Source organism: Mastigoproctus giganteus, chromosome 4 (assembly GCF_048544385.1).
Source record: "Mastigoproctus giganteus isolate SK-2022 chromosome 4, ASM4854438v1, whole genome shotgun sequence".
NCBI lineage: Eukaryota > Metazoa > Arthropoda > Arachnida > Uropygi > Thelyphonidae > Mastigoproctus > Mastigoproctus giganteus.
This window is the reverse complement of record NC_143578.1, coordinates 3,358,256-3,911,284: the sequence shown is the minus strand read 5'-3', so window position 1 is coordinate 3,911,284 and position 553,029 is coordinate 3,358,256. Positions and strand designations below refer to the sequence as shown.

The 553,029-nt window shown below is 38.6% G+C and overlaps 3 protein-coding genes across 4 annotated transcripts in view; 2 read left to right on the top strand and 1 right to left on the bottom strand.

Moving 5' to 3' along the window:
• Window positions 1–60,290: 60,290 nt before the first annotated feature.
• LOC150086343 (actin 403-like) lies at window positions 60,291–74,448 on the top strand. The gene is made up of 4 exons (XM_090372547.1): window positions 60,291–60,435; window positions 71,317–71,459; window positions 71,590–72,076; window positions 73,601–74,448. The coding sequence occupies exons 2-4, from the start codon at window positions 71,334–71,336 to the stop codon at window positions 74,116–74,118; spliced, it is 1,131 nt and encodes a 376-aa protein (XP_090228673.1). The 5' UTR covers window positions 60,291–60,435; window positions 71,317–71,333; the 3' UTR covers window positions 74,119–74,448.
• Window positions 74,449–115,725: 41,277 nt separating this feature from the next.
• On the bottom strand, window positions 115,726–528,429 carry LOC150086342 (rho GTPase-activating protein 44-like). 2 transcript variants are annotated; one of them, XM_090371315.1, is made up of 17 exons: window positions 528,023–528,429; window positions 326,389–326,536; window positions 309,749–309,825; window positions 307,267–307,378; window positions 286,306–286,382; window positions 270,373–270,496; window positions 257,002–257,152; window positions 252,434–252,561; window positions 244,468–244,515; window positions 238,515–238,596; window positions 208,546–208,627; window positions 191,610–191,690; window positions 176,982–177,113; window positions 152,822–152,901; window positions 146,495–146,630; window positions 135,313–136,469; window positions 115,726–116,046 (listed from the first exon to the last, which is right to left on the bottom strand). In XM_090371315.1, exons 1-16 carry the CDS (start codon window positions 528,109–528,111, stop codon window positions 135,314–135,316), a joined length of 2,703 nt encoding a protein of 900 aa, XP_090227441.1. In that variant the 5' UTR covers window positions 528,112–528,429; the 3' UTR covers window positions 115,726–116,046; window position 135,313. The 2 variants fall into 2 exon arrangements, with proteins under 2 accessions (XP_090227441.1, XP_090227442.1); XM_090371316.1 differs by lacking the exon at window positions 528,023–528,429 and adding an exon at window positions 507,240–507,289.
• A 23,758-nt stretch (window positions 528,430–552,187) lies between these two features.
• LOC150086341 (irregular chiasm C-roughest protein-like) overlaps window positions 552,188–553,029 on the top strand; it is a 1,434-nt gene continuing 592 nt past the window's right edge. The window contains exon 1 of the mRNA XM_090371280.1: window positions 552,188–553,029. This exon is cut by the window's right edge and continues 592 nt beyond it. Coding sequence (XP_090227406.1) covers window positions 552,188–553,029 — 842 coding nt within the window.

Sequence of the window (553,029 nt, the reverse complement as noted above, 5' to 3'; positions counted from 1 at the left end):
AGTCACAGCAGGTTTTGTTTGAACTTAATAACTGGTGTAGGTTACATAAACTGACTGTATCAGGAACCAAAACAAGGAGAATGGTCTTTAAGGATCAATTTTCGAGTAGAAGACCCTCTGTTGTTAGAATGAATGGGTCGAGCCTAAAATCCGCAAGGCAATTAAAATATCTAGGCATTATGTTTGATGGATCTTTGACTTTCAACTCAAATGTTACTTATCTATTAGAAAAGATGAGCAAATTTATTGGGATGATTACTCGAATCACTAGAGTTGGCTGGGGAATAAAAGGTAAGGCGCTGAACTTGCTATATGAATGTGTATTTATCCCCCTGGTAACGCATGGTGCACCAATTTGGTTTGAACGTGTAAGTGGAAAAGTATTTACTAGAAACCTCAGTTCCATTTAAAGAGTAATGCTCCTTAGGATGCGCATGACATACAGAACTAATTATTATTATTATTATTTTAGGGTTACCCGTAATTAAATACATTAACCCGTATTTGCGTCTGTAAATTGCGTATGTTCTATGGTTGATTTGCCTGTTTTGCTGGACGAAAAAACCCCAGTTACTGGGGAGAAAAACCTTGCTATCTACGCCTGAGACCAACTAACTCAGCCACGGAGTGAAAAAAGCCCATTAAAGTTCCTCGCGTCATCGACGGCATTCGAACCTAGGCCTTTTCCACACGGTGTGGGGAGGACGGTGACGATACCACTGTGCTACCGCGCAGACTGACATACAGAACTGTGTCGGCCCCAACTTTGCAGATTGTGACTGGAAAATTGCCTATTGATCTGCATTTATTGTATCGTGCATTGGCTTACTTCATCCGCCGTGGCATTCCTTGTTCTTTTCTGAATATACAGGTGGACATTTTGGATGCTTTGGTAAAAGTCTGGCAAGAGTGTTGGAGTGTTTGTGATAAAGGGCAGATTACACAAAAATTTTTTCCCAGATTTAAGAAATGCAGCCTCGATAAAATTCAAATGGTTTGCCCCAAACTTACAAGCTATGTTCTTATTGACTGATCATAGTTCGATTAATGCAAAGTGCATGATTTAGGAATTAATAAAAGATCTAGTTGCCATTGTGGCGAAAGAGAATCGTGGGTACATATTTACAACGGTGAGGAGTACTGCGATCTACGAATTGAATTGGTATCTCGGGTTAGTAATCTCAATCTTATGGCAGAAGGCTGCGAGACAATTCTAGTTGATAAACAGGAGAACTTCTTGGCTTACCAAGCCTTTGCAACTGCAATATTTCTTAGGCGGAAGACTTTTCTTCATCTGAAAGCCTTGGATTTGTAATGTGGTATGGTGTATGCCGAATTACCTAGAATTCTGTGAAATCGTGGAGGCTTGAGTCTGCTATATCCACTGCAACTGTAGCTCCTTGTGCTGGCATTTCTGTTCTCGGCAGCTCCTTGTGCTGGAATTTGTGCTCTCGGAAGCTCCTGGCGCTGGTATTTCTCTTCTCGGCAGCTCTTAGCGCTGCTGGCTTTCCAGCAGACTGTGAACAGATGCAGATCTTTCCAATGAAGTTTGGACTTTGTCTGAAATTTAATAATATGTATATTTTATTTTTTATGTAATTTGATTATTTTTCAATTTGTTCATATCAATCTTTTTTGATCATGGCAGGTGTTTTCCCTCCCTGTACTTGTGCAAACAGGAGAGGGAGTATATAAGAGTACTGCTAAATTATGTGTAACTGACAGCGGGGTTGCCATTGGTTGGCTGAGACCGCTTTAGGTAATAAATATCAATCAAATATCCACTACTTGAGCTCAGTGACGTTGTCCTGCATGAAAATAAATTCTGAACCAATCACGCCCCTGAAATGTCGCAGATAGGGTACGAAGAATGTTCTCAGTACCTCTGAGCAGTTACGGTGCTCTATAAAAAACATCAAGACCGGTGCAGCCGTTGATCATTATTCCACCCCACACACGAGAATACCGCCTCCGATATAAGTGTTCCTTTTCCCGATGTTGAATGGAAGGTACCGCCTTCCTCGTTGTCTCCAGATGAAATGACGTCTAGAATCTCTTTCTAGGCTAAAAACTGTCTCATCAGAGAACAGAACTGTACCCCGTTTCTCGGGGCTCGAAGTGACATAATCATATTAACAAAAAACAAGTCACAACGGAGATCCAGAATATATGGTCTGCCATGGAACAGATTCCTAGCAACGTAATAATAGAAAATGAACGTTTAAAGGCCAAACTTCTAGAAAAGAAGTTCCAGTTGAATAAACTGCCGAAGACTTACAACAGACTTTCGGATTCTCATGCTTCCTCTGCCTTCCTTCTATGTCTTATGCTCACTCAGAGAGCACAGCCATACACTCCAGCTTATAGTGTTAAACAAGCAGTGGCTAATAAGCAGAGGCTCGTAAGTCATTACAGCAGCAGCATGTAATCTTCATAAAGGCTCAGGACGGTAGTACCTTTTCCAGGTGTTACACAGATATAAGGAATGCAGAACTGGAATTTGTGGAGTACAATGTGTAGAGGAATGACAGACAGGATAGGAAAGGAGGAAGGGTTATGCTATTAGCTAACAAATACATAAAATTCAAGGAAGTGCAGCCAGTCGACATCGCTGGATAGTGCAGTGTCGAGTCAGTTGGGTGTGACATAAGCACTGGGAGATCAAAATTGAGAGTAGGAGTGTGTTATAAGCCTATTTGAACAATATATGTGAATATTGTTCAATTACGCCTAATGACTCTGATGAGCAGGCGCACGAGGCGCGCGCCTTGGGGCCTCTTAAATCGAAGGGGCCTGAAATCTCAGTTCTCAAAAAAAATTAAATTGTTTCATTTAAAATTTTTACACTCATCTTTATTACCGTTACTGAATAAAACTATAATTTAGTATGAGAAGTTTGTAAACTCTTATGCGAATATCCCCATATATTATATGAAATATCTATGCAAACGAAGTGAATCTGAAGTAGAATACATATTATCATGAATGCTAGATTTTATGTATTAATGTTAGCTCTGGGAGGGATGGTAGTTGTGTCATTTTTTCATTTAAACTTTTTTCATTTTCATTTAGTTAAAATATGTATGAAAGAATTGCACAACCAAAATGATTAAAATCGCAACACCAAATCTAGAGCGAGTGCTATAGTAAAAAGATGCGCGTAGAATGCACACTGTAGTGGTACCGAAAATATTTAGAGCGGGTGGCCACAAAACTGAATTGCGCCTGGGGCCTCTCAAGTGCTAATTCCGTCACTGCTGATGACTACAATAAAAACTGTACAGGGAAATAGAGTGGGCCAGTAAATCAGAGAGTCTTATAATGGGAATTTTAATTTCCCAGATTTTGACTGGAATTTGTGGATGGGTCACTCACACACTAGCAAGGCTTTTGTGGTTTTATTGGAATCAGCATGTTCTGGAGGCAACTAAAGGGAGTAATACTCTTGATCTGATTACCAGTAGTGATTCTTCATGCATTCAGAATCTGCAGATAAAGGAACCACTGTGTGGCAGTGATCACAATATGCCGAATTGGGATTTACTCAAAGAGGTAACTACCATCAGAGGTAAAGGGAATGGATTTTGCTTTCGTAAAGGTGACTGCGGTGGTCTGAGACAGTATTTAAATTCTATACGGTGGGACCAACTGATGATGTTACCAACAGCAAATTCAAAATGAGGAAGCATTCAAAGAAATTATCTTGGAAGCTACTAGGCTTTACATATCAACTAAGAAATATTGTTCAAGGTCTAGGCCTAAATGGATGTCAGATGAACTATTAAGGCAGAGAAGAAAAATGTATGGGATACATATAAATTAATGGGGTGACAAGGAAGCCTATGATAGATATAAGCTGGTCTGTAACCATTTCACAAAGGAGAGTAGGCAGGCAAAGGGAGATTATGAGAAATCTTTGGAAAAGGATGCAACGAAAAACAGCAAAGAGTTCTATTCTTATATAAACTCTTGAAGTAAGGGGATGAATCAGATTGGTCCACATGATATTGATGGTACAACTGTTGATGATCCTGCTCAGGTAGCTAACAAATTAATCAGTATTTTGCATCTACATTCAACATGAGGAGTCATTCAGGGAGGGGAATGCCAGAGGTGAATTAAACTCTGGCAGTGAGCTGGACGATTTTGAAATAACTGAGAGGAAAGTGGAAGAGAAATTGTTGAAGATAAACATAAAAAATGCACCTGGGGTGAATGAGATCTATACAGTCATATTAAAGGAGGCAGCAAAGGAAGTAAGCAAACCCTAGCCATAATTATGAGAGCTTCCTTGGACTCGGAGGAGGTACGCATGGACTGTAAACGTGTAAATTTGACCTCAATTCACAAAGGAGGATCAAAGGACGACACAAGAAATTATACACCTATTAGTTTAACTTCTGTTCCAGGAATAATGGAGGCACTGGTTAAAGAAGTACTGCAGGATCATCTAGACAAGACTTCAGTTATAGCTCGAACACAGCGTGGTTTTGTTAAGGGGAAGTCTTGTCTGACCAATTTATTGCACTCTATGATGTGGTCACAAAGGAACTGGATGCAGGGAATAACTTTGATATTATATACTTGGATCTTAGAAAGGCTTTTGACACTGTTGCACATGGAAGATTGCTGCACAAATTGGATCAATGTGGCAATGGAGGCAAATTGCTGCTATGGATAAAGGGGTGGTTGAGGGGCAGAAGACAGAGAGTGGTAATAAACGGACACTGCTCATTGTGGACTAATGTTATTAGTGGAGTCCCTCATGGTTCAGTGTTGGGTCCATTGTTGTTTTCTGTATTTATCAATGATATTAATAATGGTATATCAGCCTTAATGACCAAGTTTGCAGACGATACGTAGGTTGGTAGGATTGTTAAAGACGCTAATGACAGTACGCTGCTGCAAAAGGATCTAGAAAAGTTGAGCAGATGGGCTGAGAGGTGCAAAAGGAGTTTAACATTGACAAATGTAAAGTACTACATATGGGAAGCAGTAACCACAGAGTAACGTGTCAACTATGTGGTACTACACTGACAGTATTAAAGAATGAAAAGGACATGGGAGAAATTGTGCAGGCAGATATGAAATTTTCTTCATATTGTCTGCCAGAGTGCACATGGTCTGCAAGAGTAGCTCATGGTGTCTTGTCAATGATATACAGAAATTTTTCTAGCATGGATAAGGAGGTGATTATCCCCTTGTACCGTATAAGGCAAAGGTCAGGCAATACCTTGAGTATTGTATACAGGTCTGGAGGCCTCATTTTAAGAAAAAATGTAGAGCTGTTAGAACGAGTACAGAGAAGAGGGAACAATGTTATTGAATGGAACGAAGGGTTGCTCTTACGAAGAGAGGTTTCTTTTGCAGATTATAGTGTTTGGCACTATGCACCTGCGAGGTGATCTATTGAGGTTTATAAATCCTTTAGAGGAACTTAGAGGGGAACAGGTATTCTGTGTGTTATCAGATACTCAGTCTAAAACATTGATGGATCAAATATTTCTCTATTACAGAGGATTTAGTAGAAGTCCCGTTGGCCTGCCTCCCTAAAATCCACTCATGCACACTTTTTCGATGGTAAGCCCTGTTACGTCACTTACGTTACATCGAACGTGTAGAGTGGTTCTCTTCAAGGCGCCTGTTCTGCGTGAAGAGGAATAGAACAAACCATCCAGCACATGACAGCACGACAAAACAAATGACCCTCAGTCCCCAGTGGGTGGCTCTCACTCCCACTCTTACAACAGCGAGAGGATCGGAGTGGAAGCAGAAGGTTCTAAGAATGAGAAAAATGAGAGTCTATAATGGGGGATTTTAATTTCCCAGATATTGATTGAAATTTTTGAGTTGGTCAATCACACACTAGCAAAGCTTTTGTGGATTTATTAGCATTAGCATTAGTAGAGGCATTTCATGCAAGAAAGCAAGCTTATGCAGCATCAGCCAAAAAAAAAATAAAGTAAAATAAATAAATAAAAAATAACCACTTCCACTTCACCTCTCTGTTCGTTCGAAATACCTGTCCAGCTGAGCCTTAAACGTATTTAGGCTATCAACCTCCACGACAAGGGATGGAAATCTGTTCCACCTACCAACCACCCGCTGGCTAAAGGCAAATTTCCCCACATCTATCCTACATCTGTCTTTCCTCAATTTGAATGCCCTCTCATGTGATTATTCTGAGCAAGAGGAAAAATCCCATTAGCATTGAGCATGCTCATACCATTCAAGGCTTTGTACACCTCTATCAGATCATCTCGCTGGTGCCTAGTCTCCAGACACTGTAATTCGCAAAATTTAAGCCTTTCTTCGTAAGAGCACCCCTTGGTTCCATTCACTAATCTTGTTGCCCTTCTCTGTACTCGTTCCAGCAGCTCTACATCCTTCTTGAAATGAGGCCTCCAGGCCTGTATACAGTACTCTAGGTGTGGCCTGACCATTGCCTTATACAAGGGAATAATCACCTCCTTATTCCTGCTAGAAAAATTCCTATATATCATTGACAATACACCATGAGCTACTCTTGCAGCCCGTCTGCACTGCTCAGAGAACTTCATATCTGCCTGCACAAACACCCCCAGGTCCTTTTCATTCTATACCACTGTCAGTGTAGTACCACAGAGTTGATACATTGCTCTGGGGTTACTGTTTCCCATATGTAGTACTTTACATTTGTCAATCTTAAACTTCATTTGCCACCTCTCAGCCCATCTGCTCAACCTTTCCAGATCCTGTTGCAGCAGCATAGTGTCAGTACTGTCCTTGACAACCTTGCCAACCTTCGTATCATCTGCAAACTTGGACATTAAGCTTGATATACCATCATCAATATCATTCATAAATTCAGAAAACAATAAAGGACCCAATACTGAATCCTGAGGGACTCCACTAATAACATTAGTGCACGATGAGCAGTGTCCATTGATTACCACTCTCTGTCTTCTCCCACTCAACCACCCCTTTATCGATAGCAGCAATTTGCCTCCAATGCCACACTGCTCCAATTTGTGCAGCTGTCTTCCATGTGCAACAGTATCACAAGCCTATCTAAGATCCAAGTATATAATATCAAAGTTATTCCCTGCATCCAGTTCTTTTGTGGCTGCATCACAGTATCCAATCAAATTGGTCAGGCAAGACTTCCCCTTAACAAAATCATGCTGTGTCCGAGATATAACTGAAGTCTTGTCTAGATGATCCTGCAGTGCCTCCATTAACTTTCCGGGAACAAAAGTTAAACTCACAGGTCTATAATTACTTGTGTCAGCCTTTGATCCTCTTTTGTGAATTGGGGTCACATTTGTACATCTCCAGTCCATGGGTACTTCTCCAAGGAAACTCTCATAATTATAGCTAAGGGTTTGCTTACTTCCTTTGCTGCCTCCTTTAATATAAGTGGATAGATCCCATCCATCCCAGGTGCCTTTCTTGTTTTTATCTTCAACAATTTCTCCTCCACTTTACACTCAGTTATTACAAGATTCTCTAGCTTACTGCCACAGTTGAATACACCTCTGGCATTCCCCTCGCTGAATAACTCTTAATGTGTGAATGTCGATGCAAAATATTCATTTAGTTTGTTAGCTACCTGAGCAGGATCATCAAAAGTTGACCCATCGATATCAAGTGGACCAATGTGATTCATCCCCTTCCTTCTAGAGTTTACATAAGTAAAGAACACTTTGCTGTTTTTCTTCGCATCCCTTGCCAAGGATTTCTCGTAATCTGCCTTCGCCTGCCTAACCTCCTTTGTAACTTGGTTACAGATCAACTTGTATCTATCATAGGCTTCTGTGTCACGTGTTAATTTGTATGAATCCCATGCATTTTTCTTCTCTACTATATGCCTCATTAGTTCATCTGACATCCATTTAATCCTAATCCTTGAACAATATTTCTTAGTTGGTATGCAAAGCTTAGTAGCTTCCAAGGTAAGTTCTTTGAATGCATCCCATTTTGAATTTGCTGTTGGTAACATCATCAGTTGATCCCACTGTATAGAATTTAAGTACTGTCTCATTCCATTGTAGTCGCCTTTACGAAAGTAATACCCTTTTCCTTTACCCCTAATGGTAGTTACCTCTTTGAGTAAATCCCACTTCAGAACACTGTGATCACTGCCACCTAGTGGTTTATTTATCTGCAGATTCTTAATGCATTAAGAATCACTACTGATAATCAAATCAAGAGTATTACTCCCTCTAGTTGTCTCCTGAACATGCTGATGTAGAAAACAATCATCCAATAAATCCACAAAAGCCTTGCTAATGTGTGAGTGACCAGTCCCCAAATTCCAGTCAATATCTGGGAAATTAAAATCCCCCATTATAAGACTCTCTGATTTACTGGCCCACTCTATTTCTCTGTACAGTTTCTTATTATACTCATCAGAGTCATTAGGCCTATAGCACACTCCTACTCTCAATTTTGATCTCCCAATGCTTTTGTCACACCAAACTGACTCGACACTGCACTGTCCAGCGATGTCGACTGGCTTCACTTCCTTGGATTTTATTTGCTTGTTAACTAATAGCATAACCGCTCCTCCCTTCCTATCCTGTCTATCCTTTCTGTAGACATTGTACTCCCCAAATTCCAGTTCTGCATTCCTTATATCTGTGTGACACCACGTCTCTGAAATCCCAACAATATCTGCCTTTGATGTTTTGAGCAATACCTCAAATTCATCAAATTTATTTAGTAAGCTCCTAGCATTGGTGTACACGCAAATATACATGCACCTGCTCTTCCTCTTAGCCACCCTAACACAACCCATGTGTTTACGTGTACCCCCATGATTCCCAGCATTCTCTGAAATATACTGCATCATATTTTCCAGGCTGCTGCTCATTCCAATAGAAGCAGTGCAAGAATCACTTTCTCCTCTGCCAGTGGCTACTGTTAATCTATTAGTCCTTGTAACCCCCCAATCTAGCAGTTTTCCGACCCACCTAACACTGCCTCGATAGCATCAGCAAACATTCTTGCACCCTTTCTATTTACGTGTATCCCATCCTTGTAGAAGCAGTCTCTCCTGTTAACCAGTACAGACCAGGCTGAAAAAAATTCTACCCCTTGAGCCCTGCCCAATCTTTCCAGGTCCGAATTGATCGACAGGGCTCTCATCATATACTTCCTCCTATGGTGTCTGGGCAGAATTTGCAGACACTTTCAAATTCAACCCTAATTCACGGCTTTTTTTCATCAGTGACCTGTACTTGTAAAGGAATTCCGCCGGTCTCCTACTCTTAATATCATTAGTGCCAACGTGTACAACTATATCACCTTTTGTGCCCTTAAAAGATGATATCTGCTCTACAACGTCATCAACCTTTGCCCCTGGCAGACATACACTGGTCCTGTTCCACCTATCCTTTTTACAAAGCATGTTTCCCGTTTCTCTGACAATAGAGTCACCAACAACAACTACTAGTTCCTTTGGGACCAGAGCATTCTGCCTTGGAGGTTGCCGCTGTGTTGCGCGATGACCAAGTGCAAGCTCTGGCATTGGTGTGGGCAGCTGAGAGCCAGATGGGCCCTCGTAATCCTTCGTGGGCATCCACCCTATCCTTCAAGCTCTCATATAGGCCCATAACAACGCTGAGTTGTCGCCTGATTTCCTTACATCGCGCACATACAAAGACAACCCCCATGGCAGTATCATGTCCCATACCTGTGTGCTCCGCAAACATCAAGCAAATAGTGCATCTTAAAAGGCTGTGATTCAGAGGGCAACTTCCCCCCCCTCAGTTCTCCCCTGAGCCCCAGCATTCCCATTGGCCTTTTGCTTTGCAGCTCTGGTTTGAGTCATGATTTCGATTTACTTTCAATAAAATTTCAATTTCAGTACAAAATTAAATCCTAAACTTGTATCCCAACACAGTTATAACGCTATATTTATGTTTCAGTAACGAGCGTTATCTACGAAATCCCTTTACATAACTTCCGTATCAAGTTATGTATTAATTATTTATTTTTACTAATTATTTATGTTATGTAACCTAAGTGGATGATTCACTTAGATTCTTTCCCACATGAGCATGTTCGGGAGGCAACTACAGGGAGTAATACTCTTGATCTGATTATCAGTAGTGATTCTTCATGCATTAAGAATCTGCAGGTAAATGAACCACTAGGTGGCAGTGATCACAGTGTGCTGAAGCGGGATTTACTCAAAGAGGTAACTACCATCAGGGGTAAAGAGAAGGGTTATTGCTTTCGTAAAGGCGACTACGATGGCCTGAGACAGTATTTAAATTCTATACAGTGGGACCAACTGATGATGTTACCAACAGTAAATTCAAAATGGGGAGCATTTAAAGAATTTATTTGGAAGCTACTAGGCTTTACATATTGTTCCAGGTTTAGGTCTAAATGGATGGCAGTTGAACTAATTAGAAATATGGCAGAGAAGAAAAATGCATGGGATATATATAAATTAATTAGTGACAAGGAAGCCTATGATAGATATAAGCTGGTCTGTAACCAAGTTACAAAGGAGTTTAGGCAGGCAGAGGCAGATTATGAGAAATCCTTGGCAAAGGATGCAAAGAAAAACAGAAACGAGTTCTTTATCTATGCAAACTCTAGAAGGAAAGTGATGAATCAAATTTGTCCAGCGGAATTGATGGTTCAACAGTTGAAGATCCTGCTCAGGTGGCTAACAAACTAAAGGAGTATTTTGCGTCTATATTCACACATGAGCAGTTATTCTGAAGGGGAATGCCAGAGGTGAAGTAAACTCTGGCAATGAGCTTGATGATTTTGTAATAACTGAGAGGAAACTGGAGGAGAGATTGTTGAGGATAAACATAAAAAAGGCAGCTGGGTTGGGTGGGATCTATCCAGTTATATTAATGGAGGCAGCAAAGGTAGCAAGCAAACCCTTGGGCATAATTATGAGAGCTTCTTTGGACTCAGGGGAGGTATCCATAGACTAGAGATCTGCAAATGTGACCCCAAATCACAAGGTAGGATGAAAGGCTGATATAAGTAATTATAGACCTGTGAGTTTAACTTCTGTTCCCGGAAAATTAATGGAGGCACTGGTTGAAGAAGCACTGCAGGATCATCTAGACGAGACTTCAGTTAAACCTCGGACACAGTAGGGTTTTGCTAAGGCAAAGTCTTGCTTGACCAATTTGATGGGATACTATGATGCAGTCATAAAGAACTGGATGCAGGGAATAACTTTAATATTATATATTTGGATCTTAGAAATGCTTTTGATACCCTTTGTGCCCCTTTTAAGGGCACAAAAGGTGATATAGTTGTACACGTTGGCACTAATGACATTAAGAGTAGGAGACCGGCGGAATTACTTAGCAAGTAATGCAAAGGAGGTAACCAAAGGAGCTAAGCAAAGGAGGTAAGCAAACCCTTAGCCATAATTATGAGAGCTTCCTTGGACTCAGTGGAGGTACCCATTGACTGGAGATGTGCAAATGTGACCCCAATTCACAAAGGGGGATCAAAGGCTGACACAAGTAATTATAGACCTGTGAGTTTAACTTCTGATCCCGGAAAATTAATGGAGGCACTGGTGAAAGAAGCACTGCAGGATCATCTAGACAAGACTTCAGTTATAGCTAGGACACAGCATGGTTTTGTTAAGGGGAAGTCTTGCCTGACCAATTTGATTGGATACTATGATGCAGTCACAAAAGAACTGGATGCAGGGAATAACTTTGATATTATATACTTGGATCTTAGAAAGGCTTTTGATACTGTTGCACATGGAAGACTGCTGCACAAATTGGAGCAGTGTGGCATTGGAGGCAAGTCGCTGCTATGGATAAAGGGGTGGTTGAGGGGGAGAAGACAGAGAGTGGTAATCAATGGACACTGCTCATCGTGGACTAATGTTATTAGTGGAGTCCCTCAGGGTTCAGTATTGGGGCCTTTATTGTTTTCTGTATTTATAAATGATATTGATGATGGTATATCAGGCTTAATGTCCAAGTTTGCAGACGATACGAAGGTTGGCAGGGTTGTCAAGGACACTACTGACACTATGCTGCTGCAACAGGATTTGGAAAGGTTGAGCAGATGGGCTTCGAGGTGGCAAATGAAGTTTAACATTGACAAATGTAAAGTACTACATATGGGAAACAGCAACCCCAGAGCAACGTATCAACTCTGTGGTACTACACTGACAGTGGTAGAGAATGAAAGGGACCTGGGAGTGGTGGTGCAGGCAGATATGAAGTTCTCTGAGCAGTGCAGACGAGCTGCAAGAGTAGCTCATGGTGTATTGTCAATGATATATAGGAATTTTTCTAGCAGGGATAAGGAGGTGATTATTCCCTTGTATAAGGCAATGGTCAGGCCACACCTAGAGTACTGTATACAGGCCTGGAGGCCTCATTTCAGGAAGGATGTAGAGCTGCTGGAACGAGTACAGAGAAGGGCAACTAGATTGGTGAATGGGACAAAGGGGTTCTCTTACGAAGAAAGGCTTAAGTTTTGCAAATTACAGTGTCTGGAAACTAGGCACCAGCGGGGTGATCTGATAGAGGTGTACAAAGCCTTGAATGGTTTGAGCATGCTCAATGCTGATGGGATTCTTCCTCTAGCTCAGAAAAATCACCTGAGAGGGCATAAATTCAAATTGAGGAAAGACAGATGTAGGACAGATGTGCGGAAATTTGCCTTTAGCCAGCGGGTGGTTGGTGGGTGGAACAGACTTCCATCCCTTGTCGTGGAAGTTGATAGCCTAAATAAGTTTAAGGCTCAGCTGGACAGGTATTTCGAACGAACAGAGGGGTGAAGTGGAAGTGGTTATTTTTATTTATTTATGTTACTTTTTTTTTTTTTTTTTTGGCTGATGCTGCATAAGCTTGCTTTCTTGCATCAAATGCCTCTACTAATGCTAATGCTAATGCTAAAAAGTACAGGTCACTGTTGAAAAAAAGCCGTGAATTAGGGTTGAATTTGAAAGTGTCTGCAATTCTGCCCAGACACGATAGGAAGGAGTATATGATGAGAGCCTTGTCGATCAATTCGGCCCTGGAGGGATTGTGCAAGGCTCAAGGGGTAGAATTTTTTTCAGCCTGGACTGTACTTGTTAACAGGAGAGATTGCTTCTACAGGGATGGGATACACTTAAATAGAAAGGGTGCAAGAATTTTTGCTGATGCTGTCGAGGCAGTGTTAGGTGGGTCGGAAAACTGCTGGTTGGGGGGGGGGATACAAGGACTAATAGATTAACAGTAGCCACTGGCAGAGGTGGAAGTGATTCTTGCACTGCTTCTATTGAAATGAGCAGAAGCCTGAAAAACAAGATTCAGGATATTTCAGAGACTGCTGGGAGTCATTGCGGTACAAGTAAACACATGGGTTGTGTTAGGGTAGCTAAGAATAGAAACAGGTGCATGTATACCTGCGTGTACACCAATGCTAGGAGTTTGGTAAATAAATTTGATGAATTTGAGGTATTGCTCAAAACATCAAAGGCAGATATTGTTGGGATATCAGAGACGTGGTGTCACACAGATATAAGTAATGCGGAACTGGAATTTGGGGAATACAATGTGTATAGAAAGGATAGACAGGACAGGAGGGGAGGAGGGGTTATGCTATTAGTTAAGAAACACATAAAGTCCAAGGAAGGAAGTGAAGCCAGTCGACATCGATGGACAGGGCAGTGTCGAGTCAGTTTGGTGTGACATAAGCATAGGGTTATCAAAATTGCGAGTAGGAGTGTGCTATAGGCCTAATGACTCTGATGAGTATAATAAGATATTGTACAGGGAAATAGAGTGGGCTAGTAAATCAGAGAGTCTTATAATGGGGTATTTTAATTTCCCAGATATTGACTGGAATTTGTGGGTTGGTCACTCGCACACTAGCAAGGCTTTTGTGGATTTATTGGATGATTGTTTTCTACATCAGCATGTTCGTGAGGCAACAAGAGGGAGCAATACTCTTGATCTGATTATCAGTAGTGATTCTTCATGCATTAAGAATCTGCAGATAAATGAACCACTAGGTGGCAGTGATCACAGTGTGTTGAAGTGGGATTTACTCAAGGAGGTAACTACCATCAGAGGTAAAGGGAAAGGTTTTTGTTTTCGTAAAGGCGACTATGATGGTCTGAGACAGTATTTAAATTCTATACAGTGGGACCAACTGATGATGTTACCAACAGCAAACTCAAAATGGGAAGCATTCAAGGAACTAATCTTGGAGGCTACCAGGCTTTACATACCAACTAAGAAATATTGTTCAAGGTTTAGGCCTAAATGGTTGTCAGATGAACTAATGAGACAGGTGGCAGAGAAGAAAAATGCATGGGATACATACAAATTAATGGGTGACATGGAAGCCTATGATAGATATAAGTTGGTATGTAACCAAGTCACAAAGGAGATTAGGCAGGCAAAGGCAGACTACGAAAAATCCTTGGCAAAGGATGCAAAGAAAAACAGAAAAGAGTTCTTTACATATTTAAACTCAAGAAGGAAAGGGATGAATCAGATTGGTCCACTGGATATTGATGGTTCAACAGTTGAGGATCCTGCTCAAGTGGCTAACAATCTAAACGAGTATTTTGCATCTACATTCACGCATGAGGAGTTATTCAGGAAGGAGAATGATGTAGGTAAAGTAAACATAGGCAGTGAGCTGGATGATTTTGTAATAACTGAGAAGAAAGTGGAGGAGAGATTGTTGAGGATAAACATAAAAAAGGCACCTGGGGTGGATGGGATCTATCCAGTTATATTAAAGGAGGCTGCAAAGGAAGTAAGCAAACCCCTAGCCATAATTATGAGAGCTTCATTGGACTCAGGGGAGGTACCCATACACTGGAGATGTGCAAATGTAACCCAAATTCACAAAGGAGGATCAAAGGCTGACACAAGTAATTATAGACCTGTTAGTTTAACTTCTGTTCCAGGTAAATTAATGGAGGCACTGGTTAAAGAAGCACTGCAGAATCATCTAGACAAGAATTCAGTTATAGCTCAGACGCAGCATGGTTTTGTTAAGGGCAGGTCTTGCCTGACCAATTTGATTGGATACTATGATGTAGTCACAAAAGAACTGGATGCAGGGAATAACTTTGATATTATATATTTGGATCTAAGAAAGGCTTTTGATACTGTTGCACATGGAAGACTGCTGCACAAATTGGAGCAGTGTGGCATTGGAGGCAAATTGCTGCTATGGATAAGGGGATGGTTGAGTGGCAGAAGACAGAGAGTGGTAATCAATGGACACTGCTCAACGTGGACTAATGTTATTAGTGGAGTTCCTCAGGGTTCAGTGTTGGGTCCGTTGTTGTTTTCGGTGTTTATGAATGATATTGATGATGGGATATCAAGTTTAATGTCCAAGTTTGCAGATGATACAAAGGTTGGCAGGGTTGTTAAGGACACTACTGACACTATGCTGCTGCAACAGGATCTGGAAAGGTTGAACAGATGGGCTGAGAGGTGGCAAATGAAGTTTAACATTGACAAATGTAAAGTACTACATATGGGAAACAGTAACCCCAGAGCAACGTATCAACTCTGCGGTACTACACTGACAGTGGTGGAGAATGAAAAGGACCTGGGGGTAATTGTGCAGGCAGATATGAAGTTCTCTGAGCAGTGCAGACGAGCTGCAAGAGTAGCTCATGGTGTCTTGTCAATGATATACAGGAATTTTTCTAGCAGGGATAAGGAGGTGATTATTCCCTTGTATAAGGCAATGGTTAGGCCACATCTTGAGTACTGTATACAGGTCTGGAGGCCTCATTTCAAGAAGGATGTAGAGCTGCTGGAACGGGTACAGAGAAGGGCAACAAGATTAGTGAATGGAACAAAGGGTTGCTCTTACGAAGAAAGGCTTAAGTTTTGCAAATTACAGAGTCTGGAGACTAGGCACCGGCGAGGTGATCTGATAGAGGTGTATAAGGCTTTGAATGGTTTGAGCATGCTCAATGCCAATGGGATTCTTCATCTTGCTCAGAATAATCACCTCAGAGGGCATAAATTCAAATTGAGGAAGGACGGATGTCGGATAGATGTGCGGAAATTTGCCTTTGGCCAGCGGGTGGTTGGTTGGTGGAACCGACTTCCATCACTTGTTGTTGAAGTTGATAGCCTAAACAAATTTAAAGCTCAACTGGACAGGTATTTCGAACGAACGGAGGGGTGAAGTGGGAGTGGTGTGTGTGTTTTTTTTTTTTTTTTTTTTGTTGGCTGATGCTGAATAAGCTTGCTTTCTTGCATCATATGCCTCTACTAATGATACTGTTGCACATGGAAGATTGCTGCACAAATTGGAGCAATGTGGCATTGGAAGCAAATTGCTGCTATGAAAAAAGGGGTAGTTGAGGGGAAGAAGACAGAGATGGTAATCAATGGACACTCCTCATCATGGATTAATGTTATTAGTGGCGTCCTTCATTGTTCAGTGTTGGGTCCATTATTGTTTTCTGTATTTATAAATAATATTGATGATGGTATATCAAGTTTAATGTCCAAGTTTGCAGATCATACAACGGTTAGCAGGGTTGTTTAGGACACTACTGACGCTATGCTGCTGCAACAGGATCTGGAAAGATTGAGCAGATGTGCTGAGAGGTGGCAAATGAAGTTTAACATTGACAAATGTAAAGTATTACATACAACTCCAGAGCAACGTATCCACTCGGTAGTACAACACTGAGATTGGTAGAGAATGAAAAGGACCTAGGGGTAATTGTGCAGGCAGATATGAAGTTCTCTGAGCAGTGCAGATATGAAGTTCTCTGAGCAGTGCAGATATGAAGTTCTCTGAGCAGTGCAGACGGGCTGCAAGAGCAACTCATGTTGTCTTGTCAATGATATACAGGAATTTTTCTAGCAAGGATAAGGAGGTGATTATTCTCTTGTATAAGGCAATGGTCAGGCCACACCTTGAGTACTGTATACAGGTCTGGAGGCCTCATTTCAGGAAGGATGTAGAGCTGCTGGGACGAGTACTGTACAGAGAAGGGCAACAAGATTAGTGAATGGAACAAAGGGTTGCTCTTACGAAGAAAGGCTCAAATTTTGCAAACTACAGTGTCTGGAGACTAGGCACAGGCGAGTTGATCTGATAGGGGTGTATAAAACCTTGAATGGTTTGAGCATGCTCAATGCTGATGGGATTCTTCCTCTTGCTCAGAATAATCACCTGAGAGGGCATAAATTGAAATTTAGGAAAGACAGATGTAGGATAGATGTGCGGAAATTTGCCTTTAGCCAGCGTTGGTTGGTGGAACAGACTTCCATCCCTTGTTGTGGAAGTTGATAGTCCAAATAAATTTAAGGCTCAGCTGGACAGGTATTTCGAACGAACGGAGGGGTGAAGTGGAATTTTTTTTTTTTTTTTGGCTGATACTGCATAAGCTTGCTTTCTTGCATCATATGCCTTTACTAATGCTAACAACATCAGAGAAAGGGAAACCTACGGTGTTCTCGTGCGGGCTGGAATAATGATCATGTTTTTGATAAGCCTACCGTAACAGCGCAGAGGTACAGAGAACAGATCGTTTATCCCTATGCGCGACTTTTTCCCACGAAGGTACCCAACGACTGCCTTGGCCAGCACGATGAACCGCCTTAAATCAGAACAATGTGTAGGTCGCCCTTAGGCATCGCATTGCACGCCGATAGCCAAGTCCTCAGTCACCTGGTGCGTAAGGTCTGCGCTGGTGGGAGAATGGAATTTCTTGCCACGGAATCTTATAGACACTCTTATATTGAGTATGGCTCAACGTCAGGCCTGTTTAGCCATAAGAATCGATCATATGCCATACTGATATCATGTGACCATATTCTTGAACAACTTGTTCCAACTTCTGTAATGTTACTTTTTTGGGAATTCTTATACAACTCCTATATATGTCCCTTATACATGTGCAAAAATTTCTCGCTGTCTCCTCATTTCATGGTTATTCTATGGTACAGCACCACGCCAAATTTTGTTCAGCTTCATAGCAAGCTGCACGAGTTACGACACATTTTCTCTGTGTTATCTTAATTTTGTCAAGCAGTGTAGTTTCGTTTGTGGCTGCAACATCCTCAACAAACAGTTGATGAAAGGATATTGCAGTGCTCCGTCTGGCAGGTGGAGCCAGATAGCGGTCAGTCCTGGTTGATGCAGCTCTCCGACGACCTTGGCCAGCTCTTCTTTTAATGTTTCCTGTTTCTAAAACTGCTTCCACATTCATTAAGAAACACCTTCGGCACATTCACCTCCCAAGCCGAAGCGTATATGTGGATAATGCTACTTCAGTTTTCAATGCTTAGCTGCAACTAAAACTTTTAACTAAATATTCTAAGAAGAAACTCAATACAACTCAAAAATGGAGAGCACCATACCTCTTGGCCATGACCAAAGAGAATACAGTATTAGCTAACTCTTGTCTCACTTATCCTAATGGATCATTTTTCCGTCTCCAGTCACGAGGAGGCGGATACTACTATCTAACCTAATTTGTGCTCTTCGTTTAAACACTAAAGTAACAAAATTGTTAAAGTATCCAAAATTATTCTTGTCCATGAACATGATCCATAGATTCTGTTGTTCAAATAAAAACTGCTTCCACAGTGCCGAGATGATACGGCATGACACATTGTCAACATGCCACCTCAGCATGCGACTACCTGGCTTCCAGTTGTCCCCGTCCCACCACCTCAAAGAATAACAAAGAATAATCTAAATGACGATGACTGTCTGCACAGTGGTGTTGTCATCGTCCTCCCCACACTGGGTAGAAAAGGCCCGGGTTCGAGTCCTGTCGATGACGCGAGTAATTTTAATGGACTTTTTGCACTCTGTAGCTGAGTTATTCGGTCTCAGGCGTAGATAGCAAGGTTCCCCCCCAGAAAGTGGGTTTTTCGTCCAGCAAAACAGACAAATCGACCATAGAACACACGCAATTAACAGACATAAGACACACACAACACGACAGATGAATTTAAATATTCGGGTGGCCTTAATATAACAGTTTCTTTGTTTTTTTTTTGTTTTTTTTAATGACGTTGACTGTCTGTGCGGTAGCACAGTGGTATTATCACCGTCCTCCTCACACCGGGTGAAAAGGCGACGGGATGACGCCGATTACGCGAGGAACTTTAATGGCCTTTTTCACTCCGTGGCTGAGTTAGTCGGTCTCAGATGTAGACAGCAGGGTTTTTTCGTTCAGCAAGACAGGCAAACCAACCAGAGAACACGCGCAATTTATAGACTTACCACATATACGGACATATATAAGAAATTATTGATGGCCCTAATATAAAATAGTTCGAGTTTTTAAATGACGATGACTTGCAATCCTGAGTGCTAGATGCGGCGGTCCCAATGAGCAAGCCAAAAAACGGGAATGAAGTGGTATGGTCGCAACCCGTGTTTTTATAAGCATGAATATTTTGCATAATATATATAAATTAGCCTGTAATCAAGTCACAAAGGAGTTAGGCAACCTAAGGCAGATTACGAGAAGTCTCTGGCAAAGAATGCAAAGAAAAACTGCAAAGACTTCTATGCTGCTTTTCTATTAACAGTAGAAGGAAGAGGTTGAATCACATTGGGGTACTTGATGCCTATGGGTTAACTGTTGATGACCGCCCATGCCGACCGGGCTAGCCGGGTGGGTAAAGTGCCTGCCTGCCTGGCAACCCAAATGTCGCGGGTTCGAAGCCCGCCTCGGGCTTGGGCGGTGCATTATGGCCACAGAAGCCAATGCGCCAACAATTACCGAAAAAAAAAAAAAAAAAAAGACCGCTCATGCTGCGGACGATTGAATAGCTATTTTGCATCTACATTCAAACATGACAAATTCTTTAGGGAAGAAGATGCCAAAAGTTTCTCAATATCTAACGAGAAGCGAAATGAGTTTGTGTTATCTGAAAGGAAAGTGGAGAATAAATTGTTGAGGATGGACATAAAAAAACCTGGGGCAGATAGAATCCATCCAATTATATTAAGGGAGGCAGCAAAGAAGTTAAGCCAACCCATGCTCATAATTATGAGAACATCCTTGGATTCAGGGTAGATCCTATGGACTGGAGAAGTGCGAATATATCCCTAATGCATAGAGAGGGATCAAAAGGCGATATGAGTAATTACAGACCCGATTGCTCAACGTCTGTTCCAGGGAAAATAATGGAATTACTGTTCAAAAAAGTAATGGAGGACCATTTGAACATGCATTCAACTGTGTTGCAATCACCTAATCGATTTTTCAAGCGCGGTCTTGTTTAACCAACCTCATAGGTTACCATGATGCAGTGAACAAGGAACTGAATGCAAAAAAAAAAAAAAAATGGTATGATATTATTATTATTATTAGCCATATGGTGCAAGAAAGCCGGAGGCTTTTGCTGCACCAGCCAAAAAAAAAAAAAATTTTCTGAGTTAACCTGAGAGAGAGAATGTAGAGTGTAGAGTGTGTTTAGTGTCAAACGGCACCAGGAGTTTCCCCCATCTCCGCGTAGTATACATTGTGGGTGTGGAACAGAATACTGTCAATGCCGGAGGTTTAAAAGTGTATGGGTTTTGTATATGTGTAGTGTCGTGTACCGTTGTTTCTCTGGTCTTTAGCCGCTGGGCCCCTAATGGGTTCCAACGTTGTCCACACTCTGTCCTGTGGAGGCAGATCAGGTACACCAGTATTGCAGTTATTTACTCTGGCAGGTCTTGCCACCTAATTTCCTGAGATTTCAGTGTCTAGAACCTTAAAAAAAAAAAACAAAAAAAAAAAAAAACGCTACAGATAGGGGTCAGCCAAAAGGATTACTGATTATGCAACTGATGTTATTATTAAGTTTTTGGATGTAGGGCTCAGGCAATTTAGAGATGGTTCAGACGCTGTTTATAAGTTAAAGAAGGAGAGGGAAGCTGTTTATAAGTTAAAGGAGACTGAAGGCTGAGGGGAAAAGACAGAGATAAGGGGTCCATAGAGAAGGTGAACCCCAAATCACTGGAGCAGGCCCATGCCCCACCAGAGGTAAAAGAGGGATGGCGGGGGGCAGGCGACCAGGGGTAACCTCCCCCTGCCTGGGTGGTGGAGAAAAAGAACCACGCAAGGGAGCGTGGCAAAGAAAGCTTAGGCAGCAGCTGAGCTGTATTTTGGAGTGTGATAGCTGGGACGAAGGTCCCATCCCATCTTGTCTTTTTTTTTTTCAGAGTCTGGCAAGGCTGTCACACTTGGGACTGTACGTAATGTATCCCGCTCGATATATACTTGTCACTACGAGTTCGGAGCTTTCAGGTCTGGTCGTCAAGTGTGTGGTTATCACTAGTACGGGTCTCACCGCGGATTTATCCCTTTTGTTAAGTCAAAATTGAGAGAGAGAGAGAGAGAGAGAGAGAGAGAGAGAGAGAGTTAGAAGTAGAAGGGAATCACCAATAAAGAGAAGAATGATGATACCCAGCTCAGGACCCTGGGTGTGCCATGCCCCTACTAACCAGATGTGAGTCCCTGGGGTGGTACTGAGATTTCAGGAAGGCTTTTGATACGATTGCACATAAAAGATTTCAGTCACTGAAGATTTTGATCTTCAGTGAATTTTTTAGATCATTCATTATATAAAAAATATCACTGGCACACGTTTCATTCTTTTCAAGCTCTTTTATTGCTTTGCAAATTATTCCGATCGCATACATTGAGAAAAGAAAATATAATTATAGGGACCTCTGTTGAATTTTCATTAATTTGAAGGATTTTAAATAAAACTGTTTGGAACAGTCTTTTGGTTTTCTTACGAAATAAAGGCCCAAAGCCTTCCATGAAAGCAAAATCGTTCTATACACCTTTGTAAAGAAAGCCATCTAGTTGGTAGGTGCCTTAAAATTTCCTTAAACTCTGTTTCGGCAGACTCGTGAAATTCTTTAAGCTTATTCCTTCTTTTAGCTGAAACAGAAAAAATACCATATACTCTATTTTCAAAGCAATATTTCCTATATCAATATCTAAATTACCGAAAGCACATTTAGCTAAATTATGAACAGGAATCCTCCAGCATTCCTGGCTGGAGAGGCGCCTCCGTAGCCAGGTGGGAAGGAGCAGCAGTGCGTAGCACATGCTTCTTGATTAGACCGGGGTTCGAGCCCGTCACCACCAAATACGGAGGATGCGGAAAGGTCATTCAGGGAATGACCACCGCATATCCCGGAGTAATATGGCCTTAGTTGCTAATGCTCCTAAAAACCAAATAACAACAACAACCTGGCTGGAGGATACAATTTCGTCGCATTCCTGGCTGGAGGATACAAGGAATGCGACGAAATTGTGGACAGCGGTGCAGCAAGCATGGATAGAAGTACCTGTGGAACGCTTTCGTGGACTAGTAGACTCAATGCCTCGCCGTATGTTTGCCCTTATCCAGGCCAAAGGTGGGTCTACCCGTTACTAGGTAGGTGTCCCATGATTTCTGTCAACTCAGTGTATAGTAAGATGACAAGACAATTGAACATCACAGATCATCTAACGGGTTCGCAAAATCCGTGCTCGCCCATCATTCTAATTCTAAGATGTAAGTTATGCAAATTTTTGGTACTTTCTTAATATGAGGTCTTCACGTAAAGAAGCTATGAATCAAAAGAGATCTGTATCGAAGAAATTTGCGTGTCACTGCAGTATGTACTAGAACAGGTTGTCCAATATGAATTGTTCTTTAAAATTATTCCAAAAGCATTCTCTTTGAATGTTCTCTTTATGTGCTCTGTCTTTTGAAGGGGACAAAAGGATGTCCTTATCTACAAAAGCTTCAGTTCTGCAAATTGCAGCGTCTCGAAACCAGCATATGCGAGATCTGATTGAGGTGTTTAAAGCCTTCAATGGATGGAGTAAAATGAATGTTAATGGCGTTCAACCACTTGCTGAGACTGCACACATAAAGGGGCATAAATTCAAGTTGAGAAAGGATTGGTTGCAGGACAGATGTGCGGAAAAGTAGCAGACCGGCAGAATTACTTAACAAGTACAGATCACTGTTGAAAAAAATCCGGGAATTAGGGTTGAATTTGAAAGTGTCTGCAATTCTGCCCAGACAAGATAGGAGGCAGTATATGATGAGAGCCTTGTCGATCAATTCGGCCATGGAAAGATTGTACAAGGCTCAAGGGGTAGAATTTTTTTCAGCCTAGTCTGTACTTGGTAACAGGAGAGATTGCTTCTACAGGGATGGGATACAGTTAAAGAGAAAGGGTGCAAGAATATTTGCTGATGCTATCGAGGCAGTGTTAGGTGGGTCGGAAAACTGCTAGATTGGGGGGGGGGGTACAAGGACTAATAGATTAACAGTAGCCACTGGCAGAGGTGAAAGTTATCCTTGCAATGCTTCTATTGGAATGAGCAGCAGCCTGGAAAACAAGATGCAGGATATTTCAGAGAATGCTGGGAATCATTGCGGTACAAGTAAACACATGGGTTGTGTTAGGGTAGCTAAGAATAGGAACGGGTGCATGTATACTTGCGTGTACACCAATGCTAGGAGTTTGGTAAATAAATTTGATGAATTTGTCAAAGGCAGATATTGTTGGGATATCAGAGACATGGTGTCACACAGATATAAGGAATGCAGAACTGGAATTTGGGGAGTACAATGTGTACAGGAAGGATAGGAAGTTAGGAACGATTATACTATTAGTTAAGAAACACATAAAATCCAAGGAAGTGAAGCCAGTCGACATCGCTGGACAGTGCAGTGTCGAGTCAGTTTGGTGTGACATAAGCATTGGGAGTTCAAAATTGAGAGTAGGAGTGTGTTAAAGGCCTAATAAATCCAATGAGTATAATAAGGAACTGTACAGGGAAATAGAGTGGGCTAGTAAATTAGAGAGTCTTATAATGGGGGATTTTAATTTCCCAGATATTGACTGGAATTTGTGGGTTGGTCACTCACACACTAGCAAGGCTTTTGTAGATTCTTTGGATGATTGTTTTCTACATCAGCATCTTTGGGAGGCAACTAGAGGAAGTAATACTCTTGATCTGATTATCAGTATTGATTCTTCATGCATTAAGAATCTGCAGATAAATGAACCACTAGGTGGCAGTGATCACAGTGTGCTGAAGTGGGATTTACTCAAAGAGGTAACTACCATCAGGGGTAAAGGAAAGGGTTTTTGCTTTCGTAAAGGTGACTACAGTGGTCTGAGACAGTATTTAAATTCTATACGGTGGGACCAACTGATGATGTTACCAACAGCAAATTCAAAATGGGAAGCAGTCAAAGAAATTATCTTGGATATACCAACTAAGAAATATTGTTCAAGGTTTAGGCCTAAATGGATGTCAGATGAATTAATGAGACATGTTTGTTTGTTTGTTGTTTGGTTTTTAGGAGCATTAGCAACTAAGGCCATATTGCTCCGGGATATGCGGTGGTCATTCCCTGACCTTTCCGTATCCTCCGTATTTGGTGGTGACGGTCGAACCCCGGTCTAATCAAGAAGCGTGTGCTACGCACTGCTTCTCCTTCCCACCTGGCTACGGAGGCGCCCAATGAGACATGTGGCAGAGAAGAAAAATGCATGGGACACATATAAATTAATGGGTAACATGGAAGGCTATGATAGATATAAGCTGGTCTGTACCCAAGTCACAAAGGAGATTAGGCAGTGAAAGGCAGATTACGACAAATCCTTGGCAAAGGATGCACAGAAAAACAACAAAGAGTTCTTTACCTATGTAAACTCTAGAAGGAAAAGGATGAATCAGATTGGTCCACTGGATATTGGTGGTTTAACTGTTGATGATCCTGCAAAGGTGGCTATCAAACTAAATGAGTATTTTGCATCTACATTCACCCATGATGAGTTATTCAGGGAGAGGAATGCCAGAGGTGAGTTAAACTCTGGCAGTGATCTGGATGATTTTGTAATAACTTATGAGAGGCAAGCACATTTTTTTGCCTCTTATAAGAAATAAAAACTGGAAAGTGGAGAAGAAATTGTTAAAGATAAACATAAAAAAGGCACCCAGGGTGGAGGGGATCTATCCAGTTATATTAAAGGAGGCAGCAAAGGAATTAAGCAAACCCTTAGCCATAATTATGAGAGCTTCTTTGTACTCAGGGAAGGTACCCATAGACTGGATATGTGCAAATGTGACCCCAATTCACAAAGGAGGATCAAAGGGCAACACAAGTAATTCTAGATCTGTTAGTTTAACTTCTGTTCCAGGAAAATTAATGGAGGCACTGGTCAAAGAAGCATGCAGGATCGTCTAGACAACACTTCAGTTATAACTGGGACACAACATGGTTTTGTTAAGGGAAAGTCTTGCCTGACCAATTGATTGGATACTATGATATGGTCACAAAGGAACTGGATGCAGGGAATAACTTTGATATCATATATTTGGATTTCAGAAAGGTTTTTGATATTAGCATTAACATTAGTAGAGGCATATGATGCAAGAAAGCAAGCTTATTCAGCATCAGCCAAAAAAAAAAAAAAAAAAACCACTCCCATTTCACCCCTCCATTCGTTCGAAATACCTGTCCAGTTGAGCTTTAAATTTTTTAGGCTCTCAACTTCAACAACAAGTGATGGAACTCAACTTAAACAACAAGTGGGATTTACTCAAAGAGGTAACTACCATTAGGGGTAAAGGGAAGGGTTATTGCTTCCGTAAAGGCGACTACGATGGACTGAGACAGTATTTAAATTCTATACAGTGGGACCAACTGATGATGTTACCAACAGCAAATTCAAAATGGGAAGCATTCAAAGAACTTATCTTGGAAGCTACTAGGCTTTACATACCAACTAAGAAATATTGTTCAAGGTTTAGGCCAAAATGGATGTCAGATGAACTAATGAGGCATATGGCAGAGAAGAAAAATGCATGGGATACTTACAAATTAACACACGACACAGAAGCCTATGATAGATACAAGTTGATATGCAACCAAGTTACAAAGGAGGTTAGGCAGGCGAAGGCTGATTACGAGAAATCCTTGGCAAGGGATGCAAAGAAAAACTGCAAAGAGTTCTTTACTTATGTAAACTCTAGAAGGAAGGGGATGAATCAGATTGGTCCACTTGATATTGATGGGTCAAGTGTTGATGATCCTGCTCAGGTAGCTAACAAACTAAATGAATATTTTGCATCGACATTCACACATGAGGAGTTATTCAGCGAGGGGAATGCCAGAGGTGTATTCAACTCTCGCAGTAAGCTAGAGAATCTTGTAATAACTGGGAGTAAAACGGAGGAGAAACTGTTGAAGATAAACACAAGAAAGGCACCCGGGGTGGATGGGATCTATCCAGTTATATTAAAGTAGGCAGCAAAGGAAGTAAGCAAACCCTTAGCCATAATTATGAGAGCTTCCTTGGACTCAGGGGAGGTACCCATAGACTGGAAATGTGCAAATGTGACCCCAATTCACAAAGGAGGATCAAAGACCTGTGAGTCCTGTATATAGACCTGTGAGCTTAACTTCTGTTCCAGGAAAATTAATGGAGGCACTGGTTAAAGAAGCACTGCAGGATCATTTAGACAAGACTTCAGTTATAGCTCAGACACAGCATGGTTTTGTTAAGGGGAAGTCTTGCCTGACCAAGTTGATTGGATACTATGATGCAGTCACAAAAGAACTGGATGCAGGGAATAACTTTGATATTATATACTTGGATCTTAGAAAGGCTTTTGATACTGTTGCACATGGAAGACTGCTACACAAATTGGAGCAGTGTGACATTGGAGGCAAATTGCTGCTATGGATAAAGGGGTGGTTGAGGGGGAGAAGACAGAGAGTGGTAATCAATGGACACTGCTCATCGTGGACTGATGTTATTAGTGGAGTCCCTCAGGGCTCAGTGTTGGGTCCATTATTGTTTTCTGTATTTATAAATGATATTGATGATGGTATATCAGGCTTAATGTCCAAGTTTGCAGACGATACAAAGGTTGGCAGGGTTGTCAAGGACACTACTGACACTATGCTGCTGCAACAGGATCTGGAAAGGTTGAGCAGATGGGCTGAGAGGTGGCAAATGAAGTTTAACGTTGACAAATGTAAAGTACTACACAAGGGAAACAGCAACCCCAGAGCAACGTTTCAACTCTGTGGTACTACACTGACAGTGGTAGAGAATGAAAGGGGCTTGGGGTTGGTTGTGCAGGCAGATATGCAGTTCTCTGAGCAGTGCAGACGGGCTGCAAGAGTAGCCCATGGAGTATTGTCAATGATATACAGGAATTTTTCCAGCAGGGATAAGGAGGTGGTTATTCCATTGTATAAGGCGATGGTCAGGCTACACGTAGAGTACTGTATACAGGTCTGGAGGCCTCATTTCAAGAAGGATGTAGAGCTGCTGGAACGAGTACAGAGAAGGGCAACAAGATTAGTGAATGGAACAAAGGGGTGCTCTTACGAAGAAAGGCTTAAGTTTTGCAAATTACAGTGTCTGGAGACTAGGCAGCAGCGAGGTGATCTGATAGAGGTGTATAAAGCCTTGAATGGTTTAAGCATGCTCAATGCTGATGGGATTCTTCCTCTAGCTCAGAAAAATCACCTGAGAGGGCATAAATTCAAATTGAGGAAAGACAGATGTAGGATAGACGTGCGGAAATTCGCCTTTAGCCAGCGGGTGGTTGGTTGGTGGAACAGACTTCCATCCCTTGTGGTGGAGGTTAATAGCCTAAATAAGTTTAAGGCTCAGCTGGACAGGTATTTTGAACGAACAGAGGGGTGAAGTGGAAGTGGGGTTTTTTTTTTTTTTTTTTTTTGGCTGATGCTGCATAAGCTTGCTTTCTTGCATCAAATGCCTCTACTAATGCTAATGCTAATGCTAATGCTAAAGTCGGTTCCACCAACCAACCACCCGCTGGCCAAAGGCAAATTTCCGCACAACTATCCGACATCCGTCCTTCCTCAATTTGAATTTATGCCCTCTGAGGTGATTATTCTGAGCAAGATGAAGAATCCCATTGGCATTGAGCATGCTCAAACCATTCAAAGTCTTATACACCTCTATCAGATCACCTCGCCGGTGCCTAGTCTCCAGACTCTGTAATTTGCAAAACTTAAGCCTTTCTTCGTAAGAGCAACCCTTTGTTCCATTCACCTAATCTTGTTGCCCTTCTCTGTACCCGTTCCAGCAGCTCTACATCCTTCTTGAAATGAGGCCTCCAGACCTGTATACAGTACTCAAGATGTGGCCTAACCATTGCCTTATACAAGGGAATAATCACCTCCTTATCCCTGCTAGAAAAATTCCTGTATATCATTGACAAGACACCATGAGCTACTCTTGCAGCTCGTCTGCACTGCTCAGAGAACTTCATATCTGCCTGCACAATTACCCCCAGGTCCTTTTCATTCTCCACCACTGTCAGTGTAGTACCGCAGAGTTGATACGTTGCTCTGGGGCTACTGTTTCCCATATGTAGTACTTTATATTTGTCAATGTTAAACTTCATTTGCCACCTCTCAGCCCATCTGTTCAACCTTTCCAGATCCTGTTGCAGCAGCATAGCATCAGTAGTGTCCTTAACAACCCTGCCAACCTTTGTATCATCTGCAAACTTGGACATTAAACTTGATATCCCATCATCAATATCATTCATAAACACCGAAAACAACAACGGACCCAACACTGAACCCTGAGGAACTCCACTAATTTTTTTTTTTTTTTTTTTTTTATGAGAACCCCAAACACGAGAGGTATTAGAACCTATAGTACTTAGTACCGTGCTTGTGTTGGAGGTTGAGAAGACGAAAGAAGATATTTGTTGACATTGGACTTGAACTTCTGTAGATTGTAATTTTCAGGAAATACGTATGAAGGAAGGTTGTTCCAGAAAATGGCAGTTGAATGAATAAATGAGGAAGACGAAAAGTTGGTTCTGTGGGTTTGAAGTTGGACAGTAAATGGATGTTGGCTGGTGGCGGCACGTGTTTGGACTGTTTTGAAAGAGAGAGCGGGAATTATAGAAGCCAATTCAGAAGAACAGTGCCCATGAAAGTATCTGTAGAAGAGGCATGCAGCAGAAACAGTACGTCTATGTGAAAGCGAGTGGAGAGACTCTGTTAGAGATGAATCATTAATTAACCTAACTGCCCTCTTCTGAATGGAATCAAGAAGCCTGAGAGAGGTTTTGGGGGCACCACCCCAGATGTGGTAACAATATTCCATGGCAGGACGGATTTGCGATTTATACAGAGTGAGCAGCTGTTTGGAAGAAAAGTAACGCCGAGAGCGAAAGAGAAAACCAAGTTTTTTAGATGCAGAGGAAGCAATATTTGTAATGTGCTTGTGCCAAGAGAGATTAGAAGTCAGGGTAATCCCCAAAAGAGATATATCATTTTGCCTAGAAATCGGAGTGTCACTAAAGATAAGCATAGGAGCAGAAGAATCCTTTTTGCGAGATATAAGACAAGACTGAGTTTTAGAAGGGTTGAAATCAACTAAGTTGTCTTTGCTCCACTGGAGAATTACCTGAAGATCGGCATTTAAGGAATTGGTAGTAGATTTTCGAGAACTTGAAGCTGATTGAGCAGGACAAGGTTTCTCAAAATGGAAAGTTGAATGCAATGTGCTATCATCAGCAAAACTATGGATAGGAATTCCGGTCAATGGAAGAAGGTCATTGATATACAAGAGGAAAAGAGTGGGGGAAAGAACTGAACCTTGGGGGACACCGGCATTAGTGGAGAAGTTAGAAGACAGAGAGCCATCTACCATCACCCTCAGTGAGCGATCAGAGAGAAAACTGGATAACCAATTACTAAAAACAGTTGGCAAACCATAAGATGGAAGCTTGTTTAGAAGACCTTTATGCCAAACACGATCAAAAGCCTTTGAGATGTCAAGAGCAACTACTTGTGTTTCACCGAACCTTTCCATTGATTTAGTCCATAAATGGGTAACATAAGCCAGAATATCACCAGTGGATCGACAGTGACGGAATCCATACTGGCGATCGTTGATCAGACGGAAGGTTTCTAGGTAGTTTAAGAGTTGGCGGTTAATTGATTTCTCCATTACTTTAGAAAGAGTAGAAGTAATTGCAATGGGACGATAATTGGATCGGAGGGATTTGTCACCCTTTTTAGGAACTGGCTGGATATGAGCAAATTTCCAAGCAGAAGGAAAAACTCCTTTGGAATAAGAAAGTGAAAAAAGGCGGCAAAGAATAGGAGTAAGTTCAGGAGTGGAGAAATACCATCAGGACCTGGAGCTTTCTTAGAATCAAGATTCATCAAAATCCTTCTGATATCCTTTTGACGGAAGACCACAGGAGGCATTGAATGGAGCGTGTTAGGAATGGTGGGAGGTGTTTTACCAAGATCATTAATACATGAGCTGGAAGAAAAATGGGATGCTAGCAGGTCAGCTTTATCCTTGGCTGAAGTGACAACAGAACCATCTGGTTTGGACAGAGTTGGAAGCAGAGATGGGCAAAAGTTGCGGCCAATAGCTTTGGCAAGAGACCAGAATGCTCGGCTACCATTAGGGCAAGAAGCAAGTTTTCTACTCTTAGCCTGTTCAAACTCTAGTTTGGACTGATTAATAACTGCTTTACAATTGTTGCGACCTTTGGTGTAGGCAGAAAATGAAACCGAAGAATTAGAAACAAGCCAATTACGATATGCAACATTCTTCTCTTGGACAGCCTTAGCACATTTATTGGAAAACCAAGGTTTAGATAAAGGACGAGATTTTAAAGTGGAGTGTGGGATAAAGGATTCCATTCCTGCAAGAATAATTTCACTGACACGATCTGAGCAAACGTTGACATCAGAAGTTTTGAAACAGTAATCAGACCAAGGAAAAGAAGAAAAGAAGTCTCGCAGGTCATCCCATTTTGCATTCTTGTAATGCCAAACAATACGAGGTTGGGAATAGCCATGAGATAAAGGTTCCATTGGAGAAGAGACAATCACCAAGTTGTGATCTGAAGTGCCTAAAGGACCTCTCACTTCGACCTTGTACTTAGAAGGGTTGTTCGTGAGAAAAAGATCAAGCGTATTGGCTGTATGATTAGGATTGTCCGGTATTCTTGTAGGTAAATGAACAATCTGTGCTAGGTCATTAGTAATTGCAAAAGCCTCAGCATCTCGACCTGCTGGGTCGGTGTGACTAGAAAATGGAAGCCAGCTGGAGTTGTGAACGTTAAAATCACCAAGGAAAATTACCTCACTGTTAGGAAAGTTAGACTGGAGAAAGTCAAGTTGCAAAGAGAGGAAGTCAAAGAGCTCCAAGTGATTAGTGGAGTTGGGAGAACGGTAGAGACAACAGATGAATTTGACACCATGAGGTAGAGAGATTTTAAGCCAGAGAAGATCAAAGAGAGGAGATTCCAAATTGCCAAGTCTCTGACAGGGAATATCAGAACGGACATATGCACAAGTACCACCTTTGAGGCGAAAGGAATCATACAGCAAATAATTTGGACATCTGAGATGAGAAGTAGTTGAATCAACTGATAACTGAGATTCAGTCAGAAAAAGTACATGGGGTTTGGAAGACTGCAAGTGGAAATGGACATCGTTGAGATTGGAATTAAGACCACGTATATTTGTGAAATGAATTAGGAAGTCCTTGGGAGGTTTAGATCTTTTCGCAGATAAGCTTGCTCTATTATTTTGACAATTCATGGTGTATTCAATAGTAAGAAAAAGTGGGTGGGACATGCTGTATGAAGTAATGAAATTTTTGGATATGGCGTACATGTGGTAAGAATATACCCAGATCCTTGACATAACGTGGCCTCGACAATGCTCCCCGCATACACACTACTCGGACTCCCTCCAGTCACTATCTGGCAGAGTAGAGGTAGCAAGATTATACACTAGCTGATCCGGAAGCCTCCTAGAGAGTTACCAATAGGTCCGGTCCGGTGTACTAACTAGCGGCCGGCCTGCGAAAACCGTTTTAGAGCTGTACCCTCGAAATGTAAGGAATATTGGATCTCGCCACGACGTTCATCATAACCTCAAAAGTCATCAATCATACTGCATGATGGAAGAGATAGGGAAGGGTTGGCCGGAACTTGGCCGAACCTAAGGGGGAATTTTTTTTTTTTTTTTTATTTATTTATTATTATTATTTTTTTTTTTTTATTTATTTATTATTATTTTTTTTTTTTTTTGGCTGGTGCAGCCTAAGCCATAGGCTTTCTTGCACCATGCGGCCGTTACTAATACTAATACTAATACTAATACTAACTTAGCTCTAGAGACTAAACATGGGTTCCACCACTTCAAGCCTCCAATAAGCAAAGTGGTGGTATTTCACCGGTTGATGAGAGTCATCTACCACCTAGGATAAGGCCTTGGATGGGTTGAGCACGCTGAATTCTGATGGGATTCTTCCACTTGTTCAGATTACGAACCTAAGGGGGCATAAATTCAAATTGAGGAAAGACAGATGTAGAATAGATGTGCGGAAATTTGCCTTTAGCTAGTGTGTAGTTAATTGCTGGAACAAACTTCCATCTGTCATTGTGGAAGTTGATAGGTTAAATAAATTTAAGGAGAAACTGGACAAACATTTAGAGGGAATTGTTTTGTAAATTTTTTTTTTTTTGGCTGATTCCGAATAAGCTCATACACTTGCTTTCTTGCATCACATGCCACTACTACTACTAATTTCTTACTGCATAAAGACACGATTATTACATTGGTATACTGATAAACTGCCAATTGCAGTTTCATGCACTGATTTGTCAGGATGTGGTTTGACCAGTTCAAAATCATTCTTTGTACACCTTAACAACTGGAAGGGCATGCCGTTTCTCCATGGAAACACCCAATGCACAAGCTAACACAATTATGCCCTTCTGAAACTCTGTGATATCTTTACTACATCCCATAACTGCTTCTTTATCACTTTGACTTACAAGACTCAATGCAAATTAACACTGCTCTGGTATGCACAGTGTCTCAAAAATATTACTAGATATCCACTAATATAAAAATATCCACTAATAACATTGGTCCATGTTGAGCAGTGTCCATTGATTACCACTCTCTGTCTTCTGCCACTCAACCATATTGTTGCACATGGAAGACTGCTGCACAAATTGGAGCAGTTTGGCATTGGAGGCAAATTGCTGCTATGGATAAAGGGATGGTTGAGTGGTAGAAGACAGAGAGTGGTAATCAATGAACACTGCTCATCGTGGACTAATGTTATTAGTGGAGTCTCTCAGGGTTCAGTATTGGGTCCATTGTTATTTTCTGTATTTATAAATGATATTGATGATGGTATATCAAGCTTAATGTCCAAGTTTGCAGACGATACAAAGGTTGGCAGGGTTGTTAAGGACACTACTGACGCTATGCTGCTGCTGCAACATGATTTGGAAAGGTTGAGCAGATGGGCTGAGAGGTGACAAATGAAGTTTAACATTGACAAATGCAAAGTACTACATATGGGAAGCAGAAATTCCAGAGTGACGTACCAACTCTGTAGTACTACACTGACAGTGGTAGAGAACGAAAAGGACCTGGGGGTAATTGTGTAGGCAGATATGAAATTTTCTGAGCAGTGCAGACGATCTGCAATAGTAGCTCATAGTGTCTTGTCAATGATATACAGGAATTTTTCTAGCAGGGATAAGGATGTGATTATCCCCTTATAAAAGGTAATAGTCAGGTTACACCTTGAGTACTGTATACAGGTCTGTAGGCCTCATTTTAAGAAGGATGTAGAGCTGTTGGAACGAGTACAGAGAAGGGCAACAAGATTAGTGAATGGAACAAAGGGTTGCTCTTACGAAGAAAGGCTTAAATTTTGCAAATTAGTGTCTGGAGATTAGGCACATGCGGGGTGATCTGATTGACGTGTATAAAGAATCTCTTGCTCAGAATAATCATTTGAGAGGGCATAAATGCAAATTGAGGAAAGACAGATGTATGATGAGATGTGCGGAAGTTTACCTTTAGCCAGCGGGTGGTTGATTGGTGGAACAGACTTCCATCCCTTGTTGTGGAAATTGGTAGCCTAAATAAATTTAAACTGAGCTGGACAGGTACTTGGAACGAACGGAGGGGTGAAATGGGAGCGTGTTTTTTTTTTTATTTGGCTGATGCTGCATAAACTTGCCTTCTTGCATCATATGCCTCTACTAATGCTAATGCTAAAGTTTGCCTTCAGCCAGTGGATGGTTGATTGTTGGAACAAGCTTCTATCTGTTGTTGTGGAAGTGAATGGGTTGAATACGCTTAAGGGAGAGGTGAATTAGCTGATGCTATATAAGCTTATTCTCTTGCATCATCTGCCAGTGCTACTACTACTACTACTATTATTTTCTGCATTATCTACAAAAGAAATTTTCCTACACTGAAAAAGGAAGAGTTTACGACTCATTCAAAACACTGAAAGAAATAAACATATGGCGCCATCTAACGAATGATTTGTCTATTAATTGTAAAAATGAATTTATATCCCTGGATTTGATTTGATTTGATTTGATTTGGTTTTTTATGGCGCATTGGCAGCTAATTATATCCCTGGAAAAAGAGCTCTATTGCCAGTATGTACTATCTCTATACCAGTATATAGATAGTACATACTGGCAATATATATTACCAGTATGTTTAAATCTCTTGATTCCGATCGATTATTAAAAAAAAAAAAAAAAAAAAAAAAAAATCATGGGCAATGAAATCCCGAAAATCAATACGAGTGCTGAAAAAAAAAAAAAAATTATGAGTAATCCCAAAGAATGCAAGAAAGCACATTTTTTTTGCATCTTATAAGAAATAAAAACTTTTCGTTTGTAATCACAAAAAAAAAAAAAAAAAAAAAAAAAAAAAAAAGAAGTGAAAGTTCAATTCCCTCTTCAACTTTATTAAACTGCTATCTCCGGCAACGTTGAGAGGTAAATTTATTCTACTTAAACAACTCGCTGCATGAAGGTAAATTCATAAGATCCCGCTATCCCTAATTCCCTAAGATTTCACCCCCACCTCAGAGCTTTATACTCGCCTGTGTCCCCTGGTTCTTTCTCTCCTAGTGAGATCATACCCACACATTCGCTTTAATCACCCCCACCTCAGAGCTTTATACTCGCCTCAATCAACCCCTCAAAAGGTGACTACAAGTTGTCAAGAGATGGGCAGGAGCAGCATCAGTGCGTAGCACACGCTTCTTGATTAGACCTGGGTTCGAGCCCGTGACCACTAAATACGGAGAATGCGGAAAGGTCAGGGAATGACCACCGCATATCTCCGGAGCAATATGGCCAACTAAGGCCATATTGCAGGCCATATTAGCAACTAAGCTAATGCTGCTAATAACCAAATAACAAACAAACAAGTTGTCAAGCTTTGTAGTCCGAAATACAGTAGAAAAGAGGAAAGACCATAAAAAGGAGAGAATAAAGAGAAAAGAAGGAAAGAGATAAAGAAGAGAAACAGAAGATATAAAGAAGAAAAGATAACTGGAAAGGTAGAAGAAAAGAAAATAATATAAGAACCGAAGATGAAAAGACTGGAGAGAAAGTAAATGAGACAGGAAAATACAGGGGGCTAAAAAAAGGAATTTAGATTTACCTGAAACGTGGATAAAACGTAATTTGTTGTGATAATAATTAAAAGCACGCTATTCCACAAGGGATATTAATATTATTAAAATTGGCTAAAAAATCTGGGTACCACTAGAGGCCCATAGACTAGCAAGATGTTTGTTACGTAAAGGTAGATTCAGATAAAAATACCACTTCAGCATATTCTTAAAACATATTTTTGGTGTCGTTTCGAGGTTATATTGAAGGTCTTCAAGCCTCATCAGGAATGGAAGTGCACTAACTGGTACTTAAGTGAACCGAAGTCAAGTTTGTAGTTTCAGCGTTAGCGAGAGTTCCATTTCTGATTAGGTTAGGCATAACGAGGTTTGGAGTAAGCTCGAAAGAAAACAAAAAAGAAAAGTTTTAAGTACTCATTGAGGTGATAACATTTCAATAAGCATCTTAAACGAATCTCAGGTAGTATAGTACATATTTAATTATTATATATTAAGAATATATGAGGGTAAATGGGCCTGCTGTACTGGAATCCATAAGATGATGATTAGGTGTTTGCCTTTAGCCAGTAAAATAAAATATTCAGTATCTATTTGTATTAAAGATATTATTTTACTGGCTAAACACCTAATCATCATTTATTAAGAATATAGTTTTTTTTTTTTTTTTTTTTCTTGTTGAAATTCTGTTGCTACAAGAACTATCAACACGAATTTTGGTTGCCACGACTTAATTCAGTTATTAAGTAATAGCAACCAGATAGTAACATAAAATTTCAATTTATTATCAAGTAATTATCATTTCAATTCCTTCAGTATAATCAATATTTATTTACAAAATTATTGTAAAAGCGATGGTCTCGTCTACAATGGAGCTTCCTTCTCATGCTCATTCTAGCCATCCTGTTGTTTGGCATCACAAGAATGCGAAATGGAATAATTTGTAATTTCTATTCCTCTTTTCCTTCTTATCTAGATGTTTGTCCAAATCACGTCAGCGAAATTCTTGTAGGGATGAAATCCTTTATTCTGATTTCCTCCCCCTAAAATACCGTCCCTCATACTTGATTTTAATAGTAATAGTATTGGTCGTATAGTGCAAGGAAGCCACAAGCTTTTGCAGCACTGGCTAAAAAAAAAAACAAGTTGATAAGAAAACAGAAGTTATGTGCTTCCTTCCTCACATAGGTAACTATTCAGTTGACCTTTGAATTTATTCAAACGGTCAGCCTCAACTACCTGTGAGAGCAACTTGTTCTAGCAATCAACAGTCTTAGGATAAAAGAAAACTTACTACAACGTAGTCTAAACCTCAACCCCTGTAATTTTAATTTTTATAAAAATCAATCAGGTCACCTCTGAGGTGCCAGGTTGCCAAGCTCTGTAGCCCACATAATCGGAGTCTTCCCGCATACAGTCGTCCTTCTGCCAATCTCACCATTCGAGTTGCCCGTCTTTGGATCCTTTCAAGAAGCTTAACGTCTTTTTTTTCAGATGAGGTCTCCATACCTGAACACAAATGTGATCCTACAATTGCCCTATACAGTGGGATTATGATCTCCCTATCTCTATAGGATAGCGATCGAAAAATCATTAATAGGACACCATCGATAAGCTTTCCTGGTTGCTTGTTTGCACTGTTCAGAAAACTTCATATTCCCCAAGTGTAAGACCTTGCATTTAGCAGCATAAAAACATAGCTACTACTTCTCTCACCATCTTTTCCAATAAAAGTGCTGACTATTTAAGAATGTGCCATATCGCAATAAGATTGCCTTCCCTTTGCCCTTCCCAGCAGTTACATCTTTAAGTAAATTACACACATCAGTACACTGTGATCACGGCGTACTTGGTGGATCTTTTATCTGCAGATTGGGGCATGAAGAATCACTGCTGATGATTAAGAGTACCTTTCTTTCTTTGTTTCTCCAACAGGCTAGTGTGGAAATTTATCCAATAAATCCCGAATAGTCTGTAATTACTCATGTCGCCCCTTCATCCTCCCTTGTGATTAGGAGAGGAATCTTCATATCTCCAATCAACAGGGACTTCCCTAAATTCAAGGATGCTCTCACAATACGGCTAAAAGTTTGCTTACCTCTCTTGCTGCTTCTTTTAATGCAATTGGATACATTCCTTCAGCCCTAGATGCTTTACTTACTTTTAGCTTCAACCTTGTCTCTTCGACTTTCTTTTCAGTTATCAAAAAAGCATTTGTTTCCCAGTTATAACTCGATGTACTTCTGGTATTCCAATCTTTAAAGATTCCTTTACGCATGAATGAAGATGCAAATTACTTATTAAGTTTTTTTGCTCCTACGCTCATCTTCCATGATGACAAATTTTTAGAAAAGATTACATACTGTATCTCTCAGTGATTATTCTAATTTCTAATCTCTCTCTTCATAAGCATGTCACATATATTGCTTCCTCTGCATCAAAAAAATGAGTTTTCTCTTTCGGTATTACTTTTCTTCTAAACAACTACTCACTCTTTATAAATTCAAATCGGCCCTACCATGGAATATTGTTCCCGCATCTGGGATTGCGCCTCCAAAACCTGAGACTTTTAGACTCCATTGAAAATAGGACAAGTTAATTAACGACTCATCTCTTAAATGGTCTCCATCTACGTCATAAATGTTCTGCTGCCTGCCTTTTCTATAGATACTTCCACAGGCACTGTTCTTTTTTACTGGCCCCGAAATTCCTCCCCATTTCCTTCCAAAGCAATCCAAACACGTATCTGAACCATTCGGCATCCATTCACTATCCAACTCCAAACTCACAGAACCAACTTTTCTTTTACTTCAACTTCTATTTTGCGAAACAACCTTCCTTCACATGCATTTTCTGAAAACTATTAAACTACAGAAACTCAACTCTAATATCAAGGAGTATCTTTTGTCCTCTCAGCCTTCAACTTATGCATTGTACTAAGTACCAGTGGCGTATTCAGGATAGAGGCACCAGGGCACAAATATACACCAATCAATTAAGTTTCCTTTGCTACAAATTTTTTTTTTTTTTTCATTGTTAACATAGGATTTTATCTATTTTTGCATTGTGGCTCAGCTATTTTCAACTGACTACAGTTGGCAACACTGATGTTGATGTGGTTGCCATTCTAGTGCACAAAATGGTGCTCCTCCATTTTTTTCTGGATCCGCCACTGCTAATTCTATATATATCTGTCTGGGCAGTGATATATATATATATATATATATATATATATATATATATATATATATATATATATATTTATTTATTTATTTATTTATATATATATATATCACTGACAGTTGAACCACCTTTTCCACATACTGGAAAATATCATCTGCACAGTGATTTTATCGACATCTGCAAAAGACCGGTCTATGGCACATCAGTTGTATTGGTCAAATAATTACAAACAAGAACATCAAAAAGAATAGATAAATGAAGTGTGTTTTGAACATCAATTTGAATTTTGAACATCATTAAAAATTCGTAAAATGTCTGCTGAAAAACTGAAACCAAACATAATCTTCATTATATCAGAGTCCCGGAACTGAATCGTGTGTTATGCTGCAACACAAAGAAGTACAAAGTAAATTAAGCAACAGCTTCGAAAAATTTATTATTATAATAAAGGATTTAGTATTTTAAAGGATTTTGTGTAGTTGGATGAAGAATAACGTAAAAAGAATAGTTTGTTCCTGTTGATGCCTCCGAATGCAAAATAGAAAAGATCGCTTAGGAATATGCCAGCAGACTACGGACCATCAATCATGTGGTCCACATACAGACACACATACGGTTACATCGCCCATATGCCCTCGTGCCCCCTTCGTTTGGTTCCTATATATGATTCATCTATTCGCAAGGACGTTCATTCAGACGAGAGGCGAGCCGAACTTTTGCCAGCGTGTTTCGTGCACTTTCCACTGTAGGCGCTGGAGGCGCGTGTGCTGGATTTCGCATTATGATCTGCCCAGAAAGGCTGGTGCCTCGTTGCAATTCGCACTATGCGTGCCGTTCGCGGCATCTGCCGAGTCACGTGTTCGTTACGATTTTGCTCTTAACACACTGTAAAAGGAGGTTTTCAGCGTGGCCCACGTTCGCTACCTACGCTGCGCCCGACACGTCATCAGGTATTGTTTACGTCGGGCAAATGACGATCGTAGTTACAAAGCTGGTTTCTCGGTTTGTGAACTCCTTTGTGTGTGTTTCCCTTCCTCCCCATAATTGCAAAGCAGGACTAAAGAAACTCTCTCTCTCTCTCTCTCTCTCTCTCTCTCTCTCTCTCTTTATTTAACCCCGATCAGCAGATACTAAAGATAGCAAGTTAAGATTAAGCATCCCAGAGTTTCTTGAGACTTTACGACAAGGGTCTTTTTAAGACCTTTTATGGCTACAACATGTGTGAGTAAACATAAACTATGTTGGTCTTCTGCAAATGCAAAATGCAGGACACTGATGTACATTTTTGTTATTCATTTGGGGTCTAAAAAACAAAGATATTCATTAGTCTTGTCTCACCAAACACAAGACTAATGAATATCTTGCTTTTCAGACAAGAAATGATCCAAGAACCGTTCCCAGTCCCAGAAGTCTTTTGATTTACAAATACTTTGAATAACGAACACTTCTTATCTAAATAACTTGGAATTTCTGGTACATTTCAAAAACGTGTAAGAACATTTCCTGTATTTAATTGATAATCAGGGGGAGTCCTTATAGGAATGCGACCAGTGCAATGCACCAATAAAAAAAAAAAAAAAAAAAAAGGACCTAAATCCAAAAAAGGAGGCTTCCTCAGTCCGATAACGACGACTCGTTAGCCCAACGTTAATTTCTGCACCGAGGGACTTCCCGAAATCTAAAACTGGTCCTACTGATATTGATTCATTTGATCAGACGAGGGGTGGAAGCGAGATTGATGAGAGGAGCAAAAGGGTTCTCTTACCAAGAAAGGATTCAATTTTGCAAATTGCAGGTTCTGGAGACTAGGTACCTGCGAGGTGATTTGATTGACATATTTAAGGGTTAAGTTTACCTAACCATGTAGGTAAACTCAATGCTGATGGAATCCTTCCTCTTTTCTATACTATACACGTAAGGGGGGCATAATTTAAAATTCAGGAGGATGATTGCTGATCCGATGTGCGGAAATTTTCCTTCAGCTAGTGGATGGTTGATAGTTGGAACAAATTTCCACATGGTGTTGTGGAAGTGGGTAGTTTGAATTCATTCAAGGAAGAACTCACTGCTCGACAAAATGAACAGAACAAAATGTTTTTTCATGAATAGTATTAGCATTAGTAATGGCCATATGGTACAAGGAAGCCTAAGCCTTATGCTGCACCAGACAAAAAAAGAAAAAAGAGTAAAATTATAATAAAAAAGGAAGAACAAAAAAAGAGTAAAATAATAATAATAAATTTAAATAAAATAAATAATAAAAGAAAAGGAAGTAGACAACCTATGCGTTTTCCTCCTACTGTAGGTAATTCAGATTACCTTTGAATTTCTCCAAACTGTCAGCCTCCCCATGTAGGCAACTTATTCCAGTAATTTATAACTCGCTGGCTAAAATAAAACTACGGGCAATCCAGTCCAAACATCTCCCTACGTAACTTGAATTTATAGCCCTAGTTCTAGAATCATTTATAACCGTGAAAATTTTGTCTTCATTCATTTACTTTTGCCTCTCAGAGCCTTAAACACCTCAATCAAATCTCCTCTAGGGTGCCTAGTTTCCAAGCTGTGCAAACCACATATTCGAAGTCTTTCCTCACGTGGACGCCCTTTTGCCAATCTCACCAAGCGAGTTACCCGTTACTAAAGTTCGATATTTTTTCAGGTGCGGTGTCCACACTTGAACACAGTATTCTAAGTGTGGTTTAAAAATAGCCTTATATAATGGAATTATGACGTCCTTATTTCTACTAGCAATTGTTGATAAATCATCGATAGGACACTATGGTCCTTCTTTGTAACCTGTCTACAATACTCGGAGAACTTCATGTTTGACTGTATCGTAATACCCAATTCCCTTTCTTCTACAACTGACTTTAGTTCAACTCCACCAAGTGTATAGGTTATTTTGGGATTACTGTTCCCCAGGTTTAATCCAGCAAAGGGTATGTCCTTGCCCTTTGCTGGATTAAAGCATAGCTACCACTGTTTTAACCATACCTGAAGTCACTCTGAAGCAGCTGTGCTTGGCGGTGATCATTAACTACTCTATCAAACTTTACATCATCTGCAAATTTAGACATCACACCCTCTATCCCTTTATCGATGTCATCTAAAAAATCGAAAACAACAGTGGTTCAAATACTGATCCTTGTGGAACCCCACTTCTTAAATTAAACCAATCTGAGGAATAATCATTTATCACAACCCTCTGCCTCCTTCCTTGAAGCCATCTTACAATCCATCTAAGGATTTCCCCGTGATTCCAATCTGTTTCAGCTTATAAATTAACCGCGCATGAGGGATTGAGTCAAATGCTTTGCTGAAATCAAAATAAACAATGTCGAAATTATTCCTTAAACCTGTTCATGAGTGACCCTGTCAAAATAGCTGACCAGATTTATTAAACATGATTTTCTCTTAACAAAACCATTCTGCGTATCCTTCATAATTCCATTTCTATTTAAATGATCCCGGATTCCACCCTTGTTCATTGTCTCCATCATTTTTACTACTACTGAAGTTACACTGACTGGTCGGTGATTTCCAACTGCATTCTTAGAACTGCCCTTATGTATTGGAGATACATGGGCACTTTTCCAATCCAATGGAATCTCTCCCGAGTCCAGTGATGCTCTCATAATTAACTTTAATGGTTCAATGAACTCACTTGCCGCCTCCCTTAAAATTATAGGGTATATGCCATCAACCCCAGGAGCCTTACTCGCCTGTAAGCTCGAAAGTTTTTCCGTGAGCACTGTCGCCAAAGGTGAATATTTGATATAATAGGCATTCTGGCATGCAAATTACGAGTATCCAATAGAAATCGATCTAACATCTTACAGAGCCGCACATTATTTATGAAAATTATTCATGCCTATAAAAACACGGGTTGCGACCACATCACTTCGTTTTTGTTTTTTTTTTTTTTTCTTTCTTTTTTTTTTTTTTCACAGTGGGATAGCCACAGTGGGATAGCCACATCTCCAGTACTCAAGATGGCAAGTCGTTGTTTAGAGGATTCTTTCAGACGGCGGGCAGTTGGACGACTTGAAATAGGACAGTCACAGGCGGAGGTGGCACGTTGGTTTAACGTGTCATGTGTCACGCAGTGTCTTCTCGGAATTATGGAAGCAGTTTCAGAAGAAAGGAACCATAACAAGAAGAGCTGGCCAGGGTCGCCCGAACGCTTCGTCAACCAGAACAGACCGTTATCTGGCTCTAACAGCAAGGCGGAGGAATTCTACGATGTAATGTAATCAACTGTCTCTTGAGGTAGCTGCAGGCCTTAGGTGAAAGCATTTCCAACTGGACTGTGTTAAGGCTCAAGTGGACTCTACGCAAGGAAGCTAGTGGTTTGTATGCCATTAACCCCAAACCATCGCAGAGCTCGTCGAAGCTGGCGCTATGAACATGTGCTTGGAGCCCTGATCCTTATGGAACAGTTTTGTTCTCTGATGAGTCCCGTTTTAGCCTACAAACAGATCATGTCTGTTTGTACATAATTTCATCTGGAGACAACAAGGAATACGCTACCGTTCCTCCAACGACAGAGAAAGAGCCACTTACGGTGGAGGCGGTGTTCTCATGTGTGGAGGAATAATGATCAACGGCCGCACCCCTCTTTATGTATTTGATACCGTAACCACGCAGAGGTACCGAGAACAGATCCTCGAACCCTATGTGAGACTGTTTAGGGGTGCGGTTGGCCCATATTTTCTTTTCATGCATGACAAAGCCACTGCACACAGAGGTCAAGCGGTGGAGGAATATCTTGCTAAAGATATCCAACGACTGCCGTGGCACCACGATCACCCCACTTAAATCCGATCGAACATGTATGGGACACCCTAGAGCATCGCATTGAACGCCAACAGCCAAGTCCTCTGTCACTCATAGAGCTAAGGTTGTGTAAGAATGGGGTTTTTTGCCACATAACCTTCTAGACACCCTTATATCGAGCATGGTTCGCCGCTGTCAGGCCTGTTTAGCCGTTGGAGGGGGAATCATACTGATGTCACGTGACCACATTTTCGTGCATCTTGTATCACTTCTGTAATGTGACATTTTTGGTAATTCTTATACAACCCCAATAAATGTCCCTTATACCTGTCCGAAGTTTCTCGCTGTCTCCTCATTTCATCGTTATTCTATGGTACACCACCATACCAAATTTTGTGCAGCTTCATCGTAAACTGCACTAATTACATCATGTTTTCTAAGTGTTCTGTTAATTTTGTCGAGCATGATAAACTGTTAGGGGGGGACGATTGAAATGGGAAGCGATGTTGTTTTATCGCTGATGCTGTATAAGCTTACTTTCTAGTATCATTTTCCATTATTACTAATAAAGAAATGCCGTGCCATGAGGCAAGAAAGAGTGTCAATGCCAAGTGCATATTTCTTTTTCATTTTATGGCTTTTATTTTTGTTTTAATTGCAACAGTATTAATTGCAAATTTACAGCGTCGTGGCTAACATTCATGTTATAGCATTTATTAATTATTAAAATTATTATATTAGGGTCATCCGTAATTCATTACCTGTATTTCTTCGGTCGATTTGCCTGTTTTGCTGGACGAAAAAACCACAGTTTCTGGGGGGGGGGGGGGAACCTTGCTATCTACGCCTGGACTGACTAACTCAGCCACGGAGTGAAAAAACTCCATTAAAGTTCCTCGCATCATCGACGGGATTCGAACCCGGTGTGGGGAGGATGGTGACAATACCATTGCGCTATCCGCGCAGACATGTTATAGCATTCTAGTCAGGACGCATTTATGGAAAATGGAAGGGACACGGACATGGACATATCTTGTGTTTTAGATAGGACGGCTCCTGAACTCCACCTTAGTACTCATCGATGATTATAGAACTCGGTAAAATTGTCCAGAAATGAGTTTGGTTCTGTTTTAAGTTTCTTGTATTCGGGCAATCCAAGGGCCTCAAAACTGTGCCCAACCTCGGGCTCCAGAGTGCTTAAAGGGGCCTTGATCTGAGCTACATTATGTATTAAAAGGGCTACTCTGAGGAACAAATCACTATTTATAAAACTCTTCCAAGAGGTTCAAGATAATCGACTTAACGAACGAGCTTTTGAGAGAGATCCATTCGTAATTTGCACATCATTTGTAATAAAATGTGTTATCCAAGTTAGAATAAAAGTATTTTCTCCATAATTTTATTTCTAGTGGTTGAAGAAATTTCTTTGAAGAGAAGCGGAAAACAATAGCTAATAACGAGAGTATTTGGGGATGTAAGAATCCTAATATCGATTTACCCACTCGAGAAGTGTGATATACACTTCCACAAATAACGTTGCTACCCTTATTATAACTAACTCACTGTGATGATAATAATAATGTCAACACGTTAGCTTTTTCTATTCTTCACTCCCACGCTTTTGGTAAAGGAGTTCTCAACCTGTACTTTATGAAGATGTAAATAATTTCCACAAACTCATCCACGTGAACATTGAGAACTTGAAATAGGTCTGGAAGTGTATCCCTAAAATTCAAACCATGGAAATCTTGAATTCTTCTAAAGCTGTTACTTACCAATTCTCCGTACACATCACTGTTATTGTAAAAAAGATCGACGTGACAGTTATTATTATTTGTTATTTGGTTTTTTTTAGGAGCATTAGCAACTAAGGCCATATTGCTCCGGGATATGCGGTGGTCATTCCCTGAATGACCTTTCCGCATCCTCCGTATTTGGTGGTGACGGGCTCGAACCCCGGTCTAATCAAGAAGCGTGTGCTACGCACTGCTGCTCCTTCCCACCTGGCTACGGAGGCGCCAATCGACGTGACAGGACGTACCTGATTGGAATACACGCTGGATCTTCTTTTTTCCAAAGATTGGTGTTTCAATTTGGTCATACCTGGGCAGAACTTATGAAAGGACGTACAAACCTGACTGGACTTCCTGATTCGACCTTACTGGCCTCGATTTACCTGATTAAACCTTCCTGGATAGCGTGGACTTGTCTCTTCTTTCATCTCTCGGAGAATTTTATCTTGTTTCTTCCAAACCTCTTAGTTGGTGCACCAATTTTGGCCTCTTGTATTTTCAAGAGGTGGCGAAACTTTTGCTGGTATCCACGATTCGACCTCATGTGGTAAGGGATTGCAGGAACCCACTGGCAAAAAAAACGAAGTTCCGAGTTTTTCTCATCTCTTCCTCTAACCTTTTCCATCTCTGCTATTATTTAGGATGGGAAAAAACCGTATAGCAAGTTTTTTCCTAAAGGAAAAAACCTTGCTATACGGTTTTTTGCTTGTTAATAAAATTGCTTGTTATTTATGACAAGCAATTTTATTAAATAGAGCCAATTGAAGTTCACTGAATGATCAGGCGTGTGGGTAGACTGTGATTCAAGTCCGCGTGGCCACCAAATATGGTAATGTTCTTGTATTTTCTTGCATAAGCTTGCTTTCTTGCATCAAATGCCTCTACTAATGCTAATACTAATGATAATTTCTCTGTCTTGCGAACTCCTCTGAGCTTATGTGGTCTTCCTGAAGTATAAACAGGAAAAATATTTAGTATTTATTAATATTTATTTATTTAATGAATTTCATTTCTCCAAAGTTGAATATTTTTGCTTGGGAAAACTGCACGTATTTTGCTAAAAATGATTAATTATGTGCAAAGCATATTGTTATTTACGCTCAGTTTTAATTACTTTTTCAAGGGTCAGCCACCAAAATTGAGAGAAAAGGCACAGATATCCGGGCCCCCTCTCTTTCAAACAATAATAATAAATCAAATAACTAAGATTATGAATTTTGATGTAGAGGCTAGATGGATAACGGAATGAGCTCATCATTATAGCAAGCATATAGCTTACTGCTGAACGAAAAAAAAAAAAATATATATATATATATAATAAAATGCACGAAATACATCAAAATAAGTGAATTGCAACTATACTAATCATATAACATGGTAGCTTTAAGTAATTTATAATTAAAATGCTACAATTTGAAGGCTATAATTGTATAATTATTATTATTATTAGCAGTAGTAGTGGCATGTAATGCAAAAAAGCAAGTGTATGAGCTTATGCAGCATCAGTCAAAAAAAAAAAGAAAAAAAAGAAAAAAAAAATTCACACAACCATTCCCTCTAAATGTTTGTCCAGTTCCTCCTTAAATTTATTTAACCTATCAACTTCCACAACGACAGATGGAAGTTTGTTCCAGCAATTAACCACCCGCTGGCTAAAGACAAATTTCCGCACATCTGTTCTACATCTATCTTTCCTTAATTTGAATTTATGCCGGCACAGGTTCGTAATCTGAACAAGTGGAAGAATACCATCAGAATTCAGCGTGCTCAAGCAATTCAACGCCTTATACACCTTAATCAGATCACCGCGCAGGTGCCTAATCTCCAGCCATTGCAATTTTCAGAACTTAAGCCTCCCTTGGTAACAGGATCCCTTCATTCCCTTCACCAATCTTGTTGCACTTCTCTGTACACGCTCAAGAAAATCTACATCCTTCCTAAAATGAGGCCTCCAGACCTGTACGCAGTACTCAAGGCGTGGCCTAACCATTGCCTTATACAGAGGGACAATCACCTCCTTTTTCCTGCTAGCCAAATTCCTATATATCATTGACAAAACCCCATGACCTGCACTGGCAGCCTGTCTGCATTGCTCAGAAAACTTCATATCTGACTGCACAATTACTCCCAGGTTTTTCATTTTCTACCACCTTAAGTAGTACCACACAGTTGGTACGTTTCTCTGGGGGTTACTTCTACCCATATGCAGTACTTTGCATTTGTTAAGGTTAAACTTCAGTTGCAACTTCTGAGCCCATCTGCCCAAATTATCTAGATCCTGTTGCAGTAGCACACTGCCATTACTGTCATTAACAACCCTGCCAACCTTTGTATCATCTGCAAACTTCGACGCTAAGCCTGATATACCTTCATCAATATCATTGATAAATATACAAAACAACAGTGGACCCAACACCGAACCATGTGGGACTCCACTAATAACATTAGTCCACAAAGTGCAGCACCCTTTGTCTTCTCCCACTCAACCATCCTGTTATCCATTGTAGCAACTTACCCTTAATACCATTCTGCTCCAATTTGTACAGTAGTCTTCCATGCGCAACAGTGTCATAAGCTTTCCTGAAATCCAAGTATATGATATCAAAATTATTTTTTGCATCCAATTCCTTTGTAACCACATCATAATAACCAATCAAATTTGTCAGACAAGACTTTCCCTTAACAAATCCATGCTGTGTCTGAATTATTGCTGCAGTCTTGTCTAGATGATCCTGCAATGCATCTTTAACCAGTGACTCCATTATTTTACCCGGAGCAGAAGTGAAACTAACTGGTCTGTAATTACTCAATTGTACCTCAAACCAATGTTTTAACCCTACTACCGGCCTGAAGAAGGGACGGTGCATTCCCGAAACGTAGCCAGATTTGTTTAAGTGTTCGGCATTGAGGTGTTTCGATCGTTCATTTGTAGCATTTCGATAATAAATTGCTTAAATCTACCACGTGATATGAGTTTAGTCTCAAGTATCTCACAATGATGAACAACACGTGGATTCCAATTAATTAAAATCAAATAAGGCTTAAAAAGAACAGATATACTGTTTTCAGAAGGAACGAAATACTCTTTTCCTCATGGAAACAAGAATTAAGCTTTATATTTCAGCGAAACTTATATGATTTTTCATATTCTTTTTATCTGGGTCTCTGTTCAGTGCTCACCATAATTTTATTTTGTTTTATTTCAAAGGTCTTAGCTAAAGGAAGAATCCTCAGCATTCCGATTACTCAATCCATTCAAAGCCTTAAACACTTCAATTCACCAATCTTATTGCCCTTCTCTGCATCCGTTTCAGCAGATAAACGCCTTTATTGAAATGAGGCCTCCAGACCTGTATTCAGTACTCAAGGTGCGGCCTTACCATTGGCTTACACAACGGGATAACCATTTCCATATCCCCGCTAACAAAGTTCCTGTATCTTATCCAAAAATCCCATGTGCCGTGCTGGCAGCTCGTCTGCATTGCTCAGAGAACTTCATATCTGACTGCACAATTATCTCAGGTCTGTTCCATTTTCCTGAGCAACTGTGTAATACAACTGTTGTATCACACAGTTGCTACGCATATGCAGTACTTTGCATTTGTCAATGTTAAACTTGAACTGCCATTTCTCAGCCCATCTGCCTAATTTTTCTAGATCTTGTTGCAGAAGCATACCTTCATTACTGTCATTAATCGCCCTGCCAACCTTTGTATCATCTGCAGACTTAGACATTAAGTTTGATATACCTTCATCAATATCATTAATAAATACTGAAAAACAACAGTGGTCCCAGCACTGAACCACGTGGGACTCCACTAATAACATTAGTCCACGAAGAACATTGTTCATTGATAACCAGTGTCTCTTTTCCCACTCAATCATCCCTTTATCCACAGCAGCAGCAACTTGCCCTTAATTCCACACTGCTCCAATTTATACAGCAGTATTTTATGTGCAACAGTATAAAATGCATTCCAGAAAACCAAGAATATAATATCAAAATTATTTTTTTCATCCAGTTCCTTTGTTATTATTACATCATAGTATCCAATCAGACTGGTCACACAAGATCGTCCCTTTACAAGTTCATGCTGTGACTGCAGTATAATTGGGCGATGTTTTGACTTGTAGGAGAGTATGAGCTGGTATGACGTCTTTGAAGCTTGCAGTCAAATCTAGCTTCAGTTCATTATGATCGGCTTAGTATTACTATATTGGTATTAGTTTAATATACTAAACATTAAAAAAAGGGGACCGTACACTGACCCATTTGGAATATCACTCATCACGTTAATCCACGAAGAACAGTGTCCATTCACAGCCACCCTCTGTCTCCTACCAATTAATCATCGATTTGTCCATATCAGTACTTTCCTCTAACACCAAGTTGCTCTAGCATCGTGCAATATCAAAGGGTGTACTGAAATCTAAATACCTGACATCAAAATTTTTCTTTGCATCCAGTTCCTTTGTAAGCACCTGATGGTCGCTAATCAGGTTGGTGAAGCATTATCAAAGGTCATAGGATTTTATTGCTTTGGCACTGGCTATAGTCCACAAATCACGTTTAATTATTTAAGAACCACGATCTCAGTAAACGATCATAATACTTCTATAATATACAACGTACATACATACTCGTATATTTATAAATAAAATATTATTTATTGATATATTTATAAATGAATAATTTACTTATAATTTAGAGTATCAATTAAAAATAACGTATTCGCCTTTACACTTGTTGGCGCATGCGTAGTTCGATTGTGTAATATAAGTGCGGTTATTTACGAATGCTCTTAGTCACCGCAGTTGTTTTTAGTTGGGATGAATTCCTGTAGGATAAATGAGCAAATGAATAAGTTCACGATTGCCCTTAGTTCCACACAAATCAAAATGTGAGTTCAGTCCCACACGATGTATGTGGGTGGGTGAGTTGCCAGTTTCTGCGTTGGCAATCGTACCGGTGTTTGTGACGTAGTGATTGACGCTCGTAATGGCTTCCCCCTAATTGCTCGTACTGCATTCTCCTGAGGGAAATGGTTGTCTCCCAGGTGTACGAGGATGTACGAAATTTAGCTTCACCTTAATTGCCGCGAGTTGATCGTAGCCAGTACGAATATGCGATCGCAGAAGTAGTAGTAGTAGTAGTAGTGGCACATGATGCAACAAAGCAAGTGTAGGAGCTTATGCAGCATCAGCCAAAAAAAAAAAAAAAAAAAAAAAATCATCACACCATTCCCTCCAAATGCCTGTCCAGTTCCTCCTTAAATTTATTTAACCTATCAACTTCCACAACGACAGATGGAAGTTTGTTCCAGCAATTAACCACCCGCTGGCTAAAGGCAAATTTCCGCACATCTATTCTACATCTGTCCTTTCTTAATTTGAACTTATGTCCCCGTAGGTTCGTAATCTGAACAAGTGGAAGGATCCCATCAGAATTCAGCGTGCTCAACCCATTCAAGGCCTTATAGACCTCAATCAGATCACCGCGCAGGTGCCTAGTCTCCAGCCACTGCAATTTGCAGAACTTAAGCCTCTCTTGGTAAGAGAATCCCTTCATTCCCCTCACCAATCGTGTTGCTCTTCTCTGTACACGCTCAAGCAAATCTACATCCTTCCTAAAATGAGGCCTCCAGACCTGTACGCAGTACTCAAGGCGTGGCCTGACCATTGCCTTATACAGAGGGACAATCACCTCCTTTTCCCTGCTAGCAAAATTCCTATATATCATTGACAAAACCCCATGACCTGCCCTAGCAGCCTGTCTGCATTGCTCAGAAAACTTCATATCTGACTGCACAATTACTCCCAGGTCTTTTTCATTTTCTACCACCTTAAGTGTAGTACCACACAGTTGGTACGTTTCTCTGGGGTTACTTCTACCCATATACAGTACTTTGCATTTGTCAAGGTTGAACTTCAGTTGCCACTTCTTAGCCCATCTGCCCAAATTATCTAGATCCTGTTGCAGTAGCACACTGCCATTACTGTCATTAACAACCCTGCCAACCTTTGTGTCATCTGCAAACTTCGACATTAAGCCTGATATACCTTCATCAATATCATTGATAAATACACAAAACAACAGTGGACCCAACACCGAACCCTGTGGGACTCCACTAATAACATTAGTCCATGAAGAGCAGCACCCATTGATTACCACCCTCTGTCTTCTCCCACTTAACCATCCTTTTATCCATTGTAGCAACTTACCCTTAATACCATTCTGCTCCAATTTGTACAGTAGTCTTCCATGCGCAACAGTGTCAAAAGCTTTCCTGAAATCCAAGTATATGATATCAAAATTATTTTTCGCATCCAGTTCCTTTGTGACCACATCATAATAACCAATCAAATTTGTCAGACAAGACTTTCCCTTAACAAACCCATGCTGTGTTTGAATTATTGCTGCAGTCTTGTCTAGATGATCCTGCAATGCATCTTTAACCAGTGACTCCATTATTTTACCCGGAACAGAAGTTAAACTAACTGGTCTGTAATTACTCGTGTCACCCTTCGATCCACCTTTGTGAATTGGGGACACATTTGCACATCTCCAGTCCGTGGGAACCTCCCCTGAGTCCAAGGATGCTCTCATAATTATGGCTAAGGGTTTGCTTAGTTGCTTTGCCGCCTCCTTTAAAATAACTGGATAGATCCCATCCACCCCAGGTGCCTTTCTTATGTTTAACTTCAACAATTTCTCCTCCACTTTGCTCTCAGTTATTACAAAATCATTAAGCACACTGCTACAATTTGATAACCTTCTTTCCATTTTCAAACTGTAATAATTCCTCACGTGTGAATGTAGATGCAAAATACTCATTCAGTTTGTTTGCTATCTGAGCAGGATCATCAACAGTCGAACCATCGATGTCAAGTGGACCAATCATATTCATCCCCTTCGTTTTAGAGTTTATATAAGTAAAGAAATCCTTGCTGTTTTTCTTAGCATCCTTTGCCAAAGATTTCTCGTAATCCGCCTTCGCCTGCCGAACCTCCTTTGTGACCTGATTACAGACTAGCTTATATCTGCCACAGGCTTCTGCGTCACCTGATAATTTATATGCATCCCATGCATTTTTCTTCTCTGTCACGAGTCTCATTAGTTCATTTGATAACCATTTAGGCCTAAACCTTGAACGATATTTCTTAATCGGTATATAAAGTCTAGTAGCTTCCACGATTAATTCCTTGAATGCTTCCCACTTAGAATTTACTGTTGGTAACATCGTCAGTTGATCCCACTGTACAGAATTTAAAAACTGTCAGAGACCACTGTACTCCCCTTTACGGAAGCAAAAACCCTTTCCTTTACCCCTGACGGTAGTTACCTCTTTGAGTAAATCCCACTTCAGCACACTGTGATCACTGCCACCTAGTGGTTCCTTTATCTGCAAATTCTTAATACACGAATGATCACTGCTGATAACCAGATCAAGAGTATTACTTTCTCTGGTTGCCGCGAGTTGATCGTAGCCAGTACGAATATGCGATCGCAGAAGTAAAAATTAAAACTTTCATCTGTTGATTGGAATGGGTTACTACCGATGTGGGTGTTGTATTCCGAAGAATTTACTCGAAAATAAAAATATACACGGTACAGTATTTACATACCACATGTAAATACTGTACCGTGTACAGTATTTACATGTGGACAACATAATGCTAGAAAGGAAACGAAATCAATAAAACGTTACATTGAGATAGCAGGGTACTCACCTTACGTGAAGGATCAGCATTGAGATTATTTCAGTGCCCGTATATAATTTTAATCCTGAAAAGTTTTCGAAATGAAGGCTGCCTTTCATTTTTTTAGATTCATTCTACGTATGATTACCTATATATTTGGAAACAGAATATACTTTATTATTCTGTTGCCATTAGAACTTATATTACAGTTCTATTTGCAATAGAAGCAAGTGAACCATCACGTGAAATGAAACTTCCGTTTTTCACCACTCGGTGGTGTCAACCAATTTGAAAGTGTCTAATATTAAATTAATTAATTATTAAATAAATCCCAATTACTGCTGGCACCGACAAGTGATGGAATCGTTTAGACATGACCGAAATATGGTTGAAATATTTCATTAAAATTCATAGCCGGTACTCATATATAGGCAGAGATTACGTGACTGTCCCCAAGTCTTCAATTGGCTTTATTGAATTGATTTTAGGAGTATTAGTAAATTTAGATTAATTGAATGAAAGTTAACTGTTTCGTCTATGAAACAGTTAACTTGAACATTAATATTCTTTTGAGATTCTTTTAGGCTCTTGCCCTAAAATACTCTATAGTCTTTTGAGATTTAATTCGTGATGTCAAAAAAACAGGAAAGAGGTATTTTCGTAATTTTAATTCTGATTGAAAGAATCGTAATTAAAATTATGAAAATTTGAAAAAATTATAAAGCGCCTTCCCTCAATTTTTTCACACCGTTGTGGTCACATTAAAAAATAGCAAGCGGTAGCGAACGTATTAAGCATGAAGAAAATTTGGATTTTCCTCAAGTTTCTGTGAGTCCCAGAAATTTTTAAAAGGGGGGTGAGGGCTAAAGCAGTATTCTGGGGAATCATTAAGCGTTAATCATCAATTATTATTTTGATCATAAGAAGGGAGGGGGTTGTAGCCGCTTTGGCCTCTATCCTGGTGTCCAATGTTAAACCCCAGGGGCTCACATCTGGTGAGTATGGGCTTGGCACACCCAGAGTCCTGAGCTGGATATCATCATTCTTCTCTTTCTTGGTGATTTCCTCCTATTCTCTCTCTCTCTCTCTCTCTCTCTCTCTCTCTCTCCTCTCTCTCTCTCTCTCTCTCTCTCTCTCTCTCTCAGGATAACTCAAATATTTTTTTTTTTTTTTTTTTTTTTTTTTGGCTGGTGCAGCATAAGCCTCAGGCTTCCTTGCACCATATAGCTAATAATAATAATAATTCTCCAACAATCTAGATGAATGAGAAATCAGTTCGCAATCGTTCTGAGTACTGTATTGAGGTGGGACCGTTATATTTTAAAGATCTCGAAATTCTTAATAACAATTTTAGCTAAATCAGTGTTCCATACATACAAGATTGAGTATGGTCATTTGTTCGCTGTCAAAAATGAAAATGTTTTGTTATTATTGTCTTCTAGCGAAAAAAGAGGAATATGTTCGGTAAAGGCAATTTGTTGAAAAACGAAAGGGACTGAAAGTTTTCCAGGGATTGAAAGCGTATTACGAATATATTTGTGCCTGATTGGAACAGAGAAAAAAAAAAGTAAAAAGAAAACTATCATATTATAGCAGACCGAGAATCACCTTATCTACCCGTGTGTTATGTTTGTAAATTGTGTGTGCCCTCTAGTCGATTCGCCTGTTTTACTGGAGACGAAAAATCCGAGTTTCCGGTGGTGGAGGCTTTGCTATCCTCACCTGAGACCGAATAATTACCCAGATGATGAAAAAAAAAAAACCCATAAATGTTTCTCGAGTTATTAACGGGATTCTAATTCGGACCTTTCACCGACTGTGGGTTGTGATTCTAAACATTGTGCTATCCGCCCAGACTGATTACACTGGTCAAAAGTGTAAAGAGTGTTAGCTGTTTGAGGAACCAGAGGTACCCCTACCTCCACGTTGCGTACTCTGTGCATCACAGTACTCTGTGGAGGCCAGAGATTCAAAAGTGTGTAGGGGAGTGGAATGTAATCTGTTCTTCTGAATATGAAATATATACCGTGCTTCCAAAGCATTGGATCGTTAACGAATTAGCTCAATCTTGTCGATTATAAAAATTTTGTAAAGAGAAGTGTGGTAGCACTCCCCACACCGGATATAAATAAAATCAAACTGCCATACAGCGGCGTACTGATATGCCAAGAGAATCTGAGAATTAGGTCGTTGGCTGTAGTGAAATAACATACACAGGAGCCACCATGTGACAAATTTTCCAGCTCTTGAACTTCGGGAAACTTCGGTATAGGATACTGCGCACGAGCAAAATTGAATGTCTTCTGTGTTTTTGAAAGCAGTTGTCTTCGTTTCGAATTATTTATTGTCTTGAAAACAGCAAATGTTTCGATTTGGTTAGTACTGTATATACAGTTTCAAAACGAGTTTGACCGAGCCCCTGTATTGAAGGCATTCTCGTAATGCCCCGTGTTCATGCCAGAAAGCAGCATTCCTGAAAATCGAATCGATCACGTTACAGAGCATACGTCATGCAGAAGTTCATTAAAATCAATTCATTACCACAAGAAACCTTGGGTGACCCCGGGATGGCACTATCCGAGAAGGGTGCGAATATTTACAGACTAAGGTGCGAGGACACATGTACAATATACAAGAGTACGTGCATGCTCGGCCCGAGAAATTTACAGAATCAAACATACAATTGCATGGAGGCAAAAACAGACTTTGTCATATACAAATAGCCAAGTCAAAAAAAAAAAAAAAAAGTTTTTTTTATACGGCGCATCATACCTAAATTGCTGATGCGCCTAACCCTACAATAACCAACCAACCAATCAACCGTTCTGTGGCTTCTTTCCTGCTGAATGGATCTAGTATAAATTATTTATAACTTCAAAATATAGAAATCTACAAATTCTAAAAGACATTTGTCCTTATCTATATCCTCATACCTTCTTAAACATGCTGAACAATGCATTCTTTCAATATTATCTAAACGGTTTTTTTCTCTGAATTGTGGTCACACCCATTATACTGTCCCTGGTCGGTCTACGATTGCAAATTTGCTTACTATCTTAATGCAGTATGACTGTCAAAAACAAATTGATATCATTAGTAAAGTAACGAATTATTTCTTAACATTCTGGACAGAAGAAAAGGCTTTCAAAAAAGTTTAAATGACCTCCAGATCTGTTATAATAGTCCTTCAATAAGGTTAGTGGCCATGTTATGCAAATGGCATTGAAAGCAGAGCTGATGTCGGTATACGTGATATCAATTTATTGTTTACAATTTAACGCATTAAAGAAGCAAGAAGTTTGTAACGAGCAATATAGAGTTCATGTATTCATTCTGACAGGCTGGTGGTAATCATATAATGGTGTGGGGACTGTTTTTCATGGTGCACATTGGGCCCTGATACTAGTTATTTGTTATTTGGTTTTTTTTAGGAGCATTAGCAACTAAAGCCATATTGCTCCGGGGACATGCGGACCGTTCCGCATCTTCCGTATTTGGTGGTCACGGGCTCGAACCCCAGTCTAATCAACAAGCGTGTGCTACGCACTGCTGCTCCTGCCCACCTGGCTACGGAGGTGCCCCCCCACCCCAATACTAGTGGAGCAATGTTCAGAAGGCACGCGTTTCCAGGAAATTTTTTCCGATCAGGTGGATTCCTTTATGGCTTCAGCGTATCCGTCTGCGAACTGGTTCTTCCTCTGAACTGTTCTTATTAAAGGGCGGAATTATAGAGAACCGGGTTCAGGCACATAAGAACGGCCGTCGTGGTAGCACAGTGGGCAGAATCACCGTCCTCCCCACACTGAGTTGAAAAGATTTCAGTTCGATTCCTGTCGATGAAGTGAGGAATTTTTATGGGCCCTTTTTCATAATGTGAGGCGAGGGTGGCATGGTTTTTCCTCCCGGAAATTCCGGTTTTTCGTCCTGCAAACAGAAAATCGACCACAGAACACATGCAATTTACAGATTGTACACACGGAGTAAAATGGTCTTAGTCGCTGATGTTCCTAAAACCTTATTACAACAACAACGTAAGAATGAATTCAGCTTACTATGGTGCCTCCTCAGTCACTATATCTCAATTCAACTGAGCAACTGTGGGATGAGGTGGACCGAGCATTTTGGAGTAGAGAATCTGCAACTTTCAATTTGCAACAACTCTGAGAAGGAATCGAGCCAACAAATGTACTTTATATAGCCCATTGAGTCCATGTCACAACGAATCCAAGAACTGATCTGAGAGCTAAGGAAGAGGGGGACGTACATGCTATTAGCTAGATGTACCTAATAAAGTGGCTCCTCAGTGCAGTCTAACAGAGAAATTACACCCATATTCTTCCCAGGCAACATATTTGCTCTTTGACCTTCCTTCCTTTCTTCTTTCTGTTAGGAGAGTGACGTGAATGCAGCTGTTTGTCACAGTTATGGAGTTCATCCAAAGATTCCGTGAAAGCAAAAAACATTTTTTGTTTTTGCCGCCCGCAATGTGCGGACGTAACATTATGTAAAGCAATGGCGCATTTACCTGAAACTTCGCCAAGTAGCTCGAGAAATTCTGGCATTCATTCACAAGGATTTTCCAGTGACGTGTAGGAGTCTGGGTTAAGGGCACGTGCGGAGGAGGGTGATGACAAGTTTACGTCTGCTGAAAGAAAAACATAGTTTTTTTCCTGCGTGAGAAAATATCTGAACCTGATAAAACAGATCAATAATTTCCTAGACCTTCGTGGGATTTCAGGAGCAATAGAAATTGGAAGTCAGTTTCCTTTTTGGAAGGATATTTGCTATAAAACATTGGAAGCGCTCAACAGGATTTGCCCTTGATGTTAGAACGTACTACAATAAACGGTGTAAATCAATCAGTCAGAATTTAACCTAAAAAATAAATGTAAATCTATAATGAATTACATTCCATATCAAGTTTATTGGTATTCTGGGGGGTTTTCGTGAAAATGATATGATGCATTTCTAATATTTTGTTTCTATTGTAGAGTTTTTGGTCCATAAAAATTCCTCGCATCATTAACGAGATCTGAATTCAGGTCTTTACCACCCGATGTGGGTAGAGCGGTGATTATACCAACTGCGCTACCGCGAGGATATATATTTCATTAACTAATTAAATCCTGCTTGCCTCACTTTGTATCAGCTGCATCATTTTAATTAAATTACGGCCAAAACACATTTGATTTAGCGAATCTTATCTTTATTACTTTGAAAATGTTCATGTCTGTCAATCTCGTGTTTTCTCGAAATTCTACTGTAATTATTATTTAAAAATTGAAAACTGAAGAATTAAAATAGTTAATTGGGTAAAGTCGCACTATATAACTATGGAGTTGAGAATATAAACTCAATGACCCAAGCCAGGAATTACTTCATTGCGAAATTATATAATCTTCCATCAGATAGCTTGCTAAGCAAGCCATTTAATGGAAGTTGTTGGTCTCGTGGAAGTTGGTGGTCGTGGCCACTACTACTAACTCTACAAATAGGACAGTCCACCTAACTTTGTGGAAACACAGTTGGTCACCGTCCTCCCTACACCGGGTGAAAAAGACCTGAGTTCGAATCCCGTTAATGATGCGACAAATTTTTATGGATCTCTTTTACAATGTGGCTGATTTAGTCGGTCTCAGGCGACGGTGGCTTGGTTTTTTGTCCCGGAAACTCGTTTCGTTCAACAAACAGTAAGTCGACACGACTGAATACACGCAACATACAGACATATTATACACGGTGCAATTCAGACTAAGTATACCCTACAACCAACTTACCTAAACTAAAACGGTGAAATTTAGAAACTATATCTTCCATAAGGTTCAAAAGGATTCCAGCTGATGATTACTGATTAATTATTGTTGGACACCGTAAAATGTGTACTATTTTATAATCTGTTCCATTTTATAACAAAGGCTGGCTGTATCGAATTATTATTAATAAAGTAACACCTGTACAACGTTGGGTTCTTTACATATGCAAAGACCTCAATTTTATTATGCACGCGTCTTATGTTGAAAGAAATATTCCTTATCTATAAATTACATTATTAGGTTGTCATAATATTTTAAATTAGATTATCATAATGCTGATTGTTAAGCTGCTAAGATCAAACTTTCTACATATCCAATAAGAAACAACAAAAGGGATGGCAGAAATGATAACTGTGGAAAGATAGAATACACAGTAATCAAACGAAAAAAAAAAGAAACCTCAAGAATCGTATCATCTCTTATGATGTTGGTATCATCTCTATAATCCTTGGGTTGTATATAAAGGTTTGTTGTTTACCTTTGACTTTATGAGTTTTAAGTTTTGAGTACTGAAAACTCAATTAGGAACATACACAGATGCACAGTTTTTTGAAACAATTCAGAAATCAACCTTATCGGTTTTTAATGATGTATTCATTTTTGTTTATTGAAACTCGGGAGCTTATTGGAGAGCTCTTTTGGGATTGTGCTTATGTATTTTCTGAGGGAGTACATACAGTTCCACGGAGTTCCTTTACATTGTACCTATAATCAAATTGTTTACCGTGGCATGTTAAGGTACACAAAACTCCTTGCTCTAAAAATAAAACTAAAATCTTACTTCTTAAAGAAAAAATATTATTTTCGTTATTATAATTATTCAGTTTTAATCCCTGTATAGCAAATGCTCTAGAAGGGTTTCGTAGCTATTTTGACCAGCATTATATGTGAAATTATTAAGTGAAATTGTATAGATTGAATATATATATATATATATATATATATATATATAATATGTTTATATATATGTTTTTCACATTAATGTGAAAAACATATTTTTAAGTCTGTCACCACTATTTATGAATGTAAAAGTCGCCCTGTTTCACCATTAGTGATTCCCATGTTTGTGTCCAAAATAGGTGCTTAAACACGTCGACAAAAACAACTAATTGAATTTTAATCGTGGTAGAACGAAGTAAATAAAGTATGCTCATATTTCCACCGTTTCTTGAACTTATTCTGCCCCTCCCCGACTTCCTTGGTAACAGCTTCGACTGATTAAAATGTATCTGCCACGGCCATCAGCGTGTCTGCCACTAGCCACTCTCCATACTGGGGCATACGAGAGATCGGCAGGAATAAAAATAGTTCAGGGCACCTAAATTAAACGACACAGGCCCCACTTCTTTCGGGGAGCGAGGGGAAGACAAAAGCTAGGGGTTAGCTCTAAGCTGAAACGCTATCTTGGTCCTAGCGCCGCTCTCAGCGGTCTTTTCATATTTGGTACGGAGCGTAGTCACGGCTCGAAATAGCGGCCCCTCTAGACGGCCACAAAGCACGTGCCGCACCTGCCCGTATATGGTCGGACAGAGATTCGCACGGACTTCACTTCGGCCTTAAAGACTGCTAAGACTGTTAGTGGGCTCCGTGCGCAACAATCTGTGACGTCAGAGATTAGTAGTACAAAACCACTTCTCGAAGGGAACTTCCCCCACTCCAGACAGGGCCAACGCAGCCGGTTGTGCAACAAACGGGATATTTCCAATCACACGGTAAATACAGCCATTGTTTTGTGTTTTTAGTTAATAATAGGAGAGTTTTATTTGAAATTCCAAAGTAATAAGAGGTTGCTAATTAATTTCAATAACTTCTGAACAGAATATTTTCAGGAAAAAAAGTGGTGAAAGATCCCTGATGGGACATATTAACGGAATTTATAATTTATTTCCTGTAAGATGACTTAGCATTGGATAATACTAATGGATCAGTGGACTGCCAAATGTACTTGGTGTTAGTGGAATCTAGAGCCAGTCATACACTGAAGAAGGGATGGCATCAATTTTCTGAAAGCAATTGATTATACTTTATCCCCTACAGTTTCAAGTTGGTGCTTCATCCCATTTCTTCTTCATTTTATTCTCCACGATTCCCAAGCCCACAGGGCTTGTCTGCAGAAAATGACACCCATGCAAACTCCCTGTAGCCATGCCAAAATCCAAATGAAGAGTAAACGAACATTTGTTTTTCCTCTTTGGGTGAAACAAAGAGAAAACGAATTCATCCTTCTAAGACTTGTTCGAGGGACTGTTTGCTTGGTCTGTTTATTTTAGACGAAATATTCAAGCGAACTTAATTATTTCTGCTATGAAATTTAAGAATTAATTTATTGAATTTGTCGAAAACGCGTGTGCTAATTAATATGAAGGTAGCAGACTAGACAGTCAATAGACCAGTGGGGATCTTGATAATAGTTTTCTGAGCGATATTTTATTCATCACGTTTGCAAAGACTAACTTTGTTCATGCCAGTGTGATATATCGGATAACGCTAAGACAACATCCCAAGTCCTTCTTCGCTTCAGCTGCTGTGATTAGCTAATAGGTCATCATGCTATTTTTGCACTAACGCTTCAGAAACAAATTTGTTGACTCCTTGAAATGTAAGGTGCTATCGGTGTTTCTTTGTAGGCGCTTTACAAAGAGTTTGCTTTTGCTTTGTGACTTAGCTACAATGATTGCTTTCTGCTCTCTCTTTCTTAGCAAAGAAGTTAATTCTAACTACTGGCAAGCACACAAGGCCACAATTGTCTCTCCCCCCACCAAGGAAGGGAAGAATCTTCATTAGCAGCTTCTATATGTTTTAGTGCAAATTAAAATACTGCATTTTTATTTCTTAGTTGATTACTTGTTTATGATTACTTAAGACTTAGATATAATGTATTAATTCTGATATATTGATTAATTTTGTAATAACTGAGAGCAAAATAGAGCAGCAATTGTTGAAGTTAAACATACAAAAGGCACCTAGGGTGGATGAGACTAGCCCATCCAGCCCCGGCGGCAAGGGAAGAAAGCAAACCCTTAGCCATAATTATGAGAGCATCCTTGGACTCAGGGGAAGTCCCCACGGACTGGAGACATGCAAATGTATCCCCAATTCGCACAAAGTTTTACGAGTGAAACTTTATGGAACAGAAGTTAGTTCTGTTCCGTAAAGGAAAAATAATGGAGCCACTGATTAAAGATGCGTTCCAGGATCAAATAGACATGACTGCAGTAATAGCTCAGACACAGCATGGGCTTTTTAAGGGTAAGTCTTGTCTGACCAATTTAATTGGATACTACGATGTGGTCACAAAGGAACTGGATGCAAAAAATAATTTTGATATCATATAGTTGGATTTCAGGAAAGCTTTTGATGCTGTTGCACATGGAAGACTGCTGTACAAATTGGAGCGCATTGGCATTAAGGGCAAGTTGCTGCAATGGATAAAAGGATGGTTGAGGGGAGACAGCAGAGAATGGTAATAAATGGACACTGCTCTTCGTGGACTAATTATTAGTGGAGTCCCCCAATGTTCGGTTTTGGGCCCATTGTTGTTTGGTGTATTTATCAATGATATCGATGAAAGTATATCAGGCTTAATGTCCAAGTTCGCAGATGATACAAAGGTTGGCAGGATTGTTAATGACACTAAAGTCAGTATGTTACTGCAACAGGATCTAGAAAAGTTAGGCAGATGGGCTGAGAAGTGGCAACTGAAGTTTAACATTGACAAATGCAAAGTACTGCATATGTTAACAGTACTTTGCATTTGTCAATGTTAAACTTCAGTGAAGGTAGCAGTAATCCAAGAGAAACGTACCAACTGCGTGGTGTTACACGCAGGGAGGTGGAGAATGAAAAAGAACTGGGGGTAATTGTGCAGTCAGATATGAAGTTCTCTGACAGTGCAGACGGGTTGCCAGGGCAGGTCATGGAGTCTTGTCTATGATATATGGGAATTCTGCTAGCAGGGACAGGAAGATGATTATCCCCTTGAATAAGACAATGGTCAGGCCACACACCTTGAATAGTGCTTACAGGTCTGGAGGCCTCATGTTAGGAAGGATGTAGAGCTGCTAGAACGAGTACAGAGAAGGGCAACAAGGCTGGTGAGAGGAACAAAGGGGTGCGCTTATGAAGAAAGGCTTAATGTATCCCCAGATTTACTGCAAGTTGCAGCATCTGGAGATTATGCACCTGCGGGTGATCTGATTGAGGTCTATAAGGCCTTGAATGTTTGAGCAGGCTTAATGCTGCGGGATACTTCCGCTTGCTTAGACTAAGAACTTGAGGGCGCATAGATTCAAATTGAGGAAAGACAGTTGTAGACTAGGCAGAAAAGATAGTCGTGCGGAAGTTTGCCTTTAGCCAGTGGATAGTTGATTGCTGGAACAGGTTTCCATATGTTGTTGTGGAAGTTGATAGCTTAATTAAATTTAAGGCGGACAGGCAAAATGGAAAGTGTTTTTTTTTTTTTTTTTGGCTGATGCTGTATAAGCTTGCTTTCTGGCATCATCATATGCCTCAACTAATGCTAAAATGCTAAAAATTAAATATAATGTACTTACTTAAAATGTAGTTAAAAAGGATATTCAATGCTTCTTAATATGCCTTGGCGATAAATAAATAAATGGATACTCATTCCTATGAAATACTTATTTCCTTTGTCTGCTTGTAAGGAAACGTCTATATTTTTAATCTGAACCTCGACAAGTAACAATCGAGCGTCGTTAAAATTAATTTTTTATATATTTTTGTATAATATATCATGTTTTTGATTTGCTGGGGAGGAACTGTTTCTATAATACTGTTTATTGGATCATTCTGTTGTTAATACTATACGTTTTAGTAAACAGTTAAAATAGAAATGTAATTTAATTGTCTACCTGTATGTTGATCAATCATTACGAAATTATATACTGCATTAAAAAAGAAAAAACAGAAAGAAAGAAACGACTCTAAATTCAGCGTTACATTCTGAAAATATCAAAGCCACTTGACAAAACAACGAATATTAATTAACCCTAAATTAAACTAACGTAAACAAATAGTAGTAATGAACAGATTTTTTATGTCGTGTATATCGGATATTAGCAAAGAAATAATATAGATTTACTAATCTTTACTAATAATTTAAAACTATTAGAAATTTTCATTTTTTAATTTGTAATAGTTTACAAATTAAAAGTCTTATTAATTTAATTCTTGTAATTTAGTAAAAAATGTTTTGTAAACGGTGTCTTGTTAATTTCTAACGGTTTTAAAACTATTGGAAATTAAGAAGACACCGTTTACCGAATCAGCTGGTATTTTGAAGTCGTATAGTAGAATAAGACGTTAAGTGAGAATCAGAGGCGAAACTATAAATTATATTCCCCTCAAGAATTCCGAGCGGCCCCACATAATATAAAACAACAGTACCTCATCAAGCGATGGGCCTTCTAAATCTTCGCCACTCTCCTCCCCCATCCACTCCGGTGACGAACCTGGTGGTATGCGGCATGTTGCCACTAGGATTTATGTTTTTCAAATCTGTGACGCTGCTTTCTTCTCTCACGAAATAAAGTGCTCCAAAAAAAAAAAACAAAAGAAAAAAAAGAAATAATTACAAAGCTTTTGAGAACTGAGCTTTCTCTTCTTCTTCAGCGTCTATCAACATAGAGAGTCTAGTTATCCCCCTAAAGTAATTATTTCTTCTTTTTCCGATTTGGAGCACTACCTCCAAATACCACCTTATTCTTAAGTTGGCGGTGGAGCAACATCCAAGCATATTCTTTTCAAAGAGTTTTCTTAGCTGAAGTACAGATTGATTCCTAAAATTAATATGATTAAAATTAGCAAGACATCTAATTAACAAGATCCCCCCTATTATTATGGAGCTTTATCCCTTAAATGTCGTCGTACTGTAGTAGAGCGAAATGAAACTGAGTCTGCTATTCATTAGGGTGTTAATTTGCTGGGTGGATGCTTGCTTGGGAGCACTGTAGCCGTATTTAATGGTTTACAAATAGAGTAGTTCTATACATGAAATGAAATGTATAAGAAATAAATTGAACTCAAGAACTGCTGAAATATTGCGTCAGTTGTTTTTATAATTTTATGATTTAAATTTAATGCCAAGAAATTCGTGTGGAGATAAAAAAATGTGTTTAGGCATGGATATCGAATGTATTGTTTAACATAATTGGAAAAATATTCATGATCCTCATATTTCTATTGATTATTGCTCTAACTACTGATCATAGGATCGGTACCGATCATATATACCTATAGTATATACCGATCATATATACTGATCATAGGATCGGTGTTTAGCTGAATTTTGCATAAAGCACAAAATGGCATTTATTTCCTGTTATCTTCAGTCGAAAATTATTGTCGACTTCTGAAAACTCATTCAAAATGGTCACCAACCGTATTATCATTACTGTTCATTGAAAAGTAATGATAATACGGTTGGTTCAACGGAACAGTTCATTGAATAAAGCGTATATTTATCTTCAGAGCTAATATATTCCTGTAATCTTTGTAAACTACTTGAGAGGTTTAAATTTCTCTTAAATTCGAATTTAGTAGGTCTCTTAAATGCTTATTAGAATAAAAGACAGTAAATTATAGTTATGATATAGTCTAAATGGAGTTAGATACCATTGATTCTTTGTTTTATTACTCATTTCAGAGGACTCTATCTTGCAATTCTTTTTTTCTTTTTCGTTTCCTTTTCATTTGCTGTACAAACACAGCCCAAACACATCTGCAGACACTCGAAAAAATTCGGCCACTTGGAGACTGTTGCTGAATACTGAAGTAACAACCCATACCTAAATGCGACAAGTAGCTGTTGACTCAGTCAGTAGTTCTGTCAAATGTTGGCATTATTCCAATGATTGTATTACGGGTACCTTCATTACACTCGTATTCTTAAGTATATTTATGTACATTGGAAAGTAAGGTAATTTGAACTTAGAAGTGAAGAATTATAACGTTGCTAAGGTAAACAAGCAAAATTATCACTTCAGAGTTAATTTTCGGATTGGTATTGCTGATAATAGAAAGCGATGACTCTTTGTATTATCGAAGACTCTTTGTATTATAAATTAAGCTTTTTGATATTTTAAAATTAAGTGATAATACAAAGGTAAACGGAGTTCCTCAGTGCTTCTTTAGTTGTATTTTGTCTAATATAAATACGTATTTTGTCTAATATTTCTAGAAAAGCAATCGTATTTAAGCAAAGAAAATTAATTAAAATAAATAACTATCTATTTGACTCCCTACTCAGGTAGATTTTTATCCAATTATACTGGAATAAGTTGCCTACATAGGCTCACAAGTGTCGGAATGAATTATAATTTTAAGATTTCGTTCAATTTAATTATAATAAAATAAATGTAATCTGTACTGAACATGCGGAATTAACTATTCATTTAGAGAACCAACCAATATATTTAATTTATAAATATTTATTCTTTACGCCTATATAATAAATGCCTTTTAAATATATGAGAGAGCTGTGAAATTAATTCACTGTAGTAGACAGTATTTTCTTAAACGTTTCTGTAAAATAAAGATTTAGATTAAAGGCATGCTGCATTGTCGCAAGTACCAATTTTCAATTCATTACTGAAAAATAAATTTAAAAAAATTAAAAATTTCCAAGTTTCATTAGTTCAACGAAATAAGAGCTGGAATGCCAAACGCCGCATCATTATGGAAAATATTTCAGTTGAAATTTCATTCCGCCAGAGGCGCTAAAGATCAATTAACGCATTTCATTTTTTGAATAGATTTAATTTATTATTATTATTATTTATTATTATTATTAGCCATATGGTACAAGGAAGCCTGAGGCTTATCCTGCACCAGCAAAAAAAAAAAAAAAAAAAATTCCACCAGTTACCAAGAAATTAATTTTAATTTCTTGACAGTAATAATAAAACCGAAATTTTTATTTTAGCTTAGTTAATTAGTATTAGTATTAGTATTAGTATTAGTAACGGCCGCATGGTGCAAGAAAGCCTATGGCTTATGCTGCACCAGCCAAAAAAAAAAAAAAAATTAAAAAAAATAAATCCGAACAAAACAATGATAAAAACAAAAAAATAAAAATAAATAACTAAATAATAATAATTAATAAAATAAAAAATAAATAAAAAGGAAATTAAACCTATCATCCTATGTGCTTCCCTTACCCGAAAGTACTATCCAGATGACCTTTGAATTTCCCCAAACTGTCGGCCTCTACCACCCATGAAGGCAACTTATTCCAGTAATTTATAACTCGCTGGCTAAAATAGAACTTCCTGCAATCCAATCTAAACATTTCCCCCCGTAACTTGAATTTATGTCCCCTAGTTCTAGCATCATTTATAATCTTGAAAATTTTGTCCTCATTTATTTTACTGATGCCTCTCAGAGCCTTAAACACCTCAATCAAATCTCCTCTAAGGTGTCTAGTTTCCAAACTCTGCAATCCACATATTCGAAGTCTTTCTTCATAAGGACGCCCTTTTGCCGATCTCACCAGGCGAGTTACCCTTCTTTGCACCCTTTCAAGAAGCTCGATGTCTTTCTTCAGGTGCGGTCTCCATACTTGAACACAGTATTCCAAGTGTGGTCTAACATAAGCCTTATATAATGGGATTATCACGTCCCTATCTCTACTTGCAAAAGTTCGATAGATCATTGATAGGACACCATGGGCCTTCCTTGCAACCTGTTTACAATGCTCAGAGAATTTCATGTCTGACCGTATCGTAACACCCAAGTCCTTTTCCTCCAGTACTGGCTTTAGTTGAACTCCACCAAGTGAATAGGTTTTTTTGGGATTACTGTTTCCCAGGTGTAATACCTTACACTTTGTTGGATTAAAGCACAGCTGCCATTTTTCTGACCATTCCTGAAGTCTATCTAGGTCTCTCTGAAGAAGCTCAGCTTGACAGTGATCATTAACTACTCTCCCAATTTTAACATCATCTGCAAATTTAGACATCACGCCCTCTATCCCTTCATCAATGTCGTTTATGAAAATTAAAAACAACAGTGGTCCTAATACTGATCCTTGGGGAACCCCACTTCTTACATCAACCCAATCTGAGGAATAGCCATTTATCACAACCCTCTGCCTCCTGCCCTGAAGCCATCCTTCTATCCATCTAAGGATTTTCCCAGTGATTCCAACCTGTTCCAGCTTATAAAGCAACCGCTCATGTGGGACTGAGTCAAAAGCTTTGCTGAAATCTAAATAAACAATGTCGAAATTATTCCCTAAATCCAGCTCGTGAGTGACCCTTTCGAAATAGCGAACCAGATTTGTTAAACATGATTTTCCCTTTACGAAACCATGCTGAGTATCCTTGAGAATTTCAATTCGATCCAAATGATCCTGAATTCCACCCTTGATCATTGCCTCCATGATTTTCCCTACTACTGAAGTCAGACTGACAGGTCGATAATTTCCAACTTCACTTTTAGAGCCACCCTTATGTATGGGAGATACATTTGCACTTTTCCAATCCAAGGGAATCTCCCCAGAGTCTAATGATGCTCGCATAATTAGCCTCAATGGTTCAATACACTCGCTTGCCGCCTCTCTTAAGATTATAGGGTATATTCCATCAACTCCAGGAGCCTTACTGGTCTGTAGGCTCGAATGTTTTTTCATTAAATAATCTTGCGAAATTTCAATATCATTAATTACATATTTTTTAACTTCGCTCCCACAATTTCCCTTTGCCACAAAAGGCTTTTCATTTGTAAATATCGATGCAAAATAACTGTTGAGTTCATCTGCAACGGCAGCTGGTGTATTTATTACTATCCCCTTTCCCTTACATAAAGGTCCGATCTGGTTTGTCCTGCTCTTCTTGGCATTTATATATGTGAAGAATTCTTTATCCCCCCTCTTTGCTCTGTTTGCTAGTGATTTCTCATAAACTGCCTTTGCCTGTCGAACCTTTTCTGTGGCTCTATTACACATCACCTTGTAGCTGTTATAGGCTTCAGTACTTTTTGTTGTTCTGTAACCTTTCCATGCCACCTTTTTCTGCTCAAGTAATGCGGCAACTTCACTATTCATCCAACTTGGAACCCTCCTCGTGGAGTATTTTTTTAATGGTATATACGCATTCAAGGCATCTGTGATTAATGTTTTAAAAGCGTACCACAGTTCAATTGTATTCATTCTCTGCGCGATATCTACCCAGTTAATAGAGGCCATGTAGTACCTTAAGGCATCGTAATTTCCTTTTCTGAAATTAAAACCCATTCCTCTGCCTTTTACTTCTGCTACCTCTCTCGTCATCATCCACCGTAGAACTCTGATCACTTCCTGCTACTGGTTCCTCTACTGTCAGCCCTGTTATGTCATCTGATTCATGTGTGATGATGAGGTCTAGGATACTCTTTTCTCTAGTATTTTCCCTGACATGTTGATACAAATAACAGTCATCTAGTTGATTTAAAAATTTTGTTCCCCATGTCGAGTTTCCTTCCCATTTACTCCAATCAATTAGAGGCAGATTGAAATCACCCATAATAAGGCATTGACGCTTACTTGCCCATTCCATTTGCATGTAGAGGCTTTTGTCATAATCTTCACAATCACCTGGTCTGTAGATTACTCCTACTCGCATTATACCTTTGTTTCCAACTATCTCACACCATACAGACTCTATACTAGCATGTGAAACGTCTGAATCCGGGAAAGCTATCGTCGCACTCAGGCTGCTTCTGATAAGAAGCATTACCCCACCACCCCTTCTATCTAACCTATCCTTCCTAAATACATTATACAAGCCGTACTGAAACTCATCATCCCCAATTTCCGGGTGGCACCACGTCTCTGTAAGCCCTATTATGTCCGCGTTACTTGTTTTAACCAGCAGTTCGAATTCGCTCATTTTATTGACGACACTTCTAACGTTACTGTATAAACAATTAAGATTTACTGTTCTTGTATATTTAACAACCCTAACACAACCCTTGAAGTTTTTTAGGCTCTCTTCCCTCGCATTAGCTACCCGCCCACATGAAACGTTTGTGCCCCCAGAACATCTAGATAATACGTCCAGTTGGGGTAACAGATAAGAACTCTTGAGGTATGTGCAAGAGTTACTTTGACCAATATTATCAGATAAACGCGTGTCAGTATTACCCACATCCCCCCTAACTAGCAGTTTCCCTGAACCTTTAAGGTATCCTCAATAATACTGGCAAAAACTTTTGCACCACCTTTGTTTAAGTGTATCCCGTCTCTACAAAACAAATTCCTTCTACCTACAAGTGTGGGCCATGCTGATAGAAATTTACCCCCTAAAGCCTTGCAGATTCCTTCAAGTCTTGAGTTAATCCACAAGGCTCTTAACATATAATCCTTCCTATCGTGTCTGGGCAGAATTGCAGACACATAGACATTATGGCCTAGCTCGCGACATTTCCTCAGCATGGTTCTGTATTTTTCCAACAAATCGTCAGATCGTGTACGTTTAATATCGTTTGTCCCCACATGAATAATAATATTTTCTTTACCCCCTTTAAAATCTGACAGTCTGTTGGTGACATCATCAATAGTTGCTCCCGGCAGACATACCCTGGTTCTCCTCCACCTATCTTTATTACAAAAAATATTCCCCGTTTCCCTGACAATGGAGTCTCCTAATAATACAATGTCCTTTTTAACCAGAGTAGTTTGCACTTGGTTTTTCTGTTTTGAGGCTCGAATCGGGTGTGCATCACTTGGTAGATTGCTGGAGTTTTGAGTCCCTGACGAGCTCCCAGATGCATTATTTTCGAGGGCAAGCACTCGTTTTTTCAGGGACTCAAATTGTTCCCTCAGTGCACCAAATTGTAATTTAAGATCGGTGCACTCCTTACATCGATCACAAAGAAAAGAATCCCCAGGTGAGCTAGGATTAGTCACCAGGTCGACCTTGGAAAACATTCCACAGGTTCCACAACGGATTAAATCATGACTCACCCGTAAATCGCCATCTGCTATTTCCGTGTGAGTCACGATACCCTGTGACGTGTTTAAGGCAGATCTCGTAACTACCATTATAAAATTAAATAAATATCAATTAAAGTAACTTTAAAAAATTATATCTATAATATTATTAAAATCAAACAGTTACAGGAAAACCTATAACAAATAATCCAACAATATCTAAATAAATCAAATATTTAAAAGCACTATCCAAAAGTAAAGCACTTAACTGAGGAGCCCTGTCTAAGCGCGTCCGCTCACCTCGAATGCCAACCTCGAAATCTAATTAGTCAGCTATTTCGAATAATTCCTCATTGAATAAGATTAATTAAAATCAGTTAAAAGTGATTTTTTATCTTATAAAAATCATAACCTAATAAAAATAATTTACGATCCATACTACGTCCAGTGATGTAAATAATTTTGATATATACTTTTTATGTAATATTTCTGCTATTTTTGTTTAATTATAATTAGTTCTAGTTAGGAAATTTTTTTATGCTTGTGCGCAGGTACAAGCAATAAAAAACAGTTAGCACCTCTTCAGCAGTACTTGTTGCCGTTTGTAGCAATTCTCATAAGTGGTAAAACAGCATTTAATTTTTATAAATCATTATTCTTTTAGCTCATTAACAAGCCACCATGTGTGACGACGACGTTGCTGCTCTTGTGGTCGACAATGGCTCCGGCATGTGCAAAGCCGGATTCGCAGGAGATGACGCTCCTCGAGCTGTGTTCCCCTCCATCGTAGGACGACCCCGTCATCAGGTACGTAGCGCAATATGGAAACTAATGCAATAAGTAGTGTGTGTGTGAGAGAGAGAGAGAGAGAGGGAGAGAGACTGTTGAAGTTCAGAAGACGAAATTGTGATATTCTTGTGTGTTTATGTGTTTGCAGGGTGTCATGGTGGGTATGGGTCAGAAAGACAGCTACGTAGGAGATGAGGCCCAGAGCAAGCGAGGTATCTTGTCCCTGAAGTACCCCATCGAGCATGGCATTGTAACCAACTGGGATGACATGGAGAAGATCTGGCACCACACCTTCTACAACGAGTTGCGTGTGGCTCCTGAGGAGCATCCCGTTTTGCTTACTGAGGCCCCCTTGAATCCCAAAGCTAACCGTGAGAAGATGACCCAGATCATGTTTGAGACCTTCAACACCCCTGCAATGTACGTAGCCATCCAGGCCGTGCTGTCTCTGTACGCCTCCGGCCGTACCACTGGTATTGTGCTGGACTCGGGCGATGGAGTATCCCACACCGTACCCATCTATGAAGGTTATGCCCTTCCCCATGCCATCCTGCGAATTGACTTGGCAGGTCGTGACCTTACCGACTACCTCATGAAGATCCTGACTGAGCGTGGCTATTCCTTCACCACCACAGGTCAGTACACTTTATTTATTTAAGTATGGCACACATAATGTCGTACTAAGGTTAAACATATTCTTGATCTTAACACACACAGACTTTATCACTTCACTGTGAACAAGTTGAACGTGGACTTGTTTTTAGATCCGACATATTTTTTAAGAAAATTAAAATAGTCTTTACATGATTTTAACATAATTAATTTTTCTGGAGTAATTTTTGCTTATACTGTATTTGTGTACAGTGGGAACCAAACAAGACTGCTCCAACTGTAGTTATTGGGAAAAAAATTTGATATTTGTTTTTATTTCACATTGGGTGACTGTAACTGTAATTAGCATTAGATTACTAAGGGATTAGTTACTAATTAACAATAAACAACTTCTTAATTGTGCCATCACGTGTCACTGCCATTATACGACGTACGTCTCTCCACACAAATCAAACTGGAGCTTTAGTTTTGTTATGTTTATTCTTGTAAAATTAAAATAAAATGAATATGTTTAGAGGTCAATTTAAAATTATTTTAAACTGGTTAAAGGTTAAGAATTATCTGTTGTTACAAACGGACAATATCAGACTCATTACTAAAAAAATTTTCATTGAATTTTGAACTTTTTTCATTTACGTGCCCTTTGCTTCCTGTCGGCTTTTGGACGTTGAGTACACTTGCCCAGGGTAAATCCATTTGGCTTGTCGAGGCATTCCTCTATCTCTCGGTTAGCCAATTAACAACTTTTATTTATTTTGTATATACAAGGTATTTCTAAATTAAAATTACACCGATAAATTTTAGGGGTAATTCTAGACACCAAAACAATTAAAAAGTTCATATAAACGTGTACCCAGTTAAGAATGGTTACAAAGCTAATGGCTGTTTGAATTTTACAAAATGGCTGCTCTATAACGTTTTGAATGGCAAAAAAAAAAATAATAAAAATAATAATAATAATAAATAAATAAAAAGAAAAGAAAAGGAATAGGAATATGCAGATACGTATTTATTATTTAATATTTATTCATAACATTTTATTATTTTTTACTATTCAAAACTCCATAGCTATATTTTAAAATTCAGATAGTTAACGTTAGCGTTTAAAATTCAAACAAACCGTTCAGAATTGGACCCGTTGTAATATGACCTTTCATACAAGATTTTAGCACGTAGAACCACCCATGTAATTTTTACAGTGTAATTTAGAAACGCCCTGTATATTATACATAAACCAGACTCATATGATAGTTAAAAACGAAAGAGGAAATCATCATAAATTCAAATAATCACCTGACAGATACTAAATTTTAAAATCAAAGAAAATGCTTAGAATCCACGAAATTTAATTAAATAATAAAAACATATCATTAAATACCCAAGACCGTTATATAAGCAGTGAAACGGTGCCACAAAGCTGGGCGTCTAGATCAAATCTTTAATTTTTAGAGTAAGTCAAGGATGCAGAAATTATTCTGTTTGCTGCCATTTTTATCGTTTCTTTGTTTCATTGCACTACTCAACTGAGTTGTTTTTCTCCCCCACAGCTGAACGTGAAATTGTCCGTGACATCAAGGAGAAGCTGTGTTACGTTGCCCTGGACTTCGAGCAGGAAATGGCCACCGCTGCCTCTTCCACTTCCCTGGAGAAGTCTTACGAGTTGCCTGACGGTCAGGTAATCACCATCGGCAACGAGAGGTTCCGTACTCCAGAGGCTCTATTCCAGCCATCCTTCCTGGGTATGGAGTCCTGTGGCATTCACGAGACCACATACAATTCCATCATGAAGTGCGACGTCGACATCCGTAAGGATCTGTACGCCAACACTGTTTTGTCCGGTGGCACCACCATGTACCCCGGTATTGCTGACAGGATGCAGAAGGAAATCACCGCTTTGGCCCCCAGCACAATGAAGATCAAGATCATCGCTCCTCCCGAGAGGAAGTACTCCGTCTGGATCGGAGGATCCATCTTGGCCTCCCTGTCTACCTTCCAGCAGATGTGGATCTCCAAGCAGGAGTACGATGAGTCCGGACCTGCCATTGTCCACCGCAAGTGCTTCTAAATGATAAAAGCTGCAGAGAAGAGATAAAGACACACACTCACACACACACACGCTCGCATATCAACAACACATCCTGCCATGTGGATCATCAAGTGTGCCCACCGCTTCTCGTGCCAACCCTGACCGGACCTACGTAGGCAGCTACGTAACAAACACTATGATTCAGGGAAGGCTCCCATCATTGCTGCCTGTCAATATCCGTCGTTCCAGCACTTCCATCACTAGCTGTGTGTCCCTCGTCGGAGCGTCAGCGTCTCACCTATCCGGGTTCAAACGGCCACGTACGTGTACAAATCTGATGGAACTGGTTTAATAAAATTTCAAGGAATACCCAAGTGTGCGTTTTTTGTTTCTGCAAGACATGTTCACTCTTTCAGGTTCACAGACTCCGGGAAGTTCACATTAGGGAATGTTCACTACACCCATGAAGATATATAACAACCTCTGGGTGCTGTGGCTCCTCTGCATTAAACATTTGCTGTTTTACGCAGTTGAAATCTTCAGATGTTTTCCAATTTTTCATCAGCCTGACTTTGATATCTGAAAAGCAAACTAGGGGGGCGGACAATAGACTGACTAGTAAAGCAGTCCAGTGATAAAATACATACACAGCGGAAACTGAACAACTTTTACTAATAATAAAATGAACAAATTAAAAAGATTATCAATTTCTTGGGCTCTTTAGCATTAGCATTAGCATTAGCATTAGTAGAGGCATATGATGCAAGAAAGCAAGCTTATTCAGCATCAGCCAAAAAAAAAAAAAAAACCCTCTCCCATTTCACCCCTCCGTTGTTCGAAATACCTGTCCAGTTGAGCTTTAAATTTGTTTAGGCTATCAACTTCAACAACAAGTGATGGAAGTCGGTTCCACCAACCAACCACCCGCTGGCCAAAGGCAAATTTCCGCACATCTATCCGACATCCGTCCTTCCTCAATTTGAATTTATGCCCTCTGAGGTGATTATTCTGAGCAAGATGAAGAATCCCATTGGCATTGAGCATGCTCAAACCATTCAAAGCCTTATACACCTCTATCAGATCACCTCGCCGGTGCCTAGTCTCCAGACTCTGTAATTTGCAAAACTTAAGCCTTTCTTCGTAAGAGCAACCCTTTGTTCCATTCACTAATCTTGTTGCCCTTCTCTGTACCCGTTCCAGCAGCTCTACATCCTTCTTGAAATGAGGCCTCCAGACCTGTATACAGTACTCAAGATGTGGCCTAACCATTGCCTTATACAAGGGAATAATCACCTCCTTATCCCTGCTAGAAAAATTCCTGTATATCATTGACAAGACACCATGAGCTACTCTTGCAGCTCGTCTGCACTGCTCAGAGAACTTCATATCTGCCTGCACAATTACCCCCAGGTCCTTTTCATTCTCCACCACTGTCAGTGTAGTACCGCAGAGTTGATACGTTGCTCTGGGGTTACTGTTTCCCATATGTAGTACTTTACATTTGTCAATGTTAAACTTCATTTGCCACCTCTCAGCCCATCTGTTCAACCTTTCCAGATCCTGTTGCAGCAGCATAGTGTCAGTAGTGTCCTTAACAACCCTGCCAACCTTTGTATCATCTGCAAACTTGGACATTAAACTTGATATCCCATCATCAATATCATTCATAAACACCGAAAACAACAACGGACCCAACACTGAACCCTGAGGAACTCCACTAATAACATTAGTCCACGTTGAGCAGTGTCCATTGATTACCACTCTCTGTCTTCTGCCACTCAACCATCCCCTTATCCATAGCAGCAATTTGCCTCCAATGCCACACTGCTCCAATTTGTGCAGCAGTCTTCCATGTGCAACAGTATCAAAAGCCTTTCTTAGATCCAAATATATAATATCAAAGTTATTCCCTGCATCCAGTTCTTTTGTGACTACATCATAGTATCCAATCAAATTGGTCAGGCAAGACCTGCCCTTAACAAAACCATGCTGCGTCTGAGCTATAACTGAATTCTTGTCTAGATGATTCTGCAGTGCTTCTTTAACCAGTGCCTCCATTAATTTACCTGGAACAGAAGTTAAACTAACAGGTCTATAATTACTTGTGTCAGCCTTTGATCCTCCTTTGTGAATTGGGGTTACATTTGCACATCTCCAGTCTATGGGTACCTCCCCTGAGTCCAAAGAAGCTCTCATAATTATGGCTAGGGGTTTGCATACTTCCTTTGCTGCCTCCTTTAATATAACTGGATAGATCCCATCCACCCCAGGTGCCTTTTTTATGTTTATCCTCAACAATCTCTCCTCCACTTTCCTCTCAGTTATTACAAAATCATCCAGCTCACTGCCAATGTTTACTTTACCTACATCATTCTCCTTCCTGAATAACTCCTCATGCGTGAATGTAGATGCAAAATACTCGTTTAGATTGTTAGCCACCTGAGCAGGATCCTCAACTGTTGAACCATCAATATCCAGTGGACCAATCTGATTCATCCCTTTCCTTCTCGAGTTCAAGTATGTAAAGAACTCCTTTCTGTTTTTCTTTGCATCCTTTGCCAAGGATTTTTCGTAGTCTGCCTTTGCCTGCCTAATCTCCTTTGTGACTTGGTTACAGACCAACTTATATCTATCATAGGCTTCCATGTCACCCATTAATTTGTATGTATCCCATGCATTTTTCTTCTCTGCCACATGTCTCATTAGTCCATCTGACAACCATTTAGGCCTAAACCTTGAACAATATTTCTTAGTTGGTATGTAAAGCCTGGTAGCCATCAAGATTAGTTCCTTGAATGCTTCCCATTTTGAGTTTGCTGTTGGTAACATCATCAGTTGGTCCCACTGTATAGAATTTAAATACTGTCTCAGACCATCATAGTCGCCTTTACGAAAACAAAAACCCTTCCCTTTACCTCTGATGGTAGTTACCTCCTTGAGTAAATCCCACTTCAACACACTGTGATCACTGCCACCTAGTGGTTCATTTATCTGCAGGTTCTTAATGCATGAAGAATCACTACTGATAATCAGATCAAGAGTATTGCTCCCTCTTGTTGCCTCACGAACATGCTGATGTAGAAAACAATCATCCAATAAATCCACAAAAGCCTTGCTAGTGTGCGAGTGACCAACCCACAAATTCCAGTCAATATCTGGGAAATTAAAATCCCCCATTATAAGACTCTTTGATTTATTGGCCCACTCTATTTCCCTGTACAATATATTATTATACTCATCAGAGTCATTAGGCCTATAGCACACTCCTACTCTCAATTTTGATTTCCCTATGCTTATGTCACACCAAACTGACTCGACACTGCCCTGTCCATCGATGTCAACTGGCTTCACTTCCTTTGACTTTATGTGTTTCTTAATTAATAGCATAACCCCTCCTCCCCTCCTGTCCTGTCTATCCTTTCTATATACATTGTATTCCCCAAATTCCAGTTCCGCATTACTTATATCTGTGTGACACCACGTCTCTGATATCCCAACAATATCTGCCTTTGATGTTTTGAGCAATACCTCAAATTCATCAAATTTATTTACCAAACTGCTAGCATTGGTGTACACGCAGGTATACATGCACCTGTTTCTATTCTTAGCTACCCTAACACAACCCATGTGTTTACTTGTAACGCAATGACTACCAGCAGTCTCTGAAATATCCTGAATCTTGTTTTTCAGGCTTCTGTTCATTTCAATAGAAGCAGTGCAAGAATCACTTCCACCTCTGCCAGTGGCTACTGTTAATCTATTAGTCCTTGTATCCCCCCCCCCCAACCAGCAGTTTTCCGACCCACCTAACACTGCCTCGACAGCATCAGCAAAAATTCTTGCACCCTTTCTATTTAAGTGTATCCCATCCCTGTAGAAGCAATCTCTCCTGTTAACAAGTACAGTCCAGGCTGAAAAAAATTCTACCCCTTGAGCCTTGCACAATCCCTCCAGGGCCGAATTGATCGACAAGGCTCTCATCATATACTCCCTCCTATCGTGTCTGGGCAGAATTGCAGACACTTTCAAGTTCAACCCTAATTCACGGCTTTTTTTCAACAGTGACCTGTACTTGCTAAGTAATTCCGCCGGTCTCCTACTCTTAATATCATTAGTGCCAACGTGTACAACTATATCACCCTTTGTGCCCTTAAAAGATGATATCCGCTCTACAACGTCATCAACCTTTGCCCCTGGCAGACTCTTTTAGGTATAAGAGTCCTTTGAGCTTTAAGAAATATATTTATTAACATTTGATTGTGGCATTACATCTAATAGAATAATGAAAATGTACGGTGCAATTGAACCGTACATTTTCAAGTGAATTCCCACACAGGGTATGAAACCATCAGTTTATGTTCTGTCTAATTAAGAAGCGATATTAAATTTGTTAGGTAAACTTAATTGAGATTAAGGAGCGGCGACTTTAATTCCATGTGCAGTTTACAAAATAATTTATCTTTAAATGTATGATAATATTACAGTGATGAAGACAGCGTAGACAGAAAAAGAAAGGCAGTTTTAATAAACTGTGTGTTTAAACACACAGGTTATTAAAACTGCCATTCATCAGTGTAATGTTATTTAAATAGCATTATACTGATGAAGGCAGAGATGAAATTTGTTTCAACTCTTTTTCTTTTTTTTTTTTGTTCAAAAATCAGAGTTCAAAGATAACAAAAACCGATAATTTTTAAGTAATAAAAGAGTCTACTTAGCAGTTAAAAATGGCCTTTGTACATTAGGACGCAGAAGAAATTATGAAAAACAGTTCAACATACATCATCCAAAGGACTAAATGTCCCGACTGGTATTTTTACACAAAAAATCCCTGTAACTTAAAAATAAAAGACCTGCCTTTTGACATTTCATTTAAATATTTTCTGAAGACTAGAAGCCACCATTGTAGACGAAATGAACGAAGGATCAGGGTTTATAAGGATACCACAATGACCAAAATGAAATAAAACATGGCGGGAAATCTATTGAAGACAATCGGAGTGGAAGACAAGACAATCTCATGTTGTTAATATATAGCAACAGTTTCTTCTGTAGAAAAAATTATCATTAGTGATTGACGTATAATGGTATCAGAGAGTTGCATACATCCAGTGTAGCGTTTAAAGGATCATTAATGCGCATGAACACATATGGACACAGTGGTTCCAATGAAGCTTTATTATCAGCGTAATGTTGAATCATTGTACTCATAATTCATCTGGGTTGCCATTTTCAATAACAACCAAGAATTTATTGGATTTGTAGGCGCATCCGTAGCCAGGTGGTCAGGAGCAGCAGTGAGTAGCATACGCTTCTTGATTAGACCGGGATTCGAGCCCGTGACTACCAAATACGGAGGATGCGGAAAGATCAAGGAATGACCACCGCATATCCCAGGAGCAATATGGCCTTAGTTGCTAATGCTCCTAAAAACCAAATAACAAACAAACAACAACATTTACATCGTGTGATTATACAACAAACAGTCAGTGAATACAAATAAGTCAAAGTAAGGAAAAAAATATATAAAAAATAAACAGGAAACAAACAAAAATAAAAATGTTAGAGTTCCCCGAACTGACGCTGCAGGTTTATTGTTGACGTGCTAATTTTACAATGTACACGTGAACAGTAAACCAGCGGTATACACTAACTTGACTTTGCATTAGTAACACCGCGTTCTGTAGGCATGCACTGGTCTGTGACGCTGGAAGTCGGGAACAGTCGATATAAGATTGTAGTTCGCATATGTGAGATCGATTGACTCTCGGCAAGGAAGAATGGATTGAAATCTTTCCGACTTCGAAAGTGGAATGATTGAAGGAGGAGTCAAGACTTGCAGGTGCAAATATTTCGACAACAGCCAAATTGGCTGTTTTCGAAAGTGTTAAGTGCTCCCTTTCTGTGGTGGCACTAGTTAACCGTGACATCACAGAACGACAGCACTTAACTATGACTGGCTCAACAGGGCCGACCAGCCAAAGGCCATACGTGGGGCAGCCATGTGTGGTCGATGTCCATGGTGAGCATCATGTGTCTCGTAACACAGCTCCAGAGCAGTACAGTGGCCCACCTAACCACTCAGACACGTAGAAATAGCAACACCAATATCCACATGGACTATGCGCCGGACATTAGCTCGTATGAGAACCGTCACGGGTACTTATGCTCAGACAAGAAACTGCGTCTCGCATACACACACATCAGTACAAACACAGGACCACCGACATGTGGATGTCGCATGGCGAATATCGTTTCCAAATCTATCATGCTGATGGGCGTATCCACATGTCGAGAAAACGACACGAGGCCGTGACACCTGGATGCACTATTGGTGTTTCGCAGGTTGGAGGCAGTGGTATTACGGTTCCGGAATGTTTTTGTGGAATGACTTGGGTTTTCTGATCACCATTAATCAACGGCTCGATTGGAACGCTTACCTTACTATCCGTACTTACCTTACTTCGCCGACCAAGTACACCCCTTCTTGATAACAGTATATACAGCTAAATCCGACGTCTATCAAGAAGACAACACGCCACGTTACAAGGCCCAGCAGGTTGTAATGGTTTCAGAAACATGACAATGAATTCCCCTCTCTCTCCCACGGCTGCCCAAATCATCCGATCTCAACCCAGGTGAGCATGTTTGAGACCTACTGGAAAAGGACATTCGATGCTACGACCATCCACTTGACAATATATTGGTATTACTGGACATATTGTGCAACACATAGGTATCATTACCACTGGATAAACTACAACATCTTGTGGAGTCCATGCCAAGAGGTGTAGGAGTTGTATTACAGGCAAAAGGTGGCCCCATAAGGTATTAAGTAGGTGTTGTAATGCAAATTGCTACTGCTTGCATTAGCAACAGTAACAGTTTGCTGTTTCCCTCGTCTTTGACAGATTCGAACCAGACTTTAGCAGCCAATGTAAAGGCTAATACGAGCGAGGGCTAGTAAACGGGAAATATACAGTATTCTTATATTCTTTGATTTTGTGAGTTCCTCTGACTTTATGCGCGGTCTCCTTGTAGTATAAACAGAAAATTTATTACTAATTATCACATTAACGTTCAACACTTGCTCAGTAACTGCAGCACATGAACTGCGTTAATTTTTGCACTTAAAAAACTTTTAATTTTTTCACATTTACTATTGCAAATGAGAGCATCCACTTCAAATACTATATTAGTATAAATACTAGATAGACTCTATATCAAATACTAGATTGAAGGACGTGCGCTTGCGCCACTAGTGTAGTCGCCCGATTTTAGTGCTCTTCGTTTTTCAGGTATTTCTACTAACTTTTCCGTAAAGTTTAACTTATAATTTAGTATGGTTGGATTCATCATTGTGAGCTGAAAAAGAGGATACATCACTCAAATATTGGATTTATCCAGGCAACAAAAGGGAGCAATACTCTTGATCTGATTATCAGTAGTGATTCCTCATGCATTAAGAACCTGCAGATAAATGAACCACTAGGTGGCAGTGATCACAGTGTGTTGAAGTGGGATTTACTCAAGGAGGTAACTACCATCAGAGGTAAAGGGAAGGGTTTTTGTTTTCGTAAAGGCGACTATGATGGTCTGAGACAGTATTTAAATTCTATACAGTGGGACCAACTGATGATGTTACCAACAGCAAACTCAAAATGGGAAGCATTCAAGGAACTAATCTTGGAGGCTACCAGGCTTTATATACCAACTAAGAAATATTGTTCAAGGTTTAGGCCTAAATGGTTGTCAGATGAACTAATGAGACATGTGGCAGAGAAGAAAAATGCATGCGATACATACAAATTAATGGGTGACATGGAAGCCTATGATAGATATAAGTTGGTCTGTAACCAAGTCACAAAGGAGATTAGGCAGGCAAAGGCAGACTATGAAAAATCCTTGGCAAAGGATGCAAAGAAAAACAGAAAAGAGTTCTTTACATACTTGAACTCGAAAAGGAAAGGGATGAATCAGATTGGTCCACTCTATATTGATGGTTCAACAGTTGAGGATCCTGCTCAGGTGGCTAACAATCTAAACGAGTATTTTGCATCTACATTCACGCATGAGGAGTTATTCAGGAAGGAGAATGATGTAGGTAAAGTAAACATTGGCAGTGAGCTGGATGATTTTGTAATAACTGAGAGGAGAGTGGAGGAGAGATTGTTGAGGATAAACATAAAAAAGGCACCTGGGGTGGATGGGATCTATCCAGTTATATTAAAGGAGGCAGCAAAGGAAGTATGCAAACCCCTAGCCATAATTATGAGAGCTTCTTTGGACTCAGGGGAGGTACCCATAGACTGGAGATGTGCAAATGTAACCCCAATTCACAAAGGAGGATCAAAGGCTGACACAAGTAATTATAGACCTGTTAGTTTAACTTCTGTTCCAGGTAAATTAATGGAGGTACTGGTTAAAGAAGCACTGCAGGATCATCTAGACAAGAATTCAGTTATAGCTCAGACGCAGCATGGTTTTGTTAAGGGCAGGTCTTGCCTGACCAATTTGATTGGATACTATGATGTAGTCACAAAAGAACTGGATGCAGGGAATAACTTTGATATTATATATTTTGATCTTAGAAAGGCTTTTGATACTGTTGCACATGAAAGACTGCTGCACAAATTGGAGCAGTGTGGCATTGGAGGCAAATTGCTGCTATGGATAAGGGGATGGTTGAGTGGCAGAAGACAGAGAGTGGTAATCAATGGACACTGCTCAACGTGGACTAGTGTTATTAGTGGAGTTCCTCAAGGTTCAGTGTTGGGTCCGTTGTTGTTTTCGGTGTTGTTGAATGATATTGATGATGGGATATCAAGTTTAATGTCCAAGTTTGCAGATGATACAAAGGTTGGCAGGGTCGTTAAGGACAATACTGACGCTATGCTGCTGCAACAGGATCTGGAAAGGTTGAACAGATGGGCTGAGAGGTGGCAAATGAGGTTTAACATCGACAAATGTAAAGTGCTGCATATGGGAAACAGTAACCCCAGAGCAACGTATCAACTCTGCGGTACTACACTGACAGTGGTGGAGAATGAAAAGGACCTGGGGGTAATTGTGCAGGCAGATATGAAGTTCTCTGAGCAGTGCAGACGAGCTGCAAGAGTAGCTCATGGTGTCTTGTCAATGATATACAGGAATTTTTCTAGCAGGGATAAGGAGGTGATTATTCCCTTGTATAAGGCAATGGTAAGGCCACATCTTGAGTACTGTATACAGGTCTGGAGGCCTCATTTCAAGAAGGATGTAGAGCTGCTGGAACGGGTACAGAGAAGGGCAACAAGATTAGTAAATGGAACAAAGGGTTGCTCTTACGAAGAAAGGCTTAAGTTTTGCAAATTACAGAGTTTGGAGACTAGGCACCGGCGAGGTTATCTGATAGAGGTGTATAAGGCTTTGAATGGTTTGAGCATGCTCAATGCCAATGGGATTCTTCATCTTTCTCAGAATAATCACCTCAGAGGGCATAAATTCAAATTGAGGAAGGACGGATGTCGGATAGATGTGCGGAAATTTGCCTTTGGCCAGCGGGTGGTTGGTTGGTGGAACCGACTTCCATCACTTGTTGTTGAAGTTGATAGCCTAAACAAATTTAAAGCTCAACTGGACAGGTATTTCGAACGAACGGAGGGGTGAAATGGGAGTGGGTTTTTTTTTTTTTTTTTTTTTTTTTGGCTGATGCTGAATAAGCTTGCTTTCTTGCATCATATGCCTCTGCTAATGCTAATGCTAATGCTAAAGTTCTCTGAGCTGTGCACATTAATTACCAACAACAAGAACTTTCAGGATATATCGCTGTCGGGATAAACCCCTTGGGATTCACCACGTGTAAATGCTGCCTACGTAGGTAGTCAACTAAGAAGTAAGACGAGTGCTCCAGATCATCTTAAGACAATGCCGCAAGCAATAATGGTCAAACAATGTACCATCCCACAGGTGGCACAATAATCTCTTAATCACTGAAAGTACTAGAAAGTTTAAAAGTGCACTAAAGGTAGCGGAGGAATTTCAGAACTATACAGAATTGCATACTTAATCCACATTATGGATCAGCAAGAAATCATTCCGGGTCTATTAATATGTAAAATTTGTGGACATAATGAAAAAACGATTATCAAATGCATTAAATGCCTCGGGTTGATATGTAATTCTTGTACCAAGATAAACCTAACTAAATTGCCCAAAGCTAAAAGACGGCTATTTATTTGCGATCAGTGTAAAGAAAATACGAAACAAATAACTTCCTGTAAGGCGCCAGATGAAGCTCTCATTCAAGAACCACAAAATAAACACCCTGAAACTTTAACGGATATCGATGCCGATACTCCTGAGAGTGACCACACGTTAGAAATAGCTTCAAAAATGAATGAAGAAACAAATGAATCGCTGGATGATGATAATTTTACACAATTTCCTCTGAGCACTCAAGATTACTTAGATCTAGAGTCCTATAGGGCCTCTGACAATCAGGAAATCAGTACACGTTCTCTGAATAAAAGTACGCAAACTGAAAGTATAAGCAATGCCGAGAGTAGTCATGCACTGCTAACGGTAAATACGGATTTTCAGAACACAAGAAAAGCCCCTGAACAACTCTCAGCAGCAATAGAAAGTATAGCTCTGAATCTGAAGAACGTTCAAGAAATCTAGCGGTTTTGATTGACGAAAACCAAATACTTCGAGCTCAAAATATAGTAATCTCTCAAGAGCTATTCACCCTCAAGCAAGGCATAATGAATTTATCAGAACATACAATGAGACCTGAAAGTACAGCATATGGCAAGTACAAACAACGGGATAATGAATATCATGATTCAGACGCAATCTCAAGAGAAACCCGACAACGGGTCACTGATAGCAGTGTCACACTAGAGCCAGAGAGAGTACCAGTATCCACGTGTAGCAAACAGTTCCCAGTGATGATCTCAGCAACAAATGGACATATACCGCAAGCTGAAGAATGTTTTGTCACTTTCGAACAGGAAAAAATCGATAAGCATCCGCATAACAGTGCAACCGTTTCCTCTCAGAGCTGCATCTCAATCCATAAAAACTCCTCATCTGAAATTAACACAGTAAAAAAAAAAAGACAACAGAGCATACGTTGAAAAAGGATACTCAGAAGATAAGGGGTGTAACACTTGCTGGCACTAATTCAGTAGATACAGTCAATGAGGTTGTCGGCTGCTGCCCAAATCTGCCACAGCAAAAACAATCGTTTTGGCGGTCTTATGCCGACGTTACCGCTATCAGCCCAACTGGCATCCGACCCAAAGGTAGAGACAACCAAAACAGCACCCACGAAGAGAACCAACCTCTTAATCCCAGCGCTGTGTCGTATTTCCCTCCATCTCTAACAAACATCAATGAAAAGGGTATCATAAGACATAATCAGAAACCCAATCAACGAAAGACTTGCCCAGCATATAACTATAACATAACGGCTCTACTGACTCGGGACCAAATCTTTGTGTCAAGATTAAATCCAAAAACCACTACTGAGGCAATCATAGAAATGTATTGGAAGGAATACTCCATCAGAGTAGATGTTAGCAACTACGTATGCGGCACGCATCTTATGCCTCTTTCATTGTCTCAAAGCCAGCTGACTCCTGCCAACCGCTAATAAGCTTGGACCCATGGCCACAAAATACTCTAATTAAATCTTATGAAAACAGAAAAGCTAGCGTGCTCCAGAGGGGGCATAATAATACTCAGGTATAGCAATTACCATCCACACCGGCATCTGTAACTATCAGATGCTACATTCATAATATAAGAGGCATAAGTTGCAAACTCCATACACTTCAATCTATTCTCCTTACTGCAGAGTACGATATTATTTGTTTAATGGAGACCTGGATGAACCACAATAGATGTACTGACACTCTTTGCCTCCCTTTGAACTATGCTTCTCAAGTTAATGGACGCGCCATTCGCCGCGGTGGTGGAGTTGCAATTATCTATAAAAATTCCTTTTCTCGACATAGGACCAACTCAAGTAGTTCCGAAAACTTTGAAGCCATCTCTGTAATCCTTGACCTCAATGAAATTAGAATACAGGTTTGCACTGTCTACCTCCCTCCAGAACACACCCTAGAGGTTAGAACGGAATTAGCGACCTGGATTACTACCAATCTCCAACCCAACGTCCCTACTATTCTCGTAGGGGACTTCATCATGCCCCTGCCAAGGTACTCAACGGCTCGGTCTTCTCTGGAAAACATGCTACATATGCTCGACCTTCATCCTCTTCAAACTCCCCCAACTCGCGGAAATCAGCAGCTCGACCTCATTTTTCACAACACCTCATGCGGAACTTATCGAACCAATCTTCTTCTTCAAATCAGATCATCAACCGTTAGATTGTGAATTTTATGCCCGTTCCGACCTCTCTAATACCTCGGTTGAAGGGTATGGCCCGCTGCATACGAGAAGAGTCTTTTCAAACAAGTTCATTAAGCAAGAAATAATCCTCCATCGCCTCACTACGTATAAATGGAACTGTCTGTTAGAAAAGTCAGGGCCTGAAGCCGCTTCCATCCTTGCTGAAGAATTATTTCAAATAGCTTGTGTTGGTGCGTCTAAGGAGATTCGGATCTCACATCGATCTAACTGGTGGTTTAACAACAATATGAAGGTTGTGTTTGTAAGAAAACAAAAGGCTTATAGAAAATGGCAGAAAACCAGAACCGCTGAAGACTACATCGCTTACAAAAAAGAACGAGCCTGTTTCTTAAAGCACAAACGCCAAGAGTACAACTTTGCAATTTCTAAAAAGCTTAAACAGTCTAAAAGAATCAATAACAACAAGAATACCAACTTCACCACGAATGAAACTTTATTTAGGGAATGGGCGAACAGTACCTTCGGAATCTCTCCAGACCCTAATTTAAAGAATAACTCTCTCGCACCAGACAATACCAGTTGGCTGGTAAATTACATGAATAACATGACTCCATCCGGATCCAATCTTGATATCAGACCTCTACTAACAGAAATCACCATAACCAAAGAAAATGTAATTCAGGCATTAAATAGTCTCCCAAATAAATCCACTTCTGGCCCTGATATGTTCCCCCTCTTCATCATGAAAGTAAGCAGTCCATTCATCATCGAGGTCTTGCTACACATATTTAGAGAAACCCTACACACTGGAATTATCCCTGAAATATGGAAACATTATATTGTAAAACCCGTGCCTAAAGTCAAACATCCGAAAGACAAGAAGGATTTTCGTCCAATCTCTATAAGCTGCAATTTACTAAAATTGTTCGAGAAGACTCTGCTGCCAATTCTTGTTATGCATTTTTTCTATAAAAGACCACCATATTTACACACTGTGATTCCAAAGAAATCAACTGTGACTAATCTAATGGACACCCTATTTCGGATCCAAATGACTCTGAACGCCAAAGAACAGATTGATGTAGTATTTTTAGACATTAAAGCTGCTTTAGATAATGTCTCAATCAATTCCTTGATGACAATACTTGAAAGGCATTTCAGAATACAGGGAGGCTTATTAAAAGTCATCGTTTCCATTCTCAAACAAAGGCATTTGAGAGTAGAACATAGAACCTTCCAATCGAACCACGTCGTCTACAGAGGAGTCCCCCAAGGTGGCGTCCTTTCCGCACTATTTTTTGCTGCCGCTTTGGACCCCTTCCTCTCTACGCATCCTGACTGCAGCTCTTACGCAGATCACATAAAACTCTTCATCTCGTCAAAACACGGTGACAAATCTGACGCAATCAACGCCCATGCCACTGCCCTAATAGAAGAACTTGACCATTATCTTGAGAATATTGGCCTATCCATAAATCCGACCAAGTCAGCAGAAATGTCTTTCACCAACCTGAAGAAGAAGATGAACATAAACATCTACATATATGGTATTAGAGTGCAAAAGGTTTCTCATCACACTGATCTAGGGCTCACCTGGGATGAAGGCCTGACCTTCCAACAGCACTTTTCCAACACTAAAGCAAAAACTCTGTCAGCAATGTGGCTGATAAGACAGGAACTTACTGGAGTAAACAACCAAAAACTTGCCACTCACTACATACAAACATGTCTTGTTCCGATTCCCATGTATTCCTCGACGATCTGGTCCTCTGCTTCCCTCACTAACATCAAAAAATTCATGGATATCGAGTACTGGATTTTAAGGTGGTTGAACCATGTTAATGGCCTCCCTTTCACCATCTCGAGATCAATCATGTATGCTAACCTTGGTTGCACCCCTTGGAATCAGTTGCTCATTACAGGAAATCTGCGTAATCTCTGTCAACTCCTCACCGATCGCTTTGACACTCCAAATGTCCATAATCTTGTTGCAGGTCCTAGGCTTTCCCGCGTCCTTTGCAATAGTTCATGGATTCCCCTAAGAATTAATTTGTTTTAAATCATTGTGTTTTGTATGTATATGTATCGGCTGTATATGCACACATTAGGACGCGTATGTGTTTATATGTCTCTGCCTTTTGCTCGTGTCACTGTATATATTTTTATCTGCTATATTTGCTCACTTTAGATGTTATTTTGTTGGAAAAAGAAACTAATGTTTATAATATTATATAGAAACTGTTTCTATAAAATAGAAATAATAATAATATGCGTAATTTATGTACGACTTCTATGTTTGCTGTCTAAGTTATAATGTACAAATGTATATAGGCACCCTCCTAGCTGAAGGCTGTTCAGGGGTGAAGCATATGTAATAAATTGAATAATAAATAAATAAATAAATAAAATTAACTTCTTAGTTTGCTATCATACTAAACTTATGGAGATGGGTCATCTTTTCCTAGTATTAAACAAACTGCAAAATAACAAAAATTATTTTAAAAAATAATTAAAAATTCAGAAATAAGATTAGATACCATTCTAACGTTATTCGAATAATAAAGCAACGTTTCTTCAGAGTTCAAATATAAAAATATACAGGGTGTTTCAAAATTGTACCCAACAAACGTAGGAGCATATTCCGCAATAAAAGAAAGAAAGTTCCTGTAAATATATTTCGCCCAAAGGTCTTTATTTCTGAAATATTAAGCAGTCATAAATTACAAAACCGTGTTAAAGGGCAAAACATTTTTGTGTGGTTTACAAAGAGCAAAAATGTTGTCACAGTTCAAAATCAATTTGCTATTGGTATTAGTAATGATGCAGCATAGCTGCACCAGCCAAAAAAAATAAAAATAAAGAGTAAAATACTACTACTAATAAAATTAAATAAAATGAATAATTAATAAATAATAAAAGAAAACGAAATAGATAACCTACCTATGCATTTCCTTCCCCCCGTAGGTAACTATCCAGCTGACCTTTGAATTTCCCCAAACTGTCAGTCTCAACCACCCATCTAAGTAACTTATTCCACTAATTTATAACTTGTTGGCTAAAATACAAAAGTAAACCTTCCTGCAATCCAGTCTGAACATCTCCTCCTAATTTGAATTTATGGCTCCTAGTTCTGGAATCATTTATTACCGTGAAAATTTCGTAATCATTCATTTTACTTTTGCCTCTCAGAGCTTTAAACAACTCAATCAAGTCTCCTCTAAGGTGCCTAGTTCCAAGCTGCGCAACACACGTACTCAACGTCTGTCTTTACTCATATGGATGCCCTTTTGCCGATCTCACCAGGTGAGTTACCACCTTTGGACCCTTTCAAGAGCTCAATGTCTTTTTTTAGGTGCAGTCTCCACACTTGAACACAGTATTCCAAGTGTGGTCTAACAAAAGCCTTATATAATGGGATTATCACGTCGTTATCTCTACTAGCAAATGTTCATTAAATCATCAATAGGACATCATGGACCTTCCTTGCAATCTGTCTACAATGATCTGAGAACTTCATGTCTGACCATATCGTAACTCCCAAGTCCCTTTCTTCCACTACTGACTTTAGTTAAACCCCACTAAGTTTATAAGTTATTTTGAGGTTGCTGTTCCCCAAGGGTAAGATCTTGCATTTTGCTGAATTAAAGCATAGCTATCACTTTTCTGACCATCCCTGAAGTCTATCTAGGTCATATTGAAGAAGCTCTGCTTGTCGGTGATCATTAACTATTCTATCGATCTTTACATCATCTGCAAATTTAGACATCACGCCCTCTATCCCTTCATCGATGTCATTTATGAAAATCAAAAACAACAGTGGTCCTAATGCTGATCCGTGGGGAACCCCACTTCTTACATCAACCCAATCTGAGGAATAACCATTTATTACAGCTCTCTGCCTCCTACCCTGAAGCCGTCCTGCTTTCCATCTAGGAATTTTCCCTGCAATTCCAACTTATAAATTAACTGCTCATGTGGGACTGAGTAAAATGCTTTGCAGAAATCCAAATAAACAATGCCAGAATTATTCCCTAAATCCAGCTCTTGAGTGACCCTGTCAAAATAGCTAACCAGATAAGTTAAACATAATTTTCCCTTTACAAAACCATGCCGAGTATCCTTCAGAATTCCATTTCTATCTAAATGATCCTGGATTCCACCCTTGATCATTGCCACCATGATTTTCCCTACTACTGAAGTTAAGACTGACCGGTCAGTAATTTCCCACTACACTCTTAGAACTGCCTTTATGTATTGGCAATACATTGGCACTTTTCCAATGCAACGTACGTAATCTCTCCTAAGTCTAGTGATGCTCTTATAATTAGCCTTAATGGTTGAATGCACTCACTGGCTGCCTCCCTTAAAATTATATAGTATATGCCACCTACCCCAGGAGCCTTACCTCCCTGTAGGCTCGAAAGTTTTTTCATTAAGTAATCATGTGAAATTTCAATATCATTAATTACATATTTTTCAACTTCGCTTCTATAATTTCTCATTGACATAAAGGGTTTTTCTTCTGGAAATATCGATGCAAAGTAACCGTTGAGTTCATCTGCAACATCAGCCGGAGTATTTAATATTATCCCATGTCCATTACACAAAGGTCCAATCTGATTTGTCCTTCTCTTCTTTGCATTTATATATGTCAAGAATTCTTCACTCCACTCTTTGCCATAAATTTCTCATAATCTGCCTTAGCCTAAACTTTTCTGTGCCACTGTTACACAGAGGCGGACCGTCCCGAGGGTGCAAGGGGTATATGTACAAATTTGTATATGTATATATGTACACCTGTCTCACAGTAGCACCAGGGCTATTCGTCCATCTCCACCAATTAGCATGTAGAACCATAATCACATTGGCCTGAAGTGTAAATGAGTATTTACCATCTGCCATCAGGTGGCAGCCACGAATGGGCAAATACCACTCGATGCTCGCCCTAGCACAAGGACCGAACCTGGGTCTACTCCTATGTCAGTGCTAACATAGCACCAGAAAATCCCGCACCCACCAGTGGCCGTGCAAAACTGGCAGGTGTCCGCAAAATTCCGCTCCCAGGTCGCCTACACCCGAGAGCCAGCAAAAAAAGAAAAAAAAAAAAAAAAAATTTCATGCATCTGAGTAAAAAAAAAAAAAATCAGATGCCAGCAATCCCGCTCATCAATTTCAATGTGCACATATTAGCCAGCAAAAGAATAAAAATAATAATAATAAAAATAATAATAATATTAAATAAATAAATAAAACAAAAAATAAAATAAATAAATAAATAAAGTAAAAAAAAAAAAATAAATAAATAAAAAAAAATAAATAAATAAAGTAAAAATAAATAAATAAATAAAGTAAAAAAATAATAATAAATAAATAAAAAAATAAATAAATAAAGTAAAAAATATATATAAATAAAATAAATAAAACAAAAAATAAATAAAACAAAAAATAAAAAATATATATATAAAAAATAAAAATAAAAAATAAATAAATAAAAAGTCACATCCCCTGGAATATAAATCCAAACTGTAGATACATAATATTGCAGTTACCCTGAAACTACAGGCCAGCAAAAAAAAAAATAAAATAATAATAATAATAATAATAATAAATAAAAATACATTTTTTTTCGTTTTTTTTACTGCCTCAGCAAGACTAGAAGTTGACATTACAAGGAAAGACATCTGTTTACGCTTATTAAAGACCAATCTTGCAAACTCTTGCAAGGCATTAAAATACCTTATATTTGCAAGGTATAACTTTTCATCTCTAGGACCTAACTGAACAATAGTACAGTATTTTTTAAATTTTGTCTGTACTGCTCATAAATAATGCAATCATACAGCACATCATCCCAGATTTCCACACGCAAAACGGGTCAGGTTTTAACCCAAAATAATGCAGCTTATAATTAAAAGATTCATGTCCTGTCATAAAATATGAGGTTTCGATTTCTGGAAACAACGAGCTGTTTTTTTTTTTTTTTTTTTCTTATCTGGAAGAAACAAACGGGTAACCTGACCAGTCTCACAATTGCACCATCTAGCCTGCCACTGATCCATCAAAGCAATCATTATCAATTTCTTGGCCTTAGATTTAATTATATCTAAATTATTAGTAATACCCACAAAAGTAAATTCAACCCCTTTTCTCAAAAAGTAACAAAAAACACTGCAAGCATCATAGAGATCTCGAGGCATACAACCAGATATAACCTGAGCAGCATTAGTGGAAACACATTTTAAACAAGGATAGTATCATTTTCCTTTGTACAGACAATAATTTGACAGTGAGTAATCTTGAATACCAAACATTAGCTCCATACACAATGATAGGCAGAAATACTGCCTTATAGTATAATACAAGAGACTTGTTACTCAGGCCCCATTCCTTTCTACTAATCCTAATAATAAACGAAGAAAAGTTTTTAATTCTTTCACCTAAATACTCTAAATGCTGCATAAAAGTCAACTTATTGTCAATTAATATCCCTAGATGTTTTGTTGTCTTAACCATAGGGATTTATTTCCCTTCAATTAATACCCTCGGAGGCCTTTACATAATATCATTACAGTTTTACTAATAGATCTGATGCCCAAGATACTAGATTATCCATTACAGTAGCTGCCTTAATCTCTAAATCCCGTCTTGACATGCCATCAAAACCCAGCACCAAATCATCTGGATATGCAATTTTATGGCATTGCATATCTGTGTTTTGTAACCATAAATTCAATACTATGTTCCACAAAGTTGACCCCGAAACAGATCCCTGGGGACAACCTCTGGAAATATTCTTCGAGTACACCAAATGCTGAGATCTTACCAAAATCTTCCTGCCATGCAAATAATTTTACAAACAGTTATATAACAACTGAGGACATTTCAACAAGCGCAAAGAAAAAGTATACTTTCGTGCCAGACATTATCAAAAGCTCCTACAAAGTCTATATAAATAAATAATACATATTTAAAACCATATTGATAGGGTAGTGTATAATTACAGTTAATAAACCAATCATTTAATCTGAGGAGTAACAATCTTTATAAAATCGTAGACATATTTGGAAGTAGAGATAGGCCTGTATGCTGTAGGTTCTGACAAATCATTGCCAGGTTTAGGTATCAACTTGAGCAGGGCAACCTTCCAATATCCAGGAAAGCTAAATAACACTTATTAAAAATCTCCATTAGATGTGGATAGACCTGAACCATTTTGAGTAATACATTATTTCGAACAAGATCAGGAAAGGTCAGGGAATGACCACCGCATATCCCGGAGCAATATGGCCTTAGTTGCTAATGCTCCTAAAAACCAAATAACAAACAATAACAAACAAACTTATGACGCCAAAAAGTCTTCCTGGCTGAAAATACCTCTCTACGCTTAATGCTTAACTGTTCATTCCATCAAGGATCCAACTTCTTTATTCCCCTCCTTTTTTTAATTGAAAAATAAAAGGTGCACCGCACCCGGGCTCCAACGTTCAAGGGGCGTCTGGAAACCTGAAACTTACATACACATATTATGAAAATTTGAAAGGAGGCCGCCAATTTCAATTAGCACCCAGGCACAAAATTGCGATTGGCACGCGGGCGCCACATACCCTAGGAACGCCCCTGCTATTACGGATCAATTTGAAGCTGTTATAGTCTTCAGTCTTTTTCTGCTTAAGTAATCTGACAACTTCATTATTTGTACAACTTGGAATACTCTTCATGGAGTATTTTTTTAATGGTATATATATGTATTCAAGAGTTCTGTGATTAACGTTTTAAAGGTATACCATATTTAATTGTATTCGCTCTCTGTGAGATATCTACCCAGTTAATAGGCCACGAAGCACCTTAAGCCTTCGTAATTTCCTTTCCTGAAATTATAAGCCATTCCTTTGCCTTTAACTACTGCTACCTCTCTCTCTTCATCGTCCACCATGGAACTCCGCGATCACTTCCAGCTACTGGTTCCTGTACTGTCAGCCCTATTATGTCATCTGGTTCATGGGTGATGATCAGGTCTAGAATATTTTTTGCCCTAAATGCCCTTCATGATGATATTGTCAACATTGCCTACGCCGACGATCTTGCCTTGCTTGTCCCTGGGAATTCTCGTCTTGAATTGGAAATTAAATCAAACCGCATCTTGGATGATCTTCACATGTGGTGTTCCCTCCATAAACTCTCCATTTCAGTCCCTAAAACTAAACAGGTTCTTCTGAAAGGCCTACTGAATCGTAATCGTCCCCCTGTGGTTAAAATTCGTGACCAGGCTGTTAAATTGGAAAGTGAATATAAATACCTTGGGGTGGTGATTGATGATCGTTTATCTTTCATTCCCCATTGTAAGTACCTTCGGCAGAAAATCCGTTCTCTTACCGGCTGGCTGTTGCGCCTTGCCCGTTCCCTCTGGAATCTTAAGTCATCTTCTCTTGGTCTTTACTACAAGTGTCTCTTCATCCCCATGCTGCTATGGTGCCGGCGCTTGGGGCTTCTGAATTCTTAATTTACTGGTCCAAAAATACCTTCTGCAGGCGCAGTGGTCCTTCCTTCTGTATACTTGCAAGGCATGTAGAACTGTTTCTACTGATGTCCTGCTTGTTATCAATGGTCGTCTCCCTAGGGCTCTGAGAGGCATCAGTAAAATGAATGAGGACAAAATTTTCAAGATTATAAATGATGCTAGAACTAGGGGACATAAATTCAAGTTACGGGGGGAAATGTTTAGATTGGACTGCAGGAAGTTTTATTTTAGCCAGCGAGTTATAAATTACTGGAATAAGTTGCCTTCGTGGGTGGTAGAGGCCGACAGTTTGGGGAAATTCAAAGGTCATCTGGATAGTACTTTTGGGTAAGGGAAGCGCATAGGATGATAGGATTAAATTCGTCTTTATTTATTTTTTATTTCATTTTATTATTTTTATTTATTTATTAATTATTATTATTTATTTATTTATTTAATTTTTGTTTTTATCATTGTTTTGTTCGGATTTTTTTTTTTTTTTTTGGCTGGTGCAGCATAAGCCATAGGCTTTCTTGCACCATACGGCCGTTACTAATACTAATACTAGGGGAATTTTACGTAGTGTCCATCTATGCCCGACCAGGAGAAGACATACTCCCTACAATACAATATCTTCAGAATCTGCAGCAACAACTACCAAACGCCAAACTTATATTAGGCCTTGATGCAAACTGCAGATCACCTGCTTGGCACAGTGAGACACCAGAACGGAGAGGAACTAGAGAACCAGCGCCTAGAGGAGTACATATCAAGCAGCGACCTATCCATTCTAAACAGACCAGACCAGCCCCACACCTTCTCGAACACTATGTGGGAAGTTAATATCGACCTAACCCTTGCAAGTCATTCCATAGCAGGACACCTCTCACCTTGGGAGGTACAACAACACTGGACCACTTCAGATAGATCACAGAGTGTTAACTTACAACCTCCACCGATCACTCCAAACACAACGTGTCACACGACTTTTATTACCAAGATATGCCATATCAAAGGCGGATTGGAAACTTTTTAAGCAGCTGTTGACAGAGAAAGCAGAAAACTTCCACCCCAATGAATTCAGCCTAGACCGGCACCAGCGAGAGGTAACAAAAATAATCACAGAAGCGGCAGATATAGCCATCAAGAAGAAGATGCCTTCCCTCAAAGCCGTTCCTTGGTGGTCGCCAGAGCTCACAGATCTCCGGAAAAGGGTAAATGGTGCCCGCAAGGCATTTCAGAGGGCGCGTAGATCCTGGCCACAGGCAGAAGTCGATGTACTACGGCAACAGTACCGTGAGGTCAGAAATGACTACACAGCTAAAATAAAGAAAAGAAAGAAAGCCTCATGGGAAAACCTAGTAAATACAGAAGGAAATGCTAACCCCTGGGGAGTGGTGTATCGGGTCACCACAAACAAACTCCCCAGAGGGGAAGTCGTAACGGCAAACGAGACAGCTCAGGGAACCTATACCAGAACATGGAAATCCTCTATAGACAATATCTTGGACCATATCTTCCTTCCTGCAACCGAGCCTCAAACCCAGGAACAAAGAAAACTATGTGAGAACAATAACACATACACAACCACAGCTATTGAACCTGCCTTCTCACCAGTGGAACTCAGCATAGCGGCAGCGAGAATGAAAAGTAGAAAGACCCCTGGTATAGATCAAATTGAGTCCGAGATGCTCAAGGTGGTGGTAGAAACTATACCGAACACAATATTGGGACTACTCAACCGATGTCTCTCGGTGGGCCACTTCCCGGCCTCGTGGAAAACGGCACGAATAAAACTCATTTTAAAAAACCCGACGAAACCACAAGGAATGCCAGGGTCGTATAGGCCAATCGCCTTGCTGTCAATTTTCAGCAAGCTCTTCGAGCGCCTTCTCTACCAAAGAATCGAGAACCACTTCCAAGAATCAAACCTCATGTCGCTTAATCAATATGGGTTTAGGAAGGGGCGCTCGGCTGTAGAGGCTCTGGAAAATATTATTGAAACAGCTAAAAATTGCAACACAAAATACTTCCTCCTAATATCGATTGACTTCGCAGGAGCCTTTGATTCTCTCTGGTGGCCTGCTGTTCTGGCCAGGCTCCGGAAGGCTCATATCACAGGAGACTTATATCGATGCCTCAAATCTTATCTTGAAAACAGGCAAATCACTGTTACCACTCCATACGCCTCTTTTTCTAGGCCGGTCCACAGGGGCTGCCCTCAGGGTTCTGTCTTGGGGCCGCTCTTGTGGAACCTGGTCCTAGACGAGTTCCTTAATTTGGATATTCCCAATGTTAAAACCCAGGCATATGCGGATGACCTGGTTCTGATGCTGCAGGCTGACAGCCGGGCACGACTGGAGACCATAGCAAACCGGGCCACTAGCGACTTGCGAAATTGGGCTGTACAAATCTCCTTACTATCTCCTCAGAAAAAACAAGTTCAATACTTCTCAAAGGATTCCTTGACCCTAGAAGACCACCGCAGATTAAGATAAACGGGAAAACCATAAAGTTGCTAACAGAAATAAAATACCTCGGAGTGATACCTGACAGAAACCTTAGTTTCACACCACATCTCTGCTACCTGAGAACAAAAATAAGATATGCGAGTCTACTGGCCAGAGTCACTAGGAAAGATTGGGGCCTGAAGAAGAGGGCCCTTGGCGTCCTCTATAAGGCATTCTTTATCCCAGCACTAGCCTATGCAGCTTGGGCTGGGTACACAAAGACTAGCACAGCTGTCAAAAAAAAAAAAAACTAGAGATGACACACCGATGGATATTACTCATAATGACAAGAGCTTGCTGCACTGTGAGCACCCACGCGCTCCAGGTCCTGGCGGGATGCCTTCCCCTGGACTTGGAGATTGCGTGCATTTAACAGTCTCTCACATAGGATTCACCCCAGACCCAACAAACTCCAAAACCATGGAGAACAGACAGATTTTGCAACACGTGAAATCACTATGGTAAAATCGCTGGAACCTCTCTAACAAAGGCTCCATTACTAAGAAGTTTATACCGGATGTAGGACAAGTTTATCCACTCTCTCCCCAGCCTGGTTTTCGCCCGGACTCAAAACTACCTACCTATCGACCGGACATGGCTCATTTAGAAAGAGGCTATATGACTTTGGAATCTCAGCTACTCTGCGGTGCTCCTGTGGACAGGAGGAGTCCTGGGAGCACCTGGTATACGAGTGTGACCAATACGAGGACCTCAGATGTCAACTATACACCAAGATTCACTCGCTTCTTCAAAACCAGGAGGACATCGTTCTACAAGAGGAAGAGACCTACAAAGCATTCACACTTTTTGTGCAAAATCTGTTCACAAGACAACGTACCCTACCCTCCCCTTGAGTGGAGGTATTCCAAAAGTTCACAAATCCATGAATAGGACAATATCAATCACGAGACAACAGCCATCCCTCAATGGCCCAGAGTAGTGGAAATACAACTAAGACTCTGACTCAACTTGTTCAAAGACACCGTAGACGACCAGAAGAACTCCATCTTGCCCTGTTGGGCACCTGGACTAAAGGACATCCAAGGTTGTCATATGATTCAACGTACACTGTTTCTCTCTTGAACGGTGCTTTCTTTCCCTTCCCGTGGGGAGAGGGGGCTTTGCCCCACCCCTTCCCTTCCCCAAATCTTTTCCCTCTGGTGGAGCATGGGCCTGCTCCACTGCAATCGCGGGGCCATCGTCTCTATCGGCCCCTTACTTCCTTTTCTTCACTCGTCTTCACACCCCCTTTACTGTTGTCTTTCACAGCGTTTTCGGCCCTACGCGTCCAAATTTAACTACATCAAAATTTCCTGCCCGACCCATTTAGGCATATAGAAAATATTATTTCAGCGTATAGCCCCTCGCAAGCATCTAAATTATTCTAACAAATGCTAATAACTAACCACGAACAGCACTTTTTTTTTTTTTTTATAGGTTCTAGCCACTGAAATCCCAGGAAAGTAGGTGGCAGGACCCATCTGAGTGCTATATAGGTAACACCCAGCCGGCCTCTGTACAAATGTATATAATTTAGATGATTTTTGGCGCCTGGTTGGGTCTGCGGACTCTCTTTCTGCCTTCTCTTCTTTTGCCAATAGTGTCTTCCAGAGAAGAGCGGATTTATCAAGGAATAACCCTTGATTTCGTTATTTGTTCTTAATATTTATATATATATTACTGTATTCTTTTATTATTATTTTTTTTCCCTGAGAGGAGTTTCTTCCTTGCCTAAATTACCTTGTGTTTTGGACGCAGAGTTTTGCATCTTTTCCTGGAGACTTGTTTCAGGTTTCGCCTGGCCGAGTGGGAGAGATGGACGTCCCCTCTCCCACTTCGAACTCTGTCCGGGCTGCCTGAAATGATTTTCTGTGAATTGTATGTATTTTGTAAATACTGTAATTATCTTGTTAATATCATGGTGCTTTTGTTTGATTTGCTGTTTGTTCTCAGAATTGAGAGTAACTAATTTTATTGTTTTTGAATCAGCAGTTGTTAATCTTAAATGTTTATATTGTACATTACTTGTGTAGTTAGCTCATTATTATGTTGAAGAGACAGTTTTTCTCTTCTTGCGTTGTCTGTTTGTCTCTGAGGAGTGGGATGGACCTCTCCCTGCTCCCTCAGATCCAACCTTCAGTTGGCTGAGTAACTCTCACCAGGTGAGTTAGCGGTCTTTGCACCCTTTCAAGGAGCTCGATGTCTTTCTTTAGGTGCGGTCTCCATACTTGAACACAGTATTCCAAGTGTGGTCTAACAAAAGCCTTATATAATGGGATTATCATGTCCCTATCTGTACTTGCAAAAGTTCGATAGAACATCATGGGCCTTCCTTGCAACCTGTTTACAATGCTCAGAGAATTTCATGTCTAACTGTATCGTAACGCCCAAGTCCCTTTCCTCCAGTACTGGGTTTAGTTGAACTCCACCAAGTGAATAAGTTATTTTGGGATTACTGTTTCCCAGGTGTAATACCTTACACTTTGTTGGATTAAAGCATAGCTGCCATTTTTCTGACCATTCATGAAGTCTATCTAGGTCTCTCTGAAGAAGCTCAGCTTGACAGTGATCATTAACTACTGTACCAATTTTAACATCATCTGCAAATTTAGACATCACGCCCTCTATCCCTTCATCGATGTCGTTTATGAAAATTAAAAACAACAGTGGTCCTAATACTGATCCTTAGGGAACCCCACTTCTTACATCAACCCAATCTGAGGAATAGCCATTTATCACAACCCTCTGCCTCCTGCCCTGAAGCCATCCTGCTATCCATCTGAGGATTTTCCCAGTGATTCCAACCTGTTCCAGCTTATAAAGCAACCGCTCATGTGGGACTGAGTCAAAAGCTTTGCTGAAATCTAAATAAACAATGTCGAAATTGTTTATGATACTCATAATGTCAAAGAAAACATCACTCACTATATGATGGAAGAAAGAGAGGGGATTGCTGGTACTTAGCTCTGGAGACTAAGCAAAGTGGTGATATTGCGCTGAATTAAAGAGTGAAATACCACCTAGTCATGCGTGGTGACACAGAGGTATGGTATTCCTGTGACATGGACACATCTCAATCCGTTTACATTGTATATGACGCCTCCGTAGCCGGGAGCAGCACTGCTTCTTGATTAGACCAGGGTTCGAGCCCGTGACCACCAAATATGGAGGATGTGGAAAGGTCAGGAAATGACCACCGCATATCCCCGGAGCAATATGGCCTTAGTTGCTAATGCTCCTAAAAAAAAAAACAAAATAACCAATAACATTGTATATAAATAACAAACAGACCCACTATTGTGAAGGTGCAAGCAGAGAATTTGGTCATTGCAGAACAAATGCACTTCATTGAAATTCAGTCCTCAGCTCAAATGGGGTCTGATTAAGTTTCACCAGCTAGTAAGCCCTAGCTCTAAAGAATGTGTGGGACAATATTTAGTTGTATGGTAATTATTTGTGTTTATGTATATTAGAAAAGGTTAAGAATTGAAGATAAAATCAACTTCATTCAAGCTTAAATTTCAATTACAAATATCATCAGGTTCCCCCCAACACACACTTCGGGTGATATAGTAATGATAACGTACTGATGAAAAGTAATCTGGATCTGCCACTGTCCAAATTGGACATTTACCAGTATAAGTTATATTTTTCTAATTTTAATATTTTCTTACTATCACCTATAGTAAACTACATCTACAATTACTTGGATACACAAGTATTTACTCTACAGAATCCATACACAAAAATGTATATACATGTTATATACTTTGTAAGCACAATGTGTATTACAGTTCAGAAGCAAAAGGAATAAAGACAATGCTGGAACATCCAACTTTGGTGCAAAAACTGACACTTCTCACTACACTATAAACACAGTGGGTTTGGGGGGGGTTTGGGTTTTGGTTTTTTTGGTGCATTAGCTTCTATGGCTATAATGCGCCAAGACCATGTCATTTATAAAAAAAAGTTTAAACTTTCAGTGACCTAATTAGTTAGGTCACTATGTCCAAAGGTATAACAAATATATAAAGGAAAAATGTAAATTTTATATTCGATTAACTATAAACACAGTACTGACAATATTCTTCCTCATAGTTTTCTCTAGCCTGAGACTGACTAGCCAATTTTTATCATTAATTTCTAGCCAATTAAAGAGAAGTCGCTTTTAGAGTAAAGTTTGTTAATGTTTATTGTCTGAATTGCATGCTACAGTTATCATTAGAGCAGTGAACTAAATGGAACTGTCATACTCATATATGAAGGTGGTTCAATAAAGAATCGCCCTGACCTAACTGCAGAGGTGCTAGCCTGTTGACTTTTTAGCATTAGAATTAGTAGAGGCATATGATGCAAGAAAGCAAGCTTATGCAGCATCAGCCAAAAGAATAACATGTTGGCACAGGTTTGTCCTTCTCTACATAGCCACCGTGCAGATTTACACATTTTTCCCATCGATGGATGAGGCTACGGATACTGTTTTTGTAGAAGTGGTGGGGTTGGTCTTTAAATCATGACTTTGTTGAAGTGAGTGTCTTGTTGTCAAGAAAGTGGGTCCCCCGAAGAAATTATGAGGGAAGGAAACAAGAAGTCCAATGGTGCAAGATCAGGTGAGTAGGCCGGATAGGGCAGTATTTCATATCCACAAGTGGCCGCTTGTGTTGTTGCAAATTCAGAAGTGTGAACTAGGGCATTGTCTTGAAGCATTCTCACACCTTTGGACAGCATGCCACATCTACATGTTTTGATTTTCTCCCGTAATTTTGTAAGTTGGCATAATAGGCACCTGCAATTGTTCTACCTTTTGGCACGTAATCAGTCATTATTACACCTTTCTCATCCCAAAACACTGTCAGCAAGACCTTTCCTGCTGACACTTGGACCCTTGCCTTCTCGTGTGTGTGTGGCGGGGGGGGGGACCATGATGTCACCATTCCATGGACTGCCTTTTACTTTCAGGGTTGAAATGGTGTATCCAACTTTCATCCTGAGTGATTAGGCGAGAGAAAAAGTGTTCCTTATTTTTTTTGGGACAGGGCTAACAACTCTTGTGATTTCTGTTGTCGATCAGTCTTCTGGAAACCAGTCAATAATCGGGGAATCCATCTTGCACTCAATTTCCGTAAATGGTGTTTGTCATGAAGGACTGTTTCAACAGAGCCCACACTAATCGTCACCTCCTGGGACAATTCACGCACAGATATCCGGCGATCTTCCATGATTAACAACTCCACTTTTCTGATCGTGCTTTCATCAATCGCTGAATGGGGACGACTTGGAATGGGCTCAGATTCTACTGATGTCTGACCATACTTAAACTCTCCATGCCAGTGCTTCACAAGGCCATAGGATGGGGCTTCATTCTTATATACAGCAGTCATCTCCTCGTGGATTTCATTAGATTTCCCCTTCAAGAACAGATATCCGATTATAGCTCTGGCTTCAACTTTGTCCATGATGTTACTTTGTCACACGTTCAGCTCTGTAAGAGAAAAACAAATTTTTCTCTTAGACACAGGGCTGAAATTTTACACCTTTAGTACAGAGATATGTATGATGCTACACACAAAATATCATGACTGCAATAAGGGTAAGTAGGTGAGGGCAATTCTTTGAACCACCCTCATACCTAGCTGAGTTCTTTCACACTTGTTTTATTCCAAAATGTTTCCTTTGTTGATTTATTTTTGTTTTATGTATAAATGCTTACAAATAAAACACACAGTTCTTTTCCAAAGTTTATTCTTTGAAAACTGCAAAAAATCTCATTCAGCACTGAGCATAATCCACTGCCTAAGAATCAGCAAGGCAGAAGTTAAAAAAGACAAAAATCACAATTTATAAGCTTGCATATAACTGCAGAGATCATTTATACAATGAAGACTATTGCAATCACATGTTCATCATTAAATAAATCTGTATTTCCTAACTTAAATACATTGAAGAAACTCTTTAATACACAGAGAAGTATCACAACCTTCACTGTCTAGAAAATTACAAATACAATAAATAGCAAAACATCAAGTACTCCAAAGAATGGAGAATATATTGCCACCTCCCCATGGAAGACAAAATATGGCAGAGGAGCATCTTTACAGTAAATAGATGGCAATTACAGATTCACTGGCTGTCTCGTTTTTATTTCCTTAGTAAATAACAAGGACGGATAACAGTCATAAAGAAGCAATTCAAACAGTTAATATCCCAAATGATTTAGCCTAAAAATCATTTATATCAATTTGCATTATACACAAAGTGCAAAGAAGCTGAAATTATACATAATTAACTTTGTGAAAATTAAAATGCAGTTCTAAAAATATCTATCTATAATCAACCCAAGCTGAGACTGTAATTTGGTTATATAAGTCAACTGCAACAACAATACTTTTCTTAACAAGTTTTACAATGCAATACAATTAATTTATATTAAGAATTAAAAAAAAAAAGTGTATATTCATACTCGAGGGAAGTTCATTATAATGCAAAAGATATTTTATGCACACATACACGGTGTATTTTCCTTAAACAGACAAAATTGAAGTAACAAACATTTGGAAGTACTTAAATGACGAAGTGCAGATGAGTCAGATGAAATGAAAATACATCTATCTCGCACAACATCGAACTGTTAAAGAAATTTATACCAAAAGAATAGTTTAGGGTAGCAGAGTAACTTGAGAGTATACACACTATACAACAGTTAATATTTCGCATATTTACATACATACAAATAGGTGTCATGCCATATTTGAATGTTCTCTTCACATCATCAGCATGTCAGATAAGCAATAGATGTATGAGATATTCAAATTTACACTAATGGACAAAAATAATTTATACTTACTCTGGTAAAGAAAATAAAACTGAATTTGATTACACTATCAAACACAATGCATAAACATTTTAGCCCAATGTGCAGCTGGTTGTCTTCAGCATAATAATGCAGAAGATAAAAAATGGTTCCCAACCCTTTGTTCTCAACTCCAGTTATATTTTCTTTATCACAGAACTGGTAAAAACTATTTTATATTCAGTGGTAATAGTTTGCATGATGTTCTACAAAACATATGTCCATATTTATAATTATACAATAAAATACCAAACTGTTATGTTAGCCAGCTCCTTACAGAGGCACTTTTAAAAGTTAATCCTAAAAGATAAGGCCTTTAATGTAAGGCTCAATGACAGACAAATCCATTTCCATGTACTTTTATAACAAAGCTTTTCACAAAAATGTTTTTCAATCAAAATTTTAGAGATCTCATGCGAGGACCATGACTGGCTTAAATACTATACCTGAAATAAGAAAATATAACTTACAAGTTATATAAGGCAGAAATGTATACAAATATACATGTGTCTGTTTATTTTTCTTACCAGTAAGAATATGCCACTTTCATTCAGGACAAATAATGGAAATCTTTATATAATTAACTCTGCAGTCATATTTATTAAAGTGATTTAATCCTTCATACACATAAAACTCTTACACTGGTTTCTTTCCCATATAAAATGACGATATGGGGCAATTATCTGACCACTACAGAAAGTATATGAAATGGAAATAATACCCAAGAATATAAACAGAAAAAGATTTTTAAATTAAAAAAATTTTTTTGAAGAGTTCTTTAAAGTTGATAAAGGAGCACATTGCTCTGAAAGTTGCTTTGTGTATTTTGCTTGTAGTACTTATCTATATATTTCTGTTTCTATGTTTTGGCTTCTATTTTTTATACTGTACTTTTATTTTTATACTATATTTTAAAATTTTATTTATGTTTTGCTCATATTTGTAATATTTATTTTAGTATGCTTATTCTCAATTCACAAGGCCTTTTTTGCTAGGTTTTGAAAAATTCAAAATACACAAAGTTATAGGCTTAGAGTTAAAGTTTTATAGTTTTGAATTTTGTAACACAAAACAATAAATTAAGAATTTCTAAATCATTCATTTATAAACATTGCTAATTTTATAAATTGTTTTCTACCTAAATCCAGTAGAGAAGCAGTTAAAATTCTGCCTGCACGAGATTTGTGCATGCACGCACACGCACGTGCATATGCAATTTTTTTAAATTTTGCACTTCAAAATAATGAAAGTGGCTATTAATTTCATATTTATATTTTATAGCTGTATTTATTCATTTATTTTTTTCACTTTCAGAAGAATTAACTTTTTTTTTTTTTTAAAATGTCTTCTTTTTTTGCTGATGCTGTATAAGTTTGATTTCTTGCATCATTTGCTACTGCTAATGCTAAAACAACATGTAATTTTTTACAATTACTTTTTTTTAAAAATGCATAAGTGAAAATCTATCAGTATACGGAAAAACATGAAAATATTAGTATAGTATTTAGCATTAGTATGGCCGCATGGTGCAAGAAAGCCTATGGCTTATACTGCACAAGCCAAAAAAAAAAAACTGAATAAAACAATGATAAAAAAAAACTAATAATTAATAAAAGAAAAGGAAATTAAACCTATCATGCTATGTGTTTCCCTCCACCCAAAGATAACTGTCCAGATGACCCTTGAATTTCCCCAAACTGTCAGCCTCTGCCACCAATGTAGGCAACTTATTCCAGTAATTTATAACTCGCTGGCTAAAATAAAACTTTCTGCAGTCCAATCTAGACATTTCCCCCCGTAACTTGAATTTATGTCGCCTAGTTCTAGCATCATTTATAATCTTGAAAATTTCATCCCCATTCAATTTACTGATGCCTCTCAGAGCCTTAAACACCTCAATCAAATCTCCTCTAAGATGTCTAGTTTCCAAACTGTGCAACCCACATATTCGAAGTCTTTCTTCATAAGGACGCCCTTTTGCCGATCTCACCAGGCGGGTTACCCATCTTTGCACCCCTTCAAGAAGCTCGATGTCTTTCTTTAGGTCCGGTCTCCATACTTGAACACAGTATTCCAAGTGTGATCAAACAAAAGCCTTATATAATGGGATTATCATGTCCCTATCTCTACTTGCAAAAGTTCGATAGATCATTGATAGGACACCACGGGCCTTCCTTGCAACCTGTTTACAATGCTCAGAGAATTTCATGTCTGACCGTATCGTAACAAGTCCCTTTCCTCCATCCAGTACTGGGTTTAGTTGAACTACACCAAGTGAATAAGCTATTTTGGGATTACTGTTTCCCAGGTGTAATACCTTACACTTTGTTGGATTAAAGCATAGCTGCCATTTTTCTGACCATTCCTGAAGTCTATCTAGGTCTCTCTGAAGAAGCTCAGCTTGATAGTGATCATTAACTACTGTACCAATTTTAACATCATCTGCAAATTTAGACATCATGCCCTCTATTCCTTCATCGATGTTGTTTATGAAAATTAAAAACAACAGTGGTCCTAATACTGATCCTTGGGGAACCCTACTTCTTACATCAACACCTACTTCTTTCAATCCAATCTGAGGAATAGCCATTTATCACAATCCTCTGCCTCCTGCCCTGAAGCCATCCTGCTATCCATCTAAGGATTTTCCCAGTGATTCCAACCTGTTCCAGCTTATAAAGCAACTGCTCATGTGGGACTGAGTCAAAAGCTTTGCTGAAAGCAGAACTCAAAAAAGGCAAAATTTTTTCCATGAATAAGAAAACAAAATTACCTGTCAGATGACACGCAATCCCCATTGCAACAAACTGGTTCATGGCCACTGCCAAAAAAAAAAAAAAAAAAACACTTTTGGTTTAATTCTGAACATATTTTTAATATGATGCTAAAAATCAATAGGGTGAAAATTTAAGGAAGAATGGAGATAAAAAGCATTGAATGACCTAAATAAGCCTAGCCTTTTTGTCTTTTATTAATAAGGTAATAAATACATGAATGAAGTCTATTTGTGCATAGATACAGAGTAAGGCTTAAAATCATTTGTTCAAGCTCAACTCTTTATTTAGTTCATAATATTATACCCCAGGGGCTCACATCTGGTGAGTATGGGCTAGGCACACCCAGGGTCCTGAGCTGGATATCATCACTCTCACTCTCTCTCTCTCTCTCTCTGGGTAATTCAGAAATTTTTTTTTTTTTTTTTTGCCTGGTGGAGCATAAGCCTCAGGCTTCCTTGTACCATATGGCTAATAATAATATTTTAAAAACTAAACTTTTGCATTCCATTACTGCTGCATTTGGTATGCATTGTGCAACTAATTGTGCTTGTCTTTTTTTTTTTTTTTTTGTGGTCTGGTCTTGGTGTATTTTCATTATTTCTCCTGCAATAATGAAAATACAAGTTTACTGACATTGGCTGGGTTTTGGTCCTGAGAAAATGTATGGGGAAAAATGTGAAAGTCCTAATTCAAATACACATATTACAAGATTCGGCTTGTATGCAGCTACAAAATGCACAGCATACTGGTAACTGTAGCATTGGTATGTGTTTCATTGCAGCTAATATACTGCAATGAACATTTAATGAAGTTGTAAACTCCAACTGTTTTTCTTAGTCACCGGTTCATACTCGGTAAGGGTCACTGGAAGCAGTGACCTTGTCAAGTATAAATAAGAATTTATTTATTCTCTTAATGCTCTATAGTTGAACATCACCTGAATATGCTGCCAATATCAATACTTGCCAACTGTGCTACTTCTTTTGTAAACTTGAAATTATGAGTATACTACGATGTGGTCACAAAGGAACTGGATGTAAAAAATAATTTTGATATCATATACTTGGATTTCAGGAAAGCTTTTGATACTGTTGCACATGGAAGACTGCTGTACAAATTGGAGCGGTATGGCACGAAGGGCATGTTACTGCAATGGATAAAAGGATGAGTGGAAGACAGCAGAGAGTGGTAATAAATGGACACTGTTTTACATGGACTAATGTTATTAGTGGAGTCCCCCAGGATTTGGTGCTGGGCCCATTGTTGTTTTGTGTATTTATCAATGATACTGATTAATGCATATCAAGCTTAATACCCAAGTGACCAGATGATACAAAGGTTGGTAAGGTTGCTAATGACACTAAAAGAAAGTATGCTACTGCAACAGGATCTAGAAAAGTTAGGCAGATGGACTGAGAAGTGGCAACTGAAGTTTAACATTGACAAATGCAAAGTACTGCATATGGGTAGCAGTAACCCAAGAGAAATATACCAGCTGTGTGGTACTGCATTCAGGGAGGTGGAGAATGAAAAAGACCTGGGGGTAATTGTGCAGTCAGATATGAAGTTCTCTGAGCAGTGCAGTTGGGCTGCCAGAGGAGGTCATGGATATATAGGAATTCTGCTAGAAGAGACAAGGTGATTATCCTTTTGTATAAGGCATTGGTCAGGCCACACCTTGAGTACTGTATACAAGTCTGGTGGCCTCATTTTAGGAAGAATGTGGAGTTACTAGAATGAGTACAGAGAAGGGCAACAAGATTGGCGAGAGGAACAAAGGGGTGCGCTTAGAAAGAAAGGCTTAAGTTCTGCAAGTTGCAGCATCTGGAGACTAGGCGCCTGCGAGGTGATCTGGTCGAGGGGTATAAGACCTTGAATGGTTTGAGCAGGCTCAATGCTGACGGAATACTTCTGCTTGCTCAGATTAAGAACTTGAGGGGGCATAGATTCGAATTGAGGAAAGACAATTTAAGAATAGATGTACGGAAGTTTGCCTTTAGCCAGCAGGTAGCTGATTGCTGGAACAGACTTCCATCTGTTGTTGTGAAGTTGATAGCTTAAATAAATTTAAGGCTGAACTAGACATACATACATTTGGGGTGACCAGAAGGGTAAAATGGGAAGGGTTTTTTTTTGGCTGATGCTGTATAAGCTTGCTTTCTTGAATCATATGCCTCAACTAATGCTAATGCTAATATTTGCCACAGGGCTATCCAGTTTCCAAGTCTATCCTGTGATGTCAACTTTATGCTCTTTTATTGTAATGTTTGAAATTTTGTGAATTATGCACTTCTGTTCATTCCAACATCCTTATTCACTGCTATAATAACCATCTTTTCTGGTAATTCTGTCACTGTTGCCTAAAAAAGATAAAATGAACAAAAAGGACATTGTATTTACACAACAGAAAAGCTATGAAGGAAACAAAGAAAATGAAGAAAGGGCATAATTTAGACTCATATGCCACTGCAAAGGATGAGCCACAAAAGTAGAACAAATAAAAAAAAAAATCAAATACTAATAAAAATTTCAAGTTAAAAGAAGGATTTTTTTATATTTAAACACAAATTTTTTTGTATAAAATCAGCTGGCACACTGGCACTCAGATTAAACATTTCTGTCAAAATACATTTGGATGATGCACAGGCATGGAAGCACAAATGTCTTATGGCTCCCATAGAACTATTGCTGTGACAGAAGCAATAGCAAAAATACATCCAGGCTACACTACAGGAACAAGAATAACCAGCAGAATCAACTAAACAGGGCACACCATACACAGGATAGGTTTGTGTTTAATCTTCCAGTCAGCAATTTTTTAACAGAAAACTGGATACTTTTTTTTATTCACAAATGTTCACTAGCATACTCAGAGGTGTATTGCTAAAAAAAATAGTACCGGAATGCTCGTTCTCCAGAAGACTATATAATAATGCCACATTAACTGTACAGCAACTGAATCAGACTTCAGACTCACGATTAATAGAACAACCAGTTCTAGTGTTCAGCTTATGGCAAATCAAAATGCAGCATTCACATGCATCACAGTATATCTCATTTGCTGGATCTCTTTATCTTACATATTGTATTTTAGTAAGAAACATTGCAAAATTTATATTTTTGTTTTTAAATAAATTTTTAAAGAAATCTATTAATTTTAAAGATTACTATTAATATATATTTTTAGTAGCAATGGGAAAAAAAGATATTCCCTCCCCCCTTGATTATGCAATAGTTTCATAATATTAGGTGTATAAATTTAATGATTTTCTATTATGACATTTAGAAAAAAACTACTGGAACGTTGTTCCGGTGTGTTCCAGCCCAAATACACCACTGAGCATACTTCATATAACCCTTAACAAGTTGACATATATCATTACTTTGATTTAAAAAAAAAAAAAAAAAAATCAGCTCTGATAATTACATTTTTTACAATAAACATAATAACATGTTAAAATAACTTACACACTGAGGGATTTAACAAAAAACAATAGAGGAAAAAAGGACATCTGGGAGTTATCAGATATGAAGTTCCTGAGCAGTGTAATGAGATGGCAAGGAAGGCCCACAGTTTTCTATTGATGAATGATCAAAATTTGTTTATAAAAACAGGGTACTGTTTATGTTGTGGATTTATACTTCGCAACTGGGTTGCCATCATTGCAACACCAGGGTACCTGCCTACCCCCTGATGAGGAGGCAATAAGTTCCGAAATGGTGCTGTATGGGTGATGGTATCTGCTGAGAATAAGTAACAATAGTCTTCTCCTACGGTAAAGAGTTACTTATTCGAGGTAGTGCAATACCATAGCAACTCATTGTGAAGGTATTCACAATATGAGATATATTGTGAATGATGATGATGCCAATTTATAACTACTTATGTAGTTGGCTATGCACAGAAATTATGCAAATGCACTAACTTGTACATTAGTTAAACTATTTACGTAACCTGAGGCTTTAGCCTCAAACTGTACCACAATCTTCACTGATTTTCTTAATTATAGGTTATCTATGCAATAAACTGAATTGACACAATCCAATGAGTGAGATGTTCATTATACAAATCACCACTAAGTATTTGACAGCAACAGACAAGAGCCAGCTTTATGCTTCCTTTCAAATACCCAATCATCATCATCATCCCTTACAAGACAGCAAGACCAGTCAAAAATATGATCTTTCTTCATAATTCAGGTATTTGATCAAGTGTAATTATAAAAAGGCACAGATTAGGTAAATGAATGTTTCAGAGAATGAAAGAGTGTGACAGATATCCAGGTTGAACAAGCTGGGTCCCCCACAATCCCATGTGGTCTTTTGACTACTGTTTAAATCCAAAATACCAAAACTGGGTGGGGGTGTGAGAATTATTATTATTTATTCTTTTTCCATTTTGTTATTTTATGTGCTATGTTTGCTATAAATATTTTGATGATTTGCTTAGTGAAGCTGACAACATTAATGAATAAAAAAAAAGATTGAAATGGAGAAAGGGAGGAAATTCTGGATCCTCTCTTTATTACTGAGTTAGAAAAAGTCATCAGGTATGGAAACAGCAACAGAAGGTGCTTCCATAGCTGGGTGGGCAGGAGCAACAGTGCGTAGCACACGCTTCTTGATTAGACAGGGGTTCAAGCCCGTGACCACCAAATACGGAGGATGTGGAAATGTCAGGGAATGACCACTGCATATCCCGAGGCAATATGGCCTTAGTTGCTAATGCTCCTAAAAACCAAATAACAAACAACAATAACAAACAGCAACAGATAAATGAAATTTGATCTGAACTGTTGTGGTACCACAACACAGAGAACTGATCTGAATAATGTGGTAACACATTACATCACAATATCCAGTCAGTTGTATTCTGAATAAAAACTTAAAGATTGCATCACTATATAAAAAGAGAAAAAGATAAATAAAGAAATTAGAGAAGAGTTTTATCAGAGGAACTCCTTAAAATCTGCACAACAGGCAAGAATGTGGCATCCCCTGCAAACCTTATGCCAAGCAAGGGATACCACAATGAAATACTCACACTAGGGAAATTATAGAAATGTAATGGGAATATAATAACTCCTACCGTCTGTTTACCGAGCGAGCAGCGCTAGAGTGCTGTATCGAGAAACTAATTTTCCGCGTAAGTTATCTGACGTTTCTCGTCGTTCTCATGTTGGTTTTCTTTACCTTCACCAGAAAAACTACTGGGGTGACAAATATCCAATCAATGGTAATTCTAAGCTGTAGCAAACTTTAGACAGTATAAACAGGTAAAGAGGATGGAAGAAGAGAGAAATTGACTAAACATATATATAAAGCAGAAACAAATGGTAACAAGCCCAGAGATAAATTGAGAGAAATGTTAATATGATGTCAAGCGAGCATCAAAAGAAAGAGGGCTTATTCTGGAAAACACTAAACATTCTACAGGATATTGGATAGCATGGAAGAAAATGGAACACTCATAGTCTAATGGTGATATGGAATACTGAGAGTCTAAAAGGATTGATGTGCACTATCATAGGGATTTGTACACCGACTGAACATAACAGATTTAGATGATGCTGCTACTGCAATAAAGGTGGGGGGGAGATAAGCTGTTGGTGAAGAAGTTGACGAAGGTAGTTAGGATTGATCTTAGGCAGAAGGCTTTTATTCCACTTGATGGGATTGCAGAAAATGTCTTCTTGTTGCAGTCCCTTATTACTCATTCTTGAACTAAATTTCAAAGACTGCATCTGGCTGCACTGGATTTATAAAAAGCATTTGATAATGTTTCATAGTTTGCTATTTTATAAATGCCGAAGAAGCATAAATTTCCAGTATCATTTGTTGAATATATATGCAAATGACTACAAGAGACTTGTTCTACTACTATCAGGTTCCTCATGGCGAGCAGAGCTATGTTTCCAAAGAGAGTTGTCAGACAATGGAGACAGGGAGATCCCCTGTCTCCGTTATTGTTTAATTCAGCGACTGACCTTCTTTTTGTGAATTTTCACAGTTATATTGGGTTTCAAATGGATATGTATAAAGTTAACAGTTTGGTTTTTGCCAATGACCTGATATTGGCTGTGTCAACCTCTGCAGGCATTCACACCCTTTTGGATAGATTGAATCAGTTTTTTACGAAGAGAGATGTTTGATGATAAATATCAAAAAGTCATGGATGCTCTCTCTGGTACCTTTGGGTAGAGACAAAGAAAATCAAAGTTGAGGAAATGAGACCTTACCGACTGGGCAGGTGGATATGCCGTGGAAGTATTTGGGTATTGAGTTTACTCCCATGGGAAGGACCACTGCTGGGGCCATCCTGGAAGGCCTGCTGGTGCTGCTTAAACATGCACCACTCAAGTCTCAGCAGAGGCTGTTCATCCTATGGACATATTTGTTAACTAGGCTGTATCATTGTTTAGTCCTTGGTAGTGACAGCTGCTAAGTGAAATAGCTTAGAAGTCCAGGTGAGATTGCCTATTAGGCAGTGGCTAAGTTGTCCCATGATGTACCCACAGGATATTACCATGTGAACATTGTCGATGGTGGTTTCAGGGTGCCATCTTATAGGTGGATTATTCCAATTATGAAAAAGAAACATTTGAGGCTCTTTAATACTCGTCTTCTGATATGATGATAAGGTCACTGACTGGTTCCCAGTGGTATCAAAGGGAACTGCAGGATATTGAGAAACTATTAGTGGATGGATCAATGAGTTTGGAGTCTAAACCATCTGTGAAGGGGCATTAAAGCTGTCTTTTACGCTTCTCCTTTGATGGCTTGAGATTGAAGGAATCCGGCAAGGTGCATTCTCAACATCGATGGGTGGGGGATGGTGTACTAGGCTGCTGTCAGGTAATGAATTTATTGAGCTTGTGAAAACAAGAATTAATGCCCTTCCTACCCTCTCTAGGACATCAAGAGGATGGACCAGGGTGTTTAGCAGAGGAGTCCATCACCCATGTCGCACTTCCTGCCATTGCACTCATGGGGTGAGAGTTAGGAGACATGATGCGGTGGTTAATATTGTTGGGGACTGGCTCAGCCAACAAGGATGGTCAGTTCAAAAGGAACCAAGATTTAATACGGTAGGTGTTCGAAAACTCGATCTTCTATGTGTGAAAGATGGTTCAGCGTTCCTTTTAGATGCTCAAGTCGTTGGATCGTGGAGTGATTTAGAGGTCTGTCATAAACATGAAAAATAAATATGATCTTAACCCCTCTAAAGCTATGGGTCTTTCATCATCTGATTTGAAAATTTCTGTGAGGGGATGCACAGTTGTTTCAAGGTTCACCAGCAGATGACAACTATTATGTAATGTTGATTAACCATTTATACACTATCGTGTACCAGACATTGTAAGGTTACCATGTACCCTTAAAATATGGGAAATTTAATTAAAAAAAAAATAATAAATAATAACAAAAATGGAACACTGATAGTCTAAAAGAATTGATGTGCACTATCACAGGGACTTGTACACCCACTGAACATAACAGATTTAGTTGATGCTGCTACTACAATTAGGGAGGGGGAGAGGAGAGGGAGAGAATGTGTTATTGGATTCACAGTGCGATGTTTTCACAATTTATTCCTCCGGGATATGTTTCCGCGATTTTTTTAAGTTTACATCGGCCGGAAAAAACTTACATAAGGTCTAATTTATGGAAGTCTAGTATTACGTAAGTCAGGGGGGTATACCAATTCCTTGTTTAAGCAGTGAAAAGTCTGAAAAATTCCGATGAGGAGGATGACTATTCCTTGGGCAATACTTTGATAAGTATAGAATCTGAAATCCAATTCCAATTAAGTGATTACACAGTTTTCCCTCACTGAAGTTCTACATTTCATTTTCATAAAAATTAAGACTTAAAACAAAAAAAATTCATAAAACATATTTGGCTATTCATTAAAACAACTGAGATATATCATGGCTAAAATTGCCACACAGTGGAAATTTCCAGTTTTTTCTAATAAAAATAAAGGACTACTATATCTTGTGGCAGGTATGGATGATGCCACCTGCTTGGCAGGTAGCAAGTGCACATAATAAATAAATACATCTTGTGTATAATAAATATATACTATTATTAAGCAATTCATTATACTAAATACAGCTTTTTTTCCAGTTGTGCTCTCCAAAATTAGTGGTGGTGGGAGATGGGGGACTGCATAAAAATAGAATAGAATTAATTTGAAAGTGGCATAGTCTCAATATGCAAATCTACATCCAACTATTAAATTCACATCAGCTATTCTATAGCTAACACTTAAAATTTCATAGAGGTTATACTGATTTGCATCACGATGTATTATAAAATCAAAAGTGAAAAATGCATTTGATAAATAGAAAGGTTTCATATCAGAAAGAATTTTCATTAGGATATATATTTTGAGTAATGGCCCACATTTACTGGCAGTTGAGAAAGGCAGTTATAATGCAAATCTCAAAAGAGACAGATTCTGTTATGATCTTTGAGCAATGTTTGATTATTCTAGTTCATACATCTTTCCAATATTTTCTTAGAACATCAATGTAAATAGCAGTTTCTAAATTAAAATATGCATAGCTGTCATGCACCTAACTAAATTCAAACTAACTGAATTCACTATGAAGTTGATGAAACTATGATCTTAATACTTTACATTATAACAGGAAAGCAGATGTTGCAAGTTGCTTTACTTCTTGGTATGACGTAGACAACTGTGCCATAAAGAGTTTTAGACAGTCAACCTTCATTTGCAATAACAATGTGAAATTTAACACTAATGTTTATGTACGACAGAAACTATAACAATAAGGAAGCTGCCACTTTCCACTCCTGTATACCACAATATGGCTTTGCAATATTCTTCAAAAAAGTTGTCCTTTTATAATTAACCTTTTGCATTCCAGCATCCTCTTCATGACTAGCATTTGAATATCTTCTGGAAGCAAGTAACAAAAAAAGTTTGCTATCATTACATCTCACCTGAAAATAAAATTATTTTCATTATATGAATAAACAAGTTTTTTTATGGCAATAAATTTTAGTTTAAACAAATTCACTACAAAATTTATTTTAATGATTTAAACGAATATCAATAAAGCACTGTAAATCACATAAAAAACAAATTAGCATAATACATTATATTACAAAAATATTATGACATTCTTTTTTAAGATGAAGCTTTCACTGAGACTCAGAAAGAATATTGAAAAAAACTGTATATCCCAATATTCAATATTTACTGAACTTTGTAATATACAGTAATAGCTTATGAATTTTTTCTGATACTTTTTCTTAAGAAATGTAATCTTAATAATTTGAATCTCAGTATGTTCCTCTACTTTTACTAAGTAATGCTTTACTAAGGTAAAAAAAAGGGGAAAAAATTCTTTCACTGTATTCCTCATAATCGAAGTCATTGTTCATATGGATGTCCTAAGGTTTATTTATTTATTTTATAAATAGAGATTTCTCTGTGCCATTTACAAGATTAGCAAAATGGATAATTCAAGACATGCAAGTTTAATTTCTGTAGTACGAAAATAAAATAGTAACAAACAATGCAAGCAAGCAAGCTTACATGGCATCAGCCAAAAAAAAACAAACCACACACTTCACACATCTGTACCCTCCTTGAATATTTTCAACTTATCCACTTCCACAACAACAGATGGAAGCCTGTTCCAACAATAACCACCTGCTGACTAAAGGAAAACTTCCACACATCTATACTGCAGCCAACCTGCCTGCCTCAACTTGAATTTATACCCCATCATGCGAGTAGTCTCAGTAAGTGGAAGAATGCCCTTCACATTCAGTCTACTCAATCCATTCAAGGCTTTAAACACCTCAATCAGATCTCCCTGCAGGTGTCTAGTCCCGAGAAGCTGCAATTTACAGAATGGAAGCTTTTCTGGGTAAGAGAACCATTTGTTCCCTTCCCCAAATTGGTTGTGTTTCTCTTCACCCATCCTACCAGTTCTACATCCTAAAGTGAGGCCTCCACAACTGTATACAGTACACAAGATGAGGCCTAACCATGGCCTTATACATAGGGATAATCACCTCCTTATCCCTGCTAGCAAAGTTTCTTTATATAATTGACAAGACAAGACCCAATGAGCTGTAATGGCAGTATATCTGTACTGCTCAGAGAATTTCGTGTCTTATTGCACAATTATCCCCAAGCCTTTTTCATTCTCTACATCCCTGAACGATAAGTTACTCTGGGGTTAGTACTACTCATGCGCAGTACCTTGCATTTCTCAAAGTTAAATTGCAACTGCCATTTTTCCCTTTGTTGACCCAATTTTCCTAGATCTTGTTGAAGTAGTACACCCTGATGACTGTCATAAACCACCCTGCCAATCTTTGTATCATATGCAACCTTAGACATCAATATCATTGATAAATATTTAAAACAACAATGGACCCAGCACTGAACTTTTGTTAACTCCACTAATAACATTAGTCCACAAAGAGCAGTGCCCAGTGATAACCACTCTGTCTTCTTCTACTTACCAATTCCTCCATTCAAAGCAGTAACTTGCCCTTAATGCCACATTGCTCCAGTTTGAACAGTATTCTATTCAGTTTGAACAGTATAGTATTCTATGTGCCAGTGTATCAAAAGCAGTCCTGAAACCCAAGTATATGTTGACGTTGACCAAGATTTTTGCAGCTCCTGTGAACGCTAAGTTTTCATTTATATTTAGTCATTTATTGACTTAGTTGTTATACTAAATTATTTTCTATAAGTAGCTTTATAGTTTTAGCCAAGCTTCGTGAACTATTTTTGAATTTAGATAGTGATTTTGAAAGTTAATACTTAGTGTCCGTAGATTTTATATTCATAACTTTCCGCCACTGTTATACAATACGGAATAGTGTAAGGTTTAACGTAAAACTAGATAGTGAAAATGTAGCACTGTATTAGAAATTTGTTAGATTAGAATAGTATTATCAATTAATCAGTAAAATTTATTAATCTTATTAAAGTTCATTAATTAAATTATACTTAATGGAATCATAATCGAGATTAGAGCAGCAAAGCAGAGTTCACAGAACAGCCAGAGTGCTGTGGCTCGTGGGAGACCTGAAGGGGGCAATTCTCCGACTCATCACAGTTTAAAACAATGCGCAAAATGTGAAATATTTGCAGAACTGTCTAGAACAGGACATGATCTAGCCAAGGAGGATGTCTTTGTGTGTGCTAGGTACAGAGACTGTAAAGAAATTAGGTGCCAACTCAGTGTTCTGATGGGCGTCTTTGAGAGTTTGAAGAGTAGGGTAAATGCCCTCAAAGAAATAAATGAGGGCCCATCAAGCTCTCAGCTGCCCAACTCAATGCCAGAGCTCACTCCTGTGCATCAGGCAACACAGAGGCAATCTCCAAAACAGCATGCGTTGGTCCCACAGGAACTAGTTATTGTCGGTGAATCTAGTGTCAGGGAGACGGGGAATATATTATACAAAAAGGATAGGTGGAAAAGGACCAGTGTATATTTGCCAGGGGCAACAGTTGATGATATTGTAGGGCAGATATCATCTTTTAAGGGTGCAAAAGGTGATATTGTTGTACACATTGGCGTTGTTGTTGTTGTTGTTATTATTTAGGAGCATTAGCAACTAAGGCCATATTGCTCTGGGGATAGGCGGTGGTTATTCCCTGACCTTTCCGCATCCTCAGTATTTGGTGGTGACGGGCTCGAACCGCGGTCTAATCAAGAAGCGTGTACTACGCACTGCTGCTCCTGCCCACCTGGCTACGGAGGCGCCGTACACATTGGCACTAATGACCTTAAGAGTAAGAGATTTGCAGATTTACTTAACAAGAACAGGTCAGTACTGGAAAAAAAAAGTCGCATTAGGGTTAAATTTGAAAGCATCTGCAATTCTGCCCAGACACGATAGGAGGGAGTACACGATGATAGCCTTCTCAATCAATTCGGCCCTGGAGAGATTGTGCAAGGCTCATGGGGTAGAGTTTTTTTCAGCGTGGTCTGTGCTTGCTAACAGGAGAGATTGCTTCTACAGGGATGGGATACACTTAAATAGAAAAGGTGCAAGAATATTTGTTGATGCTATTGAGGCAGTGTTAGGTGGGTTGGAAAACTGATAGCTTGGGGGGGAAACAGGCCAAAAGATTAATGGTAGCTGCAGGCAGAGGCGAAAGTGATTCTTGCACTACTTCTATTGTAATGAGCAGCAGCCTAGAGAGCAGCAAGTTGCTGGGGACTTCAAGAACTGTTTTGAGTCATCATGGAACAAGTAAATACATGGGCTGTGTTAGGGTAACTAACAGTAAGAATAATTGCATGTATACTTGCAATTAGTAAATAAAAAAGTATAGTAAATAAAACTGATGAATTTGAAGTGCTGATCAAGACATCAAAAGCAGATATTGTTGGGATATCAGAGACATGGTGTCACACAGATATAAGCAGTGCAGAATTGGAATTTAGGGAGTACAATGAGTAAAGAAAGGACGGACAGGGTAGGAAGTGAGGAGGGGTTATGCTGTTAGTTAAGAAACACAATCTAAAGAAGTGCATCCAGTTGACACAGGTAGACAGAGCAATGTTGAGTCTGTTTTATGTGACATAAACACTGGGAAGGTGAAAATGAGAGTAGGAGTATGTTATAGGCTCTAATGACTCATCAGAGTCATCTCATCTACTCATCAGAGTCATCTAATGTTGTACTCATCAGAGTCATCTAATGACTCTGATGAGTACAATGAACAGTTGTGTAGAGAAATAGAATGGGCCAGTAAATCAGAATGTCTTGTAATAGAGGATTTTAACCTTCCAGATATTGACTGGAACTTGTGGTTTGGTCACTCGCACGCTAGCAAGGCTTTTGTGGATTTATTGGAAGATTGTTTTCTACAGTTTGAGGGACAACCAGAGGGAGTAATACGCTTGATCTGATTATCAGTGGTGATTAATCATGCATTAAGAGTTTGGAGATAAAGGAACCGCTATGTGACAGTGATCATGGTGTACTGATGTGGGATTTACTTAAAAATGTAACTACCATCAATGGTAAAGGGAGGGATTTTTGTTTTTATAAAAGGTGACTACAGTGGGATCAACTGATGATGTTACCAATGGTGAATTCTAAATGGGAATTAAGAGAATTCCCATTTAGAATTCACCTTCAGGGAATTAATCTTGGAGACTACTAAGCTTTTCATACCAACTAAGAAATAATGTTCAAGGTTCAGGCCTAAATGGATGTCGGATGAATTAATGAGGCTCGTGGCAGAAAAGAAAAATGCATGGGCTGCATATAAATTATCAGGCAACACAGATGCCTAAAGCAGATATAAGCTAGTCTGTAATCAATCACAAAGGAGATTAGACTTTGATTTGATTTGATTTTGGGTTTATTGGCGCAAAAACAACTAAGGTTATACTGCGCCAAGAAACCGGAGATTAGACAGGCGAAGGTAAATTACCAGAAATCATTGGCAATGGACGCAAAGAAAAACAGCAAAGAGTTCTTTTCTTATGCAAACTCTAGAAGGAAGGGGATGAATCAGATTAGTCCACTTAACATAGATGGTTCGATTATTGATGATCCTGCTCTAGTAGCTGATAAACTGAATGAGTACTTTGCATCTACATTCAAACAAGAGTTATTCAAGGAGGGGAATGCCAGAAGTTTATCAAACTCTAATAAGTGATTTTGTAATAACTGAGAGCAAAGTGGACGAAAAATTGTTGAAGTTAAACATAAAAAGGGCACCTGGGATCTATCCAGTTATAATGAACGCGGCAGCAAGGGAAGTAAGCAAACCCTTAGCCATAATTATGGGAGCATCCTTAGAGTCAGGTGAGATGTGCCAATATAGCCCCAATTCACAAAGGGGATTCAAAGGGTGACACAAATCATTATAGACTTGTTAGTTTAACTTCTGTTCTGGGGAAAATAATGGCATCACTGGTTAAAGTAGTGATACAGATTGCAGTAATAGTTCAGACACAGCATGGGTGTGTTAGGGGAAGTCTTGTCTGGCCAATTCGATTGGATACTACAATGTGGTCACAAAGGAACTGGATGCAAAATATAATTTTGATATCATATACTTGGATTTCAGGAAATCTTTTGATACTGTTGCACATGGAAGACTACTGTACAAACTGGAACAGTGTGGCATTAAGGGCAAGTTGCCAGAATGGTTGTGTGGGAGACGACAGAGTGGTAATCAATGGACACTGCTCTTCATGGACTGATGTTATTAGTGGAGTTCCCCAGGATTAGGTGTTGGGCCCACTGTTATTTTGTTAATTTATCGATGACATTGATGAAGGTATATCAGGCTTAATGTCAAAGTTTGCAGATGATACAAAGGTTGCCTGGGTTGTTAATGACAGTAAAGATAGTATGCTATTGCAACAGGATCTAGAAAAGTTAAGCAAATGGGCTGAGAAGTGACAATTGAAGTTTAACATTGACAAATGCAAAGTACTGCATATGGATAGTAGTAACACAAAAGAAACATACCAACTGTGTGTTACTACAGTCAGGGAGGTGAAGAATGAAAAAGACCTGGGGATAATTGTGCAGTCAGATATGAAGTTCTCCGAGCAGTGCAGATGGGCTGCCAGAGCAGGTCATGGAGTTTTGTCAATGAGATATAGGAATTTTGCTAGCAGAGACAAGGAGGTGATTATCCCTTTGTATAAGGCAATGGTCAGGCCACATCCTTGAGTACTGTATACAGGTCTGGAGGCCTCATTTTAGGAAGGATGTAGAGTTGCTAGAACGAGTACAGAGAGGGGCAACAAGATTAGTGAGAGGAACAAAGTGGTGTGCTTATGAAGAAAGGCTTAAGTTCTGCAAGTTGCAGCAGCTGGAGACTAGGCACCTGTCTAGTCTCCAGCTGCTGCAACTCCGAGGTGTACAAGGGCTTGAATGGTTTGAGCAGGCTCAATGCTAATAGGATACTGATTCAAACTGAGGAAAGAAAGTTGTGCAATTGATGTGTGGAAGTATGCCTTTATTCAGTCTGTAGTTGATTGCTGGAACAGACTTTCATCTGTGTTGTGGAAGTTGATAGCTTAAATAAATTTAAGGTTGAAATAGACAAACATTTGGAGTGATCGGGTGGGTGAAATGGGAAGTTTTTTTTTTGGATGGTGTTGTATAAGCTTGCTTTCTTGTATCATAGTAACATATCACATTTGTTAGGCAAGACCACCCCTTAAAAAACCAAGCAGTTATTGCAGTATAATTGCATGCTGTCGAAATGCATTACTTCTTTAACCGGTGATTAAATTATTTTCCCAGAAAAGATGTTAAGCCAACAGGTCTTTTTTTTTTTTGGTCCCTTTATGAATTGGGTTATATAGTTGTACATCTCCAGTATATACAAACCTCCCGTAAATCCAAAACTGCTCTCATAATTATGGCTAAGTGTTTGCTTACCACCTTTGCTGTTTTAATTGAATAGATTCCTTCCACCCATCCTGCATTGTCATATAATGGGGAATTTTAACTTTCCAGATATTGATTGTGGATTGGTCAATTGAACACTAGCAAGCCTTTTATAGATTTATTGATTGAGTTCTCTATAATAGCAAGTCTGAAAGACAACCAGAGGGATCAATACTCTTGATCTCATTATCAGCAGTGATTTTTCATTTTTTAAGAATCTTTAGATAAAATAACCACTAGGTGGCAGTGATCACAGTGTACTGATGAGAGATTTACTTAAAGATGTAAGTACCATCAGAGATAAAGGGAAGGGTTCTTGCTTTTGTAAATGTGACTATGCCAGTCCCATACTGTTTTTAAATTCTATATGGTGGAACCCCTGTATAGAATCCAGTTAATCTTGGAAGCTTCTAGGTTTTTCATACCAACTGAGAAATACTGTTCAATGTTTAGGCCTAATTAGAAGTCAAATGAACCAACGAGACTCGTGGCAGAGAATAAAACTTCATGGATGCGCACAAATTATCACATGATACAGACACTTATGATGGATATAAGCTAGTCTGTAATCAGGTAACAAAGGAGGTTAGGCAAGTGAAGGTGGATTGCAAGAAATCATTGGCAAATGATGCAAAGAAAAACAGCAAAGACTTCTTTACTTATGAAAACTCTAGAGGAAAGGGGATGAATCAGATTGGTCCACTTTAGCATTAGTTGAGACATATGATGCAAGAAAGCAAGCTTATAGAGCATCACCCCCCCCCAAACCTCTTCCCATTTCACCCATCCAGTCACTCCAAATATTTGTCTAGTTTAGTCAAAATTTATTTAAGCTATCAACTTCCACAACAACAGATCTGTCTGTTCCAGCATTCAACTACCTGCTGGCTAAAGGCAAGTTTGCGCACATCTATTCTACAACTGTCTTTCTTCATTTGAATCTATGCTTTAATCTTAATCTGAGCAAGCCGGAGTATCCCATCAGCACTGAGCCTGCTCAAACCATTCAATGCATTGTACACCTCAAGCAGATCACGTCGCAGGTGCCTAGTCTCCAGATGCTGCAACATGCAGAATTTAAGCCTTTCTTAGTAAGAGAACCTTTCATTTCCCTTACCAATCTTGTAGCCCTTCTCTGTACTTTTTAGCATTAGCATTAGTAGAGGCATTTGATGCAAGAAAGCAAGCTTATGCAGCATCAGCCAAAAAAAAAAAAAAAAACCACTTCCACTTCACCCCTCTGTTCGTTCAAAATACCTGTCCAGCTGAGCCTTAAACTTATTTAAGCTATCAACTTCCACGACAAGGGATGGAAGTCTGTTCCACCAACCAACCACCCGCTGGCTAAAGGCAAATTTCCGCACATCTATCCTACATCTGTCTTTCCTCAATTTGAATTTATGCCCTCTCAGGTGATTATTCTGAGCGAGAGGTAGAATCCCATCAGCATTGAGCATGCTCAAACCATTCAAGGCCTTATACACCTCTATCAGATCACCTCGCTGGTGCCTAGTCTCCAGACACTGTAATTTGCAAAACTTAAGCCTTTCTTCGTAAGAGCACCCCTTTGTTCCATTCACTAATCTTGTTGCCCTTCTCTGTACTCGTTCCAGCAGCTCTACATCCTTCTTGAAATGAGGCCTCCAGACCTGTATACAGTACTCTAGGTGTGGCCTGACCATTGCCTTATACAAGGAAATAATCACCTCCTTATCCCTGCTAGAAACATTCCTATATATCATTGACAATACACCATGAGCTACTCTTGCAGCCCGTCTGCACTGCTCAGAGAACTTCATATCTGCCTGCACAACCACCCCCAAGTCCATATCATTCTCTACCACTGTCAGTGTAGTACCACAGAGTTGATACGTTGCTCTGGGGTTGCTGTTTCCCATGTGTTGTACTTTACATTTGTCAATGTTAAACTTCATTTGCCACCTCTCATCCCATCTGCTCAACCTTTCCAGATCCTGTTGCAGCAGCATAGTGTCAGTAGTGTCCTTGACAACCCTGCCTGCCTTTTTATCGTCTGCAAACTTCGACATTAAGCTTGATATACCCTCATCAATATCATTTATGAACACAGAAAACAATAATGGACCCAACACTGAGCCCTGAGGGACTCCACTAATAACATTAGTCCACGACGAGCAGTGTCCATTGATTACCACTCTCTGTCTTCTCCCCCTCAGCCACCCCTTTATCCACAGCAGCAATTTGCCTCCAATGCCACACTGCTCCAATTTGTGCAGTCTTCCATGTGCAACACTATCAAAAGCCTTTCTAAGATCCAAGTATATAATATCAAAGTTATTCCCTGCATCCAGTTCGTTTGTGACTGCATCATAGTATCCAATCAAATTGGTCAGGCATGACTTCCCCTTAACAAAACCATGCTGTGTCCGAGCTATAGCTGAAGTCTTGTCTAAATGATCCTGCAGTGCTTCTTTAACTAGTGCTTCCATTAATTTTCCTGGAACAGAAGTTAAACACACAGGTCTATAATTACTTGTGTCAGCCTTTGATCCTCCTTTGTGAATTGGGGTGACATTTGCACATCTCCAGTCTGTGGGTACCTCCCCTGAGTCCAAGGAAGCTCTCATAATTATGGCTAAGGGTTTGCTTACTTCCTTTGCTGCCTCCTTTAATATAACTGGATAGATCCCATCCACCCCGGGTGCCTTTCTTGTGTTTGTCTTTAACAATTTCTCCTCCACTTTACTCTCAGTTATTACACGATTCTCTAGCTTACTGCTAGAGTTGAATACACCTCTGGCTTTACCCTCGCTAAATAACTCCACATGTGTGAATGTCGATGCAAAATATTCATTTTGTTTGTTAGCTACCTGAGCAGGATCATCAACAGTTGACACATCGATATCAAGTGGACCAATCTGATTCATCCCCTTCCTTCTAGAGTTTACATAAGTAGAACTCTTTGCTGTTTTTCTTTGCATCCCTTGCCAAAGATTTCGCGTAATCTGCCTTCGCCTGCCTAACCTCCTTTGCAACTTGGTTACAGATCAACTTGTATCTATCATATGCTTCTGTGTCATGTGTTAATTTGTATGTATCCCATGCATGTTTCTTCTCTGCCATATGCCTCATCAGTTCATCTGACATCCATTTAGGCCTAAACCTTGAACAATATTTCTTAGTTGGTATGTAAAGCATAGTAGCTTCCAAGATAAGTTCTTTGAATGCTTCCCATGCCATATGCCTCATCAGTTCATCTGACATCCATTTAGGCCTAAACCTTGAACAATATTTCTTAGTTGGTATGTAAAGCCTAGTAGCTTCCAAGATAAGTTCTTTGAATGCTTCCCATTTTGCATTTGCTGTTGATAACATCATCAGTTGGTCCCACTGTATAGAATTTAAATACTGTCTCAGTCCATCATAGTCGCCTTTACGAAAGCAATAACCCTTCCCTTTACCCCTAATGGTAGTTACCTCTTTGAGTAAATCCCACTTCAGCACACTGTGATCACTGCCACCTAGTGGTTCATTTATCTGCAGATTCTTAATGCATGAAGAATCACTGCTGATAATCAAATCAAGAGTATTCCTCCCTCTAGTTGCCTCCCGAACATGCTGATGTAGAAAACAATCATCCAATAAATTCGCAAAAGCCTCGCTAGTGTGTGAGTGACCAGCCCCCAAATTCCAGTCAATATCTGGGAAATTAAAATCTCCCATTATAAGACTCTCTGATTTACTGGCCCACTCTATTTCCCTGTACAGTTTCTTATTATACTCATCAGAGTCATTAGGCCTATAGCACACTCCTACTCTCAATTTTGATCTCCCAGTGCTTATGTCACACCAAACTGACTCGACACTGCACTGTCCAGCGATGTCCACTGGCTTCACTTCCTTGGATTTAATGTATTTCTTAACTAATAGCATAACCCCTCCTCCCTTCCTATCCAGTCTATCCTTTCTGTAGACGTTGAACTCCCAAAATTCCAGTTCTGCATTCGTTATATCTGTGTGACACCACGTCTCTGATATCCCAACAATATCTGCCTTTGATGTTTTGAGCAATACCTCAAATTCATCAAATTTATTTACTAAACTCCTAGCATTGGTGTACATGCAAGTATACATGCACCTATTTCTATTCTTAGCTACCCTTACACAACCCATGTGTTTACTTGTGCCGCAATGACTCCCGGCAGTCTCTGAAATATCCTGCATCTTGTTTTTCAGGCTTCTGCTCATTCCAATAGAAGCAGTGCAAGAATCTCTTTCACCTCTGCCTGTGGCTACTGTTAATCTATTCGTCTTTGTCTCCCCCTAAGTTAGCAGTTTTTCGACCCACCTAACACTGCCTCGATATCATCAGCAAATGCAAATACTTGCTCAAGCAACTCTACATCCTTCTTAAAATAAGGCCTCTAGACCAGTACACAGTACTCAAGATGTGTACTGACAATTGCCTTATACAAAAGGATAATCACCTCCTTTTCCCTGCTAGCAAAATTCCTATATATTATTGATAATACCCAATGACCTGCTCTGGCAGCCTGTCTGCACTACTCAAAAAACTCCAATCTGACTGTACAATTACTCCCAGGTCTTTTTTCCCCCAGTTTTCTACCACTGTAAGTGTAGTGCCACAGAGTTCTGTGTTACTTCTACCCATATACAGTACTTTGCATTTGTCAATGTTAAACTTCATTTGCCATTTCTCAACCCATCTGCCCAACTTTTCTAGATCCAGTTTTCTAGATCCTAAATTCTGTCATTAACAAACCTGCCAACCTTTGTATCCTCTGCAAACTTTGACATTAAGCCTGATATACCTTCATCAATATCATTGATAAATATACAAAAGAACAGTGGGCCCAACACAGAACCCTGGGGGACTCCACTAATAACATCAGTCCATGAAGGGCAGTGTCCATTGATTACCACTCTGTTGTCTCTCACTCAACCAACCTTTTATCTATTGTAGCAACTTGCCCTTAATGCCACACTGCTCCAATTTGTACAGTAGTCATCCATGTGCAACAGTTTCAAAAGCTTTCCTGAAATCCAAGTATACGACATCAAAATTATGTTTTGCATCCAGTTCCTTTGTGACCACATTGTAGTATCGATTCAAACTGGTCAGGCAAGACTTCCCCTAACAAACCCATGCTGTGTCTGAACTATTACTGCTGTCTTGTCTAGGTGACACTGCATCACTACTTTAACCAGTGACACCATTATTTTCCATGAACAGAAGTTAAACTTAGGTCTATAATTATTTGCATCACCCTTTGAACCCCTTTGCAAATTGGGAATACATTTGTACATATCCAGTCTATGGGGATCTCCGCTGAATCTATGGTTCAGGGGAGATCATTAGCATTAGTAGCATTAGTTATGCTGAATCATTAGCATTAGTAGAGGCATCATATGCCTCTACTAATGCTAATGCCTAATATTCTTACCACGTGTACGCCATATCCAAAAATTTCATTACTTCATACAGCATGTCCCACCCACTTTTTCTTACTATCGAATACACCATGAATTGTCAAACTAATAGAGTAAGCTTATCTGCAAAATGTTCTAAACCTCCCAAACACTAACTAATTCATTTCACAAATATATGTGGTATCAATTCTAATCTCAACGATGTCCATTTCCACTTGCAGTCTGCCAAACCCCATGTACTTTTCCTGACAGAATCTCAGTTATCAGTTGATTCAACTACTGCTCATCTCAGTTGCCCAAATTATTCGCTGATTGATTCCTTTCGCCTCAAAGGTGGTACTTGTGCATATGTACGATTCAATATTCCCTGTCAGAGACTTGGTAATTTGGAATATCATCTTTTTGATCTTCTCTGGCTCAAAATCTCTCTACCTCATTGTATCAAATTCATCTGCTGTCTCTACGGTTCTCCCAACTCCACTAATCACTTGGAGCTGTTTGACTTCCTCTCTTTGCAACTTGACTTTCTCCAATCCAACTTTCCTAACAGTGAGGTAATTTTCCTTAGTGATTTTAATGTTCACAATTCCAGCTGGCTTCCGTTTTTTAGACACACTGACCCAGCTGGTCGAGATGCTGAGGCTTTTGAAATTACTAAAGACCTTGCACGATTCTTCATTTACCTACAAGAATATCGGACAATCCTAACCATACAGCGAACAAGCTTGATCTTTTTCTCACAAACAACCCTTCTAAGTACACGGTCAAAGTGAGAGATCCTTTAAGCACCTCAGATCACAACTTGGTGATTGTCTCTTCTCCAATGGAGTCTCTATCTCATGGTTATTCCCAACCTCGTAGTGTTTGGCATTACAAGAACGCAAATTGGGATGACCTGCGAGATTTCTTTTCTTATTTTCCTTGGTTGGATTACTTTCAAAACTTCTGATGTCAGCGTTTGCTCAGATCGTGACAGTGAAATTATTCTTGCAGGAATGGAATCATTTATCCCACACTCCATTTTAAAATCTCATCCTTTATCTAAACCTTGGTTTTCCAATAAATGTGCTAAGGCTCTTCAAGAGAAGAACGTTGCACATCGTAATTGGCTTGTTTCTAATTTTTCAGTTTCATTTTCTGTCTACACCAAAGCTCGCAACAATTGTAAACAGTTATTAATCAGTCCAAACTAGAGTTTGAACAGGCTAAGAGTAGAAAACTTGCTTCTTGCCCTAATGGTAGCCGAGAATTCTGGTCTCTTGCCAAAGCTATTGGCCGCAACTTTTGCCCATCTCTGCTCCCATCTAGCTCGGACACTGCATGGTTTTGTTAAGGGGAAGTCTTGCCCGACCAATTTGATTAGATACTATGATAGGGGTCACAAAAGAACTGCATGCAGGGAATAACTTTGATATTATATACTTGGATCTTAGAAAGGCTTTTGATACTGTTGCACAAGGAAGACTGGTGCACAAATTGGAGCAGTGTGGCATTGGAGGCAAATTGCTGCTATGGATAAAGGGGTAGTTGAGAGAGAGAAGACAGAGTGGTAATCAATGGACACTGCTCATCGTGGACTAATGTTATCAGTGGAGTCCCTCAGGGTTCAGTGTTGGGTCCATTATTGTTTTCTGTATTTATAAATGATATTGATGATGGTATATCAAGCTTAATTTCCAAGTTTGCAGACGATACAAAGGTTGACAGGGTTGTCAAGGACACTACTGACACTATGCTCTGCAACAGGATCTGGAAAGGTTGAGCAGATGGGCTGAGAGGTGGCAAATGAAGTTTAACATTGACAAATGTAAAGTACTACATATGGGGAAACAGCAACCCCGGAGCAACGTATAAACTCTGTGGTACTACACTGACAGTGGTAGAGAATGAAAAGGACCTGGGGTAATTATGCAGGAAGATATGAAGTTCTCTGAGCAGTGCAGACGAGCTGCAAGAGTAGCTCATGGTGTCTTGTCAATGATAAATGGGAATTTTTCTAGCAGGGATAAGGAGGTGATTATTCCCTTGTATAAGGCAATGGTCAGGCCACACCTTGATTACTGTATACAGGTCTGGAGGCCTCAATTCAAGAAGGATGTAGAGCTGCTGGAACGAGTACAGAGAAGGGCAACAAGATTAGTGAATGGAACAAAGGGATACTCTTATGAAGAAAGGCTTAAGTTTTGTAAATTACAGTGTCTGGAGACTAGGCACCAGTGAGGTGATCTGATAGGTGTATATAGCCTTGAATGGTTTGAGCATGCTCAATGCTGATGGGATTCTTTCTCTTGCTCAGAATAATCACCTGAGAGGGCATAAATTCAAATTGAGGAAAGACAGATGTAGGATAGATATGCAGAAATTTGCCTTTAGCCAGTGAGTAGTTGGTTGGTGGAACAGACTTCCATCCCTTGTCGTGGAAGTTGATAGCCTAAATAAATTTAAGGCTCAGCTAGACAGGTATTTCGAACGAACGGAGGGGGTGAAGTGGTAGTGTTTTTTTTTTTTTTTTTTGGCTGATGCTGCATAAGCTTGCTTTCTTGCATCATATGCCTCTACTATTACTAATGTCAACAAATATCTTCTTTCGTCTTCTCAAGCTCCAACCCAAGCACGGTACTAAGTACTACAGGTTCTAATACCTCTTGTGTTTGGGGTTTACATAAAAAAAAAAAAAAACCTGAGCAGAATCATCAACAGTTGAACCATCAATATCCAGTGGGCCAATCTGATTCATCCTTTTCCTTCTAGAGTTTACATAGGTAAAGAACTCCGTGTTGGTTTTTTTTTTGCATCCTTTGCTAAGGATTTCTCATAATCTGCCTTTGCCAGCCTAATCTCCTTTGTGACTTGGTTACAGATCAGCTTATATCTATCATAGGCTTCCATGTCACCCATTAATTTATATGTATCCCATGCATTTTCTTCTCTGCCACATGTCTCATTAGTTCATTTGACATCCATTTATGCCTAAACCTTGAACAATATTTCTTAGTTTGTATGTAAAGCCTAGTAGTTTCCAAGATAATTTCTTTGAATAGTTCCCATTTTGAATTTGCTGTTGGTAACATCATCAGTTGGTTGCACCGTATAGAAATGAAATACTGTCTCAGATCACCGTAGTCACCTTTACGAAAGCAAAAACCCTTCCCTTTACCCTTGATGGTAGTTACCTCTTTGAGTAAATCCCACTTCAGCACACTGTGATCATTGCCACCTAGTGGTTCCTTTATCTGCAGATTCTTAATGCATGAAGAATCACTACTGATAATCAGATCAAGATTATTACTCCCTCTAGTTGCTTCCCGAACATGCTGATGTAGAAAACAATCATCCAAAAAATCCACAAAAGCCTTGATAGTGTGTGAGTGAACAACCCACAAATTCCAGTCAATATCTGGGAAATTAAAATCCCCTATTATAAGACTCTCTGATTTACTGGCGCACTCTATTTCCCTGTACAGTTCCTTATTATACTCACTGGATTTATTAGGCCTATAACACACTCCTACTCTCAATTTTGATCTCCCAATGCTTATGTCACACCAAACTGACTCGACACTGCACTGTCCAGCGATGGCAACTGGCTTCACTTCCTTGGATTTTATGTGTTTCTTAACTAATAATATAATCGCTCCTAACTTCCTATCCTTCCTGTACACATTGTACTTCCCAAATTCCAATTCTGCACTGCTTATATCTGTGTGACACCATGTCTCTGATATCCCAACAATATCTGCCTTTGATATTCTGGGCAATACCTCAAATTTATTTACCAAACTCCTAGCATTGGTGTACATGCAAGTATACATGCACCCGTTTGTATTCTTAGCCACCCTAATACAATCCATGTGTTTACTTGTACTGCAATGACTCCCAGCAGTCTCTGAAATACCCTGTATCCTGTTTTCCAGGCTGCAGCTCATTCCAATAGAAGCAGTGCAAGAATCACTTTCACCTCTGGCAGTGGCTACTGTTAATCTATTATTCCTCGTATCCCCCAATGCTAGCAGTTTTCCGACCCACCTAACACTGCCTCAATAGCATCAGCAAATATTCTTGCATCCTTTCTATTTAAGTGTATCCCATCCCTGTAGAAGCAGTCTCTCCTGTTAACAAGTACAGAACAGGCTGAAAAAAATTCTACCCCTTGAGCCTTGCACAATCTTTCCAGGGCCAAATCGATCGACAAGGCTCTCATCATATACTCCCTCCTATCATGTCTGAGCAGAATTGCAGACACTTTGAAATTCAACCCTAATTCACGACTTTTTTTCAACTTTTTTATCATGGACTGATGGTAGTATTGGTGTTCCACAGGGTCAGTGCTGGATTCGTTATTGTTTTTGTATTTATTAATGATATTATTGAAGATATATTAGTCTTAATGTTTAAGTTTGCAGATGATACAATGGTTGTGAAGATGGTTAATGACATTAATGAATCTTTCCTGCTGAAAAATTAGAAAAAATATCAAAAATACATAGACAGATATATTCGATAATTAAATAATCTAGAAAAATTAGACAGATATCCCGAGAAATGGCAACTGGAATTTAACATCGACAAATGCAAGGTACTGTATATGGGTAGCAGTAATCCCAGAGTAACATATCAACAATGTGGTTCTACACAGTTTGTACTGGAAAATGAAAAGGATAAGGGTGAGAATTGTGCATCAGATATGAAGTTCTATAACCAGTGCAGGCAGGCTGCTAAGATAACTCTTTGGATTTTGTCAATGATACTCAAAATGTGGCCTGACCATTGCCTTATGGGGATAAGGAGGCAATTATCCATATAAGGCAATGGGAAAGATGCAGAGCAGTTGGAATTGGTACAGAGAAGGTCAATTAGACTGGTGAGGGAAAAAAATGGTTGCTCATACCAAGAAAGGCTTCTGCAAACTGCGGCATCTAGAGAGTAAGCACCTATAAGGTGGTCTTATTGAAGTGTTTAAGGCTTGGCTTGGCCAAGCTCAATGCTGATGAGATTCTTCCTCTTGCTCAGACTATGCACAAGGGGAATATAAATTCAAATAGAGGAAGGTTGGTTGTAGAATAAATGTGCAGACATTTGCCTTCAGCTGATAAGTGGAAGTAGCTTCCATCCATTTTTGTGCAAGTGGCTACTGTGAATAAATTTAAGGAAGAACTACACAAACTATTGGAGAAGATGGATGGGTGAAGTGGACTTTATTTTTGGCTGATGCTGTATAAGTTTGCTTTCTTGCATCATTTGCCACTAGTTCCTTGGTCACTGCATCATAGTGACCATCACTTTTGTTAGACAAGACTGGCCCTTGACAAATCCATGCTGTGATTGCAGTATAATTGAATGCTGTCCAAATGGTCATGCATTATTTCTTTAACCAGTGATTCCATTATTTTGCCGAAACAGATGTTAAGCTAACAGGTGTGTTGTTTGGTTTTATGTTTATTGGCACATCAGCAGCATAGGCTATAATGCACCAACAATGGTAAATTAATAACAAACAATAATAAAATTGGTAAAAGGTAGAATGGTGATAAAAGATTATAGTGACCCATTAAAATTGGTCACGATGTCAAGAAAAGGTTTGCCATACATATATAAAAATATAAATGATCATAAAAGTATAAGTGATATATAAGTATAGTTAAAATTATGCACAATAAAAGTATGTTTTATATATATATATGTATATATATAAAAAAAGTTAATTTTAAAAATGAAATAACAGCCGACACGTCGTTGTCAGATAGTATCTGACAGTATAGGGCTCAAGTCAGATGGTTAAAAGAGGTAAACAATACGCTCTGTTCATGTCCAAAATGCGGACATTCATTTAAAATATTTTTAATTGTTAAAAAAAAGGTGTTGCAATCCTTGCACATAGGAGGGTCATACGCCCTCAGCAGAAAGGCATGAACAACTTCCTCTCTACAGTTGCTGTGCAGACTAGACTGCAATCTTTGGATTACAGACTTAATCTGATACAACTTGTTTGTGGCCTGTCCATGCCATGATGGGAATGTAGTACGTTTTGTATCACTTGCCTGTAGTCTGCATATGGGACCATCAGGCTGTGATTTCTTTAGGATTGTGTTGATCTGGCTGCAGCATCTGCCAGATCATTACTCTGATCCCAATGTGGCTCAGGATCCAGCAGAAGCAGATGTGAATGTAGATTCAGTAAGAGAACGCAATTTCAGCTGAACCCTGGACAGGACTCGATGAGGATCATATCGCATTATTGATACAGCCTGCTAACAGGTCAAAATTACTCATGTATACTACGATAATTACTCATCAATACTACGAAATATCAGATCAGACATATACAAGTACCACCTCTGAAGCAAAAGGAATCATAAAATAATTAGGGCAATTGAGATGAGTAGTGGTTAAAGCAACTGATATTGATATTCAGTCAGAAAAAGTAAGTGTAGCTTGGCAGATTGTAGGCAGAAATGGACATAAGTGAGATTGCAACTAAGACCATATATATTTGTGAAATGAATTCAGAAGTTTGAGAGATTTAGATTTTTTTGCTGATTAGTTTATTCTGTTAGTTTGACTATTAATAGTGCATTCAGTAGATAAAGTAAAAGCAGGGCTTGGAGATATTTTGTATGAATTAATGAAATTTTTTGTTATGGCAAACACAGCAAGAATATACCCAGCTCATTGATATTATGTAGCCTCAACAATACCTCCCACATAAATATTACTCTGACTCTCACCAGTCACTAATTGACAGAGAACAGGCACGAGATTAAACATTAATCTGATCTGGATGCCTCCTAGAGAGTTACAGGTTTGAACCAGTGGACCATCTAGCAGCCAGTCTATGAAAACCATTTTAGAGCTGTACCTTCAAAATGTAAAGAAAAATTAGACCTTGTTATGGTACAAATTATAACCTCAAAAGACACTGGAATTAGTGAACTGCTCAGTCTTTAAGCAGAGAGTATTTGTCTAGGGCAACTCAGCAATTCTTACTCTAGATACAGAATGTATTCTTAGAACACTTCTAAGGTAGTTAGATAATTAAGTTAACTGGAAAATAGGAATAATTAGGTAATTTTATTACTTAATTTATCCCTATTTTCAATTGAGCATACTTCTAGCTTTGTGAAAATTACCCATGAACTTTTACTTGTAAATGTATCATTACTTTTTTTTTTATTAAAGAGTATATACTGATTTCTAAGAATTTCTTGTTTTAAAATCCATTCTGTTGAATGGATTTAAAAACAAGAAAAAAAATATATAAGTAGTTAAAGAGGTATTTAAAGAGATAGTTAGAAGTTAACCACATTTCAACTGCCATTTTCAAAATTATAAAAAAATTTATTTTATAATACATTTAAAATAAGCTGTTGCTCTTACCTCATAGGTAAGTATTTTCTAACAAACTCGTTCTCGGTTTGGTTGGTGGGGGTGGTGGTTGTGGTCGTGGAGGCTTATGTTTTGCAGTTCCTGGTGATGGTGGCACTCTGGGAGTTGTAGCTGATTCTACTCGGATCACTGTGGTATAAGGTTTTTCAGAATCGGTATTTAACTGAGAACTGATAGGTGGAGAATGACATCTTGGAGGTCTCTCCGGGGGTTGCTGATTATCTTTATCTTTCTGGCCCTCATCAGTGTCTATATTTTCATGTGATGCTATGCTTCTTGGAGGCCTATCAGGAGGCTTTTCTGAGGTAGGTGTTATTAAAAAGTCCCACTTATTATGCTGCATAGAATGTATTGGCACAGTTGCACTGGTATCACAATGGCTAGATGAGAGTCGTAAATTATCTATATTACTATCATTTATTTCATCATCAAAAGATTTTACTTCTTGGGATATACTTTTATCCAATGCAGAATCAGAGTCTAGAACTGTAGCTTGACCATCTATTCCATTTGGTTTTATGGCTGCACTTGAAGTCATATTGCAGTTTTCAAAACTAGATGGTCGAATAGGCCTATCTGATTTAACTGGTCTCTCTGGAGGAGGAACTGTTGGTCTTTCAATTTGCTGAGGGCTACGATGAATAACTGTACCTTCTGGGGGTACTGAATGGGATTTATCACCATTACTTAATAATTTTGAGCACCTTACTGAAAGATGATGCCTATCACTTTTACTTGGACGTTCTAATGAATAACAAGAGTATGGCACAGGCTTCTCTGGAAGGTTTGGCCTTGTGCAAACTAACTTGTCTTGGGTAATACTAAAAAGGTTATCGTTTGACTTTCTGCGAAGTATAGATGGTCTCTCTGGTTTTCCTGGTTTATCAGTAGATGCAGATACATTACGTGGAAGTGTGGATACTGTTCGCTCTAATTTATCCAGCTTATGTTGTTTTTCTGTTTCTCTCACAGAACCCATCCTATCAAATGTAGACAAAGGCTGTACTTTGTCTATCTCAATGTACGAAGAACGATCCCCTGCTGCCTTTTCTGATAGAACAAGCTTATCCTTACTGTGCATTGGAGGAGCTGGTGGTGCTGGCTTCTTTCCTGGCCGATGAAACACTCTGGGACTATGACTGGACAAGCTGCAAATGTGTCAGTAATCAATATCATTGTATTAACATTATGATGTTATTTTACATTATAAAATTTATGAAATAATAAAAATAAAGATGTAATTAAAACTTTCACGATCATTTTCAAACAAGAACAATGAAAATGATTATCAGTGGCAGAAATTTCATAAGTAACACTAATGTAACTTGTACCACAGATTTACGTGTTTTACTATTATTTATTTTTAAATGGTAACACAAAATCCAAAAGACTATTCTACTGAAACTTACAGTACTCTAGTATTGTAATCTAAAGAAAATAAAGTACAACAGTTGTACTTTAATTTCTGTAGATTATAATTCTTAGGAAATACAAGATAAGGCTGTCCCAAAAATCAGATGTAGAAGGAGAAGAAAGTTGAATTATTATATACAGTGGATTCCGGTTATTTGGGCCACCGGTTAATCGGGGCACCCAATTATTTGGGGCAAATCTTAAAAAACAGAAACCAATCGAGAAAATAGCCAGGGTTTACTTCGCTTAATTGGGACAGCACCATTTAATCGGGGCAGGAGACTGCAGCACTGGAGATTACCCTACGATTGACTTCGACAGTACGGGATTTAGAAGTCATATCTGTAATAATTGAGTCATAATATCAGAACAAAGTGAGTTTATTAAATTGTCTGCCAGAAACAGTTGTCACACTTGGATAGTACACTTTTTATCGAAGGAAAAAAAAAAAGAAAGCAGAACAAACATTATTTTATATATTTGAGTTTTATCTTGAAAATATTGATTGCAGTGAATGTTCTCCTTCCAGTTATACACTCTTGAACAGTGCAAGTAAAGTGTCATAATTTTGATGTTATTTGATTTTTAGGAGCATTAGCAATATTGCTCCGGGGATATGCGGTGGTCATTCCCTGACCTTTCCACATCCTCCGTATTTGGTGGTCACGGGCTCGAACCCCGGTCTTATCAAGAAGTGTGTGGTTCGCACTGCTACTCCTTCCCACCTGGCTATGGAGGCGCCATAATTTTGATGGAGCATTTCTTCATTTATCCACATCTTGAACTCTGGTAATACATAGTTTAGTTAAATACACACAGTTCTTGTATCTTCCCATAAAAAGTTGGGTACTGTAAGATTTGAGGATCAAATTGGCCATAGTACTTCTCCACAGCAAGAAGTGCACCACCTCAGATCCCTCTAGAAGCAAATTTTTCTGACCTGTGATGTTCATTTTTATTTAGAAACACTTGGCAATTTCCACAAATGATTAAGCCTATCATGGCAAAACTACCACATAGGTATATGCAGAACTCCTAAAACTCAAACTTTTTTTTTTATTTTTTTTTTTTTATGGACATACTTCTCAAATTCCAACCAAATCGGGGATGGCAATCAAAAGTCAAAACTATACTAAAGGAACATTAAAATTATCACTTTGATGGCAATTTAAATTTTCAATTTTTTTTTTTTTTTCTCTTTTTCGTGTGCACTATTGTGGTGGTCATTTCTGGATTAATAGATATAGATTAGCTTAGGTAATGCAAGTATTTTGATTATTTTGAAAGGAAGATGGGAAATTACAGAATTTCATTCAGAAGAGCAGAGTAAATATAAGTATATGAAGAAAAGGCATGCAGCATAAAGAGAACTTTTTTTAAACAAAAACCTCAAGAATGAAAGGTATTATAACCTGTAATACTTAGTACTCTACATGGGTTGAAGTTGAGAGGACAGAAGACATTGATAATAGACTTGAATTTCCATAAGTTGTAATTTTCAGGAAATACACGTGAAGGAAGGTTGTTCCAGAAAACTGAAGGAGAAGGGATAAATGAGGAAGGAGAAGAAAAGTTGGTTCTGTGAGAGTTGGATAGTGAATGGATACTGACTGCTTGCAGCACTAACAGAACAGAATCTTTAATTGCAGCATAAGATATATACAATTATTCCCATCATGATATAGTTGTGCCAGGGGTTTACAAATACATATATAATTGAGTGCGGTTCTACACTCAGAATAGTGGAGAATGAAAAAGACATGGGAATAACTGTGCCATCAGATATGAAGTTTTCAGAGCAGTGCAGACAAGGCTGCCAGAGCAGTTCATGGGATCTTGTCAATGATATCCAGGAACTTTGCTGGAAGGGAGAAGGAGGTGATTACTCCCTTGTATAAGGTACTGCATACAGGTCTGGAGGCATCATTTTAGGAAGAATGTAGAGCTGTTAACAATATGTTCTTGTAGAGTAACTCTGTGACATCAATCCTGCTGACTCTACTTGGCCAACTGATAACTGGAGGAAGTCTGAGTGGTGCATATATGGGGGAGCATCATTGAGCCCACATTATGTCAAGCAGATGGGTATATTCTTGAAATGTGCATGCCATATCCCAAAGTTTCATTAATTCATACATGTCCCCATCTTTACTTTTACTTGATCTACCAAATGCGTCATGAATAGCCAAACTAATAGAAAAAAACTTATCTGTTATAGTTAGGGAGGGACATTAAGAGTTTTTTTTTTACCCATGAAAATTAATTGTTCTAATAACAACTCTTTTTACCACATGAGATAATAATATAGGTTATTAAACTTATAACCCAAACCACTATACATTTAAGGTGATGTTTCAGGCAACTTACCGCTGCCTATCATCGGACCATACATTGGCTGTAAGGGTGGAAAACAAAAAGAGTTACAATTTGGGAACATTTGTAATTAATTATTAATTGTGAATTTTATGGTTTTTAGAAAATCCAAGCTAAGGAACTTTTACTGTTAAAATTACATTAGGGTTACACAAGGTTGCACTACAGATTAAGGTAAATACATATGGATACACAGATGTCAAAACTAGAGGATGAATTCCTGGAAAACTAACAAAAAAAAACTTAAATTCTGGGGTGGTAGATGAACATCTATAAAAATTTTTATTAAACCCTTAGCAACCATCATCAAAAGATCAAATTTAAAATTGAAAAAATAGAAACTAACAATGGCCTTTCTTTCCATTACATTACATCTTGTTCACAATAAAATCTACAGAGCTACTTACGAGTCTACAGGAAGCCTGAAAACACTGGGATTTTCTTAAACTACAAATCCTGCCACTCATTCAACAAAATTGGGTTCTCAAAACCTTCATCCTCAGAGCATACAGAATTTCCATAGAAGAAACCCTCCAACAAGAACTTAGAACAATAACCAAGACTGCCTTCAGGAAAGGATTTCCTCTACATGTTATTAACAGAGCAATAGAAGACATTTCCAAGACCTTCACAGAACCCAACCCAGCAGGGATAGAAGAACCACCATATGCATACCTTGCATACCAACAATCAGTATAAAAATAGCAAAAGAAGCAAGAAAATATGGAATCACCACTTTTTTCAAGAGAAAGTGGTGATTTGTCATGGTGAAGCTGATCCTAAAACAACAGCCCAATAACCCAAACAACCTTAGAGGTCCTATTTATAAAATAGGACTGTAGGTGTGTGTTTGTGGTGGGGGTACATACATAGAAGAATCGTGTAGAAGACTCAAATGCAGAATCAAAGAACATAAAAAAGATATGCAATATGGGAGAAATCAAAAATCCAACACAGCCCTACATGCATTACAATGTGGAGACACAAGATGTCAACAATATCAGAATCATCTCTACAGACAACCAGTGAACAGCAGAAAATTTAAAGAGGCCTGCTTCATAAAAATGTTCAGGGACGCATCAATTAACGCGAAACAAGGAATCGAATTCAACTCTCAATATTTCCACCTATTCAACAAGAAAATAGAGGAAGATAAGGAAAAGCGAGAGAGAGAGAATACTCCAAAAAAGTCCTGAAGAGTACACCCCACCTCCAGTACCACACTGCAGATGATCTAAGCATGAAGGCAGTGCACCTCAAACAAGAACTACTCTATTTAGAATAGTAAAATTTGGTACCCTACTATTGGTCAATAGATTAAATCCTATAATGTAACTCTTTGGCAGCACCTCTTGCCAGCATTAGCATTAGCATTAGCATTAGTAGAGGCATTTGATGCAAGAAAGCAAGCTTATGCAGCATCAGCCAAAAATAAAAAAAAAAAAAAGTAACATAAATAAATAAAAATAACCACTTCCACTTCACCCCTCTGTTCGTTCGAAATACCTGTCCAGCTGAGCCTTAAACTTATTTAGGCTATCAACTTCCACGACAAGGGATGGAAGTCTGTTCCACCCACCAACCACCCGCTGGCTAAAGGCAAATTTCCGCACATCTATCCTACATCTGTCTTTCCTCAATTTGAATTTATGCCCTCTCAGGTGATTTTTCTGAGCTAGAGGAAGCATGCACAATAGGTTTTGGTAGCATCAAAAAGCAGGAGCCAGACAACAAGTAAGAAATTAATTTTTATATATGTGTATCTGTATGTATTTACCTTAACCTATAGTACAATCCTGTGTAACCCTAATGCAATTTTAACCATAAAAATTCCTTAGCTTGGATTTCCTAAAAACCCTAAAATTCACAATTAATAATTAATTACAAATGTTCCCAAATTATAACTCTTTATATTTTCTCCCCCTAATAGCCAATGTATGGTCTAATGATAGCCAGCGGTAAGGTAAGTGAAATGTCACCTTAAATGTATAGCAGTTTGGACATATAGCAGCTTAAACTATATTATTATCTCACATGTAAAAGAGTGTTTATTATAACAATTAATTTTCGTGGAAAACTTATCTAAAGTTACCAAAACTTCCTTATTAATTTCAAAAATATACATGATCTTAGATCCAATCTCAATGATTTCATTTCCAAATACAGTCTGTCAAGCTCCACTTACTTCTGACAAAATCAATACTAATTATTGGCTGCTTCAAATGCTAATCATCTCAGTTTCCCTAATTATTCGCTTTATGACCCCACTTCACTTCAAAGGTGTTACTTGTGTATACGTCTGCTCTGATATTCCTTATCAGACTTCCTAATTTGGAATCTCCTCTTGTTTAAAATACCTCTACCCCATTCTGTGAAATTCACAAATTGCCTCTATTGTTCTCAAAGCTCCAATAATCACTCTAAACTCTTGGACTTCTCACTTTGAAACTTCATTTTTTCAATCTAACAGTGAGTTAATTTTCTTTGGTGATTTTAACATTCACAACTCCAGTTAACTTCCTTTTTCTAGTTGCATTGACCCAGCCGCTAGGACTTTTGCAATTACTAATGACATTACTTGACTTGTTTATTTATCTACCAAAATAATCTTTTGCACATAATCTTTTTCTCACAAACAACCCTTCAAAGTACACAGTTAAGGTGAGTGGTCACGTAGGCACCTCAGATTACAGCTTGGTGATAGTCTCTTTTCAAATGGAGCCCCTCCCCCTTCTCACTCTCTCTTTCTCAGCCATTCTCAGTTGTTTGGGATTATAATAATGTGATATGTGAAATGTGTGATTTTCTTCTTCTTCTTCTTGGCTGGATTACTGTTTTAAATATTCTGATCCCAATGTTTGCTCAGATCATATTAATGAAATTATTCTTGTAGAGATGAAATCCTTTATTTCACTTGACATACTTAAAAACTTGGTCTTGGTTTTCCAATAAATGCCCTACAGCTGTTCAAGATAAGAATGTTGCATACTGCAATTGGCTTGATCAAAATCTCAAACTTCAATGTAAGCCAACATCCTCCTACAGTACAAGTACAGTTATTCTTTCCTTTCCTTTCTTCATGGTAACATACAGTGAGATATTTACATATGATACACTGCACAAAGCTCTTGTTGTCAGCATATAAAAGAAGGATATATAAAAAATCCTTCCAGCACAAAAAATTTTACCCATATCTGGATTTTTTCATACTATGGCTGAATTACTGGCTTCAGGCTGCATGTTTTTCCCTAATCCAACGAACAAGCAAGCAAAGTAACTACAGAATACACACAATTTATAGAAAATACACCACACCTCCTGGAATTTCCAGGGAATGAATAGAGGTGAAAGGAAGAAATGGAGTCAGTGCCAGCAGTCTGATTGGGGAGACTAGCAGAGAGTCTCCCACTGACAGGATCAGATGGGAGCCTCCAAGTATTTGTCACTTAAGTAAAGTTCTCATTTTGGGAGGGCAAGGTACCACCAGGAATACATAAATTTCCCCCTCTCTACCGATTTGAAAGGAATTTCTCCCCCCCTCCTTTGCTTTGTGAAAATTTTCATGTTCCCAAAAGCTCTTAAGGGGATAAAATAATCAGGCAAGAAATGTATATACATTTCATGCCACAATATTTTATTTGTAAATTAGATAAGAAAAGGAGGAATTACCTCTATGATGTCTTGTAGAACCATCTGTGCTGGTACTCTCCATTGTTGATATACAAATAGTTTACATATATTCTCCAACATTTGCAGACAAAATCAATGACTGAATGTACCCCAGAATTGAATGTTACCCAGAAAAGGCACACGGACCCCAATCACAAAATACATCAAACCACCAACCCTAATCTTTGAGTGAGAGAAGACAATAAGTCCGTACTTTAAAAGCAAATTAAATGCTTTGAAACCAATTTATATAATGAATCCATTCCTTTAAACTTTAAAAACAAACATTAAGAATCCTCTGAGATATTAAGAAACTAAAAGAATTTTGTTTAGTTTTGAAATGAAGCAATTATGAAATAATGCTTCAGTTATATTATTCATTATCTCAGATATTCTGTTCAATGTGTTCGCTTGTCAGAAGTGTTGAAATGTCCAGATAGTAGACAGCAATAACACTTTGGCCACTGAGCATGAACTTTTCATCCACAATTTCCTTGATATCATAGAAAGCGATGAGCATGGTTTTGATTTCTGACCATTTTGGCTTTGGGAGAGTTTGCCGACTTCCATCCTGCACTTTGTCATTTCATTTCAGGGTTGTACTGAAAACACCATGTCTCATCATCCACAGTGATCAAATTCAGAAAGTTGGGCTTGCTTTTGGCAGCCTCAATGGCTTCTCTGCAGTGTTCAACTCAATGCCTGTCATTGACCTCTATTAACAAATCTGGAACAAACTGCACACAGATCTTCATTTTCTTCAAATCCTGATTATTATTTGTTGAATGGTTTCCATATTAATGCATAGATCTTCTGAAATCATTCGGATCGCTGCACATCGATCATTGGTAATAATTTCCTGCACCTTTACAATCAACTCTGGTGTTCGAACCATTTTTGCAGATATTCATAGTCTTCCAGTGATTCTCTCCCATGGGTGAAATGTTTAAGACACTCGAACATGTGCACAAGCCAGACAATTATCTCCATCCACTTCATCATTTGAAATGTTTCTGTGGCATTTTTGCCCAGTAGAACACAAAACTTTGTTTGATCTTTGTTCCATTGTCTTTTCACATCACAGACACAGGAGATGTGCAGTTCAGCTCACACTACGTTCTAATATGGTGGCAATTTCCGCTGACCTTGACTGCAGTGCTTGAGGAACAATCACTCTTTCATTTCATGTTTACTTCTAGTAGATGGCAGCATCAGTCTCGTTTTACAATTGCCACACTGTGCAAATGCAAAAAAATAAATACTCAGAACACACATTTATAAAATAGCCTTATGTAGGAGAATTTTGTTCCCACCTCCTATACAGGGTACATGTTGTTGTTATTTGGTTTTTAGGAGCATTAGCAACTAAGGCCATATTGCTCCGGGGATATGTGGTGGTCATTCCCTGACCTTTCCGCATCCTCCGTGTTTGGTGGTCACGGGCTCGAACCCCGGTCTAATTAAGAAGCATGCACTGCCGCTCCTGCCCACCTGGCTAAGGAGGAGCCACACACAGGGTACACAAAAATTTTGAAACCATGAGAGGGAAATATTTTACAGAATTTGTTCTAAGTTCTGTATTGAAGTATGTTCATGTTTCAAACCCTTTGGAGCATGTCTGCTGTAATGGATTTGCAGATATTTTTAATTCATTTTGGAGACAATTTTTTTTCAAAAATTTCCCCCTGCAAACTTGCAACTTTATGTAGCTCCAAAAAACCAAAGTTGAGTGGATTTTTGTCTCCTGGAAATGTTTCTTGGTGTAGTGAACTGGAGGTATATAGTGTGGTGGAGCACAGTGTTGCATAACTCATTCTGGCTTGCCACCAAGGATATTAAGCATTGCCATCAACTTATCCCTCAGTACTTGTAAATAACTTTATCCACTAAGGGCACAAATAAAGCAGAATGGACCAATGACTTTTGTATTGTAATTATCATGCTAACCACATCATTATTCTCTGGGTTTTTTGAGCTTTGTTTCTGGAGAGCCAATGTGGATTTTCTCTTAACTCACTGTGGTTCTGTTTATTAACTTCTCCATTTAGAAAACAAAGTTTGCTTCCTTCGAAAACAGTAAATTACATAGGAAATTTTCATCTCCTTCAATGTTATTGAGGAACCATTCACAAATGTCTGCTGGGATCATCAGTGAAGTGTTGCAATTTATAAGGAGAGAACTTTTCATTCTTCAGAATGTTGTGAATGGAACTTTTTTGGCATTATGCTTCCAAGAGTTTCTCCAGAGTTGCTGGGATGATCTGCAGTTTGTCTGCTACAGCATCAGTTTCTTTAAACTTAAGTAATTTTAAAAATGCATTATGTATTACTGGATTTATTTCAGGGGGACGTTTATTAATTTTATATGTCATACTTTCACAGGAACAGTCACAAGGAACAATAACTTCTATATGCTCGTAAACTTAACTACAATTATGGGTAACTTAAAATAAAAAACTTGAATTAAATTTAATTCTGAGTTAATATTAGCCAATTTCCTACAGGCCCAGACTTTTCAGATAACTTTTATATTGCTGTACTCTACTTCAACATAGATAGAGTATGAGAATACAGTGGTACCTTGGATTACGAGTAACTTGGTATGCGAGTATTTTGCAAAACGAGCAAAAATTTTTAATAAATTTTAACTTGATAAACGAGCGAGGTCTTGCAATACGAGTACAGTCAGTCCTCGTATAACACGTGTTTACACTACACGAATTCGATCATACACGATTTATAAATAGAGGAACGATATCTTATATAACACGAACCGAATTCGCTTATGCACAATTAGCCTTTGTGTTTACAAGAAATGGCAGTCGAACGCAGAATCACCCCAACCGAACGCAACCCGATAGGAATGAAGAGAAGATTTTGAAAATGTATTTATGGTTTTTTATATCAGTGAAGGGGAAACACATTTCACCATAATAACGTAAAAACCAACAATTCCAGCTATCGGTATAACCGCAAATGCAATTAGATGGAGTTTACTACCAGTTTATAACAGATTCCACTAGCAGGAATGCAACTGGAAATTGTTTTTATTGTTTTATGGTAGTAACCCCTAGAAATGTGCTTTAGTAAAATGTGAGGTGTTAATAGTGTATCTCTGCCTTTATGGTGTTGTTTGTTCAGTTGCTACACGCGCGCAGCTTTGTTTATGTGTATCAAGCGTGCCTCCTCGTTTTGTAATAGTGCGAGCGATGAATCTGATTTCCGTGAAATCCTCAAAAGGAGGCAAAAGCAAGTGTCATTGGAAAGATTCCTTGTTAAAGTCGCACAAAAAGAAAAAATCAACAGATAGCAGTGATTCCGTTAGAGACAGTGAAAGTCGTCCTACCCAATAATTAATAAATTCGATTGCTTTATGTATATTAAATTTAAATATTAAAAATATAAAAAAGGTATGTATTTTGTATTAATCATTTTTACAGTATATGAATATTTTTGAGTTTTGGAACAAATCATTTGGGTTTCCATTATTTCTTATGGGGAAATTCGCTTTGATATACGAGTGCTTTGGATTACGAGCACGTTTCCGGAACGAATTATGCTCGCAAACCAAGGTACCACTGTAAATTTATACTTCTTATTAAAATTCGTTATCTCATTCCTTCACTTTTTTTTGGGGGGGGGGTGGTTATAAGCACATTAAGCCATACTGTGCCATTGCTGAATTAGACATAAATATCACAAAACATATTTTGATTACCTGATGGTACCATTTTCACAACCAAATTCCTCTGTTTCACCACTAGATGCATCACTGAAGTGAATATCTGTATTGTTCACATGTGGACCATCTCCAGGACTGGAAGTAACACTGCTACAATTCAAAAATTCTACTTCTGAAATATAAAACAGATTCCTTTTTTATAAAAGAAAAAAAAAAAAAATCCCACAGTAAAGAAAAGTAAAAATTGCCATCATTAAAGACAAAAAATAATATACTGGTAAGACATAGCGAATTGTCTAATATATAATCTAACCTAAATAGTAATATATAACTGGTAGGACCTGTTACTAGGCCTTACCAGTTATTAGATTAGTAGAGGAATATGATGCCAGAAAGCAAGCTTATACAGCATCGGCAAAAAAAAAAAACACCTTTTCCATTTCACCCATCCATCCATTCATTCCAAAAGTTTTCCATTTCACACATTATTCATTCCAAAAGTTTGCCCAGTTGTTCCTTGAATTTATTTAAGCTATCAACTTCCATAATGACAGATGGAAGTTTGTTCCAATAATCAACCATCTACTGGTTAAAGGCAAATTTCTGCACATCTATTTTATAACTGTCTTTCCTCAATTTGAATTTATGCCCCCTTAGGTGTGCAATCTGAGCAAGAGGAAGAATCCCATTGGCAATGAGCTTACTCAAACCATTCAAGACCTTCGTACACCTCAATCAGATCACCTTGCAGGTGCCTATTACATCCTTCCTAAAATGAGGCCTCCAGACGTGTAGGCAGTACTCAAAGTGTAGCCTAACCATTGCCTTATAATACAAGGGGATAATTGCATCCTTATCCCTGCTAGAAAATTTCTTGTATATCACTGATAAGGCCCCATGAGCTGCTCTGGCAGCATGTATGCATTGCTCTGAAAACTTCATATCTGACTGCACAATTACCCCCAAGTCTTTTTCATTCTCCACTAACCTGAGTGTAGTGGAGAATGAAAAACAGTTGATATGTTACTCTGCAGTTACTGCTACCCATATGCTGTACTTTGCATTTGTCAATGTTAAACACCAGTTGCCACCTCTCAGCCCACCTTCCCAACTTTTCTAGATCCTGTTGCAGTAGCATAGTGTCATTAACAACCCTGCCAACCTTTGTATCATCTGCAAACTTCAACCTTAAGCCTGATATACCTTCATCGATATCATTGATAAACATACTAAACAACAATGGACCCAACACCAAATCCTGGGGGACTCCACTAGTCCACATAACATTAGTCCCCAACGAGCAGCGTCCATTGATTAACTTTGTCTTCTCTCACTCTACTATCAATTTACCCATAGCAACAACTTGCACTTAATGCCATACTGCTCCAATTTGTATAGCAGTCTTCCACGTGCAACAGCATCAAAAGCTTTCCCGAAATCCAAGTATATGATATCAAAATTATTTTTCACATCCAGTTCCTTGTTGACCATTCTGAAGATTTTTCACAACCTAGTCTCGCTTCAAACTTACACTGCACTATAACGAAGCTGTCAATTTGATAAAACCTTTCCCAACATATACTGCCCAGTAGCATACTCCTACTCCATCTTGCTTATAGAATTTTATCATCTATCACTAACTGGTAAAAAAATTCAGATAAACAAAACTGCTGTCTTTTCTTGATGACTGTGCATATACTACATCTGGATGGCATAAAGTAGCTGTATTTATCCCAATGAATGTAAAATTACATTGTAAATCACAAATATCTATGTTCTCTGCACATAGAACTTCATGTCTACCTGGATCATCTTCCAATCTAAAATCCCTTTCTTCTACTGTTTTTAACACATTGACTACTACAGCTTATTTGGGTGAACAGGTATCCGATGCCAATCTGAGTTAGGCATGCTAAATTATCCAAAACCCAAATTATAATATATATTTATCACCAAAACTCCTAAAAAAAAAGCTTCTCGAATTATCTCATAGATGGCATGTGTAATAGAAAATTCCTTATGGCAGCCAACAACAAGTTAACTCGAGATGTATTGTTATCTGTAGAATTCGCAGTATATGAGTCAGCGCTGTGCGTAAATCCGTAGTAGTGACATAGACTGTGCCATGTATGTACGTTGTTGTTGTTATATGTTTTACGGCGCAATGGCAGCTATAGGCCATTATGCGCCAACGTATGAACGTGGCACAGTCTATGTCACTAAATACCACGTCAATGAAACTAAATACCACACATGAACGTTGTATTTAGTTTTACGTGTTTCTAAAAAAAAAATAAAACAAACAAAAACCTAAAACATGGATAAGAAGAAACCACTGACCGAAGAAGAGCTTGAGCTGTATGCTAATATGAGTGACTCCGAATTTGAAGAGCTGTATGGTTCGAAAATGGACACAACAGAATTTAGTGTACAAAAAACAGTAGAGCTATATTTTTTATTTACATACACTAATAATGTAAGAAATTTATATATTTTTTATTTATTTACACTAATAATGTAAGAAATTCTTCCAGAATTTCTTACATTAGTGGAACAAACTAATTTATACGCTAGGCAAGAAATTGAAAAATGTGGACAATCGCAAAAATATGCCAGGTCATCAAAATGGAAGGACACTGACATCTCAGAAATGAAAGTGTTTCTTGGACTTTTGTGCAAATGGTCCTTGTTCTTTTCTTTCAATAGAACGTTACTGGAGTACAAGTGAATTCTATAATATTATGTTTTGCTGATCTTTTATGAGTCGAAATAGATTCCAGTTGATATTACGATATTTTCACTTTGCAGATAACTCATTACAATCTGCTGACAGGGTATACAAAGTAAGACCGATTTTGAACCATTTCAATAATCATCATCATCATCATCATCAGCCATTTCAATCCACTGCAGGATGAAGGCCTCTCCAGCAACTTTCCAGTTCCTTCTGTTTTGAGCACTGGCCATCCATTTACTACTCAAAAACTCATGAATTTCATCTATCCATCTCCGCCTTTGTCTTCCAGGTTTTCTTCTAGCTCTTCTTGGGTACCATTCTGTTATTTTCTTAGTCCATCTGTCATCATGTCTTCGAGCTATGTGTCCTGCCCAAGACCATTTTAGTTCTTTAGTTTTGATAAGAATGTCCTTTACTTGAGTTTGCTGCTTAATCCATGTGTTTCTCTTCTTATCTAACAGTCTGATTCCCAATATAATTCGTTCCATTCTTCGCTGTGTAGTTCTCAGCTTCTCTTCCATTCTTCTGGTGAGTGCCCAAGTTTCACTTCCATAAGTCATGGTGGGGAGTATACATTGATTCATTATTTTACGTTTCAGACAAACTGTGATATTGCTCTTCAGTATGTGACTATATTTCCTGAATGCTATCCATCCAAAATTTATTCTTCTCTTGACTTCCAGCCATTTATCATTATTACAGCTAATAACTTGTCCCAGATAAGTATATTTCAATAATATTATGCGCAATAATTACATACCGGATAAAAACATCTGTACTGATGAGTCGATGATGTTGTGGTGTGGGAGACTGAATTTCCGCCAGTACATAAAAAAAATAAAAAGCACAAATACGGAATCAAACTTTACGAACTGTGCAACCTTCTTATGAAAATAAAACTTTACTCAGGTAAATCAGAAGAAACTAAAAAAAACATAGGTCATACTGCTGAAGTTGGGCTATACTTGCTTGAGGACTACTTAGACAAGGGGATATGTAGTGTTTATGGACAATTTTTTTTAATTCTGTTGCTCTGATGAAATTGTTGTCTGCTCGAAAAACTTATGTAAGAACGGAACATTACGCACCAACAGAAAAGAAAATGCAAAAGATCTGGTGATGAGAAAATTGAAGAAAGGAGAAGTTGCATGGCAACGAAATGGCCCCATTATAGTTTGTAAGCGGAGGGATAAAAGAGAAGTTCTCACTATTTCTAACAAACACATTGTTAAAATGGTCGAGGTACATAACTGGAATGGAAAATTTTCAATAAAACCCAACATAATTCAAAATTACAATTACGGAATATCTGGCATAGATTGATTGGATCAAATGCTGTCAATATTATTCAGGGCTAAGAAAAACCATCAGATGGCCGAAAAAAATTGCATTACATATTTTAGAAATATACAGTAGACTTTTGATTTTCTGGGAAAGGTAGTAAAATAAAAATCCTGGATAATCGATTTCCGGTTAATCCAAAAATACAATAAGTCCCCAATGTACGTTCCAGGACTTCTTACGTAAGTCAAGTTTTACATAACTCGGGAATGACTAATAAAATATTGCTCCTATACTCTCCAGGCAAATCACAGTGCCTGGAGAGTATGCACTTGCGAGGTGAATTGAGGTATATGAATGGGTTGGACAAGCTGAATGCTGATGGGATTCTTCCTGTTGCTCAGATTAAGAACCTGAGGGGGCATAGATTCAAAATGAGGGAAGACAGTTATAGAATAGAGGTGCAGAAATTTGCCTTTAGCCAGTGTTAATTGGTGGAACAGACTTCCATCTTTTGTTGTAGAAGTTTACAGCATAAATAAATTTAAGGCTGAGCTGGACAGACATTTAGAACAAATGGAGGGTTGAAATGAGAGGGTTTTTTTTTTTTTTGGCTAATGCTGCATAAGCATCAGCTTGCTTTCTTGTATCGTATGCTTCTACTAATGCTAAATATCTTCTTTCATCTTCTCAACCTTCAACCCATGCATGATATTAAGTATTATAGGTTCTAAGTTCTAATACCTCTCATGTTTGGGGTTTTCATAAAAAAAATAAAAATAAAATAAAATAAATAATAAAATAAATCTAAGTACATGATGTCAAAATTACTTTTTTGTATCCAGTTCCTTTGTTCCAGTATCAAATCAGATTGATCACACAAGAATATTTCTAAACAAACCCATTCTGTGACATAGTTGCATTTCTGGATGATATACAGTTTGTCAGAAACCTCAGCAGCCATCAATACTTATTTGTACCAAGTGAAACAATGTGAATCATCCATTTCACAAGATGAAAAGACAAGGCAGCTGCCACTACATTAGTTAGATCCTATGTGAGTGAAACTTACAACCATGAATGTTATCCGTAGTATATTCTGTTAAAGAATGCCAAAACTGTCATAGAACTGGTGATTTATTGAATGTCTTGGCAAATACTTGCATTTAGGAAGAATAGCAAAACAGAAATTTAGTCATTTTATCTGAATGGACAATTTTTTTTTAAAATTGTTATCCTTCTGTGTAGGGATAAATGCTCAGCCTTATGTATGTGGAACATTACGAACCAACAGAAAAGAAAATCCAAAAGATCTGGTGACGAGAAAATTGAAGAAAGGAGAAGTTGCATGGCAACGAAATGGATACTTAAGGATACTTAAGTATGGATAATGAAATAAGTATGGATAATGAAAGTATGGATAATGAAATAATATTCACAAACTTGCAATTGCCTTACTGCCAATATCATGTATGGGAGTAAGGGCCCCCACCCCTTTGCATTCCTGACATGATGATATTCTCCACTGACAGATTACAATGATGAAGAAGCATGTTTTCCAATAAAGTACATTTAATGTAGCAGCTCTTTTCTCTTAAAGTACTTTTAAGTTAATATATCAATATTAGCAAGGAAGAAAAGCTTATTGGGTGGGGGAGCTTCATTTTTTCAGCCCAGTCTTAATTTGTCAAATCCTTCTATAAATTTATTCAAACTACTCACTTTTCTAATTCAATCTATAATCATTTTCTGGCCATTTCAATAGCTACAGCCCAAAAACTAGACTTAACTATATAGGCAGCTCCAATATTGTATAAATTGATGTTACCAACTCAGTACGTCCCTGACTTTTCGAACACTACAAACTTGCTGGTACCAGTTATTAAAGGTTACTGCTTTTGATGAATTACAAAATTAAACACTGTTAATACCATGTTAAAGAAATTTTTGCACACTACCACCTTCATTCTAGCAAAAATTAAAGAAATCACACTACCAAATAAAATGAAATAATTAATTCTGTAATTTTTAATTAATTTTATTTTGAAATAATTGATGTGGCAATGTATCAGCATTATCAGTTGCAATTTCCAACAATTCCTTTAAAATAGTGTTTTAACAGTGTTTAATTTTGTAAATCACTATTTGATTACATCATGTTTAATTTACATTTTAATAATAAATTAATTATGGCTAAAAGGCATTAAACCTATTTGTTATTAACAAACAAGTGTTTCTATATTCTTCTTGCAATTAGTATATAAAAATATCAAATTACTTTAAAATTTTTACTATTTGCATTTTTTTTTTTTTTAAAAACTTATGATAAATTATTAGTAACTAACCTTCAGGAAAAAACCAGTCTGCATAGGTGATCAGGGTATCCACAATAGAGCTGTGTGTATTGGCAACAGTCATGTTCATCCTTCAAAAAATAAAACATTGGATATTACATATCAGCAAAAACATTAATAAAAATTACAGACATTCTACATAATACACACAGCTTGATGAGCACAATATGATGTGGGGGGATATAAGCACAAAATATGCATTGCATATAAAGTCAAACAATTCACAATATCAAATAAGGATGTTCCTTTACTATGGTGACCATTCCTATGTATTATCCTGATAACCATAATATATTTCTAAGATAGGTTATGGGCTTGGATCTTGCTACAATAAACTTGTTTGCCTATGTATACTGTAGCAATGTTATCCCGTAGAGATAGAAAGATCATTACACTGTTTTCCGAACAGTGTAAACAGGCAGCCCATGTAAACAGAAAGCCCATGATGTCCTATCGATGATTTATATAATGTTATGCTGTAGAGATAGGGAGGTCATAATCCCACTGCATAAGGCCTTATGCATAAGGTATAACCTTATACCTTATATCGAATACCTTATATTGCCTTATATGCATAAGGCAATCATAAGACCACATCTGGAATACTGTGTTCAAGTATGGATATCTCATCTGAAAAAAGACAGATTCTTGAAATGTTCCAAAGATGGCCAACTCAAATGGTAAAATTGGCAGAAGGATAAATGTATGAAGAAAGACTCCAATTATGCGGGTTACAGAGCTTGGCAACCAGGCACCTCAGAGGTGACCTTATTTAGGTTTAAGGCTCTGAGAGGGATTAGCAAAATGAATAAAGGTGTTATAAAGAATTCCAGAACTAGGGGCAATAAATTAAAATTACAGGTTGAAGTCCAGATTAGATTGTAGGAAGTTTTTAGCTAGTGAGTTGTTGATTGTTGGAACAAGTTGCCCTTGCAGGTAGTTACAGCTGACAGTTTGATTACATTCAAAGGTCAACTGGATAGTCACCTGTGTGAGGAGGGAAGGATATAATTTGTATTTTATTATCTACAGCAATTCCCCACATAGTACTGATATTTGGTACAAAACTGTTCAGTGTTATGTGAAACTGTGCTGATTGAGGTATAATTATGTTTTTTAACTGAATGTGTACCAGAGAAATAGTCTATGAACAAACTATAATAAACCTAACAATTTGCACTTGTTAGGCAATTAAAAGGATTTGAAATAAAAAATATTGTAAAACTTTCATTAATGAAAAGGTAACATCATGAGAGATGAGAAAGAAGTTTTATTGCTCATTTAGGTATTTCAATAATAAAGTCTGGTGAAGTCGTCTGTTCTTTTTCTTGGCGTACAAGTCTTTTTAGCATCGAATCCCATCTTGTAAAATTTGCTGTATCTTGATGCTATGTTCAATATCTGGATCTCCATTCATAATCGCCTTGCAGACCATGTCAACCCTCAGAAAAACTTTCTCCAATTCTTCTGTTGAAAATTCTTTTGCTGCCACTTCAGTGTTATCCACTTCAGAATTGTTTTTCTCTTCTTCATATGCAGTTTGCTAGTCAATTTAAAGGAGAATTGCATCATCTAAGTCATTTGCATGTGAGTCAATACAGTTGGCAGTGTCCAAAGTTTCGAATCCCAAGTCTTTTCTAATCTTCACAACATCTTCAGCAATTGTCTGAATTTGCTATTCAAAACCAGTGAGATCATTTGCCAAATGGGGCAAAATATGCTTCCAAACAGAACGCATATTGTTAGCAGTGATTTCTAGCCAAGATGCAAATATATTTTGAATTGTATTTAAAAGGGTAAAAAACACTTCCTAGTTCATTTCACAAATATACATGGTCTCAATTCTAATCTCAACGATGTCCATTTCCACTTGCAGTCTACTAAACCCCATGGTACTTTTTCTGACAGAATCTCAATTATCGGTTGATTCAACTACTGCTTATCTCAGTTGTATGATTCCTTTTGCCTCAAAGGTAGTACTTGTGCATATGTCCGTTTCGATATTCCCTGTCAGAGACTTGGTAATTTGGAATCTCCTCTTTTCGATCTTCTCTGACTTCAAATCTCTCTATCTCATTCTGAGAAATTCATCTGTTGTCTCTACCGTTCTCCCAATTGCACTAATCACTTGGAGCTCTTCGACTTCCTCTTTTTGCAACTTGACTTTCTCCAGTCCAACTTTCCTAACAGTGAGGTAATTTTCTTTGGTGATTTTAACGTTCACAACTCCAGCTGGCTTCCGTTTTCTAGTCACACCAACCCAGCTGGTCGAGATGCTGAGGCTTTTGCAATTACTAATGACCTTGCACATATTGTTCATTTACCTACAAGACTACTGGACAATGCTAATCATATACAGCTAACATGCTTGATCCTTTTCTCACAAACAACCCTTCTAAATACATGGTCGAAGTGAGTGGCTCTTTAGGCACTTCAGATCACAACTTGGTGATTGTCTCTTCTCCAATGGAACCTTTATCTCATGGCTATTCTCAACCCCGTGTTGTTTGGCATTACAAGAATGCAAAATGGGATGACCTGCGAGATTTCTTTTCTTCTTTTCCTTGGTCGGACTACTGTTTCAAAACTTCTGATGTCAATGTTTGCTCAGATTGTGTCAGTGAAATTATTCTTATAGGAATGGAATCCTTTATCCCACACTCCACTTTAAAATCTCGTCCTTTATTTAAACCTTGGTTTTCCAATAAATGTGCCAAGGCCGTTCATGAGAACAATGTTGCATATCATCATTGGCTTGTTTCCAATTTTTCGGTTTTATTTTCTGCCTACACCAAAGCTCGCAACAATTGTAAAGCAGTTATTAATCAGTCCAAACTAGATTTCGAACAGGCTAAGAGTAGAAAACTTGCTTCTTGCCCTAAAGGTAGCTGAGCATTCGGGTCTCTTGCAAAAGCTATTGGCCACAACTTTTGCCCATCTCTGCTCCCACCTTTGTCAAAACCAGATGGTTCAGTTCTTTCTCCCCTCCACTCTTTTCCTTTTGTATATTAATGACCTTCTTCCAATGGCTGGAAATCCTATCCATAGTTTTGCCGATGATAGCACATTGCATTCCATTTTCCATATTGAGAAACCTTGACCTGCTCAATCAGCTTCAACTTCTCGAAAATCTTCTACCAATTCCTTAAATGCTGATCTCCAGGTAATTCTCCAGTGGGGCAAAGACCACTTAGTTGATTTCAATCCTTCTAAAACTGTCTTATCTTATATCTTGCAAAAAGGATTCTTCTGCTCCTATGCTTATCTTTGGTGACACTCTGATTTCTAATCTCTCTTGGCAGAAGCACATTACAAATATTTCTTCCTCTGCATCTAAAAAACTTGGTTTTCTTTCACTCTCAGCATTACTTTTATTCTAAACAGTTGTTCTCTCTGTACAAATCACAAATCCGCTCTACCATGGAATAATGTTCCCACATCTGTTGCAGTGCTCCGAAAACCTCTCTCAGGTTTTTAGATTCCATTCAGAAGAGGGCAGTTAGGTTAATTAATGACTCATCTCTAACAGAATCTCTCCATTCTCTGTCTTACAGATGTACTGTTTCTGCTGCATGCCTTTTCTACAGATACTTCCATGGGCACTGTTCTTCTGAATTGGCTTCTATAATTCCTGCTCTCTTTCAAAATTGTCCGAACATGTGCCGCCACCAGCCATCTATTTACTGTCCAATTTAAAACTCACAGAGCCAACTTTTCATTTTCCTCGTTTTGTTCATTCAACTGCCATTTTCTGGAACAAACTTCATTCATATGTATTTCCTGAAAATTACAGTCTACAGAAGTTCAAGTCTAATGTCAACGAATATCTTCTTTCGTCTTCTCAACCTCCAACCCAAGCATGGTACTAAGTACCATAGGTTCTAATGCCTCTCATGTTTGGGGTTTTTATAAAAAAAAAAATTAAAAAAAAAAAAATTAAAAACAAAAAATAAATAAATTGTGAAATGAAAATCTATCATTTTGTCTCATCATGATGGAATTAAGAACACTGCTGCACATTGCTGCTGACTGCCTGAGGGGAGCAATTGGTGCATGTGACACAATAGAGTTGGCACTTATGAGTTTTAATATGTACAGTAAATTTTCAATTTAAACTTAATTGAAAACCATGTTATAGTGAAACCCATGCTATTTGAAGCCATTCAAAGCGAGGAATTGCTGTACTTGTTATTTATTATTTTTTTTCCAGTGCAGCGAAAACCTGTGGCTTCCTGGCACTATACGGCAGATACTATTACTAAGTATACTTATATATTATAAAGGGTACTTAGTAATAGTACACTGTATAACTATATAAGGCATTCTATATTACACACTATGTTATAAAAAGTACAGTGATACTAACAAATAAACACATTTTATATAATCTGTCTTAAAACACAAATTTTAAGAGATGTAGAAGTAAATGCAAAGGTAGCGGTGCTGTTTATAATTAAGATACAAAATATGTGACATGCAAGCAAGCTCTGTGAATTTGAAGTACAGGGTTGTTAAAATTAAAGTATCCCTATGTAGAGGGCTCTGGAGTGAGTTCTAAAGCTTGTACTGAAGAGAAATTTGGACAACAGGTACAATAAAGAATGCACTCGTCATTTATTGGGGGAAAAAAAAAATTAGTTACAAAATTTGTCACTGTATGGCACGTAAATATCTTAGTTACGATTATGCAAATAACGTAAGTTATTTGCATAATCGTAAGTTATTTCTACAGCGCCATTAGCTCTACTGTACTACATAAAAGCAAAGCAGTCTCTTCAAAATCATATGGTAGATGTTTGCCTACACTACAGCAGCAATGCCAACAACGTTGCAGGAAAAGGCACTATTAGTGAAGCTGCACTATCAGAACAGCAACAATGCACGATAGCTTTTTTGCGACGATAGCTTTCCCGGATTCAGATGTCTCACATGCTAGTATAGAGTCTGTATGGTGTGAGATAGTTGGAAACAAAGGTATAATGCGAGTAGGAGTAATCTACAGACCAGGTGATTGTGAAGATTATGACAAAAGCCTCTACATGCAAATGGAATGGGCAAGTAAGCGTCAATGCCTTATTATGGGTGATTTCAATCTGCCTCTAATTGATTGGAGTAAATGGGAAGGAAACTCGACATGGGGAACAAAATTTTTAAATCAACTAGATGACTGTTATTTGTATCAACATGTCAGGGAAAATACTAGAGAAAAGAATATCCTAGACCTCATCATCACACATGAATCAGATGACATAACAGGGCTGACAGTAGAGGAACCAGTAGCAGGAAGTGATCACAGAGTTCTACGGTGGATGATGACGAGAGAGGTAGCAGAAGTAAAAGGCAAAGGAATGGGTTTTAATTTCAGAAAAGGAAATTACGATGCCTTAAGGTACTACATGGCCTCTATAAACTGGGTAGATATCGCGCAAAGAATGAATACAATTGAACTGTGGTACGCTTTTAAAACATTAATCACAGATGCCTTGAATGCGTATATACCATTAAAAAAATACTCCACGAGGAGGGTTCCAAGTTGGATGACTAGTGAAGTTGCCGCATTACTTGAGCAGAAAAAGGTGGCATGGAAAGGTTACAGAACAATAAAAAGTACTGAAGCCTATAACAGCTACAAGGTGATGTGTAATAGAGCCACAGAAAAGGTTCGACAGGCAAAGGCAGTTTATGAGAAATCACTAGCAAACAGAGCAAAGAGGGGGGATAAAGAATTCTTCACATATATAAATGCCAAGAAGAGCAGGACAAACCAGATCGGACCTTTATGTAAGGGAAAGGGGATAGTAATAAATACACCAGCTGCCGTTGCAGATGAACTCAACAGTTATTTTGCATCGATATTTACAAATGAAAAGCCTTTTGTGGCAAAGGGAAATTGTGGGAGCGAAGTTAAAAAATATGTAATTAATGATATTGAAATTTCGCAAGATTATTTAATGAAAAAACTTTCAAGCCTACAGACCAGTAAGGCTCCTGGAGTTGATGGAATATACCCTATAATCTTAAGAGAGGCGGCAAGCGAGTGCATTGAACCATTGAGGCTAATTATGCGAGCATCATTAGACTCTGGGGAGATTCCCTTGGATTGGAAAAGTGCAAATGTATCTCCCATACATAAGGGTGGCTCTAAAAGTGAAGTTGGAAATTATCGACCTGTCAGTCTGACTTCAGTAGTAGGGAAAATCATGGAGGCAATGATCAAGGGTGGAATTCAGGATCATTTGGATCGAATTGAAATTCTCAAGGATACTCAGCATGGTTTCGTAAAGGGAAAATCATGTTTAACAAATCTGGTTCGCTATTTCGAAAGGGTCACTCACGAGCTGGATTTAGGGAATAATTTCGACATTGTTTATTTAGATTTCAGCAAAGCTTTTGACTCAGTCCCACATGAGCGGTTGCTTTATAAGCTGGAACAGGTTGGAATCACTGGGAAAATCCTTAGATGGATAGAAGGATGGCTTCAGGGCAGGAGGCAGAGGGTTGTGATAAATGGCTATTCCTCAGATTGGGTTGATGTAAGAAGTGGGGTTCCCCAAGGATCAGTATTAGGACCACTGTTGTTTTTAATTTTCATAAACGACATTGATGAAGGGATAGAGGGCATGATGTCTAAATTTGCAGATGATGTTAAAATTGGGAGAGTAGTTAATGATCACTGTCAAGCTGAGCTTCTTCAGAGAGACCTAGATAGACTTCAGGAATGGTCAGAAAAATGGCAGCTGTGCTTTAATCCAACAAAGTGTAAGGTATTACACCTGGGAAACAGTAATCCCAAAAAAACTTATTCACTTGGTGGAGTTCAACTAAAGCCAGTACTGGAGGAAAGGGACTTGGGTGTTACGATACGGTCAGACATGAAATTCTCTGAGCATTGTAAACAGGTTGCAAGGAAGGCCCATGGTGTCCTATCGATGATCTATCGAACTTTTGCAAGTAGAGATATGGACGTGATAATCCCATTATATAAGGCTTATGTTAGACCACACTTGGAATACTGTGTTCAAGTATGGAGACCGCACCTGAAGAAAGACATCGAGCTTCTTGAAAGGGTGCAAAGAAGGGTAACTCGCCTGGTGAGATCGGCAAAAGGGCGTCCTTATGAAGAAAGACTTCGAATATGTGGGTTGCAGAGTTTGGAAACTAGACACCTTAGAGGAGATTTGATTGAGGTATTTAAGGCTCTGAGAGGCATCAGTAAAATGAATGAGGACAAAATTTTCAAGATTATAAATGATGCTAGAACTAGGGGACATAAATTCAAGTTACGGGGGGAAATGTTTAGATTGGATTGCAGGAAGTTCTATTTTAGCCAGCGAGTTATAAATTACTGGAATAAGTTGCCTTCATGGGTGGTAGAGGCCGACAGTTTGGGGAAATTCAAAGGTCATCTGGATAGTACTTTCGGGTAAGGGAAGCACATAGGTTGATAGGTTTAATTTCCTTTTTATTTTATTTTTTTTTATTTATTAATTTATTATTATTTAGTTATTTATTTATTTATTTTTTTTTTTGTTTTTATCATTGTTTTGTTCGGATTTTTTTTTTTTTTTTTTTGGCTGGTGCAGCATAAGCCATAGGCTTTCTTGCACCATGCGGCCGTTACTAATACTAATGCAGCTGCGGCTATTAAAGAATTCTGGCGTCAGAAACATATAAGGCGTGGACCTATGACTGTTTGTGCTGTCAGCAAAATGACTGCGAAATTTGAAACAACAGGACATCTTGGTGTTCAACCAGGTAGAGGTCGAAAATGAGTGGACTCCTCTCGTGTTGAAGATGTAGCTATGGCTGTCGTGGATTTATCAAGTCCATCTACATGTGGTAGCGCAAGTGTGCCAGCTGTTTCTCGTGAAGTGGACATGCCGTATTCCACCGTATGGCTAGTAATGCATTGTTTGTTGTTTGTTTGTTATTTGGTTTTTAGGAGCATTAGCAACTCAGGCCATATTGCTCCGGGATATGCGGTGGTCATCTCTGACCTTTCCACATCCTCCGTATTTGGTGGTGACAGGCTCAAACCCCGGTCTAATCAAGAAGTGTGTGAAGTAATGCATCAGATGTTGTGGTATTATCCTTACAAGATGCACATACTATAGCAGCTAAAGCTTGGTGATGCAGATATTTCTTTCACATATGCACTTCAGTTTCTGGCACGAATGACAGTGGATATCACTTGGCCATGGAACATCCTTTGGAGTGATGAAGCCCACTTCTGCTTAAATGGACACTTGTCCACTAATACACACATTTGGGCAACAGAAAACCCTTGAGTTATCCAAGAGGTCCTGTTGCATTCTCCAAAAGTGACAGTGTGGTGTGGATTTACGGCCACATGCCTGACTGGGCCATATTTTTTTGAACAGGTAACACTGACTAGACCCCACACCTGTTCCCTCACTGGACAGTGATATCATGAAATGTTGGCAAATTTTGCAATACCAGAGCTGCAACAACGTGGGTACCTTCAGCATACCATATTCATGCATGATGGTGCTTCACCCCACATCCACCACTGTGTCCAAAGATTGCTAAGGCAACACTTTACAGACAAATGGGTCATCAGCCATTGTTTCCAGCATCTTGGCCACCCCCAATCACCGGACCTAACCCCATGCGACTTCTGGTTGTGGGTTTTTTTGAAGAACCAGGTGTATCTGGAAGGATGTCAAACTTTGGAAGATTTTGAAGGACAACATTAGACATTGTGTGCTGGCTATTCCAGTTGACATGTTACGTTCTGCTGTAGAAAATGCTGTTCTTCAAAAGAAACTGTTGTTGACCAAAATGGAGGACACATTGAACAATTGTAGCACTGTTCAAGTGATTTGTATTGCCACAGAGCCATATAGTGACAAATTTTGTAACTTTTTTTTTTTCTTCAATAAATGGCGAGCGCATTTTTTTATTGTACCTGTTGTGTTGTCCAAATTTCTCTTCGGTATGAGCCTTAGAACTTGTCCAAAGCCCTCTACACAGGGATACTTTAATTTTAATAACCCTATACTTGGACAAGTGTTGTGGTGGTGTGTTTTTTTTTGGGGATAGGGAGAAAGAACATATGCAAGACTTCTCAATAAACCATCTGGCACTAAATAAAATTAAAAGCAGTTGGATACAGTATTAGCATTAGCCATCTGGTGGAAGGAAGATTTAGGGCTTTTCTGCACCAAACAAAAACAAGAAAAAAAAAAAAAAATTAAAAATAATAATAGATAAATAGTAAAATAAAATAAACTATCTATTTGGCTCACTCTTCACGTAGGTGTCTATCCACCCGCAGGGAGTGGATAGACAAATTGTGGAAAAACCTGATAAAAGCAGTAGTTTTTGTAATGGCTGTATATGACATATTTATGAACATGCAGCAATTTTTTTTTTTTTTTTTTTGTTCCTTACAGGTAGTAACCTCTACTCTGCCAGATAGTGACTGGAAGGAGTCCGAGTAGTGTGTATGCGGGGAGCATTGTCGAGGCCACGTTATGTCAAGGATCTGGGTATATTCTTACCACATGTACGCCATATCCAAAAATTTCATTACTTCATACAGCATGTCCCACCCACTTTTTCTTACTATTCAATACACCATGAATTGTCAAACTAATAGAGCAAGCTTATCTGCGAAAAGATCTAAACCTCCCAAGGACTTCCTAATTCATTTCACAAATATACGTGGTCTCAATTCCAATCTCAACGATGTCCATTTCCACTTGCAGTCTGCCAAACCCCATGTACTTTTTCTGACAGAATCTCAGTTATCGGTTGATTCAACTACTGCTCATCTCAGATGCCCAAATTTTTCGCTGTATGATTCCTTTCGCCTCAAAGGTGGTACTTGTGCATATGTCCGTTCTGATATTCCCTGTCAGAGACTTGGCAATTTGGAATCTCCTCTCTTTGATCTCCTCTGGCTTAAAATCTCTCTACCTCATTGTGTCAAATTCATCTGTTGTCTCTACCGTTCTCCCAACTCCACTAATCACTTGGAGCTCTTTGACTTCCTCTCGTTGCAACTTGACTTTCTCCAGTCCAACTTTCCTAACAGTGAGGTAATTTTCCTTGGTGATTTTAATGTTCACAACTCCAGCTGGCTTCCGTTTTCTAGTCACACCGACCCAGCAGGTCGAGATGCTGAGGCTTTTGCAATTACTAATGACCTTGCACAGATTGTTCATTTACCTACAAGAATACTGGAGAATCCTAATCATACAGCCAATACGCTTGATCTTTTTCTCACAAACAACCCTTCTAAGTACACGGTCGAAGTGAGAGGTCCTTTAGGCACTTCAGATCACAACTTGGTGATTGTCTCTTCTCCAATGGACCCTTTATCTCATGGCTATTCCCAACCTCGTGTTGTTTGGCATTACAAGAATGCAAAATGGGATGACCTGCGAGACTTCTTTTCTTCTTTTCCTTGGTCGGATTACTGTTTCAAAACTTCTGATGTCAACGTTTGCTCAGATCGTGTCAGTGAAATTATACTTGCAGGAATGGAATCCTTTATCCCACACTCCACTTTAAAATCTCGTCCTTTATATAAACCTTGGTTTTCCAATAAATGTGCTAAGGCTGTTCAAGAGAAGAATGTTGCATATCGTAATTGGCTTGTTTCTAATTCTTCAGTTTCATTTTCTGCCTACACCAAAGCTCGCAACAATTGTAAAGTAGTTATTAATCAGTCCAAACTAGAGTTTGAACAGGCTAAGAGTAGAAAACTTGCTTCTTGCCCTAATGGTAGCCGAGCATTCTGGTCTCTTCCCAAAGCTATTGGCCGCAACTTTTGCCGATCTCTGCTCCCACTTCTGTCCAAACCAGATGGTTCTGTTGTCACTTTAGCCAAGGATAAAGCTGACCTGCTAGCATCCCATTTTTCTTCCAGCTCATGTATTAATGATCTTGGTAAAACACCTCCCACCATTCCCAACATGCTCCATTCAATGCCTCCTGTGGTCTTCCATCAAAAGGATATCAGAAGGATTTTGATGAATCTTGATGCTAAGAAAGCTCCAGGTCCTGATGGTATTTCTCCACTTGTTCTCAAAACCTGTGCTCCTGAACTTACTCCTATTCTTTGCCGCCTCTTTTCACTTTCTTATTCCGAAGGTGTTTTTCCTTCTGCTTGGAAATTTGCTCATATCCAGCCAGTTCCTAAAAAGGGTGACAAATCCCTCCCATCCAATTATTGTCCCATTGCAATTACTTCTATTCTTTCTAAAGTAATGGAGAAATCAATTAACCGCCAACTCTTAAACTACCTAGAAACCTTCCATCTGATCAACGATCACCAGTATGGATTCCGTCAGTGTCGATCCACTGGTGATATTCTGGCTTATGTTACCCATTTATGGACTAATTCAATGGAAAGGTTTGGTGAAACACAAGTAGTTGCTCTTGACATCTCAAAGGCTTTTGATCGTGTTTGGCATAAAGGTCTTCTAAACAAGCTTCCATCTTATGGTTTGCCAACTGTTTTTAGTAATTGGTTATCCAGTTTTCTCTCTGATCGCTCACTGAGGGTGATGGTAGATGGCTCTCTGTCTTCTAACTTCTCCACTAATGCTGGTGTCCCCCAAGGTTCAGTTCTTTCCCCCCACTCTTTTCCTCTTGTATATCAATGACCTTCTTCCATTGACTGGAAATCCTATCCATAGTTTTGCCAATGATAGCACATTGCATTCAACTTTCCAATTTGAGAAACCTTGTCGTGCTCAATCAACTTCAACTTCTTGAAAATCTGCTACCAATTCTTTAAATGCCGATCTTCAGGTAATTCTCCAGTGGGGCAAAGACAACTTAGTTGATTTCAACCCTTCTAAAACTCAGTCTTGTCTTATATCTCACAAAAAGGATTCTTCTGCTCCTATGCTTATCTTTAGTGACACTCCAATTTCTAGGCAAAAGGATATATCTCTTTTGGGGATTACCCTGACTTCTAATCTCTCTTGGCACAAGCACATTACAAATATTGCTTCCTCTGCATCTAAAAAACTTGGTTTTCTCTTTCGCTCTCGGCGTTACTTTTCTTCCAAACAGCTGCTCACTCTGTATAAATCGCAAATCCGCCCTGCCATGGAATATTGTTCCCACATCTGGGGTTGTGCCCCCAAAACCTCTCTCAGGCTTCTTGATTCCATTCAGAAGAGGGCAGTTAGGTTAATTAATGATTCATCTCTAACAGAGTCTCTCCACTCGCTGTCTCATAGACACACTGTTTCTGCTGCATGTCTCTTCTACAGATACTTCCACGGGCACTGTTCTTCTGAATTGGCTTCTATAATTCCCGCTCTCTCTCTTTCAAAACAGTGCGAACACGTGCCGCCACCAGCCAACATCCATTTACTGTCCAACTTCAAACCCACAGAACCAACTTTTCATCTTCCTCATTTATTCATTCTACTGCCGTTTTCTGGAACAACCTTCCTTCATACATATTTCCTGAAAATTACAATCTACAGAAGTTCAAGTCCAATGTCAACAAATATCTTCTTTCGTCTTCTCAACCTCCAACCCAAGCACGGTACTAAGTACTATAGGTTCTAATACCTCTCGTGTTTGGGGTTCACATAAAAAAAAAAAAAAAAAAAGGAAAGACAATAAAGCTGATGTTTATTTAGGGGTGATATAAAAAAGGTATATGAAGAAAATGACTGACTTGTCTGAATTCCAAAGAGGTCAAATTGTGGGTGCATGTTTAGCAGGAACATTGGTGACTAAAATTGCTGATTTGTTCCAGAGCAACTGTACTGAAAGTGATATCTGCATTCGCCAAGTATAAAAAAACAAAATCTGACAGGACTAATTACCTTGATATTCTGAGTAACCAGGTTCATCTATTGTGCAAACATTGTTTCCCACAAACTAGCCATGTTTCAAGATGATAATGCTCCAATACACAAAGCTAGATGTAGATGTGTTCGACCCTGGTTTGTGGAGCATAAAACTGAAGCGATGCATCTGCCATGGCCTGCACAATCAGCAGATTTAATCGTTATTGAGCCACTGTAGACATATTTGGAGAGGAGAGTGAGAAGGAAATTTCCTCCACCTTCATCGCTCAAAGAGCTTGAAACAATTCTCCACGAAGAATTGTCCAATATTCCTTTTAAGACAGTTCAAGATTTATTCCACGTAGTTTCAAGATTTACTGAATCTATAACACTACAGTTTCAAGATTTATTGAATCTATTCCATGAAGAATACAAGCTGCTTTAAAAGCAAAGGGTGGTCCAACAACAACATATTAGTGTTTTAGTGCATATCTGTAATGCTTATCACAGGTGTTTTCCATTATTTTGTCCATCCCCTATACCAGGAGTGGCAAACCTATGGCACGCATATAAAATTTTTGGGCATGCAGAATTCAGAGCATCCCAAAAAAAATTTTCAAACTTCAAAACAACATCATTCCAGGAATCCACCTTGAGTAGAGACGTGCACACGCCTGTTCTCTCTGCCAGGCATGTAGTGGAATCAAACCATTCAGTAAATAGCTGTATTCATGGAGTGATGAGACATACTGTCAAAACTGTGACAAAAATGTGTGATTAAATGTCGAAAATCGCCTTCCAAGGGGAACGCGAAAAATTGAAGTGCATGCAAGGGTAGGTTTTTAAAAGATTTAGCCAATTTTGGCATGCACCCTTAAAAAGGTTAGCCACCCCTGCCCTATACTGATCCCTGAATTTCACCAAGCTGCCAGCCTCAACCAGCCAAGGAGGTAACTTATTCCGGTAATTAAGGATTTGCTGGCTACAAGAAAACTTCCTGCAATTCAGCGTGAACCTCTTCCCCTATTAATTTGAATTTATGGTCCCTGGAATCACATTTATAGTTCTGGAATCATTTATAACATTGCAAATTTTGCCCTAATTCATTTTATTTTCACCTCTTCAATGAAATCTCCTCTAAGATGTCATCATCCAACTTAAAACTTTGTGATCACGCCTGTTAATGGTCCCTGTACTGTCAAGCTCTTTGATAGCATCTGGTTAATAGGTGATAATCAGGTCTAGGATATTCCTGCCCTAGTACTCTCTTTAACATGCTGATAGAAATAACAGTTATCTAGTTGATTTAAATTTTTTTTCCCCATGGCAAGTTCCCCTCCTACTTGCTTCGATCAATTAGGGACAAGTTGAAATCACCCAAAAGACACCCACATTAGCTTTTTTCTTAATGTCTTAATTTCTTAATGTCATCAAATCATCGTGCACTCTCTAAACTGGTCTGCACCAAAGAATTAAGCACTGAATTGTTGCATATACTGAATTCTGATACCCAAACGACATGTACTACCTTCATTACAATTAAAAAAAATTTTTTTTTATATATTTTACTAACGTTAACTTGGGGTGGAGGATCAATTCACAGCTGCATTATAGTCCTCTAAAAGTAATGTGAAAATGATTTCTTAAAAACATTTTTTTTTAAACTACTGCTATTATCAATATGATATTTTTAGACACCAAATACAGTGCGACTTTTCCAGTTGTCTTTCTGCTAATGGAATCTGTTATAAACTGGTAGTAAACTCGATCTAATTGCATTTGCAATTATACCGATAGCTGGAATTGTGTTGGTTTTTACGTTATTATGGTGAAATGTGTTTCCCCTTCACTGATATAAGAAACATAAATACATTTTCAGAATCTTCTCTTCATTCCTATCGTGTTGCGTTCGACTGCCATTTCTTGTAAACACAAAGGCGAATCGTGCATAAGCGAATTCGGTTCGTGTTATATAAGATATCGTTCCCCTATTTATAAATCTTGTATGATCAAATTCGTGTAGTGTAAACACGTGTTATACGAGGACTGACTGTAGGATCAAACAGTTGTTAACAGGGGAAAAAAGTCACCAATTTATGTAATAAAAGGTTTTTAAATTTATTTAAAAAACTACTCGCATCTGCTTAGGATACCAATTCTTGTAGTTTATGCATGGTTTATATTCCTGGTCTAAATTAGGATATTCTGTTTTATTAGGTTATAATAGCTTATAACCTAAAAGTTTCAAAAATCGGAAAACTTTGGATATATACCAATGAACCAAAACATTATGACCACTGACCAAGTGCAGCCAAAACAGCTCGTACCCAGCAAGGCATGGATGCTACAAGATTTCTAAATGTGTCTTGTGGTATCTGGTACCAACACAACCAGCAGATCCTTTAACCCCTGTAAGGTCTGTGGTTGAAATGCTGCAGATTGGAGTTGCTGTTTCAACACAAACCACAGATGCTATATGGGATTGAGTCTGGGGAATTTGGAGGCCAGGGCAATACTGGCCTCCGTGAACCGGTCTTGAACAATCCGAGCGGGGAGGCATGGCGCATTATCCTGCTGAAAGATGGCACCACCAGAGGGGAAGACTGTTGCCATGAAAGGGTGTACCTGGTCAGCAATGATGTTTAGGTAGGTGGTAGACATCAGAGTGTCCAGCACGTGGATGACTGGACCCAGGGTATCCCAGCAGAACATTGCCCAAAGCATGACACCACCGCCACTTGCTTGTTTTCATCCCAAGGTGCATCAGGCACCATCACTTCCCCAGGTAACTGATACACACGTACCCGGCGGTACATACACATGTACCCGGCGATGACTGGACCCAGGGTATCCCAGCAGAACATTGCCCAAAGCATGACACCACCGCCACTTGCTTGTTTTCATCCCAAGGTGCATCAGGCACCATCACTTCCCCAGGTAACTGACACACACGTACCCGGCGATACACATGGTGCAACAGGAAATGTGATTCATCGGACCAGACGACCTTCTTCCAATCACTCAAGGTCCAGTTTCGATGCTCGCATGCTCACTGTAGGCGCTGTTGCCGGTGAACCGTGGTTAGTATGGGCATTCGAAGAGGCCTGTAGCTATACAGCCCCATTTTCAGCAGGGTTCGACGTCTGTGTTGTGACACATTACTCCCGTCACCAGCATTCCAATTACTGGCAAGTTGCACCACAGTTGCCCTTCTGTTGCCATGTACCATCTGCCGTTGTCATCCAACACCTAGCCAGCGGTTTGTGGGTTCCCCCTCCTCGGACCACTTTCGATAAGTACTAACCACAGCTGACTGTGAGCATCCCACCACCTGTGCCATTTCGGATCTGCTCTGACCCAGTCGTCAGGCCATTAAAATTTGGTCTTGTCAAACTCGCTTAAGTCCGCTGCCATTCCCATCTGAAGAACAAGAGTAACACTGATTAACGGAGCTCAGTATCAGGTGTTTTTTATACAGTGTCCAGACCTGTGCACGTGCTGTAGTTCACCTGCAGTTGCTTAGATTTGCATAACGACTCACTGGTCATAATGTTTTGGCTCATCGGTGTATATCAGGTCTGCTGTTAACATTGTAAAGAAAACGTGATGTCTTGAGTAAGGTTTTAAAGACCATCTGATGTTCTTGAAATGTGTTTGGATAATCAAGTAGAAAATGTTGGAATATTAGCATTGTTTCACAGTCAGTGCAGTAGAGTACAGAGATTCAGCGCAGAGAAGGTAGGAGTGGGTACAGTGGTGTAGCTACCATGTAGGCAGGCAAGGCAATTGCCTTCGGGCTGGGGCCCTTTAGGGGCCCGGCGTCTTTGGCCGTCTCCTCTTTTTGCAATTTTCATTAATTAAGTAGGGGCCCCGAACATGTTCTTTGCCTCTGGGACAGAACTACACTACTGAGTGGGTAGCATTTGTTATCCACTCCTACTTACTCAGATTCTTAATCTGCACAATATAACCTCTTTTCTGTTTGGTCTGATACTAGTGATAGTCTGATACTAAGTTTTGCAAATTGAAGCACCTGGAGAGTACGCACCTGTGAGGTAATCTGATCGAGGTGTATAAGCCTTGAATGGGTTGAGCAAGCTGAATGCTGATGCAATTCTTCCTCTTGCTTAGACTAAGAACCTGAGGGGGGCACAGTTTAAAATTAAGGAAAGATAGTTGTAGAATAGATGTGCGGAAATTTGCCTTTAGCTAGCAAGTAGTTGATTGGTGGAACAGGCTTCCATATTTTGTTGTAGAAGCTAATAGCCTAAATAAATTTAAGGTGGAGCTGGACAGGCATTTGGAACGAATAGAGGCGTGAAATGGGAAAGTTTTTTTTGGCTGATGCTGCATAAGCTTGCTTTCTTCCATCGTATGCCTCCACTAATGCTAATGCGACATCATTACAACAACGGAATACTATTATGAGATGAAAAATAAGACAGAATACTACGGATAAATTGGAACACTCCTGCCCTTTTATTGTTGCTAATTTTTCATGCTGCTACTTTTTAGTCTAGGTATGATACCTTCATTATTCCTTCACACCACCTTCCCAAGTATTTCCTAAAAATTACAATCTACAGAAATAGAAGTCTAATAACACAAGGGGTATCTTTAGCTTTAGCATTAGTTGAGGCATATAATGCAAGAAAGCAAGCTTATATAGTATCAACAAAAAAAAAAAAAACCTTCCGATTTCATCAATCCAAATGTTTGTCTAGTTCAGCCTTGAATTTATTTAAGTTATCAACTTCCACAACAACAGATGGAAGTCTGTTCCAGCAATCAACTACCCACTGGCTAAAGGCAAATTTCCACACATCTATCCCACAACTGACATTCCTCAATTTGAATCTATGCCCCCTCAGGTTCTTATTCTGGGCAAGCGGAAGTATCACATCAGCACTGAGCCTGCTCAAACGATTCAAGGCTTTATATACCTCAATCAAATAACCTGGGGTGCCTAGTGCGGAGATGCTGCAAATTGCAGAACTTGTTCCTCTCACCAAGCTTGTTGCCCTTCTCTGTACTTTTTCTAGCAACTCTACATCTGTCCTAAAATGAGGATTCTAGATCTGTATGCAAAACTCGAGGTGTGGCCTGACCATTACCTTATACAAAGGGATAATCGCCTCCTTTTCTCTGCTAGCAAAATTCCTATATATCATTGACAAAACTCCATGACATGCTCTGGCAGCCCATCTCCACTGCTCAGAGAACTTCATATCCAACTGCACAATTAACCCCAGATCTTTTTCATTCTCCACATCCCTGAGTGTAGTACAACACAGTTGGTACATTTCTCTTGGGTTACTGCTACCTATATGCAGTAATTTGCATTTGTCAATGTTAAACTTCAGTTGCCACTTCTCAGCCCATCTGCCTAACTTTTTTAGATCCTGTTGCAGTAGCTTACGGTCATTAACAACCCTGCATCTGCAAACTTGGACATTAAGCCTGATATACTTTCATTAATATCATTGATAAATACACAAAACAACAATGGGCTCAGCATCGAATTGTGGGGGACTCCACTAATAACATTAGCCATGAAGCGCAGTGTCCACTATTAAACTGAAATAAAAAAATTGCCTATCTCTCATTGATTACAACTTTCCATCTTCTCCCACTCAATCATCCCTTTATCCATTGCAGCAATTTGCCCTTAATGCCATACTGCTCCAATTTGTACAGCAGTCTTCCATGTGCAACAGTATTAAAAGCTTTCATGAATTCCAAGTAAGAGTAATAGAGGCATGTGATGCAAGAAAGTAAGCGTATGAGCTTATGTAGCATCAGCCAAAAAAAAAAAAAAAAATTCACATAACCATTCCCTCTAAAAGTTTGTCCATTTCCTCCTTGAATTTATTTAAGCTATCAACTTCCAAAACGACAGACTGAAGTTTGTTCCAGCAATTAACCACCCGTGCTAAAGGCAAGTTTCTGCACATCTATAACTGTTTTCCCTCAACTTGAATTTATGCCCCCTTAGGTTCGTAATCTGAGCAAGTGGAAGAATCCCATCAAAATTCAGCATGCTCAACCCATTCAAGGCCTTATACAACTCAATCAGATCACCTAACAGGTGCCTAGTCTCCAGCTGCTGCAATTTGCAGAATTTAAGCCTGTCTCTCTTGCTAAGAGGATTTGTTCATTCTCCTCACCAATCTTGTTGCCTTTGTCTGCACATGCTCAGGTAAATCTACATCCTTCCTAAAATGAGGGCTGCAGACCTGTAAGCAGTACTCAAGGCCTGGCCTAACAGTTGCATTATACAAAGGGATAATCACCTCCTTTTCCCTGCTAGCAAAATTCCTGTATATCATTGACAAAACCCCATGACCTGCCCTGGCAGCCTGTCTGCATTGCTCAGAATACTTCATATCTGACTGCACAATTACTCCCAGGTCTTTTTCATTTTCTACCATCCTAAGTGTAGTACTTTTTTTTTTTTTTTTTTTTTTTTTTGATTTGGTAGTTGTTGGCGCATCGGCTTCAGTGGCCATATTGCACCTCCCAAGGTTTTTGCAGTACTTTGATCCAAGCCCGAGGCGGGAATCGAACCCGCGACCTTTGGGTTGCCGGGCAGGTACTTTACCCACTCGGCTAGCCCGGTCGGCAAGTGTAGTACTACACAGTTGGCATGTTCCTCTGAGGTTACTTCTACCCATATGCAGTACTTTGCATTTGTCAATGTTACACTTCAGTTGCCATTTCTCAGCCCATCTGCCCAAATTTTCTAGTTCCTGTTGCAGTAGCACATTGCCATTACTGTCATTAGCAACCCTGGCAACCTTTGCATCATCTGCAAACTTTGACACTAAGCCTGATATGCATTCATCAATATCACTGATAAATATACAAAACTAGCTCCGTGGTAGAGTTTAGTAAACTTCTATCCTCCCCTTCCTCACAGAATTCCTCATTTGTGAATGTAGATGCAAAGTATTCATTCAGTATGTCAGCTATCTGAGCAGGATCATCAACAGTCAAACTACCAACATCAAGTGGACCTATCTGATTCATCTCCATCCTTCTAGAGTTTACATAAGTAAAGAAGTATTTGTTGTTTTTCTTTGCATCTTTTGCCAAGGATTTCTCGTAATAAGCCTTCACTTGCCTAATCTCCTTTGTGAATTGATTACAGTCTAGCTTATATCTGCCATATGCTTGTGTCACCTGTTAATTTACATGTATCCCTTGCATTTTTCTTCTCTGCCACATGTCTCATTAGTTCATCTGACATCCATTTAGGTCTAAATCTTGAATAGTATTACTTAGTTGGTATGAAAAGTCTAGTAACTAACGAGATTAATTCCGTGGAGGCTTCCCATTTAGAATTCCCTGTTTTTAACATCATTAGCTGATCCCACTGTATAGAATTTAAAAACTGTCTGAGACCACTATAGTCACCTTTACAAAAACAAAAACCCTTCCCCTTACTCTTGATGGTAGTTACATCTTTAAGTAAATCCCATATCAGTACACTGTGATCACTGTCACCTAGTGGTTCCTTTATCTGCAAATTTCTAATGCATGAATAATCACTGATGATAATCAGATCACTCCCAATCAGATTACTGTCTCTGGTTGGCCCTCAATCATGTTGCTGTAGAAAACAATCCTCCAATAAATCCACACAAGTCTTGCTGAGCGCCTCCGTAGCCAGGTGGGAAGGAGCAGCAGTGCATAGCACACGCTTCTTGATTAGACCGGGGTTCGAGCCTGTCACCACCAAATACGGAGGATGCGGAAAGGTCAGAGAATGACCACCGCATATCCCGGAGCAATATGGCCTTAGTTGCTAATGCTCCTAAAAACCAAACAACAAACAAACAACAACAAACAAGTCTTGCTAGCGTGCGAGTGACCAACTCACACGTTCCAGTCAATATCTAGAAAGTTAAAATCCCCCATTACCCCATTACAAGACTTTCTGATTTACTGGCCCATTCTGTTTCTCTGCACAACTATTCATTGTATTGATCAGAGTCATCACATACTCCTACTCTCATTATCCCTTTCCCAGTGTTCATGTCACTGGGAAAAGGTCTTATCTCTTCTCAGCCTTCTTAGTAATAAGTAGTACAGGTTCTAATATCTTTTGTGTTTGGGGCTTTCAAAAAAAAAAAAAAAAAAAAAGACAGGTGTCATTTGGACTCAATGTTTTTAATATTTATTAACAATATTGTTACAGTTACTGTTTAAGTTTACTGATGATAAAAACTTGTCAACTTGTGTCCTTTGTTTAAAATAAAAATAAAAATTTTATTAGAAAAAATACAGTACTGCATTATCTTTCTATGTGCTACTTATGATTCCAGAAATCAGGGAGGAATTGCGTTTTACAAATTTCGAAAATAACAGAGAAACTCCAATTACAAACTTCTATAAAGTACGGCCTTCTTTGTGACGTCATACCTCTGAGCTTTCTGGTTTGCCCTCAAACAAATTTTTCAAATATCTGTTGATATTTCAACAGATATTGTATTATTTAAATGATTTTATTAATAAATACTATGGGGGCTTTGCCCACTGCTTACCAACCCCCGCGCACACTTTTCTACATAATATGCAGAGGTAGGACAGAATAAGCCAAATATTTTCTAGGTAAAAGACACCTTCAAAACCCACTCATTGATATCTAATTTAATATATAAAAGAAAATAGAAAGTGGAAGAAAAAAACTATAAAAAGTAAAATTGTGTGAATGAAAATTATTATTAATTGCATGTTCTATCTTAGCCTCTTCACTGACTGGACAGACTGATAGCTATGCAGGACTGCGGAGGCCTCATGGTTATCCAAGCTGACACCATGCTGTAGCTTTTCCTAGCTGGCATGGTGTGGGATGCTGACACTGGCCACTGGGGTAACCCCCAGGGCAGTGTGGGACAGAGCTGCAAAAGCACGCTCCACTATAAGAATCTTTCCCTATGTTCTTTTATTCTCAACACCTGGGGTAGTTGAGTCTCCTTCCCCCTACTCCTTTTGCATGGTGGTCCATCCCAACACCCACTTTCAACTACCACCCTCTGGACCAGGATGGGTATCCTGTACCAGGAGTCCCCTTACTGTCTCTCCTTTCAAATTAGGCAAGTGCCTCAACTTTTGCTCCTTTTATCTCACCCTCTTCCTATCTCCCCATTATCTCCTTTCCAATAATAATTTTTTTTTTTTTTTTTTTTTTTTGGGCTCTCCTTGGATGCCTAGACTGCACCAGGATTCACCCCACTAGAGCTTTCTTCTCTCCTAATGTGTCCTGGCCTGCCTCCCCAGGGTAGTGATGGAAACTGGGGATGTTAGTGGTTCTCAGAGGCCCCCAGACTAAGTGGCCAGAGGAACAACACAACCCACACTAATAATTCACAAAACACACACCCTGGCCTTATGCCGAATATTATATTCTAGACAGAGTAAAAACAGAGTTAGGGGAGAACCCCGGTGCTGCCAGACAAAAATCACTATGTCACTATGATCGATATCTAATTAGGAAATGACCTATGTAATTATTTACCTGTGCATTCGTAGTGCATGGAATTCTCAAGGAATAAATTTCACAATGTAATTTTTAACCTGCATTTACATAGGTCACTTAGGAAAAGGCCTTTTGCTTTGGGTTTCATAATGCATGAGGAATATTATTGCATCTCAAAGAGCAGGACTAAATTACTGTTTTTACAAATGTACAATATTCATTAATATGAAAAAAAACGTTACAATGGAACATCAAATGTTAGACAGGGAAGCATGTTAGTACAGGAGGTTGGTGAACGTTGTTATATATTATTTTTGGTTTTTAGGAGCATTAGCAACTAAGGCCATATTGCTCCGGGAATATGCGGTGGTCATTCCCTGACCTTTCCGCATCCTCCATATTTGGTGGTGACGGGCTCGAACCTCGGTCTAATCAAGAAGCGTGTGCTACGCACTGCTGCTCCTTCTCACCTGGCTATGCTATGGAGGCGATTGGTGAATGTTATGGAGGCAGTTGTCAATAATTAATTGCATTTGTAGTGACATAACTGCTGCACCCTATTCTCCCATTGGCTGGAATAAATATCACTAGGAGGAAACATTTTTTTTTAATGTACAGAGAGATATGCAAATCGTAGACCATTGCAATAGTAATTTTTATAAATTCATAAAGATTGCAGAGGCGTAGCAAGGTTGATGCATGAGGAATATTATTGCATCTCAAAGAGCAGGACTAAATTACTGTTTTTACAAATGTACAATATTCATTAATATGAAAAAAAACGTTACAATGGAACATCAAATGTTAGACAGGGAAGCATGTTAGTACAGGAGGTTGGTGAACGTTGTTATATATTATTTTTGGTTTTTAGGAGCATTAGCAACTAAGGCCATATTGCTCCGGGAATATGCGGTGGTCATTCCCTGACCTTTCCGCATCCTCCATATTTGGTGGTGACGGGCTCGAACCTCGGTCTAATCAAGAAGCGTGTGCTACGCACTGCTGCTCCTTCTCACCTGGCTATGCTATGGAGGCGATTGGTGAATGTTATGGAGGCAGTTGTCAATAATTAATTGCATTTGTAGTGACATAACTGCTGCACCCTATTCTCCCATTGGCTGGAATAAATATCACTAGGAGGAAACATTTTTTTTTAATGTACAGAGAGATATGCAAATCGTAGACCATTGCAATAGTAATTTTTATAAATTCATAAAGATTGCAGAGGCGTAGCAAGGTTGATGCAGGAGGGGGGAGGATTTCCCCTGGGCACCGATCTGCAGGGGCAACTGCAGATCGGTGCACAAATTGAAGGAATTATCTATCACAATCAGGGGTGTCAGGAAGATGTGTTGCATCCTGGGCATCGACGACCCTAGCTACACTACTGAAAGATTGACTACCTGCATATAATGGAGGTATACTTATAATACTTTTGCCCCAGTGGTAGGATAACCGAAGGAATTATCTATAACAATCAGGGGTATCAGGAAGATGTGTTGCACCCCGAGCATTGACGACAATAGCTACACTAGTGAAAGATTGACTACCTGCATATAACGCAGGTATATTTATGATACTTTTGCCCCAGGCGTAAGATTGCCTACTTCCAGCTCTGCTTCACTGTATAGTGATACTGGAATTATAATTTTGAATTCTATAAAAATCAGCTGCTCACTTCTCAAAAAAGGGAAAAGCAAAGGATTTTTATCAAGATAAAAACCCTTTGCTTTGCTTTTTTTCCTTTTGAAATTAAACTAGATAATGAATAACACTACATCTTTTTTTCATTCCTTTTTATTACATTTTGAAATTTTATGAACATTCTACATAAATGAATAAATAATAAGCTAACAAAATAAAATAAAGTTCACTGAAAACTCACCCCAAGTGCATTGAACTATCCTCGACAGGTGCCCATAAAAGATTTGGTGCCATAACTATCGCTATATTTTGAGAAGACATCTTGTTTACCTCTGAATTCATAGTTAGTTTAGCTAAATATTTAATAATATACCTGAAATTTAAAAAAATGATTTAGCTATTCTGGCACAGCATTAAAATTGGAAATATTATAAATAATTTTAATTAACAAATAACAATAACATAACTGTACAGCAGGAAAAAGCTGGGAGAATACTACAAATACAGACTTGGGCCTTGAAATTAAATTTAACTAGCATTGTATACATTTTATATTAAGATATAACCACAGGATTGTTCATTACTATAGTATGCTTTCAGACAATAGTAGATCTAGGATTTTTCTACCTGTAAACGTCTGTCTTGGATTGTCACTTGGACATCACACTGATTATCATGCTATCTGATCACGATCATCAAGAATATTTCCAATGCTTTATCAGAAGACGCCTCCGTAGCCAGGTGGGAAGGAGCAGCAGTGCATAGCATACGCTTCTTGATTAGACTGGGGTTTGAGCCTGTCACCACCAAATACGGAGGATGCGGAAAGGTCAGAGAATGACCACCGCATATCCCGGAGCAATATGGCCTTAGTTGCTAATGCTCCTAAAAACAAAATAACAAACAAACAAGCTTCATCAGAAAGGGAAGATCCAAAACGAGTTTTTTTGTTGTTTTTTTTTTTTGTTTTTCACCAACCCCTGGCTGAATTGTTAGATGCCAAGCATGATGAGATTTCTAACAGATTAGAAAGAATACTTGATGAGAATCAACCGAAAGAGCAAGCTGGCTTCAGGACAGGATTCTCAACTATGGATCACCTTCACGTAATATCACAGCTAATGGAGAAAGCAAATGAATATAAAACACCATTATGCCTGGCATTTGTGGATTATGAAAAGGCATTTGACTCCATACAGCATAAGGCAATGTTTCGGACACTGGAAAGACAAGGCATTGATACCCCATATATTATGATTTTGAAGAAAATATATGAGTGTGCTGCCTCCTTTATTAGACTAGACAAAGACAGTAGGAAATTTAAAATTGAGAAAGGAGTTCTTTTTTTTTTTTTTTTTTTTTATGTGAACCCCAAACACGAGAGGTATTAGAACCTATAGTACTTAGTGCTGTGCTTGGGTTGGAGGTTGAGAAGACGAAAGAAGATATTTGACACTGGACTTGAACTTCTGTAGATTGTAATTTTCAGGAAATACATATGAAGGAAGGTTGTTCCAGAAAATGGCAGTTGAATGAATAAATGAGGAAGATGAAAAGTTGGTTCTGTGGGTTTGAAGTTGGACAGTAAATGGATGTTGGCTGGTGGCGGCACGTGTTCGGACTGTTTTGAAAGACAGAGCGGGAATTATAGAAGCCAATTCAGAAGAACAGTGCTCATGTAAGTATCTGTAGAAGAGGCATGCAGCAGAAACAGTGCATCTATGAGAAAGCGAGTGGAGAGAATCTGTTAGAGATGAATCATTAATTAACCTAACTGCCCTCTTCTGAATGGAATCAAGAAGCCTGAGAGAGGTTTTGGGGGCACCACCCCAGATGTGGGAACAATATTCCATGGCAGGGCGGATTTGCGATTTATACAGAGTGAGCAGCTGTTTGGAAGAAAAGTAACGCCGAGAGCGAAATAGAAAACCACGTTTTTTAGATGCAGAGGAAGCAATATTTGTAATGTGCTTGTGCCAAGAGAGATTAGAAGTCAGGGTAATCCCCAAAAGAGATATATCATTTTTCCTAGAAATTGGAGTGTCACTAAAGATAAGCATAGGAGCAGAAGAATCCTTTTTGCGAGATATAAGACAAGACTGAGTTTTAGAAGGGTTGAAATCAACTAAGTTGTCTTTGCCCCACTGGAGAATTACCTGAAGATCGGCATTTAAGGAATTGGTAGCAGATTTTCGAGAAGTTGAAGCTGATTGAGCAGGACGAGGTTTCTCAAAATGGAAAGTTGAATGCAATGTGCTATCATCGGCAAAACTATGGATAGGATTTCCAGTCAATGGAAGAAGGTCATTGATAAACAAGAGGAAAAGAGTGGGGGAAAGAACTGAACCTTGGGGGACACCGGCATTAGTGGAGAAGTTAGAAGACAGAGACCCATCTACCATCACCCTCAGTGAGCGATCAGAGAGTAAATTGGATAACCAATTACTAAAAACAGTTGGCAAACCATAAGATGGAAGCTTGTTTAGAAGACCTTTATGCAAAACATGATCAAAAGCCTTTGAGATGTCAAGAGCAACTACTTGTGTTTCACCGAACCTTTCCATTGAATTAGTCCATAAATGGGTAACATAAGCCAGAATATCACCAGTGGATCGACACTGACGGAATCCGTACTGGCGATCGTTGGTCAGACGGAAGGTTTCTAGGTAGTTTAAGAGTTGGTGGTTAATTGATTTCTCCATTACTTCAGAAAGAGTAGAAGTAATTGCAATTAGCATTAGCATTGGCATATGATGCAAGAAAGCAAGCTTATTCAGCATCAGCCAAAAAAAAAAAAAAAAAAAACAACCCACTCCCATTTCACCCCTCCGTTCGTTCGAATTACCTGTCCAGTTGAGCTTTAAATTTGTTTAGGCTATCAACTTCAACAACAAGTGATGGAAGTCGGTTCCACCAACCAACCACCCGCTGGCCAAAGGCAAATTTCCGCACATCTATCCGACATCCGTCCTTCCTCAATTTGAATTTATGCCCTCTGAGGTGATTATTCTGAGAAAGATGAAGAATCCCATTGGCATTGAGCATGCTCAAACCATTCAAAGCCTTATACACCTCTATCAGATCACCTCGCCGGTGCCTAGTCTCCAGACTCTGTAATTTGCAAAACTTAAGCCTTTCTTCGTAAGAGCAACCCTTTGTTCCATTTACTAATCTTGTTGCCCTTCTCTGTACCCGTTCCAGCAGCTCTACATCCTTCTTGAAATGAGGCCTCCAGACCTGTATACAGTACTCAAGATGTGGCCTTACCATTGCCTTATACAAGGGAATAATCACCTCCTTATCCCTGCTAGAAAAATTCCTGTATATCATTGACAAGACACCATGAGCTACTCTTGCAGCTCGTCTGCACTGCTCAGAGAACTTCATATCTGCCTGCACAATTACCCCCAGGTCCTTTTCATTCTCCACCACTGTCAGAGTTGATACATTGCTCTGGGGTTACTGTTTCCCATATGCAGCACTTTACATTTGTCGATGTTAAACCTCATTTGCCACCTCTCAGCCCATCTGTTCAACCTTTCCAGATCCTGTTGCAGCAGCATAGCGTCAGTATTGTCCTTAACGACCCTGCCAACTTTTGTATCATCTGCAAACTTGGACATTAAACTTGATATCCCATCATCAATATCATTCATAAACACCGAAAACAACAACGGACCCAACACTGAACCTTGAAGAACTCCACTAATAACATTAGTCCACGTTGAGCAGTGTCCATTGATTACCACTCTCTGTCTTCTGCCACTCAACCATCCCCTTATCCATAGCAGCAATTTGCCTCCAATGCCACACTGCTCCAATTTGTGCAGCAGTCTTCCATGTGCAACAGTATCAAAAGCCTTTCTAAGATCCAAATATATAATATCAAAGTTATTCCCTGCATCCAGTTCTTTTGTGACTACATCATAGTATCCAATCAAATTGGTCAGGCAAGACCTGCCCTTAACAAAACCATGCTGCGTCTGAGCTATAACTGAATTCTTGTCTAGATGATCCTGCAGTGCTTCTTTAACCAGTGCCTCCATTAATTTACCTGGAACAGAAGTTAAACTAACAGGTCTATAATTACTTGTGTCAGCCTTTGATCCTCCTTTGTGAATTGGGGTTACATTTGCACATCTCCAGTCTATGGGTACCTCCCCTGAGTCCAAAGAAGCTCTCATAATTATGGCTAGGGGTTTGCATACTTCCTTTGCTGCCTCCTTTAATATAACTGGATAGATCCCATCCACCCCAGGTGCCTTTTTTATGTTTATCGTCAACAATCTCTCCTCCACTTTCCTCTCAGTTATTACAAAATCATCCAGCTCACTGCCAATGTTTACTTTACCTACATCATTCTCCTTCCTGAATAACTCCTCATGCGTGAATGTAGATGCAAAATACTCGTTTAGATTGTTAGCCACCTGAGCAGGATCCTCAACTGTTGAACCATCAATATCCAGTGGACCAATCTGATTCATTACTTTCCTTTTCGAGTTCAAGTATGTAAAGAACTCTTTTCTGTTTTTCTTTGCATCCTTTGCCAAGGATTTTTCATAGTCTGCCTTTGCCTGCCTAATCTCCTTTGTGACTTGGTTACAGACCAACTTATATCTATCATAGGCTTCCATGTCACCCATTAATTTGTATGTATCCCATGCATTTTTCTTCTCTGCCACATGTCTCATTAGTTCATCTGACAACCATTTAGGCCTAAACCTTGAACAATATTTCTTAGTTGGTATGTAAAGCCTGGTAGCCTCCAAGATTAGTTCTTTGAATGCTTCCCATTTTGAGTTTGCTGTTGGTAACATCATCAGTTGGTCCCACTGTATAGAATTTAAATACTGTCTCAGACCATCATAGTCGCCTTTACGAAAACAAAAACCCTTCCCTTTACCTCTGATGGTAGTTACCCCCTTGAGTAAATCCCACTTCAACACACTGTGATCACTGCCACCTAGTGGTTCATTTATCTGCAGGTTCTTAATGCATGAAGAATCACTACTGATAATCAGATCAAGAGTATTGCTCCCTCTTGTTGCCTCACGAACATGCTGATGTAGAAAACAATCATCCAATAAATCCACAAAAGCCTTGCTAGTGTGCGAGTGACCAACCCACAAATTCCAGTCAATATCTGGGAAATTAAAGTCCCCCAGTATAAGACTCTCTGATTTACTGGCCCACTCTATTTCCCTGTACAATATCTTATTATACTCATCAGAGTCATTAGGCCTATAGCACACTCCTACTCTCAATTTTGATTTCCCTATGCTTATGTCACACCAAACTGACTCGACACTGCCCTGTCCATCGATGTCGACTGGCTTCACTTCCTTGGACTTTATGTGTTTCTTAATTAATAGCATAACCCCTCCTCCCCTCCTGTCCTGTCTATCCTTTCTATACACATTGTATTCCCCAAATTCCAGTTTCGCATTACTTATATCTGTGTGACACCACGTCTCTGATATCCCAACAATATCTGCCTTTGATGTTTTGAGCAATACCTCAAATTCATCAAATTTATTTACCAAACTCCTAGCATTGGTGTACACGCAGGTATACATGCACCTGTTTCTATTCTTAGCTACCCTAACACAACCCATGTGTTTACTTGTACCGCAATGACTACCAGCAGTCTCTGAAATATCCTGCATCTTGTTTTTCAGACTTCTGCTCATTTCAATAGAAGCAGTGCAAGAATCACTTCCACCTCTGCCACTGGCTACTGTTAATCTATTAGTCCTTGTATCCCCCCCCCAACTAGCAGTTTTCCGACCCACCTAACACTGCCTCGACAGCATCAGCAAAAATTCTTGCACCCTTTCTATTTAAGTGTATCCCATCCCTGTAGAAGCAATCTCTCCTGTTAACAAGTACAGTCCAGGCTGAAAAAAATTCTACCCCTTGAGCCTTGCACAATCCCTCCAGGGCCGAATTGATCGACAAGGCTCTCATCATATACTCCCTCCTATCGTGTCTGGGCAGAATTGCAGACACTTTCAAGTTCAACCCTAATTCACGGCTTTTTTTCAACAGTGACCTGTACTTGCTAAGTAATTCCGCCGGTCTCCTACTCTTAATATCATTAGTGCCAACGTGTACAACTATATCACCTTTTGTGCCCTTAAAAGATGATATCCGCTCTACAACGTCATCAACCTTTGCCCCTGGCAGACATACCCTGGTCCTATTCCACCTAACCTTTTTACAAAGTATGTTCCCCGTTTCCCTGACAATAGAGTCACCAACAACTACTAGTTCCTGTGGGACCAGCGCATTCTGCCTAGGGGGCTGCTTCTGTGTTGCCTGATGACCAAGTGCAAGCTCTGGCGTTGATGTGGGCAGCTGAGAGTTTGATGGGCCCCTCAATTTATTTCCTTCGAGGGCATCCACCCTGTCCTTCAAGCTCTCATAAAGGCCCATAACAACGCTGAGTTGTCGCCTGATTTCCTTGCACTCCTTACATCGTGCACACACAAAGACATCCCCCTTGGCAGTATCATGTCCCGTACCCGACTGCTCCGCAAACATCAAGCAAACAGTGCATTTTAATAGACTGTGATTCAGAGGGCAACTGCCCCCCTCAGTTCTCCCCTGAACCACAGCACTCCCATTAGCTTGGGCCTTTTGCTTTGCTGCTCTGGTCAGAGTCATGATTCCGATTTAATTCAATAAAATTCAAAACAAAAATTAAATCCTTAAGTTATATCCCAAAACAGTTATGTTATATATATATTTTTTTCGGTATCTAGTGTTTTCTACGAGTTCCCTTTATACAACTTCCGTATCACGTGTACCACTATAGTTATGTATTAATTATTTGTTACGATTAAGTCGTTATATATATATATATAGAGTTAAAAGTACAATTTAATTGACAATAAAGTTTATCAAGATTAATAGATTTACTGATTAATTGACAATATTATATTATGCACTATACGACACTAAGCTTATGCTATGGTGTAAAAATGGCGGGAATTCACGAACGGTATTTCTACGGACTCATAAGTATTGATTAGCTTCCAAATCTCGCTATCTCAATTTAGAATAAACTAAGGATCCTGACTAGGTCTATAATCTACTTATAGAAGATAATTTGATATAACAGTTGGTTAATAAATCGACTAAATTTGGTTAAAAAAAAATTTGGTTTGTGACACGTGGATTTGATACCGTTACCGATACTAAGTAATATCTACAAAATCTCTGTCTAAGTTAAACTTTAAACTAAGTATCGTAACTAGGAATATAAAGCTACTCTAGAAAATAAGTTAATATGACAATTTAAACTAATAAAGCAGAAAATAAATCAGGAAAAACTTCTCTGTTTGAAGAGCTTTAAGGAGCAATGTCCGCACAGGCTAACCTCGCACCCAGACCAATGGGACGATAATTGGATGGGAGGGATTTGTCACCCATTTTAGGAACTGGCTGGATATGAGCAAATTTCCAAGCAGAAGGAAAAACACCTTTGGAATAAGAAAGTGAAAAAAGGCGGCAAAGAATAAGAGTAAGTTCAGGAGCACAGGTTTTGAGAAAAGTTGAGAAATACCATCAGGACCTGGAGCTTTCCTAGCATCAAGATTCATCAAAATTCTTCTGATATCCTTTTGATGGAAGACCACAGGAGGCATTGAATGGAGCGTGTTGGGAATGGTGGGAGGTGTTTTACCAAGATCATTAATACATGAGCTGGAAAAAAAATGGGATGCTAGCAGGTCAGCTTTATAATTGGCTGAAGTGACAACAGAACCATCTGGTTTGGACAGAGGTGGGAGCAGAGATGGGCAAAAGTTGCGGCCAATAGCTTTGGCAAGAGACCAGAATGCTCGGCTACCATTAGGGCAAGAAGCAAGTTTTCTACTCTTAGCCTGTTTGAACTCTAGTTTGGACTGATTAATAACTGCTTTACAATTGTTGCGAGCTTTGGTGTAGGCAGAAAATGAAACTGAAGAACTAGAAACAAGCCAATTACGATATGCAACATTCTTCTCTTGGACAGCCTTAGCACATTTATTGGAAAACCAAGGTTTAGATAAAGGATGAGATTTTAAAGTGGAGTGTGGGATAAAGGATTCCATTCCTGCAAGAATAATTTCACTGACACGACCTGAGCAGACGGTGACATCAGAAGTTTTGAAACAGTAATCCGACCAAGGAAAAGAAGAAAAGAAGTCTCGCAGGTCATCCCATTTTGCATTCTTGTAATGCCAAACAACACGAGGTTGGGAATAGCCATGAGATAAAGGGTCCATTGGAGAAGAGACAATCACCAAGTTGTGATCTGAAGTGCCTAAAGGACCTCTCACTTTGACCGTGTACTTAGAAGGGTTGTTTGTGAGAAAAAGATCAAGTGTATTGGCTGTAGGATTGTCCGGTATTCTTGTAGGTAAATGAACAATCTGTGCTAGGTCATTGGTTATTGCAAAACCCTCAGCATCTCGACCTGCTGGGTCGGTGTGACTAGAAAACGGAAGCCAGCAGGAGTTGTGAACATTAAAATCACCAAGGAAAATTACCTCACTGTTAGGAAAGTTGGACTGGAGAAAGTCAAGTTGCAAAGAGAGGAAGTCAAAGAGCTCCAAGTGATTGGTGGAGTTGGGAGAACGGTAGAGACAACAGATGAATTTGACACAATGAGGTAGAGAGATTTTAAGCCAGAGAAGGTCAAAGAGAGGAGATTCCAAATTGGCCAAGTCTCTGACAGGGAATATCAGAACGGACATATGCACAAGTACCACCTTTGAGGCGAAAGGAATCATACAGCGAATAATTTGGACATCTGAGATGAGCAGTAGTTGAATCAACCGATAACTGAGATTCTGTCAGAAAAAGTACATGGGGTTTGGCAGACTGCAAGTGGAAATGGACATCGTTGCGATTAGAATTGAGACCACGTATATTTGTGAAATGAATTAGGAAGTCCTTGGGAGGTTTAGATCTTTTCGCAGATAAGCTTGCTCTATTAGTTTGACAATTCATGGTGTATTTAATAGTAAGAAAAAGTGGGTGGGACATGCTGTATGAAGTAATGAAATTTTTGGATATGGCATACATGTGGTAAGAATATACCCAGATCCTTGACATAACGTGGCCTCGACAATGCTCCCCGCATACACACTACTCGGACTCCCTCCAGTCACTATCTGGCAGAGTAGAGGTAGCAAGATTATACACTAGCTGATCCGGAAGCCTCCTAGAGAGTTACCAATAGGTTCGGTCCGGTGTACTAACTAGCGGCCGGCCTGCGAACACCGTTTTAGAGCTGTACCCTCGAAATGTAAGGAATATTGGATCTCGCCACGATCTTCATCATAACCTCAAAAATCATCAATCATACTGCATGGTGGAAGAGATAAGGAAGGGTTGACCGGAACTTAGCTCTAGAGACTAAACATGGGTTCCACCACTTCAAGCCTCCAATAAGCAAAGTGGTGGTATTTCACCGGTTGACGAGTCATCTACCACCTAGTTCGACAAGGAGACACAATATCTCCGAAGCTGTTTACTGCTGCCCTTGAGGAAGCTTTCAGAAGATTAGACTGGTCGCAGAAAGGAGTCAATGTGAACGGAGAGTACCTAAACCATTTACGATTTGCAGATGACATTGTGGTCATAAGCCACGATCCCAAAGAATTAGAGGAAAATCTTAATCAGTTATGCACAGCTAGTAAGGATTTAGGACTAAAGATGAATATGGCTAAAACAAAAGTAATGATGAACAAGTATGCCACAGAAAGGGAAATAATGATTGAAGGAGCAGTAATCGAAAAGGTGTAGTCATATACTTATCTGGGACAAGTCATTAGCTGTAATAATGATAAATGGATCGAAGTCAAGAGAAGAACAAATTTTGGATGGATAGCATTCAGGAAATATAGTCACATACTGAGGAGCAATATCCCAATTTATCTGAAACGTAAAATAATGAACCAATGTATACTCCCCACCATGACTTATGGAAGTGAAACTTGGGCACTCACCAAAAGAATGGAAGAGAAGCTGAGAACTACATAGCGAAGAATAGAACGAATTATATTGGGAATCAGACTGTTAGATAAGAAGAGAAACACATAGATTAGGCAGCAAACTCAAATCAGGTCCTTGAGGTTGTCACAGACATTCTGTCAGATATGCCAGACAAGCTGTTCTTGCTACCTGGGAGTCTAAAACGCTGATGGAACTGATATTCGGGTGACACTCAAGTCAAAGTGGACCCAATTTCGGCGAAGTCCTGACGGTCTATGACAACCAAATCCTCTGCTTGCACCTTCACGATGGTGGGACTGTTAGTAATCCTGGGTATAACCTTCATGCATAAGTACATGGTGGGTGACCACCCAGGTGTGAACCAACGTAATCAGGGGTCGAGGTGTGGCGCCCACACCACATGGAGGAACGCCGCCCCTCTATGTTACCAGGCAGTACTAGGTGGTAGATGACTCTCATCAACCGGTGAAATACCACCACTTTGCTTATTGGAGGCTTGAAGTGGTGGAACCCATGTTTAGTCTCTAGAGCTAAGTTCCGGCCAACCCTTCCCTATCTCTTCCATCATGCAGTATGATTGATGATTTTTGAGGTTATGATGAATGTCGTGGCGAGATCCAATATTCCTTACATTTCGAGGGTACAGCTCTAAAACGGTGTTCGCAGGCCGGCCGCTAGTTAGTACACCGGACTGAACCTATTGGTAACTCTCTAGGAAGCTTCCGGATCAGCTAGTGTATAATCTTGCTACCTCTACTCTGCCAGATAGTGACTGGAGGGAGTCCGAGTAGTGTGTATGCGGGGAGCATTGTCGAGGCCACGTTATGTCAAGGATCTGGGTATATTCTTACCACATGTACGCCATATCCAAAAATTTCATTACTTCATACAGCATGGCCCACCCACTTTTTCTTACTATTCAATACACCATGAATTGTCAAAATAATAGAGCAAGCTTATCTGCGAAAAGATCTAAACCTCCCAAGGACTTCCTAATTCATTTCACAAATATACGTGGTCTCAATTCTAATCTCAACGATGTCCATTTCCACTTGCAGTCTTCCAAACCCCATGTACTTTTTCTGACCGAATCTCAGTTATCAGTTGATTCAACTACTGCTCATCTCAGATGTCCAAATTATTTGCTGTATGATTCCTTTCGCCTCAAAGGTGGTACTTGTGCATATGTCCGTTCTGATATTCCCTGTCAAAGACTTGGCAATTTGGAATCTCCTCTCTTTGATCTTCTCTGGCTTAAAATCTCTCTACCTCATTGTGTAAAATTCATCTGTTGTCTCTACCGTTCTCCCAACTCCACTAATCACTTGGACCTCTTTGACTTCCTCTCTTTGCAACTTGACTTTCTCCAGTCCAACTTTCCTAACAGTGAGGTAATTTTCCTTGGTGATTTTAACGTTCACAACTCCAGCTGGCTTCCGTTTTCTAGTCACACCGACCCAGCAGGTCGAGATGCTGAGGCTTTTGCAATTACTAATGACCTAGCACAGATTGTTCATTTACCTACAAGAATACCGGACAATCCTAATCATACAGCCAATACGCTTGATCTTTATCTCACAAACAACCCTTCTAAGTACAAGGTTGAAGTGAGAGGTCCTTTAGGCACTTCAGATCACAACTTGGTGATTGCCTCTTCTCCAATGGAACCTTTATCTCATGGCTATTCCCAACCTCGTATGGTTTGGCATTACAAGAATGCAAAATGGGATGACCTGCGAGACTTCTTTTCTTCTTTTCCTTGGTCTGATTACTGTTTCAAAACTTCTGACGTCAACATTTGCTCAGATCGTGTCAGTGAAATTATTCTTGCAGGAATGGAATCCTTTATCCCACACTCCACTTTAAAATCCCGTCCTTTATCTAAACCTTGGTTTTCCAATAAATGTGCTAAGGCTGTCCAAGAGAAGAACGTTGCATATCGTAATTGGCTTGTTTCTAATTCTTCAGTTTCATTTTCTGCCTACACCAAAGCTCGCAACAATTGTAAAGCAGTTATTAATCAGTCCAAACTAGAGTTTGAACAGGCTAAGAGTAGAAAACTTGCTTCTTGCCCTAATGGTAGCCGAGCATTCTGCTCTCTTGCCAAAGCTATTGGCCGCAACTTTTGCCCATCTCTGCTCCCACCTCTGTCCAAACCAGATGGTTCTGTTGTCACTTCAGCCAAGGATAAAGCTGACCTGCTAGCATCCCATTTTTCTTTGAGCTCATGTATTAATGATCTTGGTAAAACACCTCCCACCATTCCTAACACGCTCCATTCAATGCCTCCTGTGGTCTTCCGTCAAAAGGATATCAGAAGGATTTTGATGAATCTTGATGCTAAGAAAGCTCCAGGTCCTGATGGTATTTCTCCACTTGTTCTCAAAACCTGTGCTCCTGAACTTACTCCTATTCTTTGCCGCCTTTTTTCACTTTCTTATTCCAAAGGTGTTTTTCCTTCTGCTTGGAAATTTGCTCATATCCAGCCAGTTCCTAAAAAGGGTGACAAATCCCTCCCATCCAATTATCGTCCCATTGCAATTACTTCTACTCTTTCTAAAGTAATGGAGAAATCAATTAACCGCCAACTCTTAAACTACCTAGAAACCTTCCATCTGATCAACGATCACCAGTATGGATTCCGTCAGTGTCGATCCACTGGTGATATTCTGGCTTATGTTACCCATTTATGGACTAATTCAATGGAAAGGTTCGGTGAAACACAAGTTGTTGCTCTTGACATCATAAAGGCTTTTGATCGTGTTTGGCATAAAGGTCTTCTAAACAAGCTTCCATCTTATGGTTTGCCAACTGTTTTTAGTAATTGGTTATCCAGTTTTCTCTCTGATCGCTCACTGAGGGTGATGGTAGATGGCTCTCTGTCTTCTAACTTCTCCACTAATGCCGGTGTCCCCCAAGGTTCAGTTCTTTCCCCCACTCTTTTCCTCTTGTATATCAATGACCTTCTTCCATTGACTGGAAATCCTATCCATAGTTTTGCCGATGATAGCACATTGCATTCAACTTTCCATTTTGAGAAACCTTGTCCAGCTCAATCAGCTTCGTGTTCTCGAAAATCTGCTGCCAATTCCTTAAATGCCGATTTTCAGGTAATTCTCCAGTGGGGCAAAGACAACTTAGTTGATTTCAACCCTTCTAAAACTCAATCTTGTCTTATATCTCGCAAAAAGGATTCTTCTGCTCCTGTGCTTATCTTTAGTGACACTCCGATTTCTAGGCAAAATGATATATCTCTTTTGGGGATTACCCTGACTTCTAATCTCTCTTGGCACAAGCACATTACAAATATTGCTTCCTCTGCATCTAAAAAACTTGGTTTTCTCTTTCGCTCTCGGCGTTACTTTTCTCCCAATCAGCTGCTCACTCTGTATAAATCGCAAATCCGCCCTGCCATGGAATATTGTTCCCACATCTGGGGTTGTGCCCCCAAAACCTCTCTCAGGCTTCTTGATTCCATTCAGAAGAGGGCAGTTAGGTTAATTAATGATTCATCTCTAACAGAGTCTCTCCACTCGCTGTCTCATAGACGCACTGTTTCTGCTGCATGCCTCTTCTACAGATACTTCCATGGGCACTGTTCTTCTGAATTGGCTTCTATAATTCCCGCTCTCTCTTTCAAAAGAGTCCGAACACGTGCCGCCACCAGCCAACATCCATTTACTGTCCAACTTCAAACCCACAGAACCAACTTTTCATCTTCCTCATTTATTCATTCAACAGCCGTTTTCTGGAACAACCTTCCTTCATACGTATTTCCTGAAAATTACAATCTACAGAAGTTCAAGTCCAATGTCAACAAATATCTTCTTTCGTCTTCTCAGTCTCCAACTCAAGCACGGTACTAAGTACTATAGGTTATAATACCTCTCGTGTTTGGGGTTCTCATAAAAAAAAAAAAAAAAAAAAAAAAGGACATTCTTATCAAAACTAAAGAACTAAAATGGTCTTGGGCAGGACACATAGCTCGAAGACATGATGACAGATGGACTAAGAAAATAACAGAATGGTATCCAAGAGGAGCTAGAAGAAAACCTGGAAGACAAAGGTGGAGATGGATAGATGAAATTCATGAGTTTGTGGGTAGTAAATGGATGGCCAGTGGAAAGTTGGAACTGGAAAGTTGCTGGAGAGGCCTTCATCCTGCAGTGGATTGAAAATGGCTGATGATGATAATGATGTGTTTGCAGTCTGAGCAAGAGAAAGAATTCCATTCAAGACATTAAATATTTCAATCAGATCTCCTCGCAGGTGCATAGTCTCCAGACACAATTTGCAAAACTGAAGCCTTTCCTGGTAAGGGTACCCTTTCCTCACCAATCTTGTTGCTCTTCTCAAAACCTGTTTTGACAGATACATGTCATTCCTAAAATGAAGCTTCCAGGCCTGTATGTATTCAAGATGTAGCCAAACCACCGACTATACAAAGAGATAATCAGTTCCTGATCGCTGCTGGAAAAATTTCTGTATATCATTGACAAAACCCATGAACTGCTTTGGAAGCCAGTCTGCACTGCTCAGAGAACTTCATTCTCCACTGCCCTCAGCATGGTACTACACAGCTGGTATTTAATCTGGGATTACTGCTCATCATATGAAGTACCTTGCATTTGAAAATATTCAATTTCAATTGCCACTTCTTAGCCCATCTGCCTAATTTTTCTAGACCAGTAATTGTATATCAAACTGATATACAATTACTGGTAGAGAAAAAGGGGGGGGGGGGCTAATGAAAGCAATTAAAAATAAAAAGCAATTCACTCTTATTATTCAAATATTATGATAGACTTATGATTTTTAGAAAGTATGTGCACAAAGATAGTTTTGTAACTAAAATAATTCCTACCTGAGATTGTGGTTGTTTGGTTCTGGAAGCTTACGAACAACTTGCCACATGGCTTGTAGACGAGCATCAAAGTCAGATATCCTTTTTAAAATTCATTAAATAGAATATTTAATAGGCATAGCATTACTTATGAAAATTGCTGTCAGTATCCTAAAATTATGTGTGCATGAATCAAAAATTACACAATTAAGAATATTATTTTTTATCATATATAAAAAATCATATGAATGATAAAAATCATATGATAAAAATTCATATCAACTTTTATCATATGAATTTAAATGTATAAATATATTAAATAAGATGTCTCCATATGAAAATTTTTTTTTCAAATTTCCTAACTTTTTCCAGTACCTAAATAACTTAATATAGTGATGCTACCAATTCTATGGGAACCAACAACCTATTTAGTACGCAATTTTTTTTTTTTTTTTTGTTAGTTGTTGGCACATAGGCTTCTGTGGCCATAATGAACCTCCCAAAGTTTTTGCATTTACTCTGATCCAAGCCAGAGGCGGGATTCGAACCCACGACCTTTGGGTTGCCAGGCAGACACTTTACCCACCCAGCTAGCCCGGTCGGCAGTACTTGATCCAGCCAAAAAAGAACAGTCACCTGGACCTTTTTTGCCTTAACCCAGCCAGAATAATTGACAATACATATGCATGTACTAGATTCCAGGATTTCTACCCATTCAGAAGATGGCATTCACAGAAGAAATGAGATTCAAAAAAAAAAGCTAGAAACACATATTATCTCAGATGTAAAAGTAAAGATCAGTAAACAAATTCCTGTCTAACTCACAGTGAATTTAGATTCATGAGTTGACATCACCCAAAATTCTAGAAAATTTAGCTTTACTTCTCTGTTATTACAGTTAAAGTAAAAAAAAAAAAAAAAATTGATTTCTTTATTTTTTTTTTTCTTACATCCCTTAGAAATAAATTATCATAAGCTGATTTAAACTCTTCCTCAATTTCAGCATTTTGTTAATTTTTTGTAGGAAAACTATTCCATCTCAAAGACAGAATTCATAGATGAATTCAAAATGTCAGCATATAAGTTTATTTGGATAATGTATGGGATTAATATGTTTGTAAAAGCTTCACACTTTCCTGTTTCAATAAATTAAAATTTTGTCGTGCAGAAAAAGTGCCTTAATTAATTATATTATATTTATAGTTAACTCCACAAACCTAATCACAAATTATTTTAACCAAGAAGTGCACAATATTTTTCTGTAATGTTTTTCTGATCAAAGATGTAGAACATAATTTTTATTGTATATTGTGGGAAATATTATCACAACAGCAGAATCAGGGTGTCAGACAACAACAAAAAAAAAAAAAAAAAAAATTAAACACATATAATGAAGACTAAGAAGACGAAAAGTAACTAAAAAAAAAAAAAAAAAAAACCACTGTTAGGCATAATTCTGTAAATTTAAATAATTTAAAATTAAATAATTTTAAGTAAACAAAAATTAAGGCCAAATATAGTAAACATCAAAGCCAATTAGATAAATTTAAATCAGTGTCCCCTGATGTCCTGCTGTGTTCTGAAATATTTGTGATATCTAGACATCAGATATGCAATAACATTTTTATAGTTATTATACAATTGTCTATTAACTGAATTACGATTTCTTGGTATTCAGGATTTAAAAGTAACAAACTGTCAAAATGAAAAGTTTTAGAATAAGTATCATTTTATACAGGACAATTTTATCTTTGTTATAGTCAAAAATATATATATATTTTTTTCGATGTAACTCATTAAAAATCTGTGGAATTTAATGCTTGATATCTCTAGTGTCTGAAAATTAGGAGTTAAATCACATTGGTCCACTTGATGTCAATGGTTTAACTGTTAATGATCCTACTCAGGTTGCTGACAAACTGAATAGGTATTTTGTATCTACATTCAAGCATAGGGATTCTTCAGGCAGAGAAATGCCAGAAGTTGATCAAAATTTAACAGAGTGCTATATGATTTTGTGATAACTGACAGGAAAGTTTAACATAAAAAAAAAAAAAAAAGTAGCTGGGTAGATGGGATCTATCCCATTATATCCAATTATATTAAGGGGGCTGGTCACTCACACACTAGCAAGGCTTTTGTGGATTTATTGGATGATTGTTTTCTACATCAGCATGTTCGGGAGGCAACTAGAGGGAGTAATACTCTTGATTTAATTATCAGTAGTGATTCTTCATGCATTAAGAATCTGCAGATAAATGAACCACTAGGTGGCAGTGATCACAGTGTTCTGAAGTGGGATTTACTCAAAGAGGTAACTACCATTAGGGGTAAAGAGAAGGGGTACTGCTTCCATAAAGGCGACTACGGTGGACTGAGACAGTATTTAAATTCGATACAGTGGGATCAACTGATGATGTTACCAACAGCAAATTCAAAATGGGAAGCATTCAAAGAACTTATCTTGGAAGCTACTAGGCTTTACATACCAACTAAGAAATATTGTTCAAGGTTTAGGCCTAAATGGATGTCGGATGAACTAATGAGGCATATGGCAGAGAAGAAAAATGCATGGGATACATACAAATTAACACATGACACAGAAGCCGATGATAGATACAAGTTGATCTGTAACCAAGTTACAAAGGAGGTTAGCAGGCGAAGGCAGATTACGAGAAATCCTTGGCAAAGGATGCGAAGAAAAACAGCAAAGAGTTCTTTACTCATGTAAACTCTACAAGGAAGGGGATGAATCAGATTGGTCCACTTGATATCGATGGGTCAACTGTTGATGATCCTGCTCAGGTAGCTAACAAACTAAATGAATATTTTGCATCGACATTCACACATGAGGAGTTATTCAGCGAGGGGAATGCCAGAGGTGTATTCAACTCTGGCAGTAAGCTAGATAACCTTGTAATAACTGAGAGTAAAGTGGAGGAGAAATTGTTGAAGATAAACACAAGAAAGGCACCTGGGGTGGATGGAATCTATCCAGTTATATTAAAGGAGGCAGCAATGGAAGTAAGCAAACCCTTAGTCATAATTATGAGAGCTTCCTTGGACTCAGGGGAGGTACCCATGGACTGGAGATGTGCAAATGTGACCCCAATTCACAAAGGAGGATCAAAGGCTGACACAAGTAATTATAGACCTGTGAGTTTAACTTCTGTTCCCGGAAAATTAATGGAGGCACTGGTTAAAGATGCACTGCAGGATCATCTAGACAAGACTTCAGTTATAGCTCAGACACAGCATGGTTTTGTTAAGGGGAAGTCTTGCCTGACCAATTTGATTGGATACTATGATGCATTCACAAAAGAACTGGATGCAGGGAATAACTTTGATATTATATACTTGGATCTTAGAAAGGCTTTTGATACTGTTGCACATGGAAGACTGCTGCACAAATTAGAGCAGTGTGGCATTGGAGGCAAATTGCTGCTATGGATAAAGGGGTGGTTGAGGGGGAGAAGACAGAGAGTGGTAATCAATGGACACTGCTCATCGTGGACTAATGTTATTAGTGGAGTCCCTCAGGGTTCAGTATTGGGTCCTTTATTGTTTTCTGTATTTATAAATGATATTGATGATGGTATATCAAGCTTAATGTCCAAGTTTGCAGACGATACGAAGGTTGCTAGGATTGTCAAGGACACTACTGACACTATGCTACTGCAACAGGATCTGGAAAGGTTGAGCAGATGGGCTGAGAGGTGGCAAATGAAGTTTAACATTGACAAATGTAAAGTACTACATATGGGAAACAGCAACCCCAGAACAACGTATCAACCCTGTGGTACTACACTGACAGTGGTAGAGAATGAAAGGGACCTGGGAGTGGTTGTGCAGGCAGATATGAAGTTCTCTGAGCAGTGCAGACGGGCTGCAAGAGTAGCTCATGGTGTATTGTCAATGATATATAGGAATTTTTCTAGCAGGGATAAGGAGGTGATTATTTCCTTGTATAAGGCAATGGTCAGGTATATGGTATAGAGTACTGTATACAGGTCTGGAGACCTCATTTCAAGAAGGATGTAGAGCTGCTGGAACGAGTACAGAGAAGGGCAACAAGATTAGTGAATGGAACAAAGGGGTGCTCTTACGAAGAAAGGCTTAAGTTTTGGGAATTACAGTGTCTGGAGACTAGGCACCTGCGAGGTGATCTGATAGAGGTGTATAAAGCCTTGAATGGTTTGAGCATGCTCAATGCTGATGGGATTCTTCCTCTTGCTCAGAATAATCACCTGAGAGGGCATAAATTCAAATTGAGGAAAGACAGATGTAGGATAGATGTGAGGAAAATTGCCTTTAGCCAGCGGGTGGGTGGTAGGTGGAACAGACTTCCATCCCTTGTCGTGGAAGTTGATAGCCTAAATAAGTTTAAGGCTCGGCTGGACAGGTATTTCGAACGAACAGAGGGGTGAAGTGGAAGTGGTTATTTTTTATTTATTTATTTTACTTTAATTTTTTTGGCTGATGCTGCATAAGTTTGCTTTCTTGCATCAAATGCCTCTACTAATGCTAATGCTAATGCTAAAAGGGAGGCAGAAAAGGAGGTAAAAAAACCCGTAGCCACAATTATGAGAGCATCCGTTGATTCTCAGTCCTAAAACCAAAGAGAAAGACCTAGAAAAAAATTATATACACATTATTGCCAAAAGAATGGTAATAAAAATGAATGGTAATCATCAAGGACTAGTGCAATTCAATACATCCAAATAATATTTAAGCAGAAGCTATCTACTTCTGAGATTTCTACTACTACTACTACTATGAAAATGTAATATATTCACAACAGTTTAGTGGGACTTGAGATGTACAAATGTATCCTCAATTCACAAAAGGGGATCAAAAGGTGACATAAGTAATTACAGACCTGTTAGCTTAGCCTCTGTTCAAGGGGAAAATAACAGAATCTCTGGTTAAAGAAGTAATGCAGGACCACCTAGATGGGAATGTAATTATACTGTAGTCATAGTATGAATTTTTTTAAGGGAGATCTCGTCTGACCAATCCTATTAGTTACTTTAAATTCAGTAAAAAAAGAACTGGATGCAAAAAATATTTTCATATCATTTACATGGAACTCAAGAAAGCTTTTGATATTCTTGCACATAAAAGACTGCTTATAGAAGAATAAGAGAAATTTACTTCAATATGATACATAGAACACTTCCTAATGACACTCTCTGGCAGCAAATAAATGAAAATAAAATTAACGCAAATTAATACAGTAATAAAATTTATTTAAAAACAATTAACAAATTAAAACAAGTTCACTGCGAATTTTGAAAAGACTTACCTTCCTTAAAGTTTGTGTTGAACTTGATTTAATTTGTTAATTGTTTTTAAATAAATTTTATTATTACTTTATTAATTTTCATTAATTTTATTTTCATTTATTTGCTGGAGAGTGAATGCTGATGGGATTCTTCCTCTTGCTCACATTAAGAACCTGAGGGAGACACAGTTTAAAATTGAGGAAAGACAGTTGTAGAACAGATGTGCAGAAATTTGCCTTTAGCCAGCAGGTAGTTGATTGGTGGAAGAGACTCCCATGTTTTGTTGTGGAAGTTGATAGCCTAAATAAATTTAAGGCTGAGCTGGACAGGCATTTGGAACGAATGGAGAGGTGAAATGGGAGGGTTTTTTTTGGCTGATGCTGCATAAGCTTACTTTCTTGCATCGTATGTCTCTACTAATGCTAATGCTAAATTAATTTTATTACTGTATTAATTTTATGTTTGTTTATTTGATGGAGAATGTCATCAGGAAGTGTTCTACGTATCATATTGAGGTAAATTTCTCTTATTCTTCTACAAATAGTGAAATACAACATAAAATGCATTGAGCATCATAGCTCTGTATTATGATAAAAATAAAAGACTGCTGTAAAAATTGGAGCAATGTAGCATTAAGGGCAAATTACTATTTTGAATAAAGGGAGGGTTGAATGGGAGAAGACAGAGTGGTTATTACTGGACACTACTCATCTTGAACCAATGTTATTAACGGAGTATGTAAAATGGAACAAGACTGGTGAAGGGAACGAAAAAGTGATCTTACCAAGAAAGTCTCCTAGTCTTAATCTGTGAGGTAAAATGACTGATCTGTTAAAGGCTTTGAATGGACTGAGCAAGTCAAATGATGATGGCATTCTTCCTCTTGCTCAGACTAAATGCGCACACACACACACACACACACACACACACACACACACACACACACACACACACACACACACACACACACACACACACACACACACACACACACACACACACACACACACACACACACACATTTAAAATGAAGGATGGTTGCAGGACAGATGTGTCAAGGTTTGTCTTTACCCAGCAGGTGGTTGACAGTTGGAGCAAACTTCCATCTGTCTCTGTAGAAATCTGAATAAATTTAAGGAAGAAATAGACAAATCATTGGAAGGGATGAACAGGTGATGTGGAGTTTTTTTTTTCTGGCTGATGTTTTATAAGCTTGCATCTTTGCATCATATGCTATATCATAATAATAATAGTAAATTCATTTTAAAAGCTGGAACAATCTTTCTAGCTAGATGGAAGTGATTAGGTTAAACTTAAAAAAAGTGAGATTTTGAAGCCTCTAATTTTGTTGTTTTTTTTTTTAATGAAAACTCGAAGCATGAGAGTCATTAGAACCTACAGTACTTAGGGACTGTGCATGTGTTGAAGGTTGAGAAGATGAAAGATATTGTTAACATTTGACTTGAATTTCTGTAGAATTTTTTTGATACAGATGAAGCAATATTTGTGATGTGCTTATGCCATAAGAGATTAGAATAACCCCCAATAGAGATATATGATATTGTCTAGAAATAAGAGTATCATTGAAGATAAGTATAGGAGCAAAAGAATCCTTTTTGTGAGATATAAGTTACGAAGGCTGAAATCAACTAAATTATCACTGTCCCACTGGAGAATTATCATTAGCATTAGTAGAGGAATATATGATGCAAGAAAACAAGCTTATACAACATCAGCCAAATTCCCATATCACACATCCATTCGCTCTAAAAGTTTGTCCAGTTTTTCCTTGAATTTATTTAAGCTATCAACTTCCACAATGACAGATGGAGGTTTGTTCCAGCAATCAACCCCTCACTGGCTAAAGGCAAATTTCCGCTCATCTATTCTACAACTGTCTTTCCTCAGGAATGGGTAGTGGATGTTCAAGAAGATGAAGCTATGCAGGACAAGATTTCTTAAATGGAAGATGGAATGCAATGTTCTATCATCAGCAAAACCATGGATAGGATTTCCAGTCAATGGAAGAAGGTCATTCATATATCAGAAGAAAAGAGTTGGAGAAAGAAATAAACTTTGGGGGTACCTTTGCATTAGTGGAAAAGTTAGAAGACAGAGAACAATCTAACATCATCCATGGTGATCGGTCAGAGAGAAAACTGAATACCCAATTACAAAAAACATTTGGCAAACGATAAGATGGAAGTTTATTAGAAGATCTTTAGGCCAAACATGATCAAAAGCCATTGAAATCTTAAGAGCACTGCTTTGGTTTCGCAAAAATTTTCCAGTCTGAATTTGTCCACAGATGAGTTATATATTCTGAACCAAGTCACCCATGATCCTGATAGTACTGTAAGGTTGACAACCATAGGAACCCGTAGTGGGGAGTGACCAATGAGTACTGAAATGGTTGATGATGAGTGAGGTATCAGTAGCTAAAAAGTAAGTGCATCTGGTTTTAATATCTGAAAAGGAGACTATAAAAGTCTAAGATGCTACATGTCTACACCAAATGTAAACATAGTACTGATTAAGACCGTCTAATGTAGACATCATAGGAATAGCAGAGGCACGATGTCGCTCAGACATAAGTGATGTTGAATTTGAATATGGGAAGTACAATGCATACAGGAATGTTGTTGTTATTTGGTTTTTAGGAGCATTAGCAACTAAGGCCATATTGCTCTGAGGACATGCAGTGGTAATTCTCTGACCTTTCCGCATCCTCCATATTTGGTGGGCACGGGCTCGAACCCCAGTCTAATCAAGAAGCGTGTGCTACACACTGGTGGTCCTGCCTACCTGGCTACGGAGGTGCCATATACAGGAAGGACAGGAGAGGTGAACAGGTTATGCTCTTAGTTAAGAAGTATATTAAATCTAAGGCAGTGCATTGAGTTGACATGGGTGAAGTATGCAATGTTGATGTTGTTGTTATTTGGTTTTTAGGAGCATTAGCAACCAAGGCCATATTTCTCCGGGGATATGTGGTGGTCATTCCCGACCTTTTTGCATGCTCCGTATTTGGTGGTCATGGGCTCGAACCCTGGTCTAATCACTGCTGCTCCTGCCCACCTGGCTACTGAGGCACCATGTAATGTTGAGTCAGTTTGGTAACATATAAGCACTGGGAAAACAAAATTGAGAGTAGGAGTGTGTTATAAACCTAATGACTGTGATGAATATAGAAAACAGCTATATAGAGAAATAGAATGGCTAGCAAATCAGAATGTCTCATAATGGGGGATTTTAACTTTACAGTTTGACTGGAATTTGTGGGTTGGTCACTCACACACTTCCAAGACTTTTGTGGATTTCTGGGATGACTGTTTTCTACAGCAGCATGTCAGAGAGGCAACAAGAGTAAGTAATACTTTTGATCAAGTTACCAGCAGTGATTCTTCATGCATTACGAATCCACATGTAAAAAACCCATGGGGGTGGCAGTGATCACAGTGTACCAATGTGGAATTTAATTAAAGACATAACTACTGTAAAGGGAAAGGCTTTTGCTTTCATAAGGGTGACTACAGAAATTTCAGACAGTTAAATTGCGTGCAGTGAGACCAACTGACGATGTTACCAACAGCAAATTCTAAATGGGAAGTATTCAAGGAGGAAGAAGCTACCAGGCTTTTCATACCAACAAGAAATACAGTTCAATGCTTAGACCTAAATGGATGGCAGATGAACCAGTGAGACTGGCAGAGAAGAAAACTGCATGGAATCCATATAAATTATTGGTTTACATTTACCTTAGGTTTACACAGAAACCTAAGGTAAATATAAATTAGTCTGGAAGTAAAGTCACAAAGGAGTTTACACAAGCTTCTTCTTCTTCTTTAATGCTGCCGAATGGCGTTTGCGACTTCGTTTTGATATTGTTCTCTGTCTAGCGCTGCGTGTAGAATTTGTGCTGTTGTCATGTGAAGCCAGGTGTTGATGTTATCTAGCCATGCCATTTTCCTAGCCAGCATTCTTCGGTAGAGCCACATTTCGAAGGCCTGGAGCTTTTTTGTAGTGGCTGATGTTAGAGTCCAGGTTTCTACACCGTAGAGCAGTATTGGCCAGATGTAGCATTTCAATGTGCGTAATTTGAGCACGATGTTCAAGCTTCTGTCGGTGAGGAGGGTTCTCCATTTGGTGAATGCCTGCCTGGCTTGTTCAATTCTGCTTTTGATTTCGGCCTCATGGTTCAGCTGGTCATCAATGAGTACTCCGAGATACTTGAAGCGGTGTATTTGCTCTAATTTTTCGTTGTTTAGTTTGATCGTGATTTGGCTTGCAGTCCTGCTGACCTTCATCACCTTTGTTTTCTTTTTGTTGATTCGTAGCCCCCCATGCTTCGCTTTCTATGTCCACTTCGTTCAAGATGGTCTGTAAATCTTGTTCTGAATCCGCTATTAGTGCTGTGTCATCGGCATATCTTAAGTTATTGATGTAGTGTCCGTTAACTTTTATGCCGATGTTCTTGTCAGCCAGTGTTTGGTCGAAGATCATTTCCGAATAGATGTTAAAAAGAATGGGAGATAATGGACAGCCTTGCCGGACGCCTTTTTTTATTGGAATTGGGTCTGTCAGATCGTTGTCATAGCGAAGCCGGGCTGTTTGATTCCAGTAGAGAGTTGTAATAAAGTTGATATCATTGTTTTCAAGCCCAAGTTTTCTCAGTCGGTCAATTAGGCGGTCGTGGTCTACTGAATCGAAGGCTTTCTCGTAGTCAATAAAACATATATACACGTCTTTTTGATGTTCATAGCACCTTTGTAGCAATATTTGTAAACAGAAAATTGCTTCTCTGGTGCCTAGTCCCCTGCAGAATCCGAACTGTGTGTTTCCTAGTGCACTTTCGCACTTACATCTTATCCTTTGCTGAATCACCTTGAGGAAGACTTTTAGCACCTGGCTCATTAGACTGATCAGCCTGAAGTCTTTGCATTTCCGGCTGGTAGCCTTTTTTGGTAGGGCCACAAAGATGGATTGGAGCCATTCGGATGGAATGTTGTTGTTGTTGTAGTCTAGTTGTTTCAGCATTTCCACATGAATCTGATCAGGTCCACAGGCCTTGCCTGGCTTTGTTATTCGGATGGCATGTTCCACTTCAGATGTTAATATGTGGAGATTGTCTTCCTGTGTTTGTTGTTGCGTTTCTGCCGGTTTTCTGTTGGTGCCGAACAGATTGTATATATAGCTCTTCCAGGTGTCGAGTTTGGCTTGTTTGCTTAGTATAGGTTGATTGTTGTCCGTATATAAACTTGGGATAGGAGCCGGTTTGTAGATGTTTCCAGCTTCTTTAAGCTTCTTGTGCAGGTTATAGTTGTCATTTTTCTTGATTAGGTCTTCGATTTCTGCACACTGATCTTCCATCCATTTTTCCTTCGCCTTCCGGATTTCCTGTTTGATCTCTTGTTGTATTTCTTTGTATTTTTCCCGGTTGTTGTTGTTTTTGAATATTCTCCGTCCATCCATTAGGTCTAGCATGTGCTGGGTCATCCACCGTTGTTTCTTTTTCGACGCCTGATGTCCTTAGCAGGGTTTCTGCTGTTTCATTGATGCACTGTTTGAGTGAACGCCCGAATGCTTGCACGTCTGTTGTTACTGCTTCGATCGATCGGATTGTAGTGTTGAGATGAAGCTGTACTTGTCGTCTGTTGGCGGTGTTCTTCAGTTTCTCCAGGTCGATTCTTTTTGTTGTGCTTGTGCGTTTGACTGCTCGTAATTTGAGACGTAGTGTTGCTGTTACTGGGTTATGGTCTGATGATATGTCAGCTCCGGGGTAAGTTTTTGCCTTGAGGACACTTGACTTATATCTGATGTTGATTAAGATGTAGTCAATTTGGTTCCTGACAATATCGTTGTCAGAGTCTTGTGGTGACAAGACTCTGACAACACAAGCTAAGGGAGATTATGAGAAGTCTCTGGCAAAAAAAAAAAAAAAAAGGGTTTCTATGCTTATATTAACAGTAGAAGGAAGAGGTTGAATCACTTTGAGCCACTTGATGTCTATGGGTTAACTGTTGATGACCCTGCAGACAAATTTAATAGGTATTTTGCATCTATATTCTTTAGGAAAAGGGATGACAGAAGTTTATCAAACTAATGAGGAGCTAAATGACTTTGTAATAACTGAAAGGAAAGCAGAGGAGAAATTGTTGAGGATGGTCATAAAAAAGGCACCCAGGGCAGATTGAAGCTATCCAATTATATTAAAGGAGGCAGCAAAGGAGGTAAGCAAACCTTTGGCCATAATTATGAGAGCATCCTTGGACTCAGGGGAAGTTTCTACGGACTGGAGAAGTGTGAATATATTCTCAGTTCATAAATGGGGACCAAAATATGACATAAGTAATTACAGACCTGTTAGTCTAACTTCTGTTCCAGGGAAAATAATGGAATCACTGTTTAAAGAAGTACTGCACGACCATTAGGACAGGTATGCAATTATACTGCAATCACAGCATGGATTCAAGGGGCATTCTTGTCTAAGCTATCTAATAAGTTACTATGGATAGGTTTTCATAATTAGAACATTAATCTTTTCTTGAATGAGTTCCCTGAACATATCTGGGCTGTGGGCAATGAATTTTCATTAGCAGTTGGTTATACAGAGAAAGTTTTATTGTGAAATTTTGAGATTAATAAAAATTAAGACTTTATATATATAAATACTTTTAAATATTAATTTATCTCAATTTAAATGGTTGTCCAATATTAATTAAAGCAAAAATTATTTCAAAAATCTAGTCAGAATTTAAAAAAAAAAAAAAAACATGCAAAATTGCATTAATAATCATTAAAGTCATTAATCATTAAAACTGCATTAATAATTAAGAAAAAAAAACCTCATTACTACTTTTCTGGTGTAACACCATCTTCTATATTTTATTTTTATTTTTATTTTTTAACATATAATATACACAACAGGCATTCGCCCAGTTAAAGTGTATAACAGAGAAAAGGTTGTACAAACATAAAAATAAATGGTAGACTAATATACTTTGTACAATGGAAACGGGAAAAGTTCAATTCACAAAAATAAAAAGATATTCATGACGTCAAGTCCAGCGCTATGTAAACTCGCAGAAAGCAGTTTGCTGCAGGAGACATCATCACACACACACACACGAATTAATGAGGACATCTTTGGGCCAGAACTCATCCGTCAATCGGTCAATTTACTCCAAATAGTTCTGTGAAATTGTTTCTTGTTCACAGCCATATCCAAGTCAAACTTGTTCATGAGTGCCAATGTTCTTTTGAAGAAGGAGTTCCTGGATATCTCTAATCTGGAGTTACCGGTGTGGAAAGTAGTCTTCTGTCTAGTAGCCACCACTGGAGCGTGAAGGTCAATATGGCATAGAAGATCCGGCAGGTAAGTTGATCCAGCGAAGATGTGGTACAACAGTTTTAAATCAAGAACAGTTCGCCGAGTTTCCAGAGATTGAAGCTTGAAGTAGGAACAGAGATTCCGGTAGAAGATTCTGTGGTAAAACATGGGGTTACGTCTGGAAAGATAGTGGATAAATTTCATCTGGAGCGATTCTATTTGCTGTATCAAGTATGCATAGTGTGGGTTCCATATAGGAGAAGCAAACTCCACTATAGGGAGTATAGTTGTCTTAAATAGGAGCACAGAGAACTGAGGATCTTGAAATCTGTACGTCTGCCATTTAATGAAGCCGATTTGTTTTTTCGCTTGGTTTAATATATTCCTAACGTGTTTTTCAAACCCACATGTAGCGGTAAAAGTAACTCCCAGATCTTTAACTTCGTCAACTCTGGAAATCGGCATCTCCTTGATGTAATATTCATTAACTAAAGGCTTAGTTTTCCTCGTAGCGGCAAAGGAAATAGAGCTGCACTTCATAGTATTAACCACCAAACCATTCAAAGCAACCCAATCAGCAAATGAGTTGAGAGCAGTCTGAAGGTTAACTGCATCATCTGGACTGCAGATAGGTGAATATAGTTTCACATCATCGGCAAACATTAGTATCTTGATACCACCTCTCTCAACAAATTGCGGTAGATCGTTGATAAAGATGGTGAATAAAAGAGGCCCAAGAGATGATCCCTGTGGTACTCCTCTCGATGGAAAAAATTCCCTTGAGACTTCCTGTCCGATGATCACTGTATGTTTTCGATATGAGATATAACTCATCAACCAGGATAATAAAGGGTCAAGTATTCCATAGTGGCTTAGTTTTTGAGCAAGTTGATTATGCGGGACACTGTCGAAAGCCTTAGTAAGGTCTGTGTAGATCACATCAACCTGTCCCCCGCGATCGACGGTGTCTAGAACCTGTTGCCAGATGGTGAGAAGATTAGTGGTAGTTGATCGGCCCCTGGTGAAGCCATGTTGGCAGTCGCTGATGAAGTGATTAAAATATTCCATTAATCGGTAGTGAATGACAGTGTCCAGAATTTTTGCCAGCGAGTTCATAAGGCAGATGGGACGGTAATTCTCTAGTGAGTGGTTTGCACTTCTCTTTGGGATAGGAATAATATTAACAGTTTTGAAGTGAGTGGGGTAGATACCAGACTTAACGGAAAGATTGAATATATGCAATATTATATATTTAAGTTGTGGAAAGCATTTCTTCCACAAGATAAGTGGAATCTTATCTGGGCCTGCAGAAAAATCTTTTGTTAGTTTCTGAATGATATCGTCTGTGTCCACCGAGAGATTATTCAGTGTATCATCCTTAACAACTGGAAATTGATAAGCTGAAGCAGCAGTAGCTGCTGTTTTCTCTGAAAAGGAGGAAAAAAAGGTTGCAAAAAGATCTGCTTTAGTTTTGTCACAGGTTATAGGCTTGCCATCGGAATCAATGATCCTTGTTCCTGTTGAGCAGTTATTAGAATTCTTTAGCATGTTCCAGAATGGCTTTAGGTCTCCATTTACTGTGAAACTGTGTTGAATTGATTGCATATAACGAGCGTACTGATTTCTGATCATCCTTTTAACGTTACTTCTGTGTTCCTTGAACAGTGCCATATATGCTTCATTATGTGTCGTCCTAAAGAGTTTTCTGCACTGTTCTTTGGCTCGTATAATCGCAATTATGTCTGTCGTGATCCAATGAGGGAATCTATTCCTGTAATTTTTACTGAATTTTTATTGAATCAAGGGATGCATAAATATATCTATTTATGCATCCCTTGATTCAATATCATCAACTTCTGGATCTGAATTCCAGAGAATTTCAACGTTTGCAACCCAAAATCAGACAGCAATGGCTAACAATTACAATCGCCTCCTCCTCCTCCACTTCAAATTCCATTAAAATGAAATTTTCATACCACCATTTATATACCATGTCTACAATTACTCAGAAACAGATGTCAGCACTTACTGAACGATTTCAAAATGATGAAATCTTTGTTTATTTGCGAAAAGAATTTTACACACAAAAACATTATTTGAAACACACTCCTTAGAGCCTACACACAAATATATATATATATACAGGGTGTTTCAGTTAAACGTTTCAGAACTTCTAAGAGGGGTAGGGTACATCCTGACAACTCGAAATCATATAGCAATGTGGGGTCGGAAATGCTTTCCTGAAGCGGTGTTGTACACAGAAGCACCATAAAGAAAAGAGACCGTAAGTGAGAAATCGTTTTAATAATACATGAAAAGAAGCAAAAGGTACATGGATTAAAGTAAGTGTTCGAAGTTTCTTCCACGGGCTACAATGCACGCCTCACATCTCCGACGCATGGACATCCGAACATTCTGGAATACTCCAGGTGAATTTCGAATTTCTTGAACAAGAACGCCAAGTTTGTAGGATGGATGATTACACGAACACAGAGTTAGCCGATATGCATTTGGCGTACGGGGCTGCAAATTGTAGTGGGCCAGCCGCACAGCGTTTGTACGCGGAACGATATCCGACGAGGCGTATTCCCAGTCATAATTTCTTTGCAAGACTGCACCAGAGGTTAGCTGAGAGAGGTTCATTTGAAAGAGCTGACAGGGACAGGGTAAGAACAGCACGGACTCCAGCCGTCGAACAGAATGTGCTGCAGCATGTACAGGGGAATCCAAGAACGAGTACACGAAGTCTAGCAAACGCAGTCGGGGTTTCCCATTGCAGCGTCTGGAGGATTCTCCGAGAACAAGACATGCATCCGTTTCACGTGCAGCGTGTCCAGACACAGCAACCGGAGGATTATGCATCTCGTATTGCTTTCGCACGGTGGTACCTTGGAAAATGCGCTACAAATCCCCTTTTTCCTGCTGAAGTGTTGTTTCCGATGAGGCATCCTTCACAAGGGAAGGAATTTTCAACACGCATAACGACCATATCTGGGCGGTCGAGAACCCGCATGCAATACGACGTCGTGCAGCACAGATTCGATTTTCGGTCAATGTATGGGCCGGTATTATGGGAGATCACCTCATCGGACCTTACCTGTTACCGTGTCGTCTAACCGGACCTATCTACTTGATCTTTCTGCAACAAGTATTGCCACAACTTTTGAGAGATGAACAGATTTCTGCATCGACGCAACAGACAATGTGGTTCCAACACGATGGAGCCCCTGCCCATTATAGCGGAGATGTTCGTAACTACCTGGATGTCACATTTGGTCAACAGTGGATCGGACGTGGTGGTCCCGTGCGTTGGCCTGCTCGGTCACCCGACCTATCATGTCTTGATTTTTATTTCTGGGGTCATATGAAATCGCTAGTTTATGACACCCCTGTTGACAATGCTGAGGAGCTGGTTGCAAGAATCGCAGTAGCTGCCGAAGAAATTCGAAATTCGCCTGGAGTATTCCAGAATGTTCGGATGTCCATGCGTCGGAGATGTGAGGCGTGCATTGTAGCCCGTGGAAGAAACTTCGAACACTTACTTTAATCCATGTACCTTTTGCTTCTTTTCATGTATTATTAAAACGATTTCTCACTTACGGTCTCTTTTCTTTATGGTGCTTCTGTGTACAACACCGCTTCAGGAAAGCATTTCCGACCCCACATTGCTATATGATTTCGAGTTGTCAGGATGTACCCTACCCCTCTTAGAAGTTCTGAAACGTTTAACTGAAACACCCTGTATATATATATATCCAATATTTCAAAAATTATTGAAATGCAGTGATTCCAGGACCATTATTGGCCTCGTGGTCCTCTGTCGATATGGAACATAATGGTCAGTCTATTATTTTGATATTTTTTTGGTGATATTTCACATTTTTGGGAACTGGTACCTTCAAGGGGGGTACTGCTAAATCATATTATAATTGGCATTATTTTAAATTTTATATCGGTTTTATTAATTGGATTTAAAGTGCTAAATTATATAGGGGATTATCGGCTACTGTTTATGTCTTATTACCTTTACTTCCCCCTCCGTTTGGTTTATTTTATTTTACGTTATTTTTATGTTAATTTTTCGCTCCACATTTTTTGCCATACTACTGGCTTATATTTTATTTTGTTTTATTTTGAAATATCGGATATATCTGGGCTTCATGTGGAGGATGTGCATTTTGCTGCCTCTAATGATAGTTAATATGTATTTAATCATTTATTTATTTTCTTATTTTATGTTAAACTTTTAAGCCATTATTTAAATATATATATATAATATATATATATATGAACATATTCTGGGAAAGGTTAAAAGATTAACAACTAATCAAAATATACAAACTTCGATGTACTCATCCAGTCATCATACAGGGTGTAGGTCATCAGAGGTTCGGGAAGTTCTCTTAGATAAGATTTTAGAACACCTGCAGGAAAAAAGTGTGATAATAAAATATATGAAGAAAATGCAATATAAAGGATATATTTACTGTAAACATCTTATTCCTCTAAATACATACATTACATAATTAATAATATCTAAGGTATAGACTGAATATAAATTTATTCTGAAAGAAACAAATGTTTCCCTCAGAATAAATATAGTTCCTCTGACGAAATGCCAGAGGAACAACAAACCAACACCACACTACGCAAGCCAACACCAAAAGTTACATCATCTCTGGCATTTACAGAGTTTATAGTTGTTGTTTTGAATTTTAGGAGCATTAGCAACTAAGGCCATATTGCTCAGGGGATATGCAGTGGTCATTCCCTGACCTTTCCGCATCCTCTGTATTTGGTGGATCACGGGCTCGAACCCCGGTCTAATCAAGAAGCGTGTGCTACGCACTGCTACTCCTTCCCACCTGGCTACGGAGGCACCCAGAGTTTATAGTGTCACAATGTATATTACACAGTTTGTAGGGGAAATCCAGTGCTGCCTGACAATATATGCAATATCCTTTCTGTATGCTATATACGTAACTTGTTTTAGTGGGTATTGCTTGTTATAGGATATATGTCAGTGGATGAGTGAGTGGGAGTGTGTGGGAACAGATGAGTCTGATTGCGATGGTGTGAGTATGCACTGCTGTATGCATGTGTGTATGGAAATGTGTGAATGTATGCCATTATGTGTCCTGTGCTGGGTGGGAAATGAGTCCACTTAACTTGCGTGGGGGGGATTCAATTGTGTGTGTTGTTCTATTCAAGGTACTGTGATGAATGATCAAGTGTGCAAAAATGGGTGGAGAATGCATGAGACTGTCCTGTAAGTGTTAAATATTGTACCCTGAATATATTTATATCTTTCTATACATTAAAAGTTTTCCTCCTAGTGATTTTTATTCAGCCAATGGAAGAAGAGGGATGTGGGTTATGTGGTAATACATAACAAAAGTATTATAATACATATAATATAATTATATATTATGTAATACATAACACAACCAGGTAATACATAAAAAGTGGTGCTGGGGCTGTGGAAGACAACAGTTGGTGGATATTTGGCTGCTGTAAAAGAATAAGTAATTTAAAATTTTCACCATATTCTTCGTTAATTAACACAGTACATTGTGCTTTACACAGACATTAAATATGTTTATTAGCGTTCGTTAGCTTCTTATTTTGAATTTAACCAGCGATTTTTGGAAGTTATGACTCCCGGTGTTTGTGCCAATATTGTTGAACTAGTCGCCATATTGTAGTCGATAAGAAATAGCTTAACGTACCTATATCTCGAACTGATAGCGTAAGGTATAAAGTAAAATTAGATAGAGTAATACGAAGCACTGTATCAGGAATCTGTTAGCTTATTATAGTATTATCATTTAATCAAAAATAATATTAATCTGATTAAAATTCATTGTTTAATTCAATTGTATTTAAACGGAAATCATGACACAGCCTAGAGCTCCAAAGCAAAGATCACGGACTAGCGAGAGTGCTGTGACTTAGGGGAGAAACAAAGGGGGCGATTCTCCAATGCATCACAGTCTCAAAAAATGTGCGAAATGTGAAATGTTTGCTGACCTTTCTAAAACAGGACATGATCCAGCCAAGGAGGATGCCTTTGTGTGTGCTAGATGTCTAGAGTGTCAAGAAATTAGGTGCCAACTCAGCGTTCTGATGGGCGTCTATGAGAGCTTGGGGTGTAGGGTAAATGCCCTCGAAGAAATTAATATGAGGGACCCATCTAGCTCTCAGCTGCCCAGCTCAACGACAGAGCTCACTCCTGTGCATCAGGCAAAACAGAGGCAATCTCCAAGGCAGAATGCCCTGGTCCAAAAGGAACTAGTTATTGTTGGTGACTATTCTCAGGGAGACGGAGGATATACTATGCAAGAAGGATAGGTGGAACAGGACCAGGGTATGTCTGCCGGGGGCAAAAGTTGATGACGTTGTACAGCAGAAGATACCATCTTTTAAGGGCACAAAAGGTGATGTTGTACATGTTGGAACCAATGACATTAAGAGCAAGAGATCTGCGGATTTACTCAACAAGTACAGGTCAATGTTGAAAAAAAAGTTGAGAGTTAGGTTTTAATGTGAAAGTGTCTGCAATTCTGCCCAGACACAATAGGAGGGAGTATATGACGAGAGCCTTGTTGAACAATTCGGCCCTGGAGAGATTGTGCAAGGATCAAGGGGTAGAATTTTTTTCAGCCTGGTCTGTGCTTGTTGACAGGAGAGAATGCTTCTACAGGGATGGGGGTACACTAAAATAGAAAGGGTGTAAGAATATTTGCTGATGCTATTCAGGCAGTGTTAGGTGGGTTGGAAAACTGCTAGCTTGAGGGAGTACACAGAATAAAAGGGTGCAAGGCTCAAGGGGCAGAATTTTTTTCAGCCTGGTCTGTACTTGTTAACAGGAGAGACTGCTTCTACAGGGATGGGATACACTTAAATAGAAAGAGTGCAAGAATGTTTGCTGCTGCTATCGAGGCAGTGTTAGGTGGGTCGGAAAACTGCTAGATTGGGGGGATACAAGGACTAATAGATTAACAGTAGCCACTGGCAGAGGTGAAAGTGATTCTTGCACTGCTTCTATTGGAATGAGCCGCAGCCTGGAAAATAAGATGCAGAATATTTCAGAGACTGCTGGGAATCATTGGGGTACAAATAAATACATAGGTTGTGTTAGGGTAGCTAAGAAAAAGAACAGGTGCATGTATACTTGTGTGTACACCAATGCTAGGAGTTTAGTAAATAAATTTGATGAATTTGAGGTATTGCTCAAAACATCAAAGGCAGATATTGTGGGGATTTCAGAGACGTGGTGTCACACAGATATAAGGAATGCAGAACTGGAATTTGGGGAGTACAATGTCTACAGAAAGGATAGACAAGATAGGAAGGGAGGAGGGGTTATGTTATTAGTTAAGAAATACATAAAATCCAAGGAAATGAAGCCAGTCGACATTGCTGGACAGTGCAGTGTCGAGTCAGTTTAGTGTGACATAAGCATTGGGAGATCAAAATTGAGAGTAGGAGTGTGCTATTGGCCTAATGACTCTGATGAGTATAATAAGAAACTGTACAGGGAAATAGAGTGGGCCAGTAAATCAGAGAGTCTTATAATGGGGGATTTTAATTTCCCAGATATTGACTGGAATTTGGGGGCTGGTCACTCACACACTAGCAAGGCTTTTGTGGATTTATTGGATGATTGTTTTCTACATCAGCATGTTTGGGAGGCAACTAGAGGGAGTAATACTCTTGATTTGATTATCAGTAGTGATTCTTCATGCATTAAGAAAAAAAAAAAGTAAATTGCAGCCATTATCAACCCACTGCAGGATGGAAGCCTCCTCAACAATTCATGCTAAGGGAAAATGGACCATAATCTACCACGCTGGTCCAGTGCGGGTTGGCAGATCGACCGTATCAGCAGTCCGGGGCTTGAACTCCGGTCTACTCAAAGAGCGTGTGCCACTGCACTCCCGCTCCTGACCACTCGGCTACTTAAGAATCTGCAGGTAAATGAACCACTAGGTGGCAGTGATCACAGTGTGCTGAAGTGGGATTTACTCAAAGAGGTAACTACTATTAGGGGTAAAGGGAAGGGTTATTGCTTTCGTAAAGGCGACTACGATGGACTGAGACAGTATTTAAATTCTATACAGTGGGACCAACTGATGATGTTACCAACGGCAAATTCAAAATGGGAAGCATTCAAAGAACTTATCTTGGAAGCCACTAGGCTTTACATACCAACTAAGAAATATTGTTCAAGGTTTAGGCCTAATTGGATGTCAGATGAAATAATGAGACATATGGCAGAGAAGAAAAATGCATGGGATACATACAAATTAACACGTGACACAGAAGGCTATGATAAATACAAGTTTATCTGTAACCAAGTTACAAAGAAGGTTAGGCAGGCGAAGGCAGATTACGAGAAATCTTTGGCAAGGGATGCAAAGAAAAACATCAAAGAGTTCTTTACTTATGTAAACTCTTGAAGGAAGGGGATGAATCAGATTGGTCCACTTGATATCGATGGGTCAACTGTTGATGATCCTGCTCAGGTAGCTAACAAACTAAATGAATATTTTGAATCGACATTCACACATGAGGAGTTACTCAGCGAGGAGAATGCCACAGGTGTATTCAACTCGGGCAGTAAGCTAGAGAATCTTGTAATAACTGAGAGTAAAGTGGAGGAGAAATTGTTGAAGATAAACACAAGAAAGGCACCTGGGGTGGATGGGATCTATCCAGTTATATTAAAGGAGGCAGCAAAGGAAGTAAGGAAAACCTTAGCCATAATTATGAGAGCTTCCTTGGAATCAGGGGAAGTACCCATGGACTGGAGATGTGCAAATGTGACCCCAATTCACAAAGGAGGATCAAAGGGCGACACAAGTAATTATAGACCTGTTAGTTTAACTTCTGTTCCTGGAAAATTAATGGAGGCACTGGTTAAAGAAGCAGGATCATCTAAACAAGACTTCAGTTATAGCTCAGACACAGCATGGTTCTGTTAAGAGGAAGTCTTGCCTGACCAATTTGATTGGATACTATGATGCAGTCACAAAAGAACTGGATGCAGGGAATAACTTTGATATTATATACTTGGATCTTAGAAAGGCTTTTGATACTGTTGCACATGGAACACTGCTGCACAAATTGGAGCAGTGTGGCATTGGAGGCAAATTGCTGCTATGGATAAAGGGGTGGTTGAGGGGGAAAAGACAGAGTGGTAATCAATGGACACTGCTCATCGTGGACTAGTGTTATTAGTGGAGTCCCTCAGGGTTCAGTATTGGGTCCATTATTGTTTTCTGTATTTATAAATGATATTGATGATGGTATATCAAGCTTAATGTCCAAGTTTGCAGACGATACGAAGGTTGCTAGGATTGTCAAGGACACTACTGACACTATGCTACTGCAACAGGATCTGGAAAGGTTGAGCAGATGGGCTGAGAGGTGGCAAATGAAGTTTAACATTGACAAATGTAAAGTACTACATATGGGAAACAGCAACCCCAGAGCAACGTATCAACTCTGTGGTACTACACTGACAGTGGTAGAGAATGAAAGGGACCTGGGGGGTGGTTGTGCAGGCAGATATGAAGTTTTCTGAGCAGTGCAGATGGGCTGCAAGAGTAGCTCATGGTGTATTGTCGATGATATATAGGAATTTTTCTAGCAAGGATAAGGAGGTGATTATTCCCTTGTATAAGGCAATGGTGAGGCCACACCTAGAGTACTGTATACAGGCCTGGAGACCTCATTTCAAGAAGGATGTAGAGCTGCTGGAACGAGTACAGAGAAGGGCAACAAGATTAGTGAATGGAACAAAGGGGTGCTCTTACGAAGAAAGGCTAAAGTTTTGGGAATTACAGTGTCTGGAGACTAGGCACCTGCGAGGTGATCTGATAGAGGTGTACAAAGCCTTGAATGGTTTGAGCATGCTCAATGCTGATGGGATTCTTCCTCTTGCTCAGAATAATCACCTGAGAGGGCATAAATTCAAATTGAGAAAAGACAGATGTAGGATAGACGTGAGGAAATTTGCCTTTAGCCAGCGGGTGGTTGGTTGGTTGGTGGAATAGACTTCCATCCCTTGTCGTGGAAGTTGATAGCCTAAATAAGTTTAAGGCTTTGCTGGACAGGTATTTCGAACGAACAGACGGGTGAAGTGGAAGTTGTTATTTTTTATTTATTTATTTATTTATTTTTATTTATTTATTTTTTTTTTGGCTGATGCTGCATAAGCTTGCTTTCTTGAATCAGATGTCTATACTAATGCTAATAGGTTAACAGTGGTCGCAGGCAGAGTCAAAAGAGATTCTTGCAGTACTTCTATTAGAATGAGCAGCATCCTGGAAAGCAAGGTACTGGAGATTTCCAAGACTGCTGAGAGTTACAGTGGAACAAGTAAATACATGGGCTGTGTTAGGGTAACTAAGAGTAGGAACCGGTGCATGTATACTTGCATTGTACACCAATGGTAGGAGTATAGTTAATAAATTTGATGAGCTTGAAGTGCTAGTCAAGACATCAAAGGGAGATATTGTTCAGATATCAGAGACGTGGTGTGACACAGGAATAAACAGTGCAGAATTGGAATTTGGAGAGTACAATGTGTACAGGAAAGATGGACAGGACAGGAAGGGAGGAGGGGTTATGCTGTTAGTTAAGAAACACACAAAATCTGAGTGCATCCAATTGATGTTGGACAATGCAGTGTTGAGTCCGGGTGTGAAATAAGCACTGGCAAAAGGAAAATGAGAGTAGGTGTGTGTTATAGGCCTAATGAATCTGATGAATATAATGAGCAATTGTGCAGAGAAATAGAGTGGGCCAGTAAATCAGAATGTCTTATAATGGGGGATTTTAACTTTCCAGATATTGACTGGAACTTGTGGGTTGTTTAATCACACACACACACTAGCAAGAAGTAAAGGGATGAATCAGATTGGACCACTTAACATAGACGGGTTTGACTATTGATGATCATGCTCAGGTAGCTGACAAACTGAATGAGTATATTTCATTTACATTCACTCACAAGAAGTCATTCAGTGAGGGGAGCGCCAGAAGTTTATCAAATGCTAACAGGGAGCTAAGTGATTTTGTAATAACTGAGAGAAAAGTGGAGGAGAAATCGCTGAAGTTCAACATAAGGAAGGCACCTGGGGTGGATGGGATCCATTCAGTTATATTAAAGGAGGCAGCAAAGGAAGCACACAAACCCTCAGCCATAATTATGAGAGCTTCATTTGACATGGGGGGTTCCCCATGGACTGGAGGGTGCAAATGTTTCACCAATTCACAAAGGGGGGTTCAAAAGGTGACACAAGTAACTACAGACCTGTTAGTTTATCTTATGTTCTGGTGAAAATAATGGAGGTCTTGTCTGACCAATTTGATTGGATACTACAATGTGGTCACAAAGGAGCTGAATGTCAAAAATAATTTTGATATCATATACTTGGATTTCAGCAAAGCTTTTGATACTGTTGCACATGGAAGACTGCTGTACAAATTGGAGAGGTATGGCATTAAGGGTCAGTTGCTACAATGGATAAAGGGATGGTTGAGTGGGAGACGACAGAGAGTGGTAATCAATGGACACTGCTATTCATGGAAAAATGTTGTTAGTGGAGTTCCCCAGGGTTCGGTGTTGGGCCCACTGTTGTTTTGTATATTTATCAATGATATTGATGAAGATATATCAGGTTTAATATCCAAGTTTGAGATGGTACAAAGGTTGGCAGAGTTCTTAATGACTTTAAAGACAGTATGCTACTCCAACTAGATCTAGATAAAGATAAGTTGGGAAAATGGGCTGAGAAGTGGCAACTGAAGTTTAACATTGACAAATGCAAAGTACTGCATATGAGTAGCGATAACCGAAGAGAAACATGCCAACTCTGTGGTACTACACTCAGAGATGTGGAAAGTGAAAAAGACCTGGGGAAATTGTACAGTCAAATATGAAGTTTGCTGATCAGTGCAGACAGGCTGCCAGGGCATGTCATGGAGTCTTGTCAATGATATAGAGGAATTTTGGTAGCAGGGATAGGGAGGTGATTATCCCATTATACAAGGCAATGGTCAGGCCACACCTAGAGTACTGTGTGCAGGTCGGGAAGCCTCATTTTAGCAAGGATGTAGAGTTGCTAGAACGAGTACAAGGGCAACAAGATTGGTGAGGGGAACAAAGGGGTGCTCTTACCAAGAAAGGCTTAAGTTCTACAAATTGCAGCGGCTGGAGAGTAGGCACCTGTGAGGTGGACTTAGGTGTATAAGGCCTTGAATGGGTTGAGCAAGCTGAATGCTGATGGGATTCTTCCTCTTGCTCAGACTACGAACCTGAGGGGGCACAGTTTTTTGAATTGAGGAAAGATCGTTCTAGAATAGATGTGAGAAAATTTGCCTTTAGCCAGCGGGTAGTTGATTAGTGGAATAGGTTTCCATCTGTGGTTGCGGAAGCTAGTAGACTAAACAAGTTTAAGGCTGAGCTGGGCAGGCATTTGGAACGAATGGAGGGGTGAAATGGGAACGGTTCTGCCCCCCCTTTGGCTGATTCTGCATAAGTTTGCTTTCTTGCATCGTATGCCTCTACTGATCTAATGCTAATGCTAAATACTAAAATATGTAACAGAAGTCTTTACTGTAGTACAGCAAGCTCCTGTTTTAGAATGTTCATGCGAGATAAACCTTGTGCAAGCACTTTGTTTATCTAGAATGACCACGCAGTACCATTCTTGATTTCCATATGTAACTTATTTATGTATTCAGAGCTGAGGAAGAGACACACAGTGTCGAATGCTTCTGTCAGTATTTTATTTTATTTTATCAAAAGAGAGTGCAGCAAGCTAAGCCCCTAGTATTTATTAAAAAAAAAAAAAAAAAACCTCCCTGCAGGTTAAATTGTATAATTTAAATGTGTGGATGTTATGTCAAAGAAAAAAAATTTACTGTCTGATAGTTGTTCATTAGTATTAGCATATGATGCAAGAAAGCAAGCTTATGCAGCATCAGCCAAAAAAAAAAAAAAAAAAAAACTGCTCCCATTTCACCCCTCCATTTGTTCCAAATACCTGTCCCGCTCAGCATTAAATTTATTTAGGCTATCAACTTCCACAACAAAAGATGGAAGTCTGTTTCACCGACCAACTACACGCTGGCTAAAGTCAAACTTCCGCACATCTATCCTACATCTGTCTTTCCTCAATTTGAATTTATGATCTCAGGTGATTATTCGGAGCAAGAAGAAGAATCCCGTCAGCATTGAGCATGCTGAAATCACTCAAGGCTTTATACACCTTAATCAGATCACCTCGCAGGTGCCTAGTTTCCAGACACTGTAATTTGCGCTTTCTTCGTAAGAGCAACCCTTTGTTCCATTCACTAATCTTGTTCCCTTCTCTGTACTCGTACCAACAGCTCTACATCCTTCTTAAAATTAGGCCTCCAGACTTGTATACAGTACTCAAGGTGTGGCCTGACCATTGCCTTATACAAGGGGATAGTCACCTCCTTATCCCTGCTAGAAAAATTCCTGTATACCATTGACAAGACACAATGAGCTACTCTTGCAGACCGTCTGCACTGCTCTGAAAACTTCTTATCTGCCTGCACAATTACCCCAAGGTCCTTTTCTTTCTCTACCACTGTCAGTGTAGTAACAGAGAGTTGATACATCACTCTGGGGGTTAATGCTTCCCATATGTAGTACTTTACATTTGTCAATGTTAAACTTCATTTGCCACCTCTCAGCCCATCTGCTCAACTTTTCTAGATCCTGTTGCAGCAGCGTATTGTCATTAGTGTCCTTAACAACCCTGACAACCTTCGTATTGTCTGCAAACTTGGACACTAAGCTTGATATCCCATCATCAATATCATTTATAAATATAGAAAACAACGGACCCAACACTGAACCCTGAGGCATTCTACTAATAACATTAGTTCACGATGAGCAGTGTCCATTGATTACCACTCTGTCTTCTCCTACTCAACCATCCCTTTATCCATAGCAGCAATTTGCCTCCAATGCCACACTGCTCCAATTTGTTCAGCAGTCTTCCATGTGCAACAGTATCAAAAGCCTTTCTAAGATCCAAATATATGATATCAAAGTTATTCCCTGCATCCAGTTCCTTTGTGACCACATCATAGTATCCAATCAAACTGGTCAGGCAAGACTTTCCCTTAACAAAACCATGCTGTGTCTGAGGAGCTATAACTGAAGTCTTGTGTAGATGATCCTGCAGTGCTTCTTTAACCAGTGCCTCCATTAATTTTCCTGACACATACGTTAAACTAACAGATCTATAATTACTTGTGTCACCCTTTGATCCTCCTTTGTGACTACCTCCCTTAATTCAAAGAAGCTCTCATAATTATGGCTAATGGTTTGCATACTTCATTTGCTGCCTCCTTTAATATAACTGGATAGATCCCATCCACCCCAGGTGCAATTTTTATGTGTATTTTCAACCACTTCTCCTCCACTTTCCTCTCAGTTATTACAAAATCAACTGGCTCACTGCCAGAGTTAAATTCACCTCTGGCATTACCCTCTCTGAATAACTCCTCATGGGTGAATGTAGATGCAAAATACTCATTTAGTTTTTTAGCCACCTGAGCAGGATCATTAACAGTTGAACCATCAATATCCAGTGGAACAAACTGATTCATCCATTTGCTTCTAGAGTTTACACAGGTAAAGAACTCTTTGTTGTTTCTCTTTGCATCCTATGCCAAGGTTTACTCATAATCTACCTTAGCCTGCCTAATCTCCTTTGTTACTTGGTTACAGACCAGCTTATATCTATCATAAGCTTCCACGTTCCCCATTAATTTATATGTATCCCATGCATTTTTCTTCTCTGCCATCTGTCTCATTAGTTCATTTGACATTCCTTTGGCCTAAACCTTGAACAATATTTCTTGGTTGGTATGTAAAGCCTAGTTGCTTCCAAGATAAATTCTTTGAATGCTCCCCATTTTGAATTTGCTGTTGGTATCACCATCAGTTGGTCCCACTGTATAGAATTTAAATACTGTCTTAGACCATCATAGTCGCCTTTACGAAAGCAAAAACCCTTCCCTTTACCCCTGATGGTAGTTACCTCTTTGAATAAATCCCACTTCAGCACACTGTGATCACTGCCACCTAGTGGTTCCTTTATCTGCAGATTCTTAATGCATGAAGAATCACTACTGATAATCAGATCAAGAGTATTACTCCCTCTAGTTGCCTCCCAAACATGCTGATGTAGAAAACAATCATCCAATAAATCCACAAAAGCCTTGCTAGTGTGTGAGTGACCAATCCACAAATTCCAGTCAATATCTGGAAAATTAAAATCCCCCATTATAAGACTCTCTGATTTACTGGCCCACTCTATTTCCCTGTACAGTTTCTTATTATACTCCTCAGAGTCATTAGGCCTATGACACACTTCTACTCTCAATTTTGATCTCCCAATGCTTATGTCACACCAAACTGACTGGACACTGCACTGTCCAGCGATGTTGACTGGCTTCACTTCCTTGGGTTTTATGTGTTTCTTAACTAATAGCATAACCCCTCCTCCCTTCCTATCCTCCCTGTACACATTGTATTCCCCAAATTCCAGTTCAGACACCACGCCTCTGATATCCCAACAATATCTGCCTTTGATATTTTGAGCAATACCTCAAATTCATCAAATTTATTTACCAAACTCCTAGCATTGGTGTACATGCACCTATTGCTATTCTTAGCTATCCTACCACAACCCATGTGTTTACTTGTACCACAATGACTCCAAGCAGTCTCTGAAATATCCTCCATCTTGTTTTCCAGGCTGCTGCTGAATTGCATTCCAATAGAAGCAGTGCAAGAATCACTTTCCCCTCTGCCAGCGGCTATTAGTCCTTGTATCCCCCCAAGCTAGCAGTTTTCCGACCCACCTAACACTGCCTCGATTGTATCAGCAAATATTCTTGCACTCTTTCTATTTAAGTGTATCTCATCCTTGTAGAAGCAGTCTCTCCTGTTAACAAGTACAGACCAGACTGAAAAAATTCTTCCCCTTGAGCCTTGCACAATCTTTCCAGGGTCGAATTTATCGACAAGGCTCTCATAATATTCATATTTAGATGCACCTACATCCGTGTGGTGCCATCTTCAAGATGTCTGGTCAGCGTGAAGAGGAAAAGACCAAACCCTCCAGCATATGAGAGCACAACAATACAAATGGCCCTCAGTCCCCAGCAGCTTTCACTCTCCCTCTTACGGAAGCAGAGGGTGCTAGGAATCTCAGGGTACGACCAGGCTGCCATGCACGGAAACTGAACTTGGCCTGTTCGTACGATCACTCATCGGTGAAGACAGGATATTAGAGCTGGAAAAGGAATTAGAAAATGTGAATTGGAATATCATCGGTTTGGCTGAAAGAAGAAGAAGAAATGAATCACTTATAAGTTTATCAAGTGGAAATCAGCTGTACACCAATGGAAACAGTGAAAGGAGTGAAGGTGGAGTTGGGTTTCTAGTCCATAAAGATTTTAAAAACAACATTTTGGAATTTAAAAGTACATCAGAAAGGGTGTCAAGACTAATACTCAAGATTTCTAAGAGGTACAAGCTAAAGATTATAATGATTTATGTACCAACATCGAGCCATGATGATGATGAAGAGGTTGAAGAAATGTACACCGAAATTGAGAGTCTTCTAGATGAGCAAAAAACCGACTACACTATTATTATGGGGGACTTCAATGCTAAGGTTGGAAAAAGGCAAAACAGCGCAGAAAGAGGAACTATAGGAAATTTTGGAATTGGTGAAAGAAATAAAAGAGGTGAAAGACTTGTGGAATTTGCAGAATCTCAAGGAATGTCAGTAATGAACACTTTTTTCAAGAAAAGGGTGAACAGAAAGTGGACATGGAAGAGTCCAAATGGATTAACAACTAATGAAATCGACTTCATCCTCATTAACAGAAGATATATTGTGAATGATGTTACCGTCCTGAATAAGGTAAATGTTGGAAGTGATCACAGAATGGTAAGATGTACACTTGATATAGATGTAGGAAAGGAAAAAACTGACTCGAGTAAATAATACAAAGGTGTTTGAAATAACAGAGGAGGAGAAAAAGCAGTATGTACTGGAACTTAACAAGTTTGAGCTTCTGCAGACTGCTCAGGACCAAGATATCGACGAGGAATATTACAACTTTCTGAAAGTGATAAAGCCCAAGAAACCTATAGGGAAACAGAAATCCAAAGAAGAAAAAATTAGTCAAGAAACACTTGTCATGATGAACTGAAGACGACAAATGACGAGCAAGAAAAACACTGACAGGGAGAAAACTGAGTATACTGAGTTATGCAAAGCCATTAGAAAGAGACTCAGAGAGGACATAAGAAGATTTAACACAAGAAAAGTAGAACAAGCATTAAGGGAAAACAAAGAATTTAAATCAGCAGCCATGAGCAGTAATACAGAAAGACAAATGATACTGAACCTGAAGAATAGCGATTATAAACAGCAGAGAAGGCATAATTCAAATAGCAGAAGACTACTATAGATTATACAAGGAGCGAGGGTGATACCAGCAGTGAGGAAGATGGATTGCAAAGTAGCAACACATACGACATAACCGATATTCTTCCTGATGAGGTAGAACATGCATTGAAGAAAATGAAGAATCGGAAAGCCCCGGGGGAAGATGAAGTTACTGTAGAGTTGTTAAAATTGGGAGGAAGAGACATAACACAAAAACTGGCAAGGCTCTTCACAAAGTGCATTAGAAAAGGTGTGATGCCTAAGCAGTGGAATATTGCAATCATAGTTTTGCTGCATAAGAAAGGAGATAAATCAGAAATTGGAAATTATAGACCAACTAGCTTGTTATCCTACATCTACAAGTTGTTCACAAGGGTCATTACTAACAGATCAGAAAGAATACTTGATGAGAATCAACCGAAAGAGCAAGCTGGCTTTAGGACAGGATTCTCAACTATGGATCACTTTCACATAATATCACAGCTAATGGAGAAAGCAAATGAATATAAAACACCATTATGCCTGGCATTTGTGGATTATGAAAAGGCATTTGACTCCATACAGCATAAGGCAATGTTTCAGACACTGGAAAGACAAGGCATTGATACCCCATATATTATGATTTTGAAGAAAATATATGAGTGTGCTACCTCCTTTATTAGACTAGACAAAGACAGTAGGAAATTTAAAATTGAGAAAGGAGTTCGACAAGGAGACAATATCTCCAAAGCTGTTTACTGCTGCTCTTGAGGAAGCTTTCATAAGATTAGACGGGTCGCAGAAAGGAGTCAATATGAACGGAGAGTACCTAAACCATTTACGATTTGCAGATGACATTGTGGTCATAAGCCACGATCCCAAAGAATTAGAGTAAAATCTTAATCAGTTATGCACAGTTAGTAAGGATTTTGGACTAAAGATGAATATGGCTAAAACAAAGTAATGATGAACAAGTATGCCACGGAAAGGGAAATAATGATTGAAGGAGCAGTAATTGAAAAGGTGGAGTCATATACTTATCTGGGACAAGTTATTAGCTGTAATAATGATAAATGGCTGGAAGTCAAGAGAAGAATAAATTTTGGATGGATAGCATTCAGGAAATATATAGTCACATACTGAAGAGCAATATCCCAGTTTGTCTGAAACGTAAAATAATGAATCAATGTATACTCCCCACCATGACTTATGGAAGTGAAACTTGGGCACTCACCAAAAGAATGGAAGAGAAGCTGAGAACTACACAGCGAAGAATGGAACGAATTATATTGGGAATCAGACTGTTAGATAAGAAGAGAAAGACATGGATTTTTCAAGTAAAGGACATTCTTATCAAAACTAAAGAACTAAAATGGTCTTGGGCAGGACACATAGCTCGAAGACATGATGACAGATGGACTAAGAAAATAACAGAATGGTACCCAAGAGGAGCTAGAAGAAAACCTGGAAGACAAAGGCGGAGATGGATAGATGAAATTCATGAGTTTTTGGGTAGTAAATGGATGGCCAGTGCTCAAAACAGAAGGAACTGGAAAGTTGCTGGAGAGGCCTTCATCCTGCAGTGGATTGAAAATGGCTGATGATGATGATGATGACATCTGTGCGTATGACAATGAATGCAGGAAAAACAAATGAATGAAAGAATGTCGCCCTATGTGCTGAAAATTGACCTGTCCCTAGATATGTCTAAAAAAAAAAAAGGTACTCATGTATGTATAGTATGTCAGGTGCATAAGTGGACTGAGTAGATGTAGAGTGTGTATGTTGTTCTAACAGACTGCAGTGGGGGAAACCTATGAAGAAATCCCCCCCCCCACCTTGCTCTCATCATGCCTCCTTGTTCATGGGCATGGCATGGCATGGATTAAATTGGAGCAATGTGGCATTAAGGACAAGTTCCTGCTATGGATAAAGGGATGGCTAAGTGGAAGAAGACAAAATGGCTATCAATGGTCACTGCTCCTCATGGACTAATGTTATTAATGGAGTCTCCCAGGATTCAGTGCTAGATTCAGTGTTCTCCCCAGAAACTTTTGCCAGCCGGGTGGCATTATCAAGTAGCCAGGTGGGGAAGTGTAATACTTTGCAATATTATAAAATTTTCTGTTATTTATAAATGTGACTTAGGCAATCAGAGCAAAAGTTTATTGCGTAATTTAACATTATATGCTCCTGTTGCATTGATCTTGACTGCATAGTATGTTCGAATTAATATTGATTGAGATCAGCGAGCAGTACTATACGGTACCATGAGAATTACTTAAATTTTAGCCGGGAGGTCAGTTCAATTCACCGGGCAGCGTGCCCATTCGATAGGTCATGGGGAAAACATTGCCTAGATCCATTATTGTTTTCAATATTTATTAATGATATTAATAAAGGTATATCAGGCTTAATGTCTAAGTTTGCAGATGATACAAAGGTTAGCAGGGTGGTTAATGACAGTCATCAGGGTCAGTTGCTGCATCTAGGAAAATTGGGTCAATGGGCTGAGAAATGGCAGTTGTAGTTTTAACTTTTTTTTTTTTTTTATATTTTGTTTTGTTTTGATAATTGAAAATCATGTTTACTAACCTAGTGCTAATTTCACTAGGTTAGTAATTCAAGAGGTGGATGTAGGAAATAATTTCAAAATTGTTTTTCGATTTTAGCAAAGCATTTGACCTAGTAGCACAAGAGAGATTACTCTACAATCTGGGTTTTGATAACAGGCAAAAAATATAAAATGGATCATTGGTTGGCTACAGTGCAGGAAGCAGAGCGTAGTGTTTAATCCAGACTGGTCTAATGTTAGCAGTAGGGATCCCCCAAGGATCGGTTCTGGGACTGCTGTCGTATCTGATTATGTTAATGACTTCGATGAATGGACAGAGGACATTATGTCAAAATTTCCAAATGATGTGAACATCAATTATCAAAATTATGGTAAGAGAGATCTGTGTAGGCAGAAAATGAACCTGTAGATCTGCAAGCCAATTGCAAAGTACAGCATTCTTATCTTGAAACAGGCTTATCACACTTATTGGAAAACCAATGTTTGAAAAACGGACAAGATTTTAAGGTGGAGTGTTGAATAAAGGATTTCATCCCTACAAGAATAATTTGACTGGCATAATCTAAACAACAACTGACATCAGAGGGTTTAAAACAGTAATCTGACGTAGCCCAGTGGTCAGGAGCGAGAGTGCATAGCACGCGTTCCTTGAGTGGACCGAGGTTCAAGCCCGTGACTACTAAATATGATAAATATTTGTATTGACGATTTATTGTAAACTCTACTGACTTGGTTGACGTGCCGGAGTATAAACAGAAAATTTATTTATTTATTTAATCCAACCAAGGAAAAGAAATATAGAAATCTCGCAGATCACCCCATTTTGCATTCTTGTAATGCCAAACAACAAGAGGTTGAGAATGCCACAAAAGAAAGGCTCTGTTGGAGAAGAGACAATCAACAAGTCATGCCTAGAGGACCACTCACCTCAACGGTGTACTTTGGGGGAAGGGGAATTAAGAGTGTTGGCTGTATGGTTAGGATTGTCTGGTATTCTGGTAGGTAAATGAACAATCTGTGTGAAGTCATTAGCATTTAGCATTAGCATTAGTAGAGGCATTTGATGCAAGAAAGCAAGCTTATGCAGTATCAGCCAAAAAAATAAAATAAAATAAATAAATAAAAAATAACCACTTCCACTTCACCCCTCTGTTCGTTCGAAATACCTGTCCAGCTGAGCCTTAAACTTATTTAGGCTATCAACTTCCACGACAAGGGATGGAAGTCTGTTCCACCAACTAACCACCCGCTGGCTAAAGGCAAATTTCCTCACGTCTATCCTACATCCGTCTTTCCTCAATTTGAATTTATGGCCTCTCAGGTGATTATTCTGAGCAAGAGGAAGAATCCCATCAGCATTGAGCATGCTCAAACCATTCAAGGCTTTATACACCTCTATCAGATCACCTCGCAGGTGCCTAGTCTCCAGACACTGTAATTTGCAAAACTTAAGCCTTTCTTCGTAAGAGCACCCCTTTGTTCCATTCACTAATCTTGTTGCCCTTCTCTGTACTCGTTCCAGCATCTCTACATCCTTCTTGAAATGAGGCCTCCAGACCTGTATACAGTACTCTATACCATATACCTGACCATTGCCTTATACAAGGGAATAATCACCTCCTTATCCCTGCAAGAAAAAATTCCTATATATCATTGACAATACACCATGAGCTACTCTTGCAGCCTGTCTGCACTGTCAGAAAACTTCATATCTGCCTGCACAACCACCCCCAGGTCCCTTTCATTCTCTACCACTGTCAGTGTAGTACCACAGAGTTGATACGTTGCTCTGGGGTTGCTGTTTCCCATATGTAGTACTTTACATTTGTCAATGTTAAACTTCATTTGCCACCTCTCAGCCCATCTGCTCAACCTTTCCAGATCCTGTTGCAGTAGCATAGTGTCAGTAGTGTCCTTGACAACCCTGCCAACCTTCGTATCGTCTGCAAACTTGGACATTAAGCTTGATATACCATCATCAATGTCATTTATAAATACAGAACACAATAATGGACCCAATACTGAACCCTGAGGGACTCCACTAATAACATTAGTCCACGATGAGCAGTGTCCATTGATTACCACTCTCTGTCTTCTCTCCCTCAACCACCCCTTTATCCATAGCAGCAATTTGCCTCCAATGCCACACTGCTTGGGGAGACAAAGACCAATAGATTGACAGTAGCCACTGGCAGAGGTGAAAGATTCTTGCACTGCTTCTATTAGAATGAGCAGAAGCCTGAAAAACAAGATGCATGGTATTTCAGAGACTGCTGGGAGCCATTGCGGTACAAGTAAACACATGGGTTGTGTTAGGGTAGCTAAGAATAGAAACAGGTGCAGGTATACTTGCGTGTACACCAATGCTAGGAGTTTAGTAAATAAATTTGATGAATTTGAGGTATTGCTCAAAACATCGAAGGCAGATATTGTTGGGATATCAGAGACGTGGTGTCACACAGATATAAGGGATGCAGAACTGCAATTTGGGGAGTACAACGTCTACAGAAAGGATAGACAGGATAGGAAGGGAGGAGGGGTTATGTTATTAGTTCAGAAACACATAAAAACCAAGGAAGTGAAGCCAGTCGACATCGCTGGACAGTGCAGTGTGGAGTCAGTTTGGTGTGACATAAACATTGGGAGATCAAAATTGAGAGTAGGAGTGTGCTATAGGCCTAATGACTCTGATGAGTATAATAAGGAACTGTACAGGGAAATAGAGTGGGCCAGTAAATCAGAGTGTCTTATAATGGGAGATTTTAATTTCCCAGATATTGACTGGAATTTGGGGGCTGGTTACTCACACACTAGCAGGACTTTTGTGGATTTATTGGATGATTGTTTTCTACATCAGCATGTTCGGGAGGCAACTAGAGGGAGTAATACTCTTGATTTGATTATCAGCAGTGATTCTTCATGCATTAAGAATCTGCAGATAAATGAACCACTAGGTGGCAGTGATCACAGTGTGCTGAAGTGGGATTTACTCAAAGAGGTAACTACCATTAGGGGTAAAGGGAAGGGTTATTGCTTCCATAAAGGCGACTACGATGGACTGAGACAGTATTTAAATTCTATACAGTGGGACCAACTGATGATGGTACCAACAGCAAATTCAAAATGGGAAGCATTCAAAGAACTTATCTTGGAAGCTACTAGGCTTTACATACCAACTAAGAAATATTGTTCAAGGTTTAGGCCAAAATGGATGTCAGATGAACTAATGAGGCATATGGCAGAGAAGAAAAATGCATGGGATACATACAAATTAACACATGACACAGAAGCCTATGATAGATACAAGTTGATATGCAACCAAGTTACAAAGGAGGTTAGGCAGGCGAAGGCAGATTATGAGAAATCCTTGGCAAGGGATGCAAAGAAAAACAGCAAAGAGTTCTTTACTTATGTAAACTCTAGAAGGAAGGGGATGAATCAAATTGGTCCACTTGATATTGATGGGTCAAGTGTTGATGATCCTGCTCAGGTAGCTAACAAACTAAATGAATATTTTGCATCGACATTCACACATGAGGAGTTATTCAGCGAGGGGAATGCCAGAGGTGTATTCAACTCTAGCAGTAAGCTACAGAATCTTGAAATAACTGGGAGTAAAGTGGAGGAGAAACTGTTGAAGATAAACACAAGAAAGGCACCCGGGGTGGATGGGATCTATCCAGTTATATTAAAGGAGGCAGCAAAGGAAGTAAGCAAACCCTTAGCCATAATTATGAGAGCTTCCTTGGACTCAGGGGAGGTACCCATAGACTGGAAATGTGCAAATGTGACCCCAATTCCCAAAGGAGGATCAAAGGCTGACACAAGTAATTATAGACCTGTGAGCTTAACTTCTGTTCCAGGAAAATTAATGGAGGCACTGGTTAAAGAAGCACTGCAGGATCATTTAGACAAGACTTCAGTTATAGCTCAGACAATGCATGGTTTTGTTAAGGGGAAGTCTTGCCTGACCAACTTGATTGGATACTATGATGCAGTCACAAAAGAACTGGATGCAGGGAATAACTTTGATATTATATACTTGGATCTTAGAAAGGCTTTTGATACTGTTGCACATGGAAGACTGCTACACAAATTGGAGCAGTGTGACATTGGAGGCAAATTGCTGCTATGGATAAAGGGGTGGTTGAGGGGGAGAAGACAGAGAGTGGTAATCAATGGACACTGCTCATCGTGGACTGATGTTATTAGTGGAGTCCCTCAGGGCTCAGTGTTGGGTCCATTATTGTTTTCTGTATTTATAAATGATATTGATGATGGTATATCGGGCTTAATGTCCAAGTTTGCAGACGATACAAAGGTTGGCAGGGTTGTCAAGGACACTACTGACACTATGCTGCTGCAACAGGATCTGGAAAGGTTGAGCAGATGGGCTGAGAGGTGGCAAATGAAGTTTAACATTGATAAATGTAAAGTACTACACATGGGAAACAGCAACCCCAGAGCAAAGTATCAACTCTGTGGTACTACACTGACAGTGGTAGAGAATGAAAGGGACTTGGGGGTGGTTGTGCAGACAGATATGAAGTTCTCTGAGCAGTGCAGACGGGCTGCAAGAGTAGCTCATGGAGTATTGTCAATGATATATAGGAATTTTTCCAGCAGGGATAAGGAGGTGATTATTCCATTGTATAAGGCGATGGTCAGGCCACACCCAGAGTACTGTATACAGGTCTGGAGACCTCATTTCAAGAAGGATGTAGAGCTGCTGGAACGAGTACAGAGAAGGGCAACAAGATTAGTGAATGGAACAAAGGGGTGCTCTTACGAAGAAAGGCTTAAGTTTTGCAAATTACAGTGTCTGGAGACTAGGCACCAGCGAGGTGATCTGATAGAGGTGTATAAAGCCTTGAATGGTTTAAGCATGCTTTCTTCCTCTAGCTCAGAAAAATCGCCTGAGAGGGCATAAATTCAAATTGAGGAAAGACAGATGTAGGATAGACGTGCGGAAATTTGCCTTTAGCCAGCGGGTGGTTGGTTGGTGGAACAGACTTCCATCCCTTGTGGTGGAGGTTGATAGCCTAAATAAGTTTAAGGCTCAGCTGGACAGGTATTTTGAACGAACAGAGGGGTGAAGTGGAAGTGGGTTTTTTTTTTTTTTTTTTTTTTGGCTGATGCTGCATAAGCTTGCTTTCTTGCATCAAATGCCTCTACTAATGCTAATGCTAATGCTCCAATTTGAAATTCGCTCATTTTATTGACAACACTTCTAACATTACTATATAAACAATTAAGATTTACTGTTTTTGTATATTTAACAATCCTAACACAACCCTTGAAGTTTTTTAGGCTCTCTTCCGTGGCATTAGCTACCAGCTCACTTGAAACGTTTCTGCCCCCAGAACATCTAGATAACATGTCCAATTGAGGTAACAGATAACAACTCTTGAGATATGTGCAAGAGTTACTTTGACCAATATTATCAGATAAATGTGTGTTAGTATTACCCACATCCCCCCTAACTAGCAGTTTCCCTGAACCTTAAGAGGTATCCTGAATAATACTGGCAAAAACATTTGCACAACCTTTGTTTAAGTGTATCCCGTCTCTACAAAACAAATTCCTTCTACCTACAAAGTGTGGGCCATGCTGATAGAAATTTCTCCCCTAAAGCCTTGCAGAGTCCTTCAAGTCTTGAGTTAATCCACAAGGCTTTTAACATATAATCCCTCCTATTGTGTCTGGGCAGAATTGCAGACACATAGACATTGTGGCCAATGTCTATGTGTTTGCGATAATATATAAAAATACAGGACCATGCTGAGGAAATGCTGCGTTGGAAAAATACAGGAAGTCCTGTATTTTTCCAACAAATCGTCAGATCGTGTACGTTTCATGTCATTAGTCCCCACACGAATAATAATATTCTCTTTACCCCCCCCCACCTTAAAATCTGACAATCTGTTGGTGACATCATTAATAGTTGCTGCCGGCAGACATACCTTGGTTCTACTCCACCTATCCTTATTACAAAAAAATTTCCCCGTTTCTCTGACAATAGAGTCTCCTAAAAAAACAAAGTCTTTTTGAACCAGAGTAGTGTGCACTTGGGTTTTCTGTTTTGAGACCCGAATCGGGAGTGCATCACTTGGTAGATTGCTGGAGTCTTGAGTCCCTGACGAGCTCCCAGAAGCATTATTCTCGAGGGCAAGCACCCATTTTTCCAGAGACTCAAATTGTTTCATCAGTGCACCAAATTGTAATTTAAGATCTGCGCACACCTTACATCGATCACAAAGAAAAGAATCCCCAGGTGAGCTATGATTAGTCATCAGGTCGACCTTGGAAAACATTCTACAGGTTCCACAATGGATTAAATCATGATGCACACATAAATCGCCATTGGCTATTTCGTGCGAGTCAAAATACCCTGTGATGTGTTTAAGGCAGATCTCGTAATTATCATTATAAAATTAACTAAACATCAATGAAAATTAACTTTAAAAAATGATATCTATAATATTATAAAAATCAAACTGTTACAGGAAAACCTATAGCAAAATAATCCAACAATATACTAAATAAATCAAATATTTAAAAGCAATAATCAACAGTAATCCAATCCACTTAACTGAGGAGCACTGACGAAGCGTGTCCGCTCACCTCAAATGCCAACATTCGAATGTGAAGTGTTGAGATGTCGAGAGCAACTGCTTGTGTTTCCCCGAACTTTTCGATTGAATCTGTCCATAAATGGGTAACATAAGCCAGAATACCACCAGTGGATCGACATTGATGGAATCCATACTGGTGATCACTGATCAGACGAAAGGTTTCTAGGTAGTTTAAGAGTTGGCGGTTAATTGATTTCTCCATTACTTTAGAAAGAGTAGAAGTAATTGCAATGGGACAATTATTTCATGGGAGGGATTTATCACCCTTTTTAGTAAATGGCTGGACATGAGCAAATTTCCAAGCAGAAGGAAAAACACCTTTGGAATAAGAAAGTGAAAAAAGGTGGCAAAGAACAGGAGTAAGTTTTTTTTTTTTTTTTTTTTTGGTATTTGTTGGCGCATCGGCTTCTGTGACCATAATGCACCTCCCAAGGTTTTTGCAGTTCTTTGATCCATGCCCGAGGCGGGATTCGAACCCGCGACCTTTGGGTTGCCAGGCAGGCACTTTAGCCACCTGGCTAGCCCGGTCGGCACAGGAGTAAGTTCAGGAGCCCAGATTTTGAGAACAAGTGAAGAAATACAATCAGGACCTTGAGTTTTCTAAGCATCGAGATTCATCAAAATCCTTCTGATTTCCTTTTGACGGAAGACCACAAGAGGCATTGATTGGAGCGTGTTGGGAATGGTGGGAGGTGTTTTACCAAGATCATTGATACAGGAGTTGGAAGAAAAATGGGATGCTAGCAGGTCAGCTTTATAATTGGCTGAAGTGACAACAGAACCATATGGTTTGGACAGAGGTGGGAGCAGAGATGGGCAAAAGTTGCGGCCAATAGCTTTGGCAAGAGACCAGAATGCTCGGCTACCATTAGCCTGTTCAAACTCTAGTTTGGACTGATTAATAACTGCTTTACAATTGTTGCGAGCTTTGGTGTAGGCAGAAAATGAAACTGAAGAATTAGAAACAAGCCAATTACGATATGCAACATTCTTCTCTTGAACAGCCTTAGCACATTTATTGGAAAACCAAGGTTTAGATAAAGGACGCGATTTTAAAGTGGTGTGTGTGTGGAATAAAGGATTCCATTCCTACAAGAATAATTTCACTGATACGATCTGAGAAAACGTTGACATCAGAAGTTTTGAAACAGTAATCCGACCAAGGGAAAGAAGAAAAGAAATCTCGCAAGTCATCCCATTCTGCATTCTTGTAATGCCAAACAATACGAGGTTGGGAATAGCCATGAGATAAAGGCTCCATTGGAGAAGAGACAATCACCAAGTTGTGATCTGAGGTGCCTAAAGGACTACTCACTTCAAGTATCACCTTTGAGGCAAAAGGAATCATACAGCGAATAATTTGGGCAACTGAGATGAGCAGTGGCCAAATCAATCGATAACTGAGATTCTATCAGAAAAAGTACCATGGGGTTTAGCAGACTGAAAATTGGAAATGGACATCGTTGAGATTAGAATTCAGACCACGTATATTTGTGAAATGAACTAGGAAGTGTTTGGGAGGTTGAGATCTTTTCGCAGATAAGCTTACTCTATTAGTCTGACAATGCTCTATTAGTTTGACAATGCAATTTTACTATCGAATACATGGTGTATTCGATAGTAAAAAAAGTGGGTATAATGAAATTTATACCCAGATCCTTGACATAACGTGGCCTCGACAATGCTCCCCGCATACACGCTACTCGGACTCCCTCCAGTCACTGTCTGGCAGAGTAGAGATAGCAAGATTATACATTAGCTGATCCGGAAGCCTCCTAAAGAGTTACCAATAGGTTCGGTCCGGTGTACTAACTAGCGGGCCGCCTGGGAATACCGTTTTAGAGCTGTACCCTCGAAATGTAAGGAAGATTGGATCTCGCCATGATGATCATCATAACCTCAAAAGTCATCAGTCATACTGCATGGTGGAAGAGATGGGGAAGGGTTCACCGGAACTTAGCTCTGGAGACTAAACATGGGTTCCACAACTTCAAGCCTCCAATAAGCACAGTGGTGGTATTTTACCGGTTGATGAGAGTCATTAACCACCTAGTATTTTCTGCTAACACAGAGGGGTGGCATTCCTCCATGTGGTGTGGGTGCCACACCTCGACCCCTGCTTACATTGGTTCACATCTGGGTGGTCACTCACAATGTGCATGGAGGTTATACCCAGGGTTACTAACAGTCCTACCATCATGAAGGTGCAAGCAGAGGATTTGGCTATCACAGACCATCCGGACTTCGCCAAAATTGGGTCCACTTGACTGAAATGTCACCCGAATATCAGTTCCATCAGCGTTTTAGACTCCCAGGTAGCAAGTACAGCTTGTCAGGCATATCTGAGAGAATGTCTGTGACAACCTCAAGGATTAAATCTATGTAAAGTTCAATTCCCGTTAAGTGCACATTGGACCTATTGATTTTCACTGTTCCTAATACTGTTGAAAAGGATATCATCTGCTGTTGTTTTTAAAAATTCTTAACTGAATTGCCCCTGACAAATATGGTAACTGGTTCCCCTCGCCAGAGATAAATGTTTCCTTTTGTGATTTTACCCCAAATGCAATTAACATTTTACAAATGTACTTTTTGTTGTATCTAAATAAGGGCAATTGGAGAGAAACAGGACATCCACAGCAATCATCCTCAGAAAAGTTCTATTTATAAAAATTTAATTATCTAAATTGAGCGAATATACTGCAGAAAGTGAACACAGTAGCTCTGTAGTCACTACATTGGATATATGTGGACCAGGTTTATGCATGATTTATCTATTAAGCATGCTCATAAACATAACTTGGAAATAGTATTGTTTGCCATAACAATGATCTCGTTATATTCATGATTTTTATAACTGAGTTTGTAATAATCTAGGTGAATAAAAACAGTTTATTCACACTTACATGAATTACATACTCCTCTTAATCTGCTAGTTATAATAATATCATTTAGCTGTGCATTATATGTATAATGCACAAGAATAAGAGGTTTTTTTTTTTAATGAAAGAACTTATGGAGATATGGGATTGTAGATTACAAGTTAGCAATCATACTTTTAGAATAGAGTTACAAGTATGATTGCTATATTTACTGCTTTCAAGCAATTTCTCAGAAAATAAGTTATATATTCTTCAGCTTCAGAACCCAGACTAGAGCAGCAAAGTAACAGGAGTGCTGTGGCCCAGGGGAGAAGTAAGGGGACGATTCTGCAACACATCAGAACCTAAAAAAATGTGCAATCTGTGAAATATTTGAGAACCTCTCTGGAACAGGACTTGATCTAGCCAAGGAGAGTGTGTGTGTGTGTGTGTGTGTGTGTGTGTGTGTGTGTGTGTGTGTGTGTGTGTGTGTGTGTGTGTGTGTGTGTGTGTGTGTGTGTGTGTGCACGTGCTAGGTGCAGAGAGTCAAGGAATTAGGTGCCAAGTCAGCATTCTGATGGGCATCTATGAGTAGGGTAGATGCCCTCAAAGGAATTAAAATGGGGGAGGGGGCCCCATCAAACTCTCAGCAGCCTAACTCAATGCCAGAGCATTGCATCAGGCAAAACAGTGGAAACCTTTAAGGCAGAATGTACTATTCCCACAAGAGATAGTTATTGTCGGTGACTCAATTGTCAGGAAGACGGGAAATATGTGCAAAAAGGATGGATTGAACAGGACCAGAATATGTCTGCTAGGGGCAAAGATTGATGACTTTGTAGAGCAGATATCATCTTTAGGGGCACAAAGGGTGATACTGTTGTACACATTGGCACCAATAACATTAAGAGTAGATCTGCAGATTTACTTATCAAGTACAGGTCAATATTGAAAAATAGTCATGAGTCAGGGTTAAATTTGAAAGTGTTCTGCAATTCTGGACAGAAAATAAAGGAGGGAGTATATGATGAGAGCCTTGTCAATCAATTCGGCCCTGTAGAGATTGCGCAAGTCTGATGAGGTAGAATTTTTCTCGGCGTGATCTGTGCTTGTTAACAGGAGAGATTGCTTCTACAGGGATGGGATACACTTAAATAGAAAGGGTGCAAGAATATTTGCTGATGCTATTGAGGCAGTGTTAGGTGGGTCAAAAAACTGCTAGCTTGGGGAAATTCATAGACTAAGAGATTGGCATTGGAGAAGAGCAGCCTGTACTTCAGTACTGCTGGGAGTCATCATGGAACAAATAAATATATGTGCTGTGATAGGGTAACTAAGTGTAAGGACAGGTGCATATATACTTGCATGAAAACCAATACTAGGAGTATAGTAAATAAATTTGATGAATTTGAAGGGCTTGTCAAAACATCAAAGACATACTGTTGGGATATCAGAGACGTGGCACCACAGATATAAAAAGAATGCAGAATTGGAATTCAGGGAGTACAATATGTACAGAAAAGATAGACAAGATAGAAAGGGAGGAGGGCTTATGCTATTAGTTAAGAAACACAAAATTTAAGAAAGAGCATCCAGTTGATATGGGTGGACAGTGCAATGCTAAGTCAGTTTGGTGTGACATAAGCACTGGGAAAGCAAAACTGAGAGTAGGAATCTGTTATAGCTCTAATGACTATGATGAGCAACTGTACAGAGAAATAGAGTGAACCAATAAATTATATTGTCTTATAATGGGGGGATTTTAACTTCCCAGATACTGACTGGAACTTCTGGATTGATCACTCGCACCACAGCAAGAATTTTCTGGATTTACTGGATAATTATTTTCTACTGCAGCATCTTCCAGAGGCAACCACAGGGAGTAATATTCTTGATCTGATTATCAGCAGTGATTATTCATTGCATTAAGAATCTGCAGACAAAAGAACCACTTTTTTTTTTTTTTTTTTATTGTATGATGTGAGCAATACACAAAGGAACCAGTTTTTTCCTGCTTCCTTCGTGTATCGTGGCCATGAGATCCAACCGGATAGGGCGGCACCATCGTGATATCCAAGCCCAAGGCAGGATTCGAACCCACGACCTTTGGATTGCCAGGCAGGCACTTTACCCACCCAGCTAGCCCGGTCGGCAAAGAACCACTAGGTGGCAGTGATCGTAGTGTACTGATATGGGATTTACTCAAAGATGCAACTACCATCAGAGGTAATGGAAAGGGGTTTTTTTTACGTAAAGGTGACTACAGTGGCCTCAGACAGTTGTTAAATTTTATACAATGGGACCAACTGATGATATTACCAACAGCAAATTCTAAATGGCAAGCATTCAAGGAATGCTTGCCATTTAGAATTTGCTACTAGGAAGCTACTATGCTTCCGGAAGCTACTAGGCTTTTCATACCTACTAAGAAATACTGTTCAAGGAAATACTGTTTGGCCTACATGGACATCAGATGAACTAATGAAACTGGTAGCAGAGAAGAAAAGTGCATGGATGCATATAAATTATCAGAAGACACAGAAGCCTATGGTAGCTAGTCTGCAACTGGTCACAAAGGAGGTCAGGCCAGCAAAGACAGATTATGAGAAATCTTTGGCAAAGGATGCAAAGAGGAACAGCAAAGACTTCTTCACTTATGCAAACTCTAAACTGAAGGGGATGAATCAGATTGGTCCACTTAATATTGATGGTTCAACTGTAGATGATAATGCTCAAGTAGCTGACAACCTGAATGAGTATTTTGCATCTACATTCTCATGTGAGGGGTTAGCATGGAAGGAGAATGCTAGAAGTTTATCTAACTGTAACAGGAAGATAAGTGATTTTGTAATAACTGAGAGCAAAGTGGAGGAGAAATCACTGAAGTTAAACGTAAGAAAGACACCTGGGGTGGATGGGATCTATCCAGTTATATTAAAGGAGACAGTAAAGGAAGTAAGGAAACCCTAAGCTATGATTATGAGATATCCTTGGACTCAGGGAATAATCCACATGGACCAGAGAAGCGTTAATGTATCCCCAATTCATAAACAGGGATCAAAGGGCGACACGAGTAATTACAGACCTGTTAGTTTAACTTCTAATCTGGGAAAAATAATGGAATCACTGTTTAATGAAGCACTGTTGATACAGTTGCAGATAAAAGACTGCTGTACAAATTGGAGCAGTGTGGCATTAAAGGCAAGTTGCTGCTTTGGATAAAGGGATGGTAATCAATGAACACTGCTCTTCGTGGACTAATGTTATTTGTTAAGTCCCCAGGGTTCAGTGTTGGGCCCATTGTTGTTTTCTGTATTTATCAATGATATTGATGAAGGTATATCAGGCTTAATGTCCAACTTTGCAGATGATATAAAGGTTTACAGGGTTGTGAGCATTAGCGCATGATGTAAAGGCACATGATGCAAGAAAGCAAGCTTATATAGCATCAGCCAAAAAAAACCCTTCTTATTTCACCCATCCACTTGCTCTAAATGTTTGTCTAGTTCTATCTTGAATCTATTTAAGCTATCAACTTCTACAATGACAGATGGAAGTTTGTTCCAGCAATCAACCACCCGATGGTTAGTGACAGTACACTACTGCAACAGGATCTAGAAAATGTGAATAGATGGGCTGTGAGGTGGCAACTGAAGTTTAACATTAACAAATGCAAAGTACTGGAGGCCTCATTTTAGGAATGATGTAGTGCTGCTGGAACAAATACAGAGAAGAGCAATGAGATTGGCGAGTGGAACAAAGGGTTTCTCTTGCCAAGAAAGGCTTAACTTCTGCAAATTGCAGTGCCTAGAGACTAGGCACCTGCAAGGTTATCTGATTGGGGTGTATAAGGCCTTGCTTGAATAAGGTTTGAGCAAGCTCAATGCTGATGGGATTCTTCCTCTTGCTCAGATTACGCACCTGAGGGGTCATAAATTCAAATTGAGGAAAGACAGTTGTAGTACAGATGTGCAGAAATTTGCCTTTAGCTAGTGGATGGTTGATTGCTGGAACAAGCTTCCATCTGCCATTGTGGAATGAGACAGCTGAAATAAATTCAAGGCAGAACTAGACAAACTTGTCTATTCCAGCTAAGTAAATTCTAAATTTCACTGCACCTACTTCACAATTATTGTCACTTCCTTGCATTTTACAAAAATATAAAGCAATTTTTTTTTCTCACACTACTGAATTGTTTCAATGTTACCAATGAGGATACACAGGTAAAGCTGCTAATTATGACTTCATTATCACACAGAATGATTAAGAAGTCTTCCAGAACTTTAATAGATTACTCATTAGTGAAAACAAAAATTTGCAGCTATTTAGTTATTCTTTATCCGATGTAGTTATCTTAAATTCCTCCAATTAATTGCTGGTGAATTTGCCTTTGAAATCCAAGAAATGTAAATCTTAAAATCTTATTTCATAAATCAAAACATTTTTTTTTTTTTTTTATTGTGGCCACATTAAAGTAATTATAATCTAAAGGGAACATCTTGATCACATCATTTCAGAGTTGCTAACAATGATATATAAAGAATACAATTCTAGCCTTATGATCCACCAACTAGTACTCAAAGCATCACTGAAAAACATTTTCCTGTGTGAAATCTATTGCAACAATTTAACTAGCATTTACTTTGCATGGATATGCTTTATTACATTTTAAAATTAAGATAAAAATATTTCACATAATTTCACAAACTGAACATAAATATGTATATTAAATGTTGTACCTGCAACAGCATGTGGATCACGTACATATTCTGGATCTCTTATATATTCATACATATCTGCAATTCCAGCATCAAAGGCACTCTAAAACAAAATAAAGTTTTTTTTTTTTTTTTTTTTAATTTTAAAGTATGTAACTAATAAGAAATCTTAAGTACTTCTGATATTAGAATAGTGAAATTAAAAGATGAATATCATAATTTCACTATGATTTAGAAAAGCTTTTTCCTAATTTTATTTTAATAAATTTATTGTGCCATTACCTAGTTAAAACAAAAAGTTGTAGTTATTACAGTTGTTTTTCTAATGCCATTATCTTATTTTTCACTGATTGCTGAAAAACTTGCTCTGAAGCAAATACAATAAAAATATTGAGGCAATATTGAAGCAAATACATAACATTTTCAAGTGAAGGTCAGTAATTGAAAAGAAATACAAAATTCATTAAATTCTTCTTTCATAAACCAAAACATTTTTCATTGAGGTCTAACATAAAGTAATCCAATAGGAACTACTGGATATCAGGCATAACTAGTTGACAGCAATGTAAGTATAAAAATAAACAGCCTCTTGGAATTGCCATACTGTGATAACAGTATGGCACTTCATATGATACGTGCTAATTAATGATTTATCAAGTAGTATGTCTGGATGCATGTGTATTCACACTCTTATTTCATGTTGTATGGACGGAAAACCTGGAAAAATTTGTGTGAACATATCCGACTTCCCCTGCCTGAGATTGGCTAATTAGAGTTGCAACTGAAAGGCTTTTAAGAATTCCTCATATCTCCAATCTGAAAGATTTAAACCTAGACCTCTCCACATGAGTCTAAAGCATCCTCCACAACAATATGATGAATCCATTATATTTTCATGGATGACTTCTCACAAGGTTGAGCTGATAACAGTTTAAGCACACAGAGTGTTTCAGTTAAAAGGCATTGGGTTCTATCTTATTATTTTGAAGTTTAGGCCTATTTGTCTGGATCCCCTTCATCATGTTAGGACTGAAATTTCTGAACTTCAAATTGGACTAAGTATTACCATTTAGTTTCTATCCTTAAAAAAAAAAAAAATGTGTATGTCTGAAATGAACACAAACTGATATTATCTGAAGAAAAAACAAAACAACCACAAATATATGTAGCATGAGTAAAGGCAATAATAAAGTGCCCTCATATAGCTCAAAAAAGCAGAATCCACATACTGAAGAGAGAGAGAGAGAGAGAGAGAGAGAGAGAGAGAGAGCATCACATATATTCATTGTGTTTGCTTCTTTAAATAAAAAATTGGTTTATATCAATTTCAGATGCCAAATGACATTTTTTGTCTAAGTTGAGACAGAAAACAACTTTCCCATTGAGACAAAAAAGCAGTTGATTACACCAAATTTAAATTTAGAAATCATAAAATTTTAACAGTAACACTCAGTTCAATTTGAAAAATTGTGTGTAGTAGAAAAAAGCTCATCCTAAACATGTGGACTGACAACTAAATGTGTATTCAATTCCTTCACTTCTATGGGCTCTGAACTGGTCCTAAATGAGAAGAGATGGTTTCCTTACAAGACCACCAGGACCACCGTTTATTACATGAGAAAATTTCCTTGATCACATGTCATATTTTCCACTATCCTAGAAAAACTACTGCAATTTTCAATGGTTTGAAAGTTTTTCCTCTAGTATAGAGCTAAGAAGAAGTTCCGGGCAAAATTTCATTAAATTTGGTCCAGTAGAAGATAAATTAAACAGGAATAAATTTTCGTAACGCTTTTCGCATGACGGTTTTTCATTACAAAATTTTTAGAATAAACCCAGTAAAAAAGTTTTTAATGTCAAAAGTGGTAGTAGTTTTTTGCCATCAGCACAGCAGGCCAAAACTGGTATTCTATTAAGACCGTTCTTTATTTTATTTCAGTCACCTACAATGATTACAATTCATTGTCGTGATTATAGTCACTTCACACACAATTAAAGTACACTATCGTACACGGAGACACATTCAACATCACAGAACAACACACAGAACTAACTGGCCCACCGGTCGTGCCACCTTTTAAAGGATCGGTGAAGTATTGAGAAACCTGGAGAAGAATCTTGAAGCTTCCATCGCCTTCTAATCGCCTGTGTCATGGGGAGGATGGTGACAATACCACTGTGCTACCCGCACAGACTAAACTTGATACAATAAAGAAAACAGAAGGGAGAATAAGTAGGAGTGTATTAATGGCAGAATATATGGATCGTCAACATGTTTATGTTTTTATGTGCAGTTAATAAAATTGCATTCTTAATATTACTCTCTATTTCTTATTTAACTTCATTATTTCTGCATTAAATATATTAAAAATAAAACACTCTAGTAACTGAAAAATCGAAATAACTGTACCTTCGGGGATTCAAGGTGCAGTTATTTCGAAAGTCTACTGTATTACCTGTGAGAAATTTATTGAATTTTTTCAAGAACAAATATTATCTTCCTCATACTGACAAGTTAATGTGTTAACATAATAGTGTAGATCTCCATGCATGATATCTATATCAAACTGTGTGACTAGTAATAGTTACAAAAACGAAATTTAGCTATCTTTTCATCACGTGAGAAATTGATCTTATTTCTGCACAGCTGTTGTTGTCTCCCACGCTGACTCAATTAATGTGTTATGCATCTACTAACATGAATTGTCAATTGTTTTCATTGTGCTAGACATTGTGAATGTCTACCACAATGAAAACAATGTATCTGAAATATCAAAAGATTACTGATACAGTGGATTCTGGTTATTTGGGCCACTGGTTAATCGGGGCAGCTGTTTATTTGGGGCAAATCTTAAAAAACAGAAACCAATCGAGAAAATAGCCAGGGTTTACTTCGCTTAATTAGGACAGCATACCGTTTAATTGGGGCAGGAGACCGCAGCACTGGAGATTACCCTACGATTGTCTCCGACGGTACCACGTGGTTCGGTCAAAATTCTGGAGGTCACAACCATAAAACAATAAAAACAATTAGCAGTCATTTTTTTATTGGGCTTTTCTGTTAGTGAAATTACCGACAGCTGGAATTCTGGGTTATCATGGTGAAATGTGTTTACACTTCCATGAAATCTTCAATCATATAAAAAAATTAATTTTCAGATCTTCTCTTCATTCCTATTTTTAAAGCTTTGTAACTCATTACTCCGTTCTCACTTACGCGTATCGTGTTACTTGCAATTTGTGTGTGCCGTGTTCTTTGTTATTGATTGCTTATCTTTTTACTGTTTTAAATTTTAACCCCTACCCACAAATGTCAGTGAACAGAAATGCCAACATATTAGTTTGTACATATTACAGTATGTATTAATTATTCCGATTATCACGTATATTCTTCCAATTTTCACGTATCATTTAATTTTTTAATTGGTAAAGTAATAAAGGGTAAATTTGTGCTTAATATATCTTTGTTTTTATAGCCTGTGGATAATTTTCCTCCTATTTTTGCTAATTCCAATCGCTGTTTAATAGAATTAAAATTCAATTCACAAACGTGATTACAATGACCAGCGCTTACTACGCATCGTATAGTGAATGGTACTTTACTATGGTGAGTTCGTTGTAACGTGATTTTATTGTACAGTGAATAAATTGTAAAGGGGGGATACATTGTATTTTTAACTATTTATGTGAAACTTCGGATAATTGGGGCAGCCGTTTAATCGGGCCAAAATGCACTAGTCCCGATGTGTCCCAAATAACAGGAATCGACTGTATTTTAAATGAGAATTGTGCAAATTCTGCACAGTATTAATAGATTATCTGACAAAACATTTCTCTTAATTAATATTGACATGTTCTGTATTTGAATGAATACTTCTAACCCATTTACACTGAAACTGAAGTATCTTGGTCTCTTGAAAGTCAAATTAATAAAGTTTTACTATACAAAATACCAAAACTGTTTCTGGCACATTCAATTCTTGTGTGTGTATGACATTGAGTTCAGCATAGTAATCAGGTTGTCAAATAAAATTTTTCCATACAAAACTGTCATAAATCCATTTAGGATAGGACTGGATTTTGGTGTTTGTGGGCCCTACACACTTTTATTCCAAAACGTGCTTTGGGGGGGGGGATCTTTTACCCCTTTTCAACTATAATAAACGACAAACCACCTCAACTGATGGAGAGACCATCACTTAGATTCTTCTAGTTTCGAGAACAGTCACCAGATAGCACATACGTATGCCAACATATTAGTTTGTTGATAGCACATACGTATTAAATTGAAGCTCCTAGAGTCGATTGGGCACATTTTCTCAGCTCTTTTTTCATTAGTCACAGTGAAAAGAGTGAGCTGTTTTTTTTCTTAATTTTTCCCTTCCTTCATAGCCCCTAAAAATTTCATAGGCCCTAGGCACTGTGCCTAATGGGAAATCTGGCCCTGATTCAGGATATAATATTTCACAACCTTCCCTGCCACCGACGTCTAACCCAGAGACCTGCTTGAGGGAACTTGGGGGGGTGGGGGCACATGAGTCCCTTGTCAAATTTCTAGGGATTATCCAAGCCCTTTGTAAAAAAAAAAAAAAAAAGATTTTTTTTAAAATGTAACAGATTATTTTAACCAAGGATGACCCTCAGCTAAAATTCTTCTCAAGCAAGCTCCTTGTTAACAAATGGGCACCACATACCTTAGGTTAAACCAACCAGTATATGATCATGACGTAGCCCAGTGGTCAGCAGCGAGAGTGCATAGCACGCGTTCCTTGAGTGGACCGGGGTTCAAGCCCGTGACCACTAATGATAAATATTTGTATTGATGATTTATTGTAAACACTACTGACTTGGTTGTCGTGCCGGAGTATAAACAGAAAATTTATTTATTTTTTTATTTTTTATTATTCAACTTATGTTTTTAATGCCAAATAGCCAAGCCTTGAGTGGATGACCTATGCAACTTAGATGTTCCATAAGTTAAACTAATATAAACATTTTACAGATAGTACCTTGCAGAGAATGGCTTAATGGTGATTTCTACTTATCGATGACAACTGCGACTACTCCTTAAAAGTATCAGTTATTTTTATTGGTACATTTGTGCTTCAGACCCTACCTGGGATTACTGCCAACTACAAATTAGAAAATCTGTCATCAGTTACACTTCGTAAATGCTACTGAATCTAGTGTCCACAGAAATAGAGACTTTTTTTTTTTTTTTTTTTGTTTTGTGCAAAAGTTTAATTGTTTGGAGATTTTTTTTTTTTTTTTTTGAAAAATTTATCTCCAAACAATTAACCAATTCAAGGTATACAGTAATTAATTGTTGGCAAATTGACTTAACTGCAATATAAGTGATAACTGCAATAGCTGGCAGCAATACCTAACCTAATTGTTAGGAATTGCTGATAACAAATACTTTAATGTCCCATACTAGTAGGCAGTGATTTAGCAGGAGAAGCTTTTCATAGATTTCAATAACTGTGACAGTGACTGTGTATTATCAGTGACAAAGGCTATCCAGGCTCATCCATAAATGTAGGCTTCTTGTTATGGTGTGTGCGCACTTAGTTTCTTATTCTTAAATATATACACTCTTGGCATAAGATTAGTCATGAAATTCTGAATATAATGAATTCCAAAAATATAGAAAGAGCAAGCTTTATTATCATCATTAAGCTTAACTAATAATAATAATAATTAAGTTCAGGACCTCATGCTGTAAAAGCTATAATATGTACAATAACAATGATAATTCACTAAAATAAAATGTTTAGACATCTGTATATACTTCTTAAATAAAATTGTGCTAGTTACAAAAAAGAACAATAATAATTTTTTTTATTTAAAAAAATAAAGTTAATTTTTATAATAATTCTTTTCATAATATGTATGAGAAAAGTTAACAAAGACATTTTTTTAGTAACATTAATAGCAGGTCAGAATTCTGAAATGCATTAACATTTGGTTTTACCTTTAATTTTTTAACTTTGGATGCACTCCCAGCTATACGAAAAAGGCCCTGAAAAATAAAGTTACTAGCAATTATTACACATATCAAAACACAAGTTACAACACAGTATTCCATTACATTTTCTTGAAAAGATAAGCTTTTTCAATGTTATATTATGCAGTGACTCTAGCACATAATTTATCAGCAGACAACTATTAAAAGACAGAATAAATTTAAATCCTATCTTCTATTTATTAACAGATGATAACAAATAAAAATATGATAACGAATTTGTATTGCAAGTTGCAGCATCTGGAGACTAGGCACCTGCGAGGTGATCTGATTGAGGTGTATAAGGCCTTGAATGGCTTGAGCAGGTTCATTGTTGACGGGATACATCCGCTTGCTCAGACTAAGAACCTGAGGGTGCATAGATTCAAATTGAAGAAAGGCAGTTGCAGAATAGATATGCAGAAGTTTGCCTTTATCCAATGAGTAGTTGATTGCTGGAACAGACTTCCATATGTTACTGTGGAAGTTGATAGCTTAAATAAATTTAGGGCTAAACTAGACAAACATTAGGAGTGACCAGATGGCTGATACTGTATAAGCTTGTTTTCTTGCATCGTATGCCTCAACTAATGCTAATGCAAAAAAAGTTAACAAAATTTTAATAATTCTTAGAAATTTCCAAAATCATCAAAAACCTAGAAAAGAAAAATAATAATAATAAAAAATTGTTGAATAGCAGCATTTTAGCATTAGCAGAAGCATATGACACAAGAAAGCAATCTTATATAGCACCAGCCAAAAAGAAAAAAAAAATAAAATTCCTTCCCATTTCACCCATCCATCAACTCCAAATATTTGTCTAGTTCTGCTTTTAATTTATTTAAGCTGTCAACTGCTACAATGACAGATGGAAGTTTGTTCCAGTAATCAACCACTCACTGGCTAAAGGCTAATTTCCACAAATGTATTCTACAACTGTCTTTCCTCAATTTGAATTAGGAGAAATTGTTGGAGTTAAAAATTAGCATTAGCAGAGGCTATGATGCAAGAAAGCAAGCTTATGCAGCATCAGGCAAAAAAAAAAAAAAAAAAAAACACACTTCCATTTCACCCCTCCGTTCATTCGAAATACCTGTCCATCAGACCCTTAAATTTATTTAGGTTATCAACTTCGACAACAAGGGATGGAAGTCTGTTCCACCAACCAACCAACTAACCGCTGGCTAAAGGCAAATTTCCGCACATCTATCCTACATCTGTCTTTCCTCAATCTGAATTTATGCCCTCTCAGGTGATTATTCTGAGCAAGAAGAAGAATCACATTGGCATTGAGCATGCTCAAACCATTCAAGGCTTTATATACCTCTCTCAGATCACATCGCTGGTGCCTAGTCTCCAGACACTGTAATTTGCAAATCTTAAGCCTTTCTTTGTAAGAGCAACCCTTTGTTCCATTCACTAATCTTGTTACCCTCCTCTGTACTCGTTCCAGCAGCACTACATCCTTGAAATGAGGCCTTCAGACCTGTATATAGTACTCTAGGTGTGGCCTGACCATTGCCTTATACAAGGGAATAATCACCTCCTTATCCCTGCTAGAAAAATTCCTGTATATCATTGACAAGACACCATGAGCTACTCTTGCAGCCCATATGCACTGCTCAGAGAACTTCATATCTGCCTGCACAATTACTCCCAGGTCCTTTTCATTCTCTACCACTGTCAGTGTAGTACCACAGAGTTGCTCTGGGATTGCTGTTTCCCATATGTAGTACTTTACATTTGTCAATGTTAAACTTCAATTGCCACCTCTCAGCCCATCTGCTCAACCTATCCAGATCCTGTTGCAGCAGCATAGCATCAGTAGTGTCCTTAACAACCCTGCCAACCTTTGTATCATCTGCAAACTTGGATATTAAGCTTGATATACCATCATCAATATCATTTATAAATACAGAAAACAATAATGGACCCAACACTGAACCCTGAGGGACTCCACTAATAACATTAGTCCACGATGAGCAGTGTCCATTGATTACCACTCTCTGGCTTCTCCCATTCAACCATCCCTTTTTCCATAGCAGCAATTTGCCTCGAATGCCACACTGCTCCAATATGTTCAGCAGTCTTCCATGTGCAACAGTATCAAAAGCCTTTCTAAGATCCAAATATATATAATATCAAAGTTATTCCCTGCATCCAGAGTCCAAAGAAGCTCTCATAATTATGCCTAAGGGTTTGCTTACTTCCTTTGCTGCTTCCTTTAATATAACTGGATAAATCCCATCCACCCCAGGTGCCTTTTTTATGTTTATCTTCAACAATTTCTCCTCCACTTTCTTCTCAGTTATTACAAAATCATCTAGCTCACTGCCAGAGTTTAACTCACCTCTGGCATTGCCCTTCCTGAATAACTCCTCATGTGTGAATATAGATGCAAAATACTCTTTTCGTTTGTTAGCCACCTGAGCAAGATCCTAAACTGTTGAACCATCAATATCCAGTGGAACAATCTGATTCATCTCTTTCCTTCTAGAGTTTACATTGGTAAAGAACTCTTTTCTGTTTTTCTTTGCATCCTTTGCCAAGGGAACAATCTGATTCATCTCTTTCCTTCTAGAATTTACATTGGTAAAGAACTCTTTTCTGTTTTTCTTTGCATCCTTTGCCAAGGTTTTCTCATAATCTGCCTTTGCCTGCCTAATCTCTTTTGTGCTCGGTTACAGACCAGCTTATATCTATCATAGGCTTCCATGTCATCCATTAATTTATATGTATCCCATGCATTTTTCTTCCCTGCCGTATGTCTCATGGAGTCTTGTCAATGATATGCAGGAATTTTGCTAGCAGAATAAGAAGGTGATTATTCCTTTGTATAAGGCAATGGTCAGGTGACACCTTGCGTACTGCATACAGGTCTGGAGGTCTCATTTTAGGAAAGACATAGAACTGCTGGAATGAGTACAGAGAAGGGCAACAAGATTAGTGAGTGAAACAAGGGGCTGCTATTACTAAGGCTTAAGTTCTGCAAATTGCAGCATCTAGAGACTAGGCATCTGCAAGATGCTTGACTGAGGTGTATAAAGCTTTGAATGGTTTGAGAAGGGCAAATGCTAATGGGATTCTTCCTCTTGCTTAGATTCCATTCCTGAGGAGGCATAAATTGAAATTGAGGAAAGACAGTCATAGATGTGCAGAAATTTGCCTTTAGTCAGAGGGTGATTGATTGCTGGACCAAACTTCTATGTGTCATTGTGGAAGTTGATAGTTTAAATAAATTCAAGGAAGAGTTTTTTTTTGCTGATGCTATATAAACTTGCTTTCTTGCATCATATGCCTCTACTAATGCTAATGCTATTTTTACAGAGTGCAGTATGGGGACATTACACATGAACTGGAATTTGGAAGTGATTTCAGTATCGTTTACTTGCATTTTGGCAAATTCATTTGACTCAGTCCCACAAGAGACATTACTTTATAATCTGGAACATGTTGGAATAACATGTCAAACTAAGATGGATCATAGGTTGACTGCAGGAGGGGAGGCAGAGGGCTGTGATTAATAGCTACTTTTCAAATTGGTCAAATGTTAGACAGTGGGGTTCCTTGAAGATAAGTTCTAGGACAACTGCAGTTTACAATTTTCATAAATGACATTGATGAAAAATAGAAGGCATGATGTCAATAGTCGCAAATGTCACATAAAGATTGGGAATGCGGTTAATGATCAGCACCAAGCAGCGTTCCTTTCAGGATAACTTGAACAGGCTTCAAAAATGGTCAGAAAAGTGGCAGCTACCTTTTAGTGCAGCAAAATGCAAGGCATTACTCTTAGTATTAGTAGTGGTAATTAAGCAAGAAAGCAAGCTTATACAAAAACAGCCAAAAATTAAAAATAATAGTAATGATAAATAAATAAACAAACAAACCTTATCTGTCTGTCACCTCTAATAATTTCTCTAATCCTCCCTTAAATTCATTCAATCTACTCTCTTCCACAACACCGGGTGGAATTTTGTTTCAACATCATTCTGACTGAAAGCAAATTTTCACACATCTATCCTGCAACTATCCATTTTCAACTTAAATTTATATCCTCTTATGTGTATTATTTAAGAAAAAACCTGGAGTTCACATTCTGTTATATGCAGACAATATTAACTTCTTTGCTGCTTGCCATTTAGATTGCATTGAATTATGGGAAAAACTTTAAGAAAAGAAAATAACCTCTCCATACACAATCTCAGCTTTACAGATCTAGGAGTAATATTTTCTTCCATCTGCCCTTTCATTTTACTTTAGATAAAGTAGTAAAGAAAGCTTTTAAAAGATTAGTATTCATCAAAAGATTTTCATTGCCACTTAAGATTTAAGGTTGCAAAATATTAAGTACACTTCTTTAGTTTACCATTATTGGAATCTGCTTGCTGGTCTTAACAAATAACAGTCAATCAAATATACATAAAATAGAAAATATTCAAACTAAAATAACATTTCTGTTAAAACTGAATTAGGGTAAACAATATGTTAGTTTCCAATATAATTTCCATCTCACTATCTATCACCTTCAGCCATTAATGAGAAGTTGATTAACAAATGAACTAAAATTCCTTCATAAACTAATCATGGTAAACATTCTTATGCTATGTTACTTTCCTTAATTTCATTGAATATTCTCAGAAAGTATCCCATATTTTTGCTCCAATATAGTGTCAAATGTCGAAATGTTGGACTAACTTTACCTTCAGAGACTTTTTAAACCTTTTATAGAACTTTGGACTAAAAATTTGAAATTAATTAGAATTCTTAATATATTTAAAGAGATTTAACTATTTAAAAGTGTTCAGAGGGGAACAGGCATTGTGTGTGTGTGTGTGTGTGTGTGTGTGTGTGTGTGTGTGTGTGTGTGTGTGTGTGTGTGTGTGTGTGTGTGTGTGTGTGTGTGTGTGTGTGTTATCAGACACTCAGTCTAAAACACTGAAGAATCCAATATCTTTCTATTTTAGAAGATTTAGGAGAAGTCCAGTTGGCTTGCCTCCCTAAAATCCATTCATGCACACCTTTCTTGATGGTAAGCCCATCAAGAACCACTCTACAAGTTTGTTGCCACTTTGGTGGCAACAAACGTGTAGAGTGGTTCTTTTCAAGATGCCTGGTTAGCGTGAAGAGGAAAAAGACCAAACCCTCCTTGCTTCTTGGTACGTTGTGTTGTGTTCTGTTTTGTATTTCTGAATTAGTTTTTCTTGTTTCCATTTTTCGCATGTTTTTGAATAGGCTGGGTGCTCCCCTTTACAGTTTGAACATTTCAAGGTGTGGGCGAAATCTGTAGTTTCGTGTTCTTTAGAATCATATTTTGCACAGATTGCCAAGTTTCTGCATGGCATTTGCGAATGTCCAAATTTCTGACATTTGTAACATTGCAATGGATTTGGTATTAGCATTAGTAGAGGCATATGATGCAAGAAAGCAAGCTTATGCAGCATCCCAAAAAAAAAAAAAAAAAAAAAAAACCCTTCCACTTCACCCCTCCGTTCGTTCAAAATACCTGTCCAGCTGAGCCTTAAATTTATTTAGGCTATCAACTTCCACAACAAGGGATGGAAGTCTGTTCCACCATCCCTTGTTGTGGAAGTTGATAGCCTAAATATGTACTGTCTTACTTGGCAGTTCAGATATCCTGCTTTGACTGTTGTTGGAGGTTTTGGAGTATTAAAGGTTATGGTAAGAGTTCTTGTTGGAATTATATTTCCATCCCTTCAGATATTAATTCTCTTCACTCCTGTTACTCCTTGGCTTCTCAATTCTTCTGTGAGCTCTTCTTCTGATACATTTAAGAGATACCACTCAGAGATCACTCGTCTGGAAGAATTCAGTGTGTTGTTTGTGTGGTGTTACAACTACTAGTAATCCTCCAAAGACTCCCAGAAGTTGCTAGCAACTTCTGGGAGTATTTAGGACTTTGTTTCCACTAGTATGTCCCCGGATCTCAGGTGCCAAACAGACTTGGGAGATCCTACTAGACCCTCTAATGTTTTCTGAATTACAAAGGGAGACATACTTTCTAATGTCTGCTCTCCTGTCACATGTATGTCAGAAACAATGTATGTCGGTATTTTTGGTGGGTGCATATCTGTCTTTTGTCTCTTTGTCTTTGCGTTTTCTGTATCACTACTTGGTAGGGCTTTCTCTTGAAGCCCTGTAGTATCAGTAGTTATTTTACTACTCATATTTGCCCTTCTGGCCCTGGGAGTGTTATTTTCCTCTCCCAGGTTACCAGCCCTGCCATGTTGAGGCAAGAGCAGTGCAACTTAGTGACCAAGCAGCTACTGTGTGTTAGATTAGTAAAAGTGAGAATAAAAGAAAAAATAAGAAAGGTGAGTTTCCTTTCTGTGTCTTCACTTACTGATTGTAAGACAAAGAGCTGTTTCACAAAAATAAAAGGAAGTTAACAATGAAAGTTAAAGAAACTGGTATATTTTTCAGAACGCTCTATAAATCACTGGGAATCACTTAGTCACTAATAAATCGCTTGGCACCTGGGGTCGGAGAAAAAAAGAGTGGTAATCGATGCACACTGCTCTTCATGGACTAATGTTATTAGTCGAGTCCCCCAAAGTTCAGTGTTGGGCCAATTGTAGTTTTCTATATTTATCAATGATATTGATGAAGGTATATCAGGCTTAATGACCAAATTTGTAGGCGATACAAAGGTTGGCAGGATTGTTAATGACAGCAATGACAGTTTGCAACTCAACAGGATCTAGAAAAGCTGGGCAAATGGGCTGAGAGGAGACAACTGGAGTTTAACATTGACAAATGCCAAGTACTGCAAATGGGTAGCAGTAATCCAGTGTAATGTACCAACTGCATGGTACTACACTCAGGGTAGTGGAGAATGAAGCCAGATATTAAATTTTCGAAGCCAGATATTAAATTTTCTGAACAGTGCAGACAGGTTGCCAGAAAAGCTCATGGGGTCTTGTCAATGATACAGGGATTTTGCTAGCAGGGATAAGGAGGTGATTTTAGGAAGAATGTAGAACTGTTGGAATAAGTACAAAGATGGGCAGCAAGATTGGTGAGGGCAACAAAGCGGTGCTCTTACCAAAAAATCTTAAGTTCTGCAAATTGCAGCAAATTTTCGAAGCCAGATATTAGGTGCCTAATCTGGAGATTAGGCACCTACGAAGTGATCTGATTGAGGTGTATAAGGCCTTGAATGGTTTGAGCAAGCTCAATTCTGATTGGGATTCTTCCTCTTGCTCAAATTATGCACCTGCATAAATTCAAATTGAGGAAAGGCACTTACAGAACAGATGTGCAGAAATTTTCCTTTAGCCAGCGGGTGGTTTATTGCTGGAACAAACTTCCATCTGTCATTGTGGAAGTTGATAGCTTAACTAAATTCATTCAAGGAAGAAGTTAAACTTTTGGAGCAAATGGATGGGTGAAGTGGAAAGATTTTTTTTTTTTTTTGATTGATGCTGTATAAGTGTGCTTTCTTGCATTATATGCCTCTACAAATGCTAATGCTAAAAAAGCCACCCACAAGCTTACTTAAATTCCATGTCCCTTAGTATTAGTAGTGGCAAATAATGATGCAAGAAACAAGCTTATAAAGCATCAGTCAAAAAAAAAAAACCACATCACCTGTCATCACATCAATAAATTGTCTAGTTGTACCTACAATTTATTCAAGAAATCCTGAAACCCGAGTATATGATATCAAAATTATTTTTTGCATCCAGTTCCATTGTTAGATTAATTACTTGTTGAATGACTAAGCTGGAGCAATTTCCTAAAATACAGTTAACACTTTTTAAATTGCATAATAGTTGTACTGAGACATTAAAAATTAAGAAGTACAATATAAAAAATAGTCTATTAAATTATGAAGAAAAAAAAAAAAAAAAAAAAATTCTGAACCTCAAGTAACCTGCAAAAATTTGAGATGAAATTGAAGTATTTCACTTACTTCTTCGTTTACTCCAAAGTCCAAAAGAAAGCATATACATGATTCTATTACCCATGCTACTTGTCTATCAGTAACTCGTAGATGCTCTTCCAAAGAACAACCAAATACTGGTTTTTGAGAAAAGTTTTCTAGAAAAACAGGATATTTTAAAAATGTTAAAATAACTAACCACACATTAAATTTAACAAAAATTCAATAAAAATTATTTAATAAAAATTTGCATACAATGTATGAAACACAGGTATACACCATATAAACATGGAATGTATTTTGAGTTTAAGTGAATGTTGTTGTTGTTGTTATTTGGTTTTTAGGAGCATTAGCAACTAAGGCCATATTGCTCCGGGATATGCGGTGGTCATTTCCTGACCTTTCCGCATCCTCCATATTTGGTGGTGACGGGCTCGAACCCCGGTCTAATCAAGAAGCGTGTGCTACGCACTGCTGCTCCTTCCCACCTGGCTACAGAGGAGCTTAAGTGAATGATGAATATTAAGATTGGTTATTATTATTGTTGCTCTTATATTATTTCTCCCTGATTAGGGGATTCCACTCCGTGACGGGTACTGATACCAAGTACACAGGTGGTTGTAATGTCTGGTGTTACTGTTGGTCGAGGAAAATCTCTGAATATCCTACAAGTGTTCAGGATTGTGACTTTCTGGAGTTCCTAGTAGGTGTTCTCTGAGAGACCTATTGCTGCTAGGCTGCTATGTAGAGTCTTTGCTCTAAACCAGTGGTTGACACAATGATCGGGATGGTTGATATGTCTTGCATATGCCACATCTCCTTGATCTCATGTCTCAGGTTTGTGTACTTCCTAATTTTTTCCTCATGGGTTTTCTGGACAATGCTAGTGTTGGGCACCACTATGTCAATCAGGTAGGTAGCCTTTTCCATCTTGTCCACAAGGGTTATGTCTGGTCTGTTGTGCGGGATGGTCTTATCGGTTATTATGGGGCAGTCCCAGTACAGCCTGTGGGTTCGGGTCTCTAGTACTGCCTGGGGTTCATACCTGTAGTATGGTACACTTTCTTTGATCAACTGGTATTTCCTCGCTAGCTTCTGATGTATTATCCTGGCTACTTGGTCATGTCTATGAGTGTACTCAGTCTGGCACACCGCAGTGATGTGTTGGATCGTTTCTGAGGACAGGTGGCATCATCGACATGTGTCATCTGACATTCTGGGCTCCTTTGCGATGTATTTTCTGGTGTTGATTACCTGGTCTTGGATGGCCAGCATGAATCCCTTCAGTCTTTTTTTTTTTTTTTTTTTTTGATTTGGTAGTTGTTGGCGCATCGGCTTCTGTGGCCATATTGCACCTCCCAAGGTTTTTTGCAGTACTTTGATCCAAGCCCGAGGCGGGATTCGAACCCGCGACCTTTGGGTTGCCAGGCAGGCACCTTACCCACCTGGCTAGCCCGGTCGGCCCTTCAGTCTTGGGGAAGAGCGTCCTGCTTGTAAGCCATGCATTGGAAGCAATGTTATCGATGTGATCTTGATGGAGGTCATTGTTGTGTCTGCCATGAAGTGTCTTCTTTGCCCATCTTTCAAACGTTGTTTCTTGTACCGCCTGGGCGGGAGGGGGTTCCTCGCTTAGGTTGAGTGGGGTACACCACTTATCTATTTTCCTTATGGACTGGTGGAGTGGTGCTGTGTTGTTATTGAAGTAATCCTTCATTATTATTATTATTATTATTAATAGCTATATGGTGCAAGGAAGCCTGAGGCTTATGCTGCACCAGGGAAAAAAATTCCCCGAGTTACCCTGAGAGAGAGAGAGAGAGAGAGAGAGAGAGAGAGAGAGAGAGAGAGAGAGAGAGAGAGAGAGAGAGAGAGAGAGAGAGAGAGAGAGTCAAAAGTAGAATGGAATCACCAAGAAAGAGAAGAATCGTGATATTCAGCTCAGGACCCTGGGTGTGCCAAGCCCATATTCACCAGATGCGAGCCCCCGAGGTTATATACAAACAAAGTTCTTAGTGCACAACTGTATGCCTAAGCCAAACACAAACAACTGACAACACAATCTGATTTCGATGTCACAGGCCAAAAGTCACTGGGCTGAAAACTGGCTAATAACAAGCTTTCAACATGCTCAGAATTCTAACCCACAAACCCCTACAAAATCCAGAGTACGATGAAAGCTGTTAACTACTAGCCAATCTTCATTCCTTATTTGGTCTGATGATTGAAAGTGGATCCAAACATAATACCTTTGATAGTTCTGAAGATCAATAGCATTTGGATCAAGTATGCACTTGTGCACACTAACTTTCTTTGTTATTTAACCAGTCATGATAATGATCAATAAACTAAACTCAAAATACATTCCATATGGGGTATAAATTTGAAATAGGATGCACATAGTGCGCTTCTCATAATACCTTAAACATAAAAATATACACTATACTATAAATGATAATTTTGCATGTTTAGGACATTTGAATACCATTTTAAAACTGAATAAAGTAAGGAATCTCACTATTACTGTTAATACTAAATCGATAATATAATTCAACGTTGTTCTTCTGCAATTGCGATACCAAAGAAAAGAACAATATTAACCCTCTAGCAGGTGTAGACGAAAAAAAAAAAGGGGGGGGGGGAAAGATGCCATGATTGATTTTATAGTGGTGGTTTTTTTTTTTTTTTTTTTTTTTTTTTGGGCAGGGGATAAAAGACAACAATTGAAAATTATGCACTCTTTATAATTTAATTTTTATTCCCATATTACACTGAATAATCAGAACAAATTATATCAAAAGCAGTGAAGAATATTTCAGTGTGAATACATTAACAATTTGCTTGAAGCAATTTCCATATTAAAAGAAGCATGGACACCACTGAAGAGGAAAAGGCTGAAATGGAAGAAATATTTTGGATGCTACCTCTAATACTGAGATAAAAAAAACAAAAGTCATGGAAAATATTAAGTATTAAGTAGATGTAAATGAAATAAATTCAAAAATATTGAAAGTTGGATAAAAATGTGTCACAGCAGTTTTACCATATTAACCAGAGGTAATTTTCTTGAAGTAAAGTTCCACAGAAGGTTGAACCAATGTATTAAACATACTAACAAAAAAGACAGAGAGATGCAAGGAAGCCACAGATTTTTGCTGCATAAGCATAAAAAAAAAAAAAAAAAAAAAAAACCACAAGGTAAATAAGAAAATACAAATTATGCACTTCTCTTGAAGTTTCCTACTACAAAGGCAACTTGTTCCAGCAATCAACAACTCACTGGCTTAAAGAAAACTTCTTATGATCTAATCTTCCCTGTAATTTGAATTTATGGCCCTTTGTTCTGGAATTCTTCATAACAGTGAAAATTCTGACTTCATTCATTTTACTAACCCATTTCAGAGTCTTATAAATCTAAATTAGGTATCCTCTAAAGTGCCAAGTTCTGCAGCCCACATAATCAAAGTCTTTCTTTGTACAGTTGCCCATTTGTAGAACCTGCAAGTGTCCTGCTTCCTTGCATCACTTTCCACTACTAATACTAACAGAAAAAAAAAGCAGAGGTTTTCCTTAATTGGACTTCATTTACTGAACTATTCAACAGAAATGTGACAAACTTTGTGTAGAGCCCACCCTGGTCATCATATTTAATCCCAAATATTTAAAATGTGTAGCAACAACAGAATAAAACTAATAGATATCTGCAAGCATAACTATCTTACTAGGCACCTCCGTAGCCAGGTGGGAAGGAGCAGCAGTGTGTAGCACACGCTTCTTGATTAGACTGGGGTTCGAGCCTGTCACCACCAAATACAGAGGATGCGGAAAGGTCAGGGAATGACCACCGCATATCCCGGAGCAATATGGCCTTTGTTGCTAATGCTCCTAAAAAAACCAAATAACAATCTTACTGCTAAAAAAAGACTAGAGTGTGCTTTCAGTGAATGGTCAATAACTTCTAGGATCAAAGCACACCTAATGAAAAATTTGCAATTCAACTTGTGAAAATAACAAAACACAACGATATAAAAAAAGTGTGGTATAATTTGAAAGTTCAGAGAAAAATCTTGGAGATGAACCTAAAATTTGAAGCTTCTAGTATACACTGGCAGACAGTACTATATTTTCAGAGCCTTATCTCTCATTACTTGGGTTTTTTTTATTTTTTAAATTATGTGTACCAGCAACATTCTCCATCAGCTTATAGTAAGGTTTTGTATTTTAGTAGGAGTGAATGGCAAAAAAAATCATTTTTTTAAAAAAATTATGCCAGGTGATACCTTTATGGTTTAAAAGCTGCAATTCTCTATTCGTTTTGAGATGTAATGCAATTGGCTAGTTAAAATATGAAGTATTTTTACCAAAGCTTAATGTAACTTAGCTCATAAATCAGTAGACTCAATACTGCTAATAAATATCATCTGCAGTATATGACACACAACAAGTTAGTACAGCTCCAGGCTTGTTGTGATTACTATTATAAATATTTCAGTTTTTTTTTTTCTTTTTAAATTGAATAGTCAGAAATACATGGCACCCAGAAGTCTAATTAGAAATAATATTCACCTATTGTACACTAAATAATTGTATGATTAACTTACTAATATGGTTTTCTAATGCTGGTAAAGTGGATTCCAGTGCAGCTAATGCAGCTCGATGATAATTAGCTTGTAAACGATGCCATGACACAAACAATTCTGATAAGTGGGGTTCCCGACTAATTAGGGTAAACATTTCTGCTGCCAAAGAATCCTGAAATAGAGGTAAATTTTTCATAAAAATATTGTTTTCTTAAATAAATCAAAAACTAATGAATAATATAAATTGAAGCTCTTAAAATATTTAAAAGGAAAAAACTGTTGTGTATACATAAATATGCATACAGTATGATAAGTCACTTCACAGATGATTCATGATTGTTATGAATCATGATTCTGATGGATGTGTGTTTCTAGTGAGATTCTCTGCAGAACATGCAGTCTTTAAAGATCATCAAGCAATCTGATTACTTATGATAATGTGCTGTTTAGCATAGTCCGGAAATTAAAGTCAGGTGATCAATGAACTCATGTGGCTAAATGGCTACCTGATTAAATCACATACACAAAACACCTATTTGGCTTCTGGTGGCATTTGACTGCCAAGTAAGGGCAATGTTGCCATTCAGCTTAAGAAATATGGTTAAACAATATCACATTACTACCACATACCACAGTTCTACATGGCAAATTAGTCAGCACAATATATCACATGGACATGTGTTTTTGTAATGGGCGGCACCAAGAACGTCAGTTCATCTCCACCTCGTATCTCTGTGAAGAACAGTACCACTGTAGAAGGGCCAGAAATAAGTAGTGTATGTTTGTATGTATTCTGTGTGTGTTCTGTTGTTGTGTCTGACCGCTTGGCTACCCAGAATCATCAGTCACCTGGACAGATGATTCTGGGTACTCGTCCACACCACGGGAAGGTGGGCCAGTCTCAATGGAGCTCGCACTGTCTCAATTCGAGACTCTGACCCACCTGATGTTGGCAAAAGATGGGCCAGATTCCTCTGGGGGCCCACTCCAGAGGAGAGAAAAAAAAAAAAAAAATTTCCCCGTGGTGTTAAAAAAAAAAAAAATAAATAAAAAAAAAAATAATAATAAATAAAATAATATAAAATAATAATAATAATAAAAATTAATAATAATAAATAAAATAATATAAAATAATAATTAATAATAATAAATAAAATAATATAAAATAATAATAATAATAAAAATTAATAATAATAAATAAAATAATATAAAATAATAATTAATAATAATAAATAAAATAATATAAAATAATAATTAATAATAATAAATAAAATAATATAAAATAATAATTAATAATAATAAATAAAATAATATAAAATAATAATAATAATAATTAATAATAATATATAAATAAAATAATATAAAATAATAATAATAATAATTAATAATAATAAATAAATAAAATAATATAAAATAATAATAATAATAATAATAAAAATTTAGGCAATGTTGCTCCCTATTGAGCAGCTCCACCAGACAAAGGAGTAGAATTATTCGTAGCCGTATAACTAATTCTTCTTCTTGTGAAAACATCAGATGCAAACTGCTGAAGAGCAACATAAGAATTCTTGTCTCCCACCAGCAAAGTTTCATGCCCATGAGAGAGTGTAGAAACTGATGAACGAAGAACATCTCTAAAGTCATTATACAGCGGACAATCAAATAAAAATGTGGCTCCAATTTTCATTTTTCCCGCATTGACAAGCTTCCATTCTAGAAAGACCAAAACGACATAGTTTTTCGTTAAGAGATCCATGTCCCGTTAAGAGGAAGGATGTATATAAGTCTAAAGAGAACCAAGCAGGTTTCTGCTTTACACAAAAGGTCACCTCAGGGAAAAAAGTCCTAGTAACAGATCCGACAGATGACGTATCCCAGCGGGTCTGCCACAGATTATCATTTCATTCCACAAACGATTACGTTCTTGCTTAATATCTGAATTAATATTCAGAACCAAACCCATAAATTCAGTTGATAGTTGGTTTTTTAACCTATAACAAAGACCTCTGTAAGCTACGTGAAGGTCCAATGGCAATACACCTGCAAGAACCTGCAGTGCAGAAGTTGAAACAGTTCGACAAGCTCTTAACATACATAATAATATTGTGCGTTGCATAGTAGCCAACTTCAATCGAAATTTAACAGTTATAAGCCTGTGAAACCATACACCTGCAGCATAAGTAGCCATAGGAAGGAATACGGCGTTATAATAGATTCTCGTGGTACGTCTAGAAAGTCCCCAGTCTGAACGAGAAATTTTTACAATAGCACCAGTGAATCTTCTGATCTTTGTTGTTACATTATTTAAATGAGAGACAAAATTAAGCTTTGAGTCGATTGTAATCACAAGTAATTTAGTTTCAGAGACAAGTGGAATCCTGTTATTATTAATCTTCACTAAAGGAGGTCGTTGAGGGTTTAAATGTGATCAAAAGATCATCATTTTAGTCTTGGACGAACTTATTGTCAATTTTCGTCGGCATAAGCGATGATTTTGGTACCACTGAAACTATGGGAAATCCAATCCTGCAATACCATATTCCATATAAGAGGCCCTAGGATAGACCCCTGGGGACACCCTCGTGAAACTTCTCTAGACACCTCCTGAAATTTAGATTTCACTAAAATGTGACGATTACTGAAATAGCTTGTGAATAGGTGGTATAGTTGCTGAGAGCATCCAGCTGATCGTAACCGTTCGAGAGCACTCTGCCACCATAGAGAGTCAAAAGTGCCCTCGAAATCAACAAATGTAGTTAACGTGTACTTTGATGTTGAACTCTCAATGCTGCCAGCAAATTCAACAAGTGCATCTTCACATGACTTCCCTACACAGAACCCGTATTGATTAGAGGACACCATATTTTTCGCCTGAAGAAGATCAGTAACACGCAGAGTCATTAGACGTTCTAGAAACTTCCCAAGATTTGGCAAAAGTGCAATAGGCCTATAAGATCTAGGATTTAATGCTGGTTTATTAATCAGTTTTAAAAGCGCAATTTTCCACACATCAGGAAAGAGAGCTTCTTGGAGACATTTGTTAAAAAGTAAAAGCAGTACTTGTGGACGCAATTTGAAAAATTGCAAAATAAATGCATTTTCAATCAGGTCTATTCCTGGACATTTCTTAATATTAATCTTTTTAGCAACAGCGGTTAACTCATCAATGGCAAATTCTTCTGTCTGAATATTGGTGGTATAAAGCGAATTTGCAACTCGAATATTTGAATGTACAACAGAATCAGTAATTATATCATCCACCGGGAATAGTCTGTCAAGAATAACATTAACTGTATTCATCCAATCAGTGGTCTCCAGGAAATCTTCTTTCACAGTGCCATATACATCTAAAGAGTGAATCTTATTATGAGCTATCTTATAAATAAGACCCCAAGGATTATCATTACCAGCACTGTGAACAAACTCCTTCCATGTTTCCCGCTTACGTGTGGCAATAGCCTTTACATAACGTTGTTTGAGTGAAATATATTGAGAATAAAAATAAGCTACTTCATCAGAGTGCCAATCCCTATGTCGACGCTGATATTTTCGACGGGCTTAATGTACCTTTTTCCTTAAATAAGACAATTCTGAGGTCCACCAGGAACAGATCTTTAATCTAATCTTTTTCTTGCTGGCCGATTTGTATGAGGTAATACAAAGTAATGACTGGCGTAATAAGGCAGCAATTCCAGCAGCCGTAAAAGAGTGAAGAGACGAAAAGTCTTGTTCAGGGAAATCTGCAGAAATGGAGGAGTCAAATAATTCCCAGTTTATATGATTTATGGAAAATCTGACTAAAGCAGGCTGTAGTATAAATTGATCTCCAGGTTTAGAAAAATCAGTAACAACAAAAAATAGAACCCGATGATCACTTGTTGTCCAATCAGTAATCACCACCCAATCACGAACAACTGCTTTAAAATGAAAATTAGTTAATGTCACATCAATATTTGATTCTCCAACAGAGCTGGAAAAAGTTGTTACTACTTGAGGTAGGTTTATTACATTTAAGCTGTTATTAATAATAAATTCCTCCAACATATGACCACGACGATTGCTTCCATTACTGAACCAGAGTGGAGATTTAGCATTTACGTCAGAAGTAATTATGACATTCTGTGGACCCAAGAAATTTAAAGTTGTTTCTAGATAATTCAAGGATAAATTAAAATCTTCTTAGGGAGGACAATATAGAGAAATTAAATAAAAATTCAAATATGTAACCAAAATACAAGTAGCCGTTCTATTGCATAAACCATTGATTATAGTGATATCAAGCTGATTATTTAACACCACAATACATGTTTTAAGTTCCTCAGAGACCGGTTGAATTATACGGGCAGTGAGTGGAAATCCTGTTACCTTTGGAGTATATCCAGATTGCACTTTAACAGTATAAGGCTCTTGAATTGCAATAATATCAATAGCATTTTGCTCAGCAGACACTCGAATTTCGTCCGATACTGCTCTAGAACGCTGACCGTTAATCTGCATAATCCTAATACCAGCAAGTAAAGACGCAGGAGAATCAGCAAGAACATCATTATCTCCAATAACAGCTCCACCTCCAGGAATAAAACTTTTATTATAACTATTATTCATTGGCGGTCCTTAATCATGCCATCTGTAATGCCCGTAAGTACTCGGGACATGTGCCGTCCCTAACCGAGTGCTGATATTCCTTCCTATGTCTCTTAATTTTTGAAACATTCTTTTGTTAGTTACAACAGTTGCTATGCATCCTAGGATTTCTTTAATCATGCACTGAGGTTCTTCCACATTTGTGTTGTTTATATCAATGTGCAACAGCACTAACCTTGGCAGTCTTCTCCATAAATAAAGGGTGCCACTGCCATAGGTCTCAAATCTGCCACTGATTTAAGATATACTGAAACAAGCGTATTTGAATGATTAATAATGACAGGAGACTTGTGCCTCTGGCATTCTCTTGGTGATAACATTGTAATGTGATCACATATGTTAAATATCTAAGAAACAGAGCAGAAAGAAGTAAATGAGTGTGCTAGCGTGGAAATCACACGATTCCCCTCTGCATGAGATAAGATAGGACACTTATTAGTTTATATCAGGTGGCTCTTCCTTAAATGGACACTCATTAAATACGTGCCCACTTCAAGCACAATGTCCACAAGACGGGGACTCATGCAAACAATATTGGGTAGTATGTCCATACCCAAGACACAGAAAACATTTAGTGACTATCGTATAAGGACGGTGCTTATGAGAACTCCAAGTCAAAAACAACCTGTCCAGGGAGGACATATATTTATAAATTTTAGGTGAGAAGCTAACAACCCAATGAACTAGCGACGACGACCTGGCCTGAGTAGTAAAACGAAAAACTGTTTGTTGCTTCACTTCTTCCAATGTGAAACCGTAATCTATCAAGTTCTTGTTATAGAGATTATCCACAATATCGTCCTTTGAAAGATCCCGTGGGACATCATAAATTATGACTGATGGATTACCTTTACGAGGAACGCCAGTGATCACTCCAGCTTCGGAAAACGCCACCGTAGAAGTTAAGCAGTCCAAATCTGATTTCACACCTGTTTCCACAACCACTCCACGATTGCGAACAAGTCGCAAAGATTTCACTTTTACATTCTTCAAATCATTTTTAAGAGTTGTAGTAACTACATTTTTCACATCAGAACTTGTTTTCAAGTCACTAGTATCTGAAGCTCTAATTATTAGAACATTATTAGATGATTTAATAATATCACTAGAAGAAACACCCTTCTCAATAGTACCCCTCACAGTATCAGCATAGGTACGCACAGGCTCTTGTGTATGTAACCTATCCGTCAGAAACTCATCTGTATCTACATCTGACTTTTGTATGTTCTTCCCTTCATCCTGTTCAATGTGTTTACCAGAGACCACAGATAAAGTTTTTAACACTGTTTGTAGCAATTGGGCTCTTTTATCAATTTCCTCATTAATGGCTTTTAATCTCTCATTTTCTATCAATAATGCAGTTGTTACAGTCTCCAAATTACACCATTTGTCCATAATGATATCCCCATTTTTTTTAGTCACCTTATTAGCCTCTCCGAAAAGAAAACTTGTGATATCTTTTTGCATTTTAGAAATGACCGCATATACAGAGGACGCATCTTGAATATTATCGCACTCATCAGTTATTATACTCGCATAATTTTCACATTCATCAGTCATTGTACTTGAATCAGTATTCAAAATAGGGGTGGGAATAGACCCAATCCCCTCCACTTCAATTCAATTAACTCACCACCTGTGCTCTGCTCTCGTACCAACTGAGCCGCGGGTCTTAACTGCTCGTGACCAATACTTTTAGAATATACGAACTCACCTAACCTTCGTATATCGCCATGAGATTGAGGAATTTTAGGTGGGAGTAGGGGTGAAGTATCCTCTCCCTCCCCGCTGGATCTGTCTAAAGATTGTTTACCATTAGGATTTCTACCTTCCATAATTCTTTAATATCAAAAACACACAAATAGATTAATATTAGTAGTATTAAATAAGCAACTTCCAAATGTATTAGTAATAACAACTACAGTATTTCAATAATTCCAACTTCTAAATCCTGTGTTCTTGAACTGTTCCTTTTAGGTTCAAAGCAACAATATTATTTGTACTTACAGTAACTTTCTTGATCTATCAGCAAAAAAAAAAAAATAATAAGAAACGTGATTTACGTTTCCCGCCAAAACTATGGATCCGCTGCCGACGATCGTTACCACATGGCAGCCATATTGGCTCTGCCAATGTGGTAAACCACACTCACTTAACCAGATAGCTGTATTTGTATCACAAAAGCTTAATATTAATAGTTTCACCTCGAAACTATTAATCACACCTAAGGAAATTCTTCCACAGTCAAATCACTCAAAATTAGAACCCGTTTGATCACAATAAACTGAAAATACCACATCAACTGTACAGTATATAGCACAATATATCACAGTCTGCTAATCATTTGGTAAGGTTTGGGTTCAATTTTCATTAACAACTGGCGTCATAAACTGAACCTGTAGTCAGCTGATCTCAGGCAGATGGGGAGAGGGTTTTTCCATGCAAGTTATTCCAAGTTTTTCAGCTGACAACATGCAAATCAGCCTGTGAATACACACAACTATGCACAATACAGAAGTGAGAGGCAAGCTTTAGCTCCAGTAAAATAATCAGCATCTACCAACAGCACCTTCCTATCACCAGTATTGTTTGAATGGAAGACCCAAGCAGAGTTGGCATAGGGAATCATTAATCGGTACACTAATGAGTAATGGGGAATTAGTAATGGGTACACTATGTGCAAGGATGATAATCCAAGAAGATGCAATCATCTTTAAACAGCATAATGTGCAAAATACTTTGCATGTTATGATTTAGAAATTCCATGCATAACATGGAATTTCTATAGCAAACAACCTGAAATTCTGTTGGAAACATAAGAATCTTAGCCTTACATCTCCTGCATGTGATTCATCAATAGCTGATTTTAGGTAAAAATTTTGAACCAAGAACTATGAATATCATTTTGAACACTTTGGTGGAATAGCTTTGGAATTTCTGGGTGGTTCTGAAATTCCACAGTGCAGCTGCCCCGGCTCATATACAATTTGCTCATATACAGCCAGTTCCAAAAAAGGGTAACAAATCCCTTACATCCAATTATTGTCCCATTGCAATTACTTAAACTCTTTCTAAAGTAATGGAGAAATCAATTAACCACCAACTTTTAAACTATCTAGAAACCTTCCATCTGATCTGATCATCCACCAGTATAGATTCCATCAGTGTTGATCCATTGGTGATATTCTGGCTTATGTTACACATCTATGGACAAATTCAACAGAAAAGTTTGGTGAAACTCAAGGAGTTGCTCTTGACATTTCAAAGGCTTTTGATCATGTTTGGCATAAAGGTCTTCTAAATAGGCTTTCATCTTATGGTTTCCCAACTGTTTTTTGTACTTTGGTATCCAATTTTCTCTCTCTCTCTCTGACTGCTCACTACAGGTGATAGTAGATAGCTATCTGTCTTTAACTTCTCCACTGATGATGGTGTTAGCATTAGTAGAGGCATTTGATGCAAGAAAGCAAGCTTATGCAGCATCAGCCAAAAAAAAAAAAAATAAATAAATAAATAAAATAAAATAAATAAATAAAAAATAACCACTTCCACTTCACCCCTCTGTTCGTTCGAAATACCTGTCCAGCTGAGCCTTAAACTTATTTAGGCTATCAACTTCCACGACAGGGGATGGAAGTCTATTCCACCAACCAACCATCCGCTGGCTAAAGGCAAATTTCCTCACATCTATTCTACATCTGTCTTTTCTCAATTTGAATTTATGCCCTCTCAGGTGATTATTCTGAGCAAGAGGAAGAATCCCATCAGCATTGAGCATGCTCAAACCATTCAAGGCTTTATACACCTCTATCAGATCACCTCGCTGGTGCCTAGTCCCCAGACACTGTAATTTGCAAAACTTAAGCCTTTCTTCGTAAGAGCACCCCTTTGTTCCATTCACTAATCTTGTTGCCCTTCTCTGTACTTGTTCCAGCAAGGCTCAGTTCTTTCTCCCACTCTTTTCTTCTTGTATATTAATGACCTCCTTCCATTGACCAGAAATCCTGTTCACTGTTCAAAGCAGTCCAAATATGTGCTGCAACCAGTCAACATCTTTTTACTGTCTCACTTCAAACTCAGAGAACCAACTTTTCTTCTTCCTCATTTATTCATTCAACTTTCATTTTCTGGAACAATCTTCCTTCATACATATTCCCTGAAAATTACAATCTACAGAAGTTCAAGTCTAATGTCAACAAATATCTTCTCAGCCTTCAACTATGATACTAAATACTATAGTTTCTAATACCACTCATGTTTGCAATTTCAGAAAAAAAGAAAGCAGTAGTATTGGAAAATGATGCAAGGAAGCAAGCATATACAGCATTAGCCACCAAAAAAAAAAAACAAAAAAAAACCCACACACACACACACACATCCTACCTCACCTCATTTGTCCATCCCCTATAATATGTCTAATTCTTCGATAAATCTATTCAGACTATTGTTGTACAGTGTTCTACAACAGCAGTTTGTTCCAACAATCAATTATTCTCTGGCTCTAACTGAAGGCAAATTTTCACATCCTTATCCTGCAACCACCTCTATTCAATTTATGACCCCCCCCCTTATGTATGTTGTAGAATACCATCATCATTAAGTTTAATCAATCCATTTAAATACTTAATCACTATCCTGCACCATCCTTTTTCAATTTAAGTTTATGTCCCTCCTTATGTAAGTTGTCCAAGTAAGATTTAGAATACCATCATTGGTATGGATACCATTACTGGTAGGGAAAATGATTAAGTTTACTCAGTCCATCTAAAGCCATAAACACTTAAATGAGGTTTCCTTGAAAGTGCCAATTTGCAGAACTAAAGTCTTTCATGGAAAGAGTACCATTTTGTGTTCTTGACTAATATGGTTGCTCTTTTCTGCACCTGATTCAAAATTCCATATCTTTCTTAAAATGATGATTCCAGACATATAGGCAGTACTCAAGATGTGGCCTAACCACTGCCTTATAAAATGGGAAAATGCATTTGGATCCGCCTTTATGAACAGAAGACACCTCTTTGTCCCCAGGTAAAGAGGTAATTTTAATATGACTTCCTGTATATCACTGATAAAAGCTCATGAGCTGTTCTAGCAGCATATCTACACTGTTCAGAGAACTTGGTACCAGACTGTACAATTACTCCCTAGGGCTCTTTCATTCTCCACTACCTTGAATGTGATACTATGAAATTGGTATATTATTCTGGGATTACTTTTGCCATATGCACTACCTGGCATTTATAAATGTTAAATTTCAATTGCCACTTCACACCCATCTACCTGATTTTTCTATGTTTCTGCAGTAGTATGCCTTGACTCCTTTAAGGTTAGCAGGGTGGTTAATATATAAATTACTTCATTAACTACCCTGCCAACCTTTGTATCATCTGCAAACTTAGACAATAAGCTTGATATGCCCTCATCAATATTATTAATAAATATTTTAAATGGTAAGGTACCAAGCACTGAATCTTCAGGGAATTCACTAATAGTATTAGTCCAAAAAGAACAGTGCCCATTTATAATCATCCTCTGTTCTTCTGCCACTCAACCTTCCCATTATTAACAGCAATATGGTACACCCTAATGGCACACTGCTCAATTAGTACAGCAACCTTTATTGTGGAAGTGTTCAGAGCTTTATTGATATATGAGTATATGCTATTAAAATTATTATTTTCATCACATTCATTGTTTATTGTATCATAGCAGCTGATCGGATTGGTAAGACTGACAGGGTACTTTCTCCCACCTCTTAACAAATCCACACTGTGATTTCTGAACAATTTCATTCCTGTTATGATCCTACAATACTTCTTTAAACAGTGACTTCTTTATTTTTTTCCTTGAATAGAAGAACTGAAGTTTATTTGATTATAACTTACCTCTTTTATTGCTCAGAATAATCACCTGAGAGGGCATAAATTCAAATTGAGGAAAGACAGCTGTAGGATAGATGTGCAGAAGTTTGCCTTTAACCAGCGGGTAGTTGGTTGATGGAACAGACTTCCATTCTTTGTTGTGGAAGTTGATAGCCTAAATAAATTTAAGGCTGAGCTGGACAGGTATTTTGGAACGAACGGAGGGTGAAATGGGAGTGGTTTTTTTTTTTTTTTGGCTGATGCTGCATAAGCTTGCTTTCTTGCATCATATGCCTCTACTAATGATAAAAATGCTAATGCCTGCTCATATTTCAGTTTGATCCGTCTTTATGAACAGAAGAAACATTTGTACACCTCCAATTGATAGGAACTTCCCCTGAATCCAAGGATGCTCTCATAATTATGGACAAGGATTTACTTACCTCTTTTATTGCTCCTTTTAATACAACTGGATAGACCCATCAGCCCCAAGTGCTTTAATTACTTTTAGCTCCAGCAATTTCTGTTCATTCTCTTCTCAGTTATATCAAATTTAGCCAACAGTAATAACAGTATACTTCTGGTATTCTTGGACACTTACCTAAAAAAGGATGATGATGATGATGATGTAGGAAATCATCCATTAGCAGGGGCATATGATGCAACAAAGCAAGCTTATACAGGATCAGAAAAAAAAAAAAAAAAAAAACCTTCCTATTTCACCCATCCATTCACTCAAAATGTTTGTCTAGTTCTGCCTTGAATTTATTTAAGCTATCAATTTCTACAACAGATGGAAGTTTGTTCCAGCAATTAACCACACGATGGCTAAAGGCAAATTCTGCACATCAATTCTAAAACTGTCTTTTCTCAATTTGAATTTATGCCCCCTTAGACGATTAATCTGGGCAAGAGAAAGAATCCCATCAGCATTGAGCTTGCTCAAACCATTTAAGGCCTTATACAACTCAATCACATCACCTCACAGGTGCCTAGTCACCAGACATTGTAATTTGCAAATCCCAAGCCTTTCTTCGTAGGAGCAACCCTTAGTTCCATTCACTAATCTTGCTGCCCTTCTCTGCACTCGTTTCAGCAGTTCTACATCCTTCCTAAAATGAGGCCTCCAGACCTCTATACAGTACTCAGGGTATGGCTTGACCATTGCCTTATACAAGGGGATAATCATCTCCTTATCCCTGCTAGAAAAATTCCTGTCTATCATTGACAAGACATCATGAGCTACTTTTGCAGAATGTCTGCACTGCTCAGAAAACTTCGTATCTGACTGCACAATCATCTCCAAATCTTTTTTATTCTCTACCATCCTGAGAGTACCACATAGTTGATATATTACTCTGGGTTTTCTGCTACCCATATGCAGTACTTTACATTTGTCAATGTTAAACTTCAGTTGCCACTTCTCAGCCCACCTGCCCAACTAATCAAGGTCCTGTTGCAGCAGCATACTGTCATTAACAACCCGGCCAACCTTTGTGTCATCTGCAAACTTAGACATTAAGCCTAATATACCTTCATCAATATCATTTATAAATACAGAAAACAACAATTGACCCAACACCGAATCCTGGGGACTCCACTAATAACATTAGATTACCACTCTCAGTCTTCTCCCACTCAACCATCCTTTTATCCATAGCAGCATTTTGCCTTTAATGCCATACTGCTCCAATTTGTACAGTAGTCTATGGAAGACTACTGTACAAATTGGAGCAGTATGGCATTAAAGGCAAATTTTGGCATTAAATGTTTTGCTTCCAGTTCCTTTGTGATCACATCATAGTATCCAATCAAACTGGTCAGACAAAACTTCTCCTTAACAAACCCATGCTTTGTCCGAACTATAACCGAAGTGTTGTCTAGATTATCCTGCAGTGCTAAAATCCATTCCAGTCACTAAAAGTCATGGCCCTCACCCCTAAATTAACTGTTGGCAGCACCTCTTGCCAGTGTAGTAGAATTGGCAAGCATAAATCTGTCAGCAGGTAAGAATTTAATTTCTATATATGTTTATCCACATGTATTTACTTATTTTTAATCTGTTTTCTATTGTAACCAAAACAGAAATTTAACCTAAAATACTTTAGACTTAAAATTCACAATAATTATTGTAATACAATTCAAATTGGAACTCTTTCTATTTTTCAACCCCTGACAGCATGGTCTGATTATGAAATCTTGTTAACAGTTTTGAATATCAAAACTATTAACAAGATTTTCAATCAACAGAGCATGGTTTGATTATGGGTATCGGTAAGATGCCTAAAAAATCATCTTAAAATGGTGGTTTGCGCTATAAGCTCGATATAGTGGTTTGAGCTTAATTGTATCAATTGTATAAATAGATTGTACAGTTAACAGAATAGCTCTTTTAAGAAGATGCATGTAGCATAGGTTAAAATTGGTATGAAAACTGCATTGTACAATAGTCATAAAATTTTGCCTTTTAATCCTCACTCATGCCATGAGATCCTAAAAATCATGGCAATAAAATTCAGTACTTTTCTTAATAAATTCTGTATGTGAGAAAGGGGATGCCATGCAATTATCAAAAATAACTCAGATATTTATGGGTTGTAACAAGTGGAAGTTTCTTTCCTAGATATCCAACTGTAGGAGGTCTATTAATGTTGAGCTTACATCCAAAGACAACCATTTTGGAAAAGAATGAAAACACTGTTAATTAATTTACAATTTCCCCAGTTTCATAAAATTTGAGTGGAATACACTTCTAATTCTAAGCGAGAATTTCCAAATACTAAAATGGTCAAACTGAGGATCAACACTTGACATAACCTTTAAAGACAGTTCAGCTAAAACAAGTAGTAAATACAGAGATAAATTTAAAGACAGTTGTCATACATACTCGTTGCTGATCAACTTTTTGTGAGGCATCTTCTAATTCTTCTCTCAGAAGATCTACTTTGTTGCATGCATTTATCATTGCATTGCCTGTGGCCTGCTGACAGTGGCGAACTGCTGCTTGGAATCTAGAAATTAAAATCTACAATCAAAAATGAACTGTATCTAATAAATTTTACAAATATATTTAACTTTAGACATAACTACTTTAGAAAAATAACAAAAAAGTTACAACTACAAAGCTAGATCTCTCTCTCTCTCTCTCTCTCTCTCTCTCTCTCTCTCTCTCTCTCTCTCTCTCTCTCTCTCTCATATGCAAGTTTAATTTCAGCACTGTTTAAAGTAATAAAAAAATAAATTACTGAATGCAACAGGAAGAGAGAAGACCAAACGTTGTACCTCAACCATTCACAGAAGTGTACTTCAAAGACTTTTTAAGGATAAAATTTAAGGTATCATCAGCTGATGATATTTTAAGGAGTCCTTATGTGCTGTGATGTAATGACTAGATTAAGCTAAGCTATATCTACGATCTAGGTATCATCGGCAAAACTATTAACAAGATTTTCAATCAACAGAGGATGGTAATCATTATATAGGAGGGAAAAAAATGGAAGAACAGGGCACTAAGAAATTCAAGAATTAGTTGAGAATCAAAAAGATACAGGGACACCAACCATCATGTGCAGTGAAGCTACAATCACAGAGGGGAAACCTGGCCATACAACTGCAAAAATAACAGAAGACATATCATTAGAAATTGTGGAGCATTTAGAAGAGACCTTTATATCAGACATGACATGCTCAAAAATTATAGAAACATGAAGGGCAAATGCCGGAGTTTCTCTTAACTTTGCCATGGAATATATCCAAAGATGAGTAATATAAGCCAAGACATTCGTCATGGATTGACACAAAATTCCATATAGGTGATCATTAATCTGATAGAGTATTGAGATAATGTAAGAGTTGGTGGTATGATTTCTCCATTACCTGGAAATAGTTAAGGTAAGTGCAATGATATGATAATGCAGGCTTGCAACAGTTTAATTATCTTAAATATTTTATCTACTCACATATATTGCACTGCACTAAGATAGAAAGAAATTATTTTTAGAATCACTGATGAAACTACACACAGAATGATGAGATGACCTTATCTCCTTTGCATTATGTACTTTGGAGTTGCTGAACTAAACCTATACCATTAAAAATATGAATGGATTAAATTAAGATTCATCTGCTGCATCCCCATTTTGTCAAGAACTTCCAGCAACTGTCTGGAACAACTGAGGGTAACAGCATATCAATAACCTTTAAAAATGACAAAGGGCTTGGCTTGAAAGGCTGTGCAAACCACTAACAAATTAAGTACTTACCCAACAAAGACTGTAGATAATACATACACACTGTTATTTAAATAGAAGGCACTGCATCCTATCTCACTTATTTTCAGGTTTAGACTATTTGTTGTATGAAACACTTGGCATTACCACTAGTAGAGGACCTTATCTCCTTTGCATTATGTACTTTGGAGTTGCTGAACTAAACCTATACCATTAAAAATATGAATGGATTAAATTAAGATTCATCTGCTGCATCCCCATTTTGTCAAGAACTTCCAGCAACTGTCTGGAACAACTGAGGGTAACAGCATATCAATAACCTTTAAAAATAACAAAGGGCTTGGCTTGAAAGGCTGTGCAAACCACTAACAAATTAAGTACTTACCCAACAAAGACTGTAGATAATACATACACACTGTTATTTAAATAGAAGGCACTGCATCCTATCTCACTTATTTTCAGGTTTAGACTATTTGTTGTATGAAACACTTAGCATTACCACTAGTAGAGGAACATAATGCAAGAAAGCAAGCTTATACAGCATCAGCAAAAAAAAAAAACTTTCCCATTTCACTGATCCATTTGTTCCAAATATTTGTCTAGTTCTCGTTTGAATTTATTTAAGCTATCAACTTCCACAACAGATGGAATTTTGTTCCAACAATCAACTACCTGCTGGCTAAAGGCAAACTTCCGCACATCTATTCTACACTGTTTTTCCTTAGTTTGAATCTATGTCCCCCTCAGGTTTGTAATCTGAGCAAGAGGAAGAATCCCATCAGTATTGAGCCTGCTCAATCCATTCAAGGCCTTATACACCTCTATCAGATCATTTCGCAGGTGCCTAGTCTCCAGAAGCTGCAATTTGCAGAACTTAAGCCTTTCTTCATAAGAGAAACCCTTTATTCCATTCACTAATCTTGTTGCCCTTCTCTGTTCTCATTTCAGCAGCTCTACATCCTTCCTAAAATTAGACCTCCAGACTTGTATGTGGATTGACCATTGCCTTATACAAGGGGATAATCACCTCCTTATTCCTTCTTGCAAAATTCCTGTATATCATTGAGAAGACCCCTATGACCCACTCAGGCAGCCTGTCTGCACTGCTCAGAAAACTTCATATCTGACTGCACAATTACCTCAGGTATCTTTTATTCTCCACTACCCTGAGTGTAACATCACCCAGCTGGTACATTTCTCTGAGGTTACTGCTACCCATATGCAGTACTTTGATTTGTCAATTTTAAACTTCAGTTGCCACTTCTCAGCCTATCTACCAAACTTTTCCAGATCCTGCTGCAGCAGCATACTGTTATCACTGTTATTAACAACCCCGCCAACCTTCGTATCATCTGCAAACTTTGACATTAAGATTGATATACCTTCATCAATATCATTGATAAATATACAAAACAACAAATGACCCAACACCGGCCCTGAGGGACACCACTAATAACATTAGTCCATGTAGAGCAGTATCCATTGATTACAACTCTGTATTCTCCCATTCAACCATCCTTTTAACCATTGTAGCAACTTGCCCTTAAGGCCATACTGCTCCAATTTGTACAGTAGTCTTCCATGTGAAACAGTATCAAAAGCTTTCTTGAAATCCAAGTATATGATATCAAAATTATTTTTAATCCAGTTCCTTTGTGACCACATCATAGTATCCAATCAAATTGGTCAGACAACTTCCACTTGACAAACCCATGCTGTGTCTGAATTATTACTGCTGTCTTGTCTAGATGATTCTACAATGCTTCTTTAACCAGGGACTTCAACACTAAGTCTGAAGTCAAACTAACAGGTCTGTAATTACTCGTGTCACCCTCTGATCCTCCCTTTGTGAATTGGAGATATGCACATTTACAATCTTTGGGAACTTTCCCCTGAGTCCAAGGATGCTCTCATAATTATGGCTAAGGGTTTGCTTACTTCCACTGCCACGTCTTTTAATATAACTGGATAAATCCCATCTGCACCAGGTGCCTTTCTTATGTTTAACTTCAACAATTTCTTACACAACTTTACTTCAACAACTTCGCTCTCAGTTATTACAAAATCATTTACCTCAATGTTAGAGACTGATAAACATCTGGCCCTCTCCTCCTTGAATAACGCCTCATGTGTGAATGTAGATGCAAAATACTCATTTAGTTTGGCAGCTATCTGGGAATGATCATCTACGGTCAAAACACTGATATCAAGTGGACCAATCTGATTCATCGCCTTGCTTTTAGAGTTTATAAAAGTAAAAAAGTCTTTGCTGGTTTCTTTTTTGTATCCTTTGCCAAACGTTTTTTATAATCTGCCTACACTTTCCAAACCTCCTTTGTGACTTGAATACAGAATAGCTTGTATCTACAATAGGCTTCTGTGTCGCCTGACAATTTATGATAATTTTTTCTTCTTTGCCACGAGTCTCATTAGTTCATCTGACATCCATTTCGGCCTAAAACTAGAGCAGTATTTCTTAGTTGGAACAAAAAGCCAAGTAGCTTCCAAAATTACTTCCTTGAATGCTCTCCATTTAGAATTTGCTCTTGGTAACATCATCAGATGGTTCCACTGTATAGAATTTAAAAACTGTCTCAGGCCATTGTAATCACCTTTACGAAAGCAAAAACCCTTCCCTTTAGACCTAATGGTAGTTACATCTTTAAGTCAATCCCACATCAGTATACTGTGGTCACTGCCTCCTAGTGGTTCCCTTATCTGTAAATTCTTAATGCATGAATAATCACAGCTGATAATCAGATCAATAGTGTTACTTCCTCTTATTGCCTCTCTAACATGCTGCTACAGAAAACAATGATCCAATAAATCCACAAAAGCCTTGCAAGTGTGCGAGTGACAAACGCACAAGTTCCAGTCTATATCTGGGAAGTTAAAATCCTCCATTATATGACACTGATTTACTGGCACCCTTCATTTCTCTGTATAATTGTTCATTGTATTCATCAGAGTCATTAAGGCCTATAACAAACTGCTACCTCATTTTTGTTTTCCCAGTACTTATAATAGTAATAATAATAGTAATTGTGGCATATGATGCAACAAAGCAAGCATATGAGCTTATATAGCATCAGCCAAAAAAAAAAAAAAAAAAAATCACACAACCATTCCCTCTAGATGTTTGTCCAGTTCCTCCTTAAATCTATTTAACCTAACTTCCACAATGACAGACGGAAGTTTGTTTGTTCGAGAAATTAACCACCCGCTGGCTAAAGGCAAATTTTCGCACATCCATTTTACAACTGTCTTTCCTCAATTTGAATTCATTCCCCCCTTAGGTTCGTAATCTCAGCAAGTGGAAGAATCCCATCAGAATTCAGCACGCTCAACCCATTCACGCCTTATACACCTCAATCAGATCACCTTGCAGGGGCATAGTCTCTATCTGTTACAATTTGCAGAACTTCAGTCTCTACTGGTAAGAGGATCCCTTCATTCCCCTCACCAATATTGTTGCCCTTCTCTGTACAAACTCAAACAAATCTATATCCTTCCTAAAATGAGGCCTCCAGACCTGTACGCAGTACTCAAAGTGTGGCCTGACCATTGCCTTATGCAGAAGGACAATCACTTCCTTTTCCCTGCTAACAAAATTCCTGTATATCATTGACAAAACTCCATGACCTGCTTTGGTAGCCTGATTGCACTGCTTAGAAAGCTTTATATCTGACTGCGCAATCACTCCCAGGTTTTTTCCATTTTCTACCACTCTAAATATAGTACCACACAGTTGGTACAATCCTCTGGGGTCAATTCTACCCATATGCAGTACTTTGCATTTGTCAATGTTAAACTTCAGTTGCCTCTTCTCAGCCCATCTTCACAAATTTTCTAGATTCTCTTGCTGTTATTTGATTTTTAGGAGGATTAGCAATTAAGGCCATATTGCTCAGGGGATATGCGGTGGTCATTCCTTGACCTTTCCGCATCCTCCGTATTTGGTGGTCACAGGCTCGAACCCCGGTCTAATCAAGAAGCGTGTGCTATGCACTGCCGCTCCTGCTCGCCTGGCTACAGAGGCCTAGATCCTGTTGCAGCAGCACATACTGTCATTATTGTCAATAACAAACCTCCTCGCCACCCGTTGTATCATCAGAAGACTTCAACACTAAGCCTGATATACCTTCATCAATATCATTGATAAATATACAAAACAGTGGACCCAACACCGAACCCTGCGGAACTCCACTAATAACATTAGTCCACGAAGAGTAGTGTCCATTAATTACCACCCTCTGTCTTCGCCCACTCAACCATCCTTTTATTCATTGTAGCAACTTACCCTGAATACCATTCTGTTCTAATTTGTACAATTTTCTCCATGCGCAACAGTGTCAAAAGCTTTCCTGAAATCCAAATATATGATATCAAAATTATTTTTTGCATCCAGTTCATTTGTAACCACATCATAATATCCAATCAAATTTGTCAGACAAAACTTACCCTTAACAAACCCATGCTGTGTCTGAATTATTGCTGCAGTCTTGTCTAGATGACCCTGCAATGCATATTTAAACAGTGACTCCATTATTTTACCCAGAAAAGAAGTTAAACTGACTGGTCTGTAATTATTCGTGTCACCCTTCGATCCCCCTTTGAGTACTGGGGATACATTTGCACATCTCCAGTCCACAGGGACTGGAGATGTGCAAATGTATGAGAGCATCCTTGGACTCATCCCTGAGTCCAAGAATGCTCTCATAATTATGGCTAAGGATTTGTTTAGTTCCTTTGCTGCCTTCTTTAATATAACTGAATAGATTCCATCCATGTTGAAATTAAACATAAGAAAAGCACCCCAGGTGCTTTTCTTATGTTTAATTTCAACAATTTCTCCTCCACTTTGCTCTCAGTTATTACAGAATCATTACGCACCCTGGTACAATTTGATAACGTTCTGGCACTTTCAATCCTTAACAACTTCTCATGTGTGAATGTAGATGCAAAATACTCATTGAGTTTGTTTGCTATCTGAGAAGGATCATCAACAGTCGAACCACTGATATCAAGTGGACAAATCTGATTCATCCCCTTCCTTTTAGAGTTTATATAAGTAAAGAAATCCATGCTGTTTTTCTTAGAATCCTTTGCCAAAGATTTCTCGTAATTTGCCTTCGCCTGCCTAACCTCCTTTACTTGATTACAGACTAGCTTATACGTACCATGGGCTTCTGTGTCGAATGATAATTTATATGCATCTCATGCATTTTTCTTCTGTATTAAGAATCTGATTAGCTCATTTGACAACCATTTAGGCCTAAATTGTAAACAATATTTCTTAGTAGGTATGAAACATTCAGTAGCTTTCATCATTAATTGCTTGAATGCTAATCACTTTAAAAACTTTCTGAGACCACTGTAGTCAACTTTACGGTAGCAAAAACTTTCCTTTATTCGTGATGGTAATTATCTTTAAGTAAATCCCACATAAGTATACCGTGATCACTGCCACCTAGTGGTTCTTTTATCTGCAAATTGTTAATACACGATTGATCACTGCTGATAACCAGATCAAGGGTATTACCCTCTCTGGTTGCCTCTAGAACATGCTGCTGCAGAAAACAATCATCCAATAAATCCACAAAAGTCTTACTAGTATGCAAGTGACCAACCCACAAGTTCCAGTCAATATCTGGGAAGTTAAAATCCCCCATTATAAGACATTCTGATTTACTAGCCCACTCTATTTCTCTGTAGAATTGTTCATTGTACTCATTCGATTCATTAGGCCTATAACACACTCCTGCTCTTATTTTTGCTTTCGCAGTGCTTATGTCACACCAAGCTGACTCAACAGTGCACTGTCCATCTATATCAACTGGATGCACTTCCTTTGATTTTATGTTTTTCCTAATTAATTATGTCACACCAAACCGACTGAACATTGCACTGTCCATCTATGTCAACTGGAAGCACTTCCTTAGATTTTATTTGCTTCTTAACTAACAGCATAACCCCTCCTCCCTTCCTATCCTGCCTTTCTTTTCTTTACTCACCAAATTCCAATTCTGCATCCCTTATATCAGAGTGACATCACATCTTGGATGTCTTAAACAGGGATGGGATACACTTAAATCGAAAGGGTACAAGAATATTTGCTGATGCTATCGAGGCAGTATTAGGTGTGTCGGAAAACTGCTAGATTGGGGGATACAAGGACTAATAGATTAACAGTAGCCACTGGCAGAGGTGAAAGTGATTCTTGCACTGCTTCTATTGGAATGAGCAGAAGCCTGGAAAACAAGATGCAGGATATTTCAGAGACTGCTGGGAGTCATTGCGGTACAAGTAAACATATGGGTTGTGTTAGGGTAGCTAAGAATAGGAACAGGTGCATGTATACTTGCATGTACACCAATGCTAGGAGTTTGGTAAATAAATTTGATGAATTTGAGGTATTGCTCAAAGCATCAAAGGTGTATATTGTTGGGATATCAGAGACGTGGTGTCACACAGATATAAGGAATGCAGAACTGGAATTTGGGGAGTACAATGTCTACAGAAAGGATAGACAGGATAGGAAAGGAGGAGGGGTTATGCTATTAGTTAAGAAACACATAAAATCCAAGGAAGTGAAGCCAGTCAACATCGCTGGACAGTGCAGTGTCGAGTCAGTTTGGTGTGACAAGCATGGGAAGATCAAAATTGAGAGTAGGAGTGTGCTATAGGCCTAATAACTCTGATGAGTATAATAAGAAACTGTACAGGGAAATAGATTGGGCCAGAAAATCAGAGAGTCTTATAATTGGGATTTTAATTTCCTAGATATTGACTGGAATTTGTGGGTTGGTCACTCACACACTAGCAAGGCTTTTGTGGATTTATTTGATGATTGTTTTCTACATCAGCATGTTCGGGAGGCAACTAGAGGGAATAATGCTCTTGATCTGATTATCAGCTGTGATTATTCATGCATTAAGAATTCAAAGATAAGGGAACCACTAGGAGGCAGTGACCATAGTATACTGATGTGGGATTGACTCAAAGAGGTAACTACCATCAGGGGTAAAGGGAAGGGTTATTGCTTTCGTAAAGGTGACTACGATGGTCTGAGACAGTATTTAAATTCTATACAGTGGGACCAACTGATGATGTTGCCAACAGCAAATTCAAAATGGGAAGCATTCAAAGAACTTATCTTGGAAGCTACTAGGCTTTACATACCAACTAAGAAATATTGTTCAAGGTTTAGGCCTAAATGGATGTCAGATGAACTAATGAGACACATGACAGAGAATAAAAATGCATGGGATACACATAAATTAACATGTAACACAGAAGCCTATGATAAATATAAGCTGGTCTGTAACCAATTCACAAAGGAGGTTATGCAGGCAAAGGCAGATTATGGGAAATCTTTGGCAAAGGATGCAAAGAAAAACAGCAAAGAGTTCTTTTCTATGTAAACTCTCGAAGGAAGGTTGATGAATCAGATTGGTCCACTTGATATCGATGGTTGAACTGTTGACGATCATGCTCAAGTAGATAACAAACTAAATGAATATTTTGCATCAACATTCACAAATGAGGTGTTATTCAGCGTGGGGAATGCCAGAGGTGTATTCAACTCTGGCAGTAAGCTAGATAATCTTGTAATAACTGAGAGTAAAGTGGAGGAGAAATTGTTGAAGATAAACACAAGAAAGGCACCTGGGGTGGATGGGATCTATCCAGTTATATTAAAGGAGGCAGCAAAGTAAGTAAGCAAACCCTTAGCCATAATTATGAGTGCTTCCTTGGACTCAGGGGAGGTACCTATAGACTGGAGATGTGCAAATGTGACCCCAATTCACAAAGGACGATCAAAGGCTGACACAAGTAATTATAGGCCTGTGAGTTTAACTTCTGTTCCAGGAAAATTAATGGAGGCACTGGTTAAAGAAGAACTGCAGGATCATCTAGACAAGACTTCAGTTAGAGCTCGGACACAGTATGGTTTTGTTAAGGGGAAGTCTTGCCTGACCAATTTGATTGGATACTATGATGCAGTCACAAAAGAACTGGATGCAGGGAATAACTTTTATATTATATACTTGGATCTTAGAAAGGCTTTTGATACTGTTGCACATGGAAGACTGCTGCACAAATTGGAGTAGTGTGGCATTGTAGGCAAATTGCTGCTATGGAAAAAGGGATGGTTGAATGGGAGAAGCCAGACAGTGGTAATCAATGGACACTGCTCATCGTGGACTAATGTTATTAGTGGAGTCCCTCAGGGTTCAGTGTTGGGTCCATTATTGTTTTCTGTATTTATAAATAATATTGATGATGGTATATCAAGCTTAATGTCCAAGTTTGCAGACGATACAAAGGTTGGCAGGGTTGTTAAGGACACTACTGATGTTATGCTGCTGCTGCAACAGAATCTGGAGTGTTTCAGCAGATGGGCTGAGAGGTGGCAAATGTAGTTTAACATTGACAAATGTAAAGTACTACATATGGGAAACGGCAATCCCAGAGCAACATATCAACTCTGTGGTACTACATTGACAGTGGTAGAGAATGAAAAGGACCTGGGGGTAATTGTGCAGGCAGATATGAAGTTCTCTGATCAGTGCAGACGAGCTGCAAGAGTAGCTCATGGTGTCTTGACAATGATACACAGAAATTTTTCTAGCAGGGATAAGGAGGTGATTATTCCCCTGTATAAGGCAATGGTCAGGTCACACCTTGAGTACTGTATACAGGTCTGGAGGCCTAATTTCAAGAAAGATGTAGAGCTGCTGGAAAGAGTACAGAGAAGGGCAAGAAGATTAGTGAATTGAACAAAGGGTTGCTCTTACAAATAAAAGCTTAAGATTTGCAAATTACAGTGTCTGAAGACTAGACACCGGTGAGGTGATCTGATAGAGGTGTATAAAGCCTTGAATGGTTTGAGCATGCTCAATGTTGATGGTATACTTCCTCTTGCTCAGAATAATCACTTGAGAGGGCATAAATTCAAATTGAGGAAAGACAGATGTAGGACAGATGTGTGGAAATTTGCCTTTAGCCAGGGGGTAGTTGGTTGGTGGAATAGACTTTCATCCCTTGTTGCGGAAGTTGATAGCCTAAGTGAATTTAAGGCTCAGCTGGACAGGTATTTCGAACGAACGGATGGGTGAAATGGAAGTGGATTTTTTTTTGGCTGATGCTGCATAAGCTTGCTTTCTTGCATCATATGCCTCTACTAGTGTTATATACTTGGATTTCAGGAAAGCTTTTGATACTGTTGCACATGAAAGACTGCTGTACAAATTGGAGAGGTATGGCGTTAATGGCAAGTTGCTACAATGGATAAAGGGATGGCTGAGTGTGAGATGGCAATCTGGTAATCAATGGACACTGCTCTTCGTGGACAAAGGTTATTAGTGGATTTTCTCTCCACAGGGTTCGTTGCTGTGCCCACTGTTGTTTTGTGTATTCATCAACGATATTGATAAAGGTATATCAGGATTATGTACAAGTTTACAGATGATACAATGGTTAGCAGGATTGTTAACGACAACCCTGCCAACCATGTAAAGACAGTATGCTACTCCAACTGGATCTAGATAATTGGGCAAATGGGCTGAGAAGTGGCAACTGAAATTTAACATCAACAAATGAAAAGTACTGCATATTGGTAGCAATAACCCAACAGAAATGTACCAACTGTGTGGCACTACACGCAGGGAAGTGGAAAGTGAAAAAGACCTGGGGGTAATGGTGCAATCAAATATGAAGTTTGCTGAGCAGTGCAGACGGGCTACAAGGGAGGTCATGGAATCTTGTCAATGATATATAGGAATTTTGCTAGCAGGGACAGGGAAGGTGATTATCCCGTTGTACAAGGCAATGGTCAGTCCACATCTAGAGTATAGGTCTGGAAGAATAGTAGTTAGCTTTGTACTCATTCTAGCCAGTTGCTAGAATGAGTACAAAGAAGGGCAACAAGATTGGTGCGGGGAACAAAGGGGGTACTCTTATCAAGAAAGGCTTAAGTTCTGCAAATTTCAGCACTGGAGAGTAGGCACCTGCAAGGTGATCTGATTGAGGTGTATAAGGCCTTGAATGGGTTGAGCAAGCTGAATCTGATGGAATTCTTCCTCTTGCTCAGATTAAAACCTGAGGGGGGTATAGATTCAAATTGAGGAAAGACAGTTGTAGAATGGATGTGTGGAAGTTTGTCTTTAGCCAAACAGACACCTTTTGCTGTGGAAATTGATAGCATAAATAAATTTAAGGCTGAGCTGGACTGGCATTTGGAACGAATGGAGGGAGTGAAATGGGAGGTTTTTTTTTCTTTTGGCTGATGGTGCAGAAGCTCGCTTTCTTGCATTGTATGTCTCTACTCATTGTAATGCTAATTTCCTTTCCGCGCTGCTGCTCATTCCAATAGAAAGAAGTAGTACAAGAATCATTTCCCCCTCTGGATGTGGCTACTGTTAATCTATCAGTCTGTGAATGCCCCCCAAGCTAGCAGGTTTCCAACCCACCTAACATTGCCTCAATAGCATCAGCAAATATTCTTGCACCCTTCTATTGAAGTGTATCCCATTCCTATAGAACCAATCTCTCTCGTTAACAAACACAAATGAGATAGCATTTGTCATATTTCAGCTGAAATTTTTAAATTCAATGTTAATAATGGATTAACACTGATATTAATATTTCTATTACCATTTAGATTTTAAGATTTCTACATTTAAATTTTGCCTAATCAACTGCTTTTTATTCAAAAAGAAAGTTGTTCCCTATATAGTTTCTGTTTAGTCTAAAAATGCAATTGGTGAAATTCTATAAAGAAAATTAAAAAAACAACAGTGCAGAGACCCAACACAAATTTCTCTCTACAGCTAGCTGTTTTACATCAGCATTAGCAGTGGCAAAGGCCAGCAAGTTTATACAGCAAAAAAATAAAATAAAAATAATAATAATAAATAAATTAAAAATTACAATTCTCATTCCTATCCATTCCTTCCAGTTCTTTCTTGAATTTATTTAAACTATCAACTTCCACAACAACAAACTTCCATACATCTATTTTGCAATCGTCCTTCCACAATTTGAATTTGTGTGCACCTCATGTGCGTAGTCTGAGTAGAAGGATGAATTCCATCAGTATTCAGCTTGCTTGATCCATTCAAAGCCTTAAAGACCTCAATCAGATCACCTCGCAGGTGCCTAGTCTCCAGACACTGCAATTTGCAGAACTGAAGCCTTTCTTGGTAAGAGCACCCCCCCCCCCCCCCTATTCCACTCAACGATCTTGTACTCATTCCAGCAGCTCTACATGCTTCCTAAAATGAGGCTCTCCTCCTGTATTTAGACTAAACTGAGGGCAGGCACAACTTTCAAATTGAGAAATAAAAAAAAAAAAATTTTAAAAGCAGTTGATTGGGTAATTTAAATTTAAAAACCATAAAATATAAATAGCAATATTTATCCAAATTTAATATCAAATTATGACAAAAATGTCAGCAGACAAATAGTCTAATCTAACCTAATCTGATCAGATCCTGATGTCTTTTAACTGAAACACCCTGTGTACACATTGTAATTGAAACTACCTGGTTGTTTCAATGACAATATATAATGTATTTAGGAAGGAGAGGCAAGAAAGGAGTGGGTCCATTTTTTAAATCAAAAGCAGCCACTATTCTGTTCCATAATCAAAGTTTATCATATATAGTTCTTTCTTCTTTTATAATAGCATTTGTAGGTTCTCACACTGAACACTGAGAAAACTAATACTGAAAAATATCTATTTCTCTTGAATGCTATTAAGAAATACTGAAAATCTCCATCCTAAAATCAATTCATTTTGAATTGATTGTCCATTGAGGCTACTAATGGATGACAATGAATGGATTGCAAACACACACACTCTGATTAAAATAAACTTAAAATAAGATAAATAATGCTTCCAAAAATGCAGCTGGCAACTAACCTCTAAGCTGGATAGGTGGAGGATTCCACCTACCCAGCTTAGAGCCATCCTAACCATAAATTCTGTTTGGAGCCATATGGAAACACACTTTGGTCTTATGAATTCACAATAAAAAGTTAGCTGGCAGCCAAACTAAGTCCACAATTTATGAAATTTACCTTGATAGCACAACATGGTGGAAATGCACTGTTTTTCTTACTGTATCTGTAAAACATTATGGTAAAGGCTGTCACAAATGTGGTGCATTACCAAACAGTTCATAATCCATCAACCTATTTTGACATTGATGAGATATTGTCTCTATATTTATCTTTTACTGAATTTTTATAATTTTGTTTATCAAGGAAGGTGGCCTTTACTAGTTTATTGACAGGGGAGGTCAGCATTTTAACTAATTTCTAGACTGTAAGTAAGTAAATGCCAGTTAGAGAAGTTTTGACACAAAGCTGAGATTTAACCATCACATCGACAAACTCGGCAGGCAGGCAGCACACCTGAAATGGAGTAAAAACAGCACCTGCATTATATCTCAGACAAGGTCACAGCAACAAAATATGTCAGGACCATCATATACCTCCTCCACCTGATACTTTATGAGCAGAAATCTTGGTGTTGGCAACACCTATGAACACAAAACCTATCTGGCAGCGGAATACTGGCTCCTCAAGTGGGTAACCCACAAACACAGGATACCACCCCAAGGACATACAACTGAAATGGCCCTGGGAATTCCCAGACTGCCCTCTCTCATTGAAGGAAGAAGACGTAATCATGGTAAAGATGCTGACCAGTCTCATCACACTCCTTCATTCTGGGATCTCTGTGGCTGGAGGATTCCACCTACCCAGCTTAGAGCCATCCCAACAATTTGCCCTCTGAACTCCGGCCTCCACTTATCAGATGGCTTCCTACCCTACCAGATGAATCCAGGATATCAATGCCGACCTAAAGAAATTTGCTGTTAACCAATGCTATAGACAAAAGATTCTGAGCTCCACACATCCCAAGGGCCCCAATCACTCAGCGTAGACAGAGGGCATCGTCGAAGTCATCTAGTCACATGCAAATTCACCCAGGGTCCCTCCGGTAAGGAATAGTCAACGAAGGTCTGGACACACTGCAAAATGAAAAGCCTTCTTCAATGCCTTTGCATCCAAGCCAGCATGCCTTTCAATCACCACTTTAATGCTTCTGTTGTTTATTGAGAATACCAGGAAAGGAGCCAGGGGATGTGCATCAACTGCCTCTTGTTCATGCTGTTCTCTCACACAAACTGTGTGTGTGTGTGGGGGGGGGGGGTTCAAGTGTATCCAGACCTTCGTTGACTAGGCTACGGCATTTTTTATTTAATGTAATTTTGTTTAATGTCATTTCAGGTCATCTTAATGTTTTATAACTTAATGTCATTATCTACATCATTGTATCATCATATTTCATTTAATGTTATATTATTTAATTGTTTAATGTCAATTTATTTATTTCCATAATCATCTCTGTAACCACTGGAATTTTAGCTGTGAAGGGACACCGAAATCCAATCCAATCCTGTAACTGTTACAATTGATGGTGCAATAAAACTCACTCTCTCTCTCTCTCTCTCTCTCTCTCTCTCTCTCTCTCTCTCTCTCTCTCTCTCTCATCATCATCCCTGGACTACATAGTATGTGTTATGTTGAGAACGAAAAAATCTGCAGTCCTTTTTTTTGAAATATATAAAAAAAAAAGACCGAAAAAAAAAAAAATATTTTATTGCAAAAAAATTAGGAAAAATTATGGGGTGATGCTGAGACAGAGGTCAAATAGAGTAACAGAAAAACAGAAGAAAAAAAGACCAATTATTTTTTCATAAACTGAAGAGAATTGGTAGATATGCATCTATCAATTCGTATCAAACTACATCACAACAAATTAAATAAATTCAAAAGTTTTCCAGCAAGCTTAATTAATTTTCCACACTTCCAAACTACAAATGTGGGATTTTTAAGAAGGATGAACATAGCTTTTTAAAAGGATGAACATGGCTTTTTATTAAGCAAAGTAGATTTATGGTCCAGCAAAAGGTTTATAAGCTGATAAAATCTATTGACATCTGGACTTCTCAACCATGGGATATTGTCATGGGAAGAACCATTTATATCTTCCAACAGAAGAAACAGAGGCAGAAGTTGAATTGAATTTCATTAAGGTTAACTATAGAGAATATTAATTTCAGGTGGTAAGCATATGGGGAATAGGATCAGAAAAATATCCTACTGTACTGTTGCCATATAGTTGCCACTTCCAAACTACAAATGAGGAAAATTTATTGATAGGAGTATTAAATCCTATATTTTAAATAAACAGAAGTATTTTTGGCCAGCTGTGATCCAAAATGGTTAACCTATGCAGCCACAAGAGGGAGGTTGTGGCTGCACAGGCTAACCATTGGCTCAAACACCTCCTTTAGCAAACAGGCTAAAGGAGACATTTGAACCCATAAGGTTCCATGAAAATCTAACTACCCTTAATAATTAATTCAATATGCATGCAGTCACAATGAATATGAAGTCTCAGTCATCCCAAGAAAAAATATGGAAATTTATTATTTATATTTATTATGGAAATAAACACTCTTTTAATATAATAAAATTTAATATAAGAAAAAGCATTTTTTTCAAAATACCGTCCTCTTGCTGAATCCATGTCTAATGTGAGTTTTACTAAGTTTTTTCTCATTTTGGAAATGTTGTGGATATCATTCTGGAAAAATAAAAAAAAAAAAGGATATATAATCAATACAATTTAACCATGCTTAACATATTTAGCTCAGTTTACTAGTTTGCTAACTACTGCACATCAGAGCAAAAATAATTTTATAGCTACAGGTATAAAATAATTTTTTGGCATGTTAGCATAAAGTGCCTATTATCTTTATCATGTACAAGCATTTGTCTGTCTCCACATGTAATAATTCTACTCTACCAAATGGATGGATTTTCATAAAATTTTATATCTGGCCTTTCTGGAAAAATTTCTCACACTATCCCAAATTTCATCACAATTGGACCAACATGATCCAGCAATTTTTATTTATTTGTCCATCCATTCACATATATATTTTTTTTAAACAAATCCAGAAAACAACAAACACAAGAGGTATTAGAACCGATAGTACTTAGTGCATGGGTTAGAGGTTGAGAAGACGAAAGAAGATATTTCTTGACATCAGACTTGAACTTCTGTAGACTGTAATTTTCAGGAAATATGTATGAAGGATGGTTGTTCCAGAAAATGGCAGTTGAATGAATAAACAAGGAAGATGAAAAGTTGGTTCAATGAGTTTGAAGATGGACTGTAAATGGATGTTGGCAGCACATATTCGGACTGTTTTGAAAGACAGAGCGGGAATTATAGAAGCCAATTCAGAAAAACAGTGCCCATGCAGCAGAAATAGTAAATCTATGAGACAGAGTGGAGAGACTGTCAGAGATGAGTCATTAATTAAAATAATTGCCCTCTTCTAAATGGAATCTAGAAGCCTGAGAGAGGTTTTGGGGGCAACACCCCAGATGTGGGAACAATATTCCATGGCAGGGCAGATTTGCGATTTATACAGAGTGAGCAGCTGTTTAGAAGAAAAGTAACACCGAGAGCGAAAGAGAAAACCAAGTTTTTTAGATGCAGAGGAAGCAATATTTTTAATGTGCTTGTGCCAAGAGAGATTAGAAGTCAGGATGATCCCCAAAAGAGATGCTTCATCTTGCCTAGAAATCGAAGTGTCACTGAAGATAAGCATAGGAGAAGAAGAATTCTTTTTACGAGATATGAGACAGGACTGAGTTTCAGAAGGATTGAAATCATATAAGTTGTCTTTGCCTGATCAGAATTTAAGGAATTGGTAATGGATATTTGAGAAGTTGAAGCAGATTGAGCAGGGCAAGGTTTCTCAAACTGGAAAGTGGAATGCAATGTGCTATCATCATCAAACTTTTTCCATTGCATTATCATTGAACTTCTTCCATTGAATTGTCAATGGAAGAAGGTCATTAATATACAAGAGTTTCGAAAAGAGTGGGGGAAAAAATGATAATGACTTGACTATCATTAGATAGATTTCAGGAAATTTTATATTTGAATCTTACAGAATGACAAGTCAAGCCCTCCCCCTCCCAAATTTAATAAAAATTAAACCAGCAGAAATCTGACAATTCTTTTCTTCATCACATCCATATATTATAGTAGCTGAAGCACTAGATATTATATTTATTGCAGTACAGTGAAGCAAAATTCTCAGTTTGCACATAAAAATCATTGCTTTTTGCCTTTTTTTTTTTTAAATATAAAATATTGAATTACTGCTAATTGATGAAGTGCCTGTAACATAATACACTGCGTACACTGCCTGTTAACCTGTTTTTCTCCTACTCATAATGAACTGAAGAAAACTTTTTATGCTATGATATATAATTAGCTGAGAGGGAAGAAAGTACATGATTAGTCATTATATAATATCGGTGTAAATACACCATAGTTAACCCATATATTTGAGCTACGGTTGTAGCGTAGAAGGCATCGTTTTAAATGTATCTCATAATGTGGTTGCCTTCACAACAAGATAGCTACTATTGAATTACTTCAAATAAATAACGCTTCTCTAGTAGAGAAGACTACTGTTATTTATTTTCAGCGTACCACCAGTCTTCTCTACTAGAGAAGCGTTATTTATTTGAAGTAATTCAATAGTAGCTATCTTGTTGTGAAGGCAACCACATTATGAGATACATTTAAAACGATGCCTTCTAGGCTACAACCGTAGCTCAAATATATGGGTTAACTATGGTGTATTTACACCGATATTATATAGTTATTATCAAAACCCATAAGGATTATGCCTAGTGCATTTAATTTTCCAAAAAAATGATTAGTCATTATAAAAGAAGTTCATTAAATGAAGTAAAAACACTGTTACATCATACATGTGAGTTTTAAGACATTTACTATTTCCTCCTCCAGTCACATAGTTCCCTGAGGAGCTGCTGTGGCCATCAACAAAATCCTCCAACTGCATCAATTGGGATCTGGAAAAGTGGCCCCTTGCATTTCGCCTCCCACAATTCGGCCCCTGTATATATTGAGTAGGCTACAGAAATGTAAATAATACACCTACTTTTTTAATAATTCTAATTTATTTTGTTTTAATAGAATAAATGCAGATTATTATTGTTTAAAACTCGAAGTTGTATGCAATGCCTCTAATTAAACAATCACATTACGATTTTGAAAATCTTGGACTATTCTTTTGATTCTAGCAGAAATTGCAGCATACTTCTTATTTCTTTGATTGCCTGAATCACCGGCAATTAGTTGTGTAATTTCGAAATTGTGTAGTCCTTGTTGTTTCTTTAAAGAATCAATGAATCGGTAAATTAGCATTAGCATTAGTAGAGGCATTTGATGCAAGAAAGCAAGCTTATGCAGCATCAGCCAAAAAAAAAAAAACCCCACTTCCACTTCACCCCTCTGTTCGTTCAAAATACCTGTCCAGCCGAGCCTTAAACTTATTTAGGCTATCAACCTCCACCACAAGGGATGGCAGTCTGTTCCACCAACCAACCACCCGCTGGCTAAAGGCAAATTTCCGCACGTCTATCCTACATCTGTCTTTCCTCAATTTGAATTTATGCCCTCTCAGGTGATTTTTCTGAGCTAGAGGAAGAATCCCATCAGCATTGAGCATGCTTAAACCATTCAAGGCTTTATACACCTCTATCAGATCACCTCGCTGGTGCCTAGTCTCCAGACACTGTAATTTGCAAAACTTAAGCCTTTCTTCGTAAGAGCACCCCTTTGTTCCATTCACTAATCTTGTTGCCCTTCTCTGTACTCGTTCCAGCAGCTCTACATCCTTCTTGAAATGAGGCCTCCAGACCTGTATACAGTACTCTAGGTGTGGCCTGACCATTGCCTTATACAATGGAATAATCACCTCCTTATCCCTGCTGGAAAAATTCCTGTATATCATTGACAATACTCCATGAGCTACTCTTGCAGCCCGTCTGCACTGCTCAGAGAACTTCATATCTGCCTGCACAACCACCCCCAAGTCCCTTTCATTCTCTACCACTGTCAGTGTAGTACCACAGAGTTGATACGTTGCTCTGGGGTTGCTGTTTCCCATGTGTAGTACTTTACATTTGTCAATGTTAAACTTCATTTGCCACCTCTCAGCCCATCTGCTCAACCTTTCCAGATCCTGTTGCAGCAGCATAGTGTCAGTAGTGTCCTTGACAACCCTGCCAACCTTTGTATCATCTGCAAACTTGGACATTAAGCTTGATATACCATCATCAATATCATTTATAAATACAGAAAACAATAATGGACCCGACACTGAGCCCTGAGGGACTCCACTAATAACATTAGTCCACGATGAGCAGTGTCCATTGATTACCACTCTCTGTCTTCTCCCCCTCAACCACCCCTTTATCCATAGCAGCAATTTGCCTCCAATGTCACACTGCTCCAATTTGTGTAGCAGTCTTCCATGTGCAACAGTATCAAAAGCCTTTCTAAGATCCAAGTACATAATATCAAAGTTATTCTCTGCATCCAGTTCTTTTGTGACTGCATCATAGTATCCAATCAAGTTGGTCAGGCAAGACTTCCCCTTAACAAAACCATGCTGTGTCTGAGCTATAACTGAAGTCTTGTCTAAATGATCCTGCAGTGCTTCTTTAACCAGTGCCTCCATTAATTTTCCTGGAACAGAAGTTAAGCTCACAGGTCTATAATTACTTGTGTCAGCCTTTGATCCTCCTTTGTGAATTGGGGTCACATTTGCACATTTCCAGTCTATGGGTACCTCCCCTGAGTCCAAGGAAGCTCTCATAATTATGGCTAAGGGTTTGCTTACTTCCTTTGCTGCCTCCTTTAATATAACTGGAAAAGTTTGGGAATATTTGGGAATAAAGTAGCACAAGTTTCCTGAAATCCCCTGTGCCACCCCTCCACGCTGTTGTTGGTGCATTGCTGATCATTCAGTGTTCGTGTGTAAACATTCCACAATTCGATGGCAAAAATGGGTAATTGCCGGCCTCTCCGCTGTCTTCTTCTAATATATATATCTTCAAAATAGTTTGCAATCACCATAGCTTCAATGGGGAAGTCATCAGCTTCAACTAAATCTTCAAATGCTTGAATAAAGTTAGCAAGTTAGCAGGAGGAATAAATGCTAATGCCGAAATGATTCGGATCCAACGAGCAAATTCATGGTCTTGTTCGTATCGGGTTTTTAAACCTTCATTCTGTACCTTTCGCCAAACGCTTTGGGAAAGATGATAAAAACAACAACTGGTATTTACAATACCAGAAAAATTCTTGTTGGAAGGCTTGCATGGCACTTTGTTTGAAATCTGTAATAAGTCGCTGGTGTTGGAGATCCAGTTGTAGATTTTTAACTTCTTGAAGAAACTTGACGTATGTGGCACGAGTTTTGTTTAGCAGAAGCACATAGACCACTGGAATAACTGCATTGAATTGAACCACATGAATTGTATAAAGCTGCTGGAAATGCGTGGGTACTGTGCTAAAGGTTCCATCAGAAAACCACTCCTGGCTACGCGCCAATAACTGAAGATTGTTACTAGTGGAAAAAATAAGAATGCAACCCGGGAGCAGTTCGTCCTGAGAATCATACATCAAAAACTGTTGTACATTGCCATTGATGATAATTTCTTGATAATTTTGTGGAATTACTAGGTCCTGGAGATTGCTCGGTAAAGCAGGAGTAACATTGTTGCATCGAACATGACAAATGATTCGTTTAAGTGAATCCTTTTTAGGAAGTAATGCTCTGACATTGGCGTGAGCCTCTGCAATTACTGATGCAACAATTTGCTGTGGCCGTTCGTTCATGGTTGTTGCATGTTGCCGTATTTGACCAATCAATTGCAATGCTTCCAATCTTGCAGCTTGAGCTGCATGGTTATGTTTAGTTACGACTTTCACAACTGGGCCTTCCAAACCCTCTGTCCAAACACGCCCTTTGCAGGTGGAACATTTTTCACAAACCCAGATTCCATGTTTTTCACATCTAGAGTTCTCTTTGAAAACACATAAATGTGGTTGTCATCATCTACCAATTTTCTTTTGCCTCTTACTGACAAACACTTTTTGCCATTGTACACACAGGATTAATCAATCAAGATGAAAAAATAATATGCAGATATTGAACTGCCTGCGACGCTCAGCTTGTTCACGCGATGCACTGCCGATAATGAGGTGGTGAAAACAGCAAACGCGCGCTGTCTACTGCGCCAGGAAATGTGAGGAGAGTCAGATGCAAGAACTTTTATTGTTTGAATTTAGACAAATCAGAACAAGATTCACTTGTTACTGAAAAGACTCCTATAAGATTAGTCACTGTTCCCGCCCCCAATGTCCGTCACTAACCACATGACTATCGCTCTCGTGGTCGGTATGTATTCTTTCCATTGTGAAAGGATTAACAGTTCCAGTTAATCCTTTCATAATGGAAAGAGAAACCTGAAGACATACAATTGTAAGGGGAGAAATTAGTTTAAAGGCTACGTGACAATTTGTACACAAATGTAATTTTGAAAATTTGTTTGGAAAAGTTATCGGATGTTCAGTTCGAGAAATCAAGCGAGTTTAACATTGAATCGCCACTATAAGCTGGGACTTCAATAAAAATTCGAGTTATCGAGAATTGACTGTATTTACATTTTTGTAACCTACTCATTATCTACTGGGGGTGAAATGTGACAGAGGCAAAATGTGCTGGAGGCAAGATGTGGGGGGCCACTTTTCTGTAAAGCGCATCGATCATTTGCTATGCGAGCGGCATTGCAAATATCATGCCCAAAAGTTCACTAATCCTATCTTTCCACTTTGTTGCAGTCTTCCTTTAACAGTAGTTTTTGGAGTTGGTTTTGTTATCTGTGGCATCAGATAATGTGGTGGTATGCCATTGCTTATCACATTGCCGATTTTGAAAGGGGCCGGCTTTAATCATAGGAAGAGTCATCATGCATTAGAAAATATGCTCTTGAAGAGGGAAGGTGACTACAGCAAAGATTAACAGTAACTAATAGATTAACAGTAGCCACTGGCAGAGGTGAAAGTGATTATTGCACTGCTTCTATTGGAATGAGCAGAAGCCTGAAAAACAAGATGCAGGATATTTCAGAGACTGCTGGGAGTCATTGCGGTACAAGTAAACACATGGGTTGTGTTAGGGTAGCTAAGAATAGAAACAGGTGCATGTATACTTGAGTGTACACCAATGCTAGGAGTTGGGTAAATAAATTTGATGAATTTGAGGTATTGCTCAAAACATCAAAGGAAGATATCGTTGGGATATCAGAGACGTGGCGTCACAAAGATATAAGAACTGGAATTTGGGGAGACCAATGTGTACAGAAAAGATAGACAGGATAGGAAGGGAGGAGGTGTTATGCTATTAGTTAAGAAACACAAAATACAAGGAAGTGAAGCCAGTCGATATCGCTGGACGGTGCTGTGTCGAGTCAGTTTGCTGGGACATAAGCATTGGAAGATCAAAATTGAGAGTAGCAGTGTGCTATAGGCCTAATGACTCTGATGAGTATAATAAGAAACTGTACCGGGAAATAGAGTGGGCCAGTACATCAGAGAGTCTTATAATGGGGGATTTTAATTTCCCAGATACTGACTGGAATTTGTGGTTGGTCACTCACACACTAGCAAGGCTTTTGTGGATTTATTGGATGATTGTTTTCTACATTAGCATGTTTAGGAGGCAACTAGAGGGAGTAATACTCTTGATTTGATTATCAATAGTGATTCTTCATGCATTAAGAATCTGCAGATAAAGGAACCACTAGGTGACAGTGATCACAGTGTGCTGAAGTGGGATTTACTCAAAGAGGTAACTACCATCAGGGGTAAAGGGAAGGGTTATTGCTTTCATAAAGGCAACTACGATGGTCTGAGACAGTATTTAAATTCTATACAGTAGGACCAACTGCAGGTGTTACCAACAGCAAATTCAAAATGGGAAGCCTTCAAAGAACTTATCTTGGAAGCTACTAGGCTTTACATACCAACTAAAAAATATTGTTCAAGGTTTAGGCCTAAATGAATGTCAGATGAACTAATGAGACATATGACAGAGAAGAAAAATGCATCGGATACATATAAATTAACAGGTGACACAGAAGCCTATGATAGATACAAGTTGATCTGTAACCAAGTTACAAAGGAGGTTAGGCAGGCAAAGGCAGATTACGAGAAATCTTTGGCAAAGGATGCAAAGAAAAACAGCAAAGAGTTCTTTTCTTATGTAAACTCTAGAAGGAAGGGGATGAATCAGATTAGTCCACTTGATATCGATTGGTCAACTGTTGATGATCCTGCTCAGGTAGCTAACAAACTAAATGAATATTCTGCATCGACATTCACACATGAGGAGTTATTCAGCAAGGAGAATGCCACAGGTGTATTCAACTCTGGCAGTAAGCTAGAGAATCTTGTAATAACTGAGAGTAAAGCGGAGGAGAAATTGTTGAAGATAAACACAAGAAAGGCACCTGGGGTGGATGGGATCTATCCAGTTATATTAAAGGAGGCAGCAAAGGAAGTAAGCAAACCCTTAGTCATAATTATGAGAGCTTCTTGGACACAGTGTAGGTACCCACAGACTGGAGATGTGCAAAAAAAAAAGTAAAGTGCAGCCATTATCAACCCTCATTATCAACCCACTGCAGGATGAAAGCCTCCTCAACAATTCATGCTGAGGGAATGTGACCCCAATTCACAAAGGAGGATAAAAGGCCGACACAAGTAATTATAGACTTGTGAGTTTAACTTCTGTTCCAGGAAAATTAATGGAGGCACTGGTTAAAGAAGCACTGCAGGATCATCTAGACAAGACTTCAGTTATAGCTCGGACACAGCATGGTTTTGTTAAGGAGAAGTCTTGCCTGACCAATTTGATTGGATACTATGATGCAGGCACAACAGAACTGGGTGCAGGGAATAATTTTGATATTATATACTTGGATCTTAGAAAGGTTTTGATACTGTTGCACATGGAAGACTGCTGCACAAATTGGAGCAGTGTGGCACTGGAGGAAAATTGCTGCTATGGATAAGGGGGTGGTTGAGGGGGAGAAGACAGAGCGTGGTAATCAATGGACACTGGTCATCGTGGACTAATTTTTTTAGTGGAGTCCCTCAGGGTTCAGTGTTGGGTCCATTATTGTTTTCTGTATTTATAAATGATATTGATGATGGTATATCAAGCTTAATGTCCAAGTTTGCAAACGATACAAAGGTTGGCAGATTTGTCAAGGACACTACTGACACTATGCTGCTGCAACAGGATCTGGAAAGGTTGTGCAGATGGGCTGAGAGGTGGAAATGAAGTTTAACATTCAACAAATGTAAAGTACTACAAATGGGAAACAGTAACCCCAGAGCAACGTATCAACTCTGTGGTACTACACTGACAGTGGTAGAGAATGAAAAGGACCTGGGGGTAATTGTGCAAGCAGATATGAAGTTCTCTGACAGTGTAGATGGGCTGCAAGAGTAGCTCATGGTGTCTTGTCAATGATATACAGGAATCTTTCTAGCAGGGATAAGGAGGTGATTATTTTCTTGTATAAGGCAATGGGTCAAGCCACACCTTGAGTACTGTATACAGGTCTGGAGGCCTCATTTCAAGAATGATGTAGAGCTGCTGGAACGAGTACAGAGAAGGGCAACAAGATTAGTGAATGGAACAAAGGGGTACTCTTACAAAGAAAGGCTTAAGTTTTGCAAATTACAGTGTCTGGAGACTAGGCACCAGCGAGGTGTTCTGATAGAAGTGTAAAAAGCCTTGAATGGTTTTAGCATGCTCAATGATGATGGAATTGTTCCTCTTGCTCAGAATAATCACCTGAGAGGGCATAAATTCAAATTGAGGGAAGACAGATGTAGGACAGACGTGTGGAAATTTGCCTTTAGCCAGCGGGTAGTTGATTGGTGGAACAGACTTCTATCCCTTGCGATGGACGTTGATAGCTTAAATACATTTAAGGCTCAGCTGGAAAGGTATTTCGAACAAATGGAGGGGTGAAGTGGAAGTGGGTTTTTTTTTTTTTTTTTTTGACCGATGCTGCATAAGCTTGCTTTCTTGCATCATATGCCTCTACTAATGCTAATGCTAAAGCCCCACTTAGTTGGCCCCTATTATTATTTTTTTTAATCTTCAGTGAGGTGGCACATTATCTCCTCTCTCAATCTCCAGCTAATAATGGCCAATATATTAATGATTGAATTTTCTTAAACACATTTTCATGGTGATTTGTACAGGCATAATCCCAATGAATAAATTTTAAATTATAGCCAAATAAAGTGTTAAGTATTTACGATATGCTGTAACATAGGTGAACAATCAGCTTACCGTTAGAACTAAGAACGTTCCAACTGTCAAATAAACGGATGTCTATAAGTAGTTGAATACTACCTGATATAGTGTAAAACCACTCAACCCTAACTACAATGCAACTCGTTAAAAAGGTGATTACTAAGAAAAATCAAGTAACTTTTTTTAAAATCACATTTTAACATAACATAATATCCTATCACATATACCGGGTGGTTATAAAATAAGTTTCGTTATTCAGGAGACCCTAGTGTCAAAATGGTTAGAGTTAGTGCTGTGAATATCAGTGGGTATGTCATTTAGGGTATGGGGAAGCGATTCGCAGAAGAAAACAAAAAATTTCAAATTTCCGCCACACAGCGCTGCACATATGTAAAAGTTGTCATTTACTTCAAGACACGCTGCTTACTCAAATGACATCCTGTTAGATAAAGCAGAAAGGCCACTGTCAATAATCATTATGGCTCTTACAAAAAAAGGAACGTGCTCTTTTAGTAAAACTGTTCTACCAGAATAATAGTAATGTTAATGTAGCACTATGTGAATATCGGAAAGTTTGCGTAAAGCACCTTTGACCTTGTCAGTGGGGCTTCAAAAACTAGTAAAATCTCATTAATACAAAGTACTAGTTTATATAAGGCACATACCATTCCCCTGCGAAAGGATTGGCTTTTCTCTGTAAATACATTCGTTTATTACAAAATTCGGTTAATACGTATTACAAAGTTATTTTTCACCCCATGAGAAATAAATATTGTCATTTTGTTATGTTTAATACAAATCTTGGCAGAGCAATCCGATTATTGTCTCCTCTCCCCCCCACCCGGCCACCTGGCTCCCTACTTCCCGATGGATGGCACTGACTTGTTAGAATTTAGTTTTGTGTAAACTAAAGCAGTTTATGGTACAGTAATACCCCGGCTTACGCTACCCCGACTTACACGAACTCGGAGTTACGCGGTTCGTTGATTTTTTCGTTTGGTATATATCTAAAATTAGCTTACCAGTGATTTGGAAGTCAAATCATAAAGCTTGGGTGACAGCTTCCGTTTTTGAGGACTGGTTTGGTCACCATTTTATACCCAAAGTCAAACATTATTGCAAGTCTAAACAGATTCCATTTAAAGTGATGCTTCTTAATGACAATGCACCCGGTCACCCTCCTGCCACCCTAATTAATTTCGACCCACGTGTGAAAGTTGTGTTTTTGCCTCCAAATACAACCAGCTTGCTTCAACCGATGGACCAGGGAGTCATCAAAACATTCAAGGCTTACTACACGAGGCGTTCGTTTGCACGTCTGAACAAAGCTATGAGACAAAATAGTGAGATATCTGTTAAAGATTTTTGGAAACAATTCAATGTTTTAGATGCCGTAAGAATCACTGAAGAATCTTGGGATGAAATTCACAAAAAAACATTGAATGGTGTCTGGAAGAAACTTTGTCCATTTTTTTCAAAAACGAGACGAAAACAACGCCAGAAATTGATCATGCCACTCATGTGATAGAAGAAGTTGTTAATCTTGCCAGGCAATTAGATTTGGAAGTCAATGGTGATGATGTCAATGAGCTGTTGGATTCACATAGTCAGGAGCTGACAATGAATGAGCTCAGAGATGCGGAGCAAAACGTCACTGAAGTATCCGACACTTCAGACCCAGTTCCACCAGAAAAACACATGACAATTGCAAGTTTGACAGATGGGCTCAGCTCAATTGAAACGAGCTTAAAAATTTTAGAAAACAGACTCCAACGAAGAACGCGTTATAGCTACAAAGCAAGGAATAAAAAAATTATTAGCTTGCTACGAAGAAATTCTGCGTGAAAAAAAGAAGGCGCTGTGTCGTCAGACGAATGTTAGATTTTATGAAGCCATCGACATCGAAATAACTTTTTTATGTAACTCATTTATTTTTTAATACATATTTTGTATTAATATGTATAAATAACTGCAATTTTATTTTATTAAATATTTTTCTTCTAAACTAGTGTTTTTGTTAGTCTTTGGTCCCAATTAAACAAAATTTATATGTATATATATGCAAAGTTGTACCCCGACTTACGCGAATTCGACTTAAGCAATTTTCATCGGACCCACCTATCGTGTAACTTCGGGGTATTACTGTACCTACAACATCAAGTGCACTCTGAAAAACATCTTCCCAAAGGATGAGTTGTTAAATTAACAAAAGAATAAAAAGTTTTTCTAAGTTGTTTACATGCACTCCCTCGCACTCCACAGGAATAAGGTCAGTTGCAATTGTTACCCCAGTTCAAAGAGTCTTTTGCTATTGTATACAGCAATCTATTTTTTGTGCCATTTTATCTGAGCTGATGTCTTTTTCAGAACTTGTCTTTAAATTAATTTAAAATTTGTTTATATTAAATCTTATCTAGCAGTGTTATGGCAACAAAACACAGATGGACAGAATTAAGCCTGGAAATTAAACTAAAAAAACTAAACTAATAAACCAAAAGGCTGATAGGATGGAAAGCAGCAAAACGGACATTGCAAAGGAATACAACATCCCTTTATCTACAATACTGAAAAATAGAAAAAAGACGAAGTGCGTGACACTTGAGCAGCAATGAAAAATAGGAAATGAATTTGTGGTGCAAAAGAAGAGGAGCTTGAAACAAAACTTTGAGTGGTACCAACAAATGCGTACATCTAATTTGCCAATATCAGGTCCGATTTTGCAAGAAAAGGCAAATTATCTAGCTCAGCAACATGGGATTAGTGACTTCAAATGCAGCAGTGGCTGGCTCCAAAGATTTAAAGACAGGAATAACTTGGTTTTGTGAAATGTTTGCAGTGAGTCTGGATTAGTCGACAAAGAAAAGGCTACAGCCTGGTTGCGTTCTGTATGGTCCATCCTCGGAAAAATATGAGGCAAAGGATATTTTTAATCTTGACAAGACAGGTTTATTTTATAATTTGCTGCCAAACAAAACATTTGATGTTCGAAGAGAGTCTTGTCATGGTGGAAAATTAAATAAACAAAGACTCACTGTTCTGTTATGCTGCAATTCAGATGGCAGTACAAAACTACACCCATTTGTGATTGGTAAGTTTTCCAAGCGAAGATGTTTTAAAGCAGTTAACCAACTTCCCTGTGATTATGAGGCCAATAGAAGTGCTTGGCTTACAGTCAAAATTTTTCAGACTTAGTTATCAAAACTGGACAGAAGAATGGCTTCAGAAAAAAGGAACATTTTGATGATTCTAGACTGTTATACAGCACATTCTGCCGAGACACTTAAGTTGACAATTATACGGCTGTTGTTTTTAACTCCCAATACCACCAGTTTAATGCAATCACTGGATAAAGGCATTATTTATAACCTCGAGAGAGCATATAGAGCCTGCCTGATAAGGTACTTGATCTGCAACATAGGAGGGAACAACTTGCAGCCAAACTGAAATGTCTTGGATGCTATCCGTAATCTTGTTACTGCTTGGGAAAGTATTACATCAAGTGTAATAATCAACTGCTTCAGAAAGAGTGGCTTTGGAGAGAACATCGGAAAACATGGTTCAGCAGATGAATGTGATAGCAACAGTGAGGAATGGAGGAATTTGAAGGAGCATATGGATTTTGTTGGAGAATTTGAAGAGTTTGTGAAGATGGATGATGAAGTTGGTACCACTGCAAGGCCAACACCAGAAGAGCTGCTGGTTACCAAACAAAACGATGTTTTTGTTACCAGCGACAGTGAAAAAGTGGGCACACTGGCATCTAAAAAAAAGATGCCCAAATTGCATTGAACATAATAGAGAATGTGTTCGCCTGCAGTAACATTGATAAAGAAACAACTATTGCATTTGATAAGTCTGTGCTGTAGTTAAAAATGCATATAGGACAAAAACTATGCAAACAACACTGGATTCTTTCTTTAAATTAGATTAATTTATTAAAAGGTTATTGGTTTGTATGTCTCCTTTTAAATTAAGATTGTAATTCTTTTTATTGTGATACTAAAATATTGTATATATCAAAATATATACTGTACAATATTTTCATTTTGTAATAATCAACTTAGTTTTTCTTAGTTTTCTCTTAGTTTATCTTACAAATAAAATAAAATCTTTAAAAAATATGTTTTTCCTATTACTATATTGTTAGACAAGGCTTTTGTTTTTATTTTATTAATTTATTTTTGATATTATTATTCTTAGATATACAGTATGTACAAAAAAAAAAAAAAAAAAAAAAAAAACGTAAAATTTTGACACCTTTGAGGGACCTCGTTTCTACAAACCTTGTTATTACAAAACATGAAAATTTAGGTCCCTTGAACTTTATATTAATGAGATTCCACTATAATAAAGAAATTTCAAGCAACCGACTGGGGAATTCAGGTGTAATTCCAGGCAGTGGACCAGACAACCACGTATCAGAACAGAGGTAGTGGATGAAGTGCCAGATGCAATGGTCAGAATGCAAACACTACTAGTCAGTAGTGCCAAAGGTATGTCAAGAGATCTGAACCTTCCTTGGTCTACTGTATGTAAAGTGCTTCGAATAATTTTACACTGGTTCCCATACAAGATTCATGTAGTGCAAAAACTAAAGACTTGTGATCAGCAACAATGAATAGACTTTGCTTTCCTCTAATTCTGGCTTGTATGGAATTTGACAATACATGGGTTCGAGTGATCTTGTGGTCTGATGAGGCACATTTCACTCTTCACGGGGCTGAAATGCACAAACCTGCCGAATATGGGGAACTTCTCGTCCATCTGCTGTGCACGAAAGACCACTACAAACTCCATACATTACGGTATGGCGTGGATTCACAGCAGAGTTTCAGACCATTTTTCTTTGAAGAGTTTACACCTCTTGCTCCCCCCCCCCCGTAAGGTGTACGGTAACTAGTGCATGGAATTGCGCTCTTCTAAGAGATCACATTATTCCCACTCTGAAAGAAAGGCAATGCTTGGAGACCATAGTGTTCATGCAAGATGGTGCCCCTCTCCACATTGGTCAACAAGTGAAGGAACTGCTCCATTCAACTTTCAGAAATGATCGCATAATTTCTAGAGACTATCCGCAGTTCTCACCAGCCCGATCACCACATCTGAATCCCTGTGATTTCTGGTTATGGGGATACCTGAAAGACAGAGTTTACCATGGCAGCACAAAGACACTTGTCAATTTGAAAGCAAGCATTAAACAGCATGTAGCCAACATCCCCAATAAGATGCTGTGTCACACAGTCCTCTGTTTTCAGAATGTCATCTCAAGTGAAGGAAAGCACATAGAACAATATCTGTAGATTTCTAAATTCTGATATTAAAATCTAATCCTAAGTTAAGTATTCTATCTCATGTTTACAGTTTCAAATTAGTTCAAATTTCCGCACATCTCCCGGATTCAGGAGGCCATATTCAGGGCCTCCTGAATAGGGAAACTTATTTTATAACCACCCAGTATATCATATAATACAGAGTATCCGGCTAGAGGTATCCAAAAATACACACACATATCTCAGCATCTATAAGGTGTATTAAAATAATTTTTTTGTTATTATACAGAGTAACTCACCAATATGAAGGTTAGTAAAGTACAATGTGGGCACCTTTTGTAGCTCGACAGATGTCTGTTTGTTATTTGGTTTTTAGGAGCATTAGCAACTAAGGCCATATTGCTCTGGGGATATGTGGTGGTCATTCCCTGACCTTACCGCATCCTCCGTATTTGGTGGTCACGGGCTCAAACCCCGGTCTAATCAAGAAGCGTGTGCTATGCACTGCTGCTCCTGCCCACCTGGCTACCTCGAAAGATGTCAAAATGATACTTGAGCTCTTGCTGAGTGTTTCCTGCATCTCAGGCGTTATTAGAGAGCAACTGCTTCAACAATACGCTGTTTCAAATCATCCAAATCCCAAACTTTTCTCTGGTACACAGTCTTTAACAAATCCCCATGCAAAAATGTCCAATGGAGTCATATCCGGAGGTCTCGGTGGCCAAGTTGGGCCTGCTCTTCCGATCCAACGTCCAGGAAAAGTCTTATTCAAAAATGTGGTAACATCTCGATGGAAGTGTGGCGGAACACCATCTTGCTGAAACCCGGGGGAATCTGTGGAACAGCAAAGATCTGCAGCATGCCAAGGTAAGTGTGTCCCATCACTGTGGGCTCTATGAAAAAAAAAAAAAAAAAAAAAGGACTGATTTGAAACAGCATATCGTTGAAGCAGTTGTTCTAATAATGCCTCAGAGGCTGGAAAACACTTGGCAAGAGCTAGAGTATCATTTTGACATCTGTCAGGTTACAAAAGGTGCCTACATTGAACTTTACTAACCTTCATAAAAACTTGGTGAGTTACTCTGTATAATAACAAAAAAATTATTTTAATACACCTTATAGATGCTGAGATATGTGTGTGTATTTTTGGATACCTCTAGCGCAGACACCTTGTATATTACTATCACATCAATCTACAATGAAACAATTATAAAATATCAGTGTAGATACACCATAGTTTAACCATAAATTAAGCTACTTACGTGGTGTGAAAGGCATAATTTTTAATTGTATCTCGATGCCTTTCACACTACGTAAGTAGTTTAATTTATGGGTAAATTATGGTATATCTACACCGATATTATATAGTTAATTTAAACCCATATCATATTATGCCTTGTGCATTTAATCTTTACAATCAATCAATATATTATTCCACCCCCCTCCCCAAAAAAGCTTGAAGATAGGATTCAGCAGAATCTTGAAATGTAGTCAACTGTATTAAGAGTAGACTGATCTGATAACATTTCCATAAACATCTTAAAACTTAATCACATGGTATAAACGATGAATTTCACTTAACACTATATCATTCTCACTGAATTATTATAGTAGCCATACAGTACAAACAAGCCAGAGGCTTTTATTACACTCACACCATTTTGATATTGTCTAAGGGAGTATAGTGAGTTATGCAAGTATAGCAGTATGGCAAGAATAATAGTAAATGGGCACATATACTAATACTTATGGTGACATTAGAATATTTATTTATACAGGCTGGAAGTAAGTTAAAAGAGATAAACATGTTAAATGTATATAATAATAACAAAGGTTGACAAAAAAAACATTTTTTTCACTACTGGTTAATTTTGTAGATTTGATACTGCTGAATTCAAATATGGCAATCATATTACTATAACACCCATCAATTTTGAGGAAGAAGGAATTAAAGTCAAACACTTTAAGTTTCTATTAAAAAAGGTTTCGTATATTTTAAGAAAATGCTACATACAGTACTAAATACTGAACAATGGGTCTGGTAACCTTATTCTATTTAAAAAAATGTTTACCTCATAACAAAATCTTTATTTTGTTGTTTATTGCCTTTTATAATTGGTGTTTCCCATACGAGATTCCAAAAGTAGTCTGCCTACTTGGACTCCATTTTCCTTGGTATATTTTTACCATTTGAGAAATAATATGGTGAAACCTTTCAACTGTGCTCATCAGAGACCACTCCCAAGTGAGCATTAGCAGTATCAACTTCCACAATGACAGATGAAAATTTGTTCCAGAAATCAACCACTCACTGGCTAAATGCAAATTTCTGCACATCTACTCTGCAACTGTCTTTCCTCAATTTGAATTTATGCCCCCTCAAGTGTGTAATCTGAATAAGAGGAAGAATCCCATCAGCATTGAGCTTGCTCAAACCATTCAAAGATTTACACACCTCAATCAGATCACCTCACAGGTGCCTAGTCTCCAGATGCACAATTTGCAGAACTAAAGCTTTTCTTGGTAAGAGCACCACTTTGTTCCTCTCACTAATCTCACTACCCCTCTCTGTACTCTTTCATTCCAGCAGCTCTACATCCTCCCTAAAATGAGGTCTCCAGACCTGCATGCAGTACTCAAGGTGTGGCCTCACCATTGCCTTATACAAGGGGATAATCACCTTCTTATCCCTGCTAGCAAAGTTCCTGTATATCATTGCAGAACAGGCTGCCAGAGCAGGGCACTGGCAGCCTGTCTGCAATGCTCAAAAAACTTCATATCTGACTGCACAATTACAACCAAGTGTTTTTCATTTTTTACTACCCTGAGTGTAGTACTGCACAGTTAGTACGTTACTCTGGGGTTACTATTACCTATATGCAAAACTTTGCATTTTTCAATGTTAAACTTCATTTGCCACCTCTCAGCCCATCTGTCCAACTTTTCTAGATCCTGCTGCACGTTTTCAGGAAAAAAAAGTCTAAATGGGAATGTACACTAAAAGGCAACGCGACGCTGTCACCCCTCTTGCTAGTAGACAAACCCACCACTTGGGAGGTATATGAGTACACTGCATCAGCATCATTACATTCAAGTAGATGGCAATTTGAAGTCAGTATGGATAAACATCGTGAGTTATCAGACTTTGAAAGAGGGATGATAGTGGATGCCTGACGCATGGGTCACTATCAAGGAGGTGGTACAGAAATTGCACTATCCCTGTTCGACAGTATCAAGAGTGTATCGGGAATACGCCATTTCCAGAATAACATCTCATTGTGGACAGCGCTGTGGGTGGAGAAAGGTGGTGCATGAATGTGGCCGCCGACGTCTGTCTCGCATTGTTTCAGCCAACCAGAGAACGACAGTGGCACAAATCACTGCAGACTTCAACAAGGGAGGTGCCAGAAACATCTCCACCAAGGCCTTCAGGTGATCACTAGCTGTAATAGGTTATGGTAGTCATCAACCCACCAGAGTCCCATTGCTAACACCACGACACAGGACTCTATGCCTAAACTGGGCAAAAGAGCGTCAGCACTGGACATTGGAATGATTGGAAATGGGTCCCGTTTCCAATTATTTTTAATGGATGGGAGGGTGCACAGCTGGAGGACACCACACAAAGATATGCACCCGTCATGTCAACAAGGAACTGTTCAGGCAGGTGGATGGTCAGTAATGGTCTGAGGCATGTTCAAATGGCATACGTTGGGACCTCTGGTACATTTAAATGCATCTCTGAACAGTCCATCCTTGCAGACCATCTGCTTGTTTGTTATTTGGTTTTTAGGAGCATTAGCAACTAAGGCCATATTGCTCTGGGATACACGGTGGTCATTCCCTGACCTTTCTGCATCCTCTGTATTTGGTAGTCACGGGCTCAAACCCCGGTCTATCAAGAAGCGTGTGCTACGCACTGCTGCATCTGCCCACCTGGCTACGGAGATGCCTGCAGACCATCTACATCCCTTCATGGTCAACTGTGCACTCACAGGGCAATGGAAGTCATTAATTAATGACTCAGCTCTAACAGAGTGAATTCCTCATCTTCGAACCATGTTCTTGTCACCATGTCGTGGTGACAAGAACATCGTTCAAAGAGCATTCCACAGATTTTATCAGCGTCAGATTTTATTGCTGAAGATAGCACATTGCATTCCACTTTTCAGTTTGAGAAATCTTGCCCTGCTCAAACAGCTTAAACTTCTCGAATACCAGATACCAATTCTTTAAATGCTGATCTACAGGTAATTCTCCAGTGGGGCAAAGATAACTTAGTTGATTTCAGTCCTTCTTAAACTCAGTCCTGTCTGATACTGCACAAAAAAGTATTCTTCTTCTGCTATGCTTATCTTCGATGACATTCAAATTTCTAGGCAAGAATATATATTTCTGTTAGGGATTACCCTGACCTCTCTCTCTCTCTCTCTCTCTGCTTAAGCACATTACATATATTGCTTCCTCTGCAGCTAAAAAACTGGGTTTTCTCTTTTACTCTCGACAAAAGAGAAAACCCAGAGTGAAGAGTTGTTTTCTTCTAAACAACTGTTCACTCTGTACATATCACAAATCCACCCTATAATGGAATATTGTTACCACATCTGGGCGGTGACCCCCCAAAACCTCTCTCTGGCTTCTAGATTCCATTCAAAAGAGGCAATTAGGTTAATTAATGACTCAGCTCTAACAGAGTCCCTCCACTCTCTGTCTCATAGATGTTCTATTTTTGCTGCATGCCTTTTCTATAGACATTTTCATTGGCATAGTCCTTCTGAATTGTCTTCTTTAATTCCTGCTCTCTCTTCCAAACTAATCTGAACACATGCCGCAACCAGTCAACATTCTTTTAATGTCCAACTTCAAACTCACAGAACCAACTTTTCTTCTTCCTCATTAATTCATTCAACTTCCATTCTCTAGAACCACCTTCCTTTATATTTATTTCCTGAAAATTATAATCTACAGAAGTTCAAGTCTAATGTCAACAAATATCTTCTTTCTCTTCAACCTCCAACCCATGCATGGTACTAAGTAGTACAGGTTCTAATACCTCTCGTGTTTGTTGTTTTCATTAAAAAAAAAAAAAGGATATTACATGTGATTTCAGTCTTTCTAACTTAATACAGAAATCGCAGATTAATCTCTCATGCAGGACCGAGTGAAATATCTTTCAAGCCCAGATAAACAATGTCAAAGTTATTTCCTGTATCCGATTAATGAATGACACTACAATTTTTTTTTCAGGCTAGTTAAACAAGATTTTGTCTTTTCAAAGCTATGCTTTTCCATTCAGAATACTAATTCTACCTTATATTGTATTCTTAATCATTACGTCCATGCCTTTTCCATGATTTCCAAGATTTTACAATCCAAATTCTTGCAATTATCCTGAATGGCTTGATACATACCCTTGCCAGTTCCTTTAAAATTAGTTGGCTTGGTTTTCTTCTACCTCAGAGAAGTGTTCTAGTAATTGCTTAAAACAGAAAATCCCACTACAGAAGCACTGATAATATTTTGCAATCATGGAAGACAAGGGACTCTTATTGCACTCTGGACATAAAAAAAGTTATTAGATAGGGGAGATATATAGTTTTATAATCCAAGTAGGCTGGATCTACATAGGTTGCTTGTCAGTGCTAAAATGTTGTTGCTTGGTAAATGTTAATTTTATATCATAATCTTATGAGAGACTTGTTCTAGCAGTTCACGAGTTATAATATAAAAGAAGTAAAATGGTTTAATGTTTATTCATATTAAAAAAAAAAAAAAAAAAAAAAAGAGTAGGAATTTAGATGATTTAAATTGAGATTTTTTTTTTCTCCAAATGAAATAAATACAAATTGTGTATTTATTTATTTTCAAGGATATTTTGAGGACATTTTTTTTTATAATGACAATAAAATATATTTAATACAGCTAATTAAAATGATCTTTATTTATTTAATATATTCACCTCTAATAAACTTGACATTGGATTTAATACAGTCTTTTCTACTTCTGTTTGATAGTTTAGAAGTTCATTTCCAAGAGTTCCTTGGACACTGGCACATTCTCCTAATACGGTGCTGAAAATAAAATCATGTTAACTGCTCAAACATTAATTTCAGTGGTCAGTTATTTAACTTAAAATATTAAGATTAAAAAAAAAAATTAACATCATGACATTTTACACATGAAATGAGAAAGTATGATTAAAGATACTTAAAATATATCACTTTTTTTAAAATATTATATACAAACTAAATAGAAATTTTCCACACTATCTCCCATTCATGGGATAGTTTCACAGTACATCTTATGAATGATGTCTGTCTCAAGACAGACAATTTCATATTTTTAATAAACTTTATAGATCAGGGATATGACCCAGGCAGCAGTTTGCATGTTAAACAAGTTTTCTTAACTTGCAAACTTTGAAAGTAAGTTTGCAAGTTTATTCTACATATCATATCTGAATCAGCAGATATGATATGTAGCATACTGCATACTGCAGTATGCTGTATATATAATACAGCATACTGCAGTATGAAACTGCAATAGTTCCTGTATATCAGTGCAGAATACACTGCCAGAGCAGGGCATTGGCAACCTCAGATGCAATGCTCAGAAAACTTCATATCTGACTGTGCAATTTCCCCCAGGACTTTTTCATTCTTCACTACCCTGAGTGTAGTACTGCACAGTTAGTACGTTATTCTGTGGTTACTATTACCCATACACAATACTTTTGTCAATGTTAAATTTCAGTTTCCACCTCTCAACCCATCTGTCCAACTTTTATAGATCCTGCTGCAAGTACAAGACTCGGGACAGTTATCTCCTATAATTGTCTCAAGTATTGTATATGAGAGTAACTGATAGCTATTTTTTTTTTTTTTTATGAAAACCCCAAACACAAAAGGTATCAAAACCTATAGTACTTAGTACCGTGCATGGGTTGAAGGAGAAGTATGGGGGGAGGGAGATGCCGGAAACTTTGCTCTAGAGACTAAACATGGGTTTCACCACTTCAAGCCTCCAATAAGCAAAGTGGTGGTATTTCACCGGTTGATGAAAGTCATCTACCACCTAAAATACCTAAAAGTTGCAATTAAGTTTTATAGGTTGCATTCGGGATTGAACCTGGAGAATCATACCAAATAATCTGCCATATGTAGATCACAGCTTATTCAAGAGAAGAGCATACATCATTGGATGCACACCTCCATGCATTTTTGCCATAATAACATAGACTTGTAAAAACAAAGTCTGTGAAATTTTGAAAGTGCCCTCAATATACACTTTTCCGATTCTTTTAGTAAAAATGCATTTCTCTGTCTTCCAAAGAAATGAATTCTGCATGACGCTTGGCCACTGTCACCAAACAAATTTTCTGTCTTGAGTTCATTACAGAAATAGGTTTGGAAACTATTAGGAATCACTAATGATTCTATGTTTGACATAGAATTATAGACTATGATTATGGTTACCATATTTTCTGAATGAAAAGATACACCAACATTTTAGATGGCAACTTTTGGGAATATTTTAGTGTATATATTTGGCCCAAATTCACAAGTGTTTATTTACTAAATAAAAAATGTCAGTGTAAAATCTTATAGTTTTTGTAGAATGCCAAACTTGTTACTGTTATTGTTACACTCATCACTCAAGTTATTGTCCAATTTTTCATTTTCTTCAAAAACTTGGTAGGCAACTGTCTTGTATTTCACTAACTCCAATGAATTTTTCATCTGGCCATGCCTGTGAAGTTATTAGTTGCTTCATTCATCTTTTTGAAATTTGGTGCCTCCATCCATTTGGGCCATTCCTCATATATCAATGCTTTTAAAACAGTTCTTAGCCTTTTTTGTACTTTCACAATAGCTTAACATCCTTATTGTAATTTGAAAAGACGTTGTTTAAAGCCACTGTCTGTGTATTTCAACTTAAAACTGAAGTAAAAAATAAAATTTATTAAATAAACAAAAAAAAAAAAAAAAAGAATATTTTGGGATGCTCTCTCACTCCTCTAGAGAGCCTCCTTGGTTAAGAACTCCTAATTGAACACTATCCTTTTTGTTGCTTCTGATATTAACTGGTCATACACACTAAAAACTACCTCTTCAGGCCACTAAAGTTTTAACCATATTTTCTCAAGCCACAGGAGATCAGAAGATCACTACATGGACGTAGTATATAACTTTGGGCTATAAGACACAGGGACTTTTAGGCAACATTTTCCCAGGAAAACAAAAATCTTGTGATGGTTAAATACAGTATTTCTGATAAGATGAAAGAAAAGAGCAATCATGTTTTCTTAACTTATACCTATATATTTTAACATTAAATGAAAAAGGGATTTTCTTCATGGTACGGACTTCATTATCTATATAATTAATCTAATATACCTGATATAAAACAAACAGTACCAAAAAAAAAAAAAAAAAACTCACCCAAGAATAGAATTCTTATTTAGGCTGTTGCTAGAATCTTGCATACATTGAGAGAGCATTATCTGAGGCATTTTCTTCTGTAATAAGAAAAGTCAAAGAGATAATTCAGTTCAGAAAACCTTGCCCATTTTCTAATTTAATTAAACACCATATATTTAATAATACACATAACAAGCTGATAAATATGAAATATAAAACCAACATTCTTTTATTTAAAATATGGCAGAAATAAAAAAGGGTCAACGTAAAAATTCTTAAAACTATTTCTACTTTGACTAGTCAGTGAATCTCCCAGTTGTACAGTGAATATAAAATCTGGAGACAGAAGAGTTTGTAGTATGAATGTAACTTAACACACCAAAAAACAATGATGACAGTGAAATTTAATATTTAGAACGTAATAATCTGACTTCTTTGCTGTCAACCAAGTGTAGAGTACACTTGGTTGACAGAAAAAGAAGTCAGATTATTACGTTCTAAATTCAAAATCTCCCATTATGACCAACTTGGGCTGCCAAGATCATAAAACATAAAAGGACAAAAAAAAATCAAAAAGAAAGAATATATAGGAATATACTAGCCATTCATTTCATAATGTATGCATGGGATAAACATGAATACATGATGAAATGGCAAACCATGTTGTCATGGTTTGACAGCTGTGAATTTGTATTTTGTATTGGTGCTCATGCAGCCACCTTCAAATTTTGATTTTAATTGCAAAATGAAAAAATTCCAACAGCAGATAAAATTTAGTTTCTTTCTGTTAAATTACATACATATGTTCACTAATACCAGTGACATCCATTAACAAATTCCTTTCAGAATTGCAATGTCAAAAACCAACTAACAAATATTTTAAAAATAAAATACTCAAAATAAAGCTTAACCATTGCCTTAGGAAACAGCATAATCACCTCCTTATCCCTGCAGGATAAAATTTCTTTATATAATCAACAAAACCCCACAAGCTATACTGACAGCCTGTCTGCACTTCTCAGAGAAGTTCATAACTGATTGTACAATTACACCCCCCCCCAGGTGTTTTTCATTATCCATTGCCCTAAATGGGGTACCACACAGTTGGTATGTTAATCAACAATTATAGCAACCCAAATGCAGTACCTTGCATTTTTGACTGTTAAACATCAGTTACCACTGCTCCCATCTGCCTAATTTTTTTTATATCTTGTTGCAGTAGCATTCTCTAATTGCTGTTGTCGGGTTTTTTTTTAGGAGCATTAGCAACTAAGGCCATATTGCTCCGGGGATATGTGGTGGTCATTCCGCATCCTCCGTATTTGGTAGTCACAGGCTCGAACCCGGGTCTAATCAAGAAGCGTGTGCTACGACACTGCCGCTCCTGCCCACTTGGCTACGGAGGAGTCATTCTCTAATTACTCTCATTCATTCCCTAACATTAGTCAGAAAAAAGAAGAAAAATTCCCATTGATAACCACTCTATGTTTTCTCCCAGTGAGCCACCCTTTATTCACAGCTGCAACTTACCCTTAATGCCAGTTTGTACAGCAATATTTTATGAACAATGGTATCAAAAGCTTTTCTGAAATTAAAGTATGTGATTTTTATTTCCTGTATGCAGAAAATAATTTTCTAAATTTTCTGCATCCAGGTCCTTTGTTACTACATCAGAGAATCCAATCAGATTTGTCAGTCAAAATTATCCCTTAATGAATCCATGATATGAGTGCAGTATAACTGAATTCAGGTCAATATGGTTCTAACTTACTTCTTTAGCAAAAGAGACCTCCATTATTTTCCCTGGAACAGATATCAAGTTAACAGGCCTGTAATTACTAATGTCACTCTTACCTTCACCCTTGTGAACTGGGAATCCATTTCCACATCTTAAGTCCACAGAAACTGCTGCTGAATCCACGCACACACTCCAAATCATGGCTAAAGGCCTGCTTGCCTCTTTCACTGGTTGCCTTATAAATGGACAGAAAAATCCCATCCACCACAAATGTTAGCTTCAATTCTCTTATACTTTCCACTCAATTATCACAAAACCATTCAGTTCCCTGACAGGAATTTGATAAACTTCAGGCATCCCCATCCTTAAAGAATTCCTCATGTGTGAATGTAAATGCAAAATACCTATTCAGTTTGTAGCAACCTGAGCAGAATCAGAAACATTAATTACTTAACAAGTACAGGTCACTGTTGAAAAAAAGCCGTGAATTACGGTTGAATTTAAAAGTGTCAGCAATTCTGCCCAGACACGATAGGTGGGAGTATATGATGAGAGCCTTGTCGATCAATTCGGCGATGGAAAGATTGTGCAAAGCTCAAGGGGTAGGTCAGTTGTTAGGTGGGTTGGAAAACTGCTAGCTTGGGAGGATACAAGGACTAATAGATTAACAGTAGCCACTGGCAGAGGTGAAAGTGATTCTTACGCTGTTTCTATTGGAATGAGCAGCAGCCTGGAAAACAAGATGCAGGGTATTTCAGAGACTAATGGGAGTCATTGCAGTACAAGTAAACACATGGGTTGTGTTAGGGTAGTAAGAATAGGAACAGGTGCATGTATACTTGCATGTACACCAATGCTAGGAGTTTGGTAAATAAATTTGATGAATTTGAGGTATTGCTCAAAACATCAAAGGAAGATATCATTGGGATATCAGAGACGTGGCGTCACAAAGATATAAGGAATGCAGAACTGGAATTTGGGGAGACCAATGTGTACAGAAAAGATAGACAGGATAGGAAGGGAGGAGGTGTTATGCTATTAGTTAAGAAACACAAAATACAAGGAAGTGAAGCCAGTCGATATCGCTGGATGGTGCTGTGTCGAGTCAGTTTGCTGGGACATAAGCATTGGAAGATCAAAATTGAGAGTAGCAGTGTGCTATAGGCCTAATGACTCTGATGAGTATAATAAGAAACTGTACAGGGAAATAGAGTGGGCCAGAAAAATCAGAGAGTCTTATAATGGGGGATTTTAATTTCCCAGATATTGACTGGAATTTGTGGGTTGGTCACTCACACACTAGCACGGCTTTTGTGGATTTATTAGATGACTGTTTCTACATCAGCATGTTCGGGAGGCAAATAGAGGGAGTAATACTCTTGATCTGAATATCAGTAATGATTCTTCATTCATTAAGAATCTGCATATAAAGCAACCACTAGGTGGCAGTGATCAGTGTGCTGAAATGGGATTTACTCAAAGAGGTAACAACCATCAGGGGTAAAGGGAAGGGTTTTTGCTTTTGTAAAGGCGACTACGATGGTCTGAGACAGTATTTCAATTCTATACAGTGGGACCAACTGATGATGTTACCAACAGCAATTCAAAATGGGAAGCATTCAAAGAATTTATCTTGGAAGCTACTAGGCTTTACATACCAACTAAGAAATACTATTCAAGGTTTAGGCCTAAATGGATGACAGATGATGAACTAATGAGACATATGACAGAGAAGTAAAATGCATGGTATACATAAAAATTAATGGGTGACATGGACGTCTATGATAGATATAAGCTGGTCTGTAACCAAGTCACAAAGGAGATTAGCCAAGCAAAGGCAGATTATGAGAAATCCTTGGCAAAGCATTAGCATTAGTAGAGGCATATGATGCAAGAAAGCAAGCTTATGCAGCATCAGCCAAAAAAAAAAAAAAAAAACACTTCCATTTCACCCCTCCGTTCATTCGAAACACCTGTCCAGCTGAGCCTTAAATTTATTTAGGCTATCAACTTCCACAATAAGGGATGGAAGTCTGTTCAACCAAACAACTACCCGGTGGCGAAAGGCAAATTTCCGCACATCTATCCTACATCTGTCTTTCCTCAATCTGAATTTATGCCCTCTGAGGTGATTATTCTGAGCAAGAGGAAAAATCCCATCGGCATTGAGCATGCTCAAACCATTCAAGGATTTATACACCTCTATCAGATCACCTCGCTGGTGCCTAGTCCCCAGATATTGTAATTTGCAAAACTTAAGCCTTTCTTCATAAGCGCAACCCTTTGTTCCATTCACTAATCTTGTTGGCCTTCTCTGTACTCGTACCTTCCAGCAGCTCTACATCCTTCTTGAAATGAGGCCTCCAGACCTGTATACAGTACTCAAGGTGTGGTCTGACCATTGCTTTATAGAAGGGAATAATCACCTCCTAATCCCTGCTAGAAAAATTCCTGTATATCATTGACAAGACACCATGAGCTACTATTGCAGCCCATCTGCACTGCTCAGAGAACTTCATATCTGCCTGCACAATTACCCCCAGGTCCTTTTCATTCTCTACCACTGTCAATGTAGTACCACAGAGTTGATATGTTGCTCTGGGGTTGCTGTTTCCCCATATGTAGTACTTTACATTTGTGAATGTTAAACTTCATTTGCCACCTCTCAGCCCATCTGCTCAACCTTTACAGATCCTGTTGCAGCAGCAGCATAGCGTCAGTAGCGTCCTTAACAACCCAGCCAACCTTTGTATCGTCTGCAAACCTGGACATTAGCTTAATATACCATCATCAATATCATTTATATATACAGAAAACAATAATGGACCCAACAGGGAACCCTGAGGGACTCCACTAATAACATTAGTCCACAATGAGCAGTGTCCATTAATTACCACTCTCTGTCTTCTCCGCCTCAATCATCCCTTTATCCATAGCAGCAATTTGCCTCCAATGCCACACTACTCCAATTTGTGCAACAGTCTCAAAAGCCTTTCTAAGATCCAAATATATATAATATCAAAGTTATTCCCTGCATCCAGTTCTTTTGTGACCACATCATTGTACATAATAAAACACGCCTGCGTGCTCTGGATTCATAATTTATTTATTTTTGTTACACAGAGCATTAAAACTATGATAAATGAATTAGCTTTCGGCTGGGTGGCAGCCTTCATCAGATTAAAATACTTTGAATGGCAGTTAGAATAGAGATGCACTGCCAGGATGGTGCGTGAGACACGTGGTTAATTGTTTGTTGATGTTTGTGGCTGTGACATATGGTGGTGACGTGGCCAGCATTTGTCCATGGACAGAATTACTGTTTCTGTGATGGGGTTAAGTTGACAACCACTGTTCCTGTTCAACGAGGTATCCGAGCATTTTATACTTAACGATTCCAACCAGGTGCGCCTTAGGTAATGGTGGGACTTGTCTACAACCACGACATCGCGGTGTGGGTCGATGTCGTGGTGGGTTGTCCAGACATGCTCGGCAATAGCTGAGTGTTCTACATCCGCCAAACGGATCGCCCTTTTATGTTCTGAAAGGTGTTTCTCGAGACGACGACCAGTCTCTCCAAAGTAGCAGCTCGTGCAGTCACGGCAAGAGATGCGATAGACCACACCACTCTGTAGAAGGGTGGGGACAGGTGTTTTTATGTTGGAAAGGAGAGAATGCAGTTTCTTGCCTGGGAGTTGGATGCACTTTACCCCATGCGATTTTAAGATTCTACCGATCTGCTGTGACAGGTTAGGGTAGTATGGGATGAATGCCCTCGTGGAAGACTCGTCACTGTTGGCGTTGCTGTTGGTCGTCACGTTGTCGCGTGCTTGTAGATCACATCTGTTAAGGACATCGATGGGGTAGCCACACCTCGTAAGGTCTACTTTGACTCTGGTGATCTCTTTGCGCCTTTCATCTGCAGAGCTGGAGTGTCCAGGCGCGAGTTAGCAAGGTTCGGGCGGTTGAGAGGAGGTGGCCCCGTGTGTGTGCTGACTGGAAGTTGGTAAATTGGCCAGCACACATAGGCTTACGATAAACTGTCGTCTTTAAGCATGTGTCTTCGCGCCGGACAAGTGTATCTAGGTATGGTATAGAGTTGTTCGACTCCAGCTCAACCGTGAATTTTATGAAGGGCGACAGTGAGTTGAGGTGGGTTAGGAGTCGCTGACTTGAGTCTCTAGGGATCACTACGAACACATCTTCTACGTAGCGACACCAAAAGGCGATGTGATCCGGTGCGTGTGTAAACGCACGTCCCTCTAACTCCTCCATCACGATGTTTGCTGTGACCGAGCTGACAGGGGAACCCATGGCTGTGCCATGTATCTGCTGGTAGATTGAACCATTAAACATGATTGCACCCCCTGTTAAGCACAGTCTGAGGGCGGCGGAAATGTCATCAGGCGTCAGCTTAGTTCTGTCGCTGAGGGTTCCATCATTGTCCAAGAGTTGTTTTGCGCAAGAGATGGCAAGTTCCACAGGGATGGAGGTAAAGAGTGATATGACATCGAACGATGCCATGACTTGATCTTGCGAGATGGATATAGTGCGGATCCTTTCTATGAACTCAACACTGTTGGAGACGGTGTAGGTGGTCTTGCCAACTAGAGGAGAAAGAAGTCTCGAGACAAATTTAGACAGCTCGTAAGTCGGTGATCCACAGCAGGATACAATAGGTCTTAGTGGCGTGCCTTCTTTGTGCACTTTCGGCAGGCCGTAAAACTGTGGGATCTGACACCCGGAGGCACGGAGGTGATACGGGTTGACTGTGTGATTTTCCCTTGCTTCAGCCAAGTGTTGGTGAGGATATTCACCTCTGACTCCCATCGTTCCAAAGCCTTGTTGGGGTCGATGGTTAGGGGTTTGTAGACGGTAGTGTCTCGTAAGAGCAGTAAGGCTTTCGCCATGTAATCAGTGTGGTTCATTACAACTGTACGACGGCCTTTGTCCGCCGGTAGAATGACGATGGACGAATCCCGTTTCAGTACCTTGAGGGTAGAAATCTGTATACAGCTGAGGTTTGAAGAGACGGGGCGAGCATGGTGTAGAACTTCTGCAGTCTTTAAGCGGATTGCGTTGGCTACATCTTCTGGGAGGCGTGATAAGCTTGCTTCCACACCCAAGGCGATGTCGGTGATTGGTGGGTGCTTTGGATTTTAATCTGATGAAGGCTGCCACCCAGCCGAAAGCTAATTCATTTATCATAGTTTTAATGCTCTGTGTAACAAAATAAATAAATCACATCATTGTATCCAATCAAATTGGTCAGGCAAGACTTTCACTTAACAAAACCAAGCTGTGTCCGAGCTATAACTGAACTCTTGTCTAGATGATCCTGCAGTGGTTCTTTAATCAGTGCCTCCATTAATTTTCCTGGAACAGAAGTCAAACTCACAGGTCTATAATTACTTGTGTCAGCCTTTGATCCTCCTTTGTCAATTGGGGTCACATTTGCACATCTCCAGTCTATGGGTACCTCCCGTGAATACAAGGAAGCTCTCATAATTATGGCTAACAGTTTGCTTACTTCCTTTGCTGCCTCCTTTAATATAACTGGATAGATCCCATCCACCCCAGGTGCCTTTCTTGTTCAACAATTTCTCTTCCACTTGACTCTCAGTTATTACAAGGTTATCTAGCTTACTGCCAGAGTTGAATACACCTCTGGCATTCCCCTCGCTGAATAACTACTCATGTGTGAATGTCGATGCAAAATATTCATTTAGTTTGTTAGCTACCTGAGCAGGATCATCAACAGTTGAACCATCGATATCAAGTGGACCAATCCGATTCATCCCCTTCCTTCTAGAGTTTACATAAGCAAAAAACTCTTTGCTGTTTTTCTTTGCATCCTTTGCCAAAGATTTCTCATAATCTACCTTTGCCTGCATAACCTCCTTTGTGACTTGGTTACAGACCAGCTTATATCTATCATAGGCTTCTGTGTCATGTGTAAAATTTATATGTATCCCATGCATTTCTATTCTCTGTCATGTATCTCATTAGTTCATCTGACATCCATTTAGGCCTAAACCTTGAACAATATTTCTTAGTTGTTATGTAAAGCCTAGTAGCTTCCAAGATAAGTTCTTTGAATGCTTCCCATTTTGAATTTGCTGTTGGCAACATCCTCAGTTGGTCCCACTGTATAGAATTTAAATACTGTCTCAGACCATTGTAGTCGCCTTTACGAAAGCAAAAACCCTTCCCTTTACCCCTGATGGTAGTTACCTCTTTTAGTAAATCCCACTTCGGCATACTGTGATCACTGCCACACAGTGGTTCCTTTATCTGCAGATTCTTAATGCATGAAGAATCACTACTGATAATCAGATCAAGAGTATTACTCCCTGTAGTTGCCTCTCGAACATGCTGATGTAGAAAACAATCATCCAATAAATCTCCAAAAGCCTTGCTAGTGTGTGAGTACCCAAACCACAAATTCCAGTCAATATCTGGGAAATTAAAATCCCCCATTATAAGACTTTCTGATTTACTGGCCCACTCTATTTCCCTGTACAGTTTCTTATTATACTTATCAGAGTCATTAGGCCTAAAGCACACTCCTACTCTCAATTTTGATCTCCCAATGCTTATGTCACACCAAACTTACTCGACACTGCACTGTACAGCGATGTCGACTGGTTTCACTTCCTTGGATTTTATGTGTTTCTTAACTGATAGCATAATCCCTCCTCCCTTCCTATCCTGTCTATCCTTTCTGTAGACGTTGTACTCCCCAAATTCCAGTTCTGCATTACTTATATCTGTGTGACACCACGTCTCTGATATCACAACAATATCTGCCTTTGATATTTTGAGCAATACCTCAAATTCATCAAATTTTTTTACCAAACTCCTAGCATTGGTATACACGCAAGTGTTCACTTGTACTGCAATGACCCCTAGCAGTCTCTGAAATATCCTGCATATTGTTTTCCAGGCTGCTGCTCATTCCAATAGCAGCAGTGCTAGAATCACTTTCACCTCTGCCAGTGGCTAATGTTAATCTATTATTCCTCGTATCCCCCCAAGCTAGCAGTTTTCCGACCCACCTAACACTGCCTCGATAGCATCAGAAAATATTCTTGCACCCTTTCTATTTAAGTGTATCCCATCCCTGTAGAAGCAGTCTCTCCTGTTAACAAGTACAGACCAGGCTGAAAAAAATTCTACCCCTTTTGAGCCTTGCAAAATCTTTCCAGGACCGAATTGATAGACAAGGCTCTCATCATATACTCCCTCCTATCGTGTCTGGGCAGAATTGCAGACACTTTCAAATTCAACCCCAATTCACGGCTTTTTTTCAACAATGACCTATACTTGTTAAGCAATTCTTCCGGTCTACTACTCTTAAAGGATGCAAAGAAAAACAGAAAAAGTCACGAAGGAGATTAGGCAGGAAAAGTCAAATTATGAGAAATTCTTGGCAAAGGATGCAAAGAAAAACAGAAGAGTTCTTTACCTGTATAAACTCTAGAAGGAAAGGAATGAATCAGATTGGTACACCGGATATTGATTGTTTAACTGTTGATGATTCTGCTCAGGTGGCTAACAAACAAAACGAGTATTTTGCATCTACATTCATACATGAGGAGATATTCAGGAAGGAGAATGCCAGAGGTGAAGTAAACTCTGGCAGTGAGCTAGATGATTTTGTAATAACTGAGAGGAAAGTGGAGGAGAAATTGTTGAGGATAAACATAAAAAAGGTACCTGGGGTGGATGGGATCTATCCAGTTATATTAAAGGAGGCAGCAAAGGAAGTAAGCAAACGCTTAGCTATAATTATGAGAGCTTCTTTGGACTCAGGGGGAGGTACCCATAGACTGGAGATGTGCAAATGTGACCCCAATTCAAAAGGGAGGATCAAAGGCTGACACAAGTAATTACAGACCTGTGAGTTTAATTTATGTTCCAGGAAAATTAATGGAGGCACTAGTTAAAGAAGCACTGCAAGATCGTCTAGACAAGACTTCAGTTATAGCTAGGACACAGCATGGTTTTGTTAAGGGAAAGTCTTGCCTGACCAGTCTGATTGGATACTATGATGTGTGGTCACAAAGGAAATGGATGCAGGGAATAACTTTGATATTATATATTTGGATCTTAGAAAGGCTTTTGATACTGTTGCACATGGAAGACTGCTGCACAAATTGGAGCAGAGTGGCATTGGAGGCAAATTGCTGCTATGGATAAAGGGATGGTTGAGGGGGAGAAGACAAGAGAGTGGTAAGCAATGGACACTGCTCATCGTGGACTAATGTTATAAGTGGAGTCTCTCAAGGTTCAGTGTTGGGTCCATTGTTGTTTTCTGTATTTATAAATCATATTGATGTTAGTATATCAAGCTTAATGTCCAAGTTTCCAGATGATACAAAGGTTGGCAGGGTTGTTAATGACACTACTGACAGTATGCTCCTGCATCAGGATCTGGAATGGTTGAGCAGATGGGCTGAGAGGTGGCAAATGAAGTTTAACATTGACAAATGTAAAGTACTACATATGGGGAAACAGTAACCCCAGAGCAACGTATCAACTCTGTGGTACTACACTGACAGTGGTAGAGAATGAAAAGGACCTGGGGGTAATTGTGCAGGCAGATACGAAGTTTTCTGAGTAGTGCAGACGGCCTGCAAAAGTAGCGCAAGAGTAGATCAATTCGGCCCTGGAGGAAATGTGCAAGGCCCAAGGGGTAAAATATTTTTCAGCGTGGTCTGTGCTTGTTAACAGGAGAGACTGCTTCTACAGGGATGGGATACACTTGGCTTTTGGCCGTGAAGGGTATTGTGTACGGCATGTGCGTTTTGTATGCAATAAAGAGTTCTTCTACTTAAATAGAAAGGGTGCAAGAATATTTGCTGATGCTATTGAGGCAGTGTTAGGTGGGTTGCAAAACTGCTAGCTTGGGGGGAATTCACAGACTAAAAAGGTTAAAAGTAGCCGCAGGCAGAGGTGAAGGTGATTCTTGCACAACTTCTATTAGAATAAGTAGCGACCTGGAGTGATGGGTGCTGGGGGTTTCAGGGACTGATGGCAGTCATCATGAAACAGGTGGGTATATGGGATGTCTTATGTAATACCTAGGAATAGGTGCATGTATACCAATGCTAGAAGTATAGTAAATAAATTTGATGAATTTGAGGTGTTGGTCAAGACATCAGAAGCAGATATTGTTGGGATATCAGAGACGTGTTGTCACACTGATATTAGGAATGCAGAATTGGAATTTGGGGAGTACAATGTGTACAGAAAGGATAGACAGGATAGGAAGGGAGGAGGTGTTATGCTGTTAATTAAGAAAAACATAAAATCAAAAGAAGTCCATCCAGTTGATATAGATGAACAGTGCACTGTTGAGTCAGTTTGGTGTGACATAAGCACTGCAAAAGCAAAAATAACAGTAGGAGTGTGTTATAGGCCTAATGACTCAAATGAACAATTGTACAGAGAAATAGAGTGGGCTAGTAAATCAGAATGTCTTATAATGGGGGATTTTAACTTCCCAGATATTGACTGGAACTAGTGGGTTGGTCACTCACACACTAGTAAGACGTTTGTGGATTTTTTGGATGATTGTTTTCTGCAGCATGTTCGAGAGGCAACCAGAGAGGGTATTACTCTTCATCTGGTTATCAGCAGTGATCATTCGTGTATTAAGAATTTGCAGATAAAGGAACCACTAGGTGGCAGTGATGAAAGTGTACTGATGTGGGATTTACTTCAAGATATAATTACCATCAGGGGTAAAGGAAAGGGTTTTTGCTTCGGTAAAGATGAGTACAGTGGTCTCAGACAGTTTTTAAATTCTGTAGAGTGGGATCAACTGATGATGTTACCAACAGTAAATTCTAAGTGGGAAGCATTCAAGGAATTAATCGTGGAAGCTACTAAAATTTTCATACCTATTAAGAAATATTGTTCAAGGTTAAGGTGCAAATGGTTATCAAATGAACTAATGAAACTAGCGACAGAGAAGAAAAATGCATGGGATACATATAAATTATCAAGCGACTCAGAAGCCTATTGCAGATATAAGCTAGCCTGTACTCAGGTCACAAAGGAGGTTAGGCAGTCGAAGGCAGATAACGAGAAATCTTTGGCAAAGAATGGTAAGAAAAACAGGAAGGATTTCTTTACTTATATAAACTCTAAAAGGAAGGGGATGAATCAGATTGGTCCACTTGATATCAATCGTTCGACTGTTAATGATTGTGCTCAGATAGCAAACAAAAAAACTGAATGAGTATTTTGCATCTACATTTGCACTGAGGAGTTATTAAGGATTAAAAATGCCAGAAGATTATCAAATTGTAGCAGGGTGCTTAATGATTTTGTAATAACTGAGAGCAAAGTGGAGGAGAAATTGTTGAAGTTAAACGTAAGAAAAACACCTGGGGTGGATGGGATCTATCCAGTTATATTAAAGGCGGCGGCAAAGCAACTAAGCAAACTCTTAGCCATAATTATGAGAGCATCCTTGGACTCAGGGAGGTTCCCACAGACTGGAGATGTGCAAATATATCCCCAATTCACAAAGGGATGTCGTAGGGTAACTCAATCGAAGGGTGACACGAGTAATTACAGACCAGTTATTTTGACTTCTGTTCCGGGTAAAATAATGGAATCACTGGTTAAAGATGCATTGCAGGATCATCTAGACAAGACTGCAGCAATAATTCAGACACAGCATGGGTTTGTTAAGCATCTACATTGATATGATAAATTTGATAGGATATTATGATGTAGTTACAAAAGAACTGGATGCAAAAAACAATTTTGATATCATATCTTTGGATTTCAGGAAAGCTTTTGACACTGTTGCGCATGGAAGACTATTGTACAAATTGGAGCAAAATGGTATTAAGGGTAAGTTGGTACAATGGATAAAAGGATGGTTGAGTGGGAGAAGACAGAGGTTGGTAATTAATGGGTGCTGCTCTTCGTGGACTAATGTTATTAGTGGAGTCCCACAGGGTTCGATGTTGGGTCCTCTGTTGTTTTGTATATTTATCAATGATATTGATGAAGGTATATCAGGCTTAGTGTCGAAGTTTGCAGATGATACAAAGGTTGGCAGGGTTGTTAATGACAGTAATGGCAGTGTGCTACTGCAACAGGATCTAGATAATTTGGGCATATGGGCTAAGAAGTGGCAACTGAAGTTTAACCTTGACAAATGCAAAGTGCTGCATATGGATAGAAGTAACCCCAGAGAAATGTACCAACTGTGTGGTACTACACTTAAGGTGGTAGAAAATGAAAAAGACCTGGGAGTAATTGTGCAGTCAGATATGAAGTTTTCTGAGCAATGCACAGGCTGCCAGGGCAGGTCATGGAGTTTTGTTAATAATATATAGGAATTTTGCTAGCAGGGAAAAGGAGGTGATTGTCTCTCTGTATAAGGCAATGGTCAGGCCAAGCCTTGAGTACTGCGTACAGGTCTGGAGGCCTCATTTCATTAAGGATGTAGATTTTCTTAAGCGGGTATAGAGAAGGGCAACAAGATTGGTGAGGGCAATGACGGGATCCTCTTACCAAGAGAGGCTTAAGTTCTGCAAATTGCAGTGGCTGGAGACTAGGCACCTGCGCGGTGATCTGATTGAGGTATATAAGACCTTCAATGGATTGAGCATGCTGAATTCTGATTGGAACCTTCCACTTGTTCAGATTAAGAACCTAAGGGGGCATAAATTCAAATTAAGAAAAGGCAGATGAAGAATAGATGTGCGGAAATTTGCCTTTAGCCAGCGGGCGGTTAATTGCTGGAACAAACTTCCATCTGAATTTAAGGAGGACCTGGACAGACATTTGGAGGGAATGGTGTGATTTTTTTTTTTTTTTTTGGCTGATGCTGCATAAGTTCATACACTTGCTTTCTTGCATCACATGCCACTACTACTACTACTACTAACATGTTGCTGCTGTAGAAAACGGTCATCCAAAAATGTCTTGGTGTGCGAGTGACCACCCACAAGTTCCAGTCAATATCTGGAAAGTTATAATCCCCCATTATAAAATATTTTCTGATTTACTTGGCCAATCTATTTCTCTATATAGTGTTCATTGTACACATCACAGTCATTGGGCCTATAACACACTACTACTCTAATTTTTGCATTCACAGTGCTTATGTCACACCAAACTAACTAACACAGGCTGCCATTGTCAACTAACTGCACTGCCATAAATTTTATGTGCCTCCCTCCTGTCCTGTCCATTCATCCTACCTTCCTTACTTCCTTCCAGTACACATTGTACTCCCCATATTCAAATTCTGCCTCCCATACATCTGAATGATACCATATCTCTGATATCCCCACAATGTCTGCATTTAAGGTCTTAACCAGCATTTAAAATTCATCAAATTTATTTACTATGGTCCTAGCATTTGTGTACATGTGGTCCTTGAGGCTGTCACAGACATTCTCTCAGATATGCCAGACATGCTGTGCTTGCTACCTGGGAGTCTAAAACGCTGATGAAACTGATTTTCGGGTGACACTCAAAGTCAAGTGGACCCAATTTCGGCAAAGTCCAGATGGTCTGTGACAGCCAAATCCTCTGCTTGCATCTTCATGATGGTGGGACTGTTAGTAAACCTGGGTATAACCCACGTGTGCAAGCACACTGTGGGTGACCACACAGGTGTGAACCAACATCAGCAGTGGGTCGAGGTGTGGCGCCCACACCACAGAGAGGAATGCCGCCCCTCTGTGCTACCAGGCAATACTAGGTGGTAGATGACTTTCATCAACCAGTGTAATACCACCACTTTGCTTATTGGAGGTTTGAAGTGGTGGAACCCATGTTTACTCTCCAGAGCCAAGTTCCAGTCAACCCTTCCCCATCTCTTCCATCGTGCAGTATGATTGATGTCTCTTAAGATTAAGATGAACACCATGGTGAGATCCAAACTTACTTACATTTCAAGGGTACAGCTCTAAAACAGGCTGGCTGCTAGTTAGTGCACTGGACCGAACCTATTGGTAACTCTTCAAGGCTTCTGGATCAGCTAGTGTATAATCTTGCTACCTCTACTCTGTCAGATAGCGACTAGAGAGAGTCCGAATAGTGTGTATGCGGGGGGGGGGCACATTTTGGAGGTCACGTTATGTCAGGGATCTGGGTATATTCTTACCATGCGTACACCATGTCCAAAAATGTCATTACTTCATACAGCATGTCTCCCCCACTTTTGACGTTAAAAATGTTTTTTGGAAAAAAGCGTTACATAGAAATCGTCATGAAACCCGATGTGCATGCATCGTACTTTTTGCGTGCAGTGACACAACAGGTTGCAGTGATACAAAATCTACAGCCTAGCATTTGAAGGAATATAGTGAAAGAAAGAAATCAAAGTTGGACGGAAATGTGAATCCAGATAAAATTCAAACAAGAGTGTTTCGTTATGCCTAGGAGTTCTCAAACTGCACCCAAAAAACTTTAAGCTGAAATAATGAAGGAATATCGTGAATGGAAGAAAAGGAAATTAGAAATTAAAACTATTCCGAATCATAATGAAATTCATCCACAGAGTTCTGCTATGCCTGTTACTTATCAGGAATCTAAAATTCCAGCAGAACAAATGAAGGAATATCATGCATGAAAAAAGGCGAAATTAGAAATGGCTAATAATGAGATTCCTGATTACATCCCTATAATATCTACACGAGCTGACAGTGAGTTTGAAAAACTAGTTTACAAAAACCCATTTGGATTTACTTGTAATCATTTATGGTTTCAATTAGATTTGAAACCATTTCCACTAACTTCATATGAATTACTTCAATATGAATTTCATTTACAAGAAGTGAGTACTTTCATGACGTGTAATACATATCATACTTCATTAAAAGAGGGACGGATACCAACTATGGCAATGTCAAATAGATTAATATATCCAACATATCCTACTCATTTGCCTCCACAGGATGTTGTAACAGTGTTTGATATCACCATGATTACCCTTTATGCAAATTCGGTGTTTACGTTTTGAACATGGACAATATGGGATCATTGGACAAGTAATAAATGTATCAGTTAATGTAGATATAATGGTTCATACCTATGAACCATCATATTTTCTAGGTAATTGATGGTTCATCAATTACCTAGAAAATTAGATGACAATTATGTCATTAATGTACATATAAAACAAAGATTTGTACATAAATCATCATATCTACAAGGATGTGTGCAGAAGAAAATATGGTTACGATATTGGATAAATTCACCTTTGTATAAATTCTAAGGCATAAAAGTGAGTGACGATTTCTTGGGGACAAATTATGATAGTGAACAGGAACATTCAGATGAAATTGTTATTTGGTTTTAAGGAGCATTAGCAACTAAGGCCATATTGCTCTAGGGATATGCAGTGGTCATTCCCTGACCTTTCTGCATCCTCCGTATTTGGTGGTCACGGGCTCGAACCCTAGTCTAATCAAGAAGGGTGTGCTACGCGCTGCTGGTACTGCCCACCTGGCTACAGAGGTGCTGGTTTAGTGTGTGTGTGTACTGATGCTGTATAAGCTTTCTTCCTTTCATCATTTTCCACTACTAGCACTACTTAAACCACTACTTAAACCTTGAATACTTTTGGTAGGTATAAAACATTTAATGGCCTCCATGATTACTTCTCTGAACACTCCATTTCGCATTTACATTTTTTTTTATAGTAGCAGCAGTCCCACCGAAAAGAGTTTTAAAAAATGACAGTTCATTATCTTTACTATCTGCAGCAAAATGCTTGCTTTCATATCCTAGTGGAAACAAAACACTATTTGATTTTCAAATCAGTATAATTGCCAATTAAATTAGTAAGTAAATTAAACCAGATAAACTCAGATCTAAGATTAGAATTATTATAATAATATATCAGTGCTTTTCTAAAGTACATATTTAAAAATTTACAGACCAGCTTTTTTTCGGCAGAATTTTCTGCACCTAAATCCAGTAGACACCCTTGAATCTTTTTTGTGGAACTTTGGCATGTTTGCTTGATAATATCGACACGCTTTTCAGCAGTAATCAAATCCTCAGTCAACACTTCTGTCCTTTCAGCTCTAGAAAAGAAATACTTTTCTAAAACATTTGTAATAATAATGATAAGAATAATAATATTTTATTAACCTTCCAATACTTTTACATCAATATAATTTTTTATTTATGCTCATCATCATGGATTATATTTTAAATTCAATTTCAACATTAGTACATATTGATAGTAAATACTAGCAATCATTTGGCAGGAGAACACAATGAATGAGAATGTAATCACATTGAAATGGGGTCCGAAAACAAAGAGAGAGGAATATAAACTATTGGGGAAAATTAAGATTACAACTAAGGAAGTTTACATTTAGTCAGCATATTGTCAACGACTGCAATAAACTTTACTCCTGATTACTGATCAAATGTTAATAACCATTAGTGAAGGCCAAACAATGCTAGAAAGCTAATCTTTTACTATGTCAGCCAATCCGTCTCCCCCTTTATCTGTACAACTTGCCATCCTGGGTGGTTGGTGGTTTTTGATAGTACATGCAATTAAATTAAGAAAGGACAGTTATAGACTTCACATAATAAAATTCTCTACAATATTAATGGCAATTTATATGGAATGAATTACATCCTAATCTCATACAACTAGAGCAGTCTTAATTTCAAGGAAGGATTGCCCAAGTTGAACCTGGATGAAACAGAGTGACTTTTCTTTTGGCTTTGAAGGCTGATACCGAATACATTTCACTCTCTTGCACTGATTTACCATTATTAATACAGCCCAAGAGGCTCAAAAAACTTGCATTGCAAGATATGGGATTCTCAAGTCAGATTTATACAATTTAGAATAGGCTATTCATGCTACCTCTTGTTACATAGTATCAACAGTAAGATCAGTTTTGGCACACACCCCCCAAGCAACACTGTTCCCCTCCCTTCCAACCCCATTTCCAGAATAAAGGGATAAAAATCAAAAAGAACAGCCAGAGAGCACAACATTAGTTTTTTCCAAGGCACTTTTAAACTAAAAAAATACCCTCAAATCATTCCCATCCACTTTAATTATTATTAGTAACAGCAGCAGCATCTGATGCAAGAAAGCAAGCTTATAAAGCATCGACCAAAAAAAAAAAAAAAAACCCTCCAAATATGACCTGTCCATTCCCTCCGATAATGTATCTAGACCTTCTTTGAATTTGTTCAAACTACCCACTTCCACAAGAGACAGAAGTTTTTACAACAATCAACCACCTGCTGGCTGATTGTTGTAACAATCTGGTTGATTGACCACGAAAGGGTGATCTCTAGATGCTGCAATTTGCAGAACTGAACTGAACTGAACTGAACCTTTCTCAGCAAGATCACCCTTTCATTCCCTTCACCAACCTCATTGCCTTTCTCTGCACTTACTGCAGCAGACCTACATTGTTCGAAAAATAAAGCTTCCAGGCTTTAAATTTAAATTAAATTTTCAGTTTATACTCTTGTATGCAGTATTCAAAATAACCATTGCCTTGTATAAAGGAATAATCGCCTCCTTATCCCTGCCAACTACAGCCTCCGTAGCCGAGTGGTCAGGAGCAGGAGTGCAGTAGCACACACTCTTTGAGGAGACTGGGGTTCAAGCCCCTGACTGCTAAATACAGTCGATCTGCCAACTGGCACTGGACCAACATAGCAGATTATGGTCCATTTCCCTCAGCATGAATTGTTGAGCAGGCTTCCATCCTACAGTGGGTTGATAATGGCTGCAGTTTTTTATCCTGCCAAAAAAGTTACTGTATATCATTGACATTGACAAAATGCCATGAGCTTTCCTGGCAGCATGTCTGTATTGCTCAGAGAACTTCGTATCTGACTATAAAGATCTTTTTCATTTTCCACTACCCTGAGTGAAGTACCACCCACTGCTCGTACGTTAATCTGGGATTAACTCTTTACATTTTTCAGTGCCATTTCTCAGCACATTTGTCTAATTTGTTTTTTTTTTTTTTTTTTTTTTTTCTGGATCCTGTTGCAGTAACTTACTGATTACTGTTATTAATTATTAACCACCCTACTATTATTATTAACCACCCTAACCACCTTTGTATCATTATAAAACTTCTATATCATTAATAAATATAGGAAACTATAACAGGGCCAGCATTAAAACCTCGGGAACACCAACAACATTCACCCACGAAGAACAGTGACCATTAATAACCACTCTGTCTTCTCCCACTCACCCATCTCTTTATGCACACTGCTCCAATTTGTACATCAGTGTTTTTTGTGCAATACAGTAGACTTTCAAAATAATGGCACCTTCAGGGATTCAAGGTGCCGTTATTTCTGTTTTTCCATTATTTACAAAGTTTTATTTTTAATGTATTTAATGCAGAAATAATGAAGCCAAATAAGAAATAGAGATATTAAGAATACAATTTTATTAACTGCACATAAAAAAACAAACATGTTGGTGATCCAATATTATATTCTGCCATTAATACACATCTACTTACACCCCGTTCTATTTTCTTTATTATATCAAGGTTTGCGAAGGTAGCATAGTGGTATCGTCACCGTCCTCCCCACACCTGGTGGAAAAGGCCCGGGATCGAATCCCATTGATGATGATGTGAGGAACTTTTATACGCTTTTTTTCACTCTGTGGCTAAGTTAGTGGGATTCAGGCATAGATAGCAAGGTTCCCCCCCAGAAACAAGGAAATCGAGCAGAGAACACAATTTACAGACAATACACATAGGTATATAAATTAACTTTCCGGGTGACCCTAATGTAATAGTTTTGATTATATCAAGTTTGTCACTAAGCTATAATGTTGTTTTTCTTTTCTTCTTTGTATGAGGTTTGTTAACTTTAGCATCATAGTGAGGGGGGTTTTTAATTTTTAAAAAAAATGTAAAACAGCAGTATAATCTGTGATATCAGTATAGAATTCACTTTTAAAATGGCAAATGTAAACAAATACAGTAATCACGTGACTTGCCATTTTCTTTTTTCGGCACTGCAAGACATCTGTGCTGTATGTATACATCCAATCTCAATATGCCATTATTTGGGGTGCTGTTATTTTGACAGTCTACTATAGTATCAAAAGCTTTCATGAAATCGAAGTATGCGATATCAGAATTATTATTTATTTTTTTTTTTTTTTGCATCCAGCTCCTTTGTTACTGCATCATAGTATCCAATCAATCAGATTGGTTAGACAAAACTGCTCCCCATCCCCAACAGATCCTAATTCTACTTTGGCTATAGTATAGTATAACTGCATTCCTGTCTAGATGGTCCTGCACTACTTCTTTAAACAGTGACCATTATTTTCTCTGGAAGTTAAGCTAATTACTCGTGTCGCCTTTTGATCTCCCTTTGTGAATTAGGGATACATTGCACATCTCCAGTCCGTAGAGACCTCCCCTGAATCCAAAGATGCTCTCATAATTACGGCTAAGAAGTTGATTATCTGCTTAATATAATTGGATAGATTCCATCTAACCCAGGTGGCTTTTTTTAATGTTAAACTTCAACAATCTCTTCCACTTTCCTCTCAGTTATAACAAAATCATTTAGTTCCCTGTTAAATTTTGATGAACTTCTGGCATGCTACCTAAAGAACCCGCATGTGAATGTAGATGCAAAATACCTATTAAGTTTGTCAGCAATCTGAGCAGGATCATCAATAGTTAAATCACTGACATTAAGTGGACCAATGTGATTCAACCCCTTCCTTCCTTCTTAATATACATAAAGAAGTCTTTGCTCTTTTCTTGGCATTCGTCGCTAGAGACTTCTTGTAATCTACCTTATCTTAGCATTAGCATTAGTAGAGGCATTTGATGCAAGAAAGCAAGCTTATGCAGCATCAGCCAAAAAAAAAAACAAAAAAAAAAACCACTTCCACTTCACCCCTCTGTTCGTTCAAAATACCTGTCCAGCTGAGCCTTAAACTTATTTAGGCTATCAACCTCCACCACAAGGGATGGAAGTCTGTTCCACCAACCAACCACCCGCTGGCTAAAGGCAAATTTCTGCACGTCTATCCTACATCTGTCTTTCCTCTATTTGAATTTATGCCCTCTCAGGTGATTTTTCTGAGCTAGAGGAAGAATCCCATCAGCATTGAGCATGCTTAAACCATTCAAGGCTTTATACACCTCTATCAGATCACCTCGCTGGTGCCTAGTCTCCAGACACTGTAATTTGCAAAACTTAAGCCTTTCTTCGTAAGAGCACCCCTTTGTTCCATTCACTAATCTTGTTGTCCTTCTCTGTACTCGTTCCAGCAGCTCTACATCCTTCTTGAAATGAGGCCTCCAGACCTGTATACAGTACTCTAGGTGTGGCCTGACCATCGCCTTATACAATGGAATAATCACCTCCTTATCCCTGCTGGAAAAATTCCTGTATATCATTGACAATATTCCATGAGCTACTCTTGCAGCCCATCTGCACTGCTCAGAGAACTTCATATCTGCCTGCACAGCCACCCCCAAGTCCCTTTCATTCTCTACCACTGTCAGTGTTGTACCACAGAGTTGATACGTTGCTCTGGGGTTGCTGTTTCCCATGTGTAGTACTTTACATTTGTCAATGTTAAACTTCATTTGCCACCTCTCAGCCCATCTGCTCAACCTTTCCAGATCCTGTTGCAGCAGCATAGTGTCAGTAGTGTCCTTGACAACCCTGCCAACCTTCGTATCGTCTGCAAACTTGGACATTAAGCCTGATATACCATCATCAATATCATTTATAAATACAGAAAACAATAATGGACCCAACACTGAGCCCTGAGGGACTCCACTAATAACATCAGTCCACGATGAGCAGTGTCCATTGATTACCACTCTCTGTCTTCTCCCCCTCAACCACCCCTTTATCCATAGCAGCAATTTGCCTTCAATGTCACACTGCTCCAATTTGTGTAGCAGTCTTCCATGTGCAACAGTATCAAAAGCCTTTCTAAGATCCAAGTATATAATATCAAAGTTATTCCCTGCATCCAGTTCTTTTGTGACTGCATCATAGTATCCAATCAAGTTGGTCAGGCAAGACTTCCCCTTAACAAAACCATGCTGTGTCTGAGCTATAACTGAAGTCTTGTCTAAATGATCCTGCAGTGCTTCTTTAACCAGTGCCTCCATTAATTTTCCTGGAACAGAAGTTAAGCTCACAGGTCTATAATTACTTGTGTCAGCCTTTGATCCTCCTTTGTGAATTGGGGTCACATTTGCACATTTCCAGTCTATGGGTACCTCCCCTGAGTCCAAGGAAGCTCTCATAATTATGGCTAAGGGTTTGCTTACTTCCTTTGCTGCCTCCTTTAATATAACTGGATAGATCCCATCCACCCCGGGTGCCTTTCTTGTGTTTATCTTCAACAGTTTCTCCTCCACTTTACTCCCAGTTATTTCAAGATTCTGTAGCTTACTGCTAGAGTTGAATACACCTCTGGCATTCCCCTCGCTGAATAATTCCTCATGTGTGAATGTCGATGCAAAATATTCATTTAGTTTGTTAGCTACCTGAGCAGGATCATCAACACTTGACCCATCAATATCAAGTGGACCAATCTGATTCATCCCCTTCCTTCTAGAGTTTACATAAGTAAAGAACTCTTTGCTGTTTTTCTTTGCATCCCTTGCCAAGGATTTCTCGTAATCTGCCTTCGCCTGCCTAACCTCCTTTGTAACTTGGTTGCATATCAACTTGTATCTATCATAGGCTTCTGTGTCATGTGTTAATTTGTATGTATCCCATGCATTTTTCTTCTCTGCCATATGCCTCATTAGTTCATCTGACATCCATTTTGGCCTAAACCTTGAACAATATTTCTTAGTTGGTATGTAAAGCCTAGTAGCTTCCAAGATAAGTTCTTTGAATGCTTCCCATTTTGAATTTGCTGTTGGTAACATCATCAGTTGGTCCCACTGTATAGAATTTAAATACTGTCTCAGTCCATCGTAGGCGCCTTTACGGAAGCAATAACCCTTCCCTTTACCCCTAATGGTAGTTACCTCTTTGAGTAAATCCCACTTCAGCACACTGTGATCACTGCCACCTAGTGGTTCATTTATCTGCAGATTCTTAATGCATGAAGAATCACTGCTGATAATCAAATCAAGAGTATTACTCCCTCTAGTTGCCTCCCGAACATGCTGATGTAGAAAACAATCATCCAATAAATTCGCAAAAGCCTTGCTAGTGTGTGAGTGACCAGCCCCCAAATTCCAGTCAATATCTGGGAAATTAAAATCTCCCATTATAAGACTCTCTGATTTACTGGCCCACTCTATTTCCCTATACAGTTCCTTATTATACTCATCAGAGTCATTAGGCCTATAGCACACTCCTACTCTCAATTTTGATCTCCCAATGTTTATGTCACACCAAACTGACTCCACACTGCACTGTCCAGCGATGTCGACTGGCTTCACTTCCTTGGTTTTTATGTGTTTCTTAACTAATAGCATAACACCTCCCCCCTTCCTATCCTGTCTATCCTTTCTGTAGACGTTGTACTCCCCAAATTGCAGTTCCGCATCACTTATATCTGTGTGACACCACGTCTCTGATATCCCAACAATATCTGCCTTCGATGTTTTGAGCAATACCTCAAATTCATCAAATTTATTTACTAAACTCCTAGCATTGGTGTACACGCAAGTATACCTGCACCTGTTTCTATTCTTAGCTACCCTAACACAACCCATGTGTTTACTTGTACCGCAATGGCTCCCAGCAGTCTCTGAAATACCATGCATCTTGTTTTTCAGGCTTCTGCTCATTCTAATAGAAGCAGTGCAAGAATCTCTTTCACCTCTGCCAGTGGCTACTGTCAATCTATTGGTCTTTGTCTCCCCCCAAGCTAGCAGTTTTCCGACCCATCTAACACTGCCTCGATAGCATCAGCAAATATTCTTGCACCCTTTCTATTTAAGTGTATCTCATCCCTGTAGAAGCAATCTCTCCTGTTAACAAGTACAGTCCAGGCTGAAAAAAATTCTACCCCTTGAGCCTTGCACAATCTTTCCAGGGCCGAATTGATCGACAAGGCTCTCATCATATACTCCCTCCTATTGTGTCTGGGCAGAATTGCAGACACTTTCAAATTCAACCCTAATTCTCGGCTTTTGTTCAACAGTGACCTGTACTTGTTAAGTAATTCTGCCGGTCTCCTACTCTTAATATTATTAGTGCCAACGTGTACAACTATATCACCTTTTGTGCCCTTAAAAGATGATATTCGCTCTACAACGTCATCAACCTTTGCCCCTGGCAGACATACCCTGGTCCTGTTCCACCTATCTTTTTTACAAAGCATGTTCCCCGTTACCCTGACAATAGAGTCACCAACAACTACTAGTTCCTTCGGGACCAGCGCATTCTGCCTTGGGGGTTGTCTCTGTGTCACGCGATGCCCAAGTGCAAGCTCTGGCGTTGATGTGGGCAGCTGAGAGCTTGATGGGCCCCTCAATTTAGTTTCTTCGAGGGCATCCACCCTGTCCTTCAAGCTCTCCTATAGGCCCATAAGAACGCCGAGTTGTTGCCTGATATCGATACACTCCTTGCATCGCGCACACACAAAGACATCCCCCTTGGCAGTATCATGTCCCGTACCCGATTGCTCTGCAAACATCAAGCAAACAGTGCATTTTATAAGGCTGTGAGTCAGAGGACAACTGCCCCCCTCAGTTCTGCTCTGAGCCACAGCACTTCCATTAGCTTGAGCCTTTTGCTTTGCTGCTCTGGTCTGAGTCATGATTCTATTAATTTATTAATTATATTACGTTTGTAATCTAAGTCGTTATATGTATTTATTTAAACGTACAATTTAACTGCTAACGAAGTTCAACTAACGCTATCTAGTACGGTATATAACCTACGGTATATCTAGTATGGTATCACAATGGCGGGAAAGTTACTAACAGTAGTGGTAGTTACGAACACGTGGAAACCCTTACCGATACTTTTACAAGGCCGAGTAAAGAATAAATACACCAAATTAATCAAAAAATCACAAAATAATGTTATACTACTAAATTTAAATCAAAAGTTTTAGAAAAACAATAATTTCAAATCAATAAATAAGAAAAATCCACTTAGCGGCTTGGAACACGACCGTCACTTGCCTAACTTCCTTTGTAACTTGATTACAGACTAGTTTATATTTGCTAAATCCAAATGAAGAAGGGAGAGTGTATGCTAGGTGCATGCAAATTCAACAGACTGTATGTGATCAGGGCCGGATTAAGGACGAAAGAGGCCCCCAGCCATTTGAGGCCCCTTTAATTTGAGGTCTCAAATTTATATATATAACACAATTTTAATATACAGGGTGATTCACTACCAGTGCGACAAACTTGCAGGAGGTGTAGGGGGCACAAAGATGAATTGGAATCACATAGCATTGCAGGGTCTAAAATGCCATCGTCATGCGGTAGAGGACATTGAACAGGAGGTCGCGTGAACAGCGATCTCGCTGGAAGTCAGCATTTGCGAACCGTTTCTGTTGAAGAAACCAAGTAGCAAAAGTCCTCCGGAGTGGATAATCCACAGGCTCCAATGATTGGACGCGTTGCAGATGGTATGAACTCATTTGGTTTGTTGACAGTATCCTCCATACAGTGGATTGGGAAATACCCAATCATTGGCTTATCGCTCGAGTACTCTTACTCTGATTGCCTTCTGCAAGACGTAGGACATTCTCCTCATCGTCTGGCGTCCTCGTCATTCGCTCTCGATTCATGGTACCTCTCGTGAAACAACCAGTCTCACGTAACCTTCTGTGCACACGTGCGAAAATCATATGATGAAGAGCACGCCTGTGTGGGAAACATTCCTGGTACAATAGCAGAGCAGTGCGCCCATTACAGTCTGCAGCTCCACACACGAGGTGCATGTCGGCCAGTTCAACGTTTGAATACTCGTCCATCCTACTGCCTCAGGAACTGGTTCGCAAATGCTGACTTCCAGTGGGATCGCTGTTCACGCGACCTCCCGTTCAACGTCCTCTACCGGACAAAGGCATTTCGGACCCTGCAATGCTATGTGATTCCGATTCGTCTTTGTGCCCCCTAAACCTCCTGCAAATTTGTCGCACTGGTAGTGAATCACCCTGTATATATATATATAAAACACAATTTTAACAGAAACTTTCAACTTATTTATTGTACAATAAAAAGGTATAAGAATAAAATTTAAACACTTAACAAGTTAAGTTTAAGAATGCTTTTATATTACGTTTTCTTGATTTATTATTATTAGTAGAAATTTTTATCACTACTTTAGAAAATATTTACACTGAAAATGAGGCCCTCTTTGGGCGAGGCCCCCGGCCATGGCCGGGGGCCTCACCACAGGGTTAATGTCTTAACCGGGCCGGGGTCCTTAACCACAGGGTTAATGCAGCCCTGGGTCTGATTGCAGCTGTTTGAACAGCAGCAGAGGGGAGGAGTAACATACTTGTTTGAGTTGAGAGTGGATCAAACATGCACAACTGCTAAATAAAGTAAATGATTATATTCTTGCCAGAATGATTAGTCAAAACTACTCTGGAGTATAAACAAAATAATATCAGGTGGGGGGGTAATGCTTCCAGTGATGTGACATATCATATACATATTAAAGAACCATTGTTTCAACCTTGGAGCTCCCAACTTTTAAAATAGAAATTAGTGGAAGACTTTTTTATACAAATCACACTCATATAGAATCACTAGATCTCATTAATCAGTGGATTCATTTAGAATTGCATTGCATATATTCCAGACAGTATCAAATCTACCTGATCTCCTCCATCTCAATCAGTGCTGTAACTGAACTGGACCTTAACAGTAACCAGTGCAAACCAACCATGCAGTACCTGCATGATTTTACAACCCAGACATCGGGATTGCCTATTGTAGGAAGAAAAGTTCCAATACTTAAACGTACAGGGCTATAATGACTGATCAATGTCATCACTTTCTATGTTACATACAGAAGAATTCTTAAAATGTCACCATTGTCCCTTTGTCTGGAAAATGACTTATTTCTCAGTGCAACACTGGCATTAACATATGATGCAAGAAGGCAAGCTTACGCAGCATTAGTGGCGCAGTATAACCACAGTCATTTTTGCATAAAATCAATCAAACAAATCATCAGCCAAAAAAAATAAATAAATAAAAAATAAACACTTCGCATTTCACCCATCCATTTGCTCCAAATTAATTTAGTAAAGTTATAATTTATATTTAAGCTAATAATTAAACATTATACTCACATAGAGGAGACCAAGAGGGAAAGTCAATATTTATAGAAGTAAATACATTTTTAAGAGAAGAATGTTCTTTAAATATCTGTTCCTCAGTTGTGATGCCCCTAAACCAACTTATACTGGAATAGAATTAAATGTTTTTTTTTTTTTTTTTTTTTTTTGCCAATATGATGGGCACAGTAATGCTATATATATATATATATATATATATATATATATATATATATATATATATATATATATTGATGAATGCTAATGGTAGGCTTAGTGCTCACTTTCTTTGATAACTTATTCATACATCAAGGAGATGCCGATTTCCAGAGTTGACGAAGTTAAAGATCTGGGAGTTACTTTTACCGCTACATGTGGGTTTGAAAAACACGTTAGGAATATATTAAACCAAGCAAAAAAACAAATTGGCTTCATTAAACGGCAGACGTACAGATTTCAAGATCCTCAGTTCTCTGTGCTCCTATTTAAGACAACTATACTCCCTATAGTGGAGTTTGCGTCTCCTATATGGAACCCACACTATGCATACTTGATACAGCAAATAGAATCGCTCCAGATGAAATTTATCCACTATCTTTCCAGACGTAACCCCATGTTTTACCACAGAATCTTCTACCGGAATCTCTGTTCCTACTTCAAGCTTCAATCTCTGGAAACTCGGCGAACTGTTCTTGATTTAAAACTGTTGTACCACATCTTCGCTGGATCAACTTACCTGCCGGATCTTCTATGCCATATTGACCTTCACGCTCCAGCGGTGGCTACTAGACAGAAGACTACTTTCCACATCGGTAACTCCAGATTAGAGATATCCAGGAACTCCTTCTTCAAAAGAACATTGGCACTCATGAACAAGTTTGACTTGGATATGGCTGTGAACAAGAAACAAATTTCACAGAACTATTTGGAGTAGGTTGACCGATTGACGGATGAGTTCTGGGCTAAAGATGTCCTCATTAATTCGTGTGTGTGTGTGTGTGTGATGAGTCTCCTGCAGCAAACTGCTTTCTGCGAGTTTACATAGCGCTGGACATGACGTCATGAATATCTTTTTATTTTTGTGAATTGAACTTTTCCCATTTCCATTGTACAAAGTATATTAGTCTACCATTTATTTTTATGTTTGTACAACCTTTACTCTGTTATACACTTTAACTGGGCGAATGCCTGTTGTGTATATTATATGTTAAAAATAAAATACCCTTTTAGTATTTAATTTTTATTAACATCATAAGAAGAATAATTTAAAACCTTCATCACTTGCCCCCCCCCCACCCCACAAGGAATTTTACATTGGCCTTACATGAAATGTTGATCATTGCACTTTGGTCGCAGTGGTAGCCATGAAATTGAATGCTATGAATTTTTACCCACTTATTATTATTAGCCATATGGTGCTAGGAAGCCTGAGGCTTATGCTGCACCAGCCAAAAAAAAAAAAAAAAAAAATCATAGCAAAGTAATAGGAACTGAGACACCAAACTCTGCTCCTACTTATTTCTCTCCCCAACACTTTTTTTTCCTTTTTTTTTATGGAGAATAGGTATGAGTGTCACAAAGCGGATAATATCGAAACGCTAATTATTACCAATAAACACGCTTGCCTCGGTTTGTGGTATCCGGTCAAAAACTGAAACAAAGACAGTTGTTTATTCTTGTAGTATGTGCATATACATATGAGAGTTTGTTATAGTTAACTTTGGAGGCGAAATACAGAACCTCTTTGCGCTTCGATAAACAACCGCCACAGAAAGATTACTTCCGTTAAGAATACTTCGACTTCGCGAGTCTGCTGCGTGAGGATAAATGTATCAAAAGACCCGTACGATGACAGCGTCCTTAATTTGTTAGTACGCCGAGCTCAATTTGAAGCAATTATTCTCTTATCCTCGCATGGAGAACTTTATTAAGCTATTGTGAAACGGTTAAGACTGTAATTCGGGCGAATAACGGCCATGAATGCTATAAAAGGTAACTTATGGCCTCATTAATGGAACCCATGGGGCCTAACTACAGGAGGATTTCATGGCCCCAATGTACGACGTAATTTCTCTAGTTTATAGTGGAAAATTATAGCTTGCACCGAACAACAGTTCAGCAGTACAAACTTACCGAATATTCTCACGAATTTCGCTAAATATGCCTCTTTACGAAACAGGGCCATGTCAAGACAGGCAATTGGGTGTTAGGGTCTGAGCAAAGCAGGCGACCGCCGGCGCGTCTATATATGTATCGGGACGACTGTTCTGTTAGGGGTAAATTTATGGAGATCTCTCCTCAGTGACGACGATAAGGAAAGCAGTTTTTCCTTTCCTTTCCTTTCCTTATCGTATATAGCAATAACAGTAGCAGTAGTAACAACCTCCCACCACTCAGGTAAGGGGATGTTACTACTACTACTTGGGTGAAAGGAGAGCCACTGAATCCGGACCCTTAATAACAAGTGGGCCAAATGTACCTCCATAAATTATTAACACTGATATTAATACTTCGTAATTTTAACTTATTTATCTAGCGCATTAGCATCTAAGATCATATTTCGTTTTGTGCATCAGACTGCAAGTTCACAGAAAGATCTGTATGTTGTGCGCGTTGAAAACACCAGAATAGTAGTAATAGTAGCACCAGCAAATGATTCAAGAAAGCTTATATAGCAACAATAAAAAATAAAAAAAAAAAACTACACAGTTCACCCCATCCATACTCTCCAGAAATTTGTCTAGTTCTTTGAATTTATTCAACCCATTCACTTCCACAACAGATGGAAGCCTGTTGCAACAATCAACCACCCGCTGGCTGAAGGCTAACTTCTGCACATCTATCCTGCAATCATCGTTCCTCAACTTGAATTTATGCCCCCTCATGTGTGTACTCTCAGCAAGTAGAATGCTATTAACATTCAGCTTACTCAATCCATTCAAAGCTTTAAACACCTCAATCAGTTCTCTGCAGGTGCCTAATCTCGACACGCTGCACTTTGCAGAACCGAAGCCATTCTAGGTAACACACTCTTTTGTTACCTTCACTAGTCTGGTTGCCCTTCTCTGCACCTATTCCAGAAGATCTACATCCTTCCTAAAGTGAGTCCTCCAGACCTGTATACAGTACTTAAGATTTAGCCTAACCATTGCCTTATACAAATCGATAACACCTCCTTATCCCTGCTAGCACAGTTTCTGTATCTCATTAACAAGACTCCATGAGCTCTCCTGACACCATGTCTGCACTTTCAGAGAATTTCATTTCTGACTGCTCTATTACCCCAGATCTTTTTCATTCTCCACTACCCTGAATGTAGTACCGCACAGTTGATAAATTACTCTAGAGTTACGGCTACCCTATGCAGTATCTTGAATTTGTCAAGGCAAAACTACCATTTCTGAGCTCATCAAACCAATTTTCCTAGATCTTGTTGCAGTAGCTCACCCTAATGGGTGAGCTATTGCAACAAGAGCTAGGAAACACTCAGACAACCTGTTTATCATCTGCAAACCTTAGACGTTAAGCGTGATATACCTTCATCAATATCATTGATAAATATTGAAAACAATGCCAGCAGTGAACCACGGGTAACTCCACTAATAACATTAATCGAAGAAGTGCAGTGCCCACTGATAACTGCTCTGTCTTCTTCCACTTAACCATCCCTTTATCCATAGCCGTAACTTGCCCTTAATATCCTAATGCTGTAGTTTGTACAGCAGTCTTACGTGCAACTGTATCGAGAGCCTTCCTGTAATCAAGGTACTGCATATAATGACAAAATTATTTTTTTGCATCCAGTTCCTTGGTTACTGCATCATAGTATCCAATCAGAATGGTTAGACAAGACCGCCCTTAACAAATCCATGATGTGATTGTAGTATAATTGCATGCCTATCCAAATGGTCATGCATTACTTCTTTAACCAGTGATTCCATTATTTTCCCTGGAACAGACGTTAAGCTAACAGGTCTGTAATTACTCACGTCGCCTTCTGATCCTCCTTTATGAATTTGGGATACATTCCCACATCTTCAGTCCATAGGGATCTCCTCTGAATCCGCTCTCATAATTATGGCTAAGGGTTTGCTTATCTCCTTTGCTGTCTCCCATAATATAACTGAATAGATTCCACCCAACCTTGGTGCCTTTTTTATGTCCATCTTTAACACTTTTTGCTCCACTTTCCTTTCTGTTATCACAATGTCTATTAGCTCCTTGTTAGAGTTTGATAAACTTCTGGCATCCCCTTTCCCTAAATAATTCGTCATGTATGAATGTACATGCATAATACCTATTCAATTTGTCCGCAACTTGAACAGCGTCATAAACAGTTAACCCATAGACATCAAGTGGACCAATATGATTCAACCCTTTCCTTCTACTGTTAATATAAGCATAAATAGCTTGGCTTGTCTAACCACCTTTATAACTTGAATGCAGACTAGTTTATATCTACCACCGACTTCTGTATCGCCTGATACAGAATCGATAATAGTTTCTTTGATTACTTCCCTGAATACTTCCCATTTAGAATTTGCTGTTGGTAACATCATCAGCTGGTTCCACTGCACACAATTTAAATATTGTCCGAGACCACTGTAGTCACCCTTACGAAAGTAAAAAGGGAGCCTCCGTAGCCAGGTGGGCAGGAGCAGCAGTGCGTAGCACACGCTTCTTGATCAGACCGGGGTTCGAGCCCGTGACCACCAAATACGGAGGATGCGGACACCGCATATCCCCGGAGCAATATGGCCTTAGTTGCTAATGCTCCTAAAAACCAAATAACAACGAAAGCAAAACCCTTTCCCTTTACCATTGACAGTAGTTATGTCTTTAATTAAATTACAAATTAGTACACTGTGATCGCTTCCACCCAATGGGTCTTTTGCAGATTCTTAATGCATGAAGGATCGCTGTTGATAACCAGATGAAGATTATTGCTTCCTCTTGTTGCCTGTCGCACATGCTGCTGCAGAAAACAATCGTCCAAGAAATCCACAAAAGTCTTGCAAGTGTGTGTGTGTGTCAGTGACCAACTCACAAATTCCAGTCAACATCTGAAAAGTTGAAATCCCCCCATTGAGACATTCTGATTTTCTGGCCCACTCTTTCTCTGTACAGCTGTTTGGTATACTGGTCAGTCATTAGGCCACACTCAATTTTTTGTTTTCCTAATGCTTATATCATACTAAATTGACAACATTGTACTCGTCACCCATGTCAATCAACTGGATGCACTGCCTTAGATTTAATATGCTTCTTAACTAAGAAGCATAACCCCAACACTGTCCTTCCTGTATACATTGTACTTCCCATATTCAAATTCGGCATCACTTATGTCCGAGTGACACCATGTTTCCACTATTCCTACGATTTCTGCATTTGATGACTTACTACTTCAAATTCATCAAATTTCTTTAGAATGTTCCTGGCATTAGTGTACATGCAGCTGTTATTACCCTTCGTTACTCGAACGCCGCCTATTTATTTATTTGTTCCATGATGACCCACAGTAGGGCCTGAAGTCCCAAACAATTTGCTTTCCAAGCTGCTGCATATTCGAATAGTATCAGTGTAAAAATTATTTTTCACCTTTGCCTCCGGCTCTGGTTTAACTATTAGTCTGTGTATCCCCCTAAGCTAGCAGTTTTCCGACCCATCTATCATTGCCTCGATAGCATCAGCAAGTATTCTTGCACCCCTTCTATTTAAATGGTACCCATCACTGTAAAAGCAGTCTCTCCTGTTAACAAGCACAGACCACAATAGAAAAATTGTACCCTAATGTACCCCAATCTCTCAAGGGCTGAATGAATGTAGTTGTAGGGGATGTCGTTTTTCTCTACATGAGATCTGCTAACTATATCGCCTCTGAAGACTCCTTTGAGTTTCCCCAGTCGTTGACAAGATCCGAACCCAGACCTCCCGAAACAAGTGGCGAAATTACTAAACTCCTACAGAGGACACTCACGTTGATACAAAAAGAAAAGAGTGCGAAATATTTTGAATAAGAATTATACGAAAATCCGAATTATGAAATAAAAATTATCGATAAGACTTGTTTTTCTTACATCTCTTAAATGTTTATTCTTTGGTCAAAGTTGTGACACGAGTTTCTCGAATTACAAGAAATCGCGTCACAATGAATAACCAATGCTAGAAACCGCATCAGTTGACTAGAGCAGGAGTGGCCAACTTAATTTGTGATGCAATCTACTTTTTTCCTTCAACATGTGCCGCGATCTACCGTCTCAAAAATTTCATTGCACAAGGTGCACAAATCGAGGGGTGACTGTATATTTAAAATTCGTCGTGATCGACTGGTAGATCGCGATGGACTCGTTGGCCATCCCTGGACTAGAGAATTGAAGAGTGATAAGCAAATCCTTTTTTTACGACTATATCTCAGTGAATCCACGTAGGCTCCTCCGTAGCCAGGTGGGCAGGAGCAGCAGTGCGTAGCACACGCTTCTTGATTAGACCGCGGTTCGAGCCCGTGCCCACCAAATACGGAGGATGCGGAAAGGTCAGGGAATGACCACCGCATATCACCGGAGCAAATATGGCCTTAGTTGCTAATGCTCCTAAAAACCAAATAACAAACAGTGAATCCACCCTTGCCAATAGCACGGTGGTTACGACGGCTGTCCTTCCATGCTGTGTAAGAAGTGCCTGCGTTCGAATCTCATAAAGACTGGAAAAGTTTTTAGGCATTTTAACACTGTGGTCGGAGGAGATTGATTTCACTTCAGAAACTCGGACTTTCATCCCGCAAAACAAGTGAATAGACTATAAAATTACGCCTCTTAGTCGGGGTTACTTCTTAGGCAAAGGCGAGCGAGCCTCTGCCTAAGAAGTAACCCCGGAAGTAAACCCGGTGGTTACGACGGCTGTCCTTCCATGCTGTGTACAAAGTGCCTGCATTCGAATCTCATCAAGACTGGAAAAGATTTTAGGCTTTTTCACAGGGTGGTCGGAGGAGGATTGTATTGATTTCACTTGGGAAACTCGGACTTTCATCCCGAAAAATAAGCAAATAGACTATAAAATTACGCCTCTTAGTCGGGGTTACTTCTTAGGCACAGGCGAGCAAGCCGGCCGTTGACTTTTCCTCTTCCTATAACATCTGGGAAAGAAACTTTTCGAAACGAAAACTTACATGTGGTCAAGAATGGGTTAACAACTTGACTACTTTTCGATTGAAAATGCGGTTTGCAAGTGGATTTGAATATAGTAAAGTATAGACTATTTTCATTAAGTAAAGCTCACTAGATTTCTTTACACGTTACTATAATTATCCAATTTATAATTGGATAATTATAGATAATTATAGTTACGGATATTAATTATAGTTATGAATATTAATTACAGTTATGGATAATTATAATTATAGTTACAATATCCAATTTATAAAACTTATAAATTTCAAATTTATAAGTTATAAGTTAGAATAGGAAATATGAAGATTTTTATACTTTCTAGCTTTGAGAAGTTAAGTTATTAGTAATTCATTAATCTGCCGTGACTCTCGGCTCTTAAAAATTCCATGTACAGTACTTGCTCATTAAATCAAATTTGGGGGGGGGGGGCGGCGAGTCCGGGGGATCGAACAAAATGAGTAAACTATCCAGTGCAAGTGATAGCGTAGAAGGCGGGGTCAACTGGGTTTGATACTTATCAGAGAGGTCCTCTCTAACAGCAGACTCTGCAAATTGCGGATCCGGCCAGCTTATTTGCTTTCGTGTAACAACAAACACTGAAATGTCCTCAAAGATTCTGTAATACCGCTAGGTACCTTAATGCGAGACCATCGAGTGCACAGCATATACACTAAGTGCCCACTTTACTGAGTGAGAGAGAGAGAGAGAGAGAGAGAGAGAGAGAGAGAGAGAGAGAGAGAGAGAGAGAGAAAATCTTTATTGCAACCTAAGAAAAAAATGGTTACAGCGAACTGAATGTTGCAACTCACGGCACGCAGGCCAGGAGTTAACAATGCCAAAACATACAAAGTGAAATAAACTATTAAAAAAAAAAAAAAAAAAAGCTCAGTCCAACTGATGTCATTGCATGGAAAACGCCTTCATTCTATATCTTATATCACATGCGAATTTGTTAAGATCATCACCTGGGAGAGCATCTGAAATGGTAGTAGTCTGCACCACTATGAGTATTTCGTTTACTGCAATAGTGCTGGACGTAAAACTGTCTCAAGTGTTTCTAGACCGGTCCAGTTTTTTTTTTTTTTTATTTATTTAATAACTAAAAAGCACCCAGCCAACGGAGGCTGACAAAAGACCCGCTAATTGCGGGTCTAGACTACACAAGTTGTCTGTCCAACATGTCTAATAAAGTTTCGAGACTTGAGGACCTCCATAATATTTTTTTACACTATGTTATCTAGAAACTCTGATAAAACATCCATTCATGGCTTCTGTATACTCCTCTGCGAATGCGCCGTTCGAACAGGATAATGTGCTACATTATAGGACCAGAATTATATTAAACTGGTTGAATTGAGTCCACTGCGGTAACCTCCCGAATCATCAATCCGGTTGAGCACCTGTGGGATGAAGTGGAATGAGCTTTTCGAAGTAGAGATCCGCAACCATCCAATTTGCAATAACTGTGGGAAGAACCAAGTCAACACAGACCAATATCCAATATCCATGACGAAACAAGGCTGTTCAGAAAGTGATTACTACTGGGTGGGAAACCTAATAAGTAGTAGCAAAAAACTGAAATAACTGAAATAATAAAGCAAAAAAGCAAAAAACTAAACTGAAACCTCTCTCTCTCTCTCTCTCTCTCTCTCTCTCTCTCTCTCTCTCTCTCTCTCTCTCTCTCTCTCTCTCTCTCTCTCTCTCTCTCTCTCTCTCTCTCTCTCTCTGTGTGTGTGTGTGTGTGTGTGTGTGTGTGTGATTTTGTTCGTAAATACGTTCGACATCCTGAGGTCTCTTTCTCTCAAAATAGCGATCAACCGCTTCACAGTTCAACTTTCACATTTCCTTTTATATATAGTTTTCTATAGTGATCTGTGGACATTACAGAGCCTCTCGAATCATTTAAAACGAAGTTACACAGTGTGGCAAACTACTTACCCGCGTGCGGACTCGCTGGAAATACTCATGGCTCTACACAGGTATTTCCTGTGTAGAGCCATGAGTACTTTCAAAGGTATTTCCTTTGAAACTGAATGAGATGGATTCTACACTACAATTTATACTTAAGAGGCTCTCTCTTCATCATTAACAAAGTTGATATTTTGCATGTGATTATCGTATGGCCGCAATAGCGAACTAATGGCAGACATAGAAAAATACACTAGAACGCGGCTAGTCAAGTAGTTTATATTATAGAAAAGTTTGTTTTTATTTGAAACAAATTTAATTTACGATTTATGAGCCACGTCTAGCGGTGAAAATCGTAAGTGTAATTGTGCTCAAAATCTACGACAAAGTTTTCACTAGACACTTTCAAATATATACCTTTTTTTAAAATATAAATAAAAAACTATACACTACTTTTAGTCGGTATTTTTAACCTATGGCACGCGAAAATTATTATATTTTTGTTTCAGCTTATTTTTAGCATGCAAGAAAATGTTCGTCACTTCTGTTCTATGGTGAACGTTTGATAATGTAGTCGCGTTACATTATCAAAGGTTCACCTACTACTGTATTTTCAAAACTACTTTTGAAAATACAGCAGACATACGCGATTTGAAAATGTCTCAAAATTACATTTTCAACAAAGGAACTATTACCCATAATCTTTCAATGATATTTTGTTAAGTTTGAAAAGCAATGAATAGTAAGATATATAACAGCCATTTTGTCATCCTGTATGGCTAATAAATTAAACACTCGAGGTATAGAGCAGAGTCGGTACAATTAAGAACGAAATGTTTTCACAAACCAAATATTTCTTTGCGACAAAATTTCAAGCCGATGTTTTTTCTTGCCAGAGTCAACACTGACTCTGGTTTCACTACTGGACCTCCGCTACATTTTGCCGATGATGTTCAAAAGTATAGCGTCTGTCGGTAGAGTTATGTAGCCAAGTGAACTCAGGAGAGCAATGACCGTATTACAACCATTAATACAGATAAATAACTATTGTTAGAGCTCCTTGTTATTCTATTATCCTAAACTTTGAGCCATCAAGTGTCGAAAGAGGGAGCAGTTGAGGGAAAAAAAAAAAAAGAAAAGAAAAGAAAAAAAAAAAGCAACATACTTCGTGCTAATAAAACAAATTAAATAAGTGTGGTAAATGAAGAACTGCCGCCCACGTCCCTTCGAGCTAAGTGGAGAAATGGTTAAAGCGACTATAATTGGCCGGCAGAATACATTTGTGCAGACGTGACGTCTGTTCAAACGTCGCATCTTAAAGAAATTACTGAAGCAGTAATGCTCGTGGAAGCAACCAGGGTATTACGATCAAAAATTGTTTAAATGGAATTACACCACCTCGCGTTAATTACGCAATTAATAGTTAATTGTTTCAATGGAAAGAGTCCGGCTTCTAGAGGTGGGGCATCACAGCATTTCCTTTTTCAGAAACACGACACAGACGATGGGACGAAACAAGAAACAGGAAAGAAGACGCGAGCAAACTTCAAATACGCAAACTACACAGCGTAAGCAATACTAATAATAGGCATCTATTCCTAAAGACGCATCGAAGTTCATAACAGGAAAATATTTTTTTCCGTAGTGCTGCCTGCTACTGATCTGCCATGAGACTATACTCGTCACTCACTTCAAGAGATGTGGGTTCTAATCTCGACCCATCAGGAGGAAGTAGGGTTTTATAATGGCCGGTTTTCCAGCCGCACAACGTGCAAATCAGTCTCCGAACACACTTCTACAGACAAAATACACGCTAGACCAAATGAATAAGCATATCATAACAAATGGTCTCCAATCAATAAAATCCCCAAACAACAATCATATACGCGGCACCATCAACATCAAGAAGCTGCGATCAAAGAGAGATGCAAACTCATAGCAACTTTAGTGTTATTTATTATCCGTCTAGCTCCTTTAAACTTTTTTAGTAGGACAAAGCATTTCGCAGAACACACAGTCTGCATTAAGTTCCATTACGAGCACAAAACTTGGAAAAACGACTTCAAAAACACGCGAAAAGCTAAAGATGTGTTTCAAAAGCAAGCAAGCAATGGACACAAAAAAAACTATTGAGTGAGACGAGAAATTTAAAATGGGATGACTTCTGTTTAAGATGCAAAATTAAAATAATTTAACGGCACCGGAGCTTGTCACTCATATCCGTAAGTATATTTTTGTGTATAGAAGTGAAGCATCGAGGGGCCGGCCTATTTGCATGTTGGGGAGGGGGAGATAGAGCCCAATCCCTCTGCCCCGAAATCGGTTAACTATCATCTAGTTCCAAGAGGTCTCAAATTCCTCCAGTCATCAACGAAAATAAGGACCTAGACCGTTCCAAAGAAGCGCAGACCCTTTCTTCCCTCATTAATTCTTCTTGAAATCTCATCTTCAGATGAGCCGTCCATCTGCACAATAGCTCCTTGATATTTAAATTGCTTCACATTTTTTTATTGGTGTTCCATTAATATTCAAAATGTCCCCTGTTGAATTCATATATTCCGTCTTACTTAAGTTTATTCTAAAACCCCATATTTTATATTGTTTCAGTAGCATCCTACACATACAGTCAGCATCCTCACATCCTGTAAGATCAGTACCTTGTCATCTGCAAACAAAAGATTTGGAAGGTGAATGTTTTGATCTGCATCTTTGGGAGCAAGCGTCCAGAGTCACTTCCAGGTACAACTTGAATAAGGTGGGGGATAAACAGCATCCCAGTAGCAAGCCTTTTGATGTGTTGAATTTCCTTGATATTTCTAACCTAACTTTAATGCAGCAAGCGTTATTTTTGTACATTTCTCTAATTATGTCAATCAGTGGTTGTCGTATTGACTTTTTTTTTTTCATGGCATTCCACAGCATCTTTCTTGAGACACTGTCATAAGCTTTTTCCAAGTCAAACACTAATCCTATATCCTGTCCAGTAGCTTGGCATTTTTCCAGAATCTCATTGACCATAAATAAATGGTGCACGTTAACTCCACACTGATCCTCCGAAATCCTCATTTCTTTCTCTAGTTTAGTTTTCAGTAATTCTCTAAAAAGCTTTGCAATTGGGTTTAAAACAAGATTCCTCTGTAATTTCAGCAATTTCTTCTATCCCCTTTCTTAAACACAGAAGTGATGTATCCCAGTGTCATCTCTGATGGTATTTCTTCCCCTTTACAAATTTGGTTAAATAGTCTCGTGAGTAGTGAGATGGTCTTCTCTCCTCCCGTTTTTTAGTAACTCCATGTTCATTCCTCCAGGTCCAGGTGCCTTTCCGTTTTTTTCGCTACTTTTTTTTTTTTTTAAACATATAATATACACAACAGGCATTCGCCCAGTTAAAGTGTATAACAGAGCAAAGGTTGCACAAAACATAAAAATAAATTGTAGACTAATATACTTTGTACAATGAAAGTTAATTCAAACGGGAAAAGTCCAATTCACAAAAATAAAAAAGATATTCATGACGTCAAGTCCAGCGCTATGTAAACTCGCAAAAAGCAGTATGCTGCAGGAGACATCATCACACACACACACACACACACACACACACACACACACACACACACACACACACACACACACACACACACACGAATAATGAGGACATCTTTAGCCAGAACTCATCCGTCAATCGGTCAACTTACTCCAAATAGTTCTGTGAAATTGTTTCTTGTTCACAGCCATATCCAAGTCAAACTTGTTCACGAGTGCCAATGTTCTTTTGAAGAAGGAGTTCCTGGATATCTCTAATCTGGAGTTACCGATGTGGAATGTAGTCTTCTGTTTAGTAGCCACCACTGGAGCGTGAAGGTCAATATGGCACAGAAGATCCGGCAGGTAGGTTGCACCAGCGAAGATGTGGTACAACAGTTTTAAATCAAGAACAGTTCGCCGAGTTTCCAGAGATTGAAGCTTAAAGTAGGAACAGAGATTCCGGTAGAAGATTCTGTGGTAAAACATGGGGTTACGTCTGGAAAGATAGTGGATAAATTTCATCTGGAGCGATTCTATTTGCTGTATCAAGTATGCATAGTGTGGGTTCCATATAGGAGAAGCAAACTCCACTATAGGGAGTATAGTTATCTTAAATAGGAGCACAGAGAACTGAGGATCTTGAAATCTGTACGTCTACGTCTACCGTTTAATGAAGCCAATTTGTTCTGTTTGTACATCCTCAAAGCTAATCCTTACTTCTGTCCAGGCAGTTTCAACTTCGTTGTTTCTAAATTCTTCCCTGTTCAAGAACACAAACAGTAAGTTACAAGAACACTAAGTCTTAATTGTAGGTACAGTAATGTCAGAAGTGTCGTCAATAAAATGAGTGACTTCGAACTGCTGGTTAGGACAAGTAACGCTGACATAATAGAGCTGACGGAAACGTGGTGCCACCAGGAAATAGGGGATGACGAGTTCAGTACGGAACGTACAATGTATTTAGGAAGGACATGGCAGATAGAATGAGTGATGGGGTCATGCTTCTTATCAAAAGCAGCCTGAGCGAGACGAAAGCTTTCCCGGATTCAGAAGTCTCGCATGCTAATACAGAATTTGCATAGTGCGAGATAGTTGGAAGCAAAGGTACAACGAGAGTGGGAGTAATCTACAGGCCAGGTGATCGTGAAGATTATGATGAGCGCCTCTACATGCAAATGGAATGGGCAAGAAAGCGTGACTGTCTTATTACGGGTGATTTTAATTTGCCTCTAATTGATTGGAGCAAATGGGAAGAAAACTCGACATGGGGAACAAAATTTTAAAATCAACTAGATGATTGTTATTTGTATCAACATGTCAGGGAAATTACTAGGGAACAGAATACCATTAACCAGATGACATAATAGGGCTGACAGTACAGAAATCAGTAGCAGGAAATGATCACGAAGTACTACGGTGGACGATGAAGAGAGCGGTAGCAATAGTTAAAAGCAAAGGAATGGGTTATAATTTCAGGAAAGGAAATTACAACTTAAGATGCTACATGGCCTCTATTAACTGGGTAGATATCTCACAGAGAGCGAATACAATTGAATTGGGGTATACCTTTAAAACATTAATCACAGAAACATTGAATGCGAAAATATCATTAAAAATACTCCATGACGAGGATTCCAAGTTAGATGAATAATGAAGTTGCCAGATTACTTGAGCAGATAAAGACGGCATGGAAACGTTAAAAAGCAATAAAAAGTACTGAAGCCTATATAACAGCTACAAATTGATCTGTAATACTGCCACAGTACGGGTTAAGCTGGCAAATGCAGATTATGAGAAATCGCTGGCAAAGGGAGCAAAGGTTGGGGATAAGGAATTCTTCACATATATAAATGCAAAAATAAGGACAAATCAGATCGGACCCTTTGGTAATGGACGTAGGATACCCAGCTGATGTTGCAGATGAACTCAACAGTTACTTTGCATCGATATTTACAAAAGGAAAATCCCTTTATGTCAATGGGAAATTATGAGAAATGGTGAAGTTGAAAAATATGTAATTATATTGATATTTCACACGATTATTTAATGGAAAAAACTTTAGAGCCTACAGGCGAGAAAGGCTCCTGCGGTTGATGGCATATTCCCTATAATTTTAAGGGAGGTGGCAAGTGAACCATTGAGGCTAATTATGAGAACATCACTGGACTCGGGAGAGATTCCGTTGGATTAGAAAAGTGCCAATACATAAAGGAGATTCTAAGGTGTAGTGGAAAATTACCCACCGCTCAAGACTAAATTCAGTAAGTTACAGGAACAGTAAGTTGCAGGATTATCAGAGAGTTGTGATAAATGGTTGGAAAAGTCAAGGAGGCAATGATAAAGGGAAGAATTCAGGATCATTTAGATAGAAATGCTATTCTATAATACACAACATGGTTTTGTAATGGGAAAATCATGTTTAACAAATCTGGTTAGCTATTTTGACAGGATGACTCATGAGCTGGATTTAGGAAATAATTTCGACATTGTTTCTTTAGATTTCAGCAAAGCTTTTGACTCAGTCCCACATGAGCAGGTGGAATCTCAGGGAAAATTCATATATGGATAGCAGGATGGCTTCAGGGCAGGAAGCAGAGAGTTGTGATAAATGGTTGTGCTTCAGTTGGGTTAATGTAAAAAGTGGGTTCCCCAAGGATCCGTATTGGGACCGCTGTTGTTTTTGATTTTCTTAAATGACATCGATGAAGGGATAGAGGGCATGATGACTAAATTTGCAGTGATGTAAAGATCGGTAGAGTAGTTAATGATCACCACCAAGTAGAACTTCTTCAGAGTGACTAGATAGACTTCAGGGATGGTCAGAAAAGTGGCAGCTATGCTTTAATCCAACAAAGTGTAAGGTCTTACACCTGGGGAACAGCAAACCCAAAATAACTTATATACTTGCTGGAGTTTCAACTAAAGTCAGTAGTGGAAGAAAGAGATTATGGAGTTATGATATTGTCAGATATGAAGTTCTCCGAGTATTGTAGACAGGTTGCAAGGAAGGTCCATGGTGTTCTATCGATGATTTATCGAACATTTTCTAGTAGAGACAAGGTTGTCATAATCCCATTATATAAGGCTATTGTCGGACCATATTTGGAATACTGTGTTCCAGCATGGAGACCGCACATAAAACAGAATCAAGCTTCTTGAAAGGATCCAATGAAGGGTAACTCGCTTGGTGAGATCGGCAAAACGGCGCCCATATAAGGAAAGACAGACCACGGCTTGGACACTAGGCACCTTAGAGGAAACTTGATTGAGGTGTTTAAGACTTTGATAGACAAAAGTAAAATTAATGAGGGCGAAATTTAAGGTTATAAATGATAGGGACCATAAATTCAAGTTACGGGGAGTGATGTATAGACTGGACTGCAGGAAGTTTTATTTTAGCCAGCAAGTTATAAATTACTGGAATAAGTTACCTGCATAGGTGGTAAAGGCTGTCACATTGGGAAAATTCAAAAGGTCAGCTGGACAGTTACCTACGGGAGGAGGGAAATGCATAAGTTGTATATTTCCCTTTCTTTTATTATTTATTTTATTTTATTATTTTACACCCTTTTTTTTTTTTTTTTTGCTGGTGCAGAATAAGCCTTAGGCTTCCTTGCACCATATGGCCATCATTAATACTAGTACTGGAAGTTAAATGAAACTACTAGTTATCAGAAGATAACTAGTGGTTTGTAATATAATTGCATATAACATATATAATTGTCTATAATAATTGTAATAAAATTCACATTGTAGCCCTTTCTTTTTTTTTTTTAACCCTAACAGCATGGTCTGTTGATGGGTATCGGTAAGATGCATGAAACGTCATCTTAAATGTATAGTGGTTTGGGCTATAAGCTTAATAAACTACATTATTAATTTCAAATGGTATAAGGGTGGTTATTAAATAAAGTAACTAATCTTCATGGAAAACAACCACGTAACGTCCTTTCCTAACTATATCGATATACTTCGTCAAATGTTTAACAAGTTTTTGTATGCATATAAAGTAAAATTCTTTCGGCTGAGAACCCAACCATTTCTCTATTGGAGTAGCAACCGTTGCCTCGGAAATGTTCTTCAAGCTTTGAGAAGAGAAAAAAGGAGAAAAAATCGATAGGGAAAACTATGGGAGGACAGAAAAACTTCAAATTCCAGCGACGAAATTCTTGCCAATGTTGTACGACAGCAGCGAGGTTGCATGTTGAAGCAACTCTGCTGTGTCTTTTTCGTTCGATTCTCATTTTGAGTTTTTCCAATGTCCCAATGTACCGGACTGAATTGATAGTGGTCTCTTTTTTTGCAAAAAAAATTAGGTGTTGATAACACTCAGAGTCCCCAAAACAATTGAACATCATTTTGCTGGCCAATGCTTGCACTAGAAAAGTTAGGGCTTTTTTTGGGCATGTAGATGTTTTACGTCAAAATTCGTTTGACTATCTCTTATTTTCCCGTTAATAATGATGAATCCAGAATTCAACCTCCAGTCAGAAAGGACCTCATATTTTCGGGAACTCAATAACTGCGAGCTGTTTGAACCTCTGTGCGAAGATGCTTCCATTAAAGCATCATAATTTGTAAACGAACAACCGCACAGAAACCATACTGCTGCGCCACCTTACACTGATCTTATGAAATAAGAAGCAGCTTTTCACAATGCATATTTTGTGTTTGTTTACTTTGTGTGTAGTTATTTTGTATATGTATATTACTGGCGCCTGCATCGTATCCAGGTGTCATCGTTAGGGGGTACGTGACGACCAAGTTTTTCAGTGTTTTTTTTTTTAGATAGACCTGGGAACACTTAGTGGGGGGGGGGCATATACCTCATTTGCCTCCCCCTGAATAAGCCCCAGCCTTGGGCCCAAAGCCGTCTATCAGAATGAATCTGGCACTCGAGTTTTTGAAAAGTTGTCGACCCTCTTGTAAGATTTGGCCTTATCCTAGTTAATTATTAAATCTACTTTCTCAGCGGCGATCTTCATTCGTATTCCTCTCAACAAAACTATAAATTAAAATTATAATTCATTAATATGCATTAATTAATAGATTAATTATTATTCATTAATCAACATTATAATAACATCATTCACATATCCCAAGAATTGCGGAACCTCCTGTTCGATTTGTCTCAAAGCCAAATCTTAAACAATCCAAAACAATAGTTGTAAAGAAATTCCTGTTTTAAAATACGTTGTAAAGGTTAACTGATGAAACTAAATCTTCCGTTTTAGTTCCATCAACCAGTACAACTTAGTTATTTTCCTCCATACATATCTTGAATGTTTTGGTTGCTGCATCTTTGTTTTTAGTCTCAGGCAAGTCAAACAAAGATTATCGCACGATTTCTTACGGTGGTGCTCAAGCAAGCCCGTAACTTTACTTTTGTTTTTCAAAGAATGCGGAATAGCGTATTTTTATGGCCAAAACTCTTCGTGACCAGGAAACTGAGAATTAAAGTCGCATAAGCTACTCTTATAGAAACTCGTCAAACAGGTCGGGGAATGTTTATGTACACGAAAAGAAGGAAAAGCAAAGCTACTGACCCTGATTAATTCTTTCGGATGGTGCAAGCGCTAAGTTTCTTGTATTTCTGCGCGATCTCCTAAATAAAAATAATAAAATGTCCGGAACCAACTGATATATGAGTGCAACGATAAATATGCAAAGTCCATTAATATTAAATTTCAAAAGGGTATCCTGTTGGGTCTTGTTTAACGGAAGTTCAAATTAACTATTACACGTTAGGCCAGTTTACATCTCTTGACGTAGCCCAGTGGTCAAGAGCGCGAGTGCATAGCACGCGTTTCTTGAGTGGACCGGGGTTCAAGCCCGTGACTACTAAATACGATAAATATTTGTATTGACGATTTATTGTAAACTCTACTGACTTGGTTGTCGTGCTGGAGTATAAACAGAAAATTATTATTATTTATTATTGTTTCGCTACGGTTCATGTGATACCAGATTCACAATTGAAATTAAGAAACGTCCACACGGTGCCGTACGATTTGAATTCCGTTGCTGGATTATTGCGTGTCTTCTAGATAATCACCCCCAAAAGCCCATCTGGAATCCGTCACTCTCCACCTTTAGGCAACAGGTCACACTTAATTCACATTTCGTACGGGTTTCGAACAGTGGACCTTGGTTTAGCCGTACTTTGTCCTGATACAGGTGGCTAAAGGTGATGTGCCGGGTTGTGTACTGTTATATAAAATTACTAGCCTATTCGGGAAGGGACCGCGTGCAGTAACACTTTTCCGCGAAAGAATTTTAATTATGTTTTTTGTTTTTCACGAGCAAATGGAATTAGCCTCATGCGCGAAATTGCTAATATGTCTCAGAACATAAATTCTGTGAATCTCTGCTTCTGCTTCAATTAGTTGACAAATCACCAGTTTTATAAGACCTATTAAAAATCTTATGAGAAATTCATATCCGATATAATACCTCGATAGCGGAGGCCTAATCTCTGTAAAACCCCAATATATCAAGTTTCTTTTTTTTTTATACTCTGAACTGACGAGGGGTTTACAACTTCATTCTTGCAGCAGCTGATATAACAGCAGCCATTTAAACATGAGCCACGCAATAACAACGGCCTCAGTAGCCGAGTGGTCATCACGGGAGTGCAGTAGCATACGCTCTTTGAGTAGACTGGGGTTCAAATCCCTGACCATTAAATACGGTCGATCTGCCACCCGCACTGGACTGGCAGATTATGATCCATTTCCCTCAACATGAATTGTTCAGGACTGATAATGGCTGCAGTGGACCTTTTACACCACGCAATTTTTTTATTATTAAATTATTTGGGAGCTTAAAAAAAAAAACGTAAATTAATTTTTTTTCTTTTTTATAAAAACCACAAACACGAGAGGTATTAAATAAAACCTATAGTTCTTACTACCGTGCTCGGGTTGAGAAGACGAAAGATATTTGTTGACATTAGACTTGAACTTCTGTAGACTGTAATTTTCAGGAAATACGTATGAAGGAAGGTTGTTCCAGAAAACGGCAGTTGAATGAATAAATGAGGAAGATGAAAAGTTGGTTCTGTGAGTTTGAAGTTGGACAGTAAATGGATGCTGGCTGGACGTGTTCTGAAAGAGAGAGAGAGAGAGCGGGAATTATAAAAGCCGATTCAGAAGAACAGTGCCCATGGAAATATCTGTAGAAAAGGCATGCAGCAGAAACAGTACGTCTATGAGACAGCAAGTGGAGAGACTCTGTTAGAGATGAGTCATTAATTAACCTAACTGCCCTCTTCTGAATGGAATCTAGAAGCCTGAGAGAGGTTTTGGGGGCACCACCTAAGATGTGGGAACAATATTCCATGGTAGGGTGGATTTGCGATTTGTACAGAGTGAACAGCTGTTTGGAAGAAAAATAACGCCGAGAGCGAAACAGAAAACCAAGTTTTTTCGATGCTACTTTTAATGCTACTGTTTTAAATAATATTGCGATAATAGCTTGACCAAGTGTGCATAAGTACGTTGCGCTTCTCTCTTATACCTTACTTAGTTCTATCTAGGAAGAAATAATTACCTGGTCTTGTACCTTTTGAAATATAATAACAACAAGATGCCTGTGACTGTTTTGAAAAATGCATTAAAAAGGCGTAACGAAATTGCTCAACTGTGAAGTTCACACATATTTTTCGGATTACAAGACGCACCTAGGTTTTAAACGGCAAATTTGGGTTTAAAAAAAAAAAAAAAAAAAATATATATATATATATATATATTACGGTAAAAATAATAAATTAGGAGAAAGAAGGAAAGACAAAATGAAAGGAAAAGTAAAAGATGACCGTGAACTTACGTTCAGTGGCTGCTATATCGCGTAACATATAGAAGCAATATACAGCGGCGGACAACAAAAAAAAAAATTGCATTACTTGTGAATTTTTCAAAGAAGACAGGAGTTAAGAACTCTATTGCAGGATCCCAATTAACGGAAGTGCTACACATTTGACGATAGAATGCTTGATGTACGGTCATCTTCACTGGATGTTTCTGGATTATCTTCCGCTCCCGAATACCCAAATGCAGGCTTGCATTTTGTGGATGCACTCTAAGTGAAGGTAATGTTAATCTAAGTGTTAATGTTTTCTTAAGTGTTACTGTTAATTTAATGTCATTCTAAGTGTGTGTATGTATGTATGTATGTATGTATTTGCTATTTACATGTAAATAATTGTATAATGTTGCTTTTGTTTCAACAAGTGTACATTGTTCCAAGTTGGAATTTTTTTTTTTTTTTTTTTGCTGGCCTCCAAGTCTGGGCAGCCTTGGAAGCGGAATTGCTGGCACCTACTGGTATAGCACTTCATCCGGTGGGTGCGGGATTTGTGCATTATAGCACACACACAGAGAATGGGTGATGGTTGATCCCTGGTGGCGAAATGGCCTGACATAACACTTTTTTTTGGCCTGTTTTGCAGAGGTTCTGAGCTATCACAGGAGTAATAGGTGGAGATGGGCTTAAGTCTAGGAGCCACTCTTCATACCAGGACACACACACACACACACACACATGTACACAAGGGGTACAGCATATATAAGAGTATGTATATAAATTTTGTATATAAATTGATTAATATGTATTATGTATATAAATTGATTAATATGTATTATGTATATAATATGATTAATATAACCAAAACGATGCCAATTTAATTAATTAATTTAACTACTTTGGTATATAGCTACGTTAAAATGATGCATTTGCACTAACCTACATATTAGTCATTCTACCTCGTAGCATGAGGCCTTGGCCCTTAAATACTTTATAGTTAATATGTACCTTGAAAATGTATATACAGTCGTGTGTAAATAAATGAAAAAAAAAAAAAGTGAAATTTGTTAGATGGAATATATATCTCTGTGAATGAAATCCAATAAAAAGACTCCACCTGATATACCTAATTGCCATAAATATCTCCCCAAAGGGTAAAATGGAAATATGAGAAATCATGCAAATGGCAATCATGACAGTCAATCATACATTTTATTGCATTTACGTATACAAACTGAAATGACAAGTTAATGTAACAGTATTATGCACTGTAAATCAGCAAAATAAGTCCTCAATATTTTGTTGTTCCTCCTTGCAACGATCTGGCATAGAGTTAATCAACTTCTGGATATACGGTTGCCCAATTTCGTGGTACCACACCCTTACAATGCTCTCCTGAAGTTGAATCTTATTTGTTGGCTTCTTCTGAGCAATTTTAGACCACATTATGTACCAACAATTTTCAATAGGGTTCAAATCCGGGCCAGTCCAACACTAATGCCAGCATTTATGAGGTATGACTGCACCTTAAGGGAGAAAAACGAGGGAAAACATTGCTGTAAGTATGTTTTAAGCCTTGTGAGACAAAAAGACAAACCCATCATTAAATCTAAATAGCATAAAACTTACCAATTTTTCTGTGTGGCAAGGTGCTGAGTCCTGTTGAAAAATGCAGTTTTGTACGTCTGTGTGGTGATATCTAAAAACGGTTTTCAGGCACTCTTCCAAGACAGCACTGTAGGCGTCTGCATTCACAGTTCCGTTAATAAACTTAATTCGCCCCAGCCCTTTGCTTGTTATGCATCCCCAGGCCATCTGACAGGTGGGGAACTTTACAGTCGGTGTTATGCAGTCAGGATGGTATGCCTCCGATTTTCATCTTCTGACATATCGCTTCCCATCCGAGCAATGCTATCCCCAGGGGCTCACATCTGGTGAGTATGGGCTTGGCACACCCAGGGTCCTGAGCTGGATATCATTATTCTTATCTTTCTTGGTGATTCCCTTTCTCTCTCTCTCTCTCTCTCTCTCTCTCTCTCTCTCTCTCTCTCTCTCTCTCTCTCTCTCTCTCAGGGTAACTCGGAAATTTATTTTAGCTGGTGCAGCATAAGCCTCAGGCTTCCTTGCACTATATGGCTAGTAATAATAAATAATAAGATTGAATTTCGATTCGTCAGAAAAGATGACGGTGTCCCATTGCTCTTTTGTCCATGAAACATGCCTTTTAGCCCAAGCAAGTCGTTTATTCCTCATTCGTTGGGTCAACAAAGGCTTCTTCTTGGGCCGATAGGCATGCAGACAACATTCGTCTTTGGATAATTTCTGCACTTGTTTCAACACCAGAGGACATCTCAAATTCCAGTTTTAGATCAGGAGCACTAGCATGAAGGCATAGCCGTTTCAAATATCGATCTTGGGAAGGCGTGATCACTCTCTTACGGCCTGATCCAGGTCTTCTCTTCATATCACCGGTTTCACACTTTAATTTCAGCATCTGGGATACTGTTGACTGGTGGCAGCCTATTTTATCAAGGACAACACGCGTAGAAAGCACTTCCTGGGACAGAGCAACAGCTACACTTTTTTTTCCTTGGAGTCAACTGAACATATGGAGCCATGCTTACACCTCCACAAAACAGGATACTAATGAGCGTGTATACGCTTCCAACGCCGTATTTATAGAAAAGGCTGACGCAATACCTTGCAATTACTGTCTGATGCAATAGAAGCGTTATCTGACGCAATACCTTTGCTTTCCTTTGCTTTGCGACAAACAAAATGACTGTAATCAAACAATATCTTATACGTTTCACTACAAATATTACTTTCTTAAGGTGATGCAGTTTTTATGTCCGCCAGTGTGTATATATAAAGCAGACGATAATGAGTGAAGAAACAAATAAATAACAAAACAGAAATGGAAGGAAAGGAATGGAAATAGTTGCAGTACTATTCATGGCTGTTGTACCTAGAGGTTCTCTGACGAGACTGGATGCAACGGTCATCTATATTTTTTGTTCCTTGCTTTGTTTGTCATTTTTTTTTTTTTTTTCTTTTCCGGTTGGTTTATTTGTGTCATTTTGGTGATATTTCACACCTTTTTGGCCTCGGCGCGATCAAGTGGTGCCGGTCTAAATTTATTATTTATTAGTTTTGGCTGTATTTGCTTCATACTTAATATTTTTCAAAAAATTTTAGACACATATTCCTTCCACTTTCCTTCCATTTCTGTCTTCGTTATTTGTTTCTTCGCTCATTTTCCGCTGCTTTTTTTAAATATTGCTTCTATATATTTAAATAAATAATTGCATATATCAGAAACAAAATTCGCAAGTGCTTCCTAAACAAAATATCACAGTAAAACGAATTCACTACACAAATTTTATAAACTCAAAAGTAGCTGCCATAGCATTCTTCATTACTGAACTTTTACATGCTTCAAAGAGGACCTCATCTCAGTACCATCAAGGGATTGCTAATTATACATTTCTTAAAAGACTTCAGGTTTTTAGAAGGAAGAGGGCTTTATTGAGCTTGTCTTGGGAATAAAGGAATGAGTTCTTGTGAGACATACGTAAATCCTCATTCGCATATGTTAAGCAAGAATACAGTCGGATCTAAAAAATAGATTGCTGAATACTTTTTCGGGGCCCTATGCACAGTGCCTAATAAAAAGGACGGTCATGCAAAGAAGGTGAAAGTCTAAATCACATAGTAGATAAAACATAGCAAATAAATTAACCATGAAAATAAATGGTTGATTGATATATTATGTGCAATATCAAACTTGTGCTCAAGGATTTTATAGTAGATTAGACAAAGGGAGATGAGCACTTAAAGAGAGTATCGGGATCAATACTCGCTCTTTTAAATTGAGACTGCGATTATTTAATTTTTACTTATTTATAGCGGATCAGTAGTTTCATCCGCTGTAATTTCATACAGAATTAAAAGCATATTGAGCTTCTATATTTTCCCTCCATTCTAAATTAAGTCTCGTACTTAGGTATATAGTACTAAATTCACCTTTCTCATTAAGCTTTGCTTAGCCAGGGACCCTCTCTATTTCAGGTTGGGCTTTTACACTTCCAGTTTGCCAAATATTTTAAAAGCTTAATTCTCTTCACGGTCTTTCAACCATCTACACTTCTTTTTTCAATAAGCTTACCAATTAGATTATCCGAAGGGCGGCTTTCACACCAAATCTCTATCCTGACATATTCGCAGATCTCTAAAATATATTTTAGTTTTTTCTGTATTTATGAAGAAGTTATCTTTAATCCACAATATTCGTGGTGGGATGTCCAAATCTTTTGATCCTGTAACGTGTAAATCAAAATAAGCCTGATCAGCCTAATATCTGCCGAGATTATATTCCATATCGGTTGTTTACACAAGTTTACTAGTTTTCGGTTCAGTACGTAGTTAGTATTTTCAAAAAAAAAAAAAAAAAAAAGTAAGCGCTTTCCTTTCAACCCTGCAATTATGCGAATGTATGCTAGCAAGGCAACATCACTAGTACGTTGTGGAACAGTTATGGAGGTTGCTGAGCAAGCGTAAATATTCAGAAAATTTATGGAAAAAGAAAGGAAATGGGGGATAAAAAAAACTAATAGTAGTTATATATATGAGACTTCCAGGACTATATGCGAGAACTTCGTCGTCGTGCACCTCCAGAGAAAAGGCGTCAAGTGCACATACACAGTTCGCCTCGAAACACGCTCGTAGCCGCCCAGTGCCTAAATGACAGAGCCAAGGTCATTCGTACAAAATATAAGCATTCTAAAAACAAAGTGGGTCACAACTGGAGGACTTGAGCAAATCGCTCTACATCGTTTGTCTATCTCAATCTCCGGACACGCAATTAATTGTTCCATATGCAGTAATGAGTGGACAATGTGCTTGATTACCTGAGTAAAACAATTCAACTGGCTTCTCTCCGACAGGTAAAACCGCAATGGGAAAAATGAATGTCCCATTCTGGAACTGTATGAAAATGCAGACAACGTTAATGATCGCTTACAGTTACAGCTTCGAAATTCCAATGCTAACTACCTTTTTTATTTTTTTTTATAGATAAAACATCTGAGAAACATACTGACAAGGCACACTGCGTTAAATGTGATTGTAGAAAAAGATGGGGCGCGCAAATGAATGTAAAAAGTGTACGCACCCACAACCCAAATAAGGCACAGAGACTAAAAAAAACAAATAAACCGCAAATGGAAAAAGTTAAAACCAATTCACGCAAGAAAACTAATAAACCGGATGAAAGGTAAAACACAGTACGCTCTACGGATTAGCGAATTTTTCTATTAGTGTTGTTTCCGAGTGCAAATTGAGGTTTTAGATATGTTTGTCTGAAAAAATGAATTTAAACATACACGACTCTGAGATGTTAGGGATCTTACGTAAATAAACTAAGAGATGTTATCAGTAAAAGCAAACACATCTGGGAAATGAAAGAAAAGAAAAACAAAGCAGAAAAACGGGGAAGGGACTGTTTTTCGAATTGTCCAAGTAGTTCCAAGCACATACACAAAAAAATTAGAAAAAATAAATAAAAATCGGGTTAACGCCATTTTTGTAGTAAAGTCCATACCAACTTACGGTATATGATCAGAATTACAACGCACTCCTTGCAGCTGGTCTGAGGATGGATAATGAATATTGAAATGCGAAGGCTCGGAAGCTGCATTAAATTGGGTGCATCATTATCAGTAATTGAGCGGTAATAATTTAAGTTATAATCGTAGAAAGGTCGCCGGTGCTCGTCTTATTCCAGGCAACTAAGATCGAAAGTATATGAGCGGAAAATAAACAGAAATCCGCCCTTCTTGGCAGAGGATCAAGTATGCCACACCTGCCTCAGACGAACCTTTCGAAGAACCGAATCGGTAGTTGTGTTTCACGAATTACCTAGTTTAGTAGTGACATAAAAGAAAAAGTCAATGTTCGCTAGACACTCCAAAAGCTTTTTCCAACTGTTTAACAAAGTTCTAAAAAAGCCGGCAGTGTAAATTCAGTTTTATCAACTTTTGTACGGATAACAAGATTTAAAGTATGAACAGTTCTATTTTAGATTTTGTTTTGTAATGCTGTACTTTTTTTTATTTTTTTAGCAAACAAGTCCATCATACATGAGATAAATCCTAAGTACAACTTATGGGAGTGGCAACACAAAATTTACAGTATACAGGGCGTTTGAAATGTGCGCGTGCAAAAAATTGTAGGACGTATTGTAGAATCCAAAATTATAATAAATCATACATACACAGTAAACCCTCGATTTAACGGATTTCGGATTTAACGGACTGGACAAACAATAATAATAATAATAATAATACAGTAATGTACATATTAATCTCGACCATATTTTTTTAGGTTATACAAAACTTCAGTGTTATTATTAATTAAAAATTAATAATAATTACCTATTTTCATTATTGTTTTGATAATTACCTACTTTTATTTTTATAATTAAATTCAGGAAATGGTTTTTTATTCTTTCTGAAAATGTGTTCAAATAGCTGTTTTCCCAGATTACAGATAAGAGCAGGTGATGATGACTTGCGAGCTGAACGTAACTCGGGACACTAAACTGCAGGTCTACCGACTCGCTTTGTTTCGGTCTCAGTCTGCCTCAAGCTATCGTGCGGTCGGTTTGTATACAGAGTGTTTCTGTGATTTGTGACTATTTTTTAAATAATTTTGCAATCTCACAATTTAAAATCGCATCAAGTGATAGAGGAGTTAAAAGAAAGCGTGTGAACTTAAATGTGGCCCAGAAATTAGAGCTAATTGAGAAATTAGAACAAGGCGTCTCAGTAGCACGTGTTTGTGAAATTTACGGCGTAAAAAAAAACAAACTGTTTCTGATATCCGTAAATCAAAGGCCAAATTACAACATAATTTTATATTGTACAGTACTGTATATTGTATTAAAGCTTTTTTTTTTTTTTTACATTAAGAACAATAAAACATGTTCCCCCCCAGGTTACATTCGATTTAACGGACTTTCGGCATTAACGGACACCCCTTCTTCCATATTAGTCCGTTAAATCGAGGGTTTACTGCATATATTCGAAAACGCACTTTATTTCCGGGCTATTACGAAAGCGATTTTCAACAATCATTTCAAGTAGCGTCCTTCATCTGCGGTGGAGGGAATGGAAGTGTGAATGTGTCAAAACAGGAACCAAAACTCTAATATCTGCTTTCTTTAATCACTGATTCCATTACTTTCCCGAGAAGTCAAGCTAACAGTTGGTAATTGCTGTAGCCGAGTGGTCAGGAGCGAGAGTGCATAGCACACGTTCCTTGAGCGGACCGGGGTTCAAGCCCGTGACTACTAAATACGATAAATGTTTGTATTGACGATTTATTGTAAACTCTACTGACTTGGTTGCCATGCCGGAGTATAAACAAAAAATTTATTTATTTAATTACTCACTGTGGCCTTTTCATTTACCCCCCCCCCCAACGTTGTGAATAGTGGAGACAAATGAGCATCTATAATCTAATGGACCTTCCGTGAATCCAAGGATTCTCTCATAATTATGACCAAAGACTTGTTTACCTCTTTCGTTGCTTCTCTTAAAATAACTGCATAGATTCCATCGGCTCCAGATGCCTTATTTACTTTTAGATTCAGGAATTTTTCATCCACTTTCCTCTCAGTTATAAGTTGATGTACTTCTGGTGTTCCTGTTCCTAAACTTTTATTCACCAGTGAATAAAGTTTGTCAGAAACATGAACGGAGCCGTCAATGGCTATGCCATTCATGTCCTACTGGACCATTCTGATTCATCTCTTTTCTTCGATTGTCAACATAAACAAAGAATTCACGTAAGCCTGCCTAACCCCGTTAGTGATTACAGACTACTTTATACTTACTGTAGGTTCCTGTCTCCTGATAATTCATAATCATCCCATGCATTGTATGCCACGAGTCCAATCAGTTCATCTGATGTTAATTTATTCTAAACTTGAACTGACACAAACATCTTACTAGCTCTTACGATTACGTCCCTGAATGCTTTCCATTTTGAATTTTCAGTTGGTAACGTCATCAGCTAGTCTCACTGAAAAGAATTTAAAAACTATTTAAGACCAGTCACCTTTACTCTTGACATCAGAGTACTGCGCTTTCTCTCTCTCTCTCTCTCTCCTCCATGCTAGAAGACAGTCATCCAATAAATCCATAAAAGTCTTGCTAGTGTGTGAGTGACAACCGACATAGTCCAGTCAATACGAGAAAGTTAAAATCCACTCCATAAATAATTTGTATCGCACATTCGGCCTATAACATACTTTAATTTATTAAACGACATTTTTTTTTTTTTTTGCAGTATGTCACACCAAACTGACTCAATACATTGGAAACGAAAATGAGCCGAATAAGTTCGATTCCATGTGTTTATTCGCTATACTCCTATCATTAATGTAAAGCATATACTGTACACTGCTTTTTTTTTTTGTTGTTTTGTTTTTTAGTAGTCCTAACAAAACAATACTGTATTTGCTTGTTCCACGAGGATCGCGCGCCCGAACAGCGTAAAATCAATTTCATCTGTGCTAATGGCTGCTTTCAACCTACTACTCGGCGTACCCCCCCCCCCAATCTATGAGCTGCCCTACCAGCCTAACACTGCCTGAATCGTATAAGCAAATATTCTTGCATCCCCGTCTCCTATTTAAATGTATCCCATATCTGTATAAACAGTCTTTCATGTTAGCAGGTGCAGACATGCTAAGAAAAATTCTGCCCCACGAGCCTTGTACAATCTCTCCAGGGCTGAACTGATCTCACATCATGTACTCCTCCTACCATACATGGGCGATATTCCAAACAATTTAAAATTTCATCGATAACTTTTTATTTATTTATGAAAACCTCAAACACGAGAGGTATTAGAACCAACAGTACGTAGTACCGTGCACTGGTTGACAGCTGGGAAAATGAAAGAAGATACTTGTTGACATTAGACATGAATTTCTGTAGATTGTAATTTTCAGGAAATACGCGTTGAAAGGAGGTTGTTCCAGAAAACGGAAGTTGAAGGAATAAATGAGAAAGAAGAAAAATTAGTTCTGTGAGTTTGAAGTTGGACAGTAAAAGGATGATAACTGGTTACGGCACATGTTCGGACTGGTTTGGGAGGGAGAGATGGGGTGGTTATAGAAGTCAATTCAGAAGAACAGTATCCATGGAAGTATCTATAGGAAAGGCATTCAGCAGAAACAACGTCTGAGACAGAGCGGAGAGACTTTGTTAGAGATGAGTTGGAAATTAGAAGTCTGGGGCTTCTAGATTCAATTTAATTCGTAGCTTTTTCTTATCAGAGCTCCTATTGATTCATTAGTACGACATAACGTTTTGTACCTTTAAAAGGTACAAAAGATAACTGTTCCATTAAACTTCAGCCCCTGTAAGACACCAAAGGTTGATTCTATTCCACTTATCCTTTTTTCACAATATATTTCCAGTTCCCCTGACAACAGAGTTACCAATAATAGCTATTTCCTGTGGGAAGAGACCATTCTGTAGGTGGAACTTCCGCTCTTTTGTCTGATGCACAAATGTACGCTGAGCTGGGAGGCTGAATTTTAATTCTTTTAAGAACTATTCTTCAAGCTCTCATATTCGTCTAACAAAACATGAATTTTCGCATAATCTCCTCACCCCTCCCCGTTCCATTCAAGCCGAAGAATTCCCACTACTTGGAGCTCTTTGCTTTGCTGTTTTAGTCTGAGACACTTCATCTTAAATTAAAAAAAAGGCCACAACGGAAGTCCTCCACTTATGACAGAAGCAAAAATTAACTTACAAAAATATATTTCGTAGTACTAACAGTTTGTATTTTGTAACTATATTTGTAAATTTATTTTCTATATTTTGTTGTATTAACTGGTAGATCTGATATTTTCTAATTAAAGTTTTGAAGGGCACACTTAGGGCAAATAAATGAATGAATGAACCAAGCCCTATAAGCAACGTGTAGTTGATTTATTTAGTTAGGATAGAAAGCAAAAAGTGGTGAGCTACTGGTTTACAAGGATGTCGCGAATGGGTTCTCGTTTCAAAGCAGAATCACATTCCGTATTTTTTATTCTATTTTAAAACGAGATAGTCCTCGGACAAAATCGGTACATTCAAGCGATAACCAGAAACAAAATTCAAAATTTATGCGACGTTGCTAATAGCATGCGATCGATACTCAACCCTCGCGGCTAAAGATACTGTCAACAAATTATATACGGCGATGTTAGAAAATGACCTGGTACACGGTTCATGGACAAGCCTCGTAAATTATTCGAGGTGATTATTCAAATTCCTAGAACTAAATGCACAATGGGAGTGGCTAGCGAAAAGCTGAAAACAATTCATAAAGATGAAATTCTGCAGCCGTTGCAACTGCTGGTTGGTTGTGACAGAGTTTTAGACGCATCGGCAACTTAGGCCATACTGTGCCGTTTATAATATGCCTGTAAATTGCATGTGTTCTGTGGTCGAATTTCAATTTGAAAGAAAAACCTGAGTTTCAGAAAGAAAGTAGCTACATCACAGGTAACGAATTGTTATTAGAACATAATATCATATAGGAGATCGACAACTACCAATCTTCTTGATACCCTCTTCAGAATTCAGCGGACCCTTAACGGCAAATCACAGATTGATATCATATTCCTGGACATTAAATTGGCTTATGACGGAATACACCTCCCAGCTCTTTTTACCATTCTGAAACACTACTTCGGCAGAAACCTTACTTCAAATTTTGAAGTCAATTTTAGTTCCTAGACACCTGTCTGTGACCCACAACGACTTCCAGGTACCTATTGACGTCTCAAGAGGCATCCCGCAAGGAAGCGTGCTGTCAGCTGTTTGCAGCCTTTCCTACATCAGAATCCTAACTTTGTCTCTTACGCCGACGATCTGAAGTCCTACATCAGCTCAGATCATAATCATCAGATTCATGATATCAACCAACAAACTTCTAGGCAGATATTGAGCTTGGAAAATTATTTTGCCACAATTGGGGCTGCATCTGAGCCCTTCCAAATCAGCGCAACTGCCGATAACCAAGAAGAGAGTCAAAAATGATATCCAAATCTTTGTCAGTGGGGAGATGGTGAAAAAATTGACCTCCCATTCTGGCATGGGCTGGGTGTATTCTATGTGATTACACTCTATTGCCGACCCGGCGAAGACATAACTTTTGCCACTAGATACCTGGAAAATGTAACCAGCATCCTCCGTGATCAAAAAATAATAATAGGAGCCGACGTGAACTGTCGATCGCAGGCTTGGTACAGCCATACTCTGGATAGACAGGGAACGAGGAATTCTTCCAGGGCGCTTGGAAGAATTCCTTGCAACATCAACCATCACCGTACTGAACAAGCCAAACCACCTACCAACCTACTGTAACCTCAGGTGGAAAGCCACCATAGACGTCTCACTAGCAACTAGAAACATCGCAGGCAACATAACCGATTGGTAGATGCGGACGCCTGGACAACCTCAGATCATAGGGCCCCGACCTTCCAACTAAACAGAGACCACCAGAGACCCCATCTGGCAACAAGAATGCTCCACAGATATGCACTCCACACTGCTGATTGGAATGCATTCAGAGACTCTAGCTATGGAAAAAAATGCCAAACAATCTGAAATGGACTCGCAACTAGACCCGGACCTACAGCAAAAAACCGTCACTGCAGTTATTACCAAAGCGGCAAATGCTGCAATCAAAAGAAAAAAACCCACCCCAAGTACAGTGCCATGGTGGAATCCTCAGCTCCAGAGCCTTCGAAAGGATGTCCAAAATAAAAAGAAGGCCTTCCAGAGGGCCAGACGCTCATGGCCTGCCCCAGAGGTAAATGCACTATGCGAAAGTTACAAAGAGGCAAGGAACCTATACACCTCACTCTGCCGTAGTAAACAGCAATCTTGGGAGAATCTAGTCACAACTACAGGGAACTCTGACACCTGGAGGGTGGTCTACAAGGTGACCACAAACAAACTCCCCAGAGGGGAGGTGTTGGCAGGTACCAGGACTCCACAAGGCAGAGTCACAAACTCATAGGAGGCATCAGTTAACAACATTTTAGACGTAACCTTTCACCCAAATGCTGACCAGCAAACGCCAGAACAATTCCGGATGTGCCAGGAGAACGACCAATACCAAACAGATGAAAAGGAAGGGGCTTTTGCTCTGGAAGAACTCCAGGCAGCCGTGTACCGTATCAAAGGGAAAAAATGCCCAGGTCCGGATCTCCTGGAGCCGGAGATCGTGTTGAAGGTTGTTGAGATAGCCCCAGACATACTGCTAAACCTCTATAATCTATGCCTCAAGACTGGAACTTTTCCCAAAAAGTGGAAGAGGGCCAATGTAAAACTAATTATCAAAAATCCTAACAAGTCGCCAGAACTACCAAACTCCTACAGGCTAATAGCCCTGCTCTCTGTTTGTAGCAAACTCCTCGAGAGATTCCTCCTGACTAGGATCCAAAACCACTACCTGCAAGCAAACCTGGCATCGCCAAAACAGTATGGCTACCGACAGGGCTGTCAACGGTGGATGCTCTGAGAAATCTCTTGGTGCAAGCAACAGCCACTGATCAAAAGTACTTCCTAGCTATCTCTGTTGACTTTGCTGGGGCGTTTGACACCCTCTGGTGGCCAAGCGTCCTGGCCCAGCTCCGGAAGACCAGCATGCCAGAAAATTTATATAACGTAATAAAAAGCTACCTGTCTGACAGACGTATCACGACAAACACCCCATATACCTTAGGCTGCCCACAGGGCTCTGTACTGTGGAACATTACAATGGATGAATTCCTAAATACGGACATCAGTGAAGCATCCTCACAAGCCTTTGCAGATGACCTCATCCTTATGGTCGCCGGAAACAGCACACTACAACTTGAAACAAAGGCAAACCATGCCCTACAAATTCTTCTGAAATGGACCGAAAAGCACAATCTCAGGATCTCCAAAGAAAAAACTAATTCTATCCTCCTAAGGGGCTCCCTTGATCCGAGGAGACCCACTCAGATCAAGATTGGTACCACCATACAGACTATCAAAAGAGCACAAGTAGCTGGGTGTAATACTTGATGCCACCCTCTCCTTTAAAGCGCATCTCAACTACACCAGGAAGAAAATTAGGGGCTACACGGCCCCCATTACCAGGGTCGCAAAAAGGGACTGGGGGCTAAACAGCAAAACCCTCAAGCTCATATACAAAGCAGCCTTTATACCGATAGCAACCTATGCATCGGGAGCATGGTACTCTAAAGTCACCATGGCAGTTAATCACAGGTTACTTGACTCCATCCACAGAGCTATGCTATTAGCCATCACACGGGCATGCTTGTTCAGCACATCTTGAGGTGTATTACGCCGATCCCTCTCTATGCATCAGAAATTTGGTCATCTGCCCCCCCCTCATACCTTCAGTTTAGAGTACTGGTTGCTTAGATGGATGAACAGGGTGGTAGGCCACCCCCCTAATCTCCAGGTCGATCCTACAAGCAAATCTGGGCACCACTCCATGAAGACATATCGTCATGATAAAAAAATGTCCTGACGCTTGCACGGCTTATAACTGGGCGAATTGATGCTCCATCGGTATCAAATTAATCTCTGGCCCGAAGAGGGCAAGAGGGGAGCACCTCGACTCCTGTCTACCTCTGCGTCTTACGCTGTCAAGCATTTATTCGCTGAGGAACATGTTTCCAGCCAATTGTCATCGGATCTTCAATAAATTTAGGATCCACCCTGATAGGTTCTGTGAAGACAAGCTCTACAGAAAGGAAATCCTCAAGAACTGCTACCAAATAATGATTCTATGATATTCACCTGGACATGACGGACTGTTTTTTTTTTTTTTTTTTTCTTTTTTTTAAACTTGCCTATTTGTATTTGACAAAGACTTTTTGTCTTCATGCAATTGTATATTTTGTATATTTAATCCTATAAATGTCTCGGGTCGAGCACACATGTATTCTTGTTTATTGTATATGCATTCCTCACACCTCACACCTTAATCTGTAAATATTCACACCCTTCTGGCACAGAGCAGTCCAGGGGTGACCCAAGGTTTATTGGGAAATAAACTGATTTTAATAATAATAATAAAACGCCATATATGCGAGGAAAGATATCCTACATCTTTCAGCCATCAGTAGGACACGCAAGATATTTTTAAAGCAGCATCAACATAATATCAAATGCAAAAAGCACAAAAATCGGCGACAGCTAGCTTAGTCCATACCCTCAGTCCAAGAATTTATGGGTCTATCCATGAATTTATGGGTCCTGATAAAAACTGCGTCTGGGTTTCCTCGAAGGTTGTTCATGATGAGGTTTGGCGAGCGCTAAACAACCAGTCTGTCAAAGCGCCCACCCTCGGGGGGAAACTGATCCTCTATTTCCTCCCTTGGCCGGATCCTGCTCAGACCTGCAGAATGAGGAACTTCCGTAACGTTAAAGCTGCGAAAAATTTCCTTTAAAAGAAAAATGAAAGAAAAGACAATTTGATTTTTTATTAGTTATTTTCATAATAAAAACTGAAAAGCCACAAATGGAACCACTCTACACATCTTCGACAGCAAAATCTAAGAATCCTTAACAACTGTCGCTCTTCAAGTACGCCATGGATTCGAATTGAAACTCTGTGCGAAAGATATCCCCATAAAACGATGTGATGTTATCCACCGATCTTGTATTCTGAAACGCTAGGACGATTCAAATGAAAACAGCGGAGTGGCCATAATCTGTAAGGAATGCAAACCCTTCTGACTTGTTACGTCCTTAAAGTATCCTGGTATTATTGAGTGTGGATTAGTAATAATCTGTAGATCGCTCAGGATCCTGTGTCGCCGATAACAGCCCCCCCGCCTCTCCTTTTCGTGGTGATGCGAGGAAGAGCCTACGGAGCAAAAAATTTTGACCAATGTAAAGATTGTTTGTTTCCGAGAAGTGTATGTCTGCAGCACATGAGTGCCCTTGCAGTATACTTACTCAAAGTTACAATGATACGTGAAATTCGGTTTGCAGTGCTATCTCGCCTTCGTTATTCATTTCAGGACTTCATAATGAACATCGCGACAATCTCAAGACGTCCCATTTCTCGTCAGAAAGCAAACCCAAATTCTTCTGTCGAAAAATACGGGTGTGTATGTGTGCCAAGGTAACCAAGGCTATGAGGCGTCAGATAGTGCGTCTGTAGATTGTGTGTATTATGTGGTCTATTTGATTTCCGATAAACCCAAGTTTCCGGGAAAAGGGGGGATGTTGCGTAACCCTAGCCTGAAACCAACTAACTCAGCACGTTGTGATAAAAACCCATAAAAAGTCTTCGTGTCACTGACGGAATTGAAACACGGGTGTTTCCCACCCGATGTGGGGAGGAAGGTGATAATATCCGTTGTGCTATCAGCCAGGGCGGAAGTGTATAATGTAATGGCTACTATACTGAAAACTGGATATTTCTTTCTAGAAATTAAATTAATAAAGGTGGAACATGTTTTTGTTTAGTGTGTGATTGAAACACTTCAATAACGTCCGCAATTTTTATTCGAATCCTCTTTAAATGTATTAACTGGACAGTAATGATATAATTCATCACAGGCAGTTAACCGTTTATTTTATTTTAGAATGAATGGAACTGCGACAACTTAAAACGATCTCATTCAAAAACAAGAGTACGCGTCTAACAAATTTTTCAAAAATAATATCCGATTTTCATGTTTCCACGGGGGGGGGGGGTCCAGAATTTTAAGTTTGCAGACCTGTGCAAAGTCTCTCTTGGCAACCTCCGGTAGCCTTAAGATATTGTTGAAGTAATTGAACGAGGAAATACCCGAGACCCTTGGGATATTCTGTTTATTGCGAGAGAAGTTTGCACAGGAGTTTCTATTTATAGAGAATGCAAATGACATCTACACGAAGCGATGGATGCGCTGCAAATTTATACAGTGGCCATTTCTCAGGACGGATGGTTCGCTAAGGAATATTTCACTGTTCACCACATTGGAAAATTCCAACATGCACAGAGAGACACGTGTAGCTTCACTCGTGCTAATAATTCTTTAACTAGTGGAAAACCGCAGCACGCATGCTATAGCCCAACATGTCCCATTTTGATCGACGTCGGCAGAAAAGGGAAAGAACGTCAACCTTTAAATCTGTCAGCTGGAGCTAAGGGTCGTTAACCTTCACAGGAGGATGAACTACTTTTCGTTTCAATTACTCGAACGATCGACTTCACTTGTACGTGCTTATGTCACTGCGAATAAAACCGATGGGAATGACTGTCATGGACTTGATAAGGTTCCAAGATCAATGTACTTGAAAGGTCTTTGCCAAGTTGACTGGTTCGAAGAAAAAAAAAAAAAAAAAAAAAATTGAGCAATGCAGGAAATAACGTCTGTAAACCTTTATCTCTAACTTAACGTTGAAAAATCTCTGTCCCGTGCAGACACAAGTGGCCAATTTGCCACGGAACTGAAAGGAAGTAGACAGTGGAAATTTTCTGATTAATAAATAATGTTCGTGTAGTGAGCAAAAAAATTCCAGCCGAAGTTCCAACTGAAATATTAAACGCTAGCTAAGAGCGACTACTAACTTCCACATATTTACAGAAAAGACTGTTTTAGGCTATTTTAGGTTCTGTTTTAACTGTGGTGGTGAATCTAAAAAAGATTTGACTATTCAAGAACCCGTGGCTTAATGCCGTGAAGGGTTTGTAAAGGCAGGCAGGGTACCTGCGTGTACCTAGAAACCTTACAATAAAGATCATATTTATTTCTGTAGCTGAGAACTGGTGACCCAGAAAGCGTAGATCGAGTACACATTAACTCAAAATCTCTTTGATTAATGCAAGAGGGTTCTCGCCCTGTTCAGGTTAACGCACTACTGTTTCGTTACATTTTCTCCTTAAGCAGTTCCCTTAATCGTAATTTTGTTTATCACTTTATGCACAGAAACTTTCCTGGGTTTCAATGCGTTTCAAATATAACAAGGCGAAAAAGACGAAACAGTAGTGCGTTAATATTCAAATCAAGAAAAATACTTCATTTTCCTTGGAGATGGGCAGAGAATCGAAACACACACGTCTTTCCTCAGTGCGTTTCACAATCAAGAAATGACATCCGTGAATCGTTTTATACGCCGCTGACGTAGTACAACCAGCTATTCAAATTACGAATGTAGAACCCACACGAAAGAGAGAGAAAAACAAGTAAAAACCTCTCAGGGAAAACTGCGAACGAAACACTGAAATACTTAGTGTACAATGTTTCTGTAGTGGAGAACGACACTCATAAATCAGAACTTTTAGCGGGGCTATTGTAAGGATGTCCATCATGCGATATTCTTCCAGTGCAATTTTACCAGAGAAATTTGAAATAGAGAAAGGAGTCATGCGGGGATGCCCTTTATCTCCATATCTATTTAATATCTACCTAGAAGGAATAATGAAATCAATTGAAGAAAAAAGAGGCACAATAATAAATGGAAAAAATATAAACCACGTAAAATAAGCAGATGATATGATTTTAACAGAACCCAAAGAACAACTAAAAGAAATATTAACAAACATCGATAAAGCAAGCAACAATTATGGAATTAATATTAACATAAATAAAACCAAAGTAATGCAAATCGGAAAAAACATAAAAGACAAACATCCAAAATCAACAAATAGAACAAGTACAAAAATTTGTATACCTGGGCTCTCTAATAACCGGAAACCTAAGTAATATTGACCAACTTAATCACAGACTGAACATCGGATGGACAAACATGAACTAACTCAAAAACATATGGAAGAGCAAAAAATCTCAAATAGACTAAAAATTAAACTATATGAAACTGTCATCATACACACAGCAACTTAAAGATCAGAGAATTGGGGAATAAATAAGAAAGAAAGGCAAAAAATAATGTCGTTTGAAATGAGATGTCTAATGAGATCGAAAATCAATAAAACAAATTGGAGAGAACATAAAACTAATGAACAAGTAAGCAGAGATTAAAATTTGAACGCAGAATAATAGAGCAGATCTACAAAAAACAACTTCAGTGGTTTGGACATGTGAACCGGATGAAACAATACAGGCTGCCTAATGTAGTACTGACAGGAAGAATTGAAGATAAGAGACCACCAGGAAGACCCAAAAGAGAATGGCTCCAATGCCTAAAAAACACAGGCTTTCAGAGTTATCAACAAATGATGCAAGATTCAAGATATCGACAGCAATGGAGGACGATATCTAAATAGGGACTCAACTCGTGCCAAACGGAAGAGTAGAATGAGGATGATGATGAATTTTAACAAACCCTTGTGACCATTCGCAACAATGCAAGCAAATAAAATAAAACGAAATCCAATCCGTATTTGCAATTATATTGGCCTTTCTTTTACTTTATAATCAAAATGAAAGAAAACAAACACGTGAGAACAACACCATTAATTAATTAGTTAATCATGTAATTAATTATTACTTATAAATGTGTTTTCTATTTTTCCTATTAAAACGAAGTAGAAAAATTTAACAGTATTTTATTTATTGATACAGTGGACGCCACTTATTGTGATCGCTGGGGGAGATCAATTTATCGGTTTAATCGGAAAACATTAAAATCGAGCGATATAAAGTACTATAGCGTGACTGTCCACTAATCGAGAATGTCACGAATAAAAATTAAACTGTCATAATACAAATCCATGCAAGCCATTAAAAACAAATAAAGAAAAGAGTTAATGCTCTGCTGTAAAACAGTCAGACTGGTAGGAGTGAGTAAGTACAGATTCTTTCAGGGAATAACCACACCGACAACCTCACGAAACGTACGAAGCAACAGCAGTAACTAGACAAAATATAGTTAGGGCTATACTAGACGGGCGCTTAAAGCGCGGCGTTGGAAACTCCTTCGAACGCCCGGTTTTACAGGAACCATATGAAAAAGGCATGCAAACTAAGCATGCCTTTGCAAAACCTGCAAAGCCTTTCAACGCCAGCGACTTGGCGTTTATATTGCCCGAGGATAAAATTTCCCTGTGGGGTGTTATTATTATTATTAGGTTTTTTTTTAGAAGCATTAAGCAACTACGGACATATTGCTCCGGGAATATGCAGTGGTCATTCCCTGGCCTTTCCGCATCCTCCGTATTAGGTAGTCACGGGCTCGAACCCCGGTCTAACAAGAAGCGTGTGCTAGGCACTGCTGCTCCTGCCCACCTGGCTACGGAGGCGCCCCGCGTGGGGTGGTTGGCCTTCATTCGTTATTAGCATTAGTTAGTTCCAAAATGCCTGTCCAGCTGTCTTTCCTCGATTTGAATCTATGCCCCCTCAGGTTCGCAATCTGAGCAAAAGGAAGAATTCCATCAGCATTCAGCTTGCTCAACCCATTCAAGGCCCTACACACCTCAATCAGATCATCTCGCAGGTGCGTACTCTCCAGGGGCTGCAATTGGCAGAACTTAAAGCCTTTCTTGGCACCCCTCACCAATCTTGTTGCCCTTCTTTGTACTCGTTCTAGAAACTCTACATCCTTCCGAAAATGAGGCCTCCAGATCTGTACACAGTACTCTAGGTGTGGTCTGACCATTGCCTTGTACAACAGGATAATCACGTTGTCTCTGCTAGAAAAATTCCTATATATCATTGACAAAACTCCATGACCTGCCCTAGCAGCCCGTCTGCATTGCTAAGCAAACTTCATATTTGACTGCAGAATTACTCCCAGGTCTTTTACACTTTCCACTTCCCTGAGTGTAATACCACACAGTTCGTACGTTTCTCTTCGATTATTGCTACCCATTTGCAGTACGTACTTTGCATTTGTCAATGCTAAATTTCAGTTGCCATTTCTCAGCCCATTTGCCCAACTTGTCTAGATCCAGTTGGAGTAGCATACTGTCTTTAGTGTCGTTAACAACCTTGCCAACCTTTGTATCATCTGCAAACTTGGACATTAATCCTGATATATCTTCATCAATATCATTGATGAAGACGCGTTTGACACCGAGAAATTTATTTGTGAAGTGGAAAGGAGGCCTGCCTTCTACAACATGGCATTAAAGGATTATCCCACAGGACTAACAAATGGTTTTAATGAATTTTAATATATTATTATCATTAGACATATGGTGCAAGGAAGCCGGAGGCTTATATCTGCACCAGCCGAAAAAAAATTCTGAATTATCCTGTGAGAGAGAGAGAGAGAGAGAGAGAGAGAGAGAGAGAGAGAGAGAGAGAGAGAGAGAGAGAGAGAGTAGAAGGGAATCACGAAGAATAGAAGAATGATGATATCCAGCTCAGGAGGACCCTAGGTGTGCCACACCCATACTCACCAAATTGTGAGCCCCTGGGGTTGTATGTGAGGGAAAGTATTAAATCATTTTAAAAAAATCTTTTAATTGCCACACACATTTAATTCAAATTCGTTGTACATGTAGTTCTCGACTTTACGAGTTAATTCGTTCCTAGTCAACGCGCTCGTAAATCGAAATCTCTTAAAGCGAGAATTTATTTCCCATAGACATAAGGTTAAAATAGGTGTTACGTTCTCAACAATGAAATTATTTAGCTGATTAGTTTATATTTAAACAATGATTGATTTATCGAAAGAAATGATGTAGCTTGCAAAATCAAGCAAATTATAATAATAGAGAAATTATTTACGACTTACAAATGTTAAAGAATGTTTATTCTTCATCATCATCATCGACTAAATGCACACTCGTTGATCACAAATTATTGACTCGGCACTCGTTGGTTTGTTGAACAAGGAGTCGTCTGCTTCAGAAAATGGTTCAAGAGGCGTTTATTTCCAAGATAATCTTCTCTTTTCTTTATAAATTTCAATAAAAAAAAAAAAGTAAAGTGCAGCCATTATCAACCCACTGCAGGGTGGAAGCCTCCTCAACAATTCATGCTGAGGGAAATGGACCATAATCTGCCACGCTGGTCCAGTGCGGGTTGGCAGATCGACCGTATTCAGCAGTCAGGGGCTTGAACCCCGGTCTACTCAAAGAGCGTGTGCTACTGCACTCCCGCTCCTGCCCACTCGGCTACGGAGGCCGTTGTGTCTATCCACCACAACAGTGGTGGATAGACAATCGTTCTGATGTATTTCTTAATGATTCCAGGATCCTTAATATGCAGCAGATTCTGTTTTGTTGTCCAACGCAGACTTGAGGAGAGTTAATCCAGCTGAGTAATAAAATCGAGCTTAGGGTCGAACATTGCACCTAGTTTTACAACAGGAATTTGAGTGCTACCAGATGTCGGAGCGATTACTGTGAGATTGGTCTTCAGAGAGAATATCATCTTTGTCTTCCCGGGGGTCGATCGTAAGGCCAAAGTGCTGAAGAAAGGACGTACTTTTTATTATATTATTATTAATGTGGTTAGTGGTCATGATGAGGTTTAGATTGGGTCCAATTGAGGTGCGAATCTTAAGATCATCGGCGTAAGAGATGATTTGTTAGTTATTCCGTGCCAATGCGGATATAATTGCCGTGAATCCAGGGAAGATGGCACCCTGGGGTACTCTAGCGGTAACAGTAATCCAATAACATCTTCCTCCTATGTCAAGTCGCAATATCTTGCCAAGGAGAGCAGAGAAAAAGCACAATGTCTCCCTTGATGTGACAGTATGATCCCAAAAGCCACAATAGAGAAAGGACATTGACAGCGTCACACGCAGCCTCTATATCTAAGTCATGGATAATTTCTGATTCCTCTCGAACGCTGATAACACTAGCCAACACGATTTTTACCTCCAAGAAATTTAATATTGTTTTTAACCAATTTTCATGCGTAGATCTCGTAGTTTTTCATCACGTAACAGTTAAGTTTTACCAAAATATGCCAATTTCGCATAATCTAGCCGGTAATGTATGACATACTATTTATTTTAACAGATATAAGCTAATTATCTTAATTTTAGCAATCGATTCTGGCCTCGGTTTTCTTTTGATAAACATAATTAGACTTCTACCTATAGTTCTAGGGTTCAGATTCCGATGCAACAATTTACAATTTGAAGAGCACAGTGTTTTTGGTGAGGATTTTTTAGGCTGTGCCAAGATTTTCAAAGTATTACCGCATTTGTCAGCATATAAGACACGTGGGCATATAGGACGCACCCCCATTTTAGAAAGGAAAATTAAGGGAAAAAAAAAAATTTGTGTATTCAGGCATTTAATATTTATTCTAATGTGTAGAAAAAAGCTCATCCTAAACATGTGATCAGAACAGCAAGACAAATACTATATAATAATATACTATTTAATTATTATTAATTTACTAATACAGCAATTTAAAAGAGAAATAAAAGAATCTTTCTACATTAGAAAATATTTTATATGAATCAAACTACCACTAGAATTGAAAATGAACAAAAAGACAGTGAGGAAATGGTAAAAAACATAAGTGTTCTGCAAAGGTAAAGTTCAGTCATTTTGAAATCCAAAAAATTCTTCATCGCTAATATCACTATCTTCAAATAACACAGTGACATCAGTGCCATCAAGGGCATTATTAATTCCAGTCTTCTCGAAAGACTTTATAATCATTTTACCACTTATATTTCTCCAAGATTCCTTAACCCATTCACACATCTGTGCAATGGTGGCATTTTCATTCTTCCTATGGGTGTGAGGTCATGATAGGATTCTCCCATTCATTTGTTCCCCTGTTCTCTCATATTTTGCTGAAATCGCTTGTTTATGGACACATCCAAAAGCTGCAACTGGCTTGTAAGTGTCCACCAGGAATGACAATTACCTGGGTATTCAATTCCCTCCCCGTCTTTTTAATGACTTCAGTTCTATGGGCTCTAAACTGATCCCAAATGATAAGAGATGGTTTCCTTAAGAGACCACCAGGACGCCTTGTCCATATTTTTTGGTGTCATAAATTCATTACAGATTCATCCATCCTTTTGGATGAACATGAACAAATATATGGAATTTTTTCTTGGGGGAAGTTTTTCCTTTAAATATTAAAAATTGTAGTAATTTTGTGCCATCAGCACAGCAGGCCAAAACTACCGTATATGTTTTCTCATGCCCGGTGGTTTTTATCGACAACGTTTTAGACACTCTGATATTCACAGTTTTTCTGGATGGTGCATCAAAAGTTCAAAACATTGAACCTCGTCCATATTTCCTGTTTGGCCAAGTTCAAAAGAAATTCGTTTTTGTGCCTTTATTACAAATTTATGGAATTCCAGTATTTTTTATTCATAATATGCTGGTAACAACCTGCCCGCTAGCCTGGAACCCAATGAGGGGAGCTCACTTCCACATGTAGTACGCAGGGTGATTTTTTAAGGCATTTTTCAAAAATAAGTGCATCTTATATGCCGTCAAATACGGTAACTGATTGTGACATGTTCTCAGGATTGTAAATCTCTCCGCCAAACATAAACAGCTCCTCGAGAGCAAGAGGGTGCAGCCATCCTACTCTACAGGGCCCTCTTACCACTTCACAAAATGCCGATTATCAGCCAGTAATTTCAGGTAGTGAGGTACATTTAATCAAACAAAGATTAGTTGAATGATTTGGTTTGAGACTTAAATACGCCCAAAGAACAAGCTGAACTGTTAGGTTCTAAGTTAGAGCAGTGGAATATAATTACAGCAGGAACGAAGATTTCAATGTTTCGAAAAAGACATTAAAAAGTTTTCAAAATATTTTGCTACGGAGGATAGTACGTGCTTTTGCAAAGACATTATTGGACTTCTGAAAGAATTAGGTGTTGTGCATAAGTCAGATGAATGGTATTTATTCATAGATGCTTCAAAATTAAGTTTAAAAGCAGTTTTGCTTCATAATGGCAACGAATTTCCATCAGTTCTTGTGTTTCATTCAGTTGGACTTAAGGAAAGTCATGAAAATTGTCTAAAGTTCTACATGCTAGGATTATGGTTGGAACATATGCAGTGATCTTAAGGTTTGCAGGAGGGAGTTTCACAAAATATTGTTGTTTTTTTGTGTTTGTGGGACAGCCGTGCGAAAGAAGAAAATTATGTTGGACAGTGGGACGAGTTCATACCAGGACAGTGTAATGTAAAATATATTCCTTTAGTGCAATCAAACAAGGTTCTTCTTCCACCCATGCACATTAAACATGGATTGATGAAAAATTTCTTGAAGGGACTAGATAAAGAAGGTAACGGATTTGCATACTTGAGAAGTGTGTTTCCTAATTTAACATATGCCAAACTTAAGGAAGGATTTTTTTTGTAGGACCCCAAATTAGGAAAATCCCGAACGACTGTTTGAAACCCAGTTAAAGGAGGTTGAATTGGCAGCTTGACGATCATTTAAGGTTGTAGTACATGGTGTTTTTGGTAATACGAAAGAAGAAAATGATGAGACGTTGGTGTCTAATTTACTCGAGTGCTACAAAAACATGGGCTGTTGGATGCTGACGCTTGTGCAATTACTAATGATCCCGCACAGATTGTTCATTTACATAACCAGAATACAGGTAAATCCTAACCATACAGCCAACATGTTTGATTGTTTTCTCTCTCACAAACAACCATTCTAAGTACACGATCGAAGTGTGATCCTTTAGGCACCTCAGATCACAACTTGGTGATTATCTCTTCTCCAATGGAGCCTTTATCTCATGGCTATTCCCAACCTCGTATTGTTTGACATTACAAGAATGCAAAATGGGATGACCTGCGAGACTTCTTTTCGTTGGTCGGATTACTGTTTCGAAACTTCTAATGTCAAAGTTTGCTCAGATCTTGTGAGTGAAATTATTCTTGTAGGAATGGAATTATTTTATTCCACACTCCACTTTAAAATCTCGTCCTTTATCTAAACCTTGTTTTTTTAATAAATGTGCTAAGACTTCTGTGCTCATAATGCACCTCCCAATTTTTTTTTTTTTTTTTTTTGCATTTTACTCTGATCCAAGCCGGAGACGGGATTCGAACCCGCGACCTTTGGGTTGCCAGGCAGGCACTTTACCCACCTGGCTAGCCCGGTCGGCTCTAAGGCTATTCAACAGAAGTATGTTGCATATCGTAATTGGCTTGCTTCCAATTGTTCAGTTTCATTTTTTGCGTACACCAACGCTCACAGCAATTGTAAAGCAGTTATTAATCAATGCAAAGTAGATTTTGAATAGATTAAGAGTAGAAAACTTGCTTCTAGCACTAATGATAACCGAGCATTCTGGTCTCTTGCCAAAGCTATTAGCCACAACGTTTGCCCATCTCTGCTCCCACCTCTGTCAAAACCAGGTGGTTCTATTGTCACTTCAGCCACATTTTCCTTCCAACTCATGTATTAATGATCTTGGTAAAACACCTCCCACCATACCCCATTCAATGCCTCCTTTGGTTTTCGGTCAAAAGAATGTCAGAAGGATTTTGACGATTCTTGATGCTAAGAAAGCTCCAGGTCTTGATGGTATTTCTTCACTTGTTTTCAAAACATATGCTCCTGTTCTTTGCCGCCTTTTTTCAATTACTTATTCCAAAGGAATAAGTTTTTCCTTCTGCTTGGAAATTTGCTCATATCCAGCTAGTTCCTGAAAAGGGTGACAAATCCCTCCCATACAATTATCGTCCCATTGCAATTACTTCTACTCTTTCTAAAGTAATGGAGAAATCAATTAACCGCCAACTATTAAACTACCTAGAAACCTTCCTTCTGATCAACGATCGCCAGTATGGATTCCGTCAGTGTCGATCCACTGGTGATATTCTGGCTTATGTCACCCATTTATGGACAAATTCACTGGAAAAGGAAGGTGTCACAAGTAGTTGCTCTTCACATCCCAAAGGCTTTCGATCGTGTTTGGCATAAAGATATTCTAAACAAGCTTCCATCTTATGGTTTGCCAATTGTTTTTTGTAATTGGTTATCCGGTTTTCTCTCTGACCGCTCACTCAGGGTGATGGTAGATGGCTCTGTCTTCTAACTTTTCCACTAATGCTGGTGTCCCCCAGGGTTCAATTCTTTCCCCCACTCTTTTCGTTTTGTATATTAATGACCTTATTGGATTGACCGGTAATCCTATCCATAGTTTTGCTGATGATAGCACATTACATTCCAGTTTGAGAAACCTCGCCCTGCTCAATCAGCTTCAACTTCTAGAATATCCGCCACCAATCCTTAAATGCTGATCTCCAGGTAATTATCCAGTGGGGCAACTTAGTTTATTTCAATCATTCTAAAACTCAGTCCTGCTAAAACTCTTATATCTCGCAAAAAGGATTTTTCTGCTCCTATGCTTGTCTTTGGTGACACTCCGATTTCTAGGCAAGTTGATATATCTCTTTTGGGGATTACCCTGACTCCTAATCTCTCTTAGCCCAAGCACATTACAAATATTGCTTCCTCTGCATCTAAAAAAACTTGGTTTTCTCTTTCGCTCTCGGTGTTACTTCTCTTACAAACAATTTGATCATGTCTCTGTACAAATTGCAAATTCGCCCTACCAGGAATATTGTTTGGTGACGCGGGCCCCATATCTTCCTCAAAACCTCTCTCAGGCTTCTAGATTCCATTCAGAAGAGGGTAATTAGGTTAACTAATGACTCATGTCTAACAGAGTCTCTCCACTCTCTATCTTATAGATGTACTGTTTCTGCTGCTGCATGCCTTTTCCTACAGATACTTTCGTGAGCATTGTTCTTCCTTTATAATTCCCGCTCTCTGTTTCAAAACAGTCCGAACATATGCCGCCATCCACCAACATCCATTTACTGTCCAACTTCAAACTCAGAGAACCAACTTTTCATCTTCCTCGTTTATTCATTCAACTGCCATTTTCTGGATCAACCTTCCTTCATACGAATCTCCTGAAAATTACAGTCTACACAAGTTGAAGTCTAATGTCAAAAAGTATCTTCTTCCGTCTTCTCAACCTCCAACCCATGCACGGCACTAAGTAATATAGGTTCTAATACCTCTCGTGTTTGCGGCGCCTCCGTAGTCAGGAGCGGCATTGCGTAACACACGCTTCTTGATTAGACCGGGGTTCGAGCCCGTGACCACCAAATACGGAGGATGCGGAAAGGTCAGGGAATGACCACCGCATATCCCCGGAGCAATATGGCTTTAGTTGCTAATGCTCCTTAAAAAAAAAAAAAAAAAACCAAATAACAACTCTCATGTTTGGGGGTTTCATAAAAAAAAATATATATATATACAAATATATATAAAATGCGAACTGAACCATCATAATACAAAAGAATAATTATATATATATGATCAAATTAATCCAAAAATTAAATAGAGAAATAAAAATTATATATTAAAATAAATAAGAAAAATAATAGAAAATAATAGCTTTTCCTATTATTTTTCTTATTTATTTTAATATATAATTTTTATTTCACTATTTAATTTTTGGATTAATTTGATCATATTTAAATGAGGGGTAGCGTGACGATGTGCTAACGCTGTGTTCGTACCGCCATCTATAATTTGTCTCTATATGTTTTCAGTTCAACTATTGTTCTGTCAGTGGGGTGGTTTTGCCATGCGAGTACTAGGCTTTCTGTTTTATTATTTTTCGCTGCATAAGGACCACCGCTATGCAAATTATTGCATCGGCGGTTTGATCTTAGTATCATTCCGTCGTTGCATGGATTTGTTTAGCGTTCGAGATTCCCTGACTATTATTGGCCTCGTGGTCCTCTGTCGAGATGGGGCATAATGGTCAATCTATTTTATTTTATTAATTTTCAGTTTATTTGGTCATGTAATGTTGTTAGTTACGTTTCCACCTTAGTCAGATTTCACATAATTCGGAAACGGGTGCCATCGAGGGGGCGCCACTAAATTTCTCTGAATTGGCCTAATTTCTAAATTATTTTGGGAACGTTGCTTCAACACTACCCTTTTCTTATTTAACCCCCCCCCCATATTTTTATGTTATTGTTATTTTATTTGGTTCAGTTCATTTTCACTCTACTGGTTTGCCATGCTACTGGCAATATTTTATTTTAGCTTTATATATATATATATATATATATATATATATATAAGCTATCAATTAAGAATGCACACTTAAACACATAAGCTGTTTGGGAATTCGTAGCTTGATCGCCTGCAGAGCATCGAACATACCTGTGGTGAGAGCCACCTGGAGTTATGAAGGGGGGCCCTGGAATTTGGTGTGATTTTGTGGGAAATCTGGCTTTGATTCTCGAAATAAGGGCCAGAAAGCAGAATTGCTTATTAGATGATATGCCTCTGAATCACAGGCAATTTTGAAAAATGCATAGGTCACTGCAACATGGACATTTAAGTCTCTCAGGTATGTTTGTTGAGTTTTTTTTTTTTTTTATTATTATTATTATTTCCAAGCATTTTTCAAGGGGATATAAACAGTTTCGTCGGCATGGTACATCCTGTATAATCTATTACGGTATGGCCGGACAAGACTTTTTTCCGAGCAGTGTAGAATGGAGGCAAGAAAGGCCCATGGCGACCTATCGATGATTTATCAAATATCTGCTTGTAGGGATAGTGAAGCTATAATTCCACTGTATAGACAACTTGAAATGTGGAGACTGCAAATAAAAAAAGACATCGAGCTTTATGAACGGATCCAAAAGCGGACAACCCGCTTGGTTAAACCTGCAAAAGTCTGCCTTCTATCAAATGGATTTCAAATATGTGGGCTACAGAGCTTGGCAACCAGGCATTCTAGAGCGGGGGGGGGGGGGGGAGACCTGATTGAGGAGCATAAGGCTCTGAAAGGAGAAAGTAAAATAAATTATGGCAAAATTTTTACTGATTCCGGAACCAGGGGACATAAATTGAAATTACGGGGGAAGCAGTTAAATTGTATTGCAGCCAGTTTGTTATTCATTACTGGAAGAAGTTATCTGCATGGTAGTTGGGGTTACCTGATAGTTTTGGGAGCTGTGGAAATTCAGACGTTAGCTGGAGAGGTGTCTAAGTGAGAAAGGAGTCAAAATTTTTGATGAATATGAAAATTTAACGTACAACAGCGCTTTCAACTGAACGATGCAAGTACATATTATAACTTACTTATACACATATTAAACTTCTACACTGAAATTATTATCGAAAATAATGTTAAATCTACTTTATGATGGTAAATATTGCTAAGTTTTTAAACTTGTTAACAGCATCTAAAAATATTGGATTCGCTCATGTTTACCGGATTTTTTTTTTTTTTTTTTTTTTTTTTTCCCTCTCTCCATTATACCATGAAGTACCAGCTCCGGTAACCCACTCATGTGGCTTCCTCTAGCTACCACGCACTATTTTCGCTGTTCCGCCCACACTCCCATTTCAAGTGCGGATTTGCTTTCTTCGATGACTCGTAATTCACTTAAAAAAAAAAAAAGAAAAGAAAAGAAAAAAAATTTCTTTCCAGAGCTCATTCACGTACCGCTATGAAAATGGCGGTTTTGTTATATAAATATGTTCATTCGCATGGCAAAAATCTCAGTTCAATGGTGTGAAATATATATTTAATTCTGCCGCTACATTCTTCGTGATACAGACTATACTTGGATCAGCATTCCACAAAAGTCAAAAAAAGATAAATGTTTCTTTATTTCACCATCTACGTGGTATTTCTTCAAGAAGCATCGGAATGGCTTAATTATGCAAACGTCCAAGGGCTCAGAGGTCATGCTTCCTGGTTTAAGACCCGGTCTGCATTTCAAGAACTTGGTCCTTGCAACGTTCCGTGATGTGCCTCGGCCTCGCTAACGGCGTTAGGAATTCCGTGAAGCGAGTTAAAAGTGAACACGAATAGTCTCACAGTGAAGGTTTCTGCCCAGGCATGATAAAAGGGAATACAGGGGCCTTGCTATCAACTTCAGACCGCGGAGATTATGGTGTAAAATATTTCTCTGCGTGGCCTGTACTTGTTCAGAGAAAAAATATCTTTAGTAAAAATTAGCGATGGAGAACCGAGGACATTTGCTGCTACTGAAGCAGAATTAAGTGCTCGGAAAAGCTTATTGGAGGAAGGGATATATGCTAAATACCAATATCTTAATAAATGAGAATAGAACCTTATTTGACTTCAAGCAGGTTGAATCAAACCTATCAGACGGTCTACACTGCAACTATCCACATGATGGAGACAACGTTGCGAGTGATAGCAGATGGTGGGGGAGAAGTTAACATAGCTAGTACTTCCAATCCAGAAGCACCAGGAAGCAATCATTTGTTGTTGTAGCAGGGTTTTAAGAGCATCGGCGACTAAGGCCATACTGCTCCGTATATATGACGTATGTAAATTTTGTATGTTCTATTTGCTGGCCGAAAAATCCGAGAAAAGAAATCAAGCTACCCTCGCTTGAGACTAACTCAGCCACGTTGTGAAAAAGGCCCATAAAAATTCCTGTAGTCATCGACGGGACTTGAACTCGGGTCTTTTCCACCCGGTCTTTTCCACCCACTGATTGCTTACCCACAAAGATAAGCAATCAGTTGGATGCTAATTACAGCGCAGGCATCTAAATGCATTCCAATAAAAATAGTAAGGGAGTCGAGCACTATTAATAACTGCAAAGAATGAATCGAAGTCAGCAGGTTTTCTAAGTTAAAAAAAAAAAACAAAAAAAAAACGCATTTATCATAATCACGCATAAAAGGTAATATGCTATTATTATGCGCAAAAAATATAATTAAAGAGTAGAAAGTGTCAACATTAAAAAAAAAATATATATATATATATATATATATGATTTTAAAATGTGAATAACATAAACATCGGATTAATAAGACAAAAGTAGCAAAATTTATGTAATTATATGAAAAAAATACATAAATAAAATAAATATCGCATATAAGGAACTGAGTAAAATTTTTAAAGAACACTATGAAATTGTAATGTTATAAATATTTTAAACAGAATGATAATATATTGTTAAACGGTAGGTGAGGTTAATAAAATAACTAAAATCTAAAATTGGAATTCAATCTTCTTCCTTTATATGATTCAATAGAGTAAAATTTTAAAAAAAATAATAAAATACTAATTTTTGAATAAAAAACAGGGGCATAAAAATACGTTGCAATTAAACACAATCACAGTGGATTATTTTCTGCATAAATTTAAGACAAGACAGTGATTCAATATCCTTTTTAATAATAGTTTAAACTGATATTTAATGATTGTAAAAGCTGTCAGTTAACAGAGTGCGTTCCTCCATTAGGTTCCAATCACAATTGTGTCAACTAAAAAAACAATAATAATAAATAAATAAAAACCCGAAAAGTTTCGTTATTGTTTGTTCACAATTTGGAAAGCTGGACACTTCTGCCTGCTCTGTAGCAGATAGTAAGCTTGATGATACTTCAAATGACAGGTTTGAATCAAGGTTAGGATAAAGCTTCTCAAAAGTGTGCCCTGACATCTTCTAAATACTGAAGACGATAAAAGTCAGCTTCGGCCTTTCCAAGCGCAGGCTTAAACTGCAAGTAATGAATGAGATGCCAAACAATTCAATGAAATCCCATTCAACATCGGCCGAATAGGATGTCAGTCACCTCTTCAAGTGTCCTTGAGAAGAACACTTGAAGTGAATGAATTAAAGTATCCTCTTTATGTGAATTAAACAGAGTTTAATTCACAGGCCTTCCCAAAGTCAGGACACAAGTGACACCACACACCCATTGAAGTTTCATTCCTTGACTTCATTTCAAACCTCGCAAATGTTCGTGATTGCATGAACGATGTTGAGCGCGCCCACCCTGCCAATTTCAGTCAGACTTCATTTTCAGTATCACAGAGGGTATTTGGTATGTTGAGGGTCTAACGGTTCCTGGGATTTCTCCCATCTCCGCGTGTGTTCTCTGTATCGGTCAAGCCAGAGATTTAAAAGTGTAATATGTACTATGTAGTGCCCATTGTTCATCCGGCAGAGGGTAAAGTGTATCTAGGGTCAAACGGCACCAGGGGTTTCCCCCATCTCCGCGTAGTTTACTTTGTGTGGTAATACAGTTCACTGTAAAGGCCAGAAATTTAAAAGTGTATGGATCTTGAAATGTGTGGTGTCATGTACCGTTGTTCTTCTGGCCATTTAGTCGACAGGCCCCTGCTGAGGCCCGACGTTGCCCCACTTTCGCCCCGTGGAGGGAGACCAGGTACCTAGTAATTTGCATTTACTCTGGCAGGTCCTGCCACCTATTTTCCTGAGATTTCGATGGCAAGGACCTAAAAAAAAAAAAAAAAAAAAAAAACATGTTTCCCGGTTTGAAGGGGTTCCGTTTGAAAATTTAATGGCCGAGGAGAGGGCGAAATAATTTAGAGAAGCTAGAATTTTGGTGTGGGTCTTGTGCTGGCATAGAGAGGGGAGGAGACTGAAGGCTAGGGGGGGAGGAATAGCTAGAAAAGACTGGAGTCAATAGAGTAGACGACCCCAGCATGTGCCAGTGGGGCATGCCCATACCCCACCAGAGAGAAAGATGTGGGATGGCAGGGGGGAGGCAACAAGAAGGCTGTCGCCTCCCCCCCGCAGAGGGCATGGGCAAAAGTTTTCCTAAGAAAGTAGGCATCAAATAACGCGCCCCCATGAGTAGCACAGTTGGTAGGATCGCCGTACTCTCCACGCCAGGTGGAAAAGACCTGAGTTCGAATCCCGTCAGTGACGGTAGGAATTTTTATGGATTTTTTTCACAACGTCGCTGAGTTAGTCGGTCTCAGGCGAGGGTAGCATAGTTTTTTTTTCTCCCGGAAACTCGAGTTTTTTTTTCCAGCAAATATAAAATCTACTTCAGAACACACGCAATTTATTAGCATTAGCTGAGGCATATAATGCAAGCTTATAGAGCATCAGTCAAAAAGAAAACTTTCCATTTCACAAGTCCGGTCACTCCAAATGTTTGTCTAGTTCAGGCTTAAATTTATTTAAGCTAACAACTTTCGCAACAACAGATGGAAGTCTGTTCCAGCAATCAACTACCCGCTGGCTAAAGGCAAACTTCCATACATCTATTCTACGTCTTTCCTCAATTTGAATCTATGCCCCCTCAGGTTCTTAATCTGAGCAAGTAGAAGTATCCCATCAGCACTGAGCTGCTCAAACCATTGAAGGCCTTGTACACCTCAATCAGATCACCTCGCAGGTGCCTAGTCTCCAGATGCTGCAACTTACAGAATTTAAGCCTCTCCTGGTAAGAGAATCCCTTTGTTCCTCTCACCAATCTTGTTGCCCTTCTCTGTACTCGTTCTAGCAACTCTACATCCTTCCTAAAATGAGGCCTCCAGAACTGTACGCAGTACTCAAGGTGTGGCCTGACCACTGCCTTGTACATAGGTAAAATCACCTTGTCTCTGCTAGCAAAATTTCTATATATCATTGACAAAACTCCATGACTTGCTCTGGCAGCCCGTCTGCACTGCTCAGAGAAGTTTATATCCAACTGCACAATTACCCCCACGTCTTTTTCCTTCTCCACCTCCCTGAGTGTAGTACCACACAGTTGGTATATTTCTCTTGGGTTACTGCTACCCATATGCGGTACTTTGCATTTGTCAATATTAAACTTCAGTTGCCACTTCTCAGCCCAATCTACCTAACTTTTCTAGATCCTGTTGTTATAGACAATATACACGGAGCAACATGACCTTAGTCGCCGATGCTCCTAAAACCCAATAACAACAACAACTAAATGACGCAATTATTCCCTGGTCCAATATCCGAAGCAGTAGAGTGGTACTTATAGAATCAAATACACTAATTTAATGTGGTAATTCGAATCGTCTCTACACGACGCTCTAAAGTGTCGTCCAGAATCAAAGCTTTTTCTCAAGCAATATTTTCTATACTACATATAAAATAATCACCGGGCCTTTCTTCAGGTACTCTTCTTAAAACCTAAGCCTTTAGTCCTCGCATTGCCGTTAGAATCCATAAACTTTTGTGAATGATACACCTGGCATGTGTTTCAATTTTAGGTTACCAACGGCATTAGCACCAAAAAAGGTATTACAGTATGCCCTCAACATTCTGAATCCAAGCATGTTATTTTCTTCCCTGGCCATATAGGTCTCTCTCTCTCTAAGCGCTATCCCTTCCCAATTCACCCCAATCTGGTCTACAATGAATACTTGTTTGACACAATAACTCCCACCTCTTACTTAATGATTTTAGTCAACTGTGCTAGGAATTTATTAGCTTTCACCTCATCATCATGAACAACTTCGCTCGTCACTTTAATATTAAGCAAATTGGCTGTTGCTTTAAAAGGCATGAACTATCCTTAGAGCCCTTACAGTGTTATTTCTAAAGATCCATACAAAAACAATTCTTTGACCAATATTATTTTGTAACTGTTTCTGCTCACAAAGCATGGACCTTATAACATGTTCCAAAATACTCTGGGGTTACAGCTACCCATATGCAGTAACCTGCATTTATCAATGTTAAACTTCAACGGCCATTTCTCAGTCCATCGACCCATTTTTCCCATATCTTGTTGTAGTAGCTCACCTTGATGACTATCGTTAACAACCTTGCCAATCTTTGTATCATCTGAAAACTTAGACATTAAGCCTGATATATCCTCATCAGTGTCACTAACAAATAATGAAAACAACAATAATGAGCCCAGCACTGAAAACTGGGAAATTCCATTAATAACATTAGTCCACAAAAAGCACTGTCCATTGACAATCACTCTATCTTCTTCCACTTAACCAAAACAGTAATTTTCCCTTAATACCACATTGATTCAGTCTGTAGATGATACACTTTATGTGCAAAAGTATCAAAAACCTTTCTGAAATACAAGTATATGATTTCAAAATTATTTTTTGCATCCAGTTCCTTCAATTACAGATCTTTTAGGTTAACGTCTGTTCCAGGGAAAATAATGGAATCACTTTTAAACAAGTAATGCAGGACTATCTGGACAGGCATGCAACTGTACAGTACTGCAATTATAGCACGCATTTGTTAAGCGGCGGTCTTGTCTAACTAATCTGATGCAGTGACTAATCATGCCTGTCAGATAGTCCTGCATTACTTGTTTAAAAGTGATTCCATTATGTTCCCTGGAACAGACGTTAACCTAAAAGGTCTGTAATTAATCACGTTGCCTTCTGATCCCCCCTTTATGAATTGAGGATACATTCGCACATCTGCAGTCCATAGGGAAACCGAAGCCCTGAATACAAGGATGCTCTCATAATTACGGCTAAGGGTTTGCTAACCTCCTTTGCTGCCTCCCTTAATATAATTGGACAGATTCCATCCACCCCAGGTGCCTCTTTTTATGTTCATCCTCAACAATTTCTTCTACACTTTCCTTTCAGTTATCAGTCATTTAGTTCCTCGTTAGAATTTTGATAAACTTCGGGCATCCTCTTCCCTAAAAAATTCATGTGTGAATGCAAAATACCTATTCAGTTTGTTAACCCATAGACATCAAGTACCCAATATGTTTCAACCCCTTCCTTCTACTGCTAATATAAACATAGAAGTCTTTGCTGGTTCTGCTTTTCTTTGCAACCAAAAAAAGTTTCTTTCAGGAAATTTCTCATAATCTGCCTTAGTTGCCAAACGTCCTTTGTGACTTGATTACAGACTAATTTATACCTACCACAGGCTTTTGTAACACATAATTTACATGCGTCCCATGAATTTTCTTTTCTGCAAAGTGTCTCAATATTTCCTCTGACATCCATTTAGGTTGAAGCCTTGAACAGTATTTCTTCGTTGATATGAAAAGCCTTGTAGCTTCTATGATTACTTTCCTGAATACTTGCCATTTAGAATTTGCTATTGGTAATATCATCAGTTGGTCCCACTGCACACAATTTATAAACTCTCTGAGACCACTCAGTCATCCTTACGGAAAAGGAAGCTTTTCCCTATACCCGTGACAGTAATTATGTCGTTAAATTAAATTCCACACGCTGTGTGTATATATGTGATTATACATATTAACACTATGTAATATGAACAATTTCAAGAGCTTTCTGCAACTGAAATGGAAGTGACTGACGAGGAATATACACTTTACTAACTAATGAGAAAATATGGTGTTAAAAAAAACAGTTGTTTCCATAAGAATAATTTCATAAATTATGTAAGCTGCAATGATAAATATGAAAACGGCGAGTTTCACTTGAACATTCGGAACAACAAAGAAACAATTTCCTATTCCCACGTTTTAAAATTTGAGTTTTCTTCTGTTGATGCTATGAAGAAGAATTTTAGACCTGCCAATTTTATTCAATACATACTCAATTGTTCTTCAATCATAGTAAAGAAATACGCAGTAGTCTTACCATGATTGAAAACCACATAACACCACATTTCAAATGTTTCAATTTTCTTGCTGTCAACTCTTTTCAGATTCCATCCTTCACATTCATAAGTGGCAACTGGAAAAATTAACGAATCAATGTTTCGTCTTTAGGAGATCTTGATCTCTCCATAACTTCGTCAAATCAATGACCAACGTTTTAAAGAGTTTTAGCAATTGCCTATCGTCTCTTTACATCATTTGAACAGTCACCATTTTTTATTTATTCTTGAGCCTAAGTAATAAAATTCATCCACTTCGATATCTTCCAACTAACCTTCACTTTACTGGAATCAAAATTATCACAATCACCATAATTTTAGTTTTACTCGCATTCAAACAGTCCATTTTTCTTACTTGCTTCACATATTCTTCTGAAAGTTTCTTTAAGATGATCCTTGGAATTGAAAATTAGCGTAGTATCATCTGCATAACGAAGGTTGTTTATCTTCAGTCCTCCAATTTTGATGCCAGTGACCAAATCTTCCAAAGCTTCATACATGATATCTTCGGCATAAAGATTAAAAATTTGAGGTGATAGAGAATGCAGCCCTGCCTGACGCCTTTACCGATTTTTTAAAAAAAGTCTATTTCCCATGGTGGTTTTTACAGTTCCTTCCTGTTACTTGGTATGGTATGGTATGGTAGGTTAACCTGCTGAATTATGTGGACTGGGAATTCAATATTAGTCATCGTTTCCCATAGTTTCTCATGTTGATCTTCTGAATAATCTATAAACTAAAAAAAAAAAAAAAAACATTCTACGTAATCACTAAAAAAAAATCCTAGAGTCATGTGTAAATCAGAAGGAAGTAGTTTTAGACGAAAGACTTAGATATTATGATTCAGTCTGATATGAAATTTTCCATGCAGCGTAAGCTGTAACTGTAATCCGGATACTCGTCATCAAACAAAGCTCTCATTGGCCACTTTCTAAACAATACTGACCAATGAAGTGAACAGAACGTAGCTATGGGTTCAGAAAGAGATAACTGAAAACTGCAGTTTTGAAGCCATACAGACTGGGTGTTTAAGGTATATATATCTTCTTTCTTTATTTATTTTAAGACGCAAGCGAGGAACGCAGACCGACATTAATTTAATTTAATAACTGTAGATTGGACATATGAAAATCTGCTTTTAGTTAAAGAATTGCAGTACTGAAGCGAGCTTAAGTAAATTTTGGAAGGGTTCAATACGCAATTTGAGAGAAGCGGATAAAATATTGAATTAGAGAAACTTTTTTTACCGATATATTTCCTTGCATCGTTCCGTCATTTTAACACTGAAAAACCAACCGGATATAATAAAGTGCTGTCCAATACAGCGCTAATATTGCTTCCATTTTAGGTAATTCTCCTTTATTATAAAAATTCTATTTGCGATCTGGAAGAGATATACGTTCTCCTGATAGATATACGTGCTCTTTTGATGATTACGTAATGCCAAAGGAATACAAATCGAGATCTACGTCTTTTGCTAATCCCTAGAGTAATGTGAGCATCATAATTTAAAATTCGAGCAATGCTACGTGGCAAGCGTGCAAGAATTTTTGACAGCAAAGCCATTCCCAACAACTGCAACTCGCGAAAGGAAATTGGTTCAAATAAATCATTAATAGCTAATGATGCTGAAGGCAGAATTCCATGAAGCGATTAATAAAACACGCCCGAAATAAACAACGATGCGGAATAATTTAACAGTTGTCGACTGAATGAAAAATGAAGAGGAAGGGCAGCGGCAGCCTCATAACAAGGCACCGTGATGAATAAACAAGCACCGTAGGAGGGGGGGGAGAATAGTTTGCAATAAAGCGTCTTATGTTTCCTTAACCAAGATCAAGTTTTTCCTCTACTACCACCTTCAATTCCTGATTAACAGAATCATTCCAAAGCTAATAACCCCCCCCCCCATAACACAATGAACCGTTCACATCAGAGGGGAAGGAGATGCTTGATAAATTCCCTGAATGAGGCAAGTGTATATTCAACACCGGAGAGAAAAGTGGGCAGACGGAGGAAGGTTTGGATCAGTGCCAAGGAAACTCCAGGTCAGTGTATCGAGCTATAAACTATGTACTGAAAGGCCACTTTTGTAAGAGAAAATACCCCCCCCCCCCCACACCTGAGTTCAGTTAGTCTACCGCTCTTGAAAAGACGTCAACGGGTTACACCTACCATCGATGGGATTCGAATCAGGATTTTCGAAGAAGTTACTGTCCCAGTCGGCACCAATATATCTTGTCAATTTGTTCACTCACAAGCTGAAACACCAAAAATCATAAAACATCGCCAATTCTGCCTTCAAAGCAGTTTGCACAGTTGGAGAGGAGTCGAAAAAATACAACCGAATAACAAAAGAAAACAAAACGCGAAGTGTGCTTCTTTCTTTTCTTTCACCACAATGCATGCACAAAGGCATTTAGGTGGAAAGAATGTAGGCAATATACACTGTTTCGAAATTATCGTCGTCCCTCTCCTCCACATGGAAAAGTATAAATGAGGAAAATAAGGGGAAAATTGGTTCCGTGAGTTTGGAGCTCGACAGAAAGTGGGTTCTGATCGCTTGCGACATGTGTTCAGACTGGTTAGGAAGAGAATGAGAATTACAGATGTCAATTCTAAAACAGAGCCGATGGAATAATCTACAGAAAAAGTATAGAGCAAAAACAAAACACCCGTGATACTGCAGAGCGGCTTTGTAAGAGACAGGTCATTAGTTAACCTGATTGTTCCTCCTTTGAATGGAGTCAAGAAGTTTGAGAGAGATTCTGGAAACATTATCACAGATTTGGGGAAAATATTCCAAGGTAGGTCAGATTTCAGATGATTTGTACAAAGTAGTTCGTTCAGAACACAAGTAACAACGAAAGAGGAAAAGAAAATAGAGCTTTCTGATGCAGAAGAAGCAATATTTGTGATGTGCTTATGCCAAGAAAAAGCAGAAGTTAGGACAATTCCTAGCAAAGGTATGTGATCTTGTCTAGAAATCTGAGGGCAATTCCAAGCAAAGATATGTGATCTTGTCTAGAAATGAGTGTAATGTACGAGTGTGCCATCATCAGCAAAACTAAGGATAAAATTTCCACTCAATGGAAGGTCATTAATACACGAGGAAAGGAGTGGAAGAAAGAACTGAACCTTGGGGAATACAGAATTTAGTGAAGAAGACAGAGGGCCTTCTACCATCACCCGCAGTGAATGTTCACAGAGAAAACTAGATGCCTAATTGCTTAAAACACTCGGCAATCCATAAGATGGGAGCACTTTCAAAAGATCTTCACACTAAACATAATCAAAACCTTAGACATGGGCACGAGCAACTGCTTGATTTCAAACTTTTCCATAACCCAATATATCAATAGCAGATCGGCATTGTGTACATACTGGCAATCATTGATCAGACGGAGGCTTCGGAATTGGGAAGAAGGCGGTTGATGGATTTCTCCATTACTCTGGAAAGAGTAGAACGAAGTTAAATAGGACAATAATTGGATGGGAGAGATTTATCACCCTTTTTTAAGGACTGGCTGGATATGAGAAAATTTCCAAGCAGAAACAAAAACACAAGCATAAGAAAGTGCAAAAAAGGTGAGAGAACGGGAGCGCAAGTTTTGAGAAAAAAGTGGGGAAATGCCATCCGGAACTGGAGCTTTCCGGATGGCATTTCGGAAAGGTTGTTTAGAATTCTTCTAAACAACCTTCTGCTGGAAGGCCAAGGGATGCATCGAAAGAACTATGCGTATTATAGGATGTTTACAAAGATCTTCTTCAATACACAAGTTAGAAGAAAAGTAGGATACAATTGAGTTCGCTTTATCTTTAGCTGGGGAAGCAATAAATCCATCGACGACCGGGCTAGCCAGGTGGGTAACGTGCCTGCCTGGCAACCCAAAGGTCGCGGGTTCGAATCCCGCCTCGGGCTTGGATCAAAGTACTGCAAAAACCTTGGGAGGTGCACTATGGCCACAGAAAACGATGCGCCAACAACCACCAAAAAAAAAAAAAAAAAAAAAAATAGATCCATCAGATTTTAACAGAGATGGGTATACAGTATATGGATGGTCAGAATTTGCGACCAATATAATGCTTTGGCAAGAGACCAGAATGCTCAATTACCAAGATGAAAATCAAGTTTTTCACTCTTAATCTATTCAAAATAAAGTTGGGATTACTTAACTGTTTTACAATTGTTAAAAACTTTTGTGAAGCCAAAAAAAACAACAACAAGCTGGAGATTTGTATGAAAGCCAACTGCAATATACTACATCTTATCTCGAACACTCTATATCAAACACATTTATTGGAAAACCAAGGTTTAGATAAATTTAGGAAGAGGTTTTAATGTGGAATAAAGGAGTCCATCCCCAAAGAATAATTTCACTGACTCGATGTGACTGAACGATCAGAAGATTTAAAAGCAGTAATTTAACCAAAAAAAAAAAAAAAATTAAGTAAATCACGCAGATCATCCCATTTCGCATTCCTGGATGCCAAATGACGACGCTAAGAATATTAGAATGTCTAGTATTCTGGTTAAGTAAATGAACAAAGTGAGTGAGGTCATTAGTAATTGCAAAAGCCTTGGATTCTCAACTAGTTTAGTTCGTGCATCTAGATTTTAACAGAAGCCAACTTCAGTTGTGAACATTAAAATGAGAAAGGAAAATTACCTCACTGTTTTGTTAATTGTACTTTCTCCAGTTAGGTAATAGAAAATTACCTCACAGGAGAAAGTACAGTTTCAAAGAAGAAGAATTGAAAGAGTTCAAAATAATTAGTGGAGTTGAGAAAATGATAAGAGTCGATATTTAACAGGTGAATTTGACAGAATAGAGGAAGGGAGATTTTAAGACGGAGGCGATTAAAAAGAGGAAATTCAAAATAAGGAAGTTTCTGACAAGGAATATCACTGCGAAATATGCACAAGTACCCTCTCTGAAGTAAAATAATCATAAATCGAATAATTAGGGAAACTGAAATGAGCAGTGGTTGAAGCAACCGATATATAAGTGGGATTCTGTCAAACAGATTGGAACTAAGACCACATATTTGTGAAATGAACGAGGACGTTTTTCAGACGTTCAGGGATACATCTGTCCTATTAGTTTGACAAGTCATGGTGCATTTAGCAGATAAAATAAAATTAAAGGGATGGGTGATTAATTCGTATATGTTGTATGAATTAATGAAATTTTTAGATGTGGCGCACACATAGCAAGAATGTAACCAGCTCCTTAGCATAACGTAGCTTCAACAATGCCCCCCAACCCCCTATGTACACTACTCGGACTACTTCCTCCTCTAGCTGGCAAAGTACAAGCAACGAGATTATATACAATTGCATATCCGGATGTCTTCCAGAGGGTTACCAATACATTTGGACTAGAGGCTTACCAATACCAATATCTAGCGGCCGGCCTGCCGCTAGATAGTCCAAAGAGCGCGTCAAAGCTGTACCATTGAAATGTAAAGAAGAGTGGATCACGCCATGATGCCCATCATAACTTCAAGTAACATCAGTCGTACTGCATAATGGAAAAGATCGTGGCTGCCGAGGCTTTTCTCTGGAGACTAAAGATGGTTTTCACTTCAAGTCTCCAATAAAAAAAAAAAGTAGTGATATTGCACCGAATGATGAGGGTCATCTAAGTACCATCTAGTGTTGCCTGGTGACACAGGGACAGTATTCCTTGCGCGTAATATGAACAGCAGACCTGACCCCTCCTTATTTGGTTCCCACTTTGGAGGTCGCTGCCAGTATACCAGGTGCAGTGCTTCAGAACTTAAAACATAGGAGTATAAACAAGGTTACTATCAGTCCCACAATCGTGGAGGTGCGAGCAGAGGATCTGGTGGTTGTAGATGACTGGACTTCACCGAAATTCGGTCCACTTGACTCAACTATCACCAGAATATTGGTTCCATCAGAGTTTTAGATCCCAAGGTTAAAAAAGCCCCAGCCTGACATATCTCTAAGATGTCCGTGACCAGTCTCGGGACCAAATGGCCTGATGATGCCTCAGACAGTTATCGTTATAAGATTGCATTAGCATAGGCATACGATGCAAGAAAGCAAGCTTATGTAGCATCAGCCAAAAAAAAACATTCCCATTTCACCCCTCCATTCGTTCCAAATGCCTGTCCAGCTCCGCCTTAAATTTATTTAGGCTATCAATCAACTTCCACAACAAAAGATCCCCCAATCAACTACTATCTAGCTAAATGCAAATTTCCACACATCTGTTCTACAACTGTCTTTCCTCAATTTGAAACCGTGCCTCCCCCCTCAGGTTCTTAATCTGAGCAAGAGGAAAAAATCCCATCAGCATTCAGTTTGCTCAACCCAATCAAGGCCTTATACACCTCAATCAGATCACCTCGCAGGTGCCTACTCTCTAGGCGCTGCAATTTGCAGAACTTAAGAGCCTTTCTTGGTAATAGCACCCCTTAGTTCCCCTCACCAATCTTGTTGCCCTTCTTTGTACTTGTTCTAGCAACTCTACATCTTTCCTAAAATGAGGCCTCCAGACCTGTACACAATACTCTAGGTGTGGCCTGACCATTGCCTTGTATAACGGGATAATGACCTCTTTGTCTCTGCTAGCAAAATTCCTATACTGTATATCAATGACAAAACTCCATAACCCGCTGTGGCAGCACGTCTGCACTGTCAAAAAACTTCATATCCGACTGCACAATTATTCCCAGGTCTTTTTCATTCTCCACCTCCCTGAGTGTAGAACCACACAGTTGGTACGATCCTCCTGGGTCACTGCTACCCATATGCAGTTACTTTGCATTTGTCTATGTTAAAATTCAGTTACCAATTCTCAGCCCATTTGCCCATCTTATCTAGATACAGTTGGAGTAGCATACTGTCTTTACTGTCGTTAAAATCCCTGCGAACCTTTGTATCATCTGCAAACTTCGATATTTAAACCTCATATACCTTGATCAATATCATTGATAAATATACAAACCAACAATGGGCCCAACACCGAACCCTGGGGAACTCCACTAATAACATTTGTCCACTAAGAGTAGTGTTCACTGATTACCGCTCTCTGTCGTCTCCCACTCAACCATCCCTTTATCCATTGTAACAACTTACCCTTAATGCCATACTTCTCCAATCTGTACAGCAGTCTTCAATGTGCAACAGTATCAAAAGCTTTCCTGAAATCCAAGTATATGGTATCAAAATTATTGTTGCATATGTATTTCGATAAAAGATATTTAACGTTATTCAACCTTTTCTAACGTAGTCGATGTACTTCATGCTGCTAATGTTTAGGACTAATTTTTATACAAAGTGGTCCTTTTGCCCAATCAGCCTTCCATTCAACAACTTCTTCCACACTATCCTATTTCCTGTTAGGATAGCGTTGGGCCGTAACCAGACAAAGTCCTTTCTTCGAATGCTTGGTTGACACTATTGGTCTACGTTCCTCTTCGTTTGCCTCTGGGTCTATTAACATTGATTTTTGCTCCGAATATCTGTTTAGTTAATTTACATTCTTTCATGCTTTACACAAATTATAAATAAATTTCCCTACTTAAATATACTAAGTTCGGTCCGTATAATAAATTCCCAAAGCTTAATAGATAAATTAGAGAAAATTCAGATTCCAATAGTAAAATATTTGCTAAAACCAGAGATGGCTTGCTATACTACTATGACAACATTGTACCAGACATATTTATCAGAGAACAAAACAAAATGAAATCCGTATATAATATAATTGTTTACATATATCAAAAAAGAGAGACCTAGATTGTTTACATATACCTAGATTGTTTACATATATCAAATCAGAGAGACCTAGATAGACTTCAAGAATGGTCAGAAAAATGGCAGCTGGGCTTTAATCCAACAAAGTGTAAGGTATTACACCTGGGAAACAGTAATCCCAAAATAACTTATTCACTTGGTGGAGTTCAACTAAACCCAGTACTGGAGGAAAGGGACTTGGGTGTTACGATACGGTCAGACATGAAATTCTCTGAGCATTGTAAACAGGTTGCAAGGAAGGCCCATGGTGTCCTATCGATGATCTATCGAACTTTTGCAAGTAGAGATAGGGACGTGATAATCCCATTATATAAGGCCTATGTTAGACCACACTTGGAATACTGTGTTCAAGTATGGAGACCGCACCTAAAGAAAGACATCGAGCTTCTTGAAAGGGTGCAAAGAAGGGTAACTCGCCTGGTGAGATCGGCAAAAGGGCGTCCTTATGAAGAAAGACTTCGAATATGTGGGTTGCAGAGTTTGGAAACTAGACACCTTAGAGGAGATTTGATTGAGGTGTTTAAGGCTCTGAGAGGCATCAGTAAACTGAATGAGGACAAAATTTTCAAGATTATAAATGATGCTAGAACTAGGGGACATAAATTCAAGTTACGCGGGGAAATGTTTAGATTGGACTGCAGGAAGTTTTATTTTAGCCAGCGAGTTATAAATTACTGGAATAAGTTGCCTTCATGGGTGGTAGAGGCCGACAGTTTGGGGAAATTCAAAGGTCATCTGGATAGTACTTTCGGGTAAGGGAAGCGAATAGGATGATAGGATTAATTTCCTTTTTATTTAATTTTTAATTTCATTTTATTATTTTTATTTCTTTATTAATTATTATTATTTATTTATTTAATTTTTGTTTTTATCATTGTTTTGTTCGGATTTTTTTTTTTTTTTGGCTGGTGCAGCATAAGCCATAGGCTTTCTTGCACCATACGGCCGTTACTAATACTAATACTAATACTAAAAGCTATGGAAGGATTAAAATTGAATGTGCAAAATAAACAATTGTTTACATCTACTGCTTTTCGCTTTAAACATTCGAATAATAATCTCTTATGGGAACTTTTAAAGCGATAAATCCATAGTTCAACCATGTTCAAAAAAAAGACTACAAAATACGATCCATTTACAACATCTTCTATGTGTTTTTATATCAACCCAGAATGTTTTTGTTTATGGTGAATCTTCAAATGTACTTCTGTTTCACTGTTTTAATTATATTAATTTAATTTATGAGAGATTCTTCGACAATTATTATTAGCCATATGGTGCAAGGAAGCCTGAGGCTTTTGCTGCACTAGCCAATAAAAATTTGAGTTACCCTGAGAGAGAGATGGGGAAGGGAATCACCAAGAAAGAGAAGAATGGTGATATCCAGCTCAGGACCCTGGGTGTGCCAAGCCCATACTCACCAGATGTGAGCCCCTGAATTAATTATCTCTTGTACGCTTGAGACATTTTAGGATCGTCATAAAAATGATATTCTACTCTTATTAAATGGGTTTTAAACCTGTAGAAAGAAATAATATGGTCTTGATGGCACGGCTTCCATCTTTATTTAGTTTTGTTTAAGTTCAATTTTTGATCGAATCGGTTATCATTCATATCAGCTGAGCTCAGATAATTAGCGTCTACATTTATTTTTGCTGCGGATGGGGGCGGAGGGTGGGCCATTTCGGCCAAGCAGCTGATAAAATAGTTCAAGTGGTTGCTACCACAATGAAATAATTTCAGATGTGCGATGCGTTACAACCGACTTAAATCACGTAACCTTAACACAAATCATCGTCACTCGGTCGAATTTCTTTGAAATTCATGCACCAACGCTGCGCACCGTTTCCCCGCTTGTCTGAATCTCGGTTACTTGGTCGGTATCATGTGATCCACCCATTCGGTTATCCACACCGCGGGCGTGGCAGTGAAACTGCACCTGTATTCGTTCCAATGTACTCGTATGTTCCCATTCTGAGAAACACACTCATATGCGACTTTCAGTTAGTCAACGGGAGAGTACTTTAATTACAAAAAAGTCCAAATTTCGATATCGTACCCATACATCCACCACCGAGGGAAAACATTCAATACTGCAAGAGATTCGATGCAGAAACCATTCATTTTCAATTATCACTTGCGCACACCTTTTCACTTTTTAAATTGCCGTTAAAACTTGCTTTATTATCGAAATATTTTCTTTCGCAGCAATCGCCGATGTAATTTCTGTTATTTCGCCCGAGTAGATTTGGCTTCAGAGCTATCTCAAGTTACTGTAACAATTTTTAGGCGTATTTACAAAAGGGTAAAGCGCATATTGTCTTCACCCTATCCGGACGCGTGTAACAATTCCACTCCTACTGGACGGGCTTTTAAGAAATTTTATATTTGCGTCTTTCATAAAGATTCGTCGAGTCATACCAAATTTCATCAAAAGTTTTAAAAAATTATTTAATTATGTAACAGATTTATTGTTTAATTTAAACAAACTGTTAATAAACTGAGACAAAAGATTAATCGGCTGATGTCAAAGACAGATGGAAAAACTTAACCAAATTCGCATCCATCCGAACTACAGTTGGATGTGAGCAGAAATCTAGCAATAAATTATTTACTGCACGAAACATCACACTCAAAGACAGCACGTGTGTCAGAATGAAGTGACATTGATTAGATATTATCTTTATTTTCTCTAAGAAATTTTCTTTTCTAAGAAAATTTCTTTAATTTCTCTTTTAAGAAATTATGCAGAAGTGATGAACACCAAGCGGCAGCTGTTTTCATCTTTAAAAAAAGATTCGATCAGATTTAAGTCTTCTGATTGTGCTGGCCAAGGCAGTCGTAGCATATCTTCAGTTTCAAGATGTTCCACCACTTGGGATCTTTGTGCAGTGACGTTGCCGTGCATGAAAAGAAAACCTGGGCCCATAAAAAGTCGCACGTATGGTTCGCTTTCTCTGATGTTGGAGGGATGGTACCACATTTCTCATTGACTCCAGACGAAATCACGTCTAGAATCTGTTTGTAGGCTAAAACGGGACTAATCAGAGAACAGAAGTGTACCCCATTTGTCAGGGCTCCAAGTCACATGTTCATGGCACCAGTTTAGACGAGCTCTGTGGAGGTTTTGGGGTTAATGGGATACAAACCACTGGTTTCACTTGAATTAAGCCTTCTTAACACAGTTCAGTTGGAAATGCTTTCATTTACGGCCGCAGCAACCACAAGAGGGTCTATGACAGGACATCGTACGGTTCCGTCTTGCTGTTAGTGCCTGATAGCGGTCTGTTCTGGTTGACGTAACCACGGAGACCTTGTCCAGCCGTTCTTGTAATGGTTCCTATCTCCTGAAACTGCTTTTATAGTGCCGAAACGACACATTAAGCCAACGTGCCACCTCCGCCTGTGATGCCCGGTTTCAAAGAATCATCTAAAGGACGATGACTTGCCATCCTGGAGATGTGACTATCCTGCTGAGCAAAACAGAAAAAGGGAATGAAGTGATTTGGTCGCAACTCGTGTTTTTATAGGCATGGATAATTTGCATAATGTGTGACTCTGTAAGGTGGTAGATCGATTTCTATTGGATAGTCGGAATTTGCATGCCAGGATGCTATTATGTCAAATATTCACGAAAAACATTTTGTTCTGTTAATTTTTTCGAGCAGTGTATTTATCACCGAAAACTATTTAAATTCATCTTATACAAAGTTAAAGTATTTTGTATCTAGGAATTTCTAAAGTTTTTCTGTCGAAATAACAAGCATAACTAGTAGCATTATTCATTACTGTATTTAACCTGTTTCCATCGAAAATACAGATTTATTTATAATCGTTGGTAGGTGCAGAAATATAAACGTTTGCATCTGTAGAAATTTTATATGATGAGATCTCTGAGCTAGATGTTAGTAAGCTATTTTACAAATGCTGGGTTATTGGTGTGAAAAACCAAACACCCCCAACAAATTTCTGAGATTCCCCGATGTAAAATAATAACAGACTTCCGAGAGATGAAAGTTCCTCAACTCCCATCGGTCTCTTCTATCCTTTAAAAATAAGGCTGATTACAGCATCTCCCTTTGTAGGAATGAATTACTTGTTTTTATACTACTTTAGCAGACTGCTTAATACGAGATAACAAGAGGGATTTTTTTAACCCTCTTCCCACATTCAGCTTTCATTAACAGTAATTAAAAAAAAAAAAAAAAAAAAAACAGTATCAGTTATACTACTCGCTGGAGGGATCGCCTCTATTACATTTTAATAAATATAGCTTCTGGACATTTTTGGCGTTAAATATAGAGATAAATCTTTATTGCAACACAGATGATGATTACATAATAGTGTAGTTGCAACTACCCATCAGGGCACTGTGGCTAACAAAGTAATATAAAGGCAAAGTTGACTGAATAAACCAAAAGGATGAAAGCATAAAATAATAATGAATAAGCTAATAATAATAATAAATAATTAAATATACTAGACGTTAAGTGAGTGTACACACTCTTAGTTACAAAATACATAACATAAGAATATTGGATTGAATTAAATAATAGAGTGCACTGATCGGGGATAGTGGTGGCCTTTGCCACCAACCACAGAGTATTCTTTTCCTGTATTGTCAATCCTGACTAAACTTGTTGAAGTCGACATCTAGATCCTGGATGCGTGCTAACATCTGCCGAGGAAGGAACCGGTCCGACAGGTGAAGGCGTGTTCGAAGAGGGCATAGCTGGGAGTTGCTCGCAGATGAGCCACTGGGATCCTCCATGCACCGTTGTCCCAGAAGGAGGGAGAGGAGATGATACCAGTCATGATTTTGACCGTATGACGAATCTCCTTTCATCAATGAGCCATGTAAGCCTTGGGATGTCGAGTGCGTTGGCCATAATGGTGGTTCGGAGCTGTGCAGGTAGGTTGAGCTTGTGGCAAGCCCACTTGAGAAGAACACTGTTTTGGTGGTAGAGGGAGATGTAGATGCCCAAATCTCTACAGCATAGAGAAGCGGGGGATAAACTATTGTTGCGATGTATCTGACCATGGTGGATTTGTCTGTTGCATGTGCTGCTTGCATACGCATCTCATTCTGATGGCTTTTGTGAGAAGCACGTCTACATGTTGGCCAAACAAAAACTTTGGATAGAATCTGACCCCCTAGGTCAATGCGATTTTGAACAAGTGGGATCGAAGCTCCATTTAGGCCTGGGTTGATTTTTGTTGGGTTTTGTTTCAGCGAGAAAACCATGGTTTCTGACTTCTCAGGATTGATGCATAGACCAAAATGATTGAGGTACGTAGATATTGATGAGAGTGCAGAGGTTAGCTCTTCTGAGATTTGACGAGGGTCTTGTTTTGCCTTAATTAGTGTGAACATCTTTAAGTCATCAGCATAAACCAGGGTATTCAGCTCCAGGACTACCAGTGGGCAATGAGGGCGGTGAAGAGGAGGCCAGATATACTCCCCCTAGCGGGACTCCAACCGAGATTACCTTGCAGTATTGAGTGTTGTCGACAGACTCTAGGTCTACACTCAATACTGTAAGGAAATGTATAGAGAATCTGTGGGGGGGGGGGGGGTTGGCAGGATCTGCTTGGCAAGAATCGACAACAGTATTTTTCTAGCAGCTTCAGCAGGCAGGATAAGTTTGAGATCAGCCTGTAATGTTTCACCAGTGGAGTTCGACTTTTTGGCCTTGGCCTAGGTATTCTTTCCATTGATGTGGGAAGCAGCAGTTTGAGAGCACCGAGTTAAAAATATGTTTGTTTGGGGATTTTTTTTTTTTTTTTTGGCGCATGGGCGTCTATGGCCATGGTGCGCCATACATAGGTTAGTATTTATGCTATTTCTTTATGGATCGAGAGTCAGGATGATTGTTGACTAGCTAAAGGAGGTGGTATACATTGATCGCTTTGAGACAGGTAAAAATCTTTGAGACATTGTTTTATTGCCCAAAAGTGAACTAAGCGTTAGTGGGTCTTCAGTTGTGGCTGGAGTGAAGTGATTCTGGCGTTCTATTGCAAATTTTGTGCATTCCATAAGGATATGTTTCACCAAAAGCACTGTTTTACAGTGATCACACCGGGGGTGAATCTCCCCTCTTAAAAGGTAACCATGAGTAATATTAGTGTGACCTATACGGAGACGAGCTAGTATTACCTCCTGTTGTCTAATTGCACTGAGGCTTGAAGGCCATTGCTCAAGATTTGGCTTGATACTTCGAAGCTTATTTTCAAATTGGTTTTGCCATGTTGATTGACACTGGTACATGCATTTTTCCTGTATTATTCGTCTATAATCTTGATGTGGAACTCTCCACTGTACATCAGGTGGTAAGTCGGCCGCTTTTGCGGCATTGTCCACTAATTCATTTCCTGGAATTCCCATATGTCCTGGGACTCAACAGAAGTGTATGGTTCTTCCAAGCTCAGATAAGGTATATAAAGAGTTTGTTATTTCTTTTACGACTGGGTGGGTAATGTTCATGGTGTTTTCCAGGGCTTGAAGTGCACTTAGAGAATCAGAGAATATTATACTGTTTTCAATATTGGAGGTCTCGATATGCTTCAGTGCAACCTGAATTTCCAATAGTTCGGCAGAAAATATACTGAACTCATGTGGCAGTTGGCAACGTGACCCATCTGTATGAACTACAACAAAGTTTGGAAACTGCTCCACCACTGCAAGGTACAATTGCAAGAAATTTTCTTTATGTAGTGCAGATTTATCCCATTTATGAAGGTATTTATTGCATAAACGTGGAGTTATGCTCCACGGAGTAAGGAGTAGTGGAGGGGTATTTGAGATATTATCAAAACTCAGATTAAGTTCTTCTAGAAGATGTCTTATTCTTATACATAACGGTCGGTTAGCAGTAGGACGGTTATGGTATAACCTGCTGTGTTGGGGGGTGAAAAGTAATTCCCAATTTGGGTGTTCAGGCATAGATCTTATTTTATATGCATAGCGTAATATAAGTTGTTGCCTTCTGATAGAGAGAGAGGGGGTCGTGAGCTTCGGAATATAGACTATGTATTGGAGACATGCGATATGCTCCTAGAGCAATGCGTATTGCACTATGATGGAGAGGATCAAGCCAGCGAAGGACACTAGGCCTTGCTGAGCTATACACTGGTGCCCCATAGTCAAGTTTTGATCTTATTAAAGATCTGTATAGCCGTAATAAGGTAAGGCGATCAGCTCCCAACTTTGTTGCTGAGAGAACCAGGATGATATTTAATTTTTGTTGGCAGGATGTTCTTAGACTTTTAATGTGTTCCTGAAATGTAAGTTTATGATCTAAGGTGATTCCTAAGAAACGTATGCTGGGTTGAACTGCTATTGGTTGTCCATTCAGTTCCGGGTGTGGGTGCAATTTACGTTGTCGGCAAAAATGGATGCACAACGTTTTTTGAGAACAAAGCTGAAAACCATTGGTTTGTGCCCATGTACTGATCTTATTTATTGCCCCTTGTAACTGTCTCTCGATCGTATTCATGTTTTTTCGCATGGCAAGAAATACTAAGGTCATCTACGAACAGTGCCTTATCGATAGTGTTTGGAAGTTGTTCAGCAATGGTGTTTATCGCAATTATAAAGAGTGTAGCACTGAGTACAGAGCCCTGGGGAACTCCTTCTTGAAAAAATAGTTCGGACAGCGAAGTTTTAAATCGAACCCGGAAAGTTCGCTTGTCTAGGAAGTTGCGTATGGAAATCGGGAGATGGCCCCGAAGTCCATGGCGATGTAATTCGCGGAGTATTCCATACTTCCACGTGGAATCATAGGCCTTGCTGATGTCAAAGCAAACCATTACATGGTGTTCCGATCTAAGGAATGCATTCCGAATGGAATTCTCTAGTTTTACTAGTATATCTAGTGTTGATCTGTTCTGTCGAATGCCGAATTGTGCAGAATGTAAGAGATTGAAATTTTCCAGGTACCATATCAGTCGACGGTTCACCATCTTTTCCAGAATTTTGCAAAGGCAACTGGTCAAGGCAATGGGTCTATAGCTAGTAGGGTTTGTCGGGTCTTTTCCTGGTTTAAGGAAGACAAGGACTGTAGTGTGGTGTCATTGTTTAGGGAATGTGTCTTCCCGGTAGAGCCTATTGAACAGATCAAGAAGTGACTGCAGTGATTCAGCACTTAGTTCCTGTATCATCGAATAATGGATTTTATCTGGTCCTACAGCGCTACGTCTAGATGTTGACAATGCTCTACGTAGTTCGTCGATAGTGAATGGTAAGTTATATTGTTCTTCTGCTTTTGAAGAAACGTTTAACTTTTGTTTTTCTGAATTTGCTTTGAATCTCCTGAAGGCTGGTATGTAACTTTCTGTTGCTGATGTTTTGGCAAAAGTTTCCCCTAGCATATTGGCAATTTGGGTAGGGTCAGAAATGTTCTGCCCTCTCCATTCCATGATAGGCTGAGGTGTCGTTTGATATTTACCACTCATTTTCCTGACTGTTTTTCAAATTTTATGTGTGGGAGTTGCTTGATTGATGGTTGAGGTGAAGCGAATCCAAGCGGCCTTTTTATTACTGCGTCTAACATACTTCGCTCTTGCTCTAACGCATTTAAACTGAATGAGATTAGCTGTGGTTGGATAGCGCCTAAAAGTATTCCAAGCTTTATTTTGGTCTCTTTTAGCTGCACGGCATTCGTCACTCCACCATATTTTTGGGTGTTCAGGTAATTTTGAGGAGGATTTTGGTATAGCTTGTCCTGCTGCGTGTAATATAGCTTTTGTGACATACTCAACCGCTTTCCTGGTTGGGGATTTTTGTATAATTTCAGGGTCCAGTTTAGCTAATTTTTTATACATCTCCCAGTCTGCTTTATCAATTAGCCACCGAGGAATTCTAGTAAGATGATAAGAGGGCTTATTTAGTAATTCAATTGTAATGAGAAAATAATCACTATGCAGTGGATCATTGTTTGCCGTCCACTTTAGGATAGGATACAAAGTTGCTGAACAGATAGACAAGTCTATTGCAGTATATGTTCCGGAAGGAAGGCGAACATAAGTAAGTGACCCGTCATTTAGAAGGAGAAGGTTGTTATCATCTAAACATTTTTCAATTAGTTTTCCGCTTTGGTCGATATTGTTGTTACCCCATAGTGTGTGATGACCATTTAAGTCTCCCAGAATGAGGAAAGGTGTGGGGAGTTGAGCTATGAGGTTGTTTAGATCATTTTGTTGGATGGAAAAGCTTGGTGGAATATATAAGGAGCAGATTGTAATATGGATGTCAGCAGCTACACGGACCGCTATTGCCTCGAGGGGAGAGTTCAGTAAGACCTGTTTGACAGGAACATATAGGTTTGTTATAACAGCTACACCATCATGTGCAGTATTTTGATCGGTTCTATCTTTTCTAAAGATATAGTAATAAGACAGTTTTGGTGTGTCTTGAGGTTTGAAATACGTCTCTTGGAGGCAGAGATATTAGTGTGTATTTAGAGGTGAGGTCGTACAGGTCATTAATATTGGCACGGAAACCACGACAATTCCATTGAATTATTGTGTTCATTGTTTATCTCTAGTTAGACTTTCCGAGCGTTTTCTTGGTGCTGAGGTTCTCTGTTTTTCACTCTTGTTTTTATCTTTCTTTCTTTCTAAAGTAGGGCCTTTCTGTTTCCATGTCTTCTTCTACAAAAATGTGTAGGACCGCGTCATCTGGGGGTATTTCCTTAGTATCCATTTCCTGTTGGTGACCAGAAGTTACGATTTGTTTTTCTTTGCGTCCTTCGTCCGGGGAGTGGAGATTTTCGATTGGTATAGAAACTGGCGTATTGACTGCCTGAGTTTGAGTTGCATTGTACAGTGTTTTCACGTAGTTCGAGAAAGACCCTTTTGGGGGTACTGTTAGTTCAGTTTGCGATGCGGTTGATTGGAATTTTTTTGGTGATTTGAGCATACGTAGATCTATTTGCAAGGGTTGGTGGTGAGATGTTTCGCTTTGCTTCTTGATAGGACACATTATGATTGGTTTTATAAATCTGAATAAGTTTCTCAGTTTTCCAGCGATTGCATGTTCTAGCGTAAGCGGGATGATCTTTTTTGCAGTTCGAGCATATCGGTTGGGGAGCAGTACAGGCTTCGCAGTTGTGTTCAACTGACCCGCACTTTGCACAAGCAGGAGTTCCCCGAAAAGTCTGGGAATGTCCGTACTTCTGACATCGGAAACACCGTAGTGGGTTTGGAATATGAGATCTGACATTACTGACCAGATATCCAGCCTTAATGGATGCTGGGCGATGTGGTGTATTAAAGGTCAAAATGAGATTGCGTGTAGGAGTCAGAACTCCTTTTCTGGTGGAAATTCTCTTGACCTGTATAACGCCTTCTTCTTTAAGTTCTTCAAGCATCTCCTCTTCGGACACATCTATTAAATCCCAGTCAGAGATCACTCCTTTAGAGGTGTTCAGTGATCTATGGGGCGTCACAGTAACTGGTATTCCAGCAAAGAGATTAATATTCAAGAGCCGCTCAGAGTGTTTACTATTAGAAGTCTCGATCAGAATATCTCCTGACCTAAGTCTTTTTACAGACTTAGGAGCTCCAGCTCTGCTTTCTAATTCCTTTTGTACTCTAAATGGCGAGATTTTGCCAATTGCACTTTCACCAGTTGAGTGCATGATCAGGAAAGCTGGAGAAGAATAGATGTCAGAGTCAGTTTTCCGCCGTTTTGAAGTTCCTGCAATAGAACTATCTTTTTTTTTTTTTATGTCTGGGGTGCATCTGGCAGCCCAGATAAATCAGAGTTTGATTTACTCATGACGTGCTCTTTTTGGCCCCGGGAGATTATCTTTTTCTCCCAGGTTACCAGCCCCACCACGTGGAGGCAAGAGCGGTGCCACCTAGTGACGCAAGCGAAGAGAAGGTTAGTATTAACGAAAAATAAAAAAGGGGGTTAAAGAAAGGTACTTTCCTTTCTGGGTTATATAATTTGAAAGATCTATTTAATTATAATGCCCAAGAGTTAACAGACTTTCGAAACTCAGGAGAAACGTATTTACAGTAAAGCGTATCAGATAATCACTATGAAAAGGCGCTGTGGTCACTAATATCGCTTGGCACTCGGGGCCATTAAAAATATGTAATAGAGCTTGTAGGATGTAGGAACTTAGGCTCTTAAGCATAAATTGCGGTATCCCATCAGGTCTAGTAGTAGAGGTTGCTGGCAGTGAGTTTATAGCAGTAATCAAGTTTTGTGGTTAAGTGTATGGGAGTGATAATCTTGGTTAACAGTGTCGGTAAACCTGGTGATGTAATCAAGCCAGCTTTGGGAATCGAGTTGTGGGGGGGGGGAGCCTGAAGGAGGTGTCCTTATATGGAACTTTCCCGGTACGTATGGTCCTGTCAGGGTACGATTTGATAGCTTTGGATTTCAGGCGGTTAAATTCGGCTCGAACTCTCGAGTAGGCAATTCTGTCTATATCGCTCTGAGACTGCTTCCACAGTTTGTTTAGGTTGCTTCAGGTCAAAAAGCGTTTCTTTAGGTCGTGGGACCAACATGCTTTGGAGCGATGAGAAATTGTGATCCTTCTTGTGGCTGCATAGTTTGCCACAGAGACAATTCAGTAGATAAGCAGGGTGACAGCTAGCTGGACATCACATGACTCGAGGATCGACCAAGGGATGAGCGAGGCTGCTTCGATGCATCTCGGTATGTCTAGGAAAGTTATACGGTTTTGCAGCAGAGATGTGAAGAAGGCTATATATTTGTTTTACGTTGCTTTACATACGTTTGATTTTATTACTTGCTGAAACTTAATTTTAATTAATTTAATTTTTTATCAGCTCAAAACACTGAAATGGTGTACATTTTCATTTCATTCATATTTTACTACTCTGGTGCTCTCGTGGATAGCAGCTGGAAGAATCGTTCACCCCACACCGAGTTGAAAAGACCTGAATTAGAGTCACGTTGATGACGTGAGGAATTTTTATGGGCCTTTTTCACAACATGGTTGATTTAGATGATATCAGGCGAGGTACACTGGTTTTTCTCTTCCGGAAACTCGGGTTTTTCGTTCAGAAAGCAGAAAATCGACCATAGAACGCGCAATTTACAAACACGGGGCAATATTGCCTTAGTCGCTGATGCTCCTCAAACCAGACTACTAACAACAACTACTCTTTACTGCGGTTCTAATTTATTTCCCTGAATTTAAACTCTCTTCGGAAGGTAATAATAAAAAGAAATTTAAAAAAAATGTATTATTTTCCATATGGTTAGTAAGACGTCACGATTTGGTGTCCAAAAGTTCATGCCATCAGAGAGCTAGGGCAATAGACTTTTCAGGATAAGTTGCAGCTGCAGAAATCCAAATATCACTACGCCACACAGCAAGCAGCGCCTTCAAGAAGCATCGAAACACTCCCACTTTTAATGATCTGACATTTTTCATGCCGAAAACAAGAAGCTGAGATACAAACTCAAATATTTAAGGTGGACTTTTATCGCAAACACGTTAATCTGTTAAATTCATCAACCCGCTGCCATTTGCTTTGTCCTCTCTCGCTTATCTAATCTGCAAAGCTTCTGGACAGCTGATTTTATTACATGCGCGTTATGGTTTCTACTTATAACTTCCATTTTCAGCGATATACAAGAATATAAATCTCGATAAGAAACGACCAAATATGTTTTTTTTTTTTTTTTTTTTTTTTATGGTTTAAAAGTACTTTAAAATGAAATATAACATAGTCGACTCTTCGGATTCGAGCTACACGAGAATTTTGACAAAAATTGACAAGGTTCATTCATTTCGTATAGTCCTAAATTTCGTACAATATTTGTACATTATCCAGTAGGAATGTTACAATACATTCACCAGCATCAATATTAACTAACGAAAATTCTGAAACCTCGTACAACAAGGTTTCTAACACGGTTTGAGAATTGCTGGAAATCTCGCATACCACGGTGTTTTTGAGCTTTTGTGCTGGGAAAACCCTGCTGTTATGTTAGGTGTAATTTTCAACGTTTTCATTCCTTCGTTTAATCTTTAAAAATATCCTTCGTGATATTTTTCCAAAGCACATTTCTGGAGGTCACTATCATAAAACAAAAACAATATTAGCCTTTTCTGTTAGTGTAATCAATTATAAACGGGTAGTAAACTCGATCTTTTTGCATTTGCTATAGTAGTGATAGCTGGAATTCTGTGGATTTTCGCGTTATTATGGTGAAACGTTTTCCCCTTCCATGAAACATTCAATCATATAAAAAACAAATTTTCAGAAACTCATTACTCCGTATTGTGTTCGTTGCAACTTGTGCGTGCCGTGTTCTTTGTTATTAAATGCTTATCATTTTTACTGTTTTAAATTTTACAACAAACAAAAAAAAAAAGTGAGTGAACAGAAATATCAATTAGTATGTACATATATTACAGTACGTATTAATTAAGCTATGTACGTAAGCGTCAAATTTATTTTTCTTTTGCTAACTGGAAAATATTCTTCAGATTTTCACGTATCATTTAAAGCGGGGGTCCACTGTACTGTATTTTGTTGGGAGATCCCTGGGTTGGGTTAGGTTATGTTCTATTGAATTTGTGCTTGTTTGAGACCATAAAAAACAATTGTGACTTCGAAGAGTGCGGTTCGTGACTTTTAAAGAGAGCAGAAGGTACACGAAATCTAGATGCTGCAGAAGAGATTGTGCAGCGATGAAGAGGAAGAAAATTAAATGAACGTACATTATCTGACATAAGTATCACAGTTTGTAAGGTAAGACTTGTTTTTCAGTCATTACTATTTAAGTTACTACTATTATAAAAATAAAGTTAAAATATTAAATTACTACTACTACTATAAAAATTAAGTTTCCGATAGTTGTATAAAAAAATGGCGTATATTTGTTAGCTTTTTGAATGTAACCCCCCCTTTTTGTACTGGTTCTTAGTCCCATATAACACGGTTTCGCATTACAGGAGATTTTGTAGGAACCAAACTACCGTGTTATACAAAGGTTACCTGTACAGTATAAGCCCCTATCAACAACCCCCCCCCCCCAACTCTTCTTTGTGCATCAGAAGAATTGTTTCTATAAAAACTAAAAAAAGTTCTTGTTTATACTGCTAGGTCAGAGCACTTTATCAATGAATACAATTGTTAATAATTATTATTATTACCATTTTATTTCCACATCAGTGGGCACCCGTGGAACAGCCTGGTTCGGCTAGAAGGGTGTACATTATGCAAATTCCAGTTGATTATATTGATTGGAATTGCAAGAAATCAAACAGATTGAAAATACACAACAAAATAAAAATAAATAAATAAATAAAATAATAACAAATAAAATAAATAAATAATAAACAATAAAAAAAAAACAACAGTTAATCCAGGGAAGCCTTGGCAAGGAATTCTTTTCATATAATGCACTTTTCACATTATTGTTCGTGTTTATAGAGTTGTTTCACTGTGTTCTGTCTATAGCGCTTCGAGCTGCAGAAAGCTGAGGCATCAATTCCCAGGGAGTTATATATTCCTAACGTATTGCACGTTTTGCAGAGAAGATTGTAAACAAGGTGTTGAACTGCACCGGGTTCGTTCTGAGGTCCGAGAGTTTGTAGAAACGTCCCAATGTCAGGCGAATCCATTTGGCCGCATAGAACTTGTGCCAAGGTGTGTAGATTCCTCTCTCTGATGGTGTGAGGAAGTTAATTAGCAGTCAAGCAAGCTTAAACACACTGTCCACTCAAATGCGTGTGCATTAGTGCACTTCCCCCCGACCACTTGGCTACACTGGCCGTAGTTAGATGCTCTGGAAAGATTCCATAAAGTGAATCTCTTAAAAAAAAAACGTATTGCATTAATTTAATGCAATATGGAATTTGGCGATGGGAAAAGCATGAAAGACAGTTTTTTTTCTGTTTTTTTTTTTTTTTTTTTTTTTGGAAGATGAAGAAAAGAGTCCTTCCTTTCATCATTTAGCCACTTTAATATTAATTTAATATCAATACTAATCTATTATGGCTGTGGTTTATGCAACACAGACATGGTAGTCCAATCAGCGCATCCATAAAAAGAAAAAGCGTTTGTCTTTCATCAAATGATTAAAGGAAAAAAGGTGTAGAAAGTTTCATAGCAAGAAACGAATGGCTTGGACGTTATAAAAAATATTGCGGGTTCCCGTATTGAGCGGAAAGACATTATCCGATGATCATATATGTAAATATTAAAAGGTCATTTATCAACAGAAAAAAATCGATTGCAGAAGAACTCTACAAAATGGATGAACAGGTCTAAAACAATGCAGCTGGTACTCACGAATTGACAGTTGTTAGTTGTCAACTAATCATAGAACTTTCAACCATAAATTATCTTTACTAGTTTACGACCACTTATTAAAACATACACACACACACACACTTCAACATTATTCATGGAATGCTTTTTCACGAATCTGTAAAAAAGCATTTGAAGAAAAGCTTGCCTGAAAGCCTTTCTGGATAACACTCCTCCACATCTTAATTGTGAGGAAGTTAAAGAAAGAGACATAAAGGACACGTTTTTAGCAATGAATGTATCGTCCTTGATGCAGCCGATCGAGGCATTATAAAATGTTTAGAGAAACGACACAGGCGTAAGATTTTGAAATTAATAAAAAAATAAATACAATTTACGAATATAGGTCTTCCAGAATCGCTAAAAGTCATCAACATCAGAGATGATTACAATACAGTACTAACATGGAACGAGATTCTAAGTTTAAAATTTGCTAAATCTTGGAGAAAACTTTGGCACCAGGTTGGAAACGCAGGGAAAAATCTTGAATTACAAAAAGTTCATGAAAAACGTAGTTGACTAATTTCAGGAAAATTAAAGGTTACCAAAGATTACCAAAGCAAGAAGACATACAATTAATTCAACAATATTTTCCATCAGATCATTGCTGATGCAGAAATCAAATATCATAACGGTAACAGACGGAACTAAATATGAAGACGCTGAATCAGGAAAAAATAATTCCCATGAAGGCCCCCAAAACCCCCTAGTTACAGTTTTACATTATGTTGAACCGTTTAACAGTTGTTTGGGAAAAGAGCCGAATATAAAATTTCATGAAAATCCATCCATTAAGAGCCCGATTATTACATATGGAGATGGTCGGACAAAATAATAATAACTGCTGAATTCTTGTTGTTCCCATTTTAGTGAAATTTAGGATTAGTCTACATATCACTCTAACAAAGCTAAGTAAAAAATTTCATGAAAATCCATCCACTGGGAGTCAAGTTATTACATACGGAATAAGAACAAAAGAAATTGTTATATTTCTGTCGGCTCGATTTTAATAAATTTGGGTTGGCTCAACTCAACATTTTTTTTCTAAAAGAGCCAAATATAAAATTAGGAAATATCCATCGATTTGGAGTCAGGTTACTAGCGCGGACAAACGGATGCGAAACGATGAGTGTTACGCATATATGTTAACGTGCCAAAAAAAAAAAAAAAAGTACTTTCATGCACGAACCAAGAACATTTCGTTTCTGCGCATTCGCCCCGTTTCCCATTCGTTACCATAACTAGCAGCAACAAAAATATCTAGTGCTTCTGCTAGAAAATACGGTATATGGATAGCCCATGTGATAGGTAAAAAAAAATAAATAAATAATTTCCAGAGTTCTAGTGGTCTCATTTTAATGAAATTTGGGAAAGCTCGATAAATCGCTCTAAGTGTCGTATATAAATAACATTTGATGAAAATCCATCGACTGAGAGTTGAGTCATTACACGAAGACCTAAGGACAGAGAAGTAATAATTGCGACATTTCTATTTGCACAATTTCAATGAAATTTGGGATGGATCGATAAATCTTTTTATAGGGACAAATAAAAAATTTCATGAAAATCGTAGGAGGCAGAGTTATTACATGCGGGCGGACATGGATAATACAAAAGGCACATTACGCCTATGCTAAAAATCAGTCTAAAAACAGCAGAACGTTACATTTCATTATCTAAACAGATAAAGTCTTCCTATCACTACCTTGCTTATCTTCATCTCCCTTTCTCCAACACCTCCCCCTTTGGACCGACCCTTCCTAGCAAGCTCAGGCGACGTACAGTTCCCCCCCGCCAGAATCTTTACCTACACTCGACCTACCTCGTCGTAGGTTCCACGAAGGCCGCGCCTCTTGAAGTCCCACGGCTGAAAGCCGGAGGAAAAACATACCAACCCAACTCAACAAACTACACTACGCAAACCACACCAAAACTCACACTATCTCTAGACTTTTCAGTTTGTAGCGCGACACAGAGTATACTACGCGGAGTTGGGTGGCGCTTGACAAGTAACACTACCTAAACAGATAAATTACTGTTTTCACGTAAATAAATGTTCAAGTTTAAGGTGAAAATAAAATGCTTATGGCATGTATGATATTGCATACATCATGATTTCCCGATTTCGAGTAACGGGAATTAACACAGAATTTTAAGATGAGTTTGATTTCCCAGAACTACTTTTTTTTTTTAAATTTATATCCAGCAGGAAGGGGGGAGGGATCTGAAAATTACGAAAGGCAATAAAAAGTATTATTGAAAATTAAATAATTATACATTTCCATGTCCACATTGCAAAAAAAAAAATAATAAATAAATAAAATAAGTAAATAAATAAAAATTTCTTTGCTTCTTTTAATGTAAAACCTGAGCACTATTTCAACACTTGATACTAGCTATGTGTAGATGGAGAAACAAAAAATTAATTTACGCCACAAAGGGAATGAAACGGAGTACCCCAAAACGTGGCGGGGATCCGTTACCGCGAACTTGAAAATAAGGAATCAGTATTAGTAGCGGAAAATGATGCAAGAAAGCAAGCTTATAAAGCATCAAAATAAATTTGAGATATTAAAATCCAAACCAGTGCAAAAATGAGATGTTACAAAATTAAGCTCCAAAATATTGGTAAATAAAAACTATCCTTCGACACGGATTAAAGCCAAAATGCAAGCCGCCTTCCCAATTATGATGTAAATTCATTCGAAATGATTTTCAACGCTAAGGGCACACTTTTAAAGGGGCAACCGTCACGTCCTACAAAGGCTGATTCCGCTAGTGCTATTTAAAAACTATGTTATCTAATTTTAAAAAAATTCAACTAATTTTGGTTTTCACGTGCCGTAAAATGTAGGCTTCGCAGGTGTCCTACTTTTCCCGGACGAGCCGGTTTTTATTTAGTCAGAAAACGATCTCAAGAGAAGGCATTCCGTCCAGTTACAAAAGAATGCCTTCTTCCCTCTCTCCCCAAGGAACGTCATTTTGGAAATCGTAGTCAGCAAAAGCTGATCACACAATTATCAGGAATGGGGAAACAGTAGATCTGCGATACAACCGCTTAAATCGGGAGGTACCCTTTACGGCTACTCAGACATCTATGTTTACAAAATCCTACAATGAAAAAATTTTTACTTCTGAAGAACTAACTATTTAAAACTACACGATAAAGTCCATAGTTAATCATATTGTATACTGAAGAAATCATCCTACTACCTCAGTTACGGTTAGATATGGTGTTAAGGTATAAGACATTCTACAGAACGTTCCTGAATGGACAACAGAGGATATTCCAGCAGGATTCAGTTTCTAAAGTGGCAGCAAATCTCTCAAGAAATAACTCGCAAACAACATTCCTGAAAGATCAAGAACTCAGACTAAACATTGAAGTCGCGATTAGAACCCATTAGATTACAAAATGTGGGAGACGGTAAAGTGGAGCACACCTTCACGATGCCCAAATATCCAGTCGTAAGAAAATAGTGGCCAATCCCCATGGATACTGTGCATGCTGCTCGTTTAGACTTGCGTAGAGTACAAGGAAGACATTGGATGATCTTTGGGAATTCGGTTACCGATGAAGTAAGCTACAAAATACATTTATTAAAATCTTAATGAAATTTTTCATTTGCGTGATTACCCAAATATGTACTCGTTTGCAATATTTCGTGACGAGATGCAATATATACAGTACACTAGTAAAAGTCATGGGACATTGCTTTTAATTCCAGGAAATTTGGCGTAAGCTACGAAATATTAAGGTGTTCAGCGGTTAACTCAAAATTCATTTCAAAAAGCGAATGATGAGCACAAGGAAAGCTGATTTTCAGCGGGGAATGATAGCCGGATGCCACGTGGGAAAATATATGCGCGTGCTTTTCAGAAATCAGACATTCCCAAGTCGACAAATGGCAACGTGTCGAAATAATTTGGGCGTCCAGAGGTCACACTAGCCCAAAAAATGATCATATTTATTTTTTATGTAGGATGAAAAATACTGAATGACAGCAACTGAGCGCCTTCAGATGGCTGATTCCTATTAGATATCCTAGTTTGGGGTGAGATCGGCCAAGGGAAACCTGTTAATGTTTCCACGATATGAGAACTAGGCTGCCATCAATTTTCACAAAAGAGCTGGAAGCCTACAAGCCTTTGATAACAAAAACAAAGCCGCCGTAGCCTAGTGGTCAGGCGCGCGGGTGCATAAGTACACGTGCCTTGAGTGACCGTGGTTCAAGACCGTGACTACTGAATACGGTGCTGTTTCTTGTATTCAAATATCATGCGAACTCCTGACCGTTTGGGCGAGTATAAACAGAAAATTTATTATTTATTTAAATGCATGCCATCATTTGGTGCATGACACACCGAACCCAGACTGTGTATCAGCTTAAATCGACCTGTGGGGAGACAGGTTATGCATATTTCTATTCTGATGGATGTATTTCAGTATGGATGATGCCTAGAGTACAGAGTTATCACAACACTACCCGTGTTTTGATAACTGTGAATAAATGAGAAAGAGGACATCGTTTGAGGACATTTCTCGTGATATTACTATTATTGTTTTAAAGCATACAATTCAAACACAAAGAAATATAAATAAAAAATATATTAAAGCAATGAGTAGCAATAGAAAATAAAAATTAAATTTACTAAGTCAACTAATTATAAGAAAACAAATGTATAGATATAAACATATGTACAAAATTATACAATAAAAATACTATGAACTAGAATTTAGTACAAAATGGCGCGAGAACCGTCATAAGAATAATGATTATATTAGTCGTACACATAGGGAGCCAACCAACAGGATACAGAGTTGTACATATCAAATGAGCAAATTCGTGGGCTTAAGGCCTGGGCAGATTCCACAGAGTATAATCCCTTGAAGGCCTTACAAAATGAATGGTACTGTGGTCGCTTTTATAGATGTTGATGTGCTGGAAGTGCTTGATGAAGAAAGGCAGATGGAAATTCTGCAGAGAGTCAGCGTTTTCGAAAGCTGATGCATATTCAAATCATGCGTATGCAGTGGAAAGAATGATATTCGTAGCTTAATTCTAAAACCGTTGGTGAGAAGCAACTGTAACCACAACCTGTCTTCTGTATATATATATAATTTTTTTTCTTCGATTTACTTCTGAGGATCGGCGTAAATGTTCTGGATCTCATGTAACTTACATGTAGGAAAGACGATCGCAAATCGATATTTAACAGAGCGACGATGCAGCCCAAAGAAAGTTATGGGAAATCCACCATTGGCATTCATCCCCAAGCATTTTAGCACTATTAATACACAGTGTTCATTTTGATGATTGTGAAGACCCTCCATCTTCATTTGAAGACAGCGATATCAGAGTAATTTATCGAACAATATCCTGTAGAGATATGGAGTTCGTAATCCCACTGTATAAGGCAATTGTAAGACCACGTTTGGAATACTTTGTCCAAGTATGAAGGCCTCATATGAAAAAAAGATACTGAATTTCTTGAAAGAGTCCAAAGACGGGCAACTGGCATGATGAGATCGGCAAAAGGGCGACCGTACAAGGAAAGACCTCGATTACTTGGCTACAGAGATTGGCAACCAGGCACTTTATGGGAGACCTAATTGAGATTCATAAGACGGGTTAGTAACTGTCTTCGCAGATAGTTGAGACTGACAGATTAAAGAAATTCAAAAGGTCAATTAGATAGTTACATTTGTTATGAGGGAAGAGCATAATTTGCATTTTCTTATCTACTTCTTTTTTTTTTTTCTTTTGCCAGTGCAGCAAAAGCCTGTGGCTTCCTTGCAATTATATGGGTAATACTAATTTGTCTTAATTTAAATGTGTTAAATTCCGACCAAATTATTGCGTCTATTTACCAGCAGATTAAAAATAAGTTTACATTATATTATTTAATCTTTGTTATCCATTCCTAGTGTTTCTGTTCTATGAAAACTTGACTTAAGCCTTACTGCAATAATATTACTGCATTAATGTTGCAATAAAGATATTCTCTTTTCTTTTTACACTAGTGTTAATGCCAGTCATTATGACGTGCATTTACACCAAACTTCATACAGGTGGCCAAGAACTTTCCTCCTATTCACATATAAGGTTTCTTTATGGTTTTAAAGAAATCTCAGAAGTGAATGGGAGGAAAGAGCAAATTACGGTCCCTAACTGAAAACAGAAGGTTTCCCTCTCTCACTGCTGACTTACCCTGGAAGTTTGGTTAACAAAACAGATTTCTAAATAATATAAAAAATAATAATAAAAAATTTGTGAGCAATTTGCACTTCAGAGTGAGAGAGACGCATAAAAAACACGCTTTTAAGTGACAATTAGCACATCTATTAGCCAATTTAACAGGCCATGAGAGGGAAAAAAAAAACTATTTTCAGTAAATAATAATATTTCTACTTAAAGATTCGTGCACGGAACTTGACATTCGTTACTTTTTCGAATTAAAAGGCCAATTCCATCTTGACAATTAAAAAGAACTAAAGCAACCAAGTTTTGCATTCCAAAGCAATGAACTTCTTTCAAAAAAAAAAAAAAAATCAAATATATTAACTGCTGTACTCTACCGTCACTGCTGCGTGTGTAATGCCAGGAAACAGCAGGATATGCACAGAAAGTCTGAATAATTTTGAACATAGTAGCAAGGTATTTTTGCAGGGTCGTTTTAGTACAACTCTAATACAATTTTGTCGACTCAAGTCAAAATTCGAATAATATCCTGTAGAGATATGGATACAGTCTGTTTACTAATGACAAATACAGACGTGGCTTTTATATATAGGGCCGGCTGTAGGTGAAAACTATGAAAAAAACCGGAGCTGAAGTTTTGAACGAACAGAAGAAACGCATACACCTTCCGAAAAATTACAGAAGGATGAAGTGCGGCGCTGCGTGCAGTCAAGTATGTAAAGTAAATTTGCTGACGTGAGTACAGCTTGTTCGCTTAATTTAACCTGACAAGGAAAAAAAATAATAAAAATAATACACGGTTGACGAAAGCCTTCATTTGGCGAAATGCCACTATATTTTTTAGTAACCGAGCAATGAGAGGATTCAGCAACCATGTGTTAATCTGCTAATGTTTGGATTAAAGTAAGAGTGAATGGTATGCAATGAAGTGGTGAAACCGATGTTTAGTCTCTAGAGCAAAGTTTCTGGCATTCCCCTCTCCCCATACTTCTCCTTCAACCCATGCACGGTAATAAGTACTATAGGTTTTGATACCTTTCGTGTTTGGGGTTTTCATTAAAAAAAAAAAAAAAATCGGTGGAGTACACATTTTGGATGCAATAAAAGCAGAAGTGACCGGCCACAGCAGCAGCAGTATGCAAAAGAGAAACCGAACTTTCCGTACTGAAATGGACAAACGTCCACTAGTTGGGCATCGCAACAAGGCACTTCGATCCAGTCTGCAATGGTTTCCTTACAAGAACCATACGGTAACAGATAGTTTCACAAGAACTCGAACATACACACCCAAGTTTCACCGTCTTCGCTCTACGGTTTCTGGCTATGACGGAGGTGGATGACGTGTCTTGGTGCATCTTATGACTAACCCACCTTTTAAATACTCACGTATCAGTTATGGGGAGGGACCTGGCGAGGTCATGTACTATTGTTCATGGTTATTACTTCTGTATTCTACACTTTTTCTATCTGTAAGGTATTGTATAATCTTTTCCATCTTTAAGTTAAAGTCTCCAGCTTTTCAGTGGTTGACAGTGAAATAATATAAAACTGGTTATAACATGAAATTGTTTAAGTTCCATATTCACGTTTATGTAAATACAGTTATTTCGATGTGCTCTTTTCGCTACCTCCAATATTATATCCCTAGGTAAGGAAAAACATTGCCTCCACGTGATATCTACGAAATTCCTTTCCAATGTTCTGATGTGAAATCTTTTTTTTTTTTTTTTTTTCCTGTTAGTTGTTGGTGCATCGGCTTCTGTGGTCATAATGCATCTCCCAAAGTTTTTGCATTTTACTCTGATCCAAGCCCGAGGCGGGATTCGACCCCACAACCTTTGGGTTGGCCAGGCAGGCACTTTAGCCACCTGGCTAGCCCGGTCGGCATGTGAGATCATAGCAAATAGCACAGCATAACCGGATCATTGGATTTCCAAGGGTGTTCAAGAATATGGTCCTGAAACGTAGGCTGTTGCGGTTAAATGTTATTGTGATTGATCTTTGCCGACACCGTACGATTCTTGACACGGCGCTTCACCACCCAACACACGCTCTATAAAGCAGCTTCTTCGGACCTCATGGATAACTGCTCTGTCATTTTCTAGCATTTCGCCAATTCAAAGTTGCACCGCTCAAGGCTTATTAAGGCAACGTTCAATCTCTGACAGAGCTGAAGGAAAGCATCAGCAAAGCATATTGCCAGCCTACCACGTAGGGCAACAGTTGACCATGCTGCGCTGTGTTAAGTAATTACATAGTCACAATTGTAGCTTCCTCATACTACCATAATTTGATCCAGTACACAGCGATTTTGATGCAGTGCCAAATGAAACTATGAGAGAGTATTATCACATACCTTCCTGATGAAGAGAGCTTCAGCTAAATCTCAAAACTTCCATTTGTATTAAGTACAGTACTTGAATTGTGGTGATTACATAATCTACGCGTAACCTTTGCCATAAATTTCTTTGAAAATAACAGGTGGTATAATTGTCTCCCTTCATAATTTAATAAGTATGAATAACCACATATCGTCTCTCTTTCAACATACGATTCATTAACATCACACAAAAATACGATTATGAATATGGAATTGTTTATTTTCAAAATAATTTCTTCATCAAAGCAAGCAATTTCTTTTAAAATCCCCCCGAATAAATGCCAGAACTAAATGCTAGAGCAACAGGAATCGAGGTAGATAAAATTAAATACACAACGTACAGAAACCAAGTCACTGACTGCATTCGGTCAGAGAAAAGAAAATACTATAGTTCTCAACTTACAGGTATCATAACAAGCAAGAGAAAAATGGATAATTTTGAACAAAATTACCAGGAAGGAAACTGAAATCACGAAGCTATGTTGGAGATGTAGTTGAAAACGAGGTACTCATTTCAGATGACGAGCTAAAAGCTACTGCCTTCTGTAACCACTTTAATTCAAGTGTGAATAACCTCTTTCAAGACGAACTTGACTTCAGAGACAACGAAATGAGAGAATCTGCCAAGTACTTAGTCAGAAACTCTTTTTTTTCTCGTTCCTCTCTACCGATCAAGAGATTTTAGAAGCAGGGAATCAATGAAAGAAAAGGGAACCCCTGGCTTTGATGAAATATCTCCGTCTATGCTGAAAAAGGTCCTTAGTTCAATTCTTATGCCACTAAAGTATATATTCAATCTCTCCTTTAAATCTGGTAAATTTCCTTCTCAATTCAAAAAAGCAATAATCATTCCTGTTCCAAAGGGAAACCGTTGTAACTCCATCAACAACTTTCGACCAATAGCTCTACTCTCAGTTTTTGCGAAATTACTCGAAAAAATTCTTCATAGCAGACTCATGGGTTTTCTTGAAGAAAATCAGCTCATCCATCAACAACAGTATGCTTATCGCTCTAAAAGATCCACTGATCTTGCAATTGTTGACTCCTGCTCAAGGATCATTGATAGTCTTGAAAAGGGTCACTATGCTATAGCACTGTTTCTTGACTAAAGCTTTTGATTGCATAAACCTAACCTAACCATACGACTGTACTTAACAAACTCAATAACCTTGGCTTGAGAGGGAAAATTAACCTTCTCCTTGAAAACTACCTTACCGATCGGCCGTTTGTCGTAAGAACAAATCAATCATACTCTGATATCTGTTATTTCTCCAGGGGAGTAACTCAAGGCTCACTTCTTGGACCTATCCTATTTGTTCTTTACATCGATGAATTTCTCTCTTCTTCCATCTTCTCACCTAGTAGCGTATGCCGATATTTCCATCCTAATCACAGATAAAGACCCTAATGAGCTCCAACTCAAAATCTCTGCCTTTCTTTCTGTGATGCTTCAAAAGAATCAGCTTATACTGAATCCAGAAAAATCAAAATATATGGTGTTTAAAACGAAAAACAAACCGCTAAATATTTATTTAGACGTAACATACAAAGAAAAACAACTTGAAAGGGTGAATGAAACCAAGTTTCTCGGAATCTGGCTAGATGATAAGCTAAGTTGGGCAAAACAAATGATAAACCCTACGAAAGAAAACTTCGTCACTAGCGGGAATACTCGCCAGGGCCTCTGCCTGGGTGTCTCCTTCTCTTCTCAGAAAAGTATTCCTTTAATTCAGCCGCACCTCACCTATGGAATCATCTCATGGGGTACCACCAGCCAAGAAAACCTCGCGAGAATCAACTCCATTCTCAATCGATGCGTTCGTTCAATTTTGGGCCTTCCCTGAAACGCATCGGTTAGTTCGAGATACAAGGAAGTGAGACTCCTTAAGCATCTACCAGCTATTGCAGAAAGCCGAGGCGATCCTTGTTTACAATGCTATGAAGACAGCAGACTTTCCCCCTCACTTCAGATCCTTTTTTCATAACCACAGACGAAAAAGAAATATCATACAATCTAAGAAATGAAGCCAACCTGAAGATTCCACTTTTCAGAAAAGCATAAAATACAGAGGTGCTAAAACCTGGAACAAGCTTCCAGCAAAAATCAAAAATGTCACTTCACTAAATCAATTCAAGAAACTACTAATCGAACACATCACCAGGGATGTCTGAATCAAATTACTTTCCACTCAACTCCTGGATTTTGAAAATACCAACATGGAAATAATGTATAAATGTTAAAGGAAGCAGTTGGCAAATAGTTTGTAAATTTCTGTGCATGTATCTCATCATTTTTCTTTTCTCTCCTCATTTAATTGTAAAAATGTTCACAATGACGTTATAAGTAGTGATGCTTTTTGAAGTCTTCTGTAAAGAAATGTACAAAAAAACTAATTTATTTATGTCTTTCCTGTTGAACATTATCTGCACAATTTCAGAACTGTACATTTTTCAATTGTATATTTATAATTTTTTAAGGGAACACCCCCTAAAAAGTCATTGGCTTATGTGTTCTCCCTCCCTTTTTGCTGTTATCTCCCAAAAAAGTGTAACATAAAATAGGGATAAATAAATTATTATTATTAACTCACTCCACGCCTATTATTCTAGAGTATATATCCTTATGTCAATCTCATTGGATACGATATTTGAATTTGTTTTCATCTCTCCTACATTTTTTTTTTTTTTTTTTTTAATGAAAACCGCAAACATTAAAGGTATTAGAAATAATACCTAGTACGGCATATGAGTTGAAGGTTGAGAAAATATTTGTATTAAAAACAGGCAATTTCAAAATTTTTTAGCAACTTAATACTTCCTTTTCAATCTGCCTGCATTCTCTGTATCTACTAATATAATTTGTCCTAACAACTGTTAGGATCTATAAACAAGTTGCATAAAAATATTCTTAGTGCTGTTCTGTTATTTGCGAAATAGCTCCAAAGTAAACAGTGCTTCTCCAAGAAATGCGGTCAAAGATTCAGTCCATATATCGACTTACATGTATATTTTCTAATGACAACGGTTAACAGTCAACATGTCCAGAAAATTCCAATGTTTATTTATTTATTTATATATATACACGCACGTTTCTCACACAGGGCACACAGACCCTAAATAAAGGTGAGAACACTAGGAGTTACAGAAAATACAAAACAGTAATAATCAATACAAAACTAGAATTAAAATATATACAAAATTTACATTAAGAAAACAGAGTAAGGAGAAAATTCTTATAGATAGATGGATTAAGAGTAAAATCAATATGGTAGTTATTACCCGAAGGAAATCAAACAAAGGACTACCAAGTACGTGATGAGGATGAGGAACGGACAGGCAGTGAGAAATTCAAACGGGGTATAGCAAAAGGTATTTGTTCAAGAAGAGATGGAGAATCGATAACAGAGTTTACGATATTGTAGACAAAAAGAGACCCATGGAGTTGTCGTCTAGAGTGGAGAGGAATGATTCTGAAGCGACCACAAAGATCTCCATAATTTCGACGGTGAAAGGCAATGTGATTTCGATAGAGTAAGAATTTAATGAATTTAATTTGAATTCTCTCAAGTCTGTGAGAAAGATACTCCTGTTGTGGGGACCAAATAATAATCAAAAATTGAAAGTGCAAGGCTTATTAAGGCAACTTAGCGTGTGGGGAAGAATTATAACTTTGTCACTCTTGAAAACAGAGGAAGAACGCTGGTTAATCCAAGAACTTTAGTGTGAGATATTACGTGATCGACGCAGGAAGAGGGATGAAGGTCAGATCGAAATAGGACACCTAAATCCTTGAACGTATCAGTATTTGCAATTAAAGAGTTTCCAATATAATAATCAGTAAGGGCGAAGAATCTAACAACACGATTCGAGCGAAAGCGACATGATTTAAATTTTAACGGGTTTAGAAACAAGTTATTTTTATTGAGCCAAAGTGAGAGGGGATCAAGACCGGACTGGAGTTCATCGCTGTCAGTTGAAGAACAAATAACTTTGTAAATTTAATATTATCTGCATAGTTGCCACTCAACATTAACGGACTGAAATAAAGTTGACAGATCGTTAGTATAGATAATAAAGACGAGCGGACCCAATGATGAGCCTCGAGGAACACCTTGCGAAACAGAACGGAGTTGAAGTACCATCAGTTATTACGGATAATTTAATTTATAAGCATTGAATCAAGCAAATCTAGTAAACGGGATCGTAGACCATAAGATGACAGCTTGAACAGGAAAAGATCGATGTGGACAGAGTCAAATGCATGTGAAATATCAAAGAAAAGCTAATCAATTCGATTTCCTTTGTCCAAATTAGCGTGTAGGAAATGAGAAAACAGAGCAAAATTTGAAACAGTTGATTTCCTGGGAAGAAAAGCATACTGATGATTATTGATAAAAGGGCGAAGATAGGAACTAAAATATTTATAAAGTAAGAGTTCAAAAATTTTAGCAATTGTATTTAGTATGGTAATAGGTCGGTAGTTATTAGGCTTAGCTTTATCACCCAGTTTTTTTATAAATCGGGATGATATAACCCTCTTTGAACGATGAAGAGTAACAGCCACGAAGAAGACAGTAATTGAAGAGATTTGTAAGAACTGGAGCTAAAGACTAACTACTTTTCTTGAAGAAAAGAGCAGGGAGGAGAAGTGAAACCTTTAAGCCGAGAAATGGCTGAGACGTCATCAGTAATGAGAACTAATCTATCAAAACTGTCATTACTACTATATTCCAACGGATAAAAGGAAATAGAACGTCACTGTTCGGAAGAACAAAGTTTCGAAAAGTGCGTAGCAAAAATATTAGCAATACCAAGAGGGCAGTTGATAGAGATATTTGATTCATTAATTAGCACAGGAATTCTAGAAGATCTCGAACTATGAAGGATGAACATTATGCAAATTGCATTTGAATAACCGTCTGAGATAGGACCACAATGGTCTCGAATTGAAATTCCGAGTAAGTTCGGCTTCAACTGAGTGAAGATAATGAGAATATTGAGATTTAATAATTCTCTTAACATGGCGTCAAAGAGAAGAAAAGGAAAGTATCTCAAGTAGCTTCTACTGGAATGAGCAGCAGCGTGGAAAATAAGATGCAGGATATTTCAGAGACTGCTGGGAGTCATTAGGGTACAAGTAAACACATGGGTTGTGTTAGGGTAGCTAAGAAAAAGAAGAGGTGCATGTATACCTGCGTGTACACCAATGATAGGAGTTTGGTAAATAAATTTGATGAATTTGAGGTATTGCTCAAAGCATCAAAGGCGGATATTGTTGGGATATCAGAGACGTGGTGTCACACAGATATAAGTAATGCAGAACTAGAATTTGGGCAGTACAACGTCTACAGAAAAGATAGACGGGATAGGAAGGGAGGAGGGGTTATGCTATTAGTTAAGAAACACATAAAATCCAAGGAAGTGAAGCCAGTCGACATCACTAGACAGTGCAGTGTCGAGTCAGTTTGGTGTGACATAAGCATTGGGAGATCAAAATTGAGAGTAGGAGTGTGCTATAGGCCTAATGACTCTGATGAGTATAATACGAAACTGTACAGGGAAATAGAGTGGGCCAGTAAATCAGAGAGTCTTATAATGGGGGATTTTAATTTCACAGATATTGACTGGAATTTGTGCGTTGGTCACTCACACACTAGCAAGGCTTTTGGGGATTTATTGGATGATTGTTTTCTACATCAGCATGTTTGGGAGGCAACTAGAGGGAGTAACACTATTGATCTGATTATCGGTAGTGATTCTTCATGCATTAAGAATCTGCAGATAAAGGAACCACTAGGTCGCAGTGATCAGAAGTGGGATTTACTCAAAGAGTTAACTACCATCAGGGGTAAAGGGAAGGGTTATTGCTTTTGTAAAAGCGACTACGATGGTCTGAGGCAGTATTTAAATTCTATATAGTGGGACCAACTGATGATGTTACCAACAGCAAACTCAAAATGGGAAGCATTCAAAGAACTTATCTTGGAAGCTACTAGGCTTTACATACCAACTAAGAAATATTGTTCAAGGTTCAGGCCTAAATGGATGTCAGATGAACTAATGAGACATATGGCAGAGAAGAAAAATGCACGGGATACATATAAATTAACACGTGACACAGAAGCCTATGATAGTTACAAGTTGATCTGTAACCAAGTTACAAAGAAGGTTAGGCAGGCGAAGGCAGATTACAAGAAATCTTTGGCAAGGGATGCAAAGAAAAACAGCAAGGAGCTCTTTACTTATGTAAACTCTAGAAGGAAGGGGATGAATCGGATTGGTCCACTTGATATCGATGGTTCAACTGTTGATGATCCTGCCAGGTAGATAACAAATTAAATCAATATTTTGCATCTACATTCACACATGAGGAGTTATTCAGGAAGGGGAATACCACAGATGAAGTAAACACCGGCAGTGAGCTAGATGATCTTGTAATAATTGAGAGTAAAGTGGAGGAGAAATTGTTGAAGATAAATACAAGAAAGGCACCTGGGGTGGATGGGATCCATCCAGTTATATTAAAGGAGGCAGCAAAGGAAGTAAGCAATCCGTTAGCCATAATTATGAGAGCTTCCTTGGACTCAGAGGAGGTACCCACAGACTGGAGATGTGCAAATGTAACCCCAATTCACAAAGAAGGACCAAAGGCTGACACAAGTAATTATAGACCTGTGAGTTTAACTTCTGTTCCAGGAAAATTAATGGAAGCACTGGTTAAAGAAGCACTGCAGGATCATCTAGACAATAATTCAGTTATAGCTCAGACACAGCATGGTTTTGTTAAGGGAAGGTCTTGCCTGACCAATTTGATTGGATACTATGATGTAGTCACAAAAGAATTGGATGCAGGGAATAACTTTGATATTACATATTTGGATCTTAGAAAGGCTTTTGATACTGTTGCGCATGAAAGACTGCTGCACAAATTGAAACAGTGTGGCATTAGTGGCAAATTGTTGCTATGGGTAAAGGGTTGGTTGAGTGGCAGAGACAGAGAGTAGTAATTAATGGACACTGCTCATCGTGGACTAATGTTATTAGTGGAGTCACTCAGGGTTCAGTGTTGGGTCCATTGTTGTTTTCTGTATTTATAAATAATATTGATGATGGTATATCAAGCTTAATGTCCAAGTTATCAGACGATACGAAGGTTGGCAGGGTTGTTAAGGACGCTACTGACGCTATGCTGCTGCAACAGGATCTGGAAAGGTTGAGCAGATGGGCTGAGAAGTGGCAAATGAAGTTTAACATTGACAAATGTTAAGTACTACATATGGGAAACAGCAACGCCAGAGCAACGTATCAACTCTGTGGCAGTACACTGACAGTGGTAGAGAATGAATAGGACCTGGGAATAATTGTGCAGGCAGATATGAAGTTCTCTGAGCAGTGCAGACGGGCTGCAAGAGTAGCTCATGGTGTCTTATCAATGATATACAGGAATTTTTCTAGCAGGGATAGGGAGGTGATTATTCCCTTGTATAAGGCAATGGTCAGGCCACACCTTGAGTACTGTATACAGGTCTGGAGGCCTCATTTCAAGAAGGATGTAGAGTTGCTGGACCGAGTACAGAGAAGGGCAACAAGGTTAGTGAACGGAACGAAGGGTTGCTCTTACGAAGAAAGGCTTAAGTTTTGCAAATTACAGTGTCTGGAGACTAGGCACCGCCGAGGTTATCTGATTGAGGTGTATAAAGCCTTGAATGTTTTGAGCATGCTCAATGCTGATGGGATTCTGCCTCTTGCTCAGAATAATCACCTGAGAGGGCATAAATTCAAATTGAGGAAAGACAGGTGTGGTTTTTTTTTTTTTTTTTTTTTTTAATGAAAATCCCAAACACGAAAGGTATCAAAACCTATAGTACTTAGTACAGTGGATAGGTTGAAGGAGAAGTATGGGGGGGGGGGTGCCGGAAACTTTGCTCTAGAGACTAAACATGGGTTTCACCACTTCAAGCCTCCAATAAGCAAAGTGGTGGTATTTCACCGGTTGATGAGTCATCTACCACCTTTGCCTTTAGCCAGCGGGTAGTTGGTTGGTGGAACAGACTTCCATCCCTTGTTGTGGAAGTTGATAGCCTAAATAAATTTAAGGCTCAGCTGGACAGGTATTTCGAACGAATGGAGGGGTGAAGTGGAAAGGGTTTCTTTTCTTTTTTTTTTTTTTTTGGCTGATGCTGCATAAGCTTGCTTTCTTGCATCATATGCCTTTACTAAGGCTAAAGTTAGTTATGAGTTTTAAATACCTTTTGTGGAAGTAATTTTTGTGACGAATTAAATACACAAGCTTGTTCGACATCCACTAAGTGAAATTACTAAGATTAGCGGGGTGGGAACGAACTCAGAAATTACAGAATGGAGGATTAAGTACATATAATCAACATAATGACTGATCGAATCAAAATTATAGATTGGAATCCAGCCAAGATCGCCCAGACATTGATTTAACGAAGTCCAGTCTGTATGCCTGAAGCTAAAAAAGGTATCTGCCAATGGAAGTTTCAGAAATAAAAAAATAATCTACGACAATAGGGAAGTGATCTGATAGGATGAAATTATCACCCTTAGAAATTGAGAAGAGAATTGATTCGTGAGAAAAACTAAATCAAGGTAAGAGGAGTTCCGAATGGTAAAGTTAGATTTGAGTTAGGGCATTACTAAGCCAAAAGCTACAAAATTGTTTAGCCAGAGAATTAGGTGAACGATTGGGGTCGAAAGCAGTTGGGACATTACAATCACCCAGAATAAGTGGTATTGCTTTTGGAAGTTTCAAAAAGATCGCTGAATCTATAATATCCTCTAATTGTTGAATGGTAGCTAAAGAAACTGGGGGAGCAAGGTAAAAAAGCATAAGCAAGGGACGCTTTCCTGCATGATTAACTAATAAAGAGATGCCTTCAATGGAAGAATGTTTAGTCAACTGCAGCACTTTGACCAAGTGATGGGTAAAGATAGCAACGCCACCACCCTTCGAGTCTCGATCCAAACGATAGACAGAATAGGAGAGAGGTGAAATTTCACTGTCAAGTACGTGTGTGTGTGTGTGTGTGTGTGTTTCAGTAAGGGCGACTATGGCAAAAGTTTGTTGCAGAAGGAAGAAACGCAAAGCAGTGATATTTTTTACATTTCAATAATTTACATAAAATGAGATGACGATAATGAGATGACGACCTTGATAAACATCGGGGAGATAACTGCTAGCTAGTATGACCAGGTCTGACAAGATGGGCAGCAGTGCCAGAAGACGACCTGTACGGCTTAACAACAGCATCGACAGGCCAGATATCAGCATCTAATATACGTGCTTGCTCAGATGGATTACTTAAGATTAGAAACGACGCATAGTCTGGATAACTTCCTCACAGAGGTGTGAAGACCTAATTCAATGTTGAGAAATCCTCAATATTTGAAGGATCTGTGGAAGGAGCAAGCCGACTGACAAAAGACGAGCCTGGCGATGAACAGCTTGAAATCTTGAGCTCTTATTAGTTCCGAAGGCAAATAAGGGCACTCTGCTTCCGTTAGGTGAAAAATGAGATATGTCAACTAACATTGTGGACTGTTTATTAGATAGACGCTGATTATAATTGGTGGGGCGAAGACTGTTTGCAGGCGCTGAGGACAAGAACTGACCTGTCAAAGCGACGGGCCGAGGTGCTTTTATAGGGCCATTCACATTATTCGGCATGAGTACTCCAGAAGAGCAAGTCGAATCGAGAAATATATTTGAAGGTGTAGTAGAGAACTTGACATTGTCAGACAGAGGACTAGGTAACTGTGCAGCATCCAAAGACAGGTGAGCAACTTTATTGGAAGTAGCTTTACCATCCAAATGCAATGATGATGACGTGACAGGACATAGATTCAGCTGATTGATGAGAATCACTGAAGGAAACCTGCTTAGGATGTAAGATAGGAGGAACTAGAATAGGTTCTGTGCGATCATTCTGGATGAACTCTTTCACAATTTCGCAATCAGAAGCATCAGCAATGGAAGATTGATTGATAGTATTTGTTGGGTGAGGCTTAGGAACTTCAGTAGTCCCACAGTTGAAGGATGTGAAGAACGAGTTTGGAACGCTACGTTGTACGTCATGAAATGGAGAAAGGCCTTGGAATTTTCCAGTGGGCACTGTGTTAGACTGAAGCATAGAAGAATCTGAAGGGTAACAGTTTGTGCAGGAAGAAAATGAAACCGAAGCTTGCATAATTTCAGGATTGGTTGCTGGTTCATTACTGGGAGCCCCGGAGAGAAGAATTTTGCAGAGATACTCAATTCTGTTAAGCTGGGGTGAGATAGATGAGATTGCAGAGACAGGAGGCCCATTAGAACTTGATACAGATTGAACATGAGACGGCGATTGATTAGAGATTGGTGCTGAATGGGAGACCCCCAGAGGGCCAACAGTAGAAGGAGACATAAAGTAGCAGATGTGAGATCCAGGGTTCTGGTGTGTACGAACATCGTCAGGCAGAAAGTTGAGGCAACACTGACATATATGGTTTTTACAGAGTGTGCATTGGACTGCAGTAAAAACGTCAGAACAGCAGACACAAACACAAGATGAAATCACAGATGTACAGTCTTCAGTTATAGCACAACTGGAAATAAGTTATGGGTAAGTCGAAGCATTATGGGTAGAATCCTTACTGTGCATTTGGAATAGGTTTTCTACTTTTTGTAGTAGACTATTCAATTGATCCCAAGATATTACACTTGTTACAGTAATTTGTCGTTCGAGAAGGCTAGATAACAAAGAATTACTACGCTGTAAGGAGAGCATTTCAGATGACGTTTTTGTTAGTTGATCTTGCAAACTTAGAAATTGTTTGCTGGATGCAGCATTTATAGTCTTTAATGAACTTAATTCTCTGACAGAATTAAGTTCATTAAAGACAAGCTTCAGATCATCAATGCGACTGACTAAACATCTTTTAGAACTATCATTAGAAGTGATATCAGTATTAGATGAACGAAAACTGGAAGAGTAGGTGGAAGATTAAAGATGGGGAGGCAGTCCCCCACACTTCCAACGGTTGCGGGCTTTTCTAGTTAGCTTGCGATTGGAGGGAATGCAGCTAAAACAGTAGGAGTGCGAACAGATGCTATAACATAGGTATTCATCGCACAGATAATACAAATCTGCGGCTCCATTTATACAAAATAATGATATACAAGAAAATGTTCAATAAATACTGAAAGAAATTACTAGAACTATATTACTTGAACTTTATAATATTTCACACAAAGTGATTTGATAATATCTAATAACTACCAATAAAAATACAATCCAGGCATGTAAGTGACGTGGATGGCAACTAGGACTAACGAATATAAATCCAGTGTAATCAAGATCAAAACACAACTGACGATCAGTAAAGCATTGATCACGAAGGCTGGGAGAAACAAGTTATTATTTTTTTTTTAGGAGCATTAGCAACCAAGGCCATACTGCTCGGGGATATGCGGTGGTCATTCCCTGACCTCTCCGCATCCTCCGTATTTGGTGGCGACGGGCTCGAACCCAGGTCTAATCAAGAAGCGTGTGCTACGCACTGCTGCTCCTTCCCACCTGGCTACGGAGGCACCCTGGGAGAAACAATTCCTGTAGAAACAACTATTATGTTGTTTGTAGAAACAACAAACGTTGAGGGCAGCAAGGTGATGAGGACGTCAGTTTTTCCACGAATGTCACAATTTTAATAAAAAAAAAAACAGCGCCATTATACAACTCTCACTCCTTGAACACCGCAGTGACAATCCAATTGCAGTTTCCCGTAGTAATTAATTTTCTTAAACATTTACAATTTAAGATATTGGTCTATGGATCTTTTTTGTATGGCCCACAGAGTGTTCAATTAATGAGCTAAAATGCTGCCGTCGGTGAATTTTGATAAACCAAAAATGCACCAACATAGGCCGCCGTAGCCGAGTGGTCGTGTCACAGTGTGCATAAATACACGTGCCTTGAGTGACCGGAGATTAAGCCCGTGACTGCTAAATACGGTGCCGTTTCTTGTATTCATTCTCTCTCTCGTCGTCCTGGAGTATAAACAAAAAAATTATTTATATTAAACGTTCAAGTACGAATTCAATCCGATGTGGTATGGAATAATAATATCATATGGCTAAGAAATATAAACAGAATTATTGTGAAACAAAAATCACCACTGTACCCGTGTGCAGCAGATTGCATAAATGAAACTACGTAATAATCTCACTAAATATGGCTCATGCACTATTTTTTCCTTTCCTCGGAATTAAGAAGGGAGGGGGTAGGGAAGAGGGAGGTTCGCCGTCGCGCGTGAAAGAAGGCGGGAAGCCCGGCTCTGAAAACTACTCAATGGCCTTGAGCTTACTCGAGCATGACTGGGGAGCTTACGTACCAGAAGAAGGCAACCCTCGTGCTCTACACCTGCAAGAAACAACCAGAGCGGAAATACTGGAACTTTCACTACCACACTGGAGGTAGCGAAAAATTTTATGCAATTCATAGTCGATAATAAAGTATTCTTTATTGCTATATGTAAAATTATCCAGATATGCCAGTACGATTTTGACAATGAAATTCAGGGTTAAAAAAAAAAGGTTTGGTTTCTTTCTCTCTCTCTTTCTCTCTCTATCTAATAACCCTTGTTTAATTTCCACACAATTTATTTAGCTATTTCATTTAGAAAACAAAAACTGTTTGTTGGATGTCATTCTATTCTATTTGCTCCGCATGGATTAACCTGGGCGGCATTCGAACGTAATTTGTTCATACATCGCGCGTAAAACACCACTGCCCAACATACACGACAAACAATAATTACAATTGTAATTATAATATTGGTGATTGTAATAGTAATATTGTAATTGTAAATTGGTAACTGTAATTGTATTATTGGTAATTGTAATATTCTAAATATTCAAATTTGTAACTTTATTTTTCTGTTCCCTCAACAGCTTTGTCTGATGATGGGTATCGGTAAGACACCGGAAACGTCATACACTGGTGTCCAAAACTTAAGGACCACCACTATTTCTAAAGGTTACAACCACAAAATCTTTACTTAAGATACTCTTTACTAATGAGAGTAGATTCAGTCTCAGCAGCGATTCTGGACGTCAACTAATCTGGCGAGAGGTTGGCACACGGTATCACCCCGCAGACATCACTGAAAATGATCGATATGGCGGTCGAGGTGTTATCTTGGATAGACGTACACAACTCCAGATACTGGAAGGCGGTACTGTAACCGGTGCACGCTACTGTACTGAGGAAATCTTGCCCATGGGCGTCTGTTCCGAGGTGCCATTGGCCCCGAGTTCGTGTTTATGGATCATACCACATCCCATCTCACTGCAGCTGTCGATATGTTTCGGAAGTGAGGACATTGTTCGTATGGATTGGCCTGCCCGTTATACCAATCTAAATCCCATCGAACACATATGGAACGCTCTGGGGAGACGTCTAGCGGCACGTCCACACCCACTATAAAATGTTCACCAGCTGAAGATGGCGCTGAGAGAGAGGACTGGACGATGTTACCGCAAGAACTTATCAACAACATCGTTCTAAGTATGGACAGGCAGTGCAAAGCCTGCATGGACATTAGGGGTGGCCATATCTCCTACTGAGGACCACCTCTTCACTTCGTTCCATATTTGGCAATAATGCATCTGTATCATGGCAGCCAGTGCTATGTTGCCATTTTTGAATAAAGTCCCTCTGCACCGTTTTGTGTCGGTGTTATTTCTTTCATCATTTCTGTACCCCACGAGATTCCTTTGGTATGTTTTTCCCATACCCAGGCCACTCATATGAGAAGCTACAGGTGAAAACCTGACTGGTCCTTAAATTTTGCACACCAGTGTATTAATGTATAGTAATGTAGGCAAACAGCCTAATAAACTATAGTATTTTTTTTCACGTAGTATAAGAGTGGTTTTAATATAATAATAATAAAAACCTTAATGATTATAATACAGTTAAAAGGATTTTTTATATCTAGAGTATATGAACAAACAACAGGGCAGGAGGCAGAGGGTTGTGATAAATGGCTATTCCTCAGATTGGGTTGATGTAAGAAGTGGGGTTCCCCAAGGATCAGTATTAGGACCACTGTTGTTTTTAATTTTCATAAACGACATTGATGAAGGGATAGAGGGCGTGATGTCTAAATTTGCAGATGATGTTAAAATTGGTAGAGTAGTTAATGATCACTGTCAAGCTGAGCTTCTTCAGAGAGACCTAGATAGACTTCAGGAATGGTCAGAAAAATGGCAGCTGTGCTTTAATCCAACAAAGTGTAAGGTATTACACCTGGGAAACAGTAATCCCAAAATAACTTATTCACTTGGTGGAGTTCAACTAAACCCAGTACTGGAGGAAAGGGACTTGGGTGTTACGATACGGTCAGACATGAAATTCTCTGAGCATTGTAAACAGGTTGCAAGGAAGGCCCATGGTGTCCTATCAATGATCTATCGAACTTTTGCAAGTAGAGATAGGGACGTGATAATCCCATTATATAAGGCTTATGTTAGACCACACTTGGAATACTGTGTTCAAGTATGGAGACCGCACCTGAAGAAAGACATCGAGCTTCTTGAAAGGGTGCAAAGAAGGGTAACTCGCCTGGTGAGATCGGCAAAAGGGCGTCCTTATGAAGAAAGACTTCGAATATGTGGGTTGCAGAGTTTGGAAACTAGACACCTTAGAGGAGATTTGATTGAGGTGTTTAAGGCTCTGAGAGGCATCAGTAAAATGAATGAGGACAAAATTTTCAAGATTACAAATGATGCTAGAACTAGGGGACATAAATTCAAGTTACGGGGGGAAATGTTTAGATTGGATTGCAGGAAGTTCTATTTTAGCCAGCGAGTTATAAATTACTGGAATAAGTTGCCTTCATGGGTGGTAGAGGCCGACAGTTTGGGGAAATTCAAAGGTCATCTGGATAGTACTTTCGGGTAAGGGAAGCACATAGGATGATAGGTTTAATTTCCTTTTTATTTATTTTTTATTTTATTAATTATTATTATTTAGTTATTTATTTATTTATTTATTTTTTTTTTGTTTTTATCATTGTTTTGTTCGGATTTATATTTTTTTTTATTATTTTTTTTATTTTTTTATTTATTTATTTATTTATTTTTTTTTTTTTTTGGCTGGTGCAGCATAAGCCATAGGCTTTCTTGCACCATGCGGCCGTTACTAATACTAATACTAATACTAAATTACACAATCTGTAAATCAAAGTTATATTACTACTCAGCATCAAAAGTAAATTAGCATTTTCGATATATTCCTCTACATCCGGCATGGAATAAGGGCGCTCAGTAGCTGGATCACCATTTGCAAAGGCAAAAATCGAAATTCAACAACACAGGTTTTGTTTGTTTTTCCCCGGCTTCAAGTTTTGTTTGAAATATTTACTGCAAAATTATATTTTTCTGTAACTTTGTAGTATTATAATTAAAATAGCTAATTATAATTTTATAAGAAATACTACAGAAGACGTAGAAGAACGAATACTGGACTAACACTCATCTCCGATATTTACAGAAATGAAATAAAAGTGGTAATGAATCAAGGTCTAAAAAAACATCAACTGGAACAAATTTTGATTTTTACCAATGATAAACTGAGTGATAAATTGTAATCAAAGGATATAATACTTCTGAATGGAACTTTTTGGTTGGTTGCCCAAGAAAATTCTCTAAATTGTATAGATTCCACGTGGGTACTTGATGCTCTCGCACATTTGTCGATGTTATTCCACATTATGCCTTGCTTCTTAGACTTGGTGGTTGAAATTGGCGAATACTGCAATTTCGAGGATTGACTACTGTTACCAAGAGTATAAAAAAACATGAGCTCCCAGTTACCGTGATTCAAGCCCGCGTGACTACTAAATGCGGTTATGTTCTTGCTTGTATCTCTCTATCTTGAGAATCCTCTGATCTTATATGGTCGTCCCGGAGTATAAGGAGAAAAATTATTTATGTATTTATTTATTCACTCAAGTGAATCAAGAAAGACTAAGGTTTCTCAGGATGTAGTGGATACTGAATTTGGTGAAACCAGATAGTTTGACTCTTCAGCAATGAAACAAAAACATCAACTGGAACAAATTTTGATTTTTACCAATGATAAACTGAGTGATAAATTGTAATCAAAGGATATAATACTTCTGAATGGAACTTTTTGGTGGTTGCCCAAGACAATTCTCTAAATTGTATAGATTCCACGTGGATACTTGATGCTCTCGCACATCTGTCGATGTTATTCCACATTATGCCTTGCTTCTTAAAAAGTCAGAGAGCTATGTTACAAACAGTTGTTCAGTTCTTTGAAGAACTGCTGTCAGTTATTGATTCCAGCCACAATAAAAAGGAATTTTGAAGGGATGCTAGTGAAGCGGTTTCCAGAGTCTGGAATTACAGGCTGTGGCTTTCAATCTATCTATCTATCTAATTCAATCTATCTATTTCAATCTATCTATCTAATCAATCTATCTATAAAATAGTTCAATGGCTCAAAATGTTAAAACAGGACGGCTGACTATTACTCGAGGGGTATATAAGTGTCTCCATAATGAGGGGGAGGAATTCCCATTCGTATACGGAACTGTATGCGGTCTTCGTATTCGTATGCAGTCTTTGACATCGGGCAAACAGTATTGCCAAAGAATGGAACTCGAAGTCAAAGAGAATTACAACAAAGAGAAGTCGAAATATTGGCAAAATTGTATTATAAGAATAATGTGAGACGATGTGCTCGTAATCTGGGATACATTCAAAAAGGGAAAAAAAGAAAAAAAAAAAAAAAAAAACGAGTCATGCTGTTTTTGCAAAACTTGAATAAATTGAAAGGGAAGAGAGAAAAAAAAAATGGCACGGGAGTATATCGCAATAGAAAGGAAAATGCAAAACTTATTTCAAGTCAAATCGCACGTCTAGACTCCGAAACTGCAATAGTCAAGGTCAAATGCGCAACTATTTTCAGAACAGTTGCTTACCAATAGGAAGTTTTGTTTCACCCCTTTTCAGGTCTACAAGATACTAGCATATCTTTGAGCAATAATTACATTACACAACAGACCAAGTTATAATGGTCCATTTTACATAAAGAACAGTGAAACTAGAAACAAGTCCTACTGACTTATGGTAACTTAACATGCGATTTTCATTGTAAATCCTTGTTATTATTAGTTAAGACAGAACCAGTTAATTTTTGTTTAGTGGGACGCTTTCAGATATTAAGCTTTCAAGTTAAATGAAATTATTATTTTTTTGCAATAAAGATCTTTAATCCTGTTAGCCTATAGTTTCTAATAATGGTGACTGCAATAAATTTAATATGTTCCAACATCAGCGTCAAAGCGAAGGAAACAGGAATTGAACAGAAAGCAGGTTTTTATGAACGTGTCTTTATCTCAGTGTTCATCTGAGTCAGTTTTAGCTTAAATTTTGTTGTTCTTGTGGCTCCATGATACAGCTATGGCCAAGAAATGCTCTTATGTTATTTAAGGAATGAAGACAGCACAGCCGAAGAAATCATTCATATTGCCCTTCACAATCTCCAAGGCGGTACTGTTCACAAACCTGAACATCCACCGTGGAAACACCTCATCGTTAAACGGAATATTATAACCCTTAGTCAGCTGTTTATACACACTTTGGATGTCCCCAACATTGATAACATTCTATGCAGCAGGAAGAGAAGAGTGTAAAATGTAGATCTTACAAATATAATAGAAATATTTGTTTTGCTAAAATAAATCCAGAAAGGGCAATGGAAATGAGAATTAGCATTAATGTCCAAGTAAACAGTAAGTATTAAGATTGGATACTTAGTTTGAATGTAAATAAGGTTAAAATTTGAAGAAACACTGGATTTGGGGATGGGAAAGTTAGACGTATATGTTAAGTAGCGGCTAAATGGAAACAAGTAATTTTGAGTAATATAGAGAGCAAGCAGTCAGCACTAGAGAAGGGGTGCCATTTGAGAATAGGCGTGAAAGAGTTGCTGAGGGCAAGAACAATAGGACCATGAAATGGGATTACGAGGAGTCTCTTTTGATCTAAGCCACCACCGTTAGGAAGTAAACAAAAAATGGGTGGTCCAGTGTTCACGTCAAAAGAAAACGGCGTCAAGGTGGCTGATATTTTGGCAAGTTGGCCATATTTAGCAGAGAAGGTGTGAACACGAAACAGAGTATTTTGGTTGATCGGCAAACATGAAGAGGTCATACTGCCGTGTGAAAAAAAAAAGAAAAAAATTTCTAGAGAATGGTTGGTTTATGCACTGGGGGACAGCCGCCGTGGTGAGATGTTTTAGCAAATAGGAAGGAATGAAAAATTAAACAGAGTATGAGTATTGGTTGAGAGTCCTTGGGGGGGGGAGCGTTCCAAACTTGAAGAAAAAAATAAAAGTTCGGGGGGGGAGTAATTGCACAAGTGTCCACTCTGTATCTGACTTCTCTGTGGTCTAAGGGGAGAAAGTCGTAAGTTGCGGATTGAAGTAGATTTTTTGGTGGTCAGAGTTCACACCTTGTGCAGCAAGATGAAGAAAAATAAAAAAAATTTTAAAAAACGTGAAAGAAAGCCTTTTCCAGCATCGGAAGGCAGTGATAGGCTGTGAAGGCGGTGGTTAAGTTAAGGTAAACGTGCAAGAAAGAAAGCCTTGTCCGGCATTGGAGGGCAGTGATAGGCCGTGAAGGCGGTGGTTAAGTTTAAAGATATGTGAGCCAAGAAGAGAAAAAAAGCCTTGTCCGGCATCGGAAGGCAGTGTGCCCAAGAAATGGAAGAAAGCCTGTCCGCCACGAAGGAAACCTGAACGCAAGTAAATTGGAAGTAGCGGTCATTCCAGAACGTAAGTCTGTTCCTGTTTTTTTTTGTTTTTTTTTTTTTTTTTATCGAATCCTGAACTCAAGGACTCAACCTAGCTCTGAAAGTGAGTCTTTAAAAAAAAAAATAATAATAATAATAAAAAAATAAATAACATTCATGTTGTATTAGGCAAGTTAGTTACTAAGGTTGAAATAAATTGTTATGAATGTAAATGATTATGAAATAACGTAAGGGTGGTAAAGAGGGATGAATAAGATGGTAACTAAAAAACGGCCTAGTAGCCGAGTGGTCAGGAGCGGGAGTGCAGTAGCACACGCTCTTTGAGTAGACCGCGGTTCAAGCCCCTGACTGCTGAATACGGTCGATCTGCCAACCCGCACTGGACCAGCGTGGCAGATTATGGTCCATTTCCCTCAGCATTAATTGTTGAGGAGGCTTCCATCCTGCAGTGGGTTGATAATGGCTGCACTTTTTTTTTTTTTTTTTTTTTTAAGGTAGAATGAGTATGATTTACAGTGAACATTATTGAGGTAAGAGGATACCAGTTGTAATACATTTCATGTGTTAAAGGCTAGAAACAAATATACAAAAGAGTAATAAGAGTTGAAATGAGTTTTACTGAAGTGATAAAAATTGGTAATGTAAGAGAATTATTAATGAATTACTTAATGAGTAATCATTAAGTAAGATATAACTGATACAAACCGATGTTAATAATTTGTACATTTAGAATAGTTGATAGTGTAGTGTACTGCAGTATGGTTCAAATATATGGAAATTGGTATGCATGTATGTAATTTGTTTTTTTATGTAAATGCTGTATATAATGTTCATTAAAGGTTGTAAATAAATGTGTCTTTAATGTTCTGCTAACACCCGCTTTACACACCCTAGAATCTTCTGTGAATTGCAGTCAGATTTGCGTTTGTGAGGTGGGATTGTGACTTCAGTAACGGTGGAAGTCAAAACAGCAACAAAAACAAAAGACAACTAATAACATTTTTCAAAATCCCCCCATACGAACAAGAGGAGACCAAAATTACAACTTTACTATCTACAGAAACGCACTTCAAAGCCTAACATGTTTCTCTCCAATACCATCAATTTCTGCAACATCCTTGAAATAGACCTATGTAAAATATGTTTTGAAAAGAAATACAGAAAGTAAATCCTGGCTGAAACCTTCTCCGTGGTTCAATTCTGACGAAGTACGAGCGATTCCATGGTTGATTTTAGCTCTACAAACCAGAAAACATCGTCGGCTGACGGGGCCAATTCGGACTGCGTTTTCTTTCTGGGATGTGCCAATGGTCAATTTTTATGATGGAGTTCAAAATGGACCTCAGACTTTTTTCCTAATCGCATTGATCAATTTCTGTTCATTTCCATAGAATTAATTTGATCTAATTTACTCTTGTTGTTATACATTTATTTATTTTGTTTATTCCATAAATCTCCTATTTTATTATTGTTATACATTAATCACTTATCTCTTGAGTCTTGTAATCATTATTGTAATTACTGACTTGTCACTAATGTAAATCCCACTAGCACTTTACTGTCCAGGGGTGAGATTATGATCTCCAACTGAATGAATGAATATATATTTGCTTTATCTCCTAGTAACTAAGACAGAGATCGTGTGTCACAGATTGATTGACAAGCCGTATTTCGGATGGATTCAAAGCAGATTTTGACAGTCCGGGGAAAAGGACACTCCTAATATATACCTGTGTGTGTTAAAACTAAGTCCAGTACGACCTACCATCCTCGATTTTGCCAAAAACTGAAACCCAGTACATACACAAATCCGGTTTTAATCCACACAGTTTATTATATGATTGGTCTGTCCACCGATTGCCCGTTCTAGTATTTTTTTTAACTAGTTCTCTAAAGATTGGCTTGAAATTCATAAAAGCAATAAACGAAAGTACTACATTTTTCCTTTATTACGATTCTTTGCAGCTTGATGAGCCCCCCCCCATCCCGACTCGGCCTTAAAAACAAATATATTTATCCATATATTCAAGTAACTAATATTGCGTTTAATCGGATAGCATCACCCAATACGCAAATCCGTTATCCACTGAAACTCTAGAAACATTCATTAAAAATTAATAGGCATACCTGCTGTCTTTTGATGGAACCAAATTGTTCCGAAACCGGTCATAGCAATGCCTCAAGCTTTTAATGGATAAATGATTCGTCTAATGGGTGGTGTTATCCGATTAAAAACGATATTAATTGCTTAACACTGACTACGTGTGACAAATGTAGTCATTTCGGAAGTGTTCTACGTAATATTTATGTATAAGACAAAAAGTAAAGAAATATAAATTAGACAAAAAAAAAAAAAAAAAGTTAAATAACAAGGACAGAAGAGAAAAATGAAGATACGCGGTAGGAAAATGTGTAAAAATTTTGAAATATTAGATATAGGGCAAATAAAGCCAAATTAATACATCAATAAATGTTTATACCAACTTAGACCGGCACCCACTTGTTAATGGCAAGGCCAAAAACAATATGAACCATCGCAAAAAGAGACATGATGCAAGAAAGCAAGCTTATAGAGTATCAGCCAAAAAAAAAAAAAAAAAAGAAGAAACACCCTTCCCATTTCACAAATCCGATCACTCCAAATGTTTGACTAGTTCAGCCTTAAATTTAAGTTATCAACTTAGACAACCGTGAGGTACATAAGAACAGTTATCTTTCCACCTTTACGCAATGCTGCTGAAATTTGGGCGTCAGCGGCACCGTCAATAAAGAGACCACTCTTTGCCGCAGAATTCTGGCTCCTAAAGTGGGCCAACAGGAAGCTCTTGCTCAGAATAATCACCTGAGAGGGCATAAATTCAAATTGAGGAAGGACAGATGTAGGATAGATGTGCGGAAATTTGCCTTCAGCCAGCGGTTAGTTGGTTGGTGGAAGACTTCCATCCCTTGTTGTGGAAATTGATAGCCTAAATAAATTTAAGGCTCAGCTGAACAGGTATTTCGAACGAACGGAGGGGTGAAGTGGAAGTTTTTTTTTTTTTTTTTTGGCTGATGCTGCATAAGCTTGATTTCTTGCATCATATGCCTCTACTAATGCTAATGCTAACGACAGATGGAAGTCTGTTCCAGCTATCACCTACCGGCTGGTTAAAGGCAAACTTCCGCACATCTATTCTACAACTGTCTTTCCTCAGATTGAATCTATGCCCCCTCAGGTTCTTAGTCTGAGCAAGCGGAAGTATTCCATCAGCACTGAGCCTCCTCAAACCATTCAAAGCAGTATATACTTCAATCAGATCACCTCGCAGGTGTCTAGTCTCCAGATGCAACTAGCAGAATTTAAGCCTCTCTTCGTAAGAGAACCCCTTTGTTCCTCTTAACCAATCTTGTTACCCTTCTCTGTACTCGTTCTTGCAACTCTACATACTTCCTAAAATGAGGACCCCAGACCTCTGTACGCAGTACTCAAGGTGTGGCCTAACCATTGCCTTATACAAAGGGATAATCACCTCCTGTCTTTGCTAACAAAATTCCTATATATCAATGACAAAACTCCATGACCTGCTGTGGCAGGTCATGCAGTTTTGTCATTGATATATATTTTTTCTCTGAGCGTCTGCACTGCTCAGAGAACTTCATATCCGACTGCACAATTATCCCCAGGTCTTTTTCATTCTCCACCTCCATGAGTGTAATACCACACAGTTGGTACGTTTCTCCTGGGTCATTGCTATCCATATGCAGTATTTTGCATTTGTCAATGTTAAACTTCAGTTGCCACTTCTCAGCCCATATGCCTAACTTTTCTAGATTCTGTTGCAGTAGCATACTGTTCTTTGGGGCTTAGAGGGGAACAGGTATCCTGTGTGTTAGCAGACACTCAGCCTAAAACACTGATGGATCCAATATCTCTCTATTACAGAAGATTTAGGAGAAGACCGATTGGCCTGCTCCCTAAAATCCACTCATGCACACCTTCTCGATGGTAAGACCTGTTAAGTCACTTAGGTGGCAACGAACGTGTGGAGTGGTTCTCTTCAAGACGCCTGGTCAGCGTGAAGAGGAAAAGACCAAACCCTCCAGCAATATGAAAGCACGACGAAACAAATGGCCCTCAATCCCCAGCAGCTTTCACTCTCCCTCTTACGGCAGCGAGAGGATTAGAGTGGAAGCAGAGGGTGCTAAGAATCTCTGTTTACGACCAGGCTGCCATGCACGGAAACTGAACTTGGCCTGTTATAACGTACGATCACTCATCGGTGAAGACAGGATATTAGAGCTGGAAATGGAATTAGAAAATGTGAATTGGAACATCATCGGTTTGGCTGAAACAAGAAGAAGAAATGAATCACTTATAAGTTTATCAAGTGGAAATCCGTTGTACACCAATGGAAACAGTGAAAGGAGTGAAGGTGGAGTTGGGTTTCTAGTCCATAAAGATTTTAAAAACAACATTTTGGAATTCAAAAGTACATCACCAAGGGTGTCAAGGCTAATACTCAAGATTTCTAAGAGGTACAAGCTAAAGATTATAATGATTTATGCACCAACATCGAGCCATGATGATGAAGAGGTTGAAGAAATGTACACCGAAATTGAGTCTTCTAGATGAGCAGAAAACCCACTACACTATTATTATGGGGGACTTCAATGCTAAGGTTGGAAAAAGGCAAAACAGCGCAGAAAGAGAAACTATAGGAAATTTTGGAATTGGTGAAAGAAATAAAAGAGGTGAAAGACTTGTGGAATTTGCAGAATCTCAAGGACTGTCAGTAATGAACACTTTTTTTCAAGAAAAGGGTGAACAGAAAGTGGAAATGGAAGAGTCCAAATGGATTAACAACTAATGAAATCGACTTCATCCTCACTAACAGAAGATATATTGTGAATGATGTTACCGTCCCGAATAAGGTAAATGTTGGAAGTGATCACAGAACGGTAAGATGTACACTTGATATAGATGTAGGAAAGGAAAAAACTGACTCGAGTAAATAATACAAAGGTCTTTGAGATAACAGAGGAGGAGAAAAAGCAGTATGTACTGGAACTTAAAACAAGTTTGAGCTTCTGCAGACTGCTCAGGACCAAGATATCGACGAGGAATATTACAACTTTCTGAAAGTGATAAAGCCCAAGAAACCTATAGGGAAACAGAAATCCAAAGAAGAAAAAATTAGTCAAGAAACACTTGTCATGATGAAACGAAGACGACAAATGAAGAGCAAGAAAAACACTGACAGGGAGAAAATTGAGTATACTGAGTTATGCAAAGCCATTAGAAAGAGACTCAGAGAGGACATAAGAAGATTTAACACAAGAAAAGTAGAACAAGCATTAAGGGAAAACAAAGGATTTAAATCAGCAGCTATGAGCAGTAATACAGAAAGACAAAATGATACTGAAACTGAAGAATAGCGATGGTGTACTTATAAACAGTAGAGAAGGCATAATTCAAATAGCAGAAGACTACTATAGAGAATTATACAAGGAGCGAGGGAATGATACCAGCAGTGGGGAAGATGGATTGCAAAGTAGCAACACGTACGACATACCAGATATTCTTCCTGATGAGGTAGAACATGCATTGAAGAAAATGAAGAATCGGAAAGCCCCGGGGGAAGATGAAGTTACTGTAGAGTTGTTAAAATTGGGAGGAAGAGACATAACACAAAAACTGGCAAGGCATTAGAAAGTGCATTCACCAAGTGCATTAGAAAAGGTGTGACGCCTAAGCAGTGGAATAATGCAATCATAGTTTTGCTGTATAAGAAAGGAGATAAATCAGAAATTGGAAATTATAGACCAATTAGCTTGTTATCCCACATCTACAAGTTGTTCACAAGGGTCATTACTAACAGATTAGAAAGAATACTTGATGAGAATCAACCGAAAGAGCAAGCTGGCTTTAGGACAGGATTCTCAACTAGGGATCACCTTCACGTAATATCACAGCTAAAAAGAGAGAAAGCAAATGAATATAAAACACCATTATGCCTGGCATTTGTGGATTATGAAAGGCATTTCACTCCATACAGCATAAGGCAATGTTTCGGGCATGGAAAGACTAGGCATAGATACCCCATATATTATGATTTTGAAGAAAATATATGAGAGTGCTACCTCCTTTATTAGACTAGACAAAGACAGTAGCAAATTTAAAATCGAGAAAGGAGTTCGACAAGGAGACACAATATCTCCGAAGCTGTTTACTGCTGCCCTTGAGGAAGCTTTCAGAAGATTAGACTGGTCGCAGAAAGGAGTCAATGTGAACGGAGAGTACCTAAAACATTTACGATTTGCAGATGACATTGTGGTTATAAGCCACGATCCCAAAGAATTAGAGGAAAATCTTAATCAGTTATGCACAGTTAGTAAGGATTTTGGACTAAAGATGAATATGACTAAAACAAAAGTAATGATGAACACGGAAGTATGCCACGGAAAGGGAAATAATGATTGAAGGAGCAGTAATTGAAAAGGTCGAGTCATATACTTATCTGGGACAAGTTATTAGCTGTAATAATGATAAATGGCTGGAAGTCAAGAGAAGAATAAATTTTGGATGGATAGCATTCAGGAAATATAGTCACATACTGAAGAGCAATATCCCAGTTTGTCTGAAACGTAAAATAATGAACCGATGTATACTCCCCACCATGACTTATGGAAGTGAAACTTGGGCACTCACCAAAAGAATGGAAGAGAAGCTGAGAACTACACAGCGAAGAATGGAACGAATTATATTGGGAATCAGACTGTTAGATAAGAAGAGAAACACATGGATTAGGCAGCAAACTCAAGTAAAGGACATTCTTATCAAAACTAAAGAACTAAAATGGTCTTGGGCAGGACACACAGCTCGAGGACATTCTTATCAAAACTAAAATGGTCTTGGGCAGGACACATAGCTCGAAGACATGATGACAGATGGACTAAGAAAATAACAGAATGGTACCCAAGAGGAGCTAGAAGAAAACCTGGAAGACAAAGGCGGAGATGGATAGATGAAATTCATCTATCCATCTCCGCTCAGATGGATAGATGATGGATAGATGATGAAATTCATCTATCCATCTGAGTTTTTGGGTAGTAAATGGATGGCCAGTGCTCAAAACAGAAGGAACTGGAAAATTGCTAGAGAGGCCTTCATCCTGCAGTCGATTGAAAATGGCTGATGATGATGATGACTGTTCTTTATTATCATTAACAACCCTGCCAACCTTTGTATCATCTGCAAACTTGGATATTAAGCCTAATATACCTTCATCGATATAACAGATAAATACACAAAAGAATGGGCCCAGCACAGAACCCTGGGGTACTCACTAATAACGTTAGTCCACTTGGAACAGTGTACATTTATTACCACTCTCTGCCGTCTCCCACTCATCTATCCCTTTATCCATTGCAGCAACTTGCCCTTAATGCCATACCGCTCCAATCTGTATAGCAGCCTTCCATGTGCAACAGTATCAAAATCTCTACTGAAATCCAGGTATATGATATCAAAATCTCTACTGAAATCTAAGTATATGATATCAAAATTATTTTTTGCATTCAGTTCCTTTGTGACCATATCGTAGTATCCAATCAAATTGGTCAGACAAGACTTCCCCTTAACAAATCCATGCTGTGTCTGAACTATTACTGTAGTCTTGTCTATGTGATTCTGCATCACTTCTTTAACTAGTGACTATTATTTTCCCCGGAACAGAAGTTAATCTAACAGGTCTATAATTATTTGCGTCACTCTTTGGAACCCACTTGGTGAACTGGGGTTACTGTATACTTTTTTTTAACAAAACAACAAGCGGGCCCTAGCTAGAGTTACCATGCCTGGATCATAAGAAAAGAGTACAGTATTAGTATTAGTAACGGCCGTATGGTGCAAGAAAGCCTATGGCTTATGCTGCACCAGCCAAAAAAAAAAAAAAAATCCGAACAAAACAATGATAAAAACAAAAATTAAATAAATAAATAAATAATAATAATTAATAAATAAATAAAAATAATAAAATGAAATAAAAAAATAAATAAAAAGGAAATTAATCCTATCATCCTATGCGCTTCCCTTACCCGAAAGTACTATCCAGATGACCTTTGAATTTCCCCAAACTGTCGGCCTCTACCACCCACGAAGGCAACTTATTCCAGTAATTTATAACTCGCTGGCTAAAATAAAACTTCCTGCAGTCCAATCTAAACATTTCCCCCCGTAACTTAAATTTATGTCCCCTAGTTCTAGCATCATTTATAATCTTGAAAATTTTGTCCTCATTCATTTTACTGATGCCTCTCAGAGCCTTAAACACCTCAATCAAATCTCCTCTAAGGTGTCTACTTTCCAAACTCTGCAACCCACATATTCGAAGTCTTTCTTCATAAGGACGCCCTTTTGCCGATCTCACCAGGCGAGTTACCCTTCTTTGCACCCTTTCAAGAAGCTCTCGATGTCTTTCTTTAGGTGCGGTCTCCATACTTGAACACAGTATTCCAAGTGTGGTCTAACATAACGTCAAAGATCTGGTGCAAAGCACTATAAGGGCTGATTATAAGAATCTAAAAGTGAAATCCCTGAGACCCATTAGGAACAAAGGAGTCCTACTGGAGACCGCAACAAAAGAAGACCTAACAAGTATTGCCACATGTGGTACTCTCACAAATGCAGGAGTGGTCATAGCTCCTCCTAAAAAGTCAAATCCGTCAATCATAGTGTACGATGTTCCAAAGCACAGTTCCAACGACGAATTACTTGAAGATCTGTTCCACAGAAACCTACAGGACCGGGGATTCGCCTGGGAGGAAGTTAAGGATGAGACCACTTTTAGGTTTGCAACAAAATCAAAATCCAACTCTACAGAACACAAAGTAATCAGCTTCTCTCCACGGATTTATAGAACTGTCCTCTCTACAGATAGATTATTCCTTGGTTGCAGTGCACACCGATTTCGCCCGTTTACAATTGTCACTAGGTGTTTCCTATGTCTGGGATATGGGCATACCTCCCAACGCTGCTCCCACAAATCTCCATCCTGCGGGCATTGTGCCAGGAGTGGGCATGTCCAAGCAGAATGTCCCTACATTGACGAAGAGCCCTCTTGTGTGAATTGTAAAAGGAACAGGCGAGCACATAACCATTCCCTCCGGGATATTTTATGCCCAGAATACCAAAGGGCTCTGGAACTCGTAAGACTAAGGACCGCTGATGCCTAAATCAACAAGAAATCCCAGTTATGTCCCCGCTCCAGTCCTGCCCACTCTTTCTGGGAGCCTAAGAGGAGCCCCTGTATCTCAAACTAAATACTTGCGAATGATGCAAATAAATGGGCAAAGGTCCCGCACAGTTGCGGATGAAATACGCCAGGCCACTGAGGAGCATTCAATTGATGTTGTTCTGATTCAAGAGCCGTATGCTGCAAGAATACAACCCCATCCAACCTCTAAAATTACTGGCTTTTCCATACACACGCGAGTCATTCAACCTGTCCCAGTGGACCCAAAAACATGTATAGCAGTCATAAATAGGGATCTCGATGTCCTGGTTGTCCAGGGCCTCTGCAATCAGTTCTCCACCTGTATCCAGATTACATGTACAGATCAATCATTCTACCTGATGTCACTCTACAGCCCTCCCTCAAGTAACATCAATGAAGCACTAAACTTTTTGGAATTTGCCCTGAATTTTATTGGCTCCAAACAACTCCTGGTTGCATCTGACTTGAACGCAAAATCCCCCTTCTGGCACAGTGCAGTTGCCAATGGCCGTGGCCAGCTTCTTGAGGACTTCATCCTCAGCCAAAATCTTATTATCCATAACCAGCCTAGCCAGTTCACTACTTACTCTAGCTCCACCGGTGAATCTAATATTGATTTAACCCTGTCTACAAAAGACCTACGTCAGTCAGTTAGTTGCTGGAAGGTAACTCCGGATCTGACTGTTAGCGACCATAGAGCCATACTGTTCCATCTTGACTTGGTTCCACCGAGAAACAACAACAGAACAAGGCCAACTGACTTCATTAGATTCTCTTCGAGAAACGTCAGTTGGGAAGCATATGACAGCTCCATAGAACTGGACTTTCCAAATCCAGACCCATCACAGATGGACTCGCTAAATGCACAGGACTTGACCACCTTTATCCAGCACTCCATACTCAGAGCCTCATACAGGTCCTCAAGGAAGAAGGTGTTCCGCCCAGCAATCTGCCCATGGTGGACCCGGGAACTTACCATCCTTCGTAAGGCAGTCCACTCTGCGCGCAGGAACTACCAGCGACACCGTGATTGGCCAGCTCCTGATGTCGAACGCCTTCATAGGGATTATATCGCCAAAAAGAATGAGTATACCAAGGCAATTGCAGCCAGAAAGAGAGAAACTTGGGCAAATTTCGTAAAAGAAACCAACCGTACAAATCCATGGGGCCTGGCATATAAGATTTTGAGAGAGAAAACCTTCTCCCCAGAAATATTCAACACTGTTTCAGTAGACGCTCAGGAAACTAAGTGTTGGCAAGATTCTGCCAACCTTATTCTAGACAAACTGTTTCCACCTGATGACATCTCTGAGGATCATCCAGAACACTCAGCAATTAGAGCTGCCAACAGCAATTACATAGCAAAAGAGCAAGCCAACCCATTCACACTAGAAGAACTGGGAGCAGTCCTTAAAAACATTAATGCCAAAAAGTGTCCAGGCCTTGACCTAATAGAATACATCTTCATCATCCGCTTTCACACACTGCGGCCGCACCATCTACTCCTTCTCTTCAATAAATGCTTGGAAGAAGGATGCTTCCCAAAAGAATGGAAATTTGCCCTCATTCGCCTCATCAAGAAGCCTCACAAACCACCAACAGACCCCCGCAGCTTCCGGCCTATTGCCCTGCTGGCTAACCTTGGTAAGGTCCTTGAGCGACTCATGGCTCTCAGGGTTGTCTCCATGCTACAAATGCACGATTTGGTCTCACCATGCCAGTATGGCTTCACCCGTGGAAGGTCGTGTGAAGAAGCTCTGTTCGATTTGGTTTTACATATTGAAAGTTCTGAAGAAAAATTCGAATTGGCCATCTTCATAGACTTCGAGGGAGCCTTCGATACCGTCTGGTGGGATAGTGCCTTGGCACGCCTTCGAACTGCCGCTTGCCCCCAGCAATTATACAGCCTCTTCCAGAACTATTTTTCCGACCGAGCAGTTATTCTCAAGTCAAAATTCCAGCAAGTCACAAGATCAGTAAATCGAGGTTGTCCCCAAGGGTCAGTCCTGGGACCCCTCATTTGGAACATAGTCCTCCAAGACTGGCTCTCCCGCACCTTCAGGAATACAAAAATTGTGGCCTTTGCCGATGATCTCACAGTTGTGGTGTCAGGGCATTCACGGAAGGCCATTGAAGAAAATGCAAACCAGGTCCTCGACGATCTCTCAACTTGGGCCGCACTTAATAAGTTGCATATCAACCCAACAAAAACTAAAATGATGCTATTCAAGAATAGACCGGATCTCAGGCGCCCACCGCAGGTAAAGATATGTAATGCTCAACTGCCAATCGTCACCGAAACCAAAGTACTTGGAGTGATTATTGACCACAAACTCAGCTTTCTTCCACATCTTGTTAATTTAAGAAACAAAGTTAAGAGATTCTCAGGAACCATCATACGCATCTCTAAGAATGATTGGGGACTCTCCAAAAGGTCCCTGCGGTTGTATTACAACGCAGTATTTTTACCAATTGTGACCTATGCAGCTGGAGCCTGGTTCCATCGGGTAACTCTTGTAAAGATGCGAGACAAGCTTGGAACCATCCAGAGGTCAATGTTAATGGCAATCTGCCGAGTGTGTAGAACGGTCTCCACTCCTGCCATTCAGGTCATTGCGGGAGCACTTCCGCTCGATCTACATGTCACCTTCCGAGGGCTGTGCTTCCGCATTACGAAAAATATCCCAACAAGGATCCTTGACATTGAGGTTAATCTGGATGCTGACCCCAAGGCTGAGATGACACGTTGCTACAACGAGCTCTTCAACATTTGGCAAACTCGATGGCATAATTCAACAAAGGGCATTGTCACAAAAAGATTCCTACCTGATGTAACCTACACTGCTACTAAATCTGTACAGTCTTGGTTCACCCCTTCACTAGAAACATCATACCTAATTACCGGACACGGATCCATGAATGAAAAATTACACCATCTGGGTCTCCACCCAACAGATCTCTGCCATTGTGGAGCCAAAGAGAACTGGTGGCATGTACTATTCGAGTGCATTGCGTATGCTGATCTGAGACACAACCTTGTCAGCTGTACACAGATCTCTGGCGAGTATCTAGAGCTCTTCCTACAGAACCCTAACAACCTCCCTGCACTGCAAACCTACTCAGCTGAAGTCTTTAGGCGCAGAAGAAGGATTAACAGACCACCAGTGGCAAACATCGATGACCAAGCAGTGGACTGAAACCGACCATGTATTTCCCCCCTCCCCCCAGCCTGCTGCATGGGCTGTGGAGCTTGTTTCTGCGGCCTGTGTTCAGGAAGGAAAACATCTCTCTCTCTCTCTTTCTCTTCCCCCCCCCCCTTTTTTTTTTTTTTTTTTTTTTAATAAATATATATGTATATATGTGTTTTTTTTTTTTTTCTCGCATTCTACAATCAATCCATGGCTGTTTTTTTTTTTTTTTTTTTAATTTATTTTATTTTTTAATTATTATTATTATTATTTTATTTATTTAATTTATTTTATTTCTTTTATTCTTACTATTTTTTATTTATTTATTATTTATTTTTTTTTTCTCTCTTCGCGTTCTAAATCAGTCACATGGTTGGTTTTTTTTTTTTTTTTTTTTTTTTGCGTTCTTCAGGGTTGCTGTCACTTTTTTTTTTTTTGCGTTTTACAGTGATATTATTATTTTATTATTATTATTTTTTTTTTTTTTTCTTTTGCACCACGGGAAAATCTAAATAAATATATATGTTTTTTTTTTTTTTTTTTCTCTCCTCTGGAGTGGGCCCCTAGAGGAATCTGGCCCACCTTTTGGCAACATCAGGTGGATCAGAGTCTCATATTGAGACAGTACGTGATTAGCTGAGACTGGCCCACCTTCCCGTGGTGTGGACGAGTACCCAGAATCATCTGTCCAGGTGACTGATGCTTCTGGGTAGCCAAGTGGCCAGAACAGGACAACAGAACACACACATAATACACACAAACCGACGTCACACACATATCTGGCCCATTTGTAGTGATACTGTTCTTCACAGAGATACGAGGCGGAGTTGAACTAACGTTCTAGGAGCCGCCCATTACAAAAACACATGTCCACATGTCCACATGTGGTCTAACATAGGCCTTATATAATGGGATTATCACGTCCCTATCTCTACTTGCAAAAGTTCGATAGATCATCGATAGGACACCATGGGCCTTTCTTGCAACCTGTTTACAATGCTCAGAGAATTTCATGTCTGACCGTATCGTAACACCCAAGTCCCTTTCCTCCAGTACTGGGTTTAGTTGAACTCCACCAAGTGAATAAGTTATTTTGGGATTACTGTTTCCCAGGTGTAATACCTTACACTTTGTTGGATTAAAGCACAGCTGCCATTTTTCTGACCATTCCTGAAGTCTATCTAGGTCTCTCTGAAGAAGCTCAGCTTGACAGTGATCATTAACTACTCTACCAATTTTAACATCATCTGCAAATTTAGACATCACGCCCTCTATCCCTTCATCAATGTCGTTTATGAAAATTAAAAACAACAGTGGTCCTAATACTGATCCTTGGGGAACCCCACTTCTTACATCAACCCAATCTGAGGAATAGCCATTTATCACAACCCTCTGCCTCCTGCCCTGAAGCCATCCTTCTATCCATCTAAGGATTTTCCCAGTGATTCCAACCTGTTCCAACTTATAAAGCAACCGCTCATGTGGGACTGAGTCAAAAGCTTTGCTGAAATCTAAATAAACAATGTCGAAATTATTCCCTAAATCCAGCTCGTGAGTGACCCTTTCGAAATAGCGAACCAGATTTGTTAAACATGATTTTCCCTTTACAAAACCATGCTGAGTATCCTTGAGAATTTCAATTCGATCCAAATGATCCTGAATTCCACCCTTGATCATTGCCTCCATGATTTTCCCTACTACTGAAGTCAGACTGACAGGTCGATAATTTCCCACTTCACTTTTAGTACAGATCAGGTGATAAGGAAAAGGCCGGGGGGTGGCAGTAATTTCAAATTAAAAATGTAGAACAATTTTTATTAGGGAAAATTTTAAATTTTTATTAGTATCACAAAAATCAAATTATATCACAAATTAAAGTAGGTAACTATCTCCATTGCAAATGCTTTGCAATAAACTATCAAAGAGGTCAATAATTAACAAAATCTATAATATAAATATAAAGTCTTAATTGAATGAATATTTTGCATTACTTCGAACTTCGGCTAACATTTTTTGGTTCCCCATACAATAATTGTAAAATTGCATTTTTCACGGAGTCGACAGCCAATCTATTTCTTTCATCAGTCCACTGAGCGTTCATCATGCTAAAGACTCTTTCAACGTTAGCATTGTGGCTTGGTATTGCAAAAAAGAAAGACCGTATTTTTAAAAACTCTGAACTCGCAGTTTTATTCACGTTTTTGAAGTAATCTAACCATTTATCAGATGATTTTTTCATAGAAAATTCGGCATTGGTGTTCACATTATCCAAAAATTTATTTAAGTTAGAAAATTGGTCGAATAGTAATGCATCATCGATTTCTATAGTTTTCGATTTTAAATATACAAGAGTTTTTTCAACTTCATCCTAATTTGGTTTGTCCTGTAATTTCATCCATTTAAAATTTTTTAATTCTTCTAGAGAAGATGTCCAGTTTTTGAGATATTCCAAAGATCTGACATATACGTTGACAAACTCGCCCTTTATATTGCCGGATCTGGGTTCATCACAATTAATTCTTAAATTTTCTTTTACTTTGAGCGGAAGAAATTCTTGAGACTTTCGAGAAAGTAAAATATCTTCCACGCTTTCTAAAATGTCCATGATTTCTATTAAATTATTTTTTTTTTCATTTTCAATCTTCTCAATATTGCAATGAAAAACGTTCATGAGCGAGTGAACGAACCATAAATAATTTTCGTTTAGAGGATTTTCAAAAATAATTTTATTAACACTGGTTGATGTTTCTGCGACAAAAAGTATCTTTGAAGTGCCGGGTACATTTGCAACACTCTGTACTTAAGGAAATAATGAAAGCCACCTGGTCTGGACATGAGAAAGCAGTTTTCGATATTCTTTTTTTTTTTTTTTTTTTTTTTTTTATGTAAACCCAAAACACGAGAGGTATTAGAACCCGTAGTACTTAGTACAGTGCTTGGGTTGGAGGTTGAAAAGATGAAAGAAGATATTTGTTGATATTGGACTTGAAATTCTGTAACTGTAATTTTCAGGAAATACGTATGAAGGAAGGTTGTTCCAGAAAACGGCAGTTGAATGAATAAAGGAGGAAGATGAAAAGTTGGTTCTGTGAGTTTGAAGTTGGACAGTAAATGGATGTTGGCTGGTGGCTGCAAGTGTTTGGACTGTTTTGAAAGAGAGAGCGGGAATTATAGAAGCCAATTCAGATGAACAGTGCCCATGGAAGTATCTGTAGAAGAGGCATGCAGCAGAAACAGTACGTCTATGAGACAGCGAGTGGAGAGACTCTGTTAGAGATGAATCATTAATTAACCTAACTGCCCTCTTCTGAATGGAATCAAGAAGCCTGAGAGGGGTTTTGGGGGCACCACCCCAGATGTGGGAACAATATGCCATGGTAGGGCGGATTTGCGATTTATACAGGGTGAGCAGCTTTTTCGAAGAAAAGTAACGCCGAGAGCGAAAGAGAAAACCAAGTTTTTTAGATGCAGAGGAAGATATTTGTAATGTGCTTGTGCCAAGAGAGATTAGAAGTCAGGGCAATCCCCAAAAGAGATATATCATTTTGTCTAGAAATCGGAGTGTCACCAAAGATAAGCATAGGAGCAGAAGAATCCTTTTTGCGAGATTGAAATCAACTAAGTTGTCTCTGCCCCACTGGAGAATTACCTGAAGATCCGCATTGAGGGAATTTCGATATTCTACCTCAACAAAATCGCAGAAGTCTTTTTTAGAACCTCAGTTTGGATTGTATAAATGGAAAAATATTTATAAATTTTCATGATCAAAGTTTCAATATCGATTGGTAGACCATCAAAAGCATGTTTTACACAGTTGTGCAAGATATGACCTTGGCATCCAACTGCAATCAATTCTTTTATAACGGCATTTTGTAGACGGAAGAAAACATTTTGTCCCCTTCTCCGCAGACCTCCAAAATTGGTGTTGCAGTTATCTGCGGTAAACGCGACTTCCTTTCCAGATGATACTTTTGTAATGGTGTTGTAATTAAATCACATATAATCTCCGATTTTTCATTCTTCAAGATTTTAACTCTAGCATATGTAACTGTATCCCATATGCTCTGTCAAAATACTGGATGAGAACAGGAAATATTTTCAAAGCTCCATGATTACTTCCATCCGTGCATATTCCAATGTACAGAATTTTTTCACTCTCGATCCTTTCTAGAGCAGTGTTCACATAGTTGGGTGCCAAAACATTATTAACGATTGCTTCAGTTTTCGTTCTGGCGCTGGAAACATTTGATGCAGCCTCAGAGTCGCTGAATAATTTGAGATACAATTTGGTTGAACAATCGCAAGATTTATAACTTTGGTGATGGGTAACAACGTGAAAAGCCAGAGTTGCTTCTGCAGCCAATATCTTTAAATTCCTTTGTAGTGTTTTGAGTGATAAACATACTGTCAATTTTCTTCGAAATACCAGCAGTTGTTTAGCTGAGCTTAATGTTGTTTCGAATCAGCTTGTCCTTTATTCGCAATTGAAATTGTCACTTGACAAACCTCGCAGTATGCTTCACAATCAACCTTAGCATTCTTGAACATTGGATATTGTTCCTGAAGCTCATCAGAAAATTTGCTTTCTGCCGAGACATTCTTTTCTTTTGAGTCCTTTCGAGACATTCTTTTCTTTCGAGTATTATATATAAATATAATAATAATTATATTTATATATAATTATTATTAATTATCACGCAAAATGGTAAAATTCTACAATAGTATAAGTAGTTAGAATTGGAGAAAGCTTACGGTATAGCTTTGTTATACGCTAAAAACAAAGAAAACAAAATATATATATATATATAAAAGAGGATTTTAAACATAATTTCGCACAAAAATTTTATGATTTTCATCATTTGGGGTGTAAGACTAAGAAAGGAACAATGTAGGTTTCATTCAATTCTATTGTAGATTTTTTTCCCCAACAAAATAATTAGAACAAGTTACAACACAAATGTATCTGTATTGGAACAATTTCTTTATTAACACGACGATAAGACTTGCGTAACTATAATAGTAATGGCTAATCCTTAAAAACAACAAGAAATTTCAACAAACATTACAAACTGATTCAATGATTCAACTTTTTCTAACTTTAGTTTTATTCGAATCTCGAACACGTCAAGTTTGGTACACAGAGGTTGTGTGTCTAGGTAGGGTGTGGCTACAGTGGCGGCGCCGTCGCGCAATTCAAATCAAACGAGTAACGGCGAAAGGCGAAACTGGGTACGCACAGTTATTATTCGTTACGTTTGCCGCTGCTTGCAATTTGTTGTGTGGAATTGCCTGCTATGTAATATATGTGGTTGAAGAGAGGCGTTAGATAATCTGATTTTTTTATTTTATAATTTCAAAGTTTCAAAACTAGAGTACATTCGGCTTCGATAAGTGAAAGGTAAGAGTACGCTGTTTTACCACCCGAAAAAGAGTACATGTACTCTTAAAATAATACGGATGGTAACCCTAACCCTAGCCAGAAACTGGCAAATCCGCTACATACATATTATATACAACGATATACACAGACACACGTTAACTACAATGTCATAAGTGAAATAAATGTAACATGTCCACACAGCAAATCACATCACGCAACTAATTAGAAGTAAATTGTGGCAAAAGGAACCACAAGACAGTAGTCTTTTTCTGTTCTAGGATGGACGAAAACCGCACACACTGGAGGTAGTGCTATACCGGTGTGTGTTAGCTAATCCCGTAACAACAGCTGGACAAACTGGCGTACCAGCTTAAAAAGAAAAAAAAAAAGGAGATGGCAGGTGACATTGCAGATATTGGGTTGGTTCCTTGTTGTTGAGATGATGATAGACTCGAGGAGAGTTGCTTTCTTTTGGTGAAAACAGCAGAGGAGAATTATTGTAGAGCTGAGAACGACTGAGAATTTTCAGTAGGTGCCACTTCATTTCCTTCAGAAAAGTTGCTGACAGTTTGTAGTGTAGATCTGTCGTCGTGGTACAGGTTGCAGCGATACAGACTATGCGTCCAGGTTTCCCCAGAGCCACACAAGCAGAAATTGGTGTCATACAAGCCAAATTGAAATAGTTTGGAGTTGATGGAGCAGTGCCCAGTAAGTATATACGATGTTGTTAAGCTGTGAGAAAACCATTGGCGAACGTTCTTGTTGAGAGGGAAGGTAACTGCAGGAACAAAAGAGCGGGTAACTTGACCAGTTGTACTGGAATCCCATCGTGATTGCCGCACATTGGCAAGTTCATTCCAAATTCTCCGTTTCTCGTCTTTGATGTTAGCAGTTAGGTTGCACGAGATGCTGAGAATCTCGCCAGGAACAACGTGCTTTAGACGATAGCATAGTCCTTTGAAGATGACATGCAGGTCTAGTGGTAAGACTCCAGCAAGAACCTGCAGAGGACACTGTCCTGCAGGCCTGGAGCATGGCAAGCAGCATAATCCGTTGAATGGAGATGAGCTTGGAACGGAGTTTAACATTAACGGCTCTATGGAACCAGACTCCCAAAGCATACGTTGTTATTGGTATGAATACTGCTGAATAAAATAGTAAGAGAGTCTTCCTATTTAGTCCCCAGTCCGACTTGGAAATGCGGATAATTGCTGCAGTGAACTTCTTAATCTTAGAGGCGAGGTGATTAATGAGAGAAGGTTAACCTGTCATTTAAAATTAAAATGTTTTAATTCAGGTACAAAAGAGATTTGTTTACAGTCTATCTTTATATTAGGAGGTCTTCTGTAATCTAACTTGCCCTTAAAAACCATCATTTTTGTTTTTGTGGCAGATATTCGCAGTTTATTTATACTAGACCACTTGATTAGCTCAGAAAGAGTTATATTGGCTGATTGTTCTAGTTGACGACGCGATTGACCTAGAATTAGAAGAACCAAATCATCGGCGAAGGCAGAGATATTGTCAGGTTTTTGCATGAGCCAGCTGTCCAAAACTATGTTCCAGAACTGATCCCCGAGGACATCCTCTTGAGATGGTCCTTGAGAGAGACTGCTCTTTCGAGATTACTTGGACGAGTCTATTTTGGAAGTAGCTTCTAATAACTTGGAACAGTTGCCGAGAGCATTTGGCTTTGGTAAGACAATTGAGAGCGCTCTCCCACCAGAGAGAATCGAAAGCTCCCTCGAAGTCAATGAATATGGCCAGTTCATATTTAGTCCTGGTAGCTGATATGTGGTTAACTAAAGAGACCTAGGCGTCTGTCTTCACAGGATTTTCCCTTCTTGAAACCAAATTGGGATGCAGACATCAAGTTTTGATCTTCAATTAAATCAGCTACTCTGGGTGCTAACAATCTTTCAAATAGTTTGCCAAGGTTTGCCAAAAGAGATGGGTCTGTATGCTTTGGGATCAGATTTATTTTTGTCAGGCTTGTGAATAATTTTGATCAAAGCTACCTTCCAGAGATTAGGAAAAAACCCCCCTCAGTAAGACATTTGTTGTACATATATTTCTAGAAAGATTTCAACAAATTTGAGAATTACAGCATTTTCCACAAGATCTAAACCTGGACATTTATTTTACTTGGGCCAGCTTTAGCTCGGGAAGAGTGAAGAGATCCGTTTCATGAGGAGTAGTAGATCGAGTTGCTATTCTTAATAAATATTTGTTCTGGAGTTTCTGTGGTGAGATCGTCTAGGGAAAGCAAACGATGCAGGATGGCATTAAATGAGTCATTTCAGTTAGTGGTTTCTGTATCGTTGTTCACTACAGTGTACACTTCATGTGAGTAAAACTTGTTTTTGCTAATTTTATATAATAAACCCCAGGAATCAGGATTTCCTGTGGAGTGAACTAAGTACTGACAAGAGGCAAGTTTTTGTTTTGCAATTATATTTACATATTCTTTCCACTGGCCTTTATAGATATTTTTTAGTCTGGTGACTTCTGGTTCAGGCCAGGATCTTCTCCGTTGAAAGTCTCTGCGTACTTTGTGTACTTTTTTGCGAAGAGTGGCAAGTCCAGCTGTCCACCATGAAATTGTAGTATGCTTGCTAATTTTCTTCTTAGCGGAGGGTTCTGTAGCACGAAGTAAGGCAGCCTGTAGATAGAATGCATATTCTGAGGCACTGAACTAGTTCAAAGAGCAGCAGTATCAACGTTAAAATCATGGTGAATTGAAGACATAAATAAAGGCCATTTGATGGTTTTGATAGAAAATCTTTTAAGATATTTTGAAAGAGGAGGAGCGGACCTGTAGTATTTGGAAGGAGAGATACCTTAAAAGTGATTGCTCTGTGATCACTGTTTGTGTAGTCAAGTATGGTCCAATCAGAAATCCTCGAGGAAATGGCAGGCGTCGTTGAAATGGTTAAATCAATGTTTGATTCTCCATGGACGTTTCAGAAGGTATACGGTTGGTTAGGTAAGTTGTGCAGATTTAAATTGTAGGCGAGTAAAAATTCTTCGAAAATCCTACCTGTTGTCCAAGACACTGCTGAAAGATTGAGTTGCAAACACCTGCTCTAGATATCTTTATGGTAAATTAATATCTGCTGATGGTGGACAATATAGTGACAGTAAGTAGAACGAGAAAGTTGATGTAGAGACCAAAATACAGGTAGAATCCAGCTTGTTGTTGAATATGATGATGGCAGATTTAGGATCTATTTCAGAGGACTGAATGATTCTTATATTCATGGAATATCCCAGAACTGGGGATACATTTGCACAATTGCAGTCCATGGGGACCTCCCCTGAATCTAAGGATGCTCTCATAATCATGGATAAGAGTTTGCTTACTTCCCTCGCTGCCTCCTTCAACATGACTGGATATATTCCATCCACCCCAGGTGCCATTTTTATGTTAACTTCAACAATTTCTCCTCCACTTTGCTCTCCATTATTACAAAATCATTTAGCTCTCTGTTAGAGTTTAGTAAACTTCTGTCCTCCCCTTCCTTACAGAATTCCTCATGTGTGAATGTAGATGCAAAATACTTATTCAGTTTATCAGCTATCTGAGCAGGATCATCAATAATCGAACCATCAACACGGAATGAACCAATCTGATTCATCCCCTTTCTTCTAGAGTTTAGGCATGACGTAGCCGAGTGGTCCGGAGCGCGAGTGCAGTAGCATACGCTCTTTGAATGGCCGGGGTTCAAGCCCGTGACTGCTAAATACGATTAACATTTGTATTGATTGATTTATTGTAAACTCCACTGACTTGGTAGTCGTGCCGGAGTATAAACAAGAACATAAAGTAGTCTTTGTTGTTTTTGTTTGCATTCTTTGCCAAGGATTTCTCGTAATCAGCCTTCGCTTGCCTAACTTCCTTTGTGACTTGATTACAGACTGGCTTATATATTTGCCATAGGCTTTGTTTCACCTGAATTTAAATGCATCTCAAGCATTTTCCATCTCTGCCACGAGCCACATTAGGTCATCTGACATCCATTTAGGTCTAAATCTTAAACAGTATTTCTTAGTTGGTATGAAAAGCCTAGTAGCTCCAAGATTAAATGGGAAGCCTCCTTGAAGGCTTCCCATTTAGAATTCGCTATTTTTAACATCATCAGTTAATCCCACTGTATAGAATTTAAAAACTGTCTGAGACCACTATAGCAAAAGTCCTTCCATTTACTCTTGATGGTAGTGACATATTTAGGTAAATCCCACGTCAGTAGACTGTGATCACTGTCATCTAGTGGTTCCTTTAACTGCAAATTCCCAATGCATGAATCATCGCTGCTGATAATCAGATCATATTACTCCCTCTGGTTGCCTTTTGAACGTGTTGCTCTAGAAAAGAATCCTCCAATAAATCCCCAAAAGTCTTGCTAGCGTACGAAGGACCAACCCACAAGTTCAAGTCAATATCTGGAAAGTTAAAATCCTCCATTATAAGACATTGTGATTTCTCAATATTTCTCTGCACAATTGTTTGTTGTACTCATCAGTCATTAGACTTATAACTAAAGTGACCAGATCCTTAGTATTCCAATGCGGGACATCTGGGATGGGGGGGAGGATTTTACAACACCCTAGAAACAATATACACAGATTTTTTTTTAAATTAATTATTTTTCATTTATAAAAAAATATTCACATACAGAATATAAATTAAATACATATACTTCTTTGAACTTTGGGGCTTAGAGGGGAACAGGTATCCTGTGTGTTATGAGACACTCAGCCTAAAACACTGATGGATCCAATATCTCTCTATTACAGAAGATTTAGGAGAAGTCCGGTTGGCCTGCCTCCCTAAAATCCACTCATGCACACCTTCTCGATGGTAAGCCCTGTTACGTCACTTAGGTGGCAACGAACGTGTAGAGTGGTTCTCTTCAAGACGCCTGGTCAGCGTGAAGAGGAAAAGACCAAACCCTCCAGCAATGAGAGCACAACAATACAAATGGCCCTCAGTCCCCAGCAGCTTTCACTCTCCCTCTTACGGCAGCGAGAGGATCAGAGTGGAAGCAGAGGGTGCTAAGAATCTCTGGGTACGACCAGGCTGCCATGCACGGAAATTGAACTTGGCCTGTTATAACGTACGATCACTCATCCGTGAAGACAGGATATTAGAACTGGAAAAGGAACTAGAAAATGTGAATTGGAATATCATCGGTTTGGCTGAAACAAGAAGAAGAAATGAATCACTTATAAGTTTATCAAGTGGAAATCTGCTGTACACCAATGGAAACAGTGAAAGGAGTGAAGGTGGAGTTGGGTTTCTGGTCCATAAAGATTTTAAAAACAACATTTTGGAATTCAAACGTACATCACCAAGGGTGTCAAGACTAATACTCAAGATTTCTAAGAGGTACAAGCTAAAGATTATAATGATTTATGCACCAACATCGAGCCATGATGATGAAGAGGTTGAAGAAATGTACACTGAAATTGAGAGTCTTGTAGATGAGCAGAAAACCCACTACACTATTATCATGGGGGACTTCAATGCTAAGGTTGGAAAAAGGCAAAACAGCGCAGAAAGAGGAACTATAGGAAATTTTGGAATTGGTGAAAGAAATAAAAGAGGTGAAAGACTTGTGGAATTTGCAGAATCTCAAGGAATGTCAGTAATGAACACTTTTTTCAAGAAAAGGGTGAACAGAAAGTGGACATGGAAGAGTCCAAATGGATTAACAACTAATGAAATCGACTTCATCCTCACTAACAGAAGATATATTGTGAATGATGTTACCGTCCTGAATAAGGTAAATGTTGGAAGTGATCACAGAATGGTAAGATGTACACTTGATATAGATGTAGGAAAGGAAAGGAAAAAACTGACTCGAGTAAATAATACAAAGGTCTTTGAAATAACAGAGGAGGAGAAAAAGCAGTATGTACTGGAACTTAAGAACAAGTTTGAGCTTCTGCAGACTGCTCAGGACCAAGATATCGACGAGGAATATTACAACTTTCTGAAAGTGATAAAGCCCAAGAAACCTATAGGGAAACAGAAATCCAAAGAAGAAAAAATTAGTCAAGAAACACTTGTCATGATGAACCAAAGACGACAAATGAAGAGCAAGAAAAACACTGACAGGGAGAAAATTGAGTATACTGAGTTATGCAAAGCCACTAGAAAGAGACTCAGAGAGGACATAAGAAGATTTAACACAAGAAAAGTAGAACAAGCATTAAGGGAAAACAAAGGATTTAAATCAGCAGCCATGAGCAGTAATACAGAAAGACAAATGATACTGAAACTGAAGAATAGCGATGGCGTACTTATAAACAGCAGAGAAGGCATAATTCAAATAGCAGAAGACTACTATAGAGAATTATACAAGGAGCGAGGGAATGATACCAGCAGTGGGGAAGATGGATTGCAAAGTAGCAACACATACGACATACCCGATATTCTTCCTGATGAGGTAGAACATGCATTGAAGAAAATGAAGAATCGGAAAGCCCCGGGGGAAGATGAAGTTACTGTAGAGTTGTTAAAATTGGGAGGAAGAGACATAACACAAAAACTGGCAAGGCTCTTCACAAAGTGCACTAGAAAAGGTGTGATGCCTAAGCAGTGGAATAATGCAATCATAGTTTTGCTGCATAAGAAAGGAAATAAATCAGAAATTGGAAATTATAGACCAATTAGCTTGTTATCCCATATCTACAAGTTGTTCACAAGGGTCATTACTAACAGATTAGAAAGAATACTTGATGAGAATCAACCGAAAGAGCAAGCTGGCTTTAGGACAAGATTCTCAACTATGGATCAGCTTCACGTAATATCACAGCTAATGGAGAAAGCAAATGAATATAAAACACCATTATGCCTGGCATTTCTGGATTATGAAAAGGCATTTGACTCCATACAGCATAAGGCAATGTTTCGGGCACTGGAAAGACAAGGCATAGATACTCCATATATTATGATTTTGAAGAAAATATATGAGAGTGCTACATCCTTTATTAGACTAGACAAAGACAGTAGCAAATTTAAAATCGAGAAAGGAGTTCGACAAGGAGACAATATCTCCGAAGCTGTTTACTGCTGCCCTTGAAGAAGCTTTCAGAAGATTAGACTGGTCGCAGAAAGGAGTCAATGTGAACGGAGAGTACCTAAACCATTTACGATTTGCAGATGACATTGTGGTCATAAGCCACGATCCCAAAGAATTAGAGGAAAATCTTAATCAGTTATGCACAGTTAGTAAGGATTTTGGACTAAAGATGAATATGGCTAAAACAAAAGTAATGATGAACAAGTATGCCACGGAAAGGGAAATAATGATTGAAGGAGCAGTAATTGAAAAGGTGGAGTCATATACTTATCTGGGACAAGTTATTAGCTGTAATAATGATAAATGGCTGGAAGTCAAGAGAAGAATAAATTTTGGATGGATAGCATTCAGGAAATATAGTCACATACTGAAGAGCAATATCCCAGTTTGTCTGAAACGTAAAATAATGAATCAATGTATACTCCCCACCATGACTTATGGAAGTGAAACTTGGGCACTCACCAAAAGAATGGAAGAGAAGCTGAGAACTACACAGCGAAGAATGGAACGAATCATATTGGGAATCAGACTGTTAGATAAGAAGAGAAACACATGGATTAGGCAGCAAACTCAAGTAAAGGACATTCTTATCAAAACTAAAGAACTAAAATGGTCTTGGGCAGGACACATAGCTCGAAGACATGATGACAGATGGACTAAGAAAATAACGGAATGGTATCCAAGAGGAGCTAGAAGAAAACCTGGAAGACAAAGGCGGAGATGGATAGATGAAATTCATGAGTTTTCGAGTAGTAAATGGATGGCCAGTGCTCAAAACAGAAGGAACTGGAAAGTTGCTGGAGAGGCCTTCATCCTGTAGTGGATTGAAAATGGCTGATGATGATGATGATGACTTCTTTGAACTAAACTTATAAAATAAAATTAAAAAAAAATCACACTTCTTAATTTTTTTTTTTTTTTTTTTTTTTTTTTTTTCCCCACAGAAAGGCTGAAATTCAGTACCCCTCATGTTGGACAGACAACTTGTGTGATCGAGACCCGCTAATATTCGTAAAATCGGACAGGACAAATGCTAACTTATTGTGATTTTCTCTTGTAGAGAATCTGTCTTCATTTTGAATTTAAAACGATGTTTGACCAAAGAAAAAGAGGATAATAAATATAATGTATAGGATATTAATATTAGTAACGGCCGCATGGTGCAAGAAAGCCTATGGCTTATGCTGCACCAGCCAAAAAAAAAAAAAAAAAAAAAAAATCCGAACAAAACAATGATAAAAACAAAAAATAATAAAATAAAATAAATAACTAAATAATAATAATTAATAAAAAAAAAAAAAAGGAAATTAAACCTATCATCCTATGCGCTTCCCTCACCCGAAAGTACTATCCAGATGACCTTTGAATTTCCCCAAACTGTCAGCCTCTACCACCCATGAAGGCAACTTATTCCAGTAATTTATAACTCACTGGCTAAAATAAAACTTCCTGCAGTCCAATCTAAATATTTCCCCCCGTAACTTGAATTTATGTCCCCTAGTTCTAGCATCATTTATAATCTTGAAAATTTTCTCCTCATTCATTTTACTGATGCCTCTCAGAGCCTTAAACACCTCAATCAAATCTCCTCTAAGATGTCTAGTTTCCAAACTCTGCAACCCACATATTCGAAGTCTTTCTTCATAAGGACGCCCTTTTGCCGATCTCACCAGGCGAGTTACCCTTCTTCGCACCCTTTCAAGAAGCTCGATGTCTTTCTTTAGGTGCGGTCTCCATACTTGAACACAGTATTCCAAGTGCGGTCTAACATAAGCCTTATATAATGGGATTATCACGTCCCTATCTCTACTTGCAAAAGTTCGATAGATCATCGATAGGACACCATGGGCTTTCCTTGCAACCTGTTTACAATGCTCAGAGAATTTCATGTCTGACCGTATCGTAACACCCAAGTCCCTTTCCTCCAGTACTGGGTTTAGTTGAACTCCACCAAGTGAATAAGTTTTTTTGGGATTACTGTTTCCCAGGTGTAACACCTTACACTTTGTTGTATTAAAGCACAGCTGTCATTTTTCTGACCATTCCTGAAGTCTATCTAGGTCTCTCTGAAGAAGCTCAGTGATCATTAACTACTCTACCAATTTTAACATCATCTGCAAATTTAGACATCACGCCCTCTATCCCTTCATCAATGTCGTTTATCAAAATTAAAAACAACAGTGGTCCTAATACTGATCCTTGGGGAACCCCACTTCTTACATCAACCCAATCTGAGGAATAGCCATTTATCACAACCCTCTGCCTCCTGCCCTGAAGCCATCCTTCTATCCATCTAAGGATTTTCCCAGTGATTCCAACCTGTTCCAGCTTATAAAGCAACCGCTCATGTGGGACTGAGTCAAAAGCGTTGCTGAAATCTAAATAAACAATGTCGAAATTATTCCCTAAATCCAGCTCGTGAGTGACCCTTTCGAAATAGCGAACCAGATTTGTTAAACATGATTTTCCCTTTATAAAACCATGCTGAGTATCCTTGAGAATTTCAATTCGATCCTGAATTCCACCCTTGATCATTGCCTCCATGATTTTCCCTACTACTGAAGTCAGACTGACAGGTCGATAATTTCCAACTTCACTTTTAAAGCCACCCTTATGTATGGGAGATACATTTGCACTTTTCCAATCCAAGGGAATCTCCCCAGAGTCTAGTGATGCTCGCATAATTAGCCTCAATGGCTCAATGCACTCGCTTGCCGCCTCTCTTAAGATTATAGGGTATATTCCATCAACTCCAGGAGCCTTACTGGTCTGTAGGCTCGAAAGTTTTTTCATTAAACAATCTTGCGAAATTTCAATATCATTAATTACATATTTTTTTAACTTCGGCCCCACACTTTCCCATTGCCACAAAAGGCTTTTCATTTGTAAATATCGATGCAAAATAACTGTTGAGTTCATCTGCAACGGCAGCTGGTGTATCCGATATTAAGAAATATTAAAATTTTTAAATACGAGGGGGTTTCCGAAAAGTAAGGCAACACCTATTGTCCGAAGATTGGTCACTTATACGCATGTGTGAAGAACAAACACTACAACATAAGACAAAAGTTTCGGATTAATTGTGAGTTGCTCTATTCCTGTGAACATGACGCCCCGAAAAGTTCTAGTCCGACTTAAGGAATGCAGAGGATAATACCCCCCATATCCATTTTTTTAGACCCCTAAATTTAACTCTAAAGTCAAGCTACAGGACCAAAAGAAATAATCGGTCCATATTTATTAAACAGTTTAGACCTTCAAAAATCTAATTTTATGTCAATCCACGTAATGGTTTCCTTGCTGCCAGAGGTATGGTGTTTGAAGACAGAAGTCTTGAGCGCTCATTGTTGAGACCGTACGGTCTGAACACTACGGTTCTGACAGTGGGGAAGATGTCCCACATGTTTTGCAAAATTGATATCGCCTTTCCCAAGAATTATTAGAGAGTTGGACTAGGAGAGTTGGTTGGAAAAGAAGCTTCCTATATCTAAAATAAAGGTAATCCCTGTTGATTCATAATATAATAGAATATAGGAATTATCGAGCACTTAATAGCTCTCTATTATCAAATTTATTTTTTTTTTTTTAAATAAAACCACGGGAACTTTTTTTTCCCCTCCTCTGGAGTGGGACTCCATTGGGACTGGCCCACCTTCAAGTGGTGTGGACGAGTACCCAGAATCATCAGTCCAGGTGACTGATGAACAGAACACACACACACTACTCATTTCTGGCCCTTCTACAGTGGTACTGTTCTTCACAGAGATACGAGGCGAAGATGAACAGACGTTCCAGGTACCACGCATTACAAAAACACATGTCCATGTCACATCCCCCCCCTACAGCCCAGACAGCGCCTTCAGACTTCCATTTGTTCGGCCCTCTGAAAAAACACCTTTCAGGAAAGCATTTCACCACGGATGACGAAGTTCATCAGGCGGTGATGTTGGTTACTGCGTGTGGGCACGGACTTTTTCAGTACTAGTATCGATAAACTGATCCATCGTTGGGACAAGTGGATAAATAAAACTGGAGACTGGAGAAATAGTTCATGTTCACTTATTTCTTGGTGTGTAATTTCAACTTCGTATCATTAAACATCATCGAGAGGGAAAAAACCTTACTTTCCGGAAACCCCTCGTATTATATTTTAAGTCACGAAAGATACCCCTTGTGCTACGCTACATGACGAACAGAAGGTTGCGTGAAGAACATAACTGAGAAAAATAGTTGTTATTAGAAGGAAAAAAAAAAAAAAAAACACTGAGGGGTCATGTTTTTAATCGACTTTCATTTTTGTTTAGTGAAAAAGAAGGTTTTTTTTCTGTGAAATAATACTAATAATAAAAAAAACACTTCTTTTAACAATAAAACAGGATAAATTAATATATAATATAATTAAATGTATTTTTCCGCTGAGTGAATTTTTCTTAATAATTCTTCATTATTTGCTATCATTTCTTCGTAAAATTTTTCACAAGAATTAGCAAAATTGCATTTAACTTGTAGTATTGCTTTCAGCGTTCTACGGTCAGTTTTTTTTTTTTTTTTTTTTGTTGTTGACGTCCACAACTTATTTTATTACCGAAAAAAATCTTTCCGTTGTACCATGGGTTCCCGGCAAACATAATGCAAATAATTTGCATCATGTTATCCATTATGTATGGATGCTACATGTCCAATCTGGGACAGTTTGCAATGCGAGGCAAACGACTGAAATCCGGGACGTCTGGTCACTTATAACACACTCCTACTCTCATTTTCCCTTTCCCAGCGTTTGTGTCACACCAAACTGACTCAACATTGCACTGTCCACCCATGTCAACTGGATGCACTTCCTTAGATTTTGTATTTATTAACTAACAGCATAACCCCTCCTCCCTTCTCCTATCCTTTCTTTACTCATTGTACTCCCTAAATTCCAATTCTGCACTGCCTATATCTGTGAGACACCATATCTCTGATAACCCAACAATATCTGCCTTTGAGTTTTGATCAGCACCTCAAATTTATTTACTATACTTCTAGCATTGGACTACATGCAAGTACAGTACTGTATACATGCACCTGTTCTTACTCATAGTTACCCTAACACAGCCCATGTATTTACTTGTTCCGTGATGGCTCCCAGCAGTTCTTGAAGCCCCCAGCAACTTCTTCTCTAGGCTGCTGCTCATTACAATGGAAGCAGTGCAAGAATCGCTTTCGCCTCTGCCTGCGGCTACTCTTAATATTTTAGTCTGTGCATACCTCCAACTGGGGGTATTCACAGACTAAAAGTGGATTAGCTTTTTAGACTAATTAGTGGATTAGCTGCCATAATAATAATAAAAACCTAGGTGTGTGACGAAATATTGCACAGCAAATATTTATACCAGCGAGAGGAAATTTGAAAACAAGGAAATGATAGTGAAATAACTCTTATTTTAATTTTGTCCGCGAGCGATTTGAATCTTACGGCTATAATACATATTTAATTTCATTATTAAATAATTTTGAAACTCCACTATGCATACCAAGGATAAATCTTGTTTAATTACGTAGAGAGTGTCGTTATTTATTTAATTAATTCTCCGTCTACATGACGATAACCCTTAATTGAAGCGGTGATATCCCATCCAGAACTCTTATTCAAATATCCATTTACGAGTACGGTATATGCTTCTTCCTCCGTAATATGTTTCACAACATGTTGAGATCATTTTCCGTTGTAGAGGAAAAATATGCTGGTCTCATGTCGTGTCATAACGCTACCTTATTGTAACGTGTTTAACTCACCTGCGACAACTGATCGAGAGTGTGAAGTGCACTATTGCTCCACGCTGGTATGACTGTTTACTACGAACAGCACAACCAGCTGGATGTATTGGCGATTGCCCAACCTCGGCATTTGATACTAGCAAGGGGGAATTTGAAAATAAGCGTGGAAAATAATGTTCCGCGCAGAAATCAAGTAACAAATATCATTCAGCAACCTTCAATGGTATTTTTGAGGGACCAAAATTTTTTTCCGGCAGCCAGATAAACTGCATTGGTTCATCATAAATAGGTTCTTATCATGACTCAAAGATAAAACCTTCGAAACAAGATGGATCTAAATTCCAATCTGAACTGAGGCTAGGCCTGAAATGAAGTCAACGCAAGACAAAGGAATGAAAATCGAGTTTTCCGGGGTGAAAAGCCAAACACACCTCGCCACAGACTAACCAACTCTGTGGAAGAGTTAAAAAAAAAAAAAAAAAAACACATAAAAGTTCCCTTGATCCAGACGGAAACTGAACCCAGCCCTTCTCCACACTGTGTGGAAGAACAGAGGTCGTGGTTAACTGTGCTAGACAGAGGGCAATGATTTCTGTTGTCCTGGATGTGACAGTACCTTGGCTGGTGTACGATCTGCAGTTAAGCAGGAAGTTGATCAGCAGACCGTTCAATGCGCCACGTAGTTACAATACTGTACGGAGAAAGGTATGAGTGAAAGTGAATCAAGGTAAAATATCCGTCTCAACTGATGGGATTTTCACGTTCTTCTATCTTTATTGTACTTAAATACTCGTTGTATAACTGACATTATACTCAAACAGCAGCGCCATTTGAGGGAGGGAGGGAGTAGAAAGTGCACGTTTCCTAAATTGTATAACTGTGTATTTCCTTTCTGTTCTTTGGTTTAAATGCTGTCCATTAGAGGAAAAGATAAAAAAAAAAAAAGGACTGAGGATATGGACATGAGAACTGGAGATGTAATATAAAAAAAATGTTCTTAGATGTCTAAAGGTGGGTTTTTTCCTAGGCAGGTTTAGATATTATTTTAAGTAATTCGCTCGATATAAGAATTGTTACAATCTTTCGATGACATAGGACGTACAAAAATCGCGAGACATTTAGGAGAGAGTTCTTGAATTAGGGAAAGTTGCGACCACCCGGATTACGGTAGCAGATTCCACTGGAAGGGAGATGCGGGGAAGCAGTTCCGATGGCATGTATGCATATTGACTACAAAATAAATACAGTATATTAAAAATAAATAAAAGCTACTTTCATATTGCAAACATAATTCATGGACAACTGAATATACATACGTCTATTTGAATTCTTTTTAAAGAATTTTTTTTTTTGTTGTTGTAAATATTAATGTCAACCTGTAACCGGAATTCTGAGGTAAATGTTACTGACTGATAAATAGTAAACACGTTCTAAACAAGCTTTTTTGCTGATTTCTACGATGTCAATTTTTTTTTTTTTTTTTTTCCTTTTTCTTTTCGATACTGTTAAAATGGGGCTGTCAAGGACAGGGGCCGTGCAAAGGTACTCGGGGGACTCGGATGCAAAAATGGTTAAGAGGCCTCGTTTATTTATGTTGAGACTTTGATGGCTCCCTCGATTACGGCCCCTTAGATCGAGGGTCCTGGTTCGGCACATACAATGCAAACGCCATTTGCACACCCCTGGTCATGGAACTAACTGAATATACAGAAGAATTCCAGTTACCCGAAAACTTTTTTGAAGTTTTCAAGCTTTTATTTATTTATTTTCACTCAAAGGAATCGAGAAGAATATTTAACAACGTAAGGAACAAATCGTCACTTAAATAAAGCATTACGGATGAAGAAGTTGTCGGTGTAATGCCAACCAAACTGATATGATCATAAAAAAACTCGCTGTAAAAAATAACTTGCAAATTCACCACTACATAAATTACTGCGATAAAAATTTATGGAATTTGTAGACTTTTTTTTTTTTTTTACAAAGGTTTTATGCATCATATAAGTGGATGGTCTTATTAGAGAATAATCTGCGCAATCTGCTCGGCTTTTTTTTCTTCTTCCTTTTTATGCATTGTTCTTTAAATTCTTATCTACAAGCACATATTCCCTCGATAAATCACCAATAAATATCAATTTTATTCGGTGAGGTAAAAAATTCTTTGAACATTTTAACAGTAAAACTAGAAGCCTGAACGCGCATTAGCTACACGTTCTTTTATCAATTTTTTGACAGCTGAAGTAGTTTCACCATTACATACTAATCCGAATCAAGAAAATGAAGAGGTAGGGCATAATGATAAATGCATACCACGTAAACCGCTGCCAGTGAAGTTTAACGCTCTTATGACTGCTATGAATGAGAACAATTTATGCATTTGGAAGAAAATAGAGAACCATGCAGTGAAGGAAAAAAAAAAAACTTTCAAGCAAGCAGCAGAGAGCATTTGAAATTATTTTAAAGGCCGTATAAAGCATTCACAGTATATAATGTAAACAATAAATCATACTACTATAATTCCCTCTCATTTTAATGCTTCCATTTCTTATTAATTTAGAATAGATTATCAGAAAAAATAAATCCCACATCCGAAATATCCATGGTCCCAACTGTTTCGGATAACCGGAAATTCCACATTTTTCCTCACACGAACAAAGCCTGGAAAAGGAGGGGTAGTCATCAATGGGAAGAAAAATGAGGAGCTACTTTTTTTATTGATATAAAACGCATTATTTATTACGAAATTTGTACATATCATATATATTTTACCAATACATATTATCGTAGATGAGTTTGGTGAAATTTTAAAAAGGGAATATAACAAAAGGATTTATTTACGATGACGATGTTGTTATTGTATTTATTATTTTTTTTTTTTTCAGGAAAATGAAAACTTTATATCGGAATAGTCGTCAAATTCTTTTTCAAAGTAGGAATGATTTGGACCTTTCATAACAACGTGGTTTGCCATACTCTATTACAGAAAACTAACCTATATGTGAGTTGAGTATGACAGTTCGGACAGAAAGTGGATGTGAGGCAGAAAGAAGATAAGTGATTAAGGTGTGTATGACCTATCCTTATTCTTGCAGGCGTGAATTCTTCACGGTTAGAACTGAAACTGTACGGCCAAAACTGGAGATTCTGTTTAATCTGAAATCTTTTGATGCCTTCTTGATTTGCCATACTTATTACAAGGTTTTTTTTTTTTTTTTCAGTGAAAGGAGTTTTAAAAGAGCCTTCAAGTGGTTAAACAGTGAATTTGGCTGCATCATCAGCACTCTCATTACCTGGTATGCTAACATGGCTAGGGATTCATCAAAATTTTACTACTTTCTTCTGCTTAGCTAGATCAATCAGCAAGTTCTAATTAATCTCTCGATCGACCCCCCCCCCCTGAGGTCTCCATGGTCGATGTTGAGCCTACAGTAGAAGAAGTGAAAGCAGCCATACAATCCCTGAAGAATGGCAGGGCACCAGGAGTGGACCAAGTCACCACAGAAGCAATCAAAGCCGGGGGAGATGTACTGCTTCGCCGACTACACTCACTCCTCAAAACCATCTGGTGCACTGAACAAATTCCGTTAACATGGAGGAAAGCCATTATCGTACCGATCCACAAGAAAGGTGATAACCGGGACTGCAAGAACTACCGTGGCATCAGCCTCCTTTCCATCATCGGAAAGGTCTTTATGAAGATCATCCAGTCAAGACTGCAAAAACATCGCGAGCAAACCAGTCGAGAAGAACAGGCAGGATTTAGACCCGGGCGAGGATGCTGTGATCAAATCTTTGCCATTCGTCAGCTGATGGAGGAGAGGATCCGGTGTGGACAGCGAACCGTCATTGTTTTCATTGACTTTAAGTCTGCTTTCGACTGTGTCCACCGGCCTGCCTTATGGAAACTACTAGAGGTTGAACATGTACCTCGAAAAGTCATCACACTCCTCCAAACTGCATACAACGGTTTAACCAGCCAGGTGCGCATCCAGAACGATTTATCTGAGGAATTTACCATCCAAACTGGAGTCCGCCAAGGGGATGTAGCCTCCCCGTTGCTTTTCAACATCGTGGTCGACGCCATTATGAGGCAAGCATTCAGAAACAGACAGGGCATACAATATGACAAGGATCACTATGTGACTGACCTGATGTTTGCTGATGATAGTGCTATCCTTGCCGGTAACGACGCTGAAGCCACGGACATCCTCTACGACATTGCCCGGCCATACGGTTTGAAGATCAATGCTGGTAAGACAAAGGCCCTGACAACAGATGGGTCGCAAGCCACCATCTATCTCGAAGGCGTCCAGATCGAGCAAGTGCAGGACTTTAAATACCTTGGGTCGCTGGTCCAGGAGAAGAAAGTTGCATCCACCATGGAAATCCACAGCAGAATTGGACAGGCGGCCACTGCGTTCGCCTCGCTCAAATGGTGTCTATGGAAGAGGACCAACTTTTCCACAAAGACTAAAATCCGACTCTTCCGGACTTTGATCCTGCCCATTCTTCTTTACGGATCGGAAACATGGATTTGTCTCAAGTTAGATTTGAACAAACTTGAGGTATTCCAAATGCGATGCCTGCGGCAGATCTTGGGCATCTCTCTTCGCGACCGCATCACTAATGATACCATCCGCGCCAGATGCCAACAGCAACCAACCATTGCCGACCAAATCCAGAAGCGAAGGCTCAGATGGCTTGGCCACGTATGTAGAATGGGCACGAACAGAATACCATCCACACTCCTTTGGAGACAACGACCCACCCAATGGAGCATCCAACGGACCGCGCCTAGGAAAACGTGGGCCAAGCAAGTGGAAGATGACTTGAAGAGCCGACGTCTCGACCTTAACCAGGCCAGGACTGAAGCCATGGATCGTAAGGTATGGAAGAACATCACAGAGCAAGTCCGAAACCCTGCGGCACCTACAGCAGCATACTGGTTGCGTGGCCAACCGCCTCCCCCAGCTGCCAGCTAAGGACCAAAGAAGAAGAAGAAGAATTAGGTAGTTCTGATGTTTCCTTCGTTGTTGAAGTAAGAATGGCACTGAGAGAGTCAGCGAATATAACACTAAGTCAACGAGTGCAATTTTATAGATTCCAAGGCTATTTGTACTGCATTCAGTTCAGTAGTAAAGATGCTATAGTCTAAAATTAACTGACTGGAGATTATGGAGAACGGCAGAACAACCGCAGCACCGACATGATTGTCACTTTTGGCGCCATCTGTGCATATCTGAGTGTAACATTCATATTTTGCAATTACTGATTTATAAACTGTTTTACATTCTGTTGAGCAATTTTTTTTTTTTTTTTTTTTCATTCTTAAAAAGAAAGTCCATGGAGAAGCGATGGTGATTTTTCTAAAATAGTCATGATTAGTTGTCTATTTTAGAAATATCTAGCTGCCTATTGTCAAGTAATGAGAGAAGACGTATGCCAGCTGGCTGATTCATTGATGGATAAATAGCATAGAGGTATCTGTTTACTCCAATCTGGAGTAAACAGATGATGCATGGGTTGACTTTTGATTTTCAGAGCATAATTGTCGTCGTAGAGAAAGCGGAGGGTAGTGAGTTTCGACGTAAACACTTTGGTCAGAGGTGCGCTGGGCTCCAAAGACTATGGGTAGGCCACTGTGATGAATAGGGTCTAACATCTTGAGGTGTTAGACCCTATTCATCACAGTGGAGATCCATAATCTAGCCGTAACGTATAGGATGATATAAGTAAAGAATTGTGACGGTCAGCATTCCATAATGTAGCTGATAATATTCACAAAAAGTTTAATTTCTTGAAAGAAGTGGTTCTAAGCTATTTTATATAGTCAAAAAAATGTCAATTTTTTTTTATCTAAGGTTAAACCAACAAATCGGACAATAGGCACAACGGGTATGGCGTGGCAGCCCAGCTTGAGAGGTCAGGATGCAGATTTATACTTCTACAGAAATGAATTGATAGTTTTTTGTTTCCCCCCCCCCAAATGATACGGAAAACCGTTATCTGTAGTCCATCAAAGTTGTAAACCATAAAGTTCTCTCTCATTCATTGTCGTGTTTTGAGAGTAGCAAGATATGCTAAAGTCATCTACGGGAAAGAACTGAACCTTGGGGGGACACCAGCATTAGTGGAGAAGTTAGAAGACAGAGAGCCATGTACCAGCACCCTCAATGAGCGAACAGAGAGAAAACTGGATAACCAATTACAAAAAACAGTTGGCAAACCATAAGATGGAAGCTTGTTTAGAAGACCTTTATGCCAAACACGATCGAAAGCCTTTGAGATGTCAAGAGCAACTGCTTGTGTTTCACCGAACTTTTCCATTGAATTTGTCCATAAATGGATAACATACGCCAGAATATCACCAGTGGATCGACACTGACGGAATCCTACTGGCGATCGTTAATCAGACGGAAGGTTTCTAGGTAGTTTAAGAGTTGGCAGCTAATTGATTTCTCCATTAATTTAGAAAGAGTAGAAGTAATTGCAATGGGACGATAATTGGATGGGAGGGATTTGTCACCCTTTTTAGGAACTGGCTGGATATGAGCAAATTTTCAAGCAGAAGGAAAAACACCTTTGGAATAAGAAAGTGAAAAAAGGCGGCAAAGAACAGGAGTAAGTTCAGGAGCACAGGTTTTGAGAACAAGTGGAGAAATACCATCAAGACCTGGAGCTTTCTTAGCATCAAGATTCGTCAAAATCCTTTTGACATCCTTTTGACGAAAGACCACAGGAGGCATTGAATGGAGTGTGTTGGGAATGGCGGGAGGTGTTTTACCAAGATCATTAATGCACGAGTTGGAAGGGAAGAAAAATGGTATGCTAGCAAGTCAGCTTTATCCTTGGCTGAAGTGACAACAGAACCATCTGGTTTTGACAGAGGTGGGAGCAGAGATGGGCAAAAGTTGCGGCCAATAGCTTTTGCAAGAGACCAGAATGCTCGGCTACCGTTATGGTAAGAAGCAAGTTTTATACTTTTACCCTGCTCAAAAGCTAGTTTCGACTAATTAATAATTGCTTTACAATTGTTGCAAGCTTTGTTGTAGGCAGAAAATGAAACTGAAGAATTGAAAAAAAAAAGCCAATTACGATATGCAACGTTCTTCTCTTGAACAGCCTTAGCACATTAATTGGAAAACCAAGGTTTAGATAAAGGACGAGATTTTAAAGTGGAGTGTGGGATAAAGGATTCCATTCCTGCAAGAATAATTTCACTGACACGATCTGAGCAAACGTTGACATCAGAAGTTTTGAAACAGTAATCCGACCAAAGAAAAGAAGTCTCGCAGGTCATCCCATTTTGCATTGTTGTAATGCCAAACAACACGAGGTTGGGAGTAGCCGTGAGATAAAGGCTGCATTGGAAAAGAGAAAATCACCAAGTTGTGATCTGCGGTGCCTAAAGGACCACTCATTTCGACCGTGTACTTAGAAAGGTCGTTTGTGAGAAAAAGATCAAGCGTGTTGGCTGTACGGTTAGAATTGTCCGCTTTGCAAGGTCAGTAGTATTTGCAAAAGCCTCAGCATCTCGACCAGCTGTGTCGGTGTGACTAAAAAACGGAAGCCAGCTGGAGTTGTGAACATTAAAGTCACCAAGGAAAATTACCTCACTGTTAGGAAAGTTGGACTGGAGAAAGTCAAGTTGCAAAGAGAGGCAGTCAAAGAGCTCCAAGTGATTAGTGGAGTTGGGAAAACGGTAGAGACAACAGATGAATTTGACACAGTGAGGTAGACAGAGAAGATCGAAGAGAGGAGATTCCAAATTATCAAGTCTCTGACAGGGAATATCGGAACGGACGTATGCACAAATACCACCTTTGAAGCGAAAGGAATCATACAGCGAATAATTTGGGCAAGTGAGATGAGCAGTAGTTGAATCAACCGATAACTAGATTCTGTGAGAAAAATTACATGGGGTTTGGCAGACCGCAAGTGGAAATGGACATCGTTGAGATTAGAATTGAGACCCCGTATATTTGTGAAATGAATTAGAAAGACTGAACGCAGACCTGATAGACAGCTGCACCAGAAAGTTCTCTTAAACTTTGGGAGATTGCTCCTGAAGTCTAATGTGTATAGAATCTATAAATCTTTGGCACGGCTTGGCGCTATGGAATTTTTCATGAGCTATACTACAGATCATGAAAAATTCCATAACGCCAAACTGTGAAAAAAAAACTTTCTCCATGTCTAAATAAACTGTAGTTAAATGTTCCCTTCTTAAGAATGCATTACAAATCTGAGTTTCTGTTTGAATGAAGAGTTGATCTATCAGTATGAAACCCCACATTGCAATGAGCTGAAGACTATTTGATCAGCGGCCAAATGAGATGAGAGTTTACTATTTTTACCATTATTTTGACAATTCAACCTCGTGTTGTTTAGCATTACAAGAATGCAAAATGGGATGAACTGCGAGATTTCTTTTCCCTTGGTCGGACTGCTGTTTCAAAACTTCTGATGTCAAAGTTTGCTCAGATCGAGTCAGTGAAATTATTTTTGTAGGGATGAAATCCTTCATTCCACACTCCGCTTTAAAATCTCGTCCTTTATCTACACCTTGGTTTTCCAATAAATGTGCTAAGGCTGTTCAAGAAAAGAATGCTGTATATTGCATTTGGTTTGCATTCACATCTGTAGCTTCATTTTCTGCCTGCATATCGGAACGGACGTATGCACGCAAAGCTCGCAACAATTTGAGTCACTGACAAATTCTGTGACTCAAGAATATACAGATAAGAAAAACTACAAGAAACTTTCACGCGGATGGAGCTATAACATTTCCTCCACCAGAAAAACTGTACCTAAATTTGTAAATATTTCATATTTATGGCTGTTATTTATGTAAATTGACCTTGTTATATCCACTGATTGTAAAAACTGATTTATATTTTTCATATATAATGTAAACTTGTTTGTTTATATAGAATGTAAATAATTAATTGTATTACGGATCGCCCTCCTGGCTGAATGGCCGTGTAAGGGGTACAGACCATATTTATTGGGTCAATAAACGGAGATAATAATAATAATTATAAAGCAGTTATTAATCAGTCCAAACTAGATTTAGAACAGGCTAAGGGTAAAGAACTTGCTCTGGTCCAAAATGGTAGTCAAGCATTCTGATCTCTTTTTAAAGCTACAGGCGGCAACTTTTGCTCGTCTCTATTTCCACCTCTGTCAAAACCAGATGGTTCTATTGCCACTTCAGCCAAAGATAACTCATGCATTGATGATCTTGGTAAACCACTTTCTACCATTCCCAGTACACTCCATTCAATGCCTCCTATGGTCTTCCATCAAAAGGATGTCAGAAGGATTTTGAACAATCTTGATGCTAAGAAAACACCAAGCCCTGATAGTATTTCTCCACTTGTTCTCGAAACCTGTGCTCCTAAGCTAATTCCTATTCTGTGTCGCCTTTTTTTCACATTCCAAATGTGTTTTCTTCTGCTTGGAAATTTGCTCATGTCCAGGCAGTGCCTAAAATGGGTGTCAAATCCTTCCCGCCCACTTATGGAAAAATTAATTAACCTCCAAATCTCAGACTATCTAGAAACCTTCCATCTGATCTGATAATCTTCCAGTATAGATACCGTCAGTGTCGATCCACTGGTGATATCCTGGTTTATGTTACTCATCTATGGACAAATTCAATGGAAAAGTTTAGTGAAACTCAAAACAGTTGCTCTTGACATTTCAGAGGCTTTTAATTTGGCATAAAGGTCTTCTAAATAAGCTTCCATCTTATGGTTTGCCAACTGTTTTTTGTAATTGGGTATCCCGTTTTCTCTCAGACTGCTCGCTGTGGGTGATAGTAAATGGCTCTCTGTCTTCTAATTTCTCCACTAATGCTAGTGTTCTCCAAGGGTCGGTCCTTTTTCCCATTCTTGTATATTAATTCCTTTTAATTATTTAATAATTTTATAATTATTTCCTCTTGTATATCAATTCTTCCGCTGACCAGAAATCCTATCCATAATAAATAATAAATAAATTTTCTGTTTATACTCCGGGACGACCAAACGGTCAGAGGAGTTCACAAGATAGATAGAATACAAGAAACAGCACCGTATTCAGCAGTCACGGGCTTGAACCCCGGTCACTCAAGGCACGTGTATTTATGCACCCGCGCGCCTGACCACTAGGCTACGGCGGCCATAATTTTGCTGCAGATAGCACATTGCATTTCACCTTCCAGTTGGAGAAATTTTGCCCTGCACAAACAGCTCCAACTTCTCGAATATTCACTACCAATTCCTTAAATTGTTGATCTTCAGGTAATTCTCCAGTGAGGAAAGGATGATAGTGATGACAAGTTAATTTCAATACTTCTAAATCCCATATATCGCAAAAAAAGATTGTTCTGCTCCTATGTTTAGCTTGGATGACACTGATTTCTAGGCAAGATCATATCTCTGTTAGGGGATTACCCTGACTTCTTAATCTCTCTTGGCATAAGCACATTACAATTATTGCTTCCTCTGCATCTAAAAAAACTGGACTTTTTTCATTTTCTCTCTTTACTTTTTTTTTTTTTTTTCCCCGGAAACAGCTGTTCACTCCGTAAAAGTCGCAAATCCGCCCTACCATGGAATATTATTCCCACATGTACCCCCCAAAAAATCCCTCTCCTAGATTCCATTCAAAAGAGGACACTTACATCAATTAATGACTCATCTCTAACACAGATGTCTCCACTCTCCGCCTCTCTGACGTTGTTTCTGCTGCATACCTTTTCTATAGATACTTCCATAGGCGCTGTTCTTCTGAATTGTCTTCTATAATTCCCGCTCTCTCTCTTCTAAACCACTTCGAACATGTGCCGCAGCCAGTCAACATCCTTTTGCTGTCCAACTTTTCTTCTTCACCATTTATTCATTTAACTTCCATTTTACCTTCATAAGTATTCTTGAAAATTACAATCTATAGAAATTCAAGTATCTTCTTTCATCTTCCAACCCATGCACAGTACCAAGTACCACTGGTTCTACTACCTCTGGTGTTCGGGGTTCTCATAAAAAATAAATAAAATAATAATAATATATACATATATGATTGAAAAAAAGAAATATTGAAAGCAAAACCTTGGTGCTAGTTAGTGATGTTTAATTTTAAAAGTAAATCTCTTTATGGTGCTTATACGAAATTCATTGTAGCCTTAAAAAGGGCTTTTGTATATAGCGCGCAAATGCTACTGTTTCTACACATAATAAAACCACTTTTTTTTTTTTTTTTTTATAGAGGCGCTGCAAGCATTAGTTGTAACATACTGTACAGTGATATCGGTTTTTTTTTATTTTTTTATTTTATTTCGCTGGTTTCTTTTGAAAGAATAAGAGTGGCATCAGAATTTTAAGAGAAACAACCAAAGACATCAGTCATTGCACCCGTCACCCATATTGCGCTTGAGCCTGCTAATAAGTGAAGGAAAGGAGTTGCCGATTATGGTTGCTTTTTACGATACTAATCGCCCAAACATCATATGAAAAAGGTCGATGTTTTGCCTGACGCTCGCCCAAACCTCCAACCACCGTCTTTCAACAGCGGTTGTATCGTTAGCTACGTGAGTCAACAGCAAATTCAGTCGTCACCGATGATGTCTATCGGCATTATTTGAAGTTGCTTTATTTGCGTGTCGATGTGTTCCGTGTCCTCTTGATTGCAGGTCCATGCAATGCACTCGGGAAGCAGTGAACCTTAACAAGGGCGGTAAACATTTATCCCATACATCACAAAGAAGCGCGGGACGTTACACGAATGTCCTTCCGCCTGGGTTCGTAATTAGCAATACAAAAAACTCACATGCAATACGAAATTTTACAATCGAAACAAACAGGAAACTCACAGAGTACCACACACAATACTCTTTTTAAATATTAAAGTATTAATATCACATGCTTCGTATTAAATAGAAATGAAATATCTTAGCTTGTCTTCATTGCAAATCCGACTGACCTACGAAAACAAGCATGTGTATCAATTATCCTTGAACGTGTTTGATCCAGGGAGGATGTAACTGCGAAAAGGACACCTAGGGAATTAAATCAGATTAAATCACCTAGTGGATTAAATCAGGATAAGTGTCCGCGTCCGTATTACAGGGTCCGTTTTGATGGCTTCTAACTTTTGATTTCTAATACTTCTGACTGAGTCCCAAGCCTGAGTGTCCACAACAAGATGGACATGTCCCTTTATAGACAAGGTGTCTGTTAATGAAAGTTTCGCTGTATTATCTTGATTAACGTCCTTCAAAGTACAGGGCTTATTGTGCAGCAAGAGTCCAATACCATAGTCCATCAGTCTTTAGCACTGCAATCTCACTCTCGTAGTTATCATGGAACTAAATAAGAAAGAGCATTCTCGTTCACATTGAAGTTCTCGTAAATATAACGTTAAACCAAAAAAACTACGATTGTCATGAAAAACCTAATGGTAACCAGGCTAATTAGCATATAACAAATGTTTAGTTTCAAGTTTGCACCTCAAGAACACCACACACTTGTAACAGTTCTGTGTGTGTGTGTGTGTGTGTGTGTGTGTGTGTGTGTGTGTGTAACTAAATGGTAACCAGGTTAGTTTTATATTACGCAACATTTGGTGGAATGTACATATTTGCTGGGTTTCATAGTTGTTCTTATTATTATTTAATATTTGTATTAATATATTGAATAAAGTATGCATAAATGAATGTGAAAGTTACACAAAGTGCCAGTAACTAGAAGGTTGTGGAAAGTAGAAAAAGGAGTGTAGTAGATTTGTGAAAGGTGTACTAAAGAATGTTAATATCCTAAAGGTTATGATGAATTAAGAGAACATGGGCTGAATTACCAAGCCAGTAGAAGGTGGAAGAACTGTAAAGTAAAATTGGTACATCAAAATACTAATAAAATAAAAAATGCAAATAAATAAATAGAAAATAAAATGATAGTGTTATAGCTGTCATCAGAGATGGGAGGAAGCATTTAGAATATGGTCGAATATAGGTAAGGCAAATATGCTTGATCTGATGTCAGCTAAAATAAATAAATACTGATACGTGATCAGGTATTTTTTTTATCAGGGGACTACACCTAACCATGTATCAGGAACTGCGTTTCTATACTTGTCCTGATACATGGTCAGGTGTAGTCCCCTGATAAAAAAAATACCTGATCACGTATCAATATTTATTTATTTTAGCTACCATCAAATCAAGCATATTTGCTTACCTATATTCGACTATTTTCTAAATATGTTTCTCCCCATATCTGATGATAACACTATCATTTTATTTTAATTTTTTTATTTTAATGTATTAATTTTACTTTACAGTTCTCCCTCATTCTACTGGCTTGGTAATTCAGCCCATAATTCTCTTAATTCATCATAACCTTTAGGATATTGACATTCTTTCACCTTTCACAAATCTACTACACTCCTTTTTCTTCTTTCCACAACCTTCTAGTTACTGGCACTTTGTGTAACTTTCACATCCATTTATGCATACTTTATTCAATACAGTACTAACTTGTATATACTCTTGCATCCTTTAACGGTGCTTTGCGCTTTTAGGTGCATTTGTCATACCTGATTTATTAATCTTTTATTCATTGAAACCATTACATCAACAGAATTCCCTTTCATCATATATAACTTTTTAATGTATTTTGAAAAAGAAATGCACAAGGCATTTCTTTTTCAAAATGGGTTTTGATAATTAACTATATAGTATCGGTGTAAATACACCATAGTTAACCCATAAACTTGAGCTACGTATGTAGCGTAGAGGCATCGTTTTAATTGTATCTCATATTAGATTTAATTCTCATATTTCATATAATATCTCATAATCCTCATATTTAATTGTATCTCATAATAATATGAGATACAATTAAAACGATGCCCTCTACGCTACATACGTAGCTCAAGTTTATGGGTTAACTATGGTGTATTTACACCGATACTATATAGTTAATTATCAAAACCCATAAGGATTATGCCTTGTGCATTTCTTTTTCAAAATACATTACTACCCTTTTGACATCTCTCATATTGTGGATAAACTTCGCAACTGTGATGGCTTGTATTACCTGGGTACCTGTCCGTCCACTGATGATGAAGCCCAATAGCTTCGAAACGATCGTCTGGGTGGTGGTACCGCTGAAAATAAATATCAGTAGTCTTCTCTACTAGAGAAGCGTTATTTATTTGAAGTAATGCAATAGCAGGTATTTCGTTGTGAAGGCAACCACAATGAGATACAATTAAAACGATGCCCTCTACGCTATGGTGTATTTACACCGATACTATAGAGTAACTTTTTAAACATTGCCTTTAAGAGGTTACCATTTAATATATATATATATATATATATATATATATATATATATTTGTATACACACACATTGGTGTTCAAAGAAAGTACATCACCCCCTTAAAATTGTAATTGTCGTCCAAATAACGTTAGTATATGGCAATATTTCTTATAGATTGCATCAGATAAGATTGAAACGCGTGGGTGATGACGTAATATTGCATCAGCTGTTACTTTCAGCTATATAAGCACGCTCTGCAAGAGTTGCAGTCATTCCTTACTTGTGTCAGGATGGCGAGTTACGTGCAGTTGACGCCACGAAGAAAGAGTTGCTTTACGTGAGGAAGGAAGGATGTTCTTCTCGTCATATTGCTTATAGAGTGTCTTGTAATCAGTTTTGTGCATGAGGCACTTAAAATAGAGGACCAGGCCCAGCACCAAGTGAATATGGGCGGCCATTAGGGTCTATTCGCCAACGGGGAGCGGCTGTGCAGGTGACAGCTTCTCCCTGGTGGCGAAGAGACCTTCCATACAGGTCTATTTTGCAGAGGTTCTGCACAAAGTCAACTTAATCAGGTGGAGATAGACGGAAGTCTAGGTGCCACCTTAGACATAATAATAATAATAATAGTTTGTCTTGTAATCAGTGAGCAGATTTCTTTCCAAACTTAAGAATACTGGTTCTGCTGAAAGGAAAAAAGGAACTGGAAGCAAACGAGTCTCTACGCCAAAACAGGACTGCGTTTTGAAGCGCTTATGCCTCAAAAACCATAAAGCTGCTTCGTCTGAGCTGAAAAGAGAATGGAAAGAACATACAGGAGTGGTAGCAAATGCAGTAACAGTCAGAAGATGTCTTCAAAAATGGACTTGTAGCCCGTTGTCCTCCTCATGCAAAAAAAAATGAAAATGGCTCGATTAATTTGGTGTAAGGAGCATGTCAAATGTACCCCCGGGCAGTGGAAGTCAGTTATTTTCTCGGATGAGAAGAAATTCAACCTGCATGGCTCTGATGGGAGAGAAACGACTTGCCGTAGACGTGGTGAAGAATAACATACAGACTGTATGGTGTCTACAATGAAATTCCCTACCAGCCAAATGATATGGGGTGCATTTCATATCGCGGAGTAGATTACCTACAGTTTATAAAAGGTTCCGTAAATGCCAATGGATACCTGGCTATATTGGAAGGCAAACTGCTGCCAACCATTAGAGACCATTTCAACCTGCATTTTTCAGGACGACTCTGCTTCTTGCCTTCGGGCGAAAAGTGCACTTCTGTAGTTACTTTAGCTTCATTTCTGCATTAGAGGTTCGACAGTAATGTGTTTACATTTGTTACAGGTGAAAAAATGGTTAGAAGAATCGTCCATTACAACTCTTAGCTGGCCAGGAAACAGTCTGGACCTGAATCCTATAGATAACTATAGGATTCAGATAACTTGGCATCATGTGGAATCTGCAGTTGCCAGAAAGAAACCAAAGACCCTTCATCAACTTCAGGAAGCCATAATTCATGTTTGGAACCACGAACTATCAGTTGATTACCTTCAGAAATTGATCTTGTCAATGCCTCGACGGTGTGCTGCTGTCATCAGGCATTGTGTGGAATCTGCAGTTACCAGAAAGAAACCAAAGACCCTTCATCAACTTCAGGAAGCCATAATTCGTGTTTGGAACCACGAAGTATCGGTTGATTATCTTCAGAAATCGATCTTGTCAATGCCTAGATGGTGTGCTGCTGTCATCAGGGCCAGAGGCGGTTCAACTAAATATTAGTTCGCACCTGGTGAACTTTTCATTTTTTCTCCATTTAAAATGATAAACTAAAACAAATTGAGGGCCTTCTGATAACATTTCACCATAATAAAAAGTCGTGTTAACCAAAACTGCTCATTTTTGCAAATGCTCATTTTGGAATATTTTGAGAGCACCTGTCAAATATTATTTAGCTTTGTCTTAACTATTAATAAATAGTTAGTGACTGGGCTTGAACCCCGGTCACTCAAGGCACGTGTACATATGCACCCACACGCCTGACTACTAGGCTATGGCACTTCTAACTACATACAATCTCTCTCTATATACAAAATTATTTAGAACTTTCTATTTACAGTGTATACAAATCAAGTATAAATAAAATATCTATGATCAGAAACGCTTTATAATAATCTAAACTTTGAAATTGCCTTGGCAGATCAAAGAGAGTCAGCACTTCAACTCTATAAATGAGTTCTCTTAAATTACTATACAGGGCACAGTTGTTTGCTATCTTTCGTCTCGCCACGGACACACCTCTGATCAACTACTAGTACAAACTACTGTAATCAAAATTTTTAAGCTATGGTCTCTAGCAATCATTGTCTGAAAAAGACCCAAATCAGGCCACTTCTTTGCTTTTATCATAGTTTCAACTTTTGGCATAAAACTAAACGCCACACGTTCCTTGTCACGCTTATTATTATTATTATTAATATTATTGTTGTTGTTGTTAACAGCTACAAAACAGCAATCAAACGTGCCTGAGGGTGCAGCTACAAAGCAGAAGCTTGGAGTATACATTTCCAAAGTATACTCCAAGAGAAGGGCTCATTCCAACAATTTAGATGTTCGCAATCTCTTCATGGGAATCGTTTACTCTCATCCTTCACATCATTAAGTACGTGTCGCAGGGGTGCCAAATTGTAATTGGTACCCGGGCGACATTTTCTTGGAGTTGTGTCGCAATCGAGAAGAGGCAGTTTTGTGAAAAACAATAAACAATCGATTATATACAGCCCCGATACATCTTATAATAAGCAAGGACAGTTAACAGAATTAGGCTAGGAATGACAAGAATGAAACATAGTAAGCTAGTAAATACAGTAACAATGCTCAGACAGTAATTAAACTTAAGCTTTACTCAACTGAGGACCACGGAGGAGTGAAAAAGACCTGGGGGTAATTGTGCAGTCAGATATGAAGTTTTCTGAGCAGTACAGACAGGCTGCCAGAGCAGCTAATGGGTCTTGTCAATGATATACAGAAATTTTGTACAATAAGGCAATGGTCAGGTCAGACCTTCAGTACTGCATACAGGTCTGGAGGCCTCATTTTAGGAAGGCTGTAGAACTGCTGGAACGAGTACAGAGAAGGGCAACTAGATTGATGAGGGGGAAAAAAAGGACTGCTCTTACCAAGAAAGGCAAGTTCTGTAAATTGCAGCGTCTGGAGACTAGGCACCTGCTTGGTGACCTGATTAAGGTGTATAAAGCGTATAAGTTCGATGATTTATCGAACAATCGCTAGTAGAGATAAGGACGTCATAATCCCATTATATAAGGCTATCGTTAGACCACACTTGGAACACTGTGTTCAAGTACGGAGACTGCACCTAAAGAAAGACATTGTTCTTCTTGAAAGGGTTCAAAGACGGGTAACTCATCCGGTGAGTTACCCGTTCAAAATGAGGAAAGACGTGCACAAATTTTCCTTTAACCAGCGGGTGGTTGATTGCTGGAACAAACTTCCATCTGTCGTTGTGGAAGCTGATAGCGTCAAGGAAGAATTGGACAAATCTTTGGAGTGAATAGATAGGTGAAATGGGAAGGGTTTTTTTTTTTTTTTTTTTTTTTTGGCTAATGCTGTATAAGTTTGCTTTCTTGCATCATATGCCTCTACTACTAATAATAATAATACTAGTTAAGGGCCGACGTAGCCTAGTGGTCAGGCGCGCGGGTGCATAAGTACACGTGCCTTGAGTGACCGGGGTTCAAGCCCGTGACTGCTGAAAACGGTGCTGTTTCTTGTATTCTGTCTATCTTGTTAACTCCTCTGACTGTTTGGTCGTCCCGGAGTATAAACATAAAATTTATTTATTTTAGTAAATATTTGAAACAAAAAAGAATTAGTAATATCAAAATCTGAGACACTGCTAATAGTTCATAGTATAAAAGACGAGGGATGCCAGGTGTTTGCTCGGTAGGCGCAATCTAAGATTAGTTTCCATGGCGTACAATTCGATAATCAAATGATTTTCCTGCAATTGATATTGAAATACTGTACTGTAATTCACTGCCCTGCATCCATGCAAAAGCATGGCATAATGCCAACTTCCCACTTTGCACACCTCCACATTTTCGCTTTCACAAGTGAAAGTAAAATTAATTACTTTCACTTTCATTTAACACGACGCAGCGTAATTTATCCTTTTAGAGAAGTGGCGAGGCTCAAATGAATTCGAACCGCGCCAGTGCCGATTATTCAATGAAGAAAATGTTCTCTTACAATAATTCCTAATAAACGAACCTAATTTTTGTTTCATGACATTAACGTCGAATGCCATTGCAAACCATTCCTCCTTTGCCGCGTTCACACAAAGGCACGATGGATAAACGAAAACCAATGCTTCCCCGAATAATTTAACCTCCGCAGCTCTCAAAGGCAAATAATGACACCATATCACATTACGTGAAAATCAGAATGCAGAGAGAAAGGCGATACTCTATTTACGCAACAGGAACAATGCACGGGTCTCCAGTAACACGGACATGCAAGTGAAAGGAGTTAATTCTTTTAATGTTTTAAAAGAATTAACTCCTTTCGCTGGTAATTTTAGAAAGAAAATACAGAAAATAACCCAGCTGGTGAACCGGGGGGGGGGATTGGCCCAGGCGAGAGTGCAGGTTTATCCGAGGATTTTTCATCCCACAAAATTCACGGAAGCGTGCACACCATTTGCGTTCCGTGTAGTCTGGGATATCTAAACAAAAGAGAAGGTTAAAGGTTTGCTGTCCACCGAAATTTTGGTTACCCAATTCTATAACTGAACTTGCGATATGGAGACGTTCTTTGAACAGCGCAATTGAAAAGGTATAAGAATTGTAAGTCAGAAATTTAAAGTAATCCTGAGACAGGAAATAATTTAACTGTTTTTTCATATGTTATTAAAAAAAAAAAAAAAAAAACCTAGGGATTTCATATTTTAAGGAAGAAAATTTGACTGCTAATGGAACTACCATTTCAAGTATAAATCTCGAGGACTGAATCTCTCTCGGTCTCACAGATGTACTGTTTCTGCTGCATGCCTTTTCTACAGATACTTTCATGGGCACTGTTCTTTATAATTCCCGCTCTCTTTCAAAACAGTCCGAACACGTGCCGCCACAAACCAACATCCATTTACTGTCCAACTTCAAACTCACAGAACCAACTGCCGTTTTCCGGAACAACCTTCCTTCGTACATATTTCCTGAAAATTACAGTCTACAGAAGTTTAAGTCTAATGTCAACAAATATCTCCTTTCGTCTTCTCAACCTCCAACCAATGCATGATACTAAATACTATACGTTCTAATACCTCTCGTGTTTGGGGTTTTCATTAAAAGAAAAAAAAAAAAAGACTGAATGCTGTATTTAAATTTAGCACCACTGACCACCTGTCCTTTCCGTGTTATGTTAGGAGCCAAAGCAACTTAAGGCTGTTTTTTTTTTTTTTTTTGGTAGTGGTTGGCGCATATGCTTCTGTGGCCATAATGCACCTCCCAAAGTTTTTGCAGTACTTTGATCCAAACCCGAGGCGGGAATCGAACCCGCGACCTTTGGGTTGCCAGGCAGGCACTTTACCCACCCGGCTAGCCCGGTCAGACTTAAGGTTATTTGTTGTTGTTATTCTTTCCTATGGTGCAGGCGCCTGGTATCACAAAGCAAACACAGCAGTCAACAAGAAAAAGCTGGAGTCGATCCACCGATCCATACTATTGACAATAACTAGAGCCTGCTGCACGGTAAGCACCCATGCACTCCAGGTCCTGGCGGGCTCCCTTCCCCTGGATCTGGAAATTGTGCGCTGTGGGCTGCTACACCAACATTCAAAAGGAAGAACCACAACTTATCTAGGCTACACAACAGATCCACAGAAAAGCAAATTCTCAGAAAATAAGAGGTTAACGGAACACCTGCAATCTATCTGGCAAAATAGATGGAATCTTACCACAAAAGGGCAAGTCACCAAAAAATTTATACCCGATGTCAGCAGGGTATATCCTATTTCCCCGTCCTGGTTTTCCCCTGGCTTGCACACCACCTTCCTTCTTACGGGACATGGCTCCTTCAGAGGAAAACTCCACGAGCTGGGAATCTCTGACAACCCGAGCTGTAACTGCGGTTAGGAGGAAACATGGGAACATCTTATCCATGACTGTGACAACTACGAGGACCTCAGATGTCAGCTATATACACGCATCAACTCCTTGCTAAAAAACCGAGAAGAAATAATATTGCAAGAAGAAGATAATTACCGGGCTTTCACCATTTTTTCCCGCGAACTCTTTGAAAGACAAAGATCCCTGCCATATCATCACTAACCTATGAAAACAAAGACGTAACTACCTGAGATGACTGCGAAACTCTGAACTAGTGACCACCTGAAGCAGATACAACACATGAACGCAACAAACTGGACCTGACTTCTGGACTTGGACCTCCACTGGACCGATGCAAAGACGAAGATTGCAACTTGGACTCGGACCCTGAAGATTGCATCTTATGATGCCATACAGCCATATAGTGGCTGTATGGCATCCCTGCCTCCCCTCCTGCCACCCCTCTTTCTCCTCTGGTGGGGCATGGGCATGCCCCACTATTTCAACAGGGGTCATCTTCCCTATAGACCCCTTACTTCCAATTTCCAACCCCTCCAGTCTTCCACCTCCCCTCCCATCTCTTTACAACAGCGCCTGCCCCACACGTACAAATTTAAAACACCAAAATTCATGCCCGAACTATTAGGAAATATTATTACCTCCAGCGCTTATCCCTTATAGCCCCTCTAAGTTGCGTATAATGTACCATCTGTGGCCAAAAGAAAAGAAGAATTTTTATTTTAATGAATTTTTTTTTTTATTATTATTTTATTTTTATTATTATTATTATTTTTATTTATTTATTTCTTTATTTATTTTATTTTTTTTTTAATTTTATTATTTATTTATTTATTTATTTATTTAATTTTATTTTATTTTATTTTTTTTTTTTAAGGTCCTAGCCACTGAAATCTCAGTGGCTAGGACCTTAAATAATAGGTGAATAGGTGGTAGGACCTGCCAGAGCAAACTGTAAGGGAACACCTGGCTGGCCTCCACGTGGCGGAGTACGTAAACGACAGGTCCCATCTGGGGCCTGGCGGCTAACAAGCCAGTGGAACAATGGGCACAACATATTACACAATACATGATCCACACACTTTTAAACCTCTGGCCTTGACAGCGTACTGTCCTCGATACAAAGAACATACGCGGAGATGGGGTAAATCCCTGGTGCCGTTAGACCCAAAAAATACTCTGTTGTTGTTATTTGGTTTTTAGGAGCATTAGCAACTAAGGCCATATTGCTCCGGGATATGCGGTGGTCATTCCCTGACCTTTCCGCATCCTCCGTATTTGGTGGTGACGGGCTCGAACCCCGGTCTAATCAAGAAGCGTGTGCTACGCACTGCTGCTCCTTCCCACCTGGCTACGGAGGCGCCTACGGCCTTAAGGCTGTGAAGTTCAGTATATTGTGTCCGTAACTGCGAGTATTCTTTAGTCTGCTGAACAAAAAATCCTTTTCGTTTACTCACCACTGTGCTTCCCGCGAGAGTTTTATGCTAATGATTTTATAAGTTTACTGAAACAAAGATGAAAGTCAAAGTGATCCTTATTCTAAAACATTTCATAAATGATTTTGTCACTTTTAATAAATGCAAAAATGTTATGAATGTAATGAAATAGCGTTTTGGTGCATATTTTAGTATATTGCCTTCAGCATAAAATATGCATACTGTATTTGCCTATTTTTAGCGCATATTTATTATTATTATTATAATTAGCCATATGGTACAAGGAAGCCTGCGGCTTTTGCTGCACCAGCCAAAAAAAAAAAAAAAAAAAATTCTGAGTTACCCCTGAGAGAGAGAGAGAGAGAGAGAGAGAGAGAGAGAGAGAGAGAGAGAGAGAGAGAGAGAGAGGTCAGAAACAGAAGGGAATCACCAAGAAAGAGAAGAATGATGATATCCAACTCAGGACCTTGGGTGTGTCAAGCCCATACTCACCAGATGTGAGCCCCTGGGGGGAATATTATTCGATATCCAGTAATTATACTTGAAACTATTTTAACAGTTGTACTAAATAATATTCCCTCACTAACCAAGGTCAACAGATCGACTCCTCAGCAACTTTTTTTTACAAATTCTGTTATAAAAACAGGCTAATTGTAATTTAAATAAAACAAGCAGCGCCGTTTATAACGTCCTAACTTAGAAATAAAAACATCTATACAAGGAAATAGTAATCACAGAAGTCCTTTTAATAATTTTTACTAATAAATAACAATTATATTAGTTGTTATAATTAACAACTTATTTTTTTTAGTTGGAAGTAATCTAAAATAATGTGAACTTGACGAGAAAAAAAATTTCAGGGATGCTTTCATCGGTCCTCTCTCCAGGGCCGACCGCAAAATTTGTGGACTCTGTTCAAGAATTATTTGGGGGCCATGGGGTTCTGTACAAAATGTATATGGGGTGTTTTTGTAATAGTGATTTTTTTTTTTTTTTTTTTAATTTTTCAAATATTTAGACCATTTTAGCGCGGGACCCTGTTCGACAGAATCGACTGACCGGCCCTGCCTCTCCCTCTCAAAATCCTCCGAGTCAAAGATTTTGTAAAGGTGACAGCTCTAACAATACTAAACGACCATCACCCTGCACATTATGACCACTCTGCTTACTGTGGGCTTGAATTGGTGAAACCACGCGAATCTCTTCTGTCATTTTTTTTTTTTTTTTTTTTTTTTTTTATATGAAAACCCCAAACACGAAAGGTATCAATACCTATAGTACTTAGTACTGTGCATGGGTTGAAGGAGAAGTATGGGGGGGGGGGGATGCCGGAAACTTTGCTCTAGAGACTAAACATGGGTTTCACCACTGCAAGCCTCCTGCGCGTAAACGTTTTTATAACTAGCATCATGGCATTATCCAATACTGTACAGGCAGTTTTCGCTTTACGAGTTTTTTTTCCCCGAGTATCAAATCAACAAAATCGAAAATATGAACATTAATTGCAAAAAATGAAATGTTAAACATTCATAAATACCGCATTCCAAACCACGTGCTATACAATACACTCCGATTTACGATATTAATCGGTTCCAGAGACACAATACCGTAATGTGTACCCAATAACACATTCTTTTTTGGTAATTCGTTTCAAGATCTCGGAAGTTGAAATTTTCGCTGTACATGTATAACTAAGCTGTATATCTCTCTAAATATGTCATTTTGAAGATCACAAGCGTGACCTTATAAAAGGTCGTAAGGGTGGTTTGTAAATTGTATTATTATTATTATTAGCCAAATGGTGCAAGGAAGCCTGGGGCTTATGCTGCACCAACAAAAAAAGAAAAAAAAATTTCTGAATTACTCAGAGAGAGAGAGAGAGAGAGAGAGAGAGAGAGAGAGAGAGAGAGAGAGAGAGAGAGAGAGAGAGAGAGAAGAATGATGATATCCAGCTCAGGACCCTGGGTGTGCCAAGCCCCATACCATTAGTTACCAATTCAAATCATTAAAATGCACTGCACTTTCATCGTTATCATATGTTCCGTTATAACAATCAATTTTGAACGCCTTGTGATATTTTTCTAAAGCACATTTCTGGAGGTCACGACCATAAAACAATTTGCACTTTTCGGTTTACTGGACTTTTCTGTTAGTGCAAGCAAAATCTTCTCACATTTGCGAAAATACCGATAGCTGGAATTGTGTGGTTTTTTTTACGTTATTATGGTGAAATGTGCTTCTCCTTTACTGAAATCGTCAATCGTATAAAAAAACAAAAATTTTCAGAATCTTCTCTTCATTCCTTTTTTTATTTATTTAAGCTTCGTAACTTGTTGCTCCACGCGAATCGTGTTAGTTGCAATATGTGTGTGCCGTTAAAAAATGCTTGTGCACGCTATTGAAATTTATAAAGAAAAGAGAATATTATCTTGGAAATAACGCCTCTTGAAACATTTCTGAAGAAGACGACTCCTTGTGCAACAAACAGCGAGTGCCGAACCAATGATGAGTGATCAACGAGTGTGCATTTAGTCGATGATGACGAAGAATAAACATTCTTTAACATTTGTAAGTCGTAAATAATCTCTATTATTATAATTTGCTTGATTTTACAGGCTACGTTTTCATTTCTTTCGATAAATCAATCATTGTTTAACAAACTAATTAGTTAACTAATTTCATTGTTGATAACGTAACCCCCATTTTTAACACTGTCTATGGGAAATAAATTCCCGCTTTATGAGCGCGCTAGGAACGATTAACTCGTAAAGTCCAGAACTACCTGTATTTACATTTCTTAAGCTGGCCTGTGAAACCCGTTAAAAAAGGCTTTCACAGGTCGCCGCTACGTAGTCCACTGTACCAAAAGGATTGGTAACTTCCTGAGAGGTAGACCAGCAAGTTTTACTTCATCTTTTGGGGCCTCCGTAGCCAGGTGGGCAGGAGAAGTAGTGCGTAGCACACTCTTCTCGATTAGACTGGGGTTCGAGCCCGTGTCCACCAAATACGGACGATGCGGAAGGGTCAGGAAATGACCACCGCATATTCCCGGAGCAATATGGCCTTAGTTGCTAATGCTCCTAAAAACCAAATAACAACTTCATCTAATGAAACAAAACTTATGTGGAAAGAGATCGTATCGCGTACCTCTCAAAAACATACTTTGTTATTTGGTTTTTTTTTTTTTAGGAGCATTAGCAACTAAGGCCATATTGCTCCGGGAATATGAAGTGGTCAATCCCTGACCTTTCCGCATCCTCCATATTTGGTGGCTCATGGGCTCGAACCCCAGTCTAATCAAGAAGCATGTGCTACACACTGCTGCTCCTGCCCACGAAGGCGCCTCAAAAACATATGTGGGCTAAGTTCCACTCCCAACAAAACCATTTCCAACTACACCTTCCCCAGCTTCACTTTTTCCAACAGAATCTTCATTATTGGTTGCCTCAACTACCACTCATTTCATTTACTCTAAATTAATCTCCCCAAGATGACACTGCAATTATTAAGCTTTCTCCTTTTTTTTTTTTAATTCCTTCTCCCTAAATATCTCATCCCGTCAAATTCATCCATTAACATTCTCCAAACTTTAGAAATTACTCAACTTTCTGATTTCATATCTTTGAAACTAATGGAGAAAGCAAATGAATATAAAACACCATTATGCCTGGCATTTGTGGATTATGAAAAAGCATTTGACTCCATACAGCATAAGGCAATGTTTCGGGCACTGGAAAGACAAGGCATTGATACCCCATATATTACGATTTTGAAGAAAATATATGAGAATGCTACCTCCTTTATTAGGCTAGACAAAGGCAGTAGGAAATTTAAAATTGAGAAAGGAGTTCAACACGGAGACACAATATCTCCGAAGCTGTTTACTGCTGCCCTTGAGGAAGCTTTCAGAAGATTAGACTGGTCGCAGAAAGGAGTAAATGTGAACGGAGAGTACCTAAACCATTTACGATTTGCAGATGACATTGTGGTCATAAGCCATGATCCCAAAGAATTAGAGGAAAATCTTAATCAATTATGCACAGCTAGTAAGGATTTTGGACTAAAGATGAATATGGCTAAAACAAAAGTAATGATGAACAAGTATGTCACAGAAAGGGACATAATGATTGAAGGAGCAGTAATTGAAAATGTGGAGTCATATACTTATCTGGGACAAGTTATTAGCTGTAATAATGATAAATGGCTGGAAGTCAAGAGAAGAATAAATTTTGGATGGATAGCATTCAGAAAATATAGTCACATACTGAAGAGCAATATCCCAGTTTGTCTGAAACTGTAAAATAATGAACCAATGTATACTCCCCACCATGACTTATGGAAGTGAAACTTGGGCACTCACCAAAAGAATGAAAAATGGAACGAATCATACTGGGAATCAGACTGTTAGATAAGAAGAGAAACACATGGATTAGGCAACAAACTCAAGTAAAGGACATTCAGACTAAAGCGCATTTTGGGGCTAGAGCCTCAAGCTGCGAACAAATTTAGACTATGTATATAAAGTGCTTAGCATCATAATACACAGCCATTTACCTAAAAGCAATAACCTAAAACGATGCCACCTTAAAAATTTTCTGTTTATTCAGAAATGGCTGTGTATTATGATGCTAAGCACTTTATATACATAGTGTAAAGGACATTCTTATCAAAACTAAAGAACTAAAATGGTCTTCGGCAGGACACATAGCCCGAAGACATGATGACAGATGGACTAAGAAAATGGAATAGAATGGATGGACTAAGAATAACAGAATGGTATCCAAGAGGAGCTAGAAGAAAACCTGGAAGACAAAGGCGGAGATGGATAGATGAAATTCATGAGTTTGTGGGTAGTAAATGGATGGCCAGTGCTCAAAACAGAAGGAACTGGAAAGTTGCTGGAGAGGCCTTCATCCTGCAGTGGATTGAAAATGGCTGATGATGATCTTTGAAACATCACTTTCGCCAATCTAAATTTCCTGTCAACTTTTCTTGGTGATACTTCACAACTCCGGCCAGCTCCAATTTTCTAATTGCACAGACACATATGGTACAGATTTAATGAGATAATCAGCATGAATTTTATTCCTCTTTTCCTTAGATGGAATACAGTTTAAAATCACCTGATCCTAATGTTTGCACAGGTGGTAGCAAATTATTCTTGTATAGCAGAAATTCTTTTATTCTCCATTCAATCCTAATATCTCATCTTTACTTATGCCTTACTTTTTTCAGCAAATGTGCTAGTGCTGTTCAAGGTAAGAATCCATCAATTTCTCAAAAATTTTGAGAAACTGAATCTCCCCACATACATTATTAAAATAAAAGTGCCATAATATCACAAATCAATAAAGATTGCATGGTTTGAGTTGACTGTGGCCCCAGCCCGACTGCTAAATACAGTTAATGATAGTATTCATTGATAATCTGATCAGCTGCCGGCTCTCCTTAGCTCTTTGGTCATGCTGGGGTATAACCAGAATGGTTATACTCCAGCATGACCAAAGTAATTTTAAGTAATTTTAATTGTTTAAAGATAAATTCAGTTGGCAGTGCTTAAAATTTACTGAAACGTGTTTCTCCAAAACTGCTCAACCGTATAGCAAAATTCAGAACCTCTTGATTTTCAAAGGAGGCAAAATTTAAAGAGTTTACTATTTCGTGTAGATTACATACTATAATTTTAAAAATCACCACATTAGACAATTATGGAAGGTAATAATATCAATCTGATTATCAGTAAGGGTTCATCAAATATTAAGAATCTTCAAGTATAGAAGCCATTTATAAGCAGTTAAAGAAACATCTACTGGAAAAAGAAAACAGGTAAGGGGTTTTCATTTGCACAAAAAAGGATTATGGTGCTCTTAGGTCATCTTTTATGTTCTTTTCAGTGGGGCCAAATAGTAATTTTTAACATATGCAAGTGCTGAATAGGAAATACTTATGAAAGTAATTCTGGAAGCTAATAGGTTTTTTATACCATTAAAAAAGTACTGTTCCAAAGTACAAATCAAATGACTGTCAAAAGAAATGGATGACCTTTGGCTACTCCAAATACTACAGTAAATATAAATTATTCAGGATGATTAGGCACAAGAGGTCCCTAGCTAAGTGAAAGTAGTAACAAGGAATTCCTTGTTTTGATAGCAGCAAAAATGTAAAAAAACAAATAAACACATAGGGTCCACTAGATACCTACAGTAACAGTCTCAACAACCCCTGGCTGCTAAGCTGAACAAATATTTTGCTTTACATTCACATGTGTGGAAGTTCTTAAATTTGCAGTTACCAATGGCCTAGCTGATATTAAACTGGATAATTTTATAATGGAAAAGAGACTGGAAGCAAATTATAATTAAAGGTGAATTTAAACAACAAGGCACCAAAAGCTGATGTAATTTATTAAATATACTAAAATTTATCCCAATAAAGGAAACAACAAAGGAGGTCATCAAACCGTTAACTATTACAATGAAAGCATCCTAAGATTCTGGTAAAGTGCTTATATATTGGAAATAGTCTCTATTCACAAAATGTAGCTCAAAGGGGAAAAATCAATAATACTCACTTAATTTTTATTTCTCTACCAAAAGTGGCAGCCAAGGACTGAAAAATGATTAAAATGTCCATACAGACAAACTACCTCTGCAGACAAAACTTTTGGAAAAAATTTATTAAAACACCAGTTTAATGCAGTTTTTTTATTTAAAAAAAAAAAAAATTAATGTACAAGTATTGTAGCATTCTAAAGCAAACTTCTTACACACCTAATTTCAACAGATATAATTAATGCAATGAACCTGCCAAACTATGTACCCTAAACAACTGTCTAATTTGTCTAGGCATAAATTTGGCCTTGTGGACAGCAGTAATCCTAGAGTAATGTACTAATTGGGTAACACCTAACTCAAGTTAGCTGAACAGTGTTGCTAGGAGAGCTGATCAGGTTCAATTTCAAAACTTTGCCAGATAAGATTATTCCATTATACAAATTAATGGCTTTATATAAATCACTGATAAATCATGTGAGTTATATAAATTAATATTTGAAAACCAAGCATCTGTCGGAGTGACCTGATTGATGTGTTTACAACTTTTTAATTGGTTGAGAAAAAATTAAATGCCAGGGGTACCTTTATATTTAATCATATAATACATATATAAACTGAAAGGGAACAACTGTAAAATAGATATCCAAAAATTTTCTTTTAATCAAAGAATAAAGGATAATTTAGAATAAGTTCTAAATCTTATGGAAGTTTATCGAAATTTAAAGAGGGACTAGGCAAATATCTGAAAGAATAGGTAAATGAAGTAAGATAACATTAGTTATGCTATCTAAAAACCATACTAAAGATAGTATGTTTTTTTGTATGAGTCATGTTACATACATTTTGTTCCTTGCATCATTTTTCCAAAATACGAATAATATCTGACATTGTGGTGTGTGTGTGTGTGTGTATATATATATATATATATATATATATATATATATATATAAATAATGGCTTAAAAGTTAAGATAAAATAACATGAAATAAGACAAAAATAAATAAATAAATATTAAGATATCATTAGAGGCACATCCTCCACATGATTCCCAGATATATCCGATAATTAAAAATATCAAAGTAAAACATAAGCCAGTAGTATGGCAAAAACTGTAGAGCGAAATAACGTAAAATAAACAACGGTTTATTTTACGTTATTTTTATGTTGATTTTCACTCTACAGTTTTTGCCATACTACTGGCTTATGTTTTATTTTATTTTGTTTTTAATTATCAGATATATATATATATATATAAACAGAAGCATGTCATAAACAGAAGCATGTCAAATCTGATAAAGCATTAAGTACACAGGTTCACCCGATATTACACGCAATAGTAATATTTATAGTGTGATATAATCCACATATCGACATGTTAACTATATTGCATTGTTTTACACAGAAACATTTTTGCAATACTGAATTGCAAAAATGTAAGCATGTAGTACTATGTCCAATGACAAAAAAAAAAAAAATGATCTAGTGAAACATTTATTAATGGTGCCAGCCTGGAGCCTGAGTATAAATATACCTCCTTGCCACATTGGGTATGTGGCAAGGAGGGCCCAAGTATTTTATCGATGATTTATCAAACATTTACTTTTAGAAGTAGGAGATCATAATACTATTGTATAAGGTAATTTCAAGACCATGATGGAATACTGTGTCCAGGTAAGAAAAATACAGTAGAAAGTCAATTATCTGAACTAATTGGGACCAAGGTCGATTTGATTAATCAAACAGTTTGGATAATCAAACATACATGAGAATACCCAGTTTAAACGAAACAAAGTGTAATTAGGCCTACAATTAAATTATAGTATGCAAGGTTATTACTACTGTATTTTGAAATATGAAATATTATAAAAAAATAATTGATTTAGGAAATGGTTTGTAAATAATAACCAAAACGTTCTGAAGAAACAACGTATATATTTATTTTGAACTTACTGAATTGTTTTTCTTGGTTTCAACTATAAATCACACTTTTTTTTTACATAAACAGAAATGAACAAACTCAAGTAATTGCACAGAAATAATCTTGAGAAGATTTATTTTTTTAAAAAATGTAATCTTGAAATTTTCTTTGAACCATGCTAAATTGTCTTTTTTTTTTGTGGCGAGGTCTCTCATCCTCTTTAATAGCAGTATCTCCGTAGAACTGCATTCAGACTGTTGCTCATACCATGGGCACTGCAGTGAGGGCTTCTGCATGAGTGGGCTCGCTTCCTCTTCATCATCAGAATCACCTTGGTTAAAGTCGGGACATTCTTCATCCTGGACTAATGCAACAACTTCTTTGGTTAAAATATGATAACCAGGATCATCAACATCGTTGTTTAGCCATGCCTCTGCATCATCTAGCCCACACTCGGAAAATTTGGGAATCCCTTGAAATAAAGTTACAATACGCTATGTCTTCATTCAAATCTTACACATATGTGACCATCTCTTTGGCAACACCTGAAAGTTTATGCCATGCCTTCTTCAGATTTTCCTCCGACAACCTGTTCCAGGCATCTGCTAGCGTGTATGTAGCAACAATCCTTAATGTTCAGCTTCTTTGAAAACTCAACCATGCTCTCTTCATCTCCCTCGAATAAGTTACTTACAATGGTGGTAGAGACTGACAGTCTGGGGAAATTCAAATGTGAGCTGGATAATTACCTAAGGGAGGAGGGAAATGCATAGGTTGTCCATTTCCTTTTTTCTTATTAATTTTTATTTTTATTATTTTTTAATTTTATTATTATTAATTTGTTTTTATTTTTATTTTATTTATTATTATTTTTTTTATTTTATTTATTTTTTTTTTTTGGCTGGATCAGCATAAGCCATAGGCTTCCTTGCACCATGTGGTTATTACTAATACTCTAGTAACAGCTTGTGACACAAGACTTGTTTTTCGTACATCTTTTTAAGTTTTTCTATAACACCTTGACCCATTGGCTGCAGCAGGGCTGTAACATTTGGCGGTAAAAACCTGACAATGAAGTTCTCATCAACTGATTTCAGTTTTTCAAGAAGAGGGTAGCATGGTGTGGTGCATTATCGATAATAAGCAAAAGTTTTATTATTATTATTATTATTATTATTAGCTATATGGTGCAAGGAAGCATGAGGCTTATGCTGCACCAGCCAAAAAAAAAAAAAATCCTGAATTACCCTGAGAGAGAGCGAGAAAAGTAGAAGGGAATCGCCAAGAAAGAGAAGAATGATGATATTCAGCTCAGGACCCTGGCTTTACCCTCATTTTTTCAATGCCGCTTCACACTTGGAATAAAATCTTGACTAAACCAATCCAAAAACACAAAGGAGCAGCAGTATTAAAATTAAAAAGCAAAATGTCCCAGTATTTCATTTTGAAATATTCACAAACAAAAACTCAAACATTGAACGATTACAAACAAAATGCCTGCAATAACCTCACATTGCAGCAGACTGAGTGAAAGCTAACTACCCCACACCATACTCCTGTGCTCACAACAGTACAACAGACAATGACGCATCAAGGTCATGGGAGACTGTCCTGGGTCGACACAGTAGCTAAAGCCAACATTTGATTTTTAAATCCTGTAATGACAAATTAAGATTTTTTCTATGCTATTCTGATATATCTTCGAATAAATAATTAGAAATGAATGCATTAAGCGGCAGGAGTAATATTTTGGCATAACAACCAGTGCACTAAAAGTAGATACCGTAATTTTAATTTGGTGCAGCAGTGGTTCGGATAATTGACATTCTACTGTAATGGTATTTGCCATGTAGCACAAGGAAGTCACAGGCTTCCTTGCACTATATGGCAAATTTTATTACAATACAGATATATAAATGGCACTAAAAAAAAAAAAAAAAAAAAAAAAAAAAGATATACAAATACAGGTATCCAAATTGCACTAAAAAATACCAAGCTTCTTGAAAGGGTCCAAAGACAGGCAGTATTCCTGGTGGCAAATGGATGCCCACATAAGGAAAAACTTTGAATATTTGGGCTGCAGAGCACAGAAATTTGACACCTTAAAAAAATTTGGTTGAGTGCGATTGAGGAGTACAAATAAAATTAATGAAAGTGAAATTGTCATTGTTATAAATTGTCTAACAGGGAGCTGAACGATTTTGTGATAAATGGGATGAAATTGTATGAAAAAAAAAAAAAAAAAAAAAATTACCTTGGTCGGATACAAACATATTAAAGGAGGCAGCAAAAGAGCTGGCAAATATGTAGCCATGATTATGAGAGCATCCTTAAATTTAGGGGAATGTGTGGACAGATGCCTCTTCACAGATGTGCAAATATATCCTCAATTCACAAAGGAGATCAAAGTGCAGGACTGACTAGACAGGAATGCATTTATACTGCAGTCACAGCATAGATTTGATAAGGGATACTGTTGTCTGACCTCCTGATTGGAATGCAAAGAAAGAAAGAAAATAGCATTAGTAGCACATATGATGCAAGAAAGCAGGTTTATAGAGCATCAGCTAAAAAAAAAAAAAAAAAATACCCTTCCCATTTCACCAATCCATTCACTCCAAATGTTTGTCTAGTTCTGCCTTGAACTTATTTAAGTTGCTAACCTCCACTACAACAGATGGAAGTTTGTTCCAACTATCAACCACCTGCTGGCTAAAGGAGAATTTCCACACATCTATTCTACAATTGTCTTTCCTCAATTTGAATTTATGCTCCCTCAGGTGAGTAATCTGAGCAAGAGGAAGAGCCCCATTAGTATTGAGCTTGCTCAATCATTGAACATTAAGCTCAAGCCTTATACACCTCATTTAGATCACCTTGCAGGTGCCTAGTCTCCAGAAGCCGCAATTTTCAGAACAAACCTTTCTTGGTAGCACCAAGAAAGGTTTAAATGAGATGATATTGTATGAAAAACTGTTGAAGCTAAATGTAAAAAAAAAAAATTCACCTTGGTTGGATGGGACCTATACAAACATATTAAAGGAAGCAAAAAAAAAAAGAGCTAGCAAATATGTAGCCATGATTATGAGAGAATCCTTAAATTCAGGGGAAGTCCCTGTGGACAGATGCCTCTTCACAGATGAGTTTGTTCCACTCACCAATCTCATTGCCCTTCTCTGTACTTGTTCAAGCAGATCTACATCTTTCATAAAATGAGGCCTCCAGACCTGTATACAGTATTCAAGTACTCAAGGTATGGCCTGGCCATTGCCTCATACAAGGTGAAAATCACCCCCTTATCCCTGCTAGCAAAATTCCTGTATATCATTGACAAGATACCACGAGCTACTCTTGCAGCCTTTGTGCACTATTCAGAAAACTTCATATCTGACTGCACAATTATCCCCAGATCCTTTTCATTCTCCACTACCCAGAGTGTAGCACCACCCAATTGATATGTTACTCTGGGGTTACTGCTACCCATATGCAGTACTTTACATCTGTCAATGTTAAATTCAGTTGCCACCTCTCAGCCCATCTGCTCTACTTTTCCAGATTCTGTTGCAGTAGCGTACTATCATTACTGTCATTAACAACCCTGCCAACTTTCGTATCGTCTGCAAACTTAGACATTAGCCCTGATATACCTTCATCAATATCACTGATAAATACTGAAAACAACAATGGACCCAACACTGACTCCTGGGGAACTCTACTAATAACATTAGTTCATGAAGAGCAGTGTCCATTGATAACCACTCTGTCTTCTCCCACCCAAACATCCTTTTATCCATTGTAGCAATCTGCCCTTAATGCCATACTGCTCATCTGCTCTACTTTTCCAGATCCTGTTGCAGTAGCGTACTATCATTACTGTCATTACAACCCTGCCAACTTTCGTATCGTCTGCAAACTTAGACATTAGCCCTGATATACCTTCATCAATATCACTGATAAATACCGAAAACAACAATGGACCCAACACTGACTCCTGGGGAACTCTACTAATAACATTAGTTCATGAAGAGCAGTGTCCATTGATAACCACTCTCTGTCTTCTCCCAGTCAACCATCCTTTTATCCATTGTAGCAATCTGCCCTTAATGCCATACTGCTCCGATTTGCATAGTAGTCTTCTCATGTGCCACAGTATCTAAAACTTTCCTAAAATATATGACTTTCCTAAAATAAACCCAAAGTATATGACATCAAAATTATTCTTCACATCCAGTTCCTTTGTGACCACATCATAGTATCCAATCAAATTTGTTAAACAAGACTTCCCCTTAACAAATCTATGCTGTGTCTGAACTATAACTGCAATCTTGTCTAGATGATCCTGCATCGCTTCCTTGACAAGTGACTAAATTATTATTTTAAGTGGAACAGAAATTAGACTAACAAGTCTGTAATTACACTTGTCACACTTTGATCCCTCTTTGTGAATTGGGGACACATTTGCACATTGCCAGTTCATGGGGACCTACCTTGAGTCCAAGGAAACTCTTATAATTATGGCTAAGGGTTTGCTTACTTCCTTTGCTACCTCCTATAATATAACTGGATAGATTCCATTCACCCCAGGTGCCTTCCTTATGTTTAACTTCAACAATTTCTCCTCCACTTTGCTCTAAGTTATTACAAAACCACTTAGCTTCCTGTTAGAGTTTGATAAACCTCTGGCATTCTCCTCCTTGAATAACTCCTCATGTGTGAATGTAGATGCAAAATACTCATTCAGTATATCAGCTAACTGAGCATGATCATCAATAGTCAAACCATCTATGTTAAGTGGACCAATCTGATTCATTCCTTTGCTTCTAGAGTTTACATAAGTAAAGAACTCTTTGCTGTTTTATACAGAGAAAAAAAAGGAAGTAAATGAAAAAAAAATAATAATTCTGACATCATATATTTGGATTTTAGAAAAGCTTTTAATACTGTGGCACACAAAAGATTGTTATACAAATTGTAGCAATATGGCATAAAGGGCAAGTTGTTTCCATGGACTCCAGGGTAATTCAATTTTTTTTTTTTTTTTTTTGGCTAGTGCAGCATAAGCCTCAGGCTTCCTTGCACAATATGGCTAATATTAATAAAGGGACAGTTCAGTGGGAGAAGATGGTTCAGGGAAACAATCACAGAAACTACTAAGCTTTTCATAACAACTAAGAAATACTGTTCAAGGCTTAGAGCTAAATGGATGTCTGATTAAAGAACTCTTTGCTGTTTCGCCAACGACTGATGTCTTCCATCTGTTGCTGTGGAAATTGATAGCTTAAATAAATTCAAGGCAGAACTAGACAAACATTTGGAATGAATGGAATCAGTGAAATGGGAAGGGGATTTTTTTTTTTTTTTTTGGCTGATGTGGTATAAGCTTGCTTTCTTGCATCATGTGCCTCTATTAATGCTAATGTCAGATGAACTGATTAGACTTGTGGCAGAGAAGAAAAATGCATAAATTATAACATATATAGAAGACTATAGTAGATATAAAGTAGTGTGTAAGCAAGTCACAAAGGAGTTAAGCAAGCTGTAACTGGTTACAAGAAGTAGTCTCTGGCAAAGAATAGCAAGAAAATCAGCAAAGACTACCATGTTTATATTAACAGTAGAAGGAAGGGGTTAAATCACATTGGTCCACCTATGTCAATGATTTGACTGTTGATGAGCCTGCTAAGGATACTGATAAACTGAATAGGTATTCTTCATTTACATTCAAACATAAGGAATTCTTTAGAGACAGGGATACCAGAAATTTATCAAATGTTAACAGGGAGCTAAATGATTTTGTGATAACTGAGAGGGAAATGAAAGAGAAATTGTTGAAGCTAAAAATAAAAAAAAAAGGTGTCTGCAGTGGATGGGATCTATCAAATTATATTAAGGGGAAGGATAATCAAACCCTTAGCAATAATTATGAGAGCATCTTCAGGGGAGATCCCTATGGATTGGAGATGCAGGAATGTATCTAATTCACAAAGGGGTGATCAAAAGGCAACTTGATTAATTACAAACCAGTTGGCTTAACTTCTGTTCAGGGGAAAATAATTGGGTCACTGGTTAAAAAAGTAATGCAGGACCATCTAGAATGGAATGCAATTATATTGCAGTCACAGCATGGATTTGTTAAGAGGTGATCTTGTCTCATCATATTTCAAGATTACTGATGCAAAGGATACTCTTACTATAAGACCATGTCTGCAAATTTCATCAACTGGAAAATAGGCACCTGCAAAGAGAACTGACAGGAGTGCTGATGGCATTCACTCTTTTTTCAGACAAAAAACATTAACAGGGGAATCCAAATTTAAACTGAAAAAGAATGGTTGAAGGACAGATGTGCAAAAACTTGCTATCAGTCAGAGAGTGACTATTGAAACAAATTTGCATCTGGTTATGAAAATGGGTGGTTTGAATAAATTTAAAGAAGGATCAAACAAATTGTTCCTAGATATGTATAGATGAAATGGGTGGGTAGTTATTTATTTTTAATTTCTTTTGGCTCATGCTACACAAGCTTGTTTTCTTGAATCATTTGTTCCCTACTAATAAAAAAAAAAAAAATACTAAATGATAGGCATCAAGGTGCAGCTTCAATAAGAACTAGATTAATTATTAAATTAGTCTGGAAACTGGCAGGTACAATATTAGGAAGTGCAAGATTCTACATTTGGGTAATAGCAATTGCAGATTATCTTATTACTTGGGAAGCAGCAAACTTAACAATGAAAATGATTTGGGAGTAAACATGTGATCCAACATGAAGATCTCTGAAGAGTGTAGAGAAATCTTAATTCGACAGGCAGGTAGAACAGCACATGCTGTTTTAGCTGTGGTGTACCGGAATTTTGCTAGTACTAGTAGGGATAAAAAGGTGATTATTCCATTCCTTAGTTAAGCTATGGCCTAAGTATTATATACAGCAGTGTTTTCAACCTTTTTTTTGAATTACAAACTTTGGAATGGGTAAGAAAGTGGAAAAACACTGTATATGGGCTTCTGGTGGAACCCAAAGTCTGTATTAACTTCTTTTCATTCATTTGCATTCAACAGTTTGTATTGAAAATGATTGAATGAAAACTGCCTTAATGATTAAGAACAAAACAATTCAAATTACTTATGTAACAAGAATTTTAGTACAGATGTACAGAATATGAAGCGTAACACCAGTTACATGAAACAATTGGAATCGAGGGAATTTCAGATAGATAGTGTCTTGCATAATCAATTCTGCATGCATCTATCTATATATAAAAGGGAGGTAACAAAACAAAAAAAAAAAAAAAAAAAGAAGAAGAAAATTACAGTAATTTACATTTATTATTATGCATTATATACTTTAATACAGCTTAAATATAACTGCCAATTCTCTGTCAGTCTTCTTTTTCCTGTTTCAAGGTGAAACATGAACTGATTCTCATTCAACAGTTCTTGCAATTTGGCCAATTTAATAATCTGAAGGGGATTTAAATGTTTAACTGGCTGCTGGTTTCCATGGTATGTATTCATCATAATGTTCTCTTAGTTTTCAAATTCCATCAAATTCAGATTATTTCAATGTAAACAGTATTTCCTCATCTGTAAATAAGTGATAACTTGAACTGTTACAAAAACAATATACAGTATAGCTAATGAGCAGCTCACACTTTGTCTTGTCCAATTTTGTGCATTGCTTTTAAATGTCCAAAGAATGCATTAAAGTTGACAGAAATGTAGAAATTACTGAGTTATTTGATTGAGGCAAAGGCCTTGAATGGTTTGAGCAGGCTCAATTGCTGATGGGATACTTCCTCTTGCTCACATTACAAACCTGCGGGGCATAAACTCAAGTTGTGGAAAGACAGTTGTAGAATAGATGAGTGGAAATTTGCCTTTAGCCAGCAGGTAGTTGTTTGCTGGAACAAACAAACTTCCATCAGTCATTGTGCAAGTTGATAGCTTAAATAAATTCAAGGAAGAAGTGGACAAACTTTTGGAGTGAATGGATGGAGGAAATGGGAAGTTTTTTTTTTTTTTTTTTTTTTGGCTGATGCTGTATAAGCTTGCTTTCTTACATCATATGCCTCTGCTAATGAAGCTCCTGTTCATGGAAAGTTAAATCAGGGGAATATACATATTTAAATCAAAGGGAATACTGAAATGAAAACCACAAAAGTTAAATAAAAGCTGTATTTCACAAACAAAAAGGAAAATAAGCATATCAATCTTCAACGTAATTCTCACTACATTTTTCAAAGTCCCTCCAATGCTGCACTACTGTCTGGTTGAGGGACAGCACATCACAACATTTATATTTCAACTAAACTTCCTTTAACTGGCTCAGAAGCACATAAAAATATGTGGCTCATCACTTTCTCCTTGTTTCATAATCATTCTTTATGATCCCAGAATACAGCGAATTAATTTTCCAAGACTTTCTTCAGTCAAAATGAACCTGTATGGTGCCACTCAACTTGACGCTGGTGTGAAATGGAACAGTGCACCCAGGATTCATTTCTGGTTATGTATCCCAAGCAGCCTATAGTGCTCACAGCATCACAAAGTACAACTAACTACAACAAATAAATTTCATGTTTATACTTTGGGACAACCATGTGGTCAGAGGCATTCACAGAACGCAACAGCATCATGTTTAGTAGTCACATGATGCTTTGACCATGGTTATTCAGACAGAGGTGAAAGTCATTTTTGTACAACTTCTATTCGAACATACAGCAACCTGAGAACCAACAAAGAAATGTGGTTCAAGGCTTAGACCTATGGTTGTCAGATGAATTATTGAGACATGTGCCAGTTAAGAAAAATGCATGTATGATATAAATTATCAGGTGGTACAGAAGCCTATGGTACATATAAATTAGTCTGTAATCAAGTCACAGATGATGTTAGGCAAGCTAGTGCAGATTATGAAAAGTCTCTGGCAAAGAATGCATACAGCAGCAGGAAAGACTTCTATGCTTAGCATTAGTAGAGGCATATGATGCAAGAAAGCAAGCTTATGCAGCATCACCCAAAAAAAAAAAAAAAACACTTCCATTTCACCCCTCCGTTCGTTCAAAATACCTGTCCAGCTGAGCTTTAAATTTATTTAGACTATCAACTTCCACAACAAGGGATGGAAGTCTGTCCCACCAACCAACCACCCACTGGCTAAAGGCAAATTTCTGCACATCTATCCTACATCTGTCTTTCTTCAATCTGAATTTATGCCCTCTCAGGTGATTATTCTGAACAAGAGGAAGAATCCCATCGGCATTGAGCATTCTCAAACCATTCAAGGCTTTGTACACCTCTATCAGATCATCTCGCAGGTGCCTAGTCTCCAGACACTAATTTGCAAAACTTAAGCCTTTCTTCATAAGAGCAATCCTTTGTTCCATTCACTAATCTTGTTGCCCTTCTCTGTACTCGTTCCAGCAACTCTATATCCTTCTTGAAATGAGGCCTCCAGACCATTGCCTTATACAAGGGAATAATCACCTCCTTATCCCTGCTAGAAAAATTCCTGTATATCATTCACAAGACACCATGAGCTACTCTTGCAGCCCATCTGCACTGCTCAGAGAACTTCATATCTGCCTGCACAATTAGCCTCTGGTCCTCTTCATTCTCTACCACTGTCAGTGTAGTACTACATAGTTGATATGTTGCTCTGAGGTTGCTGTTTCCCCATATGTAGTACTTTACATTTGTCAATGTTAAACTTCATTTGCCACCTCTCAGCCCATCCTTTCCAGATCCTGTTGCAGCAGCATGGCGTCAGTAGTGTCCTTAACAACCCTGCCAACCTTTGTATCGTCTGCAAACTTGGACATTAAGCTTGATATACCATCATCAATATCATTTATAAATATAGAAAACAATAATGGACCCAACACTGAACCCTGAGGGACTCCACTAATAACATTAGTCCACAATGAGCAGTGTCAATTGATTACCATTCTCTGTCTTCTCCCCCTCAACCATCCCTTTATCCATAGCAGCAATTTGCCTCCAATGCCACACTGCTCCAATTTGTGAAGCAGTCTTCCATGTGCAACAGTATCTAAAACCTTTCTAAGATCCAAATATATAATACCAAAGTTATTACCTGCATCCAGTTCCTTTGTGACAACATCATAGTATCCAATCAAATTGATCAGACAAGACTTTCCCTTAACAAAACCATGCTGTTTCCGAGCTATAACTGAAGTCTTGTCTAGATGATCCTGCAGTGCTTCTTTAACCAGTGCCTCCATTAATTTTCCTGGAACAGAAGTTAAAGTCACAGGTCTATAATTACGTGTGTCAGCCTTTGATCCTCCTTTGTGAATTTGGGTCACATTTGCACATCTCCAGTCTATGGGTACCTCCCCCTGAGTCCAAGGAAGCTCTCATAATTATGGCTAAGGGTTTGCTTACTTCATTTGCTGTCTCCTTTAATATAACTGGATAGATCCCATCCACCCCAGGTGCCTTTCTTGTGTTTATCTTCAACAATTTCTCCTCCACTTTACTCCCAATAATTACAAGATTATCTAGCTTACTGCCAGAGTTGAATACACCTCTGGCATTCCCCTCGCTGCATAACTCCTCATGTGTGAATGTCGATGCAAAATATTCATTTAGTTTGTTAGCTACCTGAGCAGGATCATCTACAGTTGAACCATCAATATCAAATGGACCAATCTGATTCATCCCCTTCCTTCTAGAGTTTACATAAGTAAAGAACTCTTTGCTCTTTTTCTTTGCATCCTTTGCCAAAGATTTCTCGTAATCTGCCTTCGCCTACCTAACCTCCTTTGTAACTTGGTTACAGATCAGCTTATATCTATCATAGGCTTCTGTGTCACATGTTAATTTATATGTATCGCATGCATTTTTCTTCTCTGCCATATGTTTCATTAGTTCATCTGACATCATTTATGTCTAAACCTTGAACAATATTTCTTAGTTGGTATGTAAAGCCTAGTAGCTTCCAAGATACGTTCTTTGAATGCTTCCCATTTTGAATTTGCTATTGGTAACATCATCAGTTGGTCCCACTGTATAGAATTTAAATACTGTCTCAGACCATCGTAGCTGCCTTTATGAAAGCAAAAACCCTTCTCTTTACCCCTGATGGTAGTTACCTCCTTGAGTAAATCCCACTTCAGCACACTGTGATCACTGCCACCTAGTGGTTCCTTTATTTGCAGATTCTTAATGCATGAAGAATCACTACTGATAATCAGATCAAGAGTATTACTCCCTCTAGTTGCCTCCCAAACATGCTGATGTAGAAAACAATCATCCAATAAATCCACAAAAGCCTTGCTTGTGTGTGAGTGACCAACCCACAAATTCCATTCAATATCTGGGAAATTAAAATCCCCCATTATAAGACTCTCTGATTTACTAGCCCACTATTTCCCTATACAGTTTATTATACTCATCAGAGTCATTAGGCCTATAGCACACTCCTACTCTCAATTTTGATCTCCCAATGATTATGTCACACCAAACTGACTCGACACTGAACTGTCCAGCAATGTCGACTAGCTTCACTTCGTTGGATTTTATGTGTTTCTTAACTAATAGCATAACCCCTCCTCCATTCCTATTCTGTCTATTCATTCAGTACACATTGTACTCCCCAAATTCCAGTTCTACATTCCTTATATCTGTGTGACACCACGTCTCTGATATCCCAACAATATCTCCCTTTGATGTTTTGAGCAATATCTCAAATTCATCAAATTTATTTACCAAACTCCTAGCATTGGTGTACACGCAAGTATACATGCACCTGTTCCCATTCTTAGCTACCCTAACACAACCCATGTGTTTACTTGTACTGCAAGGACTCCCAGCAGTCTCTGAAATATCCTGCATCTTGTTTTCCAGGCTGCTGCTCATTCCAATAAAAGCAGTGCAAGAATCACTTTCACCTGATGTCCTTGTATGCCTATTAGTCCTTGTATCCCCCAAAGCTAGCAGTTTTCCGACTCACCTAACACTGCCTCGATAGCAACAGCAAATATTCTTGCACCCTTTCTATTTAAATGTATCCCATCCCTGTAGAAGCAGTCGCTTCTGTTAACAAGTACAGACCAGGCTGAAAAATATTCTACCCCTTGAGCCTTGCACAATCTTTCCCGGGCCGAATTGATCGACAAGGCTCTCATCATATCTCTAAATAGGCCTACACGGCTGGGACAATTCATGTTGATGATTAAGCTTTACACCAGCCGGAAGATAAATAAATTCAATACTCTAACTAAAAACTTTATTTACTATAAAATAAATATAAAATAGATATATATTTACAATAAAAATAAATAACACTGATAAAATATACTAAAAACCTAGAAATTAAAAGCGATAAAATTTGCTGTAGCTTTCGGAGTCAGCAGTCTCCTTCCTCAGCAGCATATGTCTACTGTGCAGCACATCCTTAAATAGCAGATCCACAGCACTCGTCTCATAGTTCCACGGTTGGAATTTTCCATTTGCGCACCGGGACCGGAAATGGCTCAGGAGCGTGCTAGCTGAAACCATTCATCAGTCCAAGAACGACGGTTTCCAGGAGGGGGTATAAATGTACACCCCCTATCCCTATTAATAGTATTGCTAGCTGCCCCAATACATAAGCTCACAAGCCATTTACAGTCCCAGAACCCCTGTGCACAAACTGTGATGACAGTATCGTCCGGGGAAATTTGATGTTGTTTCTCCCAGAAATGTTCTGCCACAGCAGACCTCCCATAATTGTTGTTTCCCATTGAGAAACAACATCAAATTTCCCCGGAGGATGCTGTCATCACAGATCATGCACAGGAGTTCTGAGACCGTAAATGGCTTGAGAGCTTATGTATTGGGGCAGCTAGCAATACTATTAATAGGGATAGGGGTAGACGTCTACACCCCTCCTGGAAACCGTCGTTCTTGGACGTGATGAATGGTTTCAGCTAGCGTGCTCCAGAGCCATTTCCGGTCCGCAAATGGAAAATTCCAACCGTGGAACCATGTGACATGTGCCGTGGATCTGCTATTTAAGGATGTGCCGCACAGTAGACATATGCTGCTGAGGAAGGAGACTGCTGCCTCCAAAAGCTACAGCAAATTTTATCGCTTTTAATTTCTAGGTTTTTAATATATTTTATCAGTGTTATTTATTTTTATTGTAATTATATATCTATTTTATATTTATTTTATAGTAAATAAAGTGTTTTAGTTACAGTATTGAATTTATTTATCTTCCGGCTGGTGTGAAGCTTAATCATGAACACAGCTCTCATCATATATTCCCTCCTATCATGTCTGGGCAGAATTGCAGACACTTTCAAATTCAATCCTAATTCGCGGCTTTTTTTCAATAGTGACCTGTACTTGTTAAGTAATTCTGCCGGTCTCCTACTCTTAATATCATTAGTGCCAACGTGTACAACTATATCACCTTTTGTGGCCTTAAAAGATGATATCCGCTCTACGTCATCAACCTTTGCCCCTGGCAGACATACCCTGGTCCTGTTTCACCTATCCTTTTTACAAAGCATGTTCACAGTTTCCCTGACAATAGAGTCACCAACAACTACTAGTTCCAGTGGGACCAGTGCATTCTGCCTTGGGGGTTGCCGCTGTGTTGCGTGATGACCAAGTGCAAGCTCTGGCGTTGATGTGGGCAGCTGAGAGCTTGATGGGCTCCTCAATTTAGATCCTTCGAGGGCATCCACCCTGTCCTTCAAGCTCTCATATAGGCCCATAACAACAGAAAGACAGAGGTGAATCACATTGGGCCACTTGACGTTAATGGGTTAACTGTGGATGATACTGCTCAGGTTGCTGACAAACTGAATAGCTATTTTGCATCTACATTCACACGTAGGAATTCTTTATGGAAGGGGATGCCAAAAGTTTAATAAACAGTAATAGGGAGATAAATCATTTGTAACAAATGAAAGGAAAGTGGAAGAGAAATTGTTGAAGCTAAACATAAAAAGACACCTGGAATGGATGGGATCTAACCAATTATATTAATATTAAGGGAGGCAGCAAAGGAGGTAAGCAAATCCTCAACCATAATTATGAGAATATCCTTGGATTCAGGGGAGGTACCTATGGAGATGTGCAAATATGTCCCAAATTTATAAATGGTGATCAAAAGGTGACATAAGTAATTACAAACCCATTAGCTTAACATGTTCCAAGGAAAATAATGGAGTCTGGTTAAAGAAGTAATGCAAGACCATCTAGACAGGAATGCAATTATACTGCAGCCACCATGGATTTGTTATGGGGTGGCCTTGTCTAACCAATCTGATTGAATACTATGTTGCAGTGACCAAGAAAATGGATGCAAAAAAGTAATTTTGATATCATGTACTTGGATTTCAGATAAATTTTTGAAACTGTTGCACATAAAAGACTGCTGACTGGAGCAATGCAGCATTCATGGAAAGTTACTGTCATAGATGGTAGAGTCTTAGAAGACAGAGTGGTTTGTTAACCACTGTTTTTCATGGACTAAATGTTATTAGTGGAGCTCCCCAGCATTCAGTGCTGCCCACTGTTGTTTTCACTATTTATTAATGATACTGATGAAGTTATATCAAGCTGAATGTCTACATTTACCATTGATATAAAGGTTGGCAGGGTGGTTAATGACAGTAATCAGGGTGAGCTAGCTGCAAAAAAAAAAAAAAAAAAAAAAACCTAGGAAAATCAGGTCAATGGGCTGAGAAATGCAAGTACAGTCGATTCCAGTTAATTGGGACACATCGGGACTAGTACATTTTGGCCCGATTAAGCGGCTGCTCCAATTATCCGAAGTTTCACGTAAAAAAAGTTAAAAATACGATGGACCCCTGCTTTACCACTGATTCACTGTACAATCAAATCGTGTTAAATACGGAGTCACCATAGCAAAGTACTGTTCACTATACGATTGTAGTAAGCACCGATCATTGTGATCACGTTTTTGTGATTGAATTTTAATTCTATTAAACAGCGATTCTAATTAGCAAAAATAGGAGGAGTATTATCCACAGGCTATAAAAATATAAAAGTAAAGATATATTAAGCACAAATTTACCTTTTATTTTATTACCTTACAAATTAAAAAATACGTGAAAATCGGAAGAATATACGTGATAATCGGAATAATTAATACGTACTGTAATATGTACATACTAACTAGTTGACATTTCTGTTCATTGACATTTGTGGGTGGGGGTTAAAATTTAAAAAAGTAAAAAGATAAGCAATCAATAACAAAGAACACGGCACACACAAATTGCAAGTAACACAAGTGAGAATGGAGTAACAAGTTATGAAGCTTTAAAAAAAGTGTGTAGGTTCTTGCTTTCTTGCAGCATTAGCCACTATTATTCAAGATGGCGGTTTGAGGCAAGTATATTTGCCTCCAAACCGCCATCACCTCTTTATCAGGCTCTGTGAGTTCTTCAAATCCATCGACATGACACGGGTCAATGAGAACCCCACCAGGGGATTGAACCTACTGGATCTCGCTTTTGCTTCAACACCATGCACAGCTGAGGACGATCCCATCACATTCTTCCTGTCCGATCACCAGCCTATAGTTTTGACACGGTCATTGCAGGTGCCAAACTTCACATCCCTGACAACAAAATAGTCAAATACGTTTCAGCACCTAAATACCTTTAGCATTAGTAGAGGCATTTGATGCAAGAAAGCAAGCTTATGCAGCATCAGCCAAAAAAAAAAAAAAAAACCACTTCCACTTCACCCCTCTGTTCGTTCAAAATACCTGTCCAGCTGAGCCTTAAACTTATTTAGTCTATCAACTTCCACGACAAGGGATGGAAGTCTGTTCCACCAACCAACCACTCGCTGGCTAAAGGCAAATTTCCGCACGTCTATCCTACATCTGTCTTTCCTCAATTTGAATTTATGCCCTCTCAGGTGATTATTCTGAGCAGAGGAAGAATCCCATCAGCATTGAGCATGCTCAAACCATTCAATGCTTTATACACCTCTATCAGATCACCTCGTTGGTGCCTAGTCTCCAGACACTGTAATTTGCAAAACTTAAGCCTTTCTTCGTAAGAGCACCCCTTTGTTCCATTCACTAATCTTGTTGCCCTTCTCTGTACTCGTTCCAGCAGCTCTACATCCTTCTTGAAATGAGGCTTCCATACCTGTATACAGTACTCTAGGTGTGGCCTGACCATTGCCTTATACCTTAATCCTCAACTCTGTGTAGAAGCAGCATCCTGCATTCCTTGGGATGTCCTCATTGACTGAGACCTCAGCCTCGCAGTGACACTCATGTCTAACTGGATTAAGTCCGTCACCGACTATGCTGCCACTAAACGAGTAACAGTAACTCCCCGTTACAGATCGTGGTGGACTGCTGATAAATGGAAGCTTACGAATGGCAGTCAAGACAGAATTGCATTTTCCCGCACCAGGGCCCACTTTAATCGAAAGAAAGCTGCTGCAATCCAAGTAAATCTTAACCGCACTCTGAGGAAAGGAAAGCCATTCTATGATACCCCACATGGTGGATTCAATCATATGCTTGATCCTCAAGAATGGCTCAAATACATTGCCAGGTTTTCAAATACAACCACAGTCCCATCTACAGTTGTCCAGCCTGACTATGAAAACCCTTCAGATGTCCTAGGGACTATCCAGATCACAAAACAGGAGCTCATATGTGCTATCAATTCCCTTCCCACAACAGCCACTGTTGGGGAGGATGGAATTCCGCAATTTATGATCAGATGCTTGAGCACATTCATCATAGACCCCTCTTCTCTCGATCTACAATAGATGCCTCGCTGAGCATTATTTCCCACCCCAATGGAATAAGTACAGAGTGTACCCCATCCCTAAAAACCAATTTGCCACAAACGTCAGCCAGTTCGGACCCAGATTAGTTCCTTCTTGTCTGTTAAAAACTCTTGAAAAGGCTTTGCTACCCACAATTACTCAACAAATCCTCCAGACGAAACCACCTGAAATCCACTATGCCATCACAGGAAAATCATCAATCACTAACTTGGCAGCCACCACAAAATGCATCCTCTCAGCATTCGAACAAAGAGCTGAGCTAGCAACCACATATCTCAACATAAGCGCAGCCTTTGATGCCGTGTCGATCCCGGCCTTGCTCCTCCTACTTAAGGAGAAATTTCACATTCGAGGTAATATGCTGTGCTTTTTGGAATCTCTTCTCTGTCACAGACTACTTATTCTTCATCGGCAACAACACACCCTATCCTGCGACATTACTGCTGGAGTACCGTAGGGGGGGGTGTCCTATCTGGTGTCCTGTTCACAGCTATCATCGTGCCCATTACTAACTCAAAAAATGGTCTCCTATGCTATGCCGATGACCTCAAACTGCTGACTCAAATTAACCCTGGCGACAACCCCGTTCAGCTCAGCAACAGGATCAATTCCCAACTTAAGGATCTAGAATTGTACCTGGCAAACTTCAATCTAAAAATCAACCCACTGAAGTCTGCTCAGGTTATATTCTCCCTTAAATCCATGCCAACAGTACTCAACGTTTCACTCGCAGGGGTATGAATACCAAACGTACCCTCGCACACAGACCTTGACGTTCTGTTTGACCAAAAGATGTCCTTTGTCAACCAGATCGACAAAATCAGTACGAAATTTTCTCGTCTACGGTGGATCTCAAAGCAGCAGCTGCTACAAGTCCGACATCCTGTCACCTGTTAAAAGGTTCATGAACTCCACCGTCTACCCCACCATTCTCTATGGTGCAGAAATATGGGCCTCTGCTGCACATACAAACCTCAAGCAGGTGTACACCGCTGAATACTGGTTACTGAAATGGGCCAATGAACTTCGGCTACCTCCCGTTACCACAAGCACTCGACATCCCGAGGATGAGTTCCTGATCGTGGAAAAGAGGCTGGTGTTCACAGCCAAACTCATAACAGGCCAGACATCATCTCCAAATATTTGGAATGCTTGCTCTTGGAGGATTCCACAGCCAAGCCTAAGATCGGTACCAGCACTTATGGCTCACCACAACAGGCTTGTACTCACTGAGAGATTTCTTCCCAAGCAGATGCTCGCTGCCCTTATTTATTTATTGATTTTTTTAATTATTTTTAGTAATTTTTTATTTATTTTATTTTTTTATTTATTTTTTTTTATTATTTTTTTTTTATTTTTTTTTTTTTTATTGATTTATTCATTTATTACTTTTTTTTTTTTTTTTTTTTTAAGGCCCTTGCCACTGAAATCTTAGGAAATTAGGTGGCAGGGCCTGCCAGAGTAATTACTTCTAATGCGATCCCTCTATGCCTGACCTGCCTCCTCGGGGTTAAGTGTGGGCAACGGGAGGTCCCACTAGGGACCCAACGGCTAAAAGGTCAGAGGAACAACACAACATAAACATGTACCTTACACTTTTTAAAATCTCTGGCCTTCACAGTGTTCTGTGTTTCACAGAGTACACAACACGGAGATGGGAGGAACCCCTTGGGCCGTTAGACAATGAACACTTTACACTTTGCCCTCAACCGTGTGGACATCAACAGCATAATAATAAGTAACAAGAAGGCCAGACACAACTTTATCAAAGCTCTTGAAGCCTGATATATTGCTAAGTTGTATTTATTTCTGTATTTGTATCTAGCTCTGTGTTTTTATGCTGTATTTGTATTTCTTTTGCATTTGTGATTGGTATTTTGTAGCCTTTTGTATTTGTACGTTGTACTTATTCTGCTTTTCTCTAACTGCTATATGTGAACCCCTGGCGTTCGTCACCGTGATGGGATATTGTGCTGTAACTCTACTTCACAATAAAGATTTATTTATTTAATTATATTTGTGCACCCTAGTACCTCCCCACTTGGTTGTGGCATATCATGAAAGATATCAGTGTTGGTTCAATATGCACTGAACCAACACTGATATCTTTCATGCTGACAGTTTCTTCAATAAGGACTGCAACTGCTTTAACTCATGGGAGCACTTCCACTGCAACTTGTAGCGTTATGACACAATATAGCTTTCTTAGTCAAGGAAAATCCTAAACCCTTTCAATATCATTCTTAAACTTGTCTACCCATTCACAGCCTTGCAATTGACTCATGCACTCTTCGGAAGGGTTATCATCAGTTTATGGACTATGTGCATTTAACATTTGTTTTGTGGTTTTCATTTGAATGACCTGTTCACAAATAAAACTTTCAAGGCCAAGGAATATGACACAGTTGAAATGTACTCTTCTTTGGTTCATTTGTAATGCTTTATATAATATAGAATCATGTTTTTACTATATTCATGTAATAGTTTTGTTTCTACACATAAATACATGTGACAATTGAGTGAAATTAACAACAAACAATAAAAGCTTAAAAAACTTAGAGAAAATGTTCAGATAATCAAATCTCAGATGATTCTACTGAGTTTTCTTTTCATTTTAAAGTGCATTTTGCATTTCCATGTAGGCAAGTGCTAATTTTTGGTGAACATTTTGCAGAATACCAGTTTAGCAAACTTGTATACAGATCTATGACTCATTTCAAGATGAGCGTGTGGGTGCATGTGTGTGTGAGAGAGAGAGAGATTTCACTTCAAACAGACAAAAAAAGATTAAAAACTGGTCAGTTGTAGTGAACATTAATTAAGATATTTAAAGGTTCAATAAATTAATGAATGGGGAGGATAAACACATCGTTTCATTCACGTGTAGCACACCAGAGATCATACTCTTAAATATAGGAATAGTTGTAGAGTAGATATAAGAAACTTTTTTTGTTTGCAAAAAGGGCTAACTGCTATAATGAATTACTACGTAATCTTACAGAACTGAAGAGAGCTTGTAAATTTAAGAGTTGAACAAATAATTTAAATAAACAAAATAAATATAAATCAGTAATGAACACAAAAAATTTATCTTATTTTATTTTTCAGTGTTATTGAGGCAGTGCCATGGAGCTCAATACACTTTATAGCCACCTGCCATTGCATACACTATTCTTTATCACCATTAAACCAGTGACTAGCTAAGTTCAAAATCATCATCATCAGCCATTTTCAATCCACTGCAGGATGAAGGCCTCTCCAGCAACTTTCCAGTTGCTTCTGTTTTGAGCACTGGACATCCATTTACTACCCACAAACTCATGAATTTCATCTATCCATCTCCGCCTTTGTCTTCCAGGTTTTCTTCTAGCTCCTCTTGGATACCATTCTGTTATTTTCTTAGTCCATCTGTCATCATGTCTTCGAGCTATGTGTCCTGCCGAAGACCATTTTAGTTCTTTAGTTTTGATAAGAATGTCCTTTACTTGAGTTTGTTGCCTAATCCATGTGTTTCTCTTCTTATCTAACAGTCTTATTCCCAATATGATTCGTTCCATTCTTCGCTGTGTGGTTCTCAGCTTCTCTTCCATTCTTTTGGTGAGTGCCCAAGTTTCACTTCCATAAGTCATGGTGGGGAGTATACATTGGTCCATTATTTTACGTTTCAGACAAACTGGGATATTGCTCTTCAGTATGTGACTATATTTCCTGAATACTATCCATCCAAAATTTATTCTTCTCTTGACTTCCAGCCATTTATCATTATTACAGCTAATAACTTGTCCCAGATAAGTATATGACTCCACCTTTTCAATTACTGCTCCTTCAATCATTATGTCTCTTTCTGTGGCATACTTGTTCATCATTACTTTTGTTTTAGCCATATTCATCTTTAGTCCAAAATCCTTACTAGCTGTGCATAACTGATTAAGATTTTCCTCTAATTCTTTGGGATCATGGCTTATGACCACAATGTCATCTGCAAATCGCAAATGGTTTAGGTACTCTCCGTTCACATTGACTCCTTTCTGCAACCAGTCTAATCTTCTGAAAGCTTCCTCAAGGGCAGCAGTAAACAGCTTAGGAGATATTGTGTCTCCTTGTCGAACTCCTTTCTCAATTTTAAATTTCCAACTGTCTTTGTCTAGTCTAATAAAGGAGGTAGCACTCTCGTATATTTTCTTCAAAATCATAATATATGGGGTATCAATGCCTTGTCTTTCCAGTGCCCGAAACATTGCCTTATGCTGTATGGAGTCAAATGCCTTTTCATAATCCACAAATGCCAGGCATAATGGTGTTTTATATTCATTTGCTTTCTCCATTAGCTGTGATATTACATGAAGGTGATCCATAGTTGAGAATCCTGTCCTAAAGCCAGCTTGCTCTTTCGGTTGATTCTCATCAAGTATTCTTTCTAATCTGTTAGTAATGACCCTTGTGAACAACTTGTAGATATGGGATAACAAGCTAATTGGTCTATAATTTCCAATTTCTGATTTATCTCCTTTCTTATGCAAGAAAACTATGATTGCATTATTCCACTGCTTAGGCATCACACCTTTTCTAATGCACTTTGTGAAGAGCCTTGCCAGTTTTTGTGTTATGTCTCTTCCTCCCAATTTTAACAACTCTACAGTAACTTCATCTTCCCCCGGGGCTTTCTGATTCTTCATTTTCTTCAAGTTCAAAATAGGAAGCATCAACATTAGCTGGCCAACTAGATTTAGTAGAGAAAACATCAAAATCCACACATCCTGTATTTCCTTGCTTTAGTAAGGAATTTTGAAAATATTCTTAGGATGCATTAACTTAGAAACATAACTGAAAATAATCAGAACCTGGTAAGACTGCTATTTTGTCCCATATGCCTAATGTTATGACAGTAGCATCTTTCATGCTATGACTTCACAAGTTTAGTCACTTCCATCAAAAAAATCCCAAGGACAAGTTAGGTAATGTGTTACCTAACATTTTATGCATATTCAATTAGCAAATAATATAAATAAATGAAGAATAAGCAGACTTGTTGGTAGTAAACAGCTTATGCATACTAGGAACAAGTCTGCCATATTTGCCAAATTGGTTTTGGTGAAACCTGGGATGGCCTACCAAATCTGTCAGAACTATCCAAAAAATATAGTTTCATGACAACTACTACACTTGAAGTTGAGTTGTTATATAAACCTACAGACATCACGATAACTGGGCATTATAGCGTGTTCACAAATGTCTATAGGCATTTTTGAAAATATGTTCATGTTATGTTGAACCATCACAAATATTTTTGAAAAATTCCTTATATATTATATTTATATTACATACATACATACATACATATATATATATATATATATATATATATATATATATATTTTTTTTTTTATGCATATTTCTAATTTCTGTTAAAATGTTCAGTTTTCATTGTCATTATCTCCAATACTAAAATATATAACTATCTAATTTTGGGGGGTGTAAAAGATAGTTTATATATCACTGTTGATATCTTTTCTTGATATTTTTGTTGATAAATAAGTTTTCTTTTATCTTTTTAGCATTCCAATTTTGTAATCATTTAATCAGTACGTCTCCTTGCTGGAAATCCTGTGTACAAAAAAATACTCAATCTTTAAAACAATATTAATATTTAGCGTTGAGCTTAACTAACAATGATGCATAGTGCACTCCGGCGTACAGCCAGTCAGTGGCAGGAGCTTATAATAACTTTCTTTTTTATGGCAGTCGATATAACAGTGCTCAGTTAAATGTCCTGTCATTTTTCTGACAGAATATGGGTTCGAAGTGACATTTGCACCCTTCTCACAACACAACATTCATACGAATACTCCGAAACAATGGGAATAGATACACTGCTAAAGCAGAAAATGCAACAAAATTACTAATATCTGAAATTATAGAGTGGCTCTTAATATTGACAATAAGCTGGCTTCATAAAACATGAAAGATGCTGCTTCAGCAGACCACCTGTTCAATACAAACGATAGCTGCAAGGTTACTGGGATAAGACGAATATACTTGTATTCTAACACCATATCAACTCAAGAGTTAGGCTATTGTGTGTCAGATGTCAAAACCAAGTTAACACGCAGGAAAGCTGTTCTTTGGTTAAAAAACTTAAAACACCCGTTGGACTTTATTTCTATCTTTCGAATTCGATACTACGTGTAAATCTATATATATGGTATGTAAGTAGAATGGTGAAAACAACGATACCTTAAAAATGTCTGATCTGCTATTTGCTTCACTCGCAAAAGTTGTTTCTTCATCGTAGAAGACATTTTGATCGATGAAGTACGAGGCATGCAGATGTACTCACACCACAGCTACTCCGGATCCTGTTACGTCCTCCGATCCTTAAGTGACAGTTTAAAAGGACAATTATATTTGCAAAATATTATGAGAAGCCCGTATCAATTCATATCACTTTTGGGAGATCCATGTGCACTGTACACACGCTAAGCAATAACAGCTGCTTCTTTCGTAAACCGAGCATCCATCACAACACAAAATACTTTCGGAAGCTCTACAAATGAGCCAAACCATAACGGCGATCAAATATTACGATAAAGCACCAACAAAAACATTTCAGGTTACTCATCACGTTTTATGCCTTTACGTCTATCTCAGCAATTTTCATTTGCGCAACTACAACAGTAATGAAAAGACAGAACCAATCACGCGGCCCCTCCCAGGACTAATTTAGCACCAATCAAAGTGGCAGAAACAGGGCCCGAACACAAAACGTCAACTGCTTTGAAATTTGCTTACACTTTCAGGATTCCCCGATAGGGGGACCACGCGATAACGGGCAAGCCGCTACACTGAATAATAGGAAGAGTCCAGCGGAAATTTACATTTAAATAAATGTTAAACGTCGACTGCAAAATAATAATTTCCAATATGAGGCAATCAAAAAAGTGCGTGCAATGTTTTCCAGGCGATGGAAAAGGGCTAATTCTAGTAGTAGTAGTAATAGAGGCATGTAATCTAAGACAGCAAGCGTATGAGCTTATACAGCATTAGCCAAAAAAAAAAAAAAAAAAACAATTTCACACAACCATTCCTTCAAAAAGTTCGTTCAGATCCTCCTTGAATTTATTTAAGCTATCAACTTCCCCAACGACAGATGAGAGTTTGTACCAGCAATTAATCACCCTCTCGAGAAAGTCAAATTTCCGCACATCAATTCTTCAACTGTCTTTCCTCAATTTGATTTTATGACTCCGCAGGTTCGTAACCTAAACAAGCAGAAGAATCCCATCAGAATTCAGCGTGCTCATCCATTCAAGGCCTTATACACCTCAATCAGATCACCTCACAAGTGCCTAATCTCCAGCAGCTGTAATTTCCAGAATTTAAGCCTTTCTTGGTAAGAGAACCCCTTCGTTCCCCTCACCAATCTTGTTGCGTTTCTCTGTACGCGAACAAGCAACTCTACATCCTTCCTAAAATGTGGCCTTCAGACATATACACAGTACTCAAGGTGTGGCCAAACTTTTGCCTTATACAAATGGATAATCACCTCGTTTTCCCTGATAGCAAAAATTCCTGTTTATATTTGACAATACCCCATTAGGCAGGCAAAGGCAGATTACGAGAAATCTTTAGCAAAGGATGCAAAGAAAAACAGCAAAGAGTTCTTTACTAATTTAAACTCTAGAAGGAAGGGGATGAATCAGATTGGTCCACTTGATATCCAACTTTCAACTGTTGATGATCCTGTTCAGGTAGCTAACAAACTAAAGGAATATTTTGCATCTACCTTCACACATGAGGAGTTATTCAGAGAAGGGAATGCCAGAAGTGTATTAAACTCTGGCAGTAGGTTAGATAATCTTGTAATAACTGAGAGTAAAGTGGATCAAAAATTGTTGAAGATAAATATAAGAAAGGCACCTGGGGTGGATGGAATATATCTAGTTATAATAAAGGAGGCAGCAAAGGAAGTAAGCAAACTCTTAGTCATAATTATGAGAGCTTCCTTGGACTCAGAGGAGGTATCCATGGACAGGAAATATGCAAATGTGGCCCCAATCCACAAAGGAGGATCAAGGAGAGACACAGGTAATTGCAGACCAGTTAGTTTCACTTCTGTTCCAGGGTAATTAATGGAGGCACTGGTTAAAGAAACACTGCAGGATCAGCTAGAAAAGATTTCAGTTATAGCACGAACACAGCATGGGTTTGTTAAGGGAAAGTCTTGTCTGACCAATTTGATTGGATACTATGATGTAGTCACAAAGGAACTGGATGCAAGGAACAATTTTTATATCATATATTTGGATCTTAGAAAGGCTTTTGATACTATTGCACATAGAAGACTGCCGCAGAAATTGAGCAGTGTGGCATTGGAGGCAAATTACTGCTATGGATAAAGGGATGGTTGAGTGGGAGAAGACATATTAATAATCAATGAACACTGCTCTTCGTGGACTAATGTTATTAGTGGAGTCCCCGAGGGTTCAATATTGGGTTCCTTGTTGTTTTCTGTAGATACTGATATCGAGCATGATGGTATATCAGGCTTAATGTCCAAATTTGCAGACGATACGAAGGTCTTCAGGGTTGTTAATGACAGTACACTGCTGCAACAGAATGTAGAAATTTTGAGCAGATGAGGTGGCAACTGAAGTTTAACTTTGACAAACGTAAAGTACTACATACGGGAAGCAGTTACCCCAGAATAACGTATCAACTGTATGGTACTACATTGAGAGTGGCAGAGAGTGAAAAGGACCTGGGGGCAATTGTGCAAGTAGATATGAAGTTTTATGAGTAGTGCAGATATGAAGTTTTCTGAGCAGTGCAGATGGTCTGCAAGAGTCGCACATAGTGTCTTGTCAATATATACAGGAATTGTTTTAGCAGGGATAAGGAGGTGATTATCCCCTGGTATAAGGCAATGGTCTCGCCACACCTTGAGTACTATATACAGGTCTGGAGGCCTCATTTTAAGAAGGATATAGAGCTGTTGGATCCAGCACAGGGAAGGGCAATAAGATTGGTGATGGAAACAAAGCTGTGCTCTTACCAAGAAAGGCTTAAGTTCTGCAAATTGTAGCGAAGAAAGGCTTAATGTCACATGGCTGATGCTAAAAAAACCTTGCTTTTTAGCATCATGTGCCTTTTCTAATGTTAATGCTAACTCTTTAACAGGCACATGATTATCCCGTTCTACAAGGCAATGGTCAGGCCACATATATAATACTGTGTACAGGTCTGGAGACTTCATTTTAGCGCCTGGAGAGTAGGCTCCTGCGTGGTGATCTGATTGAGGTATATAAGGCCTTGAATGGGTTGAGCAAGGTGAATGCTGGTGTGATTCTTCCTCTTGCTCAGACTAAGAACCTGAGGGGGCACAGTTTCAAATTGAGGAAACATAATTGTAGAATAGAGGTGCGGAAATTTGCTTTCAGCCAGCGGGTAGTTGATGGGTGAAACAAGCTTCCATCTATTGTTGTGGAATTTGATAGCCTAAATAAATTTAAGGCTGAGCTGGACAGGCATTTGGAACGAATTGTGGGGTGAAATTGGAGAGGCCTTTTTTTTTTTGGTTGATGCTACATAAGCTTGGTTTCTTGCATTATATGCCTCTGCCAATGCTAACGTTAAGTTTTGCAAATTAATTACAGTGTCTGTAGACTCGGCACCTACAGGGTGATCTGATTGAGGTGTATAAAGCTTTGAATGGTTTGAGCATGCTCAATGCTGATGGGAATCTTCCGCTTGCTCAGAATAATCGCCTGAGAGGGCATAAATATAAATTCAGGAAAGACAGTTGTAGGATAGATGTGCAGAAGTTTGCCTTTAGCCAGCGGGTGGTTGATTGCTGGAACAAACTTCAATCTGTCGTTGTTGAAGTTGATAGCTTAAACAGATTCAAAGTAGAACTAGACAAACATTCGGAACAAGTGGATGGGTGAAATGAGAACGGTGTGTGTGTGTGTGTTTTTTTTTTTTTTTTTGGACGATGCTATATAAGCTTGCTATCTTGCTAATGCTAATGACAATATACAAAACAACAAGGAGGACCCAACACCGAACCCCAGTGTTAAAATCCACTACACTAGTACCCAAAGAGCAGTGTCCATTGATTACCACTCTCTGTCATCTTCCACTCAACCATCCCTTTATCCATTGTAGCAAATTACACTTAATGCCATACCTCTCCAATTTGTACAGCAGTCTTTCAGGTTCAACAATGTCAAAAGATTTCCTGAAATCTTTATTTCATAAATCCAAATATACAGTATGATATGAAAATTGTATTTTTCATCTAGTTTCTTTGTAAATCACATCATAGTGTCCAATAAAATTTTTCAGACAAGACTTTCATTTGACAAACACATGCTCTGTCTGAATTATGCTGCAGTCTTCTCTGTATGATCCCGCAATGTATTTTTAGGCAGAGACACATTATTTTACCCAGAACAGAATTTAAACTAACTGGTCTGTAATTACATGTGTCACACTTAGATCTCCTTTGTGAATTGGGGATACATTTGAACATCTCTAGTCAGTAATTTGAGCATGCTTATATTTTATGGGTAAAAATTATATGCAGGTAGTACGTGAGGTACGCAAAGCCTTCGAAGAAGCAGTGCCGTGCAAAGTACTTTTTTTTTTGTTGGAACAGCAGAGACATGGTGTCACAGAGATATAAGGAATGCATAACTGAAATTTGGGGATCTATCCTTTATGTACAATGCGTAAAGAAAGGATAGACAGGATAGGAAGAGATGAGGTGTTATGCTGTTAATTAAGAAAAACATAAAATCAAAAGAAGTGCATCCAGTTGATATAGATGAACAGTGCACTGTTGACTCAGTTAGGTGTGACATAAGCACTGTGAAAGCAAAATTAAGAGTAGAAGTGTGTCATAGGCCTAATGACTCGAATGAGTACAATGAACAATTCTACCAAGAAATAGAGTGGGGGCTAGTAAATCAGAATGTATTCTAATGGGGGATTTTAACTTCCCAGACATAGACTGTAACTTATGGGTTGGTCACTCGCACACTAGTAAGACTTTTGTGGATTTATTGGATGATTGTTTTCTACTGCAGCATGTTCGAGAGGCAACCAGATAGGGTAATACTCTTGATCTGGTTATCAGCAGTGATCATTCGTGTATTAAGAATTTGCAGATAAAGGAACCATTAGATGGCAGTGATCACAATGTGCTGAAGTGGGATTTACTTAAAGATATAATTACCATCAGAGATAAAGCAAGGGGTTTTTGCTTCCGTAAAGGTGACTATAGTGGTGTCAGACAGTTTTTAAATTCTGTACGGTGGGACCAACTGATGATGTTACCAAAAGCAAATTCAAAGTGGGAAGCTTTCAAGGAATGAATACTGGAAGCTACTAAACGTTTCACACCTATTAAAAAATATTTTTAAATGTTTAGGCCTAAATGGTTGTCAAATGAACTAATGAGACTCGTGGAAGAGAAAAACAATGCATGGGATGCATATAAATTATCAGGCGACACAGAAGCCCATGATATATATAAGCTAATCTGTAATCAAGTCACAAAGGAGTTTAGGCAGGCGAAGGCAGATTACGAGAAATCTTTGGCAAAGGATGCTAAGAAAAACAGCAAGGATTTCTTTAGTTATATAAACTCTAAAAGGAAGGGGATGAATCTGATTGGTCCAACTGATATCGATGGTTCAACTGTTGATGATCCTGCTCAGAGAGCAAACAAACTGAATGAGTATTTTGCATCTACATTCATACATGAGTAGTTATTAAGGTTTGAAAATGCCACAGGGTTATCAAATTGTAACAGGGTACTTAATGGTTTTGTAATAATTGAGAGCAAATTGCAGGAGAAATTGTTGAAGTTAAACATAAGAAAGGCACCTGGCGTGGATGGGATCTATCCAATTATATTAAAGAAGGCGGCAAAGCAACTAAGCAAACCCTTAGCCATTATGAGAGCGTCCTTGGACTCAGGAGAGGTCCCCACGGACCCCAATTCACAAAGGGAGGAGGGATCGAAGGGTGACCGAGTAATTACAGACCACTTAGTTTAACTTCTGTTCCAAGAAAAATAATGGAGTCACTGGTTAAAGATGCATTACAGGATCATCTAGATGAGACAACAGCAATAATTCAGACATCGCCTGGGTTTGTTAAGGGAAAGTCTAGTCTGACAAATTTGTTTGGATATTATGATGTGGTTACAGAGGAACTGGATGCAAAAAATAATTTTTATGTCATATACTTGGATTTCAGGAAAGTTTTTGACACTGTTGCGCATGGAAGACTACTGTACAAATTAGAACAGAATGCTAGTTGCATTAGTTGCATAGTGACATGTGATGCAAGAAAGTAAGTGTATGAGCTTACGCAGCATCAGCCAAAAAAAAAAAAAAAAAATTCACACCATTCCCTCCAAATGACTGTCCAGTTCCTCCTTAAATTTATTCACCCTATCAACTTCCACAACGCGAGATGGAAGTTTGTTCCAGCAATTAATCACTCGCTGGCTAAAGGCAAATTTCCGCACATCTATTCTACAACTGTATTTTCTTAATTTTAATTTATGCCCCCTTAGGTTCGTAATCTGAATAAGTGGAAGAATCCCATCAGAATTCAGCGTGCTCAACCCATTCAAGACCTTATACACCTCAATCAGATCACCGCGCAGGTGCCTAGTCTCCAGCCACTGCAATTTGCAGAACTTAAGATTCTCTTGGTAAGAGGATCCCTTCATTCCCCTCACCAATATTGTTGCTCTCTCTGTACACGCTCGCGCAAATCTGCATCCTTCTTAAAATGAGGCCTCCATACCTGTACGCAGTATTCAAGGCGTGGCCTGACCATTGCCTTATACAGAGGGACAATCATCTCCTTTTCCCTGCTAGCAAAATTCTTATATATCATTGACAAAACCCCATGACCTGCCCTGGCAGCCTGTCTGCATTGCTCAGAAAACTTCATATCTGACTGCACAATTACTCCCAGGTCTTTTTCATTTTCTACCACCTTAAGTGTAATACCACACAGTTGGTACGTTTCTCTGGGACTACTTCTGCCCATATGCAGTACTTTGCATTTGTGAAGGTTAAACTTCAGTTGCCACTTCTTAGCCCATCTACCCAAATTATCTAGATCCTGCTGCAGTAGCACAATGCCATTTCTGTCATTAACAACCCTGCCAACCTTGGTATCATCTGCAAACTTCGACCCCACGCCTGATATACCTTCATCAATATCATTGATGAATATACAAAACAACAGTGGACTCAAAACCGAACCCTGTGGAACACTAATAACATTAGTTCACGAATAGCAGCACCCATTGATTACCACCCTCTATCTTCCACTCAACTATCCTTTTATCCTTTGTAGCAACTTACAGTTGCCACTTCTTAGCCCATCTGCCCAAATTATCTAGATCCTGTTGCAGTAGCACACTGCCATTACTGTCATTAACAAGCCTACTAACCTTTGTATTTGTCTGCAAACGTCGACACAAAGCCTGATATACCTTCATCAATATCATTGATAAATATACAAAACGCAGAGGACCCAACACCGAACACTGTGGAGCTCCATTAATAACATTTGTCCACGAAGAGCAGCACCCATTGATTACCACCCTCTGTCTTCTCCCACTCAACCATCCTTTTATCCATTGTAGCAATTTACCCTTAATACCATTCTGCTCCGATTTGTACAGTAGTCTTCCATGCGCAACAGTGTCAAAAGCTATCCTGAAATCCAAATATATGATATAAAAATTATTTTTTGCATCCAGTTCCTTTGTAACCACATCATAATATCCTATCAAATTTGTCAGACAAGACTTTCCGTTAACAAATCGATGCTGTGTTTGAATTATTGCTGCAGTCTTGTCTAGATGATCCTGCAATGTATCTTAACCAGTGACTCCATTATTTTACTCGGAACAGAAGTTAAACTAACTGGTCTGTAATTACTCGTGTCACCCTTCGATCCCCCTTTGTGAATTGGGGATACATTTGCCCATCTCCAGTCCGTGGGGACCTTACGTGAGTCCAAGGATGCCCTTATAATTATGGCTAAGGGTTTGCTTAGTTGCTTTGCCGCTTCCTTTAATATAACTGGATAGGTTCCATCTACCCCAGGTGCCTTTCTTATGTTTAACTTCAACAATTTCTTCTCCACTTTGCTCTCAGTTATTACAAAATCATTCAGCACCCTGCTACAATTTGATAACCTTCTCCCATTTTCAAACCTTAATAACTCCTCATGTGTGAATGTAGATGCAAAATACTCATTCAGTTTGTTTTCTCTCTGAGCAGGATCATCAACAGTCGAACCATAGATATCAAGTGGACCAATCAGGTTCATCCCCTTCCTTTTGGAGTTTATATAAGTAAAGAAATCCTTGCTGTTTTTCTTAGCATCTTTTGCCAAAGATTTCTCGTAATCTGCCTTCGCCTGTCTAACTTCCTTTGTGATCTGCTTACAGACTAGCTTATATCTGCCATAGGCGTCTGAGTCGCTTGATAATTTATATGCATTGCATTTTCCTTCTCAGTCACGAGTCTCATTGGTTTATTTGATAACCATTTAGGAGTAAACCTTGAACAATGATATTAACAATGGTATTAAGGTTACGTTGCTACAATGGATAATAAAAGGATGGTTGAGTGGGACAAGACAGAGTGTGGTAATCAATGGGTGCTGCGCTTCGTGGACTAATGTTATTAGTGGAGTCCCATAGGGTTCGGTGTTGGGTCCACTGTTGTTTTGTATATTTATCAATGATATTGATTTAAGTATATGAGGCTTAGTATCGAAATTTGCAGATGATACAAAGGTTGTCAGGGTTGTTAATGACAGTAATGGCAGTGTGGTTTGCAACAGGATCTAGAAAAATTGGGCAGATGGGCTGAGAAGTGGCAACTGAAGTTTAACATTGAAAAAAGCGAAGTAATGCATATGGGTAGACGTAACCCCAGAGAAACGTACTAACTGTGTGGTACTACACTTAAGGAGGTAGAAAATGAAAAAGACTTGGGAGTAATTGTGCAGTCAGATATGAAGTTTTCTGAGCAATGCAGACAGGCTGCCAGGGCAGTTTATCGGGTGTTGTCAAAGATATACAGGAATTTTGTTAACCGGGAAAAGGATGTGATTGTCCCTCTGTATAAGGCAATGGTCAGGCCACGCCTTGAGTACTGCGTGCAGGTCTGGAGGCTTCATTTTAGGAAGGATGTAAATTTGCTTGAGCGTGTACAGAGAAGGGCAACGTGATTAGTGAGGGGAATGAAGGGATCCTCTTTCCAGGAGAGGCTTAAATACTGCAAATTGCAGCAGCTGGAGACTAGGCACCTGCGCGGTGATCTGATTGGGGTCTATAAGGCCTTGAATCGGTTGAGCAACCTGAATTCTGATGGGATTCTTCCACTTGTTCAGATTACGAACCTAAGGGAGCATAAATTGAAATTGAGGAAGGACAGATGTAGAATAGATTTGCGGTAATTTGCCTTTAGCCAGCGGGTGGTTAATTGCTGAAACAAACTTCCATCTGTCGTTGTGGAAGTTGATAGGTTAAATAAATTTAAGGAGGAACTGGACAAATATTTAGAGGGGATTGTTTTTTTTTTTTTTTGCTGATGCTGCATAATCTCATACGCTTGCTTTCTTGCATCACATGCCATTACTACTACTGCTACTACTACTACTACTACTATTTGGGAACCCGGGTGGAAAAGTGGTTAAGGGCCTCGTTAAATTTATGTTGAGACTTTGATGGCGCCCTCGATTTCAGTCCCATAGATTAAAGCCCTGGCGCAGTGCATACAGTTCACTCCTCATTTGCACGGCCCTGCATAGAAGATACAGTGAACGCATTCCCGAAAAACGGTTAAAAAATAAATAAATAATAATGTGCGGTTAAGTTACTTGTTTGGCGAACCCGGTGAGAGACGATCGACTGCCATTGATTGCGAAAAACTGAAGGCTGCCAATGAGTCGTATTCAAGCCAAATGTGATAGGTGCTTGCAAAAAGTTGCAATGGCTGCTTTCTGTTTTTCGTCATTCGTTTGAAATATTTATCGATTGGAAAAGGTACAAATGGAGCAATTAATGAGTTTTACCTGATCATAACCACAACAACTTCCTCGCGGAGATGGGGGGAAATCTTCTGGTGCCGTCAGACCCTAAACACTTTACATCACAACGACCCCATAAACCAATAACTTGCTGTCCGTGCGTTAGAAGCACAATAGCGAGACATTTTTGAACTGATAGTTGACTTCCAGAGATGAATAATGACTTATCTTAACACACGAAAAGACCACATCATTGGTAATTATCCTGTGAACCTATGCTGCACACACACAGATCGGCGCCGCCAACAGAAAATTTTGCATTATGTCTGCTGGAGCACGGCTGTTATCGTCGACTAAGAGATATTAAAAAAAAAAAAAACTATTATTTTTAGGCCACCCGAATAATTAAATTTATCTGCAATGCTGTGTTATGTCTGTTAATTACGTGTGTTGTATGGTCGATTTGTCTGTTTTGCTGGTTTTTCTGCTCCATCCGAGCAAAAAAAAATGATCGAAGAGTTCTGGCGTAACATATCAAACAGTCAATGAAGACATAACAACCACCCCTCGTGGGTAGCAGTTGGTAAGATCGCTCCTCACACCGGGCGGAAAAGGCGTGAGTTCGAATCCCGTCGATGACGGTAGGAATTTTTATGTATCTTTTTTCACAACGTGGTTGAATTAGTCGGTCTCACGCGAGGGGTGCATGGTTTGGTTTTTCCTCCCGGAAACTCGGGTTTTCCCTCCAACAAACAGAAAATCGCCCTCAGAATCATGCAATTTAGAGACAGTATAGAGCAACATGGCCTTAGCCACAGATGTTCCTAAAAACCCAAAAACAACAACCGCAATGGGGTGGGGTTGAAATTAAATAAGTCAGCTAGGAAAAGTTGATTTATCCAAGTTTACTGTTGAGCTTCAAAATATAAACAAATAAAAATAAAAGAAATGAAAATAAATAAAATAAATAACATTGAAAAAAGTTATGGGAAACAATGTGTCATATAACGAACATGTTTATCACTCATCGAATAATCGCCCTCTTGTGTAGTACAGTTGATAGGATCGTCGTCTTCCTCACACCAGGCGGAAAATACATGAGTTCGAATCCCGTAGATAACTGGAGGAATTTTTATGGATCTTTTTCACAACGTGGCTGAGTTAGTCGGTCTCAGACGAGGACAGCATGGTTTTTCTCCCGCAAACTGGTTTCTCGTCTAGCAAACACAAAATCTACCTTAGAACACGCAAACACAAAATCTACCTTAGAACACACACGGAGCAGCATGACAGTAGTCACCGATGCTCCTAAAACCCAATAACAGCAACATGGAATGACCATTTATTTATCAAAAAAAGATTGAAAGATCTCCATGTTTGCTTGATGAACATGTAGACAAGAAAAAGATGCCATTTCAAAAATCAACAAAGACAATTCTTGTTTTATCAAACAATCTTATTTTATTTTGCCTTCAAATTGATAGACAGTTCCCCCAATCTAAAAACGAATTTTTTTTTGAAGGTACAACAGTTTGCGACTTCTTCAGATTTCTACTGGTTACTTCTTTGGACCGATCCTGATTTTGGGATTAACATGTTGTCGTACAGGTCAGGCTGCCTCTTGAGAGGGAATTCTGTAATCAAATCGAAATAAAATTATTTTAGTTTAAGTTGAAATCAAGGGTATTTCCTAAATATTATTGAAATCGCTGAAGATAAGATCTAGACTTAAATGATGTTTTACATTTCATTAGATGGCGCGGTAGCACAATTGGTACAATCACCATCCTCTCCACACCATCTAGAAAAGGCCATTAATCGAATCCGTCAATAAGGCGAGGAACTTTTATGAGCTGTTATTTCACTCCGTCACTGAATTAATCAGTCACAGGCGTATATCGAATTGGCTACGCCTCCACCCCAGAAACTGTTTTTCAATAAGAAAAACAGGCAAAACGACCAGTTGTAGTAGTATGGTTATTTTTTTAGGAGCATCAGCGACAAAGGCCATATTGCTCCGTGTATGTTCTCAGTAGATTGCTTCTGTGGTCGATTTTCTGTTCGCTGGACGTAAAGGTCAAGTTTCCAGGAGAAAAAGCCGTGCTATCTCGCTTGAGACCGATTAACTCAGCCACGTTGTGAAAAAGGCCCATAAAATCCTTCCAGCATCGACGGGACTCGAACTCGGGTCTTTTCCACCCGGTGTGAGGAGGACGGCGATTCTATCAACTGTGCTACCCACGAGGGCAAATCGACACAATTTATGGCCACTGGGTGGTTAATGTCTTTCTCAGGTAACCCTAATATGGCAATGTGTTTTGTTTTTATAGCTTCGTTTAATTTCAAAAATTTTTAAATTTTAACTTTTGTAATTTCAGTGTTTCTGAGATGATGTCTCTTAATTATGCTTTTGTTGTGAACGGCAGATTTGGATTCATTAATAGCCTTCCGTGAGCTTCTAAAATCACCTTTATAGGCTCATCATTAAGCCTAACAGTCTATTTTGGCTCTGTGGCAGCTGCTGTCCACTTGATAGTTCTTATCACTTCTTTTCTCATATACTTAATTTTATCCCCTTTATTTCATCTCGTCACTCATTACTGTTTGGTTTGAAAATTCGTTTCTGTTTTCAAGTAATACGGAAAAATGGCTCTGAGTTCATAAAACTATTACCGCATTTTATTTTCCAGTTTTTACTTTCTTTCTTAAAATTAACCTTTTTTTTAATGAAATTCCAAAACTGTATTAGTTTTCTTTTTTGTTAGCTTATTGCAATGTACTGTATGTATGTAATAATTTTAGTTTGTGTTTTTCGCCTCGTAAAACCGTCTCTCTTCTTGGTTTGTAAATACTCTAATGATATACATACTGATAAAAAAAAAATAAGAATCTTTATACAATATCAAATCAGGGCACCTTTGTTTCGAATAAAGTTGTTCACAAGGGTCATTACTAACAGATTAGAAAGAATACTTGATGAGAATCAACCGAAAGAGCAAGCTGGCTTTAGGACAGGATTCTCAACTATGGATCACCTTCACGTAATATCACAGCTAATGGAGAAAGCAAATGAATATAAAACACCATTATGCCTGGCATTTGTGGATTATGAATATAAAACACCATTATGACTGGCATTTGTGGATTATGAAAAGGCATTTGACTCCATACAGCATAAGGCAATGTTTCGGGCATTAGAAAGACAAGGCATAGATACCCCATATATTATGATTTTGAAGAAAATATATGAGGGTGCTACCTCCTTTTTAGACTAGACAAAGACAGTAGGAAATTTAAAATCGAGAAAGGAGTTCGACAAGGAGACACAATATCTCCGAAGCTGTTTACTTCTGCCCTTGAGGAAGCTTTCAGAAGATTAGACTGGTCGCAGAAAGGAGTCAATGTGAACGGAGAGTACCTAAACCATTTACGATTTGCAGATGACATTGTGGTCATAAGCCACGATCCCAAATAATTAGAGGAAAATTTTAATCAGTTATGCACAGTTAGTAAGGATTTTGGACTAAAGATGAATATGACTAAAACGAAAGTAATGATGAACAAGTATGCCACGGAAAGGGAAATAATGATTGAAGGAGCAGTAACTGAAAAGGTGGCGTCAAGTATCTGGGACAAGTTATTAGCTGTAATAATGATAAATGGCTGGAAGTCAAGAGAAGAATAAATTTTGGATGGATAGCATTCAGGAAATATAGTCACATACTGAAGAGTAATATCCCAGTTTGTCTGAAACGTAAAATAATGAACCGATGTATACTCCCCACCATGACTTATGGAAGTGAAACTTGGGCACTCACCAAAAGAATGGAAGAGAAGCTAAGAACTACACAGCGAAGAATGGAATGAATTATATTGGGAATCAGACTGTTAGATAAGAAGAGAAACACATGGATTAAGCAGCAAACTTAAGTAAAGGACATTCTTATCAAAACTAAAGAATTAAAATTGTCTTGGGCAGGACACATAGCTCGAAGACATGATGACAGATGGACTAAGAAAATAACAGAATGATATCCAAAAGGAGCTAGAAAAAAACCTGGAAGACAAAGGCGGAGATTGATAGATGAAATTCATGAGTTTGTGGGTAGGAAATGGATGGCCGGTGCTCAAAACAGAAGGAACTGGAAAGTTGCTGGAGAAGCCTTCATCCTGCAGTGGATTGAAAATGGCTGATGATGATGATGATGATGTTTCGAATAACAGGAAGTGTGCGGTGTGGCATGAATTCTATAAGGGGTTTTATTGCTTTTTGGTCTAATTGTAACCATCCTTCCAGGAAAATCTCGCGTAACTGCGACCAAGTTGTAGGAAAAGAAATTCGTTTGTCTAATAGTTCTCTACAGCACATCCCACACATTCTTAATAGGAGATCAGATGAGTGTGGGGGGCCAGGGAAGATGGTGGAAATGCATGTCATGTTCTCCGAACCACTCTTGCACGATCCTGGCACGACGCACTGTTGCAATCATCATAAAGCGGCCATCACCTTCAGAGTAGAAGTGTAACATTGCAGGATGCAGTAGATCTGATAAGAAACCAGGTGCTCCCTAGATGACATTCGACTTTCCACCGATATCAAAGGATCCAGTCTGTGCCAACAAAACATTTCATTATAATGTTTTGTTGTTGTTTTGTTGCTTGTAGGCAAGTAGGGTCGATAGCTTCTTGCGAGGCTCTCACCACACTCTCTGCCTACCATCAGTGCAAAACAAAGTGTATCATGATGATTCGTCTGACCATATGACTTTCTTCCATTGTTCCATTCACGGCACCACTGCATGCGGATTTTTCTGTTTTTCTCTGGAAACAAGTGGTGTGAGACTGATAAATTCTCAGCTCACGACGATCGGATAAATCTCATTCTTTGTTCAATAAATAAAACCGATATTCAGGATATTAGGGCGAAATTATCGAAAAACAGTTTTCAATTAGAATTCGTAATATTCAAGCTAGGGAAAGCCAAACCGAAAGTATTGAAGAGAAGATGTGAGTGAGCCAATGAGAAGGCAAGAGCCCATGACTAACACAAACTTACTTTCGCTCTGAACAGGGGATCGAAACGGGGGTAGAAAGAGTCAGCGAGAACTTCGGCCCCGCGCTAACGATAATAAACAAAATAGAAGGTTTAGGTTGATAGCGAAACCAGGCTCACACCTGCCTGTGACGCAGACTTGGGCAACTAAAAGAACAGGACTCTGTCATATTTACGACTTTCCCCACTGTCATTGGGAGGGAACGAAGAATTCCTCATTGTTGAGTAATCAATGAAGAAAAAAGTTAAAGAGGGAAAGTAGCGCTCAAGTCCGAGATATATACAGGAGGGCTGAGTCAGAAAAGAGAGGAGGAGGAGGACGACGGCGTTCACGACAGAGAAGGAGACAGACTCGGACGGAGACAGAGACGGAGAGAGGACACCGAAGAGAGGAGAGTTGGCTCTTCGCAGATGAACATCTAGTCGAAAGATTGCCAGAGCAGCGAGAGACAAAGGCTGAGAAGGAGCAGATCGGCCACCAGAAAAGTCGCCCGAAACCCAGTAGAGGACCCCGCCCAGATTTCGCTGAAGAGAAGGAGGCCGTACCACTGAATTCTAGGAGTGAGCAAATTAACTGGTAAGCAATTCTATTATTCGTGTGAATGTAACAATCCGAAACCGAAACTAAAATGATAACCTGTTCAATGCTTCTTTCCTAGCCACAAATGAATTACATGTTAATACACTGGAGGTTCAACGACTAGAATGCTCCCATAGACACGAAAACCCCCATCCTGATGTCCATAAGAAAAGCGCAATATAATCGAGCGTGAGCAAGCGCTGAGTTCCGAATGATGATGGAGGATGCACCAAAAGATAACTAGCAGCCAGGAGAATTAAACACACCCACTCGCGGTTAGCCTCAGAATATGAGGAGTACCAAAAAGGTCTATAAGCATTCTGGACGGTTAACCTAGAATAACCTAGTACACTATAAAAGCTAAGAATTGTGAAGAGTTAATGTTGCAAGACAAATTACAGAATTTCTATGAAGAACAGAATGTACTAGCTTAATACCTGATTCACACATTGACATTATGAAATGTAACTAATGCCTGAATGCCACTATTTAAACTGATCACTTAAGTAGAGTGCAAGTGTTGTATATTTAGTTTTGTTTTGTGTTAATAAATATTGTTATGTGTTTTACTAAGTCTCATCCTCTCTGCCCATATCCAATCACACCAGCACAGGTAAGAACCATCTAAAATAAGTTATTGCGGGGAATCGAACCAACGCATCGCGATTGGTCGATTCTTTAACACAGCGCTAATCCTTTGCTGCAGTCACAGTGGTTATATAACTTCTGGAGACCGAGGGCGGGGATTTTGTCCTAAAAGATAGTGAGTTGAGTGACTAGACAGAAAAAGGGCGTCGCCCCACAGAAGAGAGGAAACAAGATGGCGCCTTGAATCAGCAAGAGAACCAACCCAATCAAGACGTGCCACGTAACCAAAGAGAACAGGGCCATCCACAAGATGAAGGCGACACCCTACAAAATGGTGTCCGTGACCAAGGATGAAATAAGATGAGATTTATAGAAATTAAACAATGATTGCTGGTATCATTGGAATGTTGGCAGAATAATATACTATATTATTTTCACATTTCCTACATTCAATAATACTATATTGTTGATGTCATTATTAACATTATTTAAGTACGCACAGCAAGAAGTAGCAACTGTTTCATAAACCAGTCTAGAGAAGACTAACCAAAAGATAGAAAATAGGTAAAATTTAAGTTGCTGCTTATTGCTAGCATAAGCATTTTATACTGTCTTTTAATGTGAGTATTAATATATGTATTTAATATATATATGTATGAGAACTTCAAAAGGTAAGGCTCAATTTTGTGTTGATGATATGAGTGTAGCTTAAAAATACTTGCTTTGATATAATGAAATATTACAGGCGCTCTTTTTCAGTGGGAAGAATTATATTGTAAAGTTAAGGTTTTTGTGTGCACAAATAACAGTAAAATTAAAAATTTAACTGAAAATGGAGAGCCAGAATATAGATGGGGCAAGTTTAGCTACATCTGAAACATTGTTCCCAACGCAACCAGAGCCACCTCAAGAACAAGTAAGGGTTCAACCAGCCTCGATCGCGGGTTACCTAAACCTAATACCGATCTATCTAGGTAAAGATGATGAAGGACCCCCTGTATCCTTGTTTTTTGAATCTGTAGAAGAGATATCCGAAATTGCAAATTGGTCGGATCGCGAGAAATTAGCAGTAATTCGGTCTAGACTTAAAGGGCCAGCGGCCGAATTTTTCTCACATTCGCTCGAGTTAAGAGCGGAGAAAAATTATGAACGCTTTAAAGAAGCCTTCGTTAAACGCTTTGAACGACCAATACCTTTAATTTCTCAATTACAATTGTTTAGCACCGCTAAACAGGAGGCAGGCGAGACTGTAATACAATTTGGAACACGTTTAAGAAATTTATGCAGGGCTGCGTTCAAAAGTCGAAATGAAACACAAGAAGTGGCAGTATTAAGAGACCAAACTTTACTGGCCCAGTTCATAAATGGGTTAAACATCAAATTGAAAAGATTAGTTTTGAGCCAGAATCCAACTACTTTTCAACTGGCTCTGGAAGTGGCGACAAGAGAGGAGGAAAATGAGAAGTTAACACATGCAAGGCAACATGTTACTATTAATTTGGCAGATGCCACTTATAAACAAGGTAAACAGAATGAGACCCCCATGGAAGAGAAAATCTCTTCTTTACAACAGTCTTTTGATCGTTTGTCAACTAATGATGTTAATTTTAATGCTTTAGAAAGGCACTTGTCTTCCCTTGATAGCAAATTTCAAAATTACGCAATGGGAATAGATCGACAACTAAAAGAAATAAGACGCGATCAACGCGAACCTTGCTCTTCCTACTCGCGACCGCCCGAAGTTAGTGGATACACAGCTGGGAGGCCAATACGAGGGAGCGCTTCGCAGGGAGAACACTATAGCAGACAGGGAGACAGCTACGGTCAGAGAGTATCACATGACCTAGATCACCACAGGGGGCAAGCGTCGTTTCAGGGACTGGAAAGCAGCGACGTTAGCGATTATTCGGCAGGCAGACGACGCACTTTTATGCCGAGGAGAGGCAACTTTTATCGGCAGAGAATAGCGGGGAGAAACGTGTACACTCCCTCACCAAAAGTTGGGAGGTATTTTTATAGTAGAAATAATAACTGTGTTCCAGCTAGAATAAATGCAAATAATTTTAACACAGGATATAGGGAAGCATTCCAGGGTAGATATACGGAATATAGACAACCTAGGGGAACGAACCTGAGACAAATAAATCATTTGGGAATCTCTTCACGTTGGCAGAGTAGGGATAGGTCAAGTTGACAACAAAAATTTTTTCGAATGGGTATGAGAAGGAGTAGGGCAGAACACGGGGTATATACAGCAGATAATGACACAGATTTACCCCTGGTGGAAGGTTTTATACAGGGCATAAAAACAAGGTTTCTCATTGATAGTGGAGCGTCAGTTACCCTTCTTAGTGCAGGAATGTTTGACAAAATCAAACATAATAGATATTTAAGACAGAGGCCTCCCGATATTACTGTTTGTGGGATTGCTGGGAATATTGTGCCTCTCAATACAAAGATTACTGTAGAGTTAACTCTGGATGGGAAATCTTTTAAAGTAGATGCTTTTGTAGCTCTTGATAGATTAAGTCCGCGATACGAACTTATCTTAGGCTCTGATGTTTTAAGGAAATTTTCGTTTGTACTAGACGCAGGGAAAAGAATTTTAAAGTCAGTACCACTTGGGATTTGCATAAGAGAAATGGGAGTGAGAGAACGGATCATGGGCAACCAAAAGCCCTGTGTCGGGAAACTGACCTCCAAACACATTATTCCACCCAACACAGAAACGATTTTGACAGTTCAGTGTGCAAACACATACCACCCAGGACAGTTGGTTCTTGCTGAACCCAATTATGATCTCAATAGCAGTGAATTAGCAGTTGGGAATTCTTTAGACAAGTTGTCCAAAGACAGGAAGGTGGCTATTTCAGTAGCCAACACGTCCTCTGAGCCGTTACATCTCGCAGCAGGAATGGCATTAGCGAAAATTGAGCCTATTAATATGCGCAAAGTTAATTTTGCAGGTGAACAAAGAAGGGCTGAAAGATCATCTCCGGTGACAATCAAAGATTTCGATCTGGAACATTTAACTGTCAGTGAACATCGAGAACTGGTTAAACTGTTGCATAAATATAACGATGTGTTCGCCAAGTCACCTAGCCAGTTGGGTCGATCCAATGTTGTGCAACATAGAATAAAATTAGATTCTAGTGTTCCAATTAAGCAATCTGCTTATCGCACTCCCTATGCCTTAAGATCTCAGGTAGAAGATCAAGTCAACGAACTTTTGGACGCTAATATAATCACACCTAGCTTCTCGCCTTACTCAGCGCCCATTGTGATGGTCAAGAAAAAGGATGGTAATTTACGTTTTTGTGTTGACTACCGTAAATTGAACGCCCACACAGTGGCAGATTGTTTCCCTATCCCTCAAATTCATGAGATTTTGGACATCCTTGGGAAAGCTAGATATTTTTCCACTTTGGACCTACAGGCGGGCTTTTGGCAGATTCCAGTCCACCCTGCGGACCGACACAAAACAGCTTTCACTACTGGCCAAGCTTTGTACGAATTTCGACGTCTCCCATTCGGTTTAAAAAATAGTCCAGCATCGTTCGTGAGAGCCATGTCCATTGTCCTGGAAGGATTGAAAAGACAATCCATCTTTTGTTACCTAGACGACATAATTATCTCAAGTCCCGACCTCAAAACTCACATGGAAAGATTGGAAATGGTCTTTCAACGCTTGAGACAATACGACCTTAAACTCAAGCCATCGAAATGTGAATTTCTAAAGCAGGAAATATCTTATTTGGGTCATAGAGTCAATCCAGATGGAGTTCTTCCAGACGCGGAGAACGTGGCGGCCATCAAAAAGTGCTTGGCACCTAGGACCGTTAAGCAAGTGAGAAGATTTTTAGGGATGACTGGGTTTTACAGAAAGTTTATTAAGGATTATGCAGAAATATCTCGTCCATTAACTAATCTTACGAAGAAGGATACTCCTTTTGTCTGGAATGAAGCGACGCAGGCAGCGTTTGAAAAGTTAAAAACAGCATTGATATCGGAACCGTTGTTAATCTATCCAGACTTTTCTCAGATGTTCTATTTGAGTTCTGATGCGAGTGATTTTGCGATTGGGAGCGTATTGGAACAGTTTACAAAGGATGGCTCCATGCAGCCGATCGCATACGCAAGTAGATTGCTGAAGCAGGCTGAGAAATCATATAGCACTGTGGAAAAGGAGAGCCTAGCTGTTGTGTATTCAATCTCGCAGTTCAGACCTTACTTATATGGCAGAAAGTTTGTCATAATATCAGACAACGCCGCATTGAAGTATTTACTTCAGTTGAAGAACCCTAATCCCAGATTAACTAGATGGAACTTGATGCTGCAAGGGTACGATTTTTCAGTGGAATACCGTCCAGGTCGCCTACACTCAAATGCAGATTTCCTATCTCGACCAGTGCTGGAAGAGGAATCTGAGCCGAAATCACGCAGGAGAAATGTCTCAAAGACAGTTGCACCCTTATCAACTGAAATCACCCTAGAAGCATTAGTGATGCCAAAAAATGCCACTAAAGATCTGGTGAGATCGTTACAGAGAGAAGATGACAAATTAAACCTCTTAATCACACAACTAGAGAATAATACTCAATCATCAGTGAAGATTCCAGATTCATACTATCTGAACGATGGAATACTATATCATTATACTCTTCCTGATGCAAGATCTACTAGAGAGGGACCTTTAGAACAATTAGTTGTTCCACATGCATTAAAATTGGAAATCATGAGAGCATGTCATGATCTTCCTCAGAGTGGTCACCTGGCGTTTGATAAGACATTACAAAGAGCTAAAAAAGATTTTTTCTGGCTGAATATGTTTACTGACATAAAGGGTTATGTGGACACCTGTGCCTCATGTTTGGAGAGAAGAGGATATAATCCTAAAGCAAAGGCAAGCCTTATGCGAGTCCCTGCTGAGGCAGCACCTTGGTACAGGGTAAGCATGGACATACTTGGGCCATTACCTACGAGTCTAGATGGGGACAAATATCTTCTAGTAGTCATAGATTTCTTCACAAGGTACGCTGAAGTGGTACCCTTGAAGACACAAAAAGCTGAAGAAGTGGCAACTGCATTTATTAATTCTGTTGTAGCAAGACATGGAATTCCGCAAGTACTGTTAACAGATCGGGGTAGTAATTTTTGCAGTCAACTAATGGAAAGTATTTACAAACGCCTTGGGATTAAGAAGCTTGAGACAACTCCGTATCATCCGCAATGCAATGGCAAAGTAGAACGTCTGAACAAAACACTGGCAACAATTCTGTCGCACGTGGTCAATGCCACACAGTCAGATTGGCATCTGTGCATACCGCTAGCCGTGGCAGCCTATCACTCTGCTGTTCACTCATCTACACAGGAAACGCCTAATTATTTGTTATATGGCAGAGATTTGGTCCTACCTCAACATATTTGGACATCTCAAGACCAGCTGACTTATGCTTCTTTAGAACATTACTCCGAACAAATGGTGGCAAGAATGCAACGCACATACGATATTGTTGAACAACATCTTCAAGACGCAGCAGAAAACCAAGAACGTTATCGCTCCACCAGAGCTGTGGATAAACAGATCAGAGTAGGCAGTGTGGTATATTTATATACACCAAAAGTTAGACCAGGTCAGACACGCAAATTGGCACGGCAGAGTACAGGACCTTATAGGGTAATAGCACAAACCTCTCCTGTAAATTATCAGATTCAACACATTTATAAGCCCAAGGATAAACAATTGGTTCATGTAGATAGGCTTACTAAGGTAACAGATCGTAGACCTTTTCCAGAGCTACGGATCGAGCGCTCTGAAGCTGATACTCCTCCAGGCTCAACCTTGGAACAAACTAAACCAAAACAGTTATATGAGGAAATTGAAACTGAAGAAGAGCCATGGGATGATTCGATGGATACCTCATTTGTGGTCCCGAGGCTCCCCGTTTCTATACCGTTGAGATATTTACCAGACAAGGGACAAAAATTTCAGTCAGAAGTGAAACAGGATAAGCAAGCAGAGATAGAGCAGACCAGGGGTCCAGTTGAAACCGCCCACACACCAGTCCACTCACATGGTTACAATTTGCGTAGCCGGAGTCATGCAACCCATACTCCTCAAGTAGTAACGATTGTTCCCCCCACACATGATGAAATGTTGGTTCCCGAATCAGCTTCCGATGTAAAAGAAGAAATAGGGCAAAGTAATCCCTCCAGTGAAATGCAGGCGCAGAGAACTGAACCTCCAGAGCAAAATGTGGAAGTACAGGGAAATACAGATCAGGAGGAACGACCAGATAGGGCTGAAAGAACGTTACAGTGGATGCTTGGACCACTTGCTTCGAGAATAGATTCACGAGACAATGACAGAGGTTTTGATTTAGCAGGTATTATTAGAGACGCTTGGAAAAATTAAAAAAAATAATAATAATCCGGTTCTTGGTTATTTGTTGAAAGGTCGTTCTGTTTAACTGAAACCATTGTCACCTGGGAGCCCAATTTCCCAGGTCGTGACTAATTTTTAAGAAGAGAATGAGCTTCAAAACTGATACATATATTTCAGATAAATAGGCATTTCTTGCCCTTTGCAGGTTAAGAAGGTAAACGAGGTTATTTAGTAGAAAGATTGGGATGAAGATTGACATGACAAGAGCACTGCTGAGACATTGTGGTTAGCAGAAATAGGATTACAGGTCATTTAAAAAAAATAAAAAAAAAAAACCGCCGATTATATCCTCTAAAGTGTAGTTGTAACCATTAAAAAGGAAGATACAACCTATGTACAGGGGGGGGAGCAGAAGCACCAACCCCCACACTCAGATAACCTAGGTTTTGTGGAAAAGATTTGTAGGTTGTGTCACAACTCCTGATAATGGACAAACACAGGAAGGAAGTTCAGAACGAAATTGGGCGAATGATGGATGTGATTATATTGTTAGGTTGATAGTGCATTAAAATGAGCTTATGGTTAAACCCCAAGAATTAGCATTTTCTTGTATTGACCTTACTTGCTTAATATGGCACTGTGCATCAAGAAGGTTACTTTAGTGGAAGAAAAGGAGAAAGGATAGGTTTCATGGTACTCTATCATTATGTTTTGTCAACAGTTATGTTATTGCATAGATTAACGAGTATAGAGGATCAAAATGGTGTAGTTAAAAACACAGGGAAGATGATTCAATTTATCATAACTGTAGATTTCAGGCAGAAGCATAAATTATTCTTCAAAAAAAAAGGGGCGATAGTATCAGAACTTTTGATTAATTAATATTGAACTACCATTATTACTGAGCTGATATTAAAATTTTTTTCTCTCCCGGAAAAAAAAAAATATATATATATATATTCGAGTATACAAAATTTAAAGCAGGAAGAGGAAGGATGCAAATGGTCTAGGACTTAATAGGCGCCACCCTAGTTACTCTTTGTTTCTCTCTCTCTCTCTCTCTCTCTCTCTCTCTCTCTCTCTCTCTCTCTCTCTCTCTCTCTCTCTCATTGCATGTCTGAATTCAAGTTCAAGGAGAGGATCTAGTGGAAAAAAAAAAAAAAAGAAAGGAAAATTAATATTTGTTTTTTGGAGATGAGAAGAGGCAATTAGCCTGGGGACGGCTGGTTCCTCCCAGTCACTACTTGTTTCTATCATTCTCTTTAAAGAAAGAGTTAAAAGAAAATCGAGATAACATCTGAACTCCAAGGTCCAAATACGGAGATTCTCTTCTTGTGCTATTTCGAAAAAAGAAAAGAAACCCAAATTTTCATCTCGAATAAAGGTTTGAAGCGATCTAAATCAGAACTTTAGTTCTACAAATAATTTTCAAATAGAACTTTATCTACTAACTCTATCACGTAGGAAATTGAAATCACAGAGTTATTGATATTGCATTAGCATATGAAGGTCAAGACAGAGCAATTACATGACTATTAAATAAATAAAAAAATAAATAAATAAAAGAAAAAAAGAACGAAAGTAGCTCAGGATCTGGATACTTATACTGTGTTCATACTATACCACAAAAGATATTTACTATTTCACTTCATTCTTACCCTCTGATAGGCCAGAGAAGAACAAGAAAAAAAAAATCAAAGAACGTTATTAGCCAGAATGGAGATAGCTATGGGAATTCCGACAATCCTGCAAATCATGATAGTTGCCCTATGGTTTCAAAGCTCAATTCTATACTTGGGACCTTTTGTTCGTCAACCACTAGATAAAGAAGCCATAGCAGGACAAACCGTTACTCTCTCGTGTAAATTGGTAACAAATATCACCGCTACGGTAAAATGGGTTTTTGATGGGAAGAATATTGACAGTTACTACAGACCACGAGGTCTTCCAGATTATAAAATCATAGGATCGTCTAAAGAAAATGACTATGCACTACAAATCTCTCAGGTACAATTAATGGATGAAGGGAAATATTACTGTCAAGTACAAACCACAGATGCACATCAATACCAATCCAGTGTAGCTACATTGACTGTTTACGCAACACCGTTGCCACCTTTAATAGGAGAAGGGTCTTTCCTGAACGGAATCGAGGGGGACCGAGCCACTCTCACGTGTAAATCCCTAGCAGGAAAACCACCCACCATATTGCGCTGGATTAGCTTTGATGGAAACTCGGTAGTAAGATCGACGCAATCTAGTCAAGATCTATGGTCAGACCAGATCAGAATAAATACGTATCTAAAGTGGATCTTTACATTTTCGCCAGAACACGACAAAAAAGCAGTTACTTGCATAGCAAATCATGTTTCATATCCTCATCCAATGATGGTTTCTATAAGGATAATAGTAAAGTACAGACCTAGAGTTTCCTTGGAAACGACTTCGAAAGTTATTAGGGAACTTGACCGGTGCAAATTGAAATGCAAAGCGTATGCAAACCCAGATGTGTTTCTTTACCAATGGTTTAAAGATAATGAACAACTAACGAAGGAAGG

What these genes read in the sequence shown, in the direction of transcription:
- LOC150086342 (XM_090371315.1), bottom strand. Translation starts at nt 528,111, where the DNA reads ATGCCTCGTACTTCATCGATCAAAATGTCTTCTACGATGAAGAAACAA. An exon ending in TGATCCACATGCTGTTGCAG is followed by an intron (nt 208,628 to 238,514) that starts GTACAACATTTA and finishes TTTTTCCTGCAG; the next exon opens with GTGTTCTAAAATCTTATCTA. An exon ending in GATAGTTCAATGCACTTGGG is followed by an intron (nt 152,902 to 176,981) that starts GTGAGTTTTCAG and finishes TATTTTTTGAAG; the next exon opens with GATGAACATGACTGTTGCCA.
- LOC150086343 (XM_090372547.1), top strand. Translation starts at nt 71,334, where the DNA reads ATGTGTGACGACGACGTTGCTGCTCTTGTGGTCGACAATGGCTCCGGC. An exon ending in TAGGACGACCCCGTCATCAG is followed by an intron (nt 71,460 to 71,589) that starts GTACGTAGCGCA and finishes ATGTGTTTGCAG; the next exon opens with GGTGTCATGGTGGGTATGGG. An exon ending in CTATTCCTTCACCACCACAG is followed by an intron (nt 72,077 to 73,600) that starts GTCAGTACACTT and finishes TCTCCCCCACAG; the next exon opens with CTGAACGTGAAATTGTCCGT.